The following is a 537,794-nucleotide window of genomic DNA, read 5'->3' on the forward strand; positions in this document are numbered from 1 at the left end:
GTGGTATCATATGATTTTCGTCTTTCCCTTTCTGACTTACTTCACTTAGTATGATAATCTCTAGTTGCATCCATGTTGCTGCAAATGGCATTATTTCATTCTTTTTTATGGCTGAGTAATATTCCATTGTGTATATGTACCACATCTTCTTTATGCCTTCATCTGTCAGTGGACATTTAGGTTGTTTCCATGTGTTTGCTATTATGAATAGTGCTGCTCTGAATATGGGGGTGCAGGTATCTTTTTGAATTATAGTTTTGTCTGGATGTATGCCCAGTAGTGGGATTGCTGGATCATATGGCAACTCTATTTTTTAGTTTTTTGAGGAAACTCCATACTGGAAAACGCCCTTTCTAATGGCTGCTTTGCACTAACTGTGGGGCCAAGCATGCAGTAAGCATATGATAAGTGGCTACTGAAAGGGTCAATGCTTGGAATTGTTTGGTTTAGGAAGATGAATATGACTTATATAATAGAGATGGAGGAAGTCATTGAGGATAAGGAGAAAAACAAGGTCTGAATTAAATGCTTCCTTCTTTGTGCTCTCATAATACTTTATATCTTTTACAGAAGCTTTCCCATTGCATTATAAGTACTGATATAGGTAGCCGTCCCTTCTCTTAGACCCACTTTGAGCATAGAGGCTGTGTCACTTTTCTTTGGAACCCTGGCACTTATCCCAATACACTCAATATATATTTGATAAAATAATGAAAGGTGGAATGAGTGAATAAACAAATAGGAAAGCCTAAAGGATACTCAGGAGTTAGTGAATTAACTAGTCTGGGGTGGAAGTGGGGTTAATCTAGAGGTGGTCGTTTGTCAGTCTACACTGGACTTTCTGCAGCATGTAATGGAGAAACATGATAGGTTTTCAGCATGGTAATTATGAAGTGTTGAAGTGACCCTGAGAGCAACAGCAGCAACCCTGTATTGACTGGACTAAGTGCTTTGTGTGTGTTAACTTGTTTATCCCTCATCATTCTAAGGATTAGGTAATATTAATGCCATTTGTGTTAACTGGATCTCTAAGAGGCTAAGGAAATTACTTAGGATCACATAGTTAGCAAACAGCCTGAGCATCACTTGGACCCTGGTATGTTTTACTTCAGTTCCCATGCCTCTCACTATGCCACAGTGTCTCCCTTGGAGAATTATTGGTGGTGACAGGAAGCGTGGACAGGATAACAGCAGACCATTTGTAGCTCATGCACTTGGGTCTCTGAAATAGGAAAAAGAAGATCTGTCGTGGTGTGACTCAAGCAGAGATTTAGTGATGAAAAGAGATACATACTTCTTCTCATCATGTACTTTAAACAGTGTCTCTCCCAAGCCTGGAACCTCTCTTAGGACGAATTACTCAGAATTCAGGGACAGAAAGTGGTGTCCTGCCTGTCCATACTGTAAGATCAAGTCTGATTTCATTTCTGTCTTCAATTAATTATTCTCAACCAGATAACAGATTTTGCTCAGAGAACTCAGAAGGAAAATTTCTGTTCCCCAGCCTCTTCTGACCTTATTTAATTATCTGAACATTTGCATTTAGTATTTGACAAATGCTAACATCTACTGTTGGGTGTTCATGATAGTAAACCCACAGATTCTTTCCATCTTTAGACAAATGGTTCACTGTGAATTAATTTTGATTCATGTCAGTAGCAATGATAATATAACATTCATTTGCTGTTCCAGTAGTTATTATTTGCATCTGACACAAATTTCTTTATAATTCAGTCTTTATTTTCTGGTTGCCTGAAATAATATCCTCAGTAGGTGAGGCCTTTCATCAAGAAATCCCAAATATTCTGTGTTCTGATGCCACCTTATTTTCTTCAGAGCAGAGTTTTAGTGAACTCATGGAAGATTTGAAATCCGATGTCCATCTGCCACTGAAGTGCCAGGAGCAATAAATGGCCCCTTTTTTGGTGGGTGATTAAATAACAAAGTGCAGCTGAGACATCTCATAATCACCAGGCCCAAATCACGCTATTGAATGCATTCTCCGACTGTGGCAGAAATCTTTCTAATACGCGGGAGGAAAGGAGGTGAAAGAAAGCAGCCTTTCAAAGCTTTGTGCCACGGGAGGACCGGGGTTATTATCTTCCTGGGGGATCATTGACATCCCATCAAGACTGAATTACTAGCTTAGCTGAATGGGTCTGGGAGGATGAATCTAAAATCAAATGCCGGTTGCAGGGCACAATCTATGAAAAATGCAGTGGATGCAATTTCACAATCATATGTGAGGGGATGAAAGTTTGGTTTATTCAGAATTGAGAGTGACTGAATCTTCTTGTCACTGGGTGATCAATACATATTCTAGGAAAAACTATCCTGTTTCAGGTGCCTTCCAGCCTGAGGATTCAGCAGAATCCTCTTCCTCACATAATGTCACCCTCTCACTCCAGCTGCTGCTAATGGAAAACGGACACGACGTATCTGCAACATCTGGGGCTTGTGCTTCCTAGCCATCTCTAATATGTTGAGGGAAACTGCTTTCCCTTAAAGAATTAAATAATAAAGTTATGGGTAACCTTCACTGAATGTTCGACTTTGTGGCTTTTAAATTGTGACTCACGAGCATTTCGTGTCGGACTGGTCGCAGTTGGGGTTATTGGGTTGGAATGTGTTTGAATCTGGATGCAGGCTCTGTCCTCTGAGATCATGCTACTTAGCGTGTCCCTGGACCAGACCAGCAGCAACGGCCTCTCACGAGAGCTTGTTAGGTATGCAGGACCTCAGGCCCCACTCCAACCCTGCCAAATCAGAATCCGCCTTTTAACAGAGTTCCCAGGGAGGTCATGGGCATGTTCAAGTTTGAGAAGTGCTGCACTAAAAAAGGGAGTGGAGGGAATGTTGCAGAACATCTGAGGGAACATCCAGACTCCTTGGGAGGAAGATTTAGTGGAGGAAGGAATGGTGGAACTAGTTTGGAAACTGGGAGAAAACGTTTCTCAGAAGCCAGAAAGGGACGTTCAACAAGTAAATGACTGGACCTCTCCTTATTGTTCAGATATTATAGAAGGCTTAGGGAGGGTATGTCTGTAGAATCTGACTGGTTTAGGCATGAGAGAGCTTCTTGGGGCAGAAGAGAAGCCAGATTGTGAGAAATGTGATCAGGAAATAGTGACTGAAGGGTTTGCCTTGCCTAAGAAGTTTGACAGCTTTGGTGTTGAAAAGAGGTGGGAGAAATGCTTTGGGGGTTAGGAGCGCCTGGTCAAGGCAAAGGGAAGGCAGAGGTAAGGGAGTGATTGAAGATGCTTACAGAAGAGGAAACTTTCCGGTACTGAATGGTGGTAGAATTTGCAGTACAGGTAGAGGAGAGCCTTTAATGGAGGAGGAGGCATCTTCCTGGAACAGAGGAGAGGGGCCATGGATAATGATAAGAGAGAGAAACTTATGCCAATGTCAGAGCAAGTCTTCTCAGTTCAGAAGGAGGGGAAACCTCCTGCTGAGAACGGATAGGAGAACGCCGAGAAGGCTGAAAAAGCTAAACAATTCATCTTTTACTCTTTAAAAACCTTGTAGGTGATGAAGGGGATCTTTACATTTCTCTACTTGAGGTTACAAAATATCTTTAATAAAGAGTATAATTGAGTACTTGATTAGATGTCTGAACTTGGGATTTCAGCAGCTGGGGGGCTATTGCTGTCTGTTTGGCGTATACCATGTGTGAGGCAGCATCTGGTGCTCCGTGCATCCAAAACAGCCCAAGTTGTTCTACATGTCAAATGTTCCCTTCTCACATCCCAACAATTTGGTTTCTGACCCCCAAGTCTATTGAATTTGTAATCTTGAAACTCCTAGCCACCCCCAATTGGACAGATCTAATGGCTTTTTCCCATTTACCTTTTCCCTGCCTTTCTGCAACATTTGAAAGTATTGGCTACTCCCCGTTCAATAAACTGCCTCTTTCTCTCTCTCTATACACACACACACACACACACACACACACACACGTGTATATATATAAATATAATTGATTTACAAGGTTGTGTTAATTTCTGCTGTACAGCAAAGTAATTCAGTTATACATATATATACATTTTCCCCTCAGATCTTTATTGGAGTATAATTGTTTTACAGTGTTGTGCATTTTCCATATATACATTCTTTTTCATATTCTTTTCCATTATGGTTTATCACAGGATATTGAGTATAGTTCTCTGTGCTAGACAGTAAGACCTTGTTGTTTATCCATCCTATATATAAAAGCTTACATCTGCTAACCCCAGCCTACATATTGCATTTCTCTAATGCAATATGATTAATCATATTGACAATCTTTTTCTGTGCTTATTTTCCATCCCTACACATTCTTTTGCAAAGTATCTTAACCCACTTCTAATATTTTATTCTTCTTAAGTTGTGAGAATTCTTCATGTATTCTGGATACCAATCCTTTGTCAGATATATTTACTACAAATATTTTCTTCCAGTGTGTGAGTTGCCTTTTCATTTACTTAACAATGGCTTAACGTAGTAGAAATATGTAATATTGATGAGGCCCAGTTTATCAGTTTTTCCTTCTATGATTTGCATTTTGTGTGTTCTATCTAATAAATCTTTGCCTACTCCAAGATTGAGGAGATTTTCTCCTATAAAACTGCCTTGTATCTAACCTTGCTACTCCTCCACATGGTGATCTGTACCATCCTATTTCCTTATAGGCTATTTCCTTTCTGACTCCTCTTTTTCCTGTCTCTTAATCATGGACATTTCCAAGCTTTTTCTCCCTTTGATGATCAAACAGCGCATGTTCCTCAAAGAAGACTCAGAAAACAAAGGAAGTGCAGTAATCATCATAATAATAGCACCCATTTCAAGTGCAGTACCTAACTTATGCCACCTATAGGGTGGTAAGACAGGATGGGTTAGGAGAGCAACCCTGGAAGTCAGGCTTCCTAAGCTTGAATTCTATTTCTACTAACGTCTGGTTGCATGGTCTTGGGTAGTGTTTCACTCAGTTAAAACTTACAAGATCCAATAGCAGTTTGCAGTAGGATTTTTGGTAGTAAAGGATACAGAGAGAAAGCATCAGGAAAAAGAATGTGTCTTCAAAGTCCAGAGAGATCAGGCAAAGGCTTCCAAAGCTCTTCCTCATCTGAGGCTTCACAGGATGTGCTTTCTCTTTAGCAGAGAAGCATAAGGACATGTCTGGAATATCTCTGCCCAGGGAAGACTCTTTGAGTCTCAGGGTTCAAGGCTTTTATGCAGGAACTGGTAGCATAGGAATCTCCTGCTATACAATCTGCCATGGCAATCAAAACTCAGGACCCAACAATGAAACCAAGTACATATCATCAGTCTGATATTGCAAAGCAACCTGACAAGCCAGTAGGACATGGTCCACTGCTCCAGGTGTCTATAGCAAAATCATTAATCACTAATATGAAGAACTCTCTGAGGGTCCCCTTCCCACAGATTGGCCAAGGGTCAATCATGGTTCCCTTGGAGACAGCAAGGAATAAGCAATCGTACCTGCTGTTTTCACTCTTTCCTCACAGGTAGCCTCTCTAAATCCTCCCTTTTCCTCATCTGTAAAATGGGAAAATAAATTCATAGGGTTATTGTGAGAATTAAATGAGATTATACGTGTAAAGCTTTCAGCATTATTTTTGGTACATAGTTATTTCTCAGTAACTATTAACTGTTATTAATATTAAGCATTTTCCTGTTCTGTCATAAAAGGATAACAGTACCTGTTTCATTGGTTGGTTGTGAGAATAAAATACAGGTTTAGTAGATACAGAGTTTGCCACAGGGCTTGGTCCTTAAATCCTCACTAATCATGGTACCTCCTATAACCCCATTATCCAGAAGAAACCATGATTAACATTTTGTCAAATATGCCTTCCACTCAATTTATTAACAATTCATTTACACTGCTTTTTCAATAAAACAGTGAAAAAATTAACAGCTTTTTCGAAGCCAACCTGCAGAATTGTCTCCTAAATGGGTGGTGACAGCAGGATCTGTGGCAACTGCAGTATATGAAGTGTCTGGGAGGCCACAGCAAATGCTGGAAGGTCTATGGCTGTTATAGCCACGTGAATCAGGACCATCACTCAGCCTGCCCCTCCTTCCTGGGGCCAGATAGTAAGCTTCTAAGATTAGGGTCTTTGAACTTGGGTCCCCTTAATTTTCACTCTTTCATCCAACAAGTAGTTCTTAGCTTCTGGGTAGCAAGCATGATTCTAGGCACCACGGGGAAAGACCCACAGAATCCCTGCCCTGTGTCTCTTGCTTTTCCCTTGTTTTATATGAAAACATTTGTTTTAAAGATTTTTTTTTATATGGACCATTTTTAAAAAAGACTTTATTGAATTTGTTACAGTATTGCTTCTGTTTTATGTTTTGGTTTCTTGGCCGCGAAGCAAGTGGGATCTTAGCTCCCCGACCAGGGATCAAACCCACACCCCATGCTTTGGAAGGCGAAGACTTAACCACTGGACCACCAGGGAATTCCCCCAAAACACTCATTTTAAATTAAGTGCCTTTTCATTACTAATGGTGTTTTAGGAATATACACCCATTGGATAAAATTGGCAATGAATAAATGACTCCTGTATTTTACTTCATAGTTTTTGTTTGTTTGTTTGTTTGTTTATGTTTGGCTGCCTTGGGTCTTCATTGCTTCGCACGGGCTTTCTCTAGTTGTGGCGAGCGGGGGCTACTGTTTGTTGCAATGCGGGGGTTTCTCACTGCGGTAGCTTCTCTCGTTGAGGGGCATGGGCTCTAGGCGTACAGGCTTCAGTAGTTGTGGCACGTGGGTTCAATAGTTTTGGCTCACGGGCTCTAGAGAGCAGGCTCCGTAGTTGTGGTGCACGGGTTTAGTTGCTCTGTGGTATCTGGGATCTTCCGGGACCAGGGATCGAACCAGTGTCCCCTGCATTGGCAAGCGGATTCTTAACCACTGTGCCACCAGAGATGCCCCATTACTTCTTAGTTTTTCTCTTACCTAGTTGAAGTCATACTGTATCCAACATTTTGGCATTTCTCCCCCCCACTGCCAGTCCCAAATATAAGTAGTTTTCCATGTCATTAATATTTTTTCATAAAAGTTTAGGCAGTTTTGCTGCAACAGAGCAGGGATTCCTTGGGGTCATGTGGTATCCTCTTGATCAATGGCTTTCCAGCTTTTTGGACCACAATCCACCAAAGAAATACGTTATACACTGTGACCCAGTACTCACACACACACCCCGAAACAGAAGTTCCATGAAAGAATACTTTCCTTATTACATTATATGTACTCTGATACAGTCTTTTCTATTCTATTGAATGTTTTTTTTTTTCTTCAAAAATGTTGATCAAATATACCAGGGGAAATGGGTTACTACTCTTAATGTTTTTGAGTTCCCAAAGTTGAATAAATGAGAGTTTCTCTTCTTTCCTCCCATACTCCATCTGTCTTGGTAGGGTTCTTCTCTAGAAGTAGAGCTTGAGGTAAAGATTGGGATAGGATGTGGGTTATTTATGTGGGAGGTGATACCAGGAAACAGAAGTGAGAAGGATGGGTCAAGCTAAGATGTGTTATGGAGCTAGTTGCTGCCATGGGCCGCTGGGGCTCAGTCCACTGGAGACCCCTAAGGAATGGAAAGAAGGCCCTCAGAATGGTTCCTCCAAAGGATGGGCGGCTGGGACATTTATCTACTGGCTTCCATCCATCGTTGGTTGAGAGTGTCCAACCTATTTCCCCACCTGACTTCAGAAAAATGAAGAGACGAAAGGTGGGTGCCTAGATGGGGCTATCATCAGGCCTAGAAGCCTCCTCAGAGCCTCCACTGAAACATGAGTGAACCAGGAGCATGTGATGCAGAGCACAGAAAAGCAGCTGGTGCTTCCTTGAGTGGGAAGCGGGGAACTTCAGGGTTCTCCACCCAGTACATCATTCTTCCTCCTACCTGGGCAGCCAGTCTCAGGGTCTTGCTGCCATAACAGACAGTCAGAACCTGAAGAATGAACTCCTCCAGGCTTGGCTCTTGACACATAAACATCATTTAGAAATATATTCTGTCTTTCTTAACAAAGATAATTTATTGCTGTGGACTCAGACAAAAATCTAATTTCAATTGTGGCTAGAAATGTCTTCTGGGTCAGGGGGTACCTCCCTGTTTCATCGATGCCCATCATTGCTTCAGAGGGTGGGGAGATTTAGGGATATGGAAACAGCTCTAAAAGAAGTTCCAAAATGTTCTTTCTCTTCCTTTTAATTGTGATTTGTAAATACTCATCATATAGAATGGATAGACCATAATTTAACTATAAACTTTTCTGTTGTTGGATATTTAGTTTGTTTCCATTCTTTCAGTATCAAAAATAATGTTATAGCAAACATCATTGTGCATAGCTCTTTGTGTGAGTATCATATTATTTTACCAAGATAGAGTGGAAATAGAGAGTTAGAGTCAAAATGTGGAAATAGAGAGTTAAAGAGTATGAAAACTGTAAAAGCTTTTGATCCATCCTGACCCTCTGCTTTCCACAAAGTGTTGATGTAACCAGTGGATACATTTACCACTCCTGTGTGTATTAGGCAAACCTAAAAACATTTTTAAAGAAATTCTCAATGTTGAAAATTTAGAAAGCATAGGAAAGTAAATCATAACAATAACAAATAACCCTGAGACATCCATTAACACTTTAATATATTTCATAGTTTTTTTTCACTCATATATAATGTATATGTATAATTTAAGAATAAAATAGGACATAGCATATATAGGGCTTTATATTCTGGCCTTCTCCTTTAATATTATATTCCACTTTCTGGAAAGATAATTTTAAGTGGTTGCAAAATGTTTCATCTGTGTCAGTTAGGAATTGCGTTGGCCGCCATGAACAGAGTTTGACGAGCATAAATATATAATGGTTTATTTTTTCTCATATAATGAGACACCTGGAAGGAGCCAGTTGCTGGCTTTGTTACAGCAGTTCAAGGATGTCAGAATTGCAGTCACTACAGTTCTCCTGGCTTTTTTCTCCTGGTCCCCAAATGGCTGGTGGGGCTTGAGCCTGCATCTCAGTAATCAAGATAGCTGGGTCCAGGCAGCAATCCATGCACTTGGAAGTCTCACCTAAGGACTTCTCCTTATATCTTATTGGCCCCCTTGTCTGCAAAGAAGTCTGTGAAATGTAGTATTTTTAGCTAAGCACATTGCTGGCCACAATAATAGAGGGTCTTGTTAATGACAAAGAGGAGAATGGAAATGGGGCAGCTAAGCTATCTCTGCCACAGCATCATATGGTGTAATATTGAACCGATTTCCTACAGAGGAGTAATTAGTTTTTTTGTAATTTTCACCATTATACCAATTGCCATGGTAAGCACCTTTGCACAAACATCTTGATATCTCTTATTATTTCCTTATGATAAATTCCCAAATGGAATTAATAAAATCAAATCATGGAATGCAAAATTACTTTCCAGAAAGGTGCTACTAATTATATTCTCACCAGCAACATATAAAACCATTGGGCAGTTTTTCTGAGAGTCATTCATTGAATACTTGCTTTCTGTCCAACCCCAAATGGGCCCTTGTGATTCTTTTTTCGAATAGTAATGTCATTCACAGATGTTAGAAAATGCAATCAGTCCTTAAATAGAGTATGTCAAAATGGCAATGGCTGAGCACTATGCCTTTTATTTAATTAAATATATACTGGAAGAAAATGTCCTTGGAGGATGAGCCTGCAAGGTGACAGACACAATTTAGACTTGTATGTTCTTGTATTTTGATTTTTGAAGTCCCTGAGATGGTTTTGATACCAATAATGGCATGGGGCCACAGGAGAAAAGATGACAAGGAAAAGACCCATCTAAGAACCTATCAAGAAATCTAAATCAATTTAGGATCTTGAAAGTTTAATATTAGAAGCTATTCTGGAAGATATGAATCTTAACACAACTATAGCTATTCCGCAAACCAATGCAATTTTAGCAAAGTTTTGAAGCCCCATCTATTGAGTTGCATTCTAATGGGATTAATGTTAGTAGAAACAATGTTTGGCTAAAGTCACTGAACTGGGTTCCTCCACAGTCCCAACCAAGAGCCAAAATTTGCCATATTTAGAGGTGTATACAGTTAACATGTTCTCAAAAATTCATACTTTTAATAAATTTCTGGTGAATTAAGTTGAAAATGTAAATGCACCCTAGGACTCAAATGAAAAGATTTCATACTAGCTTCTGTTCAGCTTAATGCAGTAAAATTAAAAAGTGATAGCAGCAAATCCTTTAGCCAAGAAGATCAGTTTTTAAACAAGAATAATCACCTGATAATTTATGTTTGAGAGTTTGGTTTGTACTTCAGATTTCTTTATAGCAAGGCTAGGCTTCAAGTCCTGTCTAATTTTCCCTGGCCTTTAGTCTGCCTTGCTTGAGCAAAGATGAAAGCCTTCGGAAAAAGTGATATTCGCATGTATTCTTTGAATTTACAGTTTGTGTTTTAAATAGTGCTGTGCATGGTCATCTAGGTCCCTGGGATGGGAGTAGATTTTTCAGGCCATGTCTTGAACCCAGGGAGCAGAAGCTGTTGCCCATTCAGGAGAACAGAGACTACACCACGAAGATGCTTTCCACTTCCCTGGGCTACAAGCAGTCCCAATGCTTAAAACTAGACCTGGCATGAGACTTCCCTGGCAGTCCAGTGGTTAAGACTCCTTGCTTCCACTGCAGGGGGTGTGGGTTCGATCCCTGGTCCAGGGAACTAAGATCCCAAGATTCTGCATGTTGTGCGGTGTGGCCAAAAATTTAAAAACAAGCAAACAAACAAAAAACCAAAAAACTCGACCTGGCACATAGTTGGTGGTTCATAAACATTTGTTGAATATTTTTGAATACGATACAACCCAAATACAGTTTATCTCTAAGGTGGTAGGATTACATGTGACTTTTCTCCTTTTTCTTTGCTCTTCTGTAGTCTATGAATTTCCCTCAAGGCATAGCTGGGACATTTGTAATCAGGTAAAATAAAACAAACGTGTTTTCTTATAGCCATATACAAAGCTGCATTCCAGATCATGGTTCCTAGGACATTTTTGCTAACTTTTTTGAACAGAGGAGGTAGATTATATTGTATCATAATGAATTGAACATCTTTATTAACTATATTTAAATATTTTATATTTTAAATGAGACAGGAGCTTTGAATTCATCTTTTATTTAGCAGTATATATTAGGTGATAAACGGACGTAAAGAAAATTAGTAAATGAATCAGTCGATTGAATTGTAATTCCCTGAATTAAGTCTTTAAAACCATCAGTGGATGAAAATAATGTGTGAATTCTACCATTTTTCATTTTATACTAATATTTATTTACATCATTAACGATTCAGAATACCAGAGTTGTTGTTTCTGTACCTGTGATTTTACTGTTTCTTAAACATTTATTTTTATTTCATTAATATACTGTGTATGGTTTAAACATTTTTGATAACTTAGTCATAATACACTTTTAAATTCAACTAAAATTTAATGAGTATATATATGCTACACTAGCACTCTGTAAATTCCTCTATCATTTTGTTACTATAATTATAATCATTTTTATTTATTAGTATTATTAGCTACTGATTATTGTATGTTTACTGTTTACCAGGCAGTATGTTAGTGGTTTTCATATAAAACTAATATAGTTCTATAATAACTCTATGAGGTACTTAGTGTTATTTTATCTTAAGAAATTGAGGCCGAAAGATAGAGTGACCCACCCAATGTTACGCAGCCCATTGTCGAAATGGCAGTGTCAGAATTTGAACTCACGCCCACATATCTTCTAATTCATATTTTAATCACTATCTTCTACTGTCTCCCCAATAATTTCACAGTCTGCTTTCCCACTAAGATGTAAGCTACTTAATAGCAAGAACTCTGTTTCTTACTCTAACTGTAGTGCCTGGTTCACAGGGAGGACTCAGTAAATATTGATATAAACTAAACTTAGATTTGAACTTTGGTCTCTAACATAAGAGTAAACAACAACAAAAAGCCCTACAAAACTATTTCTTCACAAGTAATTTGCAGTTGTAGCTAACCTGTTTTTTTTCCTGCTCTGTTACTTAAGAACTTATTTTATTACCCTAAAGAAAAATGGATAAAAGACATAAACAATTTACCCCCCCCAAAAAAAGATAAAAATGACTCAACATATAAAAAGGTGTTCAACTTTACCACTAATAAAATAAATTTAAATTAAAACAGCAATGAGATAAGATTTTACAGTTATCATATTGACAAAAAGTGAAAAGTTTGGCAACATACTTTGCTGTGGAGGTTTTAAGATAACAAGGGGGTACTCATATATTGTTGGTGGAAATGCAGAATGATCAACCCCTATGGAAACAAATTCACTAAAATCTAGCAAAATATTTATTCATACTTTGACTCACAAATGCAACTTTTAAGAACTTACCTTAGGAGCCTCTCACTTCAGATTTACCCTTCAGTACCTGCTCTGTGATAATGGGACGGACTCCGGGCATTTCTCCTGATCAGAGCACAATGTTAAGCTTTGTCGGTAGAGGGCGCTGGAGGGACACTGCAGGAAGGGGGCTCTGTGGTTCTGGGGTGCTGCCTTTTGTTTTCACTTGCTCCTGCTGTGCAGTCTGTCAGTGGTGTGCAGTGGAGATGGGGAGAGAGGGGAAGAGTTGATGGACTCAGGTGGTGCCAGAATGCCTGGTCCCTTAGTGACCTCCCATCCCAGCCTAAACCTTGGGACCAGCTTGCTATGGAACGTCCAGTGAGGACACCGAGTGCTCCAAGAGAGGCTATGACCACCTCTGTGTGCTTGTGTGCTGGAAGCTTGTTTCCTGCTGTGGAAACCTGTGGCCCAGGGAACCCAGCACATTTGCTACCATCCAGTAGGCTGCAACCACATCTTCTCCAACTACGTTGAACATCATTGGAAAGGTTCCCCTTCCAATTTTGTCCTTCATTGGGTCCTCTCCCTCAGCTCTTAGAGCATCCTTTAGAGCATGGGTTGGCAAACTATGGTCTGATGGCCAAATCCAGCTCACCACTTGTTTTGTAAATAAAATTTTATTGAAACAGAGCCATGCCCATTTGTTTATGTATTGTCTATACAGTGTGGAATGATTGTGACACAGATAGTATGGGATACAAAGCCTAAACTATTTACTATTTACCCCTTTACAGAAAAAGTTTGCCAATCCTATATTAAAGTTCTCTTTACATCTTTATGTTATTCTCTTATGATAGCTTAATAATTTTTAATAGTAAACTTTTCCTATTTAAATCACCATGTGGTTTCTGTCTTCAGACAGATGCTACCTCTAACAATACAAAAATACCTATGCATAGGGTTATTTATTGCAGCCTTACTTGTAATTGCACAAAAAAGAAACACTCTAAATGCCTTAACATGGAGATTGGTTTAATAAACTGGTATCCATACAAAAAGGGCTCTGTAACTATGACAGGAATTAGGACATCTCTATGAACTGGTATGGAGTGACTTTCAGGGTATGATATTAAGTGGGGGAAAAAAAGCACAAAAGCATATATAAAGTACACCATATCTGTAACAAAGCTTATTTCTTAAAAAAGAAACATGGGAAAGATAAGCCAGAAATGAATAACATCGCTTACCTACAGATGGTGGGTTGGAATAGAGCGAAAGGAATAAAAGAGGAATCAACACTTCCCTGCATGTACCTTTTGGTATAGTATTGATTTTAAAACCTTGTTAATGTTTTTTACATTCAAAAGTGAAAATAAATCAACAAGTTTGAGAAGAAAAAGAAAATTGAAAGCAAACAGAAACCAATACACAGTATTTTGAATTAACAGCAAGACCACATGAAAGAAAAGAATTAATCTGAGTAACATTTGAACCAATACTTTGACTAAATACCCTCAGTCCAAAAGAGTAGTTAAAAAAAAGAAATGTTAAATTCTGATTAATAGGTTTTTTTGATAGACTACTGTTATAGCAATTCTGAGACTATTTTGGTACATTGTGCAATTAACCAATGAATAAATACATTGAGGTGTTAGGAGCCAGGGTTCTCACTATGGGGGAGGGACACACATAAACATAAACTGGGAGAAGACTAAAAAAAAAAATACCAAGGTATTTGTTGCATTGGAATTAGAGTAATCTACATAGACAGACAGATAAATAGGTAGACAAATAGAAGCAACAATACCCCAATAGCGGTGAGCAACCTACTGCCCAACTCTTGGTTTTTAAATATCATTATACTGGAAGGAACAAGGGATCCTTGAAAAGATGACTGATTCTGGTGCTGGAGCAGTTGAAGTACAACATGAGCCAGGGTCATCTTTTGTTCCTGAAGATAAGAACGTGCTCATAAAGTTACAGGAATCTGTCTAAAGGACATGGGAGCTGGGAGGGGTTTCTGCTGGTCAAACTGGAACAATAGGAGCATCAAATAAACAATGATGTTACTAGATTATATTACCATTAAATGAGCCAATAATTCATTTACAAATTTAAAAATAGGAGCTAAAAGTTCAAAACTTCTAACAGAAAATATAGAAGGTATGGAAATAAACAGATTCCTCATATAGTACAAACAAAAACCAAAGGACAATTATATGTGATCCTGGATTAGAAAAAAAATGCTATAAAGGATATAAATGGGACAATTGGCAGATTTAAATGATTGTGTATTAGGTAATAATATTGTATCACAGCTTAATTCCCTAAATCTGATCATTTAGAAGACATGTACTAATGAATTTAAAGGGTAAAGGGTCATGAGGTCTGCTATTTACTCTTAAATGTTTCTGCTGAAACTACTGCTGCTGCTGCAGCTATTACCACCACCACCACCACCACTACTACTAATAACATACAACAAACATGGAAGAATGTTAACTGATCAATCTACGTGAAGAAATGTCTGTGATTCCTTTTCATCAGCCACTGGCCACATTGCGTGGTTGCCTAGTCATGTGACTGGTCAGAGACTCTTGCATGAATCAACCCTTGCTATTTATTAGCTATGAACTTATCCATTCCTTTATTTTCATCTTCTCAGGTGGTGGGCTAAGATTCCATTCAAATGTTACCCTGGTTAATCTTTACAAAAATCACATGAAGTAGAAATTATTTTCTCCATTTAAACAGATGAGACAGCTGAAGTTCAGAGAGGTTAAGTGACTTGCCCGAGGTCATTGTTAGTAAATCACAGTGTTGTAATTCAAACCCAAGACTCCAGGTCCAGTGTTTATTTCACCTCAGTTCAGGCCTCGGGGGTCCAACGTTGTGAACATCAGCAGATGCTACAGAATCAGGAAGCCAAACAGAGCAGCTCTGCAAGATGAGAAGGGATAGCCTTAGAACACAGGCTATGGGAATTCAGTAATTAGAAAACATAGTAACGTGAGGCCAAATGAATATCTACAGATTTAATGTTCATATTATTACTTCCTTAAATGACCTGCAATTTTATATCATTTTCTGTTCATCAGACTACAGGTTAGCCTCACACATACACCATTATTGTTTTCTGAGATACATGAATATACCTTTAAAAATATTAATACATTAATATACATATAAAAAAGGAATGAAACAGAAAATAATTCCCCTGATATTAAAAAAAGAAATATATGTATATGGTTAAAATAGTCAAGTTTTTAAAATTTCTTCCATTTAAAATATATGTTCTTAGGACTTTCCTGGTGGCGCAGTGGTTAATAATCTGCCTGCCAATGCAGGGGACATGGGTTCGAGCCCTGGTCTGGGAAGATCCCACATGCCACAGAGCTACTAAGCCTGTGCACCACAACTACTAGGCCTGTGCTCTAGAGCCTGCGAGCCACAACTGTTAAGCCCACGTGCCACAACTACTGAAGCCCGTGTGCCTAGAGCCCGTGCTCCACAACAAGAGAAGCCACCACAATGAAGAGCCCACACACCACAACTAAGAGTAGCCCCCACTCGCTGTAACTAGAGAAAGCCTGTACGCAGCAATGAAGACCCAACACAGCCAATAAATAAATTAATTAATTAATTAAAAAAATATGTATGTTCTTAGAACACACAGTCTGCTACATTGTTTTTTAGCAGCTGTAGGGGATTCCATTGTAGGGTATGGGTATATGTGTGTAGATTTATGTATCTGGTTTTGTGTGTGTGTAGGCTTATCTGTGTGTGTGTGTTTGTATATTCACATGGCTCTGTGTGTATGTGTGTGCGGGCGTGCATGTGTGTGTGTGTGTGTGTGTGTGTGTGTTTATAACCACTGCCTCCTGCTGGTGGCTGTCTCTTCCATGAGCTAAAAGTCTCCTGGAAGCACAAGGATCATGTCTGATTGACTTTCAATTCTTAGCCTCTGAGCAAAGAGGCTAGAACTAATGCTTATTGAGACATAACTTTTATTGGCACATAATTTCTTTCCATACGAAGAGCAGTGGCAAAGAGCATAGGCTCAGACTACATGGGTTCAAAACCTGCTTGCACAGCTTACTGTGAGGTCTGGGATGGTTCGTGGGAAAGTCCCTTGGCCTCCCTGGTCTCTATTTCCTCATTGGAAATGGGTATATCTATAGCACACTCCTGGTCAGCTTCCCTTGCAGCAGAATCATAGTAAAGTTTTTGGGGGCACAGAATTTATTGAAAGAGAACTCTCAGGAGACAGGCAGGGAGAACAGTGGGCTAGAGCAGGGCCAAGTCAGGGGTGGTCTCAGCAGGGGTCTAGCTTGGGTTTGATCCACAGGGAGCTCATGAATTGGACCACAAAGTTAGCCCCATCTTAAAGCAAGAGGCTAGGTTTTTGTTTTTTTTTTATTTATTTATTTATTTAATTTGTTTATTGGCTGCATTGTGTCTTTGTTGCTGCACACGGGCTCTCTCTAATTGCGGCAAGCGGGGGCCACTCTTCATTGTGGTGCACGAGCTCCCCGTTGCGGTGGCCTCTTTTGCTGTGGAGCACAGGCTCTAGGCACATGGGCCCCAGCAGCTGTGGTACACGGGCTCAACAGTTGTGGCTCACAGGCCCTAGAGCACAGGCTCAATAGCTGTGGCACATGGGCCCAGTTGCTCTGCTGCATGTAGGATCTTCCCAGAGCAGGGCTCAAACCCGGGCCCCCTGCATTGGCAGGTGGATTCTCAACCACTGTGCCACCTAGGAAGTCCCAAAGGACTAGGTTTTTGTTCCCCATGTCCCTCAGTTATTGGCTGCTGAAAGTCACCCCGGGTTGGTGTGTGGTGTAACCTCCTAGGGTAGCTCCTGTTAGAAAGAAGGCACGTCTCTGGAGAAAAGGGAAAGCTGGAAATCTTTAGCAACCCTCCCTTACAGCAGCTGGGAGGGGGGTGTGCCCACCTGATCAAAGAGATGGGGGTACCAACAGCAACTACTACAGTCACCACCTCACCAGGTCATGGGAAGGGTTAAACATGATGTTACATATAAAGCACTTAGCACAAGGAGAACAGGTAACATGTATTGCGTGCTTAAACCAAGCATTGTTCTAAGTGCTTTGACCTTAGAAAACTGCATCGTATGAAAGAAACCTTCAAATGTCAGCTAATTTTGTTATCTCATTTAATAGCCAGCTTCCTAACACATATTGAGTATTTAATAAATGTGAGATAAAACACATGTGCAGGGAAGGTGGTCTTCTCATCTCTTGGATTAGCCTCTATGTTCCTGCCTGTTCTTGTTTCATTATGTCTTCATACTGTATTTCGGACCTTGTGTATCCTGTGGGTATTGAGTTAACATGAGCTGTTTCGGGCATTTTAAGGACTTCCATATTTCTTTGTTTATTGATGTACGAGGGGTACTTGGATAACTGTGGATGAGGTTACAGTGAGAGGGCCCAGGAATCACTGACCTGCTTACTAATTATCCCCATTCCCCGTGCTGTGATTTCTGAAGAAGCTGGGAAAACTGGGAGAGAAAAAAATCAACAAGCCCTTTTAGTAGTAACTGTGTGCATCCGTCAGGGTTGGATCAGAGAAGCAGAAACATGAAGAGTCTTCCTAGTAAGGCACTTACTGAAGGGAATTGACCTGGCCCAGCAGTGGGAGCTGGGGAACTGTGTGTGTCAGGCTGTTGGCTCTGCTTCTCGTGCTGGGGACACAGACTCTGCAGGGCAGGCCATCAGGAAGGGAAGTGGATGTGAAGGGGGGGAAGCAACGATGAGCTGGAACACGGGGTGTTTCCCGATGCCCCCAAACCTCCAACTTTGATGAAAAGAGTCCTGCAGGAGCAGCTGGTGCCTGTCAAAGAGCCAAACAAGCCCCTGACTCAGGAGTCAGAAACTGAAGGGGGATGGGGTGGCAGCTCGAGGTGCTATGGGCAGGGCTGCTGCAGGATGCTAACAAGGTGCCTGGGGCCCCAGTACCAACGTTCTGAGAGTGCAAAGGATGCTTCACTTCCATCTTCTGAGTCTTGCACAGAATGTCTCTTTAGGTCCACATAGACTCAGAAGTGTGCAGGGGAGTGTGGGCAGCACAGTTCCGGTTGAGCTAAGTTGACACGATATAAATGGACACACTTGTTGACAGCAGTCAAAATGAGCTCATGTAGAAAGCTGATGACCTAAGTGGGCTTTTTTTCTGTCTTTCCATCATGTACCTCTGAATCTAAATCCTTGGAGCCTTAGAAGAAGAAGAAGACAGAAAAAGAGGGAGTAGGAGAGGCCCCCAAGTCCGAGGACCACTCAGCCTCCCTAAGGGCCAGGCCTTAACACACCGAGAAGGGAAGTTAACGCAAGCCAGAGTAAAGGGAAATCTGTGCGTGTGCTTTTGTAACGTGGCCTAGGAATGCCCTGGAATGCTGAGTCGATCATTGGTTCCTCCTCTGGAAGAGGAGCTAATAAGCTGAGCTGGTAAGGAGAGAGAAAGATGGTGTGCCCTTCCCTACCATGCTGGGAGATAACAATTCTGGAGAGTTTTTGTGCTTTACAGGAAATTAGTGCTGTTTAAATGGATGGTTCCTTGATTCTAATGTCCAGTGGTTACATTGGTGAGGACGTAGCCCTATGACTGTGTCTAATTTGAAGGATCGCCCTTGTGATTTTTTTTAGCATTTTTCCTGGCCCTGGAAAGGCTCCTGGCCAGGAAGGAAGGTTTTAAGGCCTCCTGGAAGTTATCAATTACTGGGTAAGAAAAACGGAGAAGAAAGGAGGGAAGGAGGGAAGGAGATGTACTGGTCAGGATAGTCTAGGCTGAGCTCTGGCGAGAACCCCCAATTTCAGTGGCCTAAAGCTAGATTTCTATCTCATTCAGTCTCCTTGTCCTTCGCAAGACACTGGTGAGGGCTCTGCTCCTCAAGGCCTCTCAAGAATCCAGGCTGATGGAGCAGCTACCATCCCGGGGTTGCTGGATATGGTGCGTGGTTGCAGCAATGGCGCCGGTGTGATCACAGTATCTACCACCACCACCACTACGCCCTCGTGGTTGTGTAGTTCTCTCCCGTGTTCAGTCATCACAGCAGAAGGAAAGAGTCCTGAAGGATCTCACATCTGCAATTACTTGTCACCTCTCACTACAATTCATTGGCCACAACTGGTCATATTATGCCACCTAGCCACAGAGGACCATGAACTGGTATCATGCCAGGTGCTCAGAAAGCCAGAAATATTCAGAGGGAACCACTGACTCCCACAGAGATATGGGGGGGAAGCAGAATTCTGTTCAATCAGGACCTTTGGGGAATGAATGATAATGACCAAGGATACTCCAGAGTCTTCCCTCCTGTCTCATTCTGTACATGACAATAGACGTCTATCCCTAAGGCACTGGTTCTTTAAGATAAGCTCCTATTCCAAAGTCTTCACTTGCTCCTCATCACGCACAGGATAAAATCCAGACTCCTTGTGTGGCAGCCAGTCTAGCTGCTGCTCTAGCTGGGCCCCTGAGAGGATTCAGGCACGTCAGGTCATGCTAGGGGGACAGGTGGTGGTAGAAGCCTTGGCCCTAGGGACAATAAGAAGAGACATTGAGGGACCTGAGTGGGTAAAAGTCAGACAGTGGGAAAAAGACAGTGCATGCCAGCTTGGTCCAATACCAGCACCTAGGTACAGAACTAAGCTTGTCACTGAGATGGGCTTTAGGCCAGATTTCTAGGCAAGGGGGCTGACTACAAAGATCAAAAAGAGTTATTTTTACAAAAAGTACCTGGAAGCTCAAGGTAGCCTTGTTTGGGATGTGGATAATATAAAGGACGGGGAAGATATTGTCTCCTCCCCAGTGGGAAGGCCAGCCAGGCATCTTTGCACTGGTATGTTATCGGGGTCAAGGGTAGGGCAGGCTTGGGCCCAGATGAACAAACTTGGTGCAGTGTGGTTTGGGCAGATATGAGTGGGAGGTGGCACTGGGCGTTTTGATAGCAAATGAAGCACCCATGCCTTGACAGTGGTGGTGGATGTCGGAGGTGATGTCTACACATACATGCCCAGGGGAAGATGGAGCAGATGAAGGGGAAAACAGACATTCCACAGGCAGCCGGAGAACTGCATTCCTAGGTACACAGAAGGCCCACTCTGAGAACATCCGGAAGTAATTTATTCACCTATTCAATAGTTACTAGACACCTACTTTTTAGGCAGTAAACAAAATGAGCAGAGTTCCTGACCTGATGGAGTTTACATTCCAATGGGAGGTACTGGCAAAAAAAAAAAAAAAAATTAAGATATATATAAGTTAACAAATATATAATTTCAAATAGTGTAAAAACATATTATGTAGATACTAATTTACTATTTACTGTATAATTTTAGATAGTGTATTAGATGAGAGATTTTATATTTCCTCAATTATGAATCAGAGTAAAATTATATTACTATAATCCTAATTTTTACTCCCAGGCTTTCACAGCTGGGAGATCTTTAAGGTCATCTGTAGTATTGCCAAAACTCTCATAGACTCCACAGGCCTTGGCCGTGAAGGATGACAAGTTCTCAGCTGATGCGAGGGGAAGTAGGTTGGGTTGGAGCAAGTCTAGGCCAGGGGACTAATGCTGTCATCGCCAAGGAAGGGATACAGATGCTACCACTGCAATGGCTAAAGGGACATTTGAAATTTTGTCCTAGTCCAGGTTGGCATCGGTGTCCAAAAGTTTATGCAGGTGGATAACACCAGCAGTCTCTGGTCACCAGTGCTCTCAGTGACAAGGGGGCGAAAGGTCTTGGTTCTACAAGGGTGCATCCTGGAAGAAGCAGGGCTGTGCCCATGGCAGGCACCCACAGAAATGTCCACTAACCTGGAAAGTAGGCAAGGGCTGGGAAGGTTGTCAGTGACCCATGATTCAATGAATATTTATTAAGTTCCTATTGTGTGACAGGCTCTGTGCTACGTGTTAGGAATACAGTGATAACCTCTCGGAGACCCTTCCCTAATGAGACTCTTCTTCCACTAGGTCTCAGCCTGGAGAGCTGTAGATTCTAGTCCTAGCTGCGAATGGTATTGTAAATTATGAACTGAGTTTGGTGGTGGAGACTGGCTAGATGTCCTGGGTGGTAGCTGCAGTTTTATGGTCCCACAGAGAGATGCTGAGAACTCTGTCTAGATAAAAGAATTGAAGCAGGGAGTGAGGATGGAGTCCTCACGCCATCAGAATCAGTTTTCATTAACTCAGAGCAAGAATGGGGTGTCGTCTGCAGAGTCTGGAAGGCAAGCCGTCCGTGGCTGACCAGGGTTGGGGGTCCCTGTGCTCCCGGAGTCCCTGAGTATTAGTGCAGTTCAGCCACCACACCCTGCAGCCAGCAGCCAGTGAAAAGGAATTACACACACTCAGCCCCTTTTGCTTTGGCTTCTTCCCTTACTTTCACTACCAGCTGCCTCTCCCCTCAAATCTATCACAGGAATGTCCCTCAGTCTTGGTGACCAGATTATGCTTCTTCTGTTTGACCCCTGCGTCCCTGTTGGATTTAGGTTATACTCATTCCCAGACTCTTTAGGCTTTTGACTGTTTGGGGTAAAGTTCCTACTCTGAATATTCTTGACTCCAGGCTTTCATGTCCGCCCACCTGGCCTGTATCCTGGTCAAAACCACCTCAGCAACCTTTAAGAGAGGCCTGGTCATTTTGGCATGAACCCGTGGCTCCAGGGGCAAGCGTGTCGCTATAGCAACATGGATGATCCACTAGGCACCTGCTGTCACTCTGCTATGGGACTCTGAGGGCTCTGCAAAGGGAGCGCCAGCCTCCTGAGGGAGATAACCACCCTTGTGGGCCAATTAGCAGAGGAGAGGGCAAAATGCCTCCCTCGCCAGCCCTGGCAGGCCCTGTGGCTCCCAGTCCCTCCCCCTCCCCAGGGCTGCTTCTCCTCCTGCCCCCGGGGACATTTGGAGGGAATCCAGAGAAATTGCCAGGTTTCATTACGCAGCTTTGAACCTGCATGTTGATTCTCTGGAGAGGCCAGAAGGATGACATTTCTCTTTTCTTGCCCATAGCCCCACTCACACACCTGGGAATCCCTCCAGGAAGATAACCCAGGTTTTTGCCCTCAAAGAGTCTTGGAGATCAAATCCATTATGCCTTTCATTTCTGTTTTCACTGGTCAAGGTCCAGAGTGCAACTTCCTCCTCCATGCCTGCATGGTCATTTGATCCACTTCCACCATCATTCTCATGAACCTTCGTACATCCTTCTGTCCCAGCCTTGCATTCCTCCTCTCTTTCTCATTCTCCTCTACCTTGGCCTCTTGAATCCTTCCTCAGGTGGGGGGGAGGGGCGCGAAGGGGAAGCTGGGACGAAGTGAGAGAGTAGCATTGACATATATACACGACCAAATGTAAAATGGATGGCTAGTGGGAAGCTGCTGCATAACACAGGGAGATCAACTCGATGATGGGTGATGACTTAGAGGGGTGGCACAGGGAGGGTGGGGAGTCGCAAGAGGGAGGGGATATGGGGATATATGTGTAAATACAGCTGATTCGCTTTATTGTACAACAGAAACTGGCACAACAGTGTAAAGCAATTATACTCTAATAAAGAGCTTTAAAAAAAAGATATCAGGCAGAGAAGCAGTGTCTTCCACAGTATCTCCCTTACTCCCTGATATTGTATTTCCACTCTCTTGTTAAAACCCTGCTTCTCTGTACTCATGCCATTTAGATTTTCTACTTTACCCCCTGTTGCTGCAGTCATCTACTGAGGTGGGGAGGGGGTCCTCTTATTCGTTGTCTACACTGGCGATGGGCAAAAAGCCCACCGCTCCATGGGACAAGCCAGTTGGTTGTCCCCTACCCCCAAGCCTTAGACAGTCTTCATGACAGCAGTGTCCAGGTGGGTGGCCTGTCCAACGCCATGGCCACTCAGGTGCTCACCTTTCTTTCACCTCCAATGATTTCCTCTCTACTTCAGACACCCACTCCAATGGGAAGTCGCTGGATATTACCATTACCTGTAATGCTCTTCATCCAAAATTATCAACCTGAGCACTGCTCTGCTTGACCATAACCTCCCCTGCTTCCCGGGGTTTATTCAACTGCGCTCTCACCAGCCCTTCTCTAGCATCATCAGCACTCTGCTATCTCCCAATTCATCAGCCTTCCTCCTCCTTTGCTTCCATTATGATGGGAGTTCATGGGCAATATTTCTAGACTCCCCCCTCCGTCCTACATTTCTCCACTTCCATCTCTACTCGCCTAGACGTCCTTGCCCCTCTGTTGCCTTTGTTTGTCTATACTTCTGAACCCAACTGTCTGTTCTCTGTGCCTGCATCCAAGCAGCCGAGCATTACCCAACGAGGCAGATTGATTCCACTATAAGCTCAAGGTCATTAACTTCAAACAGGTCCTCACACTACACAGAAAATTTACTATAGGTCTGTCTCTTTCCTGTTTTCCACAGAGACTGTCTCAAACCTTTCTCCTTTCCTGAAGCCTCTAACTTCCCTTATTTTCTTCCCTGAGCAGATGACCTCCTCGTACTGTATTAGAGAGAAGCTTGGAGCTCTCACATAAAAACTTTCTTAATCTCCTGAGTATTTCTGAGGCTGTCCTGTGGGTCCTTCTCTCCTGTTCTACTAGCAGAGCTATTTCACTTCCCATCAGGAGAATCCCCTTCTGCCTTACGGGAAGCTTACACTATCTAATGTTTTTTTTTTCCCTTCCTGTATATTCCTTTTTCTCTTGCCCGAATCTTCCCTATTTTGTGTCTGCTCATTTAAAAACAAAATAACAATCATGATCCACTTCAGCTACTACTTGATCTCTCTTCTCACCTTCAGAGTCAAATTCTGTAGAGAATTTTCTGTCTCCATTTCTGTCTCCCTTTCTCCAATCGATACCATTCTGTCTTCCAGTCCTACCATAAGCTTTTGCTGAAATTATGGACTACCTTTATACTAAAAACAGAGTTTCAGTATTTCTCTTACTTGACCATTCCCTAGTCTGGGGGAACACTGTCTTCTACTGACTTACATGATTCAACTTTCTCATGGCTTTCTTCCCACCTCTCCAGCTGTTCCTTCTCTGTCTCTTTTGCAAACTCATCTATCTCTACTTGCCAGTACATTATGGAGATTCTTAAGACTTGTTTCAATAACCTCTCCTCCTTTATTTCATGCTTTCTCTCTCAGTGTGCATGAATATCAAGTTTATATCTTTAGTCCAGACTTTTCTGTACTCCTGACCTGTAATATCTAATTTTTAACTTAGCATATTTTTCTGTCATTATTATTATTATCTACTATTATTATTATTATTGGCTGCACCACACAGCATGCAGAATCCTAGTTCCCCAACCAGGGACTGAACCCATGCCCCCTGCAGTGGAAGCATGGGTTCTTAACCACTGGAACATCAGGGAAATCCCACAGCTTAACATATTTTTTATATAAAATGCTTATCTGTTTAAGTCATCTGTATTAATTATCTATTGCTGGGTAACAAATTATCCCCAAACCACAAACCACTTAAAACCACGCACGTTTATTATCTCATAGTTTCTGTGGGTCGGGAATCCAGGTGTCGGGTAGTGAGATCCTCTGGCTCAGAGTCTCTCAGGAGGCTGAAATCAAGGTGTTGGCCAGGGATGGGGTCAGCTCAGGGCTCATATAGGGGAAGGTCCACTTCCAAGCCCACTCACGTGGCTGGTTGGTAGGTTTCAGATCCATACTGGCTGTTGCTCACAGACATCAGTTCCTTACCCCAGGCCCTCTTCATAAGGCTGCTTATAGCATGGCTGGTGGCTTTCCCCGGAGTGAGGATTCTGAGAGAGAGAGAGACAGAGAGACAGAGAGGGAGAGTGGGGAGGGGGTGGGGAGGGAGAGAGGAGAGGGGAGAGGGAGAGGGAGAAGGAGGGGAAGACAGCAGTCATGGTCTCTTTGTAACTTAACCTCAGAAGTGACATCACTTTTGCCTTATTCTGTTCTTTGGAAACAAAACCCTAGGTCCAGTCACACAGAAGAGAAGGGGATTATATACAGATGTGGATACCAAGAGTCAGGTATCGTTGGGAGTCATTTCAGAGGCTGCCTACCATGTGATCTCATATTCATCATCATGTCCAAAATCAAACACTTGCTCTCCCTAACGCCCTATCCCCAGCACCAGAAATGGGGCTCTCCTCCCAGTTTCTCTTTCTCAGTCACTGACACTTCCATCTAGGAATCATTCTGGACTATCTCTTGAATCTCACGCTTCATATCTGATCAAAACTAAATTCTGTCAGTTTATTTCTCAAATATCACTCAAATCTGCTCAGTTATCTCCACCACTACCATGGTCAACCTGATAGAAGCAACCATCATTTCCTGCTTGGGCTTGCAATTATCTGCTAACTGGTCTCCCCCCATCCACTCTGACCACTTCCCTTCCAATATATGGTCTATGTCACAACGTGATCTCTTCACCATATAAATCTGATTGTGACACTCTTCTGCTTAAAACCATAAAATAGTTTCCCTTTTCCTATTGGAGAAAGACAGAACTCCTCAATAACCTACACTGTTCTTTGTGGTCCTTTCAACCTCCCAGCCTCACTTCACACCAGGCTCTCCTCTCTCTCCCCTGTCCAGGCATACTGGCTTTCTTTCAGTCCTACTAGCCACAGAGTCTTTGCATATGCTGTTCCTACTTAAAACATTCTTCCCTCCTCTTTGCCCAGTTAATTCCTATTCATTTTTTAGATCTCAACCTAAGCATTGCTTCCATGGGAAATCCTCCTTCTAGAACCTCAGAACTCATGTCCTGCTCCTTGAAGCTCTTGTCACAGTTGCAATTTTATACTAGTTTGCGTGTTTCTTTGATGTCTCTTCTATATTCTGGAAGTGCCATCTACTCGGTCATATCATTGTTGTATCCCCAGCATTTAGAGTACATGGTGTATAATAGATACTCAATAAACACGTGTTAAGCAAATGAAGTTTCTTGATCATAACTCTTCCCAAATGGATGCAGCCAAAGATCTACTGGCTTGGCCTGGTGGGCACCATTGAGCCAGTATGTGAATTAATTTCACCTGCTTATTCAGGATTCTCAAGTGCTCCAGACTCCAGATTCAGATCCAGGAAGGTCACTGAACAGATTTAGGGATGAACTGCCCCAGACCACTGATCTCAGCATCTCAGCCTACTTAACTGACCTTTGTATTCAGTTAGAGACAAAGAATCACCAGCTGGCTAGCTGGCCATATCTTCTTGCTTACTGGACCTGGCTAGATGTGGTTTGTTCTGAATGGGTCATTGGGACTTGTTGCTTCCTTCTTTCATCATTAGGTGGGAGCAACTAAGGGTCTACTGTGGCACATGTGACTAGTCCTTTGTTCCATTACTTCTTTCACCGGAAGTGCCACCGCCTCTGGTGATGGAAGATGCTATCTTCCCTCATCAGTCCTGTCTGCAGCTCCTGTGACAGCGAGGGACTTGGGCTCTGCCAGGACTCTGGTGATCTCACTGTGGTGTGGGTATGAGAATGCTTCTTATTCCTGCTCCTCTCTACCTGTTGGTTTACCCCAGAGTGAATTGGAATGTCCCAAGGCTCCATCTCTGGGGCATCTTCAATCTTATTTAAGCCCAAGAGGCAGTGGAGTTGAAAGGGACTTCTCAGTCAGACTGGTTTAAGCAGTTCCACACTTACTGTATCCCCCTGCAGGGCTCCCATTGCTCAGGAATGGAATCCTCTACAACTGTGAAGAAGAGGAGGTAAAAGCATCCCTGGACGACAGCTCAATTGACTTCCCAAACTTAGCCCACATCAGCCCCAATCCCTTCAGCACATTTTGAAAACACCTTGACGAAGAAGCTGAAACTTTTATTTAAAGTAGCAGGAACTTAGCAAAGAGGTGTTTAGCAAGAAATGGTATGGTGAAGTGAGGATTTTTGAAAAATTAAACTGATAACCTTGTGTGTTAGATTTCAAAAAAAGAAGTAACTGGGGCAGGGAGCCAAGCTGGGTTATAATCCAAAGTAAGAAATGTTCAGGGCTTGGACTAAAGCTGTAGTTGAGGGATTACTGAGAACTGGGTGAATCTGAGAAATTTGGGCAAGAAAGAATCAACAGACCTTAAGTGTGGCTAGAGATATACAACGATTCTACATGGAAACGTTGGGAGATGTTTGCTCTCTATTTGAAGGAGAACCCAAATGCCCTTGACTCCCACATTTATCAAGACCAGTTTCCATTCGCCTGCACCCCACAGCTCCCAACTCCTCCAGGCTCCCTTGCTGATTTGACACATCTCCATCTTCATTTGCAACATTCTCTCTGAGACATACTTTTTATATTCACTCTGCAGCTGCACACACCACAACTGTAGCCAAGAGGTTTTCTCTTTTCTCTCCTGACCTCTGGAACCGCAGCCAGGTGGTCCCGTCCTGCAAACAGGAAACTGGGGCCAGCTAGGGATGCAGTGATGAACTTCTTGAGTTTGAGAAGACAGAAGAATCCTTTTTGAGAATCAGTAAATGGAGGCTGGAGAGGCTGTGAGCAGCCTAGACTGAAATGGAAGACTAGCGGGTAGCTAGTAGAGACTAGCAGGTAAGGATGAGAGCAGAGAGAATTGCTGAGGACCAAGTTTAAGTACACTGGGGAGGCAGAAGAGGTGGCCTGAGCCATTGACTTTATCTAATCATTTGTGGTCACTTCTAGATTAGTCAAGCCCTTGTTTGAAGACTAAGCAGGAATTCTGCTTCTTTTCTTCCATCTTCTTGCTGACATTTTTGGCTGATTGACAGCAACTCTGTCAGGGGGTGAGCAGAAGAAATGAAGGAAGATGAAAATCAAATTGCCAAATTTTGCTATTTGTTAACAGCTTTGGAAAAAGGCACAGTGGTGAGAATGTTGGGCAATGGTTTAGCGATATTAATTAAAAAATGCTATTCTATAAAGGATGCATGTAATTGATTTGTGCACTACTATTCCCTAAATGCTACTGAGACTGAAGAGTTGGCAGCATTTGTTTTTTTATTGCTTAGAACTTAAACTTTAGATTTAGCAAACAGTAGATACCAAACTGTCTTTAATATGTCCAGTAGATGGAGGAAAATAGTTTATTCTTATATCAAATTTGATCCTGTTACTTTAGTTCATCATTTCAATCTGTTAAGATATTTGGTGTAATATACAGATTCTTCCATCAAATATATTTTTCATGTTGTCTTGCTCTGTGTGACTGTAGCAGATTTATAAGGTAGTATAAGAGGATGTTCCTAGAAGTGGGGAAAAGAAATAATTCTCGAAGAACTGAAATATTTTACCATTAATAAATGTAGGTTTGTAAGATTCACTTTCATCAGATGTAAACTATCCTAACAGATGAGTTGTAATCTGTACCTAAGAGATGAAGAAGACTGGACCTTTGACTGATTAGCAATAAGAAAGCAGTAACCAAAGAATCACGTAACTGAAAATAAACCTCTCTTTCTGTGTGTCTCTCTGTGTCTCTCTCTCAACAGGAAAGACTGAAGCCAGGCCTGCTTAGCAGACGTCCCCATGTAATAGGGATCTCACTCTCATGAGCTACAGGAGCCTGGCAGGTGAGCACCCTCTGAGGGGAGCCTGTCAGTTGGGGCTGTGACAATAGGCCATGCTCAAAAGGGCAGGTCTGCCTCAATGCCAACAGATTGGTGTCACTTGAGAATGTGGACCCAGTTCAGGCAGGTTTTTCTAAAGTCCGGAAGTGACTGTGCAAGCCCAACACAAAACAAACAAACCTAAAAAAACATATGTTTGTGGACCACTGGGAACCTCTGCTATATAGTAAATAATACAGACATTGGTCAACAGCAATCCATCAAAGACACCACTGGGCTGAGGTGCGGCATGCGTCCCATTCCTGTCACAAGGGAGGTGAGTTCTACTGTGGGGCACTCTGTGAACATTCCCCAGAGATTATCCAATTCTCCTTGCTTTAATTTTATGCTTACGAAAAAAAAACCTTCTGCTTACTAATTCAGTTTTACAACAAACTTGAGAACTAGCCAGGGGGTGCTCCGAGTAAGGCGCTATGCCTATTTCCATCCCTGGAAAGGGCTATTCCTGTGTGTCAATAAAGTAGCATTCTGATTTCCTACTGAACTCTGTCTTGACTTTTGTCTTGCATTTGTTTGCCTTGTGGAGCTTTGAACAGCTCTGGGTAAGCGAACAAAATAAGATTCTGGTGCTGAAGAGCTGAGAATGTGACCCGGATTGACAGTGCCCTGCCTTTGTGCACCACGGTCCCTCTCCAGAAATCAACCAGCCGTCCTTCTTTTTGTAAATGTGGCAGACACCATTTTGCTGGTGAATGAGGTTAAATCTTTAGCCTTGTCATTGGTTTAGCTTCGTAATTCAAAACTCTCTTATCTCATCCTTTGATTTTCAGTCCCCAGAGTTTTCTTTCCATGTCCTTGCCTCCCTGACACTTCTGTCTGTTGAGCTACCAAGCGCTTTTTGAGTATCCACTGTCTTCCCAAGTTGCCTTTATTTTTCCTCTTTACTTCTTCACCTTTCTCCTGGACTGAAACATCTCTTTAGAGCTGGGCTGACCAACATGGTAGCTGCTAGCCATATGCGGCTGCCAGACACATGAAACGTGGCTGGTCTGAAATGAAATGTGCTGTAAGTATAAAATGCAGACCAGATTTCTAAGACTTAGTAGGAAAAAAAAAGTAAAATATCTCATTAATACATTTAAAAAGATTGGACACGTTGAAATGTAAGTTGGTACAGCCACTATGGAAAAGAATTCGGAGGTTCCTTAAAAAACTACAAATAGAACTACCATATGATCCAGTAATCCCACTCCTGGGCATATACCCAAAGAAAACCATAATCCCAAAAGAAACTTGTACCATAATGTTTATTGCAGCACTATTTACAATAGCCAGGACATGGAAGCAACCGAAATGCCCATCAACAAATGAATGGATAAAGAAGATGTGGCATATATATACAATGGAATATTACTCAGCTATAAAAAGGGATGAGATGGAGCTATATGTAATGAGGTGGATAGAACTACAGTCTGTCGTACAGTGAAGTAAGTCAGAAAGAGAAAGACATTGTATGCTAACTCACATATACAGAATCTAAAAATGGTACTGATGAACTCAGTGACAAGAACAAGGACGCAGATACAGAGAATGGACTGGAGAACTCGAGGTTTGGGAGGGGGCGGGAGGTGAAGGGGAAGCTGAGACGAAGCAAGAGAGTAGCACAGACATATATATACTACCAACTGTAAAATAGATAGCCAGTGGGAAGTTGTTGTATAACAAAGGGAGTCCAACTCGAGGATGGAAGATGCCTTAGAGGACTGGGGCGGGGAGGGTGGGGGGGACTCGAGGTGGGGGTGAGTCAAGGAAGGGAGGGAATACGGGGATACGTGTATAAAAACAGATGATTGAACTTGGTGTACCCCCCCAAAAATAATAAATAAATAAATTAAAAAAAAAAAGATTGGACACGTTGAAATGCAATATTTTGGTTATGTTGGGTTAAACAAAAGTTTTACTAAAATTAATTTTATCTATTTCTTTTTACTTTTCTAATGTGGCTATTAGAAAATATAAAAGTACATATTTAGCTAGCAGTATAATTCTATTGTCAGTGCTGCTTTAGGAAGTCTTAATGTCTGCATTCTTTACATTTCTCTAAGTAGCCTAAAGACTATATTAAAAACTCCGTTTGGTTGGAATGTCTCCAAATGAGTCCTCCATTTTTCTTTTCTCTATTTTGATTCCTTCTCAAATCATTCTCATGTTTCCTTTTTTTTTTTTTTAAAGAGGCTAAAAGAAAGGGGGAGTTTTTTTCTTTTTTGATTCAGAAGCAGGCACTGAAATGTAATGGGGATATTAGAAAAACTGAAAATAAGCAAGACTGCCTCTAGACAATCTGTTAACAAAATACAGTAATACATCCACCTGGACAAGCATCAGTCCCAGGGGGAAAACCAGCAACTTTAATTACTTCACCTACAGGCACTACGCTGAGAATTGTTTCTTTCCACTTGAGTGGAAGCATGTGATATGCCAGAGTGAGATGTCGGGAGTTTTGCTTCTCTTATACCAAGACTGTCTTCCGAGGTTCGCTTTTATAAGTGTTACGTAAATTATAATTCATCCATGTAGCAGGCTGACGATAATGAGTGTAGGTTGGAGAGTCAAGGGATCTAGGTTTGATCCTAGCTTCACCACTTGCTAACTCAATGGCCTTGTGCCAGTTACTTCACCTCCAGAGCCTCAAATGCTAATCTGTAAAATAGGACCATTCCTTCTGAGGGGTCAACACCTTGCTTCTGCTCCCAGCCATTCTCTACTCTCATTTTCCGAAATCTTATCGGCAAATATGATTGTGTCTCTGTCTTTCACCCAAGAACTGTTATTCCTCACCTCAAGCCTCATGAAAAGAGCTTTGAGAGATCTACTGGCCTGGGCGTTTAACATCTGTCTGCTGCAGTTCGCAAGAACCTGAGGAAGTGGTCTCCGACCCAGACTTGAGATCTTTCAAGGCAAAGAACTGTGGCTTACAGAGTGTGTCCATGTGGGCAAGGAGATAAGGCTGGTGAGAAGATGCCTGCTCTAGAGTATGTACAGGCAAAGGACATCTGTGTATTTCCTCAGACCAAATGCAGGGAGAGAAAGCCAGCCATGAGCTGTCTTAAAGGGACTTTGTCCAAGAGCACAAAAGAGGGCCCAACTATGAGGGAATTCTTGTAGAATTTTGAAAACCAAGGCTTGAGGAAGGAACAGAAGCAGCTAGGGACGTTCCTGTTGTGAGGGATCTTTGAGGGGTCCTTCGATGTGATGCAAGAAAGGCGTCACACCCCTTTTTATAAGCTTTTAAACATGTGTCGACCCACAAAAGCAGCCCTAGAGATTTAGCTTCATACTTGGAGGATAAAGTCCTGTATGCTGTAAATGGTTTATAATTCCTCCTTCTCTGGCCACATTTCAATCCCTTTCCCTCACCAGCTGTACAAACCTTCCTTAGGTACCTGAACTCAACTCTTCTTGCTAGGCTGAGGCCTAGGCTGGAGCCTCTCTGGAGAGTCTCTGATGTTCTCTGAGCAATTCATGTTCTGTGCAAACTTTCTCAGGCCTGGGGAGGGGAGAGTCATCAGGCAGGTAAAGATAAGATGCCCCTCATAGGAACAGTAGCAAAAGAGACTCACATTATTCGACAAGAATCAGTGCCTCTCTATTAACCGGCACTGTGATGGAAATTCAAGCACAGCAGAGACCCTGTGGCTTTATGTTAAGCCCACTATGTTAATTGGCCTTGCTGAGCTTAAAGACTAGCTCTGGAATGGAAGGAGAATGAGAGGGTAGGGTGCGGATGGTGAACAAGACTATTCTGTGTGGCAGATTTGAAAGCATGCCAATAAATGATGAGGTATTAAAAGAAGAGACTGACCACTTCTGGAAATATATCCAAAGGAAATGAAAACACCAACTTGAAAAGATATCTGTACCCCTATGTTCATAGCAGCACTATTTACAGAAGCCAAGACATGGAAATAACCTAAGTGTTCATTAATGGATGAATGGATAAAGCTGTCGTGGAATATTATTTAGCCATAAAAAATGAGGAAATCCTACCATTTGTGACAATATAGATGGAGCTTGAAGGCACTATGCTAAGTGAGATGAATCAGACAGAAAAAGACAAGTCCTGTCTGATCTCACTTATGTGTGGACTCTAGAAACAAAATCAAAACAAAACCCAACTCATAGAAAAAGAGATCAGACTTGTGATTACCAGAGGTAGAGAATAGAGGCAAGGGGAAATGGAGGAAGGTGGCCAAAAGATGCAAGCTTCCAGTTATAAATAAGTACCAGGGATGCAATATACAACATGATGACTATAGTTAACCCTGCTGTATGATATACAGGAATGATAGGAATATGACGGGAATGTGATAAACTTAAGCAGAAAAACACCCAATTAGGAATATTTATGGGCCCAGTTGTATACATGTCATGTATCTTGGAATTTATGACCCTTTCTCCTAATTACGTAAACAGAACCAGAGTGATGGTTAACAGGTTCGGGGAGGCATTCACTGAACTTTAAAGCTCTTTGGTGATTATCTGAATGTTTGTGAACTTGCAAGGAGAAATTCTGAATCTTGTGAGCTAATTAACTCCTAAAAGAAAGGTATATAACCATGTGACTTATAGCGTGTTTTCGGGTCTCTCTTTACCCCCTTCTGGTGTCTGTGCCAGAAGCTGTTTGTACCCTCTTCTTAATAAACTGTTACTCTGTGACTTAAACCTGAGCAACGACTTGTTATTGATCCCGAGGAGAAATTCTTTTCTTCCGGAGATCAGGAATCTGCACCCCTAGACGGATTTCACTGACATCAGGAAGAGAGTAAATCCTAAGAGTTCTCATTACAAAAAAATTTTTTTCCTTTTTTCTTTCCTATTTATTTATCTATATGAAAAGATGGATGTTAGCTGAACCTACTGCAGTAATCATTTCATAGTGATTCATGTCTTAAAATTGTAGTGATGGATGTCAATTATTTTTCAATAAAACTGGTAAAAAAAAAAAAAGAGAGAGAAGAGAATGAAAATTAAGTGCTAAGACTACTGAAAGAACCAAAGGATGATTTTGTGCCTCAAGAATTTGGGGTGGGCTTCATACAGGAGTCCAGACTCTTAAGGATTGTCCTTAGGTGGCTATCAGAAAGTGAAGGGCCCAGGAATTTCATATTTGGAAATAGGAGTGAGAGCTAACTGGGGTGAGGGATTAAGGAGAAAAAGTTGGATTGGTAGATAGTGGCAGATTGTGAAGAGTACAAATGTCAGGTTGAGGGAACCAAACACCCATGGGAAGTCCAAGTAACAAAAAGATGATTTTTGAGAATGTGCCTCAGCATACTAAAGCTGTCACTTTTTATTTTACTATTTTTAAATTTTTTTTTTAATGTTGAGAGGGCCAAAGAATCCATGCCAGACTGTCTCAAAACAAGGGAGGGAATTAAGAAGGGAGACCAACAGGCAAAGAGCTCTCCCTTTCCCTTTTACCTAAACCCTAGGGACACATTACTAACTCATTTTGATTTTAAAATCTTTATGGTTAGATATGATTTTGAGTGCTTCAAAAGTTTCTCCTTTGTGGAGGCCAGTTGGAGGCTGTCACCTAGATATTCCAAGGGAAGAATTTATGCAACCAGACTAGCGTATCAGCACAAGGTATCCCCAAAGTGTAGTACCACCAGTGGTCTACCCATCCACACACCTACTCACACACCCATCATCCATCTCACCAGCCAACAAACAGATTTTGAGTGCCCGCCATGTGCCAGGTTCCATGCTGTGTCCTCTCCAGTATATGTCACTGTGTTAGGCGTGGGGGAGATTAAACAAGAATGGCAAAACTTTTCTAATTGTACTTACGGGTTCATTGTACCATTTCTTCTGCATTTTGGTGTGTTTGACAATTTTGCTGACAAAGTTGATAACTGTCCTGTTTCTCAAGCAAGGAAGCTAGGTTTGACAGATACCTATATCCCAAGGGTAAGCTCAGCCTTGAAGTTATACCCAAGGTATTAGTGGAAGAGAAGTCCTTGGAGGAGGGTGCAGAGGGTGGTAAGGAAATGCCTTTTGGTGGAAGTAACTGTTCTGTAAAAGTACTTGTTGGGATTGGGTAAAGAATCCAAAAACTACCGTCCTGACTCGGCCTCAGCTGCTTTGGAAAGTGCTAATAGCTTAGAGTCAAGAGTTAAGAACTAGCCTCCTATCATATTGCCATGGCTTATTAACTGTCTCCCGCGGCCACCCCCACGTCCCCCTCTCGCCCCCGCCCGCTTAAAGTCAGCAGAGGTAAGTAGATAATCAGATTTAACCAACATCCCCAAAGCACCTACTATGTACCTGGCGGTATACTTACGCTTTGGGTTAGATTCTGCTAGCACCATCTAATGGGGGATGGGAATCCTCAAGGTGTGGGGAACCTAACCCTATCAGGCAAGGGCAGTTCAGGAACCCAGTCTTTGCAATTCCAAATCGTGGAGAATAAATCAGAAACTTGGGATCAGGCAGAGTTTGCTGCTTTAAGCAAGTCACCGGGCCTTCCTAACTCGATTTCTCTATCTATAAAAAGGGTACAGTAAAACCTTGTAAGTTTTGTTTTGTTTTGTTTTGTTTTGTTTTTAAAGCACCAGAGACCTTTACTGACAAGATCCTGGCATGAAGCGAGGGCTCCATAAATGGCAGCCATCATTCTTGGCCAAGCTCGGGCGCATCCTCCCGGGCGCGCCTCCCGCAGGGTCCCTCGGGACAGACCGGGCCCGCCTCTGCGGCTCCGGTCTCGCAGGGCTCGCGGCAGGTGGCCCAGCATCTGGGTGCCCACGCCCCAAAGCGAGCCGGGAGCGCGGGCGGATTGGATGACCAAGGTCTCCCCTGGAGGATCCCCCCCGCCCGCCTCCACACGCCCGGCGCAGGTGAGGTTTCCGGCTCAGGCCACGGGGACCGCGACCTTAAGAGAGGTCAAGGGGGACGGCGCAGCCCGCGGCCGGGAGAGGGGTCCTGGGGGCGCCCCCTCCCTCGCCCAGGTTCACCCCAGGGCCAGCCCCGGCGCCCGGGCCCGCGGGCTGCGCGCTCTGCGGTTGCGAAAACCCGGAGAGGCGGATCGGAGCGCGCTCGCAGCCAACTCCTCCGCGGTCCGGCCGCCGAGCTGGGCATGCTCAGTGCGGCCGCCGCGCCGCCGTCCGCCAACTCGGAAGCTTGCGCTCCCGGGCCGTGGGGGTGAGAACGCCGGCGGCAGCGAGCCGGCGTTGCCCGCCGCCCCCAGACTGTGGCAAACTTCGCGGCGTCCCCGGAGCTCGCCCGGCCGAGACCGATAGCTCATAAATCAGATCAAATCCAGTCCCCCCCCCCCCATCCCAACCCGAATCATGGAGGCTGCGGCCGCCCAAGTGCCGCCGCTGCCGGCCGCCCCTGCCCACTAGCCGGGGACCAACAGGTAAACTGTTGGGGGCGGGGGGAGGGAGGAGGAGCTGCGGTCGGGGTGGGGAGGGGGGACGGCGGGCTGGAGGAGCCCGAGACGCCCGCGGGCTAGCTGCCCCCGTCGGCAATCGCTGCCAACCCTCACCACCGCCCCTTCCCCAGCCCCTGGAGGGGCAGCAAAGGGTTAAGTCGGCCCCGAGCCACCGTGAGCACGGCCCCCTCCAGCCGCTGCGACCGCCAGCCGCGCGCCTCGGCGCCTGCCCGGAGCCGCCAAGGGGACCAGAGCCGCGGATGCGCCACCGGAGCCCGGCGGGCGTCTAGGAGGCACCGGCTGCTTCCCCACCGTTCGCATCCCTGTCTCCCCCATCCCCTCCAGGCCTGTCTCCCTCCCTCCCAACCGGGTCCGCGCCTAGGTGGTGGGGTCTGCGGGGCGCGTGGCGGCGGGGGAAGGGTCCCTGCCGTAGAAGAGGGGGCGGGGGCGGGCCGCTCCGCAGTCTCTTCTTCGGGCAGGCGGGCCACCCTCGCCTAGGGCGAGCACTTGAGCCACCCGCCTGGGGCGCCAAGAAAAGTTTTTTTTTTTTTCCCCTCCGCGCCCCTCCCCCACCCCCACCCTGTGCCCAGCTGGGGTGGGTTTGGGTCCATTGGTGAAAAAAGTCACACGTTCCCAGCAGCTGCTCCTCCCCCCCGGGGACGGGGGTGGGGGGGACAGGAGGCAGGCGCCGCGGAGGACCCAGGCGGACCTCCAGCCCCTCCGGTGGCGGTGCGTCCCGGGGCTCCAGCGCAGCAGGGTGCCCGCCGAAGGCTGCCCCCATCAGTGCGTGTCTGCGTGCCGGGCAGCGGCAGCATCCAACCTGCTTTATTCCTGCCTGCAGCGCCACAGCGAGCGAGCGAGGAGGGGGAGAGAGGGAGTCTGTCTGCAAAGTGCTGCTCCCTGGTGCTCAGAGGCGGCTGCTCCAGCTCCAACTCTCATTCATTTTGCCGGTTAACATGAGAGATCATGGCCGCCTTCGGGCTTCTCAGCTATGAGCAGAGACCGCTGAAACGCCCCCGGCTCGGGCCGCCCGACGTCTACCCGCAGGACCCCAAGCAGAAGGAGGTAAGGGCGCCGGCAGCCTCCCCGGCCACCGGGGCCGCGCTCTGCAGCGCTGACCCGGGGCCAAGTTGGCCCAGCGGGCTTCACCGGCGCTGCGGGGGAAGGGTCGGCAGGGGGACTGGCGGCAGGGGTCGGGCTGGGGGCCTGGGGGACCCCGGGCGGCGGAGACCGAGCGGCTGTCAGTCCCCGCGCGCCACTGGGGCGCTCGCTCTCCGGGCGCCGGGTCGCTTCCCCGTTACCGGGCCTTGCACGGCGCAGCCGGGCGCTTCACCCGGTTCTTCCTTGCGGAAACCCTCCTGCTCCCTCTCCCCCGCTTCTGCCTGCTTTATTTTTCTCCCCGCCGCTTCGGTAAATCCTCGTAAACTTTTTGAAAAATGTTGGAATGCAGTGCATCCGACACAGGTCTTGGGTTTTGCGCCAGCTGAGCAGGGAGGCGGGTAGGGTGGGGAGGGGGAAGACCTTTTCGGTTCAAATGTTCCAGTTTGGAGTGGAAGTCGTTTTTGTCGAGGTGATGAACATTTAGCTCTTTGAACGTACTTCTTTCTCCCCTCTCCCCTTTAAAAATCAATATAAAAGGGAAACACTGATTTTCATCCCTAGAGGCGATTGACTTAATTGCTGGAGGCTGTTTTGTATATGTAAAAGCAGTCAGGTTACCTTGGAAGGGAATAGGTCCCAGGATTACTTGTTTCTTTGAATGAAATTAATTGGAGAAACCTTGACTCTTGAACTAAATACAATAGCTTCAATGGCTAGAGTAACCACGGTATTTTGTAGCTATGTATATGTTTGTCAGTGGTTAACAAGTAATTATGTAACAACTCTCCAGTTATAATGATCACCCCTGGCTACACAATTTGCCCAGGGATTTGCCTTTTTTTTCTTTTTTCTTTTTTAAGATCACCTGCTACCCAGCTGTGCTTTCTGAGTTTGCCAGCTGCAGCCCACCCATCCTCTGTTTTCTTCAGCTAAACACGAAATGAGCACATTTCAGAACTTCTCTTTCTGGGAACCTAAAAATCTTCTATTCAAAGTTTACAGGCCCACTGACATCACAGAAAAAGCTTTGTAAAGAAGGCCGGGGGGTTCTTAAGACTTCCCTTTTGATAAATGTATCTATTTCAATAATAGAGGAAGAATGCTTGTTCCTGGTTAAACTGTTCTGTTAATAATGTTTCTGAACGATAAGGGGTGAGGACTCCTTTTAGAGGTTTAGCATATTAAACGTGTTCGAGCATCCGTGGAGTAATTCACATCGAAGCTGGGAAGGTTTTACAGGTGGTTCTCAGCGGAGGCTTAATATGAGGATAGGAGTTTGGTGAGAATTTGCAGATTCCTTCCCCACCCATTTCTCTCCCTGCTACTCCCACTCAGAATAAAGTTAATTGTTACAGACGAAATAACAGACACTAACAACTATGTATAAAGAAAGTTAATAAGTTAGACATTTGTGGCAGGAAATACCTAAAGTTTTGGTGGGGACAGGGACATTGGCTGATCTTTATGGTCTTGTAATTAATGTCTTGTCACATCTTTCCAGAGGGCAGCGTAATTGATAGCATCTCGCCAGTTAAGGGATGGGGGCCTGGGGTGCCTTGTGGGGTGATTTAACGTTTATTCCTCAGGGAGATTCATTCATTCAGGATTAGGGCCTCTATGATTCTGGAGAAAAATAATTTTGGACTTTAGGGTCTTATGACATTTTATGGGCCTCTAAAACTAGAAGTGACCTTAGAGCCTACTTTTTATAACTTCCTTTAGACGAAGTGAAACTGAGGCCCAGGAAAGCTTACCTGGCTTAAGGTATGTGTGAATAACCAGAGGAGTTGGATGACCAAAACAGTATCTCTGTCAAGACCAATACTGTGCTAAGGATGATTTATGCTAAATTGTGTTGTTCTAATGTTATTCTCTTTCCCTGGAGGCAACCAACATTTTATCTCTCTGGAGCAGAGTCAGAGTTCTGTGTGGCTGTAGCCAAATTTGAATACAATATGGAACAGGTGCTTGGCTGCTCTTGGGCGGTGCTGTGGTGAGCAGTGTTTCACAAGCTTCAGTTATTTATGCATTGCCTCAAGATTTCTTTCCTATCACTCTATCACCTGTACTTTTATTGTAATGTTTTCTTTAACTTTTAGGAAACTTTCTGTTTCCTAGGCAGTAATACACAAGAAGTCATGGATTTGATGATATATGTATATATATATATGTATATATATATTAAAATTCATATCAAACCATGTATATATCTCATTTAAAATGTTTATTTATTTGATATCACATACACACATGTATGATTATTCATACTGAAACAAGACCATAGGTATTAGAAGAACTTTTTAAAGTTCATCTAAAACAATTGGTGCATTCCATCAAAGAGAACTGTCCCACATTGTGGGGAATGCTGATTTAAGGGAGGGAGTGTGGGCTTCCAAGTTAGGTAGACCCAGATTTGGATTCTGGTGTAGCCTCTTTGCATTTGTGTGGCCTTGGGCAGGCTGCGTAACTTCTCATTTGTAAATTAGTATAATTGTGCTGTTTAGAAAAATTTGAGAACCCTGGTTCTAAATGCATGACATTTTTGTGAGAAAAACCCTCCTCCTGGTAAAGCTATTCTTATTACTGTAGCTGCAGCTTTTATTGTTGTTAACCCATGCTAATAGTGTTCTGGAAAATAGCTCCCAGGGGAAAGGATGGACCCCTTGAATGAAGACCTCCTGCAGAGAAGTGTGGGGGTGGGGTGGGAACTGGAAGCTTTAACCTGCTTGATCGATTGATTCTATTCATTTGAGAGCTTGCTGTGCCTCAGCGCTCCACAGGACTTGAGTATATCTTGTGTTATAATACTTTACCCTCTGTCCTCAAGCCTTGAAAATAGGGCATCAGAAAACTGTGACTTCTGCTTGATTCCTCCTTCTCCCTTACACCCCATAACACACCTATCAGCACAGCTTGTCCAGTCCATTTCCCAAATATATTTCCAGTCCATCCGCCGCTCCCCAGTTTCGCCAGTATGCTTGACTTCAGTGGGACTGTTCTCTGCCCCGGGGCTCTCACACATGCTGCTCTGTCTGCCCAGACCCCTGCCTGCCTTTCCACCTCCACCTGCAGCATTCTGCCTTGCTCCTCTCACCGAAGCCTGTGGTTAGGAGGGTAAGCTCTGGAGCCAGTGTGCTTGGCTTTGAATCCTGGCTCTGCTGTTTACATATATTTATTCTCCCCATGCCTCAGTAGCCCCTCTTGTAGAGTGGGGATGAGAATACTACCTGCTCCTTAGGGCTGTTGGAGGATTATATGGATAATAAACATAAAACACTTAGATCAGAGTATGGCATGGATTCAACACCCAAGTATTTGCTGTTTTAAACTACTGTCAGGCCTGCTTCTTCATCATTCTGGTCTCAGCCCACTGACCTTCTCAGAGGCCTTTCTAATATACGTATATAATTTGTAATTATGTATTTATTTGCACTAGCTGTTTAGGAATCACTGAAGTACCTAGCGTGTAGTGCAGTTAGCTCCTAGGATGCAGAGGGCATGGATACTTGTCGGAATGTATGAATGAAAGCGCGAATGAATGAATAAAGAGAAATCTGGTGACTGAGGGGTGTTAGGGAAAGTATAGGTTATGGCAGAAGTTATCCTTGCCTCTACTTTGGAGGTTACGAGGCCGAAAGCGGAATTAAACTCTACAAGTAGGAAGGAAGAGGAGTTTTACTTCCGGGGTAGAAGAGACCTAAACAGCTGAATAGGAAATGTTTTTAGGAAGTCAAATTAGTTAGAAAAGTAGATTGGGGCAATAGTGAGGTTTCTAGGCATGAGGAGCCATAGAACCCCACCAGCAGGGTCCAGTGGGGAGGATGGCCTGGTGTGCACTGCAGAGGCTGCCCTAGGAGGAGTAGAGCGTGATTTGGGAGGGTGTGGGGGTGGGGATGGCTGCATGTGGATAATGTGTCAAACGTGACACACCTGGAGGGCTTTGTTAAAAGCAGATGGCTGGGTTTTTCAGATTCAGTAGGGCTGAGGTGGGGCCCCATAATTTGCATTTCTAACAAGATCCTGGTGATTTAATACTGCTGGTCAAGGGCCCTACTTTGAGGTACTGTCCTAGAGAGAAGGTGGCATCCAGTTCTGCAGGGGCTGGAGAGCTCTTCCCGACCCAGGCAGGGCAGGATTAAACATCTCTGTGCGGCTGCAGTTGCAGTAGTTTGGTCTTGCAGCCAGCTCAGCCAGGGTTTGGTGGGCTTTCCTCAGAAGTTGTCACCTCTCCTAGATCTGAGGGTACGAGTCAGAAAGTCTCAGCCCCTCTCCAGTGGCTTTCTATCACGCTTGGAATAAAACTCAAACTCCTTACCGAGCTAGGCCTTCGAGGCTCTACCAGTGTGGGCCTCGGTCACTTCCACAACCACTGCCTGTAGCCAGACCACCTGGTTTTGCATTCTGGCTCCATCACTTACGCCTGTTTGACTCAGATCTGACCTGTGGAATGGGGTTCTTATTTGTTCCTACTTCACAGGGTTGCTGGGAAGGTAAAATGAGATTTGAACGTTACCCGGCTTGCAGGCGGTGCCCAGTGCAGGTCAGCTACTGTTAATATAACCCTTCCCTCGTTAAATGATCCCAGGGCTTCATTGTACTTAGAATAACATCCAGAAGACCCTGTCCTTAGAGGTCTGGCCCCCTCCTGACTTGCTTAGCCCCCTCCTGGATGTGTGTGGGGCCACTAGCCACCTCTCTCCTAGCAGGCCCAGCTCCTTATGTCTGGGTTCTCGTCCCTTGCTGCCCCTGCAGTCATGTCTGCTGTCGTTTACTTATCGCGACTCCCTGGCAAGTAGGCCTTCCGTGTAACCCATCTGCTCTCATCCTTGTTAGTTCATTATTTTGTGTTCATACATTTTGTAGTGCTTGTTACTGTCTGAAATTCCCTTATTAGGATCCTTATTCTCTCCCCAGTCTTCCTTCCACACTAGGATGTAAGCTGCAGGAGAGCAGGGGCTGGTCTGTGCCATTCATTCATGGTTGGGAACTGCCTAGTGCCTGGGATGAGACTAGGTGCTCAGTAAATAGCTCTTGAAGAAATGAATAAAAGGCAAAAAGAATTCCTAATGAGCAATTATGAGTAGTTAATAACACTTAACTGTCCCAATGCTTGTTTTATTTTGGTAACGCCTATTTTCTTGTGAGCATCTAAAACCCTTAAAAACATTAAACGTTTGTTTTAGCGACAGCTGGGGAGGCTGGGGGGAGGGGAGGTAAAAATTTGTTTCTTAATAATCTCTGAGAGGGAGGATGTTGATGAAATTGCCTGGGATGAGAAGACAGGTTGACCAGTTGCCTGGGGGACCGAAGGCGATGTTTAGGGAGAAAGCATCCCCCTGAGATGAACTCGCTTGCTCCAGGGCCCCATTGTAGACCTCCCTGAATATCAGTGTTTGGGAGGGACATCTGGGTATTTAACTGATGCCTCCTGAGACTCTTAGACTAGAACCAGTTGTAAGAAGCACTGGGTTCAGAGGCCCTGCTTCTTCCACTGCTCATAGGAGTGTTGCCGCCCAGACTTTGTGGCGGAGGCACTCAAGTGGTTGTCACCTCTCAGGGACTGCCAACACCTGCAGCAGCGTTGTCCAAGATGCTCCTTAAAAAACCCTACCATAATGCCCCACCTCCACCCCAGACCTGCTGAGTCAGAATTTCTGAGAAGGCATTTGAGGAATTTGCATTTTAAACATGCTTTCTAGGTGATTCCTAAGCATATAAAGTTTTGAAATCCACTGTTTTAGTTTGTGTCTTCACCTGTAGAGATCGTTGTAAGCCAGACTCCCCCCACGTATTCCTACCTGCTCCCCACTATTTGATGTGTTGGAGTCTTTAGACAAATACATTAATCGAAGTGTTAGTACAGTGCAAATGCATTTAGCTGCTGTCTTCCCTGAAGTTCTGTTCTAATACCCATGGTTCCCAGCATAGGCTTGTTTTCTGTCAGCTGTACATGGTTCCTGGCAGACTAGAATTCCATACCTTGAGCTTGAAGTATCCACAGCTCCCTTCTGTGTGCACTTGGCTAAACTGGGCCTCAGGGGAGCAGTCTTTGCTTTGTCCCATGAGCATGTTCTTTGAACTTACTGGGGGCTGCAGAGTTTTATGTTTGACTTTGGGCCTGGGCTTTCCACTAGGCTCTTTGGGGACTCATGTAAAGGATGGTGGGGTGCAGCCACCATACTTTAGGCTGCTGGATATTTCCCTTAGGCTGGCACCTGTAGTGATAAAATGTGATTTCTAAGGAAGATGGAGGACCAGAAAGTGAGGTCTGGAAGGCAAACTGCCTTGGGTGTGCACTAAATGGGAGGAGATGTGGGTGAACAGAGCCCTAGGATTTTAGCTGAACCAGTTAGCAATGCCTCTCATAGGTGTGTATCCGTCCAGGTGAAAACAAAGCAGAGGTGGGATGATGGAGTAAGTGGAAGGTGGAAATTCCAAAGAATTGTGAAGTATTTCTTCTGAACCTCTCCTTTAATGAGGTTCTGAACCCTCATTGTGAGGCTTCTTGACAGACCCTAGGCAGGAATTAGAGAAGGTAGAGGGATCCGTAGGAAGAGTGAACATGATTAAAGATTCCCTTTCCCTGTATTCTCTGAGCAGTGATGAAAGGAGCTGGTGGACTAAGCCTGGAGAAGGGCTGACTTCAGAGTCTGAGTGGGGAAAGCAAGGTGGGGGGAGAAATCCAAGGGAAGTGTGGAGGGAGGCGCCTACCTCCTGCACCTTCCAGTCTGAGGAGGGAACATGGAAACACTTGGGCTTTTCATTGTCTTTAGATTATTTCTGAAGTTGGTTGACAGCAGCAAGGGAGTTCATTATAGTGTCCTCTCTATTTCTCTGTTTTGGAAAATTTACATTAAAAAGAAGAATGTCATTATGTTACACAGTAGCATGATTTCTATTTTAAAAATATATGTCTACATAATCTGGAAGGATTATCACCCACATGTAGACAATTGCTATGCCTTGAGGATGGGTTTAGGGGTGATTTTTATTTTCTTTTTTGTACTAATCTATATTCTACACTGTAACAATAAATGTGCACTACCATTGTCTTTGGAGGAAATAACTTAATAATTATTAGGTAACTTTGATTGGGCTTATAGCAGTGCATCTTTGTTGTTGGTTCCAAACCAAGCTGGAGCCCTTTTAGCCGAGGCTTAGACAGAGGGATCTTGAGGGTGTGTAGGTATAGGCACTTATGACCTGTCAAAGCTGTGATGAGGTTGAGTTAGGGCCGTTGTGTCAGCATTCCAGCTCTGCCACTTAAGCTGTGTGATTTGGGGTGCTGTGTCATCTTCCTCACCTATGAGCTGGAGAGAATGATACCTAATCATCTAGAGTGTTTTGAATGTGGAAGGAGCAATTATAAGGCTAATTTTTACCGAGTGTTGAGGTGTCAATGCAGTGGTATGCCAGAGCGGGCTTGTACCAGCTGGTGATTAACGTTCCAAGAGTTTTGTAAGCTGGTTAATAGCATGCTGATGGCTTGAAGTTTGGCATCATGGGGGTATTTACACCAAGGAAATTGGCAAATGCTACAAATTGGGGGGTTTTGTTGTGCTTTAGTTTTTTTTTTTTTGAAAGCTGGTTGTTAAGCATCTACCAGTGCAGTGCTGGGTATGGCTGTATGTGCCAGATGCCTTGTTGGCTGCTTCACAATCATTCTTACCCCCGTTTCCCCTACCTGTTTCCCACACACAAAAATTTTTTTTTAAAAGCCAGGTCCTTACTTTCTTAGCCTCTCTTGCAGCTTGGGGTGAACATATAACTGAATCCTGGCTAAAGAGATTTAATGGAAATCTGCTTTGTGACTTCCGGAGAAGAATATTTTTCCTTGCTGAAAAAAGTACAGGCATGGGAGAGAGTGTGTTTTCTTAATGCCCTGATAGTTCCTTAGTTTCCTGTCTTTGGAAAATTAATAAGAGAATATGATAGTTGGAGCTAGGGCACTTGTCTTGTGACCATGAGGCAGCGAGCCTAGGGATGAAAAGTGGAGGTGATCAAATGGCTTTATGAAATTGTGAAGCTACTGAAGTGACCTTGACCACCTCTCCCTGGACTTCTTGTTAAGTAAACAAGAGATGTCCACATGGTTTAAACCATTATTGGACCAGTTGTCAATTTCTTGTGTCTGAAAGCATTCTAATGTTGTCATGGTACTTCCCATTTATATTTTGGTCCCCTCAAATCATCACAGCATGGGCCTTTTTCTCCAGAGAATACACATTGCCAGAACTCTCCTACTGTCTGGCTTCATGAGTACAGCAAGAGGCAGAGATCACCTGCATCTTGTCCGTTCAGTGGTGGATTTTGCCCAGCGCCTTTCAGAAGCTGAGGGGTTGCGGAAACTGCTTCTTTATTTTTTCCATTTCTGGCAGAAAGGGTTCTGGTGGGAAGGGATGGAGAGCCCTGTTCTGTATTGTCTGGGGAGGGAGATTCTGTGGGTCTGTACCATTTTGGGGGCAAACCAGGTGTGTTTAGAGCTGGAAGGGAACTTAGAGGTGGGTCGCTCTTTCTCGTTCACTACAAGCAGAAGTTGAGTCCCAGAGAGGTTCAAGTGACTCCTTAGGCAGATCTTGAGCGAGCACTCGTGTTCTGATTTGTTCTTGCAACTTTACTTGGCCTCCCCTCTGTACACAGCCTCTGCTTCTGATAAACACCCTCGTGTTGCCCTGGCAATGAGAACCACTCTGCCTTTGAGGGCACCCAGTGCCTCTGTGAGAGCTGGGGACTGTTCAGCTAGCCATTTATTCGATCATCTCAGAGCTTGTTAGAACCGTGTGTGGTGTCTCCTGGGCAGAGGGAAGAATGCTGTGGAAGCTCAGGTGCTTGTCTTCCTGTTTTTTGGTGGAAGGTTCTCAGCCCTGGCCATGGCCTCTGGTGCAGATAGCGCTGTCGTTGGTGTCTTGTGGGCTGTGATCGTGTCTAGTTTTCATTTGCTTGGTTGAGATTCTCCTTTATTTATGGGTAGCTCTCTTGGAGATACAAACACACAAGCTGTACCAGTTGCCCACTTCCAGGGAGCGACACTTACATGGCATTCTATATAAAGGGATCCCCCTTAGTTATGAAATGCTCGGGCATGAGAAGAGGAGAAAACATTTAGCTCCTGGGTTTTATTTTCCATGTTCTGAGGGAAGCATGACTATATATATACATGCCAAACGGATTCCGTCATTCAGTCACTGTTATTGAGCTCCTTGTGGGCACTTGCCAGCTGTGGCTTCATGAGGACAGAGCCTGAGACTTGTGTTTCCTTCTGTGTCCCTGGCTCTGAGCACAGTGCCTGGACCATACCTCGGACTCAAATGTCTTTTATGAATGAAAGTCTAGACAACTGCTGAGAGCATTGGATATGGTCCTGGGCCCCCAAAGACTTCAATACAGAACAACAGTTTCCGTCTGGGGTGACCCCCTTGGGACACTGACAGTGTTTGAAGACATCCTGGGTTGTTACAACTGTGTGTGTATATGTGCCTGTGCACGTGCACGTGTAGTAACTGCTACAGGCATCTAGTGGGCAGAAGCCAGGGGATGTTGCTGACATTCTCCAATACTCTAGACAGCACCCCGCAGCAAAGGCTCATCTGTCCTGAAATGTCCGTGGTTCCCAGTTTGAGAAACCCTGGTCTGGCGGGAGTGACAGACTTGCAAATAAGAGATACAGCGTTTCACATATTCTTTGAGAGGAATGTGCAAAGTCCTTTGGAGACAAGAGGGAGTGAGCCACGTTTTGACAGGACCTGGTAGAGGAGGAGGTTTCAAGCCTTAGACTTGGAGGGTGCGTAGGGGTGGATGGGGCCGAGGGTGTGGTGTAAAGGGTCACAGGCCAGGAGGAACGTGGGCTGTGCTGTGGGCCTGAGGCGTGGTGTGGGGCGTGCAGGGGGAGCTGGGTTGGAGTGGGAAAGAAAGGTGGCAGCAAGCACACCTTTGTGTGCTGTGTGGCGGTGTTTGGGTATTATGGTGGAGGCCATGAGGTGGTCGTTCAAGGGTGTTAAGGGCATGAGATTTAAGATGACCGAGGGTCGCAGTTTGAGGGGACAGTGCTTCTGAGGGTCACGTCGCGGCAAAAAGACTGACGAGCTAGGTGGTCACTGACATTCCAGGCCTGGGGGTGGATGTGTTAGGTTTTGTGGCTGCCACGGCAAGTTACCGCAAATCAGGTGGCCTAAAGCAATGGAAGTTTTCTCTCTAGCAGCTCTGGAGGCCAGCCATCAGAAGGGAGCGTTGGTGGGGCTGCACTCCCCTGGAGCTCTAGGCGAGAGTGTTTCCTTTCCTCTCCCAGCCTCTGGTGGCTCCGGGCATCCCTTGGCTTCTTTGTGGCAACATCTGTCCCATTTCTGCCTAAATCTTCATGTGGCCTTCTTCTCTGCATGTCTGTTCTTTTCTGGATGTGCCTTGTAAGGACACTTGTTACTGGATTTAGGCCCTACTTGGATAATCCAAAGTGATCTCATCTCAAGTCTTGAACTTAATTACATCTTCAAAGATGCTTTTTCCTCTTTTTTTTTTTTTAAAGTTTTTATTGGAGTATATTTGCTTTCAAATGTGTTAGTTTCTGCTATACTGCAAAGTGATTCAGCTATACATATGCATATATCCCCTCTTTTTTGGGTTTCCTTCCCATTTAGGTCACCACAGAGCATTAGTAGAGTTCCCTGTGCTATACAGTAGTTTCTCATTAGTTATCTATTTTATACATAGTAGTGTATATATAAAGACTGATTTCCCAAATAAGTAACACTCACAGTTTCCAGGGTTTGTTTGGGATATCTCTTGTGGGTCTTTTTGACCTACTGGGCTTGGGAAGAAAGAGTAGGAGAGAATTTAGGAGAAAGGTTATTGAAGTGGCAGAATTGGCAAAATGGATGTGTTTGGTGAGAGGGTAAGTATAAGGATATACCAACATTTTTAGCTTAGGCCAGTGGTTCCCAAACTTTCTGATCTTAGGACCTCTTTATAATAAACTTTATTTAGGATGCCATAGAGCTTTTATGTAGGTTATATCTCAATATTTACCACATTAGAAATTAGACCTGAGAAATGTTAGAAATATGTATTAATTCATTTAAAAATAATAATAAACCAATTTCATGTTTGTTTTTTATGAACGATAACTATTTTTCCAAATTAAAAAAAAACTGTGGAAAGAGTGGCATTGTTTTATATTTTTGCAAATCTAATCTCTTTAATGTCTGGATTCTCATATCTAGTTCTCCATTTAGTCAGTTACAATATGTTGTTTCAATTGAAGGATATGAAGAAACTTTGTATGTAGCTGGAAAATTCTTGGGAACCTCAGAGTTCTTCGAAATGGAGAACACTGGCTTACACAGTTGGATAGGTAGATGACTGATAGTGGTCCACAAACTAACTTGCCATAGGGAATGAAAGAACCTGTTAACTTTTTTTTCCCCCAAGAGTGGGGAGGTAGGGGAGGGAAGTGGAGAGAATGAGTTCATTTTTTAACGTTTTCAGTTTGAGATGCCTCTGGGGAATCCAGGTTGAACTGTACAGCAGCAGTACCAATCTGGGTTTGGATGTGAGTTTTGCATGGCTAGTTGAAGTCATGGCTGTGATTACCTGTCCAGAGTGTGCAGAGAGATGGAGGAGCGGGCAGACTCTGGAGCTGGGCCGTAGGACCTCTGAGGAGGGAAGTTGTGAGGGAGACGGGTGTGGGAGTGATGAGTGGTCTGGAGGGAGAGCTGACATCACCATTGGCCTCCTCCTAGTTCGGCAGTTTCCCTCTGCAGGACCTGTGTGTGTGCCTCCTACTGCCTGGTTGCCTTCTCTTTATCACTGCGATGTGGTGGTTTGCTCCTCAGCACTCAGCACAGTTTGTGGGGTTTGTTTTCTTTTTTTTTGTCCGCTCTGTCCTCCAACCAGTGTAGATTTCATGAAGCAAGGACCATGTCCTTTTTATCCCCCACTGATAAGAGGAGGCAGGGAGAGAGTCTGAGGTATGGTAGGGGTGAAATAAATATTTGTTGACTGGATCTGGTTATTAGCCCTGTACAGGGCACGGGGATGCCAGGAAATACAAGACACGGTTCCTACCGGTGAGGAACTTTTCGTGGAGAGATGATAGTCCTGTGTGCAGAGCCCTGAAGTCATTCAGTGCACTGGTGGTGGAAACCAATGGGGGAGGGGTCATTAGAAAAATCTGCAGAAATGTGGGTGTTTTTCAGATGACAAGGTCTTCTGGGCGGAGGGTATGAGCAAAGGCACCGAGATGGGAAATGGGACACTATCTTTGGAGGAATCGCAAGTAGTTCAATAAAGCAAGAGTGTATGGAATCCTAAACTTGAACATGTCTATAGATTTTGGGATCAGTTGAGAGAGAGCAAGAGGTTAAAGTTGCTGGAGAGAGAGAGGGCTGTCCACTGGAGCAGGGCTGACCTGGTCCTGGGGCCAGGGAACCGAGGTCCCGCTGGGAGTGACACCTTAGGTACAGTGTCACGAGTTGCTGCCTCTGAGAAGGGACGGGAGGCAGGACGTATACAGGATTCCCCGTTTCCCTTTAATTTTCTACGAGCATTTCCAGAGTCAGTGTGAAAGTGCAAAGATTTTCCTTGGCAAGAATTAACTCAGCCTTCAACCCACCTCTCCTGCGCCACGACTCAGCTCTGCAGATGCTGCCTTGTTGCCAGTGAAAATTTGGTGGAATTTGCTGCTTTCGTTTTTCAGCCATTTCATTCATGGATTAATCTGTTGGGGTTGTTGAAGTTAGGACCATTTAAGGCATTGATTGACAACAGGCAAGAACTAAGAAAAATGTATTTTGTCTGAAGTGTCCCTGGAATTTTTTGCTAAGATGCTGGTTTACATAAAGGTATAGAGAGAAGCTCTATCAGAACTATGTCCAAGGCAGTGCTAAATAATTTGTATTTCTCCTGAGTTCTGTGAGGAAGGTTAATATTGACATTGCTTAGGTTTTTTTTTTTTTTTTTCTTTTCTTTTTTTAAAGCTCTACACAGTGCTGCTAGTAGACAGTATGGAAAATATTTTTGGGGTCAGAGCTGTTTTTACTCTGGTCAGTTTTAGACTAAATGTCAACTCTTTCTTGAAAAAAAAAAAAAAGATTGTGAACTGGAGACACTAGTTACATTTCGACTGCTTACATGAGATCTGCTTTTAAGTCATTATTAGATAACCAAAATGTGTTTGAAGTTATATTTTCATTTTCTTAGTACTTGATATGTCCCTCCCACTGCACTCAGTGATGTGGGGGTGTAGGAGAGAAATAGACGTCTGCTCCTGTCCCCTCTAGAACAGCGCTTCTCAAAATATCTGTGGTGAAGGACCAGTTTCTTTAAAATTAATTTTCAATCTGTTGCAGACTGATATAAATGTATGATAAAAATGAATTACTAGAAAAATCAAATGCCACTTGAATGTAGTGGCAATATCAAGTTGCTATGAAAATTTCTAAGCACTTGCTCCCAAGTTTTGCATGTTATTCTTGTTGAGGACCGGTAGCAGTTTCAGACCACACTCTGAGTCGCACAGCTCTAGAAATTAACATCTGACTCACTGATGCACATAAAACAATTTAAGAAATGACTAATGCATTGGTTTTTGTTTATTTTAAAATTGAGGAGTAATGTATACGTTCAGTATGGTGTATAAAGTGCCACATTCCATCACGATAGCCAGTGTTGTTTGTGTTGGTTATTCTGAGTGCTTTACATGTTTGCTTTTATGCCAGCCTCACAAACACCTCTCAGGGGGGTACTTTTATCTCCTTTTTATAGATGAAGAAACTGAGGCACAGGAGAGGGGTCACAGGGGCCACTTCACTCGCCCAAGGTCCTTTAGCTGCCTAGTGATGGAGTTGGAGTTGAACTTCTGAGCCTGTGGTGTAACCATTCTGCTCTATATATAGTGAGGCTAAAAATGCTGCCTGAGTTCAGAAAAGAGAGGGTTGGAATACTTGGAGGTCTCACTGGAGGATGGAGGTGTGAGGGGCAGGGTCCGCGTGAGTGAGGACAGGTTGCACCCTTTCTTTCCTAAGAAAGAGCTGAAGGTGGGATGAGCGAGGTGTTGGGGGTGGGGGGAGGGCAGTGCCTCTGCAGGGCTTGGAGTCCTGGCCCGTGGGGGTGGGGGTGGGGGGGCTGTGATGAGCTCACCAGGTCCTGCTGTCGGATTTATCGCACTAGCTCATGCCTCATAAATCCGGACGGGGAGAGAGTGGAGTCGGGGAGCCTGTGACGGCGGCGGCTGTAGTAACCAAAGCATGAGGTAAAAAGAGCCCGACTGATGAGGGCTTTAAATAGGACTGGAGAAGAAGAATTGGTGGTGCGTGAGAAACTGGTCAAAGGAAATGAAGGAGAGGGGACAGTGGAAAATGCTTTCATTTCTTGGAGACTGTTCACCAGGGATGGTAGTAGGTCCCGTTGCTTGAGGATCTCAAAGTGACACATTTTTGTGCTCAGTCTTTAGAGATATGGCAGGTATCTAGAATTATTCGATTGCTGGGTTAGAATGACTCTTCGGATTCCCCACTCCGCTCTCCTCACTCACCCTGTGGCAGGCCAGTTTCCTTGAAGTTCTGATGACTCAAAGTGCTTTGCTTTATACCACTTGTCCCCTGCTTTAAACTTCGCCTTCAATGCCTGTTATACAGCCCTCCCTGGGTGCTTGGATGGTGGTGAACCTCCAGAATTGCTTGGGAGGTTGGCTAAGCTCCATGGAAGAGGGGGGAGTGAGCAAGCCTTCCAAAAATAAAAAAGGGTGGAGGCTGAGAAGTGTTAACAGAGGTTGACTTTCAGACCACATTTTCGGAGGTGGACTCGTGGACATTTGGTTTCTTAGCTCAAAATTGTAGGTTTAGCCTCTGTGTTTCCGAGTAAACAAATGAACAACATCACCACCACTACTAACAAAAAAGAGACAATCCCAATCTCTATTCCCTCTCCCAGGCAGGAAGAAGGGTGTTCTGCAGTTTTACTTGATTTTTCCTGCACCCGTTTTGTCCCTATCACCCAGCAAGTTTTCCTTCTTGTGAGTTTGCAATTCATCTGGTGGAAATCACAAAACACACCTTCCTACAGGTGTGTGCCGAGCGTGGGCTCAGGGATGCAGTTAGGCGTTGGGTAGAAGTAAACAGAAGGAGGCAGGTTAGGGGCACAGCAAGTCAGTCCACCAGACAGTTAGCTTCAAAGGACAGAACCCATGGCTTGAGTTTGTTTTTTCTGCCCTCAGATCACCTAGCCCAGTGGGAGGCAGATTCAGTACTAAGTGAAAAATTTGATTTACAGGAAGAGCTTACATTAAGATGTGATTGCCATGCACGAGTTGTGTGGGATGGTGACTTACCTGAGCAATGGGGCCTCCAAAGAGAAAACTGTCTCCTAAGGCTGCCTTAAATGCAGTTCTGGGCAGGATCGACTACGGACACCTTAAGTCCCCTTTCCTGCTTTATGAGTATGCAAATCTAAAAGTTCAAGTATTTTTCTCTGGCAGTTTTCCTACAATTTTCCTGAGAGCCACATCCAGGTGTTTGATATCGGAGGGTGACATGCATTTGAAGGTGATTTGAATATGAATTAATAGGCTACAATTATTTAGATAAGAGTAGAATAAATGCTAAGTCTATTTGGATGTAATTTGAATCAAAGTGTCTCTCACTTTCAGTGGAGGGGAGGGCCTGCCTGTCTGATGGTTAAAGACGAGGGAGATTCTCATGGGGAGTCAGGCCCCCGAGAGCCTCGTGTGTTCAGCATGGCATCCTCGGTGGACATTTCCATTTGCTTCGTTGGGGAGTTACTGAGTCCCCGGATGTGTGTGTGGTGTGGGCCTGGACGTGCTGCCTGGTCATATATCATAATTACAACAATAGTGATGAGTGATTTTTTTTTTTTTTTTTTTCTCGGCTGCACTGGGTGGCTTGCGGGATCTCAGTTCCCCGACCAGGGATTGAACCCGGGCGCTTGGCAGTGAAAGTGCACAGTCCTAACCACTGGATCACAAGGGAATTCCCATGAGCCCATTTCTGAAGTGCCTCGTGTGTAGCTGTGACCATGCTGAGCGGCTCACATATGATTTTCTCTTATTCTTTACAATAGGCACGTGAGGTAGGTGGAGGTATCTCCATTTCACAGACAAGAAGGGAGCCGGGCTTCTAGTTGAGGTTGATTGGAATCATACTCATCTCCTCCAAGATCTCACCATCTTGGAGAGCACATTGGGCCTGTTGTGGATCTGATTCTCATGTGGCCGCTTAACCATTTCACATACCACCCCCCCACCCCCCCCTTCAGCCTCAGTTTCTCAGCCTGTAAATGGGCACCCATCCTGCCTGAGCCGTTTGGCTCTTAGGAAGATGGACTTGAATATGCTGCATAAAGGCCAGGAAGCAGTGTTATTATGACCATGATTTTCTCCTCTTCCCTTTTGCCTGCTGCTCGGTACAGGTGTGAAGGACTTGCTGTATTGTGTTGAGCTCACATCCTTTGGGTTTCGTCTTGGTCCCCACCGTTAGTGATGGATGGCCTGCAGGTGTGGTTTGGATGGGGGTGGCTATTCATCCGTGTAGACGAAGGTGGATGTGTAAAGAGCTGTTTCAGATGTGGCCTTGATGCAAATGTGGCCCTGGTGTTAGAGATGTTGGTGGGGGCGGGGAAATGTTAGGTTGCCTTTTAGGGGAGTCCTGCCCGCCCTGGGTCAGTCTGGCCTCTTCCCTTGGCCTGTCTTCAGGAGGCTGGTGGCAGTGCCTTCTCTTACAAGCATTTTGGCTGCATTGGGGAAACAGCCCACTACCCCGCCTTTTTTCCTTAAACTTCTCAAACAGCTATTAAGTGGCCTGTCAGTTAGAAGAGATCCAAACAGAAATCAGTCCCTATTGCTGTGATGCACAGGGCCAGGGTGTCGCCTTATTCAGAGCCAAGTGATGCTGCTTTTCTCAGCTGTAGTAGACTCTGCATTGTAGACCCTTGCTGCTGCCAGATGGCCTGGATCCTGATTTTATTTTATTTATTTATTTAAATATTTATTTATTTATTTGGCTGTGCTGGGTCTTAGTTGCGGCAGGCGAGATCTAGTTCCCTGACCAGGGATCGAACCCGAGCCCCCTGCGTTGGAAGTGTGGAGCCTTAACCACTGGACCACCAGGGAAGTCCCTGAATCCTGATTTTCAAGAGTAGTCTTGCCATGAGGGATAGAGTAGAGCTTTCCATCTCTCCTCCCCTACATGTATGTTTTAGTTTCCTAGCGCTGCCTAAACCAAATACCGTAAATTGGATGGCTTAAAACAATGGAAATTTATTCTCCCACAGTTCCAGAGGCAGGGCCACACCTCTAGAGGAGGGTCCTTCCTCTCCTTCTCCAGCTTCTGGCAGCCCCAGGCCTTCCTTGGTTTGTGGTAGCATAATTCCAGCCTCTGCCTCTATCTTCCTTCAGTGTCTTTTCTTTTATAAGGACACTAGCCATGTGCTGATGGATTAGGACCCACCCGAAATCAACATGTCCTTAACTTGATTATTTCTGCACAGACTCTATTTCCAAATAAGGTCACAGGTATAGGGTTTAACCCTATTTCCAAATAAGGTCACAGGTATAGGGGTTAGGACTTTGAGCTGTCTTTTCGGGGGTACACAATTCAGTGCCTGCAGGGTCTGTGTCTAGACCCTCCTCCGCATGTCCCTGGTTGGACTGGTACTGGACCTTACCTTCTGGACATTCTAGACTTCTGGATGTCTATAGGAAACGTCATGTTTTGGCAGCTACCTCAAAGTTACATTTAAAACTGAGCTTGTGATCTGCTCCTCTTCCCTCCAAAAACCCCCCGAACACTGCTATATGCTGTTTTAAGAGCTCTTGCTACCCTAAAAATCCGGGAACATCCTTGATGGCTTCAATCTTTGTCATTCCATCCAGCACGTCACCAAAAGCTCTGTGGAGTAGCCCGTAAATATCGCTTCACGCTTCCCCTTCTCTCCACCTCTGTCACCACCGTCTTGGCCACAGCTACTGTCTTCTGACGTCTCGACTCTTAAAAGAGCCTCTACCTGGTCCACATCTCCTTGTCCCCAGGCCTCCTGTTTGGTCTGACCAGCTCCAACCAGTTGTCCACATTGTGGACTATTCAATTTGGATGATGTCACCCCATTCCATAAAACTCTTTATTCTTTTTAAAAAAATTTACTGAAATATAGTTGATTTACAACATTGTGTTAATTTCTGCTGTACAACAAAGTGATTCACTTATACATATGTATACATCCTTTTCCATTGTGGTTTATCAAAGGATATCAAATATAGTTCTCTGTGCTATACAGTAGGACCTTGTTTTTTATCCATTTTGTATATGTATACCAGTTTGCATCTGCTAATCCCAAACTCCCAATCCATCCCTTCTCCTGCCTCCCTCCCCCTTAGCAACCACAAGCCTGTTCTCTATGTTTATGGGTATGTTTCATTGTAGATAAGTTTTAGATTCCATCTATATATGATGTCATATGGTATTTGTCTTTCTCTTTCTGATTTATTTTACTTAGTGTGATAATCTCTAGGTCCATCCATGTTGCTGCAAATGGCATTATTTCATACTTTTTTATGACTGATAGTCCATTGTATATATGTACTACATTTTCTTTATCTATTCATCTGTGATGAACATTTAGGTTGCTTCCATGTCTTGGCTATTGTGAATATTGCTGCTATGAACATAGGGATGCATGTATCTTTTTTTTAATTAATTTGTTTTTTAGTTTTTATTTTATATTGGAGCATAGTTGATTAACAGTGTTGTGTTAGTTGCATGTATCTTTTTTAAATTTATTTATTCATTTATTTATTTATTTACTTATTGGCTTTATTGGGTCTTCATTGCTGTGCATGGGCTTTCTCCAGTTGTGGCGAGCGGGGGCCACTCTTTGTTGCAGTGCACAGGCTTCTCATTGTGGTGGCTTCGCTTGTTGCAGAGCACAGGCTCTAGGCGCGCGGGCTTGGGTAGTTGTGGCACATGGGCTCAACAGTTGTGGCTTGTGGGCTCTAGAGCGCAGGCTCAGTAGTTGTGGCGCATGGGCTCAGCTGCCCTGTGGCACGTGGGATCTTCCTGCAGCAGGGATCGAAACTGTGTCTCCTGCATTGGCAGGCGGATTCTTACCCACTGCGCCACCAGGAAAGTCCCTCATGTATCTTTTTGAATTATAATTTTCTCTGGGTATATGCCCAGGAGTGGGATTGCTGAATCATATGGCAACTCCATTTTCAGTTTTTTAAGGAACCTCCATACTTTCTGCATAGTGGCTGCTCCAATTTACGTTCCTACCAACAGTGTAGGAGGGTTCTCTTTTCTCCACACCCTCTTTAACATTTGCTATTCGTAGTCTGTTTAATGATGGCCATTCTGACTGGTGTGAGGTGGTACCTCATTATAGTTTTGATTTGCATTTCTCTAATAATTAGTGATGATGAGAATCTTTCCGTTTGCCTCTTGGCCATCTGTATGTCTTCTTTGGAGACATGTCTATTTAGGTCTTCTGCCCATTTTTGGATTGGGTTGTTTGGTTTTTTTTTTGTTATTGAGTTATATAAGCTGTTTGTATATTTTGGAAATTAAGCCCTTGTCTGTTGCATTGTTTGCTTATATTTTCTTCCATTCTGTTGGCTGTTTTTTTTGTGTATGGTTTCCTTTGCTGTGTAAAAGCTTGTAAGTTTGATCAGGTCCCATTTGTTTATTTTTATTTTTATTTCTATTGCCTTGAGAGACCCACCTAAGAAAACATTGGTACGATTTATGTCAGCGAATGTTCTGCGAATGTATGTCTCTTCTAGGAGTTTTGTGGTGTCATGTCTTATGTTTACGTCTTTAGGCCATTTCGAGTTTATTTTTGTGTATGGTGTGAGGGTGTGTTCTAACTTCATTGATTTACATGGGGTTGTTAAACTTTCCCAGCACCACTTGCTGAAGAGACAGCCTTTTTCGCATTGTATGTTCTTTCCTCCTTTGTCGAATATTAATTGACCATATAGGTCTGTGGGTAAAACCCTTTACTCCTCTTGTAAAGATAGAAGTCCTTCACTTGGTCCACAAGACCCTGTGTATTCCATCCCCACCCACTGCTCAGTCACCTCACACTGTGTCCCTCGGCTCCCGCCACGACAGCACTCTCTCATTTTCCCAGGCCTACGTACCTTACGCACGCTCCCCCTGTCTCTTGCTGGGCACGCAATGCCCGTGACTGTCGTTACGACTTCCTGATGAATCGACCCATTTATCATTGTGATATGCTCCTCTTTATCTTTGATAATGCTCTTTGTCTTGAAGTTTACTTTGTCCAGTGTTAATATAGCCACTCCAGCCCTCTTATGTTCATCGTTTGCATGATATATATCGCTTTCCATTCGTTTACTATCACCTTCTCTGTCTGAATATATTTAAAGTGCAACATGTAGGTAGGTTTTTCTTTCTTACCCATTCTGGCAATCCCTGTCTTAATTGGAATCTTAGTCCATTAACATATGATTAGCATTTAATGTAATTATTGATATGGTTCGATTTATTTACCATTTTACTTCTGGATTATTAAACTATGTTAAAAATAATTTAAATTTACCTCTTGACATTTTAGTTTACCTCTTTACATTTTATTTTTATTAGCGATTGCTCTCAGAGCTACAACACACATCTCTTAACTTTTCATGGTCTTCATAGAGTTAATATTGTATCACTTCACACAAAATGTCAACCTTGCTATTGTAAGGGACCTCCTCTTAGTTAACTCCTATTTCAGACTCAGAGTTCAGCTCAAAGGCCACTTCTTTAGGGAATTTTTTCTGACTTCTCACATTAGGTTAAGCCCCTGTCATGTGCGCTCTGAGCAGGCAGTACTTCTCCTTGGGGCATTTATCACACTTGCAGTTTGCTCTCTATGGAATCCCCAATGCTATACTTAGCACAGTGCTGTATACTTTGTTATTTGTTGATTAAATGAGGGGAAGCCCTGAGCTGTGGTTTGAAGAAGGCAAAAGATTTCATGATGTACTCCAGGGGATGGGAATGGCATTAGGCAAGGCTTAGGGGTTGAAAAGACAGTTTATGTGGGAAGAAATATAATATTCAAGTAGATTAAATGAAAGCTAAAAAAAAACAAATTTTTTTATACCCGTAGCCATCATTTATAGAGCACTTAATATGGGGCCAGGCACTCTGCTAAACTCTGTACATTTTATCTTACGTAACCTCAGCCCTGTGAGTTATTCTTGTCTCACTTCGGTTGAAGCAACTCAGGTGCAGAGAGGTCACTTACCTTGTTTCCTATGGTAGGTAAGGGCTCTCATTCAAACTCAGATCTCTGTGATTCTAACACTCAGAATGGAAGTGAGACTGGGAAGTAGAGCTTGATTGTTCTGGGGCATTTAATGCCCATCCTTGGTGATTGTGTTTCTTTTTTTTTAAATAAATTTATTTACTTATTTGTTTATTTTATTGGCTGTGTTGGGTCTTCGTTGCTGCACACGGGCTTTCTCTAGTTGCGGCGAGTGGGGGCTACTCTTTGTTATGATGCGCGGGCTTCTCGTTGCAGTGGCCTCTCTTGTTGCAGAGCACGGGTTCTAGGCACGTGGGCTTCAGTAGTTGCGGCACATGGGCTCAATAGTTGTGGCTCACGGCTCTAGAGCGCGGGCTCAGTAGTTGTGGCGCACGGACTTAGTTGCTCTGCGGCATGTGGTATCTTCCTGGGGCAGGGATCGAACCCCTATCCCCTGCATTGGCAGGCAGATTCTTACCCACTGCGCCACCTAGGAAGTCCCTGGTAATTGTGTTTTGAGTTAAGGCTGGAGTTAGGTGCAGAGAAGGCCCACAGATGTTATTGAGGGTCTGTAGTGTGTTGTGCTAGATGCTGCTGTTCTTCAGCTTGTCCTGGGGTGGGAGTGGGGGTGTATGTGTGATGGGGGTGTGTGTGTGTGATGGGGGTGTGGAGGAAAGCCTTTGAGGCTTTTGAATAGGGGAGTGCAGAAAAGGAAACCTGTTTCAGAAAGATTCATTAGGTGCCAGTGGGCAGGCTGGGTTCAGGAGAAGGTCTGGACAGAGGAGGGGAGGTGTGTGAGGAGCAGTGGCCTGGGCCTGCTGTGACAGTGGCCGTAGCTTAGAGAGATGGCTGGTGTATGATTTTAGAGGAAGGAATAGATGTGAGACATGTTTTGAGAGAAGTATGGGTAGAACTGATTAATGATGAGGTCTGAGATGAGAAGATTATTCCCTCATCTCTTGGGTCATTTGTATCTGCTAACACTAATTGTTGCCCAAAGATTATTGAATCTGGGAATTCCCTGGCAGTCCAATGGTTAGGACTCTGTGCTTCCACTGCAGGGAGCACGGGTTCAGTTTCTCATCAGGGAACTAAAATCCTGCATGCCAGATGGTGAGGCCCAAAAAGAAAGACTATTGAATCTATCCATGATGGGTCTTATCACAGCCTTACTTCTCAAATGGGATCTGCAGACATTCTCAGGGGTCTCGGAGAATGCTCTTCTGGGAGAGAGGTGGACAAGGCTACGTAAAATAGTTGTAAATCTGTTTTTAAAAATTTTGTTTGTTTGGGGTAAGACCCTAGCTAACACAGCCTGTCTGACTAGTGCGTAGAGAGACATTTTTCTACTTCTGTGGCACTGCCATCCTTGGTGGGCACTTCTGTCCAATCCATTGACAGTCATTGAGTTAGTTTGTTAGATGCAAGTAGGTGACTGAGGAAATTGGGTGTCTCTGCATGTGTTCTGTGTGGTAAATGAGCAGTCTGGAGGAGGTTAAGTGTGTGTGCACGTGTGTGTGCACATGTTTGTGTGCGCACCTGTGTGTGTGATTATCTGCTTTTGAGATGGTCATTGAAAATTGTGCTAAAATGACTTTTCCCCCTCTTTGAGTGAGAAGGAGCTTAACCAATTTCCAAACTAGCATCAAAATGTTTTCACTTTCCTGATGAAACATTTATTGAAATTAAAAGATTGCTTTGAAAGTGATCCAAAAAATAACATCATTCTCTGAAGTTCAAGGTAAATGCACGAGATTTATGGATGTATTTGGAGTTCACCCAAAGTATTGAAGGTCTGATTTTTGTATTGGTATAAAATACAAAAATACAGAGTGAATGTTGGCCTTCCATATGAACATGGGCCAACTTCTGGGCTTTGGTTTCTCTTTGTCTCTGGGTTCCTGTCTTCCTAAAATTGCTTTAAGGCTTATCATTTTAGTTGAAGCCAGTGATGAGGTGGGCAAGCCATCCTTTCTCCGTGTTAAGGTTACTTTTGGACCAATTCTGTTTTAAACCTGTTGAAACCATATGCTCTCTGGCCTGGTGCACTGCTGCCCTAGGCCACCAGCCTGGACTGAATGCGTGTTTTCAGCTAGCATTGTCTCTTGGCTGAGTAGGTATTAGGGCTCACATATGTGTGTACAATGTTTTGTCCCTGCTGCTGTTCAAGATAAACAAAAACATTTAAAACTCTCTGAGTTCATGATTGGCACTTTATTTTTTTTAATATACTTTAATTTTTTTTAAATTTATTTTTATGTATTTATTTATTTTGGCTGTGTTGGGTCTTCGTTGCTGCATGTGGGCTTTCTCTAGTTGTGGTGAGTGGGGGCTACTCTTCATTGCGGTGCATGGGTTTCTCATCGCAGTGGCTTCTCTTGTTGCGGAGCACGGGCTCTAGGCGCTTGGGCTTCAGCAGTTGTGGCTCACGGGCTCTAGAGTGCAGGCTCAGTAGTTGTGGCGCATGGGCTTAGTTGCTCTGCAGCATGTGGGATATTCCTGGAGCAGAGATCGAACCCGTGTCCTCTGCATTGGCAGGTGGACTCTTAACTACTGTGCCACCAGGGAAGTCCCTTATTTTTCTTTTATTCCCCACATTGTACAATGAGAAAATTTTCAACCTCCAACAAGGAGTTCTTTTACTGGAAAGGTTTTGTCCCTAAGACCATGATCAGTGGTTGGGTGTGTCCCCAAGTTTTTTTTTTTGTAGGGGGTTAGTTTTCTCAGCTTTACAAATAGGCAACGTAGCAGCTGATATTTCTATTTTTTTTATAAGAATTGTTGACTAGCTGTAGCAAGACAAGTTTCACTCTCTCTAAGGACCATGGTGAGGACTTTGGTGGCTATCCTTTTATTTAGATAAATCTTTGAAGAGGTTCAAGGCTAGTGCAACAGGAAACTATTTGTGTCCCCTGGCTTGGGGATTTTAGAGGCATGCTGTTTTAAAATCTGGACTCTCTCCCTTCTATTTTTGCTTGATTGAATTTGGCAAAGGCCTTCAGAGCAAAGTGTCATAAAAGTTTGCAGTTTGAGTTCGTATAACACGTGTTGCATCTTGTTCTGGATCTCCTAGTGCTGCTTAATGCCATTCAGTATCCATGTCCTACCTCATTTCCCCAAATTGGGTTCATCATGCATATAAGGGAGTCTGTTGGTGCCTTACTGAAGTTTGAGAAACACTGTCCAAATAACAATAGTAAACCCTCTGGCATTTGAATCTTACTCTTAACTCATTGTTTAGATTCTTGCTATTGACTTTCACTCTTTTCAGAAACTTTAGGAGAAAAACCATCAGGGAGCTTGTTTTGGTTGTGACGCTTTGGTCTTTACGCCCGTTTCACTTAGTTTCTCTGGGAAGCTGACCTGAAGTTCTGTGTGAGTAAACTTTAACAGAGGTGCCTTCCAGGCTTCTGTTTTCGCTCTGTGTGCTTCCTGATGTAACTGAGCACTCTGCAGCCCCGGTGTTTTTATTTGTGGGTCTATGAGACGTTAAAGGAGTGAAAGAGAAACTTCCTGACTTGTTTTCTTCCTGGATGTGTGTGTGTGTGTGTGTGTGTGTGTAGCTTTGTGTGTCTGCCTTTGGAGTGGGGGTAGGGCTGCAGCAGAGAATTCTGACCAGGCTTTTCTTCTTGGGATCTCCTGCTCCTGAGCTAGGAGGGAGAATCCAGTTTCTTCCTGGTGGTGAGTGCAGCCCTGATGCTGGGCATGGGAGCCCTGGTTTTCTAGAAAGCCACAAACTCCAAATCTTTTTGTCAGTGGTTCTCAAAGTGTGGTCCCTGGATCTGCATCACTGATCTGGGAAGTTGTTAGAAATTCAAACTCTTGGGCACCACCCCCACCTACTGAATCGGAAACTCTGGGGGAGGGGCCCCGGCGGCAGCTGTGCTTTAACAAACCTGCCAGGGGATTCTGATGCATGCAAAAGTGTGAGCATCACTACTTAAGGCCAAGGTCTTTTTAATTTCTGAAGCAGATCTTTTGTATTTCTGAGTGCTTACCAGAACGTCAGGTTATCACGTCCCTGAATCAGAAATATGACACAGACAACAGCAGTAATACTAATTGCTGGCTGTTTTCATGTAGTATGGTGGTTAGGAACATGGATTCTTCAGAGTTCTTTACCACTGAGTGACCTTGGGTAAGTTAAATAACCTTTTCGCTTTTTATTTCCTCAACTGGGATATGGAGGTGATACTAGTAGAAACTGTTACTATTCCTGTTTCACAGTTGAGGAAACTGAGGCCCGGGAACAGTTCCAGAGCTTGTTCTGAGTCCTTCTTCAGTGGAGTTGCAGGTTCAAAATCAGACAGTCTGAGTGCAGAGCCTGGGCTGTCTCGCCCCCTTGTGTGCATTTCCACTTAGTCACCCTTACCCTGGGGTCCGCATGGCCTCCACCTGTAACCACAGCCGTGAGCCGTAGGGGCCTGTGGTGGCTGGAGCTGGACATCCCATTGTCGTGATGTTGCAGCAGGAGCAGGGCCTGTGTGAATCTCCCTGTTTCTGAAACCTGGATTCCTCTTTTCAGAGGCTGGGCTTTAAAGGGTGAAAGCGGTCCCTCTCAGGAAACTTTGGTTTTCAGCAGGAGAGTGGTGGCACTCTGGGGGCAGGTGTTGGCTATCACTATGATTGAGATGCTAACTGCCGTTTAGTAGGCGAGGCCAGGTGTGCTGATGTCCTCAGTGAAGAAGTGTCCTGTATCCCACTGGCCTGTCATATGTGCCACCAAACCTTCAAAGTTGTTTTCTCTCTATTCCAGGTGGAAATCTATTTACATATGATCTCAAAGTATTTTTTTGCATGATTTTAATACACATTCAACATATACTGAGTTTCTGAGGAATGTAACTGTGGTGTTTGAATATATTGGGAGAAGATTTTATTTTGCTAGTTTCAACATTTTACCAAGAGTTTTCACTGTTACAGAAGATTCATATCATGCTATTCCTGAATGGCAATACCGTACACTTGTATCAGTCCGCATTTTGCACTAACTGCATTATGGGGAGTCTAGGTATAGGAACAAACAGTTACTAATTCTTCGTGTCTCCTGGGGCCCCAGAATTTAAGTTGATTAAGGGAAAGACTGAAATTCTGCATTTCTAACAAGCCAGCACTGCTGGCCCATGGACCACACTTTTTGGGTAGTAGAGGTCTTGTGGTACATGCCTGAGGGTTTTCTTTTCAAGTACCTATGTTGTTATAACTTACTTTCATTTACAAAAATTGTTAGAGTGAGGGCGTTACATTGATTTTTTAAAAAATGTTGGTAAGTTATTGTCTATGCATTTCATTCCAAACTTGGAAAAAGGGCGTTTAAAAAAATTTGCTTTTAGAATGGTGCCTTGGGCCTGATGGGGTGAAAGCCACTGCTCTGGGCGGTTAAGTGGTTCTAGTCATAAATCCAAACAGAATGAGGGACCCCAATGTCATGGGGCAGTGATTCAGAATATACTTATTATGTTAATTGTTCAAAACAGGTTATCATTCACTTCTTTACTCTTTCAACAAGGATTTACTGAATGCCTCAGTGTGCCCTGTGCGCTTGGCATGCTTCTGTGAACAACACAAAGACCCCTGTCCTCACAGACCTTATCTTCTGGTGGGGGAGACAGACAGGACACGTCGCGAGTCAATTACGTGGGTTTTAGGTGATATAAGTGCTGTGGATTATCGGAAGGTCAGGAGTGCTAGGGTGAAGGGAATGGGGTGAACAGTTCCAGTTTCACTAGGGTCATCAGATTTCTCATTGAGAACATGACCTAAGGTGGTCAGGGAGTTGACCATGTGGAGACCAGGGAAGAGCAGTCCAGGCAGAAGGGACAGACAGCGCGAGGCCCTGAGGCTGGAGAACGACCAGCTGTACGCTTGAGGAGCTGCAGGGAGACCACTGTGGTTGGAGGGGAGTGTGGTCAGGGATGAGGTCCGAAAGGTGTAAGGGGCCAGATCACTCAGGGACCTGTAGGCCCTCATAGGGCCTCTGCTCATATCCTGAGGTGCAGAGTTGTCGCAGCTTTTGAGGAGTGACGTGATCTCGCTCAAGTTTTGCAAAGCTCCCTGTGGCTGCTGTGTTGAATGTGGCCTTTGGAGGGCAAAGGTAGGAGCGAGGCGACCAATTAGGAGCCTTTGCAATATCCAAGCATGAGATGATGGTGGCCCTGACTCTGGCGGAGGCAGTGGTGGTGGTGAGAAGTGGTTGGATTCTGGATGCCTTTTTGTGAAACTTAGAATACAAGATTGGAAAGTTCTCAGCACTCAGGGTTCGCAGCAGTACCTGTGTGGATCTTAGTTTGAGGAAAATCTGATGTGGCTGACAAGCATGTTGCCATGGTTCCATATTCTTTTCCTCCTTGGGATTTTGTGTGTGTATTTGTGTGTGTGTGTGTGTGTGTGTGTGTGTGTGTGTGTCGGGGCGCGGGGGGAGTGGGCATGTCTGTCCAGGCCAGTGGTTAGCAGTCACTCACAACAAGCAGCTAGTTGAGCAGGGGTTAGTTTAGAATAGAAAGTGAAGCACCAGTAAATGGAACTAACTGGTCCTGAAAGCCTCACGCATTTCCTCTTGATTAATCCAGGACGTAGTTTTAGTAAAAACATATGCTATTATTCATTATTGTTTCTTGTATTACTCTGACGCTAAAGCAAAGATAAAAATTCAGTTTCTTGTCCCATTCCCCTCATGATCCCGTGTGTCCCCCTTCTTCCTTAGACTTCGAGACTACAGACATTTCGTTAGCACGCTTGCTTTATTTCAGTTGACTGACACCTTTCTGACTTAAAATATGCATTATGTAGTTTTGCCCTAGATTTCCAAATAATTAATTTGAAGATGTGGGAGCAGTTTGAGATGTCTTCTGATACGTACGTGCGGCTCATTCTCTGTGTGGATTGTGATTCCAGCAAATACCATGCTGGGAGCAGACGTGATTACCATAGCGCTACGTTTCCTGCAGTGGGGTGTTTTGAGAGACCGCCAGAACCGTGGCTGGCTGAGGTATTAGGTGGAGCACACACAATTAAGTAAAGTTATGTGGCACGACTCCAGGAGACCCCAGTTCTTAGCCAAGGTGACCTTTCAGGTGCTATATGTCATTAACGATTTTGGCCTAAGGCTTCCTGCCTAATCGTAGCAGTGATTTGATCAGTTACTTTTTTTTTTTTTTTTTTCCGTTTTACATTTACAGCAATTACTTGTGAAAAATAAGTGTATGTTCTCATTTTTGTGCTGTGGCTACCATTACCCCAGCTGTCACTGAGACCATTTCTTGGCCTCAAGCTAGGGGAGCTTCACTTCAGGCCAAGAAATGTAGCTTCATTTACTCAAACCTTTCCCTTTTATTTCAAGTCTGTATCTTGGGAACTCCAATTTAGTTGTATAACTCAATGATCTGGGCAGGGGAAGTCTTTTTTTTTTTTTTTTTTTTTTTAATGCCTTGGGCTATTTTTGATGTGTTGTGACCTTGGTAAGGAAAGTTTTCCTGTATCTATCCAGTCGGAGATCTTTTTAAGGAGGGTAAGAATTGTGGCTGTGTATTTTTAGACCATGTTTTCCTGTGGCATTTGTACTCTGATGCATAGTGTCATGGAAATTTCTCTTCCTAGTCTGGGATGGAGAAGATGGTCTTTCAATGCAGACTTTATCCAGTTACTGTGCTAGCTTAGGGAGCCTCAGTCTTCTCATCTGTAAATAGGCATGAAAACACATGCCTACCATCTGCCTCAGAATTGGTAGAGATGGTAGGGAGTCTCAGGAGGGAGGGGATATGGGGATATACGTATAAATACAGCTGATTCACTTTGGTGTACCTCAAAAACTGGCACAACAGTGTAAAGCAATTATATTCCAATAAAGAGCTTAAAAAAAAAAAGAATTGGTAAAGATGAAGTAAGCCTAGAGGTATGAAGAGCTTGACGAGCTCTAACCCCCCCCTCAGTTGCAGGACTCTGGTGTTGTTTGGCTATCATAAGCCTTGTGCCTAGGAGTCTTTCATTTCTGTCTTTAACTTGCTCTGGGATCTTGGGTAAGTTGAGTGAGTCAGTTTTCTGGAACATAGCATAGAGACGTGCCCAGGGGCTGGCCAGGAAGGGGGATCAAACCATGGGCTCTTTAGAACAATTCTAGATTCTATGATTTTATGTTTATGGGGAGGTGGGTTGTTTTCTTCTTTTTCCAATTTATTAGTGAAGAATTTTTACCTCTAGGCAACAATTGTTAACATTTTGCCACGTTTGCTTTGTCTCTCTGTACACATTTATATGTTGATTTTTAAACCTCTATTTCTTCGTTCCTTGGTGAGTGGAGAACGGTTCTCTTCTACAAAGTACAGCAAAGTTTGTCATTCCTCAGGCTGTAGGGTGCTGGCTTCAGTTGGAGCTTTGACATCCTTTGGACTAATCAGTACCTTTTTTCCCACAGGATGAACTTACTGCTGTTAATGTAAAGCAAGGCTTCAATAATCAGCCAGCCTTTACTGGGGATGAACATGGCTCTGCTAGAAATATTGTAATTAACCCATCAAAGGTAATGCTAATTGTTTCCTAAAACTTCCGAAAGAGCTTCTGTATGTGAGACCGTTGGCAGCTAATGTTGATAAATTTGTGTTCTTTAAAACCACAGTCCATATTCAGAGTTCCCCCCAACTATCCTTTATGCTGTCTTGTCCCAGGGTACAGTAAGGGGTCATGCATTGCTTTTGGCTGGGGTTGTCTCCTAACCCTATTTTAATCGAGTGCATTACTGCTCTCCAGAGTCCCTCCTTTTTTGGGGGTGGGGTGGGGCTCATGACTGTTTTATTATGAGAGTTATGAGTATGAGTCCAGTCCAGTTACTTGTCTTATACTCTAGTCCTATAGTCTACATTTGTCTGTTTCCTCATGGCAGGATTCAGGTTAAATATTTTTGGTGAGAAGACTGCATTGCATATCAGGAGGCATGCAGGGTTAGTTTGCCTGATTATTGGTTATACTAGTTGATCACTTAAGGTGGTTGTCTGCCATGTCTTTACATTGCAAAAGTAGTCATCTTTTCCTCGTAGTGATCTCCACAGAGTGATACTTTGAGACCATATGAATATCCTATTCTCCAGTGAAATTTTATGCTATGATTTTAGCATCAATTGATGATTCCTGCTGAAGGATTCATTTTGCTGATGGTTGCAAAATGCTGGTGTTTTAGTTATTACTCCTCGTACGGTTTTTATTTGGCATTCTTTTGTGGACACCCCATTTTTTAGTATCACTTCGAGCCCCCTGAACTCTTTTTAAAATCAGTTGTATTACCTTTAGTTTTCATTTGAATGCTCACACTGTCTCACATTTGGCCAGTGGGGGCACCTTTAGCCTGGTTCTCGGGCCTTTTTGATGCCCCCTCAAGTCCTTTGGGCACTTCTTCACTTTTGACACAGTAACAGTCCAGGGCCATCCTGTTCTTTTCCTGCCCCAGCCCAGATCTGGGTGCCTGGCCTGCTCATGGCTCCCAGAGTCACACCTTCTGGACCCTTTCAGTGAACAGAGATGGCAAACACATTTAGGTTTCCCTCCATCCCTCCCTTCCATCCATCCGTTCTAACTCAGTACCACAGGATTTTCCCCATACTTTTCCCTTTTCCATCATTGTATCTCCTTTCTCTCAAAACGAGAACCCTGGATCCCAGCAATATCAACATGTTTATTCATTTACTCTATCTTAAGATATATGTAAAAAGTTCCAGAATAAACTATACCAGTGTCATTCCAACAACAAAATTACTATGTAAAATTTACAATTGCTCTACCATGCTTTCTGTCTTTAGACTAACTTTCATTAGGAGTATATAGTCAGAGTGTTGTGTTAAAAAATTTCTTGAATTAAGTCTTTTCTGTGTGGTTATGTTAACAATTAGATATATAGATAGAATTATCTGTTTCTGTTTGTATTCTTTTAAGTTTTGTTTTTTCATCCTTCCTGAGTTATTTCTATTTTTAAATATTAAAATATTTTTACTCATTTAATTGAAAAATCAAGCATACAGTTGAATTCCTATTCTTGTTTTCTCTTAACCAGAGATAACCACTGTTAAAAGTTTGTGTATCATTTCATATCTCTTTTTATATGCACACATGTATATACAAACATGTAATTTGCTAAACTAGCAACTGAAATATTATTTCACTGATGTGAAAAAAAAAACAGAAGTATTTTCTACGGATTGTCCTATTGACCAAATACAGTGTTTTTAGTTTTGTCTTTTTTAGTTCTTTTTTCCAATCTTGCTGGATACTTTTTAAACATCACAACTGCAATTATGTATGTGTTGTAATTTGTGTTCTCCTTTTTTTTTTATTGTGGTAAAATGTAAAATTTACCATTTTAACATATTTAAGTGTGTATGGTACTTCTTTGGCATTAAGTACATTCACATTGTTGTGCAAATATCAGTACCGTCTATCTCTAAATTTCCATCTTCCTTAACTTATATACTTAAATAAGAAGTAATATCATTTTGTGTGTACTTTTCCTTGAAGCTGAAGTATTCATATTAATAGTAATTAATGAATAAATAACATTTCATAATCAATGTGCTATAATAGACTGAAAATTCTATTGTACAGCAATTAGCCTGTTATCTATTTCTTATGGTTATTTATAAAGAAGCAGTAGTCATGTTTGAACATGTATTGATAGCCTTTGTTCTTTAGGATAAATTCTCAGTAGCACATTACTCGGTTAGAAGTTGCATTAGTCTACTGGTGCTGCCATAACAAAATACCACAAACCGAGGGGCTAAAACAACAGACATTTGATTTTCTGAGTGATGCCAGTGAAATTCGTCTAGGGGAAGGGACTGGTGATCTCCAGAAGAAAAGAATTTCTCCTGGGGATCAATAACAAGTGTTGCTCAGGTTTAAGTAAAAAGTAACAGTTTTATTAGAGAAAGAGAGTACAAACAGCTTCTGGAACAGACACCAGAAGGGGGTGGAGAGACCCCCGAAGGGATGTACATGTGTGTCTTATATACCCTAAAAAGAGAAGTTAATTCGCTCACAAGATTCAGAATTTCTCTTTGCAAGTTTCACAAACATTCGGATAATCCCCAAAGAGCTTTAAAAGCAGAGCTTTGAGGCTCAGTGACTGCCTCCCTGCACCTGCTAACAGCACTTGGTGCTGTGTGTGTGGTTAGGAGAAAGTGTCATATCAGTTCTGAGACGTGCAATGTATACAGTGGGGCCCATACATTTTCCTAATTGGGTCTTTCTTCTCACCTAAGCTTAGCCTATTCCCATCATATTCCTATCATGAGAAAGTGTATTTTGGAAGTCCAGTATTGAGGTGTCAGCAGGTCTGGTTTCTCCTGAGGCCTCCCTTCTGGGCTTGTACACTTTTATACGGTTGCCCTCTCACTGTGTCCTCACGCGGGCTTTTCTGTGTGTGCCGGTATCTCTGGTGTTCTCCTTCCTATAGTGACACTAGCCGTATTGGATTAGGTCCTACCCTATGGCCTCATTTTTTGCAATAGGTCCTTGTTGGTTATCTGTTTAAAATATAGCAGTGTGTACATGTTAATTTCAAACTCCCAATCTATCCCTCCCCCCTGTAACCATGAATTCATTTTTGAAGTCTGTGAGTCTGTTTCTGTTTTGTAAATAAGTTCATTTGTATCATTTTTTTTAAAAAGATTCCTCATATAAGCAGTATCATGTGATATTTGTCTATCTCTTGTCTGACTTACTTCACTTAGTATGATCATCTCCAGGTCCATCCATGTTGCTGCAAATGGCATTATTTCATTCTTTTTAATGGCTGAGTAATATTCCATTGTATATATGTACCACATCTTCTTTATCCATTCATCTGTCCATGGACAATTATCTTAATTATCTCCTTAAAGATTCTTTCTCCAAATACAGTCACATTGAGTCTTAGAACCTCAATATCTGAATTTTGGGTATACACAATTCAGTTCATAACAGAAAGTGTGAATGCCTTATGTATAGGAACTGCCAAATTGTTCTCAGTTGTATCAAGTTTTATGTCAATTTAAATAATTGAATAAATGGAAATAGCACCCGTTACTACTTCTGCTACTCTCACCCTTCTTGTGAGATTTACTCAAGGATTCAAACCTTCTGAGGGGAATTTGATCTAATAAATATGAAATACATGACCTATAGTGTAGCCCCTAAACATTTTCATTTTCTTAGCAAATGAATTATTTTCAAAATAGCTGTGGATGGATGGAAACCAGTTTTAAATTAAAGCTTATCTCTCATACCTTGTCTGAGGGAGTGCATGTTGGCATATACCTTATGGAGGGCAATTTGACAGTGCTGACCAAAGTCACAGAATCATACGATCCAAATTGTGAAGGTTCATCTGAAAGCTACAGCTGTGCATGCATGAAATAAGAAATAAGAAAGGCTATTCATTTTAATGTGATTTGTAATCACAAACGTTTGAAACAAACACTCCAAATGTCCATTAATGGGGACTTGGTTAAATACAATGTGGTACATCTGCCCAGTACATTATTATGTGTCTGTAAAAATGAATGAGGAAGCTCTCCGTATGCAGTGTGGAAGGAAGGCTCTCAGACACTTACTCAATATACATAACGAGGTATAGATATAAGAGAAAAATAATGTATGCGTGTTCATGTGTATTCGCATGAAGAAACTGGAAAGACACTTAAGAAACTAATCAAGGTAGTTACTTGGAGGTGGGCGTTGGGACTTGGGAATGAGGCTCTTAACTTTTTTTAATTTTGGAATAATGTGAATATGTTGCTGTTAGAATAAAATTAAATGTGTGATCATGTTTTGATTTTTTTTTTTTTTTTTTGAGTCCTAATGTGCATTTTTCTCTGCTCTTGCTTTTTTGGGAATTTTGACTTTGTTTACAGTTATGCAGTTGTTCATAAGGTTTGTTAGGAAGTGAAATGTGTATACAGTCACTATGTTCCATTGCTATTATTAAATACATAGAAAAGAGTATAATTGTAAAAGAGATTGCCCAGACTTCTTCTTTAATACAAGTTTTGCAAATCTCTTTAATGATTGGCTTGATTTATTTGAATAGTCTTTTCAGATCATGTGGATTTTCTTCTTTGATAGTACTCAGACTAGTTTAAAGTTTTTTTATGCCTTTGTTTATCATGATTAAAATGCTCACACATGATTGCAAATAAGAGATCTTTTAAGTGTAAAACAATCTACATAGACAGGTGTTTTGTGCCATTGGTACAAAGACCAAATATTGATTGAGAAATTTAAAATTAAATGATTTGTTACTCTTGGCTGCTTGTTTTCAAACGGCTGATTTTTGGTGAATTTTTTGCATTTAATTCTTTCGACATTCTGCAAACTTTGCTTAAAAAATGCTATGAAGTTGTTTAAAAAAATAAGGTTCAGACTTCTTGTTTTCTAATTACTGTAATTTTTATTGCCATATTACGTCAACACAGCAAAACAGACTTTTTCATTGTACATCTATCAGAAGGATCAAGGGATGCCAATTCACATGGAAAAAAAGTACCAGTTTCACCCTGGTAGATAAACTTGGCTAATTGCTTCCAACTGTGTGTTCTAACCTATAGACTAATTGTTTATTGAGTCATGAGCATTAACTAAGGTAGTGCTTCTTATTTTGCCACAGCAGGGTAGGTATTTTATTTTAATCATGGTCACCACTGTCTGCTAACCTTATTGAAGATATTTATTAGAAATTGTTGTCCACATCCTGTTATTAAAGAGTTTCCAGGGGACAAAATGTGATGCTATGATAGGATTCTTGGAAATTCCAACAGGTTTTCTGTGGATTCATTTAGTTTTTAGATATTACTCAGCCCCCTTCCTTCTGGTCCTTTTCTCTTTCCTTTATCTTCTTTTGATTTGGTTAATATGAAAATGCTAGTCATTCACAAGAAGCTCCTTTTGCTACTTTGTTCCATTCAGAGTAAGCAACACTAGCTTTCTCTTGAAACACTTGTACTCATGAAATTGGCAGCCCAATCAAAAATGTTGAATATTTAATTTAATTGAACCTTTTGTAATTTGCCATTTAAATAAATTAGATTTCTCTAGACTCTTTTTTTTTAAAGCACTGAGTGTAAATACAGTTTCCTTTCCAAAAATATGTGCTATTAAAATGAAACAAGAAAAAGAATGAGTACTGTGTGATTATTAGGTTCTGCTCTTATATGCAACACCTCTCAGGAAGAAGATTCTCTCCAAATGGGTATGTACTATGAAAAAGGAGAGGTACAGCTAAAGATTAAAGCAGACCCCATTCTCTTGAAACTTATTCAGGATGTAATTAATTTTATCTAACAGGAATTTTCAAAGGCTCTTCTTTTTCTCTTGAACTACATGTTAGTAGTGAAACAAAGGTGCTGTGGGAGTTTCTACATTATGTTAATGCAATGAAATCACAACTCTTGGCTTCAAGGACTTAAATTCCCATTTTATTTTCTGATGGGCTCTTTGAAGATTTTCAATTAAAACAATAAAAATAAAATACTAATATGTACATTACTAACATTCTTGCTTATTGTTTTTAAACTTTTTCTTTCTTTTTTCTTTGTTTCTCTTCCACAGATTGGAGCTTATTTTAGCAGCATATTAGCTGAGAAACTAAAGCTTAACACTTTCCAGGACACCGGAAAGAAGAAACCACAAGTTAATGCTAAAGATAATTATTGGCTGGTTACTGCTCGATCCCAGAGTGCGATTCATAGTTGGTTCTCTGACTTAGCGGGAAATAAACCACTTGCTATTTTGGCAAAAAAGGTATTAAGTATTTCTTGCATTGTTTTAACTGAGGCCTTATAGAAATGAGACTATTTGAGATAATGTTCAAGGATGTATTTCTTTTCCCCAATTCTCTCCAAAACTGCAAGTCTCATCGGCAGGTATCCTGCACCAGGTGTGTGCTGCACATAGGCTGTTTCCCCTTCATTTTGATGGCTTGTGGTGCCTAGAACATCTAGAGACCTAAACATTCCACACAAGAAGCTGTTTAAGCGGATATTAGGTAGACAGGGTTTTAAAATCAAGAACAGGCAGTGAGACTTCATTTCTGTTACATTTTCAGTTTTTTTAGGTCAGGATGTCTAAAATGTGTTAAATAGAAATCCTGGCTTTAATGTTATTTCCTTGTCTTGAGAAGTATCCATGCAGATTCTTAAACTAAATCTCCTTTCCAGCAAGTGAGATAAAAGATAGTGATTCTGTGTGTGCTTGAAAAACATCTTTGAAAAAGTTTCAGAACAAAATGGGCAGGTTTATTCATAGCTCCCAGCTTTTTTGAGGAGGGGGAATGGCGGGAGGGAGGGAGGGTTCTTTTAAAATCTTTGCCTTTGATCATTTTCCTCAAGTGGGAAATACTAACACAGATTCAACAATCTTATAGTCCTGATAATGTAAAATAGTCTTTTGAAATTTAGATGAGAGCCAGAAACCTCCCTCTTAGTCTTGATCTCTGACTTCTTACACACCTTTCAAATAATCCCCAGGTCTTTCTCATCTCCCTGAAGCCCTTTAATTTTAGGGGAGCCCATCTTCTGTTCTTTTCACGAATGGCTTGGTACAGGTCCAGGTTAGAGGAGAACGCCTTTGTGTATTTACACATTTGTTTTCTAAAGCACTATTTTCTTTGAAAATGGTGCCTGTAGCTCCCATTGGCTTTATTTTGCCCTAGTGTCAGAGCACTGTGTTGCCTTTCATAGATGTTAGTGCTTAAAGGCAACCAAAATCCTTGCAAAGAACAACCATCAGCATAGCCCTCTCTTGCTACTCAGCGAGTGCCTCTGTCTCAACACAGACTGTACCGTATAGCATTTCTTTTCCATTGTTGAACATTTACCATGTGGGCCCTCTGTGGCCTGTGAATTCTATCTGAAGGCTGCAGAGGTCAAAGGCCATCCTTCAATATTCGATGGCTTTCTACCAATAGTTCATACCCTCCATGTTGGTTAGTACCTTCAACTCCTCTGTAGCCAGCCTGACATCTTTCTTTTTAGGTTTGCCTTTTTTAAAATAAGCTTTTAGGATGCAATTTTTGGGGGATTCATTATTTCCTGGAAGTGAATACTGGTGAGGAATTGATGCCCTTGCGTTAAGATGTGTAATGGTCTCTCATCTTTTAAGAGGGAGATGAATTATGGTGCAGTGTATTAGCCGTTGTTCTTCTTTCTTTATTAGGAGCTGCCTCTGGCCAAGTCAGGTGTCCCTCAGGTAAGCCATTCATTCTTTGCAAAGTCAAAGATGTTTTCTTTGTCAAACCATTGAATATACTTTGAAATATTCATTTCTTGGGCATTTCAGGAGTCATTCCTTCCCATCCCTTCCTCAGCATTTCATCTTCTTGAGATGGTGAAAGCTCTTTAGAGCTGGGTGAAAGATTGCATTCTCTGCGTGTTCTTCATATTAGAAAGTTTGAATACCTCTTCTATAATTTCTGGTATTTATCTGTGAGATGGCTTGATGCAGACCTTCCTTTTCCTGCTAAGATCCGGAGTCATCTTCCAGCCCCGATCTAGAGTTCAAAATAGTTTCCTGTGTGGGATGGATCAGGTTTCTGGACCTGGTTTTCTGTTACTATAAAGCTCCACAGGTCCCCAAGTATTTAGCCACAGAGAGGTCAACAATGGCCTGTAAAAGGCCTTCAAATTCAATCACGGTCATAGTTAGATTTGGAAAAGGAGACTTCTTGCTCCTGGGGATATCCTTCTAGCTCTTGAACAGTTTGCTAGGAATGCTGTGCTCACCTCCGGTGACTTCGATTGCTGTGGTCTCTGGCATTTCTGTTTGCCTCTACCACTGCTTAGCAGACAGGAGAATACAGGAGGCAGGCGATACAAGGGCAGCCCTTTGGTGGATGGAAAACCATCACAGGCTGGGTGTCAGTTTTCTTTTGGTACTTAGGTGCAGTTCCTGCTTGATTTAGAAACCGAACAGCTGCCCACTGATTGCCTAGGTTCAGCTACAAGTTGAAGTCCGTTGGCTTTTTGGCTGAACATGGAATCCATCCCTGTAGGAAGTCATACTTCAGTCAGTGTAAACATATTTTCCTTCCTGAATTGGCCCAAACTGTAAATTTGACAAAACCATCAAAATGTGTCTTCTTCTTTACTTAAATAACTTTCTTCACATATGTTCTTCTGAATTCTAAAGACCTTGATTTGAGCCAACCATTTCTCTTAGGGTTCTACCAACAGGGGCATTGAGCTAGAGGTTTGCCTTGCGCTGTTCATGTAAGACTCAGCTTTGTTTACTGTTTCATGTAAACATTTCACATGTTGAAAATACCTCCCCCCCCCCCACCTTCTTGTCAATTGCTGTTCAAAAAGAAATCCTCTGGGCTTCTATAAAGATGCTGTTAGTAATGTTTCTTTGGAGACACTAACTTTACTTTCTGTATTTGCCTGTATTGTAGGCCTGGATCTTACATATCGTCTTTTGGTACGTCTGACTGAGAGGGAACATGACCTTGACAGTTAAAATTTAGCTCCCCGATACCGTACTGTATGTTCTAATGAAAAACAGCAGCTCTGGTCTTAAACTGACTATCTAAGACTGAGCTTTTCTTGTCCCTGGCCTAAACGATAGTAAACCCAGAGGCTTGTGCTCCATGAAAGATGTGCCTTGTAAGGTAAATTTTCAGGAAGGTTTCTAGTTAAAATGTATCCCTGTGATCCACAGAGAGGAAGTTTTATAGATTGAGCCTGTGTCACTTTCACCTCCCTTTTATATAATTATGTGGTATGTGGTGTAGTCTCTGTCATGGGGGTTATGCTCTAAAACAGCAAGCAAAGCAGGAATTGTACACGATCAAAAGTTTATTAAATTGCCCATAAACAACAGTATACGGACACACTGCATCTCAGTGTCCACCTAGGCAGCTTTTCTCTGTCATTGGAGCAGCTCGATGTTTCTCTGGGAAGAACCAGGTGAACTAGCTTGTCTTAAAGATGTATGTGACAAAAAACACTTACTTTTAAATTCTGGGATCACATTCTGTACCAAGATTGTGCATAGTCAGATTTGTAACATACGTATAATGCAAAAAATCCTCTGGCTAAACCATTGGCGAACTAAGAGAAAAATGCCATGCTATATGAATCAGTTAGCTGGTTTGAAGCTTTGATTTTCAACACAAAATCAAGCAAGACTTTGGCGCATAGAGACCAGGGCTAGCGATGTCCATGGTTGTGGGTTTCCAGGATCCTCTTAGGAGAGGGTCAGGTGGGTGGGTTGAGAACACTTTTGCAGGCATGGAGACATCCTTGGAAGTGGCAACAACATGAAAGTTGTTATAATTTTGATACATGTAATTCTTTAGCTTTATCCCCCCCGCCCCGCGGCTGTGAGGTGGACAGAGTTGGTATTATTCCATTCATACAGGAAGAGGCTGCAAGTGATGGGTTTAACCACACAGGCTGGGGCCAGGAATGGAGCACAGGGGTGCTCCTCGCTGTTGTGTGTGTATGTTCGGGGAGGGAAGCTCCTGCTTCTCCTTCTCACTTTCCCCATCCTGCTGCATTGCAGCCACCATGCTCTTTGTTCACGATGTTCCCTTGTATTCATAACTTGGTTAGCTTATGGATTCATGAATGGGCTATTCCTGGGATATTTATGAGGAATTCTAGGAGACTGGATTAACTCTTTCGAGCCCTTCAGCAGAACACTGGGAGACTAATTTGCTAAATAGTACCTTTGTGGTCTGGAAGAAATAGTCAGCTGCCTCAAGTGCCTACTTTCAGCCAGTGAATTAATTACCCAGCTATTTCTAGCTCAGTGTTTATTAGGCAGATTCACTGATCCATCATTTTAGCCTCTATTTAAAATTTTGGTCTAAAGTCACTTTTAGAAGCTTTCTGCAAATTGTTACTCTTATGAAATGTTATAGTCAGAAAGCTTCATACAAAAATGTTCTTCGAGGGACTTCCCTGGTGGCACAGTGGTTAATAATCCGCCTGCCAATGCAGGGGACACGGATTTGATCCCTGGTCTGGGAAGATCCCACATGCTGCGGAGCTACTAAGCCCGTATGCCGCAACTACTGAGCCTGCGTTCTAGAGCCCACGGGCCACAACTATTGAGCCCATGTGCCACAACTACTGAAGCCCACGTGCCTAGAGCCCATGCACCACAATAAGAGAAGCCACCGCAATGAGAAGCCTGTGCACCGCAATGAAGAGTAGCCCTCTTTCGCTACAACTAGAGAAAGCCCACATGCAGCAACAAAGACCCAACACAGCCAGTAAATAAATGAATGAATAAATAAATAAATAAATAAATAAATAAATAAAGTCCTTTGATGAAATGTAGAGTGGGGATAGCTTTTCACTTGATCTGTCCCTTCCAATTTTGAGATAAACTCCTTGGAGGACTGTCATGAAATTATTTTCCCTATTTTGTTGATGCTTGCAGCATCTGAGAATTTGAAAATAATTTGTTTTTATAAATAAGAAAGCACAACTGATAAAACTGTTGCCAGTGTGCTAAACATAATTTTGATTCTTTTTTCTTAAAATTTGCTTAAAAAAATTTTTTTAATGGCTTGTGCTGTTTGAAAAACTAATCAAGGATATATAGTCTTTCATAGCCAGCAGGAACTTAGTCTCTTTCTTTTGCTTCCCCTTTCTTTAGGTTGGCCTAGTGATGGACATAATATGTGATTATTATAAACATGTCATTTCTCTTTAGGTTCCCATCCTTAGTAAAAAAGAAGATGTTTTTGCATATTTAGCTAAGTATTCAGTGCCAATGGTTCGAGCAACGTGGCTGATCAAGATGACTTGTGCCTATTATTCTGCTATTTCTGAAGCGAAAATTAAGAAACGTCAGGCTACTGATCCCAATTTGGGTAAGTGAGACATTATGGTACATTTTACATTATCCTGTAAGTAATTGTTGCCTGCACCTTCTGTACCCGTCCCAGTGAGGTGAGTACTGAGAAGGTCCATTAGTGAGGCTAAAAGCCGCACGAGGTGTGGATGGAGGGCTGGTTCTGTTCACCCAGGCGCAGATTCCTGATCGCATCAGCAAGTCCTGTCACTCTTCCCTCCAAAATGTGTCCTGTGTCTGAACACTTCACCACCACAGTTACTGAAATGCTGCTTCAAGCCACCCGCATCTCTTGGCTGCAGACAGTGGTAGCCTCCTAACTGGTCTCTCTGCCTTTATTTTTGCTCCTTACATCCTAGGTTCTCCACAACTGCCACACTTATTGCTCGGCCAAAATCATATCATATCGTGTCCCTGTTTATAACTTTACAGTAGTTTCTCATTACCGTTAGAGATCCAGGTTCTTGCCCGCGGTGCTGTCCGTGATCTGCCCCCTCTTCCTGCAATGTTCCCAGCACACGGCACTCCTTCTGCCCCTCCAGCACGCCGCGCTGCTGCCCCTCTCGAGGCCTCTGCCTTTCCTCTTCCCTGTACGTGGGTTGCTCTTCTCCAGGCTATTTGCAGCCTTCTTCTCTTCACTGAGGCTTTGGCTCAACTGTCATTTCTCCAGGAGGTTTTCCCTGGCCACCCAGCTAAATAGCATTCTCTCTCATTCTCACCTTCCTCCCAGTTATGTTCTCATGCATTGTTATTTTATTCATGGCACGTTTCTCTGTCTGAAATTATCTTTTAAGATTTTGTGTCTGTCACCCCCCTCCCCCCCCCACACGCATAAACACACACACACACACACACACACACACACACACACACACACGCACTGGTAGATATTTGTTGAATGAACTGAAGGGAAACTATTCTCAGTCAGAGTTTCCATTCTTTTGGTGACTAGACAGTGACTCCTTGAGGTGGTGCTAAAACATGCTTTATAAAAGGTTTGATGCTACATTAGAAATGTGCACAGATTATATATGAAGATTCCATTTAAAGATTAGGTTTACAAATAATTCTTCATGAAATGGAAACGTACTTATGGTTTTATAGTGCCGATTGCCAACTGCAAAGCTCTGAGGAGCAGGACAGAAAGTACAAATGTCTCCTGATACTAGGAGGCGTCCTAGATGAGTGAGTGAGGGGTGACGTGTTGGGGAATGGTAAAGGGCCCTTGATGAGCTGGAGAGTGGAGGCCCTCTAAAAGCAGGAAAACTTAAATTCAAAACAAAGAAAATGGCCTAATTCCATGGCTGCTACCTTTGAGTTCAGTATTATCTCATGTGTGTCAAAAAAAACAAGCAAAAGTGAACTATACTTAACAAAACTCTGTAGTGTATATATGTAAATGTCAAGGGAAAAAAAGGGAGAAAATGGTCCACAAAGTTAACAATAGTTATTTCTGAGCATGTTTTCACAGTAGTTTTTTGTTAACTCTATATGTCTATTTTTTTTCATTAGCTTCTTATTTTTTTGGGGGAAACAAAAGAAATGTCTCTTTTTTATTACTACAGTAGTGTGTCCTCATTACAGTATTTTCAGGTAGATTCAATACAGTGTATAAGGTTCTTTTCTCCCTTCTCCATGTTTTCATTCTTGAACTTTCCTTCATTCATATACAAACATGTATGGAAATTCTTCTCTCTCTCCCTGCATCTCTGTCTATACGTGTATTTATTACATTTACTAGTAATTCTTCCCATAACCTGGTTATCTAGTTGCTTACTTACACCTCTACTTTAATGACAAATAGGCATCTGAAACCTAGTGTGTATCAACTCAAAGTTGATTTCTCACCATCCCTAAACTTGTTCCTTCCTCAGACTTCTCCTTAGTAAGTGTTATATGTAGTCACCAGGTGAAGAAGGGTAAAAAACATATTGTCATTCAGGGCTGTTATCTTTCTCTCAAAACTCTGCATTCACTCCCTCAGCAATCCTGTTTACTTTGCTTTCAAAATATAATCAGAATTGAACAACGTATTCCTCCTTCCACTGCTGCTATCTTGGCCCAAAGCACCACTACCACCACCTTTGCCTGTGCTTTTTATTGCAGGGCCTCTAGTGATCTTGTTTTTGTTCTTGCTCCTCTAATGACAACTTTCTACTTTGTAGCCAGGGTGATCCTGCTAGGACATAATAAACCATGGCCCAGGCCTATGCTCAGCATCCTCTCGTGGCCGCCTGTCTCTTGCAGATGTGGGCCTCAGCCAGCATCAGGAGCACAAGTGCATGTCATGACCTCAGGCACTGACCCGTGGGTGCCACTCTCCCTCCTGCCCTCAGGTGTCCCCCTGGCCTGCCCCCTCCTCCACTGCTGGCCTAGCTCAGAGGGTGCTTCCTAAGAAATGCCTGTCCCTCTGTCTTCTTGTCCTACCTCATTCTTCTTCATAGCTCTTAATGCTATCTCTTGTTGTATTTTAATTTATTGATCACCCGTTCCTACTGACTCTGAACTGTAGTGTTTTCTTCATGAGATATTTTGTCAGATTTGTTCCGTGCTGGATCTCCTCGGACAGTACCTCGCGTACAAAAGATGGTCAGTAGTTTTTACGATAAATAAGTGAATAATCAGGCTTGAAGCGTTTGTGTGTGTGTTTGTGGGTGCGCATGCATGCTTTTTTTTTTTCTCCCATTTTCTAATTTGCCCCGATTTGTAATCCTTGAAACCGTCAGCATTGCTAGCTGTAGTGGAGAGACTACTCTTCATTCCTTAGATGCTCTTTGTATTTTATGGTGACTTGTTCCTGTTCATGTTTTCCTTGCTGTTCCGTTTAATCTTATTTGAACTGTCATAAAAAGGCAAAAAAAAAAAAGGTGCGGGAATGATTCTGCCAAATGAAATGTAAAACAATTTTAGGATGAATGAAAGTCTGATAGACCCTTATCATTTGTGAGGAACGTGTGGTTAGAGTTTTTGGCATCCTAGATATGAATGCATCACCAGGGCTGTATGACTTCCTCTACCAAATGGAGGGAAGCCTAGCTCCAGTGTCTAGCTCAGAACATCATGGACTTCTGATTGAATTAATTACTTTTACTATTAATTACCTTACTAGTAAGACCAGTTAGTTTGGGGAGGGGGTTATTTTCTAACCACCCCCAAGCTAAAGTTTCTGTCATTTGCACACCCACAACAGATGGTTGACTAGCTTCACTCACTAGCTGTGTTTTCTCTTCTTTCATAAGCCACCTAACACACGATTCCATTTTTCGACTCAGTTTATTTACAGAGTATTCCATGGTCTTTATGATTATTCTTGTGTATTAAAAAGTGTGACTGTTAAATCCATGAAGGCCAGTTGCCTGCTCTCCTTTTCTCAGGGTAGAGTATAAAAGCTTTGACCTAAAAAGTGCTTAAGGCTAAAAACATTTAAAAAATGCGTGAATTTTAGGAGTTCACCCCTAGCCTCTTAGGTCTAGCATCTTGGAAAGAGCTTTGGGCTGTGCTCGTCTTGGCTCTGGTGCTACGTGGCTGGGTAACTGAAAGCAAAGTCCTTAGTCTCTCCAGACGTGGGTCTTTTCAACCTTGATCCAGTCCACAGTCCATGTGGACTTTGATTGTCATGGTCTTCAGCCTTTCTTTTTCTCGACCTTGACGTTTTTGAGGGGGGAGGCCAGTAATTTTGCAGAATGTCCCTTGATTTGTATTTGTCCAGTTACTCATCATCAGATTCATGTTATGCACTTTTGGTGGGAGTATCAAGGAAGTGATGCTGTGAGCGTCTGTACCTCCCATCACATCGTCGCCGTACCGGTGGTGATAGCTTTGAGCTTTTGGGTAAGGTGGTGTCTACCAGATTTCTCCACTGCAAAGTTACTATTTTATCCTTTGATTAATAAGTAATTTAACTAGGTAAATATCCAGTTGCTCTTTCTATATTCTTACAAGTGTTTTAAAAAGGCTAATGTAGTGTACTATTTATACTATATGAAAAGAGCACACAGTTTCAAATATCTGATCTCGGTTTATTATCAGTCTGTTACACCTGGTACCTCTCACTTTCTACTTTGTCTTCAGCACCTTCTTTAGCTTCTTTAAGCAAATTACACAGTGCATTTGGAAGCAGTTGGCTGTGTAGACATTGCCATAATGTAGCAAGTTTCACACTCCAGGCAAGCTCTACAGCCAAGCAAGTACACACATATATATGTGTTGAATTGGATTAAATTGCATACACTTCGGAAGATTAACTTGCAGGAATAGTTTCTGCATTCTGGCTTTGACGGTGAAAAGAACCGTTCAGCACATTTGGGGCAAGATTGACTATCGAGTGTCACCCTTTTCTGGCGTTGGTTTTATGGCTTCCATTGTCTTGATGATTGTTCTTAGGATCTGTAAAGCGTTTTCAGTAGAAATGGCCTTTATTCTGTTGTAATAGAAACATATGTTTTATTTTCAGTTCCCACATTCAGCGTTGGAACAGAGCTATAAAGCACTGCTGTTGGATTTTATTGAAGAGAGTTTTTCCTGAAGTTAAGTGGGCTAACAGCAACGAGGGAGCAGTCCTGTTGTGTAAATTCTTCAAATGTAGTGACGCAGAAACCCTCACTGTCATTATGCAGAGTTACAGATCTAAAGTGTAGATTAAATGAGTTGTTGCCCTGGGGAGCTTGCAGCAGGCAAAGACATACCCGGTGCAGTGTGTACCCGGAAGTGAGAGGGGCGAGAGGGACCTTGGGTTTCTAGGTGAGGTTGCACGTGTAGTTTCAAAGAGGGGCAAAGAAATGTTTCACTTGGACAAATCCTAACATCAGGGCAGAGATTTTTAAGCAGAGGTGAAACAGGGAAGCTTGGAAGAAGAGACTGTAATTCTCCCTCTTGATGAAACTTGGAAAAAATAAGAGGCTACAGGTGGACATGATGTTTAGAAATGCTGTGCAGCAGATGGGTGTTAGAGACTCGAGAGAAAGACCACCAGACATGATATGTATTTGGTTTCTGATATTTTTTAGAATTGAATGAAGTTTTGTTTTTAAAACAAGAATAAATTTAACTGTCTTAAATGTTTTGAGCTCACCAGAGAAAAGCATTTAAAATGGGCTAGCTAAGGGAGTTCCCTGGCGGTCTAGTGGTTAGGACTCACTGCTTTCACTGCCAGGGGCCTGGGTTCTCCCTGGTCAGGGAACTAAGATCCCGAGAGCCATGTGGCACGACCGGGAAAAAAAAAATAAAAAAATAAAAAAATAAATAAAATGGGCCAGGTAACACTTAAAAATAAAAAAGTCAAACTTACAGAGAGTTATATAATTAAAATCTTTGAACAGGTTTGGAAATGGGACTTCATAGTGCATAACACAGAACCTCGTATATTTATGTGTAAGAATTTCCCCGTACAATAAGGAGGCATCTTATCATGAATGAGTTATGTGAGTCAACCACATAATAGCATCGACCACCATCATTGCTATCACTGTAACAGTGAGTATCTCTTGAGCGATGATGGAATCACCCTCACTGCGGTAAGTGGGATTTTGGCACCCCTGACAGTCCTAGGCTGAATCAGCTCCTGACGTGTGCTATGAAAATAAGCTTCCCAGCCTTGGGGATACCTCCTCCTTTTGCTGTTGGGCCCTACGACGGGGTCTCCTGTGGGCTTGTGTGAAAACAGTTGGTCCTCCCCAGGGCTACCAGGATGGCTGTGATGTGCTGTGGAGGTGGTGCCGCCTTCCCCGTTTCTTAGCGAATGCTGGCTTGGCTCTGTGTCTGGTCCGTCCGTTCTCTGATCTATTACTCAGGAACCCTGGGAGAGAGGTACTTTATCCCCAGTTCACAGATGAGGACACAGATGTGTAGGTGGAGGACGGGGCCCCTCCGCACGTGTGTCCCGACTAGGCTGTGGGGTCTGCGCTGGGCGCTGTGCTGGGCGGTGGGGACAGAAGGGGAGAAGGTGCTCACTGCCCCCTCGGTGTTCACACGTGGGGGGCTGGGGCACAGCCGAACAACCCGGATGTTAGGGGAGGAAGGAAGAGCAAACCGGTACGCGAGTAAAACTCGAGGGGGTTCCAGGGGACTCGGGACGCCCAGGAATGTCACAGAGGAAGTGACATTTGGGTGCAGTTTTGAAAGAAGCAGCATTTCCTAGGAGGACAGAGTTGGGAGCTGTTGTGCGGGGAATGGCATTTCTGACAGAAAAATGGTATCTGCAGAGGAATAGGGTCAGCAAGAGGTTTGACGTGGAACTGCCAGGGTTTACTTTCGTCTGGCGCGTCAGTTCCCCGTGGGGCAGTGATGAAAGGCTGTGGAAATGTGTTTGCTGGAGTGGGATGATGGGGAGCCATGGAAGGACTTCTCCATACTATTACTCTTGTTATAAGACTCCCCCTCAGCTTCTTGTCTGTCAGATGGGCATAACTGACAGTATCTTCTGAGGATGAAATGAGTCAATACCTCTACAACATTTAGAACAGTACCCGCCACTCAGGAAGTGGCCAGTACATATAGACTGTTAATAGTATGCTACAACTGCACTAGGACTACGAGCCAGTCTCTATTAATTATCATATGCATTGTGCTGGGAACTTTACACACATGATTTGTTTTTCGTTTTTTTAAATTGTTTATTTATTTATTGGCTGCATTGGGTCTTCATTGCTGCGCACAGGCTTTGTCTAGCTGTGGTGAGCCGGGGCTGCTCTTGGTTGTGGTGTGCGGGCTCCTCATTGCAGTGGCTTCTCTTGTTGAGGAGCACAGGCTCTAGGCACGCAGCCTTCAGTAGTTGTGGCATGTGGGCTCAATAGTTGTGGCTCGCGGGCTCTAGTGCGCAGGCTCAATAGTTGTGGTGCACGGGCTTAGCTGCTCTGCGGCATGTGGAATCTTCCCGGAGCAGGGATCGAAACCATGTCCCCTGCATTGGCAGGCGGATTCTTAACCACTGCGCCACCTAGGAAGTCCCTGCAGTGGAGGTTTTATTATTTCATTCTGTGTATGAGGGACCCAAGCCTCAGAAGTTAAGTACCTTGCTGGCACAGGTGAAGTGGATCTACTAGAAGATGTTTGCCCTTTCCTCCCCACTGTGATGGTTGCTAGGGGGATGTGCATGTTGTGGGTCTGGGACCCGGGAGGCGAGGAGCATCACTAGGGAGAAAGGTGCTGGCGGGGAACAGGCTGCAGGACTTGGGGGCTGTGGGCAGCATCAGAGGAGCCAGAACTCTTGTTCTCGTGGGTGCCATGGGAAGCAGGCAGAGAATAGCAAAGCCCAGGGTGCCAGAGAAATGAGAGACAGACGAAATTGCGTGCAAGATGAGCAGCTCTAATTCTGGCTAGAAATTGTTGGGTGTTCAATATGGTAAAAAGTGACAAGACGTATCATGGGCATGCGGCCTTTTTTTGGGAAACAGATTAGAAGAAGCTTAAAATGCTTCGTGGTTAAACTGCCCAGGGAACTGCTCTGTTTACCCCAAGTTGTTTCCTCTGTACCCCTGAGGTTTTGTTGGGTTGGGCGTTCGGGTTGGATGAGAGACTTTTCTTGGTTGCCTATACTCTTGGAACCACCACCCTTATCGCCCTCAAAATACATAGAAGAAACAGCTACCCTTCTTGCTCAGTGGGTAATTAATTTGTGACACATTCACTGAGCCATTTGGACTGCAAAAATAAGCCCCACTAAACACATAATTGACAGTCTGGTTTCTTATCTAAGCCAACCAGCTTACTTTCAGTTCAGGTCCTTGAAGTTGGTACATACTTTTTTTGATTCCAGGGACAAGGTTTGAGTTTCAAGTCAAGATTGCCTCCACACTGTCACATGTTCCTTGTTTCTTATTTATGATAAAGGAGATATCTGCCTTGTTTACTATGAAAATAACCCTGAAGGCTGGACACATGTGCTTGTATAAGCATAAGTTAAATTCGTGCTTTACCTAGGCATGAAAAATAGGTTTTAATTGGTGAGGTAATTCTGGCTATATCTGGTAAAAGCCACTCTTCAATAAACCGTTCCATTCCTTTCACCTAAAAGTTTTAGCATCCATTGATAAACCAAGTCCAAATCCATTATTTCATTGGGAATGGCTAGATGTTGGCATTCTTCTGTAAAGATGGGCTTTCCCAGACTTGGGAGATGCCAGGCCTGTGGTGGGTGGTCAGAGCAGAGGTGGAGGGGCATTACCCAGTGACTTGAGTAACTGCCACTCCCTTTTGATGGACAGACATGTTGCTCTGTGGCGGACCTGCTGTGCCTTGATGATGGTGCAGTAGACAGCTGTTAATTTGTGTCAGTCCTGAACCTGATGCCTCTTGAGGAAATTGCAACCCTGTTTTTCTGGGGGAGGGGAATCCCTCCTCCCAGTGGCCCCTACCCATGTCCTTCTGGCAGGGCTGTCCCCACTCCCTTCCTAGAGGGCCTCCATATAGTAAGATCTGGCCAGTCTTGCTGTGATTGGCTCAGGCAGGTGCACGTGACCCAAATGGGTCCAAAGGAAGAAAACCCAAGACTTTGGCTGGGACTGCTGGGAAACAGCTCCTGCTATGAATACGTAAAGTTACACATTCATAAATTTTGGAGAGTTAGGAAGAGAACATCTTTGGAGGCCGTTGTTCACCCTACCGTGGTAGGTGTGAGCTAGGAGCTGCCCAGGACACTATGTGGAGAAAACTGCGTGAGCATGAAGTCATCACAGAGGGAAGCAGGGCTGAGAGAGGTCATAGACAGACTTAGGTTAACGTGTGAGCACCTGGATCCAGCTAGGCCTTAAGTAAGTACAACCCAGGACTTTGCAGTTATTCCCTTAATTGTTTTACTCCAGGTTGAATTTTTTTAATTTAATTTTTTTTTTCTTTTTTAAATTTTTGGTCACTTGTGTCTGGAAAAGGCCAGACTAATAAATGTAACCATTTACAAACTCCAAGAGACCCTTGGACACTCTTCCTTTTTTTTTTTTTTAAACTAGGGAAAACGTTCTTTGCTGTTGTTTTTGTGCCAACTTTAGGGTTTTCAGAGAGGTTTGGGGCAGAGAACGGAAAGTGAAGATGTGGGAGCTAAGAGTCCTTCCAGCCCCAAGGTTGAGCGAACCCCCTTCCAGCTAATTATACCACAGCGTCTGGGATTAGAGCCACCTTCATTAAACTTTTAGGAGTCTTGGAAGGATAGGGCTGGAATTATACCACTGAAGCTTGGACAGCTTGGTGTGTGCCAGGCATTGTGCTCAGAGATGTGTGTGCCTCATCGGGAAGCTCACCTCAACCCCATGAGGTATTACTGCCACTCCTCCCTTTGCAGATTGAGATCAAGGCTCTCTGGGTCTGTCAAATGACTTCTTCAAGGTTTCCCAGTTTGCAAGAAGTGGAGGGAAGCCTTGAATTGAAATTTCCCTTTTCAAGAGCCCTTGGATTTTTGTTTATTTGTTTTTGTTTTTTTAAGAAGTTGAGATATAATTGACATACAATAAACTGCTTATATTTAAAGTGTAAAAAAAAAGGGCTTTCCTTCGTCAGCTGTGATGAATCATAATTATTTCTAAAAAAAAAGGAAGAGTAAATGCTAAATTCTTTTCCTTTGAATATCAGTTTTCAGAGTAAGAATTCCTGTAATTGCACATGTAGTTTTTTAATAAATGAGTTTCTCTATATTTTTCTTATTTAAAAAGATTTATCTTTGGTTCTTGTTATGGGCTTACTGATATTTATTCATTCCGTGTTTTACAACCAGTTATACTTGTTGTTCATTTTAATGTTCACATTGTCCCAAAGGTGGCCAATGGAAGATGCTTCCAGCTATTTTGTATCCTTTGACATGATACCATTTGACTTAGAGCACCTCCTTTTTTGGCACAGAAAGTCTTCCAGGCTCATCTTGTACTTTTTCTGCCTCAGGTCTGCAATCAGGCATTTCTTTATGGAACCCTACTTCTTTCTAGTGGGGAATGGTATTTAGAAACCAAGATCTGGTTGCTGAAGGTGCTCCTTGCTACTAGGATGTCATGGCATCTAAGCCCTGTCAGTGGATGGATGGACACATAAATCTCTGTGTACCTGTGTGTGTACACGTGTTGTACATGCCTATGGGAGTTTATATTCCTATTTCCAGTTTATCTCTAACATTTCCATTTAACATGAGAGATTTTTATTAATTTTTTTGATTTTATGTTTATCTCATATCTGTTACATGCACAATGAAATGGTTTCTGGTAACAAGGATATGGTTACTTATTTGTTTTACCCTGCTACAAACATATACTAGCTTCAGAATTAAAATCTGCTATATGTTGGGAAGAAAGGAAATACTTAAGTACATAATATCTTGGTGGGAAGTGAGAGAGAGGTGAATACTACATTATCTTCCATAGTAGGAAGATTTTAATGGTTAAAATCAGGAAGTACAGCTGCAGGTATGTTATTTAGAGATAAAGCAGTCAACAAAAGAAGCACAGTGGATGAAAGAGTTGAAAATAATTGCTTTTGGAAAATGGGAAATGAGGGAGTTTATGGACAGTAGGCTGCTGTTTTTCACAATAAGTCGTGTACTCTAAGACATGTGCAAGTGTAACTTTGATATAAATAAAAAGTTAGCTAAGCTTAATCTCAGTCCCAGATTATTACTCTCTATTTTTGTAATTTTGATACCTTTCCTGGAAGATACCTTGCTGTAAAATGTGTTTCATGCAAAAGATTTGAAGGAAGCTCAGGGAATGCATTACAGTTTTGGTTCTTCTTGGATAATGTTACAAGAGCTTACTTTTCACTCAGCCAGGTACTTGCTGCTTGGAACCTTAACAAAAATTGGAAGACTCATTATTTTTCCAGGTGTGGAGTTGTTCAGTTAATTGGATATGAAAATTTACAGAGACTTAAAAATTGAGGTAAAAAACATCAGATTTATCATCTTAACCATTTTATGTGTACAGTACAGTCATGTTAACTGTCTGCACATTGTTGTGCAACAGGTCTCCAGAATTTTTTTATCTTGCAAAACTGAAGCTCTATACTCATTAAATAAACTCCTTTTTTCCCCACGCCCCCCACCCCCAACCTCTGTCAACTGCCACTGTACTTTCCTGATTTATATAAACTTTTAAAATTTCTCATCAAGTTTAATATGCTACAGTGTAACTCTGCATTCCACATTGTTGCCCTATAGAAACATATTTCAGCTTTTTCTAAAGTAAAAATGTTATAGCCCATTCCATATTAGAATGCTAGTGTGTGGTGGTAGTTGGGGGTGTGTGTGTGTGTGTGTGTGTGTGTGTATTTATGATCAGTTAAATTTTTGATGAAATCTGCTCGTGACTGCTTTTTGAATTTCTTAGATGCATTCAGAGAACTTATTATATTTCATTTGAATAAAGAATGATTTAGTTAAAAAAAGTATATTAAGATTCTCTGCATTGGAATAGATGCTGTGAAGAATTTTAACCAAATGTAGGCTGTGCTATCTGCCTTCAAGGGGGCTGCCTTAAAGGCATTTTTGTGGAAACAAGATGCATACCTAAAACGGAGAGCAATAGTCAGTATTGATTACCTGTAATCATATAGGAAATGACTGCGAGACTGGAAAAATTAGGGGAGGTTTTCTGTGAGAGTTAAATATGAGCTGGGCTCTTAAGAAATCTAGTCTTTAAGTAAAAATTGGGAAAATTTTGCTTGATTTTGTTTTTGCATCTTAAAAAGTATTTCTTGGTCTTAAATTAGCTAATTATCTTCTTCTCTAGCAAACTGAGAACAAATAAGTTACATTTATAGTTCTGTTACATGTACTGAGTTTGCTGTGGTTTTTACCACTGTAATTTCTTCTGGTCTTGTTGGTTTGGGTGAATAACCTGGTCTCGGATTTCCTGTTCAGAACCCATTGCCACTCAACAGTTTCTCTGTTCTCTAGTCACTTTTAATGTTGACTTTGACTTCCGATTGAATTAATTAATCTGTGATAAAAATCTGTGATCAGAATCCCAGTTTCATTAAAATTTAATTCTCTGCTCTTTACGGCTGTCAATACATACATGTACGTGTACACTTGGAACATATTGTACAGCAAAAATATCTGTTTGTTAGAAGTTTCTGTAGTTTGCCGCCTGGTTTCATGTATTGTCATGTGGGGCAGTCCTCTGAGGTACCCTCAGAATCCCTCTGAGGTAGCTGTGTATCTGTTTTACGAATTAGGGTGAGAAGATCCATGGAAAGTGAGAGAACTGAGAATTCCATCCTGGACTTCCATCTCTGGGTCCTATTTGTGTTACAGAGTTTCTAAGCTGCTCATATCAGAGGGGTGACTGTGCGGGATGGGGGAGTGATGTTGAGGGGAGATATGAAGGTGTTTCATGAGTTTTATTTGTCATGCATCTTGCACATCTATTGCTTAAAGTATAAACAGGAGGATTTTGAGAAAAGAAAGCTGCTTGTATGACTTAAAAACTTTTAAAAAGTGGGTAACATATCCATGGTAGAAAAACACAAATACCCAAAAGGATGTAGTGAAGTCCCCCCTCACTGTGTCCTCCTGCGGTCTCCCAGACCCCTCGCCATGCACTTCAGAAGGAGTTGTTGTTATGTTTCTTGTGTATCTTCTGAAATGTATTTTTATGTATATCTTCAGTGCATGTTTTTAAGTTCCTTTCAGAAAATTGGTGCTTGCTGCATGCTGTTCTTGTAAAGGTCTCTAAGCTACCAAGTTTGTAATGACTTATAAAAGCTGGATCTTTTCTTTTCGCAGTTTGTACTGGAATGTTAATTCCATGATGAATAGAAAGCTGTTTTTTTTTTTAATTAAAAAAGACATACTCCAAGTTTCAGAGTCATTTTCAGACAAAGTGTGTATAATCTTCCAAATTAAATCCCTGCCATAAAGTGGCCCTTATGCCCGTTTCAAGTCACCATGATTTTGGAGTTGAGGAATATGTAGACTATATTGACAGGATAGAAAACACTTTAATAAACGGTCAGTTGGAATGTCTTTGTGAGAGTAACACAACTAAAGTGAATAGATGGAAATAAATATATCATACATCAGTCTTGGGTCTCCAGAAAAAAACAAAACAAAACAGGTGAGTGCTGGAGGAGAGGATAAAGGGGATGAGTCTGCATGGTCTTTGTAATGTGTAAGTGTTTTTTATGTTTTACAGCCTTTTGGTCTAGAGTTACTTTGGTCTAGAATTACTTTGCATATCACCAGAATTATCTGGTGATATGATGTCTGTAGTATTTGTATTTGTGTCCTAGTGAAAGACTCTTCAGAATTACAGACTTTACAGTACTACTACGTCTAGGACCCAAGTGGTCAACACAGTGCTGCTCTTACTGTAGAAACTTTACTCGGAGCACAACTGGTCATGGAATTAAATTCCAATGCAAAATGCAAAAAGAAAAAAAAAATAGAAAATGTCATTTGTCTTTGCAAGTGCCTGGGGCTTTCTACTGCTTCCCCTGTGGCAGACGCTGGCGGAGGAGTGAGGTAACTGAGTGTCCGATGTACTAATTTCAGCAGCTTCGGTGCCTCCAGTGGGGCTGGCAGCGGCTCTTTCACCCGCACTGCTCCCCCGTTTCTCCTCCCCCCAGTCCTCGGGAGGGGCCCCCTTTATTCCTGGGGCTTCAGAAGCGCACGGAGGTATGCTCTTCTGTTCACAGGGAGGCAAAGCTGCGGTCTCCTCCTTGAGTCTCTTTTCTTCCCATAGCTCTGCTCTCCTGGGGCAGTGAAATCCTCAGCTTGGTCTCGGATGTGGAAGGCAGTGGGGACTTGTCCTAAGGGGTTAATTAAATGCAGCAGTTTAATATTTGGAAAAATAGCATCCCTGTTATTCCGTGAGAGGAATGTCTCAGCGAGGCCAAGGCCGTCGCTCACTCAGGTATATACAGAAGTTGGGAAAGATTTGAGGGACTTACCCTCTGATAACTATAACATTAATTTCAAACAGCCACCCTACCCCCCAGGAAGGGGTTGGGCCCGTTGTGCCAGGTGTTTCGTACGTGCCCCTCTGTCAGGAGGAAACCGCAAAGCTGTGCTGGTGCCGAGAGGCTGGTGGTGTGGTTGATGGGCCGGGGAAGTTCTTGTTCCAGGGGCTGAAATTGGATTCTGCAGTTGCCAAGAGCCTTGGCTTCAGATGCATTTATGGAGTTGATAGGGAAAAAGGACAACTGGAAAGAAATCCCTAAATGCAGCAGTTAGCATTTGTCTGCATTAGCCTGGGAACAGGAGTCGGAGACTTGACAGAGGGGAAAAGCAAGAAAAGCGTCAAATGCTGTCCTCGGGGATCAGGCGCTGCCCAGCACCTCGAAGGAAGGAAGGCAGTGAGGAGTTTCCTTGCCACCTTGGGACTCAAGTCTCCTTTGCTCCCTCTCTGTCAGCCCCTCCTCCTTTCCCTGCCTGAGACCTTGCCACCCATTTCCTTGGCTGGCCACTTCATTCCTTTTTACCCTGAAATCCTTAAGCATTGACTATCAGTCGCACAACTGTGCAGTCATTTATATATTGCCCTTATCTTTTGGTGGGTATTGCCCCTCCCTCCTCACAGCAGCTGGTCAGACCTTCACCTCTCTCTCCAGGCTCCCTCCCCTGCCCTGCCAGCCTTCTTCTTGAACTTCAGCGAGGAGCAGACTCTGTCAGTCTCCCCCAGCCACCTGCTCATTTCCACCCTGACGGACACCTGTGCAGACTTACCCGCAGCAGTCAGTCCTCACCTGTCTTCCTGTCTTGGCCAAAGAGTTCCTACTTCCAGCCAAGGTTGCTTCCTTCCCATCTGTGGGCTCCTGGCTGCCCAGCCCTGTAAATCATGTAAGTTTGCTTCCTTTCAGACATGTGTCGCCGCTCTAAGCAACCTACGTCACACTTAATTCTCAAAATAACCACATAGGCTAAGTACACTTGTCAGCTTTGTTTGATAGACAAGTAACTGCGACATCCAGAGGCTGAGTGACTTGCCCAGGACTCCAGAGCTGCTAAGTGATTGGAGCTAGGACCGGAACCAGGCCACCTGATCCAGAACCTGTGTTCTCCACCACCAAGCGCATTAACCTACACTGAGGGCTCGGGAGAGGCCTGAGTTAATGCGCAACCCTATTCTTACTCTGCAGAGTAAACATTCCTACACCTGGGGCTGTGTCTACTTGGTACTTCTGTTGTCATAATCCCATTGTTTAAGGCAGCGAACCCGCAAATGGTAACGGTCCCCACTTCCATGCCTTCACCCTGACCCTTCCAAACGTCAGACCTGTGTATCCACCTGCCCCTGGACGTATCTCCCCATGAACATCTTTGACACCACAAATCCAGGTGTTCAGAACTGAACTCAGAACCGGGAAACCTGAATAAGATTGGTGGATGGTGTTCACGTCAGTATCCCGGTTATGATGTTGTCCTCTAGTTGTGCAAGATGTTAACCGGGGGAAGTAGGTAGATGGTACACAGGATCTCTCTCTAGTATTTCTTACAACTGCATGTGAATCTGCAGTTATCGCAGAATAAAGTTTAACTAAAACAACAGGTTAATGAAAACAAGTACATTGAATTTAGCCCCCTTACCCCTACACCCCCGCCCCTCTCTGTTCCACATCTCAGCCTACAGCACCCTGATCTGCTCAGCTACCCGCCGGGAGATCTGGAAGCTGCCTGCCTCTCTCTCTTTTCCTCTCCACTTTGGGTTGGTTACAATTCTGCCTGCCTCTTTCTTTTTCGTTCCCTCCTCAGTCACCTCTCCACTGGACTTTGCAGCCTCCTTTCCGTTTGTCTCCCCTGCAGCTTCTGAGAGGGAATCTTAATTTACATATCTGATCTCCTCATTCCTTTGCTCAAAACTCTTCAGTGGCTTTGAATCACTTGTGGCAGAAGATCAAACTCCACAGCTTGTCACTGCCTGGCCTAATGGTTATAAATGCAGATTTCTGGACCCCACTCCAGACTTACAGGGTGGAAATCTCGGAGTCAAAGCTAAATCTGCATGTTTAACCAACCAGCGCCCCCTGGTGATCTCTTTGTGCACTAGCGATTAGGTTTGAGGACCTCTGGCCTGGGCCACCTACCTCGCCTCACGGGTGACCCTTTCTCCCTCTGCCTTGCGGCTGTCTGCATGGCCTGGGATGTTACACAATGCTGTTTCTGCCTGTGGAACTCCTTTGTGCCTGTCTTTAAGATTTGGCTGAAACATGCCCTTGCTTCCTCTCCTGTGTCCCGTGGCCTGTCAGAGCAGTTAACCACAGTGCTGTCAGCATCTGTGTCCCTGTGTGTCTCTCTACCTTGAGGATGAAGCACCTCGGGTAGGGCCTGCTTCCTCCTCACCTTTGTAGCGCCAGACCCTGGGAGAGCTTCTGGCCCTTAGTAGGCTTTTAATGTTTGCTGCCAAATGCCCATGATTTCTATTTTGTCTTGTCACCTTGATCTCCAAGTAACAGTATTTAGTGTCATTGCCAGTAAGTAAAACCAGAGAAATAGCCAGTTAAAAATAACATGGTAAAATTACTCATCCGGACAAAAACAGATATTCGATATTTGCCACTTCAGCCCCAGTGTTGTACAGTGAGAGGGAAACTTCTTAAAGCATAAAAAAAAACGTTTCAGTGACAATAGCCCACCTCCCCGACCCTCCCACCTCCCCATCTTTCCTGCTTTTCAGCCAGAGGGCCTGATTTCGCTAACCTAAGCGACCATTCAGCAGAACCAACATGCCAGCCAGGGGGCTGACCCCTGCTTTGGTCTCCTGCCGCCCTGAGGCAGCAGTTTCCACAGGGGCTATTTATCCAGGCCACCAATCAGCACGCTGCTTCTCCCCTTTCATCTCCCCAAGTGAGCAGTGGCTGAATAGGGGATTTCAGGTTTTCTGTGAATCGTGTTATAGAATTCAACTGATTAACTTTTTAAAGCCTTTTATTATGGACATTTCAAACAGAGACGCGTATAGGAGCATGTAATAAAGTCCCCACTACCCATCACCCAGGTTTAACCATTCACACTCTTGGCCACGCTTGTTTCTATCCTATTCTCCTCCCCAACCACACCCCTCCCCCACCCCCGCAAAGTCACAGTGAATCCCAGTGGATTACTTTTTATCAATGTGGAACAGTCTTTTACTTTGTGAAATGCAGATGAATTTTTATTTGTAGTAAAGTATTTCAAGGAAACATTAGAAATTATATAATAGCTTTACTGAGATATAATTTTTACTGTTTTACACTTCACTTGAAGTATACAATTCAGAGGTTTTTCATGTGTTTACAGAATTGTGAAACCATCATTACATTTTAGAATATTTTTATCACCCTGAAGGGAATCTCGTACCCATTAGCAGTTACTCCCCATTCCTCCTCAGTCCCCCTCAGCCCTGTGGATTTGCCCATTCTGGGCATTTTGTCTAACTGGAATCATAACGTATGTGGTTCTTTGAAACAGGTTTCTGTCAGTTAGTACAGTGTTTTCAAGGTTCATCCGTTGTAGTATGTCTTAGTAGCTCATGACTTCTACTGGCTGAGTGGTATTCCATTATATTCATGTAAAACACTTTATTTACCCATTCATCAGTTGATGGACATTTGAGTTGCTTTCACTTTTCGGCTGTTATGAACCATGCTGCTACAAATGTGTACAAATCTTTGCGTGGATGTGTGTTTTCATTTCTCTTGGGTATATAACTAGTTGTGGGCTTGATGGGGTTCTATGGTAACTCTGTGTTCAACCTTTTGAGAAACTGCCAAACTGTTTTCGACAGTGGCTACATCATTTTACATTCCCACCAGTGATGTGTGAGGATTCTAGCTTCCACACATCCTCATCCAAAAGTTGGTATTTCTGTCTTCTTGTTTATGACTGTCCTAGTGGTACCTTATTGTGCTTTTGATGTGCATTTCCCTGGTCGCTAATGACGTTGAACATCTTTTCATGTGCTTATTGGCCATTTGTTTATACTCTTTGGAGAAATGTCCATTCGGATCCTTTGCCCATTTAAAAAAATGGATTATTCATCTTTTTATTGTTGAGTTGTAATCATTCATTATATATTCTAGATCCAAGCCCCTATTCAGGTAAATGATTTGCAGATATTTTCTCCCTATTTGTGAGGTGTCTTTTCACTTTGTTGATGGTATCCTTTGATCAAGAAAGTATTGTAACAACAGAAAATGAGAAAAATCTTTCAATCATTTTATTGGGAGTTCACAAAGGGAGTGTGCGACATCTTATATACACTGAACCTCCCTCCTCCCCCACCTCCACCCCCTCCCCACCCTCCCAGCAGTCTGCACCAAAGTAGGGTTTGCACGAAAGTCTGGCTGGTTAAATCCTCTACATCCTGCAGTTTTGAGAAGCAGTCTGTTCCCACTGTGGAGGGGTAAGAACCTTTTATTGTAGGGGTGTAGCTTCAGGGAGAATGTTTGAGGATATAGGTTTTTCCATTAAGGAGCCTGTCATCTTTGACTTAAAGTGCCGATTCAAGTGGATAACTTTAAAGATGTGCACCTTCGTCTCTGGACTTAGTTGGAGTTTTTACGAAGCCGTCTTTGTTGCATCTATTTTGCATAGTGGGTTCCCACTGGTTTGGATAAAAGGAAAGAATTTAGCAAGGAAAATAAGCCTTCACAAAATTAAAGGGTATACACACACACAATGTGTATTACGGTGTGTGGGTATAAAATTTATATTTATACTTATATTTACTGAAAGTTTATTAAAAAGAATGGAAGGTTCTGTATTTGCATGGGCCTTTTGTAGCAGACTAACAGGTGCATCTAGTTGCATTGGTTGTAAAGGCAGAGTGCCTTAGAGAGGAGATTTGGCATTTTCCCTGTAGTGGTGTTTGAAAGCTTCTAGGTCTGCAGTGATGAGTTTAAACTAGAAAGTGAAGATATTTGTATGAAGATTTGAGAGGCAGAATAATTGGGGAGGAGCTTGATTTAGTCGTTTCATTTTGGGAGGACTTTATAGTGTATTGACTCAAGTCAATACTTAGATCTTGAGTGTGTAAAGGAGTAGTTTTATGGGGATGAAAGAGATAGAGGAAATTCTAATACACCAGTTAGAGAAGAGAGATCTCTGCTAGGTGGTGGGGTGGTGTCCAGGGACTGGAGAAGGCTACATGAGAGATGTGACTTTTGAATTGGGACCAGAAATATTCCCACACCTGAACACAGGTGATTAGAGAAGGTCTTCTTGATAGAGCAGCGTAGGCATGAGAGTCAGAGAGAAAACACCTTGAACTAGCAGAGTATGTAATGGTAGATATTTGTTTGAAATGATTTTCATTCCCAGCTAAGCAGTTTGACTTTAATTCATTAAGGATTGCAGATCCACTGAAGGTTTTGGAACCATGAAGTTGACACCGATTGATTCCGTAAACACTTATCCAGAGCATTATGTTTGGCACTGCAGCTCAGCTGAGGCAGAAGCAGGGTCTAACATTAGGGACAGTCACGGTCTCACCTTTAGTTTCCTTTCTAAGAACTTTTCATCCCAATAATGATGATAGCAACAGCTTATTGATCAACTTCTGCGATGCATGCACTGTGCTAAGTGACTCATCCTTACAGTAACTGACCTGGATGTATTCTTCTTCTTATTTTTAAAAAAATATATTTATTTATTTATTTGGCTGCTTTGGGTCTTCGTTGCGGCACACGGGCTTTCTCTAGTTGTGGTGAGCGGGGGCTACTCTTCCTACTCTTGGTTGCGGTGCACTGGCTTCTTGTTGTGGTGGCTTCTCTTGTTGTGGAGCATGGGCTCTAGGTGTGTGGGAATCTTCCCAGACCAGGGACCAAACCCGTGTCCCTTGCCTTGGCAGGTGGATTCTTAACCGCTGCACCACCAGGGAAGTCCCCTGGATGTATTATTGATCCCTACTGTAGAGATTGAGATTAAGTGGAGGCTAGATGCCTTGCTCATGGCTCAGTGGCAGAGCTAGGATTTGGACCCAGGGCCATCCTGTTCCAAAGTTCATTCTACCAGTAGCACGCAGTGCGGCCCTCTGTTGCTTCTCTGCTGTGTCACGCTGCCAGGACGCCTTCTCTGTGAGCGTTGCTGCATTTGGGGTGCTCTGTGTTTGCGCCCACAGTGGATGTTCCTGCTCTGCTGAGCTCCCAGTTCTCGTTAGTACTGTAGGTATTCAAGGCCCTGGGGGATCATCTTTAATGTAACTTGGCAGGTCTCTCTTCTCGCCTATTATGTATTTATTAATTTACATATTTTCATGTCTTGGAGCAGGGCATCTTACACCTGTTTGCGTGCTTCTGGTTTGCCTGTGTGATCTTGAGTTACAGCTACAGTGCCTGGGTGTGTCAGACGGTAGGGTGAAATGCATGGCCTCTGAAATCCCTTCTGTTTTGGGAGTTAGGCATCAACAAAGAAGAATAGTGGCTACAGGATTCTTGGATGCTAGGGAGAGTGTTATCAAAAGGACAGGTCATTCTTTTCAATACTGACCCCTGATCCCACTCTCAGTAACATTCATGTTCATAAACTTTCTAATAATCTGGCTTTGTGGACCTTGAGTTCTACTTGACATCAATGAACTGGATGACATCGATTAACTATAGCCTCTGAGTTGCTTGATTTTAGAACTGGTCCATTTTCAGAGCAGCCTCTTTCATCACTTTCTGCATCCTTTCTACCTTTGAACCTCCTTGTTGCCCCCCCCCCCCGCCCTCACTCCTGCCCCCCCATGTCTTCCCTAAGATCTCTAGCCATTCCTTTTTTTTAAAAAGAACTTTTATTGAGATACAATTGACATACAATAAACTGCATATATTTAAAGTGTACAATTTGATATATTTTTTCCTTATTAGTAATGTATATAGGGCAATCTCTATCTCCCAATTCATCCCACCCCAACCTCCCCCACTTTCTGCACTTGGTGTCTGTATGTTTGTTGTCTACACCTGTATCTCTATTTTTGCCTTGCAAACTGGTTGATTTGTACAGTTTTTCCATATCCTGCATATATGTGTTAATATGATATTTGTTTTTCTCTTTCTGACTCACTTCACTCCATATGACAGTGTCTAGGTCCATCTATGTCTCTACAAATGTCCCAGTTTTGTTCCTTTTTACAGCTGAGTAATATTCCATTGTATATATATGTTCCACGTCTTCTTTATCCATTCATCTGTTGATGGGCATTTAGGTTGCTTCCATGTCCTGGCTATTGTCAATAGTGCTGCAATAAACATTATGGTACATGTTTCTTTTTGGATTATGGTTTTCTCTGGGTATGTGCCCAGTAGTGGGATTGCTGGATTATATGGTAACTCCATTTTCAGTTTTTCAAGGAACTTCCATACTGTTCTCCATAATGGTCTATCCATTCCTATTTTCTTTTTATCACTTAGGACGGGGTCCCCACTCCAGACCAATTAAATCAGAATCTGGTGGGATGGGACTGAAGACACTGACATTTGGTAAAAGCCTCCCTGGTGATGGCATTTACATTCAGGTCTGAAAACCACTGTGTGTCTTACCACTGCTGCCCTCATTTCTCCCATTTAATGACCAGTCCTAACTAAGCATGAGAGGTGTCAGTGAATCCTAATAGTTTTAAGGAGTGTAGTACTAGTGGCCATTTGTTATTTTTTGTTTTTAATTTGTAATGAAAATTTTTGTGGATCCTAATGTTCATATTAGTTCACACTAGACTGTCTTAAGTCCCAAGTCTCTGAATCGGTCTGATTGATATAACTTAATGTCAGTTAAATTCAATAAAAGTTAAAATACATGACCAAGAGGTCTACATTTGAATTTTAAAAGGAATTCAGATTGTGGAATGATATATTCAGCAAATTTTTAAAAAGATATGCATATGTTTATCTAAACAGTCAAGCACACAAGAAGGAAAAAAAACTGAAAAAATGTAAAACTGTTTAATGATTATGAGATTTTTCTCTTGTCATATCTACATTAGAAATTTTCTATAGTGAATGTGTATTTCTTCTGTATTTAAAAAAACAATCTTGAGAAGAAAATACACCCTAGACAAAGTAGGGGGTGTGTGAATGTGTGTGTTATTTTTAGCTCTTGAGGCTAAAATATACTGCGGGGGTATTGAGAATAGTACCACACTGAGAGTGACTTAATAGCAAGGCTTGGCACACGAAAGCTAGGATTTGGATCCTTGTTATTTTTGTTTTTGCTTATTATAGCTAAGCTAAACTCGTCTCATCTGATGGTTGGCGTTTTGCTTTGTTGAACAAGTGAGAGTCATGAGATGATTAGTCCGTAACAGGGGCACCAGAAAATAATGACATTGGTAATTTATTGTTTGGTTTTTAATGCCGATGGAGTAATTTTAACGATAATACCTGTTATTGGTGGTGCTTTCAGAAAGGAACAGAGTGTTGACCTAGTATCTGTTCATCTTTTTACGGTGGCTTATTACTGCGGCAATAGTTAACATGTGCATTTGAATTTCAATTTTAAATAAGACACGATTAGAATAAGCAGTTTAGACCAAAACCTAACAGTAGTTATCTCTGGGTACTGTTGTCAAGTGATTTTAATAGCACTTAAAAAAAACAAAAACAAAACACTCAATTTCTAAACAGGTGTTTAGTTTCTACTCTTACTTTTGTCAAAATAGGTTCCTTTAAAAATAAGGTTGAAGAACCTATTGCCGAAATAATGAGAAAACAGCATTGTGTGGTAATGTTTCAGTAGGAGGATTTCTTCGGAAACGCTGTTTCACTAATCCTTGGGGAAATTTGGCTGTGAGCATGCAATTATTACATTTTTATCCACAGAATGGGCTAAAGTTGACATCACATCCCTCATGGTTGCCAAAGGCAACACATTGATTTAATTTGTGCCCCTGTGGCAGATACTTTTGAGTAATTTTAGTTATTTTTCTTTTTAATTCCACATTTTCTGTTTCCTTCCCAGTCTCCTACCTTTTGTCACTCACTACTCTTTCTGATTGAGTTCTGAGGCATCTTGTGTTGGTTGGGGAGAGTAGAATAATTGAAGGTCCAGATGGTTGTCCAAGAGGCGGCCACTCTTGTGTCCCTGGCAGGGGTGGGGTTGGGGGAGTGCAGGTCAGAACACTGTCTGGGGCCGGCCTGTGGGCAAGGTCAGTCCTCTTAACAGATTGACGGAAACAGAGCACACCTTAATTAGGCGTGTTTGAACTCTGACTTGGAGCCTGAAAAATGTACCCTAAGAGAGTTGCATTTGGAGGGGTTTTTAATTCTTTTGGAGTAGAATTGTGATTTCTTTTTTAAATTTATTTTTAAACATTTATTTTATTGAAGTATAGTTGATTTACAATGTTGTGTTAATTTCTGGTATACAGCAAAGCGATTCAGTTATGCATATATATATACACACACATGTTCTTTTTCATATTCTTTTCCATTATGGTTTATCACAGGATATTAAATACTGTTCTCTGTGCTGTACAGTAGGACCTTGTTGTCTATCCATTCTGTATATATAATAGTTTGCATCTGCTACTCCTAAACTCCCAACACAGCCCCTGCCCCGGCAACCACAAGTCTGTTCTCTGTGTCTATAATTGTGATTTCTTGAAGCGATCACCTCCACTGTCCTAATTCCTGTTTGTGTCTCTGACATTTTTTTATGCAGGTGTGGGCATCTCTTCCCCCAGGTTAGGGGATCACAGAAGCACAAGGGGAGAGCTGGCTGGCATCTTTGCCGGCCGATGGGGCAGGCACGTTACACTAGTGTGCGTTACTTAAGGGCTTTGGGGCGGGCATGCTTTTGTGAACAGTGCTTGCATGTGTTTGCCAAAGCCATTTTTGTGTAATAGATGTTTGTCTTATAAGTACATCCTTAAGATAGAAAGAGGAAGAAAAAGTTAGTACTTATATTCATCATGTCTGGAAGTGGATTTTTTTTTTTTTAATACAGAGTGGACACAAATATCTACCAGGTATCTTCGAGAGCAGTTGGCCAAGATTTCCGACTTTTACCACTTGGCTTCCAGTGCGGGAGATGGCCCGGTCCCCGTGCCACCTGATGTGGAGCAGGCAATGAGGCAGTGGGAGTACAATGAAAAGCTGGCATTCCACATGTTCCAGGTAACCTTCCCACGAAACTCAAGGCTGATAGCGTGCTTTTAAGAAGAGAGCAAATTCCTTACAGTTTAGTTTTTTGGGGGCATTAAATTATATCATTGTATGAACTAATACATTGAGAAAGCCATCTGACATATCTCACACTGAATTATATTAAAGGTAACACCTTTGCCATGAGATGATAGCTTCCTATTATACATATTGATCACCAGCTTTCAATGATGTCAGCTCTTTTAATACTGTTAATTGTTTTGTAATTGTGCTATTAAATGTAATCCTCCCAAGCCATTTACTTTGCAAAAACTGGAGACATTTATTCAAAAAAATTGTTGTGCTGATACCTCCTGTCTCATAGTAGATCTCCTTTAGAGCTTATATTCCAAAGAAAGGTCATCTTAATTTTGTTCAGCTGCAGTTTCAAATGCAGTTGAGAGGAGGGGTAAGGGTATTGAGGACTAGCTGATGAGACCGCCCAACCTGAGGTGCTGTTGTACATCGTATTGACCAGAAGAGGGCGCTTTTGCTGTTATTTGCTTCAGTCTACTCCCAGCAAGGTGGAAGGACAAGCGTATTCAGCTGAAATTGTGTTACCAGCATAGACTTTCACAACCTGCTATCTTGATCAAAGAGGAAGGGGTTAGAAAGAGTGTGGTTTCTAAATGTCCCCCCCTTAGAACTTTAATTATTCCAGGTGATAGGCAACTTTTTCAAAGAGCTCAAAGTAGGAAACAGCCTGGTCCTTTGGGAAGGAGCGTTGTTAGTTTCAAACTGGTAAAAACAACTCTTAGACAATTTCTAGTTCCATTTAGCAGAGGACTACTTTGGTGCCTGCTCTGAGCTTTTCTGACGTATTGAGCTGAGGGTTTAGTCCGCATCTTTGAAAAAGTGTCTGTCAGCATGCTTAGTATTTTTAGAATGATTACTTTATGTATTAGGAACATTGAAATCAGTATCTCTTTCATTTATTTTTTTACTTTTTTATTTTCTTTTTAAGAACTTTTAAGATACAGTTGACATACAATAAACTGCATATATTTAAACTGTACAGTTTGATATGTTTTTCTTATGAGTAATGTATATATGGCCATCCCAGTCTCCCAATTCATCCCCCCCCAACCCTCCCCGCTTTCCTCACTTAGTATCTCTTTTATAAGAAGCAATTAGGTCCTAAACTGATGAGTCTAACTGGGACATTAATGTTTATAATTTAAAAGTTCATTATATTTTAATTCACCATATTCTGAAATGTGAAACTGACTTTAGTATATATGTGTGCAGACATACATGTGCAGAAATAAGGGTACAGGTACGTAACAAAAGCATCTTGAGGATGGACGTTATGTAGTCACTGGAAGTCATGCTTATGAAGAGTCTCCTTTTCTTTGAACCTTGTATTCATCATCTCTTAATCCTTAATGCAAATTTCCATTTTATTTATTTCTTTAACTTAAAGTTTACTTTATTCGTCTGAAAATTTTAAATCACACTTTTTCTGTGGCTAACTTTTTAACTTTTTTTTTGACAGTAAGCATTTTAAAATTTATAAATTAGCAATAAAGAGAATTCCCTGGTGGTCCAGTGGTTAAGACTCTCTGCTTTCACTGCTAAGGGCCCAAGTTTGATACCTGGTCGGGGAACTAAGATCCCACAAGCCTCGTGGTGCGGCCAAAAAAAGAAAACCAAAAAAGAAATCAGCAATAAGTGAATACTCTGCTATCTTGTCAGTGTGGTGTCACTGTAATGTTTTAAATATAGAATCTAATTTAGCAGTATATTTTTACACGAATCATTGATAACAATGGCAGTGGACCGTTGGTGATACAAAGATATGTCAGAGTTGATAGGAACAAAGTAGGACTTCAATTAACTACTAAGGTTGTTACCACAACAACCATAAAAGTTTAAGTGGCCTTCCCAGAAAAACATAGCTTTTTGTTTCTATCTTGAAGATTCTTTTATGATGTGAATCATAATACAAAGCTATAATATGACATTAAATATGTAATGTGCATACAGTGTCATAAAGAATGTGTGTATTTTTATGTACAAATATATGAAGGCAATGGATAAAAGTGTTAATAGGCTTATGCTCGGAGGGGCTATACCAGCTCCGTGGAGCGTTTTGGGGATTTGTGGGTATCTTGTTGTTGTGTAGTTGTAGTTATGTCAGAATATTTATACATTATTTTATTATAAATTCCTTTCATTTCTTTACGTTACAGTTAATTGGGCCGTTACGTTGATTTTTAAGGTTATATTTTATAAGTAGGTTATGGTATCTGAAATTCTTCTTCGGACAGAGAAAGAGGCTACTAGGGGGCCTTGGATGTAATGGAGTTCTCAGCGTCTTTTGGAGATGATGGTACGAGGGGTGCTTTTGTTCTTTATAATTATCACCATTGGCCAGGTTTCCTCCTGTGAGTATGAGTTCCCAGTACGCTGAAATCTAGCCAGGCGCTTGACATGCCCCGGGAGCCTGAAAGCTTCCAAATTTTCCTTCTTGTAGGAATTAATTTTTATCAGTTTAGAATGAAGCAGATGTGCAGAAACAACCAAAAAACTTCAAACCAGCCTTTCAAAATAACACGGGGTCTTTCCTTTGTTTAGAATTTGAACTTTGATCCATGAGACTGTGTTTACTACAAGACAATAGTAAAATTACGCTTAAGCATAAAGATGAGTGCTCTTTTTTGAATTTTAGTTGGTTTTGCTTTAACATCATTAGTGTAATTTTTCTTGTTCATTTAAGGAAGGAATGCTAGAAAAACACGAATATTTGACATGGATCCTGGATGTGTTAGAAAAGATCAGACCAATGGACGATGATCTTCTGAAACTCTTACTGCCACTGATGCTGCAGGTACAGTATGTGTGACCATGAGCCAGTTGATTTTATGGGCAAGAAATGAGCCTGATAAGAGTGATGGGGTAAGTGGAGGTAAAATGGAAGAGAGAAAAATGGAAGGAGAAAAGGTCTTGATACTGCAACACTTGAAGTGATAAGAAGCTTCTTATAAGTCGTCGCAGTCATTTGCTGGGCCACGTGTGCCTTTCAAGTATTCTTACCCACATTGATTTCCCCTGTCCCTGAGCTGAGCAAACAGCTCTTTAAATACTGTTTCCTTGTTCACACAGATTCCTGTGAAAACAAATCATCTTTTTGTAAGGATACAGAGGATCTTCTACATTCTTTTGGTATTCTTGGAGCCACTGGGGGTGGGAACTTCCTGTTTTCATGATTGGCCTAAGATCTGTTAGAATTTAGGCTGTCTGGATGAAATTTATTTAAAAAAATAAAAATTTCCTGGAAAGGTACTTCATGCATTTGACAGGTCAAGCAATATGAAAGAGCATCTGATGAGAAATGATTCTCTCTCTCACCCAGTGCCCTCCCAGAGACTACACTGTACTAGTGCCCTGTGTCCTCCCTGAGACATCTGTACCTGTGCTGCGCACTCTAGTAGCCCTTAGCCAGACTAGTAGCTCGTGAGCCCTTGAAACGTGACGCGTGCACGTTGTGATGTGCTCTTAACGTGCGCACCAGGCTTCAGACTTGGTGTGGAAAAGGGAGTGTATAATATCTCATGAATACTTTCTGTGTTGATAACATGTTGAAATGATAGCATTTTAGATGTAGGTGTATTGGGCTGACTAAAACACATCATTCTGTGATTTTTTTTTTTTTTAATGGCTGCAAGAAAATTTAAAATTATGTACACGGTTTGCATTATATCTCTATGGGACAGCACCAGGCTGTATATACTTCTGAAGGGCTTTTTTATTTATTTGTTTGTTTTTAATGAAGAAAAGCCTGTACTATGATAGGTATCTCAGCGAGCAGCCTGCGGTATGACTGAAGCCTGGTGTCCTTGTGCCTCTCAGTATTCAGATGAGTTTGTGCAGTCGGCCTACCTGTCCCGTCGTCTCGCCTACTTCTGTGCCCGGCGTCTTGCGTTGCTGCTGAGCGATAGCCCCAGCCTCGCTGCCGCCCACTCGCCCCACGTGCTGCCGGGACCACACGGCGCGAGCATCGGGGCCCCCAGCCCTGGCCCCCCCGGCCCCGGCATGAGCCCCGTGCAGCTGGCCTTCTCTGACTTTCTCTCCTGTGCGCAGCATGGCCCCCTGGTTTATGGACTTAGCTGTATGTTGCAGGTAAGTCCTTGGCCCTTGCTGTTTTATGTTAACCTTAAGGGCGGGAAACAGCTGGGTTGGGAGGTGCATCTTCAACTCTCACGTCACAACGCTGGTTTTCTTCTCCTCTAAGTGATTGATAGATTGGAATTTCCTGTTTCTGTATCCCTGTGTTGGAGCAAGCTGAGAGAAGATGTGTTGTCTCCATCTAGAAGAATATTATGGTTGTTCTATGATTAAAAATTGTTCAGGAAACCCACGGAATAAGTCAGTTGTGTTCCTGTTCTTTGGGAAAGACAGCTTCTCCATGCAAGTATTCTGTAGCTTCTTCAATCCACAGCTTGAGTTGGTTGCCTTCTTTTTCTGTTTCTTTAAGATCCAAATAGTTCTTTCAAAGTCTGTTCAGCTGCTAAGCATCGTCGCTTGTGTGGTCCAGTAGCATCTTGGCTGCTGGGCTGATGCTCCTGGGTGTGAGATACAGCCCTGCCCTAGAGGAGCTCACAGGTCAGTGTTCAGGTCACATTTCTCGGGCTCCTAACGTATCCTGCTCTTTACTAAGGGGCTTTGGGACAGGGCTGGCCATGGAGACATAGTCTCCACTCTGGTAGAGGTTACTGTCTTATCAGGAAGACAGGCTCATACAAGGGCAGCTTCCGTGTACTGTGACGAGGGGCTGGTGGAGGGATGCTCAGGGGACTGAGTGAGTTGAGAAGTGAAACTTCTAGTCTGACCTAGAGTTCAGGATGGTTTTCTGAGGAAAGTGATCCTGACTAGCACTTACAATATGGGTTAAAACAAAAAAGGCGGTGAGAGTGTTCCTGGCAGAGGCAAGAGGCCCAGAGGGTCAATCAGTCATCTTGTGTGCAGGTTGGTTTTAATGGAACATAAAGTGTGAAATCTATGGGGGGTCAGTGCGTAGAAGACCCCCGATGTGCCTTATGATTAGGATGTCATTGGAAGGTTTTATGTGGGGAGTGACATGGTCACTTGTGTGGTTGGTTAGACTGTTTTGGCCACAGTAGAGGGAAGATCTGTGGGAGTAGGGAGGTAGGGGAGAGAGAGACAAGGCAGAAAACCAGCTTGGACAAGTCCAGGTAAGTTCAGTTTTGGACTGTTTTATCCCTTGTGATCTCCCAGTGGTTAGGTTCACGAGGTGGTTACATGTCTGATTCTGAAGACACAGGCAGACATCGGGCCAGGTGTGTGAATTTGGGCCACTCAGGGCCACGTGGCTGGTCAAGACCCTGAGAAGGGGTGGGCTTACCTGAAGTTAGTAGTAAGAGCTGACCTGTGGACCCGAGCGGCACAAGTGGTTAAGAGATAGCAGAGGCGAAGTTCACAGAGGTGAACAAGGAGGTCTGGCCAGACAGGAGAGAAAAGAAAGAGGGGCAGAATATTGCTGTGGAAACAAAGATGATGAGAATAATATTGTCATAATTCAATTGTAATGTTACTAATAACATTTATTATGTTCTTAGCACTGGCCTGAGTTGTAGCATAGATTGCGTCATTTAGTTCTCAGAACCATGCTATGAGAAAGGAGCCAATATTATTCCTGTAACAGGAATAATGAAATGGTGGCATAGGTCACACAGCAAGTAAGTGGCAAAGCTGGAAATCACACCCAGTCTGGACCCGGAGTCCACACCCTTAACCACCATGCCAAACTGCCTCTCTGGGTACTGCGGAAAGTTGCCAGAAGCAGTTAGCAGTGGGCAGTGCTCAGTGGGTGGGGGAGCTCTGGTAGGCAGGTGGCCGAGACCGTCTTTGACAACATGGTGATCCCTGATGATCAGCTGAGTGACGAGTTAGGAGCCGTGTTAAGGTGGATTGAAGAACGATGGAGAATGAGGAGAAAAAATGATGCCTCTTTTTTAAAGAAACATACTGGGTTGCTGTTAGGTGAGTGGAGATTCTTTTTTTTAGCTCTTTATTGGAATATAATTGCTTTACACTCTTGCACCAGCTTTTGAGGTAGACCAAAGTAAATCAGCTGTATTTAGACATATATCCCCATATCCCTCCCTCCCGCGACTCCCTCTCACACTCCCTGTCCTGGCCCTCTAAGGCATCACCTATCATCGAGTTGATCTCCCTTTGTTATACAGCAACTTCCCACTGGCTGTGTGTTTTACAGTTGGTAGTGTATCTATGTCTATGCTACCCTCTCACTTTGTCCTAGCTTCCCCTTCGCTCCCCGCCCCCCCAACCCCGTGTCCTGCAGTCCATTCTCTGCATCTGCATCCTTATTCTTGCCCTGCCACTGGGTTCATCAGTACCATTTTTTTAGATTCCATATATATGAGTTAGCATACAGTATTTGTTTTTCTCTTTCTGGCTTACCTCACTCTGTATGACAGACTCTAGGTCTATCCACCTCATCATACATAGCTCACTTCATTCCTTTTTAGGCTGAGTAATATTCCATTGTATATATGTGCCACATCTTCTTTATCCATTCATCTGTTGATGGGCATTTAGGTTGCTTCTATGTCCTGGCTATTGTAAATAGTGCTGCAATGAACATTATGGTACATGTTTCTTTTTGGATTATGGTTTTCTCTGGGTATATGCCCAGGAGCGGGATTACTGGATCATATGGTAGTTCCATTTTTAGTTTTTAAAGGAACCTCCAAACCGTTTTCCATAGTGGCTGTACCAACTTACATTCCCACCAACAGTGCAGGAGAGTTCCCTTTTCTCCACACCCTCTCCAACATTTATTGTTTCTAGATGTTTTGATGATGGCCATTCTGACTGGTGTGAGGTGATACCTCATTGTGGCTTTGACTTGCATTTCTCTAATGATGAGTGATGTTGAACATCTTTGCATGTGTTTGTTGGCCATCTGTATGTCTTCTTTGGAGAAATGTCTATTTAGGTCTTCCACCCATTTGTGGATTGGGTCATTTGCTTTTTTGGTATTAAGCTGCATGAGCTGCTTGTATATTTTGGAGATTAATCCTTTGTCCGTTGCTTCGTTGGCAAGTATTTTCTCCCATTCTGAGGGTTGTCTCCCTGTCTTGTTTCTGGTTTCTTTTGCTGTGCAAAAGCTTTTAAGTTTCATTAGGTCCCATTTGTTTATTCTTGCTTTTATTTCCATTCTTCTAGGAGGTGGGTCAAAAAGGATCTTGCTTCGATGTATGTCATAGAGTGTTCTGCCTATGTTTTCCTCTAGGAGTTTGATAGTGTCTGGCCTTACATGTAGGTCTTTAATCCATTTTGAGTTTATTTTTGTGTATGGTGTTAGGAAGTGTTCTAATTTCATTCTTTTACCTGTGGCTGTCCAATTTTCCCAGCAGCACTTATTGAAGAGGCTGTCGTTTTTCCATTGTATATTCGTGCCTCCTTTGTCAAAGATAAGGTGCCCCTATGTGCTTGGCTTTACCTCTGGGTTCTCTATTCTGTTCCACTGATCTTCCTTTCTATTTTTGTGGCAGTACCATACTGTCTTGATCACTGTGGCCTTGTAGTATAGTTTGAAGTCAGGAAGCCTAATTCCACCAACTCCGTCTTTCCTTCTCAGGATTGCTTTGGCTATTTGGAGTTCTTTGCGTTTCCTTACAAATCGTAAGATTTCTTGCTCTAGTTCTGTGAAAAATGCCATTGGTAATTTGATAGGGATTGTGTTGAATCTGTAAATTTCTTTGGGTAGGATAGTCATTTTCACTATGTTGATTCTTCCAATCCAAGAATGAGGTGTGTCTCTCCATCTGTTTGTATCGGCTTTGATTTCTTTCATCAGTGTCTTATAGTTTTCTGCATACAGGTCTTTTGCCTCCTTAGGCAGGTGTATTCCTAGGTATTTTATTCTTTTTGTTGCAATGGTAAATGGGAGAGTTTCCTTAATTCTCTTTCTGCTTTTTCGTTGTTAGTATATAGGAATGCAAGAGATTTCTGTGCATTAATTTTGTATCCTGCTACTTTACTAAATTCTTCAATTAGTGCTAGCAGTTTTCTGGTAGCGTCTTTAGGGTTTTCTATGTATAATATCATGTCATCTGCAAAGAGTGACAATTTTACTTCCTCTTTTCCAATTTGGATTCCTTTTATTTCATTTTCTTCTCTGACTGCTGTGGCTAAAACTTCCAAAACTATGTTGAATAAAAATGGTGACAGTGGACACCCTTGTCTTGTTCCTGTTCTTAGAGGGAATTCTTTCAGGTTTTCCCCATTTAGAACGATGTTGGCTTTTAGTTTCTCATATATGGCTTTTATTATGTTGAGATAATTTCCTTCTATGCCCATTTTCTGGAGAGTTTTTTTATCATAAATGGATGTTGAATTTTGTCAAAAGCTTTTTCTGCATCTATTGAGATGATCGTATGGTTTTTATCCTTCAATTTGTTGGTATGATGTATCACATTGATTGATATGTGTATATTGAAGAATCCTTGCATCCCAGGGATAAACTCCTCTTGATCATGATGTATGATCTCTTTAATGTGCTGTTGGATTCTGTTTGCTAGTATTTTATTGAGGATTTTTACATCTATATTCATCAGTGGTATTGGCCTGTAATTTTCTTTTTTTGTGACATCTTTGGCTGGTTTTGGTATCAGGGTGATGATGGCCTCATAGAATGAGTTTGGGATTAGTCCTGCTTCTGCTATATTTTGGAAGAGTTTGAAAAGGATAGGTGTTAGCTCTTCTTGAAATGTTTGATAGAATTCACCTGTGAAGCCATCTGGCCCTGGGCTTTTGTTTTTTGGGAGATTTTTAATCACATCTCGATTTCCATACTTGTGATTGATCTGTTCATATTTTCTGTTTCTTTCTGGAAGATTGTACTTTTCTAAGAATGTATCCATTTCTTCCAGGTTATCCAATTTATTGGCATATAGTTGCTTGTAGTAGTCTCTCATGATCTTTTGTATTTCTGTGGTGTCAGTTGTTACTTCTCCTCTCTCATTTCTAATTGTTAACGTGCATCTTCTCCCTTTTTTTCCTAATGAGTCTGGCTAATGGTTTATCAATTTTGTTTATCTTCTCAAAGAACCAGCTTTTAGTTTCATTGATCTTTGCTATTGTTTCCTTCCTTTCTTTTTCATTTATTTCTGCTCTGATCTTTATGATTTCTTTCCTTCTGCTCACTTGGGGTTTCTTTGTTCTTCTTTCTCTAATTGTTTTAGGTGTAAGGTTAGGTTGTTTATTCGATATTTTTCTTGTTTCTTGAGGTAGGACTGTATTGCTATAAACTTCCCTCTTAGAACTGCTTTTGCTGCGTCCCATAAGTTTTGGGTTGTTTTGTTTTCATTGTCATTTGTTTCTAGATATTTTTTGATTTCCTCTTTGATTTCTTTAGTGATCTCTTGGTTGTTTAATAGTGAATTGTTTAGCCTCCATGTGTTTGTATTTTTTACAGCTTTTTTCCTGCAATTGATATCCAGTCTCATGGCATTGTGGTCAGAGAAGATGCTTGTTATGATTTCAATATTCATAAATTTACAGTCTTGATTTGTGACCCAAGATGTGATCTATCCTGGAGAATGTTCTGTGTGCACTTGAGAAGAAAGTGTATTCTCTAGTTTTTGGATGGAATGTCCTGTAAATATCAATTATGTCGAGATGGTTGAATGTGTCATTTAAAGCTTGTGTGTCCTTATTTATTTTCTGTTTGGATGATCTGTCCATTGATGTAAGTGGGGTGTTAAAGTCTCCTACTATTACTGTGTGCCTGTCGATGTCCCCTTTTATGGCTGTTAACATTTTCTTTATGTATTGAAGTACTCCTGTGTTGGATGTATAGATATTTATAATTGTTATATGTTCTTCTTGGATGGGTCCCTTGATCATTATGTAACATCATTCCTTGTCTCTTGTAATAGTCTTTACTTTAAAGTCTAATTTGTCTGATATGCGTATTGCTACTCCAGCTTTCTTTTGGCTTCCATTTGCATGGAATATCTTTTTCCATCCCTTTACTTTCAGTCTATATGTGTCCGTTAGTCTGAAGTGGGTTTCTTGTAGGCAGCATATAGAAGGGTCTTGTTTCTGTATCTATTTAGCCAGTCTGTGTCTTTTGGTTGGAGCATTTAGTCTATTTACATTTAAAGTGATTATTAACATGTGTGTTCCTGTTACTATTTTCTTAATTGTTTTGGGTTTGTTTTTATAGATCTTTTCCTTCTCTTTTGTTTCCTACTTAGAAAAGTTCCTTTAGCAATGTTTGTAAGGCTTGTTTGGTAGTGCTGAGTTCTTTTAACTTTTGCTTGTCTGTAAAGCTTTTGATTTCTCCATTGAATCTGAATGAGATTCTTGCTGGGTAGAGTGTTCTTGGCTGCAGGTTTTTCTCTTTCAGGACTTTCAGTATATCCTGCCACTCCCTTCTGGCCTGCAGAGTTTCTGCAGAAAGATCAGCTGTTATCCTTATGGATTTTCCCTTATATGTTATTTGTTGCTTTTCTCTGGCTGCTTTTAATATTTTTTTGTGTTTAATTTTCATTAGTTTGATTAATATGTGCCTTGGTGTATTTCTCCTTGGGTTTATTTTGTATGGGACTCTCTGTGCTTCTTGCACTTGATTAATTATTTCCTTTCCCATGGTGGGGAAGTTTTTCCACTATAACCTCTTCAAATATTTTCTCAGACCCTTTTTTTCTTCTTCTTCTGGGATGCCTATGATTCAAATGTTGGTGTGCTTAATATTGTCACCAAGGTCTCTGAGACTGTCTTCTATTCTTTTTATTCTTTTTCCTCTTTCCTGCTCTGTGGCAGTTATTTCCCCCATTCTATCTTCCAACTCACTTACTCGTTCTTCTGTCTCAGTTATTCTGCTGTTTATACCATCTAGAGTATTTTTAATTTTGGTTATTTTGTTGTCCATTACTGTTTGTTTGCTCTTTAGTTCTTCTGAGTTCTTATTAACTGTTTGTTGTATTTTCTGTATTTTGTTATTGAGATTTTGGATCATCTTTACTATCATTACTCTGAATTCTTTTTCAGGAATTTTTCCTATTTCATCTTCATTTATTTGGTCTTGTGGGTTTTTTTTCCTGCTCCTTTGCCGGCATGGCATTTCTTTGTTTTCTCATTTTGTCTAATTTATAGGATTTGCTATTTCGTTTCCCTATGCTGCCTAGTAGTAATTTGTCTTGTTTCTGCCCTCTGCCCCCTGTGGTGGGGTTTGTCCAGTGTCTTAAGTAGGCTTCCTGGTGGGGGGGGGGGGGGTCTGGTGTCTGCTTTCCGGTGTGTGGCTCTGTGTCTTTTCTCTCTGATGAGCAGGGCCATATCAGGTGGTGTGTTTTAGGGTATCTGTGAGGTTACTATGGCTTTGGGTAGTCTGTGTGCTGATGGGTGGGTTTATGTTCCTATCTTGTTTGTAGTTTGGTGTGAGGTGTCCAGCACTGGCAGTTGCAGTCGGACGAAGCCGAGTCTTAGACTCTGATACAGGGCTCTGTGAGAGTTCTCTGCAGTTAATCTTCCCTGTATCTGAGGACTCCCTAGTAGTCTAGCATCCTGGATTCAGTGCTCTCTCCCCAGAACCTCCTACTTGACTTCTGATGGAGTAGTTCAGACTTCAGAGGTTGCTTGTCCCGGCAATAAAGGAGCTTAATGAAGACTGTCCAAGCACCATACTAATGGCAGAGTGCAGAGTCAAACAAATACTAAGTCAAGGAAACACATACATGTATAAGATAACACAAATACTGAATCCAATAGAACATAAGGCACTAGAAAGACCTGACAGATGAACCCCAGTATGCAATCAGACAATCCAAGAGAAAACCAACAGAAATTCAAAACCAAAAAAAACACAAAAAAACAAAAAACCACCACACACATACAAACACAAATCCAGGGAGATTTTTAAAGCTAGGATCAAATATAATAAAGAGCAAGAGTACCACTAGACAGACTGAAGATTCTCAGAATGAAATCAGACAATTATATTTAGAACTAAGATAAAGACAAAAGCTAATAATAAAAACTAAAGCAGTGTGTCATCTGGAGAATAAAGCAAGGAAACAGAGCTGAGTGATAATATTGGCTATAAGTATATTAAGATAAAAGAAACCAAAAAAGGATAGAAGACAGGGCAACAGAGGAGCGTAGTGTGACTGGAAATATGAAAAGAAAAAGAAAGAAATAGAAATATAGAAGATAGAGATGAAAAGAAGGTAGGAGATATACAGTCAGCACTACAAAAAACTTAGCTAGAAATAGAAATATATAAAAAGGCTAAAAATAAAAATAGAATAAAAAATAGGATTAAAAAATATGTTATAAAACATGTAGATCCCTTAGGAGTAAGATCATAATTAATGAAAAACAAAACAAAACAAAAAAAACTAGAACTGACCCCAGAATGGACCAGATCAGTAGAATTAATAATAATTATTTCTGTTTCCTTGGGGTGTCAGCTGTAAGTGTCCTTCTAACTGCCCTGGACTTTTTGTGTTACTCTGCGACCAGCAGAGCTTCCTTTATTGTTCGTCTGTAAGCGCTGGTGTGTGGGGAGAGAGAGTGTGCAATAGTGGCTCCTTCCCCTGGGAGTGAGTGAGCAGTGGTGCCCTGCTTTGGTCGCGGTGGCTCAGGCAGTGTCTGTTGCAGACCGACGCCGGTGGCTCAGGTGTAAACAAAATGTCTCCAAAGCTGGGCCACTCTTCGGACTTTTGGCTCTTGGCTGCAGTTGCTCTAGGCCAGCCCCTCCTGGGGCCCTTTGTTATCCCCAACTGTGATAGCCAGGCCCAGAGGGGTCCTTCCTTTGTCCATTGCAGGAGCTGAGAGAGAGGCTACACCTGCGGCTCCTCCTCCCTACTTGTGAGTCAGCAGTATTGAGCCACTGCCATGGCTACCCAGCTTTCCACGGTAGTCACTCTCTGCTTCGAATTTCTTCCCTCCTGTCCCCTCAGTCTGTCTCCCCACTGCCAACAATGTTTCTCATCCTGAACCAGTTCTCTGGTTGCCACGTTCCAGCTCCCAGACCCGCTGTTCAGCTGTGAACCGATGTCTCAGTCCAGACATGCTGAGCTGTGGTGGAGACCCTCCATGTGTTTCTCGCTCTTTCCCATCTGCCACATATCAGCCGCTTCACCCACTTTGAACAGTCCCAAATGCCTCCCTTCTGACCCAGGGAAGTTCCCCGTTGGAGAAGAGGTTTCCCCGTCAGATAAGGGACGTTTGCCCGAATTTAGCAATCTCCCCTCTGTTTCAGATCCCCCCACCCCAAGATGTGGGACCCATGCCTTTCCTTTCTTCTCCTCCTCTTTCTCCTTTGTTTCTCCCTCTCTGTCCTACCCAGTTATGTCAGGATCTTTGCAGTCCTTTTTGGTGTCCGAGGTCTTCTGCTGGTGTTCAGCTGGTTTTCTGTGGGAATTATTATGTCTTTTGATGTATTCCTGATGCATCTGTGGAGAGGGATGCATTCCACATGAGTGGAGATTTTTTTTTTTTAAATTGTTTTTTGATGGGCAGACTTGAACGTATTCCTAAGTTAAGGGTAAACTGGTAGAGGGTGAGTCTGAGATTAGGAGTAGAGGCATGTTGGATGGATCAGTGCCGTGGATATTGGAGGCTTTGGAATTAAAAACACAGGGAAGGGCTCCCTCATGGACTGGAGACGAGAATCCCACATCCTCACAGATGGGAGCAAGGGCATCGGGGTGTGGGCTAGTGGAGACAGATGCATGGGTGGGGTTCAGGGACTGACATTCACATCTGCCATCTGGTTTCCACAAAGATGTCTCCTGGACCTCAGAATATAGTTTTTTAGTAGTTAATTTTGCATTTTAGAAAAGAAGTGTTGCATTCGTCTCTAGGCTGATTCAGTTTGTGGTTGAGTGGCACGAGAGCATCACGGTGAAGACATCTTCTTTAGAATCGTTACAACCCTGATTTTAGCCCCTGCTTTGCCATGTAGTAACTTGAACCTTGCACCTCTGTTTCCCCATGTGTGGATGGGGCATAGTGATAGCTCTTACTTCGTTATTGCCAAGGGTTAAGGCTATGAGGACCAGAAGCTTCCAGGACAGCATTCAGCACAGAGTGATTGCTTAGGAGCTGTAATATTTAATCCAGAGTTAGGAGGCAGCGGGGTGAGCGTAGTGGTTCCAGCACACACAGGTCTGTGTGCTGAAATCACCTCGGGCTGGTCACTCATCTGCTCTGTGGCTCGTATTCCTCTTTGGTACAGTTGGGGATTACCGCTCCCTGCCTCATGGGGTTGTTGTGATGTGTACATAAGATGGTCACGGTGCTTCATGCAAGCTGATTGAGTGAAAAATGCCTACAAGGGTCCGAGGTTTGGGTAGGCAAGCTACAACCTGTAGGCCAGGTCCAGCCCATAAGCTAAGAATAGGTTTTACATTTTCAGTGCATCATTAAAACAAAAAGGAAGAGTATGTGACAGGGACTATAAGTGGCCTGAAAGGCTTAAAACATTTACTATCTGGCTTTTTATAGAAAAGTTTGCCACCCCCTGGTCCAGGGTTACTGCGTACCCAACATTTATGAGGCTACTTGTTGTGCCATTATTTGAGGGATTAAAAAAAAGAAATTCCTTTTTTAGACTGTACAATATTCTAATTCCATCTCATTTTTCAAAATTACATGGAAAAGATTAAGTAACAATTTGTAAGTGATGATTATTGCATTTTTATTAAGTTTCCTAGGTTTCCTGTGCCGGAATTTAGCTTATAAATCACAACAGTCCTTGATTTCTCAATAGGTGTATTTCTTCCTAGTCAAATGAATAATTGTATCTTAGTTTTTGTCTCATCGCTTGAAAAGTTGACAATGGGGTAAGACGTTCCTATTTCGGACTCACTGGTTAGAAACTGTAACTTACTTATGACCAGGTGCCATTTTTTCACCCTTAAGTTGTTGTGATACTTTTCTCCTTCCTCTAAACATCTGGATTTTCCTGCTTTATTTCCAGACTGTTACTCTCTGTTGCCCAAGTGCCTTGGTGTGGAATTACTCCACAAACGACAGTAAGAGCGCAAACCCCGGCTCGCCCCTGGACCTGCTGCAGGTGGCCCCCTCCAGCCTCCCCATGCCGGGTGGGAACACGGCTTTCAACCAGCAGGTAGCCTTGCGTTACAGTGGTTTGATGGGTGTTTTCATTCTCGAGAGGCATTGCGAGACAGTGGGTCAAGCCTGGTTGCAGCAGCCTCAGGTGCTTAGGGGCCGTTCCCAGCCCTGCCCCCATCTCTCCTGGTGACCTTGGGGAATTCTGTAACTTCTCTGAACTTCAGAGGTTCATCACGTTGCTCCTTTTCTTCTCACCCTCTTGCTGGGCTGTTCTCACAGACAGTTCTGTCCCCCTTTCCCCCGCAGACAGTGATTATGGTGGTGGTTCTGATACGTGACCATGGCACCCAGAGTTTATGGGTGTATATTAGTATAGTCATATACTATAGAGGTAGGAGTCTGAATATGTAGTAACTATTATGTTTTTATTAGTGCTGAATTGTTTGGTTCAAAGACTGAAGAAACTTGAACCACAGAACTGTGACAAATATTTAGAATAAAAACTCTTTTTTTTTTAACCAAGCAGTTTTCTTAAATTAATAAAATGTGGCTAGTTGCTTTCATACATAGAAGAATGGCTCAAAGATGATATTTTAGAACTTTCACCTTTCTGTGTGATATCCTGAAAATATTTCATCTGTAAAGATTTCTTTGGCAAGCATTTATTTATTATTGAAAACTGGCATTGAATCAGCACGTGTAAAGTTTAAAATGGACTTCTTGGGCAGCAGGCTGAATTTCCTACAGTGCACTCAAAATTGTAGTTCACTGTGGGATACTCTGCTCGTGTGGAAAAACCTGACATGATTTAGACAGCCACTGTAGCTTTCCAAGCACAAGTTAATTAGAAGCGATTATCTTTCAGGTTCGGGCAAGGATTTATGAGGTAGAACAGCAGATAAAACAAAGAGGCCGTGCAGTGGAAGTTCGGTGGTCTTTTGACAAGTGCCAAGAGTCAACAGCAGGTACAGAACACAACAGAAGGAGTGCTTGTGAATGTTGGACTTTATGCCATGTTTCTGACTCTTATAAATCAGTCCTCATTCTGAATAAGGATGCTTTTGGACAGAGCCCCCTGGTGAATTTTGAGGATGTTCTTCAGTCTGTGCGCTTTAGATCCTGGCTATCTAGAATGTCAGGTGTGATTTTGTTGGCAATTGTTTTTATGGTGAGAATGATAATGTCTTAAAATTCCCTTTGCCCCGCGTAATGATGATTTTGTACTATGCTGTTCTGGCTTTGTTTGGCCTGTCTTAACTGCTTGCTTAATTTCTGCATCTAGGAGTGACCATTAGTCGGGTTTTGCACACGTTGGAGGTGTTGGATCGACACTGTTTTGACCGAACTGATTCCAGCAATTCAATGGAGACACTTTATCATAAGATTTTCTGGGCAAACCAAAACAAAGATAACCAAGAGGTAGAGTTAATATTTCTTTCCTTCTTTTCACCGTTTATTTCCATAGCATATTTTTTTCTTTTTTATTCAGTAAATTCTGGCAAAGCCTTTTCTGTGACATGTAATATCTTATGAAGGCGTCTACACCCTGAAATCGCTCTGTTCTTGGACTATAGTAACCCACCGTTATTAAAATGAACTGTCCATTGGGCTGGTCTATCTAAGTATATTGGTTGCAAAGATTTTTCTCAGCCCTTTTATCATCACTCCCCATCATGTTAGTTTTAGCAGAAGAATCTAGTGATTGGACTTTATATAATGGTTTGGCTTTAATTTAAGGGGAATGTGTTTTAATATTTAGCGTATCAGCAGTGAATGAACACTTGTGGTCATGGTCTTTGAAACATCTGTAGATAATGTATTTAGACAGGATTCTCCAGAGAAATGGAACCAGTAGGGCAAGAAATTATGTATATATATTATGTAAAAGCAAGAGAGAGTTTTATTTATTTTAAGGAATTGGCTCATGTGATTATAAGGGTTAGCAAGTCTGGAGTGTGCAGGGCAGGCCAGCAGGCTGGAAACCCAGGGAACCTGTTCCCCTCCCCTCCCTTGAGGCCTTCAACTGATTGGATGAGGCCTACCCACATCATGGAGGATAATCTGCTTTACTCAGAGTTTACTGATTTAAATGTTATTCACATTATAAAAAAAAAAACCCTTCATAGAACCATCTAGACTGGAGTTTGACCAGAAAACTGGGAACCATAGCATAGCCAAATTGACATACAAAATTAACCATCACAGACAATTTTTATCTTATGCTTTCCCAGCACTGTCTCATTATTGAACTGCTCTATTTTTTAAAATTAAGTAATGAATTTATTGGCTGCATTGGGTCTTTGTTGCTGCATGTGGGCTTTCTATAGTTGTGGCGCGTGGGGGCTACTTTTACTGTGGTGCGTGGGCTTCCCATTGTGGTAGCTTCTCTTGTTGTGGAGCACGGACTCTAGGGCACTCGGGCTTCAGTAGTTGTGGCAAGTGGGCCCAATAGTTGTGGCTCGCAGGCTCTAGAGCACAGGTCCAGTAGTTGTAGCGCACCGGATTAGTTGCTGTGCAGCATGTAGGATCTTCCCCAACCAGGGATCGGACCTGTGTCCCCTGCATTGGCGGGCAGATTCTTAACCACTGTGCCACCACGGAAGTCCCTGAACTGCCCTATTAACATAGAATTTTCGGTAATGTTTTCTCAACCTTATTTTGGGAGAAATGAAGATTTTCTCTTCTTTTTACAATGGAAAGCATGTATGGTATATCCAAGTTGTGGAGGCACCAAGAATGCAGGGGTGAGTTTTAACACATGGTACCCATCTTGAAGGAACACTTAATTAATAAATGTTTTAAAAAATTTATTTTTTCTATTTTTGGCTGTGTTGGGTCTTCATTGCTACACATGGGCCTTCTCTATTTGCGGTGAGCCAGGGGCTACTCTTCATTGTGGTGCGCGGATTCCTCATTGTGGTGACTTCTCTTGTTGTGGAGCGTGGGCTCTAGGTGCGTGGGCTTCAGTAGTTGTGGCACATGGGCTCAGTAGTTGTGGAGTATGGGCTTAGTTGTATCTTCCTTCGGCAGGGGTTGAACCCATGTTCCCTACATTGACAGACAGATTCTTAACCACTGCGCCACCTAGGAAGTCCTAAGGAATGCTTAATTTAATTTAATTGATTGAAGTATAGTTGACTTACAATATTAGATTGAGATACACAGCATCATGATTCAGTATTTTTATATATTATAGTCCATTTTAAGTTATTACAAAATAATGGCTATATTTCCCTGTGCTGTATGAAGGAACACTGTATAATTAACTGATTATAAACATCTTTAATTTTCATACTGGCCTTTGAGAATGCATAGGTGGAAAGAAGAGATAAAGCAACAACCAAAAACCTTTCCTTATCCTACCTTCATGTGAACCTGATATGAACTTGTTCCAGGCTATTCTTTTTTAAAATAATTTGTAAGTCAGCACCTAGTGTCTCAAAGGTAAGGTTCAAGACTGTTGATGCCAAGTAGGAGGTCAGGATGTTGAGAGTGAGGTACAGACCGAGTGTGTTTTCTAACTCATTGTGAGTGAGTCTCGGTAGAAATGCCTCAGTATTTCTGTAGAGCACACTGATGCTAAGGCTGCCTAATTCTCTGCCTGTCAATGCAGATTAGAGTGTTGCTATGTTCTTTGGGGATGGAGACCTGAAAGTCTCTCTATTTGCAATGAAGACTTTTTCTTAGATAAAAGGCTTCAAGAATACTAAGATTTTTAATCTTAAGAGTACTAAGATTTTTTATACGTAGAGGTGAACTATCTGGAAGGACAGTAGGGACACCTGAAATTCAAGATGTCCTTTTGGATCGCTGAGCTTCCTACACTAAGTGTTGAGTCAAGACGGCATGGTTGGGACTTCCCTGGTGGTCCAGCAGTTAAGACTCTGCGATCCCAAAGCAGGGGGCCCAGGTTCGATCCCTGGTCGGGGAACATACTGCAACTAAGCCCGCATGCCACAACTACTGAGCCCACGAGCTGCAACGAAGAGCCCACATGCCACAACGAAGACCCAGCACAACCAAAATAAATAAACAATAAATAAAAATAAATTAAAAAAAATAATGCATGGAATTGCTAATTTAAAAAAATTCTTAAAAAAAAAAAAAAAGGTGGTGTGGTTCCCCAGTGGGAGTTTTACCAAGTCCACAAAAGCCACTTCAGTTTCGTGGTTGGCCTGGCTGTTTAACGTTGTGGTGAATGAACTGGCCAACTGTAGGGTTATGTGGCTCATTCACCCACTGAGCCTGGAGTTGCCCACCAGCCCCCCAGGGAGAAAATGGTGAGTGTCTTATCAAGGGCAGAAATTAGATCTAATGTTTTTGAATAGTCACACTGTGAGGTTCTCTCTAAGGCACAGTTGCCTCCGCAGTGGGTCATCTAGATGAGCCACTGGAGGCGAGAAGAAATGATTAGAACTTCTATTTAAATCACATTTAAAAACACTTCACAATTTAAGCAGTCTAAGTTTTATAATGAACATCATTATTATGGTCGTATATGTACAGAAGTTATAAATAAATATGTGTATATAGCAAGTGTTTACTAAAAAAAGATTAAGAAAAAACCCCTAAACCCAAACTGAGCTGATAGGATGTGTGAAAACTGTTTGGAGGTCCCTGCTCTAAGATCCTCTAAAGGAGCCACTGCTCCCTCTGGGCTGTGGGGACGTGTATGCCACTAGAGGGCGCCATGTGCCCAGGGCTGAGAGTCCTGGCCCCTCGAGAAACAGGCTTCTTTGGAAGGAACATCTGCGTAGCCCATTCAAGAGTTATTATATTGAACGTTGACTCAACTCTGGAAAGATCTGATGTGAGTGAGTGGTTGCTTTGTGGTTACTATGCTGTTTTATGAGTAAGACAAAAACTACATTTTAAATCTGTAATTCAGACTGGTCAGCTTTTCTTAATAATGTCTGAAAGAGTAGCTGGACAGATCCTTCTAAAATATTTAGAGCAATAAATAATTTTTACCATATAACTTTGGCATCTTGTATGTGTGTGTGTGTGTGTGTGTATGAATGACAGTGTTTCATCTCCGTGTTTACTCTTCCCCAGGGTTTATTGTTTTCTTGACTACTGAACCATTTTATATATTTCTGGAATTCACGTATGAGCTACAGAGCTGTTTTGACCCCCAGTCAGCTGTGTGACTTTGAGCAAGTTGCTCATGGACAACTTACTTGTACCTTAGTGCTCTTTCTTGTCAAATTGGCATAGAACACTTACTTGCCCTATCTGCCTCTAAGGAGACATGAGCACTTTGTCTTAAAAAAATTGTTACTGTTGATGATAATATCATAGCAATCATTATCAGTGTTGTATTGGAAGAACCAATATGATGCAGCTGTATTCTCTGATGAGAAGGCGTCTGTAAAGTGGTATGGTCAGTATTCAGAAACACAGCTCACTTCTTCAAAGCACACTTCCCCTTTTCTGGTTTCATAATTTGTGTTAGGACTTAGACAACACGATAGGTAACAGAAAAGCTGACCAAGCTCTGCAGTTGGAATAAGGCTGAGGTTTGCTCTTGCTGAAGTCATGTTTAGGTGCGCTTTGGGCCCTGGACTGCCTAGCTCACTTCCTCACATCTGTTTGGGAAACTTGAACTTTACCACTTGGATTCCTTTTTCTCTGAAACTGCTAAGGGGAACTTCAGTTCTGTCCACTCTCGGGTTGGGTGGGGTGAGGTGGTGGGGGACAGCTGTCCAGATGACACAAGGGGTCTGTGGCTCGGACTCCTGTGTATAGTCAGTCTCGGGGTTCGGTGAAAGCCTGTTGGAAACAGTAATGCATGGGATGAGGGTGTTTGAGGCTTCGGTCCTGCCTTGTGGTTGGACTGTGGTCATAGAGAGGGTGGAGGAGCTGACATTGGCCCGTGGGGGTGTGCCGGGCTGAGGCGTGCTTTCACGACTGGCCGTTATTCCTTTACCGCCCTGACCCACAGTTCCTGTGGCCCCAGCCACCGCTTCTGAGTTCGGGCTTAGGTGAAAATACAGATCTCAGAATCCTTAATGTTTACTTATTCCAGATTTACGCTACGTGGCTTTCCATTCAGTGTAGTGTGGGCTGTGGTGGGCTGCTGTGTACGGGACACCATGAGGGTGGGGCCGAGGTGACCGGGAAAGGGCCTGTCCTTTCTAAACAGGGCGTCCTGTCTCGGCTTCTGCTTGGCTCTGCAGACCCACTCTTGCCTGATCATCCAGTGTTTTAGGAGCCCCTGGATGTGAGGATGTGTGTGTAAACTTTCCCAATCTTAAACCATTTTGCCGGCCAAGCAGTATGTCTGGGGGCCGTGTTTGCTCAGATGCCTGTCACTTTCCAACTCCTGCTATGTGTTTTATACAACATTTGCTCAGGTATTTGTCTGTTCATTGTTTCAGAACCATTTCTGCACTGTGTGCTGGAGGCAGAGAAACCCGATATCCAGGAGACATGGGGGCCGTGGGGACCTCCTGATTCCAAGCCCCGCCCGAGGCTGTCACATGTGACCCACAGGCAGGGGTCACGTTGCTGACCTGACCTCTGGGCAGCAGGACAGGGAGGTGCCCCCTCCACCTTCCAGAGCCCCCACACTTCCTTCCGCTTGGCTTCTCCCTGTGTTTGTGTTGGGCCTGAGGCGAGAAGCAGCTGTGTCTTTGGGTGCCCTGAGGACATGGACAGAAGGGAAAGTCAAAAGGAGGCAGGAAAAGCTGCCTTTTCACTTCTCTCTCTGGTGCCCGAGGAAGCAAACTTTCTCCTGAGTAATGAAAAGGCCAAAGCAGCTGCACTGGCTGGAGTTGCCCGAAGCAGCGGCAGACGTGCGTTTCCTCTTCCTCTGCTGTTAAGTCCAAACCCACGTATTTATTGTTTGTGTTTATTTTATGCCTAGGCTGTTCACGAAGTGCTCCCTGGACAGGTGTGATGAGTTCACGTGGGTGTTTTTGAATGGAGAGTCCTGAGCAGGCCTTCCTTCCGCTCTGGTCCAGGCCTCCAGGACCAGACCCGCTCTGCATCAGTGTGGCTGCGGGACTCTGCCCACAGCATCCACACGGCAAAAAAATCTGGTGCTTTTCTGTCATGGCTGTGCCTGTTCCGTGTCTCTTCCTGCAAGCCCAGGGCTCCACGGGTCTGGGGCCGTGTTCTTCTCAGCAGCATAACATCAGCCTCCAGCACCGCGCTGGGGCCCAGCAAGCCCTCGGGAGATGTGTACTGCCTTGGTTTTTTGGGTGCTCATAAAAAAGCTGCTGGGACCATAAACTGGAAGCTGAAAGCCCACTGAAAGATTTGGCTTGGAAGGGTCGGGGTGAGGACAGTGATGAAATCTATATAGTATGTCGGTGGTTCAGGTTCAGATGTACAAGAGGTACGCTCAGGTGCAGGTGGGAGGGCGGCTGACAGAGCTCCCAGCTGACGCGTCAGCAGGTTAGTGCATTCCTGTGGTGGCATTACAGACAGTTCATGTACCGTGATGAGTCTCAGTTTCTTTGTAAAATGGGCCTTCTGTCTGCTGCTAATGGGGAAATGGCACGAGACCGTGTGGATGAAACGTTTCAGTATTTATAGCTTGTAAATGGCTACTCAGTAAATACTAGCTGCTGTCCTTCCTGACCGGTGGATTTAGGGAGGCAGGGAAAGCCTCCAGAGAGATGGAAGGAATATGATCCCTTGGGACTTCTGTGGAGACACACACACACACAGTTCCACCTATTGCACCGTCCACTAATCCATAAAGCACCGCCTGGATCTGTCAGGCGTCTTACGTTCTCGGGTTTTCACAAAGACTCTGTGCGCAGTAGGGAAGCAGCTGGGTGGGACGGGGCCCCCCAGGTGCGGGGGCTGAGTACCATGTTGTCAGAGAGATCATGCTCGTTTCGACGCTTAGGGGGTTTTTGTTTTGTTTTGTTTTTTAATGTTGTTTAAGAAAAAGTCACTTTTTGAAACCAGGACTCAAGGTAGGAGAGTTAGATGAGGCCAATGTCAAGCAAACTAGGAAAACACAAACATGTGACTTCCCATGCAGGTGCCGTGTGCTGAACTGTTAGGACAGTATTGTCAGTGCTGATCGTGGCCTGGATGGAGCTTACCGTGCCTCAGAAGTTACCCACGTGCCTGCTGGACACCCACAGGAAGCGTTGCTCATCGTTCACCCTTACTGCTTTCTTCTTTCTTCAACGAAATCTCTTAGTAAAAGGGCAGTTGTATGAACGTAGTCGGGGGAGAAAGAGGTGTGTCCAGACAGCTAGACTTTGCCGTGATTGGGGAGGGCCGGTAATGGCTTCATTTAGATTGGGGTGGGCCTCTCAGGTTTGGTTTTTTGTTTTTGTTTTTTCCCTCTTCAGCCTCTTCTTGAATACTTCTTTGCTACTAGGCCCCGTTGTAAGAAATTTTCCATGGCTGGTGAGACACATGTTTAAAAAATTTTCTTTTTACCTTCTACTTTTCAGATAAGGAAATCAAGGCTTAGGGAGAGTGAGCAAGGAGTCTAAGCTCACGCCAGGCTCACTGGTGGACAAGTGGGACCTGGGGTCCTGAGTCATCCCAGAACGACTTTCTTTTTTTTTTTTAATTTTATTTATTTATTTGTTTACCTATTTATTTATTGGCTGTGTTGGGGCTTTCTTTAGTTGTGGCAAGTGGGGGCTACTCTTCATTATGGTGCGTGGGCTTCTCAGTGTGGTGGCTTCTCTTGTTGTACAGCACAGGCTCTAGGCGCGTGGGCTTCAGTAGTTGTGGCTTGCAGGCTCTAGCGCTCAGGCTCAGTAGTTGTGGCACACGGGCTTAGTTGCTCCGCGGCATGTGGAATCTCCCCAGACCAGGGCTCCAACCTGTGTCCCTTGCATTGGCAGGAGGATTCTTAACCACTACGCCACCAGGAAAGTCCCAGAACAGCATTCTTGACTACCACGTTCTGTTTTTTGTGCTGCTTCTTTAAAAAATCATTTTATTTTAGGTAAATGTAGCTGAACAGACAAGTGTCAGGTGTAATTTTGGAAAAAGGAGGGAAAAACATTTATAATTGCCATGAACAGTTTCCATGTTGATATGGGCATATTGATTTGCAGGGATAACGTCTAACTAACTTTTTAAAAGCTTGGCAATTTTAATGGAGTATTTACCTTAGAAAACCCTCAAGTTGAGAAATATGACCGTTGTAGGAGATCATAGCCTTGAGGCCAGTTCAGACCTGGATTTGGATCCTGGCTTTGCTGTAGAGTAGCTAGATGGCCCCAGACTGGTTACTTACCTCCCTCAGTGTCATTCTCTTTGTACCATGGCCTGACTAATAGAATCCACTTCATATGGTAGCATGTGGTCACCCCTAGTAAGTGCCAGTTGTTGTATTCTTGGCTGGGCAACTTTGGTTGTCACATGAGTTGAATCTAGCACCATGGTTTAGAAATTTATATTTCCCCTCTCATCTGTATGTTTCTTTCATTCATCATAAGAGGAAAGCAGTAAAGTTTATTGTACTATACAGTGACGACTTTTGAAAATTAAGTCATGTTGTAATTATTTTCAGATTGAGAGACGTGGCACTTTTCAGGGACTTGGAGGGATTTACTTTGTGATTCTAGTTCATCTCATAAATGACTGCTGTTATCATGCAGTTACGCATTTCTCAAAACTATTTTCTTTATTTGTATTATTATTTAAATATGGATTAACTGAGGGATAGCAAATTGATTTTTTGGTAGAGTGCAAATTAGTGACAGTTGATTTAAATACTCAGAGCAATTGTTTTAATTTTCTTATCTACCTCCTGTCTTCTCAGAACTCGGAGTTGTACTATTTTTAACTGCTGCTTTAAAGAGAAAAAACGGGAAGTTTTTTTTTTTTGCTTTCATGGTGTATGTTTTGTTTCTTAGATGTCACAAGACCTAAAGACTGTCAACATGAATTCTAAGAATGTGAGTGAGACTAAGAAACTGCACTTTCCCTCATCAAAGATCCCCTGTCTCAAATATCTTTTGGAAATGTACATATGGAAACATTCATATCGATAAAGATTTTTTTTAAATGAGTGCTATTTGTATTTAAATAATATATCTCCTGAATGTGTGGTTAATAATCTTAGGCTTATTGCCTAATATGGTGATTCTGACTGTTAGAAATTCTATTTGTGACTGTGTATAACAGGCTTAGGGTCTATTAGCAGTTTAGACCAATTTTTACCTTATGCAACTCTTGAAATTCATCCAGATCTCCATAATGTGCCTTAGGTTGCAAACACTCTGACTTGCTAATATCACTACTCTATTATTATCCCATGTTATTTATTGGTGCTATAATATGAATAATGTTTTTGTCCAGATATGGCCATTTTGTTTAATGTTGACTAAGAGTGATTAATTACATTTATAAACATGTCCTTTTAATCTCAGATTAAACAACTATTGAAGAGCTTTATTCAGTATCTGACCTCAAGTCCTTTTTGTTTGCTGTTGCTTGCAGTAACGTCATTGATTTTTCCCGTTCCTTTTATGGTACAGTTTTATAATGTAGTATCTTAAGAAATTTCTTATTTTAAAATAGCAAACAGTCTCACTAAGTACTTTCTAATTACCAAAGGACGCCTGCTTCTCAGATGTAGTTGCCAAATTTTTTCCTTCTTTGTTTCTTTTTCTTTTTTTTCTTTTTTAATTTTATTTTACTTTATTTTATTTTTTATTTTTATTTTTATTTTTTTATTTTTTCTTGGAATATAATTGCTTTACACTCTTGTACCAGTTTTTGAGGTACACCAAGGTCAACCATCTGTATTTATACACATATCTCCATATCCCCTCCCTCCCTCGACTCCCCCACACCCTCCCTGTCCCAGTCCTCCAGGGCATCATCCATCCTTGAGTTGATCTCCCTTTGTTATACAGCAACTTCCCACTGGCTGTTTTACATTTGGTAGTATATATCTGTCTATGCTACTCTCTCACTTCGTCTCAGCTTCCCCTTCACCCCCTGCCCCCTCCCAAACCTCGAGATCTCCAGTCCATTCTCTGCATCTGCGTCCTTATTCTTGTCTTGTCACTGAGTTCATCAGTACCATTTTAAGATTCCGTATATATGAGTTAGCATACAATATTTGTCTTTCTCTTTCTGACTTGCTTCACTCTGTATGACAGACTCTAGGTCTATCCACCTCATTAATATAGCTCCATCTCATTCCTTTTTATAGCTGAGTAATATTCCATTGTATATATATATGCCACATCTTCTTTATCCATTCATTTGTTGATGGGCATTTAGGTTGCTTCCATGTTCTGACTATTGTAAATAGTGCTGCAATAAACATTATGGTACATATTTCTTTTTGGATTATGGTTTTCTCTGGGTATATGCCCAGGAGTGGGATTACTGGATCATATGGTAGTTCTATTTTTAGCTTTTTAAGGAACCTCCAAACAGTTTTCCATAGTGGCTGTACCAACTTACATTCCCACCAACAGTGCAGGAGAGTTCCCTTTTCTCCACACCCTCTCCAACATTTGTTGTTTCCAGATTTTGTGATGATGGCCATTCTGATCGGTGTGAGGTGATGCCTCATTGTGGCTTTGACTTGCATTTCTCTGATGATTAGTGATGCTGAGCATCTTTCCATGTGTTTGTTGTCCATCTGTATGTCCTTTTTGGAGAAATGTCTATTTTTTTTTTTAATTTATTTATTATTTTTTGGGGGTACACCAAGTTCAATCATCTGTTTTTATACACATATCCCCGTATTCCCTCCCTTCCTTGACTACCCCCCCCGAGTCCCCCCCACCCTCTCCGCCCCAGTCCTCTAAGACATCTTCCATCCTCGAGTTGGACTCCCTTTGTTATACAACAACTTCCCACTGGCTATCTACTTTATAGTTGATAGTATATATATGTCTGTGCTACTCTCTCGCTTTGTCTCAGCTTCCCCTTCACCCCCGGCCCCCTCCCATACCTCGAGATCACCAGTCCATTCTCTGTATCTGCATCCTTGTTCTTGTCACTGAGTTCATCAGTACCATTTTTAGATTCCGTATATGTGAGTTACCATACAATATTTGTCCTTCTCTTTCTGACTTACTTCACTCTGTATGACAGATTGTAGTTCTATCCACTTCATTACATATAGCTCCATCTCATGCCTTTTTATAGCTGAGTAATAGTCCATTGTGTATATATGCCACATCTTCTGTATCCATTCATTTGTTGATGGGCATTTTGGTTGCTTCCATGTCCTGGCTATTGTAAATAGTGCTGCAATAAACATTATGGTACATATTTCTTTTTGGATTATGGTTTTCTCTGGGTATATGCCCAGGAGTGGGATTACTGGATCATATGGTAGTTCTATTTTTAGCTTTTTAAGGAACCTCCAAACAGTTTTCCATAGTGGCTGTACCAACTTACATTCCCACCAACAGTGCAGGAGGGTTCCCTTTTCTCCACACCCTCTCCAACATTTGTTGTTTCCAGATTTTGTGATGATGGCCATTCTGATTGGTGTGAGGTGATGCCTCATTGTGGCTTTGACTTGCATTTCTCTGATAATTAGTGATGTTGAGCATCTTTCCATGTGTTTGTTGTTCATCTGTATGTCTTCTTTGGAGAAATGTCTATTTTTATTTTTTTAATAAATTTATTTTATTTATCGGCTGCATTGGGTCTTTGTTGCTGCACGTGGGCTTTCTCTAGTTGCTGCGAGTGGGGGCACTCTTCACTGAGTTGTGCAGGCTCCTCATTGTAGTGGCTTCTCTTGTTGGGGAGCACAGGCTCTAGGCGCGTGGGCTTCAATAGTTGCGGCACACGGGCTCAATAGTTGTGGCTCACGGGCTCCAGAGCACAGGCTCAATAGTTGTGGTGCACAGGCTTAGTTGCTCCGTGGCATGTGGAATCTTCCCAGTGCAGGGCTCGAACCCGTGTCCCCTGCACTGACAGGTGGATTCTCAACTACTGCGCCACCTAGGAAGTCCTGGAGAAATGTCTATTTAGGTCTTCCGCCCATTTGTGGGTTGGGTCATTTTCTTTTTCGGTATTAAGCTGCATGAACTGTTTGTATATTTTAGAGGTTAATCCTTTGTCCGTTGTTTCGTTGGCAACTATTTTTTCCCATTCTGAGGGTTGCCTTCTTGTCTTGTTTATGGTTTCTTTCACTGTGCAAAAGCTTTTTAGTTTCGTTAGGTCCCATTTGTTTATTCTTGGTTTTATTTCCATTCTTCTAGGAGGTGGGTCAAAAAGTATCTTGCTCTGATGGATGTCATAGAGTGTTCTGTCTATGTTTTCCTCTAGGAGTTTTATTGTGTCTGGCCTTACATGTAGGTCTTTAATCCATTTGGAGTTTATTTTTGTGTATGGTGTTAGGAAGTGTTCTAGTTTCATTCTTTCACATGTTGCTGTCCAATTTTCCCAGCACCACTTATTGAAGAGGCTGTCTTTTTTCCATTGTATATTCGTGCCTCCTTTGTCAAAGATAAGGTGCCCATATGTGTTTGGGCTTACCTCTGAGTTCTCTATTCTATTCCATTGGTCTTCCTTTCTGTTTTTGTGCCAGTACCATACTGTCTTGATCGCTATGGCCTTGTAGTATAGTTTGAATCAGGAAGCCTGATTCCACCAACTCCATTTTTCCTTCTCAAGATTGCTTTGGCTATTCGGAGTCTTTTGCGTTTCTATACAAATCGTAAGATTTCTTGCTCTAGTTCTGTGAAAAATGCTGCTGGTAATTTGATCGGGATTGCATTGAATCTGTAAATTGCTTTGGGTAGTACAGTCATTTTCACGATGTTGATTCTTCCAATCCAGGAACGTGGTATGTCCCTCCATCTGTTTGTGTCATCTTTGATTTCTTTCATCAGCGTCTTAAAGTTTTCTGCATACAGGTCTTCTGCCTCCTTAGGCAGGTGTATTCCTAGGTGTTTTATTCTTTTTGTTGTAGTGGTAAATGGGAGAGTTTCCTTAATTTCTCTTTCTGCTTTTCTGTTGTTAGTGTATAGGAATGCAAGAGATTTCTGTGCATTAATTTTGTATCCTGCTACTTTACTAAATTCTTCAATTAGTGCTAGCAGTTTTCTGGTAGAGTCTTTAGGGTTTTCTATGTATAATATCATGTCATCTGCAAAGAGTGACAGTTTTACTTCTTCTTTTCCAATTTGGATTCCTTTTATTTCATTTTCTTCTCTGATTGCTGTGGCTAAAACTTCCAAAACTATGTTGAATAATAATGGTGAGAGTGGGCACCCTTGTCTTGTTCCTGTTCTAAGAGGGAATTCTTTCAGTTTTTCTCCATTTAGAACAATGTTGGCTTTTGGTTTCTCATATATGGCTTTTATTATGTTGAGGTAATTTCTTTCTATGCCCATTTTCTGGAGAGTTTTTATCATAAATGGATGTTGATGTTTGTCAAAAGCTTTTTCTGCATCTATTGAGATGATCGTATGGTTTTTATCCTTCAATTTGTTATGATATATCACGTTGATTGATTTGCATATATTGAAGAATCCTTGCATCCCAGGGATAAACCCCACTTGATCATGGTGTGTGATTTTTTTAATGTGTTATTGGATTCTGTTTGCTAGTATTTTGTTGAGGATTTTTGCATCTATATTCATCAGTGATATTGGTCTGTAGTTTTCTTTTTTTGTGACATCTTTGGCTGGTTTTGGTATCAGGGTGATGGTGGCCTCGTAGAATGAGTTTGGGAGTGTTCCTCCTTCTGCAATATTTTGGAAGAGTCTGAGAAGGATAGGTGTTAGCTCTTCTGTAAATGTTTGATAGAATTCGCCCGTGAAGCCATGTGGCCCTAGGCTTTTGTTTGTTGGGAGATTTTTAATCCCTGCCTCAATTTCTGTATTTGTGATTGGTTTGTTCATAGTTTCTATTTCTTCCTGGTTCAGTCTTGCAACATTGTATTTTTCTAAGAATGTATCCATTTCTTCCAGGTTATCCAATTTATTGGCATACAGTTGCTTGTAGTAGTCTCTCATGATCTTTTGTATTTCTGAGGTGTCCGTTGTTACTTCTCCTTTTTCATTTCTAATTCTGTTGATTTGCATCTTCTCCCTTGTTTTCTTGATGAGTCTGGCTAATGGTTTATCAATTTTATCTTCTCAAAGAACCAGCTTTTAGTTTTATTAATTTTTGCTATTGCTTCCTTCCTTTCTTTTCCTCTTTCTTTGTTAAAGAATAGACCTGTGGTTAGTTTCTAGAGGTTATTGGGTAATTGAGTGATTGAATAAGAAATGAATTAGACTCTATTTAGTGTGTGCCCTCCCTCTGCTAGGAAAGAAAAATATAACAAATTTCCCTTATGATGAGACTCTGCATTTAGATGATCTTTATTATAGATGCAGGTAGCACCATTAATGAAGATGATTGCAGCAGAATTAATAATGATTCTAGTATTTTGCCACTGGGGGGGTTCCACGTTTATGAGGCCAGGTGGACAATGCTGGTAGTTAAAGAATCTTACTGATTTTTGAATTTTGGGTTCCATCCATCCTCTCTCATTTGTTTTCATTACACAGAAGTTATGTCTTCTTGTGATTTCTCTACACATAGTACACGAATACATTCTTGATATCAAGAAGTCCCTTTCAGCCCACATCCTGGACCCCTCTCCCACTCTTCTGCCCAGAAGGGGGGCATTTTGGCATGTGTCCCCACTGTAGAGGCTGATAGCTTAGATTTGACTCTTAGGTCTGTGGCCTAGTATCTTTGAGACATTTAACAAGTTCTTTCACCTTTGGCCTCAGTTTGCTCAACAATCACAGGATTGTTGTGAAAGCATTAGAGCAAGGCAGACTGTGTAACAAGCACTCCTTATATACACAAGCAGGAACCACTGTGCATTTTGGTCCATATCCTTTGGATACTTTGCTGGGCATTTATGTACATGTGTATGAACACTTAACCACTGTGGTAGGTCGGGGGACATAAATGGGATTGCTTTCTACAAAATACTCTGCAGGGTTGTTGTCTCTCATGACTGCTTAATATTGTTCATCACTTTTTTGTTGTTTATTTTCTTCTAGTCATAGTATTTTCCAGTTCTCTGGATTGATGGGGGGAGGTAATCATTTTATGCACACTGTAGTAATCTTGCCATATCCAAATATTTATGTTTCTTTCCCCTGCCTCAGTCTTTCAGAATAATGCTAAATAGTGGTTTTGTGGTCAGTATCGTTGACTCGTTGTTAGGAATGGGAGTGTTTCTAGTGTTTTATACTTAATCAACTGTTCGATTAAATCAGTTATTTTTCCATGTTAAGTAAGTGCATGTGTGTGTCAGGGGAGGGGAACAAAACATCAATCTCCCCCATCCACCTTGTTTTTATCTTTGGTTTCATGAACGCTGTATTGCTTTTACTCTTTAATTAACAATATCTGTTGAATCTACTATGTGCCAGGCACTGTGGTAGATACTGAAAATAAAACCACGGGAAAGACAGATCCCTGCCTTATACAAGCATCTGATCTACGTGTGTTAGAGGAGGAATGAAATCTTTGGTAATTCCCTCCTGTGGTTTCATTTTCTCCATGTCAGTTAGATTAGAGGTCTGGCTCCTCCCTACAGAGGGAGGAGCCAGAACCGCGGGGGGACAGTGGCTGGTTGGAGTGGGCTGGGAGGCAGGCTTCCTGGGGTACACGTGAGCCCCTCGGGAGACTTCCACTCGCTCATGATGCTCCTTGTGCTTCCACTGATCTTGCCGCACCTGTGATGGGAGGAGCAGAGAGAAGTAGATCTCCCAGTTCTGCTATTTTTGATCTCTGTGCCCTGGGCCATCTTACTTAACCTCTGAACCTCAGTTTTCTTACCTATAGAATGAGAATAGCCACACCTCCTTCAAAGTTTGTTGTCGAGATTAGAGATGATGTACGTAAAACACCCAGTATCTGCTCAGTAAATGTTTTCAGTTATCCTGCTGTCACTGTGGTTGAAAATCTACAAATTGTTAATATCATTATTGCTGTGATTACATTTTAATTTATATCAGAGCTAGACCCCACATTCTTGACCCCCTAGTTTGGTGCTTTTTCTCTGACCTTAACTTTATGTGCCATGGCTCAATTTCTCTCTGTCTGTCTTCCATTCTTGAGTATCCCATTTGCCTGTGTGTAGTTATAGGCTAGGGCATGCTTGCTGTGAATTTTGAACAACTTCTTACTATCTATCAAAGTACCGATATGAAAAGCTGTCTGTTACTGCCCATGAAGACTCCAACTCTGGCTTATAGTGTTTGGCATGATGAAGTACTTTCCTTTAATATCAGAGGTGTGTCTCCCTTTGCTACTGGATATTTAAAGCCCGTAGCCATGAAGCTATGTTGTGAAAGATGCATATTACGTGGAAATAAATATTATCGCACAAGGGAGCAGACTACTGTGGTGCTGTGAGCACTGAGAGTGCAGGTGGAAGAGCAAAGAGAAGCTCGGGCCCATTGTGTTCCCTGGGGCAGGGTCAAGATGACCTTCTAGGTTCTTTGAACATAGTGTTGCTCCACTTATTTAGTTCATTTCCCAAGATTTATCTTGTGGCAAGAGTTCCATTAATTAGTTGAGTAATCTTGGGCAAGTTATTTAACATCTCTATGCCTTGGTTTCATTATTTGTAAAATGGGGGTGATGATAGTAACAATAGCTCATAGGTAGTTAAGATTAAAAGAAATAATTCTGGAAACATTTATTGTAGTGTCTGACTGTAAATTGAGTAAGCACTCAATAAATAAATGTTAATTCCCTTTATTACTACCACCTGAAAATTTGTCAACATATCTTTGTTAGTGATTTTGAGAGTAATTAAGTCCATACCTAGTTATTTTGTATTTTAGATTTTCATTAGAAGCGACTGAAAAGATTTAGATTTAAGGTCAAGTTTTGATACTTCCAGTTTCTCGTTTTGTCTGCCTTGGCCAGTTAAAAGTGCTAAATGAGACTTTAGTAATGACTAGAATAAGCAATATATATTGCAAAAAACCTATTCTGAAAAATTGATATTTGATCAGAATAGAAACAGACAATTTCATTTGGTCAGGGCTAATCTCTTTATCATCCAGAATGTTTTGTAAGGCTGAGCAGAGAGCAGTGCATGTAATGAGTACTTGATAGGGTGATTTTTTTTTTTCTTATATTCAAAGAATTGCCTTCACTCCCCATCAAAGACTCAAATCGAGAATGTCACATTGAAGCTGAGAGGATGGGGCACTGCAATTAGTAACCCCCTCCTTGAACCGCTTGGGGTAGGAGAAAGAGTAGTACTTCCAGAAGAAGTAGGGGTGCTGTTCCTGGAAGAAGGGAAGAGTGGTGGGTGGGCAGAGAGCAGACCATGTCTGAGATCTGGTCTGAGAACTTCCCTTCTTGGGAGGATTCGAGCTTTACTGGTAATTGTGCACCTATGACTTCCCCTTTCCTGTGTTCCATTACAAGCCTGGCTCATCTGCCGCTCCTATTTATGCATCTTTAGTTAGATATTGAAATAGTTCTCTTTGCCTGCAGAAAAATAGAAATAAAAACAAAACTACCATCACAAAAATTTCCATGGTTCCACTGCTGAAGACAAGTTCTCTGGCCTATGAATCATCTGTGTGGATCTTTCCCTGTAAGGTCACCTGGTTTTCTCTGATTAGATCCATTAGGTGCCTCTGCCAAATTTTGGAGGGAAATTGCCAATTTTGGGGGCTGGGGGTGGGGAGTGTCTTGGTATCACACTTCACTGATGTCTGGAGGACTCGTATCTTTTTACTTAAAAGGTAATTTCCTTGGGCTATATTCTCAGAGATTGAATTATTGAAGCAAATAGTATGAACGTTTTTGAGACTTGTTATGTGTTAGAAATTTCATACAAAAGGGAAATGCCAATTTTTATTCCTACAAAGTAATGCATGAGACTGTTTACATCTAATGCCTAGAAGAAGGCCTGATAGCAATACATAGTTATTGATGAATTAATAAGGAAATGAATTAATGAGGCTACTACCTATTTCGTGGTACTCTTCTTCAGTGAACTATCATTAAACTCTTTTTCCTAGATTTTTAATCTTTTATTGTAGTCTTACTATATTTGCCATTTAAGCAGCAGTCCTCTGCCCCTATAATTCCCTGAACCTCAACACTACTTTTTATGTGTTTATTTAGAACTACTTTGAATTAATTTCCTCTTGCTGCTGTAACAAGTTATCAGAAATGTATTGGCCTAAAACAGCATAGATTTATTCTCTTATGGTTCTGGAGGTTATGATCTTACTGAGCTCTAAATCAAGGGGTCAGTTGAGCTCTTCCTTCTGTACGCTCTAGGGGAGTATCTGTTTCCTTGCATTTTCCAGCTTCTAGAGATCACCTTCCTTCCTTAGCTTGTGTCCCCTTGCTCCATCTTCAAAGTCAACATCATGGCACCTTCAAATCTCTCCCTGCCTCTGACTCTTGTTTCCATCGTCCCATGTCTTTCTCTGACTCTCCTGCCTTCCCCTTTCCCTTAGAAGCTCCCCTGTGACTACCTTGGGTCTACCCAAATAATCCAGGGTAACCCCCCTTCTCAGATCCTTATCTCAGTCACAACTGCTGCACAGTCCCATTTTGTAATTTACAGTAACATATTCACAGGTCCTGAGATTAGGACGTGCACATCTTTGCGGTGGGGGTGGGGGATTATACTGCCTACCATATACTTATTTCTCCTTTTGTCCATCTCAGTTTGTTTTTGTTTTCTGTTTTTTAAATTCCATTTTTTTTTCCTCCTCTCTCTCTGTCTCTCTCTTTTGGCAGCTTGCGGGATGTTAGTTTCTCCACCAGGTTTTGAACCTGGGCCCTGGCAGTGAAAGCAAGGAGTCCTAACCACGGGATTGCCAGGGAATTCCCTGTTCATCTCAGTTTTGAAATTTAGCTCATTCCTCAAGGTTTTTCTTGAAAGCCACCTTCTGAAAGAAACATTTAATAATTCCCTTCGGTCTTCTCTCTCTGCTCCTGTTAAATGTTGTTGGCTTTCTGAGATAATTTTCATTCTTTTTATGTGTCTAAATTATTTATATACACGTATGTCCGCCCCACTTAATTGCCATCTCGTGGAAGGCAAGGGCCTGTATTTTGTTCATATCTTGAACTGCTAAATTACCTCAAGTTTTTGCCTTGAAGTTATTTTGTTTTAAAATAATATTTATTAAATTCCACTTTACAATTATTAGTTATTTTAAAGAAAAGGAGCTTAATGTTTTTAGACATTTGTTTACAGGATGAGAATACATTTCAGCTTCCATATTTGAAGCCATGATGTCCTGTTGATAGTTACTCGAATTAATTTGTAAGATAGCATCTGGCAGGCAAATGGAAGCCATCCTCTAATAATTTTCTAGAAATTATTTAGAGCAGAGCAGTGGCAGGGCTGGGGGTAGTGGGGTATGAGGCATTTGTAGGTGGGTGTCTGTCTGTATGCCTGTTGAACGTGTCTGATGGGGTGTACCCTGGAGCTGGTGTTGAGAGTTAAATAAGCAGGGGATCCTCCTTATTTTTGATAATTGGTGGAATCTAGAAAAGACCTCTTGGTAAAACCACTTAAAATATGAACCAGAATTTTGTAGTAAATATGGGGAAAGGGGATGTTCGAATGCAAAGTTATCTCAGAAAGTAATACTAAATTTTACAAATTTATAACAATTTTTCAGTAGTAAAGAAGAATGAAATGCTTTATGACTCAAATATATAAATGTAATTATTTATATTGCAGAAATAGCTTGCTTTGAAGTTGGCATAATAGCACCTGATTTTCCAATAGGATTTTCTGAAGTTAGTCATAAAACTTTTGTAATAGCTTACTGTTTCTTTAAAAATTGGCCCTGAGCCTGCCTGTTCCTCCCTCCCCATCACTCCAGTATCCTAAGGAAAGAGCAGCATCATTTAGTAGGCTATTCGATGTTCAGAAAGGAGTGGACTTTGCACTTTTGGAATCTGGCCAGTATTGGAAAATACTTATTGATCGAAAATAGATTTTGAAATGTATGACTTTTTATGGGCATAATTAAAATTTTATATTTTAAAACTGAATCTTTTAGCAGCAGTTCCCCCTCATTTTCTTATTTCACTTAATTCCTAATAATTACATATTGAGGCCACAATTGCAGTGGGTAGACTGCAGGCCTGTGTGTCTTCAAGTTAGTATGTGGGATGTCTGTAAGCTGGGGCAGACAGGTGCTCATCGCCTATGAGACGTGGAAAGTGCGGGTGCTTAGACTTAGTCACTTTCCTCCCCACGCCTTCAGAACAGTGCGTTACTTTATGATTAGTTGCCTTTTCTGCTTTTCCCTCTACAGGGTTAACTATTTGAGAACAAGGGCCAGCTCTTTAAAATTTTTGTTTCCTCAATGCCTGGCACATCTTGGGTGGTTCATAAGTGTTTTTGGAAGTGAATTCTCTTTCCTAAGACTTCTTTTCTAGCACATTTCTGCCCCAAACCGGTGGTCCATGTCTAGACGTGTGAAAAAGAAGTCTTTTCCTTTATATATGCTTCTCTATGCATTTCTAGGTCAAACAGAGCCTATTACTTAAGTTGGGTGAGTCAATTATTCTTTTGTAGCACATTTTCATTCCGTTTGGTGATGAAGAGGAAAAAAAAAAAACTTTGTAAATGTAGATATGATGCACATTACTGACTGAAGAATTTATTAAAAACTGATGTCACAAACGAAATAAAAAAACAAAACAACAACAAAAAAAACGGATGTCATACCTAGGAATAAACCTGCCTAAGGAGGCAAAAGACCTGTAAGCAGAAAACTGTAAGACACTGATGAAAGAAATCAAAGACGACACAAACGGATGGAGGGACATACTATGTTCCTGGATTGGAAGAATCAACGTTGTGAAAATGACTGTACTACCCAAAGCAATTTACAGATTCAACACAATCCCTATCAAATTACCAACAGCATTTTTCACAGAACTAGAGCAAGAAATCTTACGATTTGTATGGAAACACAAAAGACCGTGAATAGCCAAAGCAATCTGGTGAAGGAAAAATGGAGTTGGTGGAATTAGGCTTCCTGACTTCAAACTATACTACAAGGCCACAGTGATCAAGACAGTATGGTACTGGCACAAAAACAGAAAGGAAGATCAGTGGAACAGAATAGAGAACCCAGAGGTAAACCCAAGCACATATGGGCACCTTGTCTTTGACAAAGGAGGCACGAATATACAATAGAAAAAAGACAGCCTCTTCAATAAGTGGTGCTGGGAAAATTGGACAGCAACATGTCAAAGAATGAAACTAGAACACTTCCTAACACCATACACAAAAATAAACTCCAAATGGATTAAAGACCTACATGTAAGGCCAGACATGATAAAACTCCTAGAGGAAAACATAGACCGAACACTCTATGACATCCATCAAAGCAAGATCTTTTTTTGACCCATCTCCTAGAATAAAGGAAATAAAACCAAGAATAAACAAATGGGACCTAATGAAACTTAAAAGCTTTTGCACAGCGAAAGAAACCAGAAACAAGACAGGAAGACAACCCTTAGAATGGGAGAAAATACTTGCCAATGAAGCAACGGACAAAGGATTAATCTCCAAAATATACAAGCAGCTCATGCAGCTTAATACCCAAAAAGCAAATGACCCAATCCACAAATGGGCAGAAGACCTAAATAGATATTTCCCCAAAAAGACATGCAGATGGCTAACAAACACATGAAAAGATGCTCACCATCACTAATCATCAGAGAAACGCAAGTCAAAGCTACAATGAGGTATCACCTCACACCGGTCAGAATGGCCATCATCACAAAATCTGGAAACAACAAATGTTGGCGAGGGTGTGGAGAAAAGGGAACTCTCCTGCACTGTTGGTGGGAATGTAAGTTGGTACAGCCACTAGGGAAAACTGTTTGGAGGTTCCTTGAAAAACTGCAAATAGAACTACCATATGATCCAGTAATCCCATTCCTGGGCATATACCCAGAGAAAACCATAATCCAAAAGAAGCATGTACCATAATGTTCATTGCAGCACTATTTACAATAGCCAGAACATGGAAGCAACCTAAATGCCCATCAACAAATGAATGGATAAAGAAGATGTGACATATATATACAATGGAATCTTACTCAGCCATAAAAAGGAATGAAATGGAGCTATATGTAATGAGGTGGATAGACCCAGAGTCTGTCATACAGAGTGAAGTAAGCCAGAAAGAGAAAAACAAATACCATATGCTCACTCATATATATGGAATCTGAAAAAGTGGTACTGATGAGTCCAGTGACAGGGCAAGAATAAGGATGCAGATGCAGAGAATGGACTTGAGGACATAGGGTTGGGGGTGGGGGGCGAAGGGGAAGCTGGGACCAAGTAAGAGAGTAGCATAGACATATATACACTACCACCTGTAAAATAGCCAGTAGGAAGTTGCTGTATAACAAAGGGAGATCAACTGGATGATGGGTGATGCCTTAGAGGACCGGGACGGGGAGGGTGGGGGGGAGTCGTGGGAGGAAGGGTATATGGGGATATATGTCTAAATACAGCTGATTCACTTTGGTGTACCTCAAAAACCGGTACAAGAGTTTAAAGCAATTATATTCCAATAAAGAGCTTTAATAAAACCTGATGGCATTATTTTTTAAGTAAATCCTTTTGTTCTATTTAATTTTCTAAATCTCAGCATGTGGCACTTCACTGCATTGATTTATATTTTTGCTTTTCCCAGGATGAGATAGAATCCAGGCAGGAATTCCTCCCAGTTTGCTTTCTTTTTTAAATGTTATGTTCAATCTTTATATATTGTAATTGAATTATTTCTCTTGGTTTAAATTGACTCAGAGTTTCTTTTGAGATATCTGTCCCAGATAGCATTTCCTTGTTTTAAGTCAGCATGTGTTTAACTGAATTTAGGGTAGGATGAGTAAAAATCTCGGAATAAATTGATTTTCGTGATCTGAATTGTCTGCCGGTGTCTAAAAGCTGATCAGGGATTCTTATCCTGGGATTCTTGGATGTCTTCTCAGAGTCCACAAGCCCTCTGAACTGCTGTGCTGAAGTACAGGTGTGTATATGTCAATTTTTCCTGGGAGTGCGCTCACAGCTATCATAATCTTAGTTGAGCTTATGGATTCTAAAATGTTAAGAACTTCTCATATAGCATACACATGGCAGTCCCGTGATTGGTCCTTTTGGCACAGTGTTTATGCAGCTGGGCAGATGATAAAAATGTGCAGTTGACGTTCAGTGTTTGGCATAGATCCTCTACAAGGAAAGGCGGGATTGCATAGAAGGACGATCCTCCTATTGACTTACCTCCTCCTTCCTCCCCCAATTCATGCCACTTGGGTGCCTGTGACCTTTCTCTGACTCTTCTCACCCTCAGTCTGTGGTACCCATCACCAGCCCGTGGCAGCTCCAGCTGACAGTTCTGATGGCGGTGCTGCGCCCTTTGCAGATACAGGCTGCTGTCCTTTGTTAACTGGGTCTGCTTGTAACTCTTGTTCCTTTCAATGCCTGGCTGTCACTCTTCACGCTGGTTGTTTCTAAGGCAGTGAGTTTTGATCAGCACCCAGGCCTCCCCTCCAGTTTGTTCCTTCCATCTCCTCCTTGAATGAGGCGACTCAGCCTGGCTGTCAGGGCTCTGTGTTGACTGAGGCTGTGAGTGAGGCCCCAAGGGGCTTAGCAGTGGCCTGAAGTACTCGGGTTTTGTAACAACTGTTCTTGATATTGAGAGGTCAGTTTCCCTTTCTGTTTCCTTTAAAATTGAGTTCTGGAGGCTTGATGGGGCTAGTTTATTAAGTGAAGGAAACTCTACAAGGAAGCTTTAATTCTGTGGAAATTGTCACACATGCAGCTGTTCTCAGTAAGTGATTTCCTTCCTTTTGACTAAAGTTTTACCCTTTATACCTCAATAAAAATAGATTTGGAAACACTTTCTAAAACGACTGTCATAAGGTAGAAGAAGAAAGCTTCAAAGCTTTAGATATCCTTTTGCTTGCGTCCCAAGTCTCATCAGATGAATGTTTCATGTGACATGGCTGGTATCCACTTCTCTTGGTCATCAGGTTGCCCCCAACGATGAAGCTGTGGTGACACTTTTGTGCGAATGGGCTGTGAGCTGTAAACGGTCAGGCAAGCACAGGGCGATGGCTGTGGCAAAACTCTTGGAGAAGAGACAAGCGGAAATCGAGGCAGAGGTAGGTCGGATTTTCTTTCTACTTGTCGATGCCATTGTTTAAAAATACTGCTTTGGGCAGGATTCTGTTTCTTACTCTCATAATGCTTTTTTTTTTCTCCTTTTGAAGGAAAAAGGAAGAATGTACAAATTCACATAAAGAGTGTATAGTAGGATCCCTCTAAGTTGATTGATAAAGCCAATAATTTATATTCTGCACGAATTTAAAATACAACTTCAGTATCTGATTTAGAATGGAAATCTCCCTTTGTGAGGTTAAGACGCACACAAATACATATATATCTATGGTATTTTACATACATCTGTGTATATGTACATACATACATGTAGTGGATCTGGAAATACTTTCTTGAGGCAGTTGTGACTGTGAGGCTATAGATGCCAGTTTGTATTCGTTTTTGAAATTGTGTTCTGGCCCCAGAGAGAGCAATGGAAGCCCCTGGAGTAGATTAGAAAGGAACAAGCAAAGCTCACTTTGTCAGCGTTAGCTGGGTTGAAGGAAAGCTTCTAAGTGAGCCTCCCTTTCTGCCTGTGGGGCCTGGTGCGGGCGGCTCTGGAGAAGGCACGTGGGTGATCTGAGCAGGCCTGTCCGCTCTCACCTGGACGCCTGTGGGGCCTCCTGCCTCGAGCCTCTCGCCCCCTCTTCCTCCTCCCCTCCCTCCTCCTCGCGTTCCCTGGCATCCTCCACACAGCAGCCAGAGCCGTCTTTTCAAAATGGACCCGATCACATTGTCCCCTTCCTAAAACTCCCGGTGGCTTCTTCCTGTGACCCCCGGAACCTCAGAGGAGCCACCCCTCCTGCCCTTACATCTCATTGCAGAGGTCCCTCCCCCGGTCACACACAGCCCCGGCCGCCCTGGCCTTCCTGTCCCCACACACCACACTCGTGTTTCTCTTGGGGCCTCTGCTCTTGCTGTTCCTTCCAGGGGGCGCACTCTGTCCCCCCTCCTTACACGGCCGCTCCTGTTTCAGGAGGTGTCACGTCCCGTCTGGCATTCCTGGCTCAGCGTGTGTCACCTCCTCAGGAGGCCCCTCCATCCCCACCTTATCTACAGCTACTGGCCCCCACGCCGCGGCCACCCTTTGTCACGCCACTCTATTTTACTCTCCTCGTTGACGTCTTATTTAATGCCTGGGAGCGTAAGCTTGATGACAGGAGACTTGCTCACCCTGTTCAGTGTTGTGTTACTGATGACACACCTGCTTCCTATGACAGTATTAAAGAAATGAAATAGGAAGGATATTTTCATAGACATCTCCTGTTGGGCGAGCACTGTTCACCAAATACAAAAGGTCATGTTGTTAAAAGTGGGGCTTAAAGATATTGATGCTAAGATGTGAACTACATGGTCCCTTTTACAATGGCCAAATTAGGAAAAGCGTTTCATTGCTTTTTTTTCTGTGTATTTATGACTAGACTATATTCTACAGTGAATTGCAATGACTGAACTTTAGTAACTAAAGTTGAATTCCTCAAATTTGATCGCTCCTTCTGGATTTTTATTGTGTCTTCCACTCCCCCCTTGTGTATCCCAGAATACACACACACACACACACACACACGCACGCACACACACAATCATACTCAGAAGAGGTTCACACATAGATGACTTTGTAATTTTAATAGGTGTAAATGTATTCATATCTTAAAATGTATTCTCTCAGAAATGTTTAAGATAATTGATTTCTATTAATCACCATTTTCAAAATTTGACCTTTATAAAGAGAGGATGGATTGAAGAAATTGTATCTAAATATAATACTATTTCCATATTAAAATAATGAAAATGGGAAGCATCGAAGGGATATTTAAAAAAATAGAAAATGAGGTTCTGATTGCTTCTAAGCTATTTCTTTACTGGTCTTCTAGTAAGTTCTGACCTTAAGAACGTAGACATTAAACAGCTTCTCTGGATGTGTTTCATGAACTGAGGAGATTCCAGGAGGTTCTGAGAGAGCTTATTGCTGAAGTGTGATGAGTGAAAGAATCTTATTAGAGGAATAATCTTAGTTTTCTCATTTGATACCGCATTTCCTCAACATACTCGTAAATTCACCGCTTGACCAAAAACAAACACAAAAGAATCGAACTCAGTAATACATGCCCAAATATTTCCTGGAGGAAATACCATTAAACATGAACTATTTAAAAATGAAGACAACTGTAAATCATTTTTAGCAGTGTTGCATAGGGGGAGTGAGTAGTTTATAATGCACATGAATAATGTTTTTCACAGATGTTCTTTGAAATGATTTGAATTGTTCTGGGGCAGCTTCCCTCAACTTTTAGCAATTATATTCACTTAAGATGCATGGCCCTCACATAAGTACAGAACTCTCAATTTTGCATGCTTTATGCAAGAACGTAAATGTTAATAAAAAATTAACACATTTCATGACCCAGTGTGACTGCACTTGTCCTCTGTAATTAACTTTGCTTGTTTATTTTTAATCTTAGAGATGTGGTGAATCAGAGGTCTTAGATGAGAAGGAGTCCATTTCTTCAGCCTCTCTTGCTGGATCTAGTTTGCCTGTTTTCCAGAATGTTCTGCTAAGGTTTTTAGATACACAGGCCCCCTCATTGTGTAAGTAAAGCTCTTTGCTTCTATATCTTAAATAAGGGGATTGACCTCTTTTTGGAACTGACCTTTTTCTCCCCCCTTATCTGTAATCTTATCAAAAGTTCTTTGTGCTGAATGTGATGTGTATTTTACTGAGCAACATTTTGTAGCCTGTTTTAAATGGAGACTTTTATGCAATTTTAGAATCAGGCAATCTTCAAAGACTTAAAAATTTCCAGAGTTTTAATAATTAAAACAGGACTTCCCTGGTGGCACAATGGTTAAGAATCTGCCTGCTCTGCGTCTGTGTCTCTATTTCCGCCTTGCAAACCAGTTGATTTGTACCCTTTTTCTTTAGACACAGATGTAGAGAACAAACATATGGACACCAAGTGGGGAAAGCGGGGAGGGTTGGGGGGGAATGAATTGGGAGATTGGGATACCAAATTGTATGCTCTAAATATATGCAGTTTATTGTATGTTAACTGTATGTCAATAAAAGTTCTAAAAAAGAAAAGAAAATTATCATTTAAAAATTTCATTATGAAATATTTCATACACAAAACAGAATAATAACAATATATAATACAAAATACACTATGAGAAAAAAAAAAAAGAATCTGCCTGCTAATGCAGGGGACATGGGTTCGAGCCCTGGTCCAGGAAGATCCCACATCTTGAGGAACAACTAAGCCTGTGTGCCACAACTACTGAGCCTGTGCACCCTAGAGCCCAAGAGCCACAACTACTGAAGCCTGTGCACCCTAGAGCCCAAGAGCCACAACTACTGAGCCCATGTGCTGCAACTGCTGAAGCCTACATGCCTAGAGCCCCGTGCTCTGCAATGAGAAGCCACTTCACTGAGAAGCCTGTACACTGCAGTGAAGAGTAGCCCCCACTCGCCACAACTAGAGAGCCCCCGTGCAGCAACAAAGAACTAATGAAGCCAAAACAAAAGAAACAAACAAAAAAATAATTAAAACAATAAGTCAGCTCATTCCCCTGTATTTGGTGGACTAATTTTCCCTTTCTAGACCTCTCTTACCCAAAAGAGAGGAGCTAAGGTCCTGTGATGTTTACTACATGTATATTGTGATTATGAACCTTCTCTTTTTGCACTGTTTTCTAAATTTCTGATTTTCTAACTTCTGACATTAAAAGGTGGAAAAAATAAAACAAAAGTACCTTATAAGCAGGTCTCTAATACCCTCTCTTGGGTGTTCATGTCCTATTGTGTTCTTTTTGTGTCTTTTATTTCATTTTTGGTGGGGAGTGGGGGATTTGGGGGAATAAACAACCACCCAGTGAGTTCATACTGTGGGTGGGAACTTTAAAAAACAATCATTTGTGTGAGCTAATTGGGCTTGGTCTTGTTCTGAAGTTTTCATCTGACAGAGGACATCAGGGAGGATCTCAGGATAGATGGTGACAGAACAACAGAAAAATGGCAAAAAGTGAAAAGTGACGGAAAGGGGAGAAAAAGAGTAGAAGGTAGAAAAGGGAGACATCTGTGGAGATGAAAGAGGTAAAGCAGCAAGAAATAGTACTGCTTCTGATTCCTCTGAGGAGGGCCTCGTTTGGAGTTGAGTGATGCCTGGAGGTGAGGTTCTTTGAGTTACTTGGTGGCTGTTCCAGGCTAGAGGGAGAGCTAGAGCCCTAGCCAAGCTGGTGGTTGGAATGTAGGGAGCAGTGATGAACCCTGGAGAAGTGAAAGGACAGGAGAGATTCCAGGGCGGAGAAAATATACTGTCAGGAGTGGAAGTTAGCGGCTCTGACTTACCTTTGTCCTGGGGGAGATAGACACTTGCCTTCCCTTGCCTCATCCCATCCCCATTTCGGTTCTTAATTTGGGAAAAACCTCCTCCTCCTCTGCCTGCCTTGCTCTGGATGCCATTTACTGCCCTGTCCGAGAAAGCTCTGCTGCTTCTCTGAGTCGAGTGTGTGCCTCCCCGGCTTTGGAGGTGGGCGAGAGCACATATTCAGGCTTGAGGCTTAGGGCACTGAGTGTGCTGTTTCCTGGATCCATCTGTTGTCATTATCGGTGTTTGTGAGCTTGATGGTACCAGGAACTGGGCTTTGTAGGTTTAATCTCAGCAGTTTAGTCATTTTTTAACCTTCTCTCAAAGGAACAAAGTTTTAGCGTACAGCTGTAATATTAAAAGTCATAATGTGAGTTAACTAAACTAGTTGTGAAATTAAAAAGATGACAGAGCTCCATCTTGGGGCCCTTTTTATTCCATTGTCCGTTTTTCTTTTCAGTGGATCCCACTTACTCGTTTTTTCAAAAACCATCTGAATTATGGTTCTGTTGTGAAGTCCACTTTGAAAAAGCACAGCCCCCTCCCTCCACCTCATACACTCAAGGTAGAACGGTCATGAGTCATGAGTCATGAGCAGTTAGAATAGTAAAACCAGAAGGAAGCAGTCTAGCCCCATCCCCTTTTTTTCTTTCTTTCTTTTTTTTAAAATAAATTTGTTTATTTTATTTGTTTATTGGTTGAGTTTGGTCTTCATTGCTGCACACGGGCTTTCTCCAATTACGGTGAGCAGGGGCTACTCTTCATTGTGGTGCACGGGCTCCTCATTGCTGTGGCTTCTCTTGGTGTGGAGCTGGGCTCTAGGCACCTGGGCTTCAGTTGTTGCAGCACACAGGCGCAATCGTTGTGGCTCACGGGCTCTAGAGCGCAGGCTCAATAGTTGTGGCCCACGGGTTTAGTTGCTCCGCGGCATGTGGGATCTTCCCGGAGCAGGGATCGAACCCATGTCCCCTGCATTGGCAGGTGGATTCTTAACCGCTGCGCCACTTAGGAAGTACCCCCCCCCCCCCCCCGCTTTTTTTTCTTACCTGAAATTTTGTTTACATGATGACTTAAATGGTCATTCATTTGCCAGGGACCACTACATTTAATGTTGAAATGGTGCTTAAAATACTGGATGCTATTTTTCAGTTACAGTGGGACAATCAAAACTGGTGTGCCCATTCTCTGCAAAGAGCTAGAGCCTCATAGCAAATTTTCCAATAAATCCCTTATTTTGTTTTTTTTAAAAAAGGAAAATATGAAAAGTAGTGAAAATATTGTTAAGCCTTAGTTATTGGATTTTTTTCCCTGCCCGGTCAAGGAAACTGAATTCTTGATTGAATTTGTTTCTGTGCAGCGGATCCAAACAGTGAATGTGAAAAGGTAGAATTTGTGAACCTGGTGCTGCTCTTCTGTGAGTTCATCCGGCATGACGTCTTCTCCCATGATGCCTACATGTGCACCCTCATCTCTCGAGGAGACCTGTCCGTCACTGCCTCCACTCGGCCCCGGTCCCCAGCAGGAGAAAATGTAGATGAGCACTACCCAAAGGACCATGATGTGAAAATGGAGGTATGGCCCTGGGAGGGGTGCCTCACACCCTGCAAATTAAACTCTGCAGGGGAACCACTTTCAGAAGGATTATGTGGTGGTGGAAGGGTGATTGCTTTTCAGTTATATTCTCTTGTTTCACAGCTCATTTCTCTCTGCTCCTCACTCACACAAAAATTTTGGATTATAATTTTTATCTTCTAGAATTTTCTTTTGGATACACTAAAACTCTTAATGAAAAGATTTGACAGGCTATCACATTTTTCATTGTATTGGAATTATGCACTTCCAATTTTTCGTATTTCTAATCTCCAGTTTTCCTTTAATGTTGAGCCTCAAAATTGGACTTGTTTTGGCCCTAATATCCTGGTTGTTTTCATTCTAAGGAGCATCTTTTCTACAATGTATCATTCATTACTTATATCACTCTTTTATACATATGTTTTAGTCATAACACATCATATTTTCATTTCAATTAATTAAAAATTTAATCTCTATCTCAAATGTTGTAGAATTGCTCTTTTCAACAAATTATGCTGAGTATGACTTTATAATTTTCTGCCAATTTCTGATATTTTGGACATTGTTCCAGATACTTATGGAACTTTTCAAGGCAAAAAACATGAAGTTGGTGATGGGAAATAGTAGAAAATGGTGAGAGACTGTGACAATTTCTTAAAAATAAAGCCTCATATTAGCTCTGTAAGAGTTTAAGCATATAGATTATGATATTTTAAAAAGAGTGGCTATACTTGTAATTTAAAAACCTGCCATTAGAAGTGCACACATGGGTTTACAGTTTGTACTCCTGAGATTTTTAAAAAGTATTTCTTTAATGTAAATACTTTTATTTCTAAATTTGTCCACAGTAGAAGTTAAAAAGAGTGAAAGATAAAGTTACTTTACCTGTTTATGCTTTTTCTATGTTTCTGCTTTTTCTTTTCTATTTTTGGACATCAAGTTATATCTTAAATATACTGTTAGATTTTTCTTACTAAGGCAAGTTGGTGAGCGACTAGGAATAGCCCCAAGAAGGAAATTATGACCAGTTTGTTTTTAATCAGGAAGTTTGTGTACCTTTCCCTTAAAATATCACAGAAGTTAAATCTTTTTCATCATGAGGACAAAGAATGTGACTTTGTCAAGCAATGTATGTCTTAACTTCCTTTTCTTTTTTGAGAAAAAAGACACTAAGGGGAAAGGGGACATAAGACAGTTTAAAATGTCACTGTCATGTTTCAGCCTCAGCTTCTTAATGAACTACAGAATTTACAATGTGACTTTCTTTCTCTGGCAATTATCAGGAACAGACTATTATGGCGCATATGGGCATTGACTCAGGAACTACTAATATTTTTGATGAAGTAGACAAGAATGACTTTAAACCTGACTTTGGTTCGGAATTTCCAGTAGGTTCAACCTTCAAATTCTTATTGACCGTTAACCCCGCCGCCCCTCCTGTGCCCTCAACTGTCTCCATCCTTTTGCCCTTTGCCCCGTATGCTAGAATGACCGGTGTACTTGTAATGTGAATGTCATCCTCTTGCATTCCACCCCAGGCCACAGTTATTGCATGCACTTGTCTCATTTCAGCTCATCCTCAGTTTTGGCTGCATTGCCTCCTTTTGTAAATTATAACACTTCCATCCTCCTGGTTGTTCATTTAGAGAGCATTATCTCTCAGGAATACACGAATGTCGTTTTATCAGGGCAGCCCATGTTGGTTTGCTGTATGTGTGTTCAACTTCTAAATAATAGCTTTCTTGGTTCTGGACTTGTTAGACATTCCTCTACTTTATCTTGGTATAATTACAGTGGGTTCTTCTTTAGGGAATCTCAGTGTGTAACTAACTCTTTATGAAAACACATGCTGGTTGGGGTACAGACTGAAACCTTTATATCTGCTGTTTATGAACTTTATTAGTGAATTATTTTTGTGTATATGTTTTTGTAGGAAATGTAGCCCTATGAGGAAAACACTTACCTATAAGTCTGATTTTATCTCTGGTCCTCCAGGAAATGTAGCTGTGCACATTTCTTATGTATGTGTGGTTGTCATTGTCATTTTCTCATCTTCAGAATCGGGGAATGATGCTGGAAATTAACACAGTTTAGTGTTTTGCTCAGTGGTTAAATAAGGAAGGGATATGGTGTGAGTGTCTTGTGTGTTTGAAGTTCTGTGTTTTGGTTTTGCTCTCTTTCATTTACAATCTCCAACATTTGTTTTACATGACTTAGATTTTTTCTCCCATGCCTGGAGAGACCTGTGAGAATGCCAATCCTTCCTTGGGCAGAAGAATGTCAGTTCATGGTGAAAAGCTGCTGAAGAGAGAAAAACCGAGGGAGTTAATTTTTCCATCTAATTATGACCTCCTACGACACCTGCAGTATGCAACCCATTTTCCCATACCTCTGGTAAGTCACTACTTGTCAGCTGGCAACCTGATTATTTGATTGTAGGGTCACTGACTTTTGATTATTCAGCTTCTTGCCTGCACCCTACATTTGATAGCAGGTGAGTTTTTACATTCGCGACTTCTTGTGTTATTACTCTCATCGTGTAGCTTATGTGCTTATGTAGGCCAGATTTGTGGTGTGATACTACTGGCTGGCTAGATTTCACAGAATTTTCTGTATTAGTATCCTTTTATTAAGAGCATCTGAGTCACTGCAAATGATGTCTGAATGTGTTTTGCTTCTTCAGTTTGAAACTCAGTGAGAAGCTTTTATGTGCGCTGTATTGTGGTAGGTACTTTTGGTATTATGTAGATGAGTAAGAATTTTGGGGCACAGAAAAGATGAATAAGATAGGAGGGAGACAGAAGTCTGTAAAATGACAAGCACCAAAATAAGTGTAATAATCAAGTAAAAACCCAAGTTTCCACTGGAAGGTGGACCATTTGACATTCCTGGCTCTCTTCCACTCTCAAAGAATAAATATTGGGGTGAGGAGAGCATCTGGTTGAGAAATTGGTTAAGGCTTCATAGAAGAGGTTGTATATGAGATGGACTTGGATTTTGACCTGTTGACTTTAAGAATTAGATAGCACATGAGAAATAGTTGCCAGGAAATTTAGCGTTTGAGTAATCACAAGTGATGTGCTTTATTCTGAAGGGAAACAAGATGAGTTTCTTGATATTTGCAACGAAAATTGAGCCAAAATTTGTAAATTTTTTTTTTTTTAATTCTTAGTTTCCCTATCTTTTCCCCTGGACTTTTAAGTATAATTTCAGTGAGTCTTTTTTTTTTTTTTTTTTTCATTGAAGTCTATTATTACTATTATTTTAACAGGAATGTAATTGTGAGGTACATATTATGTTATTTCCTGGATATCTTTGAGGAGTTTAGATCTCTAAGCTAAATATTTTCTTGAATTTGTTTTTTTTTTTGGTTATTTTTGAATATCCTCTGAAGTGACTTTCAAATTCACTCTACCCATGTATTCTTTCTTGTTACAGTTGAGAACCCCTTGTTAATTTCTCTATGTCCAGGACTATATCACAAGGAGACAGAATTTTTTCTTGTTCATCACTGGCTGAATATATCAGTATTTTTCAGCTGCTACCTGTAGGCATCACTCATTTTCCACATAATGGAAAAACTTCACAGTTTACTTAGGGCAGCAGAAAAAGTAGCCTGATATTTTAGAGATGTATCCTGAAAAATTCATGGGTGAACTATCACAATGTCTGTGATTTGTTTTAAAATAGTCAGAGGCAAAAAGACTCCATATTGAAGTCTGGAGTTGAGTTAATAGTAATGCACCTGTGTTAATTTCCTAGTTTTGACAAATGTATTGTGGTATTGAAGGCATTAACTTTAGGGCAAACTAGCTGAACAGTATGTGGGAACTCTCTGTACTATCTTTATACCTTTTCTGTAAATTTTAAGTTATTCCAAAATCAGAAGTTTACTTAAAAACAAAAAAGGACTGGGGAAATGAAGCAAATCTGGCAAAAAGTTGAAAATGGTTCAGATTGGTTGAGGGTTCTGTGCTCTTCTCTTGGGTGAGCAGCACTTGCGGGTCACCCTCGCACACGTGTGGGTGTGAGAGCAGGGGGCTGCCCAAGCATGGACTTCTTTCTTCTGTTGTTCACGTGACCTTTGGTGACACAGTTGTTCCCAGCACTTAGTGTTCTCAAGACTGTCCCCTTCCTTAGAGGAAAGAGTATGAATATTCCCAGTGACTAAGTCTCATAACGTGTTATGACACAGTTCAACTGTTATGTGCAATTGTAAAAGAACTGCTAGAAAAGTGATGTTGTAGGGTACAATTTTTTAATAGCCTTCTCTCACCAATTGTCCAGAAGTCCCTTTACTGTGTGTGTAATTTAGAAAAAGCCATCAGAAAAGGGGAAATAAAAGTATATGCTAATAAAACAGTGACGTTAGGAATGCTGTAGTGAGTCTGATTCTCTTCCTTAATAAAAAGGGAAAACTTGACTAGCCTATCATGCATGTGAGGAGAATGTAAGAATATGATTTAAGAAAAAAAAGAAGTCCCACCCCTCCTTTGTCTCTAATATGTAGCTTTAGTGAGTGAAGGCCAAGGAGAGAAGACTAAAAGGGGACTTGACCAAAAGATTCAGGAAAGTAAACTAGTTTCATATATGCTCTTATATGAATGCCTTGATCTGCTCATCAGTAAAAACATGTCCTTAGACTTCCAGCAAGCACAGATTCTAGCATCTAGGCCTTCTACCAGCTGGTACCACAGGTGAGTCATTTAGACGCTGTCCGTGTCAGGTATGTGATGCTGACTGGGGTTGCATTAGCACTAGCCAGCTGGAGTTTGTCCAGTACCTGCCATGATATAAGTGAAATAGGCACTTTCTTTTGTGCATTTTCTCATTTACTATTCTCTTCAAACTCAGAGAATATATTGTAAAATTGCAGACAGGAGTCGTCTAGAGTTCAAGCTTTAGAAAATAGTTCTCAGTGCAGAGCTAAAAAATGAGGCTGGAATCAAACTTGTTTTGTTAGCTTCCAGGAACACCATTTCTTTCTTTCTTTTCTTTTTCTTCCCCCCCAATCGTTTGAGATCTTTTATTTATTTTTATTGATGTAACATGGATTTATAACATTATATAAATTTCACGTGTACATTATATTTCTACTTCTGTATCCCCTCCAGCATGCTTACCACCCAAAATTTAGTTTCCCTCTGTCACCATACAGTTGATCCCCTTTACCCATTTTATCCTCCTCCCCAGCCTTCCCCTCTGGTAACCACCACTCTGCTCTCTGTGTCTATGTGTTTGGTTTTATTTGAGGAAAGCCATTTCTTAATCATTGCAGCTAATGCAAATGCATTACCAGTTGTTTTAACGTGAGCTTTTACTATTGAAACGAAAAAAAAAAATACAAAGTCTTGTGCATGCTTGACTAAACTTTTTAGTCTTCTTTTCCCTACATAAGTCTTTTATTTAATACAATCTATTGAATCCTTTCTGCATTATTGGCATTTGAGAGAATTTGATCAACGGGTTGGGATCCTGAAAGTAGAGTCACCCATTCTTTAAACTGCTGGCCTTACACCGGGTCAGACGCATCTTCAGGATCTGGGTGGCAGCCATCAGCTCAGCACATGCTGCATTTCTAACAAGGTCTTGCTGTGTGGAGTCGGCATGTCTATTTTAAGACAATTTGACTGGTGCTATTTTTCCACACCTTTGATATGAGTTCCAAAACAGTAGTTTTAGCAGTTAGTATAGTTTAACAACTCCCTTTTGAAAATGTTATGGGGTCTGTTTCCTACTGCTACAAAATAAAAATAAGAAATCACTGGATTTGTCATTACTAACAGTAGAAAATCTTTATTTGTAACCTACAGGTAGAATATAAGGATACATTAAAAACTATCCATATATTTCCAAGCTTTTTTAGAAGTAAAAAATTTTAAGCCACTGTGGTAGGACCCAATGTGGTGTTAAAAATTGGAGTACTGAGCTAAAAGATTACCATTTGTGAGGTGATGGATTAAAACTAAATCAGGCACAGGTGGTTTCATGTAAAAAATCATCTGGCCTATTTTTTTTTTTTTTTTTTTAAGTGACCGGAAGGGTTTTAAATCGTGTTGCTGAAGGGCTTTCTGGCACTTTACAGAGAGAGATTGTTTTGCATATTTCTATCAGGAAGTCATTTCCAGGCCTTTAAATGAATACCTTAAGAATACTTCAGAGTCTGTGTCAGAGAGCTCGTTTAGATTTCAGGGATATTGCAGGGTTTATATTGGTTCAGTAAGGCTTTTCAGTTTCTTGTTTTTTTGTACAAACATTTGGGTTAAGGAGCATTAACAACCACAAGAGTACTGCTTGACTTGCATTTACAAACAGGGTTTCTCAAGAAACCACATTTGCTAGCCACATTTTTTACCTAACGGAGGCTCTTTTTCTCCTCCTTCCCAGTAGTTTTGTACACTTAATTGTCCAGTAAGGCAAGAATGATAGCCTGAAAAAAATCCCATATTTTATGCATTGCTTTCGTAACTTGATTTTTCTTTCTGAGCCTTGGTCTCCTTATTGGAAGCAAACGTCTCAGTGACCTTTAAGCGGAAAGCTTTTGAGAGATGATAGTACAGGATCGGATCAAAACACAGGTTGGACACAGCCAGGAGCAGTGTGGCCTCTTTGGCTTTGAAAAGTGAGATCCTTGTGGAGCAGTCAGATATGACCTCTGTCTGGCTCAGGGTGTATGGGATTCGGACAGCGTGATAAGGAACAAAGCATATGATATAGCCTGTAGTCACCAAAAGTATGTTGATGAGAGCTTTTTTCACATGTGGATAATTTTCATTATCTTTGTTTCTTTGAAGTTGCCGAATTACAAGGCAGTTGGCTATTAAGATAATGGCCGAGAAATTTAAAAATATTGCTACACATATGAAGTTTGTCAGCAAGTGCCAGTTTCTTCCAAACTCCTTTTTGAATTCCATGCAACCCACGTTGGGCTTTTCCTGGATGTCTTTGATGGGAATTATCATGTTTGGCACCATTATAAGAAGGACCATTAGCCACACAACAGTCGATATCATTTTGGCAAATCCAGGTTCTTGTATTCGATAAATCTTGCAGCTGTGTGTCAGCTGAAGACAGCGATCAATGCTAACAAATGCCAAGAAGATGATTGATAAGTACATATTAATGTAGATGAGGCAGGCTGTTACTTGGCAGTGGAATATCTTCAGCTTCCAGGGTGCCACGCCCAAGTCTACAATGATTTTCACTGGTAATGCCAGAGTAAGCAGGAAGTCGGCTGTAAGCAAGTTAATTAAGTATATGCTTACACACCTGTGATTTGAGTTTTTCTGTGTGAAAGCCCAGGTTGCAAAACAGCTTCCAATAATTCCAACAAGGAAAACTAAATAAAAAAAATATGTGAATGGCTCCAGGTCTCTGTAAACTGGGCAGAAGGTAGAACTGTTTGTCATCTTGAGGGAAAGTAAGGATGACTCTGTCAAAAAAAAACCAAAACCAAAACGAAAAAGGAATCTGTTTAAAAAGAAAACAAAGGGGAGAGAAGGGAGGTTAGTAATTCAAATTAGAAATTATTTTCTTCAAACACAATTGCATTCACAAAACCACTGTCACAGTCTCTCTGCTTCTTAGAATTTTATTGGTGAGCTTGCTAGATCATGTGGACTGGTGGGAACATCTTAGATTATGAGGGAGCCTGGGTTTTCCATGGTCTGATTTTGTGATTTTGGGAAATCCCATGTAGGTTGCTTCTAGAAAGAATATTTTTGACTTCACACTTGTGCATTCTGATAACTCTTTTGTTACCAGTTGGTTGGACGTCAGTTTGCATAGGAGATAAGTGAACTGAAATTCTGAGAAACAGAGAAAGGAAACAAAAAACTTTGGTTGTGGCTGAGCCTGAAGAGCTCTTAATGAGGCTTTCTGTTTGCAGAGACTGATAGAACCCTTCATGCCAGAGGAACCTAGGCTGAGAGGAGAGGTGAGGAGGGACAGAAAATTGTACTAAAATCTAAAAGATTTTATCTAAAAAGTAGGCTCTTTATTGTGTAACCTACTAGAACATTTCCACAATCAGAATTTCATTTTTGTTTCTATGTTTAGCAGAAAAAGTTGTAGGATTAGAATCTTGTCTTGCCTTGATGCTCTAGATGCGTGATGGCACAGACCTGTGCTGTCCAGGTTGGTAGCCTGCAGCCGCATGTGACCATTAAGCCCTTGAAACGTGGCCAGTCCAAATTGATGTGTGCTGAATAGTACAAGTAGTAAAATTAGTTAGTAAAATATGTCATTAATTTTTATATTGAGCACATCTTGAAATGACATTTTTGACATGTTAGGTTAAATATATTAAAAAAATTAATTTAGCCCCCCCCCCCCTTTTTTCTTTTTTGCTTAAGTGTAGCTATGAGATAATTTTAAAGTACTTTTGTGGTTTCCTTTATATTTCTCTTAAGCAGTACTTGTATAGATGTTTCCTTGTCAGTTTTGGTGAGAAGCTTGACCAAGAATGTATTTTAAAGGCTTCTAGGGCAAGGATGTATGATCGTTGGTTACACGATTCTCAAAGAGAAGTTCAGTTATATGTATGTATATATATATATATATATATATATGTATATATATATATATGTGTGTGTGTGTGTGTGTGTGTGTGTGTGTGAAAACATCTAACTTTAATGCTTGAGGGTTTTTTCTTATTTCCTTATGGGTTTTGTGGCACTCAAGGCCAGAAGTATAAGACCTGCCCTTAGAACAGCTGTGATTATCACTGATGGTGACAAAACCTTGTCACATTCCCTTCAAATCTGGAACACTGGGTGATTTGTAGCGCAAGTTAAACAAACTCAGTGTCATTGATTCCCTTTGATCCAGTCTACTCAAATTCATGTTCTTAGGGCCACAGGTATTCTTCCTGGTGCTGCTTCCTGATAAGCACCTTCCTCATACATATTAAACACCTTCCTTCCTGTGTTTTAATGATCAGAGGATTGGTTTTGTGTTTTAGCAAGAAAAAAATTGATATGTGGCTTTTAAAAATAGCAAGTGGTATAGTGGTTACAAAGGTCAAACAAGCCCATTCTCTGAAACATCATTTTAAAAAACAAACAACTTCAGAAGCCTTTCTGAATCTTAATTCTTCTAATTATATAATGATCCATTGTGTACATCTTGGGGTGAAACAATATGCAAGTGGATGGATAAGGCAGATGTACCTAAAGCTTGCTAAATGAAAATGACATTTAAAGCAAACACTTCCTTTCCCTTTCCCCACCTGAGATAGGACTTTAGGGTCCATGAATAATACCATTCTGTACTAAACTCAGTGAAAGTAATCAAGCACGTACTTTGTGTCTGGCACTGTGCCAAGTACTTTACATGTACTTAATTAATCTTTCATTATTTATATCATGCAGCTGTTATTATCCCTGTTTTATAGATGAGAAAACTGAGGCACCATGAGGTTAAGTAACACTCAAGGTTATATAGCTGGTTATAGAGCCAGGATTCCCACCCAGACAGTCTGATCTCAAAAGCCGTGTTCAAAATCACTTCGAAACTCTGTCTCAATAATAATAATAGTAATGATGATGGTGATTATTATTATTTGAAGTAATCATTTTTATTGGAGTATATTTGATTTACAGTGTTATGTTAGTTTCTGCTGTACAGCAGAATGAATCAGTTATACATATATGTATATCCATTCTTTTTTAGATTCTATTCCCATATAGGTCATTACAGAGTATTGGGTAGAGTTCCCTGTGCTATACAGTAGGTTCTTATTAGTTACCTATTTTATATATAGTAGTGTGTATATGTCAATCCCAGTCTCCAAATTTATGCCCCCCCATCCCCCTTGGTAACCATAAGCTTTGTTTTCTGTATCTTTGAGTATTTCTGATTTGTAAATATGTTCATTTGCACTATATTTTTTTAGATTCCACATAGAAGTGGTATCATATGATATTTGTCTTTCTTGTTATTGTTATTATAGTAGCAAACCTTTACTAAGTGCTTACTACTGAAAGGAACTATAGTCTAAGCAATTTTCATGTAAAAGAGCAGGAATAAAATATTCATTCTTTCCCCTAAATACTAATAAATGACATTTAGGCTCCATAAGTGTTTTGCTGTTTCATTTTCCAATACATATATTTAAAAACCAAACCTAGGTTCCACCTTTTAAGCCTAAACCTCCTTTACTTTCAAAATTCCCGTGACCTAGTCCCTCCATATCATCCACACTGTCTTCCTCCCAACTCTCTAGGTTGGTGGCATCTCTACTGTTCTGGGAGCTTTTCCTTCCTGCCTTTATACTTTTCGTTTTGATACAGTTTGGGGGTCGTAGGATTCTAAGGATGGAGGGAACCTTTATTAATAGCATCTGGTCCAATCCTCAGATTTGAGGAGACTGAGGGCTGGCACTTGGGTGTTTGTCAAAGTTTCCTGGCTTATTACAGCAGGCTAGGATCTGACCTTGTACATCATTTTCCAGACTCTCTGCCTTTACTCTTCCCAGCTCCAATCCTGCCTATCCTAAATAACTGAAGGAAGCTCTTCAGGTCTGAAGTCTACTCTAGGCTTTACAGACTTCCTTATGACTTGACTTTTATTACTTTTTAAATTTATTTATTATTTTTTGGAGGGTACACCAAGTTCAATCATCTGTTTTTATACACATATCCCCATATTCCCTCCCTCCCTCAACTCCCCCCCCCCCCCGAGTCCCCCCCACCCTCTCCATCCCAGTCCTCTAAGGCATCTTCCATCCTCGAGTTGGACTCCCTTTGTTATACAACTTCCCACTGGCTACCTATTTAACAGTTGGTACTATATATATGTATGACTTGACTTGACTTTTAATAGTAACCATTTATTTGGTAGCTGGGCATTCCAAAATTCCTTTTGTTCTCTGTGTCAAAAGCTAGTGTTGGTATAGATGGTCCCTCATCTCCTGTCTTCGTTCATTGTTCCTTTACAGAGTGCTAGGATTTTGGCCTATGTTCTTATATTCAACATGTTACATTATAATAGTAACATATATATGTATATATATATATATAAGTGCCTCTATTGCTCATACAATTATCAGTGAAGTTGCATTTTACAGATGTGGTAAAGAGAAGGATTAGAGAATAATTCATTTTGATCAATAAATACACTGTGTAACTGGAACTGACCATATGTACCACCCATAGGTAATTTATTTAAAAATAATTACAGCAAAATATATAAACAGTTCATGCAGCTCAATATCAAAAAAACAAACAACCCAATCAAAAAATGGGCAGAAGACTAAATAGACACTTCTCCAAAGAAGACATACGGATGGCCAAGAGGCACATGAAAAGCTGCTCAACATCACTAATTATTAGAGAAATGCAAATCAAAACTACAATGAAGTATCACCTCACACCGGTTAGAAGGGGCATCATCAGAAAATCTATGAACAGTAAACGCTGAAGCGGGTGTGGAAAAAAGGGAAATCTCCTGCGCTGTTGGTGGGAATGTAAATTGATACAGCCACTATGGAGAACAGTATGGAGGGTCCTTGAAAAACTAAAAATAGGATTACCATATGACCCAGCAATCCCACTCCTGGGCATATACCCAGAGAACACCATCATTCAAAAAGACACATGCACTCCAGTGTTCATTGCAGCACTATTTACAATAGCCAGGACATGGAAGCAACCTAAACGTCCATCAACAGATGAATGGATAAAGAAGATGTGGTACATATATACAATGGAATACTGCTCAGCTGTAAAAAGGAATGAAATTGGGACATTTGTAGAGACAGGGATGGCCGTAGAGACTGTCATACAGAGTGAAGTGAGTCAGAAAGAGAAAAATAAATATCGTATATTAACACATATGTGCAGAATATAGAAAAATGGTACAAATCAACCAGTTTGCAAGGCAGAAATAGAGACACAGATGTAGAGAACAAACATGGACACCGAGTGGGGAAAGCGGGGAGGGTTGGGGGGGAATGAATTGGGAGATTGGGATTGCCATATATACATTACTAATAAGAAAAAAATATCAAATTGTATGCTTTAAATATATGCAGTTTATTATATGTCAATTGTATCTCAATAAAAGTTCATAAAGAAAAAAATAAAAATAATTGCAGTGTAATGATTCATTTGATAATGCTTGAGAGTCATGCAGTGCCTTGCGGTTGCTTTTCTTGAACCTCAGTCTAGACTGCAATGAAACACAAATCTCTTTATTTAAAATTTTTGGTCTTATCAATTAGAGGTTCAATTGTACTATAATAACATTCTGTGTTTTCTATTGTGAACTTGAAAACTAACTGCTTGGTGAATATTTTTTCAACCAATTATTAGCCTGTGGAAATCGGAGTTACCCAGATGTGTTCCAGCTAAATGAAGAAAAGATTTCAAGTGTCTCCTTTGTTTGAGAGTGCCCCTTGCTTTAGAAACTCATTAGATAACTCATTAGATGTTTTTTATGGAAGTCACACTGGAATTTTCTTGAAATTACCTATCGTAATGTTTGTAGAGACCTGTTGTGCCCTGTTGTGAAGACCTACAACATGGCCTTTATCCATCCAGTTATAAAATTGAGTTGCTGAATAGTTAAGCTTACCTATAAGGAAGTAGTAGTCAGTCTGGTCTGAATTAAGCTGTCTTTTTGAAAGGGATGGATGAGGTCATCAGGTAGAAGAAAATTACAGAGTAGTTCACAGTGAGAATCTATTTGGAGTTTGATAATTGGTGCCTTTTTGCACAGCAACCTTATTACATATTGGCATTTTCAACTTAACATGGTTTAAGCACTGAAAATCATAGATTTCCCTTCCATGGAAAGACATTTGCATATATTAAGTATTTAAAAAGACATACCTGGTGGTATATTCTCTGAGCCTCAGTAGGCCTTGCTCCAGGTCTTCAGAGAAGCATGAGCTGTTTGGCTAGCTACGGCAGTAGCAGCCCATTGCAGGACTGCTGGCTGCACTAAAAATTTCCTTTCCTTTTTGTGTGGTTTTAAAATGTTGCATATTGACGTAGATGAAACTGTGGTTTGCAAATAGCTTAACTGTATGAAAGTCTCAAGTTCTTTTCAAATTGTGTAAGCTTTCTTATACAATTCAGGTTCACCTGTTCTTTTAGAGGGATGATTTTTATTCGTCTGTTGTAATACCTAGGTTTTTTTTTTTTTTTTGAAAGCAGCGAAGATGTGTTTTTCATCATAATGAGTTTAAGGAACATCAGTTTTTTGTGACTTGAATGGTGTTATGAGTTAAACACATTAGGTGTTTAAGCAAAATTTCTTTAGTATACATACTGATACTCATCAGTCTTTCACAAGTACAATTTAAGAAAATTGTTGCAGTCTGGAGCCTGCTGAGACATCTGTTAACAAACAAAAAAGATGTGATTTAACAGAGTTTGGCGAAGTGTTATGTTTTATTTAGCTTTATTTTTTGTTCATTTTAGAAAAATCTGGAATAGAGGAAAATCCTTAATTAGAGAGAGATCACTGTTAACTTTTTTGGTACATATGTTTTAAAATTTTTCTATGAGTATACTCAAAAATGTTATTATGTTGTGCATACTGTTTTATAGTTTGTAATTTTTTTATTAAAAAAAAATTGGGTCTGTTTTTCTAAGATGAGAGTAAACCTGTGGTGTGCATTTGTCAGTTTGGCCCCAACAGCATAATGAATTGAGACAGGTATTTAGTGATTAATAGATTGAAAAGGGACCCTCCAGCGTACATTTAAATTGTTTGGGTAAATGTTCATTCTTCCTGTGGGGGAGTAAGTCTGCTGGTCCAAAGGTGCTTTGTAAGTGCAAAGCCGTTGCCTGATCCCTTAGGGTCTGGGTTTTTCTATTGCTTCATTGGCCTGGTGGGTACTTTGGTTTCATCTCCTTTTCTTCTAATAATTCTTAGTTTTCCAAATAATAAAGAAAAAAGTCAGAAGAAACCTCTCTAGAATCTAAAATGCATCTCTTTTGGTATTCACTTTTCAAAGGAAGAATCTCTCAAAAGTCTAACTGAGAACTGTCAAGCTGGAGGGAATTTAAGGAGGATCTAGGGAACTTTTGAAAGCAGTAATGTGTAAGGACGCTTATGATGACAGTGTCCATTTGTTTCATTGGTGTTCTTTCAAATTCAAGTAGTTATTCTTATTACTCTATTTAGCAGAATAGTTTTTACATATATTCAGTTATAAATTGGAGGAAAAAACCCCCAAATCTTTCTCAAATTTTGTGTTTTATTTTGGTTAGGAACCAATGTTAACTTTCATCATAATGGTGCTAGGAAATGCTCTTGTCTTTTAAGATTTGTGTACATCATTATTGGATAGAACCCACTTCTGTCCGCTTCAGAAAAGACACACTTGCAGACAGTCAAGTGAGCAGTTATGATCAGAGTTTATATTCACTGGGGGATGGAGAGGGTGAGATGGGAAGAATTTGGTGAGATGCAGTTGGCTGCCAGCTGAGTGGTGACTGTTTTTAAAATGATACGAAGGAACACTGGAATCAAAGGTTTTTTGGTAAAGTTTCTTTTTTCTTTTTTAGATAGGCATATTTATATGTGTACTTCCCTCTTCACTTTGGGGTATGGATAGAATTCAGAAATATATTCAACTGTTCTTAAAAATCTGCTATAGGCATAGTTTTTTTGTGTGTCTGGATTGCCAAGTGTAAAAGAGCTAAAGTCTCCCAGTTCTCAGTGTTCTATTTCCTTTTTGGAATGGTGAGAAACCCGTCTTTTAATAGTGAAACTGAATCATGTTCTTCCTTTTGAGAAGGAGCCTGAGGCAACGAGGTGTTTTGTGGAGGTTCTATTCACAGTGGAAACATGCTTTTCTTGGCTACCGTCTCTGTTGTTGTTTTTGTCTTTAACATAGGTTCCATTTGAATTTCCATAAGTCACTTCTTTCTCTTTCGTTTAGGGCAAATGTTTTTCAGTGGGTATTTTCTTAGCCTTCTAGGAAATTGCACATCATCACTAACCCAGTATTTCAGAGACCCAAGTGGGAAGAAGTGAGGGGAAGTTGTTTTTCCCTTACCTTGGTGGTGGCAGTACTTATTTTAAGAAAGGACATACTATTTACTTTAATGGATATTTTGTATATCTAAAAATTGAAGCTAAATTGCCCCATGAATTGAGAAAGAAAATCTTTTTGTAGTCAATCCCTTATCCACACAAGTTATGCTTTTGATCTCATTGAACACAAATACAGAACAACTGTATTTCAGTGGGAGTCTCATCTTTGATGTGTAACATTCAGAATCTTAGTTCCCCAACTAGGGATTGAACCTGCACCCACTGCAGCAGACTCTTAACCCCTGGAGTGCCATGGAAGTCCCAAATGTGTAACATTCTTAAAATTTGCTTTTAAAACATAGCATGGCAGCCTTTGAAATGAATGAGGAAGGAGAAAATGAATGTTGGGGTGGTAGCCACTGCTATAGCCAGGAACACAGGTCTGAGAATTTATTTTCTTTGAAGAAATCCATGAAATGGAGGAGATTCCTCTCTTTACAGTTGGGGAGACTAAGGCATGGGGAAAATTGAGGCCTTGCCCAAAGCTGCACAGTTAGACTCCAGTGTCCCAGCACTTAATTATGCTTCTTCAAATGAAAGTGTTGGTTGGAAACTGTGGTTATAAAGGAGGCCACCAGGTCAGGTCCCCGCCCCCCAGCACACACACATGGTAGTGTATACAACTGTTTGAACTTGAGTGCCACTGGGCGGTGGAACAGGCACCATTGTGCCCACTTTTCTCGTGGAGTTTGCAGCTTGGGATGTTCACAGCTCAAAATAGTTTGCATCGTGCAGTTTTTTTAAATGATCTTTGGGCAGGGGGCTGTTCTTTGGTTCATGAATGCTGGTGATCAAAAGATTTCTCCAGCAGCTTCTGTGGCTCCAAGTCAGCTTTCTCTCTGGAGCCATTGTGCTTTAGGTTTGTATTTTGAAAGTTTTTTTAAGGCACATAATTCTCTTTCCCACCTAAATTAGTTCAAAGACATTCTCTCCTGACTCTGAGATTGGTAGCTTCAAATCTGACAGTGAAGGACATGATTAGGCAGAGTAGTTTTTAAGTGTGGTGTAGACGCAAAGCTTCCAAGAGGTTGTGGTTTCTGCATGCTTTAAATTCTGCTTCAGTTTTCCCTTTTTAATGAAGCAAAGGGTGAAAACTTGGAAATATTTTGAAGGTGGAGGTGTTTTGTTCATTCTTGGAATGTGAACTCGGTTGTAGGGGTGGCTGAGTCTATCTTGTCATTCCCCTGGCTGGTCCTTTTGATTTTTCTGCCTTTTTATTAATGGTATTATCAGGTCAACGTACACTCCATCTTACTTTTCAGTTGTGAGGTGTGACTGTGCTATTTGATCCATGGTTATAAAATAATTAATAGCCGGAAAGTCCCATAAAAAGAACTCTTAAAGGTTATCTTGTTTCTTTTTAGTCACTGAAGTTAATTTTTTTTTTTCCACTTGAGCACTATGGTCTATTTCTTATGACATTTGAGTAACACGTTTTCAAAGGGCAGGACACATTTTATGAATTCTGTTGTTACTTTCCAGGCTTTTGGGGCCCTTGCCATGTGAATCTTTGTTTTTTGATCAAGTGGTTAAGAAAAATTCTAACAACAATTATTTCTTAACGGCAGGCTGCCTCCTTAGCTCCCATCCTAGAGCAAATGTTTGTTGCTTTTAGAAGGTCACAGCATAGAAGGGGTGATAAGGCAGACGCAGGCCCTTCGATGATGCAGATGCACTCTGGGCTGTTAGAGCCTGTGGGGATCCAGGAAGTGCAGTCTTCTGACCAACGTGGGCGAAGAGCTGCTTCTGAGAAGTGAGGGCGTGGCGGCAGGCTTGGGGAAGATGCACATGACTGGGCTGTGGGGAGGGTGTTTGGGGACTCTCACTCAGCCTGGGTGCATGCAGTATGTGTGCAGGATCTGTGTGAGGAAAAGGCTGAGACCAGATCTTGGAGCCATCTGGTCCACCTTGGATGCTTTAGTTAGCAAGCGGTGGAGAGCGCAGGAAAGTTGTGTGAGGAGAGCAGCGGTCAGTTCAGCAGTAGTAGGTGACTCTGCGGGCATGGGGTGTGTTGGGTTGGGGGAGAAAGTGGAAGACAAGAAGCCAGTTTGGGGATGCTCGCCGTCTTTTTAGGTGAGAGGCAATGAGCATCTCAAATTGGGTGGGAAGAGATGGGCAGTTGGGAACAGCTGCACAGGTGAAATCACTGAGGAATGGGGCTGGCAGGGAGCAGACTCTGGTCTCAGTCCTGGGAAGGGAAGTCTGAGGAGAGAATCTGGTTTGGCAGGTAGAAAGGCAAATTTATTGACATACTCTGTTTTTAGTGCTACCTTATTATTAGATCTGGCATAGATTGCTTTTTATTTTATCCTTTTTACTTTTGCTACCACAAAAGAAGAGCTGATAGCTTCCTTTTTTTTTTTTAATAAACAGAGGTAATACGAATATAAGCATTATGACAAAAATAGTTTTTTTTAATTTAATTTTGTTTTTTTATTTTTTATTTTTTATTTTTTTGGGGGGGGGGGTACACCAGGTTCAATCATCTGTTTTTATATGCATATCCCCGTATTCCCTCCCTTCCCTGACTCCCCCCCCTCAGGTCCCCCCCACCCTCCCCGCCCCAGTCCTCCAAGGCATCTTCCATCCTCGAGTTGGATTCCCTTTGTTATACAATAACTTCCCACTGACTATTTTACAGTTGGTAGTATATATATGTCTGTGCTACTCTCTCGCTTCGTCTCAGTTTCCCCTTCACCCCCCGCCCCCCCCAAACCTCAAGTTCTCCAGTCCATTCTCTGTATCTACATCCTTGTTCTTGTCACTGAGTTCATCAGTACCATTTTTAGATTCCGTATATGTGAGTTAGCATACAATATTTGTCCTTCTCTTTCTGACTTACTTCACTCTGTATGACAGATTGTAGTTCTATCCACCTCATTACATATAGCTCCATCTCATCCCTTTTTATAGCTGAGTAATATTCCATTGTATATATATATGCCACATCTTCTGTATCCATTCATTTGTTGATGGGCATTTCGGTTGCTTCCATGTCCTGGCTATTGTAAATAGTGCTGCAATAAACATGATGGTACAAGTTTCTTTTGGGATTATGGTTTTCTTTGGGTATATGCCCAGCAGTGGGATGACTGGATCATAGGGTAGTTCTATTTGTAGTTTTTTAAGGAACCTCCAAATTGAATAGCTTCCTTTTATAAGTGAAAACTAACACCATGGAAGATGGCTGGAGAAACAGTACAAACCCAGCCCTGGTTACGTCAGCTGCAGTCCTCCTCATCAGCCCTTTAATGGAAGCCATACCCACAACTTTGGGCACTCAGGTCTATCAGCCAGTGAATCTCTTTTATTGCACAAGCCCAATTTTAGGTTTTTGTCTTGTTTTGTGTTTTGGTGGCGGGGGGGGGGGGGGGGTCACTTACAAATGAGAAAATCTAGATACATTGTTGTTGCCTAAAAGATTAATCTGGAGACTCTAGAAAACACCCTTAAACTAAGCTTTGTTTCTTCTTCATGATTTTAGTAAAGTATGTGCCATTATTTCTCTGTTCTGTCCTTAACTCTGTTGTTACTACCTGTGTGCTTTGACAGTGGAGAAAAATGGAGAAAGAATTTTATTAGTAACAGAAAATATTCGTGACATTAAGAGATAATATCACAAAATTATAAACACAACAGATCATCTGTCCCAAAATGACACGGGATTTCCTTTTGGTTAAACAGCACTGTGAGGGTTTGTGTGTTGGGGTAAGAGAGACCTGATACTGTGTGATCTTTAACAGTAAAAGCTGCTACTTCCGTTTGGTCACCTGTTCTCTGCAGGATTCCAGTGGCGTGCAGATTACGACTTTATGATAGGACATCCCCCCAAAAGAACCACTTTAACAAAGTGTAGTTTTCCTTTCCCGTATGCCGCCTTTCAAAATGCTTTATTTCATAGCACTGCTTGTATGAAGTGATTAAATATTGTATTACTTTAGCTGTAGTCTGTATATTACAAACCTTATTTATAAACTAGCTACAGAAAAGAACGTATTAATACCCCAAATAATTTAAAAAATAGTACTGATGATCTCAGAGAAGTTTCTGGATTAATCCACTCTTGCTATTGCCCTACTGTTTTAGTTTTTTGTTGTAGCCCTGGACCTTGAAGTTCCTTTTTTTTTTTTTAATTTACCTAACTTTTCAATATTTGAATAAACTCCTTAATGATCTGACTTCTAACTCTAATACCTTATAGAAATTCCTCTCACTAAAGTCTTAAATGATCTTCAAAAGTTAAATCCAAAAATTTGTTTGTAATTTTGATCTTTTCTTCTTTTTTTAATTGAAGGATAATTGACTTACGATATTATTAGTTTCAGGTGTACGACACAGTGATTCAATAATTTTATACATTACAAGATGATCACCTTGATAAGTCTGGTTACCATCTGTCACCATACAGAGTTGTTGCACTATTATTGATTATATTCTCTGTGTTGTACAATACATCCCCATGATTTATTTACTTTATAAAAGGAAGTTTGTATCTCTTACTTTCCCTCACCTATTTCACTGATCCACCTGTCCTCTTCCCCTCTGGCAAATACCAGTTTGTTCTGGGTGTGTGTGTGTGTGTGTGTGTGTGTGTGTGTGTGTGTGTGTGTGTGTGTGTGTGTGTGTATCTCACATCTTCTTTATCCATTCATATATTGATGGACTCTTAGGTTGCTTCCATGTCTTGACTATTGTAAATAATGCTACAGTGAGCATAGGGATGCATATATCTTTCCAAATAAGTGTTTTTTGTTTTGTTTTGTTTTTTTTGTTTTTATTTTTAGAGAAAAATACTCACAAGTAGGATTGCTGATAATTCTGTTTTTAATTTTTTGAGGCACCTCCATTCTGTTTTCCATAATGGCCTTACCAATTTACATTACCACCAATAGTACATGGAGGTTTCCTTTTCTCCAAATCCTCTCTAGCACTTGTTATTTCTTTTCTTTTTGGTGATGCTGTTCTGACCAGTGTGAGTTGGTATCTTACTGTGGTTTTCACTTGTACTTTCCTGATGATTAGTGATATTGAGCATCTATTCTTGTGCCTGTTGGCCATCTGTATGTCTTTGGAAAAATGTTTATTCAGGTCTTCTATCCATTTTTCAATTTGGTTGTTTGTTTTTTTTTATGTTGCGTTCTCTGAGTTCTTTGTATATTTTGGATATTAACACCTTATCAGATGTATCATTTGCAAATATTTTCTCCCATTTAGTAGGTGGCCTTTTTACTTTGTTGTTAGTTTCCTTTGCTGTACAAAAGATTTTTCATTTGATGTAGTTCCATTTATTTATTTTTGCTTTTGTTTCTCTTGCCTAAGGAGACATATCCAAAAAAATATTGCTCAACCAGTGTCAAAGAGTGTACTGCCTGTGTTTTCTTCTAGGAGTTTCATGCCTTCAAGTCTTACATTTAAGTGTTTTATCTGTTTGAGTATATTTTTGTGTATGGTGTGAGAAAGTAGTCCAATTTCATTCTTTTGCATATAGCTGCCCAGTTTTCTCAACACCACTGATTAAAGAGGCTGTCTTTTCTCCATTGTATATTCTTGCTTCCTGTGTTGTAGATTAATTGATTGTGCAAGCATGGGTTGATTTCTGGGCACTCTATTCCATTGATCTATGTGTCTGTTTTTATGCCAGTACCATCCTGTTTTGATTACTGTAGCCTTGTAGTATAGTTTGAAATCAGGGAGTGTGATACCTCTAGCTTTGTTCTTCTTTTTCAAGATTATTTTGGCTTTTTGGAGTCTTTTATGTTTTCACATAAACTTTTGAATTATTTGTTCTAGTTCTGTGAAAAATTCCATTGGTATTTTGATTGGGATTGCATTGAACCTGTAGAATGCCTTGGGTAGTATGGTCATTTTAACAGTATTAATTCTTCCAATTTGCGAGCACCATACATCTTGCCTTTTGTTTGTGTTTTCTTCAATGTCTTACAGTTTTCCAAGTACAGGTGTTTTACCTTAAAAGTTCTGATATGCAGTAGCTGTTATTCAACTCTTGCTTCACAGTATCCTTATTTGCATTGCATATTGTTTCCTGAAAAATACTGCCTTTCACATTTCTGATTTGCATTGGCACAGTGGTTTACAAAGGCATTACTTGCTGCTTCTCATCTTCTTTTATAATTTAAGTTTCTCCTGTGGCCCAGTAGGGGGCATATAAAATACCAGTATTTACTAATTTGTCCTGGCCAATGGAAACTGTGAGTAAACACAGCCACTTTCTTTTGCAAATATATTTAACCAAACAAATGCTATAGCAAGCTTAGTTTTGCCAGGGATGTGTATCATAGGTTTGTGATTTTTTTTCTCTTTTTGGGAGAGGATATTTGACCCAGAGTGGGGAGCAGAGAGCTTTTACAAGGGCAGAGGGTGGACACAGAGTGAAAATCTTCCCAGCTCTTCCTTAGTTTAAGATGTGTTTTCTCAGTTTTGCCTAAAATCTAGAACATATGAAATACTTATTTTGAAAAGTCAGCGGCAAATAGAACTTCAGAAATACTCTATGTAACTCCTTCCTGGGTATTCCTATGCCTTCCTTCTGTGTCTGCTATTAGCATATGTAATTGAGTGTACTAAAGAAAGCGCCCATATCTGACTACGAGTAAATCTGGTGGTATTTTTTGATATCTTGACTATTAAGAAAGAAATTGACACTGTTAAGAATATTTTTATTAGTACGTATATAGTAAGGCTTGAAATATATATATATATGAAAACATGACTTACACAAATGTTTGAGAAGAACATCTGAAAGATGGGCTAAATGTCTTCTAGCCAGTTAATAGCAGAGAAGGACTTTAGCTTTGATAACTCACAAGCCAGCAAGCATATCCTGTATCTGCACATATGAAATTTGTTTTTCAGAAAATGTCATGTGTAAATTTTCATTTTATGTGTAATTTCTCACTCATTATTATAAATTTTACATTTTCTTTTTATCGAGTCCAGTTGCTTTCTAAGAAAACTGCTCTTCTCTGCTCCTGGGGAATAAAGTATGTTGCCAGCTGGGGGTATTAGTAAGCACATTTCTTTTCCCGGACGATCTATATGTTTTCCCCATACCACTGAACAGGGGAAGTTGTTGGCAACTTATGCCAATATCTAGATTCCTCCTGTAGAGTTTACTTAAACATATCCTAACACCAGAATCTCAGGCTCATTAAGTGGCTTAGCTAATCTTTATATAAAACATAGTTAAGATGTATCCTATCCTCAAAATGCTATCAGAGAAAAATTACATTTTTTTACTGCAGTGTACAGAATTTATATCTGCTTTCCTTTGAAATGCCATGAAATAAATCAGTGGGGGATTTCTGAAGTAATTTTTTGGGTGTCTGCTGTTCCTGCTTCTTCAAATCAGAGAGAACCTGACTTTTCACTACAAACAGGCCTCTAATCCTTTATCAGACTGTGTCTGCTTTTAAGTTGGTCTTTATGACCCTGTTGAAAAAAACTGCATAACTTGCTAACTTAATTCTTGTGTTTAGAAGAAAGAAGACGCCTCTGTGAATTGTCTGGATTGCTTCCTATTTTCTTTATCTGCTATTTAAAGTTCTATATTAACTGACCAGACTATTGATTATAAGTTTAAGCCTTCTGTTTTGATGAGATAAGACTAAATAATGTATTATTTTTTCTTTGATGTTACAAAACATGGAAACTTACATTTTAGTTTTATTATTATACTAAATTGAATAGTAACGCCTAGAGATGATACTGGTTCCCGTGGACATGCTTCTTATTCATTCTTTTATTATGTAATTGAAGATTACACTATGCATGCACAGACTTTATTTGAAAGGAGGTGGGAATTCACAAAGTATCTATGCTTTCTTGTGTTATATTTCCCCTTTTGGTTTTGGAATTTTCTGAGTCATGCTGAGCTTTTAATGGGATATGCAGTTTCTTACATAAAATTTCTCTAAACGGCTGGCATAGAAAGAAATAAATAATGGGGTCCAGGCATACGTTTGCAGCCGACAGTAGCAGAGAGAATTCTTTCACGTAGAGCAGCATTACTTTTGAGCGGCAGCTGTAATGGGTTTCTGTCTGGCTCCACGTGTAGGGGATTCTGGCAACGTGGTAAGGGACAAAACAGACAAAAAACACGAACATGATGCTGAAGATGTTGCGGCTAGATTTCTTCTTGACGGAGACGGAATTCTTTCTGGACTTAAGGTGGGACTTAAAGATCTTCCTCGTGATAGCAGTATAGAAGATGATTAAGGAAAGAAACACAATCCAGAAGATGCCTACAAAGATGTAGCTGGAGGCTTTGTGCCACTTGAGGCCCAGTTCGTTCTTCAGGTCCATGCATTTCACGCGTGTGGCCCCCGTGGCGCTCCGGTTGGTCAGGATCATGTTGGGCACGGCAAGCAGCAGGATGAGGCTCCACACCAGCAGCGACAGGAGTTTGCTGTAGCTCACGGACTGGATGAAAGACGTCGAAAGAGGCTTCACGATTTTATAATACCTGTCAAAGCCGATGAGCCCGAAGAACACGATGCTGACGTACATGTTGACGTAGAAGAGCACGGCCGAGACCCTGCACACAAACACGTTCAGCTGCCAGGGGCCGAGGCCCGAGTCGCTCAGGATCTTGAAAGGGAAAGTCAGGCTCATCAGGAAGTCGGCGACGACAATGTTCTTGAGATAGACGATGAAGCTCTTGGAGCTGGGCACGTAGAAGAAGATCCACCCTGACACGCCGTTGAGCAGGATCCCAGCCACGAAGACCATGAAGTACAGCACGGGGATGATTTGCTGGGTTATGAGGGTGTTCCGGGGGCAGGACCCCCCTGCCGGCGAGGCGGGGGTGGCATTCATCGTCGAGTAACTTCTGAGGATGAGGCCTGGAAGGTGGTGTGAAATAGTCACTCAGAGGGCACTCACGACTGCCAAGTCATTTGCTGAGAAACACAGCCACACCCAGCAAGCTCCTGAAACTAAATTTTTGCTGTGTATTCATTAGGTACCTGTCTCTTCCTCCCTTTCACCTTCCCTTCCTTCTTTTTGAAAAGGGAAGAACAGAGTAGACAGATGACAGGAAGAAGAATTAGAGAAGCAGGACAGTCTGAGAACTGAGATAATCATGGAGACCAGCGTTTCCCTAAAATGATAAACGTTCCTGTAAAAACCTAAAGTTCCAGGAATACTCATTTAAATACAGTCTCAAAGGTAATAAAGCTATAAAAATAGAGAATCTGCTTCATTTTATTCGCAGCTCTTTAATATATTAGGTTTAAGAGCTATTGACACAGACCCTACTTTTTAGAAAGCCTACCCTATGTATATTTTAGACATAGGACCATGTCTTATATAAACATCCACGTCTAAATGTAACTGGTATATTTGGTATAGGATTATGGGAACCTTTCAAGAGATATTCTTTTTTTCCTTTTTTTTCCATTTAAAAACTGATTTGCATTCTTTTCATAAATTAGAAAACAAAAATGATAGAAGTACCTTAAACATTCTGACAAATGCTCCCCAAAGTACATTCTAGATCTGTACTGTCCAAGCAGTAGCCACTAGCCATATGTGGCTGTAGTGGACTTGAAATGGGACCAGTCCAGATTGAGATGTGATGTAAAATGCACAATGAATTTTGCAGACTTTGTACGAAAAACATAATGTAAGAAATCTCAATATTTTAAATGTTGGTTGTGTGTTGAAATAATATTTTAGGAATATCCCATTAAATAAAATATATTATTAATCTCAATTTCACTTAATTTTACTTTTTTTTAAGAATATGGCTACTAGAAAATTTAAAATTACATATGCAGCTCGCATCATATTTTTATTGGACAACGCTGTCCTAGGTGTTACCTAGAACGTTCTTTTGTTAGAGAATCCTGCATATTCTTCACTGATGTTGGACATAATGATTTATGGCACAAGGAAGATTAGAACTTTTTGGAAAGATTATTTGATACGTCAAAGAAAATGTCTACTGCCCTTCTTATCTGTAATGTCAGCATCTTGCGTAACCTTTCATCAGTCAGTCCTTGCCCTCAGGGTGAGGTCCTAACTCTTTAACCCTGAGCTACCAGAAGTAGCTCTCTTCTTGGCTGGCTAACTTCTCTTCATCCGTGAGGCCTCAGCTTGGATGCCACTTTGTTTTAGGAAATTTTGCCCTCCCAAGCCTTGTCTGGGGTGGATTGGTGTGAGGTCTCTTGTATGTGCGGTTGTAGTTCTGTGCCTTTCTTCTATCACAGCACTCGTCTCTGTAGTGGTTTGTTTTTTGTTTCCTCCACTACTCTAAGCTCCTTCAGAAGAGAGAGACCATGTCTCTCTCACTCTCTCTTTTTTTTAAACAATTGTATTCCAAGCATTACATTTAGGACATTAGATATTTAAAATATGTGAAATAAATGAATATGCAATCTGGGAATACAAGACATGAATCCTCGCACTTAAGAAATTTATATCTAGTCAGGGATCATGGGAAATAAAGATTGTGGAGGACAGTGGGTTCCTTGAGGACAGAGAATATATCTTGTTCATCTTTGTATTTCTAGTGCCAAGCATGGTGCTTTATACACAGTGAGTAAAGGGCTATGTTGGTAAAATTAAGGAAGTATGAGGAAGTAGAATTTGGAAATGTGGAATATGAAATTCAGTCACATCGCAAATAAAAAAAAAATCAGACGTTGAAACTTTGTGTGCTACTTCCCACAGGAGAATATGTTGCTTCTGTGTAGTCTTCTTGCAGGCATGTGGCAAAACTAATTATATTTCTAGCCACTTGATTTTGCCAGTCCTTGAATTTCCTTTGGAAGGGAATCTAATTCGCTGCCCACTTGGCTCTGATCGTAATGGGTTTGTAGTTAACTTGCTTCTTTGTAGGTCCTCTGTGGCCTCTTTCACACTTTAGATGTTAAGTGAAGGGGCCATGTTTTCTATTTTTAACTGTCCACCATGACAAGGAGTCTGTGTCTAGTAAATAATTGGCCTTGTCCCCTGATAGTAAGGTGCAGCTTAGTCTAAGAGCCAGTGTCACAGAGCTTAAGAGAATGCTCCCGGGGTCCCAGCGCTGGGGACACAGCCCCTCAGTCAATGTGGTGCGAGGATCATGATGTGTATTTAGTAATTGTTGAATTCACTGGAGTTTAAAATATAAAAATTTTTTAAAAGCAGATGTTAGTACATTTTAAAGTAGAGAGAAATACTAGCTATATAATATATAATTACATACTGAAGTAGTGAAGAATTTCCAGAAATGATTTATTGAGTGCCAAATTTCTCTCTTTATAGACAAATTATAGAAGCCACTATATACAGTAACAGTGAAGAATTTCCCAGAAATGATTTAGTGAGAGCCACCATTTCTTTCCTTTCCTTCTAGAAATGTGTATAAAGACACTTTCTCAGAGTCTTGTGACTTATGTCCTTTTGAACTGCAATCTGTCTGCGTGTACCCTGCTACCATGGGTCCAGAATTATGTCCTCTGATTCCTCAGCATGTCAAGAATCTGAGCGTATATGCCTTGCGATGCACCTCACGCCTCCTCCCTTCCTCACTTTGAGGTTGATGGAAGAGGCTGGCTGACCAGGAAAACTTCTAGAGCAGGAGTGCCTTCTGAAATGAAATGCACACTCAAGGCTTGCTTGGGTCTTTCTCTCCAGATGTCTTCTTGCCATTTTGGCCTGTTTGTAAGCAGTGGCAGGTCAGAGTCTCCATTTGAGACATTGATTAGGGGAAGAAGCAGGGTGTCACTGCTGCTTGTGCTGCTGTCTGGTTGGATACAGCAGAGGCAAATTAAAGAAGCATTCTACCTGGGTAACGAGCTAAAAGTAAATCTGAGACAATTCTGGTGTTAATTCTCATGCTCTTAAGTCTGTTTTTCTTGAGCAGTAGTGTTGATAGAGGGGCATTGTGACCTCCAGGTACATAATTTACCATACTTGGTCTTGTTGTCTCAGAGTGTGATGGATCAAGAGATGTGTGGAAAAGGAGCTATCTTAAGGTGTCTGCAGCAAGTGAGGCCAGTTATATATTGAGGCCAAAAGCCAAGAATACATGCTGGATGAAAAATAGAACAAGATGATAACAGAGACATGTATCGCCTTGACCTTGTAACACCTGTCCAGTCTCCTCTTCTTATCTTTAGTATCGAGGTGATTTAATATCCCGGTAAAGAGACCTACTAAAACTTCAAATCATTTCACAGATGGAGGAAATAGTCACATATGGATGCTGATTTTATACTGTAATGTAAAAATGGATAAGAACTGAATAAATCAGAAAGAAAGAATGTCTTGGTGTGGCCGAACAGCCCTCCATTCCTGCCCCAGGCTCTAAGCTGATTTACTGTTTCGAAGCAGCTTGTCCCAGTCCATCAGAGATGAGAGACAGGCCAAGGGGGAAGAAGAAAGAGGAAAAGCACCTCTGAATGATGATCTACTGAAATAAGGGGCATCCTGGGGAGCCAATTTGTGGAAGTGTACCTAGCCCTGCCCATGGAAGTTACTTCTGAGATTACCTCTGAATTTCTGTAGTGAAAGCGGTCATTATGTTAACCTTGAGGCTTCAGGGAACATAAGCAAAGCTCCCTGACTTCTTGAGATTTCATTTAAGAAGGATTTCAAGATAAACCATAATGGAAAAGAATATATATGTAAAAAAAGAACGTGTGTGTGTGCATTACATATATGCACACACACATGTATAACTGAATCACTTTGGTGTACAGCAGTAATGAACACAACATTGTAAATCAACTATACTTCAATTAAAAAAAAAATTATAAGGCTTCAACTTCTTTTAGGTGGAAACTGCCTTGTTCTACAAATCCAGGTAAAGGAGAATGAAATGACCTGAAACGTCTTAGTCTGTATAAACTGTCACTTTGTATCTTTGGTCACATGGCAGTGGAATGGATTATGAGACCAAAAGACAGCTGTTAATGTGTAATAGGAGCCTATGAAATGCTTCCTCTCACCTTTTTTTGCACAGCTAGAATATCAATGGCCAAGTTTCATTTTAGTCTAGATAGGGAGTGCACTTGTTCCTAGTGAAACGTTAGGTCTCAGGATTGTGCTGCGTTAGTATTTTCAGGTTGTAGAGTATTACACGTAATGTCAGGGCTCTCTCTTTGGGCAGAATTTAGTTGATATAGGGCCAGACAAGGCAATGCTCACTCCAGAAATACATGTATCTTAATAAAAACACGCTGAGTTCATTATCTTCTGTGCAATTGCTCACAGTGACCCACTTTTCTCTTAAAATGGACCACCTTCCACTGTTTTAATTGTGTGCTGTACATCTGTCTTCTCCGAAGAGAAATTGTTCCTTCATAATATTTTGATGAAATTAACAAAGCTCCTGATTATACTAAAGCATTTCTTCAATTACCTTTTAAAAAATATTGTCTACTATGAGGTTTCCTTTCAATGAAGTAATTTAGCCCAGTGAGTGCTTGTCATCTTGAAGTGGCCAAGGTGATTCTTCACGAATAATCCTGTATTGTAGGAGAAAAGTGAAGATTTAATTAAGTTAGATACACGCCAGAATGGTTTTATTGAAGAAGCATGTGTGATAGGAGTGTACTTGCTTTTTCAATACAGCCTGTGTGATTGTGAAATATTTCAGCGTGTGCTTTTGTTACTTTTCTGAACTTTGTTTTGGTTGTCACTCTTGACCATTATTGATTTGGTGTAAACCCTGGTGGGAACCTTGTAAAGCTCTTTACTTGAGAGGATTGCGCATAAAGTGTGGTTTTTTTTGTTTTTTGTTTTTCCCTTATGGATTTGGATGCTTAAATCGGCTCAAGTTACTGAAGTTAAGGATTGACCACGTTAGCTGGGAAATCATAGGCAGGTAGGCTTTTTTTGTTTTCTTTGTGTTTTGTTTGTTTGTTTGTTTTTTAACCTTTGTACCATTGACATTCTGGGTTAGATAATTATTCGTTGGGAGGACTGTCCTCTGCATTGTAGGATGTTTAGCAGCGTCCTTGGCTTCTGTTAGGGGCCAGGAGTATCATCTCCCCAAGCTGTGACCAAAATGTCCTCTGAGAGGCCAGATTGCCCCTGGTTGATCACCACTGGTCTACTTATGCATCGATTTTGCTGAGATAACACCTGAAAGCTACACTGTATGATAGGAAGAGGATAGGTTTGGCAGAACAGTGGTTGGATTTGGCTCTGCCTTGGTCTAGGTTGCCAGCTTTCTGGGTTCTTTAAGCCAGCCCTTCTCAGACTTTCATGTGCATATTTCCCGGGGCTCCTGCTAAAATGAAGACTCAGATTCCATAGGTCTGGAGTTGGGTGTGATGTTGATGCTACTAGCCCAACGAGTACGCCTTTGATTAGCAAGGTGTTTTTGTTTTTGACTCTGTACACAGGGGACTTTAATAAATATTTGGTGAGGAGGGTAAAAAAAAAACCTTTTTTTTTCTTTGCTGTAGTTGGGACATGGGGTAGGAAAAAGTTACATTAAAGAGAGCCTGAAATCTAGGAGTTTTCTTAGAATCATAATAATCTCATCTTTCTGGCCTGGAAATATAAATAGGTATTTTATGGAGAACCAGTGATAAAGACCATCTTATATTTACCTAGAATAGTCCTAAAAGGTCATGAGGTTCTCTGTGGAAACAAAACAAAGAGGTGTAGTTCTCTGTGGTGGAATATTGTATTTGATCCAGGGTAGTACTGAGCATGTTTGTGTCAGGAATGATACATTCTAGCTTCAGGACAGTGCTTACTCCTGGACGAGGAAGGAGGAGCAAGGGTGCCATACAGTGGCTGGACTCTAGTTGCATTCGTGGTATGTCATCTCTTAAATTCTGAAACAGCTGTGCCTAAATATTACCGTCCATTAACACTGGGCAGTTAGGTGTGCTGGCATTAGCAACATTAGTTTCTGTACTTTTGTGTACTTGAAATAGTTAGAAAAAAATTAGAAAAATATGTGTATGGAGAGTGAATTGCTCTCAAATCACTTTTTAAGCAGTACCCACCTATGATGAGCATGTTTCTTCCTGTTCTTTGCTCACTTCTTCTCAAGTGACAGTCTGATAATCCCTCCTCTGTCCTTTCAGTCCAAACATCAAAAGCTTTAATCCAGGGTGCCCCAAGATCTTTTCATATGAGATAAAGATTTGTTTTCTAGGTGATTCTTACAACAGTAGAAAACTGTATAAGTGCGTGTGATCGTTGTACACATTTCTAAACTTACTGAAGCCGTTTTCTTGTTATAGCTGCTTTTATCTCCCTTGCTATAATGTGTGACTCCCTCCCACCCCCCCTGCTTGTGGTACCAATATGTGATAGCCTAGGTGGTTTCCTGAGCAGTCGTGATGGGTTGAATAGAAGGAGGATCTATGTATGGGCTACGTATTCAGTCTTATAGTCATATGTTATGATATTTTGCTATTAAATACTTTATATTTAAAAAACATTTCATACCATCAAATAGTATGAATTAATTCTTAAGTCTGTCATCAGGCTTCTGGCCTTCCTTATTCTATGGTTGGTCAAATATTTTAGAATTTCTTGCATCCTGACTCTTGGTCCTGTCTCTCTTTCGCAACATTGTGACTCCTTAGGAGTGGGTAAACAGTGTCCTCTGCTTCTGGGTCATAGGCCTGTTCAAGAAGAAGTCATCATAAGCATGCCCGTTTATTTCATAGACGTTACTGTAACTGACCACCCGTGCTGCTTCTCAGAAGCCCATTTCCTTCTGGGCTGCCTATCAGATTCTCACAGTGGCTATCTAACCCTTCTCCTGCCCTCCCTATGAGGGCTTTCTTTTGTACCCAAAGGAATGAGCCCCCCTTTATCTTTCTTCATCGCTGAGCATTTAATGTTTGGCGCTCACCACGCTGCTCAAAGGCTGCCAGGGACCTCATTTCTAAAGTTATTGTCCCACACTCAGTCTTTCTGTTTCCTGATCTCTCTCAATAGTTGATGGTATTGATTTCCTCCTGTTGAAATCTTTCATTCTTAAGGTACATTGCAGCCTTTGGCTCCTGAATACACCTAATCTTTCTTTCTTTGCCAAGACCTTTTGTTCATTTGCTTACTAAATCCCTTAGAGTGTGTTTGCTAGGCACTGTGGAGATACATCGGCCACAGGGAACACTCAGGAAGATCCCAGTCTAGGGAACACAGAACAGAATGGTACTTCTGGGTGGAGCAAAGGGCTGTCATTGAAGGAGGAGGCACAGGAACAGAGTGAGCTCCCAGCACCTCCTGACTTCGGGAATGGCCGTATCAAGGCAATCTCCTTGGGTCATGTGACAGTGAAGGTTGACAAATGAGTTGAGTTTAGCCAGTCAAAGGGGAGGGAGAGAGTGTTGTGCAGAGAGAGCTACTGGGCACATGCACCTAGAAGACACATGAAAGGACAGCACAGCAGGGGGTAGGGACATGGATTGCCCAAGCTCTCGAGTAAAGTGATAGAGCCTTGCCAGTCAGTTACTGTTACCACCATTTTGCAAATGAGGTGTTGAAAATGGTTAAGTAGCTCATCAGAGGTGAATTGAGCAGCTAATAGGTGGCCAGACAGTATTCAAATTTATGTTTATCTCCAAGCCAGGTCTCCCCTACTCCCGAGGGATCTTGGGGCAAGCATGTTTTGTGTGTGTTTGTGAGTATGTGCATATATTGCAAGCCCTTCAGCATTTTTCTAGACTATTGTTTTTAGGGATCACTTATCCTGTATTTTTTTGAGGGAAGGCAGACATGTGCGTGTGAGTTTATGAGTGTATATGTCCTGTTTTTAATCTAAGTGTTAAAGGTCTGCAAGGAGTGGATGTCTTCAGTTTCTCCAGTTAGCCTCTGGGTGTCACTGCATACAGAGCCTCTATTTTATTTGCCAGTTTCTGAAGGTGTTTAGAAAGGAACATGTTTCTGACTTTTGATTTTTATCTTCTGCATGAGGTTCAAAGAGAGATCTAGGATCAGACCATTCATAATGGTGATGAAAACAAATGACCTTGATAGTCAGTGGTGGAGACTCTCTTGCTGGAGGAAACCCAGATCTGCTGCTGTGCTTTGGATGCCACACACGGATCCCCTGGGGCCCCGGGCATGGGGAGGATTCTGCTTGTTGCTGCTTCTCCCTTTCATCCAGTTTTCTCTATATGGACTTGAGGTCTAACTTGATTCTCCTAACTCCTGTCCACCATGGCTTATTGACTTCATCTTCAGTTAGAGCCTAGGTCAGTGACAAACATGCTTTAATTTAACTTATAATTGGATGACTGTTGTGGTATCCTACTTTGAGTTGCTGTACTAATTTGTTCTCACATTAGAAATATCTGCATGCTCTTCTTAGGCTGAATTGCAGACACTTCAGAACTTCCGCTTCCACCAAAGGGTAAGCTCAGCTTTGTCCTTATACTGCCAGGCCTTCTTCCTGGGCCCTCCTGTGTACAGACTCTCAAACTCCCAAAGACTAAACATCTGTGAGTTTCTGCTGCACACAGAGCCCTGCTTTGATTGCGTGTGATAAGGGGCAGTGAGTTAGTATGGATGGTAAGCTGATAATGCCCAAACCTACTTTTTACTTGTAATTCCAACCACTTCCATTAAAATACTTTTAGCAGAACTCATAGCAAAGTGCAAGACCGGCACCTCCTCGAAGCCAGGTGTGTCTTCATATCTTGTGATGATGCACACATATCATGGGCTCTGGGGGAGGAGGGTGAAGTGTGGCACAGGTGCCAAACTTCTGGGGCCATGAGAATGGCCACCCATCAGTAGCCTCTGTACCAGGAACTGCACCTGGATTGCCAGGTTGGATTTTGGGGGATTTTTCCACCTACAGTCTATGGTATAGTCCATGGTTTCTCACCCTTGGCAATATTGACTTTTTTTTTTTGAGTTCTACTTCTTTGTGGATGAGCGGTCTGGTGCATCCTAACGTTTATTTTAGCTGCATCCCTGGCCTCTATCCACTAGGTGCCAGCAACACTCATGATTTAAGACAGTGTCTCCAGACATTTTGAAATGTTCCCAAGTTGAGAACTACTGAAATAGTCCCTTAATGGTAGTTGTATTTGGTATCATTTTGATACAGGAATAGAATTTAGTCAGCTCTCTTATTGGTGCTAAACCTTAACTCTATGTTGAGTAACTCAGCAGCAATAAGTAATTCATATACTTAAGTCTTAGAATGTGAAGTGGGCTTTCTTTACTGCTCTGTTGGAATATATATAATGGGGAGACAGTGCAGTATAATGGTTAAAAGTGTGTGTGTTGGATGCAGTGGACCTTGGTTCGAAATATGGCTCAATTTCTTAATAGCTGTGGTATTGGAATAGTTACAGAGTGCCTCATGTTTCTGTCTTTACATCTCTAAAATGAGAGGTTAGTAGTTGCTACCTCATAGGGTTTCCATTCCTGTAAGAATCAAATACCTGGTGCCCGGCAGTGTATGACTCAGAGGGAACATCGGGGGTTCAGGGAGTGACTCAGCTGACAATAGACAATTGGACGTGTCTGATATTCTCAGTTGGCCAGGACTTCCCCTGGGTTGGGCTCCCACAGTGTGCCCTACTTCCTCACATTTATTTGAGGTTGATGTTCTTCTGCACTGAAATGCAGGGCTGTAGGAGGCACAGTAGATACTTTGCAGAGTGCCCCGAACTTCCTTGGGAGTCTGGCCCAGCAGTGCTTATCTGGGGGAAGCAAGGGGAAGGCTGTGCTTCTTATGGTGCCTGGGTTCTAGTCACAGGAAGTGGCACTCAGTAGTAGGGAGTACGAGTGAAGTCCAAAGCATTTCATACCCTTACTCGGCAGTCCACGCAGGCCTGCATCTTTGATGAGAGTGATTGTAAAGCTATGAAACTCCTGTCTTCAGAGTTTGGGGAATGGATTCCTTTCTCTGTCTGAAATTAGATTGAGCTGTTAGGATTCCTTACTTTTTTTTTTTCCAGGCTGTTCTTCTGCAGCATTGTTTTGGAATATGTGGTTCTATTCCCTGGGGTCAGGCAAGGAAATGAATCTCTGACTTCTTTTTGCATCGCTGAGATGGTGTTTGCATTTCTCAATTAGGCTTGCAGTACTCAGATCTTCAGATCTTGGGGCTTAGGACCTTAACACATATCCCTTTGCTAGGGGACTGGGGAATAGATTTTCATTTCTGAGAAACCAGCAGCTTCGACTACTTAGCTAGGTATCAATCAGGTGTATGTTTGTTTAAGATTCAGGCATACATATTACAAAGGAAAAGAATATAAATATCCAGGACTAGGTGGGAGTGGAAATACTACAGAGAGGTGATTCTCGTAAACTTTAAAGCCTAAAATTTATGTACTTTCTACCTGTTGGAGGAATCAGTAACCTTTGATTCAATAAAATATATTGTCACACTAACTTATGAATTGGGAAATTCTTTAAATGCATTTTGTATTTTATTAAACACAGCATATGACAGTGAAGGAACTATATTCACTTCAAAATGAGTAGGACATAAAGTGAAGAATGCAGCTTAAAGATGGTGCTCAGAGTGCATATGGAATGAAAGACCTTTTCTTTTTATGAGTCCTAGGCCCATCCCAGTGGGATCCATTGGTGAATGTAAGTGTCCTCTTTAGATCAATCCATTTGTGATTATTTCACTTTTGGATTTCAATATGAGTCAGTCATATATGTTATGAGAAAGTTATTTTACATCTTGCCATGTCCTATGGGAGCTATTAGATGCCATTTCATTATTACCTCAGATGTAAAGTCTGAATGTACAAAATCTGATAATAAGAAGCGCTCCTTTTCGTCTGTACCATGAATTGCATTTCATGCTCATGACCTGCTTGGACCAGAACCAGCTTTGTTTTCCTCCATACTTTTTTTTTAAATGCAGTCTACACTGACTCCCCTTCTAATCTTTCTCCATACATTATTATTTTCCTCTTTTGTACTTTCAGGATCTATCTCTGTCTAGAGGCTACTTTCCTTCAAGGTATAAACCTGTGCAAGTTCTCAATAAAACTTGTAGGTCTTGAAGTCATGACACCCTAATAACTATAAATTTGTTCAAGCCTTTTCCAACCTTAAATAACAAAAGTAAAAATTCTCTGTAGGTGGGAAAGTAGTGATTTTCGGTATCAATGAGCTTATCTTGTTTCTAAATATCACTGCCCACTAAATGGACCATGGCTCCTTGGGAAAGGACTGATTTCAAATCAGGCATAGGAAAAGGTGAGTTGATACCTTGTGGGCAAAAAGCAAGGAAATGCTGAGACCAACGAGGAAATGTTAAAGGGAAAAAAAAAAGGACATGGGAGCTGACTTGGTGGCACTTCTAAATTCAACAATTTGGGTATCAATAAGAATGACAGTAATAGATGAAAATAATTTTAAAAACAAACCAAATTCAAGAGTTGATAGTGATATTAAAACTACAGTTAGAAAAGGGAGGATGAAGACAAGGACAAGCTCTTCTTTATAGAAGAACGTCAGCTAGAAAAGGTAGAAGGAATGGTAGACTTAGAAAGTCGCCAGTTTTCAACCTGAGTGTAATAATTGATTCAGGCAACAATTATCAGTGTTTGTGAAAAGTCTTTCAGCAAAAGGTTGTAGGAGAACAGGATGTTCCAGTCTAAAAGCATCACTCCCAGATCATTTGGAATGACAAAGAAAAAATAGTGCCTTTTCAGTAGGGATATCTGGCAGTCACTGGGTGATTTAACTTACCAAAAATGGGATAATTTGACACTTTGACTGCCAGTATGACTCAATTAGATGTACACAAAATACCTTGTCAAAAAGCTAATCATGGATAAACAACCAGACACATTCAGAACATGGATCATTCTATAAAACAACAGCCCAGACTCTGTAAATAAATCAATGTCATGAAAAGGAAACAAACATGATGGGGGTGGAAGGGAAGCAATTCTAGATCAAAAGAGGCCAAAGAGAAATAATATCCTGTGTGAACTGTGATTGGTGACTGGGGGCGGTAGAGGACAGTGCTATAGAAATTAAGTTAGGACACTTGTGAGAATCTGAATATAGACTGTATATTAGATGATATTATTGAATTGTCCTAATTTTTCTAGATATGGTAATGGCGTGGTTAAGTAGGAGAATATTCTTAATCTTCAGAGATGAGTATTGAAGTATTTAGGAGCACAGGGTCATGATTGTCTGCAACTTATATTCAAAATGGTTTAGTAAAAGAAATGTAGAAAATTTAGTAAAAGAAATGTGTGTGTATATGTGTGTGTATACATGTACTTTTTTGCTGATGTATGTAACTACATGCATACACACGTGTACATATATGTGTACATGTGTGTATGATTACGTGTGTGTGTATTAGTTTTGAGGGAAGGGTCCCGAGCTCAGTGCCTGACACATAGCAAATGCATGACAGTCCCTTAGACTTTTCTGCTCCCCTCCTTACCTTTTCTTCTCAATCACCTTTGGGAGCTTCTCTGCCTGTCCTTAAATTGGTATTTCTTATTCTGTTCCTGGCCATCTTCGTTTCTCATCCTCCTCATTCTTCTAAGCTAAAGTAAGCTTTGTTTAGAACATTGTTTAAAACTGTCATCTGTAAGATAAACTTTTCCTTTCACCTATCACATATGCTTTTGGCACCTATTATCAGGCAGTGTTCTTGGTGTTGGGGATCTTGCCCTTTTAGAGCCCAGAGTATGGTGGTTCTGGCATCCGAGCAGCCTCCTGTCCCCCCTCCCCACGGAGCACCTCCATTTCCTGCAGTTCTGGGGCCCCCACAGCCCAGATGTTGAGGAGCCAGGCTGCTTCACCTCTCGAGGGAAGGGTAGTTCCCACCTTGAGCTGCCACTGTGTCTTGTCATCTCTTTCACTCGCATCACATTTTTACAGCAATGACTGCCATTCATTGGGAACTTTACCTTCCTTGTACCAGACACAGGCAATGCTAATTGATTTCAAAAATACTTTTTCTTTTTAATGGAATATTTGATACTTTGAAAAGAATTTATGCAAAGAAACTAAAGAACAATAAAAAGAACACAGCGCTGACCTGAGAGCCAGAGCCTCACTGGTACTCCATCTTCTCCCTCCTCACTCCTTCCTGGGCTGTGCCTTCCTCCACCAGGAGGGGACCCTATCCTGAATTTTGTGTTTTTCATTTTCTGCCTTTAAACAGAAATGATTTTAAATCTATATGAACATAGATTCTGTTATAAAAATTGTTCACGGTGTATGTAGTCTTCCCGGACTTTTTTTTAATCCTCAGCTCAGCATTATGTTTCTAAAGGAATTGGAAACTTTGGAAAAGAAATTAGAAATAATTGGAAAAGATGAACATTCACTCACCATATAGCTGAGCATTTTAATTCCTAAGCATATGCCCTAGAAGACTCTCTTCCAGAAGCATACCAAGTATGTACAAGAATATACATGTGCAAGGATGCTCATAGAAACACTGTGATGGCAAAAATGTAGAAATAGCTCAACTGATTATTGACAGGAGAATGGGTTAAAAAATTTAGTGAAGTTTTGTGCAGCAGTGAAAATGACCAAACTATGCCCTTTTAAATCCTCCAGTAGACCTGATAAGACAGAAGTAATCTCATTTTATAGCTGAGGAAACTGAAGTCTAGAGAGCTTGAGTAACTTGTCCAAGGTGTAAGCACTAGTATATTGTAGAGCTGAGATGTGGGTCTAGGTCACTGTCATTCTAAAGCCTTAACTACTTGGGCATATTGTTTCCTGTTGACAAGTCTTATTTTTATTAGCTTGTCTGTTTTGCTGCATGGAGAGAGAGCTTTGTATTTTCATCTAGCTCAGCAAATGGTTCATAGTCGGAGTTGCATGAATTACTGATGAATGACCTAAAACATCCATATTTTACATAGGAAGAAGGCTGTGTAAGGGAGCTTAGTGGCTTGAGCAAGTTCTAAGATGGTAACCAGAGCACCTACAATGGAAACCCAACTCTTTCAAGCCCTCGATGATCATTGCATCTTACCTGTATGTTCTTCCCTTGGTTTCATGCCTGCCCTCTAGTAGGTGGCTGGGAGAGGCTTGGCAGATGTAATGTCAGCATACCTTGGATTATTACTTGGGATTATCACTACCCCAGCTGGGGGCCACCATTGCTCTCCTGGTGGACAGCAGAGGCCTCTCCTCAGCTGTGTGGCTTTTTTACCTATAATGTGAATCTGCCCAGCCTGTAGCAGTGGAAGTGCCAGCAAGGTTTCTTCTATCTCTTGAATGTCACTGACATGATCAGCTTGTGGGAAAGTGCAGGTTTGTTTCTGTGTATGGGGTTGCGGGGATGTAGAGAAGGCAAAGTAGCAGATATTTTTTGCCTCTGGCAAGTAAACTAATATGTGTCGTATTTAAAACATTATCGTGTTACTTAGTTTTTTGGCCAAGTGGAACAAAAATTGAAAAGAAAAGCAAAAGCTTAACTGCCTTGAGCTTTTCCTTGCCTGCCATCCAGTGCCAGGCAAAGCTCTGAGCAGGTGTATGTCCCAGATAAATCATGAAATGCTTCTGTTCCTTTGTAAACTGATGGGGGCTCTTGGCAAGGGTCTACAAACATGACCAACCAGGTTTTGTCAAGCATTGCATAGGAGTAGCAGGAATACCCTGGTGAATTTGCTTTCACACTGTCATCGCAGTGATGTTGAAGCCCGGTTCTATAACGATGAACCTCACTGGGGTCTTGGCCCCTGGCTGTGGTTGTCTGTCTCTGGCCTCTTATGTGGCTGCCTCATAACTGGTCTCTGTTAAAACGTCGCCTTCTTGACATCAGGTGGAGTTACTTTCATGGATATGTTTCCCTTTCCCTCCAGATGGACCCAGGCTTTAGCCATAGTACCTTTCATAACACCTCCACCAGAGGGTGAGAAAATGATGGGGAAAGAACTCAGAACTGGCTGCTCTTTTTATTGTCCCTCCCAGCTTTGCCCTAAATCCCCACTCGCAAGAGAAGGATGTATCCATGGCCAGTTACACTGGATGTGATCAGAGTACCATCTAGCTGTTCTTTATATTTACCTAGCAAGATCTGGCAGAGAGCTAAAAGAAAATTGTGACATTAATCAGTCCCCTGGTACAACGTGGTGTGATAGAAAGTGGATAGGCTTTAGAGTTCAGTGAATCTGGGTTCAGTGTTGGGATTCATTAGCTCTAAATGTTGAACAAATTATTTAAACTCTCTGTTTCTTTATCTGTAAAATGAGAATAATATCTACCTCAGAGGATTATTGTGAGAATTAAATTAACTTATACAGAGACTATATAGAGCTTAAAAAATCTCAACTCCCTAAAAACAAACAAACAAACAAACAAACAAACGAAACCACAGGTCACCTTCCCAGGGAGGGCTGCCCTGTTCATGATGCCTGCCACAGCCAAGCTCCTGCCCAGCGCGCTCCAGCCTCTCACTATGTTTTGTTTTCTTCAGAACGGTTTTCATTAAAGTAATATTTATTTTTCAGTTTGTTTCCTCAGTCACCCCTTCTCCCCCCATTCCTACTATGCCACCCCCTTAAAGGTAGCCTTCATGAGAATAGAACTTATTTTTCTTGTTCGCTGTTAAATTAGTGCCTGGCATACAGTAGAAGTTCAATAGATATTTATTGAATTTATGAATGACTCTATCTATACAACTTTGGTCAAATTAAGAACTTGATTTACTTAACTGTCAAATAATGAGTCTGTTCGGGACCTCAGAGTTTTATGGTTTCTATGTGCAAAGTAGGTTAAAATGTATAGATATCCTTTAACAGCTTTGGTGCATAAAACTGGATTAACCATAGTCTTTGGTTTATGGCATATTCTTATCACGCGAGGTTCATGCAAGGTTGACTCTAAAAATTTTTATTTTGTTATTCTTAAGCACGTTACTAATTCCCTCAAACTCAATAACCAAAACAAAAGCCAGGGCTTTGACAATTATAAGCTACACGTAACTGAATTCTCTTGCTTCCCACATGCCGTCTCTCTGGCCACCATGTACCCTGAGCCCTATTTTTTTGCATTCTCTCATGGTTTTGTTTTATATTGTTTTGTTACACCTGTGTGTATTCCTAAAAGTATGTTGTATGTATATGTGTGTATGAAATTACGATTTTTTAAGAAACGTGTAATCATTTAGAGATTTAACTATGTCATACCACATATTGTCCATGTTATTGAGTATTGCTGTAATTCACTATTTTGGTGACCATAGCATTCCATTGTCTGACCATGCCACAGTTCATTCATTCAATTTCCTGTATTTGGGATGTTTCCAGGTTTTTGCCCTTCTGAACTGTGCCCAGGTATATATCCTTGATGTCTCTTGATGAACATGTGAAAGAGCTTCTTGTGTTACAGATCTAGGAATTAAATTACTGAATCATAGGTATATGAATGTTATGCTACAGGAGATAATGCCAAACTGTTTTCTAAACTGAATACAAATCCTCCTCAACATTTCCTAATCTCAGATTTAAAAATTTTTGCTTGTGAAATGTTATTACATTGTGGTCCTGATTTACATTTCCATGCTCACAACAATATGGGCATCTCTTCATATGATAATTGGTTATTTCCGTGAAACGTCTAGTCATGTCTATTGCTCATTTTTCTTTTGGGTTGTTTGTGCTATTATTGATTTGTAGAAATCCTTCAAATATCATTGGTACCTGCTTTGTTGGGTATTTGTATGGTGAATAGCATCTCTCAGATTGTAACCTGTCCTTTTACCTTTAAAAGTATATTTTGATAAACAAAAGTTACTAATTTTAATATATTCGAATTATTTTTTTCTCGAATTAGTGCTTTTTGTATCAAAAGAAAATTTTCCTATGTCAAAGTCTAAGATTATGGTTCTTACAATATGGTCTGTGGAACCATGGAGTCCTTGACACTCTTTCAGGGGTGCCATGAGGTCAGCCCATTTTTAAAAGAATACTGACATGTTGTTTGCCTTTTTCACTCACTGTGCTGACATCTATACTAATGGTGCAAAAGCCACAATGTGTAAAACAAACCTGCTGGTACTTCAGCAGAAATCAAGGCCAGGTACCCAACTGCCTGTCCCGTAGTCATTGCCTACCTTACTGCCATGCAATCTTAGTAAACAAATAAACAAAAAAACAACAACAAAAAATCAAAAGCTAAGTTCACTTTAGAATGACTGTGATGAAGTAATACATATTGTCCATTGATTAAATCTTAAAGTGTCTTAAATATTTCACGTAACATTATAAGAATGGTTCACAAAGCACTTCTGTATGTGACGATTGTCTAGAGAAATAACACTTGAGTGAGTCATGAGTTGAATTACATGCTTTCTTCATGGGACACCATTTTTACTAGAAAGAATGGTACATAGACTATAGCAGTTCATACTTGGGCATTTGGAAGACTTTATCTGAAAATTGAATGAACTAAGGCTTCAAGTCAAGGAAAACACATAGTAGTACTTTCCAGTACTTAGAATGAGATCAGTGCTGCTATTAATACTATTTTTTGATACTATATAATGGAAAGTATCTATACTTCAAAGTTCTGGATGAATGTACCTCTCCAAATTACCTATTATATGATATAAAATCCATCAGGGGTAAAAGATGTCTTCTACTAAAGGCTTTTAATGCAACAAAAATATTTGTTGGTATGAATTTAGTCTCTACTTGGCAGACAGCGTTTGAGAAACTACCACTTTTTGAGTTTTGGTGTGGTACCAAAAAAGAAAATCCAGAAGGCTATTAAAATACTTCTTCCTTGTCCTGTTATATATCTATGTGAGACTAGATTTTATTCAGTATACTTTAACTAAAACTATATCTTGAAACTGATCCAATGCAGAAGTGGGTATGAGAATTTAACCAAGGCCAGATGTTAGAGAGATAAGCAAAAATGTAGAATAATGCCACTTTTCTAACTAAAACTTTTGGGGGAAATATAATTATTGTTCACAGAAATGTATTATTCATGTTAACATTTGATACTATTTTTAAAACGAATTAAAAATAAACATTTTATGAGTTTCACAATTTAAATTTCTAATATAGTAAGCATTGATAGGTATAACAACATAAAAGCTCTTTGGGCGTCTCAGTAGTGTTCAAGGGATCTTAAGACCACAAATTTGACAATTCTTGACTAAAATATATTTTACTCTATTTCCTAATAAGGTTTTTTTGGGGGTTAGTTTGCTTATTTTAATATGTCAGCTCTTAATCCATCCAATATGTGGACTATCTGTAATACCAAAAAAAAAAAAAAAAAACCAGACCTTTATGATGATTACATGAAAAGTGTGTATAGCTTCCGTCTATCATTGTAACTCCTACACATCAGCTATCTTTCATTTCTTTTCTTTTTCTTTTCTTTTGAGTTTTTTGGTAAGGTTGTATCTATTTGCCTGGTTATCCATCCATCCAGCAAACATATGAATTAAGCAAATAGTACCTCTCATGTCTTCCTCCCACCCCTTTCTGTACAGGACCAGCACCATGCTCCCTAGCTGTCAGACCTACTGTTCTGTCCTGGAGGAACTGGCCTCCTTTTTTACAGTGGTCACTGGTGTTAGCTGGACGTGTTGGTAGGTACTCACTACTTGGGTACTGACATGGTGCCCAGTTTTCTGTTGGAGGTAAATTGGGAGAAGTATTCATTTCCCCTTATTTTATGATTTCTTATTTGGCTCCATGAGTGTCAGAATCAACTCAAGAAGTTTCCTGTGGTATTTTACTCTTGCCAATACTACCTCTAACTTAGTACGTTATTAGCAAGAAAGAGGGAGGAATTCCATTTTTATTGAGTAGCTCTTAAGGTGCCATGTATTAGCATGTCTCAGTTAGTATCTTAGTAGCTCTTTGGGGGTGATAGCTTTATTGTGATGGAACAGAGATGGATCAAAGAGGCAAAGGAGCTAAAAGACAAAATGTAGCTCAAGCTCACAGTAGATTCAAATTCAGCTGTTTGTCTGCAAAATGCCTGCTTTTTCGGCCATGTAAAATCGCCTCTCAAAAAATCCGAGTCCCAGTAATATGGACTATTTCACACATTGTGATTATTGCCATTATTGTGTAAATACCTGGTTAAGGGGCAGAACAGTCCTGCACGCTCTTGCATCTCCAATTTTTATTTGTGTATAAATCATAGTTTTTATTGGACACATTTATCTCCTTAGGTCAGAGGCTAGGTGGAGTAGGTGAAAGGGCATTGGATTTGAGGCCAGATGACTTTTTCCTTTAAATTCCATCCTTGGCCTTTATTAGCTGTGTTATCCTGTTTGAATCACTGACCCTTTCTGGACCCCACTTTCCTAATCAGTAAAACAGAGCCAATGATAGGAGTTCTTTCCAGTGTAATTTGGCTGCTGGAAACATCCAATTTTGATGACAGAATCTGTGCAAAAGTTTAAAAGCAGAGGAGTACATATGGGGATAATTGGAAGTCCTAAGTCTCACTAGCATATAAAAATTATGTAAATTATGACTGTTGATGTTTCCCTCACCCTTTGACTTCTGGAACTACCTTTTAAGACTGTCTGTTTTCTTTTGTATTAGGTTGAGTCATATAAAATTGCTGACATCTGACTATTTTTAATCTGCAAAATATGTCAGTTTCATACGGTTAATGCTGATACATTTCAAATCGTTTTTAGTAAAATCACACATGAGCAGTTAAAGTAAAATCTGTGTAGTTGTACCATAGATACATAGGGCAAAAGTGAAGAAACCTAGATGATGGCTATGTTTTACAATACAGACTTTCACCCTGAACTTTTCTTTCTCAAGATGTCTGATGACATGTGTGAATCTCTAGTAGCCAGTGAAATGTTTTGTGTTGAAGAAGCACTGAAGGCCATGAAGCATCTTCCCCACAATGGGTGGGGCTGATGCGGAGAGTTGGCCCGAACGGAGAAAGAGGAGTTAGTTGCAAATGCCAGTCTCTTCATTTTAATTATGTTAAGTGTGAGATCTACCTATATGTCTAAATGTCTATCCTGTATATAAATAGATTTTCTAAAGCATACTTACAGAAAGCATGCTTTCTTTAAGCGGGGAAGACTGGCAGGGAAGTGGTAGGTATAAAAATGAATTAGACAAGACTTAAGAGATTGCTGTTTCTCCATTTAGAGAATAATTTATTAAGACGGAAGTCACAACTTAACCACAAATACTAAATTTAGTGATTTTTAAAATTTTTGATGGCAGAGGGGGAAGCTGTTTGTCGTTGGTAAATTAGGCTCTAAACCTCTGCCTTCCTTCAGTTGCAGTGTTCTTACAATTTCTCCATAAAATGGGGCTCTTTAAAAAAAGATATTTTCTTTTTGGCTGGGAAATAAACTGGGATGGATTCTAAGCACGAATTAATTTTTAGAATTATCTATTAGTTTAGATTCTGTGGAATTTACTACTCAGATTTCTAGAAAAACAAGCAAAGGAATAAGTTCCACAAGTTACCTACTTTGTCTTTGCCATCCACGAATTAAACAAAAAATGCTACCAATGCTTGATATTTAAGAGTTCTGTGAAATCTCAGAGGAAGAAATCAGAAGTTAAGAATCAAGGACATGAAAATCAAAACTTAAGACATCAATAAAAGCTAAAACAGCAACTATGAGGCTTATTTAATTCCCATTTCTTTCCTTTGAAAATCAATTGTGACTCACCGTTAAATCCACACCAGTAGCCCAGGCATTTAGCGTTTCAGAAAAGACTTAAAATGCTTCCTTGAACGAAGTATTTCACCTTTGGTTTCAGTTCTCAGTGAGGTTGTGGCTTTTTGTGCTCTTAAACCAAACCTTCTGGTTTTCCCTTTTTTTTTAACTCAAGCATTTTAGTTTTTTACTGGACTCCCTCAGCTCTGAGGGTTACATCATAACCAGCTGTATTTGTACTCTTTACCATATCCAAAACTGATTGTAACTCACCATCCACATATGCACAACCGTCTTATATCTTACAAGCAGAGATTACAAAGTTTTTAAAACAGGAATTTCTGAAAGCCCCTGTGCATGAGCTCATGAAAGAAAATCCTGCTTCATGCAATTAAAAAGAACATTTACAGAGAAAAGTTAATTGGACTTAGTTTAGTCTTTGAACCTGGAAAAGTCAAATCTCACCTGCAAATCTGTCCCTCTGTCCATTAAAAAAAAAAAAGTATTTAGGACATGAGCACAAAAAACCATTTTACACCGGAAGCACAACTATTCTTTAAATATACTCTGCATTGGATGAGTTTTTCTTACTTACCAGTTTGTCCATTCACTTATGGTCTCTGAAGGCAAGACTGGATCAGCAACTGAGTGTAACCTCTGATGTTGAGGGAAATCTACTTTGCTTTCTGCCGGGACTGCTGGTGTTGACCAGTGGGAAATGCTGCATTAGCTCTCAAACCAAAACATTTAAAGTGCACTATGAAATGTTGACATCTTGCCAAAGGCCTGAATATCAAGTACCGCAGATGTCCAGTCCTCTTTGGAGCCCAGCTCTACTCTGTGCTTGGGTGAGTTGAATCTGATTTGTGCTTAGGGTGACAAATGATCCAGGCTTGACCAAACAGTAACTGGTATGAAACTGGGTACCGAGAGAGCGGAGGGAGCCACCTGGTAAGCTAAGCGAGAGCTCCAGCCAGCAGGAGGCTGGGTCTTTTCCCATGCCTGGCTGTGACCTCTGCCCGTGAAGCTGTTGTAAGAATAGCTTCTGTATGTATTGGGAAGTATTTTCACGTTGTAATTCACACGGCTTCACCAACTCCTTGAAAATTGTTGGAAAGCCAAAAAAATAGTTGAGAGTAAACCAGACCAGAACATTTCCCACTTTCAGGGGAAGGAGTGGGGAGGCTGTGTAAGTGTGTGTTCACCGGAGGGTCTTGACTGGCGAAGGGCAAGAGTATTATCAAATGAGGCCAGAGATTGAAAGGACCCCAAAGCCGTCTCCTTTGGACTTGGGTGACTTTTCTCTCTCGCCTCACTCTGTTCAGGGGTGGGTGTGGAGGACGTCATGCCTGCCAGTGCCTGCTCTGCTCCAGGGAAGATCCTCACATAACCCCAACCTGGACTCGATGCTGTTGGGTCTCCTAATCTTTCTTCAGGTTTCCCCTCTTCTTACATCTGGTCTCGGAGCGCCCTGTTTGACCCTAGTTTCTGGATTGTTCCCTCATTTAACACGTTGCTGGGATGTTTGACTTTTCTTACATCGTCCTCTGGATTAAGGCAGTCGTAATGCATCCCTAGGGAGGAAGAGCCCGAGTCTCCCATACTCTGTCTGCTTTAGGCTCATCCGGCTGTGGACCGATGGCATCAGTTTTGTTCCTCTTACCAGTTTCTTTCCCTTTGTGCTAAGGCGGTGTGCTCATTATCAGACTTGCTTGTTGCCATTATCAGAATGACACAAAAACCCTCAAAGTGCCAATGGACCTTAAGGCCCTTTTGTTTGGTATTCCTGTCCATGGGTCACCCAGCTATACAGGATTAATTCTGCTTCACTGTCTCATAACTATCCAGTCACCAAAACCAGATTTTCTTTTTTTTAAACAACGAAATATCTCTTGTCTGTGACTCCCACCAAACTCAAGGTCACGTGTTGCCTGTATTCGCTGCCTCCAGTTTATTCCCCACCCACAGTGTCTGCCCTCCAGTCACCCATGAGTAGGATCCCTGTAAAATCCAAGCATGTCCATGACCTTTCTGTGGGTCCTTATCACTTATAAGTTCATGCTGTTTAATCTGTCATATCTGGTGCTCTGTGGCTTCACAGGCGTCATCTGCTGCCACTGCTTGCCTTGAACTTTACATCACAGTGGCACCAACCTCTTTGAACTTCCTGCAATTAACAGTGGTCCTTGGGCTTATGCTTTTCCCTCTGCCTGGAATAACTTTCTGGAATAATGACCTTCTCCTTCTACCTATTACATCCTGAATTTGAGTTGTGTTTCTAAAGTTTCAGCTATTCTTATACAGTTTTCCCTGATGTCTGAAAGTGGAAAAGAACGTTCCTGCGAAACCTTTCATAAGCTGGAATGTCATAAAGTGAAGAAGTGGTTACCTTAGGACCTGTCTTGCTAATGGATGCACATAAAATGAAATAAAGTGGAGATCCTCGCAGACACAGTTCAAAGCCATGGCGGCTCGATGCTGAGAAGCTGAGTGTAGTTCTGGGAAAGGAGCTGGGGATGCCACTCTCACTGCTCGGGGCTGCACGCTGCCTCTGTAATGACTCCCTGCAAAGCAAATGCTGAACACTTTTCGCTGTTCTTTCACCCTTTTTCATAAAAGGGAAAAAACTTTTCTTTCGGTTATTGAAAACAGGTACTAAGTAGGTCTTCCATAAAAGCGAAGTGGTGTAAAGTGAACTTTTGAAAAGCAGGGGTGATACTTGTATTTGTGCCTCAATTTTTATTATGTCCATATACCATCTGCTCTGTTTATTATATCTGAGGTTTGTTTACATGGAGTTGCCCTAAAAATTAAATGTTTAGCTTTACCCTAAGTAAAAAAGACTTTGAAATTACAGATTTTATGTGTTCAGTCTTTTAATCAAAATAACAACATAATTATTGAATAAACTTGTCTGAGTTCCATTCTCTCAAGTATTTCTCAAACCTGTGGGAAAGCTGCTTTCAGACACAGTTCAGCACACCCTTCCTCTGGGAAGCTGTTCTTTCTTCCAAGTTTTACTTACAATGCTTGGTATGTTTCGTAAAGGAGACTTCTAAACAATGATAAAGGCCAGAGTAAATGTTAATGTCCTCACTTTTATTTTTAAAGGCTTGTGATGCATGATATAAAAATAAACTGACTTTTATAAATATTCAGTTTCACATGGTAGGAATAGGTTTGTTTGTTTGTGATTCAGTAACTGCTAGAATTAGCTCAAAGAAACCTTGAATCAAATGTGTATTTTTTTAATACCAAAACTGGTAAATGGGGCTGTATGGATCAAACATGGTTCAATTTTATGGGATTAAATAGTGATCACAGGGTTGAAAAGTAACAAGTGCTACATGAGAATGCCAAAGGGGGGAAACTTTCTTTTCTAAGGGAACTTGTACCTTTATAATGGTGTTCTATTTTGTAAGCTGAAGGGAGACCTGGAGGTACCTGAAACTCAAATCTCTGAGTCTTATGAGTTCCACACTCTTGAGGAATTATAAGGAAAAAGTATTGATAGAATCCTGTAGCACAAAGCTGAGGACTCAGGGAAACCTGGGGGTATGACAGGATTTCTGAATAATGAGATAAATGTCAGTGTCTAGGATTGAAGAGTGTCCAAGGCAAAATAGGCCAGTTTAAACAAGGAGGATGTATTCCTGTAAACTAGGTAATTTAAGAGGCACACCCCCTTCTACTGTATTTTAGTTGATTGTGTCTGTAGTTTTGCACTGTCCCATTAACCACTGGACTAAGTGTCTGTCCCAGGAGGCGCCCACCCCTCCCCACACTCTCCCGAGTTGAAGTGGGGCAACTGCAGCCAGAGAAGTGCATCTGGGTGTGGCTTTGACCATGTTGCTTTTCCAAACACACCGTCTCTTCTCTCACCACTGGCCTTGTTCAGGTTGTTTGCTGGAATGGCCTCTTTCTTCCATCTCTAGCTGTTGACTTCTTGTGCATTCCTTAAAACCCAGGCCAGATTCCACCGCTTACGGAGCTTTTCCTTATCTCCCCACTAAGAATGAATGAATTGTTGCCTCCTCTCTGAATTCCTATGGTGCTCAGTTTGAGTTCTGATGAGGCCACTCCTCAGACCTTGTACTGTATCACTGATGGTAATGGCTGTCTCCCCTGGTTTTGGGGAAAGGTGGGTCTTTTGCTGATACTCCCTGAGTCTGTTATTCATGCAGTCACCTGGCCTGTTGGGCTGGAGGGCAAGTGATTTTTCTGCAGCCTCTGTCACTCCATATCGCCAGCTTGGCTTCCTGGGCTTGGCATGTTACCCCCTTGCGATCTGTGGGCACCCTCTCTCCTAACACTCCAGCTCAGTGAGAAAGGAAGATCTTTCAGAGACAAGAACGTGATTGTATTTAACAAATGAGGACCTCCGCTATATTCCCTTCTTTCTTTCCTAGTCCAAGAAATCTAAACGTCCTTTTAATTTTAATTTCTTTTTGTTGGTAATTCAGATTAAACTAATTAAAATTTTTTTTAAAGTCATGCATTTATGTACTTTAAGAAATGAAATAATTTTATAAAACTTATAATGAAAAAGTCCTGTCCTTTTCCTGTGCCCCACTGGCTACCTCATTCACTTTTTTAGCTATTACTTTTGGGTGTCAATCCCTGTATTCCTAACGTAACTGACAGTTCTTGTCTTCCACCTGTGTCTGTTGACGCCTTTGTGTAGAAGATGAAGATTTAGTTTCCTTATTCTCCATACTTCTCTTCCCCTAGATAATGATGTCTGTAATTTTTTGAAAAATTAGTATCCTTTATTCAAATAATTAGAGCCATGTCAATATTGTTTATATCTGAGGCTCATCACTTGCATTAAAAAAGATTGCAATTCCCCAGCTGCCTCTGGTGACCAGGAGAAACTGTGCGCTTTCAGTCTAATGAGGGCAGGCTTCCCCCTGAGTCCAGGCTGCCCATTTTCCCACTTACAGTTAGTTAAGATATGTAAACAAGCTATATAAATGTTAGCTCTTGTTGTCATGTCAGTATTCTAATTTGAGCCAAACCTCATTCCAGTTCTTAACTATATGTGTATGAATAAGCTTAAAAGGACTTTTGCCAGCAGCTGCACTTAGAGAAAATACATAAAGTCCAGGTGTATGTTTACGTAATACAGCTTTTACTGGATAGATGCTTCTTAGCATTATATGTCAACAGGCAGAGAAAATGTGTGATGACAAGTCCTTGTTATTAATAGTTTTCTGTTGTATTTCACTGAAGAGGCCTTCCAGCTTATGTGTTTTAGGCATTTTGCTTTTGGCAGCTTGCAATCATTGCTATCTTGGAAAAGTCCCATTTGCAATATATACGCACTTCCAGAACTGTGTTTTTGATTCTTCCTAGTTGAAACTTATCTGCTACCAAACGCCTAAATCAAATTCTGATCCTTTGCCTTGCTGCTCTCTTTTGTAGTTTTCCCAGACGCCTTATATTATATTATACTCGATAAGCAAGGCCCTTGATTTTATTCATTGAAAAATACAGACAGTCACTTAAAAGATAAAAGCTTCTGAGTCATAACTAGGCAGGCTGGGGATTGGCTTCTGGAGTTGATGAGACTGTTGGGAGACAGGTTTCATGTAAGAATAAGCAATCTGAGAAGAGAGCAAACAGCTAAATAACGGGGGATGTGAGAGGAACTCAGTGGCTTTCAATAGTTTGTAAAAATCCTACTTTGAGCATTCATGCTAATTGGTAACACTCATAGTGTGAGAGTGTGACTTAAATATCTACCTAAACGTTTGTCATAGTTCCAAAGGGGGGAGGGGTCTCTAGATAACGAGCATCCGGGAGGTCCTTGGCAGTTACATAGTGCCGAGCAGAAGGAGGTGGGGCGTATGCGGTGGCTGTGCGTCTGTGCTGCCGTGTACCTTCTGCACACATCTGTGACTAATCACAGCCTGTTTTCCTGCAGCCTCTCAGTCCTTCCCTAGGGGATCTCAAGCAATCTATTAGAGCCTGCCCCCCGAGATGAAACCTTTGGCCATCTTTGGCTAGAGTTTCATCCAGGACAAAATGAAGTTTAAAAAAAAAACCCAAAAAACAAACAAACAAAAAAAACAGCATACTTGTCTACTCTTGCATTAAGAGAGTCAGGATTAGGTGAATCTGTGTTTCTTTAGAGTTAATACCATGTGACGTAGTTAGAGTTAACTTTGGGTACAAAAGTGAGCTCTGCCTCTTATCAGCCTGGGGACTGTGGACTACTGATGTAATCTTTCTATATCTCTGTTTCCCCACCTGTAAAAAGGGTCTAGTATCACCTACCTCATTAAAGTTGTTGGAAAGTTTAAATGAAGTAATGAATATTTTCTTACTGCCATGCTCAGCCAAAGTAGGTGGTCAGTGAATGGTAGGGGCTCTTATTAATATGATCATAGACTAATCGTTGCTTCATAATTTTCTTGAAGTTGTGATCATTGACTATGTGGAAGATATAGAGTGCTATGCTTTGCAGTTTATTAAATGTTGATTTTTATGGAAAGATCCAAATTTGAGCAGGTCTTTGGCTCAGTAACCATGGTTACGAGGAAGCTCTTTTATAATTTAGCCATACTTAATCCTGGGGGAAGTATTTCTAAACTGTAAACATAATTTCAAGAGGAGATGGGCAGCCTTTAAAGACGGTGCACCTGATGGAGTACTTCAGTGCTCTCACTTGCCTGGACCCCCTGGTGAGGAAGCCAGGCATCCATCCCTTTTCCTACTCCTCATTCTAGCCCTCCTTCCGGTCAGTCTCCACAGGGAGTGTGGATGGAGCACGCTTCCTCTTTCTTCACTGTAGCCAACTCGAGAAGTTGTTAAGGGTTCTGCAATTTTTTTTCCTAATGTAGACAAACCGTGTGGCCCACAAGTACCTCTCCATTGCCAGAAAGCACGTCAGCCTGCTGACCCGCAGGAGAGACTAAAACTTACCATGCGAACGGCATTATTTAGCAATGTCTAGAAGAGTTTCTTATTAAAGGCCTAGAAAGTGAAGCTAAATAATAGTAAAGGTAGGAAACGTTTATTTTTCCCTAGGTGAGGAGAACAAAAGCTCATACAGGCAGAATATTTTGTAAATATTTTGTTAGTTCAGCTGACTGGTTATTAATCTGTTCTGGTTTTTTTGTGGGAAATGACAGAGACTTTTTTTTTTTTTAATGGGCCATAGGAAAAAAATAATGTTTGAGTTTGCTAAATAGTCTCTTGCCGTTTGCCAAACCAAATATCACTTATCAACTCCACGTATGAAGTATGTGCTATTTGCCCGGAGTTCGGATGCTTATTACCACTCTGTTGGAAGCACTTAGTTCAAAAAGCAAAACAAAAAAGCAGCACATGACACAACTGCTTCTGAAATATAAGAGATGGTGGTGTGGTTTTAAAAAGGAAATAGTTATGAGAGATTGTCGACATTTGCGCTCCGTTACGTTTTCTCACAACCATTTGGAGTGGTTTCTAAGTGATCTTGCCTGGAAGGCATCTTGATGTAGAGTCTTTCTCTGTAGCTGTTATTTTACAACTTCAATTTAATCCTGTTTTTACTGAATGCCAATTGGTGTGTTGTAGTTAGTTTAAATATTTATAGGATCTTACCACTGCATATTTATCTTTTAGGCATTTGTAACATTTCTTAACGTGTGGTCGAGACGATGTGAGAGGCAGTATGTCTGATTAATTGAGACGGAGGTCTCCGGAGCAGCTGGCCCTAGTTAGCAGGCTGACTCAGGCTCATGCTAGCTGTGAATCCTTGAGCCACATCGCTTAAGCTCTCTGTGCCTCTGTAGTCTCTTCCTTGGGATGATCCCTATAAAAGTAACGGTAATATTTAACTCAAAGTATTGTGTGAGTGCCCAGCACATAGAAGAGGAGAATTAATGTTGCCTGTCATAAGTATTATTTCCTAATGGAAAACTAAAAAAACTTAAAGGAGACTTATTATCTATGAAAGGTAATAATTGGTTGGAGAAAACATGATTTTGAAATGGAGCTTAAATATAGTATTTGCAGACCTGTATTTTATTATAATTTTCCTTTGGTCTGTGTTCAGACTATCTTCTAAGTGTCCCTGGACCATTTGGTATAGATGAGATTCACACAAGTTTTTATGTTTCCTCTGCATACGACAGCATTTGAATGGTAATTCATATGTATTGCTTCCTTTCCTGGTACTTTTTTCTATCTCACTTTAGTCATTTTTTATGTAGACAACATAAGAATCAATATGTTTTGGCCTTAAGTTCAGTTTTTCTGGCATGAAGCTCTATTTTTTTTTTCTAGAATAAAATAGTGAAGATACAGACTCAGTATCCATACTTTTCCAATCTGTGGGATTCATTTTCATTCAGAGGCACAAAATCGAGTTGATATACTACTTACTTGTGATGGATTGGAAAGATTTGGAAGCTACCTGGTAACTAGCTCAGAGGCATAATCAAATACTGCAAACCCTCACAATTATTATTTCTAATATAATTTCACTACTTTTTTTAAAGCTGTTTGTTGGCTTGTTGCTGACATTAAAATATGTTCCAGTGTGAGCGCCACATACAAACCAGGAGAAGACAGTTTCTTAGTGTCTTCTTTTAGAAGGAAAAACAAAGGTTGATTAGTGATGTGTAGTCTGGGATTGGCCCTGGGATAAATTCCAAGGTACCCCTGGCTGCAGGAGAATGAGAATTTTCACTTTCTAAGCTACTTTTAGAGTCACTGTTGAATCACCAGAGTTGTGATGCATTCCGAGGAATGTGGGGGTTTTTTATTTGTACCTTTTGGTTCACTTTAAATTTAGCATCAGAAGCTGATGTGCTTGGGCCCTTTTAGAGTCCTGAGGGCAGATCTCTGTCTCTGGCTGCTGCAGGGTGGGGAAGGTGTGACAGGAGCTCTGGAGTCAGGGGTGCCTGCGCTGTTCTTCTCCAGTCAGCCTGTCCCACAGGTTGCAACTATGGGCTTCATAGATATTTTAGTAATTCAGAACCACTGAATTGACATTTAGGAGTTGAGACAGAGATAAAAGGTAACAAAGAGATTGTTGCTAATTGGCTATGGTCTTTTTGTGACATTACAATACCAGAACATGCAAAACTCCAGTGAGATAACCAATTGACTCAAGCCTGGGTTTCCCTTCTGGCTCTACAAGCCTCCTCTGTGAATCGTGGTTTGTTGGGGTGAGGCCGGCATGTCTGAGTGCTGTGCACTGGACCAAGAGGTAGGGGTTTACCTCTCTACCCCAAGCTCCTCAGCCCTTCCTGGGATAACGTGAAGTACTTTCTGGGTCAGATGTCTTTGAGGGCTGGAGGGTTTAAGACTGAGACGACCTCCATGACATCTAGACGCTCTGGTATCTTCACATCCAGTGCTGTGTTTGAACGTGTGCCTCCTTTGTGATAGTTGCAATACCAGTTACACACTTCAGGCCTTTGCGAGATGGACCTAAAACAGAGCGGGCCATTGGGCCAAGCCCCTTATCCAGCCCACAGGGACAGATATGAGCTAGGGAGCCCCATGGAGTCATCACAGCCACCAAAATATTTTTCTTTGAATCACAGGGCCTTCCTATGTTGTGGTTTTATTTGGTGTGTGCACGTGTATGTTCTTTTTTAAATGAATTAAATTTTCTTTTTTTGCGGAAGATAACTTATTTCCCTAACTCTGATACGTGTACTTATATGTTAAATACATAATTATATATATTTATTGTCAGTGATCAAATTTACCCCTCTCCCCCTGCAAAAAAGCATTTGATAATGCTTTCGAATGGAATGACATGGAATGAAAGGTTCACCTGAGGTGTTGAGCTCTTTTTGTTTGTGTTTGATTACGGTGCTGTAGGACTGCGACCACACAGCTCGCTTTGAGAACAATACTCTCTGTGTGACATGCTGTGACTATCTGGCTTTCCTGCAGAAATAGGCACTCCTTTTGAACTGTAGTGTATTTTTCATCTCAGCTTTAAGATTGAGGAGAAACTTTTTGATCTGAGGTACCTTGCTCCAGGAGATACTTTTGAAGAGATTTCACTTACCAAAGGCTTAACCAAAACAGGTTGGAATAGGGTGGCTTTTAACTTGCTGTTTGAACTGGGGCACTTTTGGGAGCAAAAAGGGGCGTTAATGATAATTAGACTGGGACTGCAGGAGTGAACGGGGTCTGTCCTGGGCAGGTGGGACATATGTTCACCCCACGGTAGGTACGCTCTGGAGAGTCAGAATAGAAACTACGAACTCTCCAAATCTTTTGAAAGCCCAGGACTTACAGAAAACCTTAAAATGAGCCTCAAGACAGACAGGTGCTACCTTGTCCATCTTTGCAGCGAATGCTGCTGTGACGTAGGGTTGGAATCTACTATGAGTCCATTTATTGAGCATCTACTATATATAAATACTCTGTGCTAGTCTTTAGGAGGATTCCTTCATCAGCCACTTAAAAGAGCTCATTGCTTTTCCAAACAAAAGTTTCAAGAGTCCTGGCTTACAGTTTACCCCCAGTGCATTCTTTTTCTGCTCTGTTTTATTCTCTGTTCTAATTCTGATTCCTTTGTGACGTCTCTGTGCTAATCCATCCCGTTCTCTCTCTTCTATAATTCCAGTTTGTTAACTCTAAGTTATTTGGAATGAAATCTCTTTTTTGTTATGTGATAAGTATTTCAGATTTGTAAGCGCTCTAAAGGGGGAGCTCAGGGCATTTTCAAGTTTTTGGTCAACTGTAAATTCAGCTCGCTGCTGGGGATGCTGTCGGTCCTCACTGGGTTGATGGATGTGGCTGAGAGTGATTCTTGTGAAAAGTGTGTTCAAGTTTGAGAATCACTATTAAATCGACCATTTTGTGGCCGCTTTAGGTTGTGAAGACCTTTCAGAATTTGATGAAAGTCAGGAAACTAGAAAAATATACAAACATATTTTATACAATAGCAGGGGATTTGGGAACTGCTGGTTGAGTACTCTGCTATAAACTAAGCACTTCAATTTTCACAATAACTCCTATTAGCATTATTAGAGTAAGTCACACACCAGTGACCTCTTTTGAGAACTTGATTATTATTTATCTTTAGTAGCCGTGGCCTGCGGTTTGTCCCCAGCTCTTTGTTTTTTCATGGAGAGCTCACGCCTGGAGATTTCTGCTTGCCTTAACCTAGGCCCCGTGGTGAAGGCCAGCGTGGCCCTGCAGGGTGGTCCTGACACACGCTCACTCAGCTGCAGACCTGATGTGGCCGAGGCTTCCTCAGCCAGGAGGGTGGGAAGGGATGTCAGTGAATTCCCTTTACTTACTTTAAACAGCTTAAGTTTTGTATTAATTTGCTTTACTCTTTAGTGAATTACATTTACTTTAAACGACTAAGTTTTAAAAAATTACTAAGGAATGTGTGGGCACTTTAGAAATACAGATACGTGAAAAGAAGGGAAAAAAATTAGTGGAAAATGTATCCTTGGGTAACCAGTTATTTTCCTGTAAATGGCAAAATAAGAAGTAAAAGAAGAGTCACTTGGTGACTTTGATGCTGGAGGGGAATTTATGCCTCCTAGTTATGCACTAGGATAATAACAATAGCAGTAGGAATAATACCTAACATTTATTGAATTTTTATAACATGCCAGATACTGTTTTGTGTAAATTCCCGATTTATATTAACACATTAAAACCTGATAGCTGGTGCATGAGTAAGTGCTGTTAATGTACCCCAATTTAACAAGGACAGGAAGGCACAGGGTGGTGAAGCATCTTGCCCTAGGTCACACAGCTGGTAAGGATTTGAGTTGAGTTGACAGTTACTCTCTGTCTCAAATGTGTACACTCTCTGGTCTTCTAGGATGATAAGAAACCCTGCTGTGAATTACTTTTGGGTGGTGGTGGAGGAGAGACAGCTGCGTGAATGTGTTGGGGTTGAGGGATGAGGACTAGGGCATTTCTAGGTGGGTGCAGAAATGGACCAACCACTCAGGAGTGTGCACAGGTCCTATGCTTTTTGGACCCTTTAGTAATTCGGCTAATGATCAGCCTCACCTTGAAATATCTCATTCCTTTGCTATCAACATGTGGAACGGCTGAAAGAATGTCTGCTGATTGAAACCTTCCCAACTTACCTTAGAATGATGGGCACCTGTTTAATTTTAAACTGGGTACCATTACTTTCTCTGTGCGGAACATTCACAAACAGCTGGACCTCAGAAAGAAAGGTACAAATGTGGTGTTCACAGTTTACTAATTTAGGGAGGGCTGACAGAATTATTGTAGGTCACTGAGCCTTTAAATAATATCTGTTTGTAAAGTTGCCTTGTACTTTGATCTTGAGGGTAACGCCAGTTTAGGTCATATCAATTTTCCAAAATGTCACGAGCTTTGCATGTTTCATCATTAATTTAATTTTCCTTAAAATTATTTCCCAGAACACTAAGTGGACATTTTTTTTTCCTGTAATGTTATTTAAAAGAAAGAATCCAAGAGCAAATTGATTTAATACACTCAGTGAATAAGGACTTGTCTCTGAGAGGTGAGTAATGCAGAGGCTAAGCACGTGGGCTACAGGGTTGAAAATACTGGATTCAAATCCTGCCTCCCTCACTTAGCAGCTGTTTGAGTCTGGCTAAAATACTTAACTCAGCTGTTAAATGGAATAACTCCTATCCCGTAGGAGTGTTGTAAGAATTCAGTGAGATAACATTCATTACTCACAAAGCACCAGTGCGATGTCTAATGTGTGGAAAGCCCTCAATAAACATTAGCAATTATTAAATCCTGGAAAAGCAGATAACTATGGACAGAGGTTGGGATCTCTTACCACTGGTCTCAACCCCCACCCACTTAACAGTGTGTCGTTTTTCTTTTGAGTAGTTGCACACCATCCTATTGAAGGAAAGAGTCATTCGTGGTTATTTGCATTATTTCGTGTTTTCCTCACCATTAGAAATCTCTCATACTCTCATTTCCATGCTCCCTCCCACATCCCCCTCAAAACTCTGAATCTTGTGTTTTGAGGTTGGTCTTTGTACCACTGCTGCAATTATTTCTATTATTTCGTAAACACGTGTTTGATGGGGTATCGAGGAGAGTTCATGCTCAGTTAGCATAAAACTAAATAATTACTGGCCATCCTGTCCTATACATTGAAGAACTGAGGGCAGTAGGAGTGAGTTCCGTCAGATAAGAAAGAGGAAACTGCCTGAGAGCCTTTACTGAAAACTTCTTATGGCCCATCTCTCAGAAATTCAAACCTAAACTCATTAGCTGGTGTGTAATTGTGAAAAGTGGGCACAACCCAGCGTGGAGAGTTCTTTCATTTATGTTCAGTGGAACGCCTTTTCCCTGAAACCATTCCTCCTCAACTTGCAGTTTAATTTGTGTATATAAAAACCTCTCTCAGTCGTAATCAGTTCTGGGAAGCTGGAGTCTCCTATCCCCCCTTCCTGCTTCACTCCCCGCTCCCCGCAACCCCCGTGGTCTCTTTGGCAGCTGACTTGAAGAGCACAGACCCCATCTGGACACGCCTTTGCTCAAACGCGCCCGGGGGAGATTTTGATCCAGATTTGGATCGTGGCCTGCACGGCCCTCTGTGACCTGGCTGGCCTCCCCTCGGTCCCCTTGCTGCACTTCCTGTGCTCTGGGCCTCGATCCTTGTGTTGCAGCTGTGTCGACCTTTTTGCTGCCGCTGCGCTTCCTAGTCCTGCCCCTTCGACGTGTCAGTCCCATCTTGGAAGCTTTGCATATGCTCTCCCACCCTCTGTCTTCCTCATTTCATTCAGGTCTCCTGTTCTGATCTCTCAGCTTCGTTGTGACTGCTCCTGGTCACCTCATCCACGAGACACGCCCCATTATGTCCCACCCCCATTCTGCTCAGTGGTTCCTTCCCCAGGATCATAAGCTCCTGAAGTCAGGCACTTTGTCTCATTCACTGCTGTCTCCAGTACCTGGAATAGTGCCAGGTAAAGTACGCAGTTCTTAATTCTTGTTGAATTAATGAAGGGATCAAGGAAGTGGAGATACTTATAGAATTTAATGTATGATGCTCTATTTTGAGGCTTTAGTCTGAATATTGATGACAAACTAAGAGAAGCGCTTCTAATGTTTTACAGTGAAAGAGTTCAGAAAAACTATCACTCTTTCAGTATATTTTTCAGAGCACAGACATGTAGTTTCTGAGAAATTTTCAAAAAGCAGAAGTGCCATGGATTGATTTCTCATCTTTGATCATTCTCTTCTGCTTTTTGATTTTACTCTTGTGTTTATATCTTTTATCATGAAAGCACTTTTGAGTCTTTGTTCTTATCTTCTCAAATGCCCACTTGCAGACTGCTTCCCTTCCTGTCCCTCATCCCCCATCACATTAGTGGTGACAGGGTGCCTTCTCTCTAGGGGCTCAGGAAGCATGTGGCTGGCTTATCCAAGAGCACCCCCCTCTCTAAAGCGGGATCTGAGCAGTGGTTTCAAGCTGTTTCTTGGCTTCTGAGCTGGGCTCCAGGGTTTCCAGAGGCTGGTGGAGGTTTTGCCTCAGCCTCATCGGAAGCTATTCTGTTTCCATCTGTCCGGTGCACTAGTGTTCCCTGTAAAATTTTGTTTGAGTAAGATTTGCCTCATGAATAAAACAGTATCGGAACACTTCTGATTTAGAGGGGTCTCTTCCCTTTTCAGGGAATAATGACAGGGCTGGGAGCAGGGCCTTGTATCCGTGAGAATCGAAGGTGGCAGACGAAAGCGAAGGCGGCCTGTTCTGGATGAGTCTGACTAGTTCTGACCCAAGGAGACATTTGATTGATGTCTGTGCCTAGGTTTTACTCAGCGGTGTACACAGGTGCCCTTGACTTTGCTGCCACCTTACTTTGTCTCTTTTCAGTTCCTCCTTTCTAAACCTGAGTGCTTCTGTTTGTGGTACAGTATTGCCGTGGAAACTTTATGCTAATGGCTGCCCCTGGCACTCTGCATTTGGGGAAGGCTCATCTGATTTCTGTTAAATAATTTGATTTCCTTTCATGCTGCCAATTTCCAAGGCATTTGAAATCCTCCATTAAAACGAAAACATGAACTCATCAAAGTCGAAATGTAAACAAACTTGGGAAGTGTTTGAACCTCATCATTGAATGTATTTGGAAATCCCAAAGAGAAAACCTTTCGGGCTCATATTCACAGCACCCACCCAAATGGAAAACAGTATGTTGCTGAGTGAATGAACTTAACATTGAACACAGGTTGCCTAGGCTCTAGACATTAATACAACTATATTCGCACAAAAGTGCTTGTTGTATAATAGTATAATCCCCTTTTTGGGGGTGGTGGTGCACTTTTGACTTCCCCATTAGTCTTCTCTATATGAGATGGGGGAGGGGGTGCTGTATGTCACTGTCCTTGAATATTCTTTTGTATTCTAGCATTTCAAAGATTTTAAGTAAATGAAGGAGTGAAGGAGTAAGTGACATGAACACAATCAGTAGAAAGGAACTCCAGCCATAGGAGAAAAGCTTTGGGGCTTGGTGGCTTGGCACAGGGAAAAACAAAGTATGCACACAGGGGCAGTTAGGTGTCTGTAAAGAGAAAGTCAAGAGTCAGAACACAAAATTGCTGTAGATGTGGCATCTGTGAAGCAAGAGTGACCTCTCTTAGGGCAGGAAGTGGTATTCTCATGTCCAGTGTGCCATAGGATTCTGTCATTTTTATAAACTCCCTCCTCACTGGAAATCAATCTAGCCACTCATGGGGTGCTTTCAATGTGATTTAAAAGGGATTTTAGGGAAAACTAGGATTTACTTCACTGATGTTGGTGAATTGTAACAATGCTGTAAAGTACGAGAGAACTTTTCTAATTAAATATTGTCTGGGCCTCTTATTCTAGAGTGTATTTCTTGCATGATGGAGTTTCTCAGATTCTTTAAATGAAAAGTTTATTTTGACTCTTATTGGAATCATTAAACACTTCATGGAATATATGGCTTAAGACAGTTTCTTACTGGGAGTTTTTTGCTACTTTTATTCTTTTTGACCTTCGGCTATAGAAAGGATTGTACATTTAGGAAGGCGTAAAAATAATGGGGTACTATTAAGGAAATGGTGACAATTGAAATACTTGATGAGAAAAGGAATTTAAATGTGTAACTTAACCAAATTCAAGTAGCTAGACACAAAACCTTCTTTTCTCTTTAAAAAGAAACAGTACTAATTTTATATGGTATTTTCTCTTCTTTACAACCTAAACTATAAGCAACTACTTTTGATTATTTCCAAGAGCTGTTAGCTTGTGAAGCTGGGTAATCATTAAAAATTGAGTACTTGCAAGCTACAAATGAGTGCCTAGGTTTTTGCTTAGATGTAAAGAATTTTCCAATGGCAGTTCCGCACCTGTAGTGTGGAAACTTAAGCTAGGTCAGAGTAATAAGAAATGAGCCTTGCTAAACAATGAGTGTGTTTTGGCTCAAAACTGTTACGGAAGCAGCTGTCATAATATATAGCTCTTTAGAATTATCAGCTGCATTACTAAGTACATGCTCTGTGATCCTAGTTAATTTATTCATTTCTCCAAACCCCAATTAAATGGGAAAGAGTATTTTTACTATTCTCAGTCCTATGTTTTCTTAGTAAAATCTCAAGGAAATAGCTTGAAATGCTCTATTTTAAGATGCATGGGGTAATAGACTTTATCTGAATAGCAGGAATACTTCTCTTTATTTTTTGAGTTGACATAGTTTCCAGATGAAATATTGGTAAAACATTTTTAAAAGTCATCTAAATCCTGTAAAATAATGTGAATGTTTTAGGCTATAGAAAATATGTCCCCTGAGAATAATGTTTTTTAACATTTATTACTCATTTTAAAGTCAGTTTTCAATAGGACTGCTGTGAGTCACTGACTGTTTTTATGGAGCTTAATTCATTAAAGAGAATTCAGTGTACACTAATGACATGGTAATTGTTCTAATGTACATACAAAGAAGTAGAAAATATAGTGAGCAAAGTGTTCTTTTTTTGTGTGTGTGTGTGCTGGGTTAAACTGTTATTTGTGCAGAAATAGGAACTTTGGATTATCCCTGTCCTGCTCAAGAGCTTATAATAAGGCGAGGCCGTAACAATAGTTCTAAACAGATTTCTGGTTTGCTCCTTTGGGCCACATTCATGACTTTATTCCTGTCAGTAGGTTTTCTATCCAAGATGTCCCTGAGGCTGAGCACATGCCCCTCTAATAGGCTTTCAAAATACATTTCTCTTAACCTGTGGGGCATTTATAAATGAATCAGCAGTGTTTATAGGACATTTGTTCTCTGCAGAGATCTGTTACCAGATGAAGTGGAGGAGTTGAAGAAGCAATTCCGGATGGATCGTATACCTCATTGTAAAACTGAAACCATAAAGCTTGCAGAGGAAAACAGAGTGTGCTCCCCACATTGGACAGGCAAGGATTTCTTAGGATATAAAAAGCTCTAAACTATAAAATAAAAAAAATTAATAAGTTGGACCTTATCAAAATTTAAAACTTTCATTTTTCTTTAGACACCATTAAGAAAATGAAAGGCAAGCCATAGATTGGGAGGAAATATTCATAATTTATATCTCTGCTATAAGGACTCAGGCTATTTAAAGAACTTTCACAACTCTATAAGAAAAAAAGACAACTCAAAAACAAAAAAAAGGCTAAAAGACTTAAGTGAACAAATCACAAAAGAAGATGTTTGACCAAGGAACACATGAAAAGATGCTCAGCATCATTGGTCAACAAGGAAATGCAAATTAAAAATGATGCGATACTACTTCATACCCATTAGAATGGCAGAAAAATAAAACAAATACCAAAAAGCTGATGATACTGTTCACAAGGAAACGGAACAATAAATAGTTTCATATATTTTTGATTCTAGTGTAAACTAGAAAATCTACTTTGGACAGCAGTTTGGTAACTTCTTCTCAAGTTAAACATATAACTACCTATGAACTAGTAATTTAATTCCTAAGTGTTTAAGAGAAATGAAAGTATATATCCACAAAAAGACTTTTACTAGAATGCTCATAGCAGCTTTATTCGTAATAGCCCAAAATTGGGAATGACCCAAGTGTTTGTTGACAGATTAAAATGAGTAAACAAATCGTGCTGTACTTATAGAATACCACTTAGTGATCAAAAGGAATGATACATGCCAATGATATGGATAAATCTCAGAACAGTATGTTGAGCCAAAGACGTCAGACATAAAGGGGTCTGTACTGTGTGAATCTTTTTAAATGCAGTTCTACTACAGGTAAGACTAAGCTCTAGCGACAGAAATCAGGCATGTGGACACCTGTGACTAGAAAGGAGCACAAGGGAACTTTTGTGTGGAAAATATTATATTGTAGTAATTGGGGTTACATGGTGTCAAAACTCATTGAATTTACATTTAAAATGTTTTCCATTTTATTGCATGTGGTTTATACCCCAACCTAAATTCAGTGGGGAAAAAGTCAAAGCTGTAATACTTGCTCTTGGAGCAGTAAGGATATTGCAGACATGATGCATGTTGTACACGATATGTAAATGGCATGTAGGATGTTAGAACGATGGCAGAGATGGCAGAAGGTGGGCACCACATGAACGCTGAGAAAAAAGCAGGTCAGGTCAGAAAGGCTCTCTGGGCAAGAGATGGTTTGTGTTGTGTTTTGAAGACAGAAATTGACAAAGCTTAGAGATTAGGATTGAAGGGAAAATATTCCAAATAGGTTCAGGGTCTCAAGCAAGGGGTCAAGATAAGAATAAAAGAAGATGTGTTTTGAGATGAATAAGCATATTAATTGAAGCTGTTTCCCTAAGTTTATCATTTCCCAGCCCTCTATAGCTTTATCACTTTCTTCTTTCAAGACTTGGCCTAATTCTGTTCCTTCTGTCCACTAGATGCTCCAGAACACCGTGTTCTTTCCTATTTCTGAGCTCCTATTTTAACTCCACAGCGTAGCATTTAAATTTCCCCAGGTTATACGTTACATGTTGAGTGCGTATTTTCTCAGAACGTGTTTTCTGGGGGAAGGTGATTTTTCCTTCACTGCCCCAAGTGAAATGCTGAGTCCACAATTAAATGCTAGTTAAGGTTCTTTGGATGGAGGTTTGATAGATGTGCAGGAGAAGACATCTGTTGGAATGTAGGTTTACTATATTGAGTGTATGCTTTATGTTTTTACATGTAAGAGTGTTAACAGCTATAATTGTTTGTCACCTGTATACCAGGCATTATGATAACTATTATAATAGTTCTTCCTAGGTAGGTATTTTTATTCTGTTTTTACAGATGAGTAAACTGTGCAGGCAGAGGTTAGGTGACAAGCTGGAGTCTGAATATATCTCTTTGGCTTCCACTGTTCTTGCAGTCATCAAACCACTGTATTTGTGTTACTGAGAAATGAGGTGATGATGGTGATGACAGCAGTAGACATTGCTTGTACTCTTATGTCATGCCAGTCACTCTTTGGGCACTTTATACATATTAATCCATTTAACTTCCATGGCAAGGGAGGGAAATGATTCATAGAGTCATTAAGTAACTGTATCAGGGTCATATCAGAAGCAGTATGGAGTTAAGAGTTGAACTAGTCTGATTCCAGAATACACGGTCTTTGCTCTTTATTATAGTGCTCTCACACTTGGCTTTGTGAACATAAGGACTGGCTGTCTCCCTTAGCAAGAACAAGGCGTGCACTTTTCCTTGGGTGGGGTAGGAATGGATTTATTAAATCAAAACTAGCGAGGCAGGATGTTGTTTCCATGACATACTTAGTTTGTTAAATTAAGATCCCCCGTATTGCCAACCACCCATAAAATGTTTGTGGAGAAATTTCACTGTGTTTTTTCCTCACTAGGCTAAGACAGATTCCATTCTTTTCAGGGCTTAGGAATCTAGGTCTGGGTGTTTTTTGGTTTTTTTTTTTAAACTCATGTGGCTGCTTAAGTATTTAAAAATTCTCATGCTACTTGAACTAAACTAAGAAACTGGACATGACTGGCAGTGTGCTAAAATTATCATTTATGAAAGAGAATTAGTTACAGAACTCTCACCAGCTGAACCCATACTCAGGAAAAAAAATCTTGCGACAACACCAAAAGATTATGCAATAAAGGTACATTATGTATTTTAAGTTAATGTATTTAAAGCAAATATTTATCCTTTTCTAAAAGTGATTCCTACTGCGTCTAGTGTTTTGGTTAGCCAGCTGCCTGCCTCAGTGGCCCTGGTGACAAGGACCACTCTATTCAAATTCTTCATAGACTCAGTGATACAGAGGCAGCTAATTTTACATTTTAGGTTTTCTTTTCACCTCAGAGCGTATCCTCTCCCTTCCTTTTTTCACTTCTATAAAGACGGTGCGTGCAGAGATATTTATAGTAGGGAAAGAAGTGGTGAGATCCTTGTGCAGAAACATAGTTGGCAGTTTCACGGGCCAGGAAAGAGAGAATATGAAACACTATGGACCACCTCCTAGAGTATTTAACTGAGTTTAGTATTGTTTTCCGTATTCCATTCTTGTCGCAGTGCATGCAAGGCTATCAGCTCCTACCAGGATTAGGTCTGGGATTTGGATCAAGTTGGTTGGCTTCGGATAAGATTAGGGTCTCCTGCAAATCTTTATAAAGAAAATAAGAATGTAACCTAATAAGTTAAAATATGCCCAAAGATTGTTGTCATATTGAGTAAGTATCATTTTCTAGAGGAGAAAGATTGATGATGGAAAGGTTTGTCTCTGTGCCTATTAAAATGTAAGCTCCATGAGGTGAAGGACTCTTGCAAGCAGAGTATCTCTAGTATCTGGAATCGTGGCTGCCACATAGTAAGGAATCAGTGTTTGTTGAATGAATGACTGAAATAGCTCTAGAATGAGGAAAGTTTGTTTATCCTATTCTGTAGCAGGATGGTAACGTTCTTTAGATGAAGCCTCCTGTGAGCTCACTTACCAACCTTTGACCTTAGGGCTGGGAGAGCCTATAAGCTGTAGGTGGGCCCTGCTTTCCAGCCCAGTATCTCCCCCACGACATAAGAAAAGTTATATACTTCAGGTTGGTTTGGTGTAAATTGTTCCTATAGTCTAACCACGTGATAAAAATAAGGGTGTGATCCTAGAAGACTAAGAATCAGGTTCTTTTCCCCAGTGATCACACCGAAGTGTACAGTCTCCTTTGGGCCAAGTCTGAGAAGCCAAATAGCTGACCTTTCTCTTTTTTTCTTTGAGATTTTAGCTTCAACAGCAGATGTTACATAATTGAGTAGAAGCCACCGACCCCTCTCTGACTTTTATCTGAAAGATAAAGGGTCAGAACATGATATCTAAGGCCTTTGATGCTTTTCAGAAACAGCAGATGGAAGACTTCAGTGAAGAATAAAAAGCCGGCAATTTAATTTAGGCTGAATGAAGACAGATCTCAAAGGGATGGAAAATGGATCAGATCCAAAAGCATATGACCAATATTTCACTTTGTCTTTAAAAGAACAGGTGGATTGAGAAACTTTGTGGTGAGGTTGGTTTTTCTGTGAAATAATATTTCCAAGTTGTTACCACAAAAATAAGGCTGGGAGTAAATTACCCACTAAGTTTGTACTTTTCTCAGGTGCTAGTTGGGAAAAGAAAACTCCCTGTGGAGCAACCAAAAGATTTAGTAAAAAGGATTTTAAAGACCTGATGGAGGAGACTTGATCACACATGCTGGAAATTTAAACCAGATTTTATATAGTTTGTTGGTGGGTACTTTTTGAATGAAGATAGGATACTTCTTCTGAAATGGGTTTCTGTAGCCATGTTCCCTAGACTTTTATGAGGCAATGCATCTTTCAGCATTCAGGGCCGCTGTGGGTTTAGTACCAGGATGTAGCAGCAGACATGAACCTAATTTGAAATCCCAAGCAGTAAACAGAATTGAACCAATGAATCCCCTTTGCAGCATCCAATCTGAAGTGTAAGGATGACCATGTAATTTATTGTCCAAACCAGGACGCTTCTGAGGTAGAAAGGGGGAACCATTTACAATTATGTCAGAAAGTGGGTGAAAACTAGAACTGTCCCAAGACTTAGTGACACTTTACCCAGTGGAGTTAAAAATGGAATGTGTAACAAAATCACCTGCAAGGCTATTAAAACACAGATTGCTGGGCTCCACTCCCAAAGTTTCACATTCAGTAGGTTTAGGGTCAGAAATTTGCATGTCTGACAAGTTCATTGGTGCTGTTGATGCGGCTTGTGTGGGGACTACACTTTGAGAATTACTGCTCTGCCTGGGCAGGCTTGGCACTCTTATGCTGATGATGTAATTTTCACTTGAAAGAAACTCTCCTTGGTGTTCAGTCCTCCTCTGCTAGACAGCCTTCTGCAGATGAGGATATCCATGAAGAAGATGGCAGAAAAAACTTGCGTTGCCTTCAGTGTATGTCTTTGTGGACTGATCTGTTCTTGGTATTCCAGGGACCACTCACCTGGTACCAACCTAACTTTCAAAGAAATGTTGAAACCAAATGGAAGAAATGTGACTTCTGGTTTCTCATCGTAGAGACTTTGACTTAGCGAAGCCTCAACACGTGAATGTACTCTAGAGACATTTTATAGAATGAACATCGTTATGGGCAAGTGTTCCTCCACCCTTTTCTTTTACATCTGGGAAAGCAAGATGAGTCACCAGCAGCTCTACCTGAGCCATCTGAGAAGTTTGGCCAGGGTTCTTGCTCTTGGTGCATCTGCTCAAACTGGCCCAGTCTGGCCCAGAAATACAGCTCCAGCATGTGCCACCCGTGTTGGCCGTCCGCACTCTATAGGCTTTGTCATGTGGGACTAAGTGAACTTGCTAGAATTGCATCATCCAGGACTCCTACCTTACTGCAGAAACAATGCTAGCTCTTTGCACACAGGGAAAAAAACCCCAAATCCCCAGTATTTCTCAATTCAGCAGTTAACTGCAGAAGCATCATAGATCTAATGTGAAATATCTTGACTCTGTTTGTTTCTCTTTCTTTTTAAATCAAGAACAGTGGGGATGATTTGGTGCTTTTGCTTTTCCAGCATTTATTCATCATTTTGCCCTCTCGTTGACTGACTGAGATTGAATGAGAAACACGCAGATGGATTTACTAGTAAGGCAGGTGTGAATGTGGGATTCACCATAGATCAGTGGTTCTTAAAGAGTGGACACCCCCCAGGTCAGCATCCGCATCACCTGGGACTTGGTTAGAAACGCAGATTCTTCAGCCCCAACCCCAACTTACTGAATCGGAAGCTTTGGGGAGTAGGGCCCAGGGATATGGGTTTCAACAAGCCCCCCAAGTAATTATGATGTGTCGCAAAGTTTGACAGGCACTGTTGTAAACAGTTTTAGGTTATAGTTTATCAGTTTGGGTCCACAGAGGTATTGAAATGTCTAAATTACGCTTTCCAGGGGTCTGATGTGTAATTTCGTACACATCTGCTTCGATGAAATGCGTCTTTATGATACCAGGGAAAGCAGTGACGGTGTTCGTCAACATTTTCTGAACACTTTCTACGTTACTATGTAAAGATTTTACAAATCATATCTACTTTAATCCTACATAGTCTTGTGCTAAAGTCATCCGTGGTTTGCAGCGAGGGGAGTGGGACTCAGGAGCTTGGCAGACGGGCCTCCTAGCGGGTTATCTCGTAGTGTTTTGCTGCCTGGTGTACCCATGCGTGTTTTAATGTGTATCTCGTCCCCCACCCCCCAATTCTCCTGATTTTGAGAGACTTTCTTTTTCTCCTCCTGTCTCCTTCCCCCTGTTGTAGCCTGTACGATATGTCAGGGAGAATTAGAATTTTATGTTTTTAGAGTAATTTTTCTCCCCAGTATATGTGTCTGATACTAGATTGAACATTCTTCTCACCAGGGAATTAGAACTACCATCCTACAAATGCATGATTGGGGATGAAGGTAGTTGAAGAGGATTGAAGGACATGCCGATGGGCAGCTGGCAGGGCGGGGTGGCAGGGCCAGGATGGGTGTCGCGGTGGGGAGGGCTGCGTGGATTTGAAACCCTGTGCCTTTCCTGCCCCGAACAGAGTGCAGGTACCTTCCTTGTGCCCAGAGGCTCAGGCTCGCTGTGAGATTAGCTGTGTGACGTTGGTCAGAGGGGTTATGTCCTGTCTGCCTGCTTCCTCAAGTGTCAAATGGACACTTCCGCATCTCAGCAAACAGTAGTTCTTCCCCACGCCCTGCCCACTCTCCCTTCCTGGGTCTGCACACTTTGAGTATCTTGGTGTCCCCTCATTTCTTCCTTACTAAGCTAGAACAATCTGTAGTTTGTGTGTAAAGTGTATATGTGTGCATACTTTTATGTGTGTATTTATAGATTTTTTTTGAAGTATAAAATATTTATGTTCACAAATCATAAAACGCTATTTTGGTATTTTAGAGTGAGTGCATTGTTTTATTTTTTTTTTTTAACTTATCTAGGTTTTTTTTAGTGCCAAAGCTGTTCTTAAAGTCTGTATCAGTTTTAAGAAGATAAATATGCACGCTATAGAGTATTTTCTGTTTTACCAGCGTGATCTTCCGTTCATTTTCTCCATAAAATTAGTTGTCCTTGCTTGAAAAAAATATTTCTGGACTGGATGGATTACATGGGATTGGTTGACTATGCTGACAGCGTAGATCCCTACTAATTCCCCTGTGTGTAATTTAAATTTATAACGTTTAAAATATTTTAAATAATTTACCTTGTTAGTCCTAGACCATAATAAGTAAAGTGAACTTAAAGTTTTGCTATGCGTAGGATAGATGTTTGTAACTCACTTTAAAGGTAAATGCATAACTTACTAGGTATTAATAGAGTTAATTTATCCCAATAACAAAGATAAGAGCCTTTATCTATACAAATATATGTACAAATAGATACTAACCGTATGTCTATGCATACATGAAATTGCAAACGAAAACATATTCACACTGACATAAGTATTACTGCCATAATTGAGTTTGCAGTTTTTAGAGGCAATTTTGATGCACATCTACAAGCTTTTGAAATGTTTGTCCTGGATGAATACCTTTTAAGCATTTTCTCTGATAGCTCCTCGTCACAGATGTATTTTGACCGCCACAATTGGAAATCCTAAATAATCACCAATGGTAAAATTTCAAATTTGGACCCCCAAACCAGCATGAGCAAATATATTACTCTATCAACCAATTATAGTTCTCAAACCCAAGGTAACTTACTGAGAATAGGGACAGTTCAGTGTCCTTCAGCGTTGTTGCTGCCTAGCCCAGAAATCTGCTTTTCCACTCTCATGCCCCCTTCGCGCACGCTGACGTTCTTTCATGGAGAAGTATTTTCCTTACCTGTTTGTAGCCCTTCATCTGCGCGTCAAGCAGCATTCATTTCAGGATGTGTCTCCGTGGACGCTCCAAATTAAGACTGTTACACACAGAGTTCTTGCTTGTCTTCAGGAACAGACGAAAATCAGGAACTTGACAGAAACCACGAGATAGTAGGTCGACGGTCACTCTGCTGAATTGGTCAGTTAGAAGTCACTCAAGGTTGGGAAACGGAAACAAGGAGGAAGAGAGAGATGTTTGGATCTCTGTGGGTGTCGGGCTGGCCTCTGTGCTAATTCCTTTCCTTCAGTGATCCAAAAAGAAAAAAAAAAAACCCTGTGTTTTTTGTTTGTTTTTTTTTTCCCCTTCTTGAAATTTTTTTCTACTTTTTCCCCTGCCGATGTCGCCACGTCCTCTGGGAAGTAAACAGCCAGGCAACAACCTGAGCAGGTTTTCTTTTTAAACATTGCCATTGCCAAATTCAGCATGTGGTAGGAGGTGGAGCGCTGGCGGGGTCACCGAGGTAGGGAAGACGTGGCTTTATCTGCAACACCTTCGGAAGAGGAAACATTTGTGGGGGAGGGAAAAACTTCCCTCTACTCTTCTCGGCTCCTCTGGCTGGTCTGAGAATTAAGTTGACGTGAGACCGATTAACAGGAGAAAAACCAGAGTTTAAGGACATGTATACATGGGAGAGACCCAGGGAAACTGAGTAACTCACCACAATGGCAGAAGCCACCACCTCAAACAGCATCTTCAACTAAAGGCAAAAGATGTTGGGGGTAGGGATTTGGGAATTCAAAGAGGAGGAAGGCCATTCACAAGAAGATGAAAAATAACAAATGTTTGGTAAACAAATGTTTGCTGTGTCATCAGAGACAGTGGGACACCAAGAGGCATTTTAACGCTAAAATTTTGTTGGGTTCCTCCCTGTCCACACATCTAGTTCGTATTGTGCTGTAGGTATCTGTAGTGGTAGCTTCCTTCTTGGAACGGGTGCTCTATCTAAATTCTCCTAGGCAGTTAGGGGGAAGGTCAAAGGTTCCTGAGTCTTTGGGGCCTGAATTGTTTCCAGCTCAAAATAATTAGTAGGCCAAAGAGACACACTTTGGGGTGGCAGGTTTTGCTCCCCCTTCCTTTCAGCAGCCACGCAGTGTGACAGCTGTCCACAAACAGGTGGTGATTGGGGGGGTCCCCCAAAATGTGGAATTAGCATTTGAGAAAAGAAGCACTTTGGCATCCACAAGCCCATCTGTTCGATGAGAGGTGCTGTTATTGTCATGTTTTTCCACATTAGTTTTTCCGTATTGAGCATTACTGGCAAATATTGGGTTGGCCAAAAAGTTCGTTTGGGGTTTTCTGTAAGATGTTACGGAAAAAACCCAAACGAACTTTTTGGCCAACCCGATAGGTCATGAATAGGACTTCAAATAAACTCATGTGTTCATCTTCTGCTAAGTGTTTGCTGCTAAGGTTACTGTTTTGAAAGTGAGCGGCAGGACCCCTGCGTAATTTTGGTTTCTTTCAGGTGTGTCATATAATTTGTTATGTCCCGAGGAGTGTTCCAGTGGCTTTCCCGCTGAGAAATCGTGTGCAGTTAGAGATGGAAATATTCAGAATCTGGCTGCAAATCCCTCATTCAAGTGTGTGACTCAGAACCAGATAAGAAAGAAATTCTGCCCTGGAAGGCCCTTTATTAGGCTGCTACGTTTGCGGGTGTGTTCACGCAGGTGCTCCCATGGCCGAATTAGGGGCTCACAGTTTAATGTGTCAAGTTCAATTTGACTTAAAAGCATAACATTCATTTGCAGTTACAGTAGTCAGTAGTACTTATTTCTATGCTTGTGACATGCTAGGTGCTGTTCTAGATACTTTATATGCACCTACTGGAAGGTGGGCAGTGTTCCAGGCACTGGGGATGAAGCAGTGACTAAATCAGACCCCAGTCCTTTTCCTCATGAAGTACATTTGCTTATTTGGCGTCTTACATACAAACCCAGTGGTCAGTATTGATCCTTAATAGACTCGGCAGAGGCCCTGAGGGGCCCAGAGCTGGTTTAGGGAAGCTTCCCACTTGGCTCTGCCTGGGGGCACACATTCTCCCTCCCTCCGCGGGGCCCAGAGTCTTCCCTGCTGCTTTGACCACCGGGGCTGAGAGCGCCCGTGTGCCTACAGAGGCTCGCTAGCTTCAGCTGCAAGGAGATCTTGTGGGCAAATACATGTAGGACAAGTAGACAGAAGGACAATTACCAGGGCACACTGCAGAGTCCTTCCGATGTAGATGTGATGCTGATTGAATGCATGATTTGGCACTAACAGTCTCTTAACTGCGGCTCTCAAGACTTCCCTGATGTATTGCAGGAGGCTCTGCTCATTCTGACGGTCTCAGGAACACCCATTGACTGTCCCTGTGCTCTCTTGTGCTTCTTGCCCTCTCCGTGGGGGCTCCCATGTGTGTATGGAGCGTGACTCAGGTGGAAATTATCGTTACATTCAATTCACTGGATCTGCTTGTTTTCTTCTTGATACCAGGAGTTGCAGAGTCAAGGCCGAAGGGATAGCTCTACAGGTGATCACCTGATGGCAGGTAGTCTGGATAAGTGAAGGTAGACTGGGCGTGAGACCCCTGGGGACTGAGGAATTGTAGACTCATGGCCCACCCAGGGGGGCAGCTGCTACACAGCTAGACCTTGTCAGGGTCCAGCGTGGCCTCCTCTGTGGATGGGCCAGTGTTGTCAAGTGGTGATCGTCTGCGCTGTTGCAAACACTTTTTGTGTTTATGTGTCTTAACTCACTGGGTTCTCACAACAGCCCATGAGCTGGGTGGCTTCCACCCCTTTCTTAATAAATGAGGAAACTGAAGCACAGAGATGTTCAGTTAGGTCCCACAGCTCCTGGAGTTGGAGTTTGGACCCTGGAAGATCAGCTCCTGGAGTCCGTGCTCTTAACCATACTTTTATGCCTCTCCTAGTTTCACGTGTTGTCATCTAAGTCAGACACTTTTCAAATTCGCGTAGATCTGCTGTCTTGTGGGCCAAAACAGAACCTGTCTGTGACTGTTTGGCTCGTGGGAAGCCGGTTGTGGCCTCTGCTTTATAGTCAGTTGTATCGGCAGGTAGCCGGGTTTGGGGCGGTGGGTGGGGGGTCAGCAGGAGTCAGCAGGAACACCCGTCTGCAAGGACTGGAGCAAAGCACAGATACACATCCTCTCACAGGCTGGATTGAGGAGCGCTTGCTTGTATTAGATCCTTTTGCAGCCAATTACAAAGGAACAATTTGAAGGACAACTGTTTTTCTTTTTTCAGATGAGAGAATAGAGCTTTGGAGAATTTAATGAAGTTGCTCAAGTGAGGAAGGAGGTGACTGGGCTGGACTTTGCAGGCAGAGTTTAGACTTGAGTTTAGGATTCCTTCCCCAGTTCAGCGGCTCTTTCTACAGCCACAGGAACAGTGAACAGCGATACATTAATTCATCAAGCATCTGAGAGCCGGGTACCCTAGGACAGTCCTTGTTAGGAACACAGGAAAAGTGTATTTTCTCATCACGAAATGCTGCTTGTACGCGTGTGTGGCATTTGAATCGGAGGTAGAGTGACGGCAGCAAATAAGTGGTGCAGGTGATAGCACTTAAGATGCCGAGGAGTGGAGTTCGTGGTGAAGGCTGTGCTTGCCTTGGAATTGGGGAAGATGGAAACGTAAGTCTCCAGGAGGAACTTGGGGAGATATCTGTCTACCTTGTCTTCTCAAGATTGCCTACCCCAAGACAATGTCTGCCTTAGCAGAGCTTTTGGCTATAAGGAGCTTACTGCCCGTGGGGCAAGGGCATGGCTTGTGGTTTCCTGTTAAATGTTTGGGAGTCATTTTAAGAAAAACCGGGAGCAGGCTCTGGATGGTGCTGCTTACTCTCTGCTCACCTGGTGACTCTGAAGCAGTGCTGCCTCTTTTAAGGTCATTGTTTACATACTTGACTGGCCACCAACACCACCTGGGGAGGCTTTAATAATGCAGATTCCAAGACCCTTCTTCAAATGAACCAGTCAGAATCCTTGTTTTTGGCTCAGGATTCTGTACTTTCTAGTGTCTGGGTAAGTCAGAAATGTGGCCAGGTGTGAACATCTCTGCCGTTCTAGTTTGGAGCCTCTGATCTTACAACTCTTCGAGGAACTTTTATCCTCCTGGCAGATGTCCTGCCTCCTGTTTTGTCTGGCTCCCTCCAGCTGCCTGGCCCCTATCAGTTACTGCCGAAACTTCGGGCTCTGTGCCCTGAGAGCGGAAATTGTGACGAGTAGGGTGGTATTAGTGAGAGGGGAGATTCATAGGGAGACCTAGAGACAGAGAACAGTGAGAACAGCCACAGATTAGGTAAAACCAAGGAGGAAATAAGAATATCATCAGAGGCTTATGCAGCAGAGACAGTGATGTCTGACTTCTCCTGGAGCCTTGAGTTGTATATTTCAGCCTGTCTTCTCTTTTCTTTTCCCCACTGGGCGTCAATGAATGATATAAATCTGTTCTTACACTGTCTGTTGTTACTCTTTTTCTTAGCAGGAAAGTGTTAGGAGTGGAGTCTTCCTTTATTTACGCACCTCACCCTGTCACCCACATTTTGAAAACTGGCCTCAGGTGTCCCAAAGTGTGGAGCTTGTGGAAACCTGGGTGTATTTGTGAAAGACTCAGACATATTTCAATGCACGATGTAAAGGTGGTCCTGCTACTGTTTTGTATTTCCTTGAGATTTATGCTGGCCATTTTGTGGATATGCTTAAATGTAAAGATAAGCTTGTTCACATTTTTCTCTATTAGAATTAGAAATAAGTATCTTATTCATGTCTGCAAAAATATTTTATCCTGGCAGACTATTGATCATATTTTGTGTATTTTGAAAAGTAGGTGGTTAACAACGCAAATAACTTGGCTTTATTCAACACTAGACACCAGCTTCAATACAGCATAAATAAAATAACAATGAAGGTAATAATAATCATAATAGGTTGAGGGCATATTTCCTGCTTTCGGGATTCTAAAAAAAAAATGAAAAGAAAAAGTAAAAAAAAATAACATAATTGATGTTTTGTGTTCCTTTTGTCTTTGATGCTTTGATTTATGCTGAACAGTTCTGTGTTCCCTCAGTTTCTCATTCCTAAGATTAAAATTGGAACTCTGAGATTAAGATAGCATGGGGTTTCATCCCGATTCATCTCAGAACCCTCCGCATGCCCATGGAATGACTGCCAGCGACCCCCGCCCCGCCCCACCTGCTCACACACGCCCACACGTTTCCTTTCCCCAGCATTGTTTCCAGGCTGGACTCTGTGTTGTCAGTAGCAAGACGGGTTATATATAACTCTCCCTTGTGTATTCATACCACAGAGAGCCGGAGCCTGGGACGCAGAATCCTCCAGTGTCTGTTACTGTTTCCAGTCAGTTTCCAGCCAGCCTGTCAACAGCTGTCTTAAAAGCTGGTTTACTTACTTCTATAAATGTCTTATTTTGTTCCTTACCCCCAAATCCTTTTTTTAAGTAAGTGCAAAAACAACTTTATTCTTATTGCCTTATCCCCTGTTTTTCCCACTTGCTTCTCTGGACAGTTAGCCACACTAGAGCACTTTTTTTCTCACTTGCTGTCTTGGGGACTTACTCATGTTAGCCCTGTGTAATTATACCTCCTGCTCCCCCCCCCCCCCCCCATGGCTTTGTAGCATCCCATCATTTATTTAGTCAGCCCTTATTGATGGACATTTAGGTAGATATGAACATTTTCAATGAATGTATTTTACCCACAGGACCTATTTACTGTGTTACATCATTTTTAAAAAGTTAAAAAGGCTTTGCTGGCAAGTGATTTCGAGTGGGGGGTGTGTGTGTGTGTTTGTGTGTGTGTGTTTTGGGGGAGGTCATGGTTGCAGACAGGATTCCACCAGACATTTAGAGATATGCAGGGTTAAGAATACAGAGGATTTTAGTACAAGGCCCAATAGAATTATTATAGGAAAGTAGAGAGAAACTTAAAGAAAATAAGTTTAGGGAATTCCCTGGTGGTTCCACTGCCAGGGTTTGGGTTCAATCCCGGGTCAGAGAGTTAAGATCCCGCAAGCTTTGCGGCCAAAAAAAAAAAAAAAATGGAAGTAAGCTTGGAAGTTGCCCTCTGAAAGGACCTGTGAGGGAGCTGGTATCTGAAACAGTTCTTGCTAGATGGCTCTTTTATGTCTATAATGGGGTGAAAGTCAATCTGGGAAGAAAAGAACGGTGTACGCAAAGGCACCAGGGAAGGAAAGTCAGCAGAGGTGGGTGGGGTGTAATGTGAGGATCTTAATTGTCAAAATGAGGCTTTCATAATTCACTATACCATGTCATTTTTTGAGCTTTGTGGTAAAATAACTGAAAATGTGCCTTAAAAAGTGTAATCTGGTAGAAAAACATGGAATGCAGACATGCCTTTTTGCATTTCTCTATGTGAAACATTAAATCTTGCCAAAGCCAGTGCATTGATTTAGGGTAGTGGAAGAGGGTGGAAGGAATTATGTCTTTAAAACACAATTAGTCACTATATTGTAAAACAATGCTTTTTTTTTGTTTGTTTTTTTAACCTCTTGGAAGGACCGGCAGGCACAGGAATTCGTTGGGTATTGTGTGCTTACCTTTATCTAAGAGGTGTCATTGGAGAAACAAATGTCAGGTACAATATCTCCACCTTCTGGAAGATTGGCAGAAGTAACAGTTTATAAAAAGAATTGATATGTGCAATATTTACGTGTTTTGTAGACGGCTAACAAGAACCTCACTTTGAAATAGGTGCTAACGTTGAGTCATGAGTTGAATACCGAGTCTCAATGAGTTGAATTGCTTAAACAGGTTTTCTGTGTTGCTAATATTAGGTTGGATTTAACCTTAAGAATCAGAAGGAGTGAATTTCAGTTGATGATATTAACAAAGTCAAAATTGAGAACTCATAGTCACAAAAATAAAATCTCAGAGCATATATTTCCTCTTCTCTGTATGGTTTTTTGGAAAGATGCTCATGAAGCAGAGGAGGGCGTTTTCTTTTATCCCTTTGAGTCTCCAAAATATATCCTTTCTCGTTATTTCCATTCTGCTCCCATCTGCTCTTAAGACTCACCTCACCTGTCACTATTTCTGGGCGTGTCCCTGATATCTTGGCATTGTTCATAGTCTTCCCACGTGGCCTGTGTTTTTATATCAGTCCCAGCCAGAATGGCCAGTGGCTGTCTTTGTTGGCTTGTTTTGGATTCCCCAGTGCCCACTCCTGTAGCAGGCTCTCAGAAATGTTTGTTGACTGAACGTGTGTTACCAAAATAGGGGAGAGGCAGGAAATATCCCCCAACTGTGTGTTCTGGTCCTGTAGGTAAAGAGAAATGAGATGATGGAATTAATCTGAAAATAAGGACTGTGAATGTTTTTAAATACTATTATCCCAGTGGCATCAAATCATCTAATCACTTGTATCCGCACACTTTTGAGTTCCTTCTGTAGGTTTCTGAACCCCCGACCTGCATAATGATTCATCCTAGGACGGGTTCCTTAGAGAACAGCACTCTGCTTTATGAGATGGTTTATTTGCTTAGCACCCTGACTGCTTGACTTTTTAGTAAATCGTTAGAACAAGTTAGGAAAATGAGCTTTCAGAAGTCACTGAGAGAAGCTTTGGCCAGAATGAGACTTAAGAATGTAGAGAATGAATATTTCATTTTTATTATGTGGACAAAAATAATCTATAAACAACCTGTAATAGGAATAGAAAAAAGTTTTATTTGAGCCAAACTGAGGACTAAAGCCCAGGAGACAGCCTCTCAGATAACCGAGGAACTGCTCTGGAGAAAATTGGTTTTCAGCACGGTTTTATATCTTCTCAGAACAAAGAACATCATCAAACAAGTCGGATACATTCCTTTATGGTTTCAAAAAATAAATAAATAAAAAGATCAGCACATACACAGTGACCAGCGTGGCCTTGGCACCTGGAAAAGGAGTCTTATCATGGAAGGGGTACCAGCATTGGCCTCCCAAGAAGGGAGGCTTTAATCTTTATTTTTCACGTGGACAGTCTTTACTTCTGATCCGTGTGCCCTTTTCTTTAATAATCAAAGCAGAGGTACAGTGTATGTGTGATAGGTCACAAACAGGCTGTTCTGTTAGCACGAAATTCAACTCATGTATAAGCCAGAATGACTTCCCCATGCCTCGGTATGTGAACATTTCTTTTCTCAGCTGGATAAACTTTCCCAGAGTTGTTCCTCATAAACAGAGGTCGCCTGTTCAGGCTGCAGGGTGTGTGGGAAGCGCAGGCGCTAGCACATTTAGGGGAAGGTTTTGTGGTGGGGAGACTTCGGGGAACTTGCCTGAGTTAACTGAGTGCTGTGGGTGATCTCCGGCAGGTTTTTGTCCCCCCCATGCCCCCCCAAAGAGTAACCCACACCTGAAATTTGTAGGCTCAGTCTTCTCTGTCCAGCAAACTGCTATTAGCTGAGCATACTTGTACGTACTTCTGGTTTGTGTGAGTGTTGTGTGGTTACCTTTGGCAATTTAGTTTCTTTGGTGGAGTGACTGAGAAACTTTTCTGTGGCTTTAGGCCATTAATGCTGTAGAGAGAGCTACGTATCTGTTTAGTTAATATTTGGAGCACAGCAGTGATTCTTTTTTTTTTTTAAGCTCTTTATTGGAATATATTTGCTTTACACTCTTGTACCAGCTTTTGAGGTACACCAAAGTGAACCAGCTGTATTTATACATATATCCCCATATCCCCTCCCTCCCACGACTCCCTCCCCGCCTCCCCTGTCCTGGCCCTCTAAGGCATCTCCCATCATCAAGTTGATCTCCTTTTGTTATAGACATATTTACACTACCAACTGTAAAACAGATAGCTAGTGGGAAGTTGCTGTGTAACAATAGCAGTGATTCTTAACGCTGTTTTGCATGGACCAGTTGGCATCATTAGAATGGAGAAACCATGAGGCCCAGTTTCTGTGTTTAGTCCTCAAATGAGCTGTTCAGGGAGCAGCTGTGCGTGTTGCCCCTGTCTGGTTCCCAGGGATCACAAGGTGGGTTGAATGAGGACGTGTGGTTCCGCTTGCGTGACTTCACGAGTAGAAGGCTCATTCGGATCCCATGTCCCACTCCTCCTTTGGGAGCCTGGCAGACTTCCTGTAGGGGACTTCCTGTATCTAACCCCAGTTATAGTTCGGTGACATCAGTGCCCTTAGTGGCCCAGCTCCCGGCTAGCCTGTTTGTTTAGTTGTCTCTGTGGAGGCCTGTGCATTGGCAGGGGAAATGCAGCCTCCCTCTCTAAAATCCTGTTGATGTCATACCAATCATAAATTTTGTACCTAGTCGTTCACAGCGTGAGAAAAGATTTGTGATGGTTTTGGTGCGGAGGAAAGAGAGAATTTAAATTAGAGTTTAGCCCATGTATTCCTTCAGGAAGCCAAGGCAAATAAAAATACTCAATTTGGGTGAGCTGGGTTCTTTCTTGTGGCATTAAACAAAGCTGCTAGCAACGAGCACTAACCTAGAAACCATTATCCTCACACCCAGGAAACCTCCATTAGCGATTTTTGTTCAATAGCTGCTAATCCAGCATTCAGGGGTTCACAGTTTGTGTTAGTAAACTGGACGGAAGAAGCTTCACAGCGGGGCTTCTCTTTGAAATGGCTGGATTTGAGCCCTTTTCCCTTGTCCTAAAGCTGCTGGTTTAACTGGGTAACGCAATCCTAACGTAGACACGAATTTTCAGATGTGCTGTGCCCACAGGTTTGCCCGCACTGTCTCAGTTTACACCTGTGCGAGCTCAGTAAGTGACACTTTCACTCTGAAAAGTATCCAGGTTTTGATCATGAATTATATGCTCATCTGTATTATAAGGGAATAAAATGATCACATATGTGTGATTGATGGGCTTAACTTAATGTTCTCTTAATAGTGAGTATACTCTTTCAGGTTTAGTAAAGAAATTATTGAGGCTTTGCTTAAGAGTGCTTCTCAACTTCAACCCCAGCCTTATGTGCAGTGGTGAAATAGTTTGCATTCCTAACATTTGGTAACGTAAATAATTTGCAAGGCTTTTGGTCGTATCAGTGATACCTTGAGGTGTGTGTTTCATTTCAATATTGAGCCGTGGTTAAAACTGGAGCTTCTGGAACCAGATGGCCTGAGTCTGGATCCCAGCGACAGCCTTTCTAACCTGTGTGACCTTGAGAATGTTAGGGTAATGCTAGTGCTTCCTCAGGGGTTTGTCAAGGGCATGAAAGGTCGTTGATATAGGTGAGGTGCTGAGAAGTGTGCCTGCTGTGTATGCAGTGACCAATAAAAGTTAGCTATTTTTATTTCATTAGTGTTAAAAGTCCTAGAAAAGAGTATGTGAGGGCCTGGGACGGGATGGAAAACTCAAAGTCTCTAGCAGTAGTGCCAGCAGTTTAAAATCATCGTGCGGTTGGTTCATTTTCTCCTCTCAGCTGGGCACACGGTGGGAGGTAAGAGCCAGGTCTGCTATACTCCCAGGTCCTTGCTGGTCCACGAGATCCCAGAGCCTCCTCCAGCCTGAGCAAAGCCCGATGCGGGGCCAGGCTGGGTGGAGGCCTCGCTTGTCCACCATATCTGAAGGTGGATCTGCAAGATCGGGTGCAGGGTTGCTAATGGGGGTGAGGGAAAGAGGGGTCACAGGATGACTCAGAACTTCCAGTTCAGGTGCCTGGGTGGATGGTGATGCTGTTCATCAAGTTCAAGGTAAGGAGCCTCCTTGGACGAGGTGGAGAAAGTGACGCAGTCCATATTTTTGTGGCGCCACACTGGGACGCAAAGTGAGGTCTGTGTGTGTAGGTAGGTTATATTATGTCTGGCTTTTATATTACTCTACTAAAAATATGCTGAAGTATATCTCACAGAAAGAGTGCATTGGGTTTGATGGGGTTGTAAAGTCCTGATCTCAATGATTCCAAATTTATATCACAGACGTGTTCTGCCCAATATTCATCTCCTTATATATTTATTTGTTTTTCCATTGTGTTTAATGGTGGCATTTCTCTAGCTGCGTAAAACAACACACAAAAAATCTAAAGACACAGATGATATGGTTCAGGCTTTTTGAAAAAACACAGAGATATTTATTTTTGATAGTTGACAGATGGCTTCACTCTTACTGAAGGTATTTTGGTTTGGGCTAGTAGTAACAATCTTAAGCATGGGATGTGATTTTTTTAAGGTCTGTTTTTAAGGACTATTTAAAAACCATCATAGGTTAAGGAGCTGAGTCATGTTTTACTAACTCTATTCGCCCTAGTTATACATGCTGTGCGTTTATATGTGTGTCCAGGTAAACGTGTCTAGAGTGTTGTTGGAAAGCCTTGTTTATAACATTTAAACCTAGACTTGGAAGCTTTGGCCAATCTGGTGACTGTTCTAGATTCTTGTTGCTGAGCTAGGCTGATTTAATCAGATGCGTGGCTCATTTCTGAGAATTGCTGCAATCAGTAGATATTCTCTGGCATTATTCAAAGAGAAATTGGCCACTTTATTAAGAGCACTTGCCTATGAAGCTGTTTGAAAGAAAGCAGCTTCCAGTTTCGTTCCATATCTTGAGTTTCCAGATGAGGAGAAGAAAGGATAGATGGTCTAATAGCCACATTGCACCATTTAAAAAATCATTTTAGATGATTTCTTATCTCATTATTGTAGCTTATAAGAAAAACTTAAGAATAGTCAAAATAAAAATTGCCATTTGAATCTCACATATTTCTTGATAAGTTAAAAATTTTAACACTGACAGTCTTATTTCTCCTTCATCTGTAATAAATGATTGTTATTTATTTATAATTTATTTATTTATAATCTGTTTATTTATAATTTATAATCATTTATAATAAATGATTTTTATAAACAGTAGATAAATTTTAATTAAAATTTTTTTGTATGCCAAGAAAAGCAGTTCCATTTTCCCCATGAAATCCATGTATGTTGCAACCTTTTTAGGTTTTTTTACATCTATAAGATAAGATTTCTTATAGGTCTTAATTATTTTTTTTCAAACATTTCCATCTTACATTTGTCTAGGCAGCTCCAGGACTGCTTCTCTCCCTGCGCCCATTCCCTCTCCCCCTCCCCCGCAGCTGCCAGACTGTTTTTTTGTGTACACAAGCGGTAAATAGGACCAGAGTGGTTTTTCTTCAGTTGCTTCATGAATTTTACCACTAGATGGTGCTAGAGGGCTGGGGGGGGGGGCGGTAGCTAAATCTATGTCTACCAGATGTTTGAATTATGTTGACATTTAAAAATATTTGATCTTAAGAAATACTTACTTTTATAATTCACTTAGATTTATCCAAAGATTATTATAAATATCATGTTAGGCAAAATGGTTTTTTTTTACATGGTATGTGCTTAATAAGTATTTATTGATTTGATAGCTGCCTTCTTGTGGTGCTCTGTCTGGGAGAAAATCTGTATGTATGAGGTTTAAGTGGTCCCTGAGCTTTATTTTGCCCTTATTTTTTTAGTTTATTTTTTTTTCTTGTATATCACATTTCCCCACAGTGATCATAAAAATGTATGCTTTAGGTTGTACTATCTCTGCACAGTGTTAGCTTAGCTCTTTACCCTAGATTTATGGATTTTGCTAGTTACCATTCCCTTGAAGCTTTAGTTGAGAAATGAAATCCTGGTATACTGTTTGGAAATGAGAATAAAATGGCATGAATGGTATAATGAATATAACAGTTAGTAATACACACAGCAAACATTTTTCTACAAGGTCAGTTTCTCTGCATAAGTTTTAAGAATAATAGAAATATTTCTTTTTGAAATTATCTGAATAGGTTTATCATTTGCATGATACAAAGAATAATGTTGTTTATTGCTATATTAAGAGGCCCCTGAAATATTGAATATAATCGAGAAACTCCACGTAAGAAATTTTAGATTTCAAATTAAGATTATTTCCAAATTATCAATTAATTAAAAACAGATCAAATAGAATTCGTTTCCTTCAATATTAATGCAGTAGTTTGTATTAACTTATGACACCAGCACAATATTCTATGTTATTGCTGTTGATATTGTGTTAGTCATATAAATGATTCGTTCTTGCTTGGCCTGGTTAAGTAATTTTTGTGACTACAATGTGAGTATTGGTAAAATACAAGCAGTATGATTTTGATGTTTTTATAATATGGCTTTAAAAAAATGGGGATAATACTTTTTCTATTTTTTCCTAAGTCAATGTTTTAAGATGTCCCATTGATTTAGTAATGTAGCTTCAGAGAATAAAACCACCATTACATTAAATGTACCTACTAACTCTACAGCAATCCAGTTTTAGAAACATTAAAGTGGGATTGAAATATTTTAAGGATGTTGTAGAACTGAGGCCTGAGTTTTAGAGGATTAAATGAGGTCTGGGGTTTGGTTTGGTAAATTTCAGAGCACCAAATGGAGCCATTTGATGCTGAAGATGGTAGGTTCTTAGTTTTTAGGTTCTAAGGTGAACATGCCTTTAACAGAATCCAGCCACTCCCTCACAACCACAGAGGGAAGTCAGTATCATTGTTGACTGGGATATTTGACTGGGACCTGTGAAGTAGAGAGAAATAGAGGAAGGAGAGGATAGGACACATTGAACTGAGGGTTTTTTCCCGGCTGTGGTGTTGCCCCTTCTTTTTATATAGGGTAGCTGTAACCCATTCTGGGTGCTAAAGGGAGGGAGAAGAAAGGAAGTGGCTTTTCAAACTGTCTTTTTACATTACCTTGCCTAAAACATGGCTATCTTAACTTTGCTTGTGGGCACCATGGGGCGGGGGGTGGTAGCTAGGTACATGCCCAAGTGTGGTGTATATTAATTCGTGTACCGGAGTGCCCCCTGGAATTTATGGAATTGGAATCTTGATGGAGAGATGGACATTTTGATGAAGGTCCTCAGATAGTTCTTTTAACCTCTTTGCTACGATCCCCTCTGCCAAACCTGACTCAGCTGTTAGACCCCTGTTCTGTTCTTGAACTTAACCATGGTAGTCATTGTTAGGCTGAGTTATTCGTGTGCCGCCGCGCCCCTCCCCCCCCCCCTTTTTTTTTTGCTCACTTCAGCTTTTTAAAATTTTGCAGATCATTTACAAGCATCTAAATAAAATATTGTAGTTTTACACATGTACCTCTGCTTTCTCTCTGTTAACCATAACGTTCCCTTTTCGTCAGCAAACATGCCTTCACCCCTGTTCTTTCAATGTTCCCCTAGCTCCTTGTCCAGTGTTGGGAGCAAATCGGGCACCTAGTCAGTGGTCAAGTAGCTGAGGCTTTGAGAAAGAGTGAAAGCTCAAAGGTTTATATTGAAGGAGAAAATATTCTAAGATTTTAAAAATTACTCTTAATTTTTTGACTTGATTTATTGAGCTCTATTCTTCAACTGAAGGTGTTACTTTTAAACAAATGATTTCCCCATTAAAGATGGGAGATAGCTTAAAAGGAAGACTATTTTAAAACTATGGTTTTTCTAAAATAAAGGCTATTAACTGGCTTTTAAATAAACTACGAGGGCGAGTCAAAAATTATCCACACTCTGGCTGTAGAATTTATCGAAGTTTTAATATAACCAGATTGCGGATAACTTTTGACTCACCCACGTATATATACTTGATTATTAAGCAAGCCTTCATATTCTCTTCTGTGCGCTTAGCATATGAGGATTCAAATGTAGCACAGGGGTATAATGCAAACGTAAGTTCAGAGTGTTTTATCCAAAATGCACTTGTCTTAATACTCACTCATACTTTTTTTTTTCCTCTGAAATACCCTGTTGAAAATCAGTTAACTGACTTCAGTCTTTGAAATGCATTGCTTAAAAAAACACAGTTGAAACTTCTTGCCTACCCCTGCACTGTGAAATTTTTTCTCATGTACATGAGACGTAAATAAACACAGACAAGGGATGTGGTTAAAGGTCCTGGTTGGGTCATAGATAAAATGACAGGAAGACCTAGCAATTCATATTTACTCAGTTACATCTGCAGTGAATGAGCTGTGTAAAAACAGCATTTTCTTTCCCAAATCTTAAGGATCCAGGTTAGGTAGAGTTCTCTCTACCTCCTGTATCTCTCCAAAGTGGCTTCAGAGCATCAGCACTTCCTGGAAGCATTTCCTGCAGTGTGCTGGCCTGGCTATGGTCTTTTCTGCCCCTGTAATCTGCTCCTTAAACTTGGAGTCATGATTCCTGCCACTCAGCCACACAACCACCTCTTGCTGATTTCACTTTTCAATATGCCTTAATGTTTTTCTCAGTTCGAAATTACACCCCACTTTCATATCATTTCCGTTCTCGTTTCATGCATATTTTGATGGGCTCAAGCGAGGGTAATCAAAAGACACATTTATTTACACTTTGTACATATTGACTTCAACAAACAAGAGAAGGCACTGGTGGCCTTTAACTGCTACACGTCAGTATAATCATAGTATATGCGGACCTCTGATCTTCTGACACTTTGCAGTGATCGGATGCTTTCGCTCCTGGTTCTGATGTTTGATTTTTTGAATAGCCTTCTTGAAAATGAGCGACACATGAAAAAGTAAATTATTGGATCCAGGCACACATTGCACGCGGATAAGAAAAGTGTCATTTCTTTGCAGTAATAAAGGATTTTGTGTGCCGACTCATCTAAAAATCTGTCCAAGTGACTAAAAGTAAAAGGAATTCTGCACAAGTGATAGGGTAGAAAACAGGTGAAAAACACAGCCACGACCACTCTAATGCTCTGGTTATGTTTTCGCTTTCGGCTTGACTGGCTTATGAATTGCCTGCTGGATTTGTGGATGTACCGGGATATGGCTATGTAACATCCGATCAGTATCACCAGCACAACCACAAACAAGCAGCTGTTGACATAAATGATGGCCTTATGCCATTTCACTCCCAAAGGACTCTTCAGTTTCATGCACTCGTGAATATTTTCCCTAGTTGGCTGACCGTTTGTAAGGATGATGTTTGGCAAGGACAGAACAGCCATGAGCACCCACACACAGATAGATAAAACCTTTGTAAAGGTTATGCTGTACATGCGAGAGTCGCCGAACGGCTTCACCACCTTCAGGTAGCGATCCATGCTTATCAGCCCAAGAAACACGATGGAAGTATACATGTTGGCGTAAAATAAAACCGAAGTGTATCTGCAGAGGATAAACTTGAAGTACCAAGGTCCAAATCCTGCATCATGGACTATTCGAAATGGAAATGTCAGCGTCATTATGAGGTCAGCAACCACTATGTTTTTGAGATAAAATATGAAGCTGGTTTTATTCCTAATGTGGAAGAAGATCCACACGGCTAGACCGTTTAGCAAGATGCTTGCCACAAATATAACGAGGTAAAGCCCAGGCAAGACGATCGTGTCAAATTCGTTATTAACGGTGGTGTTCTTTCCAGGTCCATCGCTTGTGTTACTTGGGGTGTGATTCCCTGGGCCGTGCAGCTCATTATCTGTAGGAGAAGCGGGGAGACATCACTTCAGTGCTTGGCATATGTGCCCTGCAAACCGCTAGGCTTCCTTACATGCTGAGCTATTGCTGTTGTGGGCTAGTTTAAAAATGTCTTTAGTAATTTAAAGAGTCTATTTAGTGCACTGTTAATATTTTGAGTGCCTAAAGACTTGGTGGCCTCCCACAACAAAGTCCTACTGTATATAGTTCAGGGAACTATAGTCAATTTCCTGTAATAAACCATGATGGAAAAGAACATGAAAAAGAATATGTATGTATGTGTATAACTGAATCACTTTGCTATACACTGGAAACTCACACAACATTGTAAATCAACTGTAATAAACCAACAAAAAACATTAAAAAAAGAAAAAGAATTGGTAACCTCACCTCTAAATTCCAGCCCCTCTCCCCGCCAGTCCCTTGAGTGAAATGTGAATTTCTGGTTCTCTATGCTAACCGTTTGAAGATGAAAATAAATATACCGGTGAAAAGTACCTTGATTAGATTTTTAGTTCAGTGTTTGGTATCCTTACAAATAGAATCAACAAAATTTGGGAGCAGAAAATTAAAATTTTATATAACGGAATGGTAGCATGTGGTTATTCTTTTAGTGCAGTCTTTGAGAGGATCTTTCAAATATCTTCTCTCAGTTTTAAGCTATTTAATCATTAAGGATTGGGAAAAAGTAAAACTAGCGGGTCATTTTGAATTTTTTACCCATGACTTTTTTTTTTTTTATAATACTTAAGAAACTTTAAGGACCATTGTTAGGAAGAGAAACAGAAAGGAACAGTTGTCATTAACATTTAAATCCATCATCAAGGAGGACAATTATTAAAAATAATTGCGGTCTGGTACCTATTTTAATTTACAAGGCTAGGTTATACCTGTTGCACTCAGGATGTGAAAATTTTAAACCTTTCGCTATTTTGGAATTTTGAGTTCACGTTGTTAAAGACCTGTACTATAGCATTCTGTCATACAGTCAGTGAGATGGTTTAGGGACGTTGGATTTGCATGACGGGCATGGGAATGGGCCTCTCAGATCTCCTGCTGCAGGGAGTGTAACTGATGGGCAACTCCAGCTCAGTGCTCTGAACCCAGCACTGTTTCCTTGCTGATGCCATGCTTCCCACGGACCGCTGCCAGCCGGTAACTGAGCACAGTAAGGAAACTAGGACGAGCCTGATCCTGGGACAGTAGGGGCTCCTCTGACGACTGACTTTGGCTGGAGGACTTTTCATCAATCTGGTCAAAACTTTCTTCACACTACACTGAAATCTGAATCTTCCTACTCTGCCTCCTTGCTCCCCTCTCTCCTCTGCAGGGGTCGCAGGGGTCAGACCTGCATAGCCGCCTGCAATCCCTCAGGGCATCCCCCCCCCCCCCATAAATCTCTTGCCCATCCAGTTTACATTTTTCTTTTTTTTTTTTTTCTTTAAATAGGAACTAACAATTTATAAATGAACTTTCTGGATGTGTTTACAAGGAAAGTCATTTCTGAATTTTCATGTCTCACTAATAATGTTTATTATAATTACAATTATGTTTTGGAATGGTTTCGTTTTGGAGCTAACAGCATGAATTTAGCCCTCATTTCCCTACATGCCAGGCAGCGTAGTATGTACTTTGTTTCCCTTCTTTGAAGAAGTGAACCAAGGAAGATAGTTTTGATGATTATAATCCAAAAACAGGTTCTTAAATTGCTGCCTGAAATTTAAGTATAGGCTCTTCCCGAGTAACCTTGTCCTCTTTCTGATTCTTTCCCTTTTATTCTCTGCTACAGGTGTTTTTAAAAACTGGTTTTCCTGGCTTAAATATCCTTACACAGGCTGACAATTTATATCTGGACTAGCCTGTTATGATGAGGCCCACAGTATTATTAAGCTTTACAGGTTTAAAATGTCTGATTCAGCTGCCCTCTGTACTCCTTTTGCCAGTTTCAGATATTGTCTTGAACAGTATCATGCAAGCCTAGTTTGACTTAATAAAGTGTCTCAGTCTTGGCTGCTCGTGCATCACCAGATCCACATCAGCATCCATGCCCTTAGAAGCTTCTTAAGATGTGCACTTTTACCTGGGATAAGATACCTGCTGGAATTAATTCCCCCAATTAAACTATTAGCAGTCACTTTCATCTAACCCAGAAAAGAACCCTAAGGGAGTGGAGAGAAGACAGGTAACATTTAATCAGGATAAGTGGTCCAGCTGAGGGACCCAGCCTGAAAAAGGGCAGCTGCGTCATCTCCTGAAACACTGGCTACACAATTGATTTTCAGAGCCATTGTAAATGCAGATAGAATGGGTCCTGAACCACAGCATGGTAGGCGTGGAGTATTTCTGCCCTTACTGTTGGCTCCCTGGATCTGCTGTGCTTATCCATTGTGGAATGGAAGAATGCGTACTTCTCAGGGTTGGTTAGGGATATATGTATGTATGTATGTATGTATGTATTTATTGGCTGCGTTGGGTCTTTGTTGCTGCGCACAGGCTTTCTTTAGTTGTGGTGAATAGGGGCTACTCTTCGTTGTGGTGTGTGGGCTTCTCACTGCAGTGGCTTCTCTTGTTGCGGAGCATGGGCTCTAGGCACACAGGCTTCAGTAGTTGTGGCACCTGGGCTCAATAGTTGTGGCTCGCGGACTCTAGAGCGCAGGCTCAGTAGTTGTGGTGCACGGGCTTGGTGGCATGTGGGATCTTCCCGGCCCAGAGCTCTAACCTGTTGTCCCCTGCATTGGCAGGTGGATTCTTAGCCACTGCGCCACTTGGGAAGCCCTGGTTAGGGATTTTTGTGTCTGTTCATTATATACTTTAAAGTTTTAATTGTCTGGACGAGCACTCTTACTACATGACGATTTACTGATCAGTTATGGTTATTATCAAAGATAGTCTTAAATCAGAATGTCAGAAATAGTCCTTATATATATTCTGAGTCATAAATAATATCGGGTTCCACAGTGATTACTGAACTGTTTTGTGGCTTTGAGACAGTCTGCTGATCACGTCACCTCACAGTTTTGCTTCCTTAGTTTATATATGGGATTAATATTTTGGAATATAGACTTCTTAATTCAATGGAATAGGCTTGGGCTTGATTATTACTTCATTTACAAATTCCACATTTACGACACGGCTTAAGCAAATTAGTGGTTAAAGCCTGTTAAAGGTTATCCTATGAAATAGTATGGCAGTAGAGAGAAAATGGTTCCTGAGAAGCAGGAACAGCCATCTGTGTGTTGCTTTGGAAGGCTCAGAACTTAATATAGAAAGTTTTGTGTGACATTGATTTTTTTTCTTTTCTTTTCTTTTCTTTTTTTTTCTTTTTAAGAATGAAGTCTATGGCATATTCTTTCCTGCCAGCTACCTCGATCCTTTCTTCTATTCTGTATCATTGCCCCAGTTTTTCCAAAGCCTGTGGCTATGCGCAGAAGCATATCTCTGCACTGTTTGTACTCAGGAACAATGACCATTAAAAGTGAGTGGCTTTCTTTACCCAGGAGGTTTTATCATGTTGTTCTTTGCTGTCAGTAAAGAACTTGGCCGAGTTATGGGACATTTTTAATAAGTAGTTTAGTGATTCAATTAAGAAAAACTAGAAGCTGTTTTTACAGTGCAAAGGCTATCTTCTCACATCTCACACACTCCTTCTTTCCTAGGATGTTATTCCCTGTGTTATTTAGTGCAGAGCTTGATTACAGAGTGAAAATTGAGGGTAAAAATCCCTTTCTTATCCCCCTCCCCACCTCCCCACCCCCCCTCCTCCAGCTCCTTTTAAATTAAATTAGCAAAGGCAATGCCATAAGAACACTAGTTCCACAGTAAATCCTCATTTTGTGCCAGCGTGTGTGTGAGAGTGGTATTGTGGTGTGTGTGTTGGGGCTGTGGCTGCCTTTGTTAGTGTGTAAGGAGGATTGCACCTGTGTGCGTGTTGGAGCAATGCATGAGCTTTGCAGCCAGATGTTAGCCACATTGGCTCCTGTATTGGACAGTGCAGATATAGGGCATTGCAGAAAGCCCTCTTTGACGATGCTGGTTCAGTCACTTCGTGACTTTGTAAAATGGAATAAATAGCAGCCACTTTGCTGGATCTTCCGAGAGTTAAATGCCTTGCATACATTTCAAAAACAGTATCTAGTACTTAGTAGTTGTTCACTCTCTGTTGTCTCATCAATAGCAGTCACATTCTGAATGATATGTGATGAAGAATCTTGGTCCTTTTGCTTTTGGTGAAGCTGCATTGTTGCTCACTGGGGCATGTCACACTTTGGCACAAAATGTGAAAGTGTCAACAGTGTGTCACTGCTCTACCTGCCAGGTGGGAATGAAATGCCAAAGTCATGCAAATTACAGGGTGTCACTCCCCTGGCACAGCTGCCCTTGCAGGATCATTTTCTAGTTACCCAGTAGTGTAGGAAGATGTTGTCTTGGCCTCTTGTGGAATCTCAGTGAACCCTGATCTAGACTATGACATCTGGAAAGTAATACATACATTAGTTTGGGTATGGAAAACTTTCTTAATTATTAATCTTTCTTGTCCTTTTAGAGATGGTCTCTAGAAGAAACAACGCTTAAAACAAAGTGATGGTGCCCTGCATGTTTGCTATTGTACACTTAATGAAAGGCAAGGATAAACGCTGGTTTATTTTGTTAGTTGGTTTGGTGGTCACTAAAACCCCTAAATTGCGACAAGGTATATAAATAACAGTTATTGATCAAGTAAGATTTTTTTTTTGCATTTTTCCCTACAGCTTACCTGGTAGTTTTGCAAGGGTCAAGTTGAGCCCCATTCTTTAGTTGTGAGGGACTGTAAACAACACTACGTGTCAGGAAACACTCGGGGATGATTGCGGCAAGGGCTCAGCATAGGTTATTCCTGCTTTGATTTCTGGGGGAAAAAAAGAAAAAAAAAAAAAAAACCAGTTACGCAGGAATTTGAACACGCAGTATTTTGATCTTTACTTTTAAAAAAAGCAAAAAAAAATGTCCCCACGATTCAGAGAAGGCCTGCTCTTTGGACATGAACAGCTGTGCCACGTAAGACTTGTCTCTGTTTCTGTGCTCTTTCAGCCTGCCAGGAAGCATGGGCTGTTTGTGTGTGTGCTCTCCCCATCTGAACGCCACTGTGTGGCCCTGGGGAAGTTACTTAACGTCTCTGTGGCTCAGTGTCCTCATCTCTGAAATGAGAATGATAATAATTATACACTAGGAGTGTGATAAGGATTACATGACATAGTCCATAAGGCACTTGTCAGAACCCAGGTCCAAGAGTGTTCTCAGGACATATTAGCCTGTTTCTTGCCATCCTGCTTCTACCTCATTCTACCCTCCCCTCCCCAACCTCAGCACATGTATTTAAATGCATCTATGATAAGACTTAATATACAGTTGGGGACTGTTAAAAATTAAAAGATCTAGCGCCAATATATGTAAGGGTGTCTTATAAACTCAAATACATCCTGTTCTTGTAATCTTTGGGGTTCTACTTATGGCTTTACACTAACCAGCTGTGACCTCCATCAAGTCACCTGACCTTTTTCCAGCTGGACTGAAGGCCCTAAAAAAACCGCTATCAGGACTCAGATTTACGTGGGCTTCTATGTTTTCCTCAAACATAGGTTGCCATTAGGAATTTAAATACTGCTTGAACCTTTGTCTTGAAAGTCCCTGTATTTCTCTGTGATAACTGTATTCCATCCAACCTCAAGGTTTGGCTAGAAGTGAACACTTAAATTGGCTTTGAGTGACTGCTGTGTGATTTTGGCTAAATACCCTAACTTTTCTGACCTTCAGATTCCTCACAACCTTTTTATCACAATTACCCAAGATCTTATGTGCACACCACGTTGCATTGAATGCTTGAAGACAAATCCCCTACTTCTTCAGCAGCTTTCTCTGTGTCTAGTCCCTGTTTTCGGACTTCTCTTCGGTGTTGATCAAAGGGAGAAGAAATCCTGGAACTGTTTTGGAAAGTATGCTGCTGAAGTCAAATGTGTCTGGGAACGGTTCACTATAGGGGAAGTCACACTGTTTCTCATGAAATGAAACCACGTGAGACCTGCGTGTCCCTTCGCTGATATTACTTATATACCACACAGCTGCCGAGAAATCCCAAGTAACCTCATCCTCTCCAAGTACAAAGCAATCTTCTGGTTGCATAAGCAGTTACATCTGCTAAGTCAGCAGGGAAAGAGCACTTTGGAGACAAAAATCTGTTTAAGAATTGGGCAAGTGGAAAGGCATTTATTTCTTTCTCTGTTACTCTGTCCTCTTCTCTTCCCTACTATCACGTGAAGGTTAGGTGCTGGATTTGGTAGCAGATGGAAAAAATAGTTTCCAAATTTTCAGTGATTCCCCACGCCCCCAGTTATCCCTTTTGAGAGTTTAGACACCCTGTCCATGTCTCGCCTTAAATCGCTGCGGTATATGGTACACAGTGGACTATTAAAAGGTACTTATTGGTTACTGGATCACAGAAATAATTAGGGCTCTTAGAGTCCCTCCTTTCTGGGTGCCAGTGTTGCAGTGTTTTTAAAGTAAGGCAAGGAGGTGAAACCCTACTTTTCATTTATTAAAGTTTACTGGAGAGAATGATTGAGGCAATTTTCTAAACTTCATAATAATGATCCTTGGATTTCAGTGAACCTTATTTTCTTGAATCCAACTTCTCATGCAGACATTTCAAGGAGTTCACGTGAAAAACACATCTTTAATTTTATGTTCCTCTGTGTGCAAGTTATGCAGTTTTCCTCTTCTTGACTTCACTTATACCATACTTGATAACAAGAAATGCAATATGGCCTGTCCTCGCTGGAGGGAAAACAGTGTCTAGAAGTGGGTGAGCCACAGCAGCAGTGAGAGAGGGAGAGAGAGAAAGAGAGCCATTAAGGAGCACACAGAAAAGAATCTGGGAGAAAATATTTGTACATCATGTTTCTGATTAAGGACTACATTCAGAATATACAAAGAACTTTTACAACTTCCTAATAAGAAGAAAACAGCCCAACTAAAAAGTGGTCTAAGGATTTGTGTAGACGTTTTACCAAAAGCACGTGAAAAAATACTCAATATCATTAGTCATTAGGGGAATTCAAATAAAAACCACAATGAGATACTATTTCACATCTACTGGAATGGCTATAAATAAAAAAGACAATAATGAGCCTTGACGAGGATGTGGAGAGATAGGAACCCTCATATGTTGCTGGTCAGAATTTACAATAATATGGCCACTTTGAAAACAGTTTGGTAGTTTCTTAAAAACTTTAACCTAAATTTATCTGATGACCTAACAGTTCCACTTATAGGTATCTACTCAAGAGAAATGGAAACATAGGCCTATGCAAAGACTTATATGCAGGTACTTTTAATAGCTAAGAATCGAATCAACCCAAATACCAACTGATGAGTGGATAAACCAAAGGTAGTGTAGTCACATAACGGAATACTACTCAGCAATGAAAAAGAGTGAAACACAGCTACAATATGGAGAAATTAAAAACATTTTGCTAGGGAAAGAAGTACAAAAGAGCACGTACCATTGAGATGAAATATCTAGAAGAGGCAGATGTGTATAGGTGGAAAGTAGATTAGGGCTAGGGGTATGGGGGTCTTATTGAGAGGATAAAAACTGGATTCTGATGATGGTTGCACAACTCTATAAATTAATTAAAAATCATTGAATTGTACAGTTAAAATAGATGAAAATAATGGTATGTAAATTATATCTGAATGAAGTTAAAAAGGAACAAAGATTATGCAGAAAAGAAAAGGAATAGATAGAGGCTAGCAACTCACTATGTAGTAATGGATGAGTTTTCAAGACCAAGGAAAACTACCTAAGAAGCACATTCTCTATCATCTCTTGAAGAAGAAAGTGAGATGCAAAGTATGTTTAGGAAGAGTTCCACCCCTTGAAGTAGGTGGGGGGCACTGCTTAGTGATCTGGATGATTCATTTATGAGTTTCTTCTTTTAGAATTTAGTTCAAAATCCCTGGCTGTGGGTGATGATTTGTACTTGGGGGGAATCCATGCTCTCATTTTCTTAATTCCTATTGAAATTATATGAGAAAGTTGGGTTTTAATTAGTTCAGACATGATATTTGGATTTTCTGGAGTCAAATTTGTTTTCCAGATTTGGGAAATGAGACATTTTATTCTCCTCTACTGGCTTATGAGAATTTCTCCTTGCCTCCTTCTTCTCTTTTACTACTTTCTCTAGATGAAATGCTTTCCCTAGTTTAGGCCACAGCTCCTGATTTTTTTCATTTTCTTTTTCTCAAGAGTGTTCATGTCTCCTTGGATGCTCGGCCATCATCTCTCTTCCATAATCTTCCTTTCCCTGAACTTCAGTCCATTGTGTACGTTGGAGTGTGAGTCTGTCTGTGTTCTTCAAACTTAGCATCTCTAAACTTTAACTGTTTTGCCTTTCTTTGGCACAAACCATTTTCCTTTCAACCCTGTTGATGAATATTTGCTTCATCTCTTGGTTGAGAGAGTTTATAGCCTCAGTACTGGATTGGATCGTTCCCTCTTGCTTGCCAGCATCTAGTCAGTCACTTATCTAGTCTTTCTACTTCTTCTGTTACAGTATCATTCCTTTGTCTCTGTCCTCACCTTGCTACTCCCAGTCATCTTCCAGATCCAGGCCCTCCTCGTTTCAAGTGTGGCCCTGTACTTACCTCCTCTCTGGTCTTTCTGCTTCTTGCCTCTTTCCTCTTGAATCTTTCCAGCTTCTTGTTGCTAGATTCTTCTTTCTAAATTACCCATGTCATCATGCTTTCTAATCCTGAGTATCATATGAAAGGGAACTTCTTGAATTACAATTACTAATGAAATATAACGAGTTATTTTTTTAGTGTTGGAGATCATGGAGTGTGGAAGCCAAAAGATGCTGGGTTGTGATAATTAAAAGTTGGCATTCAACTTTGGGAGAAATCTTCTTGTCCCATAATTAATCCTCTGAATCAGATGATGATAATACTCCATGGAATCATTATGAGGTGAAATTAGCATGCATGTTTATAAATTTTGTGCTTTGTGAATGTAGTTTTTTGCTTGTGTTATTTTCGTTAATCCTTGCCTGCATGAAATTCAAGATCATTTCCATCTGATCAGGAATTCTCCCTGTTAACCTAACTGTTGCCTCTCAGGGGCATGCCTTGTGTTTAGCCCCTGTTTTTCTTCATACCCATTCCTGCTCTTAAATGTCCTCCTTTCTCCCCCTCTTCCCCTACCTTGGGAATCTCTACTTCCCCTTCAGTGTCAACCTTAATCTGACCTTTTCTGTGAGGTCGTGGGTGCTGATCTCTTTCATGGATGTTAGGGTCCGTGAGAGGAGGAGCACATGAAAGAATGGGTGGAGTTCAGATTTCCATTTGTTGATGTCAGGATGCCTATGTAGTGTCCATGCGGAGATGTCTACTAAGTTATTGAAGATAGCGGTCTGGAGCCTGGGGAAGTACTCCTGGCTGGTGAGGTACATTTAAGGTCAACAGAAGGTCAGTGACAGAAAAGCGATGGTAGTGGGTGAGATTGCCCAGGATGAACCTGCCCAGTAGAGTGAGGATAGGAGAAGGCTGACTTTGAAGTTTTTAAGGAGCGATTCTCGGGAAAGGGAAGTGCCTGAAGGAGTGGTCCGAGAATTGGAAGGATTATCAGAAGAGATTAATGTCCTGTGAACCGAGACAAGAGTTTATGAAATGAGAGGTTGTAACTAGTTTTATCCTGCAGGGAAGTCAAGAGACCCAGGACGACAAAGCACCACTGGGTGGGATTCAGTAACAGACAGGTCATTGTTGGTCTTTGCCGGGGCTGCATATGTCTGTGCTATGTGAGTGTGGGGGGTGGGCGGGGGGGACGCAGGGGCAGAAGCAGAGGGTTGATGACCAAGGGTTGAGTAATACTGTGAGGTGAGGAAGTAAGGGAGTGACTTCAGACAACTCTTTCAAAAGGGGAAAAAAAAAAAAAAAAAAAAAAACCCAACAACAAAGCAACTATGCCTGCCATGGGAAAAAGAGAGAGGGTGGGAGGTAGAGATAGATATAGTACTGGTGGAATATTTTGCTAAGCTTCTCATTTAATGTCTTACATTTTAAAGTATTTTCCTCACTTAGCTTAAAACAAAACAAAAAACCCCCCAAAAACAAACAAACCAAAAACCCCTTGCTACTACCCCTAGCCGAGGATGGTGGCAGTGTGGTGCTGATCCCAGCTCTACTTCTTTCCAGCTTTCTGAGCCTCCGTCTCCTCATGTGCACAGTGGGTGTGAGGACAGCCACGATGCCGCGCCTTTGAGGTTGAAATGAGAGTGAGAATGTTTATGAAGCATCTGGCACAGCTGTGCAGGGTATAGGCCAAGTCTTACAAGCCCCTGTTGCATGTCATAGGTACACAATAGAGTGCATTTAGTGATTGATGGGTGGAACCCAGTTCTTGCCACCTTGTTTATTCTGAGACTGTTGTGTGGTTTGTGGTTTCAGCTGCCTTGTGAGGAGTCATTTGATTGATCTTTTTGCTCCAAGAGCTTCGTTTCAGTTGCCTCTGAGTCGCATCTGCCTGCTGTCTTTCTTCAGCAGCGGCACTGAAGCTTCTGGGTCCCCCTGTGCAGTTTACAGCAGGGCAGCTTTGCGTGCTCTGCACGTCCCAGCACCTGCACGGTGTTGCAATGAGCATTGCCTCAGCCGTAGTCATGGGCTCGGGTCCAGGACCTGGCTGATGGGCGGGAGCCCTGTCCTGCTACCTACTGCTCCCCTGGCTGAGAGCTGACGAAACCTCTCAAGAATGCGATGTCTGTGGCAGGCCTGGCTTTCACAGCCATTCCTGAGGTTAGATAGTATTGATGCTTAGAGACCTTCTGGGTTTTTTTCCAGCCGACCACTGATATGATCCTTTGTTTTATTAACTGTGTTGCGATGTTGTTAGTTGTAAGCTGGCCTTTTTAAATGAATGAAATAAAATGGTAGAAAAGGATGATCATGTCCTCAGTGTCTCCTTTATCTTAGGCCTTGAACTTGGTGCTTGATTTCTCCTGCAACCCTCAGAGCAGCCTGGGTCCTAGGTGTGTTTTATTCCTGTTTTTCTCCCTAGCTGGGAAGATCCGAGGTTCAGACACGTTAATTAACTTGCCCTGACTCACACAGCCAGTCATGGGTAGGATCAGGATCCCTATCAGATCTGATCGAAACTGTATCTGTAGTTCTTTCCAGATGCGGAGCAATTATGGGGTTGATATTGGAGGGCTGGACGTGGGAGGGTGAGGATAGGGCAGAGGTGGGCTTTGCTTTCCCTGTCAAGCTCGTGAAGGAACTGCTGATCTTCTAAACTGGCGATGTAGTTTGGTTTGGTCTGAAGCATGTGGAAAACATCAGGAAATTTCACTGAAGAATCCAGATTTGGATCCTGTCTTGAAAAAGAAGATCTGCCCACACTGAGCGTGAACCGTCCAGCGGTGAGAGCGCCCCTTCCCTTTGGGGAGCATGCTCCCTGTCACTGGCTCAGGGCATCCTCTGCTGACGTCCCCAGGCCTCCTCACTCGGGAGCATTACTTGCCTGATCCTATAGACACTTGATTTTGCATCTCTTTGGTTCCTTTATCATTTAATCTTATGTGATGACATTTGATCTGTATTGGTCATGGAATGTTCTGTGTTGACTATAAACATACCTTTCTTCATATTCCTCCGCCCCCTCTCTGCCAACTCCTGATTTTTCTTGCTTCGGTGACCAACACGTAGCATTCTTAACAAATGACTTTCCTGGTGCCTCTTAGCAACCCAGAAAGAATCGTGGCAGGAGATCTTGGTGTTTAGCGCACACTCGAGAACTAATTAATGGTCACAGTTGCACTTTTCTCTGTGCCCAGCCCTCTGCTGAGGCCTTTCAGTGAAAACCCTGCTGGTCGTATTGTTAAACTGCTTTTATGGCTGGGGAAACGGAGATTCTGGGTCTTAAGGAAGGAAAGGTTTATTAATGGTGGAACCAAGGCTTGAACCCAGGTGTGCCGGATGCACAAACCTCTGCCGTACCCTGGAAGGGTAGTGGGAAGACCAGGAAAGCATCGGCATCCGGGGCTCCGGAGCTGCTGCCTTGGGCACACAGCCTTGCTCTCACAGTTCCCGGGTTAGGTCTCCGCATGGGCGGGAGCCGCTGTGCCGTGCTGGGGAAACGCCCTCCTCAGCAGGCAGAGCCGGCAGCTGTGCCCGCCAGACCATGGCGACGCCTTTATTCTCCCTGGCTTCCCAGGTTCTCGTTATTGCCCTTCTGGTCAAGATTTGAAAGATAAATGCCAGATAAATGCTTGCTCCCTAGATGCAGCTGTTCGTGATTTTTTGGACTGCTTATTTGGTGGTGGTGGTTCTCAAGTGACGGAGGTGTAGGATAATTACCTCTCTTATTTGTCCTCCACCTTCCAGTATGTTCTTTAGAAGCTCACATCTGGAATTGCAAGAATTTCAGATCTGAGGGTTTTTTGGGGGGAGTGGGGTGGGGTGTCACTTTCTTGTAGAAAAGCTGTACTAAACCGATAGGTCACGTGGGAATACTGCTGTCGTCCCTAAACTTCAGTGGAACGATGTTCACAAGAACCATCTAATGCGAAGCTTCTGGGGAAAGGTGCGGCCTCTTTTGCATTTTGGGATCCCCTGTAAGCTCAGAATCTTTCCCAATTTCAACCTGAGAGAGAGGGAGAAGAGAGAGAGACAGAGAGAGTGTGTGTGTGTGTGCGTGCGTGTGTGTGTTCCAATACTGCTAAGATATAGCTCTGCTGAAGGCCTTGGGAAAGAAACACGTTACCTCACTGGGTATAATTTACTTCTTTTTGTAATCGAATTAGGTCACTGTATTCACAGGGCACTTCATTAATGCAGGCTTGGAGTCAGTAACTCAAAGGTGTTGGAATGCGAAGCACACAGCCTTCATTCTGGTTTTTCAGGTACTACCCTGAAGTTCTCTTTGCAAAGTTACGCTTGACATCTGTAGCCTAAAATTAGGCATATTTGGGTTCACATTTATATTTAACTTTTTTCTTCTCCAGGTAACCTCTGATTACTTACTTAGATACTTACTCACTCACTGACTGATTGAGGGAGGAAGGGAGGGGGGGAGGAAGGGAGGAATGGTGGTGTGAACTGGGTTGTAAACTCCCTGAAGGCAAGGTTTGTGTCTCAGGCTTCCTTGTAACCTTACCCCAGACCTGGGTATTGTGCGGGCGAGGCGCCTTGGCCAGCTTAACAACGTGCCCAGCGTCACACAGACAGTGAGAGGCAAAGCCAGGAGATGAGCTCCAGTTTTTGTGACTTCAGAGCAGGCTGCCTCTCTGCTGTGCTACTTGGCTTGATCAGTGGCACCTCAGAAGTAGCCTGATGGTGTCCTGGACCTCAGTGCAGTTGACAGGTGTTAAGTGTTTGACTCAGTCTTTGACTCTGTGACCCTGGCCAAAGCATTTTAGCTCTTGGAGCTTGTGCTTGCCAGTCTGTGCAGTGAGGAAAATAATAAATACCTGGCCTGGCTCCCAAAGGGGCTGTGAGAATCTGGAGAGATAATATGTGCAAGTACATTTTATACATAAGTATACATTTTAAGTATACTGTAAGTGCTACAGTAATAGAATTCATGGCAAAGTAGTGTAATTCATGGCAAATATTTTTTCTGCTTAATAATAAAAATCTTATTACTCATATAGTCAAATTTTATCATTTCCTGAGCTGAAATGTATATTTTTATGTTCTATTTAGGCAAAGTCTAATGTATACATGGGGAAATTCTAGATTATTAATACAGAGTTGGCTGGCCTGAGAGGTTATGGGCTGTAGTCCCAACAGCCAGAAAGAGTGGTTTTGAATGAATATGTTCTAAAAACCAAATGTATTTCCAGTGACTTCTTGTCCCTTAAAAAAAATTGTCAGAATCTAAGACCCCAGATAAAGTCTTTAGTTGTTTGATCATATTTACTAACCTATTAAGAAAGGGAGGAGTACTTTTCACAGGCTTACAGAGATATTGTTCCTTGTTTTCGAAGGGTCATTGTGTGGCTAAAGCATTATACTTAAGGGTCATAATTATTCTTCATGGTGATGATGGTGGCTGTCATGGTCACCATTCTAATAAGGCCATCACTATGGTTTTCTGGGCTGTGGATTGGGGGGGTAGCTGTCTTCAGGTCCACTCTCAATAGAATTGGATGTCCGGTTAGCTACCTATTTTTTCGAATCACAATTTAGCCAAACTGTAATGATGTTTAAATTAATGAAATAAGACTGGTACCTAAGAGAAAAATCTTCCTTCAGTTTCAACCCCTGCCTTCAATGGGTAAAGATTCTCTAGTGAGCTCTTCAATGCTAGGGGATATTGTACACTTTTTATTGGCACCAAACCCTCACTGTGTCTCATTTTCTCCTCTCATAAAAACAAGAAATAGGAGTCTGGGATTAACAGATACACACTACTATAAGTAAAATAGTACTACTACTATATACAAAATAGATGCACAACAAGGACCTGCTGTGTAGCATAAGGAACTATATTCAATGTCTTATAATAACATATAATGGAAAAGAATCAGAAAAAAAATCTATAACTGAATCACTTTGCTGTACACCTGAAACACAGTAAATCAGTAACACTTCAATTTAAAAATCAGTCAATTTTACCTTCCCACCCCCATATGGAGTAAAAGGATCTGACATCACGTTTAATTCATGTTGTGTGTGTGTGTGAATGCATACACACCCACATACATACACATATAACATTTTTTTTAAAAGTAGTTCTGCTATCAACCTCGCTGGCGTTAATTATCATTTTTCTTTATGAATGAAGTGAAACGGAACCACCCAGGAAGGGTGGAGAGAATAGGGATTGGCAGTTGATCTCATGTGAGGCATGGCTAAAGACCTGGAGGAAAACTCATCACACACTCGTCCTCTTATGTTTCTAAACAGCTCACTGTGAAGTGAGGGGACTGAAGCAACAGATTGCAAATTCAAATAAAGCCCTATATCTAATGTCAGTGAGGAAAGTAAGCCAGGTATAGGAAGAAATAATCAGTAGTACCAGCAGGTCAGTAAAATATAGCTAACAGCTTAAGTGTTAGGAAGGAATGAGCAGGAGGGCTGGGGGTCGCAGGGAACTGGAGATGTGGCCCCACTCCCAGGCTCTCACCTGCCATGAGACTATAAAAAATGGATTTTTATATAAAATTGCAGGAATTTTAAAAATTTAAATTTTTTAAAACTAAAACTTTGGGATTTAATTTTATTAAAACAGGCCAAATAAAGCTTGTCCGTGGGTTGCCGTTTATGACATCTAATTTCACGGTGGGGCTGCCCCGGGTCTCTCCATGGCATTTCTACCAATACGTTGGGGGGCCTAGAGCCTTGTTACCCAATGCCAGCTCCAAACCTGCCCCTCTTTTTTAGTAATCTATCCCTCACTTAATATTTTCCTTTTTACCTGAAATTGATGAGCTTGTGAGGCAAGTTTTGAGACCGTTTATGGGATTTTAAAACTTAATGGCATTGTATTCAATTTGGGATGAATACTTTTTCAAAAGGTCTAAGGGTTCTTCTTCATTGATGCTGACGCATTAGACTGAACTGTATGGAAATATTTTTATAGGTGAAAATGGCATTTTCATATGGTTCAACTTAATATGTCTAGCACTTCAGAAATTTTGATAATTAGAATCAGGGGTACTGGGGAAAAGGCAGCGGAGAGGTTTTGCTAGATTAATTATGAAGAAGCAGAAGTAGGGTAAAAGTATGTTCTCCCATCTGCCTCCATAGGATGGCTTTGACGGAGCTTTGAGTTGATAACTCCATGCGGTCACCCCTTTTCACTGGGTCTGCTCTTTGGGTGTTCAACACAATTTTGCTTTTCTGTGTGAGGACTCGAGAAAAAGTTCTTTTTAGTCTATATATTGAGAATAGTGGTCCTTTAGGCCTACTACTGATTTATCAAAACTGCATCAGCATGCCATCTTGTTCTCCCGTTGAAGCTGAGATAGGAATTAATGTGTTTGATGAACTAACCTCTCACATGGCTTTGAATGTCCCACCATTGCTCTTCCCATTCCATTTTTCTTAGTTAACATTCATTTGAGCTTATTTTATATTGAGCATCTCTGTAAACTACCTCAGATCTTTTGGGGGACTGAGCAGAATCTAAATAAACAGCTATGGGGGTACATTGGGGGGAGTACTTGTCTGGTGTAAAGTTAACTGAGTTGTGATTCACAGAAGAGAGAGGGAGACACATGGGAAATGCACCATCTCCTGCCAGGGGTGGGGTGGGACAAAGGTAAGGGTAGAGGTGTTGGGCTTGGCCACCCTGGTTGCAAGAGAACTGTGTTGCTGGGAGTGTCTTCCAGGATCGAGAAGGAACAGCGCGGCCATGAGAGCAAGTGTTAGGCACCCTGGCACTCATATATCGTGTGCCTTCAACTTTGTGCTCTCAAACTCTCTTCTCCATTGACCAACTGCTTAGTGTCTGTCTGACTTGCAGTTTCATACAGACTGTAAACTGATTCTAAACAGTATCCATGCAGAGTCTCAGCATGATTGGGTCCCTATCAGATACTCAGTATTTCTGGGTCTTAGGATGATAAATGGAGATAATCCTTAAGGTATTATATTGGTGGCTGTAGGCACTGTGGGGATAGTTTTCTTTTTCATGCCACAAAAAGAAAATCTCTCTCTATATATCTGTATCTCTCTCTCTATATATATCTCTTTATATGTATATCTATGTTTTGTTTCGTGTTTGTAACACGAAATTAGAAAGAATCTTTTAGGGTAAAGGATAAAGAGAATATTGATGTTGAATAGGTAAAACCATAGTATCTGTTGAACAGTGATCATAATATACTAATACACTGATAATAATAGTTACCTTTTTGACGGCATCCACTGTTCTTTTATTTATTCATTTTGCTATGTATTGTATAGGTTCTGTGTAGACAATTTTGACACAATGCAAGACTTTATCTTGTTTAAAGTTTTCATTTTCCAGGACTTTAACATGCTTGATTGAAACAACCAAAAAATAATGTAGCTGTGATCATTTAAGGCTTGCATATTACTCTGTGCCGTGAGTAGCCACAGGGTACCCTGTCACGATATGAAGGCCCATCCTCTTTATAAATACAACCAGTGAACAATTAATTTTGCAGTTTTTGCACATTGTCCTTTAGTCAATTGATCTAAGTTGCTTTGAGAAGCCCATTGATGATTTGTTTTCAGGTTCATGTCTAACCTTTGAGTTTGGCAGGTATGAGGAGGGACAGGTTGAACAGGCATCATCCACACCATAGGAGCGTGGCAGGCCCTAAAATACCTGCAGTCTTGAGGCAACTCACGTCCACGAATTATTCTTGGGTCGCTTCTGTCAGCTCTCAGCCAGAGAGCTACACAGCTGAGTGCTAACAGCCCAAGGGTTGTCTGCTTTTTTTTTTTTCTCCCTTCAACTAGATCATAAGCTCCTTTAATGCAAGGACCTTAGGGTATTTTGTTTCTGCTGCCCCCCATTGCACTGGCTTCCACTTTGGAAGCAATTAGAATCTTGATAATTTTAGCAGAGGGTTCTCTTTAGACTCAGGGACTTAAAAAGTGGAGTTTGAAAGCCAGTTTGAAAGCCAGTAATATATTCTAACCCAAGAGCATTTCCAGACTATAGGCCAACCCTCCTCGGCGGCTGAAAAGTCCGTGTTTCTGTCTTGTTAGTCACAATAACGACAAGAACAACAATATTAACAAGAGTATGGGTTCAGCAGATACTGGCTTATGTTATTTTGTGCCTAGGACTGTTCTAAATTATTTAGATAAATTTTAATTTATGAAAAAGGAATTGGAATCAAATTGCAGATCTGCCACTTACGTGGGCAAGTCGTCTAAGCCCTCTATGCTTGTTTCGTCTTCTGTAAAACATTCATATAGGAGTGATCTGAGGATTGAATGCGGTATTACCATAGTATTATGTCATTTAAGCCTTATAGATATTTTATTGGAGCTTGGCATCTAGGAAGAACTCAATGTATAGATGCTTCCTGAGTGGAAGTAAGAATAGTACGCCCATTTTTCAGATGAAGAAACTGAGGCTCGCAGAGGCTCCTTCAGCAGACATGCTGGAGCTTACCCTGGTGAGGGCAGAACCTGGATTTGAACACAGATTGGTCTGATTGCTGGACTCTTAACTACTCTTGCTCCTACTTCCCCACAACCTGGGGGTTCATGTGTTGATTATAATCTGATGTCTCCTTTGGGAAAACTAGGTAATCAAGTAGCTCCAGCTTGATTGTAGGGCATGATGTACCCAAGACAGCCACTTATCTGCTGCAGTTCAAGTAGCACGGTAAGTAAATCACAAATTTATATAATCTTACCTATGAAATTACTGACCAAAAAAAGAGGTCCCAAATAGCAAATACCGAGCTTGCTTAGAAGTTTAGAGTGGTTGACTGCAGGCAGACGTGGTTCAAGGTCATAGCTCTGCTGCTTACTTGTATACCACTTAAGCCTCAGTTTGCTGTGCTGTAAAATGGAGGTCACAGCAGTACATATCTTAAGGTTGTGTAAGGTTTTTTTTTTTTTAAATAGTGTATGTTAAAATATGCAGTAGTCTTGGACATATATTAAGATATCAGTGCATGTTAATGATTGTTGTTTTAGTATTAAGGTTTAGAAGGACAGTTTGTGTTGTATGAGTTCTATCTAATACATTAGAAAAAGTCATTTAAGGAGTTACCTTCTTCTAAAATGTCTGAAATTATTATTAGAAATTGCCTTATAAGAGAAATTATGGAATCACTAATGCATATGACTTAATGTCATGGCTTATACCAAGTGAAACTTTATCAGCGCTCTTCTTCAAATGGATTGTTAGTGTAAGTTTTCTCATGTTTGATTAATAAGAATGTCAGTGAAAGATAAGATGTGCTAATGAGGTACAAGATGAAGAATAAACATCCTATTCTGCCCATATGTGCCATATAAGGAGGTTAGAAAGTTTGGAAATTGTTGCCAGTTTGGATGGGGGCTTGGCTTTAATCACTGGCCTGAAGCAGAAGGTTTGCATCTCGTTTCTTGTTCACATTGATGTTTTCCACGTGGTTCGTCTCATCTAGCTCTAAACCACAGGGTCTTGGTTGCCCCTGCTCTCTCCTCTCTGCTTCAGATAGTCAACAGCTATAAGGACTGCGGTTGGCCCTTGCATTTGTACTAATGCAGAACTTCCCACCCGAGGAAGCAGGAGCAGACTGCATTCGTCTCTGTTTTGCAGAGGAAGAATCTGGGGCCTAAAGAGGTTGAGATTTGATTAACATCATGTAGCTGGCTGGGACAGAAAAGGGGAGGACCAGTCTTCCTCGTCATCATTGGCTCTACAGTGTCTGCTCCAGCATCTTCATTCAGTTCAAGTCTGGGTTCTCGATAACCAGCCCTAGGGCCTCAGCATATCACCTGGATCGTGGGACTCTAGCCATGCAAGGGGCCTCTCACAGCCATCTGATCCAATCCCCTCATTTTGCTATGAGAGAGGGCAGTGAGCTCCTGAGGAAGTAAGAGGCTTGCTCAAGTCACACTTTTGGCATCGTCAGCACCCAAACCCAAGCTGGGCTTTCTTCTCTAAACCGAAGTCCTGTCCCGTGCCTGTGCACACACAGCAGTCCTGGAGGCTGTGGGATGCTCCCAGGTGATTTCGCCTAGATTTCACCTCCTTTCTGTCCTGCCTTCTCCATCATTTCTTTCGTTGGGCTCTGAGGGCATTTCATGGGTTTTTCTAGTTTTTCCTCAGTTTATAGGAGTACAGAGAACAAATGACCATTCGTGTCTCCTCTGTCTTAAATTTCTGTGGCATTTTCTCAGAGGACAGGGATAAGGGTGAAATGTTTTTTGTTATTAAAGGAAGTGAAACCTGAGATACCAAGGAAGGAAGGAAAGCAGACAGACTCTTGGGGGGCACAGATACCACTAAACTAAATAAAAACATCCATTCTAATTTAGTTTTCCGTCTCTCACTCATAGCCCGGAGTGTAATAAGCCCTTTCAACATTCTGTGTCTAGCCAGGAAATTTTTGCCTCGGTCTCTTCATGAACTAGGATTTTCTGCCTAATTACCTTTTCTTTTCTAGGCTACATCCTTAAATATGGTATTCAGCAATCTAACTGCTCCTCCAGCCCCTTCTTCTTAACCCACATATACCTGCAACACTTTTCAAATAGGTGTTGGAAAGAGTAGTCTTAGGTTAGGATTTTGCTGAAGGACTAAGAGAACACATCCCCTTGATCCCTGGTTTTAAGGAGGGAGGACAAGACTGTTAACCTTGAACTGGCAGAAATAATAATATAATATAAATAAGATAATAGTAAATTGGAGTCTCTAATCAGAATTACGAAAGTCCTTGTTAAAAATGTTAATATACCCGACGTGAAAGCAGATCCACTTTGAGAATACGACATAAAATTCTGTTGCAGATACATCTTAACCTAGTAAATTGAAAAGTCCCTCTACCTTAGGCTCACCTATCTTTAAATATCCTTATTCTAACTCAGAAGAGTTCAAATCTCCTTGCCTCTTGAGTCCCTCAATGAAGTAAAAGCTTCCCCACAACTTTAAATGTGAACCAGACCTAAGCTGTTGCTAAGCCATTCGTTAGTAGTTAGGCAGTTTTCTCAGTGCCTTTCCTGACATGTTTTAACATGATCTCTTAAGGAATCAGAATGAGGATTGCCCTGTTCTTTGTGTTACAATGAAAAGGTTGAGATTCATTTATCAAAATGAGGCAGTTGGGAGAGAAAAATTATCTTTTTTTTTCCTTTTTCTTTTGATCTCTTTTTAAAAGAAAAGTGAATGAAAGATTTTGAAACAAATTTCAGTTTGGGATCTTGGGAAGCAATTATCAGGAACTTTGGATTTTACTCAACTAATAAAGCAAACGCGATTTAAAAATTCACTTAAGAGAAGTGATTTCCAAACCATCGTTTCCACGTTTGAAGGCACAACGCATGGTTTGCGTTACCTGCCTGCCAGAGCAGTGAAGTTCCATGAAGGACAATGGCCCCGTTTCAGAAAATGGTCCCTCCCAAAGAGGACTTGTGGATCTCATTCACTTAGCATTCTAACTCCCATTTTTTCTTCAGACCTCAGACTTACGCAGAGGTATAATTACCGTCTTAATCAGTGCTATGTCCCACCAATCATGGCTTTTAAGAAAATTAAAAAGAAAACAAACCAACAACTTCATTTACCTTTCATTGCGGTGGCTGGCTGTCCATTCACCTGATACGGGTGTCTTCAAGTCGAAACAGGCTTCTCAACTCTAATTAAGAATAAGCCTTGAAACTAAGGTTGTCAGGGAAGTCAGTTCTTTGTTAAAGCGTAAAAAATAAGCATTTTTTTCCTCCCCTGCCAGAGAAGGTAGGTGCTCCCCTACCCGCCTTGAGATTGTCCTTTGGGGCACCCTTTCAAACTCTCCTGCTCAGGAACAACTGGAGCAACTTGCTCTCTTGCTAACAGAAATGACTCACATCTGAGAGTAGGTGAGATTTGTAGACTGGGGAAGAGCATTTCCTGAACCTGCAGGAATCAGACGGTGATTCACCTGAAGGGAACACAGAGGGTTGGAACCCAGAATGCCAAAGGACTATTTAAGGAGGAGGGCATCAAGTCTCAGACTGAGCCCTGCTAAATCAGACCCAGTGTATAGGGGTTTTTTTTTTTTGCGTTGGGGAGGGGATCAGGCGTGGTGGGGAACTCCCTATTGCTAATTGGAAAATGTGCGTTTACAAACCTTCCTGCTAATTAAATTTTGGATTAAAAGCAATCAGAATATCTTTTATAAAAGACAGATCTTTCATGATATTATTCTACATATTGAAGACTAAAATTAATATGTGTTATACTGGTGGTTAGTAACCTGGGAAACCTGTTGTCTTATTCAGGAATCTGCTGAATTCCATATACCTGCTTTCACCTACACACAAATATAAATATTAAGAAATATTTTAAATAAAGTTATTTAAGGGGTGAGTTTACCTAATCTCTTGAATTCCACAAGACAACTTTTATTCCTTTAAACATTTTTCCCACAATGATAAATTTATATATTTAAATCACTTTTTCCTATTTGTAATTAATTTTAGAACTTCCAAAAAATTTCTTACTCCAAGATTTTCTTGAATGCGACATTCAAACAAATAAGTAAAAGAAACAAAGAAAATGTCACCAAACGGAATCAAAACTTGTCGCTATCATGGATGAAGAGAAAGATAAATGAAAATAATAAAGGTGGAACATTTTTGAAGTTAGTAAATCAGTAATAGGTGTTATAGTGCTTACTTATGCCTTAAGGAAATAATGTATGTGTAGTAGTTGGTTTTTTTTCTTCTTCTGTGTTTATATAGAAAAACAAATGTATTTAGTTTAAATACCAATGGTTGAATATCAGAAGTTTGTTTCTTCTGTTGCCTTTTCCTGAACAAACAAAAACAGATAACTAAAATTTAATGGTTTTCCATTCCATTCTATTTAGGGTGGATTAAGTACGTTGTGGATGAGCAGCTAGCCCTAGGGAAAGTCTCTGAACGCAGATTAGCCAATGTAATGTAATAATGGCTCAATTTTATAAGAACTGGTCAGATTTACAAACCATCCTTCGTTTAGGTTGGACCCTGCTTTCTTCTCCAGGGAGTTTGCTTTTAACATTTGAAGCCAGTTCCCTGCATGGAGGTGGGGGTGGGGTGGGGGTGGTTACGCCATGCAGCCCTGAGTTTGAAAGGCTTGTTTTCTTGGGTTGAACTTCTTGCCATTTGTCACTGTGATCTACAAACAGTCAATGAGGTATTACTCAAAATGGGAAATCTAACTGCTGGAATAACCAACTGCCCGTCTTAAAAGCATCAGTTCAAAGGGGCACATCTCGTGTAGCCTCCTTCAAAGTATGCTGGGCAAAGACCTTCTCTGCAAGTTCTGAGGATTATCATCCCACAGTCCCGGTGATGGGCATAAATTCATGTGAGGGGGCTTGTGTGAACAAATATTTCACATGCTTCTGTTGAGGGAATAAAGGCAGTTCTGTTATCTACCCTAAATTTTAATAAATTTAGTACCTGGGTTGACTTGTCCTATTACAGTCAACTAACTTAATACTGTTTTTTTGTTTATTTGTTTTTTTTAAATGTTAAAGAAAATCCCTTTCCTTTGTTACATCGCTGCTGATAATGTTTTTTATATACTTTTCTGTTTTGAATTTGAAGGGAAATGTTTTCATAATTCATGGTTATACACCTTGACTTTGTATGTGTTGGTTTTGTATGAAGATTTCCTCCTGGAGGAGGGAAGGAGCTAGTGTTAGTGCAGTCGGTGGCCCTCTTTTTCTCTTCCTGTGGGCTGGCTGGGAGTGGGCTATCCTTTTCCTGGCCTTAGTCACGTACCAGTGGGATTGTGTATTTAAAAGCCTCTTTGGCTGGTGATGCAAAGTCTAGTAGTGAAAAAGTTAACATGAGGCAGCCTTTACGCATTCGTCTTAAAGCACATCATGCCGATCTCAAGTTGGGACTTGTTAAAGCTGGTCTTACTTAACATTCAAAAGGGGAAGTAGTACAGGTTTAGTCAGAGAAAAGCGTAATGCTTTGATGAAAAGAACAGCTAGGAACCAGTCCATAACTTTATTATTGTTCAAATCACCGAAAGGGTAACCTGCATAATATTTTTCTGCTGATTTTTATAGCAAGTCTCACATTTGATAAAAGCCACAGGAGACTTTATAACAATAATTATTTTGCTGCTTCATTGGAAGATCCTATTAAATGCAGGATAGCTCTTTTAATAATACTGTTTAGCTATTACAAACTCGAAATTTATTTTGAATACAGGATGATGTCCTAGGAAATGTGTTTGTGTTTCTCTACCATCACAATGTTTATAAATTTTTTTTATTTCATTTTTTATTATGGGTTTTTTTTCTATAATAATATTACTTTTAAAGATATTAAACCTACAGACAAAGTGAAATTATAATTCAACCAGATTTCATCTAAATTTTCAAACTGACATTTTTCATGCCTTCCTCTCACCCTCCCCCTCAACACACATTTTTTGGGGAGACCTGTTTGAAGTTGCATTGATTGTGACAGATGTCCCACCCCTAACTACTTCAGCATGTATTTCCTAAGTACAAAAATATTCTTCTACCTGGGAATTCCCTGGTGGTCCAGTGGTTAGGACTCTGGGCTTTCACTGCCGAGGGGGTGGGCTCAATACCTGGTGGGGGAACTAAGATCCCGCAAGCCACATATAGCACAGCCAGAAAAAAAAAAAGGATATTCTTCTACCTAATCACAATACTGTTATCAATTAAGAGATTACTATTGAAGCAATAATATTTTAAAATATTCAATCTATATTTTGCTATTTCTCAGTAACATTCTTTATAATTTTTTGATGCAGAACTAATCAGTGGTCACACATCACATTTGTTTTTTACTGGTTTACTCTGTTATTCTTTAGAATACTCTTTCTGCCTTTTTTTTTTCTCCTTTAATTTCCTTGGCTTTTGAAAATTGCTTTGCTCTGTATTTGTTTGTCCATCCTGTGGGACACTTAGGAAGGAGATGCTTTCAAATGTTTCTGAGGCAGTTTGGATATATTAACCTGAAGTCTACCTTGGGGTTTGGAAATTTGAAATCAAGTAGGAATATTTATACTCTTATTTGGACAGAGACCTGGTTCATGGATCCAAACTCACCTTTTCTTTGGGAAACTGGACAACTCATTCAACTTTTCCTGGCTTCAGTTTTCTGTAAAACTAGGATTCTGGTTTAATCATAGAATTTTAGGTGAGAATCTCTATAATCTTTCAAAATATATTCTTAAAGAGACAGCAGCACTCAAGGAGCAAATGTTTATAATACCTTTAAAGGAATGAGAATAGGTAATGGTGTTGATAAGTCTTCCTAAATCCTGGAATAAACTCTTTACCTTTTCCTACTTCCCCGCTTTTTACTGTGAGACGTTGGCAAATGTAAGTGAAGGCTTTCCTTGGTCTTTTCGTCATTTCTCCCTTGCATATGACTGCTTCCTCACTCCTCCCTTTATTTGGCTTCTCTGCATTGGCCTGGACCTGGGCACAATGTTTCTGCCTCCAACCTTGGTAGGCAGAGAATTTGTATTGTAGTCTGATTTTCTCTGTCACCGTAATCTCCGATGTATCCATTTCTTCTTAAAGGAAAATGCACATATAGAGGGCCTCCTAGTCCTTCGCAGTACACGAACTCATTATTACAAAATAAAGCAGGGATCTAATTGAAACGTAGCTCTAGTGATCTATCTGGAATGGCCACGTCTTTTGCATGCTTGCCGCCAGAACACACAACAAGGATTGCAGTAAAATCTTCACCAGATCTTCCTGTTTCATCTCTCTGTACACAAAAATCACTCTAATTGTGGCTCACCTTCCAGTAGCTGAGAATTTGTGCTAAGTATGATTATTACAAACCCTTTAATGTTTCCTCGCTGAGATTGGTATCTTTAGGTCCCTATGCTTGAACTACTGTGTTTAATCTGTCGTTTGAAATGATTTGTATCTATCAGGTCTGCTTTAAATAAAGCACTTAACTTTTTCTGGGATGAGAACTGCATGTGTAATGGTCGATTAAAGGGAAGGGATGGTTTGGAGACTGAAGCTGGAGATATGCCTGCATCTGACTGCTGTCCTCATACAGATACTCTCTTCTGAGCTTGGCTGTTTGATCCATCTCCTCACTTTGGAAATCTTGCTTGTGAGGGGCGGTGTCAGATCTTGATAAGAGCCCGGGAACTGGGGTCATAGAGATTCCAGTGTGGATTTCAGCCTCTCCACTTAGGAGCTTTCTTACTTTGTGCAAGTCATTATTATATATGAGCTTCAGTTTCTTCTTCTGAAAAATGGCTACCTCGTAAGAGTATAAAATTTAAAAGAGGTAATATATAGGATAATTCCTATCAGTGTTTGAAACCTGGTTGGTTTCAAACTTAGTGAACAGTAGCTTTTTTTTTTTTTTGTCAGAGGGCAGAGGGAGAGTAAGTAAATGAATATGAACGGGGGTGTTTTTTTTTATGAATGTAAAGTTGGAATGATTAAAAATTGAAAACCTTCCTCAACTAGAAAGTCAAGGTAAGTTCATAATATTTTGGTTGCCCTTAGGTAACCCAGGTAACGTGGATGTCTGATGTTAGCACACCCGTTTTCTGACCAAAGCTGGTTCTCTTGGTCATATGGTTACGCCTACCATGTGATTTGCGCCTCTGCTCTGTTGGCTGTTTCACATGCAGCATCTTCACTCTGCACTGGGTAGGAAGCATGGCAAGGAGCTACTCCACCTGTGCTTAGAAACCCTTGGAAAAAGCTGAGCTAGTATAACAACTGTTCTTATTTCCTCCTTGAAATTCTTGTAAACTGACTGGTCCTTCATGGCAAGAGTAGCTCATCGTCCCCTCCCTTCCCATCGCAAGCTGGGGCTCTACCCAGCCTCCTCCTTAGAGTGACCAGTGACCTCACAGTTGTAGATTCACCACATCTGACCTTCCCAAAGTGTGGGATTCTCCTGTCACTTCCTCCTCGAATCTCTCTTGTTCTTCGGTTCCCAAGGCACGTCTTGTTGCTCCTCGTGGTTAATCCTTCCCTCCTCCCAATCCCAGGCATTGTTCCTCTTTTTCTATCCGGTCTGTCCATGAGACTGGTGCAGCATGGCCTGTGAGTTCATTCCTTGTTCTCTCCCTTTCTGAGAAACGATTATCCCCTCAGCCTCTGATCTAGCCCTGTCTTCAGAGCCCTAGGTCCATATTTTACCCACTGGCTAGACTCCTTGACCCGGCTCTCTCACTGGTACTTCAGATTCAACATATCCACCATGATCCAGCACATCACCCAAGCTAATGTTCTTCAAAACAACGAATCTAGATCTGGAGGGGGTGCGATGGGGATTATGGACCCCAATTGAGGATACATTATGCATATCAATCACATACATTTTGCATGTATACCCCTACTCTCCAGTGATCTTGGACTCAAAACCTCTCTCTCTTTCTAAAAATGTCTCTAATGTCCATGTCAGATTTCTTTCCCCTTGGCTCTTGCCTGCATAGATGGAAGACTTCTTTTATTGATCTCCTGGCCTCAGTGGCTCCATTAATTCAGAATCACCTATTGCTCGCAAGTTGATTTTGCGAAAGCGCAGCATAGAGAACGTAGTCTTCACTTCAGCCACTTTCATTGACTCATGAGAACGCCAGACACCCCAACAACCCCGAAGTGCTGTGTAGTGGGGTCCCAGTTCCCGTCCCAGGCCCACCTTCCCCGCGCACGTGCTGCAGCCCCAGGCCCTCCGTGGCCCCTGTCGCTCGGCCACAGCGCATTGCCCCCCCCCCGAGCCTTTCTCCAGGCTGCTCAGGGTGTCGCAGGGGTCCCTTTCGAAGGCTCTGTTTTTCCCTCAGTGTCCAGTTCACACTTCCACCTCCTGTGAGCCATTCCTCAGTTTCTCCATTGGGCATTAGCTGCCTTTTCCATCGAGCTTCTTTGGTGAGCTAATGACGTCTCTTATTCCACGAACTGCATTTGGATTCAGTATGGTCTGTGTGCGGCTTCCAGAGAGGCCAAGGGCGCAGCACGAAACACACCCTGAAGGAATGATGGGCTACGTGAACCAGTCATCCCACTCTTTGGGATGTGACTCCTTTTAAGAACTGGGGGGGCCTCCAAAGGGCTCAAGGGTCCACAGTGGAACTTTTCATACCCCTGAGGTTGTTGAAACTGTGTTTGTGTGGAGACATCTCCTTCCCTCTTCAAGAGCCCCCTCCTAATCATTCTCGCAGCTGGGGCTTGAGGTCATCGCTCAAGGAATTCAGCCTGTCCTGTCTGTCAGAGAGGCGGTGGAGCAGATCCATTGAGGTGTGGTCTCGAGGCCACCTGGCTGGGTGTCTGTCCCAGCTCTGCCTTTGCTTGCTGGTGGGGTCATGGACACCAGGGGCAAGGTATCTGTTCACTTTGTGCCTCAGTTTTCTTTTTTCCTCCCCAGCAGGGAGCCCTATAGTATCTATCTGCTAGGGGTGTAGTGAGAACTAGAAAGGTGGTTATCCTTGTAAGGTGCACACGTAGCGTGGCGCGTGGCATGTGGCGAGCGTTCCGTAAAGGAGTGTAAGTTCCTGGGAGGGGCTTGTTAGCTTCCAGGTCAAGGATAGTTAGCTGGCGGCATGGGGCCGCTATGGGCTGCACATGGAAGTGTGGTGTCTGTGGGGTCCGGGAGTGTGGGGGTGGCTACGGAAGTTTTGAAGAAAACAGGAAATGTGGCAGAGGAGACTGGATTTATGGTTTCTCTTGAGACCATTAGAAGATCTGTGGTTGTAAAGATAGTGGTTAAGAATAGGTGGTTAAGCTCAGAAACCTTGTTACTTTTAAGCTGTGTGACCCCATGCAAGTTGCTTAATTTCTCTGTTTCTCAACTTGTTTATCTCTAAGTTGGAAATAACAATAGCACTTGATAGGCTTCCTGGGATTATTAAGCGGAGTAGTATATTTACAGCTCTTGGCATGCTTGCCTGGTACATAGTAAATAGTGAGTCACGTGTGCTGGTTTTGTGGCTGCTGATGCTGGTTTTACTACCGCTATAGCTACCAGTGAGCAACCCCGGGCCCAAATTCCGTCCAACAACTGGCACTGAGCCGTAGATGCCGCCCCGCTAAGTGGGACGTGAACGTTCCAGGTAGCCGTAGTTCGTGCCACTGCCTGTCCTCTTTACAACAATTCTGTTTGTTTCCTGTTGACAGATCCCACCCTTGGGCGTTCATATCCAGGAGTGATGTGCTGTGAATCAGTCTTTCTGGACGTACGCACCTCAAGGAACTGTTAGCACAGTGGTTCTTAACATGTAGCCCAAATCGATAGCATCCTTATCTCCTAGAAACTTATTCTCAGGCTTCAGCCCAGACCTACTGAGTCAGAAATTCTGGGGGTGGGCCCAGTGATCTGTGTTTTAAGAATCCTTCCAGCTGGTTCTGGTACCTACTAAAGTCTGAGTACTACTGATTTAACATGTGTTCTATATTCATATCACCTACACTTTGTTTCTATGTAAGATTTAAAGTGTTGAGTCGTGCTTCCGGGCACTCCAAATGATTCGTAAATTCCACACTTTGCTCAGTAGGTCTGCTGTCATTTCCCTGTGTGCTCACTTAGCTGTTAAACACAGCTGGCTGTGGGTTCCTCTGCTCTGGGGGTTTTGTTCTGTTAAGATCTATGTGAACTTTGATCTGTTAACTTATCTATCAGCTTATTGGAGGAACACAGATTACCTGGGGGGATGGTCAATTTTAGAATGAAGACTTTAGAAAGTTATAGAACAAGCTACTATTAAATGAATATGGAATATATGGAGTAATGAGATTAATGAGATTGAATAACTTTTATATTCTGACGTCATGATCACTTTATCAGCCATCTAACTTCTGTGAGTTGGGAATTCACACTGCTTCTCTGCCTCTTCCTTCTTCCCCCTTTTACATTACTTTTTCTTGGTTTCTGAAGAATAACTCTGTGTGGGGCAGTATACTCTCCCACTTCCCTGCACCAGAGGTATTTAGAAGGCCTTATCCGGTAAAAATATTTACATTTTTATCTTTTGACAAAAGTCCTTAATTGTGCTCTGAGCTTACAGACTTTACCAAAGCTACTATTTTTATTTTTTTATTTTTTTTCCTTTTCCCTCTCTTCTATGTGCCATTGATGACTATGGTATAGTACCCCATTCTGTAAGTATTCTAGATTTCAGTATTTGTGATTGCCAGTTTGGGAGGTTCTTCTCCAATAGTTGCTTTTCATTTTGTGAATGTGATTTTAAGATGACTCTTCTCTAAGTTCTTGGTGGATTAGTTTGTTCTACACATTAGGTATTCTACTTTTGACTGTAAATTATTATCATGGAATGAAATATTTGTATTTATGGAGGACAGATTTGCTATCAAATTTTATCTTGAAAGATCTTTCTAAAAATTATATTCATTACCTATATCCATTCAGTGTATATCGAAAATATTCTTAGAAGTGAAATACATGGGTTACATCACCAAGCATAGTTTGAAGGTTGGCTTAGATGCAGCTATTTATAATATATTATTATTAGAGTCTGCTCATGATTGTATAATGTACTCAGTAACGGTAACGTGGATTTAGTGACATCTCTAATAGTTATTATGACTTAATTCTTTTATTTTAGCAAATGAAAATCAGATGTCAGAGTACTTTCTGAGAGTTTTGGTGATTATAACATGCTACAGTTACAGATTTTACTTAACCAAAACTAACAATACATAGCTAAAGCATTTTGTCAATAGCTTTAAAACTGAAATGATGATAGACGTTAGCCCCTAAGCTATGCGTGTACTGTTTAGTAATCCTTCTTCCTTTCCAGTCATTCACTAATGAACCCAAGAACACCCCCATTTCCCAGGCCCCTGTGTACATGCATAGGAGATCAACTAAAAAGGGCTTGAGCTTTCAAGAATTTTTTATTGTCTTTTGATAAGAAAAACATCAGTGAGAATTGGCTTCCCTTTTGCTTCTCTAGTATGTAAAAATAAAGCCAGTTTGGTATATTTTATCAAATATTTGATTGCACAATGAAACACAATCTCTGCCCTCAGAAGTACACATAAGTTATTAAAAGAGTAGATACATGTGTGAGCCAATAATTACAGAGCAGTGTGATCATTACAGTAACCGAGGTGTGACCACATACAGATGAGGGAGTGATCAGGTTTGAGGTGGTGGTGGAAATTTAGCCAGATGAGATTTTATGGTCTAAGTGATGGCAGCTTAGGGTTCCACGGGTGGATAAGAGTTTTTTTTGGCGAGTCAGAGGGAAATTTATAAGTGCAACGACACAGGGGCGAAAAAGGAAAATGGCATTTTCTGACAGTTATAAACTTGTACAAGAGTGTAAATTTCCAGGGATGGAAGAACAATTAGGAGAAAAGGCCAGAAAGGTCAGGTAAGTTCCAGGGCCTTCAGGGCCTTTGAGGCCATGCAAGGAGGCCTGGGCTCCACATTCTGGTGGTTGTGTTGGAGCTGGGGGTACAGCTACAGAGCATGACTATTCCTTTGTAAATTTTATCTGGAAGGCACAAGTCAGCATACACAATTCCAGATAACCATACTTGGGGTGTTTTTTTTTTTGAACTACAAAGGGATTCAGGAAAAAAAATATGGAGGTAAATAAGTACAAGTAGGTCACCCTCCTCTAAAAATGTCCCAGTATGGATGTTACTGATTGTGGGTTAGCAGTTCTATCTATATATGTACCAAGAATAACATAATGATGACATATTCTATTTGAAATATTTGTCATTTATCGTCAGTGGGAAGTATTGTGAGAGGTACCAAGAAAACATGACATTTTCTGTCTTTAAAACATGTTGTCTTTCTTAAAGCATCCTAACCATCTTTGGGGGATGCAAGCAAGAACACAGCCAGCTAGTAAACAGAAATTTGCATTGAGGACCCCAACACATACTCAAACAGTAGGAGAAGTAATTGTTTTCAACCAGGGACGTGAGGAAGGAGCATGGAGGTGGTGGCCCAGGAAGGCTTTGCTGAGATGGAATATTCAACCACCGTTAGAGTATTTGCTGGGCAGAGGGAGAATTTCAAAGAATAAAAATACAGTATGCTTGCCCTTGAATTGTGCACATGCAGGATGTAAGTGCAATATTACAGTACAGTATTTTATGTGGCTCAGTAATGCGGCTCGTGCCTCCATGGTGTACTGGCATCCTGAGGAAGAAGCTCTTTGTAAGGAGAAGCACCTTCATCCGGGTATCAGGGCTTTCCAGCCTACTCCCCAGAAGCTTTACGTCTAGCATCGCTTTCAGGCTCTAGCTTCAGTTTTTACGACAGAACCTGCGAGGTGTTTTGTTTTTGTTTTTGTTTTAAATCAGGTGGGATACAAAAGCAGTAGTGTTGTTTGAATTACGTGTGCCAAAGAATGTGAGGAGCTTTTGTTTTAGGGTGGAGGAATATATTTTTTATAGTTAAGAAAATATATTTTTAGGAATGTACATTTCCCCGTAATAATCTTTTCCAAAGCGTAAGTGAATACTCTTGAAAAGGTGACCTCTAGTGGTCATTTGCTTCCTGTTGCATTCTCTTACTGATTCTTCATTCTGCTTATGAATAGATCTACGTGGAATTAAAATTTATATCATCCTTTCTGTACACCAGGATAGTCATTGGTTTTAATTTATTTCTATTTCATTGCTTACATTTGATTTCCAAGTAAATTGTCTTTGGAAGTCTTGTCAATAAATCGTTAACCATGATAAAGTTCTCAGCCTAGGGTTATGTTGTCTGACTGACTTGTATGGTTTTCATGGATGGATGCTGCGATCTTTCTCCCTTTCATACATGGTAGCCTCTTTGTGAATTTTTTACATAAGAATATATATATTAAGGGATCCATACAAATGTTAGTTGCTGCAAAAAAGAGAGTTGTTTCTTTAGCTAGAAACAGTTGATTTTGCAATCGACAGTCAGTCTTACTGTTGGTTTGACTGTGAGTATATGGGACTCTGGCAAAATGAAATGGAGCAAAACACACAAAGAAGACAGCCATGACAACAAATACTTTACCTTCCAGCCTTTTGTTGTTTTGTCTGTCCTTACTCTTGGACTTCCTATAAGAATCGTATACTTTTTTTGCAATCACCATATAGAACAGAAACATTAGGACCAAAACAGTCCAGAAAATGAACTGGGAAATATAATTCACCACTTCATGCCATTTCAGCCCCAGAGGACCCTTTAAGGAGGCACACTTCTTCACAGATGATGGTGTTGCTTCCTTGTTGCTTAAGATCATATTTGGCAGGGAGAGGAAGAACAAAAAGAGCCAGATGAGAGTTGAGACCACTTTTGCAAAAGCAGGTTTCTGTACGAAAAATTTTCCGAAAGGTCTGATGATCTTGAGGAACCTGTCAAAGGCTATGAGCCCCAGCAGCGTGATGCCCACATACATGGTCTCATAAAAGACGACGGCAGAGAAACGGCACACGAAGGCTCTGAGCTGCCAGGGTCCGAGGCGTGCATCGGAGAGGATTTTAAACGGAAGCATGAATGTCATTATCAAGTCGGCCACCAAAGTGTTTTTGAGGTAGATAATGAAGGTGGAGGAGCTGGGGATGTGAATGAACACCCACAGGGCCAAAGTGTTCAGCAGGATGCCCATGAAGAAGACGACAGTGTAGATGGCCGGGAACACCAGGTGTGCTGTCTGTGTGTCTCTGGGGCACCGCTCAGACCCGTTGAAGCCCTTCATCACTGTGGCGTTCATGGTTTCCAGTGTCCGCTGTTACAAATAAACATATACACAAAGTAAAACAAGAAGCATTTCATGATTTCAACATGCTACTTGTTAAAAACAGACTTTAGGTTTGCAGCGTATTAGCACCTTACATTTACTCATCACGTTTAATAGATCAGTTGAGAAGGCACATGTTATTTCTGGCTAGAATTTTTAAAGCACATAGTACATTTTTGGTACTTGTCACAGTACCATTACTTTCACACCCTTATGAAATCCAAATAAGAGGTTCTACCCCATTAACAAGTTCTACTTTTAACATGGCAGTAAAACAAAACTGCTCAGTGGTAAAATTATTCATGTCAGATTGCTATACATTATGTCATTTCCCGTACTTATAATTTATGGTTTGCAGAATGTTAACCTTAAAGCATTTTTTCCCCTTGAACATATTCCATCATTTCTAAGTAAGCCACTCATAATAACAATAGAAATTCACCTTTCTTTGGGAGGATACTCAGCTCGGTGTCTTGCGATCGAGGCAGTCGTTAGTTCAGCCCATGAAGGGCTTGTGAAGCAAATGTCGTTCTGCTTTCTTATACCAAGCTTCCTTCCTCATTTTCACGTGTGCAGTGTGATCCATTAGGACCTCTTCACATGCAAAACTTTGGGGGATTTGCTAATAAAGCTCTTTTATTTTAAACTTATGTACTGTTAATCTACTCCGATTTGAATAAATCAGTTTAGTTGCAGTTGTTTTTATTTTATTCATTTTTTTATTTTATATTTTTTTATAAATTTATTTGTGGGCTATGTTGGGTCTGTTGCTGCATGCAGGCTTTCTCTAGTTGCAGCGAGTGGGGGCTACTCTTTGTTGCAGTGAGCGGGCTTCTAATTGTGGTGGCTTCTCTTGTGGAGCACAGGCTCTAGGCGCATGGGCTTCAGTAGTTGTGGCACACGGGCTCAATAATTGTGGCTCATGGGCTCTAGTGCTCAGGCTCAGTAGTTGTGGTGCACAGGCTTAGTTGCTCCGTGGCATGTAGGCTCTTCCCGGACCAGGGATCGATTCTTAAGCACTGCGCCACCAGGAAATTCCCTAATTGTAATTGTTTTTATATTTTCTCATATAATAACTTTCTTGCAGTTTATCTTCTCTACATGTTCGATGAAATTTTTAGTGCCCTTTGTATACAATAATAGCAAGAAATGTAAAGAAAATAGCTCCAGATTATAGAAGAATTGACTCTGTAATCAGACAGCATCATCATCTGTATCCTTGTAGACTGCCTTTTTGAGAAATTTGTGTTCGTTAGGGATGACCTGATTATTTCTATAGACATTTATGTTAGTCTTTTGGTCTTTCAATCTCTGAGAGAGAGAGTGATGTGTTTTCTTAGACCCAGATTTTGGGGGGTTAGAATTCCAGATTCACCAATTACTGGGTAGTAGATAATAGACAAATGATTTAGTGGCTCTGTGCCTCATTTTCCCCATCTGTATAATGGGTTTAATAATAGTACATACCTCAGTGTTGAGAGGCTGAGATGAGTGTCTAGAGTAGTGCTGACTATACTTGAAGCATGAAAAAAATGTTAGCCACTCACTGCTGTGGTGAGCGAATTGCAGATTTAAATGGAGATATACTACTCCACTTATTATAAAGCTATTTTTGGAACTCTCTTCTATATTTGTGACTGTATGCAAAGTGCTGAAGACTTCAGGAATTTCATCAGTCAACCTTGGGCTAAGTTCTATAAAGTTTTTGCAGGACGTAATTGCTGTTTTTGTATAGAGAAAGTTGTTGTCTATGAAGAAATGTTTCCTTGCCAGATAAAGGGAACAAGGAAATCAGGAGATCCTATGAGGGGATGTGGAGTTCTCTATGGTGAGTTTCACTTCATATTTCTTGCTATGAGTTTTACCACAGAATTGGACCAGACTGTCGCATTGGCTTGATGAAGCATTTTGGGACACTTAGCTTAGAATTCTGCGAATAAAATTCAGTATCCCACTGGGCATTTTTATGAGAGAATAGGATGCCTAATAATTTTGGTTGGAACTACCCAGTGTGTTGGCACAGTTTGAAAAACTGGTGTTTGACTCAAATAAACTGATTCCTGGAAATACAGATTCGGGATTTTATTAATGTAATGGAACATAATTTAAACATTATATCCTTTTATTTGCTTGAGTAGAGAACAAAAACAAACTTAAAAAAATTTAAGTAGAGGGACTAGACATATGTAATTAAGTATAAATTTCCTGATGGCTCCAAATCCAGTATTTAGATGCAGGTTTGGAATAGTTTCAGTTTAAACATGGGAAATGCTGTAAAAGATGGTTTCATAATCTGAAAACTGGAAATCACTTTTTGGTCAAATTTCAAAATGACAAAGTGTGGGAAACCTCAAAAGAGGAACTGATTTATGGTGGCATTTCTAGAGTTACAGAAGTATCTTCTCTTAAATGTGGTAGGTTTCAAAATGTTTGACCATAGCAAATATCCAACAGATCACTCACTCCTTTATGTCCATGTGCTTCATGCATATTAGCCAATGGTCTCTTAGTTCACAGCGGTGCGGGTATCCCCCGGGGGAGGGTCCTTCACATTTGATGCCATATCTGAGAGGCTATGACGGGGCAAGAGCAGTGCCTCAGGAGCTAGACTGCCTGGGTTCAATTCTTTATTCCACCTTTACTTACGACTTTGGTCAAATTACTTATGCTCTCTATGAAACCAGTGCCCCCTCTTAACAATGAAAATAAGTAATAGTCTTGCTTTATGGGGTTATTAAGGGGATAAAATGAGTGAACGTTTACGAAGGGCTTTGAATGATGCCCTTCAAATGGTACATGTTAATAAGTTTCTTGTTAAATGAAATTAAAAGAAAAATGGAATACTGTGTACACACGTAGGGATAGTGCATGAAAGACAGGAGTGAATCGAAGATACGATGAAAGGTCCTAGAAATTATTTCGATTTGGCAAGCTCCTAAACTAAACATTTAAAATCCTATCAAGTTCAAAGGGAATTTAGTCAAAACCAGTGAAATCACAGTAGCTATACTGTTGTAAGTGATTATGTGGTCTTATTTAATTCTTACCACAGCCTCAGAGATTCGTCCCATTTTATAGATGAGAAAATGGAAGCACAGACGTTAAGCAGTTTGCCCAAAGTCCTGCAACCAAAGCCCACTGTAAACCTGCACGGTCTGGTTCCAGAGCCCCTGCTTGGAACCACTCCCTCTCTCTTCTGTCTGCCAAAAGCCAGAAATCGGGTGAATGCAGATTTGTTTACCAAAATCTGGAGTTTTTGAGCTGGGTATTACTAATTGATGAGTGAGGAGATACAATTCACTATATAGTTTCATGAACTTGTGAAATTCTTTGTCTCAAAGTGAGGTGCTGGGTTGAAAACATAAATTGGTTCATAGCAGTATGATCAGGAGAGAATCAAATATGTAAGGAAAAGTCATAGACATTAATGGGAATAAAATCTTTTTGCATTTGTCATCTCCTCAGGGATTGTCTTTGGATCAGCGTTAACAGTGTAAAGTTCCTGTTGATGTAACCAGTACTATATAAATAATATTTGAAAAGATAAGGAAGTATTTGCTTTCATTCGGGATGAAAGTATAAGTGGGAACCCCTATACTCATAGAAGAGCCTTTTGCTTCACATGACAGGATACCACGGTACTTGCTCAGATAATATGAATGTGTTTAAAATCCCACATTGAATTAACCCAAGGTGGTAATAATCTAAAATAAATTTGCAGTTTAACATTAACTGTAGTGATCCATTTGTATAAATAAATTTAATATTAGAAAACCTCTACATATAACTGGAAACAGGCAATAAATGTACACTTATCTGAAACATTTATATTAATATCCAGTTTTATTTTATTATAAAAGGGAAATCAGTTTAAAGAATTCAAATGTAGACATATATAATAGAAAGTAAAAGTTAATTCCCTTTACATATATATACCAATGTGTGTGCATATATATATATATTTATTTATTTATTTATTGGCATATTGGATCTTTGTTTCATTCTGTGTTAGTACATGAAGATTTGCTAAGAAATTTTTTTAAAAAGGTTGCACCATATAAAGATACCTTAGTTTAGTTAAGCTGTTACCGATGGGCATTTAGATTTTTTCCCCATTTTCTTTTCTATATTAAAAACATGCTGTAGAGCAAATACCTCTCCACGTATTTTTGTATATTTGTTCCAACATATATTTATAGGAAGTTTCCTAGAAGTGGGATTATTGGATCAAAAGCTGTGCATTGCAGTGTTGAATGATATTTTCAAAAAGCCTTCCAGAAAGATTGTACCCATTTATAGTCTCACTGAGTGCAATTATCCAATACTATTATTAAAAATCTTTTAAATCAATTCTAAAAAACTTACAGGTGAAAAAAAGCCATGTCATGTAAATGTAAATTTATTTATTAGTGAGGGTATATATCTTTTAATATTTTCATTGCCTCTTTGTATTTCTCCTGGAAATTGATTTTTCTTGCCCTTTTCCCATTTTCTAAAAAAAAGTCAGGTTGTTTCTCTTTACTTATTGGCTTGTAAGAATATTTGTATGTGTGTAGTTCCCACTGGCATCGTTGTAATCTCACTTACCACTTTGGGTGTTACCATCCAATAGCGATCACCTCAATCAGCCACGAGAACCTTCAGGTATTTTCAGTGCAAAACTGCTGAAACACGGAAATGCATGAAGAGAGGGTTCTTTCTCTACATAGGGCTTTTCTCCCCGTTTTTAGGGTTCTAGTCCAGGCGTTGTCAATGTTCTAAACAGCCAGTTAGTAAATATTTCAGTTTTGTGGCCCTGCAGTCTGTCACAACTACTCAACCCAGTTGTTGTGGCAGGAAACCAGCCATAGATAAAACCCGAGTGGGTGTGGCTGTGTGCTAATAAAACCTTACGGACACTGAAGCTTGAATTTCATACAGCTTTGGTGCAATGTGAAGTTTTATTCTTCTGATTTTCCTCCTGCAAACATTTGAAAATGTAGAAACCATTCTTAAGTCACAGGCTGTACAGAAGAGGTGCTGGGCTAGATTTGGCTTGCTGGCTAGAGTTTGTCATGCCTGCTTTAGACTGTTTAGAGAAACCACTGAGATAAACTGCCAATAACCAGCATCCTTAGGACTTGTTAGCCACTAAGGGCTAGACTACATTTTGTTTGTCTCATCTTCTGAACCTGAGTCTACAAAAGCTGGCCTCTCTCTCTCAGGTATTGTGAAATGTGACATGTGTATATTAAAATTACTAGAGAGAGTGACATGTTCTGTGTGTAATGAGTGCTCCATAAATATTGATGTCTCAGTCCGTCTTGACTGGGTTCAGTTTGCTATATGATGTAGAAGTATATGCTTCTAATGTCTTTGAATAAAGAATTCTCAACAAAGTGTGATTTAGAGTTTAATGTAAATTTTTCATATTATATATAAAAATATAGATAATTCCAAACATTTTACAATTTTTTTTCCTAGAAGTATTGTAATACCATTAGCTTTTCTGATTATTTTCTTTCTCTTGTGGAAATTATCTCAGTGAATGAGTTTAATCCAAAATGAAGGATTATTCAAGAAATCTCTGCCCACCCTGCAGTGTCCTGACACCTCATGTGATCTTGGCACCCTGACGTGGCCAGCTTTCATCCACTCTCTACCCCTGACTTGGCTGGATTGAGGAGTAGATCCGCCCTTCATTTTTCCCGTATATAGAATAAGGTCAGATTAGTTGATCCTTAGTTTCTCTTCCAGAAATATCCTGGTATTCTTACAGAGCGTATTTACTCATATGACATTAGAGTGAATCCCATTGGTCTACCTGGAAGAAATGGCTGCTGCCTTTGCCCCAGCAGTAGGTCAAATATGCATCTTTTTTGATACATTTCTCCACTGACGTCCAGTGCTCACTTACAGAAGTGCCAGAGAAAGAAACACCATGTAGAAAGTTAAATGAGTTCAACTTTGTACTGAAATTTAATTCAGCACATGAAAATAGATTATTATTGGAGTTCAGTGAACTGCCTTTTACTACAATTCGCAGTTTTTATTTCTTCACACATTATACTTAGATATTGGTGTGTGTGCCTTGTATTTGGGAATCACTCTGAGGATTGTAAATAATTGAGATAAATCATGTCCACTTCCAAGTGTGTTATGTACTTTGTTTATATTTAAAAATAACATGGCTTGTGTGGAATCAGACTACATTATATGTTTGACTATATTTTCATTTACATATGAGCTAATTGATGTGAGGTGTCACCCTCAGAAGAGATTTTGTCAAATAGTGTGTAAAAAGGATAGTGTTGGCAACTCTCCTATCTTAAAGGGGTTTGTTTGATGTAGGAGCATATAAAAGATGTGATGGTATCTAATATCTTTGAACAAAGAAATTCCAACAAAGTGTGTTTTAGGGTTTAATGTAAATTTTTTATTATATACACAAATGACAGACAGGTAATTCCAAACATTTTTATCACTTTCCTGTTAATAGTTATACTGTTCAACTGCATAATCATATTTAATTTGTTTTTCTAATAAGGGAAGTGTTCATTAACCCAAGTCACAGGTAGTTTCTAGAAGCTAGTTAATAATAAGTGTCAGTGATGGTATTGTATTTACTAAAGTTGTCAAAATATTAGTAAACTGGTTTCTCTGGTGTTAGGAAATATTCACAAGCTTTTGGTATAAGAATGTCATAAAATAACTCCATTTTAATAGCTTTGTTTGCTATTTCTGCTCTTTTCCTTGAAAAGGTAGTTTTAAAACCTCTTTTTAATGAAAAAAATTTTTAGTCTGATTGAAATTATTACGCTTTCAATTAGCTTAAATTGTTTAAGTTTTTGCTTATAATGAAAAGTTAGTAGTTACTATTCTTTGCATGTCCCAGTTACTTAAATTTTTATAATGAGTATCACAATAGGTCAGCACTTGGGTAAGGGACTGGGATATATATACATGTATAAGTACATATACATAAATATGTATATAAGTGTTACATTTGGTTGAAGATTTTATCGGATTTATTGTTCTTAGTTGATTGTAAGTTGATAAGAGCATTGTGATCAATAATTTGTTTAAAAAATTAGGGTAAATGTTCGTATATGGTTACCCATTTTGCCAAAACGCTACATATCTGACTTCTGTGTAGTTTTGCATGTGGCGTGGTGACCGGGTGCAGTTTGTTTTGCTGCACCGCTACATGTTCGGTTATTTTTCTGCATTTTAAGATTGCTTTAATACTGGACAGGTAATTGAGCATTTACTCTTGTCATCTTCTGTTACTTGTTTCAGGAGTTACCGTTACTAACTCAGCTACTTCTTAGTCAGTGGTAATATTTTCACATAGTGTTTGTCTATGTGAAAGCACATGGTGCTTGTTTGGAGTTGCAAACACTAATAGGCTGAAATATTACCTCAGTTTGTTTACATTGGAGTCTCTTCGCTTGGGTCACCACCATCCTGTCCTTTCTTCCTGTTTTTATGGGTTGGAGATGATGCAGAATTGGAGCATCTCAGCATAGTCATCAAGGAATTTTTGAAGGATTTGCAAAGGAAAAAGTAGATAAACGGATCCAGGCATGCGTTTAAGGATGTTAACCAGAGAGTGCTCTCTTTGACATAGAACAGAGTATTCTCAGCAGAGCAGTCAAAGACATCCCGGGTTTGACTCAGGGTGTAGGGAATTCGGGCAAAATGGAAAGGAACGAAACAGATAAAAAATACAGCAATGATAATGAAGACTTTGATGTTTACCTTCTTCTTGGGGACTTTGCTGACACCCCTTGTTCTCATGTATGACTTGTACAGCTCTTTTGTAATGAGAGTATAGCATACAATGACAATTAGGAAATTAATCCAAAAAATGACTTGACAGATGTAATTGACTATTTCATGCCAGACCAGACCAAACTCTGATTTCAGGAATGAGCATTTCTTCACAGTCTGGTCACTTGGCCTCCTGTTGGTCAGAATCATGTTAGGCAAGGAGAGTAAGAACATGAACGCCCAAATGACGACAGAGAGAATCTTAGCCCCCAAGAGGTTGTTGGGGTTGGATGTTTTAAATGGCCTGGTGGCTTTCTGGTAGCGATCAATGGTTATCAGTCCTAGGAATGAGATGCTGATATACATCGTGAAATAAAATATGACAGAGGTCACTTGGCACACAAAGGCTCTCAGAGGTCCTGTTCCCAGCTTGGTATCGCTGAGGATTTTGAATGGAAACGTCAGAATCATGAGAAGATCAGAAATGACTGTGTTCTTAAGGAAAATAATAAAGTTGGATTTACTGCGGATTTGAAAGAAAATCCTCATTGCCAGGCAGTTTGTGATGAGTCCAACGAAGAACAGGACAGTGTAGAGGAGCGGGAAGAGGACCTGGGTGATTTTGTAATCTCTGGTGCACAGGCTGCCATTCCCAGCCGCAGCAGTGAGGTTGTCCATGGCTTGTGTTTCTTCTTTGCCACCTAGAGGGGGACGGAGGGGATGATTGCTTTCAGTCCCAGATATTTGATTTCACTCTCATCTCTGTGGGTAACATTTTTGGACAGGCTTCTCTAAAAACTGTGGTGTCTGATCCTCATTGGGATAGTTAGTAAGAACACAGAAAATTAAATCTCAGACTATTTCATGGTGGCAAATATTCTATCTGTAGCAAAGTCAGATAGTCTGAAGAACATTATATGAGGGTATGACTACTTTGTATTTCTTATTTTTTGAATATTTGCCTCTCATAGGACATTTTTGATCTTGGGCAAAAGTGCACATACCTAAAAACTAGAAGAGAAATACTTGGGCTATGCTTTATTCTTCTCCAGTTCCGTGTCCATGCCTTTTAACTTTTTTGTTTCTATTCATAGTCACTTTTCCTGAGTAGTGGGAAAGTCCATCCTTACTCCTGGACTTCATTTACTCTAGTACCTTCAAAGGGTTCTAAGGAGAAATGACTGATAAATGCCGAGTAGAGTTTTAAAAGTAAAAACTGAAAAGAAATTTGTGTAAGATTACTTGTGGAAGACTTATTGTTAAATAAATAAAAAGCAGAAAATTTTTTTCTTTCGTAATTGGAAGGTATTTCTGCCTCATTATTGCTCAGTCATCCATTCGGAAATCAACCTCACAGAGACTGTTCGTTAGATCAAAATATTTTAACCCATGTGTAGCTATCTCTTTTCCAACGTTGCTCAGTAAATTTTAAGGTTTTATGTACGTTTTCTTGAATATCATTCAGTGCAAAGTTTTAAATGCTAAAAAAATAAGGAAATGGCTTCTGTATGTGGTTCTCAGATGGCATGGCTCAAAACAGCCCGGGCATACTTTCTAGGTTTACAGAGTGTATAATGGTAACTAAAATAAAGTACCAAAATCATGTCCTTGTCTGGTTCCATAGGTTGTTATTACCGCAACAGGCAGCTATAAAGGAAATTAACACTTGACTTGAATACATTATTTGGCATCTAAGTTTTGAAATTTAAAATGAAATTTGTAAAATTTTAATTCATCAAAAACAAATGGAATTGATGCTATATAAAATATTATTCGTAAATAAAAGACAGTAATGTTAAAGTACAGATATCTAAATTTAAAAAAAAGCTTCCATTTAAAAGATAGAAATATGACAAAGGCAGCACTAAGTTCCCCCAAATGTCAGTGGAATTATTTTTTCCATCCTTTAATTACTTAAAGTAAAACAAGGTTCATGTCACAATATGGCTTCAATTTTCAACACCTCCTCACCTGTTTAACTTAAAACAACAGCAACAACAACAAAAACCAACTAAATAAACCCTGGTATGTGACACAAGATCACTGATTTAACCTTTCTTGCTACTGCTGTTTGCCCTTGTTTATGCCCTGATGATTTTGAAAATTCTACTTTGGGAATGCTCATTTTGCACAGACTGTAACTTATTTAACAAGTATTCTTAAAATTGAGAATTTCGGCTCCCTCTATCTGTATTAAATTTCATTTTACACTCAAGGTAAAATAACTAAGACCATTTAAATTTTATTTGCATGTTCTGTATAAATTTTTTTTAGTGAATAAGTTAATGGTTATCTCTAACACCATTAATGTGGCTCATATTTTAATTTATATTCCATATAAGAACCCGCATCGATACTGCTATTAAAGGTTTCCAACTTTAAGAAAACTTGAAAAAAATTTACACACACATCATAATGCAAATACATATACTTGTCAGATACTTCTAGATATAAAATTACCTGGTTACTCTGTTGATTCTGAAGGATTTGAATGTATCCAGTAAGCGGTAGTTAATAAAACCTGCAGAGTAGTGTCTGGTATTTTCCTTTTAATGTCTTAGTTTAGCTGTTCACACTCTTTATGATAGAGAATCTGCTAAGCTTTCATCAGTAAGGTCTTGAGTGTTCTAGAGAGAAATAGAGGGAGAGAGGAAGAGGACTTAACTATCAGAAATTACCTTCAAATGCCGTGGACTCAAAGCTGTGCAGACACTGTATTTCCGTCTGGCCGCTTTTAGGACTTCTGCTTTTATTTCCTTGGGAAATATGGGGCAGGGTGGGTGAGAAGTCATCTTTTAAAAAGCAATTTAACATCTTGTGGCTTTTTACCGAAACCTGAGATAGAATTGATGCTTTGTGAGTTCTTTGGGTTATTTCCCATGCAAATGATAAATCCAAGTTGAGGTCAAGCCTGTCGACATCTGCTTCCTAGAGAAGGTTGCAAACTTGCTTTCTCAGATGGTTTTTTACCTGAAAACATATTGTACTCAACATTGGGTGATACATTGCCTTTTAACAAATAATCACATTAACTTGAAATGTGTGCTTGTTAGGGATGTTCTCTTGCTCTTTGTTTTTCTTTTTTTTCCCTGGTTAATAATGTCATTATTTTAAATCTGTGTTTGATCAACTCTTTGTAGGCAACACAGTCTCCTCCCATTATAAATTTTAAGATTCTAAAATTACATTAGGAAAGAAAAACAGTTGTATCCATTGCCAGGCTTATTAAAAAGTCTTTCATGCTTTTCTTGAGTAGAATTTAAATATAAACAAATTATTATTATTTTTCTTTTGACTTTGCTTTTGGTTTCTCGGGGAAATAAATCATTACATGAGGGGACTCATGTATCACTGTTACCTTTATAAATATTGTGGGCATTCATGCACATGTACACACTTGCACAATATTTCAAACTGTAATGTCCTCCTGTTACCAGCAGATCCATTTGGGTAGGTGTCTTTGCTGTGAACATATGTTTTGGTTATTTCTTTCTTCAGAGTTTTTTGAGTGTGTCTTTCTCTGTATAGGTTAGATAATCTTCAAGGATGGTTTTTAACAGTACAGAACAGCAGCTCAGGGTCACCTGGGGAGTCATGAGAAATGCACTTTCTTGGGCACCAACCTAGCTCCAGTGGGTCAGAAACTCAGGGATGCTCCCCTCACCTGTAGTTTCATGTGCCTTCCAAGCGACACTCATACACACTCAGGGTTGAAGACCACTGATTTAAACTACCTGAGAATTTTGTTGGCATTACAGATTTGAAATCAAGCTATGAATCTGGGTAATTTCAGTTGGAAATGTCAGTCATGTGATGATCCCTCTCTGTTAGTGATCTAGAGGTGTCAGTTGGATGGTATACTCTTGGAAAATCAACTTATTTGTTGGTTTAGAGAGACAACATACTTTCTGAAAAAGCTTTTATGCTACATACACTTGAGAATAATAATAGCTAACTTTTGATTTCTTGTCATGAATTAACTCATTTTATGATCTCAACTATTCTGTGAAGTAGATATTCGTCTTATTTCTGTTTTCTGGATGATGGAAACTGAAGGGCAGAGCAGCGAAGTTAGAGACCCTATTCAACCCGTGCTGTCTGATTCCAGAGCCTGTATCTGTGACCACTGTGTACCAGAATCTTCCCCATCTCACTGTCTCCACAACCCCTCCCACCCCCCCCCCACCCCCACACTGAGGCCCAGCAGTGAGAGGTGAATGCCATGGATGGAATGGCTACACTTCTTTTAAGAAAATAAGAGTCATACTTGCCTTCACATCAGATTGTCAGCTTTAAAGGATGTTTGTGAAGTGTTTCTAAAATCTTCAGATGAAACAAGGCTTTTGAAAAAAAAATCATGACTATTTTCAACAAATGAACATGCCATACTAAAGGAACACTAATTCAGTATACTTAAGTCATGCCTCTTTATGGAGAATTTACATTTACTACTTCCTAAAGGGCTGTGACTAGGCATTTGAGGGGTAAATGAAAGGCTCCAGTTCTTGATCTAAATTAACTTTCTCTTTCCTCTGATTTTCACTCACAACCACATCTATCTGTAAACCTTCTCTAATATTATTTACTCATTGGAGGATGACTGGAAAAGTGAACTAACTCCATATACCCTGGAATTTTTACATGCAAGTGGTTTAATTAGTTTCTTTATTTTATCGAGTCTACTAAAGGTAGTCTGCTTATCTGAAAATATGTATTTGCTTCAGATAGGGTTACTGTGAACAGAGAGGGCCATGCCGTGAAATGGTAGGACCCTGTGGTTCTTGTGAAACCAGGTTGGGACAGGAGGAAGGAGAGGTAATTAAGCCGTTGGGTTAGCTCTTAGGCTGTTTTAGTTCTAACATCCATGGTTTTGAAATGCAGTCATTTTGACATGAGTGAAGGTTTTGATGGAGCATGTGCTTTTTAAGGCAGTTCTCACATCATCTAGTTTGGCTTTAACTGTTAGAGCGTAGAAATTTAGGTCAGATATAAGATAAATTCCAAAAGTAAGGAGTATTGGCCATTGTGGTATTTAGCCAAAAAAAAAAAGAATACCATCTCTGGTGATCCAGTTAGTTGTCATCCTTGTCTTGAGTGTTTTGCTTGAAAGCAGAAGACTCGTATATATAGTTAAACCACATAACAGCCACTCTGCTCTAAGAATGCTCTACGTGTGTTGGATAAAGTCCTCATTTCAACCATACTGGGGACTATAAGCTATTAGGGAACAAAGCTTTCCTTTAGAAATCGAATTAAAGGAGTCTCCGATTCTCTTGATGTAGAAAAGGTTACTCCAGGTCAGGTGTAGTTGTACTGAGGAGGGGCTGCTAATTTCCTTGCTCCTGTCACACAGCCTCCCCATGCTGTGCACCCCTATTCTGCGCGGTCCCCCACCCCCACCCCCGGCCCAGGCTAATTACTGCTGTACCGCCGATTTGAATTTATTGTATTCTAAACAGAGTAATGTGGTACATTGAAAGCTGCAACTGAAAGACATAATGATTGGAGATGAAAGGAGAGTTCTCTGCTTTAATAATCTCGCCACCGTTATCACATCCTTGTAAATACACACATACCTTTTGGCAACGTTTCTAATCACTTATCTTAAAGTAATGAAGATGACTAATATCAGCCTTCAGTTAACTCCTGTTTTCCCTTCTCAGACATTTAATTTCTATAGTACAACAAGCCTTCCGGAGTTTTTGGATGTGCATCCTCCTAATTTTTTTAAAAGAATCAGTTAAGTGCAAGTGTGAGATATTAGCTGAAGAAAGGGATTGATCTGGAGGATGAGATTTTCAGAACTCAGTTGACAGGGGAGCGGACCTGTTGAACCCAAGGACAGCAGTGGGCTAGCGTGCAAGGGGTTAGCTAAACTTCCATAGACTCTCCTGTGAATTCTTTCTCTGCCCAACAAATGTATACTTCAGGGTTATCAACAAGAGAATAATTCTTTGGTACTGATTTTTTACAACTGTGCAACTTTGAGGGTGTTTTAATATTTAGTTTAAAGACTTTGGTGTACCTTAAAAACTGGTACAAGAGTGTAAAGCAATTATATTCCAATAAAGAGCTTAAAAAAAATCAGGTTTAAAACACACACACACACACACACACACACACACACACACACAATATTTAGTTTAAAGAGTAGAACTCATTGATACCTTTGGGAATATTTGGTCCATTTTCTGAGATTGACCTTATTCTCATGTATAAATTGCTATTTAAAGATTTGTGCATTTTCTTCATGCACAAAAAATTGATGTAAACCAATCTTGCAGGCTATTGAAAAAGAGTTGCTTTTAAAATGTGTTTGCCTTTCCTCTTTGGAGACTAATAATGGCTACCATGGTTTCCCTAAAAAATGTTAACTATCAGAAACACAGTCTTCATGCCCCATACAGAGGTTGACCAGTGTTTTGGGTGGCTCTTCCTCCGCTCCCTCCCCTCCCCTCCCCCTCCCGGCAAGCTAACTGCAGGCTTCTCTCACATTTTAATTCCATCCACTCACTCTCACCTCATGACTTTTCTTTGCTTCTGGCCCAACTCCCTGAGCATAACAGAGCCGATGAACGTCTTCCAGTTCATCACTTCTTCATCTCCAGATTTCCCTGTATTTTCACCAATTTTCTTTTTCGTCTGTGGTTAAGTAGAAAGATGTCCTTGTCTTTTGAAGTTAATCCAGACAAGAGGTCACTGTTGCCCATCTCCTTTGTCAGTTATCTGCCCTCTAGTCTGGATTTCCTTTATGGAGACTCACTTGAAACCAAAGTTTGTCATTGGGTATCCTCATACAATGACCACTTTTCTCTCAAGCTATTGTTCTTTATACCAGACTACTAGTAAGCATGGGTTACTTCCCTCACCTTCACCATTTCACCATCTACTCTTACTTCAACCTCCTGTTTCCTGCCTTCTGCTCCTACCACTCTAGAGAAACTTCTCTTTTGAGGTTCACACTTTTTTGTTTGTTTGTTTTTGTTTTTTGTTTTTTAAGAAACAAGTCAGAAAAGCTAACATCTGTTGTGACTTCCGAACTGTATTCAATACTGTGGTAACTGTTCTTTCCCTCACTTGTGACCTTGACTTCTCTGGTTATTTATTAATTTTAAAGAGTGTATGTCCATCATTTGATGGCTTATTCATCCCCTTCACTACCACAGCTGTCTTCCCTCCCAACCCCTGCCCAAAGAGAACATGGGGGTTTTGAATCCTGTTCAGTTATATAGTGCTCTTATCCCAAAGCTGTCACTTCTGCGTTAGACCTGCCATCAAACCACTACTAGACATTTGTAATCCATTTCCACCTACCCCTTGAATTCCTCTCACCTAACAGTGTATTCTTGAGCTCCCTGCTCTTATAAGCTACTCCTTTTCCTCCCAACAAATTTTAACTTAGTGAGTCCATCTTGAAATCCAGTGAGAGGCACATTCTCTCAGGTGCCTGATCTTTTCCTAACTTCCTTTAGATACCTCTTGATTTTGTTGCTTATTTTTTATTCCCACCACGAAGACCTAGTTTACACCCTACAAATTTTTTGGTCTAACTTTCTCTCAGCCTCTCATTTCTCCTCTTCAGTTTTTTCAACACTTAGTTATCAGGTTAAGTTTCCTACAAAACTAGTTTTTGTTCTTATCTTCATCCCTGCCCTCTTCTTTTAGTCATGTGTTTTTTCATTAATCCACTTATTTATTCATTGTTTCATGCATTTGACAGCTATTAAGTGCCTAGTCAGTGCCATTAAGGAGAATGTAAATGTGAATAAAACAGACCTGGGGTTCTCCTTCACAATATTGATGGTCTGGTAGGGAAGACAGACATTAAACAGATACCTAGAAAATAGATGAATTACACTGCAGTAAAAACTGCAAAGTCTCTCCTCCCCACCCTTCCCTCTGCGGTGAGGGCTTTCACTAAACTGAGGTGACAGAGGGAGGGACCTGATCCTGTCCCCGTACGTAGCATTTCCACACGTGGAGCTGAGGCTGTTGAGAGTATTTCAGGTGGCGGGAGGAGATCAGTAAAGGAAGGAAGTGCCCTGCATCTTTGGGAAATGTTGAGAGGTGCAGAACCCTGTGCCTACAGGCCAATGTGGAGGTGCAGTAATATGAATGGACAGCAGGGGGTGCCATGTCTGATTTCCACTAAGCATTTTACAGATATAGATATATCTCAATTCTCACCAAAACCTTATAAGAAAGTTAGTGTTCACCATTTTTCAGAGGACGAATCCGAGTCTCAGAAAGGCTCATTATCCTGGACCATGGTGTTGGCGAGCGGCACAGCTTGGACACAGTCACCGCTCTCTCTTGCCCTGAGCTTCGGCTGCCATTGGGACAGTGTGGAGCCATAGAACCCCACGTCCATAGAGCACATGGGTCTTTCCAGGATACCTTCCCTCCCCATCCCTGTTTAGGCTTCGAGCTCTGCAGATGCCACTTGTGTTGTACTGACTCTGCACTCCTTAAATCAGGGAACGTTCATCCTTTCATTTTCTCAGGGTTCTTCGTACCTTGTCTTGCTGTAGGTGGGTACTCTATAAACAGCTGTGGCTAACATCTTTTCATCATCCCTCGCACAGAAGTTTACATTAGAACCATCTGACAGGTGCCTTAACGGAAAGCAATCACCAGGGCACATGACTGGCATCTGAGTTTTGTAATTTCCTTTTTGCCCTTCTGTTCCCTTTATAGAGCTTATATGTACACATCCCACCAGACAAGAAGGAAGTATATCAGTAATGCTGTGTAACGACAACAAAAATTGGAAATTAACAAAGTAGCTCAAGTCACTGAGATATAGAAATCACTACCTATATCGACTTTATCCTGTGGTTAGGTCTGTCTTTTGAAACTTTGGAGGAGATTATGGAACTCAGGACATTAAATAACAGCTTCTAGAAAAGACTTACTCCTAGCTTTTTTTTTTTTTTCTTAAGGAAGCAAATTTGAACACCTGAAATATTAATTATTTGTGGACGTGGTAGCAAGATAGATTGGCAGAGTATGCAAATGTACATTTCTGATAGAATGTTATGAAAAAGGAACCAGTGCAAGAAGTGGTGCCTTGAATGCAGGCAGGAGAAAGACAGAATGACAAAAAGAGACTGAGAGATCTATAACAGAAACTGAGAGGAAACAGGCTCTTACTTTAAGACTACAGAAGCAAAATGCTACTTTGTATAGAGAACACACCTGGAGTACTCCAAATTAAACATGGGAGCTTTGCAGGTCACAAAGACAGTGCTCTATTTTCTGCAGCCGCTAATAATTTATGTGCATACAATACCGTTTGTTTTCCTTGGGAAAAACTCTCCTCATGTGAGCTGTTTAGGGATAGGTACTGTTAGGGAGAGTAAGCACCTCACATGGGCAAACGTGTACAAATGGTAAGAAAAGGAGATGGACTGCAAGACAGAGCTAGGAATTTTACTAAGGAAATGGAAGAGTATAGCATCCAAGAGAGAAATTTAGACTGAAGAATTCAAAACCAGGTATGAGAGGACACATCCTGGACTCTTTAACTTTGGCTAAGGAATGTGTTTAGCGGTGTGTATGTTTCTGTGATGCCATGACCAAGTAATTTCCTCTCCCATGTAGGAAAAATTGTGCTTGAATTCACTGTGTCTGTGGGGCAGGTGTGGGGAGGTGGTCCAGAAGAGGAAAGTGGTGTCAGAACGTGTTTGCATTTCCAGCTATTTCCCTCACACCTAATGTCTGTTGTTTTCCATTTGGAAACAAACATATATGTGTCTTACACAGTCATGCTGAAAGTAAATGGAAGTTTTATTTATTTTTAATAAAAGTGCTTGAGGATCCTAGCAAGATCTTTCTTCTAAATATAAAATGTTTAAAGATCTTTAATGTATGCAGAAAACCGAGCTTACTAAGAAATAACATTTTCCATAAGGAAAAAAATATAACTAGATAGTTTGTAATAGGATGTGAAATTAACACCATGTTAAATTTTAAACAATCAAGAGTCAAAACTTACTCTGTAGGGTACGCCCACATCAACTGCTTCTATTAAGACTTCAGGTCAGTTGACACTTTTTTTTTTTTTACTTTAGCAAGTTCCAAACTGGAAAAACAAGGGTGTTGCCAGTGGAGGTTGAGGTGAATTGAAAGGTGGGAGGGATGCCACCACCGCACAATCCAGCATGGAGATGCTGTGGTCAGCGCATTTCATGTCCATGAACCCCACCCTTTAAACAGGGGTTTCAAAATGCATTTTCTGTTTTTCAGGATGAATCTTCAAGTCATGAATGTAACCAGCGCACAATCCTTCTTTATGGAGTGGGCAAAGAGCGTGATGAAGCCAGGCATCAGCTGAAGAAGATTACCAAAGATATTTTGAAAATCCTAAATAAGAAGAGCACCACAGAGACAGGGGGTAAAGAGCCCTAATGCATTTGCCCCCATTGTGCTGTCATGTGTCTTTCCCCTCAGCACCGCCTTTATCAAAGTCGTACATAGCACTGTCAGCAGAGTGCTTCCTCCCCCAAATGACTGTCACATTGAAATATGAATAAGCACATTGAAACTGTAAGGCCTTGGTTCCATTTATAGTAATCCTTGCATTAAAATAGCACCTTCTATAGATATAGATGATTTATATTTGCTCCTCTTTCTTCCGTATTTCCCAAATTTTTTGCTGTAGTCATACATAAAGTAATGAAGAATGAGTTGGAAAACCCTTAGGCTGGGAGAGGTCCAGTCCCCCAATTCCATCCTTTTTCAAGCTTGTAGTTGGCTCTGGGTACGCATATTTACATGATGATTAAAAGTTGTGACATTGTAGTGGCTGCTCTTTTCTTACACTGCTCAGAAGGATAGTTGCAGTAGGCAGTGGAGGCTGCCCATGTCTCCAAACGATTTCAAGTGAAAAGAAAATTGGGTCTTTGCTCCATAATGCCTTTCCTTGGAATGCTCTTTCCCTAAGCTTTTAACCTAGTTTTTACAGTGCAGTTATCCCTTTGTATTATGTCACCACATTGCATAATTGGAATTTTGTAATTATCCACTTCACACTTGCTTAATTATTCTTTTCAGAGTTTATTTTATTGGACGGTCATATGATTTAAAATATGATATCGTTATGTATAGTCCACTACCACCACTGGTGTTTATTTCTCTATTACCTAGATAATACAATGGGAAAAAAAGTTTAGATTTTCCCTGTGCAGACAGCACACTTTCCTACACATGGCATAAACTGCCCCTAGGAACCCTGCTTTGTTGCTCAGTGCAAATTAAATACTGTTTTATGAACCTCTCCACAGGGGATCCGGTTTTTAGGACTTTAACTGGATGAATTACTAGAGTTTGTCCACACTAGATTTCTTACAGAAAAGTACAGATATAACCAATGCCAATAGCTCTCTTTCCTCTCCATCAGTAAGGGTGCAGATGCAGAAACAAGGTACGAGGGCGACATGTTTTCCAGTCTGAATGTGTGTTTTGGGTGTCTGAAGTCTTAGAATACAGTGGGAAGGCTACCTTCGTGTTATTTGCATCACATTCCCTAACTCACTTCTGTGGTCACGTAAGGAGCTAGTGCTACACAGGCTCCATAAGGTTGTGGGAAGGAAATGAAACCCTGTTGTCATTATTGAGACTGGGGAGGTGGGGGGAAGGACTGCTCTGAAAAAACTGTGGATCTGTTGTTTTGCTGTTTTCTCTGTTAGAGAAAAGAGGAAGTGGGTTGAATTCCGAAGCCCTGCAACTAGCTGGCAAAGTATATTTGAAACTACTTTTGGTATATTTGGGAATGGGATGGACACTGTCTCCTTTAGAAGGTTCAGTAATATGTGCTTTACCTGGATTACTTTCAGAGAGTCTTTCCAGATCCTGTGTAATGTTTGGTTTTGGAAGGCTGAGAGGGCTGGGACAGGGAAGGAAGAAGTGTGGTATCCTTTTCTGCTGAGTCTACTTCCTTCCTTTACAAGGAGTTTTTTAAAATGCTAGACTACCGTCTGTCCTATCTTTGTACCAGTGTTTTAAATAGGCAGTTCTTGCTTGTGAACTCACCAGGAGAGCATCATTGTTCCATGCTAGTTTTTGAGATATCTGGTACTAGACGCACCACTGAGGAGAGGGGCACCTTCAGTGGGGATTTTTGTCTTTCCCACGTTTTAGATAAAACTCCTCAACCAGAAACATGTTTGTTAATTTGGGATGTACTGCGCTGCCTTCTGATGAAGAGTCTTAAGTTGAAGTCACTATTTAAACCCGAGTAGGCTGGTGAGGCAGGGAAACAGAAGTTGTCTTAGCATGTATTTGATTCCTGGCTACACATAAAAACATGGTTTTGAAGAACTCATTAGGAGTGCTCTCAGGGGAGGGGAATTATAATCTGGAGTTGGAATGACATTTCCATTTGAACATGGTCCAATCTCATTTTACCTTTACATTGACTAGTCATCTTTGGGTGTAAATTTTCAAAACATTTATGAAGTTTTATGCCAATTAAAGTCAAAACTTCCAAGAATAGAGATTAAAAAAAAAAAAAAGGGAAAACCAAAATTAAATAACAAGACAGCAATAATATATATTATGAAAGCTAATTAACATAAAACAGATGAAAATCTGTGAATTATGACTATATTGTTTCTTATGTAAATGTCATTAAAATAAAGTATTCCTTTGAGAACCACCACTAATTTCTTAAATTTTTCCTTCAAAGTGATTGTAAATTGCCAAGAATCAATTGCATCTTTTTTGTAAGAGGTCTTAAGAAGTTAGCTAGGTGTAAGTAAATAGAGCCTATTAATATAAACAAACCAAAAAGAGAGGCAATTGTTAATTCTTGTGCTGGGTCTACGTCCCATCCTCAAATCTGTTACTTTTCTTGGTAACAGACTTGGTTTCGGTCCCAGGAAGGACTGAATAAATATATTAACTTCACTTCCAAATTTCATGGTACCCAAGGCTATTGGTATAAGCTTTCAGCCTTGGATTAATGATGTCAGTAAATGAAAAATTCAGAACTTGGATATTTGAAACATGTTCAGAATATGTGAGCAGCTATATTGAAGGCAAAGTGCCACACTTAATTTGTACCTTTGAGAATAGATATTGGAAAACAAGTAGGTTTCATGAAACTCGTTCTTATTCTTTGCCTTATGTTTGGTGATATTTGACAAAAGTGACCCACAATCTTGTACCTTATGTTACTCTGCACCTTATAATTCTAAGTTTGTTTGTTTTAGGAAACACAACAGCCTGGGTGTTTTTGCTTGTCTTTTGCCTCTAAGCCATAATTGCTTATTTTTGAAAGGGAAGTCTCCTTTCTTCTTAATGTCATTTTCTAAAACCATTACATTTGCCGTTAGCAAAGCCTAGTGAAATCTTCCTTGTATCTTTAATAAAACAATCTGTAAAATGACCTTTGTTCTCTGAACTTAAACTTTCACAAATAAGATGATGCGAGTGAGAGAGCTTTTGTCTCAGTAGCCTTTGACTACTTAGAATCACAGTGTTGGAAATGATCCTGGAAATCATACCCAACATTTCCTTTTCGTTTTTAGGTTTGTGTTTGTAAATACATACATTAAAAAATATTTTAAAATAAGACCTAATTATTTCTGGATCTCATCCTTAGAGCTCTTAAGAACCAGAGTCCCTCTGGAATAAGCAATGTTTATAGTATTTCTTATTGATATTTTCTTCAAACTTCTTTACGCTAAATTGATAAAGGTAGCACTTTTCCATTAATGTGGAGAGATTTAATTCCTTCCTACCCCTGAAAAAAGTTAGGGATTGTGTAAATTTCCTTTGTTTATGTACTAAACTGTTTGGGAATCTCCTAAGAAGATGCCAATGAAGTTTCCTATTATACCAAAGTGAGCCTGGGTGATTTTTTCCCCCATTCATTGTTTATATCATATTTTAAAAGTCAATGGGTAAGAAGTGTTTATGGAGGGACTTCTCATTAATAGCCAAAGTTTAGGTGTAGTCCATGTATGAGAATTGTGAATTTTTAGAAAAAATTACGATTACTTCAACAATATGGATCAATCTCAGAAGCATAATTTTGAGTGAAAGATGCCAGGTGTAAAAAGTACGTATCATATGATTCCATTTGTATAAAGTTCCAAAGTGAGCAATACTAATCCAAGGCATCAGAGGTCAGGATTTTGGTTCTCCAAGGAGGGAGAAGTGATTGCAGGGAGTCTGAGGGGTCTTTCTCGGGTTTTGGTATGTAATTTTTGTGATTTGAGTTTCATTACATGAATTAATTTATTTTTTAGAAATTCAGTGAGTTTGTACACTTTTCCATATGTATGTTATACTTCAACAAAAAGTATCCATTAAAAAAGTCAAGAGCTTCAATTAAATGGAAAATAATGTATCTACTGTGTGTTTATTTAGTTGGAGATGAAGGACAGAAAGCCAGGAAGAGCAAACAGGAAGCATTTCCAACACTGGAGACTGTGTTCACAAAACTTCAGCTCCTTTCATATTTTGATCAACATCAAGTTACATCTCAGGTAGCCATTAAAGCTGTTTTATTATGCATTTGGGATATTTCCTTAGAAATCTCTTTCATGCAATATATGTTTTTGGCTTTACTTGTTTTATAAGTACATTTTTTAAACATATTTGGAAACATCTTAAACTACCTAGTTGTTCAGTTTTAAGGGTCAGGTCGCCTTCCTCAGAGGAATTAATTTTTATCATGGAAATATTTTTACCTTATGATAATAATCAACGCTACATAAAATAACCTATAATGCAGTACTTATATTATTACATTTTAGTCCTACATTACTGTTGATAAGGGAGAAATCTGTTGATGCCTGAAAAAAAAAATACTATGCCATTGAGAAGAAACCAAACCTATTTTGTTTTTATAAATCCAACGGTAGACAAATAAATGTCATCTGAAAATTAATTAGCATTTATAGTTGTTCTGCCTTTAGGAGAGTTGCCTCTGGATCTTAATGACAACTTGGATTATTTCTTCACATTATAGTTGTTTTAAGGATATTATTGCATTTGTACATGGTTTTGTTTTCTGTAGAAATATGTTTCAGCTTTCCTCTAAGCAGAATCACATATATATTCACATTTCTTACCTAAAATAATTAATTTAATAAATAAAAGTTATTTGGAATACTGGTCTTATAGTTACTTTCACTTTTGTTGTTGTTGCTGTGCACAGATCTCTAACAATGTACTGGAACAAATCACAAGCTTTGCATCAGGAACTTCATACCACCTCCCATTGGCGCATCATATTCAGCTCATCTTTGATCTCATGGAGCCAGCACTGAATATCAATGGACTCATTGACTTCGCAATACAGGTGCAAAAGGGATCCTGCTTCTCTCTCTTTTAGGAAAGCAAACCTCCTAGGCATTGTACAATTTAAAATGATCCACCCAGTGCATTTTTGAATCGTTGAGACTTTCTGAGTAAACAGTATTCAACTAGCATTTTCAACTAGCGTTTTAATTGCGGCTGTGTCCGTAAGTTTCCATTAAATAATTATAATTGGTGCTAAAATATAATAGTCATTTTAAAACATGGGTGTTTTGAAGGTATTTCTTGTTTGTCTTTTGTTATTTTGCTTAGAGAAAGGTGAAAGTTTGTTTGCTATTTATAATACAGTATATTTTAGTAAGAGCAAAAAAATATGAAACATTAATTTGTTCCACTGTTTTTCTTACACACATACTTGAGTTCATTTGTTATGTTATTAGCGAATAGAAATAAAACTTGATTTCTTTTACTTATTCTATTGGAGGTATTACATTTGTTAATAATAATACAATAGTGGGACTTCCTAGGTGGCGCAGTGGGTAAAAGTCCGCCTGCCAATGCAGGGGACACGGGTTCGATCACTGCCTCAGGAAGATACCACATGCCGTGGAGGAGCTAAGCCCGTGTGCCGCTACTATGGAGCCTGCGTTCTAGAGCCTGTGGGCCACAACTGTTGAGCCCATGTGCTGCAACTACTGGGGCCCACGCGCCTAGAGCCCGTGCTCTGCAACAAGAGAGGCCACTGCAATGAGTAGGCTGTGCATCACAACAAGGAGTAGCCCCCGCTTGCCGCAACTAGAGAAAGCCCGTGTGCAGCAACGAAGACCCAACACGGCCAATAAAATAAATAAATAAATAAATAAATTTATTAAAAAAAAATACAATAGTGATAAGTAACTTCCATTTATTGAAAAGGAGGGGAAAATGGGGGAAAAAAGTCAAAGGTAGGGGTGTTCTTCTCTGAAAGGATCCAGTCCAGAACTTTGGGCCACCATAAAGTTTTGGTAACTACGCGGGTGAGTTAAAAATTATCTGCACTCTGGCTATAGAATTTATTTAAATTTTAGAAAATACATCATTTTTTTACATAATCTCCTTGTTTTTCAATACACTTTATCTATCTGTCAACAAGCTTTCATATTCCCTCATTAAAAAATGTTTTAGGCTGAGCTGTGAGCCACAAATGTACCACTCTCTTCACTTCTTCATCAGAAGTGAATCTTTGTTCTCGCAGGGCTGCTTTCAGGGGACCAAACAGGAGAAGGTCTGATGGAGCAAGATCAGGACTACAGGGAGGATGCTTTAACACCTCAAAACGAAGTTTTTGCAGAGTGTTGACAGTGTGGGCAGAAGTGTGCAGACGTGCATTGCCATGCAAGATCACAGTGCCCTTGGATAGCAGTCCTCTGTGTTTAATCCAAAGTTTAGGCTTCAGCACAAAATTTTTGAAACCTAAGTCTGTCTTGGATTATTTCATAGGCAGAGCCATGGCTGATTTGCAAATGATTTGCCACATAATCCACTGTCACTCATCTATTTGACAGAATCATTTCATGGACAGGCGTCCGGCTTCTTCTTGATGGCTCACACTTTTGCGACCTTCCTTGAACTTCTCTGTCCATTCATATACACTTCTTCGAGACAAAACACTTTCTCCATACTGCACACAAAGTCTTTGATAAATAACGGCACCAGGTATGCCCTCAGACCACAAAAAATGAATCACTGCACGCTGCTCTTCTTTTGTGCAAATTACAAGTGGGGCATCCATTTTTGCTCACACCACAGTTGCAAATGAACTGATGTAACAGGTTCATACCTGCACAGCTGTGACTGGGGAGACAGTAGCCTTGAATGGAAAGCACTGATAAGACAGTGTGGTCAACAGAAGTTTTAATGTAACCAGAGTGCAGATAATTTTTGACTCACCCTCGTATTTCAGCGTTGGGTACCTCTTGATTGCATGGGCTGTGATGCCCAGACAGAAGGAAAACTACAATTTGATAAAGGGTTAAAAATAAAACCCAGTTAATTCATTGGGGTGCTGAGAATGCGGTTGTATGTCAATCTTTTCTCCCATTGTAGCTCCTGAATGAACTGAGTGTGGTGGAAGCTGAACTGCTCCTGAAATCCTCCAGCCTGGCAGGAAGTTACACGACAGGACTGTGTGTCTGCATCGTGGCTGTTCTCAGGCGATACCACAGTTGTCTGATCCTGAATCCCGATCAGACAGCCCAGGTGTTTGAAGGGTTGGTATATCCCAGAATGTGTAATTTGTGATGAAATATGGTAGCGGTTTTAAGAGAAAAATAATAGTTTGTTTCATAAAAAGATGTAACACGGTTAAAGAATACTTGTGCCAGGAAACGTTCATCAGAAGGGAGCTAAAAGCACGAAAGCTCCGCTTGCCTTCCTGCCTTCTTCACTCCCCCTAGTTGCTCTTATTTCTGCTACCCAGCGTCCTGGTTTTTTATGGGTGGTGAATAAGTGACTGCTTCTTCGCTCACGTAATTTCAATTTCTATGTGGAGAATCCAACACCAAGTAAGTTTTGCACACATACCATCTCACAGATTTACCTTTGCAATTTCATTTCTTTTATAAATTAAAGGAAATTTTTGACAAGAGTTAATCTAGAATAAATGACTTTTTTGATTCTTAGTCTTTTTCGGTTTGTGTGAATTGTAGGCTGAGGTTTTTACCATTAGAGAAGTAGGGCTAAGTAATTACATCACCTCCATTAAATGAGGCCAAGCTTACTGGGACCAGAGAAGTATAATGAGCTGTCAGAAACCCTATTCTGAGCTCCTTTTTGTCCACTGCAGACTCCTTTCTCCAGGGCTTTATATGTTTAGAAGAAAGGCACACTCTTTTACTTTTTCTTCTGTTTTTCCTCCTCGGCTCAAAAGAAACATGGGGTTCTTTGGCTCCACAGTACCTTTTTTTAGTAATATAGCATGTGTGATCAATGTATCCTCCGTTCTAGAGTGGCATCCAGTTAACAGCAGCTTTTTGGGAGAAGAAGAAAAGCTGCCACATTAATTCTACACACATAGATTATTTTTTTTAATTTGAGTATTTTTTAATATCCTTCTAGTCTCAAAGATATTTCTGTAATAACCATATTAATCAACAACCATAACAAATCCAATTATTGTTACATTCAGTTCATACAAGCGGCTGTCTCTTAACTCTGTGTTTTTCTTTAACTGCATTTCCCAAGATGAAACATCTTTACTTGTAATCTTGGGGGAGAAATACATTCTTGACTTTAGCTTTTAGCCTTAAGTAGCAGTTATACCCTTAGAGTTTTGCTAACGTTGAACTTGATTTAAGTTTATTATTTCTGTGCCTCTTCTGTATTTGTACCCATCCTCACCTAACAAATATTATCACTTGAAGGCACCTCATTTAATATTTCCTTAATGTTTCCTTCTTGCCTCTTTCCTCAGTTTTTTCTCTAAAATCAGAAGTCGGCAAACTTTTTTCTCTAAATAGTCAGATGGTACATATTTTAGCCTTTGTGGACCATATGCTTTGTCTTCATATGAGAGAACAGCCACAGATAATATACACTTAGATTATTACTAAGTGACATCGGAAACATCCCTGATATTTTTAAATGTAAGGAAATGATCATCTTAGAATCCAGGAAATATAGAACTAATTTATAGCCCTCAACTACCCTGTAGGGTTGAATAATTAGTGCCATTTTACAAGTCAAGAAACTGAAACTCAGGCCTGTTAAATGGAGTGGTTGGTGAAGTGATGTACCCAACATCAGAGAGCTAATAAATCTCCCAGATTGCTAGAAGTCTTTCTAATTAGGAGCTCATTCATGCTCTTTGATTTATACCATACTTTTTAAACAGTGTATGGAAACACACTGGTTGGTCATGAAATGAATGTAATAGGCTTTCACAAGGTTTTTTGTTTTTCTTTGTTATTTTGAAATTTATTTCATTATCATTTATTTTGATATTTTAAATTTGTGTTCTATTAAATGTTTGTAAAATCATATTTGATGTTCACTTTATTATATTTCTACTTTATCATATACAGTAAGCATAAGTATTTTCCCCAAAACTATCATTTTGGGGTTTTTTTGTACTTACATGAATAAACATACTGGATCTCAATGTAAAATGTTTTTCTTACCTCTAGCAAGTGAAAAAAAATATTGAGGAAACACTGCGATACAGTAAATGCCTACCAAACTTTCAGTAAATCTTTGTTTATTTTAATCACAAAATAATTCTTTCCTTTTCAGGAATTTCTGGTTTACCTGGAATTTTTTGGTTTATATAGGTAACAGCTGATTGAATCATGCACTTCTTAATTTGTGGGACAGTTTTGCTGTAATTGACAGCCTTTATCAGTTGCCTGCATCTGCTGATGTCAGTTCACAGGGCTTGGAATGCTACGTGGCTATGTCTTTGCCTAGTTTCCTAGGCCCCACCTCTGACGTTTGTGACTCCAGTGTCCTTCTCAGCCTTGACACGCTAGGCTCCCTCCCGTCCCCTAAACAGTGGAGCCGGCTCTAGACCGGAGTTCTGGAGACCTAACTTCTCCCGTTGGAGCTGCCATAAACTAGCTGTTTGCCTTGTGGGCAAGTTACATCAGCTTTCTGAGCCTCAGAGCCCCCTTTGTGAAATGAAGAAGGTGAATCAGATAATTTCTAAAGCCCTTTTCAGCTTTAATAGTCTGAGTCATCTGTGACACTATCGTAGTAGTTCACTACTACTACCCTGTAACAGAATGCAAGATGGCAGTGGAATCAGACTCACAGATAGGTGGATGGACCACTGGTGTTTACTTCTGTATCATATGAACTCTCATGTTGTATGTATTGTGGCCCAAGAGGCCATCTTTCTGATCTGGGGAAATAGGCACAGAATTGTAGTAGTAGTGGTACTTCTGAACTGCAGGTCTTATAGAGAATGCCAATAAAAAGAAGAGGTTTTTTAATTCTTATTAAGATAAACTAAAATAAATTTGTTTCTAGCTTGGATAACAAGGAGAGTGTGACCTCAAAGCATGAATTCATCAAGTTCATGCCAGAACCAGCTCGTGGTCTTGAAAATGGATTTCCCAGACTTACTGACCTGAAGAAATTGCTCCTTTACGAAGAGGACGTGGAACCCTTTGCTAATTTCCCGAATTTGTCAATCTTACGAAGAGGACGTGGAACCCTTTGCTAATTTCCCGAATTTGTCAATCTTCTTACTGAAGAGAGATTCTCTACTACAATTTTTGTGTTCTAGTCACAGCAACTGTATTGATGAATTCCTCCCTATATATTATCTGTACGGAGGAATAGCTTTCATGTCTTATTGTTAATGGCATTTCTGAAGTTTTAAAACGATATTGAGTATTCCACTATCATAATAGAAAACTGGCATTTTATTCAACTCTTTCCTTGCTATAACGATTAGTGTTAACAATCTGATATCTTTTTTCTTTCTCAAGTAATACATGGACACGTTCTCACGCTAAAAGATTCGAATGATAACATAAATTAGCAAAGTATGTGTCTCATTTCTTCGTATATTTTTCTCCTCAGATTGTGTGGTGTGGTAAAGCATGTCGTGAATCCCTCAGAATGTTCTTCCCCTGAGAGGTGCATCTTAGCCTACCTCTATGACCTCTATGTGTCATGTAGCCACCTCAGAAGTAAATTTGGAGACCTCTTCAGGTGGGTAGAAGAAAGTCAAAAGGATAGGAATAGGATAATGCCTATATTTGTTTGTGAACCAACTGATATTGTCATCCTTTTTAATAATGAAAGTTCATCCTAACTATGTCTGCCAGAATTCCTATTGAATTATCTTTCATTGTAGCTGTAACTGCCTGTTCCAAACTACTGTGCATGTTTAGCTCTGATTACAATTTTGATATAAGAGAAAACATTCTGTATTTTGTAGTTGCTCTTACCTCACTTGGAACAGTTTCCCCACTGTTTGCATACTTACGTTCTCCCTGCATTTGCTTCTCTGAGTCCTTGAACTTCCTATTTCACATAGCATTTCCGACTCCCTGTCATTCTCTGCATCTTAGCACTTGCAACCCCAACAAGCAGAGAGGTGCTGGAAACTCCATACTTAATGTTGTTTGCGGAAGTTTAGATGATTACTTGTAAGTCGGGGGAGGGAAGGAGATGGTAATAGCTGGCAAAATAAATTTGGAATCTAGAAGCAGGCAAGGAAAGAATAGTCAACTATAGTTTTTTTTGTTCTCTCCTATCGTGCATCCAACTTGTTTATAAATCCTATGAACTCTGCCTTCCAGGTACATCTGGAATCTGACCACTCTTCATTGCTTTGCCACCACCCACCATGCTCATCTCTTGGTTGGACCATCACAGTGTCCTTCTATCTTGTTTCTCTGCTTGCACCTTTGACTTTCTTTCGTGTATTCTCAACATGTCTTCACAAGTCATCCTTTTGAAACAAGAACAACTTGACATTTTCCAGTGGTTTCTCCTCTACTCAGAATAGAATTCAAAGTCCTTACCTAGCCTTCAGGATCTACTGGGTCCAGTCCTGTCTTCCACCTCTTTCCCTCTGTCCATTCTAACCACATGGACCTCCATATTGGTCTCCAAACACTCTAAGCACACTCCAGCTTTCGGACTTTTGCTCTTGCTGTTACCTCTCTTGTAATGCTTTTCATCAGTTGCTCACTCCCACAGTTCATTCCAGGCTCTACCTCCCTGGCTACGCCATCTAAAATAGCACACCCCACCCCCCACGCTCTGTCGTTCTCTGAGCTTTAGCATTTTGCCTCCTGCCCAGTCCATACATTGTGTGTGTGTGTGTGTGTGTGTGTGTGTGTGTGTGTGTGTGTGTGTGTGTGTGTGTAGTCTGGCTCCTTCTAGAATGTAAGCTTCTTGAGAGCAGAAACTTTTTCTATTTTCTTCATTGCTCCAGTGTCTGGCTTATAGTGGTCACTGCAAAAAATCTGCTTAAAAAAAGATATATGCCAAAACCCAAAACAAAAACCATGATATTTTTAATGGTATTGATAGGGAAAAAATATGAACGTGTTTATGAAATGAATTAGGTTTCAAAATAATCCCTTATGGAATACCTGAGTGAGTCTTAGGAATTATATTTCTGTAGAAACGGTGTAATAACAATACCTTGTATTCTTCTATTAATTTACAGAGAACTTTCAGTTTCAGCTTACAGTTTTCTGAGAGCTTTCTCATACATGACTCGGTTCTTACAACAGCCCTGTGAATTTCCCAAGAAAGCCACAGTCGGGTGTATTTGACCTATAATGCTTCTTCAGGGTAGTAAAGCACGTTAGATGAGTTGATTCAAGTACTGCATGCTGGATGTGCGGAGATTTAGGGGGCCAGCAATAAACTGAGGGGCTACTTGGCCATCAGCGCCGTGGTACATCACAAGGAGTTTACCCATGTAAAGTTTCCTGGATTAAAGGCATGGAAGAGAACTGCAGGTCTCTTGGGAAACCTTCACGTCAGGCATTATTTATAGTTTGGGATAAAGAAAAATGGTCAAACAAAAGCTAGATATGCAGAGAGATTTCTATTAGTATACTAATAAACCAATTTTAATGATTGGATCTGAAACATTATAAAGTTTGTGAGAGTAATATTTGGAGGAAATAGTGTACTAATCACATCTACTTCTGATTGAGCTGCTGGTTTGTGCCAAGCGCTGGGCTGGGTTATTTCCATCAAGATCTTTAATCCTCTCAACAACCCTGGGAAGTAGAAGTGATTTTTTCCTATCAAATGATTATTCCTCATCATAAGTTAATAAATGATGAAGCCTACATTTGAATATAGGTCATTTCAGCCTCAAGGTGTGTGTTGCTTTCATTACTCTATCAGGTTTTTCTGATATATGCAGTTTCAGATGGAAAATGTCTGAGGTTTTTGTTTGGTTGGATTTGGGTTTGTTTGGTTTTTTTTTTTTTTTTTACATATACGCATGCAACAGAGAGTGATGAAAATTTGAGAGTGTCTTAGATGGCCTCTGAGATGTCATTAAAACCTAGAGCTCATCTGGAAAGAATGTAATAAGTAAAATATGAAGCCTAGAAATGAAGGGTGAGGAGACTTCACCATGAACCACACAGTGCAGAAACATTATGAGAGGAGGCAGGAGGGCATCAACTTGAGAGAAGTCTCTATACTAATAGAAAAGTGACGCTGATTCTTATAAAAATTAAGAAAGAAAAGCAGAATTCTTTTGGTTTCTAAAGACAGACATGGGTAGATTGTTAAAATTAAGTGGGAAGTTGAATGAAGAGAGATACTGCTTTGCTGTTGGCAGAACTCTGTTTCCTTAAAGTCTCAGAGTATTGGGAGGTGGAGGAAACCAGGGACCTGATTTTAGGGAGGGAACCAGCAGAAAACAAATTTTGGTTTTGTTTCATTTTTAGTAGGAAAGTGAAACAAATTAAGAACTATTGCTAAGTGAGACTATGTGAAAGGTAGAGTAGAGCGTGGCAAGGGTTGACACAGAAAAGGGAGATTTTTAAGAACCCTGGGGACTATATAATTCTGTCAATTTGAGAAGTCGTGACTTCAGATTGCAAATTTGTATCCTTCAGCAACCACTGACAAGTTTTTATATGAGTTGTCTGTGAAGAAAAAGAAGGTAGAAGATTGAAATTGCTGTGATTTAGTGGGTGGCTTTAGTCCTCTCTCTTGGCCCAGTGGTTCCCAAGCATATTTTGATACTTAGATTTACCTGGGACAGGTTTTTAAACGTACAGATTCAGTATACCTGCAGTGAGGCCCCGGAGTCTTTTATTTTTAACAAATGCCCCAGAGGTGATTCTGAAGGAGGAAGTCTAAAGTCACATTTTAGTAAACATTGAACTGAACAATCGCTGTTTTCTTAAAGCAGTTGTCAGTGTTAACAGTGTAGGGTAAAGAGTCTCTATGTCTTTTCATTTTTGAGGAAATCATTCCTGGCTACTATTTATGTAGGTGCATAAGATTAGAACATGTGTCACCTTGATCACAAATAAATTTGCTGCCAAAACTTAATCTCAAAGAAAAAGCCTCTCTGCTGCTTAAAAGAGCTCTTGAATAGAGAAGGTGAAATGTTGCTTATGGATTTGTGATCCACAGCAAGTGGGCAAGAACAGCAAAGTGTACATGGAACCTGAGCTTTGAAATCGGGCCATCCTTCAGCCTCATCTGCAGAGCAGGATTCGAGGGGCTGCTTTCTAATTCCCTTTATAAACTTAACAATATTCTGCATCTTATTCAGATGTAACCCTGAATATGGTAGGCCAAGCTCTAAAAAAACTCCAGATACTGCTGAGAAGCACAGCGTGATAGATTTTTAGGACCGATATAATAGTTTCTTTACTCTCATAGAATCTGTGTACTGCCCATATCCCCCTAGGAGAATTTAAGCTCCTTGAAGGCAGGGGGTGAGCCCCTCTTTCTCAGCTGTACCACGGTGTCCAGAGGAGCCGTGGCACGTGAATCTCCCTGGATACAGCATACCGAGAGGAATAGCTTTACAGGATGTATGATCAGGACTGAAACACCAAGTTATTCCTGATGTGTAATCCAATCCATTTTTATTATTCTTAAGTAATAGCACTTTCCAACCACTGTTCAGAGACAGTTGTTGGAAGCCTTAGTAGATTCTTTTATGTTTAAAGCATGTAAATGTAGAAAAGACTTAGAAAATAATTAAGGTTAGTACCCAGATGTCTTATTTTTGTTCTGTTCTTCCACCCATTCAGTAACGATTTATTGAACTAGAACACTCCAGGTACTGTGTCCGGTGCCGATTATTAGGAAGGTGGAATCCAGAACCCATAATGCGAACCTTCTCTAGGAATATATTACAGCTGCCATTTAATCTGTCCTTAAATGAAATAACTTTCTAGTTATTTTAATTTTGTTTTGTCTTTTAACTCTTCTTCTCGTAACCTCAGTAGTGCCTGTTCAAAAGTAAAGCAAACCATATATAATAACGTGATTCCTGCAAATTCTAACTTGCGATGGGATCCAGACTTCATGATGGATTTTATTGAGAATCCCTCAGCCCGTAGCATCAACTACTCCATGCTAGGCAAGATCCTTAGTGACAACGCGGCCAATCGCTACAGCTTCGTCTGCAACACACTCATGAATGTATGTATGGGCCACCAGGATGCTGGAAGGTGAGCCGGAATTCACGATTAACCACACAGTTACTGCACTGTTGCTGCTTTGAAGTCAAGGGCTTTAATACTTGCATAAGCAGGCATTTGGCTTTTGTTTGTTTTTAAATCTTATTCCTGAATTTACCTCTGCTCTATTCCATGATTTTCTTTTTCTTTTTTTTTTTAATATGTATTTATGTATTTATTTTTGGCTGTGTTGGGTTTTCGTTGCTGCACGCAGGCTTTTTCTAGTTGTGGTGAGCGGGGGCTACTCTTCTTGCGGTGCGCAGGCTTCTCTTGCTGTGGAGCACGGGCCCTAGAGCACTCAGGCTTCAGTAGTTGTGGCACATGGGCTCAGTAGTTAGTTGTGGTTCACAGGCTTTAGAGTGCAGGCTCAGTAGTTGTGGCGCACGGGCTTAGTTGCTCTGAGGCCTGTGGGATCTTCCCGGTCCAGCGTTCGAACCCATGTTCCCTGCATTGGTAGAGGGATTCTTAACCACCACATCACCAGGGAAGTCCCTGTTCCATGATTTTCTTAACCTGGCTTATTGATCTGGCTTGAGATACTCTAGATATAATCTATAAGTTATCTGATCCTTTTACAGTTTTTATATATATGTAACAAAATTACAAATGAAAAATATGCATATTTTGAAAACACTGGATTTAGGCCTCTTTTAATTTTTTTTTTTTGATGCCCTTAAAAATGTGAATTTATAGGTCAGGTTTGTTCACAGAACTAATAATATGTTAATTGACATCTGTACTGGTTATCGTTTGTTGCTCAGCAGCATTAAATATTCGAAAACATTTGAAGACATTTCCTTTCCCTTCTGCTCCAGGTTCTACTTGGTTATTTGACAAGTGGATTTTTATTACATCCTTGAATCTAAGAAGTGAATGCCAGATTCGATGATATTGAAATTACGTGTTCATTAAGTTTATCACATGTGAGTATTTCTCTTTTGTTAATTTCTTCTGTATTCTTTTTCTTTTTTCTAGGATTAACGACATAGCCAATTTCTCCTCTGAGCTGACGGCCTGCTGCACTGTTCTCAGTTCAGAATGGCTGGGAGTGCTGAAGGCTCTTTGTTGTTCTTCAAATCATGTGTGGGGGTTTAATGATGTACTTTGCACTGTAGATGTAAGTTTTCCTTTTCATTTAAAAACTCAACTGTGCAATTAAATATTTAGTAATTTTTTTTAGTTGACTCAACTCTTAAGTGAAATACTGTAAATTTTTCTCTCATACCAGAGTGTGGTTGCCAAGGATAAATAAATGAAAAAATCGAAATAACTAAAATAGATAGCCTAATCTACAGTGGAGATGCCAAGAGTTTCCTTGTTTGTTAGCTGATATTTCTTAAATATGGTCTCCTGAGAGTGCTTTGCTCATAGTTTTTACCAAGGGCCTTGGGTTCCTTATGGCACAGGACATAATTTAACTAAAGCAGTTTACATTCTGAAGACAGCCAGTGTGTTTTCTTAGGGTGGAAAAAACATCTAAGAGTATAGGTTCTGTTGTGTGGGATCAGGACGTCCGAGCTCAGATTCGGAGGAGTGTCCAGTCTTTCTTAGTGATTGTGTCTGGAGGCTGATGAAGAGATATCCTTTATGTGTCACAGATGTCTTCACATATTGCATCCATGGTGTATAAATTTCCTAAAAATCCATCTTGATTCTTTATTTCTGCCTGTCACTTCCATCATTTCTTGCAGTAATTTGTGTTGCATATTAGTGTACTTCATGTATAGAAGAACTTTATACATTTTAAAAACTGGATCCCAGTTGAAGGTTTATTTCCTAGTTCTGGTATCTGAAGACCAGATGGACAATCTTGCTCCTTTCTCTGGGCACCTAAGATGTAAAACTCGTATCTGTGATCTGCCCTTCCAGACAGAAAAAGACCCCAATTTTTATCTTTAACAGAGTTCCTTAATCTCTCGGTTGTTTTTTGTTTCATTTTCCTATGCTTGTTCCCTTATCTGTAAAGTTGGTATGAACCTCATGGTGGTGTGCTCTTAAATGAGATGATCTTTGTAAATCTCTAACCATAGTCACTGGCATATAGGACAACTTAATGTGGGGACTGCTGTTACAGCTATTTCTCTTATTTTCTGCCAAAGTCTTGTGAGATCTGTAAAGGGTAGAAGGTTTCACTTTGAATGAATTAATTTTCCTCCTCTTTCTGCTTTCATTCTCTCTCTCACTCTCCTTCACTCTTCTCTAAATTTAGGAGTCGGGTGAGAATTTTCAAAGTTGTTTTTAAAACAGATTTAATTAATTACAAAATTGTTATTGGTTATTCTTGAAAGGAACTCCAAAATATTCATAAGACTTGTTTTTCAGTTAGGAGGAACCTCCTTGTTTTCTGTTGCTTCCTAATGGCCTTACCGTGCAATACTAGATCATACTGCATTCTGCTAAAAAGGCTTATTTATGCTTCATCTTTTAGGGATTTCTTGATTTTGCTGTTTTGTTTTGTTTTCCAGTTATATGTACTCAAGGTAAAGCTTAGTATCTTCTTAAAGCGTTGGGATGTGGGTAGACCTCATTCTTTGTCTTATAAAGTAGAAAGAGGCCTCGAGGGTAATAATCATAAATTATTTCACTCTACTGGTTCATTTTGGGATTTGAGATCTTACTGGTATTGCCTACATTCTCTTAGATATTAATCTTAGATGTTACTTAAAAGGGTGTTAGGTATTAAAACGTGTCAATGTTTTTCTTGAAGGTGAGTGACCTTTCATTCCATGATTCATTAGCTACTTTCATTGCTATTCTGATAGCACGACAGTGTTTCTCCCTGGAGGACGTCGTGCAGCACGTCGCACTTCCCTCTCTCCTAGCCGCAGGTAAGGCTGCATCCAGGAACGGCGCTGGTTATTTCATTGTTGTCTTGGTGCAGTGGTTTATAACTATGAAAAGGCAGCGAAAAACTAGAATTTAAGGGAACGTGCACTGGGCAGTGATGTGGCATCGCGGCAGAGATGGTCGAATTATAATAGTTGCTACAAACAAAGTCACATGGATCCCAATTGAAAAGGTTGGAAATGACAATTTTAGTACTTGTTTTTAAGGAAGCAGGTTTCTCAGAAAAGCATAGCCAGTGCCTTATTTTTTACCTTAAGGAGCATTTATTTAAATTATTCCAGAAAATTCAGCGTAGTAGAAATGCGAAAGACGTGTTCTTCAATATGTTAGAAAACTTGCTTTTGAAATCCCTCTCTCCTAGCTTGTGGGGATGCGGATGCAGAACCTGGGGCAAGGATGACATGCCGACTCCTGCTTCATCTCTTCCGAGCTCCGCAGGCCTGCCTATTACCTCAAGCAACCGGTGAGTCGACCGCTGAAATATCTCTGATGATGTTTTCATTTGGAGCCATGTTTTTAAATTGACCAAGTAGGCTGTCCATTCTGTAATTTCCTTCCTGATTTTGGTGGGTTGCTTCGAGGCAATGAAGGAATGGGATATGGCCATTGAGAGGGTTGTCAGCACCTTTCATTTATGTAATATCAAGATGGATTGAGAAACTCACATCGAGTTAATAAACAATAAAAATACCGCTGCTCCTTGGCCAAGCCATGCTGGTGGGCAGCGTGATCCTGCAACATACTGTGTGTGTTGGTTTTGAACCACACCATAGCAGCTTAGGGCAATGGTGATTCATTTATTCTTTTACTAAGGTGAAAGGAATAAGGTAAGAATTCTAGGGGTGTTAGTGCATTCTGTTCCTAAAGATCATTTCCATGTGTGTGTGTGTGCGTGTGTGTGTGTGACAAGTCAGAAGTGGATAAAAGTCCTACTAATTTTTTTGATACATCTCTCTAAAGTGCAAAGCCATTGTCTTCATAAGTGAAAAGGAAAGGTTAAGTAAGGAATATTGGCAGTGTTTCTTAGTGAATCCATGAAGCATCAATTAAAGCTAGCTAATAGCAATTAAGTGCCCACAGTCTAATAATGAGAGGCCCTGCTGACTGTAAATGGTTACAAAAGATGGCTAATGATGGTGTTGAGACTATTAAAGGTTTGTTGTTTTTGTCATAGGCAAACCTTTCCCCGGAATAAGGTCGTCCTGTGATAGACACCTCTTAGCCGCTGCTCACAACAGCATTGAAGTTGGAGCCGTGTTTGCTGTCTTAAAAGCAATTATGATGCTTGGTAAGACTATCCTGGTACTCAGCTTGGTTAATCACCAGAAACTGAAGCAAAATAATTTGTATTCAGGTTTAACTCTAATTAGTATTATTGTAAACATATTTTTGTTTGTTCTCCTGGAAAAATTAGTTGGCTTTTTCCAAGTTCATGTTCAGTCGGACTCTGAGAAGTCTGTCCCTTACCTATGATTCTGGGGGAATTTAAATATAATACTTTTTTGTGTGGCATTTTAACTGCAAGATGTCTCATTCTGATGTAATATAGATCCTTAGGTCCACAGGGTTGTTTTGACTTCATTTGTTGGCAGAAATCACAGTTTTTGATGGACACAGTTGACTTGGTAATCTGACTAAAGGTTTAAATTTCATATTATATTCTAGGACTAGACCACCAGAAAATCTGGGTTTTAATCTTAGTTTTTCTGCTTCTGTTGTAACCCTGAATAAGTTTGGGTCCATCTGCCTTAGTTTTTTCATGAATCAGGTGATAATTGCAATGATATTGATACTGTTGATAAATCAATATTAGATATCATACTTTTTTTTAAATTTAATTTGTAATGTCCAAGACATCCTTATATCTTTATTGATACATATTCTCCAAGAGTAGTGGTACTGTCTTTTCTGTTCATTTACAGTGCAATACCTTAAGACATTTTTATCCTATAAATCATTTAGGATTTGAAGGATTAGGAAGTCTTGAATTCACACTGCCTGATTTCAACTTTGGGTTCCCTCTTATGGTCTTGACTAAACAAAATTTGTCTCTAATGTTCAAAGGAGCTCCCTTTGACTAGAACTAAAGTTACTGAGTGGATAGGAATTGTTTTAGATGAGTCTTAGAATATACCCCGACCCTTTATACTCCTGCTTGAGAAGTGTTATTCTGTGATGATGAGAAAGGATAACAGAGTTTTCATAAAACTAACTATTAAAAGTTCACCGTAACACACACACACACACACACACACACACACTCCTTTTGAAATGCCCATGGGTTTTGTAGTAGAAAGGGGAACGTAGAGCCATGTGGAGGGCCACACCCTCTCCTCTGAGCTTGTAGTATTGTACAGCCAACATTAAATGCTCTTTTCAGTAAGATTTCTCTTCTCTGATTGTGTTTGAAAGGAAAGCTGGTTGGTCAATTCTATTTAATAAATATATGTAGGGACTATGAAGTCAGGAAGTCACATTTTTCCTGTGGTATCTCTAATGCCCATCAGAAAAATTAAATAGTAGGTTTTCAGTAAGCTAATGTTGGAAGTGTGAATGAGTGATAGACATTTTAATGGCAGAAACCAAGGTGCGTACCACCTAGACATTATCCTCTTGATTTGTAACACTGGTCTAATCCTGAGTACAATTTGCCAACCTCTTTAAGTATCCAGATACCCATATTTTAATATCAGTGCATAATCACCAGTTTATTTTTCTTTGATTGACTTTCCTTGACCTTTTTAATCGGCCCCAGTTCTTGGTAGATTCTACAGCTTCCTAAGCGATGGAGGGTTCTTCAGATCTGAAAAGTCAGCATCAGGCTAGTTGAATGTTGATAGACCCTTGGACCAGGCAGTCACTGAACACTGTATTTGTTCTATTGTCTCTACGATTACAGAAGGTTCTGGCACAGCCTTCCAGACCTTCTCTGTTATCCTAACATCTAAACTGAATGAGGATCCCCTAGACTGGGACTGACAGAGGTGTTTGTTTCTTTGTTTTGTTTTTGCAGTTTTATTTACCTCATCATGTCCTTATCAATGTTCTCTCAAGTCCTATCCACTAGGATCTATTTTGAGTTAGGGGGATAGGGCTATTTTATAGAATTTGTTTTCTAATTTCTGTAGTAGTTTAACTTAAGGTGTGAAAACAGTTGTTTATATCACCTAAGGTTGAAAAAAGCATGCTAAACGTTGGTACATGTAGAATCTGGTCTTTGTTTCAGCTCCTAAAGTACTCTGTTGAATTAAATAAATGCCTGTAAGTGCAGCAAACTTGGTGCTTTTTCTATGAGTATTTGAATGAGAAATGTATAATACGTGATAAGATATTGATGAATTGAAATGTACTATTTATTCCTCCCCTCCTCTTATGGTTTTATAAGCAGATATGCACTAAGCAATTCTGATTTTTTGAAAATTTTTCAGCAGTCAAAACTTTTTCTTGGTTGACCTGTGGGTTTTAAAAGGCTTTTTGCACTGACCTGGGCTTGGTTTCCCTTGCAGTGAAGCAGTAAGGGCCTCATCTAAACTCATTTGTTGGTTCCAGGGATTTTTCCTGTTCAATGCTTATGATCCTGTTGGGTAAACAGGCAAGAGTATGGAGGCTCTGTTGTCATTTGGCAAAATCTATATTACCAAATTATGTTAATTTCTCACTTTTCAAATATGACAATTACTTGTCTTTCATGGCTAGAGAAGATTTCTTATTTCCAGCTCTTCAACCATTCTGCTCAGTTTTCTGCCCCCAGAACTTTGTAATGAGGAAAACACTTTCCTGAGCCTCATTTTATTGAGTGTATTAGGGATTGATCAGGTGAGGTTTTCTAATTTGGATGTTTACAGAGAGGAAAGTGAAAGGCATGGGTTATTCAATGAATGCCCTATTTTCCAGGGCTTCCTTAGTATGCATTGCCCTTTTCCATTCCCAGGGAAATAAATCTCTCTTGTCAAGAAGTTGATAGTAAGGTGGGCTAAGGCAAAACTTTTCTCTTGACCTATGGATAGAAAATAAGTCATTGTAAGAGAAGAAATGGAAAAGGGACACCTAGAAGGGTGAGTAACCCGTTTTTTCCTTGTCTATAAGTCAAATGAATTTGAATACATTCATGCTTGAAATGTTGGTGAAATCAATGTTCTGTGATTATTAAGTGTGATTCATCATGGCCTTTCCAAGTTTGGTGAAAGCATACTTAATTCTGTAAACAAAATAAAGAATAAGTCTTGAACATGTTTTTTTGTTTGTTGTTTGTTTGTTTTTTACCCCATGTCTGATGAAACTTCTCAGGGTTCTAGCATTTACTCTCTCAATCCCTTCTCTCTATTGCTGAACAACTGACTATGCAATGATGATGCCATTCATATATTTTAAATCCCTGAATGCCTGCCTCATTTATTTCCCAAATATTTGGCAATATTTTGAACTTCTGTGATTTTGCTTTTGTGATTCTGTTATTTAGGAGATGCCAAAATTGGCAATAACAGTGTCAGCTCTTTAAAGAATGATGACTTCACCATGAGGGGTTTACGACGTGATGGGAATGCTGATGATATCTGGACTGCCTCACAAAATTCAAAATCCTGTGGGAAAAGCATTTCCATAGAAACTGCCAATTTAAGAGAATATGCTAGATATGTACTGAGGACTATCTGTCAACAGGTATTCTTCAGATTTAATTTGCCTTTAAGTATGTAACTGTTCTTTGGAGAGAAATGCCACATATTGTAGGAAACTTGTATATAGGTGGTCCTCTTTTTCCTGATAACTTTATTTTGAAATAATTTCAAATTTGTGAAAAGTTATAATAAGTATAAAGAACTCTAGTATACCCTTTATACAGATTTGCTAATTTTTTACATTTTAACATATTTGCTTTAGAATTCTATTTGTGTATGTGAAATGTGGCCTCATATACTTTTTAATTTTTTTCTCTTTACTGAACCATTTGAGAGTAGATGGCATACATTATTCTCCTTTACTTTTTAATATTTCAGCATTTATTTATTAACATGACCAAAATACAGTTATCCAAAGTAAGGAAATTTAACCTTGGTACGGTAATTTTTTCTCACCTATAGGCCACACTCCAATTTTGTCAGTTGTCCCAATAATGTTGGCTTTGTCTGAAGTTTCCTATAGATTAGCTTCAGATTGTGCATTCCTGGCCAGGATACTACAGAAGTACGTTATATTCTTCTCAGGTAATCACATCTAAGGGCACATGAGGTCCATTTGCACCTCATTGATAATGTTAATTTTGATCTAGCTGTCTCCATTGTATGGTTTTTTGACTTTTCTGTTGTATAATTATTATTTTTTCCTTTGTAATTAATAATCCATTTTGGGGAGACACTCTGAGCCAGTGCAAGTTTTCTGCTTCTCATCAAATTCCCCCATCTCCTATGTAGCATCCAGTTTGATTCTTGTCCAAACCAGTCTTTACTTTGGTGATTACCGAATGGCTTTTCCCGACTCCTCCACTCCGTCCACGTTTCTCAGTTTGCATTCCACTCTATGGAAGAGCCTACCCGTTCCCTCCCTCCCTTCTTTCCTTCCACTCATTCATTTATTTTCCATATAGGTTATAATAGACTGTCTTTAGTTATTTTCATGTTCAAATTGTCCCAAATTTGTCCATTGTGAATCTTTTCTTGCTGGCTCTTGTGTATTTTGACATCTCTCTATTTGTTTTGTTTTGTTTTTAAATAACAAGTATTCTCTTACTTTCTGGCTTATCTTGTACTTCCCCTACCCCAGACCTGGAATTACTCATTCCTTCATGGAACCCTGGTTCCATTTAGTAGAGGATGGTATTTCGTAAACCAAGATCTGAGCGCTGTGCGTATTTATTGCTGTGGGCAGTGTGTGTTCATTGCTTCCAGGCCCTTTCAGCAGACAGAGCTAGGGGGAAATATCCGTATACAGAAGTGTGTGTGTGTATAATCATGCGTTTATGCGGATACCTTCAATTCCAATCAAACTGCACACATTTTTTGTTCACATTCCCTCATTCCATATTAATACTGCCTTCCACAGTAAGAACCCTGGCTGCCGGTAACATCAACCATTTACTCACGTGTTGAATTCTACGATACACCTGGAATAGTTTCAGAATTACTACACCTATACCACTCTGAAAAATGAGCCTATTGGGGCTTCCTAGGTGGCGCAGTGGTTAAGAATCCGCCTGCCAATGCAGGGGACACAGGTTCGATCCCTGCTCCAGGAAGATCCCACATGCCTCGGAGCAACTAAGCCCGTGTGCTAAACAAACAAAAAAATGAGCCTATTAAAAGGAGCTGAGGATTTGTTTGTAATTATTTCTCCCCTGAGGGTTTACAGTATTATGTTAAAAAGTTATTTGACCTTTCTCCTTCAGTGTGGATATGTTATTCACTTGAAATAGAATTGATTTCATTTGGTTTTGTTTCTGTTGAGTTTAGATTTCTTTTTCTATCCTAGCTCTGTCTTTAGAATAACATACTTCCAAAGGTCAACTGGCAAAAGTGTGTACTCAGAGATGTACATCTCCCTCCCTCATCTTTTCTACCCTGTGTTCCTCCCCTCCCTAGGTGATCAGTTTAGTTATTTTCTGGTTTATCTTTCCATTTTTTAATTAAATTCTCCTTTCTTATAAAAAAAAAGGTATACCACATATACTCTTTTTCACTTTGCTACGGATATAACTTTGACAGGGTCATGTTTTTCTTAAGGTATACTGTAACCGTGGTAAAAGTTAGCTATTAGTCATTTAGACATTGAGAGTGTACTGAGTTGTGTATTGGTTTCTAACTGAGGTTACACATTGGAGTCACCTGGAGAGTTTTAAAATCTTTCGATGCTTAAAAAATTACTGATGTCTGGGTAGCATTACCTGAGGTTGATTTGATTGCTGTGACATGGGGCTTGGACTTTGGAAGGTTAACAAACTCCCAAGTGATTTTAATGGACAGCCTGCGTTGAGCCACTGATATAGTGGTTAAGAAATCTGTTTCATCTGAAACATATCTGGGTTCAAATATGTCTCCAGTACTGTTCATGATTTTTTTACCCCATTTAGTATAAGTGCTTGCCTTTGAAAAAATGTTGAAGAAAAGCTGATAGAAGTTTAAATTGGTGGAAACGCTCCAGTGGTCAGTTAGCCATATGCATCAATAGCCTTAAATTTTTGCTATCTTCCTTGACCCAGCGATTGCCTGTCTATGAAATTATCCTAAGGAAATAATTGTACAGAGAATAGATGTGCACAAATATATATTTATAATGGTAACATTTTTCATAATAATATAAAAATGGAAGACAATTTTCTAAATGTTATAGAACATCCTATCTATTCGGTGGAGTATATTATAATGCATCCATAAAAATGAGGAATACGTAATATAGTATTGAATCACTACTGTGATATAGCAAGTTTTAAAACAACAAAACAGTACTTAGAACAAGGCCCCAATAATATACCAGTATTTTCTTAGCTTTCTTCCCTACCCCCCCCATTTTTTTTGCGTATTTCTATTTTTTTCATTCCTTTTTAAAAGTTTTCGTAACCAAGATTCTACTTTGTATTTTTAAGAAGTCAGAATGCTAGAAAATTTGTTTGTAAGACTTTTCCCTCCTACTTTTTCCATCTAATATTTTTAAATTGAAAGATTCCTGTCCGCTTTCTATTGTGCGCCCTGAGTGTAGTACACATTGCATACACATACAGAGAGTCTCTGCCTGTCAGGCTAACTGCCGTGTTATTTTTAGGAATGGGTAGGAGAACATTGCTTAAAAGAACCTGAAAGATTATGCACAGACAAAGAACTTATTTTGGACCCTGTACTCTCAAATATGCAAGCACAGAAATTATTGCAGCTGATCTGTTATCCTCATGGCATTAAAGAATGTACGGAGGGGGACAACCTACAAAGACAGCACATTAAACGCATTCTTCAGGTGAGTGATAATAGTCTAAAGATTGTATTTCTGTCATTTGACACATTCTTTGTGTCTATAACAAGTTACTGCCTCCCTCTGTTTTTTGGTCATTGCTAATTAATTCTTAAATTCTATTCATTCTGATTTTTATTCCCCCAATTTTCTCTTTTTGTGTAGCTGCTACACTTTATTGCTGGGTAGACACAGATACTGCAAACTGTATACAGCCATTATATAAACATTGATATGTTAAGTCAGTACTGTGTTTACATGAGAAATAAGCTTTGTAGAGGGACTGTCTTAAGTATATTATTAAAAAAATATATCAAAATCACTTTGTAATGGGATTGGTTAGATAGATTTTGGGAGGAGAAATATTTGTCTTATTCATTTACAATGCCCAGCTGAGTAAGGCATGTTATTTTAATGTTGTTATTTATTTCTTTGTGTCTATAATGAGCCTATATACTAGACTTGGAAGCCTTTTGATTCACATAAGTCCCTTTATTGTCTGTGCTCATTCCTCTGTTTCTTGAGAAAGAGAATACTGCAAGGAATTATTATATTTTAAGACATGTTCAATATTCTTAATGTGTTAACTCTGTTCTTCCCAGAATCTTGAGCAGTGGACATTGAGGCAGTCCTGGCTGGAACTTCAGTTAATGATCAAGCAGTGCCTGAAGGATCCTGTGAGTATATATTGAAAGCATATATGTGTGTGAAATTTTATGAAAAGCAAAACCACATCGATGGTTGAGGATAAAGTAAAACACATGCGTGCTGGTTTCCCCATGTCTAACTCTAGGGCTCTGGTTCAGTGGCTGAAATGAACAACCTGCTGGACAATATTGCCAAGGCAACAATAGAGGTATTCCAGCAGTCGGCTGACCTGAACAATAACTCTTCCAATTCAGGAATGGGCCTCTTCAACCCAAACGGGATTGGAAGTACCGATACGAATAGCACAAGACAGAATGGAATAAAGACATTTCTAAGGTATTTTTTTCCTGTAGTTTTATGTGGCTATCATTAATTTTTCACATGTAACTGTATATTTTATTTGCATAACGCAGTTATTTTTTTCATAAAGCTGCAGGAATGTGAAGAAAATAATTACTTATAAGTGTCCATCATCATTATTTAATAAGTTAAAGGGTCATGCTGCTGGGGTACATGATATCTTAGTGTTCTAAATATTAAGTAGAGCAGGCCCTGACTCCTTGGAAGGACAGATTACATTCAGGATGCATGAGTTTCTTTAGTGTCCCCTGAGGCTGCTCCATTCCATGGTGTTCATAATACAGGAAACACTCTTTCTGCCGTCTTTATTAATTGGCAGTTTTGCTCAAATGATAATCACAAAAGGCAGATAAATTTGTATTTCATCATTTTGGTGTAAAGTATAACTAGTGAATGTTGAAACTTTAAAAATTGGTTATTTATATGCTTAAGCATAATTAGAATATTTCATATGTTAACCATGACAGAAAAGTGTATTGCTTGTTAGACAAAAGGACCATCACTGCTCAGAGAGGTAGAATCATAGAAAAGCACTTTTCTAGATAAAAAAAAATGTTTAGTTATAGTATCCTCTCAGAACCCCACCTTTTATTGTTTTCTGTAAGCATGACTAAAAAATGTGTGCAAATGTCTGGTATTTGGTAAGAGGAAACATAGTATAGAAGAAAAGGGAGATGTTAGAATAATCAGTGTGTCTTGTGCATCCAAGTTTTGCTTTGGAGTTTCTCCTAGAACTGTGAGAGCGGAGAAAAAGGAGGCCTCCTTGGGCGTGACACCTGTTTCTGATTTTAGTTCCTCTGAACGCAGGGGTGTGTGGCTGGTGGCCCCCCTAATTGCCAGGCTGCCGACTTCTGTGCAGGGAAGAGTGTTGAAGGCTGCTGGGGAGGAGCTGGAGAAGGGACAGCACTTGGGTTCTTCTTCAAAAAAGGAAAGAGACAGACAAAAACAGAAAAGGTATGGCTGGAAGATGTGTTTCTATGTGAGAGTGTAAAGAACCGTCGGGAAAATCCAATATCCTATAGACGTACATGCTCATTGTACTCACAGGCCCTGAAATTTCATCTTTATATGGACTTGAAAATATTCTGTTAGGCGAAGCTCCGTTCCTTAAAGGCTTCCGGATTAGAATATTTAGTACACTAGCTCTCACGTGTGCCTGTGTACCCTAATCACTGCTGCACTGTTAACAAATACTGACTTTTCAGCCCCACTTGAGACCTGCTAAATCAGCTCTGGATATCCGCTTGGTCCCTGTATTCAACAGTTTTTTGGGGTTTTGGTCTTGTTTTTCTTGTTATTTAGGTACTTATGTTTAAATTTCATAGAATAATTTTTTTTTTAATTTGTTTATTTTTGGCTGCGTTGGGTCTTCATTGCTGTGTGCAGGCTTTCTCCAGTTGCAGCGAGTGGGGGCTACTCTTCATTGTGGTGCGTGGGCTTCTCATTGTGGTGGCTTCTCCTGTTGTGCAGCACAGACTCTAGGCTCGTGGGCTTCAGTAGTTACGGCTCGCTGGCTCTAGAGCACAGGTTTACTAGTTGTGGCGCACGGGCTTAGTTGTGCCACAACATGTGGGTTCTTCCCGGACCAGGGCTTGAACCCATGTCCCCTGCATTGGCAGGCAGATTCTTAACCACTGCGCCACCAGGGAAGGCCCTCATAGAATAATTTATAATTCTGTCATGCTGGACCTTGAAATACTTACTAATACTTTTTAACGTTTAGGACTCTTGTTCTAGACTAGATATTAACTTACGTGCCTCCAAGTTGAATGTTTTTTAAATTTTATGCCCTAGAAAAGGTTTCAAGTAATTATATTGGAAAACTGACCACATTACTGAGAAAGAACAAAAACACACTCTAATGTGAAGCCATGATGAATTTAGCACCCTGGCAGCAAAAAGAAATTCCTAACATTGGAAAACAAAAATTCTGAACATACAGGTTTCTGGTCCTCTAATCAGTAATATTTTAGTAAGTGCTATTTACTGAGCCCTATGGAATGCCAGCCTCTGTTTAAAACTCATTGTACACATATGTGAATTTTTAAAATCTCACAGCAATCATATGTGGCAGGTGCTCTCATATCCTTTTTACAGATGAAGAAACTGAGGCACTGAAAGATTAAGTAAATTTCTCAAGGCCACCCAGCTAAGGATGTGTAAAGCTGGGTTTAAAACCTAAGTGGTGTGGCCTCTGAGTCTGCGATTTTAACTAAGTACCTTTTGGTATTGACCTAGCTTTGCATGTATGTTGTTTGGTATCTGGTTATTTCATCATCTTTGCCAGTATTTAGTAACCAACCAGATGACTAAATTTTAGTTCTCAAAGTTGATTTGCTAATGGGCGATGGCACGTACGTTGCCTCGCTTCCCACAGGGAGTACAGATGGTGTTGCAGAGCTTGAGGATGGCTCTGCCCTGGTCAGTTTCTCTCAGCCCTGCTGGTGTAAGATGAAGCAGATTGAAATATTTTGACCTCGATCTCATTTTAAGAAGTTTTTCTTTCCAGTGTAGCAAAATTAGTTTGTCAGTATGCTTTGTCAGTTGCTCCTGATCATGGAAGAAATAATACTAAAATGCCAACTTAAAATGGATTTTTTTAATCAAATGTCTTAAGCCCACTTTACAAGTCAAGTGTATGAGATGTGATGGAGCGGCACACTAGGTCACTAGCAAGCATTCTGGTTTTGGAGTCCTCAGATCTCAGTGCTCATCTTAGCTCTACCTTTACCCAGCTATTTGGTCTTGAGAAGCGTGTGCTGAGAAACACAACACACACAACAATCCTATAGGCCTGTTTCCTGGACCCCAAAATATGAATATTGTGTGAGAGAAGTTTTAAAATTTTCATTTTATTCTATGTATAAATTGATATACCTCCTGGTCGGTATCTTTAAATTCAGTTTACTGATGTAAACTATATATTGTCTTCTTCCTGGACTCCCACTCCGCGCGCGCACACACACACTCACATGCAATGAGAATTTACGCTAGTTTGAGAATGCCTTCGAGGGCAAGAGAACATATTAAATTATTTAGAAGCATTACAGTAGCTTTTCATCTTATTAGTTAGAGAGAGGATTTAACTTTTCAAGTCATCTTGGCTCTTCACTACTCCCCTCCCTTTTCTAATAGTAAAATAAAATAAGAGCAGAGCCAGTAACCCGAAGGCAAGAAATCAGTGTTGCACAGGAAGTCATCCGTTCTTTCTAACTAGGTCTGCTGTGATTACTTCCTTTGTAGTATGTCTCTTTTGAGTCAACAACCATTCCTCTCACTGGTCCTTACCTGCCTTAAGGGACAAGATGAACAACGAGAAGGCCTCCTAACATCTCTGCAGAATCAAGTTAACCAGGTAAAGTACAGTAGGATATTAAGCGAGGCAGAGATCTTCCTAATGGCATTCGTTTGTTTTCCTTTCAAATACTGAGTTGAAACTAATCAGGGCACAACATGTTTTGGTTCTATGCAGGAAAACACCATTCCATGCCCTGTTCTCCTACCTGGCATTCTAGTCACCACGAGATTAACAATGGTATAATATTAATTATGTGTTGGATGAATGTCTATAAACTATAAAAGCACCATTTTTCAGATTGCACATAATTTTGTTGTATCTGCTCCTCTCCTGACCCTACCACATGGGAGAGGTCCTGAAACAATCTGTGTTGCAGGGGACATGGCAGTAAAATAGAGGGACCTCTCTCCAGGTCCTCTGCTAGGCTTCCACATAGCAGGCAGGGTCTCAGCTTGAGCTGTGTAGGTTCAGAAACTCAGTTTTACTGCCAGAGCCAGACTGCTGCTGGTCAAGTGCATAAGATACTCATTTATAATCAGAAGTCATTCTGGTTCATTTACAAAGACTTTGGACTTTGCCTTTCCACCAACCACAATTCTGGTCACTATTCAGAGCACTTATATTCTATGTACCACAAGGAAACTGAGTGATCAAATTGGAATTAGAAAATATAGAATGGAGCAGAGTGGGTAGACTGGTTATGTGGGATGTTTTATCCTGTGGTAGCGCCTAATGGAGGCCTCCCATGGGGCTATGATGACACCATGTCTTCTCCTTGAACTGTACTGGATGAACTTGAACAAGACACTTAACTTATTCGGTCCTCTCGTCATCTGCTACATTTTGGATATGTGAGATTTATTCTCTACACAGCAGCCAGACTGATCCTTCTTTAGTGTAAACCACATATTTTTCTGGTGGCCAACATGCTGCAGTGTTTCTTACTGTACCTAGAATAAAACTTCCCAGTCTCGGCTTATAAGGCCCTCCATGATTGGGCGCTGGCTCCCACCTCTACCTTGTTTCCTGGCCTTGAGCTCACTCCATTCTGTCCGCAGTGGCCATGTTGCTGTTCCTTGAACTTGTCAAGCAAATTCTTCTTGCAGAGGCTTTGTGTCTTTCCTCCCCTAACCTGGAAGTTGTTAGCATGGCCAGCACCCCCACTTCATCAGGTCTCTGCTCAGATGTCACCTCCTTAGTCCCCCTCTCCCCCATCACTCTCTAAAAGTAGGACCACAGTCATTCTCCATCCCCTTGCCCTGGTTCATACCACTTGGTCCACTTATTTTCATTTGTCCTGCTACCAGAATGTCAGCTCCATGACCGCTTGTGTGTTTTGTTAACTGCCTTGCACCCTTCACCTGCCTTGGGGGAGATTCATCTGTATCTTTTGATGAGATTTGGAAAGTGCTCTCCTTTTATTATGTGGTATACTCGCAGGTCATCTGTTGGGCTCAGTTACTTCTGCATATGACTCATTTCAGCTCTTTTGAGATTATTCTCCTTAGGTGCCGTATTTCAGAGCATGGCAGTATGGGTTTGTTTGGGGTTGGGGTTTTTTTTGCTTATGTCATCTGATTCTGGGTGTTCCCCACTTGTGGTTTGCCTTCCCTAAGTAATCCTTTTCTCCTCCGACATCTGTCAGAATCAGTGAGGAAGCACTTACTTAATAAATTGATAAGCCACTCGACTGATGTCCAAGATGTCACATTTTTCAAAATAGGTTACATTATCTTTATCAAGGAAGATAAGTTTATAAACTAGCAAGCCTTCAGTGAAACATCAGATTAATACATTTGCTAGGATTCACAGCGTGTCCCTAGAAATATGACAAGACTGATTTAAAATGTAATTCTGTCTGTCTTTATACTTATCTTTATAAGGCCAGTGTAATGATGTATTTTAAAAATAATCTTTATTTTTGTCAATGCTTAACTTGATGACCCTCTAAAGCATTTTCTAAGACTTAGTAACAGGATATGTAATTAGATAAGATTTTTCTAATAGGGTATGTAATTAGATAACAAACAAAGAAATAGCCAGATTTTTGTCTGTGTGGAGGAAGGGGGAGGAAACAAAATTTTATTTTCCCCTTGTTTTTTAATTTCTTAAACTAAGAAGTTGTTTTTGACTGTCAGTATAAAGCCCAATGGAACTTTAACTATGAGAAAAATCAAATTTAACAGGGAAAACAAGTTTTGGGGGTTGTTTTCATTTATTTTCTGATTTAGATTTTAAGTAACTGGAGAGAAGAACGATACCAAGATGACATAAAAGCACGACAGATGATGCACGAGGCATTGCAGCTCCGCCTAAATTTGGTAAGAGATACTTCTAGTGTTTTCCCTCTGATACATTTATCTTAATGCGAAAATAACTCCAGCTTTCCACTCCTGCTACGGTAACAGTGTCTGTTACAAGGTGAGGCCTGCTGTTTGCTCTCTCTACTACTTCCTTGTCTCTTGAACCTTCTGTTTCCTGCCTGCTGTCCTTCCTGCCTGGTCTGGCTTCTAGGCAACAGTAGGTATTTTAGGCATTGGCTTGCCTTCTGCACCCCTCCCCCAGTGAATCTCTTTCTCTTTTCCATTTGGGCCAAGAGTAGGTCTTAGAGAACTACTAATTTGAGATGAGTGTTGGCGTTTACTATACTTGTTGAAAAACTGTATTAAAACGTCCTTTAAGTCAAAATTTTATCAAACCTTCCATCAAACTGACCATAAAGACAAATCCCACAGAGAGGTTTTATATAAATTTAAAATTCCTTGCCCATTGCACATGCCCTTGACTTTTCCTTTACTCAGTGCACAAGCCCTGATGGAAGGTGCTTGGAGGATGCTTGCCTGACACTTGATATTAATTCCCACATGTGAACGAGCAGTCCTGGGAGCCAAGCCTCCCATTCGTTATTACTTCTGTGTTACTGGGTATTTCCAAGTGTTATTATCACAACAGGCTTAGATTCACTAGTAACTGACAACACAAAGTTATAGATAATTGAGTCATGTGGTTTTGATCTATTCAGACTTAATTAGATGACAGTGATGAAACTGGATATCATGAAATTTAGCAAAAAAAGAAAGCGAATTATGCTAGTATGTAATTCATGTAGGTGATATGTAGACACTTGGGTACTCCCTTCATTTTTTTTTTGGAATGACCAGTTCCTGTGCTAATGGAACCAAAAAGTGTGGCAAATACATAGCTAGGTGAGAGCAAAGGCAGGATAATCCACAAGCTAGAATACCCTTAGAAAAATTTTAAACCAATCAAAATTTGGTTGCATAAAGTGATGGGGGTGGTATTTTCTCTGTAAGACCGTGCATGTTTTTTCATTGTATTTTTTATGTGCTAGGTGGGAGGAATGTTTGACACAGTACAGAGGAGCACCCAGTGGACAACAGACTGGGCCCTTCTCCTCCTTCAGATCATTACTTCTGGAACTGTCGACATGCACACTAACAAGTATGTTCTTATTAATTTCACCTTGACTTTGCTGCATGCGTGTGTAGTGGAGGCTTTGACATACTGACTACAAATTCCTCCATACTGTATATTCTTAGGTACCATTAACAATTCTGCGCCTTAAATAAAGATGCTCAGTTAGCTAAGAGGGTCTTGGTTTTGCTTTAAGATGTAAATATTTTCTTTCTCCTCCTAGTGAATTATTCACAACAGTTCTTGACATGCTGGGTGTTTTAATCAATGGAACGTTAGCCTCTGACCTATCAAATGCATCCCCAGGGGGATCTGAAGAGAACAAACGCGCGTACATGAACTTAGTAAAGAAACTGAAAGTAAGTTTGTGACCTGGGTTCTCATTGTTCGTGGATTTGTTATTTGGTGCATGTTATCTTATTTTATTACTCCTTAAATTAGATGTTTTTTATTGCGTTCAACTTAATGTAATGTGATTATTTTGCTATTTGCTTTACCTCAGCTTCCCAGTACCCAAAAGTTATAAGTATATATAGCTTTGAGTTTTCCTAAAATAATTATATTCATAAAATATACTTAATTTCTTAAGGAACTTTAGAAATCCATTATCAAATGTATAACCAAAATACCAACATTAGATTCAGGATCAATGTGGCCTTCGACTGGCAACGTGCAGTTGAAAAATAAACACTTGCATTGATATTTCTAAATTTGACTCATTTGACTAGCCACTAACACGGTCTTTGAAATAAACTATAAACAAACAATGCAGGAAAGAAAATTAACATATCCGACAACCGTAGTAATAAAATAACCAATGGTTACCTTGTGGTCTGGCCGTGGATTGGAGAACGTGTTGCGTGCTTCAGCTCTTGCCTTCTGGTTGCAAATACTACTCTGGATTTTTGTCGTTTCAGCGCTGTGATGTTTGTTGTGTAAGAAGGGTGCCTTTACATGTGTTCTATTTTCTACTTAAATAGAAGAAATGAAACATACCACTCTCAATGAGAGCTGCTCTGTAGACCATATTCAAGGTTAAAGAACATTCCAGCTATAAAAAAGGAAATGTTTCATAGGAGAACTTCCTTCTTGTTAACTTTTGCCTTTGTTGTAATTTTTGTCTCACTTCTCTCTCTCTTTTTTAGAAAGAGCTGGGAGACAAGCGGTCAGAAAGTATTGACAAAGTTAGACAGTTGCTACCTTTGCCAAAACAGACTTGTGATGTCATCACTTGTGAACCTATGGGCTCCTTGATTGACACAAAGGGAAACAAAATTGCTGGATTCGACTCTATAGATAAAAAACAGGCAAGAGTAAATGTTTGTTTCTTATATATATAAATACACAAACTTACAAGGACAAAATACATTTTCTTGTCTTCCTATAGGGCCATGTGAAACATCTTAACTTTATTGTTTTTTGATTTTTTTAAAACATATCCTTGTCACTTAAATGCAATGATTATGATCTTTGAAGATCTTCATTTAAAACTGTTCCTGAATTTAAGTGAATTTCTGAAGCCCACCAAGGGAAAAGTAAGTAAAAGCTTAATGTTACCAAAAAAAAAGCAAAGATCAGGTTTGATTTTATTGCAGAATTGGAAACAGAATACGTTTAGTAGATGAGAAAATTTTTTTAAAAGTCTTCATGTAGTTCGCTGTTTTGAGTAAACAAAGATTTTTTTAAACTAGCAGCACTTTATTTTCTTATCAGCTGGGCAATATTTAATGGACACTTGATTTATATAAGATATTAAACATGGTTCTCTAAAATATGAGAAGAGCGGTCAGTTATTCTCTCAGTGGTCATTGAGCAAGCACAGATTTCTGAGATGAAAGACAGAGCTCCTACCCTTAAGGGGAAGTAGACAGACAATTACAGTGTGGTGAGATTGGTGCATCACGGTACAAAGTGTTGGGGACACTGAGAAGGAGCCACCACACTCAGATGGAGCATAGGTAGTCAAAGCAGGATCCTCAGGAAAACGGACACAAGTTATTTGGGAGGATTAAGAGTTAGCCAAAGTGTAGTACAGACACAGGGAAGTGTTTATGCAAAGGCACGAGAGACTAGCTTGCAGGCAAAATGCAGTAAATCTGGAGCACCCAGAGTGCGGATACCCGCATGGTGGTGGAGAGAGAAAACGCTTGAGTCAGGGGCACGTTGAGTTTACCCTGCCAGTGGGCTCTTCTATGGTGACACATCTAGGAGCCATTTGGATACATGGTCTTGGCACCCAGGAAAGAGGTCTAATGTCAAGACAGATACTAGGAAACCGTCGAAATACAGATGGTAACAGAGCCTTGGTTTTGGGTGAAGCCAACTATGGAAGAGTATGTGTAGTTAGGAATAGGAGCGTTCATCAGTTATTCAACATAACTTGAGCAGTTATTTTCAGGGTCACTTTGAAAAAAAGTGTTTTCAAATTGGTAGGCCAGTGAAAGGTCCAAGGGACAGCACCAATTAATGTTAAAAATAAGAAACTTTTATTTTCAGAAACAGAATAACATTTCCTTTTCTAAACTCAGTAGAGATAAGCTTGAATTGAAGGACTTTATTTGTACCTGTTGGTACAAGTTAATTCTATAATGTTGCTTAACTATTCAGAGACTACCCAATTAAGTACTTAAAAGGTGCCTGTATTGAATCAAGTCCAAACATGTTTGGATTTAAGTTCATTTGAGCCCAGTTAGATGTTGACTATAACTTGACTCCAAAGTTTTGTTTTATCTTAAAAACAATAAATAGATTCCAAAGGTTTATAATTTCATATAGTAAGATAAACTTTGCAGTGCTTTTTAGATTTTTTTTTTTGGCTAAAAACAAACAAAACCTAAATGGAAAAAAATGCCACTTGCAGTAAAATATACTGGACTCTCTGGTGTCACAGCCTGCACAGTGTGGTATAAAGGACCGTAGAACTGGAGTTAAAGGTCTGGATTGTAGCCACTGCTCTCAGTGATCTAGTGTCAGTCTGGACTCATTACTTAGCCTATCTGCTGTGTGCTAGAGTCCTCTAAGGCCCCCCACGAGCCAGAATGTGCCCTGAATCCATGTCCTGAGCAAACCTGGCCTCCAAATCAGGAAAAGATCTGAGCGTGTGGTCATAGTGCATTATTTCTCCACAGGGTCTCCAGGTCTCCACGAAGCAGAAGGTGTCCCCATGGGATTTGTTTGAGGGTCAGAAGAACCCAGCTCCTCTCTCCTGGGCCTGGTTCGGGACTGTCCGAGTGGACCGGAAGGTGATCAAGTATGAGGAGCAGCACCACCTCCTCCTGTATCACACACACCCCATGCCCAAGCCCCGAAGTTACTACCTCGAGCCGCTGCCCCTGCCTCCCGAGGAGGAAGATGAAGAGCCCACCTCTCCCATTTCTCAGGAACCAGAGAGGAAATCAGCTGAGCTGTCAGATCAGGGGAAAACCACAGCGGATGAAGAGAAGAAGACGAAGGGGAGGAAGCGCAAGACGAAATCCAGCTCGAGAGTTGATGTGAGTATGGGACGTAGAGAGAGATCTTGGGCGTGTTAGTGTCTTGTAGAAAATTTACTAGCTCCTGAATTGTATCTCCAAGAAACATTCCTAAGCACATTGTAAGTTATCCTCATGGCTGGGATGTAATTAACGGAACAGCACACAAACAGTGACTTTTCACAGATAACAGGATCATAGCTTTTGATTTTACTTCCTCTACTTTTCATAACTTTGTTTAATTTTAGGCTTCGATTGTGAATAATATTTATTTATTATTTTGATGCCGCACAATTTCTCAAATGTGAAACTTGAATTTTTTGACCTATAAAATCTTATCTTTGTACATATTTTTATTATGAGGCATGCCTAAAATATTTTTTGTATTTTGGGCAGTTGATATCTTTAGTAAATTAACATAAAAAACTATTTGTTTTCCCTAGATAAAACCCCATCTGATGTATCTAGTAGGATGAGTCTAGGATTTCACAGTTTACTATTTTATCTTACTCTCCTATATATTCTACTTTACCATATTTTCAGACTTTCTGAGAGATAAAGTAAACATAATTTAAAATAGTTTTTCTTCATGTTTCCCTGTTAGCCTTCCCTACCTAGAGCAACCTTTTCTTAAAAACCTCAGAAATCTATGAGATGGTAATTTAGAAATAATTTTATAGAATTAATGTGTAAAATATCTTAACATTTAACTTCACCTGAAAGATGCTTGAGAGGAAATTTGTGACATTTTTCTATAAAATTCAAGAGTGTTCTTCTCTTGCAGTGGAAGAAACAGTCACAGTTTGTCGTTCAGTCGTCATGACTAATTGTTGCTGTTGTTCACCTAAGTCAAACCCGAAACGTTTTTTCCTAGCTGATAGCTTGGTGATTAATGTTATTCTAGAAATGACCACCATCGCTTTTGGATGCCACTTGAACATCAGTGCCCCCTTCTCGTGTAGCCTTCCTACCAATATTTCTCTGTTTTGAAAAAGATGGTCCAGACTGCCCCTCCCCCCAGTCTGGGTCTCCTGGCCTGTCTATCCACATGGATGGATTCCTGTTCTTTCCAGATGCTTTAAGAGACCTAAAACTCATCTCCTTCCCCAAGTGCATCCTGGTCATGTCCCTTTCTCCCATACTTCTCCTATACTTCTCCTAAATCTGCTTCTTTTCAGTTGGTTGTATTGCAGGGAGCTGAGCTTTTATTTTTCCTGCATCCTTCAGGGATAGCCTAGAGAAGGAGGAACAGTGGGGGAATCTCGACATTCAGTGGTGATCCCCAGAGGCTTTGCAGCTGCTCTAAGGAAGAGAAAACCCTGGGCAAGAGGTGTGGTGAGGGGCAGAGGGGAACAAGATGGAAGGGGAGTCTACTTCTTTAGAGTGCTGTATTGAAAGTTGGAACTAAGACACTGTCTAGGCCGGAGACTGGTTCTGAAGTACTGTGGGCCTTCTGGCTGATTCTCATCTAGGCACAAGGTATCAGGAAAGCCTTCTAAGATGAAATGATTGGGAGACTCAGCAACTAAAGATGCTTTGTTGGCTGTGGGTGCTGGTCATTATTGGTGTACTAAATGTGCTTTTAGTATTTTAAAAACACATCTTCAGAAAAGATCCTTTTCCATCTTCCCCCGCTGTAGCCAAGTACATTTTAAGTCAAGGATGAGTTTTGATTTAAATGAGTGTTTTGCAGAGAATATACTGTCTGCTGGGATAGGCGCGCTCTCAAATTATATGAGAGGAGGAATATGCATTAATTATCTTTGTGGTGTGTGGAGTGAAGTAACTTTTTTCTCTTTAACTTTTTGTTGAAGGAGTATCCACAGAGCAACATGTACCGAGTGCCTCCCAATTACTCACCTATTTCCTCCCAGATGATGCACCACCCACCGTCCACCTTGTGGGGCTACAACCTCATGGGTCAGCCCCAGCAGCCTGGCTTCTTCCTTCAGAACCAATCTCTCACTCCAGGTATGTGAAGACGGAGCGAGGTCGGGGCCGCCCGAGATGAGAGCTAGCTTGGGGTTCTCTTTGCTTGTAAACTGAAACCTCCACAAAACTTGCACATTTCAAGAAGGGAGCATTCAGTGGACACTTCTATAATTCCCTCCACTCAAGATGATTTCCCCCTTCTTCTAAAATTTCAGTTTCAGTGACTAGTTGATGTGCCAATTTTGGAATTTTCATCCAGTGTGAGAAGGAAATTAGCCGCTGGTGAACGTCTCAGCTCTAAGATACAAAGTTGATAAAGTTTTATGTTGTGAAATGTGCATATGCTTTTATCAGATATAATTCATATCAGTGTTTTGAAAGATTAGGCAATATTGCCGTGTCTTTTATTGTTTCCTCATGTTATATCTTTCAACTTGTTTGTACCATGAAGGATCTCAGAAATAGGTGCAGCAAATAGGCTTAGATATCAGTAAGAAATCCTATTATAGTCACAGTAAATATTAGTATTGCTTTGGTTCAAGCTCAGGGAAATTTTATATCTAGAATAAAGATTTTCTAAATAAAAATCTCTTAATTAGAAATGAATTTACTTTTTTTTCTAAATGAACGTTTTCCTGTTTTGCGAAACAGTTTATTTTGGGATCTCAGCCTGCATTTTGTTAGGATGTGCCATTTGAACAAATAGTGTTTTTCCTTATTGTATTCTGTGTTATACTGTGATTTTTACTGTAATTTGAGCATGACAGTTTGAGGCCTAGGGAAGAAAGTGTTCGATTCTTGCCTTACAGTGGAGGAGAATCCATATTTTGTCCTCTGAATTAGTGGTTAAGAGAGCTGGTCTGGGAGTTACAGTTCTAGTTCAAGTCTGGCTCTACCACTCTCTTGCTGTATCATCTCCACTGAGTCTTAATTTCTCTGTGCCTCAGTCTGATCGTCTGGAAAGTGGATGTGCTAATATACACCCTCATAGTGTGGGTGATTCAATTATCCATTCAGCAGAACGTACTGAGCTTCATTGATTATGTGCCAGACCCGATTTTAGTTGTTAGGGTATTGCAGCAAACAAAATAGATGAAAATGCTCATTGTTTTTTGAAGGATGAAATAAGGTTTATATTACATACACAGATAAACACACATATATAATTTAAAGTGAGTTTTTAAAAATATAGCATTCAGAAGGTAGCCTGACACAACAGACAGGTTCAGCAAGTCTTCTTAACGTACCCCCACCTCAGGGCCTTTTGCACATGCTGACCCCTGCCTGGAGTGTGCTCCTTCAGGTATCTACATGGTCACTGCCTGCTTCCTTTGGGTTTGGTCAGATACCACTTTCTCACTGAGGCCTGCACTGACCACCCTGTTTTAAACTGTAAACCACACCCTTTCCCTGACCCCTCTGCTCCCCCCCTCCCCCTTCAGTTTCATTCTAGCACCAGCCCTTGTTTATAGGCTATTTACTTACTTCCCGGTTTATTATCTGCCTTCTCCAATGTAAGCTCCATGATGGCAAGTTTTTTTTCTGATAGGTTTGCCATAGTATGCCCATAACTTAGAGCTGCATCTCGTTTGTAGTGGGGTCTTAAAAATAGGTTATTGAGTGAATGAGTGTAGACTACAGAGAACAAACGAGGCAGTGGTAAATGTGGAAAATAATACACGTTCATCCTCTCTCTTGACTTCCTCTTTTTAATTCCAATGTCCTTGTGAATTTAAGCATCTTTAAACTTTTTAGATATTGAAATCAAACACAAGGACTATCTATAAATTGAAGTCTAAGTATTTTAAAAGACACATACCCTCTCCCCTGTAAAATACTATAAAAGGTGTTTATAAATTAAGGAACTTTAGGTATTAGGTAAATCTTAGGTATCATGACATGTAAGAAAAAATCTGAAAATACCAATTAATTATGAGGATTTTACATGTGTGAATTAATGGATTTTCATAAAGTTTTGAGTCCTAGGGAGTTGAGGAAGAGTATGTATAGTCTACTTCCATTCATGCTTTGTTAAAAACGTGAAACAGTGCCCTTACACACACACACACACACACACACACACACACACATCTTTAGCAATCTTTTTCTCAGGTATACACTCCAGGATGGTAAAGTTATAAGGAAATGTGTGTGAATAATAAACATCATTTGGTGAGAGATGGGGAGAAAATTAATTAGGTAAGAATATACAGAGGGCTTCAGCATATTTATTGTATCTTATTTCTTTAGCTGACTCAGAGATATAAGATTATAGAAAAGTTAGGAAAATTAAAAGAAAGTAGACCATAGTCTAATCTTTAAAAAAAAGTCCCATATTTATAAAATGAGTCAACGTTTTTATTTATTAGTATATTTCCAATTCTTGCTTCAGCAAGAATTACGTTGCCATGTTACTCAAATTGACCTTCCACTTTTTTTCCAAATGATCTTCAAATGCTGCTGAATGACTTCATAAATCATATTGCTGATTGTGATACCGAGCCTTAAAAAGAATGTGGGTTTTTCCAGTGATCAGTGTTAAAATGTTTGTTTCCATCATACAACTTGCTTTAAAGAAAAGATATAACATTTGTAAGGTATTTATATAGAAGTTTTCTTACATACATTAAAGAATATAAACTATCTGGTGAGTGAAGGATTGGCACCTATTTGAAGCCAGCAAATGATGAAATTTTTTTTTCCTCTTAAAGACATTTGGCAGATTATATGTGCAAATATGCTAAAGTTTTCATTTGGTTTTTTTAAGCATCACTATAACGTTTCTTGTTTATTTGACTTCTACCCTTCAGAAAAGATATGTTTTGTCTTTAGAATCATGGTATTTGAAGTTTCCAAGCATTTCAGGTTTTTAAGGTATTGTCATACCTCTTTACTGAAAAACAGGCATCTTTAGTTTACCGTGGTAAAGAAACTTAAATACCATGAACTTCGAAAGGGTTTAAAATTACAAAAGGGTCTCTGTGCCTGGTTTAGCACACTTGACAAAATACCTCACAAAGGCAGTATATTCTGTGCGAGTAACATGTTCCCGGGGGCCTCGCATCATTTAAAATCCACATGATTCTGAAATTGTGCCAGCGACTCTGCATCTCAGGCATTTCACATTACCAACCAAAGTGGGCCCTCTGTGAAGTCATTCAAATACTGTCATTCACTGGACATCACCCTCCCCATCGTTTGGAATTTATGCAACTCTTAGGGATCTTTAATATTTGTAGAGGGTGGGACAGTGCCCTACTTCCATTAGGCTCCTAAAGTGAGGCTTAGAAGGTGAGATTTCTGTGTTTTGATAAAATAAGGAAGACCTGTTGCATTACCATGCACAGAAAGCCCTTCCTCCTGGTTGCTTTTTTAGGTGGCTCCAGATTGGACCCCGCGGGCTCCTTTGTCCCCACCAATACCAAGCAAGCTCTGTCCAACATGCTGCAGCGGCGCTCGGGGGCCATGATGCAGCCGCCCTCCCTTCACGCCATCACGTCGCAGCAGCAGTTGATACAGATGAAGCTTCTGCAGCAGCAGCAGCAACAGCGGCTTCTCAGGCAAGCCCAGACGCGACCTTTCCAACAGGTTTGTCCAGATCAGCAGTGTCTCCCGAGTTTCATTAGTTCCTGTAGCCAGGGATGAGTGTGGGGGTGTGACAGATTCTTCCTGCACGAGCATCCCTGTTTACCTGTGTGAGTGCGTGTATATCTCTCCTGTAAAGGTTTATACATCGCCCCCTTTGTATTTTACTATTATCGTTGATCAAATAAGAACTTGAAATGTCTTAGGTTCATTAAAAGTATGCCTTAAAACAAAAGGAAGAGCTAATGGTTTTCTAGTCACTTAGAAGCTGCAGGACTTTTGTCCTTGAAGTGACCTGCTCTGAGCACTCATTCCCTATTACAATTTTCACCATATTCTGTGCTCCTTTTAGCTCCACTTTCATGTATTATTATTTGATGTATTACATTGAAGTTGTAGCTCTGAAGCCCTGATATTTCTTAGATTTTCTCCTACAGTGCCCTGCACTGCACACACTCTGCTTTTAGTATATGCTTCACAAGATCTATCGCAGGCAAAGAATATGCTACAACTAATAGTCAGTATGTGGGTATCCTTAGCTCTTGATTCATGTTATTTCTATTTTTATGTCCTATAACCCAATTTTCTTTAACTTTTTAGATGATAGTGATTGTTTAACAAAACATTGATGGAAGTCACACAAAACTTAGTATAGACTCAATAAAACCCAAGAATCTATACAAATACATTAAAGTAAAAAGAGGGAGGTGAGAATGTGACTTTTTCTTCTAGTTTCTGTATACTTCTTGTATTTTTCTAAAAAAAAAATTGCGCTATAATGATGATGCTGATGACAGCTGCTAACACTATGAGAGTACTTACTATTTGCCAAAACACTTGCAAGCACTGTAATATATTGATTGTCTCAGATCTCACAGCAGCCCTATGAGTGAGGTACTTTATGATGTTCGAAGGAAGTAGTTAATCCACAAGTGTATCCTGCTCTAAGAACAAGCACAGATTTTCAAATGAGCAAGGAATTCTAATGCTTTTTTTTAAGCTCTTTATTGGAACATAATTGCTTTACACCCTTGTACCAGTTTTTGAGGTACACCAAAGTGAATCAGCTGTATTTATACATATATCCCCATATCCCCTCCCTTCCATGACTCCCTCTCACCCTCCCTATCCCACCCCTCTAAAGCATCACCCATCATCGAGTTGATCTCCCTTTGTTATACAGCAACTTCCCACTAGCTTATCTGTTTTACAATTGGTAGTGTATCTATGTCTGTGCTCCTCTCTGACTTCGTCCCAGCTTCCCCTTCTCCCCCTCCCCCCAACCCCATGTCCTCAAGTACATTCTCTACATCTGCATCTTTATTCTTGCCCTGTCACTGGGTTCATCAGTACCATTTTTTTAGATTCCATATATATGAGTTAGCATACGGTATTTGTTTTTCTCTCTCTGGCTTACTTCACTCTGTATGACAGACTCTGGGTCTATCCACCTCATTACATATAGCTCCATTTCATTCCTTTTCATGGCTGAGTAATATTCCATTGTATATATGTGCCACATCTTCTTTATCCATTCATCTGTTGATGGGCATTTCGGTTGCTAATTCTAATGCTTTTAAAAATATTCTTTGTATTTTGAATAACTTTCTAGCCATATCTCCATTGTGCAACTTACGGTATTTCTCCATTCAGTCCACTTCATGATTTGGAGGATGGAAGTGGTAGAGCTAGTTGTGCAGTCTTAAAAATGGTTCCTTTCCCTTAAAAAAAAATTTTTTTTTTACCCTGTGTTATAGGAAGAACAGGAGAGAGGAATCTAGTTTGAACCACATGCGAATGCAAACAACAGTCACTACCTGCTTGTCTCCCCCTGACCTCTGTGGGAGGTTTGATGGCTCAGGTTCCCTGGGTATCGGGAAAGATGGGCCTAAGTTGCTTTACACAGAAGTGATGAGGATTTGATTAAAATATTTAAAAGCCTCAGTTTTTCTCTAAATAAGCAGCATGTTTGGCGTCATTTAAAACCTTGGTGAGATTTTAGCTCTTCTTGGGGGTGAATGAAAATAGTTACACCACTGTTTCAAATCCTTATGGAGAAAAAATTTACCAAAAGTTGAATAATCCTTCTACTAGAATGAATTCAGCACCCTTCTAAAGGAATTTAAGCTTACGTAAAATTTACCTTCCAACAAGTATGTTTATTTTTTCCTATCTACCTTTTTATCACAAGGTATAATTTGACTTATTAACAGCCCATTTTCAAACTGTTACTGCTGGATTCAGTTGTGATTTTCTCTAAGTGCTTCCTAACATTGGGGAAAAGCTCACTGAGTCATTTATAAGTGAAACACCTGTCTTCAAAAGTTTACTTCCTGATACAAGCCGTGACAAGCAATTTCCCCTAAAGCAAAAAAAAAAAAAAAAGAGGGGGGGATTCAATAGAATAATTTTCATGTATTCAGAAATATCCTTGTATGTTTAGAGAAGGTAGACTTACGATCTAAAATGTCCCTGTAGGACCCCGTTACTCACATCACTCAAAACTACCTGATTGTATTCTTTTTTACCATCTAGGGTTGCACTGCTTGAACTAATAGGAATTAACTGATAATTCATTCTTTTTTTTTTTTTTAACTGATTCTTTTGTAGTAACTCTGTCATATGTTGGATTTTTCTTTTTTTCCTTTTTTTTCTTTCATTTTTTTTTCCTTTTGAGAAGCCAGGAGTTCTTCAAGTAGTAGAAGCTCAACTTCCTAACAGTAACAGCGATTGTCCTGGCAGACCTTGTTTTATTGTGCTTCACATTATTGCAATTCACAGATATTGCACTAATTACAAATTGAAGGTTTGTGGCAGCCCTGCATTCAGCATGTCTCATTACTGTTTTTCCAACAGCATTTGCTCACTTTGTGTGTCTGTTACCTTTTAGTAGTACTTGCAATATGGCAAACTTTTTTATTATATTTGTTATGGTGACCTGTGATCAGTGATCTTTGTTGTTATTACTATGACTCACTGGAGGCTCAGGCAATGGTTAGCATTTTTTAGCAATGAAGGATTTTTTTTAATTAAAATGTACTTTTAAAATGACAACACTTACTATAGTATAATTTAAACATAACCGTTATATTCACCGAGAAACCAAAAAATTCAAGTGACTCACTTTGTTGCGGTGGTCTAGAACCAAACCCACAGCATCTCCAAGGTGTGCCTGTATAATATTGACCTCCCCTCCTCCTCCGTATTCTTTTGTAACAGTTGAAACTTGCTTTAGAGTTTCTGAAGGGATTTCAGAAGCAGACATGTTTTTTTGTCCCTCACCACTGTATAAGTGTTGGATAATTGAGGAGAACAGTATTCTTTAAGGAAAGAGAATTGCATACGTGGTGCAGTCACAGGTGGAGTGCCCCTCCATAGGTAGATGAGATTTGTATGTAGCAACTGCTAGAGTGCTTGCATGAGGAAGTTCTGAGGGAAATGGTAGTGCCTTTCCTCTCTCCCAGTGGATCATGGATTAATATACATAGAACCTAGCTAAGTATGGTATTGTGGCGGAAAAAACAATTCTCCTTGTGGTAATCTTTAAAAATCTAGTATAAAAGGAGAATTATATGGAATATAAGTAACATTGCTACACTGTTTTCATATATGATTCTGGATGCAATTAGCTGTTTTTCTAACGAGTACTGACCCATATCCTTCATAGTAAGAGGTGTTGATTCAGATTTTGGCAGCAACATTTTCTCAGGTTAAATGCATACACAGAATGTGATTCTCTCTAGCTACATAAAAACTTGTAATTTTTTCTTTCTTTCAGTTTTTGGCTTCTTATAGAGAAGATGAAATAGTTATTTTCTTCCTTATCCTATGAATTTTCTAATTACAGAAATCCTATTTATTTATTTATTTATTTATTTATGCTGCACCAGTGCTGCGCAGCATGCAGGATCTTAGTTTCCTGACCAGGTATCAAACGCGTGTCCCCTGCATTGGAAACATGGAGTCTTAATCACTGGACCACCAGGGAAATCCCAAGAAATCCACTTTCTTAAATGTAACAAACATGTTGGAGAATTTCACATTATCTTAACCTTCAAAAGTGATCTTGGAATTGTAGGAGATGCTTTGAAAGACTGACTAGTTTGGGTATGACGGCTCCTTAGGCTGGTTGTTCAATGACACCCACCCCACCTTACCCCAACTCCACCCCCACGGCAGCTGACCTTCTCTTCTTAGGTCAGGGGTCGGGTCTTATAATACTTTGTATCATCTTTCCATCTACTGAGCAGAGGATAGAAATGTATGAGATGTTTATCGAACGAATTCATGTTTTGAGCAGCTACTTCCAGAACCCTGGAGCTTCTTAGTAGCCTTAATCCTTAGCAACCTGATTTTTATCCACAAACTCATCTCATAGCTCTTCCTCTGAGTGCTTCCAGAAACCGCTCCCAACAGCGACCTCTGCTGTGGTTGTTTTAAACACCTTAGATGGGGCAAGGAGGGCACAAATTCCAGACTTGTGGATACATCCCAGACCTTGCCTCTTAACATCTAACGGAGAGAGCTGATGTATGTAGGAAGATCTAGCCTTAGATGGTGCACGAAGAAAAGTAGAGAACCATTATAAAATAACTCTAATTCGGCCACAGAGACTGAATATCAATCAGCTTCAGCTGGTCATGAAATTTCCTGTTACGAACCATCTTACATTTCCTCAGGAATGTATTAATAGTGTCTAGAAAACAGGTGCTAAATAGCATAAATATTGTTAGGTATTGTTAATCAAATTATTTGATGTAATGACTATTATAATTAAGCGTGTTTTCTTATAGCTTTAGTGCATATTGACATGCATAAAGATGTTTTTGCGAGGAAACTTGTTTTCATTTTTCTTGGTTACAGTCTTTATCCAGCAAAGTAAAAATGCTCTCCCTCCATTCCTTACTCAGTGTCCCTTGTTTAAATGGGACTTGGCATAGTGATTTTGTCATCTTTCTGTGCCTCAGAGGCTTATCTATAGAATGGAGCTATGCAATATTTACTCCATAGGGTTCTTGTGAAATTAATGATTTAATGTATGTAACAGCCCTTAGAACAGTGGTTGACTTATAGTATGTGCTCAAAAAATGTTAGCTGACTTACTTACTGTTTTATTAGTATTTTATGGTTATATTATTTCAGAGGAAATCTCTGTCCCATAAAAATGATCTATATTTTCTTAAATATGTTAAGGACTAAAAGAGAATAAAAGCACATCAAATGCTTTACTTGTATAATTACATTAATTGTCCCTAATATGATGGGTGCTCAGTGGCCACCAGTAGAAGAGAAATGTTGTTTAATTTTCCTAATAGCCATTTTGGTTTCTTAGAACAGTATGTTTTTACCGCTGAAGTTCTGTGATACAGACTTTAGAGGGATTGGTTCCAGTTTCACTGTTAGAAATATCACTGAGTATTTTATTTTCCACATCTCCCATGAGAACTATCATAAAATATAGAATATGGGTTATAAATGCCAAATGCTGCTTACATTGTTTTCCAGTCATCTTTTTTTTATATCTAATATTTTTTTTCCTGACAGAAAGTACTCCCCGCCCCGCCCGCCGTCAGTCTTCTAGTGAAGAGGCTTTTAAAGGGAATGATAAGTTTTGACACAGGAAGAGGACTTAATTTTGTGCCTTGATTTATGATATCACTTTATCCTGATTTCTCCCTTTCAGTGCACAAAATCATCTTGTGTTCTTTGTCATAATCAGTGCTGGATGGTTTATTCTGAGAGTCCAGTGAAAGATAGACAAAAGATATGTTTAGCTTAATTCGATTGAGACAGATTTGGAAGAAAGCAATTGATTGTTGGCTACAGATAATGAATCATGAGGATTTTCATGACATTAAAGAGGAGGATTTCTGACAACCAGAAGTTCTGTGCTCAGTTATAGCCAGTGGTCACTGATCAGAACATCTGGTTATCTAACCATGGGGCAGATGCCATCATTGTGTATCCAGATAAAGGAGTTAGGTGACTTAATAAAAGAACGCCGAGTCAGAGCCTTCCAGAGTTATTAGCTCCTTGGTAAAAGCGACACTTGTAGCATCCTGAAAGCATGCCCCTTAGATTGACGAGGCCCATTTCAGTTCAGCAGCCACCCTTTTTGCCTGGTAATTGATCTACCTTATGGATATGGTGTCACCTTGGAATAGCTGTTTCCTTCCTTTGCTGTCTCCCTCCTTCTCACTCTTTAGCAGTATTTTTCAAAGGTACAAGAATAGACAATAATCTAGCAAACACTAATGTGCCTACCACCTAGCTTTATTGAATGATAATGTTCTGCCACATTTTCTCTAGATCATTCTTTTTTTATATAAAACATTACAGACATGGATGAGGCCCCTTGTCTCATAAAGATAAAGAGGTAATCGCTGTCGTGAATTTTGTGTTTTTCTTTCTTATGAATGTGTTTTATATTTTTACTACTTGTTTTTGCATCCATTGACATAAACATTATATAGTGTTACTTTCAGATTTGAAACTTATTTATAATAGTCTCACACAGGTATTATTGTATTGTTTTGTAACTTTTTTATTTTGCCTAATTTTTAATGATATCTACTTTGTTATACTTGGTTTTATTTATTTGCTTGTCCTGGTTGGATACTCTTCCATTATGAGTATTAACATTTATCCATTCTGTTGATGATCATTTAAGTTATTTCCAATGTTTTGTTAACCATGCTACAGTAAACATTTTTGTACATTTCTTGTGCATGTGCACAGTTTTAGGGTATGTATGTGGAAGTGGAAATGCAGATTTAACTTCCAAAGTGGTGGTGATTCCTGTCAGGTATAAATGAGTGTTTTCTTTCCTCCATATCCTCACTAACCCTTGATATTGTCAGACCTTAATTTCCTCATTCAGAGTAGGTGAAATAGTGTTGTATTATGACATTTTAATTTGCATTTTCTGATTACCTGTGAGTTTAGGCATTCTTTATAACTTTACTAGCTATTTAGGTTTTCCCTTCTGTAGTTTTCCTGGTTGTAAAATTTTAGCATACTTTCAAAATAATTTGGTTCGTATTTGGTAAAGGTATACAAAATAGACTTGTTGAAACAAATCTTGTTTTGACAAGAATCTTTAATAAATTTACTCAGTATAATTTTATACATCTTACTGACAAAAATGAACTTAGGAGGCCAAAAAACACTGAGCTAGTAAATATGTCGTAAACCTTATCATTTTGTTCCTTGGGTGAAAACCATGTCCAGGAAAGTGGATGCTCCACTTATTACTTAATATCTGGTATTTCTGTATTTACTTGAATGATGAGGAAGGCACCCATGTCGTTTGCTGAAATTATGATTGTGCAACTATAGTGACCTTGTAGATAGTGTACACAGCTTGATTTTTATGAACGGGGAGAAGATAGGGTTAGAGGGTTGAGAGAGTAAACCACTAATACAAAGGTGGTAGTTGGACATAAAACAAATGAATAGATGCAATGAATTATGTATTTACCCCTAAAATAGTGAGAATAGATATTTTTTGCTTGGGAAATTCCTCCTATGATTTCTAGTCCTTAATATAGTAAAATCCTTTTTTTTTAAATTAGGGTTGTGAATTTCTTTGCCTTGTCTTTGTTTCTAAAACTCAGTGAATAGAAATGTTTAATATCTCAAAGTGTCACTTAGAATCCATTCATAAAGGTGATTAAGCAAGGGAATCACTGACCTGAGAAACAGGAATTTTTTTCCCCAGCATGTAGTTGCCTTTTTCTAAATCAGATTCCCTGTTAGCATGTAGACGCTAGTGGCACTATAAATATTTGTTGTCTATTTTGGTTGATTGAATATGTGGTAAAACCAATGCTCTGTTTTCATTTGTATTTACTGGGGATGGAGCTATTTAATGACATCCTCCAACAATATATGGCTTGTTCACGTAATGTCTTGTCTGTTTCATGTGACCCAAATGTCCTGAGCTCTTCCCCGGCTCTGGGCCGGGAAGGACTCAGTTGCTCTTTTGCTTCCACTGAGGCACCAGCATCCCTTAGTTTTGGGAAGTTATCTGGGTCTGATAGCTTCCCTGCTTCTTGTATGTCCCCATTTGACCTCCAGGATGTGCTGTTCCATTATATGACTATTGCCATATTATTTATCTGTGTCCCAGCCTGTGGTGATATTGTTTGGCATATAAATTAATATGTCCTCTTAGGGCCTGGGTTTTTAAGTCTTGACTCCCTGAAACATTGTTTTAAAATGAACTAATTCTTATGTATTTTGGCTACCCACATCATTAGGCTAAAACAATCTTATCTGTATTGTCTGCCATTTTCTTGCTGTCCCCTTTCTGTAGGACTTCTGTAACTCTGCTGTCTCCCTTCTGGAAGACTTTGACAACATAATGGTAACACCCCTGCTGTCATTCCTTTTACTTTCTTTTCTTTTTTTTTAAGTAAATTGTTATAGCATTACTCTTTGAACATCAAAATGAGAAGCAGGTTATTCCTCTCTAGCTGGTAATAATTATAGTCTTCATTTCACTGTTACTCACTTGGTTTATGTTTGAGGCTGTAACACAGAATCATGAATGCATTGACCATGTTCACTTTAACAGAATTTATTTCTGAAAGTTGTCCCCTTTGATTGTCTCATGATTTTCATCATACACCTGTGTGGTATACAAACCAGTGGACATTCATGGCCTGGGCTTGGAAATATAGGCCAGTTCATGCACCTTCATCTCAGTCCCAGTTTTGAGCCCATCTGTTCCCGAGCTCTCACTTCTCTATGTGGTAACTCACATCACTAGTAGAGGAACGCATGGCATGCTGACTCACAGGCCAGTGCAAGATAATGAAAACTGCGGTTATGAAACATACCCTTCTCATCACATCCCACTCACTGGTTCTTCCTAAATTCTCAACAGAATGCATCATCTCTGTTTTCTTTCTAGTATGGAGAAGATGTTTTTTTTGAGCATAGATCTTGTGCATGCATGTCATAAGGCTTCATCTCTACTGCTTTGCCTGGGCTAGCTAAAAATGCATGTTTTGCATTAAATTACTTGTAGGTTTCTATATCAGGTAGCCAACCCACAACATAACCCCAAGAAGCATTAGAGTAAAAAAGAGCACACATCTCAGATGTGAATGTAAGTCAACTCGTTTCACTGCCAATTTAATGGGTAACATTTTCTATACATTGGTGAAAATATCCTTAATTGCATATACAAGCTTTGGAAATATTTAGGTTATGAAATACTGTTATATAGGCAATTTCTTTAATAATTCTTTCAGCAAAGGAAAGTTTGGAGACTCTTCTGAAAGCAATCAATTTTTCTATCAATTTTTCTTGACACTTTTAGTGTGCAGAGATCAGGTGAGGTTTTTGTTTATTTAAAAACTTAAACTATCAAATTTAAAAATATTTTGCAGATAGCTTATGTTTGCTGTAGGGCATTTATTGTTCAGATGATAATGTAATTTGAACAGAATACAATTTGCATCTATCATTGATTTTACTTTTTTAAAAATAGACAAAATATTTTGTTCATCAGGTATTTAAAGTCAAAAGGTTATGTGATCTATATATTCATTCAAATAAATGGAAATGTGTATATATTTCTTTGCTGTCCTTTTCACCATTCTTATTTTTCTTTAATATTCTCCAATATTAGGAATTTAATGAATGTGTATACTCAACCAATCAATATGTTATATTCATCATTTATGGGCATGCTAGCAGAATGTATTGTAAAGGTTCATTATTGTATGAGGTGTGTTCATTTCAAAATGAGACAGTTTATTCCAGCAGTTAATGTTACTATTAATTGATTGCCAACCGAGTTATATTTGATATGAAAGCTTTGTAAAAGAATTAAGCATAACTGGTCAACAGGACCTCTTTTAGTTATAGAATTTTCTGTGTATCTATTGTCTGCAGTCAAAATATACCAGTATAATGTGATGACCAAAACTTCTGTTTCTCACCATTTGTTGTTTAACCTTGGGCACCATTACTCAGTACCTTCCAAACCAGTAGTCACAAGCAAAACCCTTTTTTGCTAGTTGACTCATAAAACATAACCCATTGGTTTTCATTGGGTGACTTTTATTATTATTCTTAAATCAGCATTTTTAGGAACAGAGTCACAAAATCTGGCTGTGGTTTTTCAGGCACAACTTGTCTCCCTACTTGTGACCCTGAAGCACTATTGGAAAGTTGCTAAATAAGGATTTGAAAATATCATTACTAATGAATTGAGAGGGTAGAAGATTCCTTATTTTGAAATACTGCTGATTGTAATGCTTACTTCTGCTAATTGGAGTTATAACCAATTCTCCTTTAGAAAGAGATGCTCACATTTTCTCAGTTGACTGAGAGAGTGAACTAATGAAGAGAACAAGACCTAGAAGATTGAATATTATCTTTGAGGATGATTCATCAAAAATTTTTAACTTATTAGATGCATTCATTTCAAATTATGCAAGAGGTTTTGACTCTATATCTCTTTGTGCTCAGATACTTCTCTTGTCTAATTAAAAATAAATCAGTAAGAGAGAGAATTGTTCTTATAAAGACCAGGAAGATGAGTCAGTATTGAACAGCACAGCTTCTTAAAAAGTTTTTAGAAAGTGGAAATTTTAGAAAATATAATAGATTTCTACTTCTTACCCAGAGGCAAGCCTAAAGCAAAGTGTAGAAAAACAAACGAGAGAGACCACATGTAGGAATTTACCTTGGGTAGCACCGTAGAGATGGGTTCACATAGCTGTCAGAATTTCCCAGTGAACTGTGGCTCGCTCCCTTAGCACATGTAGGTTGGGTGCCTGAGCCAGGGGAGCTGGGGCTGGAGCACAGTGTGGCACCTGGCTAGACACAAATATTCACTCAGAAACCAGCCTCCTCAACGGCCCTTTACGCCCACAAACATGTGAAGTTTCTGTTGCCTCTGATTGTTTCAGTTAAGCACAATAAATCAGGAGGGGCAGTTGAGCTACTCTCCAGGTATTAATGCAGGCAGAAAGAAGAAAGCATTAGAATGACACATGCTAAAAATTAAATTAAGAAGAGACTTTTCAAAACAAAAGATGGTACTAAAAAATATGGGGCAATTGGAAACTACTTGGTAAACTAATTTATCCTGAAATATAAATCTGAATTTGCCTCTGGAACTCTTGTTTAACAGATAAATAAATTAAAGCTTAGATTTCCTCAATAGATATTTGCCGAGCCCAGCTCGGCGACTCGAGGTGAGTGACGGGTGCCGCAAGCTTGAAGAAGACACAGACACAGACTGAAGAGAAAAGTGGGACCGGGGGGCTCAAGACCTCTCGGATCAAGAGCCCTGCTGACTCATCCCAGGCTGCTTTTATTGAGTTCGTGGGCTTACATTCTCAGGTTACACTCATAAACAATCAAAGGCCTCACATGACTGAGGCAATTATCTTTGTTTACTTCCTGGGTCTGAGTTGAGCAGGTGTGGATTTGAGCTGGGGGTGGAGAGCAAAACAGCCCTGGGGGTAGGAGACCTCTCTCAGATATTGGGGGTCTGTGCCTCACCCCTGTTGGCCCCTCTGCGACTGTGCCTGTCTTAGGTTGTTCCTCCCTTGAGGAATCTTACCCGTCTTTGGCTAACCAGCCATCCCTCAGGACCAAACAGGGTGATATTAGTCTCCACGCCCTGCACCCTCAGTTCCTCCACTGCTCAAGCAGGACATTCTGAATCCCATCGCTCGGCCCCCATACTTCAACATTTTCAGTGTTTCAAAGAGGTTCCGGAATGTCTTCCCACAGATATTTATTGAGCACTTACTATATGCCAGACACAGTGCTAGGAACTGAGTTAAAAAAAAATCAAATAAAGCTTAGTTTTCAGAAAATAACAGATAAGTAGATTATGTATGACGAAGGTGACCATAAGCCACAATTTGCCAGGCACGGTCTCACTTTGTCCCTGTTCTCCTGGCCTATCCTGGTTCGGATGATACATTATATAATCCCTTCTCGAATGCAGCAAAACCATCTCTACTAACAGTTTAAGACTTTTACTAAATTTCAATTTTTAGTTTTCTTACTTATTCCCACATTATGGTCCTCATTTAGCTTCTGTAAAACCTTTCAAGTTACTAAAGAACTTCTTGGTCATTCATTCTTTACTCAACAGATTGAACTATTTCTACAAATTGAAATAATCTGTTCCTGGCATTATTCTGGGAAAACCAGAGAACAGTGGGAGGTCATTTCAGTGTGAGAGAAGAGGTGGATATTTTTCATTCAGGGCAAATATGATGATAAAAGCTGGCCAACGTGAGGTGTTTGTGGTTTCCTCAGGAAGGATACTGAACGTTAGAATCCTTACCTACTGTACTTAAGTAGTGAGTTGGGGAAAAAAATGGTGATGGAAGGGAACGTAGTCTATTTGCAAATAAAGAGTTTACCTTTAGACTAAAAATGGTTCACTGAAGAATACATGAATTTTAGAGTATAAAACTGATTTGAAATTTTTCACCCCTTTCTTACTTTTTTTCAGAGTTACAATGTTTTCCCTTGAATGTTAATTTTGTGATTTTAAAAATGTAGGTAGTTTTTAGTTCATATTTCTTAAATTTCCATAATCTCAACGGCTCTTTGTCAATAAAAGAGCGTTGCCCAGTAACTCAGATACTCACCTTATTAGTGTTCTAGTTTCCCCCCACATACAAGTCATAGTTTATGTCATAAGGTTCTTCAGTAAGCAAAAAGGAAGAGTAAAGAGTTAAAAAAAGATCTGTTCTGTGTATCTGCGTGCCTCTGTCACATGCAGATCACATCTTGTTTCCCTCCAGGCCAAAAAAGGGCATGGGTATTTTAGACTACTTAGGGATCTCAAGATTCTAACTCACATAAATAATCCATTTTTCTTTTCTTCTGTAAAAATGATAATATACATATATTTGTCCCGCCAAGAAGCCCAGCATTATGTTTCAGGGATCTTGGGCGAGGCTGTCAGGGAGCCCTGGCTCATGGAGTGGCTTGTAAAGGTCTGGTTGATCTCATGACTCCCTGACTTAGTGTTTGGAGGATCAAGAGACATTTGGATACTTTGGGGCAATACTTGTAGGTTCCAGATAGCCACACTGCTGTGCAGGGGCTCTCCTAGAGGGGGTTTGGGCTATTTTTCTTAGACTCAAGCAAATAGAGATTTAATTGCACTTAGATTAATCAGCTAAAGGCTCAGAGTATCTTCATGGTACCCTATGCTGGAAAGTTAGAGTCTTGTTGAAGCTGTTAAATATAGATACCATCCTCGATGCTCTCAGAAACTCGTGTTTGGTCCATGTGTAAGTGGATAGCCATCTTAGGAGAGGCCAAAGTTTCTTAAATGCCCTCAAGTGCTTTTATGTGGGGATCAGAGAAAGGCTTCACCATCTGATGTGTACGTTTCATTTCAAAATCTCATTAACAAGTCTTAATAAATATTCTCCTTTTTGTTTCTTATTGGGGTGAGTTAAGAGGCTATATGTCCCCAAAGAATAAACAGAAAATGAGATTTTAAGTATTTTCATCCTCGATAATCACATATGGATGCATCTCATCATAATGGGAGAAGACCCTAGTTTTTGGAGACAGACTCGCCTGAGCACTCACGGCTCAGCCAGGTCTGGCTGATGAGTGAGCTTGCTAAGCGATCTAGGCTCTTTGAGCCTGGATTTTCCTACCTGAAGAAAATGGGGATGATGTTCTCTCCCTGTGGAGTTTCTGTGAGAAAATGGGAATAAGAACAAGAAGCCCAGTCCCTGACACATAATAGATGCTTAATAATTGTTGGTGCTTCTCCCTCTTAAGCTAAATGTTTATTCCTTTCTCCCTGCCAAAAATATCTGTACTACTTTCCAAGAACATTGAAATTGGTTTTATATAACTGTATTTTAAAATAAACTTTTAAAAAACAAGGACATCTATGATATAAAACAATAGTAAAATATCCTAGAATAAACCCCACTTCTATATAATTAGTAAGTCCTGAAAAAACCAAGGGATGGTCAGAAGCTAGGCCTCTTTCTATGATTAATACCACAGGCTTCCATGAAATAGCTTTTGCCACCAAAACATAAAATACATACAGCTGCCTTAGGAATGTATGTATTTTCCTCAGGCCAAAACATGTATTAAATTAAGACTGGTGAACAGATGTTAGTTGCTTTTATTTTACATTGTAGTTGGTTAAAATTGTATTTGATATTAACTTATTACACATTTTCATTTGGTTATATTGATTATTAGAGTCATAAGAGATACCAGATTCAGCCCTTGCATACGTGGCTAAATAGGCAATTTTTAGATCACTCTGGCGAAACCGTCATTAAGAAGTCATGAAGATTGTATATGCCATTTGTATGTGCCACGTCACATGTTCTCTTACTTTATGGGCACAAGATGAGTCAACTCTGGTTTCAGATTTCACAGTTCGAGACGCATGCCTTTTGCTCTAGCGGGTTATTTGGACCCTGGAGTGTGTGGGAAAGCTGTCTCAGAGGCTCTCTGATGACCTAACCATTGATTGTTTTGGCTTGTGTTTATGTATGTGTTTTCACTGCGGACATCTGTAGTCTTCTTTGGAAGAAATAATAAGTGCAGCGATCTCTACTGTTAATAGGAAATTGATGAGAAAGAGTATTTAATGCAGTTTGGAATCTGCACGTGTTGTTCTCACATAAGGTTTGGTGTCATGGGTTTTGGGGGTTATTAACCAGGAGCTCAATCTCACCCTTGCTGTTATGATCAAGAGCCGCCCGGCTTTGTTTTCCAGGGCCAGCCGGGGGACCAGGCTGCTGCTCTCTTTGCTGCTCAAGCACGGCCCTCCCCTCAGCTCCCCCAGTATCCAGGGCTGCAGCAAGCACAGGTACCTATGTTTGCTTTGTAGATGCTGCTGGGATTTTTAATGTTATTTATCTGAAGGGGGGAACTAAGTAAGTAGGGTATCAGTTTCTTTATGGGCTGTAGAACTAAGTTACTTCTTCTGCTTATAGATTATAGTTGACATTTCAGTAAAAGCTTTATCAGTCATTATTAAACAAGTCTCAGGTTTGATTAAAGGGCATAAAACATTTTAGGAAATTCTTGAATTAGAAATATCAATTCATACCTTTCTATTGATGATGGTAGATATTGAAATGGTAAACAGTCCCAGGGTATGTATATTATAATGTAATCATGTAATTCATGATTGAATTTATGATATTCAAAGATAGCTTCGAAGAGGAATCATGGTAGAATAAGAAGATAATTGGCCTTGGCATCAAACCTTGACAAAATTCCTGACAACCTACAAACTGTATAACAGTGTGCAAGTTACTCTGAGTCTTGGTTTCCTTCTCTGTAAAACAGAGATAAACATTGTGGGGATTTAACACAACCTAGGAAACTAGCAAAGCACCAGATACACAGTAGTTATTTAGCAAATGATAGATTTGCCTTAATATGATGCACATCTTGAGCTATTTTTATTAACAGTTTTGGTATTTCTGCTTCCATATCCTTTTACTCTATCCCTCTCATAATCAGGAGGCCAGGGATGTTGGCAAGACCTCTAGTTGGGGCCAGCAGCTCATACTGTGTCCACAGCTGAAAGGAAGGCTCAGGTTGCCCTTCACAGGCACTGAGCCCCACAGCCTGCGTCGCTGCAGGCTGCCTGCGTCGCTGCAGGCTGCCTGCAACGCTGCAGGCTGCCTGCAGGAAGGTCATTGTCCATCACTCTGTCTTCCAAGTCGGAACTATTCAACTACATTAAAATGTGGTGCTATGAGGACCTGAAGAGCAGTCCTCTTCTATTTTAATCAGCACTCTGTTCTATAAATTGTAGATAGTGGTCGAGCAGAACCTGAAGTTTTTCATTTACATCGGGTGTCAAGATTTGGAGAAACAGCCACTTATATATTAATGTTGAATAGAAAAATTAAGTGTCTCGATTATTGGTAGGTTCCTGAAACAGGCTACAGTCCAGCCAGAACTAGAGATGATTGAATAGTCACCGATGACACCCTTATTCTCTAGTTAAGGTAATTGATTGGGGGGGGGGGGCGCGGTGCAGGCAACTGGTTAGTTACTACAGACAAATGCATTAGATCCAAGGAAGTATAGTTACATACGAGGAAAGTGTACTCCTTTATTTTAATTTACATTGAGCATGAGCAGCTCTTCTGATTAATTTTGGAAACAACATTAATGATACTTGGGATCTGTCGAACGTGGATGTCATCCGTGCAGCAAAGGTATGGATGCTTGCCTGATTATTTCTAGGCAGAAACATGCCCTTCTTTTCCTCAAAATAAGAAGCTGAGCTTAAAACTGATCTCTTAACCAAGTGAGGATTCGTTTTTTTTTTTTTTAATTGAAATTTCTGGTGAACCAGTATACAACCAGCTCATTCTATAACTCTGTAACTCTCCCCTGTCTCCAGAGTGATCTTCCTCATACTTTGAGTTAAAAGAGGCTTTGAGAACAGTGAATTTCAGGGGGCTCCTCCTGGCTTTGTTTTTGCCCCGTGTTATCTTAGCGATAGGAAAGCTGGTGGCAACTGGAAACGTTGACTTCCTTCCTTGTGCCTGCCTGCAGACCATGCCCCAGGGCTATACGATGTATGGAACCCAGATGCCTTTGCAGCAGACCCCTCAGCAGCAGGCTGGCAGCGTGGTCCTGTCTCCTACCTATAATTCCAGAACCTATCCAGCTGCGCATTCCAACCCGGCGCTAATGGAAAGACTCAGACAGATGCAGCAGCCACCGAGTGGCTACGTTCAGCAGCAGGCGTCGCCGTACCTGCAACCCCTGACTGGCTCTCAGAGGTGATGTGTGTGGAAGTAATGATGGCATTACTGTGCTGCTTCTAGGACATAGTGCTTTGTAATTGTTCTCACGGGCCTGCATGTTCGCATGTTATCTTTATTCTTGTCATCTCATTTTTAGCAGCATCCAGATCGTGGTTCATCAGAAGCAATGTGCCATCTTGTTTGTTTCATTCAAGGCCCTTATTGTGTGACTCACATCTCCCACAGTATTTGTGTAATATTTTTCGATGGTACCACTATGTTATTAGCTCCATGTTCTTTTTTCTCCCCCTCCCCCTTTAAAAAGGTTTTTTTGGCTATAAATATTGAAGATAAAAAATTGTCGGTTATCATTAGCAATGCCTTTTTATGTTGATCGGGGCCCATAACAGTTTTGCTGCATATCTTAGTGTCTGCCTTTTCCATTTCAGGAACGGCTGGCAAACCAGGATCGTGAAAGATTCTTAACTCAGTTCTTGTTTTCATGGGCTCTTCTAGACATAGTGTATAACTGCACTGTCCGTTACAGTAGCTACCCACCCCGTGGGCTATTTAAATTCAGGCTAATTAAGGTTAAGTTAAAAAATTTAGTTCCTCAGCTCTCAGTCGCACTAGTCACATTTCAGGTGTTCATCAACCACATGCGGCCAGCAGGGCCAGCTTTGAAGGTGTGCGACCTGCACAGTCACTCAGGGCACTGTGTTCAGAAAGCCTGCGTGGTTGATTTTAATGCTCTACTACTGTCACCCGCTTGAAATTCTTACTAATTTTTGATCGGAGAGCCCTGCATTCTTGTTTTGCACTGAGACCCAGAAATGATGTAGCTGGTCCTGGTGGCCAGTGGCTATCTTATTGGACAGCGTAGATGGAAGTTCTGTTGCGTGGCTTTGGTCTGGGAGAATTCAGTGTCATGCAGAATGTTGCACTACAGTAGACAGCGGCTTGGCTGCCACATGTTACCATCAAAGACTGCAGGTCAACTACAAGTAATTGCTGTTTGGAAAGTTGGATAGTTGGCACTGCTGATGGTAGCACATTTGGGAAAATAAATAAATTTGGAAAACATGCATTACATTTATTATTTGTCTAGTAAGTGGCAACATGGCATATTGCCTAAGAACTGGAACTTCAGAGCCTCGAAGTTCTGGATTTAAATCCCTCCTGTGCTATTTCCTGTCTGAAAACCTTTGGTAACTTACTTTTCTAGCTCTGTTGGCTCATTTTGAAAATAGGGACAATAAAACTGTTGACCTCAGAGGACGGCTGAGGGGGAGTAAACAAAATAACAGATTTCAGACACTTCCCACAGTGCCTGCTCCAGATGAGCAGTTAATGGCATTTGTTATTAGAAACTATTAAAACCTTTTTAAAAAAAGTACTTTATCCATGATTGCAATTTTACTATAAGTAGTAAGTGTACTTGCTGTCCTTTGTCAACTGATACCATGTGTCTCTGGGAATCTAAGTTACCTTAACCACTGGCCTTATTGCATTTGACTTGTACATAGTGGTTATCGAACACGGTAGTTTCTTTGTGAGTGTTTGTATTGTGCCAGCGGCACTGATTATAGCTTGGACAGTACGCTTGGGCCTGAAAACCAGTTCTTTATTCTTTGCCAGACTGAATCATCAGTCGCTTCAGCAGAGCCCTCTGGTGGGTGGAGGAATGGATGCAGTGCTGACTTCGGCACATCCAAACCTTCCCTCGGTGCCCCTGTCTCAGGACCCGATGAGGCCCAGACAGCCACAGGTTCGACAGCAGCAGAGGCTTCTCCAGGTATGGAGCTGGGAGTGAGTGCAATGTGTGTGGGGTCCTTGGCAGTCCTAAAAAATAGCAGACACTTCAGGCTGTAACTGCCAAGTTCGAGGAATCCTGTGTATTTGACACTAGGAGCTAAATCGGTGTAATTTAGTTCCAATTCGGCAGATGTCTTCCTTTCTCTGTGCATCTGCCTGGTTGTGGACAGGAGAGTACATTTTGCAGACCATCCTTCCCGTTTCACAAAGGCTTGGGAGGGTAGCTGGATGCCTTTATCTTAATAGTGTAAGCCTCAGCTTCCGCAGTCACTGTTTAATGAGAGGCCATGCAATTTGAATTCAAAATTTCTTATATCTGTGTGTTTTTTTGTTTTAAGTTGAGCTTTCCAGAGTTTTCATCAGATTTCTAGAGGGGTCTGTAATCCAAAAAATTTTCTGTTTAGTACCTCTACTCTGATTGGGATGTGAAGTTGGAGTTACGTAGGTAGGATACTTCAAAGGGATATTTCATCTTGTCTCTGGTAGTATCCAAAGAGCTCTCCTTCACTTATTTGATATAGATATTTGCATCTGCTAGATAAAGGGCCCCTTCCCTTAATACATTCTGGCTTCTGCCTCCCTTATTTAGGGAATATAGGCTCTTATGTTTACCTGTTCCATTTGTCTTTATTATTAGCAAGCTTGTCCTGTGTTATTAGATTGGAAATTGCCTGATGAGTCTGTACAGTGGACTCTAATCTTATCGAAATTCAGCTTAAGATGCAGTCTTTTTATGTATTTCTAAGAAAGAAAAAAAAAAAAAGCAATACCAAGAATGGGGACTCTAGTAGAACTGGGGTACCCAGGAGCTATACTCTTTGTATGATGTCAATGAGAAATAAACCTGTCATGCAGAAAGGGACAGCAAAGGAACTTTCAGGTCTCAGCCTTGACACTGATGGTGGGAAGAAAATATTTGAACCATTAGCTCAAATGAGTTTGAGGTCTGAATTCACAGTGACCCAAAAAATTCTGGTTGGCAGTGCCATCAGGTTGATGGACCAAAGCCAACACAAATCTTCAACGAAACTGGGCTTCACAATTATAAGATGGCATGAATTTCATCCCAGTTTTTACCTGTTAAAATGCGGAAACAATTATATGGCAAAATTGAAAACATGGTAATTGGTTTGGAGGGAGTGTGGCCTATAGATGGTCAACCCCACTCATTGTATATGTTAGTCTCCAACATGGTCAAAACCCCTCTAATCCTTAATTTTGTCGTAAGTAAAATGGAAATAATTATAGTGCCCACCTCTTAAATATGTAGTGAAAATTAAATAAGAAAATGCAAGTGAAGCACCCATTTGGTAATATTATGACTGTTAATGCTCACAGTGATATCTTAAATCAAAATAATTTTTTCCTAAGTTCTAAGTACATGTTTCAGAACTTTTTAGGACTGATATTTATATTTCCCTCTGTTTTAAAATTTCTTATTTCCAAATCACTGAGGAAAGTTATTACATTATTTATTTATTTACCACTTCCTATCTTACACTAGTATTTTTTTTTAAGGCAGCAAATTTTGAAAACCTTTCTTATTGGTTACTGTGTACTTTTTATCCCAATAAACATGCTGTGTCCTTCTGATAATTGTTTCATTACCAGCGCATTCCTTGGAGATAAGGAAAAATGATTTGCTTCTGCTTCTGAATTACACTTATTCCTTTTTTGGTGATTGACTGCCTCCATAAAGGAACAGATTAATACTTGCAAAGTTGGGCTGACTTTTTCTGAAAGGGTTCACAGAGAACCCAGTGGAGAATTGGCTTCCTATTGCAGTTGTTGTCTTTCCGGTCCAGCTTCCACTGTTCATGTTGGGAGTGGCCTGCCCAGACCTCAGCTAGGATTCCAAATCCATGACCCTTGTCACTTAGTGAAAAGTGCCATTGGGCAATAGCTATTGATTACCTTGCCCTAAAGAAGACAAATAGTTTGAGGGATAGTATGCAAACCAAGTTGGAAAAATGCAAAGGATGAAAAGAAGTCTGGTGCTGTCATCATCAAGATGAAGTGTTTGGGTGGAGGAGACTTTAAAGGTCATTGAGACAAACCACCTCTTAATATTTTCCTCTCCTCTGTGGTGCCCCACCTAGTGGATGTCTAGTCTGTGTTTCTTCTGTGACTTGAAAGTGTTTTCCAAGATCCATGTATTTAAGCCAACATCCATGGACACAATTTATGATTTTATGCTGCTAATTTATGCCAGAATGTCTCACATCTACATCTTCCTTTAAAAAAAAAAAATCTAAATTCAAGAGTTCCTTTGGGTACCATAGGAAAAGAAAAGATAAATTGTCTCACCAGTCCTTGTCTCACCTGGTAGCATAAGATGGGATAAAATATGTGGAATGGCAAATGACATGAAAGAAATTAAAACAGTAAGTACAAAGCCTGTCCCTGGACAGTGTAGGGTGGTTTAGACCGTGAACACTGTGGCTACCAAAGAAGAGATCCTTGGGGTTGGAGTAGTCTGAGAGTGCATGGGAGAGCAGATTTAGGTCTTGCCCTTGAAGGATGAATGATGTTTGGCAAGACAAAGCTGGCGGAGGCAGTTGTATGCCATCTTTATTGGAGCAGGCTAATTAGATAAAAGGCTTATGGAGGGAGGAAATTGGAATGATACTAACCTCCTACTTTTAAATGTATAATTCTTTTTCTTTCTTTCCAGATGCAGCAGCCCCAGCAGCCCCCCCAGCCTCAGCAGTCCTCACAGCCCCAGAATCAGACCCTTGGTCTCCAAACGATGCAGCCCCAGCAGCCTTTGGTAAGTCCTGGTGTTTTGGAACCGAACACGTGGGTTTCTTCTTCTTCTTCTTTTTTTTTTTTTTTTTTTTGGTGGGGTTCTTTAAAGGCAGATTGCATTTTTCATGTCCCATAAGATTGTTAAGAAGTGAAGAAGCCTAAATATACCCTACCGGTTTCTCCCTAGAACTTCATCAGAGTAGGGTTGTGTTTTTGTTGTAGTTAATATATTTGTTTTCATAGAAGTTATAAATAAATATTTGGGGTTCGGTAGGTTATATAATTTTTCCTTTTCACATTTCTTCAGACTTTTCCATTCCATGGACTAAAGATTTATATTGAGAAACCAAGTTTTTTTCTAAACAATGGTAAAATGATAACCTACCATGGATATGTTTAGAAGATTATCTTACTTGGCTTTGAATTTTCATTATAATCCCAAAGAAGCATGAGAGTACTTTCTAAAAAACTATCTTTTCTGATGTAAAAGGAACTCCAATTTTAGCCAGTTAGCATTTGCTGAAAGAATTTTCATATAATTCTTTTCGTATAATTTCATGAAATTTTCACATAATCCTGTAATTTGCTTCTGTAGCTTTGTAAGTCGAATTTTGAAATGTTATATGCATAGCATCAATCAACATGTTCCAAGCCTCAGTAGTTTTTACTTTTGTCAGTGCCATACCCCTTCTTTATTATTTACCTATTTTTCTTTAAATTGCCTCATCTCCTATTTCCTTAAATAAATGTTTTCTAAAAAGAAGCATTTTATCACTGCTGTCAATGGTAGTGATCACATCACTTATCACATATTGGAAATATCTGTAAAAATAAGTACTTACTCTGCAGGTACCTCGGCAACATGAGTTGTGTGAGTAAGTACCACCCCTAAGACAAGCTGGTTTACTGCACGGGTCTCACACTTCAGAAAATACTGATGACAGACTCTTTCTAGGACAGGATTTGAAAGATGGATGGCTTTTCAATTTTTAGTAAAGAAGGAACAGGATGGCCAGGGCTGTAGTATATTAGGAGGGATAGAGTGTTAGTGGGAAGGGACTGAGAGGGCCCAAAAAGGACTGGAATGGGACACCTTGAGGGCATTTTTATAAGTCTCTGCCTTGGCCATTTTGATCTTCATTTTTAAGGAAATTCTTCTTTATCATGAGATGTAATAATTATTTTGGGTAGGGTAAGAAAATAAACATTTGATTCTATCACCAAGTTAAATTTATAGGACTGGGGTGGAAATTGCCTTTAAACTTTTTCATTATAATTGGAAGCAAAGAATCACCTCATACAGAACTGAGAGGAGACCCTGTCCCCATGTTCCACTAGGATTAAGCATATCTCATATAGCGGAATTTAGTATCTGTCTACTCTTCTAATAGTTTCATAAATATTTAATAAATTTTTGTGTGTAGAGGATATATATCACACATTCAGTTTTGACTTCTAAGACAGTACTGGTGTGTTTTAATGCAGTAGGTTGTATTTGACTCACTGACTTAAGATACTTCCATCCCAGGGACTGGGTGGGTAGTCAGGTCAGGCTCATTCTTGTTCCCCAGTGTATTCATTGCGAAGTAATTTTGGAGACACAAAGGCCTGCAATTCACAGTAATCTTAATGGGTAGTAAAATCCACAGTAGGCTTTTTATGGCTTTTTTTTTTTAAAGCTGAAATCTTTAAAAAGCTCCCTTGAGAAGCACAGTGTCTTATTTTGCTATTTAGAGCAATATGTGATAATCTAGGCAGCAGCTGTTTGTACAAAGGCAGAAATGTGCATCCTAAGTCTTAAAGTGGGCTAAGAAATTTATCACCGTAGAATGACAGATTTCAGGTAGTTTCAGAATTAGAAGTTTTAGGGACTGTCAGTGATCTTGGATTTTGCGTTATGATAATGTTTTTGCATACTTTATTACATATCCTTTTAAGTTTATTAATATAGTCCACATGTTTGATTTTTAATAGCTGTGAAATCAATCAGTCCATTGTATTGCTCTGCTATTACCTGTTTAACCACCCCACCTACTGTTGAACATTGAGATTGTTTCCAGTTGCAAAAAGAGTCATGCTGGGGATATTTTGATGTTTTCTATTGCCCTCCCCCCCTTTTTTAAAGAACTTTTATTGAGATACAGTTAACAGACAATAAAATGCATATATTTCGAGTGTACAATTTGGTATTTTTTTTCTTATTAGTAATGTATACATGGCAATCCCAATCTCCCAATTTGCCCTTTTTTTGCTCTCCTTCCAATAAAAGAAAATAGAAGCATGAGAAAAAAGTTCTAATTGTGTATCTTCAGAAGAGCAATAGCACAAAGCCTCAGCAATATTAACAAAATTTTTATATTTCTTTTTATCTTTAGGTACTGTTCCTTTTCTCATTAGTTCTACTAAGATTTATTAGATGTATTATAAATATATTTATTATAAACATCTCCAGCAGATCCAATTTTCGTTACCGGCCAGTGTTCTTCCTTGTCTCTTTGCTGGAGACAGAGCGGTAAGCTGGCTGTTGAAGAGAGGCCAGCTCTGACTCACAGCTGTCCTTCATGCGGTCTCAGGGGAGACGCGATGGTGCCAACACAGCCACCACCCTCCTCATGACTTGCCCTCCTGCTCTCTGGTGACATTCACAAGTCGACAAGCGCTTACTCATTCAGTATGTACAGTGGAGGCTGGTACTCCGCCCGAGGTCAAGGAGCACAGCGATGACGGCCCAGGCTTGCTTCCTGCCACCAGACGGCTTAGGCTCGTCGGCAGTGTCCAACGGCAGCCTGAAACCTGGAAGGTAGTAGAGGCACTAGCGAGGCTGTATTTGCTTGCCAGGGCTGCCGTAACGAGGTAGCACAAAGCGTGTGGCTTACACAATCAGAAATGTATGGTCTCACAGTTCTGGAGGCTGGAAGTCCAAGATCCAGGTGTCAGCAGCGCTTGTTTCTCCTGAGAGCCGAGAGCCACGCCTCTCCCCTAGCTTCTGGTGGTTGGCTGGGATCTTTGGCACTCCTTGCGCCATCTTCCCCTCTGTCCTCCCATGACGGTCTCCCTGTACTTGTGTTTGTGTCCAGATTTCCCTGTTTTCCGGAGTACACCCGTCATCAGTTGGCTCCCTAGTGACCTCGCTTTAACTTGACTACCTCCGTAAAGACTCTAGCTCCAAATAAAGTCACTTTCTGAGGTACTGATGGTTAGGACGCCAGCGTATCTTTTGTGGGGAACATAATTCAACCCATAAGAGAGGCCAAGAGGAGTGTGAGACGTTTGGGAAGCCTTGAAGGAGGAGGTTGAAGGCAGGGGACCTCGAAAGGCATTCGTGTTTGACTCACTGCTTTTGGCTACTAGTCCCTTGTCAGTCTGTTTCCTTGTGGACAGCAGCAGCTGGGCCTTGTGGGACAGTCACGTCAACACCCCTGTAGGCAGGTTGGTCTCTGCTGTGGAAAGTGTACCTCCGAGTCAAAACTAACTTAGAACAGAAACTAGTGCTTTTTCAGAAAGTGTCATCAGACACCAGAACTTTTCTGTAAGAAAAAGAATATGTAAGAAAGGCCCATGCTTACAGATTAAATCTGGAGGTGTCATTTGCTTACTTAAGTTGCTTGTCTTCTGTGAAGGAAGCGCATCTGGAAAGAGAGTGGGTGCCCTTGCTGGAGAACTATATTTGGCTTCTCTAGCTTTGGCCTGTATTATGGTTCTTGACTTGAAAAATACTTTAAAGCTCTTGAGTTGCTATGATTAAGTTAACTATGTTAGCAGATCACGATTTTTTCTTTAAAGCTGCTTCCAGCTTTTAAGAAAATAATGTTTACACCATCCTGCTCTGTCATTTCAACTTAAACTCAGGTTGCCCTAGTTGGGTGACCTGGAAAACATGCTAACAGAAAGCTTTAGAAAGTTGGCTTTTTAAATTGACTGATCCTTGTGTCAGTATCATATTATATTGAACATATACTTTTCAAAATATGCGTAATGGCAGCAATAGTTACCTAAGTAATTGCACTAACTTTTAGTCAAAGATAAGGGTAGAACTGTCATATAATCTTCCTCAAAGGAATTCATATATTCCAGTCAGAGAAACTGAGAAATTTTTCAGAATGCCTCTGGGATTCAGAATTAGCAAGAAAATCTTATTCTCCTTTCCAAATGGAAGAAATTAGGTCCATAGAACTTTACTGAGCCAAGTTGCCGTCCTTTGCATGAATTTGGATTTTTTTTTTTTTCCTTTTTTGAAGAGAAAAGAGAAGTAGTATTTATGGAAGGAGGTTGGAGAAGATGTTCTTAGGAGATTTGTGGTAACAGGACAGATACCTTTTTTTTTTTTCACTAAAAAACTATGCACAGATTAAAAAAAAAAAAAAGGCTCAGTGGAAGTTGCTAGTTAACTTGCAAATGAATGCATACTAAATACTCTGAAATCTACCAGCTGCTGGTCCCCTCTGAGTGCGCTGTCCAGAGCACATGTCCCAGTGCTCAGTGGCGGGGCCTGGGCAGTGCTACATTCTGTTCTGCTAAAGCTGCTACGGATGAAGGTTTGTGTTCTGTCCATCAGAGGAATACGAATCTGTCTCTGGATCCTGTCGGTCAGCAGTGCAGGTTTAGAAACTAAATGTTACCTTGGTACTTTTTTCCTTTGCTTACTGATAGTGCAGTCACGGGTGTCAGGACACAGCTCTCAGGAGGCAAGGACTGTATTTACTCACTTTGCTGTCTCTAGAATCCAGAAGAGCACCTGGATTTGGATAACTCATTTGTTCGCTGTCATGGCAGTGAAGGAAAAAACCCCCACGCATTATCCATAAGCAAAGGACAACAGTTCAGAGGGCAGGACATCTGCACCAGCTGTGAGGCAGCTAAAGGTCCATCAGTAACTGAATCAGCCCTGCTGCTGATTGTAATTGGTCAGTGTCTACTTCTGCTGCTGAAAGGATGAGCCCCCCAAAAGTCAGCTGTCCTGAGACGAAAAAGATGCAATGACATGTATTTAAATAGAATTTATTAGTTAGTGATGCATTTTTACCTTAGTAATGATTGAGTAGAAAAATTGAGTGTTCTTGAATAAATATGTTGTCACAGTAGGGATCGGTCAAAAATACATCAAATACATTTTTAAATTATTTTTTTAGTTCAGTAGAGAGCGTGTTTGCTGGAAAGTGACTGCTGGCTTGGCTGGTGTGTGACTGATGTTACTGAGCTCTGTGTTTTGTGGTTGCAGCTGAAGCCCAGTGCAGCTCCTGCCCCCAAGAAGCTCAAAACCCAGAACCCTAGAGAGAGAAGGGCAATTGTCCTATCACACCATATCTCATGACAAAGGCACCTACACAGTGCTGAGGGTACAAAAGCAATGATTCACTCTTCAAATGCCTGAGGGAGTCCGTGAGAGCTTGAGCTGATCTGTGAAGGAGGAGGAAGATTTTTAGGAGTGTGTAGGGTAGGGTGAAGGGTGAAGGAAGGGTATTCCAGGAGGCAGGATTAACGTCTGCAAAGGTACAGGGGTAAGAGGAAGCAGGACCATCTCCTGTATGGATGGAGTCCGGAAAAATCGTTCCCTCTTCGTTTATCACACTTAACCAGGGAAGATTCAGCATACACCGATTGTGGTTTTTTGTGCCTCTAGTAAACTTCAGTTGACCTGTTTATTGACCTGTTTCGATAAATTAAAAGTCTCAGCTGCAGCTACAGGGATGATTCCAAAATCTAGCGAAACGTCAGACCAGCTGGGGGAACCATTTACAAAATGCAGATTTCCAGCACATTTGCCCCAAAAGTTTTCATTCAGGGGCAAATATGCTGGAGGAACCTAGGAGGAGCCTGGTTTCCCCTGGTGGTTTTATTTTTCCTTAGCCACTCATTACATATTAACAGAAATAAAATTTTTATGAAAAATAGGCCTGTTTATCAAAATAAAAACTTAGAAGAGCAACATTGTTCTACACTTCTGAACATTTCTTCCATGTCTGAGTTAATAGAAGACCTTCAGTTTGTTGCGATATCACACATTGTGTAGCAGCTGGAAAACTGCATTATATACAAGTAAGAGAATGAAAGTGAAAAAAGTAAATAATGTTTTAATATTATTGTGAAAATGGTTTTGACCTTGCAGATACCCGGGTAGACTCTTGGCATCCCCTAGGCATATTATCTCTTAAGGCCATCCAGCAGACCACCCATCACCCCCCTCCCCCACCCCAACACACACACATACACACAAGCTTCCCAGGCACCTAGTTACTACCTTGACTCCTCAAAATAAAGAATCTGAGGAGATCACTGCAGTGTTTCATTCTATAAATCACTCTGTTTGAGGCAGGCTTTAAATTAACATAAAGAAGGCAGCTAAGTATTTGTTGAATGAATAAATGGTAAATATTTACATACTGTGTACCTTTAATCAGCTAATAAAGATTAGACATCTTTGCAGCCAACCATTCAGAAAATCTGATTATTTTCAAATGAATATTTGGAAGCTGATCATTCTAATTAAGGATAGCACTGGATCGTGGTTATTGAGCTCTGGATCCAGAAAGCTGGCTGAATTCCAGCCCCGATACGTAAAGCAGGGATCGTGGGCAAGTGACAAAAGCCCTCAGAGCCTCAGTTTCTTCATCTGAAAGTGAGAATAATAGCAGTAAAGGGTCACAATCCCTTATACTTATTTCCAAAATTCAGATACCTCTGAAAATGGCAATTTTATTTGAAATTTCACTGAACAGCAAACGTGACCTGAATTCACGTGGTAGGAAAAGCTGACCTGAATGGACATAAAGCTCTTTTCATTTATTTTACCTGATCAGACTCTTTTTGTTTTGCTGCAGAAATAAGTATATTTGATTATGGAGTACTTTGTAGACCTTGATTAGTCTGAATATTATGAATGTTTCATCGTAAATCTGATAGGCACTGAATTCCACAACACATCTGCCCCATGGACTTCAGATGAGAGACACAGGATAGGTCTTAACCACATCAGGATTAAATGGACTAATGTATACCTGTAATGTCTAGAACATTGCCTAGTACTTAGCACCATATTAGGTTTTGTTAAATAAATAGGGTATTTGCAAATAAGTGTAGAATAGAAAAGAAAGCACTTCTGATTTTACTAACATTTCCACATCAATGAAAGATGAGTTTTTGTTTTCTTTTCTCCTCTTGAGTTGGGCAATAGGAGCAAAAAAAAAAAAAAAAAAAAAAAAGGAAAGGGGCTATTTTCCTGTTTTGTATCAGGGAAAATAGTAACTTTGGTGGAAGTGTACTTTCCTTGTTGTCTGGAAATTGAAGGCACTTTAGAATTAGTTGTCCTGTTCATTTTTACTGAGCACCTACTATGTGCCTGGCAAGCTGGATGCTAGGGCTACTTAAGGAAATAAACCCAAGTCTTTATCCTGAAGTCACCCATAGTCTAGTGGGAGAGAAATATAATTGAGCCAGTGGTCATGCCAAATACTTGCTTTTAAAAGAATTAACCCGGCCATGCCTTCTAATTTAGGATTGCCAAATAAAATAGAGGATTCCCAATTAGCTTGAGTTGCAGGTAAACAATGTTTAACTCTTCAGCAGATTTACATCCCAAATATTGCATGGGACATACTTATGCTAAATGCAGTATTTATCCCATGCAATGTTTAGGACATACTTAGAACTAAAAAATTATTTATTGTTTATCTGAAATTCACATTTAAGGACACTCTGTATTTTCATTTGCTAAATCTGGCAACCCTAAGTATAGTCCTGGGCTATTTTCAGCCCTGTTGGTAAGCTCTGAGTAGGAAATAGATATAGCCCTCATATTGGGTAATTGGGTTTTTAAAAGGACACTATTTATAGAGATATGGGTAGGGTTAAAGGAAATTAAGGATGACGAAACAGCCAGGGCTGGAAGCAGTTACTTCCCCCAGGTCCCAGCGGGGCAAGAAGGAAAGAAACAGAGGGCCATTGACAGGAGCCGTGGCCGTCCCAGGGCGACACACGTTCCACCAGCACAGACCCAAGTAGGAGGGAAACTGGAAAAAAAAAAAAACAACCCCAAACTATTCTGCTCCCTCCCTGCTTCACTCTGCTCCTATCCTGTGATCTCCTGGGTATTCCCCCACCCTCAGTAGAGGCCAAGAGGTCAGGGGGCCAGCACTTCCTACCCAAGTGGGTGGGGGATGCGCCTGTGGAGGTAAGTTAATTAATTCCGATGTGTATCAGATTAAGACACATGCTTTGTTACGACAGTAATAAGCCAGGCAGAAAGAAGGGGGGAAGGGACAGAAGGGAAAAAAAGAAGAGAATAGAGTGAGTCTGAAATTTGAAGGTTAAGGAAAAATGTAAATCAGCACTATGAATGATTTTAATCAAAGGTAGTTTTATTTCCACCAAATAGGTTTTTTCCCCCCTCTTTGGAATAACCACCACAATTTCTTGTATCAACTTCATGGCTAGAACCACCAGGGCACTCAGGCCCTCTTCCTGTGCCTGCACTTGTACGACCCTGGAAGCCAGCGCCTCCTTAGAGTGTGGTCCGGGGCCTCGCTGGGCTCCTCCCTGCCCGCCTTTCGTCCTCCATCAGGCAGGAGGGCACGGCCCCAGATGAGCCCAGCCCTGTGCGCCTCACCCCGCTCTTGTCTCCGTTCACCCAAGGCCAGGCCCGTGGTGCTTGACCCAACCCTCCCACCAGACAGCTTTCAATTTGCCAATTCAAATGGTTTGTAACATGGTGATACTAACTAGCCAGCTGGTGAAGGGTGAGGTAACAAGGATATTTGAGCCACTGGGCATGGCTGGGACTCCTTCCTCGGGGCTCTTCCAGTAAAAGCTAAGTCACCACCTGGAGATGGGTTATAGGAAGGACTGGGCACTTTCAGGGGAGGACCAGGGGTCAACTAGAGTGTGGCTGGAGGTCAGTTTCCACACACGGGGTGTGGTTCTGTGCAGGGTCTCAAAGCACACTGCAGACTTTCTGCTCTTGGCTGTGACAGGCGCTGACGTCCCGCCTTTCTCTCCATCACAGTTTGCCAGGCAAGGCTTGCAGCAGACCCAGCAGCAGCAGCAGACGGCCGCCCTGGTGCGGCAGCTCCAGAAGCAGCTTTCTAGTAAGTACCCTCCGCCGGGAACAGATGGCTCTCAGGAAGTGAAAAACGAGCCAGCAAGCAAAACACGAGTGGCAGCACCTCAGAAACTGTGCCGTCTCCCTCGGTGCTGTTTGCGTGTTCGTTTCAGTCCAGGCCGTTCTCATTTTGTTCATTTTGGTTTGAATGCTTCTTTTCCTGGAAAAGCCCCAGTCTTTTGAGTTCAGCAAAGATGTTTTCCTGTTTCTTCTATTTGAATCTGGGAATATTTCTGTCCATCTGGGGGACCCCATGAAACAGCAGGTACTTTTCTTATAAAGCCAGGTGCCCCAGAGAGCAACTTGGCTGATGCCCTCCAGTGTGTGATGGAGCAGGTTAGGTGGCCCCTCAAGTCTCAGATGTGGAGAGGCCAGCACCAGACCCATCCCCTGGTCACTAGGACCCTGGCTGCCCTTACCACTGGACCGTCCCACCCTTCCTGATAGGGACTAGGAGAAATCAAAACCTGTAACATGGCAGGCAGCATTACAGGACAGTGTTTTTCCCCAGTAATTTTTTTTTTTTAATTTATTTTATTGGCTTTGTTGGGTCTTTTTTTTTTTTTTTTTTGCTGTGCACGGGCTTTCTTTAGTTGCGGTGAGTGGGGGCTACTCTTTGTTGTGGTGGGCAGGCTCCTCATTGCCATGGCTTCTCTTGTTGCAGAGCACGGGCTCTAGGCACGTGGGCTTCAGTAGTTGCAGCACATGGGCTCAATAGTTGTGGCGCACGGGCTTAGTTGCTCCGCGGCATGTGGGATCTTCCTGGAGCAGGGATCAAACCGTGTCCCCTGCATTGGTAGGCGGATTCTTAACCACTGCGCCACCGAGGGAGCCCTTTTCCCAAGGAATCTTGCTGGAAGTTAGGAGACCTGAATTCTGGTGCCAGCTCTACCACAATAATATGGATCGTACAGTTTTTCATGCATGCAGTGAGCAGTGAGACCAGCGATTTCTCCAGGGTCTCGAGTCTATGCTTCTGAGGTGCAGAGAGAAGAGCAGTGAGTTCTGAAGGCAGTGGTGTGGTTCTGGTGGGATATTGTGAGGAGAAGAGTCAGTTCATGACTGAAGGGCAGCTTGGTTCTAGTCTTAATTTCCTGCCTGGCTGCTGTATGTGTTTTTTTTTTTTTCCTGGGCAGAGGCAATACCTCTCTTATACCCTCTGCCTCTCCAAGGCATAACCAAGGTCTTTTTCTGTTTTTTGTTTTCCTTTAAAAGTATTTCCCTGAGTTAAATCATGTCAGTCAGTCTCTTCCAACGACTATTCACTTGGTGTGGTCTGTTAAACATATGTGGTTAAAATTTCAGTGTGCATCATCAGTTTCAGAGTTCACATTTTTGCAGCCTTAAAGAGAATATAATTTTAAGGTAAAGACAACATGTTATATTTTCATGTTTTTCCAGTGATTGGAGGTAGGTACCTATGATTTTTATGGAGTAGCACCTATTTGGGGAGCATACTCTTGGTTCCTATTTCCAGGGGCTCACTAAATGCAGCTTTTTTTCTCCCCCATCATTCCTGGAGCACTTTCTTGGACCCAGGCACTATGACTTTACATGTATTAATTCACTTGGTTCCTAAGCCACCTCATGCAATGAGGTATTATTGCTATTCCTGTATTACAGATGAGGAAACAACTAAAGAACAGGGGCATTGACTTGCTTGCCCAAGGTTACTTATCCAGTAGCTGGGACTAAAACACAGGCTTGTCTCCTTCCAGACTCCACCTCTTAACCACAACATATATTCTGCTGCCTGGCATTAGCAGTGATGCCGGCCTCTTCTGTTGAAGAAGGGCGATTAAGCTGGGCTGCCCATTGCACAACTCCAGCCGGCTCCTTTTATGCCATAGACCATGTGAATGGGACCTTTGGATTTGAATAGTCCCACCAGAGTTGTGCAAGCAGTAGCTGTTTCTAAGCCTGTGTCATTTTTTTGAACCCACTCACTGTTCTTTATTTGTCCACGTGTGCATACATACGTGCAGGGCATACACTTGCATCACACACGCAGCCTCTCTCACATGCATACACCCTTGCACGGTTCTCTCTGATATATCTACGGCCATTTGCAAACTACCCATTTCAAGCTACTTCTCTCTCACCCATTATAATGTCAATGTTAAAGCAGAATCTCTGATGTGCTTTTATGAAGTTTTCAGAACTTTTAATGTTTTACGGTACTTACAGTCCTTTTTTAATGTTAACATTGAGATGTTTCTTAGCTCAGGGATGGAGACTTTTGATGGGCCAGTTACCATCATCGCAAAGCCTCTTGCTGGCAGGTTTGGGACTCTGATGTAGAGCCGGCCCCTCTGCGGAATGAATCCAGCAGTGGTGTTAAGACCTGGCTGCGCAGGTGTCTGAGCTAGTGTTATACTCCCTGACCAGTCAGTCTGTTCCCCTGTTCCTGAGCCTGGTACTGAAAGCAGTGACAAGAGTGTGCCACCTTTCTGTGGAATAATTTTGTATCTGCAATTTAATTTGAATTTCTTTTTCTCATTAGGTAACCAGCCACAGCAAGGAGTGACTCCGTACGGGCATCCTTCACACTTCTGAGTCTGGAAGAGGACAAAGACATGAAGTTTTTTGTTTGCACTGAAAAATACAAAATCACATTTAATGCATTAGTCATCTTTAGAAATGTCCCTTTGTTCTTTGGTTTCTTTGACATTTTCCTTTATTTCACGCTACATTTCATACAAAGGTGTTTAAACAAAAAGTAAAGGAAAAGGTGTGGTTTGGTTTGGTTTCATTCAACTTGAAAGTAGGTTTAAAATGTAGATCATGTGGGCCTACTCCAGGAAGAGTTTGGTAGCAGACCTTTTGAAATTGGTGCTTTTACTGAACCTCGTAATTATAGAAAGAATGAATTATGGTGGATTTAAAATATTTACGTATTCATTAATGAAGTTTTTTTTTTTTTTGGCAAACTGTGCTGGACCAAACTACTGATTTGAAAAGCATGTCAGATCTTGACAGGAAAGTGACCCATTTATTCTGCATTCACCTTTGGTGGTGTAATGGACATTTATTTGCATTGCTCTAATTTGAAATGTTTGTAACTTCATAAGCACTTTATGAACTTTGTTCTTATTTATGTAGGATTTTTCTTTGCTTTTGTTGTGGTCAAAAGGTGCTGAAACAGATTGTTGCTTAGTACTTAAACTTCTTAGACCAAGAACTGAAACCAAGGTTTCTTCTGTGAGAGCCACCCTAAGGTACGTGGAAGCCTGTTAGAAGTAGCTGTACTAAATTTGTTTTCAGTGGCGAGATCATTGACCAGAGTCTTTGTGAAGGTACAACATGTAAATTCTAAAGGCCAGAACGAACCACAGTGAAATTGTTCCAGTTATTTGCCAGATTTGGCAAAAATGACTCTGTCCAGGTTTGGTTCTCTTGAACCTTATGCCAACTTGAGAAAAAAAAAATCTCGCAGCTGGCCTGAGATTCCACAGTGCTCAAACCTGACATGGTTTCCAGAGAATCTGGCCCCCAAGTCCAGAGGGCTCTGGTTTTCATAAGAGATGTACTTGCTGTTTATTTTGTATGGTAAGTATTTGCTACTTTGAATTTAATTATTAATGTTGGTGTCTGTCTTGGTTGTGTATTGCATATACTGTATTTATAAATTGGTGCAAAAAGCACAAGTAAATTATACATCAAATTTATTATAAAGAAATAGTAACTATTTTAACTTTGTTCAAGTATGTGGTAATTTGCTCCTATTAGAGTAAAGAATACAGTAAATTATTATCAGTTTGTGTAACTTAAGAGTATTCCATATAATATTTTTTTAGATTTAGATGCATAAAATTTTGAATGTGAAAATTGCAGGGCATTTTAAAACATGTGGGGGATATTTTCCCATTTTCTGTGTTAATTCATTTTCCTTTTGCCATATGAATTTACATGTAATGTAGTCGAGCATACTGTGAATAGATTTGTCTATAATGAGCAAACCACGTAGAACTACTTTTTTTTAAATGTAGCTGGTACTTTAATAGATCATTTCCTTTGCAAATCATTATAAATAATTTATATCTTCCTAGGTGAGTTACTCATTACAAAGTTTGACTCATGCAAATGACCTCAAATACATGTCTGCTTACTTTGCTGTGGCAACATCCATGTGAACTGCTTTGTACACTGTGAAACAATTTCACTCCAGCCCGCTCATTTCACGTTTACTCTGGGCTGGAAAAGACTTTGCCAAAACATTAAAGACCACTCTTTTCACCAAGTTAACATGCTCTATCTGCTTTTAGAAGATGAATCTTGACATTTCAGCTGGTTTTGTTTATCAGGTGTTTTTTTCCCCCCTCTTGAGAGTCAGAGTTCATGAAGTTAATTTTTCTTTAAAGTAATATATCATATAATGACTGCCTTGGCAAAACAACCGAAATGTGAATGTCGTGCCTAGTTGAGTGCGAGTCATGTTCTGTCCTGATTGTTGTTTTACTTCTTTTCAAGCATTACTGGTGTTTAAAATGCCACTTTTCAGTTTGAACCATATATATTTGTAGCTCAGTACTGCAAACAGCAGTAAGACTGTTTCAAAAGAATGAGTGTTATAATTGCATAGCATTTGTATGCACTTTATATTTTGCAGAAGTTAGTGAAATTAATTTATTAATCATTTTGCACATGAAAGCTGTGGGGCATACCTTTTTGTTGTTGACATCTTTTTTTTAGGTGGGAAAGCTAAGATATGGTAAGGCCGTATAATATGACCATTCTACAGAGAGAAACTGGAATGTTCAACCTAGTCTTATATTTCCTCCCACTTAATCCTCTCTCCTGAAAGGTTGTTTTTTTTTTCCTTTTTTTAGAATATGCATTAATTTGTCTTGAAATGATCATAAAGGAAAGCCCTATCCTTTGACAGAACCTGGTAATTTGCTTGGTGAGATGGAGAGAAAATTATCTGAGGATAAGTTCCCCTTAAAGACTGAAACAGAATGGAGTTGGACATAAGCCCTTAGCTATACCTGTTTACACTGTAGGCGCCTTCCTAATAGGGTTACATTTCCCTTCTTATTTATTCCTCTTGGCCTGGAGGTAGAATGAGATCACTGTTAGAATGAGCATCCTTTGACTGTTTGTGGCCACAGGATACCAACATCAGAGAAAGTACGAATCAAGTCACCTCTTTAGTTGGGGCAAGCTGAAAGTTGGTGTGACGAAAACTCAATGTAGTTCTTAGTTTTGTATGCTGAGGTATCTGAGCAAGACCTATGGCATTTTCTTTTCTTCATTTATTAAGGCTCCTATAATTCTTCTTAAATAATAGGCAACTATTTGAATAGATGCTGGAGAAATTACACGGGGAAATCCTAGCCTCTAGAGTTAGAAAAGATGAATCATAATGCCCCTTAAATTAATGCAGGTTAATTTAAGCATGTAATATAAATAAATTCAGTGAAATACAGAAAGCAATATTTTGTATAGCGTTGATCAAATTTTAAGTACAGTGAAACTCCATTATAGGTATCCAATCTAGATTTTCGCAAACATTTCCCTGTCACATGAAAGACTATCACTTAATGGAATAAATGCTCATAGAGCAATGAGTCCTCCTAAGACATTTTCCTTATAAAAAGTTCCATCCAGGGGTGCCCGAGCTAGATTTTGAAGTTATAAAGAAGTTTCATTGTATTTTAAAAGCTTTTTAATGGCTTTATTTGGGATAGACATAATCAACTCCCTATTCACGTTTTATGATGTGCAGGTGTGAAGCTGCTTTTTACAAGTGGAAAAGTCAGCCTGCATTTATTTTTAAATGCAGTTATTAAAACATTTTTTGTATTCTCCATCAATGAAAATTTTCAGTGTGCACAAAATGGGGAATCATAAAGCAGTTCAGTGCTTATTTTCTGTGGGTTTCAGTAAGATATTTATAAACCGACCACATTTATGTATCAGGATGGCAAATTTACATCAAGACTGCAAAGTTAATCTTTTCCATTGTGTCTGTCCTCAGTGCCATGCTTGTAACATTGATAGAAGGTGGACACTAGGCAAATGGTAGTGAAAGAAAAAAGGAAGTCCATTCTTTAATGAAGAATTCAGGTACATTAGCCATTTGTTATTTTATGGTCGATAGTTTTCTTACTGTTCATTGTTATTTGTTGGCAAAATAAAAGTGCCTTAAGTTAAAAGTTTGTTTTGAGATCCATTATAAAGAAAATCAGTATCAGTTAAACATGCATTTACAAGTCCTTTCTTTTTTGCATGTCTATTATAAATTTAATATTGTAAATGTATTCAAATTCATTTACATGCCTATGGCTGCCTTTGATTAAACTTCTTCCAAAAAATAAATGCTGTCCAGATGTTGACTTTGTTCAGGCAGTTTTATTTTCTGTCAGATTACTTGGATGTAAGTTGTTGCGTAATCGCTTCCAAGTGGATTCTTTGCTGTGCATCTGTATAGCCCAGAATCTTTGGTTTGTGGATTCTGAATGACCAGGGTACCTTGTGGGGGAAGAGGCTGAATTCCACGTGTCCTCCCTTTGTTTGCCACTGAGAACAGGGAGTGGTCAGGCATCTCCCATGTGATTTCTGGCTTGGGGATTCCCAGGGCCACACAGCGGAGCTTCACGGTCACACCTGTCCTCGTGAGGACGCTCCTGGGTAGGCGATTTGTAATCCGGGGAGGGTAAGCTACAACCATTACTGGAAAAGTAATCAATGCGTGGCCAATACTATTTTGAGCCTTACAAACGTAGTTTCCTCTGTCATAAGCTGTTGCTTCTCTGATGACTAAGGTGCCGTTTTCATGCAGTATGTATTTTCCGTTAATTTGAGGCCTGTCTATTACATAACCACTTGGCATAGTCCATTTGATATGTGGCTTAGGGCTTCCATCGGAGACACAGTGCAATGATAGAGTGTCTCCACTAATACTGTAAACTGTTCCTCGTACGTAAGTGAGAATAACTGGCTTTTGGCCAATTTCTAATACAATTAATTTCTCAATATAGCCAACTTTATTTCTTGCCGCACACCGATATTTTCCTGCATCCTCCCGAGTTGTTTTATAAATGATAAAAGAGCCGTTACTTGCTATTAGATACTGAGAATTTTGTGGTCTGTTAGGAAACTGTGTGCCATTTGGTAAAATCCAGATTATTTCAGGTGGTGGGTTTCCATCAACAGAGCAATTCAATGCTGTGGACGTTCCAAGCTGGGCAACTATTTTTTCATTAAATGGATTTCTGAATGTTGGTCTTCTCAGCATTTCCAGTACTTCTAACTGTACCACCAGGACACTCTCTCCTCCTTCATTCCGAGCCACACAGATAAAATCGGCTGAATCTGAAAGCCTCACATTCCTAATTTCCAAGGTTCCATTTTTATGGACTGTGATTCTGCTTCCATAGTAGGGAGCTGTGAGGAAAATATTGTCTGGCATGATCCACATGACTTGAGGAGATGGTGTCCCTTGGGCTCTGCAGTCAAAGTGTTTTTTGGAATGCCTCACCGCCGTGGCTTTAATGATGGTTTTATTTGTATACAGACCATTGATTAATGGAGGTTTGGAGATAACATCCAGTTTGTACATTTTGGTGTCATCCCCACTGGGATTTCGGGCCACACATACGTACTCTCCAGAATCAAGCAGTTTCACTCTGTTAATGGACAAAGACCCATTGGCATGAAATGTGTACCTGTCCTTAGAGAATGAAATCATGTCACTGGAAGGCAGCAACCAAAATATTTTTGGCTTGGGTTCCCCAGTGACCTCACAGTCAAGGACGGCTGTGTCTCCAGCCTTGATTCTCGTGTTGGTCCTGTAACCCTGCCGGATCCGTGGGGCGGCTGTTATGACTGTTAGGTGGACTTTCATTTCATCCTGCCCTAGAGTGTTCTGGGCGTAGCAAGTGTAATCTCCTTCCTCTGCCATCCCAACTTTGTTGAAGTATAAGGTTCCGTTGTCGAAGAGGGTGACCCTCCTGGTCCTGCGGCCGTTGCCGTCGGCCTGCATGGCATTATTTATCATCGTCCCGTCCGGCAGACTCCAGGATATCTCGGGCGCCGGTGAGCCGGAAGCCATGCAATCGACTTGGAAGTCTTTCCCATGAAACACTTGCTTTTTAAAATGTTGCTTGTGGTCAATTTTGGCAGGTTTCCGTCTCAGGCTGACATGCATCAGGGTCAGGTCGTCCCCCATTTTGTTTCTTGCCACACACATGTAGTCCCCACCGTCTTTTTCTGTTACTGATCCAATCCACAGGGATCCGTTTGGGTAGACGTGGATTCGGCTGCCCGTTCTGAGGAAGGAAGAGACTGACTGAGTGTGCAGCTATCAGCAAGAGGCGGGAGCCTTGTCTTATCTACATAGGATTAGCTTTACGGACATCTTCTTAAACTGTTGCAATGAAATTAAAATCAGTACTGGTTTATTTACTGTCTTTTAAGCTCTTCTGAAAGGTGAAATTAACAGATATAATTCAGTGCAAATAGTATTTCTTAGATGGACTTCAAATGAATCTCTTTTGCATTTCAGTTAAAAAATTTTTAATGGTAACGGGAATGTTAGAAATACCAGTTTCATAGACCCATACAGTCTTGACCACTTTACATATCAAATGATCATTTTGTGATATATGTCAGTAAAGAACAACTTTCACACAAATTTACTTGCTCAGAAAAGATACCAGGTTTTCCTTTTTAAAGAGATATTAGTAATCAAACAATTAGTTATTTGGTTAGAGAGTAAGTTTTACTTCTTTATAGAGAGAGAAAATGCAAAGGTAAGATTCATTAGAAGCTTACTGAAGCATCTGTCTTTGCAGGCAGCTGTACAGTGACTCTGGTCTTTACATTGCATTGAAGTGTAAGAACACTTTTTCTCTCTGAAGCCACTACATAGCTTGCTATTACCACATTGAACCACCAGATGGCAGATATTTCCTGGTAAAACTAAATCTGGTTTTTCAGAAAGACCTGTTGAAACTGAGTAACTGATAAAAACGCAATCAAAAACACCCATAGGTGAAAATCTCGATACATGTTTTTCTCCTAATTTTTTTGGCAACATGAGCTAAGCAGGTGGGTAAATCGAGAGAGAGAAAGTGTGGATGACCTTTCATGGCATAACTGCTAAACAAGTCGAACAGCCTCAAGTTATTTTTTATCCTCCAGCAAACATACCATAAGCAGGGAGAATATCTATTGTAGGATAACTTACAAGTGCTGATATTCTTTTTATTTTTTTCTCAAGCCTAGAAAGAACTTGTCTGGCATGTAAACCAAGGGAAGGTCATCATAAGGGATGCACTTAATAAAAGGAATGGAAACGACAAAGGTCTTTGCGTTTATTTTTTAACCTTTGGGTAGTTCCCCACTATACAGCTGAAAAAAATGATACTTAGACATAGCAACTTGCCCTTTTCACCATGTCACACTGCCACCTGCTATCATTCTTTCCTAATGGTTTCTAAGAGCGCTGTTTCTCAAACTCAGGTGCACATTGAAATCATTTGTATAAAGTAGTGCTTATGCCTGGGTCCCACCTCCAGAATTTCTGACTTGATTGGTGTGGAGTGTGGCCTTGGCTTCAGGATTCAGTTTTCCACACGCAGCAAAGTCTGAGAACCACTGCTCTAAATCTTGGTTCTCAATGCAGTTCCCTCATCACCTGCATCAGAATTACATGGGGTCTAATTTAAGATGCACAGTTCCCGGTTTCACTGTTCAGAGATTCTGATCCAAAAGATCTGGCCAGGGATCCGGGAACTCACTGTTTCACAAACTTCCCAGGTGACTCTATGAACGATTAAGTTTTCAAACCAGTCTCAAATTTGACTGTGCGCCATAATCCCCTGGATGCCTTTTAAGAACACAGATTGTTAAAACACAGTCGGATTCAGCTTCTCGGGTGATGCTAATGCTGTTGGTAGGAAGACAACCCTTTGAAAACCAATGACTTAAAATGACCTCCCCCACCCCCGAATCTCATGCATCTGGAAGCCGTAATATATAAAAAGAGACAGAACTGTAACTGTTTTTCCTTTTATAAGCCAATATTTTTAAGAGAAAATTTACTCTTGAAAGTGGAAGTTTTCCCTGAGTAAAAGAAAGGGAACTCTTTATGAAGATTAATGCACAGATAAACATCTGCAAACTTTCAAAGCAGTGCTTCTAGGACCTTACTGTGCATGTGATTCACCTGGGAATCTTTTTAAAGTGCAGATTCTGATTCTGCCCATGTAGGGTGGGGTCTGAGGTTCTGCTCTTGTAACAAGCTCCCAGGTCATGAGACGCAAGCTTCTGAAGCAGAGGAAACACAATCCTGTACTGAAACATAGGTCACGTGAGTCACACTGTAAGTCATGGAGGTAGACCAGTAAGTGCTCTGAGTCTAAGAAGGTTAAAAAAAAATTCAGAAAAGGCTTTTTGTTCAGCTGACAACCAGGCTTTTAAAAAGTAAAAGGTTTTGCTTATTTTGGTCACGGTGGAGTAGACTTGAATGAGCACAGCTATGATGAAAATTAACATTTTTAGAATCTAAAATAAATTCAAACATCGAGAGCCATGAAGCGGGAACAATAAGGAATTTTTTCTAATAACAGAAGTGCCCTTTTTATTTCTGTTGACATCTAAAGCATCAAAGTAAAGAGTATTCCTGCCTTTTTGAGTAGGTTAGTTGCAGAGTAATCATCGAAGTGTTCAGTTAGCAAACAAGTTGTAGTTCATTATAAAAGAAAAGAATGCCTGTACCTCTGGTGGGCCCGTGACAGCATCTTTGATCTTACAGACTCTGTGTTCCATAAGTGCTTTCCCAAAACAAAATATAAACAGCCTACCTAATTTCTTTGCTATTAAACTCTGAAAGATTTGTTGGACTACCTAGGTCGAGATTTATTCTGAGATGCTAATGTGTTTTAGACATTCCTTTGGATTAACTTTTTAAGACATTCCCTTACATTTTTTCACACCTCTTCCATTCTTAAAAATTGACCTAAGGTCCAGTAAGTGTTTTGGACATTGTCTTTACAACCTAAAATTTGAACTTTACCTGTTATTACCAACACAAGCATAATGCCTTCCACACTTCTTGCATTGGTTTCTGCATGGGTAGTGAAACTGTATTCAGAATTACACAGAATTATGAGCAGTCTCTGGGTAAATGAGAATCACCCTCATGTGCTGCAGGTGATTAAACATGCGGGTATTATAATAGTAAATACAAAAAGCGGTCAACTATTGAAAATATTTGATGCCACAAATGGGTATATGTATAGTAGATAACAAGCATAAACACGTGACTTCTGAAGTTTACGTGTCATAATTCAGCATTTTAAAATTATAAATCTAAATTTCAACTTAAAATTTAAGTAATTTTGATGACTTATTTGAAAAGCTGGAAAATTAACATTTACTCTGGAGTTAAAGACCACAAGTTAAATTCCTTAACTATATCCATTACTAACTTACAGTTTGACACTAGAAAAAAATTTAGTCTTTTAAGCATAAACTCATGTATAGTTTTTCTTGCATGGATATTTTCTATTAATAAACATATAAAATGGAAACGTTCACCTCCATCATTTGTCATATTATGAAAAATCATTGTATGACGTCATGCAAGTGGCAAAGATTAATAATCTTATAAATGAATTATTTTTCAAAAAGATTTAATCTGTACAGAAAACAGATAAAAATCAATATGAATATGCCTGTAGCAGAACATACTAGAGAAAGCAGGTATGTGTATATCAGTGTCTGACACCATCAGAATGGTGGAGGTCCTGAATGCATTTCACTTTGTGAAGGCCTTAATGTTGTGACTTTCATAAAGTGCTTTGCAGTTTTAGGGTAGAATAAATTAAGTACAAATTGCACTAAAATTAAAAACACTTTAATAGGAGACTCTGAAAAGTGAAATAATGAGGTGTGTCTCTCCAGACCTTGATTGCATTACAAAATTCCCTCTCATTTTTGGATAGAAAGATTATAAATACATTTACACAGTTACCAGTTTAAAACTGTCAACTATGGAAGCGAATGAGATTTTTTAAATCCTTCTTTTTAACTATATAAACTCAATAAGAATTTGGCCCTTAGAGTATGGCATGTAAGAAACTTAGCTTTTATATAATTTATATCATTTTATATTAGTCTCAAAAGGATTAGGTCTCTCTGGAGTGAGTGACTTTTATGTGCAGAGTCTGTGTGCTAACAGTGCTGCTTGCCTCACTCTGCCCCTTTTTTCCCATTTCAGAAGTTGTACAGTTAAATAGATAAAGAAGATGATAACACGGAGGTATGGTTTACCTGGGCCACTGGTCGACGACAGCCTTGGATGGTAGCCTCCAGATTATTTTCGGTTTCGGCTCCCCTGTGGCTGAGCAGTTCAGTAGTAATTTGTCTCCCAAATTCAACTCAGTCCATTTCTGGGATGCAAATTCTATCCTGGGGATGGTCTCTCGTTCTTCCACTGTAAGAATTACCACTCTTCTCTCTGAGCCAGTGGAGCTGGTAGCAATGCATTCGTACGTGCCCCTGTCTGAAGAGGCTATGCTGCTTATAAACAGAGTTCCATTTGAAAATAAGAACTTGGAATCGATGAACTGTAATGGTCTCACTTCAGTGCCATCAGAGAGGACCCAGTGAACACCAGGCTGAGGAGTTCCTTTTGCAGTACAGGGCAGTTTCAAGCTTTCACCCCAAGTCCCTGCAATAACTTGCCTCTTTTGCTCTAGAATAACAGGTGGGGCTGCAATGACTTGTACTTTAACCAGCAGTGCATCCTGGCCCACTGGGTTGCTGGCCACACATCTGTAAAAGCCCCGGTCATAAATGCTGACACTGCGGATAACGAGTGTTCCGTCAGATGTCACCAGGGCCTGCCCATTCCCCTCGGATGATTTGGGAACCACTGTTTGGTTTGCAAGAATCCAGGAAATTGTAGGGGTGGGCCTACCTTCAGCTCTGCACTTCAATTCCACCATGCTTCCGGAATGGACTGTGATCTCCTTAGTACGTCTCTGCAGGATCCTGGGGGGATAGGAAACCACGGACAAGGTGACATGAAGGCGGTCTGTGCCAAACAGATTGGATGCTGAGCACAGGTACTGTCCACGGTCCTGAATGTCCACCCTCTGTATGGACAGGGTGCCATTGGGGAGCACCTGGAACCTGCTATTCTGTTTCCTTTTAGACAAATCAAGTCCTGATAAGAAGAAAGAAATTTATGCCCATAGGTCATCAAAGTTTAGATAGAAAACATAAATTGCTCACATGGAAGTCTCAAGAGGAAAGCTATCTTTTTGTTAGGCTACTGGGAACAAGTATATTTAAAATTGACACCTAGTCTTCAGATTACTGAAATTATTTCCGGATTTAAAAAAAAAAAAACACCCTAATTTCAATGTAAAAGCCAGATGGTTCAACACAATGACCATTCTCTCTTTTTCAAAATTTCTTTGGATCTCCTTTCAAAGCATTTCAAAAAAACAGTCTTAACATATGTTCTAAAACCTTCAAATGAGCAAAAAGCCATGCATATATAAAATGAGGATATTAACAGTTTGTGTCTTGGAGAAATTTGCTGTTGCTGTTGATTATTTGGATATGTAACCCTGAAACATAACACAATATTTTCCTTGTTTTTTTAACTGAAGAAGATGAAGTATAAAGAAACAGTTTTAAATACCTGATGAGACCCTGGTCCAGTGGATAGTGGGCATGGGATTTCCAACAGCCTCACAAGGAAGAAAGGCATCCGAGTGAGCTGGGACAGTAAAACTTGCCGCTTTTCCTCCAACTATTCTGGGCCTTTCAAATATATCCCTAGATAAAGAGTCAAAGGGAAGGAGTTCGGAAGTTGTTATTTTTTGAATTGGTGTCTTATCAAAGCCACTTTTCTCTTCATTCTTCTGTATATCCCAGTTTGAAGCATGAGTGGTGTCCTCTGGCAAACCTGGAGTGGGCAGGACACTCACTACTGGCTTTTTGCCTTTTTCAGCAATTTCGGGGTGTGACTTGTGCCAAAAGTGGTTTTCTGACCAGGGAGAGGGAGTCACCTTAGAATTCTGTGGTTTAACTGTTATCACTGCTGGCACAGGAGTGGAACGTAACAGACTGGAGTCGATAAAGTGGGTGGTTCCAATTGTGAACTTGGCATTTGGGTGAGTTTGGGGAGATTGCTGTGGATTCGCATCTTGCGTGGAGGATTCACGTGGCTTGACCACTGTACTTGCCATCATCCTGAAAATGAGAGTTGCCATGTTGTCAGTAGCTGCACTTTGATTACTCCAGGGAGGGGAGGTGGGAATTGGCATTGGAGTGGCACTGGCACTCAGGAAGGGTGGCACAGTTGAGTGTCTAACGATTGTGTTGCTAGTGGTGGTACTCTGGTGTAGTTTGCTGGACAAGGTGGTTTCAGAAGCAGTCGTGCTCTTCAAAGTCTGAATATCCTCCTGGGTTGGTTCTTCAAGTACCTCTGTCAGATGAAAGGTTCTTGGATGAAGACCAATTGTGCTTGAAATTTCTTTTATGTTTTCTAGAGGAGAATGAGTGAAAGCAGACACAGTGGGCTTGGCTGAAGTTTCAGCTGCTGTTAGAACAGGAAGTGTCACAGTGGTGGATATAGTGAAGCCAGAAGTCTGGCTGGGAGAGGTATTTGGGTCATTCCTATTCTGTTGAGGCTCCTTTTTTCTTTGTGCTTTTTGTGCCCTGGGTCTGGCTATTTGGGCTTTGTTGATAATGACAGATGCAGAAGCAGTAGGAGTAGTTGTCAGCATGGCTGTTTGCATTGATATGAAATGTGTGCTTGATTCTTTGCTTGAGCTACTAGGAGGTGTAGGGTAGACAGGTGGGAAGGGCAGCTCCTTCATTGTTGGAAGACTTACATGACTCTGTGATTTAGTGGTACTGTGGTGAGTTGTAGTTGGTGTTACAGATGGAATTTGCATCACACTTGCTGAGAGTGTTGTGAAATGGAAGGGGGAAATTTTATCGGTGGGTAAAGCAGCAGATATTTTAGGAAGCACCGAGTCTATGCTTTTTTGTGAACCAAATTTATGCTGATTCTTTAGCTTTTCTTTTTGGATGTGGTTGTTTACAAAGATATGATGCCAGGGAATTTTCCTTCTTGAAAATCTTGTAATGGCTATAGTAGTAGGCACAGATAGCTTGATGGTGGGACCTGGAGGTGGTGATACAATCACTGAATCTCTTTTAGCTTCACTGGCTTTAGACCCACTTGGGTAACTAATATTTGTTGCATGGGTCATAACTGCACTAGTTGGAGTCACTTGGGTGCTTTCAGCACTGAAATATTTTATTGTGGGTGTTGTTTCCTCAACACCCACATTTGGTTTGTTCTCCAATAGTAATGGTAGATTGTGGACTAGAGTTGTGGATTCTTCTGCTGTGACTCTGGCAATTTCAGCTTTGGGGAGGGTGATGGGGGAAGACCTTGGAAAAGGCAATGCTGCTGCAGCAGTGGTGAGCCTTTCTCTGGAAGAACAGGATGGGCATACCACACTGACCTCTGTGGCTGAAAATGCAGTGGTGCTTTCTTCAGGAGAACCTCTGAGTGTTGGCCTCACAAAGCGGTATCTATGCCGTCGGAGAATTGGAGTTCTATATGGGCTGATAATTTGCCCCCTACTCCAAATTTTCCTCCATCTTCCAAAGCGTCTGGACAGTGGAGTGTTAACTGTACTAGTTCTCGGAACGTGTAACTGAGAATAAGCAGCAGTGTACGCACCCGAAGGGAGCTTAGAGGTGCTGGGTTTCTCAGTGATGTGAGAATGGGAGTGATGGCTCCCAGGTTCACCTGCTCCTGTTACAGATGTCTGATGACTACTCATGGCATTTACTGATCCTAAAAATACATGAGCTTTGCTATTAGCACTACCCAGCATTTTGATATGGACATCTTTGATTGTAGTAGCCCCCACTATTACCGGGGGTGCACTTTGCAAGTACTCTCTTTTTCTCTCCATGTCGTCAGCATCCTGAAATTGACTTGCTTCAGATAACAGAGGAAACATAGTGGATGAATTTTGGTTGGCTGTGCCTTGCATGTTGCTCAGTGTGTTTGGGTTTATATTCTTAGGCATGGCTTTAGTTTTAATAGTAGTAGATGGTTGGAAATCTCCTGGTTTTTCAGGTGGTAGTATCTGTGGACTCACAACTGGGGAGACTTGGGTGCCAGCAGTTATACTTGCCACATGGCTATCAGATGATTTTCTGGAATCGGCAGTTACTGTCCTTGCCAGAACATTGGGAGCTTTAGTCACCAGGACCGTAAATTCCTCATCTGGAAGAAGCACGCCTGATGAATCTGCTTCCTTAGCAGGTATTTCCAGGAGTTGGGTGATTGGTGGAGGTGGCTTTGCTGTGGTATTTTCTCGCTTCTCTGGCATAATATTCTTTTTTGCTTTCTCCAAAAGTGCTGCCCAGTGTCGTGGGTCAATTCTCCGGGCAGAGGGAGGGAACTGCCTCCTGTTGTCCCTGAAACGTTGGTTAGTTGCATCGCCACGCTGCTGGGGTATTAACACCCGATGCTTAGGATTCTTACTTGGGCTCGAGACTTGTTTTCCAGCCTCAGCTCTCATTGGATCAGATGTGGGGAGTTGTGCAGCTGGTGGGTTCTTAAGCTGAACAATGGAATTGGGTTCATCAAACCCAGATCCATCTGTTTCTACATTATGCTCCACTGGCCGTTGCCCTTTTATTTTGACTAAAACTTGGTTAATTAAAAAATCGACCCCTGATGGGTTGGCTGCTACACAACGATAATGACCCTGGTCTTTTTGAGTGACCTGGAATATTCTTAATGTGCCATTGTTAAAAATTTGCTTATCTCTTGAGGACTGATGGAGCACAGTGTTTCCTGGAAGAACCCAGCTAACAGAGGCATCTGGGATACCAGTAGAATGGCATGGAAGGTCAAGTGTTTCACCAATGGAAACTACATGATGAGCTCCATTTTCCTGATAAGCTTCTATGTAGGGCTCTACCACGGTAATCCTATAGGTGAGAATATCTGCATCATCGTAATTGGTGCTTATGCAATGATATATGCCTGTGTCAAAATTATCAGCCATCTGGAGTTCCAGTTTTCCACTTTTGTCTATCAGGATTCGTCCATCCTCACTAACATAAGGGGCTCTCACTTTACTTCCATCAGCTAGAAGCCACTCCAAATGTGGGGGAGGGTCTCCTTGGCTGGGACAGTCTAGGTCAACAATCCCACCGACCAAAACAGTGCGTTCCAGCTTAGTATTGTTATCCCTGGAAATCATGGTCCATTTATATTTCTCTGGCTTCATCTCTGTCGTTGGTACAGTGACTTGGGCATCACTGGAGTACTGGATCTGCAATGTACTGAGTGTGGTGGCAGTTCTGTTTAGCTGCAAGGAAATCTGGCCTTGCATTAACCAAGGGGGATCTGCTCTGAGATCAGCCTCAATGTTGGTAAAGAGGTCTTCAGGCTTCAGTACCACCTGTTTATATTTGTAGCAGAGTTGTGGTGTTTCAGTGAGCAGGTGGCTCCTTTCTAGGATCAGAGGAGAATCACTGTACAAAGCCAGAACTTGCCACACTGGCTGAATGTGACTATGATCTATGTTACACACCAGAGATGCTGAAAACGATGAGTTGAGCATGATGTAGTCATTTTCTCCAGTGAATGTAGTGGATGATGTCGTCAAGGGCTTTTGGATACTGCAGATTATGTTAGCGTCATTTCCAGACTGGTCTGTCATATTCAAAGTCAGGGAGCCAAAGGGTGCCATGAAATCTTGGGGGGAGATGGACACAGAGCCGCTATCTTCCAGAACAGTCAGGCTCTTCAATTTCAGGGAGGGGTCAATGGTTGGTTTAGCACACAGGAAAGCTGCAGCTGGGACCATAACTAAGTGCCTGCCTTTAGAGGTCCTGGGGTTCATGCAAAGTGGACACTGCTGAGGACTGGAGGCACTTCTGTCTTTTTTGCATTTTATTATATCTAGAAAAAAATAACAATTGAATTATCACCAATTGTGGCTTCTTTATAAATTAACATTTAAACATTTTGAATAAGTAGCTTTTACTAGAATTTAAAACAACAATTTAGAAATTTTAGTGTTTCCTCCTTCTTTTGACTTTGGATTGTTTTCTGAAAACGCAATTGTCTATATACCCTGCCACAATATTATATCCACAGGCACAAGGATTTTGTCTGTCTTGTTCACTGGTATATTTCCCATGCCTAAAAAACACCTGATATAAATATTTGGTACTCAGTAAATATTAGTTGACCAAATAGCTTCCTTATCTAGGGAAACAAAATGAGATGCTATGTTTGTCACTTTTTATTAACTTATTTATTGTTTAGTTCTGTTTCCCCATTTTAATGTTCTAAGACTCAGAGAACTTCACTGTCCTTTAAATGGTAAACTGTTTGATAAATTACCATTTATAAGTCCTTGGATATCATTGAAAACCCAAGTTTCTTTCCATTACCAAAAAGAACAATGACTGAATTACAAGGTGTCTTGGCCTGGTCTAGCTTGGTTGCAATAGGAATGGAGACAACAAGATGGATACAAGAGATAAAGAAGTTGGTAGAGCCAACCAATGAGAGGTGAGGATGTGGTTGAACAGAGAGGGTGATGAAGAAGAAGAGTGAAGGAAGACACAGTATGACTTTGGTAACTGAGGTAGACTCAGTGGAGGAGCATCTGGCTTAATGGGGGGAGAGGAACACTACCCAAGCAATGCGGCAGCCCATTAAAGGTCTGACATTTTGATTAAGTCAGAAGCATGAAAAGTCATAGCTCTTGGACCACCCTAAGCCTTTCCAAATCATAGAAACCTCCTCTTTCATGTATTCAGATATCACAACGTACCTAGTCATTTAAAAATACTGCTCTGGTAAACCTATTTAAAATGGCTGGTCACTGCAATACTTGATAAGAGGTATGGAGTTTTACCTTGACAAAATACAGCCAGGGACTTCCATGCTGTTCCATATCATGCATTAGACATATCATTTAAAAGAAGCATTGTAATTCTTAGAAGATCTCATTTGACAGAGTGGCCGGACAGGGTCAAATCACCTTCCCAGGTAAGCACAATTCCTCTCAAAGGCTTGAAAAAATCGCTCTGACCAATGACTCCAAACCTTTCAGTTTGTACTTCAGTGTGACAGGTAATGCCACATATATCTGGCTACTCAGCATTCTTCAGCAAATTTTAAAGTCCCAACCTACACAGAGGAGGTAGCTGGCAAGACTGCAGACCTCTTTGAGCACTCATAAGAGGCTCTTCTCAACTACCCACTTACCAACCAGCTGTGACCTTTTACCTATTTCCCAGTACCCTGGGCTCAGACCCTGTGATAGCAAAAAACAAACACACACCATGGCTGAATTAAACTTCATCACAGAATTATGATCACATCATGGTTTGATTATTGCTTGGCCCTGAACATCAGGTATTTTGCCTCAGTTACAAATCTGATCATGTTATTTCCATTCTCTCCATCACACTTGGTTCCACTCACACGGAAATGCATTCTATCCCTCAACTCTTCCATTCCATGCCCTATCAGGCTCTGGCACATGCTGTTCCTCCTACTTCTGATACACTTGCTGACTGATAGGCCCTCTTCCATCACTGCCTAACTACTTATCTCCTTCATGACCCAGGTGGAAGAGTGCTACTTCTGGGTGCCTCTCTACTTGATGCTCTCCTGGTACCTTCCACTTCTATCCTAGCCCTCATTGCCCACTTGTAGAAAGACCTGTCTAGTTGTCTGTCTTCCCACAAGACTATAAGCCCTGTACTTGTTGATCTGTATGTCCAAGCCCTGGCAAATGGATGGTCAGGAAAGATTAGAGGGAGGATGGGCAGTCTAATTCTAAGATCACATTTCTTACACATTTCAGCTTATAAATTGAGATGTGTCTTATAATTGAAGATGTTTTATAGTAGCAGCTGACTAGCTGGCAGTCTTGATATTGCTACCACTGCCTGCACACTCACAAATACTGTCATATGTCAACTATTTACATATATTGTTTTCTCTTCAATTGAATTACATGCACTGTTGGTATTACATATGTTATTTGCCACTTAAAATGTTTTTATTAAGATTACACTATGCTTGGCATTAAAATAAGAAGTTATTATGCATATTGAAAGGCCTGGAAACAGAAGCAGGGCATAAATTTAATATTTGTGAAATAACTTTGTCAGAGAAGTGGCCATAAATCCATAGAAATCCTTTGATAGAAAAGCAACACCTAGAGCTTTGTAGAACCTAAGAATGGAATATACCCACAAATAGATGAAGCTGTGTTACATCTGACTACTGAGGTATGTGCAAAAGGATTGCCAAGTGAGGCAACTGAAGGTATGAGATACTCAGTCTCTTGGAATAGATAGGAAAAATGTCAAAGCAGCAGTTGATGTGACTGATTCCTGAGTCTCACAGAATGATCATTAAGGCATCTCAGTCAAAGGAGAACACTTGATTATTTAGACATGACCCAGAAATGTTAGCAGTAATGGGTTTGGCTAATTATATATAATGAATGAATATATATAACACAATAATAGTGGGAGACTTTAACACCCCACTTTCATCAATGGACAGATCATTCAGACAGAAAATCAGTAAGGAAACACAGGCCTTAAATGACACATTAGACCAAATGGACTCAACTGATATTTATAGTGCATTGCATCCTAAAGCAGCAGAATACACATTCCTCTCAAGTGCACATGGAACACTCTCCAGGATTGGTCACATGCTGGGCCACAAAGCAAGCCTCAGTAAATTAAGAAAACTGAAATAATGTCAAGCATCTTTTCTGACCACAACACTATGAGATTAGAAATCAACTACAAGAAATTGTAAAAAAAAACACAAACAGGTGGAGGCTAAACAACATGCTACTAAACAACCAATGGATCACTGAAGAAATCAAAGAGGAAATCAAAAAATATCCAGAGACAAATGAAAACAAAAGCACAATGAGGCAAAACCTATGGGATGTAGCAAAAGCAGTTCTAAGAAGATGTTAATAGCAATACAATCTTACCTCAGGAAACATGAAAAATCCCAAATTAAAAAACCTAACCTTATACCTAAAGCAACTAGAGAAAGAAGAACAAACAAAACCCAAAGTTAGTAGAAGGAAAGAAATCATAAAGATCAGAGCAGAAATAAATGAAACAGAGATGAAGAAAACAATAGAAAAGGTCAATGAAACAAAGTCAGTTCTTTGAAAAGATAGACAAAATTGATAAACCTTTAGCCAGACTCATCAAGAAAAAAAAGGGAGAGGGCACAAATCAATAAAATCAGAAATGAAAAAGGAGAAGTTACAATTGACACAACAGAAATACAAAGGAGGATAGGAGACTACTATCAGTACAAGCAACTATATGCCAATAAAATGGACAACCTAGAAGTAATGGACAAATTCTTAGATACAATCTCCCAAGACTGAACCAGGAAGAAATAGAAAATATGAACAGATCAATCACAAGTACTAAAACTGAAACTGTAATTTAAAACTCCCAACAAACCAAAGTCCAAGACCACATGACTTCACAGGCAAATTCTATCAAACATTTAGAGAAGAGTTAACACCTATCCTTTTCAGACCCTTCCAAAAAATCTTACAGGAAGGGACACTCCCAAACTCATTCTGTGAGGCCACCATCACCCTGATGCCAAAACCATACAAAGATACCACAAAAAAAGAAAATTACAGGCCAATATCACTGATGAACATAGATGGAAAAATCCTCAACAAAATACTAGCAAACTGAATCCAGCAATACATTAAAAGGATTATTCACCACAACCAAGTGGGATTTATCCCAGGGGTGCAAGGAGTTTTCAATATCTGCAAATCAGTGTGATACACCACATTAACAAACTGAAGAATAAAAATCCTATGATCATCTCAATAGATGCATAAAAAGCTTTTGACAAAATTCAACACCCATCCATGATGAAAACTCTTCAGAAAGTGGGCATAGAGGGAACATACCTCAACATAATAAAGGCCATAAATAACAAACCTACAGCCAATATCATACCCAATGATGAAAAGCCAAAAGCATTTTTTCTAAGATCAGGAACAAGACAAGAATGTCCACCCTCACTATTTTTATTCAACATAGTTTTGGGAGTCCTAGCCATGACGATCAGGGAAGAAAAATAAATAAAAGGAATCCAAATTGGAAAAGTAAAACTGTCACTGTTTGCAGATGACATACTATACACAGCAAATCCTAAAGATGTTACCAGAAAACTACTAGAGCTCATCAATGAATTCAGAAAAGTTGCAGGATACAAAATTAATACACAGAAATCTATTGCGTTTCTATACACTAACAACAAAAAATCAGAAAGAGAAATTAAGGAAACAATCCCATTCACCACTGCCTCAAAAAGACTAAAATATCTAGGGATAAATCTACCTAAGGAGGCAAAAGACCTGTACTCTGGAAACTATAAGACACTGATGAAAGAAATGGAAGATGACACAAACAAAGGGAAAGATATGCCATGTTCTTAGATTGGAAGAATCAATACAGTAAGTCCCCTACATACGAACAAATTCTGTTCCAAAAGCGTGTTTGTTAAGTCCAACAAAGTTAGTCTAGGTACCCAACTAACACAATCGGCTATACAGTACTGTACTATAATAGGTTTATAATAGTTTTCACACAGATAATACATAAAAAAAAAAACAAAAAACATTTTTAATCTTACAGTACAGTACCTTGAAAAGTACAGTAATACAGTACAACAGCTGGCATACAGGGGCTGGCATCAAGTGAACAAGCAAGAAGAGTTCTGACTGCAGGAGGGAGAGGAGGTGGGAGATAGTAGAGCTGAAGGATCATCTGCAATAGGAGACGGAGGGCAAGCTGCAATTTCACTCATGCCTGACGTTGATGGCACAGGTTCTGGTTCCTTGCTGGATTCAATTCTATCTACCCTCTTGAAAAAATGACCCAGTGATAGTAGCTTTTTTTTCTCATCATAGATGACACAGTAGAACTGGACTGCATTCTGAACAGCTGCTGCAACCTTCATGTACTGTTCTATATATAGGTCCTGTGCCTCAAAAACTAACAATGCCTCCTCAAATAAAGAAAATCCCCTTGCCATTTCCTGCATTGTGAATCTCTTCAGTTCTTCAGTTACTTCTTCTTCATCTTGTCTCTCTTCATCCTTTCTCTGGTCATCCAATTCCATCAGGTCTTCAATGTACATTCGAATCTTTGAAAGTTCACAACTTGAAGGTTTGTATGTAGGGACTTACCATTAAAATGACTATACTACCCAAGGCAGTCTACAGATTCAATGCAATCCCTATTAAATTACCAATGGCATTTTTCACAGAACTAGAACAAAAAAAATCTTAAAATTTGTATGAAAACACAAAAGAGCCCAAATAGCCAAAGCAATCTTGAAAAAGAAAAATGGAGCTGGAGGAATTAGGCTCCCTGACTTCAAAGCTACAGTCATCAAAACAGTATGGTACTGGTACAAAAACAAAAATATACATCAATGGAAGAGGATAGAAAGCCCAGAAGTAAACCCATGCACCTATGGTCAATTAATCTACGACAAAGGAGGCAAGAATATACAACGGAGAAGAGACAGTCTCTTCAATAAGTGGTGCAGGGAAAATTGGACAGCTACATGTAAAAGGATGAAATTAGAACATTCTCTACACCATACACAAAAATAAACTCAAAATGGATTAAAGACCTAAACATCAGACCAGGTACTATAAAACTCATAAAGGAAAGCACAGGCAGAACATTCTGGCATAAATTGCAGCAATATCTTTTTGGAACCATCTCCTAGAGTAATGGGGATAAAAATAAAAACAAACGGGACCTAACTGAACTCAAAAGCTTTTGCACAGCAAAGGAAACCATAAACAAAAAGCCCTCAGAGCAGGAGAAAATATTTGCAAAAGAAGTGACTAACAAGGGGTTAATCTCCAAAATTTACAAACAGCTCATGCAGCTCAATATCAAAAAAAAAAACCCAATTTAAAAAATGGGCAGAAGGCCTAAACAGACATTTCTCCAAAGAAGACATACAGATGCCCAAGAGGCACATGAAAAGATGCTCACTGTCGCTAATTATTAGAGAAATGCAAATCAAAACTACAATGAGATATCACCTGACATGAGTCAGAATAGCCATCATCAAAAAGTCTACAAACAATAAATGCTGGAGAAGGTGTGGAGAAAAGGGAACCTTCCTACACTGGTGGTGGGAATGTAAATTGGTACAGCCACTATGGAAAATAGTATGGTGGTTCCTTAAAAAACTTAACAGAGTTAGCATATGATCCAGCAATCCCATTCCTGGGCATATATCCAGAGAAAACGATGGTTTAAAAGGATACATGCACCCCAAAATTCATTGCAACACTGTTTACAATAGGCAAGACACAGAAGCAACCAAAATGTTTGCTGACAGATGAATGGATAAAGAAGATGTGGTACATATATACAATAGAATATTACTCAGCCATTGAAAAGATAAAATAATGCCATTTGCAGCAAGATGGATGGACCTGGAGACTATAATACTAAATCAAGTAAGTCAGACAGAGAAAGACAAATATCATGGTATAGCTTATATGCAGAATCAAAAAAAAAAAGATACAAATGAAATTATTTACAAAACAGAAACAGACTCACAGACATAAAACAAACTTATGGTTACCAAAGGGGAAGGGTGGGCCAGATGGAAACTGGGAGTTTGGGACTGACATACACACAGTACTATATATAAAATAGATAACCAACAAGGACCTACTGTATAGCACAAGGAACTCTCCTCAATATTCTGTAATAACCCAAATGGGAAAAGAATTTGAAAAAAACAGATATATGTATATGTAGAACAATCACTTTGCTGTACACCTGAAACATAACATTGTAAATCAACTACAATCTAATTAAAAAAAAAAAAAAAGACCATGGGTGGTTGGTAGACTCATTTGTATTCACCATCAAAATGGCTATTTAATTGATAAAATCTTAACAAAAATTACTGAGTACCTACTATGTTCTAGGCACATTCTAGAGGATAGAGATAGATAAATTAGACACAGGAAAGGCAACACCCCTCCCTAGAAGGGGTGAGTACTGAGCAGTTTGTGGCTGGGAGCCCATCAGGCAGAAAAGGCAGGGAAGTGCTCCAGGCAGGGAAGGAGCAGGTATAAGGTGGTAAAACAGTGTGCAGTGTGTCTGGGATGGGAGGGGGACTGAGGCCTGGAAAAGAAGGAGACGAGCCTGAGACCCAGCCAGGAGAGTGCTGGGAGGACCTGGCATGATGGGCCAAGGAGCTTGGGCTTTGTTCTCTAGGTCAGGGTCAGAAAATTTTTTATGTAAAGGGCCAGACAGTGAAGATTTTAGGTTTTGTGGACCAGAGGCCTCTGACACAATGGCTCGACTGTGCCACCATAGCACCAAAGCAGCCGTAGATGATATATAAAGAACTGGGCATGATTGTGCTCCAATAAAACTCTGTTTACAAAAGCTTGTAGAGGGCTGGAATTGGCCTGTGGGCTCTAGTTTGCCAATTCCTGGGCTCTATTAGGTCATTTAAAAAATTCTTTAGTACATAAAATAACTGGATATCTAACAGTCAGTGGCATACTCCACATGATGAAATGTTAGCTGTTAACCATATATATTAGCCTGATTTTATTACCAGAGCAGGTAACTAGCAAAATGGCAAGGAGGTTTAACACCTTCTAGGAACTGAACACAGGATCACTTCTCCCTACGGGCAAAATCTTATTTCTTCTTTCACTTCTACCTTTCTCAGATGAGTTCCCCCATGTACTCACCATCCTCCCCCTGTAGTCCAGCTAACAACCACATGAAAACCCAACAGTTCTTTCTCATTCCTCATTCTCCTTTCTCTCTCCATAGCATTAGAAAGTATTGGGAAACCCCAGCTCAGTCCCTACTGCCTGTTAGGTGTCTGTGAAGCTACATTCAGGAGTGGTTACCTCATAATTCAATTTCTCATCCCCCAGACATGAACCATCATGAGCACTTCCTAGTTGGGTTCCTACTTTTCCCAGGTCCATCCTCTCCACTGCTTGGCCATCCCTAAAAGGTATTTCACTGGGAAACCCTGTGTTCAAATCTTCCACTGTAAAATCTCTCTTTTGTCTATAGGATAAAGTAAAAAAATTTAGTCTGGCATTCAGTGCTCCCAACAGTTGGGTTCTATAAATAATAAATGCTGGAGAGAGTGTGGAGAAAAAGGAACCCTCCTACACTGTTGGTAGGAATGCAAATTGGTGCAGCCACTATGGAAAACAGTATGGAGGTTCCTTAAAAAACTAGACATAGAGTTACCATATGATCCAGCAATCCCACTCCTGGGCATATACCTGGAGAACACTCTAATTCAAAAAGATACATGCACCCCAATGTTCAAAGCAGCACTTTTTACAATAGCCGAGACATGTCCATTGACAGATGAATGGATAAAGAAGATGTGGTATATATACACACAATGGAATATTACTCAGCCATAAAAAAGAATGAAATAATGCCATTTGCAATAACATGGATGAACCTAGAGATTATCATACTAAGCAAAGTAAGTCAGAGAAAGACAAATAGTATATCACTTATATTTGGAATCTAAAGTATGACACAAATGAACTTATTTACAAAACAAACAGACTGACAGACTTCGAAAACAAACTTATGGTTACCAAAGGGAAAAGGTGGGGGTATAAATTAGGCGTTTGGGATTAGCAGATACAAACTACTATATGTAAAATAAATAACAATGTCCTACTGTATAGCACAGGGAATAATATTCAGTATTTTGTAATAAACTATAATGGAAAAGAATATGAAAAAGGATATACACACACACACATTTGTAACTGAATCACATCGCTATATACCAGAAACTAACATAGCATTGCAAATCAACTCTACTTCAATTAAAAAAAAAAAACATAAACAAAATACCTTGCAGTCTCACAGCCCCATGCCAGGCAAATTGGGCTATGCCCTCTTCATGAGACACCCTATCTGCTTTTATGTACAGAGCAGTTTCTCCATCCCAAATACATTATAGAAAAAGGTCTGGACTTTTGAGTCTCTGCTTTTCTACTTTCTAGCTGTGTGAGCTGGGTGGCAATGAAAATCATAATACTTCATGTTTGTTGAGTGCTTACTTTGTGTCACACATTGTGCTAAGAACTGTATATGCATAATTGTAATTATTTTTCCCATCATTATTATCCCTATGTTAAGGGCAGGGGGAGGGGAACTAATGCATAAAAGACTCTAAATGACTGGCCCAAGATACCCAGCTTTTCTGAGCCTCAGTTTCTTCATCTGTAAATTAATTGTGAGGATTAAATAGAAAGCATCTAGCACAATGTCAAATACAAACTGGTTATCTGTCACCTTCCTGCTCACTCCCTATTATTTCTTTCCTTTTGGTATATCTTTTGTGCCCCAGTACAATTTCCCTCCTTTTTAGTCAAGGCAGAAGTAACTTACTGACTCTGGCTCTTGTAGAACTAAATCTTCAATATAAACATTTTGATGTTTGATGTTTTTCATCCATAGCCTTATTGTCTTTTTATGTGTTCAACATATTTACCTACAAGATTGCAAACTCTTGGAGAGTAAAGGTGGTGTCTATTGGCCCAAAGTAGTTCACTTTTTGACTAAGTGTGTTGACTGACAACATATATACACACACACACATATGATTGTGTATCTATGTATACACATATGTACACACAATATATATATTTCACCACAGAAACTTCAAAACTTTTCCACTTTTCTCAAGCTTCCAACCTTGACCCTCTCCTAGCACCCTCCTCAGTCACCTCTCCTACAACTTCGTGAAGAAGGAAAAGCCATCAGGTAAGAACTTTCTTACTCTCCTCCACTCAACCCAGGAACTCACTTGCCTCTGCACCCATTTAGTCCTTTTCTCTCCTGTCTCCTAAGGAAAATCCCTCCCCTATGGCTGGGTCTCTTGCCGACCAGTCTTCTCAGGGGACTTGCTCAATTGATGATCTGCTCCTTCTGCAATGTTGTCACCTTCTCCCGCTCGACAAGGTCACCTCACCTTAAACATGCTCATGTCTCTGATGCTCAACGAGTCTTGAGTGATGGCACGTTTCCCTCTGGTCATCACCCTTCCTCCCTCACCTCAAGTCAAACCTCTCCAGAGTCAACTGTGGCCCTGCCTCCCCATCCCCTCCACCCTGCATAGCAATCCAGCCCTCTTTCCAAAGTAACCAACCACCCCTTCGAAGCCAAAATCAATGGGGTCCTTTCAGTCATTACCTAAGGACTTGATTAACTGAAATGATTAATTAGGTTTTAATAATAGTGCAATTAGTTGTTTGCCCATTTTCCCCACAAGAATGTAAGCTCCACAAAGGCAGGGACCTTAAACAGTTTTGTTCAGTTTTGGATCCCTACGTTCTCTCTGGCCTCTTATACATAATAGGTCTACAATAGCTACTCACTGACTGAATGGATCTTGCCCTCTTCTTGGTAAATTCTACGTTCCCCATCAAAGCACGTTTTACACTCTGTCTGCTTATCTGTATCCCACCAGAAGTGTAGTTAGAACAGAGAGTGAAAGGAAGATAAGAAGAGGGAAGTGCTCTTGTGCCTGTGGTATGCAGGGAAGTGTAACACATACCACACACTTCTTATTTCCCAATCTTGCTAAAAGCCAGGAGTGATGGTAGGATAGTCGACCTGAATTATTGAAAGGTTATTCATTACTGAATTAAGAGAGTTCATTCCCATTAAATTATTAATAAGATTTTATTTTATTTCCAGCTAAATTACCCTGGCCTCCCTACTTACTGGTAAAACACCTCCAGGTAGATTCCTTCTATTGAATTAGGACAAAGAAGAAAGAAATAGTCTAGGTACCTGGCTTCTCCCGTATCCAGTCAGACAACCATTTCAAATGACAATCGCAGGTCCAGGGATTCCCATGAAGATAAAGGCTTTCCAGACCAGACATATAGGTGACCATCTCTTGAGGAATGGAGCTCAGAAAGTTATCAGACAAGTATAGGTACTTAATGAAAGATATTTTAAATATCCGGAGGTAGCGCAGGGAGACAAATGTATCTGGATGAAGCTTAGTGAGCTGGTTCCCTTCCAAGTGCACCAGTCGAAGAGAGGTGAGTCCATAAAAAACCTCTGGGTTTATAAACTCAATATTGTTGTGGTCCATATGCAACCGTGTCAAGCTCCTGAGACCATAAAAAGTGTCCTTCTGAAGTTTTCGAACTTTGTTATAGCTCATTTTTAAGACCTAAGAATAAAAAGAACACACTTATTTTGTCAAAGGAGTTATCACAGAAAGGAAAAGCATATCCATAATAAAACATATGTTGAGATTAATCCAGTGCAATGTGTATACCTTGTTTGGATCCTAATTCAAACAAACTAGGGACTTCCTAGGTGGCGCAGTGGTTAAGAATCTGCCTGCCAATGCAGGGGACACAGGTTCAATCCCTGCCCCAGGAAGATACCACATGCTGCAGACCAACTAAGCCTGTGCGCCACAACTATTGAGACTGCACTCTAGAGCCGGTGAGCCACAACCATTGAGCCCATGTGCTACAACTACTGAAGCCCACGCGCCTAGAGCCCTTCTCCACAAGAGAAGCCACCAAACCGAGGAGCCCACGCAACACAATGAAGAGTAGCCCGCATTCACTGCAACTAGAGAAAGCCTGTGTGCAGCAATGAAGACACAACACAGCCAATAAATAAATTAAAAAACAAACGTTGCAAATTAAATATAAGACTATCAGGGAAGTTAAAACATTCATGAACAGTTTATGATATTGAGGAATTACTGCTATAATTTTAAGGTATAATAATGATATTATGGTTATTTTTAAAAGATTCCTTAACTTTGACATATGTATTGAAGCACTTACAGATGAAATATTATGATGTCTCAGATTTGTTTCACAACAATGCCAGGAAGTAGAAAAGTAGTGGGTGGAGGTACAGGTGAAACAAGATTTGTTATGTGTTGTTTACTACTGAAGCTGAGCGATGTTACATTGGGGATCATTATAGTACTCTATTTTTATATATGGCATACTTAAAAAAACCTTATTATGGAAATTTTCAACCATATACAGAAGTATGTGGACATTTCAAGTAAATTTAAGATTTCTTGAACCTGAATTTTTCATAAGAAATATGATTTTATCTTTCACATTTAAAATGGCTTTATTGAGATACAACTCACATGCCATAAAACCCATCTTTTTAACTGTACAATTCAGTAGCTTTTAGTATATTCACAGAGTTCTGCAACCATCTCCACTAAGTTTAGAACATTTTCATCACCCCAAAATAAAAACTGATACCCATTAAGAGTCATTTTCCCCCTCTTCCTAGCCCTAGAAAACCACTAATTTACTTTGTTTCTATGGATTTGCCTATTCTAAACATTTAAAATAGTGGATGATACAACATGTGGTCTTTTGTGTCTGGCTTTTTCCAATTAGCCTAATATTTTCAAGACCCACCCCTGTAGCATGTATCAGTCCTTCATTCCTTCTTATTACTGAGTAGTACTCCACTGTATCATGTAATATATTTTGTTTATCCATTTATGAGTCAATGGACATTTGGGGTCTTTTTTACTCTTTACCTATTATGAGTTATACGATTTTAACTGATTTTTGAATTGAAATTAAAATAATCATTCAATATTTCAATAGTATATGTGTATCCTCCAATTCCTTCTCCAGTTACCAGCTGAACATACCCCTTTTCCCAAACAGAAAAGAAAAAAAAATGCTAATAAAAACAATGATTTCTCATCATATTTTCGTGATTTAACCTAACCTGTCATCTCTGTTGAGAAGGCTTTTCTGGAATGCCAAGTTCCTTAAAAAGCAAACAAAGTTTAAATTGGCAACATGGAACAGCTTTGCTCCAAATATTACCAAACTCAGTGTTCATCAATATCTATTGAAAATCTGGTCAAGAAAACAAATGTGAGAATTCCATCTAATCCTCTGAAAATATATATTCCAAATAAACCCTGATTAAGCCAAATGAACAGAATCACATATGGAGACTTAAATCTATGGCTTTACACAGCCTTGGTGTGATGTGAAAAGGCTCACTGCACATTGGCATTTTATCTTTTCTAAGGATAGAACTGACTTTATTTTATTGCACTGTATCTCTTCTATGAGGAGCTCTGGGAGAGATGTTTTTCTAATTTAAACTCAGATGTGGTTGTACTTTTCCTGAACAGTAGTTTTATTTTTTAATTTATTAAAAAATTAATAGACATCATAAATTAACTTCTCAAAAGCCTTAAGTCCTACTTAACAGCAGACATACTGATCATTATGCCTGCAGTTCCCTGCATTCCCTTTGTTCTTGTTCCTAAGATTTCCTCTACCTTTTACTTTCTCACCTACTGCAGTGGTAATTCTTATAATATTCGATGCATTCTTGGAAGCCCCACAACTTTGAAAAATTTTTTGAATAAGGCAGTGCCTGAATAAAGTGAAACTTAAAAAGTACAGTGCTCTATAGAAAGCTAGCTTCTGGGTAAAGATAGCAATTATTTTTAGAAACTACATTCAATTCCCAGATGAACATGACTAGAAGTGGCCTTTTAGGATTAAATTTTAAAGGTTTAGTAATTGATACTTGTTTTTCTTTCTATGAGCCTGAGGTATGAGAAAATCAGAATTTTCTAATTATTCTGATTTCCACATACTGTTGCATTTAAAAAGAAATCAGTTCTTTGACATTTTCCCTTGATGTCTACGTCTAATTTACAGAATGTCGATTTTGGGGTTCTCTAGGAACAGGGAGCTTTTGGAGGCACATCTGACCTCGTTAACCTGCCCCTCCCCCACATCAGTCTCACCTGCAAGGCCTGCAAATCCGAGAAGGTCTTAGCAGGGATCGTGTGAATGCCATTGCTGTGTAGCATTAGCAACTCCAACTTGTTCAGGCCAGAAAAATCTGTTTCCGTCAATCTAACCAAACTGTTGTACCTGAAATAAAAACATCATTCTAGGCATAAGCTAAGTCTCTCAACTAAAGTTCAAATGTCAAAGCAAAACCCAACACACACACACATATAAAACTGAATTTCACTGCCCCCTTTTAATTTCCTATGCTCTAAAGTGATAATCCAATGCTTGAAATATTACTGAAATTCATGAGATGTCACAGAAGGTCAAGTCCTCCACCCAGCCCTTGCAGTCTCAGTTACAATCATCTCACTCATATTCCAGGAACATGCCACATTCCTTCTCATTTTCAAACCTTTGCACATATGCTGTTCCTTCAGGTTCGAATGCCCTTGACTCCAGCCCTCTCTGTGAACACTGTTAAGACTCAGCCCATTCCCTAATGACATGGCCCTCTCGTTCTCCTAGGTGAAATTCATTGATACGAAGTAATGGTTAAGAAACCTGGGCTCTGAAGCCAAATGTTTTGGGTACAATTATAAACTCAGGTACCTGGGAGTAAGGCCGATACTGGGTAAAATCAGTAACCTTTCTGTGCCTCGGTTTCCTTGTCTATAAAATCAATTAGTACACACTTCAAATGGGTTATGAAGAGTAAATGAATGCATACATGAAGAGTGCTCAGCTCGATGCCAGGACACAATTAATGTTAGCTATTATTATTATTATTATTTTTTCAGATCTTTATTGGAGTATAATTGCTTTACACTGTTGTGGCAGTTTCCACGGTCAGCTTTTATTATTAGTGATTGTTCCCAAGGCACTTTTACAGTTCTTATTAAATTGTACTGATTATACATCTGTCTTCTCCCTTTAACTGTGGCTTCTAGAAATGAATAATGTATCTTGTTCATCATTGTATTCCTGGTACCATCATTGTGTTTGGCCCATAGTAGGTGTCACTAGTGTCAAATAAATGATGTTAAGTCTGCTTGTACATGCATTCACACACACAGTTTCTCACCAACCTTTAAAATACAGTCACCTTTTAGCAGATTTAGTTAGTTATGCATTTTTAAAGCATATTAAATAAGTCGGTTTCTATGGGAAAATATCCAAGGGCCTTAAAAAACTACCTAGTTGAGTTTTCATATATATATTTTATGTATAGGAGGACACTTCCAGTTGTCCTGTTACCTCTTACTGACATATTATAATGCTAACTCTTAGCAGGACTTATTGTCTAGTAAAAAAGTAGCCAGAATGAAGCTGTTCTATAATCATGGGTTACCTCTCAGCCTACCATGAGCAACTACGGGTTCCAGAAGAATTTTCTCCTAGTAAAAATTTACCAGGAAGAATATTCTTCTTGCCCCTAACAAGCTTAAGATCCTCATGTACTCATTTCAGAAGAGAAATATTGTTAAAAGAATTGTGGTTAATCTTGCAAAGTCACAAGTGTTTTGGGGACAAGACACCAGTGTAATCAATCCCTCCTTGAGAAGGAAGTAAGACAAGGACCCCCACGTACCCTAAATTGATACGTTCCACGTTGAGCGGGATGCTGTCTGGGATGGAGGTCAGGTACCTAAATGTGCAGTGCAGCTCCGTAGGCACATAACAGGCACAGCGGCGAGGACAGGCCCTGCCCCCGGGGAAGGCCACCAGGCAGATTGCAGCGAAGGAGACCAGGAAGCTGCTGTTCCCCCTGCCTTTCACCTTCATCCTGAAAAACATCATACTTCAAAGTTATAAATATGGCTTGGGCAAAGTTCCAGTAGACCACACAAGGAAGCCAGCAATCTGAGAGACCTTCCTGAAAGGTCATAAGGGGCCAATTTCATTCACAGCTTTTATGGTAAAGCTTACTCTTTACAAAGCCATAGTGTGTGCTAGCCTCATACAGATCCTTGTGATCAAACAGGATATTTACTGTTGTGAAAATTCCTTTACAGCTTTTCACTTCTTAATGAAAAGCACCAATTCCTATTACTTAGGGATTCATTAAAAAAAGAAAATGGAGACCATAGTGGAGATATTGTGACAACTGAAATACGTAAGGCTTAGTTTCCTGTTTATACAGCAGCTCTTTCAGACTTTAAAAAACTGATTATGAAACTAATACATGTGCAGCAAAGAAGATTTAGAAGCTAATCAAATGAAATTTTATAACACTTTTATCATTGAACGTGTTTGTTTTTTCATTTTGTTAAACCTTCAAAAACATTTTTAAGAGCTGTAATAATCCACTGAAAGGATGAATAAATCTCTTCCTAACATGTAACATGTCCTCAAGTCCTTGCCAAAAAAAGACACATTGTACATGTCACTGCCAAATGATGACCATAAATAATAGTAACTGACCAGCTGAGAGGGCTTGAGCCTTGCACCTGCACCGCAGTGGGCCACGCTGACCCCTCACAGGCATGATGCGGTCTGCTTTTGCTCTGCTTAGAACATCCCTCTGCCTCTTTCCTTGGTTCCTCCTCCTCCTCCTCCTCCTCCTGTCTGCCGTGGGGGTGGGGGAGCATAACCAGGGAAGAAATATGCTCAGCTTGTTGGAAAAATCGTATCTGTTACCCACATGTGGGGCAGGCCCAGGGATCCAAACCTAATTTTTGCCTGAAATTCAGAAAATACACAGATTGTAATAACATCTTTATTACATTTTTCTAAGAAAAATGACCTTCATAGAATTGTTTCTTTTAGATTCTACAAACAACCATCCTTTAACTATAAACCATGTTTAAAATAAAATGAATGCTGAATTGCTAGTATCTTCATATAGTTAGAAAGATAATGAAATCATTAGAATTTAGCACAAATTAAAATGTAATATAGGCTTAATCACATGACCACTTTTGTCACTGCAACTGACTGGTTACAAAGTTTGTAAATAAACGTTGTATGACTGGAGACAGCATCTCCGCCTTTTTATCATTAGGTAAGCAAAGGAAGGAACAGTAGGATGAACGTAGTTCTCTCAGCCAGCTAGGAAAATAGAAGTTCTGGGTATGTCCACTTGAGAGTTATTTAAAAGAGAATCAAAAGTCTAAAAGAATACGTGGATAGTGGATTCCCGCAAACTTAAACCTGAAAATGTATATAATGAAATAGAAATGGATAATACCGGAGGTCTTCTTTCCTGGTCCTGACTCCTCTCCTGACGTAGGCAGAGACTGAAAATCTTCCCAGGGAATCGAAAATTGTATCCAAAACCTGAGTAAGGAAAAGTTCTCTGCTCCCAAAGTGAGCAAATGGCTTGGTCTTTCTGGCTTGCAGCTCGTAAGTATTACTCTGGAGAGAGACCTGGCGGCACTTCCACAGCTGCAGCGTAGATAACCTGAACTCACGTTAATCAGTGTTGCTTTATAATTGTTGTTGTTGTTACAGAAACAAAAAGCAAAGTGGGGATTTTAAAATGTCTCTTCTCCTCTCTCAACAGTGTGCTTTAATTCCTCTTAAAGTTGTCATTTAAGTATATCTATTAATATCACTCCATTTTGCCCCCAAGTCCCAAGAGTTTCTCCTTAGCCTTTGTGGGCAAATCTGTCATAAGTACCCACAGGAAGGGTCTCCACCCACTGATGAATCTTTGCCCCCAGCGTGTCTTTTGCTTGGCATCAGTCGGCGGCGAAGAAGCAGCTTTGTCCTTTTTGCTTTAATCCCCCTCCCTCGCTGACGCGTGCCGCACCCCCACCCCCACCCCCACCCGACCCTCACCCCTCGCGCTACGCTCGCTCTGTCCTGTCTCGGGCCGCGGGCCGGACTAGCTGCATTCCCACGCCAAGCCCCTCGCCCTGCCCCTGGCCTGGCGTCGGCCTTGCCCCCTTCCCAGGAAAGGACTGACGGAGCCGCTCACCTCTCCGCCCAGGTGACCAGTGGGCTCCCGCCGCCGGCGTGTCCAGAGTGCAGCAGCCTGGGGCGCAGGGACCGTCCAGAGCTGAGGGAGGGAAGGCGAGGCGGGGCAGGGTGACGTTGACTTATGTGTCTGGGGACTGCGCCGAGGCTCCACCGCACGCGGACTATACACGACCACCAGGCTCCTCTGTTTTTGAGAATGCGCGGATGCCTGCTCGTCCTCTGTCTCATTCCCTCCTCTTTTCCTAATTCTCTGGATTTCTCAGGCGCGTTCTGGCTGGTGGGCGGGTCAGTGCAACCCCGGGACCTTCACGCTCACGTTTACCTCCTCCACCTGTTGACGAGTGGTGGGTACATCTTCTGATTTAAGGACTTGCTTTAATCACCACGAGCTGTTCTCAATTCCGAGGTTCCCCAAAGTTCTGTTTGAAGGCTGAGAGCTAGTGGTGATAACCTATGATACCTGCAATATGAATTTTCTGTTTGATCCAACTGGAGAAACTTTTCTTGTGAAAAGGATTACCAGAGCACTGGGTTTAAATGTTTTTTTTTTTTTTCTGTTTGAGTTGCGTCCTCCTCTCTCATCTCCACCCCCACCATCCATGAAGACAGCCTTCAGAATCGCTCTTAGCAACTCAGACCTCATTTAATAGCGCATGCAATGAGAAAGAGGGCTCCCAATATTTTGACTCATAAACAATTATTATAACTAAAATGACCCTTTACACTTTAGTTACACCACATTTAAACTTTTGATGAGAATTTGAAATGAACGCTTTTGAACAGTGATTCTCAGGGTGTGGTTCTGGGGCCCGCAGCATCAGCATTATCCTGGGACTTTGTTAAAAAACACATTCTCAGGCTCTACCCCAGACCCACAGAATCAGAAACTGCAGGGATGAGGCCTGGGGTCCCTATGCTAATAAGCCTTTCAGATGATTCCCAGGCAGCAAATTTTGAGGACTGCTGGTTTAAGGAAATAACTTCTTACAGTGACAACAGGCTTTACTCTGCGGCAATACTATAATTTTACAAACACCCACTCATTTAAACCTCACCCAAAACACCAAAAAACCTAAAAGGAAAATGTTTGTGTCATTTTCATTTTACAGGTTAGGCACATAAAGGCAAGTGACTCCCTACAGGTCATTGCCAAAACTGAGAAGCCAAAGTTGATTCAAACCCAGGCAGCCTGGCTCTCCAGCCTGAACATTTAGCCACAAAGCTGCCGCTGCCTCACTCAGCCAAACACTGGGAATGTCCCATATCCAGTAGCTAAACATTCACGTGATTTATAATAATAAGTGAGTCAGTGACCATGGTCGAATTATAGAATTAGAGACTCAGAAGTAACTCTAAAAATATGTGTGATATGAACATGGTCTTTAGTTCTGCAGAGCTGACATGGTTCTTTAAGTTAAAAATTTACATGTGATATCTAGACTTAGACACTTGCTTGGAAAATATGGCATATTTGTGGAGTCTTGGCATCCATAGTTTTTCTTCCAAAGCTCCTTGGTGACCAACCTCATAGCTTCATACTCTTTTGTCAATTTCTAACCAAGGTCTAGACTCCCAGACCCTTGCTAGGATGAGTCCCAAAAAGATGACCATGGCATGTTATGCTCCTTATTTTCCCAGGATGGTTACATGGGGTCATTTTTTTGCTGTCAGTTTCAAAAAGAACTCCTGTTAAGAATGTTTGCTTCTTTTAAGGGTTTTTATGAGAGATAGTTCTAGAACTGCTTAGTGTCAGAGTTCTCCATGTATTTTCTACTTTTTATTTAATCTGCCAGAATTATTACAAACTTGAAAGTCATGTTGGGACTAATTCTAGTTTAACTTGCCCTATGTAATAATAATAATAATAATAATAATAATAATAATAATAGCAGCTGTTATAGTCAGAGCATGTATGTGCCAGAGGCTTTAAATGTGTTGCTTAATTCTCAAAAACATTCTTATGAGATAGGTATGAAAATTATACCCATTTTCAGGTGTTACTCTGAAATAATTCAGAGCCAGAATACTGAATTAATTTTAAATCTCTAAGGCCCCTGGTTCTTAAGCCCTACCTTTCCCAGTCTCCTCCACTTCTGTTTACATTTACACTATTGTAAAATTTGGACAGTTCACAGCATATCAAGGATTAAAGTTTGACCATTCTCCCTCCTTTCTAACCGTGCTTAATAATGCAATTTGTTTCTATAGATTCTTATGGTGTACAAATCCCTTTCATGTTTGAATATGGCTTCATTTAATGTTTATAAGAAACAAACATGATTTGATTTTATTCAGTTATCACTGAATAAAATTCAATGACAATACCTATTTTATAGAAGAAAAGGTGAGGCTGACTAGGTGTATGAATCACCAAGATCTCACATGTGGAGTTAATCTGAACTCCTAGCCCTGTGCTTCTTGGACTATAGACTGTGTTTCATCTACACCTTCAGGATGGTTTGCCATTTTAATTACTTCTCACTATAGTTTACCTAATATTTTTCCTTAAATCGCTCCTCCCTTCTTTTTTCTAAGTCTTTCCCTAAACAATAATATCAGTAAATTCACAGGTTTGATATTTTTTCCGTAAACAGGACAATAAATATACATCTTTTTTACCCTTTACATCACCTCTGGGAATTTACATCTCCCCCATCTCTATGTCACTGACATGGCTTGTTACCCTTTTCAGTATTTATGTAGTTCTTACTCACCCTTAACATATCAACTGTGCCACTTTTCATTCCACCCTCAAATCAGAGCAATTAATACCAACAAATCAAGTCTAAGATTTTACATCATATATCACCTGACAACCCTAAGCCTGGAATCCTAACCACTAGGCCACCAGGGAACTCCTGAACTCATGTATTTTGAAACTCATTCATATGCATGTCAACAGATAAACAAATGCTAAAATTGTTACATATCTATTAATCAGGACTGATCATTACCAGCTCCCAGCCCCATAATTTTCTTATTCATTAATCAATTAACCAATCAAGTCACCTGCTTAGTGAATACAACAGCAGTGAAGTAGACAAACTCCTGCCCACTTTTATGAAGTTATAGCTTACTGAGCAAGTGATAAGTGCCATGAAGAGAAATAGTGTAGAAAAAGGAGATGGAAATCAATATCAGCCCTGATCCAATACAACTGCATCTCAGCCAACTGAAGTCAAGCTGCAGACCCTAAGGTACTTATATATCAATGAATAATTAGTATTCCAGACTCCTAACCTTTTAGTCATTCACAATGCCATGTATGGGTACAATTCTGGAAGATTTAGAGACATTTTGGAGCTGATGCATGGTCTTCCTGAGTCTATAGGCTCCAGATGATAGGAAATAGAAAAACTACTTAAGAGGCAATTGTAATAGTACAGCCTCAAAATGACAAATTAAATTAGTGGTTTTGAGAGTAAAGAAAGATATTAGATAGGAGAGGCATGTAGGAACCAGAATTGTTAAGAATGTATATGAGGAATAAAGGGGGAATAAAGGAGAAATAAAAGAAAAATGATGGACGAATCTTAACATTTTTCGGCGATAACTTTCAAGGATCCTGGGAAAACTAGGGCTGAAGCAGATAAAAGTGAGAACCGCATATAGACGCAGACCTGAGAAAAGACCAAGGCAGAAGCCAGCACTATAATGACCAAGTATCCACAGCTGTCAGGACTTTAGAAACAGATGTCTAAAGGATAACCTTGCTGACTGTAACATTGTACAATGGTCACTGTAAATGCTACATGTTGCTTTTCTAACAGGTACTGTATCAAAGGCCATCACTGCTGGATATTTGCAGAATTCATCATGATTTCTTAAGCATGGGCAGCAGATACATCTAAGGATTCTCAGATGTTTAAGACTGAAATCTCAGAGGTTGTCCAAAGGTGTATGTCCTGTGTGTGAAAAAGGGGTGGTACAATGTAGTAGTACAATGTCAGTAGAATTTCATGAGCATTTTCTAAGAGCAAACAGAGTATGAGCTGGCACAGACGGAAAACTCAAGGGCACTACAGTCAACTCAACCCTAGAAGTTGATTTTTTCGAGGAAGAACAACTTCGAGGTGGTTTCTGAGGTCAGCCACTGGCAAGAGGAGTGAGGAATCCAAAACTATAATTATGGGTAGAACATACACAATGTCTAGTTACGCCATGGGCCACAGTATGAAGCTTTCCATACCACTGAGGCATTCTGAGGTACTGAGTTTTGGAGGAGGGATACTTTTGTTGTCCTGACACACATGGTAGGAATTTTGGATGGGGTGAGTACTAGAGAATCACATACTTGTCAGATGATGCCTTGAAAAATTATTTTTTAAAGCCAAAAACTACACTACTTACGTTCTTCTCTCTCCCTTCTACTAGTCTCTTATCTCAGTTTGAGTCTTTGACTTAATTCTATATTTTATTAGAATCTTGCCCTTTCTTCACAGATACCAAATGCAGTATTTTCCAGATCCAGTCTCTCTGATGACACGGAAAAGTAATAAAGCCATATGTGTGTGTGTGTGTGTGTATATAATGCGTATATATATGTATATATGTATATGTATATACACACACATATGTATGGCTACAGTTTCAAGTACTTTACAGTATTAAACATAGATAGGATAAGTGAAGGAGTTTCTTAGGGGTGGGGTGTCTTGGAATTTTAGGATTTGTTTTACGTACATCATAATCACACAAAAAATAGAAGTTTTCCTTTTTATTTCTCACTGTTATTTTAAGTCACTGAATATAGCTGTAAGATATAGTAGACGTTCTCTTGGAATAAGCTACAGATATATTAGGACATTATGAAAGAACAAAGATTTATGCCGAAAGAGTCAATAAAAAGGATTCCAGAGACCACAATCATCACAGAGAAGTTACTCTGTTTTTTCACTTCTCCCAGTAGAGGTTTTAATGAACACACTCTGAGAACAGCCATGGAACAATGAAGAGGAACGTCTATGGTTTTAGAACAGGGTCAGAAAACTTTTTCTGCAAAGGGCAAGATAGTGAATATGTTAGGCTTTATGGGTTTTGGGGTTTCTATCAGAAGTACCCAATCCTGTCATAGTAGTGAAACCAACCATAGACAATATGTAAATGAACATGGCCGTGTTCTAATAAAATTTTATTTATAACCACTGAAATTTGAATTTTGATATATTACTATATAATTTTAATATAGTAGTATATCAAAATATTATTCTTTTGATTTTGAAAAAATCATTTAAAAATATAAAAAAATTTCCTAACACACACCATATAGAAGCAGGCAGTGGGTTGGATTTGACCATAGTTTGCCTACTGCTTTAGAGGTAAGCATTCCCAATAGGTCCTTTGTGGTGGAGGCGTGATCTGAACACTGGCATTCAGTGTCACATTAAACTGTGATCTAACATATCAAATACAAAAGGGAAGAGTTTGAGAGTTTTCTTTCACTTCAAAGTCTAGGATGAAATGGCCAAACATGCTTTAAGATATTTATCTTCAGCGGTCAAAAGTCACTTTCTGGATGGATTATAGCTGTTTGTAATTTGGAGTTTCTTCATGCAATATTCTGTGATAATCTTGCCAAAATACAGCAGTGACATATGCCAGCATTGTCAAGATTCAGACATAGTGCTTAAAAATGCCTAGACAGATAATTTAAAATTCTTCAGTTGACAAGTAAATGCCCTTTTTCTTCTTCTTGCAACTCTATATTTAGGAAAGAGAGAATTTACTTCTGAACATTATTCAAATTCCAGTGCTCTATAAGAATAAACCATTTTGCATTAGAAAAGGACAAATCCTAAAAGATAAAAGAACAGCCAAGGCCCACCGTTACGGACTTAAAGAGAGTATGATATGGAGGAAAAGTTTAAGTGATAGGATGAAGTCATAGAGTCAGCTTTGAATGAGATAAAATAAAGCCCTTTCATATTAAATTAAATTGATATATGCTCAGGAAACATTAGCCTAAAGCCAAAATATCATGAGTAAGACTAGTCAGATATTCAAAAAGAGGTATTTAATTTGCTATAATCTCCCAATACCTGAGCTCTCAGGCAAATAGTCTTTAAAATTTAATATGTCTTATTTTTGCTCTAAATCTGATTAAGTTAGGAAAGTCACGTCTGCAAATACATAGCAGCAAGGCTTCCATATCACATTGTCCAAATCAAAGAAATCCTAGCTGCAGCAGTTCTAAGAGCTGAAAGAGCTGAAATTGAAAGCATTCATATAGATGAACTTCTCTTTCCTATATAAAAATTAAATATAATACTGGAAGGAAAGTAGGATGTTGGTCATTAATAAGCTAGGATAGATTCACTGCAAGTCTTGATGAGGAAAGCAGCTAGGAACTGGGTGACTCCTACATATATTTAAACCAGTTGTTCTTTCTGGTTAACGTGAAAACAGAAAGTTTAAATGTCTTTTAATTAATTTTATTTTCTACTCTTTTATAGTTTTAACCCTGTCCCTCAAAGGAATATAGCTGAGTAGTCTACTTACTACTCACTATTTAAAGCTAAATTCTCCATTTAATAGATATACGAGTAATATAGTATAAGAAACTCCTGGCTAATTTTATGGACTTGTACACAGTTCACCAGTTAGCACAGTGGTTAAACATGTCCTCTGCTAAAGTAAAAACACAGAACAGAGCTTTCCTTGTTAGGGCCAAGAGTTTTTACTGGGATCTGAGAACTCTAGATATATACCTTGTAAACATGTCACTTTCTAACAATGTCAAGGAACACGGAAAACACACCTATGAAGTGATCTCAGAGTCTGGAAGGAGATCCACTTACCTATAAATTATTATATGGAATGTAATTTGCATCCTCCTCTTCAATGCCATTGTTACCTGCATCAGTGATGCACCATGCTCTCTACAGAGTTACATCATGAAGAAGCACAGTCTTTGCTTTGAGGAGTTAATAATCTAATGAAGAGAACAAGAAAAATGATCAATCATCACCTTTATCCCACTTACCTATAGAGGAGCACACACCTAAATGGCCATGTATGAAGGCAGCCATATGTTTAGTGTTGCTTCAGTTTTTAAAAATAATATCTGTTCCAGGAAGTGGCCAAGATAGTGCAATAGGAACACCCTGAGCTCACCTCCTCCCATGGACACAGCAAAATTGCAACTATTTACAGATTGATGAGAAAGACATAAACACTGGCAGAAAAAAGATCTTCTACAATTAAAGATACAAAGGAACAATAACAAGATATACCTGGAGAAAACCATAATTCAAAAAGATACACATACCACAATGTTCACTGCAGCATTATTTACAATAGCCACGACATGGAAGCAACCCAAATGTCCATCGACAGATGAATGGAAAAGATGTGGCACATATATACAATGGAATATTACTGAGCCATTAAAAGGAATGAAATTGAGCTATTTGTGAGGTAGATGGACCTAGAGTCTGTCATTCAGAGTTAAGTAAGCCAGGAAGAGAAAAGCAAATACTGTATGCTAACACATATATATGGAATCTAGAAAAATGGTACTGATGAACCTAGTGGCAGGGTAGGAATAGAGATGCAGATGTAGAGAATGGACTTGAGGGCACCAGGGGGAGGGGAAGCTGGGACGTAGTGAGAGAGTAGCATTAACGTATACACACTACCAAATGTAAAATAGATGGCTAGTGGGAAGCTACTACAGAGCACAGGGAGATCATCTTGATGCTTTGTGAAGACCTAAAGGGGTAGGATTGGGAGGTTGGGAGGGAGGCTCAAGAGGGAGGGGATATGTGGACATATGTATACATGTGGCAGATTCACTTTGTTGCACAGCAGAAACTGAGACAATATTGTAAAACAATTATACTCCAACAAAGATAAAAAAATTAAAAAATAACAAGACGGGTAGGAAGAATGCAGACTCAGTATAGTCAAAACTCATACCCCCACGTGGATGACTCACAAATAGGAGAATAATTACAATTGCAGAGGTTCTCCCCAGGGAATGAGGGGTCCAAGCCCCACACTGGGCTCCGCACATTGGGGTTTCCTGCACTGGGAAGATGAGCACCAGAACATTTGGCTTTGAAGGCCAGCAGGCATTACTTTTGGGAGAGCCACAGGGCTGTAGGAAATAGAAACTCCACTCTTAAAGAGTGCACACAAAATCTCACACACTCTGAAACCAGGGAAGAAACAGTAGTTTGAAAGAAGCCTGGGTCAGACCCATTTGCTGATCTTGGAGAGTCTCCCAGAGAGGCAGGAGGCAACTGGAGCTCACCTTAGGGGACATAGATGCCAACAGCAGCCATTATAGGGAGTTCATTCTACCATGAAGACATTGGTGCTAGCAACTGCCATTTTGGAGTTTTCCCTCTAGTTTATTAACACTTAGACCTGGCCCCACCCACCAGTGTCAGAACCAGTACTTGGATGCCTCAGGCCAAGCAGCTAGCCAGGCAGGTACACAGCCCCACTCACCAGCAGGTCAGCTGCATTAGGACTCCCTGAGCTCCCAGCTGCCACCAGGATGTGACCCATCCACAGAGGGCACAGGACCCAGCCTTGCCCACCAGTGCACCAGCACTAGCCCCATGACTACCTGGGCCCTGGCTCCACCATGGAGCAGGCTAACATCAGCTGTGGGACACCCTAAGCCCCTCAGCCAGTGCCCGAGGCTCTGACCCCACCCACCAGTGAGCTGACACCAGCTTCAGGATACCCTGGACTCTGCAGCCAGCCATGTCAGGAACTAGCCCACTCACCAGCAGGCCAAAACCAGCTCCAGGACCCCCAGGGTTCTCTAGCCAGAGACCACAGGATCCAGCTCCATTCACTAGTGAGCTGGCACTAGCCCAGGGCCCCCTGGGACTTGACCTTGCTCACTAGTGGGCCAAAACCAAGTCTGGAATCCCAAGGGCTCCTGCATCCAAAGACACCAGGACTCAGATCCACCCATAATGGGCCAGCACTAACCTTAGGATCCCTGGTGTCCTGCAGCCAGAAACCCTGGGACCCAGATCTACCCACCACTGGGCTGACACTAGCCCTGGGACAAACTCTACCCACCAGAGGGCAAACACAAACTCCGAAACCCCTAAGGCCCTGCAGCTAGAGACACTGGGACCTGGCTCCCCCCACCAGTGAACCACCCAGAGGTCCCCAGGCCCACCCACCAGTGGGTCCACACAAGCTCCAGATCCTGGGCCCTGAAACCAAAGACCCCAGGACTCAGCTCCACCCACCAGAGGACCAATGCTATCCCCAGAGCCTAACCACACCCACTACCAGGCTGACACCAGCTTTGAGGCACCTTAGGATTATCAGCCAGCCACCCTAGGATCCAGCCTCATTCACCAGCCAGCCAATACTAGCTTTGGGACACCCCTGACCCTGCAGCCAGCCATGTTGGGGACCCTCCTCACCCATCGGCAGGCCAACAATAGATCTTGGACCCCTGGATCCACAATCACCAACCCTAGGACCTGGCTTTGCCAGCACCAGCCCTGGGCCCTCAGGGGCTCTGAACCAGCTGATTTGTGACAGAGCTCCACCCACCAGTGGCCAGTAGCCTCCACACAAGGCAGGGTCTGTCAACCAACCAGATTGGGGGCAGCCACACCAACCGGACACCCCATAGTAGTCAGCCACCTATAACAGAAAGACCCATGCAGCCTACAAAGGGGGTACCCATAGAGCATATAGTTTTGGTGACTAGAGGGGAGTACACTGCTGGGACACATAAGATGTCTCTTAAAAAAGGTCAGTTCTCCAAAACTGGAAAATGTAACCAACCTAACAAATACATAGAATTAAAAACAGTGAATTTGGCAAAATGAATCAATAGAGGAGTAAGTTTCTAACAAAGGAACAAGATAAAACCTTAGAAGAAGAGATAAGTGAAGTAGAGATAAGAAATCTATCCAAAAAAGAATTCAAGGTAATAATCATAAAGATGCTCAAAGGCCTCAGGAGAAGGAGGAACACAGTGAGAATTGTAACAAAGAGTTAGAAAACATAAAGAAGAACCAAACACAGCTGAAGAAGACAATAACTGAAATTAAAAATACACTAGAAGGAATCAATAGTAGATTACATGATAAAAAGGAATAGGTAAGCAAACTAAAGGACAGAGTTTCAGTGGAAATCACTAAAACTGAACAAAAAGAAAAAAGAATAAAAAGAAAAGAGACCTCTGAAATGACATCAAACAAACTATCATTTGTATATTATAGAAGAGGGAGATAAAGGGGCAGAGAAGTTATTTGAAGACATAATAGAAAACTTCCCTAATCAGGGAAAGGAAACAGATATGCAAGTCAAGGCAGAACAGATAGTCACAAACAGAATTGACCCAAAGAAGACCACACTAAGAACAATGTAATAAAATGGCAAAAATTATCGAACATTAAAAGCAGCAAGGGAAAAGCAACAAGTTACAAAGGAACTCCCCTAAGGAAATCAGCTTCCTTGTCAGCAAAAACTCTGCAGGTCAGAAGAGAATGGCATGATATATTTAAAGTGATGAATGAGGAAAACCTACAACTGAGAATAATCTACCCAGCAAGGCTTTCCCTCAGATTTGAAGGAGAAATCAAAAGTTGTACAGACAACCAAAAGCTAAAAGTGTTCAGTATCATGAATCCAACTTTACAAGAAATGTTAAAGGGACTTTTCTAAACAGAAATGGCCAAAGCTAGAAATACAAAACTTATAAAAGGAAAATTCTCATTGGTAAAGTCAGTAAACCATATATAGTAAAGGAAGTAAACCAACCACCTACAAAGCTAGTAGGAATGTTAAAAAAACTAAAGTAGTAAAATTATCTATATCCACAATAAGTAGTTAAGGGATAAACAAAATTTAAAAATAAATAAAAATTAAAAATAAAAAATTTTCTTATCAAGGAATACTTTGCTTCCAACCTCTGGACATGTTTATATACGTGACTGTGTCTATGTATATGTACATATGGGCACAAACACATATCAATAAATTAAGCACTGACATTAAGAAAAAAAGATACAAAATAAGATGTTAAAAATAGTCAATGCTGGTTAGGGGAATAAAATGCAGAGTTGTTAAAATATGTTTGAACTTAAGGAATAAGCAACTTGAAATAATCATGCATACATATAGATTGCTATATATAAACCTCATGGTAACCACAAACCAAAATCTATAATATATAAACATACAAAAAAGAGAAAGAATCCAAACATAACACTAATGATGGTCATCAAATCACAAGGGAAGTGAGCAAAAGAAGAACAAGAAAGAACTGCAAAAACAACCCCAAAACAATTAACAAAATGGAAATAAGTACATACTTATCAGTAATTATGTTAAATATAAATGGACTAAATACTCCAATCAAAAGATACAGAGTGGATGAATGGACCCCAAAATAAGACTCATATTTATGCTGCCTACAAGAGACTCACTTCAAATCTAAAGACACACACAGGCTGAAAGTGAGAAAAGAGAAAAAGTTATTCTATACAAATACAAATGAAAAGAAAGCTTGGGTATACAATATTTATATCAGACAAAATCAACTTTAAAAGAAGATGGTAACAAGAGACAAAGAAGGACATTACATAATGATCAAGGGATCAACAGAGAAGAAGATATAACAATTGTAAATACATGCACCCAACATAGGAGCATCTAAATACATAAAGTAAATATTAACAGACACAAAGAGAGAAATTGACAATGACACAATAATAGTAGGGGAAAGCAACACTCCACTTACATCAATGGACAGATCACCTAGACAGAAAATCAGTAAGAAAACACTGGGCTTAAATGACATATCAGATCTAATGTATTTAATATATATAGAACATCCCATCCCAAAACAGCAGAATACATATGATTTTCAAGTTCACATGGAAATTCTCCAGGATAAATCTCATGCTAGGTCACAAGACAAGTCTCAGTAAATTTAAGAAGACTGAAATCATGTCAAGCTTTTTTTTGACTACAAGGTTATGAGACTAGAAATCAACTACAAGAAAAAAAGTGCAAAACACACAAACACGTGGAGGCTAAATAATATGCTACTAAACAACCATGGGTCACTGAAGAAATCAAAAAATAGTTGGAGACAAGTGAAAACAAAAACAGAACAATTCAAAATCTGTGGGATGCAGCAAAAGCAGTTCTAAGAGGGAAGTTTATAGCAAGAGAAGCCTACCTCAGGAAACAAGAAAAATCTCAAACTATCTACCACTATACCTAAAGGAATTAGAAAAAGAACAAACAAAACTGAAAGTTACTAGAAAGAAAAAATTATAAAGAAAAGAGAAGAAATAAAGAAAATAGACACTATTTTTATTACACAAAAAAGCAAAGGAAAATGAATGAATGAAACTAAGACCTGGTTCTTTGAAAAGATCAACAAGATTGATAAAACTTTAGCCAAATCCATCAAGAAAAAAAACAGGGCCCCAAACAGGAAAATCAGAAATGAAAACGAGGTTACAACCAACACCACAGAAAAACAGAGGATCATAAGATATTGCTATGAACAATTAAACATCAATAAAAATGACAACCTAGAAGTGGACAAGTTCCCAAGACCTATCCAGGAAGAAATAGAAAATATAAAGATATTAATTACCAGTAATGAAACTGAATCAGTAATATTTTTTAAATCCCCCAAAAGTCTAGAACCAGGTGGCTTCACAGGTGAATTCTACCAAACTTTTAGAGATGAGTTAACATATATCCTTCTCAAACTATTCCAAAAAAATTGCAGAGCATAGAATGCTTCTGAACTTATTCTACAAGGACAGCATCATCCTTATACCAAAACCAGACAAAGATATCACACACACACACAATTACAGGCCAATATCACTGGTAAACATACATGAATAAATCCTCAACAAAATATTAGCACACCAAAGTCAACAATACATTAAAAAGATCACACACCATGATCAAGTGGAAGTTATCCCAGGGATGTAAGGCTGTCTCAATATCTGCAATTTAATCAATGTCATACACCACATCAACAAAATGAAGAATAAAGACCATATGATCATCTCAATAGATAAAAAAAAAACAACTTTTGATAAAAATAAACAGCCATTTATGAAAAAAACTTTCAACAAAGTGGGTATAGAGGGAATAGACCTCAACATAATAAAGGCCACATATGACAAGTCCATAGATATCACCATACTGAAATCTTTTCCTCTAAGATGGGGAACAAGACAAGGATGTCCAGTTTTACCACTTTTATTCAACATAGTATTGGAAGTCCTACCCACAGCAATCAGACAAGAAAAAAATAAATAAAAGGAATCCAAATTGGAAAGGAAGAAGTAAAACTGTCACTGTTTACAGATGACATAGTGCTACAGAAAATCCTAAAGATACCACCAAAAGAAACTGTTAGAATTTATTAATGAATTCAGTAAAGTTGCAGAATACAAAGTTAATATAAAGAAATCTGTTGTATTTCTATACACTAACAACGCTCTATCAGAAACAGAAATTAAGGAAACAACACTATTTACAATCACATCAAAAAGAATAAAATACCTAGGAGTAAATCTAAGGAGGTAAAAGACCTGTATTCAGTTTTCATAACCTAAATGTAAGGTGAGACACTATAAAACTCTTAGAGGAAAACATAGGCAGAACACTCTATGACACAAAGTAAGAGTCTTTCTGACCCACCTCCTAGAATAAAGGAAATAAAAACAAAAATAAACAAATGGGACCTAACAAAACTTAAAAGCTTTCACATAGCAAAAGAAGCCATAAACAAGACAAGAAGATAACCCGCAGAATGGGAGAAAACATTCACCAATGAAGCAATTGACAAAGGATTAATCTCCAAACTATACAAGCAGCTCATGCATCTCAATATCAAAAAAACAAACAACCCAATCCAAAAATGGGTGGAAGACCTAAATAGACTTTTTTTTAAAGAAGATATACAGGTGGCTAACAAACACATGTAAAGATGCTCAACATCACTAATCATCAGAGAAATGCAAATCAAAGCCACAATGAGGTATCACCTTACACCAGTCAGAATGGCCATCATCAAAAAATCTAGAAACAACAAATGTTGGAGAGGGTGTGGAGAAAAGGGAACCCTCCTGCACTGTTGGTGGGAATGTAAATTGGTACAGCCACTATGGAAAACAATATGGAGATTTCTTAAAAAACTAAAAATAGAGCTACCATATGACCCAACAATCCCACTACTGGGCATATAACCTAAGAAAACCATAACTCAAAAAATACATGTACCACAATATTCACTGCAGCACTATTTAAAATAGCCGGGACATGGAAGCAACCTAAATGCCCATCAACAGATGAATGGATAAAGAAGATGTGGCACATATATACAATGGAATATTACTCAGCCATAAAAAGGAATGAAATTGAGTTATTTGTAGTGAGGTGGATGGACCTGAGTCTGTCACATTGAGTGAAGTGAGCCAGAAAGAGAAAAACAAATTCTGTATGCTAATGCATATATATGGAATCTAAAAAAAAAATGATACTGATGAACCCAGTGGCAGGGCAAGAATAAAGATGCAAATGTAGAGAATGGACTTGAGGACATGGGCTGGTGGGGGTGGGTAGGAAGGGGAAGCTGGGATGAAATAAGAGAGTGGCACTGACATATATACACTACCAAATGTAAAACAGATAGCTAGTGGGAAGCTACTGCATAACACAGGGAGATCAACTTGATGATGGGTGATGACTTAGAGGGGTGGGACAGGGAGGGTGGGAGGGAGGCTTAAGAGGAAGGGGATATGGGGATATATGTATAAATACAGCTGATTCACTTTGTACAGCAGAAAATGGCACAACAGTGTAAAGCTATTATACTCCAATAAAGATCTGAAAAAAAAAATCTAACAAAAGAAAACACCAACGGTATTTTTCACAGAACTAGGACAAATAATTCTAAAACTTGTATGGAAACACAAAAGACCCCAAATAGCCAAAGCAATCTTGAGAAAGAACAAAGCTGGAGAGATCATGCTCTCTGATTTCAAACTACACTACAAAGCTACAGTAATCAAAACAGTATGGTACTGGCACAAAACCAGACACCTATGTCAGTAGAACAGAATATAGAGCCCAGAAATAAACCTGCACTTATATGGGCAATTAATCTATGACAAAGGAGGCAAGATATACAATGGGGAAAAGATAGCCACTTCAAAAAGTGGTGTTGGGAAAACTGGACAGTTACATGCAAAAGAATAGACCACTTTCTCATATCATGAACAAAAATAAATTCAAAATGGATTAAAGATTTAAATACAAAACCTTAAATCACAAAACTTCTAGAAGAAAACATACGCAGTATGTTCTTTGACATTGATCTTAGTAATATTTTTTGGATCTGTCTCTTCAAGCAAGAGAAAAAATGAGAAAATACAGGGACTACATAAAGCTGAAAAGCTTCTGAACAGTGAAGGAAACTATCAACAAAATGAAAAGGCCACCTACTGAATGGGAGAAAGTATTTGCATACAATATATTCAATAAAGGGTTAATATCCAAAATATACAAAGAACTCATACAACTCAACATCAAAAAAACCAAACAACCCAATAAAAAAGTGGGCAGAGGATCTTAATAGACATTTTTATAAGACATACAGATGGCTAACAGGTACATCAAAAGATGCTCAACATCACCACAGGGAAATGTAAATCAAAACCACAATGAGATACAACCCTATACCTGTCAAAACAGCTATTATCAGAAAGACATGAAATAACAAATTGTTGGCAAGGATATGGGAAAAAGGAGACTCTCATATGCTGTTGCTGGAGATGTAAATTGCTATAGTCACTATGGAAAACAGTATGGAGATTCTTCAAAAAATTAAAAATAGAACTCGCATATGACCCATCAATTCTAGTCCTGGGTATTTATCTGAAGAAAATGAAAACACCAATTAGAAAAGATATACACACATCTATGTTCAGTACAGAATTATTTACAATAGCCAAGATATGGAATCAACCTAAGTGTCCATCAATAGATGAACTGATGATGAAGATATGCTAAATATACATAATGGAATAGTACTCAGCCATACAAAGAATGAAATCTTGCCATTTGCAACCATATGGATGGACCTAGAGGGTATTATGCTAAGTGAAATAAGTCAGACAGAGAAAGACAAATACTGTATGATTTCACTTATATGTGGCATCTAAACAAGTGAACCAACATAACAAAACAGAAACAAAGTCATAGATTCAGAGAACAAACAGGTGGTTGCCAAAAGAGAGGGGGATGAGACAGGAGAGAAGTAGGTGAGGAAGATTAAGAGGTACAAACTTCCAGTAGCAAAGTAAATGGGTCATGGCTATGAAATGTACAGTGTGGGGGTTATGGTCAATAATTAGGTAACACCTTTTTGTATGGTGATAGATCATAACAAGACTTGTGGTCATTTTGAAATGTACAGACATAGCGAATCACTGTGTTGTATAACAGGAATTAATACACTGTTGTAGGTCAATTATACTTCAAAATTAATCAATGAACCAACCAAACAAAAGAACTCATAGAAAAAGAGATCAGATTTGTATTTTTTTTCTATTTCTTTAATGTTGTATCTATATGAGATGATGGATGTTCACTAAACTTACTGTGGTAATCACTTCATGATATACATAGGCAAAATCATTATGCTGTACACCTTAAATTTATATAGTGCTGTATGTCTATTATATCTCAATAAAACTGGAAGAAAAAAACAAAAAATTCTCATTTGTTTCTAATTCACTAAGTATCTTTCATTATTTTATCTTAAAAAAACTTTAAACTGAGGACACAAACTGAAAGTACACTATGGTAACTGCTAATACTTCCTAAAGATATGTCCACATCCAAATACCTAGAACCTCTGAAAGTCACCTTATTTGGAAAAAGTGTCTTTGCATATATGATTAAGTTATGGATTTTGAGATGAGATTATCCTGAATCACACAGGTAGGCTTTAAATGTCATCACAAGTATCTTTATAGGAGAGAGCCAGCAAAATATTAGAACATACAGAGGAGAAGGTGATGTCAAGATGGAGGCACAGATGGGATGGATGTAGCCTTAAGCCAAGGAATGCTGGTAAGCCAGCAGCACCTGGAAGAGACAAAGAATGGATTTTGCTCTAGAGTTCCTCGAGGAATTGAAGACCTGCCAATACCTTGACTTCAGATTTTTAACCTGTAAAACTATAAATAAATTTCTGTAGCAGCCCTAGGCAACTGATACATGTACACACCAATGTGTGCTGCTCAGTGGATTACCAAAAAAGCTAATATTTATAACAACCATCTAGTCTAGAAAAATTGCTAAGTCTCCTCTTATTCTTCCTACAAGCTTTTTCATCCTCCCTAAATGTAACCACTACCTTGATTTCTATAACCATAGTTTATGCCTGTTTTGAACTTTAAATAATTCACACTCATCTTTGGTACTTTTTCCCTTAGTATAAGTTTTATCCATGTTGCTGTGATTAGCTACAGTTTGTTCATTTTCATTACAGAATATTATTCTATTGCATAGCTTTACCATAATTTATTTATCCATTATACTATTGAGGGGGCATTCGGGTTGTTTCCAATTTTAGGTCATCATGAGCAATGCCACTATGAACAGCATTGTTTGTATGTACACATCTTTCTTGTTTTCTTCCTTCTTTTTTTCTTCCTATTTATTCTCAGGTGTAACTGCTGGGTTATAGGATTTACATACTTTCAACATTAGTAGATACTGCCAAAAAATGCTGTTGTACTGATTTACACTCCCTCCAGCAGTGTGCAAGGCTTCCTGATGCTTCACATCCTCTTCAGGATTTGGAATTCTTAGTCTTTTATTGGGTGGGCCAAAAGGTTCATTCCGTTTTTTTCCATAAGATGACTCTAGTAGCACTTAGTTGTTTTCAACTTGATTCAAAACAATTTTGTTAGATTGTATGTGACAGCTGTCATATCAGCGTGCATTTAAAAAAAGACATCAAAATTGGTGAATTTTTGTGTAGCCTTTTTAATATTGAAGATGGAAGAAAAAAAGCAACAGCTTCAAAATATTATGCTTTATTATTTCAAGAAAGGTAAAAATACAACTGAAACACACAAAAAGGATTTGTGCAGACTATGGAGAAGGTGCTGTGACTGCTTTAACGTGTCAAAAGTGGTTTGTGAAGTTTTGTGCTAGAGATTTCTCACTGGATGATGCTCCACGGTCTGGCAGACCAGTTGAAATTGATAGCAATCAAATCAAAACAATAATTGAGAACAATCAACATTATACCATGTGGAAGATAGCTGACATACTCAAAATATCCAAGTCAAGCCCTGAAGATCATTTGCACCAGCTTGGTTATATGAATCGCTTTGATGTTTGGGTTCCACATAAGTTAAGTGAAAAAAAACCTTCCTGATCATATTTCTATATGTGATTCTCTACTGAAACATAATGAAAACGTTCCATTTTTAAAACAAATTGTGATGGGCGATGAAAAGTGGATACTGCACAACAATGTGGAATGGAAGAGATCGTGGGGCAAGTGAAATGAACCACCACCAACCACACCAAAGGCTGGTCTTCATCCAAAGAAGGTGATGTTGTGTATATGGTGGGATTGGAATGGAGTCCTTTATTATGAGCTCCTTCTGGAAACCCAAACGATTAATTCCAACAAGTACTGCTCCTGATTAGACCAACTGAAAGCTGCACTCGACAAAAAGTGTCCAGAATTAGTCAATAGAAAATGCATAATCTTCCATCAGGATAAGGCAAGACCACATGTTTCTTTGATGACCAGGCAAAAACTGTTACAGCTTGCCTTGGAAGTTCTGATTCATCCATCGTATTCACCAGACATTGCACCTTCGGATTTCCACTTATTTCGGTCTTTACAAAATTTTCGTAATGGAAAAAATTTCAATTCCCTGGAAGATTGTAAAAGGCACCTGGAACAGGTCTTTGCTCAAAAAGATAAAGTTTTCATAAGATGGAATTTTGAATTTGCCTGAAAAGTGGCAGAAGGTAGTAGAACAAAAGGGTGAATATGATGTTCAATAAAGTTTCTGGTGAAAATGAAAAATGTGACTGATTTTTACTTAAAAAGCCAAAGGCACTTTTTGGCCCACCCAATACTTTCAGGCTAATTTTTTCCTTTTTTAACTTTAGCTGTTCTACTGGGAGTATAAATACATCTCATATACACTTAAAAAAATATACAAACTTTTATATTAAGAAATAAAATTAAAACTAGAAAAAATGTGTAAGTGTACAACTCAGTGAAGTGAAAGTGTCCATGATACTGCCATCAAATCAAGAACATTACCAGCATCCCAGAAGTCTTCCTTGTATTGGCTGCGATTACACTTTCTGCCAAACTGACACAACACTTAATGTTCAGACTTGGAACAATTTGAGCAACCAAATAAACAATTATAGCATTATGTTATAACCCAAAGAATAAAATGAATGTCCATAAATTTTTGCTAATATCAATAAATGTTAGAGAGGGGACAAATCTTTCTTAGAGAAGAAAATCAATTAATAAATGTAGAAAGAATGGGAGAAATAGAAAATCCTGTTAGAATACCATGGTAATAATTGCCACAGACAAATTCCATTGATGAATGCTAAAATTACCAGATGAAATTTTAAAGAGGAACAGGATATTTGCATAGCCTCCAATAACTTTCCTGAAAATATTTTTTAAATTACTCCAGTGGTTTTATCATATTTTCATAAATTCCTTGATTTTCCTCTTTCTAGGAGGTGAAACTTAATCCCTCTCCCCTTCAGCGTGGGCTGGACTTAAGGACTCACTTCTAATGAATACAGAATGGAAAGAGAAAAGTAATAACTTTACAGTGGAGAAACCTGGCAGACACCACCATAATCAAATGATCAAGGTTAACATTACCAGTGATGCCATGTTGATAGCAGGTATTCCCTGATATGATACAATGAAAGCTGCTTGCCTTCTGTGACGTTCTTCTCAAAGATCCATTACTTCAGTCTAATAATGAGAAAACACCAGACAAATCCAAAATGAGGAATATTCTACCAAATACCTGATGAGTACTCTTCAAAAGTGCTTAAGTCACGAGAGACATGGAAAGACTGAGAAACTATCACAGACTAGAGAAGACTAAGGAGACATGATAACTAAATACAACCTAGTATCCTGGATAGGAACTTGGAACAAAAAAAAGACATTAATAGAAAATCTGGGGAAATCTGAATAATGTCTATAGTTTAATTTATAGTATTATTGATCAATTCTTAGTGTTGATGGGTATCCCATAGTTATATAGGGAAAGCAGGGTAAAGGACATGATATAAGAAATCTCTGTAACATCTCTCCAACTCTCTGTAAATCTAAAATGATTAAAAAACCAAAAAGTTAAAAGCAAAGAATCTGAACTGTGCAAAAAAAAAAACCAAAAAAACAAAAACAAAAACTGGAAACAATCCAAAAATCCTTCAACTGGTGGGTGGATAAACTGTGGAACATCCATACAGTGCAAGACTCCTAGGTAATAAAAAGGAATGAACTGCTGATACACACAACAACATGGATGAATCTCAACTGTATTAAATGCAGTAAAAGAAGCCAAACTCAAAGTCATGTATGATTTAATTTTTACAACATTCTGGAAAAGGCAAAAATGTAATGATGAAGAACACATTACTGGTTGCTTGTGGTAAGGGCTGGTAGGGAGGAGTTAACTGCAATGGGGAGCATAAAGGATTTTGGGGGGTAGTGGAACTGTTCTGCAGCTAGATTGTGGTGGTGGTTACACAACTCTATTCATTTGTAAAAACTTAGAAAACTATATAACATAAAAAGTCAATTTTACTTTACATAAAAGTTAAAATGAAATTTTCAAACAACAATTAATAGTATTTGCTGGATATTATGACACTAATACTTTTATATATTGCAAATATAGATAGAAATCTACTCTACAAAGTTATATATAGAAAATATATACTTTATCAAAATGCCATCAAATTAAAATAAAAAGCCTAAATAATGTAACAATTAAAAAAAAATACAATTGACTGTAACAATTTTCTCACAAAGAAAACATCAGACCATGATACTTTTATCAGGAAAAGATATTCCAACCATAAATAAACTATTACAGAGTGAAGAAAAGAGGAAAAATTCCACTGTTTTATAAGATTAACATAATTTTGACATCAAACTCAACAAAGATAGTATAAGAAAATTATAGGTCATCACCTCTCATGAAAAATTATGCAAAATTAAATAAATATCAAGATCAAGTAATGCATGAAAATTAAAAGTTGATCCATCAGGATTTAGTTGATTCATCCTACAAATTCAATTTGAACTTAACATCTGAAAAATTAAGCCAATAATCACATTAAAATATTAATGTATTAAAGGAGGAAAGCAATCCAATCATCTCAATACAGGAGCAGAAAAATGTTTGAAAACATTCATCAGTCATGAATTAAAAAAACCCACAACAAATCAGCAAACTAGGAATAAAAGGAAACTTCTTTACCTCAATAAACATTCTACAAGAACCTACAGCAAACATTTTACTTGGTGGTGTTGAAGTAAATCCCTTTACTTCAGGACTTCTGAAGTGTTGAAACTATCCCTTTAAAATCAGGCACAATGACATTCATTTTACGCACTTTTGTTCAATCTCTAGCTAGTTCAGGAAAGCAAATTTATATACATATTTGTATAAATGTGCATATATGAGTGTGTGTGGGTAGGGCTTAGAAAGGGAAAAACAAAAGCTTCATTAATCTCAGGTAATAAAATTGCTTACCTCAAAAATTCAAAGGGATTCCAAATAAATTATTGGTATTAATAAATTGTCTAGCAACTTTTCTAGACAAAAAATTAATGTATGAAAATAAATTGCTTTGCTCTGAGTAATTAAACATCAATTAAAAATGTAATTTTAAGTGGGATTTATCCCAGGGATGCAAAGATTCTTCAATATACACAAATCAATCAATGTGATACACCATATTCACAAACTGAAGAATAAAAACCATATGATCATCTCAATAGATGCAGAAAAAGCTTTTGACAAAATTCAACGCCCATTTATGATAAAAACTCTCCAGAAAGTGGGCATAGAGGGAACCTACCTCAACATAATAAAGGCCATATACAACAAACCCACAGCAAACATCATTCTCAATAGTACAAAGCTGAAAGCACTCCCTCTAAGATCAGGAACAAGACAAGGGTGTCCACTCTCTCTAGTATTATTCAACATAGTCTTGGAAGTCCTAGCCACAGCAATCAGAGAAGAAAAAGAAATAAAAGGAATCCAAATTGGAAAAGAAGAAGTAAAACTGTCACTGTTTGTAGATGACATTATACTATACATAGAAAGTCCTAAAGATGCCACCAGAAAACTACTTGAGCTAATCAATGAATTTGGTAAAGTTGCAGGATACAAAATTAATGCACAGAAATCTCTTGCATTCCTGTACACTAACAATGAAAGATCAGAAAGAGAAATTAAGGAAACAATCCCATTCACCATTGCAACAAAAAGGATAAAATACCTAGGAATAAACCTACCTAAGGAGGTAAAAGACCTGTACTCAGAAAACTATAAGACACTGATGAAAGAAATCAAAGATGACACAAACAGATGGAGAGATACACCATGTTTGTGGATTGGAAGAATCAATATTGTGAAAATGAATGTACTACCCAAAGCAATCTATAGATTCAATGCAATCCCTATGAAATTACCAACAGCATTTTTTACAGAACTAGAACAAAAAATCTTAAAATTTGTAGGGAGACACAAAAGACTCCAAATAGCCAAAGCAATCTTGAGGAGAAAAAAAAAAAAAGAAAAAACAAACGGAGCTGGAGGAATCAGACTCCCTGACTTCAGACTATACTACAAAGCTAGAGTAAACAAGACAATATGGTACTGGCACAAAAACAGAAATATAGAACAATGGAACAGGACAGAAAGTCCACAGATAAACCCATGCACCTACAGTCAACTAGTCTATGACAAAGAAGGCAAGGATGTACAATGGAAAAAAGACAGTCTCTCCAATAAGTGGTGCTAGGAAAACTGGACAGCTACATGTAAAAGAATGAAATTTGAACACTCCCTAATATCATGCACAAAGATAAACCCAAAATGGATTAAAGACCTAAATGTAAGGCCAGACACTATAAAACTCCTAGAGGAAAGCACAGGAAGAACACTCTTTGACATAAATCACAGCAAGATCTTTTTTGACCCACTTCCTAGAGTAACGGAAATAAAAACAAAAATAAACAAATGGGACCTAATGAAACTTAAAAGCTTTTGCAAAACAAAGGCAACTATAAACAAGATGAAAAGACAACCATCAGAATGGGAGAAAATATTTGCAAATGAACAAATGGATAAAGGATTAATCTCCAAAATACACAAGCAGCTCATGTAGCTCAATATCAAAAACACAAATGACTCAAACCAAAAATGGGCTGAAGACCTAAATAGACATTTCTCCAAAGAAGACATACACATAGCCAAGAGGCAATTAAAGTGATGCTCAACATCACTAATTATTAGAGGAATGCAAATCAAGACTACAATGAAGTATCACCTCACACAAGTTAGAATGGGCATCATCAGAAAATCTACAAACAATAAATGCTGGAGAGGATGTGGAGAAAAGGGAACCCTCTTGCACTGTTGGTGGGAAGGTAAATTGATACAGTCACTATGGAGAAGAGTATGGAGGTTCCTCAAAAAATCTAAAAACAGAATTACCTTATGACCCAGCAATCCCCTACTACTGGGCATGTATCCAGAGAAAAGCATAATTCAAAAAGACATATACACCTGAATGTTCATTGCAGCACTATTTACAATAGCCAGGTCATGGAAGCAACCTAAATGTCCACTGACAGAAGAATGGATAAAGAAGATATGGTAAATATATACAATGGAATATTACTCAGCCATAAAAAGGAATGAAATTGCATCATTTGTAGAGATGTGGATGGACCTAGAGACTGTCATACAAAGTGAAATAAGTCAGAAAAAGAAAAACAAATATTGTATATTACTACATATATGTGGAATCTAGAAAAATGGTACAGATGAACAAGTTTGCAAGGCAGAAATAGAGACACAGATGTAGAGAACAAACGTATGGACACCAAGGGGGGAAAGCAAGGGTGGAGGGGGGATGAACTGGGAGACTGGGATCTACATATATACACTAATATGTATAAAATAGATAAATACTAAGAATCTGCTGTATAGCACAGGGAACTCTACTTCACTTTGCTGCACAGTAGAAAATAACACAACATTTGAAAACAACTACACCGCAATAAAATTTTTTTTTAAATTTTAGAAAAGTAATGCATCAAATATATAAATATCTAAGAACAATTTTAACAAAGATGTATAAAACTTTAGAGAGAAGTATGAAACAACTGAACTATATTAAATAAAATATAAATAGTAGAAAGATAGTAAATATTAAATAGGACAATGCAACATTGGTTCAGAAACAGTCAACTAGTAGAAATTAATAGAGTTCCCATAGCAGACTCAAACAACACAGAAAGTTGATTTATGACATATGTGGCGTTGACAGACTTTTCAATAAATTGGCTAAGACAACAGCTTTAAAAAAAAGTATCAAATTTGACCTCTTCCTAACACTGTACAAAAAAGCCAATTCAAATTAAATTATACTCTTGAGTCTGGCTTCTTTCACTCAGCATAATGAATTCAAGATTTATCCATGCTGTTGATTGCATCAGTAGTTTATTCCTCTTATTGTTGAACAATAAGCCATTGTGTGATGAACTTAGTTATTCTCCAGTTGAAGCACATTTTTGTTTTTATTTTCTGCAAATTATGAATAAAGCTGTATAAACACTTATAAAACAGGTTTTTGGGAAAAAAATTTTTTTTTATTTTTCTTGGATAAATACTAGGAGTTCCATAATTAGATCATATAATAACCATGTTTTTAACTTTATAAGAAACTTCTAAAATGTTCTCCAAGATGGCTGTACCATTTTGCATCCTCACCAGCAATATTTGAGAGTTCTTGTTGCTCTGCATCTTCATTAGCACTTGTAGTGTTATTTTCTTGGATTTAGCTATTCTAATAAATGAAATTTTATCAAGTAGTGAAATCTCATTGTTTTATTTTGTATTTCCCTAGTTACTAATGAGGTTGAGCATATTTAATGTGCTTATCTGCCTTCTTCTGATGAAGCATCTATTCAGTATTTTATCCATTTAAAAAATTGATGTTGTTCATGTTCTTGGATTGGAAGAATCAACACTGTCAAAATGACTATACTACCCAAAGCAATTTACAGATTCAACACAATCCCCATCAAATTCCCAATGGCATTTTTCACAGAAATAGAACAAGAAATTTTACGATTTGTAAGGAAATGCAAAAGACCCCGAATAGTCAAAGCAATCTTGAAAAGGAAAGATGCAGTTGGTGGAATCAGGCTTCCTGACTTCACACTATACTATAAGGCTACAGTGATCAAAACAGTATGGTACTGGCACACAAACAGAAATATAGATCAATGGAACAGGTTAGAAAGTCCAGAGATAAACTATGGTCAACTAATCTATGACAAAGGAGGCAAGGATATACAATGGAGAAAAGGTAGTCTCTTCAATAAGTGGTGCTGGGAAAACTGGACAGCTATATGTAAAAGAATGAAATTAGAACACTCCCTAACACCATACACAAAAGTAAACTCAAAACGGATTAAAGACCTAAATGTAAGGCCAGACACTATAAAACTCCTAGAGGAAAACATAGGAAGAACACTCTTTGACATAAATCACAGCAAGATCTTTTTTGACTCACCTCCTAGAGTAATGGAAATATAAACAAAAATAAATAAGTGGGGGCTTCCTAGGTGGCGCAGTGGTTGAGAATCCACCTGCCAATGCAGGGGACACAGGTTCAATTCCTGCTCCAGGAAGATCCCACGTGCCGTGGAGCAACTAAGCCTGTGCGCCACAAATATTGAGCCTGAGCTTTAGAGCCCATGAGCCACAACTATTGAGCCCATGTGCTGCAACTACTGAAGCCCATGCGCCTAGAACCCGTGCTCTGCAACAAGAGAAGCCACGGCAATGAAGAGCCCACGCACTGCAACAAAGAGTAGCCCCCACTCACCGCAATTGAAAAAAAGAAAGCCCGTGCACAGCAAAAAAGACCCAGCACAGCCAATAAAATAAATAAATTTATAAATAAATAAATAAATAAATAGGACCTAATGAAACTTCAAAGCTTCTGCACAGCAAAGGAAACTAGAAGCAAGACAAAAAGACAACCCTCAGAATGGGAGAAAATATTTGCAAACGAATCAACAGACAAAGGATTAATCTCTAAAATATATAAACAGTTCATCCACCTCAATATCAAAAAAACAAACAACCCAATCAAAAAATGGGCAGAAGACCTAAATAGGCATTTCTCCAAAGAAGACATACAGATGGCCAAGAGACATATGAGAAGCTGCTCAACATCACTAATTATTAGAGAAATGCAAATCAAAACTAACCTCACACCAGTTAGAAAGGACATCATCAGAAAATCTACAAACAGTAAATGCTGGAGAGGGTGTGGAGAAAAGGGAACCTTCTTGCACTGTTGGTGGGAATGTAAACTGATACGGGCACCATGGAGAACAGTATGGATGTTCCTTGCAAAACTAAAAATAGAACTACCATATGACCCAGCAATCCCACTAATGGGCATATACCCAGAGAACACCATAATTCAAAAACACACATGCACTCCAATGTTCATTGCCAGCACTATTTACCAGGACATGGAAGCAACCTAAATGTCCATCAGCAGATGAATGGATAAAGAAGATGTGGTACATATATACAATGGAATATTACTCAGCTGTAAAAAGCAATGAAACTGGGACATTTGTAGAGACATGGATGGACCTAGAGACTGTCATACAGAGTGAAGTGAGCCAGAAAGAGAAAAACAAATATCGTATATTAACTCATATATATGGAATATAGAAAAATGGTACAAATCAACCAGTTTGCAAGGCAGAAATAGAGACACAGATGTAGAGAACAAACATATGGACACCAAGTGGGAAAAGCGGGGAGGGTTGGGGGGGAATGAATTGGGAGATTGGGATACCAAACTGTACACTCTAAATATACACAGTTTGTTGTATGTTAACTATATCTTAATAAAAGTTCTTAAAAAAATTGAAGTTGTTTTCTTATTGTCTCGAGACTACTTTATAGAATATATTCTTGATATAAGCTTTCTGAACATTTTACAAATGAAAAGCTTAACTTTTCACTTCTTAATAGTGTTTTTATTTATTTATTTATTTTTAAGAACAGTTGTTTTTTTAAAAAGAGTCTCTTCTTTATAGCACAGGGAACTCTACTCAATGCTTTGTGGTAACCTAAATGGGAAGGAAATCCAAAAGAGAGGGAATATATGTATACATACAGCTGATTCACTTTGCTATACACTAGAAACTAACACAACATTGTAAAGCAACTATACTGCAACAAAAATTAATAAAACAGTCTTCATTTGTTAGAGATATTATGAAATATGGGTGCATGAAATGACATGATGCCAGAGATTTTTGTAGATTTCTTGGGATTTTCTCTATAGACATACATGTCGTTTGTTATTAAAGATAGTTTTTTTCTTTTCCTATCTGTGGGTATCTTATTGTATTTTTTCTTTTGCATTACTACTGGTTTGGGCTTGTAATTCAGTACTGAAGAGGAATGGAGAGAGTGAACATCCTTGCTTGTTCCAGATCTTATACAGCATTCAGTTTTTCATGATTACATATGAAGGTAGCTGACGGATTCCTTCCTTTCTTCCTTTTATCAGGTTAGGAAAGTTTTCCATTCCTAGCTTGCTGAGAGTTTTTGTATGAATGAATGTTGAACTTTGTCAAATGCACTTTCTGTATTTATTGATATAATCTTGTAGGTTTTTTCAAATGTTGAATCAGACTTTCATTCCCTTTATAAATCCAAATTGGTCATGATATTTTATCATTTTATAGTTATTGCTTCATTTAATTAATATTGGCTTCAGAATTTTTGTGTCTATATTCATGTGTTATATTGATTTGGAACTTCCTTTTCTTGTCTTTGTCTGATTCTGGTATTGGGGTTATGCTAGTTTCATAAAATAAGTCAGGAAATTTATTCTTCTCTTCTATTTTCTGGAAGAGGTTGGACAGACTCGATAATATTTCTGCCTTAAGGAATTTGTTCATTTCTTCTAAATTATTAAATTTATGGACAAAGAGCTGTTCGCAGTATTTTCTCATTGCTTTTTAAATGTCCACGAATCTGCAGTGATGTCTCATATTTTAGATTTTTGTAATTTGTGTCTTCTATCTTTTCTTAGTCAATTGGGGCAAAGTTTTATCAATTGTATTGATCTTTTCAAACAATTAGCTTTTGGTTTCACCAATATTTTGTATTATCTTGCTGCATTACATTTCATTGATTTCTGCTCTTTATTATTTCCTTCCTTCTACTTACTTTGAGCTTAATTTGCTCTTCATTTTCTACTCATGTATTTCATCTACATACACTGAAAACCCCACCAGCAAACATTATAATTTTTGCTTTTATCATTCATATTGAAAAAAAAGTAAGAGGAGAAAAAATGGTCTATTTACCCTGATGTTTACCATTTCTGTTTTTCTTTCATTCTTGAAGTTCCAGGTTTGCTTTTTTTTTTTTTTTTTTAAAGGAACTTTCTGTAGGATTTCTTTTAGAGAAAATCTGCTGGAAGATAATTCTTAGTTTTCCTTCTTCTGAGTATGTCTTTATTCTTGAATGATATATTCTCTTAGTAGAAGTTAATATAAAACTGTTGACAGTCTTTTTTCCAGCAATTCAGTGATGTTTTCCTACTGTCATCTAGCTTCCATGATTTCTGATGAGAAATCATGTTCCCTTACAAGTAATGTGTTGTTTTTCTTTGGCTGCTTTCATGATATTTTCTCTTCAGTTTTCAGCAGTTTTATTAAGATATGTCTGAGCATGGTTTTCTTTAAGTTTATTATGTTTAGAATTTGGTGAGCTTCTTGAATCTGAAAATTTATGTCTTTTAGCAAATTTGGGGAGTTTTCAGCTATTCTCTTCCCACGCCAATTCATGTTTTCTCTCTTCCAGGATGCCAACGACGCAAATTTTAGATATTTTGTCATTCTCCCACAAGTCCCTAAAACTCTGTAAATTTTTTTCAATCTTTTTTTCACTATGTTTTCCAGAGTGGGTAATTTTTATTTTACTATTTTTCAAGTCCACTGAACTTTTCTTCTGTCATCTCCTTTCTGCTATTCAAGATATCCATGGAAGTTTTTATTTCAGTGTCATATTTTCAGTTAAGATTTTAAAAATATTTATACCATTTCTATCTCCATGCCTAGAAGTTTTATGTTTCCATTTACTTCAAGAGTGTTCAGATTTACCTCATGGTACTTTAAAGTCTATCTGATACTTCCAACATTTGAGGAATGTCAGTTTGTGTCTGTTGACCAGATTTTCCATTAAGAATTGGTTATATGTTCTACTTGTAAAATTTTTATGTCAAACAATTTTGGATGTTTACTAATAAGAAAAAAATATCAAGTTGTACACTTTAAATATATGCAGTTTATTGCATGTCAATTGTATCTCAATAAAAGTTCTTAAAGAAAAACAAAAAATCAATTTTGAATGTTTTATGCACACTGTAAATATGTTGTGAGATTCTAAGCCCCATTAAAATCCTCAGGAGAATGTTGATTGTTTTGATTAACAGGAAATCTAGCCACGTAGTTTCTGACCGCAAGTTCTGCATCAGTTTCTGTGGGTGTTGGTTCCAATGTGAATTCAGGTTTTTAAACTCTTTGTTGTAATGTTTGGGTCTTTCACTCAGCGGTTAGTCTGGGACATAGTGCAGCTTATGTGATAACAAGAGTTCTCAAAACATTTGCTATGCTTCTTTTGTGCCTGTTCCACTCATGTAAACAACTCACAGTGTTAAGTCTGGGACTCGTATCAGTTCATACACAGAATTATGGGACCTGCTTCTCTACCTTTCTCCTCTCATGGATTTTCCTTCACTTTCTAGGTTCCAGAGGCCCATTTCTCAGTTTCTATGAAAAGAAAAATGGCTTTCTCTCAGAGTTTCAGGCTTCACCCACTGTCATATAGTTCTATGAGATTTGGGCTGCCCTCAGGGCAAAGCAGTGAATTAAAAGGAAAAACAAACTAACAGGATGTGCCCCCACAACCACCTTACCACAGGAGTTCCTTTCATGGATCCGCTGATCAGAGTGACAGATCCTCTCTCGGGGTTTTAGGTGTCTGTGCCACCACTTTCGTTATGGCAGTGCAGGCCACTGTCTGGGGCTCACCTAAAGCCTGCATTGGAAAAGGAGAAGAGGAAAAAAAAATAAAAGAAGTAGGATTTCCTTGACTCCTTCTCTGAGAAGCCATCTGCCACATCAGAAAGGCATTCAAGTAACCCTTCAGAGAGACTCACATGGTGGGGAACTGAGGTCTCTGGCAACTGGAAATGAAATCTCTTGTCAACAGCCGTGAGAGTGACGTTGGGAGCGGGTGCTCCAACCTCAGTCAGATCCTGCCTCCCTTTAGATGATGCAGCTCCATCCAGCATCTTCATTGCAACCCAGTGGGAGACCCTAAGTCAGAGTCTCCCAGCTACACGGCTTCCAAATTGCTGATTCGCAGCAACTGTGAGATGATAAATGCTTGTTGTTTTAAGCCACTACATTTTGGGAGGTAATTTGTTACAAAGCAATAGAGGACTAAAACATAGCACGGCTAAGGGAGCATTATAAGGAAGAGAAAAAATCAGAATGTATACTGTAGCTCTAAGCCTAGGTTGTTACTAATGTTTAATAAAAAAATACTTTGCGAAAAAAAGAGAAACACTGAGAATTTTCTAATTGAGTAGCTTTAGGTTACCACAGCTATAACTCACCTTCTCCAAGGCATCTTACAAAGTTTTATTCCTTGGAAAAAGATGCAGAATTCCAGGTTCTCAAAAGTATTATTTTGGTTGATGTAAACACTAGTTTGACTTTAACTCTAAAATGCTTTAGTCTACGAAATAAAAAAGAAGATTTAGCTTAAAGAATAATTTAGCTAGAATTTTCTATTTGGGGGGGAGATGGGGTGGGTGGAGGGGAAGCAAATATGTACAAAAAGCTTACGCAAATCTTGAATGAGAAGGCTTCAAATTCCTATTAAAACACCAACTGCATAAAAAATAATCATAAAGGCAGTCTTACTAATTCAAGTAACCGAACACTTGCACTTTTCACCCCCCTCTGTATTGTTTAGTGATTGCTTTTGTTTATGGAAAATTGGGGGTGATTTTGTGAGCAAATAACAAATATAATTCAGGAATACAATTCTTTTAACATTGGTTCAGTATTTAATAATCAACTTTTGACTATAACTACATTTGATTGTACTCACAAGATAATTATCCTTTAATATTAGAAACACTGGAAAATTCACCTTTTGCTCACAGATTCTGCCCAAAGTACAGCTTACCTTAATGACAACTCTCTTGCCCCTCGATGGTAGTGAATTATACTACACCTCTGTAAAACACGTGTCAGCATTTGCTGGCAAAACAAGATAATCTGCAGGGTTTGTCTAACAATTGTATTTTCTTTAATGCAGTGCCATTTGATTGCAAACACATTTCAGGATAACATATTCCACATGTTTCTCAGCAGCTTTCTGGGAATGGCTCAGTACTTTTTGTAATTCAATATTGGGGTTTTTAGTATATATGCTGCCGAAGTGAGCACGCAATATTGAGGTTTTTGAGAAGCCTAGAAAGAATTATTTGAGAGCACACTTAGTGTATGCATGGTGAGGAAAAACACTCTCCTGGTCTGGTTACTCACTATCACATGGAGGAAAAACACCCATGCATATGCTGAAGTTTGCTTGGAAGATAGAAATGACATTCATACTTCCCATCACAATTTAAGACATACATAAATGTTCTTTTTCTTTCTTTCAAGTAAAACTTATTCTCTGAGCATAATGGATTTAGTACAGGTTACTCCAAAATTGCTGCCTCTGCAGTTCAGAAGTTATGATTGAAATGGAAAACTTTTTGTGCTCAAAGTACCAAATCCTAAATATATTCTTGAATAACCAGAGGTCATTTGCAAAATGAAAGCAGCACAAATACAATTATGTAAAAACTAAACAAGGACCTTTGGAATGAAACCTGTTATGACTAAGAATATGATCTACCATGAACATCAATGAATATTCATGACTTAATAAAAACAAGTCAAGCTTGGAAATGGCGGCACTTGAGGAATAACACTAATTCTACCTTAGCCATGAAAAATCAGAGATAAAATGAAGAAATTCTTGAGGCTGACAACCCACAAATCTGATTTTCACTGTTTTCCCCATCAAACCTGCCCAAGAGCTAATGACAAGCAGGCCAAATAACTAATTTGATATTCAACTTTTTTATTCCCCCTGACTACTCACAGCTGGAAATATTTCCGAGGAGTGAAATGGCCAAAAGGCATCTAGCCAGAAAAGAAGGGGGACACAAGCCGAGGGTTATGGATTGCTCACAAATTGGATACTTAACCACCAAGTAATATAATTTTCTGGAAATTGATGAACTGTATCTAGACAACATTTTTTATTGTGTGTGTACATGTATGTATGCATATATACATATATATATATATATATATATATTCCCACTTCCTACCACATCTATACTAGGCTGAGTAGGACCAAAGTTTCATCTTCTACTTCTGATCTTAAAGTTTCTGGGTTGAGCTTTGATGGGTTATTACTACATCTGCTTACATCTACAATACCACTGGCCAGTGATGGCCTTTGATTAAGTTTTAGTCTGATGCATGTGTCAAATCTATATGATGCCATTATAGTAAACAACTTATGAAAAGCCTTGAATATATGGCCCTTATAGAAGCTGTCCTTGACCCTGAAAGACAGGACAAATTCCTCATCGGCTTGTATGCATGCCTCCAGCAAGGTAGATATTATCTGAAGGCCACATGGCTCAGCAGCAGCTCTAAAGTCAAGTACTGTAAGGCACACAATGTTTAGGACATGAAGCTGTAAGACAGATTAAGTATCCAAATTAAAAATTGAGACACATTTTAGGTGTTGATGGGAAATGAGCTAAAAAGCAGGCAGCTGGCTCCTAATCGAAATTAGCAGGTCATGGCAGGCGAAAATGAAGTGGAACTTTTCCCAGCAATGGCCTTTGTGTATTTTCAGATAGTCTACTTAGACCTGAACATCCTGAGTATTTCAATTCCAACAGCTCAGTTTCCCTCAATAGAGGCTAATATTGGTTCAGGAATGGGCTATTAAAATGGACGTTTGGGCTCATATTGTATTTGCTTTTAGTAGGACTTTATTTGGAGAGATGTTTCACTCAAATATTTACTTTTAAAATTCCTAATACACAAAAGGGAGCCACAGGATGCATTTGCATTTAAAGTGGTAGCAAGTGACACATTTTACTTTTGTACAGGTTTTTCTGCACATCTGCAGATAATTAGTTAAACATTTGTTCAAATGAGAGAAAGCATACAATTCCTTTGGCTATGTATTTCACTTCAATTATTAATTGTGTTGAGAAAGTCTAGCAGCAAGAGCATTATACCCAAAACAATTCCTTCATTTTGCTTGATTTAAAAGAGCTTTCCAGTGCTTGCAGTAGATCTTATACTAAAAGGTAATGCTGACAGAGAATTGAGTGAAGGCATCCATTTAGAATACTTAATTAAATGATGTCAGTTTGCCACTGGTAAGGAACTGTATTGTTTTCTGCAATAGAAAACATGTGGCAATACACAGTAAATGTTTGCAAGGATCCAGAGAACTGATTTCTTCCCGCCCAATTCTCAGTAATAACAATTAAGGATTACAATATAGTTGTTGCTATTGAACTCAGTTGGCTGAGTTCTTTGAGGTCAGAGAATGTCTTTCAGTATCTGCGGCACTCTGTATAAGCTCTCTACAAACTAGGGTGTTGTGTTCATAGTAAATGCCTAATGAACATTTTTATTTTAATAAATAATTTTTGGTCCCTTGAGAGCCACAGAGATGGGACGCTGCACCTGGGCTCCCAAGTCTCAACTGGTGACGCTCTTACCTCTGCACATTGCACCCAAGTGGTTTATCTCACACAGTGGTTCAGCTCACACAGTTTGAGTGCCTCATTCACTCCAAGTCTATGGCTTCTGATGGGATGGAAATGCGCTTTGTCACATGCCTGAGCTACGAAAACCAAAGAATAAAACACGAAACCTGCAGGCAAAAGAATGTACTTCTAAGGACTTGATAAAAGTGCTCACTGCCATGCTATATACAACAGCAAGTTATAATCAATTCCTGATTTAGTGGTGAGAAACTTCGTGTCCTTAGATTTGGACTGGACTGCAGTTTAACCTTTTAATTTTGAGTGGAAGAAATGTGTAGTATAAATAAAATGTGAACAAGATTGCCTTTTTGAAAATGATTATTTAAAAATATTAGCATTATTATTTAATATTAGTGCTGCTATTAATTACTAATAAATTTTATTTATCCATTGTAGCAGACCCAATCAGGTATCTGCTTAGGAATACTACCTTGATGGTTTGGGTTATTCTTCTGCAAGGTAACATAACTGTATTAAAATAAGACATGTAATCCTAACTCCTAGTTTACTGCTCAATCTGTAAAGCTTTGACTCACACCAAAGTTTAATAAATCCACTAGATTATCTTCCCTTGAGGGAAAAAACCTGAATCTCTATGTGTGTGTGAGTGTGTGTATATGCATGTGTATCTCCCAAGAACTAAACACAGTGCCTGATACATGACAGATAGTTATTCATAACTGGGGAATGAACTGTGTATTTTGCTCTTATTATTTTGACTTGCAAAGAAATTTTTTGCTGCCAAATTTTACATGGGGATGATATCTTCATTTTGTTAGGGGGCAGACCACCCCAGAAATAAGAAAGCTCAGATACATCTGATTACTTGTTTAGATAAACATATAGCATTCAACACTAGAGTCAGCAATAATAACTACTAGGTGCTGCATATGCCAGAGTGTCTAGCTCTTTAAATCCATTTTCTTAGATATTGTGAACCTTGGGGAAATTATCTACAAATGGGTATTATCATCTCATTTAATAGATGAAGCAATCAAGACTCAAAAAAGCAAAAGCAATGATAATACATGACTCAAAGCTTTGTGGTTTCAACAAAGAATTCTCTCTCACCAACATCACTTGTCCATCACACATTTGCAGCCGTACTCCCCATCATCTACACCCTGGTATTCAGCCCTAAGGAGCAGCCCCTATGATGGCTGTTGCCAGACTCACAGTAGTGATTAAAAACATCACAGCAGATCTTGAGTCTCCTCTTAAATGTTCTCTGTCACTTTTGTTCATATATCACTGGTCAAGACAAGTCGTGTGGCCAAGCTGATTTCAAGGAAGCACAGACATATAATCTTCCTATGGAGAGGGGCACCTCAAAACGGGGAATGGATATTTTGAACAAGAACACAATCTACCACCGTAGTAGCAAGAGCGGATCTGATCACAAGCCTGCGGCTAAACAGCAAAAAGATCCCTGTCCAGAAATGCAAGGGCTGCTTACAGCCATGGAAATGACCTATGAGACAGTTTGAGGCCTACTGTGTTTTCTTCTCTTAACTTTGCCTCAAGCTTCTCTGTCTTCTGCACTTCTGTTATGTAGATGAGAATTTGAATTCCAATTCATTTGTGAACTGAAACAAGTTATTATCTTCTCAGAGCCTTTTTTTTTCATCTGCAAAATAATGATTGTCATAATACCTACTTTCCAGGATTAGAGATATTGAAAATAATGCACTTTGTATAATGCTTGGTATGCAAAAGGCATTTTAAAGAATAATGGTACTAGGAAAACTACTGTCAACAAATCATCAGGAAATAAAATATTCCTCAAATTTGAAATCTAAGAATGTCATGACAATATGTCTGCAGACCCCTTTAAGAAATGTTGAGTTAGTGGTTTGACCAAAATGTGTAGAATGTAGGTAGATAGATGGAATTTTAGAAGAATAAACACAAAATAATAATCAATAGATCTGTATCTCAGAATGATCAACCAAGCCTTCCTAGGAACACTGAGTGAGTGTGTAGGTAAAAAAATCTGAAAAGTACTCGTTCACAAACTTCTGTTTCCTTGAACTTTTCACATATGTATACATATTTTTATAGCATTTCATTAGTTGATCAGTCTCTCCTTCAAACACTATTTTTTTAATTTTATTATTTACTTATTTAATTTTTGGCTGCATTGGGTCTTCGTTGCTGCTCATGGGCTTTCTCTAGTTGTGGCGAGTGGGGGCTACTCTTCGCTGCAGTGTGCGGGTTTTCTCCTTGTGGTGGCTCCTCATCGCGGAGCACGGGCTCTAGGTGCATGGGCTTAGTTGCTCTGAGGCATGTGGGATCTTCCTGGCCCATCGAACCCTTGTTCCCTGCATTGGCGGGCGGATTCTTAACCATGGTGCCACCAGGGAAGCCCCTTTCACATATATTTTAAAATATAATTTTAACATTTTTTGGGAAAAAATAGCCAAAGAGCTCTTCTGTTCTTGCCAGTAAAGTTACACAACAAATGATAACAGCTCAGCACTTATTTCTCAACATACTTCTCTTCAGTTCCTCTCTACTTTAAATCAGAGTCCCAGATTAGATTTGTAAAGAGTGATGAATCCAAACACTGCTAAGATAATGGGAAATTACTTAACAGATTCTCCTCTGCATCCCGTGTATCCAGCCACACGACTGCATGTGTGGCTGTCTGCCTTGTCCAAGTGTTCATGTGACACTTAGGACTCTCCACAACCGTGTGTCTTGCAGCCAAAAGTTCAGGAATTTTTGTTTTTAATCTGTAAAGTATCAAGCAACAAGTTTCATCAGGTTTTTTTTTTTTTTTCCATTGAGTATGTAGAATTGATGACTTGGTCAGAAGGTTTTTCACAGCAACTGCCGAGACCAGCTCGGCGACTCGAGGTGAGTGACGGGTGCCGCAAGCTTGAAGAAGACACAGACACAGACTGAAGAGAAAAGTGGGACCGGGGGGCTCAAGACCTCTCGGATCAAGAGCCCTGCTGACTCATCCCAGGTTGCTTTTATTGAGTTCGTGGGCTAACATTCTCAGGTTACACTCATAAACAATCAAAGGCCTCACATGACTGAGGCAATTATCTTTGTTTACTTCCTGGGTCCGAGTTGAGCAGGTGTGGATTTGAGCTGGGGGTGGAGAGCAAAACAGCCCTGGGGGCAGGAGACCTCTCTCAGATATTGGGGGTCTGTGCCCCACCCGTGTTGGCCCCTCTGAGACTGTGCCTGTCTTAGGTTGTTCCTCCCTTGAGGAATCTTACCGGTCTCTGGCTAACCAGTCATCCTCTAGGGCCAAACAGGGTGATATAAGGAAGGCTCTATGCACCACCCCTGTTGGCCCCTCTGCGGCTGTGCCTGTCTTAGGTTGTTCCTCCTCTGAGGAATCTTACCCGTCTTTGGCTAACCAGCCATCCTTCAGGGCCAAACAGGGTGATATTAGTCTCCACGCCCCACACCCTCAGTTCCTCCACTGCTCAAGCAGGACATTCTGAATCCCATCGCTCAGCCCACATACTTTAACATTTTCAAGGTTTCAGAAAGGTTCCAGAATGTCTTCCCACAAGCAACAACAAAAATCAACTCGGGAGAAAAATTAACATTCTGTAAGTAAACTCTTCTTTATCTAAAAATATGAATTACCTAGGAGTTTAGAGAAAGTCATAGATTCAAGTATAAGTGAAGGTGGGTAGGGAGAAGAATCTATGTAGTAACATGTATTTCAGTCACTTTTTGCCTGGTATTTTAGCATGGTATTCACAGGACCTCAACTCCACTAAAAAATAAACAAAACCTACCTTTTTTTTTTTCTTGGCTGTGCCGCACAGCATGCAGATCTTAGTTCCTCAATCAGGGATGGAACCTGCACCCCCTGCATTGGAAGGCCAAGTCTTAACCACTGAACAACCAAGGAAGTCCCCCCTACCTCCTGTTTTCAGCTAAACCTCAGTAAAGAAAAAATCCAGAGCATGTTATGCCCCAATTCTCATTTTAATAACAATATTATAAAGTTATTATATATTACCATTACCTTCCGAATTGCTTTAAAATATTTTGAGACTTGAAATGAGAAGACTTCAGTTTTCAGTATTGGCAGGCTTGGTTATTTGGAGGAACCCTCTTACTGAAAAGAGCTAACAAGCTCAAATAAATTAGTAAAAAAAAATATAAAGAACTGACAATACAGGAAGGAAGTACTGACCAAGAACTGAAAGGAAAACAAGACCCTAGAGAGATAAGGAAACCTAGGAACTGCTTTTGTCCTGAAGGCTTTTGTGACTTTAGCAAATTTGAACTTTCATTTTGAAAGCCTCTTTAGTGAGAGGGATAGAAATGCCCATTTCTGATTGAAATGGGAATTGAACCACAGACTGTCTCCAAAATAAGCTGGGACTCCAGCATCACTCAGAGTAAATCAGAAGTAGAAGAGCCCTCACATACTCTTGCAGCCTGAGATCATATTACAAGGGAAAGAATTTGAAGCCCTGAAAGTGAAATAAAGAGTCCCAAATGATAGTTTCAAAGCAAAGGCAAATCCTCTCTGGATAAATAAACCTTTACTTTAAGCCACAAAATAATCCTTAAATAAAATTTCAAGTACAATGAACAATATACAGTCAAAGATAATCGGGCTCAGTAAGAAGTAACATACTGGGGAGTGAAAATAAGAATAGCTTGTTTAAATATCTGCCCTACCCATTTAAAGGCATCATATATGGAAGATGGATAAAATGTATTCTTTGTGCTTGAAATAGGTATATGGCTTCTGAAAGGAAGTCAGGGAGAAGCCACTTTTGATCCAATAAAAGGAACACATTAATTGGAACTCTTAAAAAGCAGACTGGACACATTTCCAGGCAGTGAGTCTATCTGCACTGAAAGCATATAAGAGGACACTGGAAATTCAAGTTACTATTGTAAAAGAGTCTTTCACTGAGTGACAAGTTGAACTAGACAGCCTCTCAGCTTCCATCCAAGTTGCAACATTATTTCAAGAATCAAATTAAGACCAGGAATTAGGCACCTTGGAAGTGAATATACATCTAAGAAGGCAATAGCTTTGCCATAATACAAGTTTTATTACCTAAATATACCATTCAAATATACCTTTTTTGTCTGCTGTGGTATCTATACTCATTGTATACAATGTATTTTAACTATGGAATATTTATTTGAAAAACATTTTACTAAACTGAATTCACAACAAAAATCTTCCTGTTTACAGAATTGAAACATATATATAGATGTTATGATGCTTAAACCGTGCTTCCTTTCAAGATATTCATATCTGTTATTTCTATTTGTAGTCTTGACATCATTTTACACCATAAGATATATCTTTAGATTGATATTTTCAAAGTCTAAAATATAATTCTACATGTTTAATTGGGAAAATAGTAATAAAATAAAATGCTTTTTTTAAAAAAAACACAGGGCTTCCTAGGTGGCGCAGTGGTTGAGAATCCACCTGCCAATGCAGGGGACACGGGTTCGATCCCTGCTCCAGGAAGATCCCACATGCCGCGGAGCAACTAAGCCTGTGCACCACGACTATTGAGCCTGAGCTTTAGAGCCCGTGAGCCATAACTATTGAGCCCATGTGCCGCAACCACTGAAGTCCATGCACTTAGAGTCTGTGCTCCGCAACAAGAGAAGCCACAGCAACGAGAAGCCTGCGCACCACAATGAAGAGTAGCCCCCACTCACCGCAACTAAAAAGAAAGACCGCGCACAGCAAAAAAAAGACCCAACACAGCCAATTAAATTAATTAATTAAACAAAAACAAAAACACAGAAGCAGAACCAACAGCAACAGACCCACAAGAACTTTAGATGTTAAAAATACCACAGACAATAAACAAACTATAATTATTATTGATTATCTTTAAAGCAATGAACTGAAAACAAAGTTATTTATAGGAACAAGAAATACAAAGAGTTGAAATTGATCCAAATAGAATTTCTGAAATTAATATACAATAAAAACTAAGAATTCAATGGATAGATTAGACACAAAGAATTAGTATACTAGGAGATTGGAAGAAATTATACAGAATGCAGCATAAATAGACAAAAAGATGGAAAGAAACAGAAAAGAAAATCTGTGACATGGAGTTGGGAATGAGAAGTTCCGACATATTTAATCAGAATTCCGGAAGTTCCAAAGAGAGAGAGAGAATAAGGCACATGTAATATTTGAAGAGATAATGTCTGAACATCAGCAAGATGGAGGGCTAGAAGGTGCCAACCCTCATCTCCCCCACAAAAAAACAACAAGAATAAATAAACAACTAAAAACAGAAGAAAACAGCTCAGGGAGAATTTTAGACTATAAAGTAGCAGCAGCAAAAACCCTGTGGAGTTCTAAAATTAAGGACAGCCACATAAAAAAGTACAGGAAGTATTTTACCTACATCATTCCATCCCCCAGTCTGGAGCTTCTGGGCACTAGGAGGAATCCCCTCAGAGGAATTTCACCACCTGGAGAGAAGGAGAGCAGGAAACCCAGCAAGGTTTACCATTGTGGACCTTTGTAGCTTTTGCCACAGAGGTCTCCCACAGTCTTCACAGGTGCTGGTCCCAGCTAACAGAACAGCCAGGAGATCCCCCCTCTGCTTCTACTCCTGAAGAGGAAAATTAGAAACCTGCACTCAGCTAAGAATAACTCCATGCTCATTCTGCTTTTGTAAAACATGCTTGCTGTACCTGAAAAGGAAAAACAAAAACAGGATGACCTAGCAATCAAATGTAACCATAGGCTATTTTACTAAATATGGAATGTTCTGCACCTGCTCTTGTAAGTTTCTGTTTAAAAACTTCCATGCTCTGTAAAGGAAGTAACCAATCTACCAATTCTAACTGTAAACATGTGCACAGACGCCTATAAAAGTAAAGCTCACCCTGAGCTCAGGGCCCAGAACTTTAGGGCGTTAGCTCATCTGGGGCCACCAGCTTAATAAACCTGAGTTCTCCAATCCTCCGAGTGTGGTGCTTGGTTTCTTGATGGACCGATTTCTGCAACACTCCCAGAGGCTGGAGCTGTTGCTGAGGTGAGGTTTGCCCTCAGGGGCCCCAGCTGCTGCTGTGCCCTGCTCTCATGGTCAAGGTGCCACAGCATCTTACCATATACAGGACTGGAGCTGCCACTGCTCTGTGCCCATCCCTGACCCCAGGTTACGGCTTTGTCCCACCAACTTTCATGCCCTGAGCCATGCCCTCAGGGTCCCAAGTCTCTCTTTTGCTATCACTATCTAATGGTGTTGCCTCCTCCTGAGTCCCACCCATCAGGTTCCAGGTTGCAGCTCTGAATAGCCATTTCCAGAGGCACTGATGCTGCCCTGAGATCCATCCCCCAATCCTACATCAAGACTCTGAACCATCATTTCTGAGACTGACCTGCAGCTGCCCTACATCCTACCTCTTGAGTTGTTCTAGGTCATGGCTCTGACACATCATTGCAAGGGATGCTACTGCTGCCCTGAGCCCCACCCCCCATCTCAGTTGTAGCTCTGGTCCATCATTGCTAGGACTGGACTGCTGCTGCTCTGATCCCTGCCCCTAGATGAAGGTCATATCTCTGATCCATCAGTACCCTGAACCCCACTCCTCAGGTCCCAGATCACATCTCTGACCAGTCATTGTCAGGGTTGTGCTGCCATTGCTCTGAGCCCAGGTCTCAACACATGGCATTAATAGACCACCAGCAGAGTCATGCTGCTGCTATGACTGCATCCTGTGACTGCCCACTGGGGCCAGAGTTGAGACTTTGACCCACAATCCCTAGGCTGTGCTACTATTGCACCCTGTCTACTGGGCCTTTTTGTCTCAGGACTTGTGCCACTGCTGCATTCCTGCCTCCCCCCACCTCCACCTGTCAGCTGGAGTCACAGTGGTGAGCCAAGCCCCTGAGACCCAGGTTTTATTAGTTCCATGGGATATCTGCACATGCCCACACCCTAGACACCAGTGCTATAGCTACAGCAACTGCACCTGTGCCCCAGGACCCAGGTGCTATAGTGGTTCCACATGCACCTCCCCCTAGGACCCTAGCTCTAATACTGCTATGAGTGCCCTGAGTGTCAGCATGCTAGACTATGCACCAAGAAGAATCCCCTCAGCTAGAACTTCCTCCCATAGGTAAATAATAACAACAAAAAGAATAAGAAGACCCAGCAGACTTAACTTCTGAAGATCCCATTAACTTTAGCCACAGAAGACCCCCACAGTCTGGCCAATGTCAACCTCAGCCAATGGAGTGCATGGCGATTGGGCCATTGTGCCTTTTCAGGAACCAAAGATGCTGCATCCCACCTGGTTGACATCTTCACAGCCACCTCTAGGTGAAAATCTTTCCCTACTAAAGCCAGTCTGAAAAAGATAGGATGACTATGCCCTCATATGCATAGACATCAATGCAAACTCATCCAAAACATGAAAAAGCAAGGGAAAATGATATATCAAAGGAAGACAATAATATTCCAGTAACCAACTCCAAAGAAATGGAGATAGGCGTTATCTGAAAAAGAATTCAAAATAATTATTTTAAGGAAGGTCAGTGAGATTGAAGAGAACAGACAGACAAACAATGAACTTAGGAAACATGAACAAGATATTTAACAAAAAATAGAAATCATAGAAAGGAACCAAACATTTTGGAAATGAAGACTACAATGCTAAAATGAAAACTGCAATAGACAGCTTCAACAGTTGACTCAATCAGAAAGAAGAAAGAATCTGTGAGCTTGAAGACAGATCTCTTGATATTATCTAGTCAGAGGAAAATAAAGAAATTGAATTTAAAAAGAGTAAAAAAGCCTAAGTGAACTGTGGGACACAATCAAAAGAAAAAATATTCACATCATGGAAGAAGAGGAGAGGGAGAAAGGGATGGAAACCCTATTAAAAAATATAATGACCGAAAACTTCCCAAATCTTGGGAGAGATATGGCCATCCATGTATAGGAAGCTCAAAGATTCCCAGATTCAACCCAAACAGATCTTCACTGACACACAGTGAAGAGCTTATAATCAAGCTCTCAAAAATCAAATACAGATAGATCTTGAAAGCAGCAAGAGAAAAAAAAAATCATTACATGCAAAGGAATCCTGATAGAGCAATCAGCTGTTTTCTCAGCAGAAACCTTGTGGGCCAGGAGAGAGTGGGATGATATATTCAAAGTTCTCAAAGAAAAAAAAAAGTCTACCAAGAATGGTTAACCCAGCAAAACTGTTATTCAGAAATGAAGAAATAAGACTTTCCCAAACAAAAACTGAGGAAATAATCACCACTAGGCCTGACCTACAAGAAATGCTAAAGGGAGTTCTTCAAGCTGAAACAAAAGAACACTAGTTAGTAACATAAAAACATAAGAAAATATAAAATTCACTGGTAAAGGTAAATTCAAAATACCGTAATACTGCATGGTGGCATGTAAATTGCTTTGAAAACTAGCATACCGAGACAAAAATGTTGAAAATAACTAATTGTAAAGTTATATTAACAGACACACAAAATATAGATGTAAATTAGGAAGTCAATATAAATTGGGGGGAGCAAGTAAAGGGGTAGAACTTTCTTATGAAATTGAAGTTAAGTTGTTATCAGCTTAAAACAGACAGTTCTAACTATAAGATGTGTTATGAAAGCTGCATGAGCAAAAACCTATAATAGATACATAAATGATAAAGAAAAAATAATCAAAGCAAACCACTATAAAAAAATCAACTCACCAAAAAAAAAAAAAAAAAAAAAGACAGTAAGGAAGAAAGGAATTAAGGAACCACAAAACAATCAGAAAACAATGAACAAAATGTCAATAGTAATCTACCCATAATTACTTTAAATGTAAATGGTTTAAATTTGCCAGTTAAAAGACACAGTGGCTGAATGAATAAAAGAAATAAGACCTATCCATATGCTGCCTACAAGAGACTCATTGAAACATTAAAGACACTCACAGGCAGAAAGGAAGGAATAGAAAAATTATTTCAAGCAAATGGGAACCAAAAGAGAACAGTGATAGCTATACTTATATAAGACAAAATAGACTTTAAGTAAAAAATTGTAGCAAGAGACAAAGAAGGTAATCAAATAATGATAAAGGGGTGAATTCATCAAGAGAATGTAACAATTATAAATATACCCACCTAAGTTTGGAGCACCTAAATACATTAAATAATTATTAACAAATCTGAAGGAAGAAATAGACAGCATTGCAATTGTAGCAGGGAAATTTCAACAGTATATAGATCATCCAGACAGAAAATCAATAAGGAAATAATGAATCTGAGTGACACTTTAGACTAAATGAACCTAATAGACATATACAGAACATTCTATCCAACAACAGCAGAATATGCATTTCTTTCCAAGGGTGCATAGAACATTCTCCAGGAATGATCACATGATACATAACAAAACATGTATTAGCAAATTTAAGAAGACTGAAATAACACCAAGTATCTTTTCCAACCAGAACAGTCTGAAACTAGAAATCAGTATGAAAAAGAAAGCTGGAAAATTCACAAATATGTGATGAATAAACAACATGCTCCTGAACACCAATGGGTCAAAGAAGTCAAAAAGGAAATCAAGAAACATGTTGAAACAAAAGAAAATGGAAGCTCAACATATCAAAATCTATGGGATGCAGCAAAATCGGTTCTAAGAGGCAAGTTATAGACAAAAATACATAAATATATAAGTATATGTCTTCTTTCAGTAAGAAACAAGAAAGGTCTCAACTTCACTTTACACCTCAAAGAACCAGAAAAAGAGTGAAGCCCAAAGCTAGCAGAAAGAAGGACATAACAAGGATCAGAGCAGAAATAAATGAAAAAGAGACCAGAAAAATAGAGGAGATCAATAAACTAAGAGCTGGTTCTTTGAAAAGATAAACAAAAAAAGGAGAGGACTCAAACTCAAAAATGAAAGAGGAGATGTTACAACCAATACCACAGGAGTACAAAGGATCCTTATTGACTACTATGAAAAATTATATGCCAAAAAACTGGATAACCTAGAAAAAAATGGATAAGTTCCTAGACATATATGACATATACCAAAACCTTATCATGGGATTCCCTGGTGGCGCAGTGGTTAAGAATCCACCTACAATGCAGGGGACACAGTTACGATCTCTGGTCCAGGAAGATCTCACACACTGCAGAGCAACTAAGCCCATGCACCACAACTACTGAGCCCACATGCCACAACTACTGGAGCCCATGTGCCTAGAGCCCATGCTCCACAAGAGAAGCCACCACACTGAGAAATCTGCACACCACAATGAAGAATAGCCCCTGCTCTCAGCAACTAGAGAAAGCCCACGTGCAGCAACAAAGACCCAACACAGCCAAAAAATAAATATTTTTAAAAGACCTTATCATGAATAAATAGAAAATCTAAACAGATCAATAACAAGTAAGGAGATTGAGTTAGCACTCAAAATCCTCTCAACACAGAAAAGCCCAGGACTAGATGGTTTTATTGTTGAATTCTACCGAATATTTAAAGAATTATTGTCAGGTCTTCCCAAACTTCCCTAAAAAACTGAAAAGGAGGGAACACTTCCAAACTTATTTTTCAAGGTCAGCATTATCCTGATACCAAAGATACTACAAGAAATGAAAATTACAGACCAATATCCCTGATGAACATATATGCAAAAATCCTTAACAAAATATTAGCAAATTGAATTCAATACCACATTAAAAGGATCAGTAGCCATAATCAAATGGATTCTCACTTCTGAAGGGGAAAAGAAAAGACCAGTTCCCCAGATATGCTACAGTACTATGAATGATGAAGAGCCACTGACCACAAGGCCTTGGACCTTGTGGGCCTGCTGGCTGCTGCTTGCATTCTTTCAATAAAAACCTCCTAGTGAAAGTAGTATATTGACATTGCAAGCTGAAAGAAAGATTAATGTAATGATTTTGTTGTAACACATATTGAGGATTTAATTTTATCTCATACTGAAATAATACCTGAATGTTAAAAAAATTCTAATAGTACTAAAGGATATAAAATGACAACTCAGTTGTCTTTTTACCCTGACCTTCAGTCCACAAAATTCCCTTCTTACATTTTATTTTTTCTTTCAAAATTTTGTATCCTTCCAGTGGTATCCATGTAAATATATACAACTGACCCTTGAAAAACATAGGGGTTAATCTCTGTATGACTTATAGTCAGCCTTCCACATCCATGGTTCCCCCACGTCCTTGGATCCAACCAGCCGTGGGCCATGTGGTACTACAGTATTTACTATTGAAAAATATACGTGTGTAAGTGGACCCTCACAGTTCAAACTCACATTGTTCAAGGGACAACTGTACTGCACAGAACTCCTGGCTTCATAAAAAATGGTAGGTTACAATAATATCTTGTGATGTATCTTTTTCAGATATTCAGAATTTTATTTTATTGATTTATTTTGTAGTTACCAGCTAATCCTGACCAAACTTTTATGTCTTGGAACAGTGACTTTATTAAATTAAATGTTCTATAAAACATCACAGGGGCCATAATTAACACAATTTGCCAAAGTGTATTTAAGTGGTCTAGTTTGTTAAGCATGTCTTGGGTAGGAAAGTTAATACCAATATTGTGTAAGTACTTCTACTGCAGCTTAGGGGAATGAGAGAGAAATTACTTCTCAGATAAATAAAGCAGGCAAATAAAATGGATCAATAATTTCCTTCCCCTGATGAAAAGCTGCATTCATAGAAATATTCTGATAAATAAAACTTCCTTTTTTGCATTCAAGAGATTCCACATGCTGGTTGGAGATATGTAGAAATGGCAAGTTTCAGGTTCAACTTAGTAGATTTTGATTTTTTTCCTTCCCCCCCCTTCTTTTCCTCCTATCTCTCCTTCTTTCTTTCCCTTTTAGTATTAAATAAAATGGTGCTTTTTGCTGCAGTATTTTCATTCTGAAATAAATGGTCTTTGTAACACATCTTTTACATCCTATCATTCTCCTTTAAGATGAAACCATTGCGGTTCTAGGTGCACATCACATATGCTTATTACAAACAACTTCTCCTGACATGTTTTCAAGTAGTTCAGGGAGGTACAATTAAGGCTGCACTAAAGAACAAGGGTCATATACATCCATATTGTATGTTTTAGTTCCAACTTAGTGATTGCTCAGGCTACAGACAGCCAGAAGGAAAACAAGATTTTTAAACAATATATAGTAGCAACTGAGTTTCCTAATTGTATCAGTTTTCTATTGCTGTATAAGAAATCACCACAAACTTAGCTGCTCAAGAACAATAACACAAATCTATTATTTCACAATCCATGGGTCATGAGGAGTCTGGCACATTTTGGCCTGATCCTCAACTATGGGCTTCACAAAGGCTGAAATCGAGGTGTCAAGCCAGCTGCATTCTCACCTAGAAGCTTGACTAGGGAGAGATCTGCCTCCAAAATCATTTAGATTGCTGGCAGAACTTAGTTCTTTGGAGTTGTAGGACCAAAGTCTCAGTTTGCTTTCTGGCTATTGGCTGGGGACCACTTGTAACTCCTAGATGCTATTCTCATGTCCCTGCCACATGGCTCCCTCCACACACTGAGATGCTATATGGCCCTCTCACACACTCACCCTTTTAACCCCCTCCTTCAGGAAGAACCCAAGTTGTCTTTTTTTTTTTTTTTTTTTTTTAAAAAGCTCATCTGATTAGGTCAAACCCACCAAAGATAATCTCCCTTCTGAAGAACTCTAAGTAAACTGGTTTGGGACTTGATTACATCTGTAAAATCCCTTCACTTTTTTTTTTTTTTTTGTATATAGTAACCTAATTACAGGAGTTACAGTCATATTCTCAGTCTCACTGACTCTCAAGAGGAGGGGATAATACAGAACAGATACAGCTGGGGGAAGAAATCCTGGGATCACAGCATTCTTCCTGCAACATCAATTTAACCCTTTGTTGCTCTAAGACCCCTTGTCACTTGAGCACCTTAGTGTCAAGGAATAAAATGTCTAGCATATGACCACAATACTCCTGACTGTAACATCTGGCAAAATTCAAAGGAGAAAGTTTGAGCTACATGTTGAAGGAACTGGACAACAGAGTGAAGGTATTGTAAGATGAAAAATCTGCAAATCTTTTTCTTTCTCTTCTCAGAGATCCTCAGTCTTTCATACTGTCAAAACCTTTGACCAGCCCCCAACCCCCACCCCTCACTCTAGGATCCACACCTTTCTTGTTGGCCTCACTTTGCCTTTCTTGTTTCCGTCTTTCCTTCCCTTCCTTCTTCCCTTCCTTCCTTTTTTTTTTCTGCAAATTGTGTAATTCTGCCAGTGAACTGGTAATTTTCATGCAACTGTCAATTTAGACTGAAATACACTTGTTTTAAACTAATGCTTCAAACAATCTCGTTATAATGTAGAACTTTTTCATACTGTGTTTTATCTTTCAATGTCTTTTAAAATGTGAAGTCTTCAAGATGGGTTCACAGCATCTACTCCATAGACTTTATAATTACCACAAACTTTTTTGTCAATTGAAGTTTAGCCTCTTGTAATTTTCTGATGTATGGTTTATCTGTTAATCTTTTTCTACATAAGTTCTGTAGGGTTTTCTAGGCCCTGTACTACTAAAAATTGTCATTTCTTCCCTTGATGTTCTTTCTCAATCGATCTCATTTTTTTTTTCCTTTGCAGAAATATTTGCTTCCAGATTCACTTCAGTCTTCTTCCTTGTCTTCATTCTCATCAACCTGGCTATCTCTAGTGAGGCTGTACTTCTTCACCCTCACCCAGTCCCCACCGGAAGCCCTTCCTCCCACCTTCTGCATCAGATGCTTTGTGGAGGATGCGTGTGCTTTCCTGCTGCCACCATCTCATCCAAGTATGACATGTGTGAAGGCGAAGGCGAGTGACGAGTGAGCAGAATTAAGTCACTGAATTTGCTTTTGTTGACCTGACCTAAAGCCTGTACAGATCTGATCTTTCTAAGTTTTAGTAGAATTTGTAAAAAAGATTTAAAAACAAAAATAGCTAGCATCACTCTATCCCACTGGCTGCAAAAATCACTCCTGATTCCAGAATAGTCACTTTCCTCCTTGGAAATTTGTATCTGTCAGAATTCCTTGGAATATAAATGACAGAAAATCTATTCCAACCTGGCTTAGGCAAATAGGAAGATTTTCATCTCACTTGGCTGAATAGGACCAGAGGACACCACTGGGAACTGGATTCACTCCTCTTTTGGCTCACTTACGCACCATACTGCTTCCATTCTCAGACAGGCAATTCTCTCGTCAAAGATGGTTGTGAGGGCATCCATTCCCAGTGAAAAAAACAAAATCCCAGAGTTTCTTCTGAGACAATACATTTTTAAAGAGTGGATAATGGCCCCTCTATCTAGCAGCAAAATGAAAGATATTTAAATGTCCCTATAAATACGTTTGGATTTAAGGTAATTTTTGAGTTACTTTACATGGTACATACCCAATAGAAGTGTTAACTGAGTGATAAAGGAGCACATGAATATTTAAGTCCCATTATTAATTGCTCCAGCAAAAAAAAAAAAAAAAAAGAGATTTCCAGTATAAAAGAAAGGAAGATGAATGAGAAGAAGGAAGAAGAGTGTAAAAGGTATTATTTTGGTGACGTAGGTTTGGATTTTATCTCCAGCAATGAATAGATGTATAACCTGAGCAAATTACTTGGTGTTTTTAAGCCTCAGTTTCTCTCCACTATGGAGGTAATACTTGTAGAGTGCTTTTCTCCCAGTATCATGTTGATGAAATGCAATGTTATAGGTTAAGCTCTTTACACAATACTTGCATATAGAAAGCTCTTAATAAATGTCAGTTATTAGCACTAAACCTGAAACATAAGACTCTCAGAATGCTGGTTTCTTCCAATTTTACTCTGTTCATTCTTTCTTTTAGCTGTAGTATTTGGTTTTATTCTATTAGTTTATTTTATTCAAGAACTGACCCAGGTTTTGTGGGGCCTAAAGCTCATACAATTTTGAAGGCCTTTTAAGAGACAGCATACACGGGCTTCCCTGGTGGCACAGTGGTTAAGAATCCACGTGCCAGTGCAGGGGACACGGGTTCCATGCCTGGGCCAGGAAGAACCCCCATGCCACGGAGCAACTAAGCCCGTGCATCACAACTACTGAACCTGTGCTCTAGAGTCCGTGAGCCACAACTACTGAATGCGCTTGACACAACTACTGAAGCCTACATGCCTAGAGCCCGTGTTCCACAACAAGAGAAACCACTGCAATGAGAAACCCACGCACCGCAATGAAGAGTAGCCCTGGCTTGCCACAAGCAGAGAAAGCCCGCGTGCAGCAACAAAGACCCAATGAAGCCAAAAAATAAAATAAATAAATAAATAATAAAATAAATCTTAAAAAAAGAAAACATACAACATTGTAAATAAAAATTAGACACGTTTAAATTTGAAAATTAATTTAAATTTGAAAAATTATACTAATACATAAATGATGGTAAATCTTGTTATAAATATCACAAATCCATAAAATTAATAATATTTTAGTTTTAATTAACTCCTGACACACTTCTAAACTATTTCTTTTTCTTTTGTGGTTGTGCATTCTTTGGTTGCTATATCCTATCCCAGTAGTTTTTTATGTTTTGTTTTGTTTTGTTTTAAACAGCAGTTTTATAATGTTTTCAATTAAGAGAATTAAAAAAATCCAGTTTTTCCTTAGGATGGTCAGTCAAATTCATCTTTAAAGTATTGATGGTTTAGCAGTTCTTTTCAGCTTTACAGCTTGTGACTAATAATGCCACACGTAACAATTCTGTTGAGATGGCACTACTTTTGGGGGCAGATTCTCAGATGATTGAAGTACTTCGATCTCAATCTAGATATTCCTTCAGTTTCTAGGTTGGCCAAGCCCTAACTACTGCTGTTTCCTGTCACACACATGCCACTAGCCCTGGTGTGGGAGGGGAGGAGGTGGTGAAGTACCATGAAGTCTATTGGTGACCCCTGAGCGGGGAGCAGGGAAGAATTTCACTCCTGTCCTTTTCCTTGGCATCAGAGGGTGTGGATACTCTTTGAGGTTTCTCTGGGAAGGGTTGTCACCGGGGCCTGGAGAATATGAAGGTACGGCTGGTAACCCGTAAACCTCATCTATGGACCTAAGACTACCAAGAGGGCAGAAAGGATGACACCCCAATCTGGGGTGCTGATTCTTCCCTGTGTAGAATTTAGCTAGCAAATAAAAATAAAGGATACATGCAATATTTGAAAAAAATTACTGTTTATCTGAAATTCAAATTTAACTGGGCATCCTGTATTTATTCGGCAACACTAACACTGTGGTTCTACATGGCAGCTTTGGAAAGAGTCCATGCAAATAAGATGCCCTGAAAGGTAAGTTCATCAGTCTCATTTTAAATCTGCCCTCAATTCTAGTGTAAAACTCAACATTTGTTCCTGCTAAATGGGATGCTGAATCTAAAGTACCTGATTTGAATAGAAACTCAAAAACATGTTTGTTTCTGTTTTTTTTTTTTTACTTTCCCCCTTCATTTTATTCAATTTGGCTCATTATTCCAACATGTTGATCATTTAAAGTCTTAATTCTATAGTACATTACAGTAACTATCCTTCTAGTTTTGTCTGATCCTTAAATTATGGCAATAGCCCCTTTAACATTACAACACAGGCAAATTATCTTTATTGTTGATGATGGTAAGAACTATCATTCTGGGTCCTACTGCTTTTGTAAAACAGAAGGTCTAATAGAAGCCAGATTCCCAAACTAGAGAATTTAAATTTATTCTTTGATTATGGGAATCCTTTCACAATGAATATATATATATTAAGCCATCACAATGTACACTTTAAATATATTACAATTTTATTTGTCAATTATACCCCAGTAAAGCTAAAACATAAACTAACAAAACTCAAGACTTAAAAGCAAGACTCTACATACCTCGTTTATGTGGGATATAGTCAAGAATTATGTTCAGTTGTGTTATCAGCTTTTGGCACTCAGGTCATAAGAGAAACTGGAAAATACTAAACCACCTGGAGAGAAAAAATAATTCTTATGTAAGAAGAACTACATAGCTTTCTGTATAAAATGTCATTGCTTGTAAAAATGAGAATTTTTAAAAAACTGTAGTCATGAAAAAATACAAAATTTAAGACTATAAAAAAAATTAGGGAAATTTATTTTTTATTCTAGCATTTATTATTTCCAATGGCAATATTTGATTGGGTCTATTTGCTTGTATTTAATATGGGAAGCCCCTACGGGAAGATTGTTTTGGGGGGTAAGTCATCTCAAAGGCAGTCTTTCTGCCCCCATAGGGTTGATTACATGAATAGTTGCTTTGGCTCATGCGCTGTGACATTGGCCAGTCAGCTATGGCTAGAGAAGGAAGTTTGGATTTACTTAGTACACAGCATAATCCATGGCAATTTAGGTAGTAAAGAATCGGCTTGGGTTATTCGCTCAATGGTAAACAGATGCCTACAGATTTATAACTTTTACCTGAAATTCGATAAGAACAACAGGCTATAGATTTCCATCAAAATCATAAAAAATATTGATGAGGATGAAGCCAAGTAGAGAGAACTAAAGCCCATCACGAGGTTAGTCTGTGCCCTTTGGATGGGGATACCATCATTCAATCACTCAGAGCTAATCATTCTAATATCTAGACCATCTCCCTCTCCCCATTGTGTACATGAGGCTATCATGAAAAAATTTGCTAGTAACTTGTTAAAATATAGTTTATAATATGTCTTCTTCCACCTACCAAATTTAGTAATACTATCAAAAACCAAGCAATGATGTTAGCCTGCAGTGACTTGTTCTTGATGAAGCTATTCTAATTCTGGTCTTCACTTTTCTAAGCATTCATGTATTCTTTTAAAAAATTATCCCTTTTAGGATTTTTGTCAAGCCCTCTGATCTGTAGTTCAATAAATCTACCTTCTTCCTCTTCTGAAAACTGGAGCAACACTTTCCATTCTTCAGTCTTCTGGAACCTCTCCTGTTTTCCATGGTTTCCCGATGATTACCCACAGTGGTTTAGTAATTATAGCCATACGTTCTCTATGTTCCCTGAGATGTAGTTTAGCCAGGCCAAGAGATTTGAAATAATTAGAGCAACTAGGATCTTTCTCATGATTTCTCCTGCTTCCTAGGTTTCAAATCACTCTAATATTTACTCCCTGCTCCTCCTAATCCCAAGAGTTGGCAGAGATAGATGTTTATGGGATCCTTAATAGTTGCCAAAGGTCACATATAGTTCCAAGTCTTTGGAAGGACCTGCACCTAATCTTCACAGGCAGAGTCAAAGACTCATTCTGAGGCACAACTAATAAACACAATATTTTATACTCTTAGAAGCTGCTTGCAACTGTGATACTTCATTTCTGTGACCATCAGAAGCAGAAAGACCATGGAAGTCCACTATTGCTTGTTCTACTATTTCTTGCATATATTTAATAATTATGAAGTAAAGCTTAAAAAGCCTGGTGCCAGCACTTCTAATACAAAATGGCAATGTAGGACTATCCTAAACTGACTTCCTCTCACAGACACACCAAATCTATAGCTACACATAGAAAAATTTCCTCTGAAAGAAATCTGAAAACTAGGTAAGCAATTCCTACACATTGGGTAAATGAGAAAATCCCACACTGAAATAGGTAGGAGAGGCTGAGACATAATCTCACTGTAATCCTCACCCCTGGCATGGTGACCTACAAGGGGAAGGGAACTCGAAACTCTGAATGTCTCCCTGAGGAGCTAAAGATTTGAACTCCATATCAGACATCCCAACTTTTAAGACCTGATCCTAAGAGATGAGCCCCCCAAACATCTAGCTTTGAACGCCAAGAGGGCTTGTGTCCACAAGACCCACAAGGCTCTGGTGAACTGAGAAAAAATTCTTTAAGGTCTTGCACAGACTTATTTGATTACTCCCAAGGACCAGAGCGGAGGCAGCTGACTGAAGAACAGTCTTCCTGTGAAAGGGTCCTATTTGCTTATCTTCATAACTATAGCCTGAAAGCAGACGTCTAACTAAAAATACATCTAAGGGCCTACTATAATCCTCTCCAAAGACCTCAGAGAGTGGGTACTATCTTCGTCTTCTCCCTCTGCCTCACTCCCAGTCACCAGTATCTCTTGGAAAAGAATTTGTATACATATCTGGTACCCCCTTTTTTGCAGCTTCCACCCAGGGAACACCCCTTGATCACCTGACTCTGGTGACCAGAAGGGCCTATGTTTGCAGGTCCCATAGCACTGTAACAAATGGAGAAACATTTTCTAACCGGAGCCCAGCACAGAGAGAGCAGACAAAAATACACTCCCAGGCTTTCTGTGAAAGCTTATCTTCCTAGCTGTGGCCCAATGATTTACAGTTCAACACAGATTTAAGGGCTTAGTACCATCCACTCCAGAGACTGGGGAGACAGATGAGTGCCATCTTTGTGCTCTCCCTTTGCCTTAACCCAGGTTGCTCTGAGAAAGGAACTTGTGTACATATCGGGTGACCTGGTTTTTGTGGCTGCCACCCAGAATATACATCCCTTGACAGCCTAGAGTTAGTGGCTAGTAGGACTTTGTGTTCGCAGGTTCAACAGGATGTAGCAAACAAAATAGTTCTTATCTGGCTGTTAGAGCAGAGGGAGCAGAGAGACATGCCCATCTCACAGTCCTCCTCTTAAACAACTGTATTTGCCTGAGGGTCTGGTTTCTAGTCAGCCTGAATCTAGGTGACAACTGAAATCCTCTCCTTTGAGACACTGGCAGGTCTTTGCACACCCTCAACTACGGGGAGCCACTAGGAATAAAATTGGCTACTTGGGTAATCAGAGCTTCGAGAGAGAAGCTAGGACAGTGTTGGTCACCTATATGAAGCTACTCCTTCAAGACTGGAAGAAGTGGTTGTTTTATCTATTGCAGAGAAAACACAGAAAGAGAAAGGGAAATGAAGAAAAAGAGGAATAAGTTCCAAACAAAAGAACAAGATAAAACTACAGAAAAAGACCTTAATGGAGATAAGTGATTTACATGATAAAGAGTTTAAAATGATGATCGATAAGATGCTCACTGAGCTCAGAAGAAGAATGGATGAACAAAGTGAGAATTTCAACAAAAAAAATAGAAAATATAAGGAAGTACCAAATAGAGTTCAGAGCTGAAGAATACAACAACTGCACTGAAAAATACACTAGAGGGGTTTAACAGTAGACTAGATGAAGCAGAAGAAAGGGTCCACATACTCAAAAACAGGGTAGTAGGGCTCATCCAATCAGAGCAGCAGAAACAAAACGGAATGAAAAAAAATGAGGCTAACTTAAGGCACTTATGGGACAATCTCAAGCAGATCAACATTGTATTATAGGGATCCCAGAAGGAGAAGAAAGAGAGAAAGGGGCAGAAAACTCTTTAGAAGAAATAATGACTAAAAATATCCCTAACCTGGGAAAGGAAACAGACATCCAGCAAGTCTAGAAAGTTACAAAGAAGATGAAGCCAAAGACCCACACCAAGACACACTATTGTTAAATTGTCAATAGCTAAGACAAGGAGAGAATCTTAAAGCAGCAAGAGAAAAACAACTTGTTACATACAAGGGAACCCCAAAGGCCTACCAGCAGATTTTTCAGCAGAAATTTTGAAGGGTGGAAGAGAGTGGCACAATATTCAAAATGCTAAAAGAAAAAACCACCAACCAAAAATATTCTACCCAGCAAAGTTGTCCTTGAAAATTGAAGGAGAGAGAAAATTTTCCAGACAAGCAAAAGCTAAAGGAATTCATTGCTACCTGACTGGCCTTACAAGAAATATTAAAGAGACTTCTTTAAATTGAAAAGAAAAAGTTCTAATTAGTAACAGGAAAACATATGAAAGTATAACTCTCACTAGTAAATGTAAATATATAGTAAAATTCAGAACAATGTAACGTACAAGTGATGAGTTAATCACTTATAGTGCTAGTATGAAGGTTAAAAGACAAAAATAACTAACACGAGAAAAATTTGTTAATGGATACAAAAGATAAAGAGATGTAAATTATGACCTCTAAAACAAAATGTGGGGGGATGAAGTAAAAATATAGAGCTTTAGAATGCATTAAAACTTAAGATGTTATAAACTTAAAAGAGACTGCTATAAATATAAGTTGTTTTACATAAGCGACATGATAACCACAAAGCAAAAACCTATAGTAGATACACAAAAGAGAAAGAAATCTAAGCATACCACTACAGAAAATCATCCATTTACTAAAGGAAGAGAGCAAGAGAAGACAGAAACAACAGAATAACAAAACTGCCAGAAAACAGTTAAAAAATAACAATAAGGACATATCTATCAATAGTTACCTTAAATGTAAATGAACTAAATGGTCCAATCAAATGACACACAGTGGATGAATGGCTTTAACCACAAACCAAAAACAAGACCCATCTATATGCTGCCTACCAGAGACTCACTTCAGCTGTTGACACACAAAAACTGAATATAAAGCAATAGAAAAATATACTCTATGCAAATGCAAACCAAAAGGGGCTGAGGTAGTTATACCTGTATCAGAAAAAGATAGATTTTAAGACAAAGACTGTAATAAGAGACAAAGAAAGCCATTACCTAATAACAAATGGGTCAATCCAACAAGAGGCTATAGGATTTGTAAATATTTATACACTGAACATTGGAGCACTTAAATATATAAAGCAAATATTAACAGACCTAAAGGGAGAAATAGGCAACAACACGGTGATATTAGACTTAATATCACACCTATCTTCAATGAACAGATCATGCAGTCCAAAAAAAAAAAAAAAATCAATAAGGAAACATTGGCCTAATGATGTTATACCAGATGGAAACATACAGAATATTCCATCTAAAAGCAACAGAATACACATCTTCTCAAGAGCACATAGTACATTCTCCAGGACACATTATATATTAGGCCAGAAAAGAAGTCTTAATAGATTTAAAATGATAATCTTTTTTGACCACAATATTATGAAACTAAAAATCAATTACAAGAAGAAAACTGGAAAATTCACAAATATGTGGAGATTATATAACATACCATTGAACAACCAATGGCTCAAAGGAAAAAAAAAAAAGAGAAATAAAACCATATCTTGAGACAAATGAAAATACAACATACCAAAATTATGGGTTACAGCAAAAGCAGTTCTAACAGGAAAGTTTTTAATGACAAATGCCTACATCAAGAAATAAACATCTCAGATGAACAACCTAACTTTACACTTCAATGAACTAGAAAAAGAAAACAAACTAGGCCTAAAGTTAGTAGAAAAAGAAAAAAAGTAGAGGGAAAATAAGTGAAATAGAGACTAAAAAAGACAACAGAAAAGACCAATAAAATTAAGAACTGGTTGTTTAAAAAGATAAAATAGACAAACCTTCAGCTAGATTCACTGAGAAAGAGAGAGAGGACTTATTTATGAAACCAAAGTGAAAGAGGAGACATTACAATTGATACTACAGATACAAAGGATCATAAAAGACTACTATGAACAATTATATGCTGACAAATCAGACAACTTAGAAGAAAAATTTTTAAAAAGCCTAGAAACAAAAAACCTACCAAGACTGAAATATAGAAAATTTAAACAAACCACTTACTAGTAAAAATATTGAATCAGCAGTCAAAAAAATCTCTCAGCAAAAGTCCAGGACGATGGCTTCATTGGTGAATTCTACCAAACATTTAAAGAAAAATTAATACTAATTCTTCTCAAATTCTTTGAAAACATAGAAGAGAATGGACCAATCTAAACTCATTTTATGAGGCCAACATTACCCAAAAACCAAAACCAGATAAGGACCCTACAAGAAAAGAAAATTACAGGTCAACATCCCTGATGAACGCATTTGTAAAATAAACATCCTCGACAAAATATTAGCAAACCAAATTCAACAATACATTAAAAGGACCATATACCATGATCAACTGGGATTTATTCCAGGGATGCAGTAATGGCTCAACATCCCACCCAAAAAAAAATCAATGTGATATGCCACATTAACAAAATGAAGGATAAAAACCATATGGTCATCTCAGCAGATGCAGAAAAATATTTTGACAAAATTCAACATCCATTTATAATAAAAAAGCAACAAAACTACAATGAGATATCCCTCACATGTTAGAAAGGCTATTATCAAACACACAAGAAATGTTAAGTATTGGTGAGGATGTGGAGAAAAGGGCACCCTCATGCACTGTTGGTGGGAATAGAAATTGGTGCAGCCACTATGGATATCAGTATGGAGGTTCCTCAAAAAATTAAAATTAGAACTACCATACAATCCAGCAATTCCACTTCTGGGTATTTATCCAAAGAAAATAAAAACATTAACTGGAAAAGTTATTTACAACTTCATGTTCACTGAAGCATTATTTACAATAGCTAAGATACAGAAACAACCCAAGTGTCCATTGATGTAATTTACAGCATGGTTACTATAATGATACTGTGTTGTATATTTGAAAGTTGCTATGCCAAAAGACTAGATTTTAAAAGTTCTCATCACAAAAAAGAAAAAACATTGTAACCATATGTAGTGATGGACATTAACTAGACATACTGTGGTGGTCATTTCACAATATTATACAAATATTGAATACTGTACACCTGAACCTAATATCATGATACATGTTAATTACATCTCAATTTAAAAAAAAAAAAAAAAAGTCCTGGAGGGGACTTCTCTGGTGGTCCAGTGGTTAAGACTCCACGCTTCCACTGTAGGGGGTGCGGGTTTGATCTCTGGTTGGGGAACTAAGGTCCCACGTGCCAGGAGGTGCGGCAAAAAAAACAAAGGCCTGGTGCCATTTTCTTAATGAAAAGAACCTGAACTGTTTCTGATTGCTTTATTTCTTTGTTTCGTTTTTATTCTCCCTCAAATAATGATGTTATAATGGTTTATAATGATTAGATATCTCATTTCATAATCAAGTAATAGTAAAAGAATTGTTAACATTACAGCCTAGTTTGGAATGAGAAATCTAAATCTTTGGATGATCCATTGGAATATAAAAGTGAAAAAAGAGTATCTAGTTCCTATATTAAACAAGCACAATCAACAAGACTTTGATGCTGCTGTTTTCCATTAACATTACTGATATCAGAACCTAAAACCAGTTCCCACAAAGAAAATCTGATAAAAAGCCTCCAGGATACAAGCACTGCTTTAAGAACATCACTCTTTTGGTCCCCCAATTCTAACACAATGTCAGACAGTTGCCACATAAAAATGTTTGCTGAATTGAGTTTACATGCCATGTGAAAAAAAAAATGCAAATTAAATCTTGGACTCTGAAAACCATTATAATTATTTCATAGACAACAAGGTTTCAGGGAAAGCGAAAGAGCATTAGGGACTGAACATATATTATGGGGGCTGTAATGGCAACAAATGTAGATACGTGGCATAACAAAATACTTTAGCTTTTATTGGCATTTGAAGCGGCACGATGAAGAGAAAACTTTTTTTTTCCTGTCAGTGTTCTTTACAAAAAAAAGGGGGGGGATAGAAACAAAAATTTCAGGCAGATATTAGATAAAAATGTCAGCTTTATGGCTATTGGAAAGGGGCTTAGTTGTTGGTAAGCGTGTACTTGCTGGTACAGATCTCTGGAATTAGGGACTTAATTCTTACCTTTTCCCAGCAGAGTTCACATGAGACTATAGAAGTCACAAGCAGTCCTCAAACGTTGATGGCTTGTCCGTTGAGGCTTGCTCCTGTAACCTCGAAGGAGACTCAGAATGTGTACCTCCTGCTCTTGAAAGGAAGGAAAGGAGGAAGGAACCTCCTGCTCTCAAAAGAAAGGGGAAGTAAGGAGTGAGCTAAGCCTGCCCGGTTCTTTATTTCAAGCTCATCAACTAGGTAAATTCACTCCACCTGCAAGTTAGCATGCTAAGGGCGGAGCACGAGACCGCTGCCTGGAGAAATCCTTCCTCGTGAAAACCGGTGGGTCAGAAAATTGTTTTGGCTCAAGAGTATTTTAACACTTTTTGGCTTAGAATGTGTTTATGTATTTAACTCCTTCGCAAACTCTAGATGGTAAGCAGGGCACATATTATCCCTATTTTTGTAATTAAGAAATTGAGATGTAGTAATGCTGTCTCACAGTCACTTGAAACTCATTACATCAAAATGAAATCTGTAATGTAACACTCACCCTCCCCCAACACCTTACTGGTTGTTCCTCCTTGACGATTCTCAGGTTGTAATCCTTTCACCTAAGATGATATCAACAGCCTTTTTTCTACCTATCATCTATCTATCTATGGGGAAAGAGGGGCACTGAGGGAATCTGGAGTGAGGGGCTTCTGGTAGAACCTGTGCTAGCTCCAGCCCTAGTGACACAAATGATAAATCTCTCATCCCCTTAGCTGGGTATCATTAGTGTCGTCTGGCGGTGGAAGTGAGGAAGACTTTTTAAAAATAAGTGCACACATCATAAGCATAGCACTCAATAAATTTTTACAGAGAAATCCCATCTGCAACAACGAAGCAGGATAGTTTAAAAGTTTTTAAAGAGAAGTATAAAATAAACACAGAGAAGTGTATATATCTTATAAGTGAACAGCTCAATAAATTTTCACAAATTGAACATGTATGTAATCAACACCAGATCAAAAAACAGAACATTACCATCTCTTCTGATTGCTTGTGCTCTTCTGATCACCCCCACCCAAGGGTAACTTTATCTGAACTTCTAAGAGAATATATTAATTTTTCAACTTTTTATAAATGGGATCAAGTGTGTATTCTTGAGTCTGGCTTCTTTTGCTTCACATTATTTTTGTGATATGTATCCATATTATTGTGTGTATTTATAGATCATCCATTCTCATTAGTGTATTGTACTACATTGTATGAATATACCTGTTTAATTCTCCACTTGACTTTTTTAAAAATAAATTTTATTTATTTATTGGCCGCATTGGGTCTTCGTTGCTGCGTTCTGGCTTTCTCTAGTTGCGGCGAGCAGGGGCTACTCCTTGTTGTGTTGCTCGGGCTTCTCTTTGCGGTGGCTTCTCTTGCTGTGGAGCATGGGCTCTAGGCACGCGGGCTTCAGTAGTTGTGGCACGTGGGCTCAATAGTTGTGGCTTGCAGGCTCTAGAGCACAGGCTCAGTAGTTGTGGCACACGGGCATAGTTGCTCCACAGCATGTGGGATCTTCCCAGCCCAGGGCTCAAACCCATATCCCCCACATTGGCAGGTGGATTCTCAACCGCTGCACCACCAGGGAAGTCCCTATCCATTCGACTTTTGATAGCATCTGGGTAGTTTACAATTTGGAGCTATTATGGATAGCACTGATGTGAACATTCTTATTCAATATCTTTTGGTGGACAAATGTACGTATTTCTCCTGGGTCTATGTCTAGAGTGATATTGCTGGCTCAGAGCCATGCAGTTGTTTGGCATTTGTAGGTGCTAGTCACTTTCCACAATGTTTACTAATTTATACTCCCATTGAAATATGTAAGACTTCCAGTTGCTTCACATCCTCACAAACTGTTGCCATAGACCCCCAAAATGTCTATATCTTAATCTGGGAACATGTAAATATGTTATCTTTCATGGCAAAAAGAAGTTTGCAGATTCATACTGGAAATCTATTATTAATTCAGTTTCTTTCTGAGGATCTTATCAGTTATTTACTATTAAAACCCAGAATAACCCTCTACATTTTAAGCGTGAAGATTATCAGAAAAAATTATTTGAACCACTGCAGAGGGGAGACATCAGAGGGACTTTGTTTCCAGTCAGTGGGAATCATGCTGAAGTTTTTATATTGTGTATGGAAGAAATTATTCAGTTTAAGGCTGAAAAAAACCAAGCCCTCAGAGCACCTGGGGTACATTTTAAAGTTATTTATATTTGACATGATAAGCATCAATTAACATTCATAAACTATCAGTTTCTCATATTAGTCATACTTTGGATTTTCTATAATTATTCAAAATATGTTCTATGAACCTCAGGACAGAGACATATCTGTTAAAGCAGAACAATTTTTAGACAGTATATCTTTACACTGAATGGGAGGCTAACAAAACAGTGAAATCTGCAATGATACAGAACTGAGTTGCATCATATATAATCATACTTTAAAACTGCATGTCAATGAGATTACTTAGTTCACCAAAGTTCTGTGTTTAATTTACTAGGTCATAAATTCAGTTTTCTTACAACAATATAGAAGGGACTTAAAACACAATATGTGAGTACTTTTAGAGATTTCCTCATAGGTGAGCATTCATTAAAGCTGATGCTCTTTTTTAAGGAGGATAATGTTTCTGATTTTCTATTTTCTATTTTTACCACTTGGCTTTTCTCTCTGTGCATATGTTTTAGTTCTTTTTCTTCAAAGTGTTTATATTTCCTTATTACTTCATCTTCCTAATACCTCCTCATGCCCTCTTCTGAAATCCATGGCTGTTTCCCCTCTCTCCCACCTCTCAAGCATGTATAGAAAGTAGAATACGTGTGTGTGTGTGTGTGTGTGTGTGTGTGTGTGTGTGTGTGTGTGAATGGATGGATGGGTGGGTGGATAGCTGGATGGAAGTCTGGTGCCCATGTTGAACCAATCAGCTGTGGAGGGGAGAGGGATTGAGGACCAATGAGCACTGCTACTAATTATGACTGTCCCTTAAGCAGGGCAGCTTCCTTACAGAGAGCAGTGTATCTGAAAGCTACTGTGGCTGATATTCTTAACACATTCTTTGCTTTCATCTCAATCTCTTTTCCCATGCTGTTCTTTAAATTACTATTGCTTTCACCAACTCCTTTCACTCTTTAAATTTTCCCTGGGTGACTTCATGACTTTAACAGCACTTGCTCCATCTTTACCTCAAATGACTTAAATGAACTCCTGATTCTGGATATCACACAGGCACTAAGCTCAGCATATTCCAAAACAAACCCATATTTTACATCTCCATGCTGCAAACTGTTCCTTTTCCTGTATATCTTATGTCAGAACTATGAAATGCATATAAATATTTGTTTTATTTATATATAATATTTAACATGATATAAAACACACATGCTATAATTAACTTACTGTGTTTTATCACCATGGCCAAAATCTCCCTTACTTTAACATAAATCCAATTAGTTTATAAGGATATATATAGATATATTTTTAAAATTAATTAATCTAATTTATTTATTGGCTGCGTTGGGTCTTTGTTGCTGCACACAGGCTTTCTCTAGTTGCGGTGAGTGGGGGCTACCCTTTGTTGTGGTGCATGGGCTTCTCATTGTGTGGTGGCTTCTCTTGTTGTGGAGCATGGGCTCTAGGCACGTGGGCTTCAGTAGTTGTGGCACGTGGGCTCAATAGCTGTGGCACATGGCCTTAGTTGCTCCTTGGCACGTGGGATCTTCCTGGACCAGTGCTCGAACCCATGTCCCCTGCATTGGCAAGTGGATTCTTAACCATGGTGCCACCAGGGAAGTCGCATAAGGATATTTTAAAATAAGAAATACAAAAAGTGTATAGAGTAAAGCAAGTCTTCCTCTCATTTCTGACCTCCAGACTCTAGTTGTTTTCCTCTCATAGGTAACCATCATTCCCAATATGAGCTGTATCCTTGCAAAGATATCCTTCATATAAATTTATATGCATGCACATTTTTCTTAAAATGTACATCCTGCATTATATTCTTCTAAAAGTTTGGGAATCATTTGTGTATACTGGTTTTTCCTTGCTTTTTTTTCACTAACAATATAACTTGAATATTTAAAAATAACATAACAGAAATATTTATAGTTAGAATTTACATAAGAAAAACTGCTTATAGTTTTCTCATTTGGGTTCTTAAAACTAACTCTACTTTAATCCTGTTAAAATATATTCTTTCAAGGAGGAAGTACTTTAAGCTACTGGTGATTTGAAATTTGTTTTATATACTTTTTTATTGTTAAAATAATATATTTTTATGAAAGATTTATGCATGTTTTTACTTACTATATAGAAGCTATACATTTTTACATTTTAGCTACTTTTTTTCAGTATATACCACTCTATTTCCAAACAATAAGCTCATCTTTAAAAATATGTTTTATTTCACCAATTCTAGACATCATCTATTGATATTGTTTTTTGTTAAAAAATGGTTCACCTCTCTTACACAGTCTCTCTTCTGCTAATTCCCCTACTCCAATCTTCCAATATAATTATATAAGAATTTTGATTAAGATGGAAGAAATCAAGATGGTGGAGCAGGAGGATGTGGAACTCATCTTCCCCCATGAACACACCTATATGTAGAACAATTCTCACTGAAAACTAACTGGAGACTGGCAGAAAGACTTCTGTACAACCAAGCCTGTAGAAAAGATCCACATGGAATCAGGTAGGAAGGGAAAAATGATTAGGTCAGGACTTGTGCCCCTGGGAGGGGACTTACAAGAGGAAGGAGATTACACAGGTAGAGTTCCTCTCTGGGGAGTGAGCACTTTGACTCACATATTGGGCACTCCAGCCCTGGGGTCCGACACTGGGAAGATGAGTACCCTTGGCTGATTGGAACTAACAGGTGTGCTGTGAGAAGCTTGTACTCCACTTGTGAGGAGTATACATATGCCTGCTTACTCCCAAAGTAGGGCAGAGAGGGTGGATTGAAACTACATCTAACGCTGACCTACATCTAATCTAATATTTCCCAAGACCAGTCAGCTTGCACTCTTGTCTGAGCCTAGTGACTGCTCTGGCTGCACTTATCTCATGTCACAGCTCCACACTGGGGTGAGGGCTACTGCAACCAAGGGGAGAGCTTAGCTGTGAGGCACAAAGGTGGCTCAGACCTAGAGCAGCCTCTGAGCAGAGTGGGGGCAGCCACTACTGGTGCTTAGAAAGCAGCGTATCAGAAGTGGTTCTAGTTGCTAACTGTAACTGGGGCTGACACAGCCTGTGCCCAGACCCACACCAAGTGCACACACCAGCCCCTCTTATTCCAGCACTGTTCACCTCTGGGGAGAGGGTGCCAGTGCTGAGAGAGGGGAGAGCACACACTTAAAGGGAATGGAGCCATCTCAAACCTGACCCTCAGGGCTTCTGCTCCAGCAACTCGGACCCTACCCCCACACCAGACAGGGCAATGACAGTCACTGAGCAGAGGAGAAGCCCCAGCTCACACCTGGCTCTGGCCCTAGTCCCTTCATCTCAAGCCCCACAGAGGGTCCTAAACAAGATGAACCCAAACAGACCCACACCAAGATATTTGACAATTAAAATGGCAAAATTTAAAGTTAGAGAATTCTAAAGGTAGCAAGAGAAAAACAGTCATATACAAAGGAACCCCCATAAGGCCATAGGTTGATTTTTCTGCAGAAACTCTGCAGGCCAGAAGAGAGTAGCATGATATATTCAAAGTGCTGAAACATGAGATACTCTTCCCAGCAAAATTATTATTTATAACTGAAGGAGATATAAGGAACTTCTCATATAAGCAAAAACCAAAAGAGTTCATCAATATTAAATTGACCCTAAAAGAAATGTTGAAGGGTCTTCTCTAAATGGGAAAGAGAAGGATCTAAGAAGAAGTAAGTAGCTATAAGAAAGGGAAAAATCCCACCAGTGACGGCAAATTTATAGTAAAGGCTGAGGATCAACCATGTAAATAAGCTAATACAAAGATTAAAAGACAAAAAAAAGTGCAAAATCAAGTATAACTAAAATAATCAGTAAAGGGATAAATATGAAGATGTAAAATATAACATCAAAAACACAAAATGAAGGGGAGGGAAGTAAAAAATGTAGATCTCTTAGAATGTGTTTGAACTTAAATGACTATCAATTTAAAACAAGTAGATATAGTTATAGGTCAACATATATGAATCCCATGGTAACCACAAATCAAAAACCTACAATAGATACACAAAAATTAGAGAGAAAGGAACACAGTATACCACTAAAGAAAATCATCAAACCACAAGGGAAGAAAATAAAAGAAGAAGAGAACAGAGAAGAACTACTAAAACAACCAGAAAATGAGTAGCAAAATGTCAATATGTACATACCTATCAAAAATTACTTTGTATGTCAATGGACTAAATGCTCTAATCAAAGTACATAGTGTGGCTGATAGGATAAAAAAAAAAAACAACAAGACCCATGTATATGCTACTTACAAGAGACTCACTTCAGAGCTAAAGACACAGACTGAAAGTGAGGGAATGGTAAGAGATATTTCATGCAAATGAAAATGACAAGAAAGTGGGGTAATACTCCACTAGCAATACTCACATCAGACAAAATATACTTTAACAAAGTATGTAACAAGAGACAAAAAGGGTATTATATAATGATAAAGTGATCAATACAAGAAGAATATAATATTCTTTAGCATATATGCACCTATTACAAAAGCATCTAAATATATAAGGCAAATAGTAAGGGACATAGAGAAATTGACAATAATATGAAAATAGTGGGGGACTTTAACACCCCATTTACATCAATGGACAGATCATCCAGACAGAAAATCAATAAGGAAACAGTGGTTTTAAATCACACATTAGACCAGTTAGATTTAATATATATATCTACAGAACATTTCATCATAAAACAACAGAATACATATTCTTTTCAAGTGTACCTGGAACATTCTTCAGGATAGATAACATACTGGGTAACAAAACAAGTCTCAACAAACTTAAGGGGATAGAAATTACATTAAGCACTTCTTCTGACCACAACATAGAAATCAATTATAAGAAGAAAAATGGAAAAGGCACAAACAAATGGAGACTAAACAACATGCTACTAAAAAAACAGTAGATCAATGAAGAAATCAAAGAGGAAATCATAAAATATCTCAAGACAAATAAAAATGGAAACAGCTTTCCAAAATCTATGTGATATGACAAAAGCAGTTAAGAGGGAAGTATATAAATAGCAATACAGGCCTACATTGATAAACAAGAAAAATCTCAAGTAAACAACCTAACTTACCACCTAAAAGAATTAGAAAAAGAAGAAAAAACAAAACCCAAAGTCAGGAGAAGAAAGAAAATAATAAAGATTAGAGAGGAAATAAATAAAATGGAGACAAAAAACCAGAAAAGTTTACTGAAACCAAGAGCTATTTTTTTGAAAAGATAAACAAAATCAATAGATCTTTAGCTAGGCTCATCAAGAAAACAGAAAGAGGATCCAAATAAACAAAATAAGAAATGAAAGAGGAGAAATAACAATCAACATCACAGAGATACAAAAAAACCATAAAAGAATATGATGAACAGTTATATGCAAACAAATTGGACAACCCAGGAGAAATGAACAAATTTCTAGAATCACACAACTCTGCAAGACTGAATCAGGAAAAAATAGACAATCTGAACAGAATGATCACTAGTAGTGAAATTCAATTTGTAATAATAATAATAATAATAATAATAATAATAATAATAATAATTCCCAGTAAACAAAAGCTCAGAACTGTATGGCTTCACAGGGGAATTCTACCAAACATATAAAGAAGAGATAATACCTATCCTCAAAATATTTCAAAAAACTGAAGAGGATGGAAGACTCCCAAATTCATTCTATGAGGCCACCATCACCCTCAGGCCAAAACCAGACAATGACACTAAAAAAGAAAAGAAAAAAGAAAAGAAAGAAAGAAAAGAAAAAAAAGAAAACTACAGGCCAAAGTCTCTGATAAATATAGATGTAAAAATCCTTTAAAAGTTAGGGAACTGAACTCAACAATGTATAAAAAGAATAATAAAACATGATCAAATGGGATTTGTTCCAGGGATGCAAGCATGGTTCAATATTCACAAATCAATCTATGTGATACACCACTTTAGAAAACGAAGGATAAAAACCACACAATCATCTCAACAGACGCAGGAAAAGCTTTTGACAAAATCCGACATCCATTCATGATAAAAATTCTTATTAACATTGGTATAGAAAGAACATATCACAACATAATAATGGCCATTTATGACAAACCCACAGCTAACATTATACTCAACAGCGAAAAACTGAAAGCCTTTTCTCTAAAATGAAGAACAAGACAAGAATGTCCACTCTCACCATAAATGTCCATTAACAGATGAATGGATAAAGATGTAGTGTACATATAGAATGGAATACTACTCAGCCATAAAAAAGAATGAAAATTTGCCATTTACAAAAACATAATGGACTGGGAGAGTATTATGCTAAGTGAAATAAGCTAGAGAAAGACAAATACTGTATGATATCACTTATATGTTGGAATCTAAAAACAGAACAAACTAGTGAATATAACAAAAATGAAACAGATTCACAGATATAGAAAATGAACTAGTGGTTACCAGTGGGGAGAGGGAAGGGGGAAGGGGCAAATTAGGGGTATGGGATTAAGAGTTACAAATTACTATGTATAAAATAAATAGCAATGAGGATATACTGTATGGCACAGGGAAATATAGCCATTATTTTGTAATAACTTTAAATGGAGTATAATCTATGAAAATATTGAATCACTATGTTGTGCACACAAAACGAATATGAAATTATAAATCAAACATACTTCAAATTAAAAAATAAAGAAAACAATAATTTTGGTTAAATTGAGACTAAGTTTTACATTGTTATCACATTGTTAGAATTCTCTGCTATGCCAGGTGATGGTCTATGATTATCATCTGTTTTTTTCCTGGGGTATATAACAAGTGTTTGTTTCCTCACTTACTTTATGTTCTATGTGTCTACTGATATTTCCCCTACAAATGCTAAAACATATCTGTCAAATTCTATTAATATCTTCTGCCCAAACATATCAGGGTTATGCTTACTTTGGAGCACATCCTGCAGAGGCCTCTGATCTGCCCTAGTTACTCTTAGTAGCTCTCCAGGCTGCTACAGCGTAGAGGTCTTACTCGGATTTCCTTTATTGCTTTCCTTCACAGGGTTTCCTGTCTTCTGTATCTCATATCTTCCTTCTTTTAGTACAGCAACCTCTAAAACTTTTTAAGAAAGAGTGCATGGGATGTAAACATGTTGAATGTTTGCAAGTACATACTCCCAAGTCCAAAAGCTTTTAAATCAAAGACCATTTTTCACAAAGAATTTAAAAGGTATTGCTCTGTACTTCCCCTTCCCCTACATTTAGTTTTGCTGCTGAAAGTCTATTTGATTTTCCATTCCTCTGTTCAGTGAGCTGTTTTCTCTTCCTAAGAGGTTTGGGGGTCTTCTCTTTTTTTATATTCTGGGGTTCTAACATTTCATTGTGATGCACCATGTTGTGTATTATCCATTGTACTAAGTACGAGATAAACCCTTCTCATCGGGAGATTTTTGTCCTTTGATTCTGGAAACTGCTTTGTATTAGTTCTGCAATGATTCTTCTCCCCTTTGTTTTCTTTGCTTTTTCATCCTTGAACCCCTATTATCTGAGATGTTGGGCCTTCTATACTGATCCTCTAACTTTCTTAACTTAAAAAAATTTTTCCATCTGTCTTTTTGTTCTAGTTTTCTGAGAAATTTCCACAACTTTATCTTCCAAATCTCCTGTTGAATTTTTATTTTAGTTATTCTATGCTTAATTGTTTCAAAGTTCTTACTTGGTTTGTTTTAAATAAACTTTTATTATTTCTTCATTTTTGAAATATATTCTCTAATTTTTTGAAATTAGTGATATATTTTTGGAAGTTTCCTTGTGCTCCTTGCATATGCTCTGTTTTCTCTGGCCTCCATTTCTGTTATTTTTGGCCTGTTCTTACATGAGAGACTTTTATCAAGTACATGGCAATGCTTGGCTCCCCACTCGTATTTAGAAGGAGATTCTAAGAAGCAAATGGAATCATGGAGTGTAAGCACAGTCAACTAGTAGACTTCTCTGTAGGATAGATAACACAGCAAGGTGGTCTAATTACAGGAAATATGATGTATATTCTCTTGAGCTGTTCAGTTTCACAGTGAAAACTACAATCCTCTGCCTTGGGGTTTTGAGGGAGCGAGGCAAGGCCCACAGCTTGAGGAGCAGGCTTTTCCTTACCATGCCTACATGTGGCTTTGGCTCAGTTTCTGCTATACCTTCAGGTCCTGAGGCTTTATAGGCTTCCAGAGCGCATTTTGGCTCAATTCACTCTTGTAAGCTCCTTAGTAAGTGTCCATATGTTAGCTTTCCCCTCTTTGCTTTGGTCAGGTGCCAGTTTCCAACTACTTGTTAGTTATGTTTCTTTTCCAATGATTTATCGCATTCTCTTCTGCTGCCATCACCTCACCTTTCTCACCTTTGCCTTTATATTTCTACCTTTTAAAATATTTTACTATCAACTTAATAACATTTCCAGAGGGAAAGAAAAACAAGCTTATGTGGAGGATATATAATGTTGAATTGAAACAGCCATGAACAGGGAGGAAGCAAAGAGTACTAGGTGCTGAAGGATAACTGGGTAGGTATCTCTAGCACAGGGGTTAGCAAATCACTGCCTGTGGGCCAAATTTGGCCCATGGCCTGCTTTTGTATGGCCCATGAGCTAAGCCTGGCTTTTACATTTTTAAAGGGTTTTAAAGCTAAGCAATACATATAGAAATATGTGATAGAGGTCATATGTGGCCAACAAAGTCTAAGTAATTATTTGTCTCTTTACAGAAATCTTGCAGACCCACCTCTATTGCGGTGGTTCTCAACCTGGGAGCTTTAGAAACATACCTAGGACTAGCCCCCACTCTGGATCATTAGCAAAAATCCCTAGGGGTGAGCCTCAGGAATGAGGTGTTGAGCCAGACTAGTATGAAAAGTCCCCCTACTGAAAAACAGTTTCACCTAACACACCGAAACACCACCACGGCTGCCAGCAACAAAACAATTTAAGACCTTGAAAACCTTTAGAGACAAATTCAGCTATTTCTATGTTCCTTCCTTTCTCTTTATTTTCTATTTGTTTTTGGCAATGTTATATGTGCACATAAATTTTTTCTGCAGGTTTTATTATAAAAGCAGAAATCTGGGACCCCTCTTTCCCATTCTGCAGGAACAATCTCTTTAAATTTTTTTTGGCTGATTCTTCTCTCCACATTTCTAAATAATGTGTTTAAATTGCTTCTTCAGGATTTTTCATTTTTAGACATTTTTAAATTAATTCCCACTACGGAAAAAGAATGTCACACTCTTTCACACCCTCACCCTACCACACATATGCACTCTTCCTATCCCATACCCCATCCTTTTAAATTTAATAAGTTTTGTTAGAACAATATACATTTTGTGAAATGTGTTCATTAGTATGTAAATACTATTCTCAGCTGAGCAATGTTTTATCCAGTGATTATGTTCCTGCACATTTTTATATTCTTTCTGAAATTAGTAATTATCTTGCTTATCCGTTTCCTTAGTTTTCCATATTCGTGCTGTTATTTTAATACCAAATTGTTGCCAATTGTGTAGATCTCCTGTCAGTAAAGACATCATGTGTTCTACCAAGCTCATCTTTGTGAAACAAAATGCATAGCTGTCATCCTGGACTGTCTCTTAGAAACTTCATCTGGATTTCCTTTGGCTTTGCATTGTGTGAAGTCTTCTGGTTTACAGAGCCCACATCTTCCTCTTTCTTGGTTTAAGACTTCATTTCGGAATATAGCCTTCAGTAACTTTTTGAGAAAGAGTGCTTGGGAGATCTCAAATGCTTGAGATGTTTTATGTCTGACAATGTCATTATTTCATTTGCATGTTATTCATAGTTTCCTTGCAAATAAAATTCCAGGTTAAAATTTATTTTTCCTTTATATTTTGATGGCATCATTCCATTGTTATCTAGCTTTCACCCTTGCTGTGTGAACACTCATTCTAATTTCTTATTTTGTGGTGTGGCAGCTTGTATTTTCCAAAAAATGGCTGCAAAATATCTTTTCATCTCACATGCTCTTTTATACTATGAACTTTTCACCTTTTTTCACCCTCTCATTGAGTTGTGTGTGCTTTTCCCTTGAACTGGGATGGCTAGTGATTTGCTTATAATTAATACAATGTGGTAAAAGTGACATTGTGAGAACTTTGAGTCTAGGTTAGAAAAAGCAATGTACTCCCACCTTGTTTGTGGGGTCAGTCATTTGTGGAACACTGAGTTGCACTGTAAGAGGTTGAATACCCTGTGGGGGGGCAAGATAGGGGTAGGAGATTAAGAGGTACAGACTACTATAAAATAAATAAAGCTACAAGGATACATTATATAACAGGGAATATAGCTGATATTTTATAATAACCATGAATGGTATACAACCTTTAAAAATTGTGAATCACTGTTATACACCTGAAGCTTATATAATACTGTACATCAACTATACCTCAATAAAAAATAAAACGTAAAAGAAAAAAAGCTTGAATACTTTAGACACCATTGTCTAAGGAAATCCAGGACAAAAAGGCCACAGAGACTGCTTCCGTCAACATCTCCAGCTGAGGTTCTGGCTGACAACATCAAATGCTAATTATGTGAGTGAATGAGACTTCAGATGATTCCATCCATCTGTTGGGTTATCTTTAGCTGTTGAGTCTTCCCAGCTGAAGTTGCAGATGTTGTGGAGAAGAAACAGTCATTCCTATTGTACCCTGTCCAATGTTCTGACCTACAAAATCAAAGCACATAAAATTGTTGTTTAAGTCACCAAGTTTTGGGAGAATTTGTGGCATGACACTAGCAACTGGAAGAATATGTGATTTTTAATTTTTTTCTGGAAGTTTTTAGGGTTTTATATTAGTTTTCAGCATTCTGAAAGTTTATGAGGGTCATTTTACTCATTATATTGGGCACTCTGTGTGTACTTTTAATCTGAATAAAAGTTCTTATCATTCAGTTCTTGGAAATTTTCTTGAATTGCTTCAGCAGTAATATTTTTCCTCTATTGTCTCTTTTTCTGGACCTCCTATTATTTAGATGTCAGACCTCCTAGTCTAATCCTCTAATTTTCCCATTTCTTATTTATTTTATCTTATTTTCCAGCTCTTAATCTTTCTAATACTCTAATTTCTGGGATACTTTCCTGAACTTTGTTTTCCCTATAGTTATCATAGTTTTAATTTCCAAGACATTTTTTCAGGCATCCTATACTTTTTTTTTTTTAATGTATGTAATGTCTCTTCTTATCTATACTAGGATATTAGTAACCATTTTTTGTTTGCTAATTTGTTTGCTTTTATTTCCTCTTTAACTCAAATAATCTCTGTTGCCTTTTATCGGCTTGCTTTGGTCTGTTTCTTTGATGTTTGTGTTGATCTTTGGTTATTTTCTCATATTTAAGAATGTGACACTAAAATCAGGGAGAAGTGGTTGATTGTGGGCTTACTGCTTGATATCCTGGGTGGATCCTTTCATTGGAGAAATCTCCATATCATTATTTTAATCTTATTTTGGGGAGGGGGAAGGGCTGGTCAGACTCTGAGTGATTGACCAACTTCCTATCTGAGTGGAAAGGTCTAGCTGTTGGCATCTAGGAATCAAGTTGGGAAGAGGTTGAGTGACATTTCTACCTGGCACTCATCTTCATCTATGTTCACTGTGTCTTCTGAGAATAAGCCTCTGGCCTCCAGGGGGAGAGGACAGTTGTTTAGTTACATGGAATGGGAGAGGTAACCTGGCATCTAACTTAGATTTCAACTATCCTCCAATTTTTACCCTACCTTTTTTCTCAAGAAGAACCTGATGTCTTCAATTACTGTGTTTTTAAGGTTTTGCAGTATGAATTTTATTTCCTAATTTTTCCTACATGGTTTAAGATTTAGTTTTTATGATTTAGTTTTTCTACTGCTAAGTCAGTTATCACTTATCCATCTCTCTTATAGCTTCTGAAATTTTGTGACTGGCATTTTCTTTCCTTTTCCCTTTGTCCTTGGATGATATGCTTTTGAGATAGCTCTTTGATATGATTTTAATGGAATCCAGAGAGGCAGAGAAAATAAATATATGTACTCAATTTACTATCCAATCCAAACATCTATCTAAATGTATGTACTCAATCTGCTATCCAAACATCTATCTGCATATCAATGGATTCTCTGCAGCAAAATTAGGATTTGTTAGCTATTTTAGATACATCTCATTAAGTTTCTTTTCTTATAAAATTATTGCAAATTTTTATGCTGTAGTTTCTTAATTCACTTCTAAGAAGCACTTTCAAATTAGTAAAACTTCTGAGGAAAAAGAATACGTGCAATAAATATGCATGTGTATTGTAAGAGAGACTCTGATATAAGAAAAAACCAAAGTGTAAAGTACTGGAAATCTCTGAATTGAGAAACTATAATAACTATAAAAACTATAATATACATATATAATAACTATAAAAACTATAATAATAAACTATAAAAATAAAATTAAGAAAAAATTTTAGCAATAAAGGGAAGAGAGAAGATGACTTGTAGTACTTCCTTAACAGCTTGTCTTATATTTTGACACTACTAAGAGAAAAATGAATAATCATGGAATTATACAAACTTTAAAGTTTTACCTCAGGTCAAATGAAAGCAAATTCCATTTGATGTCTTCATTAACATCTCAGGAGTAGTGAGTTTGACATTTTTTATCCTGAATTTTATGTGGTCAAACATTTAGATTTTTATTTGCTATTGAATTGACAACGATGACATGAAAGTTTCTAGAGTATCTTTGATAGTCTTTGAGAATTTTAAAGTATCACTGTACATGTGCCAATATAAAAGAGCAAATTCCAAGAGCTCCGTTGTACAAGAAAAAGGGCATATGAGGTTTCTACACATATCCTTGGGATACAGTGAGGGAAAGTGTCCAACCTGGCACAGTTAATTCTTAGAGGATTTAGTTTCACAACGACTATTTAAAATGTTCCTTATTTCCGCGGGGTGATTGTTGAGAAAGGGGATGGGCTATACGGCTGCCAACTAATCTTTTTCTAGATATATTAAGAGACCTGATTTTTTAAAAGGAGGGTTTTTGGGGTTTTGTTTTATGTGTTTTTTTGTTTTTGTGTATTTGTATTTTTACATTCCTACCGTCTGACCATGCCCTGAGTCATTAACCCAGCTAATCTGATATCTCTGACTTCATATGGCCAGCACCAAAAACAACTGTAGCCATGGACGATAGAGTTGATCCTATCATTTCTTCCTTTCTGGGGGTAGTTCATTTCCTGACTTGTTGATATTCTTGATTTCTGACCTCTTGCCTGGTGTGCTACACGTTATTTCATATTCATCCCTTAGATCTCAGGGCTGATATGGCTCCTTTTGGGCTTACACTTCACTCTGCTCCTTGCAATGGACTTGCATAAGCCCCTCAGCTAATAGCCCTGCATGATTCAGTCTGGTCCCTGAAACCCAGGCCCAGGATCGCCCACTTCGCTTGTGTGTCACCAGGTTTAACTTGGCCCTGTCATCCAAACTCATACCACAGTGGCAACCAGAGATAATGGTTTGTTGGATTGCAGGGTATTTGTTCTGTAATGGATAACATCTCTTTTATTCCCTTAAACACAAAAGTTAACTATCTTTTATGCATAATTATGAGCCTGTGGTGAGCTGGATGGTTCTTATTTTTTTAACACTTAAAAAACATTCATTTATTTATGTTTGTTAAAATATAATTGACATGATATTATGTTAGTTTCAGGTGTACTATCTAGTGATTGGACATTTGCATACATTACAAAGTGATCACCCTGATAAGTCTATTAACCATGTCTCCCCATACAAAGTTATTATAATATTATTGATCATATTCCTCATGCTATCACCATAGCTTATTTATTTTATAACTGAAGGTTTGTACTTCTTAATGCCCTTCATCTATTTTGCCCAACCTTCCATTGCCTTCCTTTCTGATAACTACCAGTTTGTTCTCTGTGTCTATGAGTTTTTTATTTTGTTTTGTTTCATTTGTTTTGTTTTGTTTTGTTTTAATTAATTAATTAATTAATTTTATTTTTATTGGCTGCATTGGGTCTTCATTGCTGCACACGGGCTTTCTCTAGTTGCTGCTAGTGGGGGCTACTCTTCACTGTGGTGCTCAGGCTCCTCATTGTAGTGGCCTCTTCTGTTGTGGAGCACGGGCTCTAGGCACGTGGGCTTCAGTAGTTGTGGCACATGGGCTCAGTAGTTGTGGCTCACGGGCTCTAGAGCACAGGTTCAATAGTTATGGCACATGGGCTTAGTTGCTCCGTGGCATGTGGAATCTTCCCAGGGCAGGGCTCGAACCCATGTCCCCTGCATTGGCAGGCAGATTCTTTACCACTGCGTCACCTAGGAAGTCCTCATTTGTTTTGTTAGATTCCACATATAAGTGAGATTATAAGGTATTTGTCTTTCTCTGTCTGACTTATTTCACTTAGTGTAATACCCTCTTGATCTACACATGTTGTTGTAAATGGCAAGATTTTATTTTTTACGACTGAGTAATAGTCCATTGTATATTTATACCACATCTTCTTTATCCATTCCTCTACTGATGAACACTTAGGTTAATCCCATATCTTGGCTATTGTAAATAATGCTGCTATGAACATTAAAGTGCATGATCTTTTCAAATTAGTGTTTTTGTTTTTTTCAGGTTACTACCCAGAAGTGAAATTGCTGGATAATATGACAGTTTTTTTTTTAAGTTTCTGAAGAAACTTCATACTGTTTTCCAAAGTGGCTGTACCAATTTACATTCCCACAAACAGTGCATGAAGGCTCCTCTTCCTCAACTTGCTTGCCAACACTTGTTATTTGCTGTCATTTTTTTTTATGCAGACTTGTGTTTGTTTCTACTGTATAGCGAAGTAGAGTTCCCTGTGCTACATAGCAGGTTCTCATTAGTCATCTATTTTATACATATTAGTGTATACATGTCAATCCCAATCTCCCAATTCATCCCACCTGTGCTTTCTCCCCTTGGTGTCCTTATGTTTGTCCTCTATGTCTGTGTCTCTATTTTTGCCTTGCAAACAAGTTCATCTGTACCATTTTTCTAGATTCCAGATATATGTGTTAACATAACGATAATTGTTTTTCTCTTTCTGACTCACTTCACTCTGTATGACAGTCTCTAGGTCCATCCACATGTCTACAAATGACCCAATTTTGTTCCTTTTTATGACTGAGTAATATTGTTGTCATTTTGATGAGACTCATTCTACTGGTGTGAGATGCTATCTTGTGGTTTGAACTTGCATTTTCTTGATGATTAGTCATGTTGAGCATTTTCCATGTGTCTGTTGGCCATCTGTATGTCTTCTTTGAAAAAATTTTTATTCAGGCCTTCTGCCCATTTTCTAATTGGGTTGCTTTTCATTGTCATTGAGTTGTATGAGTTCTTTGTATATTTTGAATATTAATCCCTTATAAAATATATCATTTGAAAATATCTTCTCCCACTCAGTAGGCTACCTATTCATTTTGTTGATAGTTTCTTTTTATGTGTAAAAGCTTTTTAGATTTATATAGTCCCATTTGTTTATTTTTGCTTTTGTTTCTCTTGCCTGATGGGACTTATCCAAAAATATATTGCTAAGACTAATGTTAAAAAGCCTACTGACTACATTTTCTTCTAGGAGTTGTATGGTTTCAGGTCTTACATTTTGGTCTTTAATTTATTTTGAGTTTGTTTTTGTTTGTTTTGTTTTGTTTTGTTTTTATATGGTGTGAGGAAGTAGTCCAGTTTCAATCTTTTGCATGTAACTGTCCAGTTTTCCCAACACCACTTATTGACGAGGCTGTCTTTTCCCCACTGCATATTCTTGACACCTTTGTGGTAAATTAACTGATTGTATAAGTATAGATTCACTTCTGGGCTCTCTATTCTGTTCCATTGATTTGTGTGTCTGTTTCTGTGCCAGTGATTTCCTGTTTTGATTACTGGAGCTTTGTGGTATAGTCTGAAATCAGGGAGCATGACACTTCCATCTTTGTTTTTATTTCTAAAGATTGCTTTGGCTATTCAGGGACTTTTGTGTTTCCATACAAATTTTAGAATTATTTGATCTACTTCTGTGAAAAATGCCATGGGTATTTTGATAGGGATTTCACACTCCTTGAGGAGTATGGTATATTTATAGTGTTTTGACAATATTAGTTCTTCCAATCCTTGAGCATGGTATACCTTTCCATGTTTGTATCATCTTCAATTTATTTCATCAACATCTTATTTTCAGAGCACAACTCTTTTACCTCCTTGCTTAGATTTATTCCTAGGTATTTTATTCTTTTTTATGTAACTGTAAATGGAATGGTTATCTTCATTTCTGTTTCTGATAGTTTAGTGCATAGAAACACAACAGATTTCTGCACATTAACTTTGTAAACCTGCAACTTTACTGAATTCATGTATTAGTTCTAATATGCTTTTGGTGGCATTTTTAGGATTTTCTATATAAAGTATCATATCATATGCAAACAGTGAAGTTTTACCTCTTGTTCCTTTCCAATGTGCATTTCTTTTCTTTCTTTTTCTTGTCTGGTTGCTGTGGCTAGGACTTCCAATGCTATATTGAATAAAAGGACAAGAGTAGGCATCCTTATCTTGTTCCTGATCTTAAAAGATAAGTTTTCAGTATTTCACTGTTGAGTGTGATGTTGGCCATTGGTTTGTCATTTATGGCCTTTACTATGTTGAGATACATTCCCTCTAAACCCACTTTGTTGAGAGTGCTTATCATAAATGGATGTTGATTTTTATCAAAAGATTTTTCTGCAATATTTGAGATAATCTGGGTTTTTTAAAAAAATTTATTTATTTATTGGCTGCATTGGGTCTTCATTGTTGCACACAGGCTTTCTCTAGTTGCGGCAAGCAGGGGCTACTCTTCATTGTGGTGCATGGGCTCTTCATTGCGGTGGCTTCTCTTGTTGTGGAGCATGGAATCTAGGCACATGGGCTTCAGTAGTTGTGACACATGGGCTCAGTAGTTGTGGCACATGGGCTCAGTAGTTGTGGCTTATGGGTGCTAGAGTGCAGGCTCAGTAGTTGTGGCACACAGGCTTAGTTGCTCAGTGGCATGTGGGATCTTCCTGGAGCAGGGATTGAATCCATGTCCCCTGCATTGGCAGGCAGATTCTTAACCACTGCACCACCTAGGAACGTTTTTTTATTTTTCAGTTTGTTAATGTGATATATCACATTGGTTGATTTATGGCTATTGAATCATCCTTGTATCCCTGGGATAAATCCCACTTGGTCACGTGTATGATCCTTTTAATGTATTATTCAATATAATTTGTCGATATATTGTGGAGTATTTTTGCATCTATGTTCATCAGTGATATTGGCCTGTAATTTTATCTTATTTTTTGTGGTGTCTTTGTCTGGTTTTGTAATCAGGGTGATGCTGGTCTTGTAGAATGAGTTTGGAAGCACTTCTTCCTCTTCAGTTTTTTGGAACAGTTTGACAAGAATAGGTGTTAACTGTTTCTTAATGTTTGGTAGAATCCACTTTTGAAGCCATCTGGTCATGGGCTTTTGTTTATTGGGAATTTAAAAAATACTGATTCAATTTCATTACTGGTAATTGGCTTGTCCATATTTTCTATTTCTTCCTGATTCATTTTTGAGAGATGGTATGTTTCTAGGAATTTATCCATTTCTTCTAGGTTGTTTAATTTTTTGTCATATTATTATAGTAATATCTTATGATCCTTTGTATTTCTGTGGTGTTGGTTGTAACTTCTCTTTCATTTCTCATTTTAATTTTGGGGGGACTGCTCTCTTTTATTCTTTTTTCTAAATTTTTATTTTATATTCAAGCATAGGTGATTAACAATGTCATGTTAGTTTCAGGTCTACAGCAAAGTGATTCAGTTATACATATACATGTATCCATTCTTTTTCAAATTTTTTCCCATTTAGGTTATTGCAGAGTATTGAGCAGCATTCCCTGTGCTGTACAGTAGGTCCTTGTTGGTTATCCACTTTAAATGTAGCAGTGTGTACATGTCAATTCCAAACTCCAAATCTATCCCTCCCACCTTCCCACCTCCACCCCCCCCACCCCCACCCCTGCTAACCATAAGTTCATTCTCTGTCTGTGAGTCTGTTTCTGTTTTGTAAATACGTTCATGGTATCATTTTTTTTAATTACACATGTAAGCAATATCATATATTTGTCTTTCTCTGTCTGACTTACTTCACTTAGTATGATAATTCTTGATAAGTCTGGTTAAAGGTTTATTAATTTTTATATCTTCAAAAACCAGATCTTAGTTTCATTGATATTTTCTGCTGTTTTTTAGTTTCTATTTCATTTATCTCCACTCTTATCTTTATTATTTCCTTCCTTCCACTATGTTTGGGTGTAGTTTGTTCTTTTTTCTAGTTCCTTAAGTGTAAGGTTAGATTGTTTATTTGAGGTTTTTCTTGTTTCCTGAGGTAGGCTTGTATAGCTATAAACTTCCCTCTTGGAACTGCTTTTGCTGTATCCCATAGATGTTGGATTGTTGTGTTGTTTTCATTTGTCTCCAGGTATTTTCTCATTTCCTCTTCAGTTTCTTCAATGACCCATTGGTTGTTTGGTAGCATATTGTTTAGCCTCCACATGTTTGTGGGTTTTTTTTTTTTTTTTCAGTTTTTTTCTTGTAGTTGTTTCTAATCTCGTGCCATTGTAGTTGGAAGGGATGCTTGATATGATTTCAAACTTCTTAAATATACTGATTTTTTTTGTGGCCTAGCATCTGATCCATCCTAGAGAATATTTCATTCACATTTGAAAAGAATGTAGGTTCTGCTGGTTTTGTATGGAGTGTTCTGTACATATTTATTAATTCAATCTGGCCTAATGTGTCATTTAAGGCCAGGGTTTCCTTATTGATTTTCTGTCTGGATGATCTGTCCATTGACATAAGTGGGGTATTAAAGTCCCCTACTATTATTGAATTACTATCAATTTCTCCCTTTATGTTTGTTAATGTTTGCTTTATGTTTTTAGGTGTTCCTAAAGTGGGCGCATATATTTTTCCAACTGTTATATTTTCTTGTAAAATGGATCTATTTATCATTATTTTATGTCTTTCTTTGTCACTTGTATAGTCTTTTTTTTAAAGTCAGTTTTGTCTAAGTATGTTCCTTTGGCTTTCTTTTTATTTCCATTCACATGAAATACCTTTTTCTATTCCTTTACTTTCAGCCTGTGTGTGTCTTTAGATCTGAAGTGAGTCTCTTGTAGGCAGCATATACATAAGTCTTACTATTTTTTTTTATCCATTCAGCTACTCTTTGTCTTTTAACTGGAGCATTTAGTCCATTTACACTTAAAGTAATTACTGGTAGATGTGTACTTACTGCCATTTTAAAAATTATTTTCTGGTTGTTTTTGTTATTCTTTTTGTTCCTTTCTTCTTCTTTTGCTTTCTTCCCTTCTGATTTGATTGCTATCTTTAGTGTTATGTTTGGATTCCTTTCTTATTTTCTGTATCTGTTTTTGGTTTGTATTCACCATGAGGTTCATATATGACAACCTTTATGTGTCAATATTTGTGATGATGCTAACTTGATGATCTCTTATGTTCAAACACATTCTAACCACCTCACATTTTAATCCCCTCACCTCATTTAATGTTTTTAATGTCATATTTTACACCTTTGTGTTTTGTGTATCCCTTTACTTATTGTGGATAGAGATGATTTTACCACTTTTGTCTTTTAACCTTCCTACTGGCTTAAAAGTGATTGATCCACTATCTTTACTGTATGTTTGCATTTACTAATGAGATTTTTCCTTTGTTAATTTTGTATTTCTAGTTGTGGCCTTTTCTTTTTCACTTAGAAAATTCCCTTTAATATTTCTTGTAATGCCAGTTCAGTGCTGCATTCTTTTAGCTTTTGCTAATCTGTACAACTCTTTATCTCTACTTCCAATATGAATGATAGTCTTGTTGAATAGAATAGACTTGGTTTTAGTTTTCCTTTCATCATTTTGTAAATATTGTGCCCATCCCTTCTAGACTGCAAAGTTTCTGCTGCAAAGTCAGCTGATAGCCTTATAAGAATTCCCTTGTATGTAACTAGTTGCTTTTTCCTTGCTGCTTTTAACATTCTCCCTTTATCTTTAATTTTTACCACTTTAATTATAATGTGTCTTAGTGTAGACCTCTTTGGTTTGATCTTGTTTTGGACTTTCTGTGCTTTCTCGGCCTGAATGTCTGTTTCCTACCTCAGGTTAGGGAATTTTTAAGCTATTATTTCTTCAAATAATTTCTCTATCCCTTTTCCTCTCCATTCTCCTTCTGAGACCCCCTATAATGCAAATGATGTAGTCCCAGCAGTTTCTTAAACTATCCCCATTAAAAAAATTGGGGTGCTTCAGTTTGAGTAATTTCTGTTACTTTGTCTTCCAGATTGCTGATTCATTCCTCTGTATCATCTAATCTATTGTTGATTCTGTCTTTTTTTTTTAATCTGTTATAGTATTTTTCTGTTTTGTTTGGTTCTTCTTATATTTTCTAACTCTTGAAATTCTCATTGCATTCATCCATTCTACTTCCCAGTTTGGTGAGTATTGTATGACCACTACTTTGAACTCTTTATTAGGTAGATTGCTTATCTCCACTTCAGTTAGTTCTTTTCTTGAGATTTTTGTCTTTTCCTTTTTCTCTGGAACATATTCCTTTGTTTCCTCATTTTGCCTAATTCTCTGTCTTTATTTCTATGTATTAGGAAGGTCAGTTACATCTCCAATTTTGGAGAGGTGGTCTTTTAGAGTAGACATCCTATGCAGCACACTCCCCAGTGGTGACCAGAGCTATATGTGGGTTGCATTTTCCCTTCTGTTGTGGTGGGAATGACTACTGTGGGCATGCCGGTAGGTGAGGCTGCACCCTAACCTACTTGGATGTGAAGTCCTGTCTCTGGTGGCTGTGGGCCCCACTGCTGGGTGGGATTGGGTCCCCATGTGGCTCTCTGCTGGGAATGTGTAGCTGCTGCAGGCTTGCTGCAGGGTGGGGCTGGAGGGAGGATTCCAAAATAGTGCTAGTCAGTGACAGTGTAGTTGAGGTACTGAGCTTCCCAAACTGCAGTCAGCTTCTCCATATCCAGAGGGAATCGCAGTTGCCTCCTGCTCTCCAAGATCAGCAAGCAGGTCTGACCCAGTTTTCTGTCAAATTACAGCCTCTGTGCTGGGACTTAGAGCATGTGAGATTTTGTGCATGTCTTTTAAAAATGGAGTCTGTTTCTTATTGCCCTGCAGCTCTCCAAAACATAAGGCCTTGCTCATTTTCAAAGCCAGATATCCTGGGACTCATCTTCCTGTCATAGAACCCTAAGGCTGGGGAACCTGATGTGGGGCTCAGGTCCCTTGCTCCTTGAAGAGGACCACTACAGTTGTGATTTTTCCTCCTGTTTTTTGATTGCTGACCCATGGCATCAGTCCTGACTATACCATGTCTCTATCCTTCCTACCAATTTTGTTGTGGCTTCTTTATATCTTTACCTGTGGAAAACCTTTTCTGCTAGTCTTCAGGTTGCTCTCACAGATAGTTGCTCTGTAAATAGTGGCAATTTTGGTGTGCCTGCAGGAGGAGGTGAGCTCAGGGTCTTCCTCTTCTGCCATCTTGACCACATCTCTCAGAGGCATCTTATTATATTGTGTTTTCTTTTGGAATAAAGTATTTTAACTTGAGGAAACAGTAATCATATACCAAGTGAAATAACTAATTTTCAACCTTAAAATTATTAGAACAGGGCCACACACACACACACACACACAATTTAAAGGAGGCTGGACAGTAGAAACAAAATTATTACAGGGTTTGCCTGCTCTTACTTTTGCCATCTTGCTGGTTTCTCCAAAATTTGCCTTTTTAGATGAAATCTGAAGGCATATTTGTTGATGAGATATCCATTTTTCATGAAAAGGTGTATAACTAATCTAAGAAGTTTTATATTTACTATTAAAATATTTATTAAGCCTCCTTGTAATTTAAGGATATTTAAGTTATAAAACTAGAGCCTATATTCAAACATATAATTATGTGAAAAAAAACCTGAGAATTTTAGTCTTAGCTGTGATTCAGACAAGTTGTGATGTCTTTGGATAAGGTGATAATTCCATCTGGCATAATGTTTAAGAGGGAAATGGAAACTGTACATTCTAAGCAGTTCCTTAGTTTATGATTCATCCATATCTATGAATCTCACTGATGACTTCTTTAGCTTTATATCTAGCTCCTACTCCAGCCCTAACTTTTGAGAAATAAGTATACCTTCACAGCAATAATCCTATAAAATATGTATAAAGCTATGATTCTCATCTAACTGAAAATATAATGAAAGTACCATCATAATATAAATATACCTGCATCATACAAAATACAAAATTACATGTAAATATATAGTTTTTATATAACTGAAATTAGCAACATATTAAAGATGACCTAACCAAAGCAATCTTGAGAAAGAAAAATGGAGCTGGAGGAAATCTGGCTCCCTGACTTCAGACTATACTACAAAGCTATAGTAATCAAAACAATATGGTACTGGCACAGAAACAGACATATAGATCAATGGAACAAGATCAAAATCCCAGAAATAAACCCACACAAACCTATGGTCAATTAATCTATGACAAAGCAGGCAAGAATATACAATGGAGAAAAGACAATGTCTTCAATAAGTGGTGCTGGGAAAACTGGCCAGCTACATGTAAAAGAATGAAATTAGAACATTCTCTAACACCATATACAAAAAATAAACTCAAAATGGATTAAAGACCTAAAGGTAAGAGCAGATAATATAAAATCCTGGAGGAAAACATAGGCAGAACACTCTTTGACATAAATTGCAGCAATGTATTTTTGGATCCACCTCCTAGAGTAATGGAAATAAAAATAAAATTAAATAAATGGGACCTAATTAAACTTAAAAGCTTTTGCACAGCAAATGAAACCATAAACAGAATGAAAAGACAACCTACAGAATGTGAGAAAATATTTGCAAATGATATGACTGACAAGGGATTAATCTCCAAAATATATTGCACAAACAGCTCATGCAGCTCAATATCAAAAACACAAACAACCCAATTAAAAAATGGGCAGAAGATCTAAACAGAAGTTTCTGCAAAGAAGACATACAGATGGTCAAAAGATGTATGAAAAGATGCTCAACACTGCTAATTTTTAGAGACATGCAAATCAAAGCCACAATGAGGTATCACCTTACACTGGTCAGAATGGCCATTGTTGAAAAGTCTACAAATAATAAATGCTGGAGAGGGTGTGGAGAAAAAAAACCCTTTTACACTGTTGGTGGGAATGTAAATTGGTACAGCCTCTGGGGAGAACAGTATGGAGATTCCTTAAGACTCTAAAAATAGAGCTACCATATGATCCTGCAATCCCACTCCTGAGCACATATCTGGAGAAAACTATAATTCGAAAAGATACAGGCAACCCAATGTTCACTGCAGCACTATGTACATCAGCTAAGACATGGAAGCAACTTAAATTCCCATCAACAGATGCATGGATAAAGAAGATGTGGTATACTTATAAATGGAATATTAGTCAGCCATAAAAAGGAATAAATAATACCATTTGTAGCAAAAAGGATGGATCTAGAGATTATCATACTGAGTGAAGTAAGCCAGACAGAGGAAAAAAAATTGCATAACATCACTTACATGTGGAATCTAAAAAAGAAATGATACAGATGAACTTGTATATAGAACACAGATAGACCTACAGACATAGAGGACAAACTTATGGTTACCAGGAGGGAGGGGGAGGACAGATTAAGAGTTTGGGATTGACATACCTACTGTATGTCCCTAGCACAGGGAACTATACTCAGTGTTTTGTAATAGCCTATAAGGGAAAAGAGTCTGAAAAAAAAAAAAAAAAAAAATATATATATATATATATATATATAAAATATATGACAATCACTTTGCTGTGCACCTGAAACTAACACATTATAAATCAACTATACTTCAATTAAACAATACAAAAAATTTAAATTTTATAAAAAGCTGACCATAACTATTATGGTTACATGTCTGAGTGTTATGCTGAAGATTCAGCAATTTTACTAATGAAATATAAAAATTAAGTTCTATTTATTTTATATTTGTCTTTATTTCAGCAAGTTCACTTAATGTATAATCAAAACGTATATAATTTGAATTCTAACAAAATTAATGCTAAAGAAGACAACCTTTCTTGAGTTTTTACTCTAAAACTGTTATTAATTTTAATTTAAATAAACTTTATGCTGCTGAGGCTATACCTAATAAAATTGTCAAAAAAATTCTTAAAGTATTACTTAGATTAAAAAATGAACTAAAGCAGTGTCCAGTACAGTATATAAGAAGCTTGGAAGTTGTCACTCCATTCTAATGACAAGTTAAAACCTAAGTAGCCTGAAAAATCAACAACTCTTAGATATGAAAGAGAGGTGAGATCATAGGGCAAACCACTTCCTCCCAAATTGGAGAGACTGACAAGCAAATATAGAGAATTACAACTTCCTGCAGCAGAAGTTCATGAGCTGAAATATCTTTGGAAATTGTGTTGGAGTAAAACAAACAAGCAAGCAAACAAACAAAACTCTGAGCTATAATCGACAAATTGTTGGAAGCTCATTGTGGAAAAAACTGGGAGAGAAAAACTCCAAGGGGATTCAGTCACTGGGAGCCCCTCATACTTTTGTGAGTTTTACCTCCAGGAGCTCAAGCAGGTTCTCACAGTAAATATTGAAAAAAAATCCCCCTTTGCTTCTGAGAGGGAGAGGGGAAAAGAAGCCATTTTAAAATACACTGGAGCATTCTGTGCTTCTTAACAAGGTCTGTCCCCAGGAGAAACTAATTAACCAGAGCCTGATTGACCTAAGGGAAGGGAAATTACACAACTCCTCCAGCTGACTCTAGCCTTCCATGCACAGGAAGGGAAATACCAAACTCCAGCCTACTATAGCCATCCTGTCCCACCTAAGGACTCAGGAGAAACTGATAAGCAACTGTGAAGTTCACAGTTCAGAGGTACAGGTTCCCTAAAAGACTGAGACATAATTATAGGACTACAGAATGCTTTCCTTCACCTTATCACCACATCACTAAAGGCCTACTTGCAGCAGTTTCTTTTACCCAGCACATTATGTCTAGCTACCAAGATAAAATTACAAGGCATACTAAAAGGTGAAAAACACAACTTAAAGACAAAGAGCAAGCATCAGAACCAGACTCAAATATGGCAGGGATGTTGGAATTATCAAACCAGGAATATAAAGCAACTATGATTACTATGCTAAGGGTTCTAATGATAAAGTAGATAGTATGTAAGGAAAATGTAGGATGAGGGCAATGTAAAGAGAGAAGGAAATTCTAAGGAAAAAACAAAAAGAAAAGCTAGTGATAAAAAAAAATACTATAACAGAAATAAAGAAAGCCTTTGATGGGCTTATTAGTAGACAGGACAGTGCTGAGGAAAGGGTTTCTGAATTTGAAGATACATCAATAGCAAGCTCCAAAACTGCAAAGCAAATAGAACGAAGACTGAAAACAAAACAAAACCCTGAACAGAATATCAAAGGACTACAGGACAACTTCAAAACGTGTAACATAAGTATAATGGGACTACCAGAAGGAGAAGAAAGAGAGAAAAGTACAGAAGAGATATTTGAAACAACAATAACAGAATTTCCCTAAATTAATGTCAGACACCAAACCACTGATCCAGGAAGTTCAGAGAATAAGCAGTATAAATTCCAAAGAAAAACAACACCTAGGTATGTAATTTTCAAAATATCAGAAATCAAATAAAGAAAGAAATCCTGGAAAGAAACTAGAGGGAAAAAAACCCACCTTAACTATAGTGGAGCAAAGATAAGAATTATATCAGACTTTTCTTCAGAAGCCATGCAAACAAGAAGAGAGTGGAATGAAATATTTAAAGTGTTGAGAAAAGCACACAAACCTAGAATTTTGTCCCCTGTGAAATTATCCTTCAAGTGTGAAAGGGAAATAAAGACTTGGTCAGATAAACAATAATTACGGGAACTCTTTTGGATGAAATTTAATAGAAGTTCTTTAGCAAGAAGGTAAATGATGTGGTACTTCATAACTGCATTTGTCAGTTATTGCATACAGGCTGCTTGTACAAGAGTTAATGAGCTTGGGCAATCCTGTATTCAAAGGCTAATCTCGTAATGGGATTCAGCTGAGGCCTGCTGTCTGATTACACTTGTTCCTTGGAAAAGCATGGTTCATTCCTGGAGCAGCTTGGTCTCAAGGATACAATCAATGCTAATTATTCTCCTCCACCAACCATTCTGTATTTGCCCTCAACTTTGGTGAGCACCTGTGCTGGTCCAAGTGGCTTACCTACCCCTGGGTTGTCTGAGCTCCATCACAATGTCTTTCTCATAGCTGTGTGGTTTGATCTGTCTCCTTATTATCCAAATTAGACAGAGGAGATTTGCCACCAGATCCCATGGAGATCAACCACAAAATTTCCCATCTCTACTATGCAAAAGCATGTTTATCTCATCACATTGAATTGTTTCTGCCAGTTTGGTGGCTTCTCTCTTTTCTTCTTGTTCTCTTGTCATATAAAGTGACCCAGTGGAGCTGAACTTGAAGTTTATTGCGACTCTTGCTGTGTCTTCTTGTGTGCACACTCACCTGTGGCAATCACAGGCTCCAAACCCACAAAGCCTGGAGCCATAGGGAACAAACACACACATTATCCAAGTGGATCACTGGGTGTGATGAAGAAAGGGACCACTCCTATTTGTAGCCCGCAGTACTAGAATCCATAATTTTTATTTTTTTATAAATTTTATTTATTTATTTATTTATTTATTTATTTATTTATTTATTTATTTATTTATTTATTGGCTGTGTTGGGTCTTTGTTGCTGCACGTGGGCTCTCTCTAGTTGTGGTGAGCGGGCGCTACTCTTTGTTGTAGTGCGCAGGCTCCTCACCGCTGTGGCTTCTCTTGTTGTGGAGCATGGGCTCTAGGCACGTGGGCTTCAGTAGTTGTGGCACATGGGCGCAACAGTTGTGGTTCATATGCTCTAAAGCACAGGCTCAATAGTTGTGGCACACGGGCTTAGTTGCTCTGCAGCATGGGGGATCTTCCTGGAGCAGGGATCGCATTTGTGTCCCCTGTATTGGCAGGTAGATTCTTAACCACTTCGCCACCTAGGAAGCCCTAGAATCCATAATTTTTAAATTCATCATATAGAATTGTGTACTAGTCATCCTTTAGGGTATACGTGCAATTTCAATATGGTTCCTCATCCCTGCATGGTATCTTGGGGTGGGTACTTGCACTTGCAACTCACCTGAAATTTATACCCTCATGTTTATCATTGAATGTGGTCTTTTCTGGGAGAGGTATGCCTTGCTTGAGGCCTCTGCAGCTGAGGCTAACCCTTAAGTTTCCACTAAGTTCTCCCAATGGTAGGGGTAAAAAGTGCTTCTTTGAAGGAGGATCTGGGTAGCATATATCTGTGTCTACCACCTGGGGTGTGTGAGACACAAGTATTAGAATATATTAGTTGAGAAGGAGGTCTGTGGGTCCAATTGCTCCTTATTAAGACTCTTGACCAGGGCCCCTGTTTTGTTTTTCACACTGGCCCTGGGAATCGAACCCTGTGCTCTCCTGGGATGCTGTAAGTGAGAACTGCATCACAACTCAGGAGCATCCTCCTCTGCAGGCACCAAAATTTCAGAATTTCCTCTCTGCTAAGTCAGTGATCAATGAGGGCACTGTTTATCTCTTTCAATTGTTTGCAGTATTTTGATATCTCCATCCCACAATTATTCTCTCCAGTATTCTTTGTTATCTTGTTCTTTTACAATTTTAACATCCTCTTGTAGCTTTTTTCAAAGATTTTTGGGGGTGGAAATCATGGGTGAAATAGGTTTGACTTAGAGAAAAATGAAACTTGTTTGTATAATGCACCTGCTCTGTTGACTCTTGCCCTGTATCAACCCAACCAATTCTTTCCCCACCCCCATGCATACACTTCAGAACATTGCAAGAAATATTTCAGGGCCATGTGGCATTTCTGTCAGAGGACATTACACTATAAGTCAGAGGGTCCATTGGTTTTTCAGCTTTTGTGAAGGTAGGATCAGTTTTGGTAAATTGGATTAAGATGGGAGGAAAGAAACTATATTTTCTGGAGTATAGTCTTATATTTATATAAAAATTTGCATTAACTATTTTATTTTGGAAATTATCTTTGTCCATTTTATTTTATTTTAGGGTTTTCTAAAAAGTCAATGACAGAGAGAGGTGATTTTTGTTTGTTTGTTTTCTATTATGTTTCTTCTGTTTTACCTAATATATTTTGCTGCTATGTTTATCTCTCTATATAAAATCATGCCTGTATCATGTCACTTTAATTGTAAAGTTTTCTCTTGATAATTAAAAACTGAACTAAGGATTTTCCAGATCATGATAAACACTGTAATTATGACAAACCACTATCACAGGTACTTAACAACTACAGTAATCTCTCCTTATCCCTAGGGGATAAGTTCCAAGACCCTCAGGGGATGCCTGAAACTGCAGATAGTACCAAACCGTATGTTTTTCCCTATACATACATAACTGTGATAAAGTTTAATTTATAAATTAGGCACAGTAAGAGATTAACAACAATCACTAATAATAAAACAAAACAATTATAACAATATACTGTAATAAAAGTTATGTGAATGTCGTCTCTCTCTGTCTCTCAAAATATCTAGCATTTTCATGGACTAGTCATGGTTTACACTTAATGTCCTGGGATCCCGTCTGGTTTGAGATTTGTCCTGGCTAAAATGTCCCAATTTTGACAATAAGTTCTATGGTCGTCTTACACAAATGGCACTTTTGTGAGTGAAGATTTGGGGAGAAAACACATGTTTGTTTAATGTGTAAATGAATGAGACCAATAAAATGGTGGTATGAGGGAAGAGGGAGGATGAAGAGAGGGTCTTAAGTTCTTGGGGGTGACTCAGGTTCCTTTAACATGTAGGATAAAGAATTATTAACTAGGTGGCTTTAAGCATTTCATCTTTCTGGACAGACTCAGATCTCTCTGGAAAGAATTCATCTAAAGCCTAGATTTATCCTGTTTCTGAAGGAATTCTAATCCATGAAAGGTGAGTAGATTGCTTAATCTCCCTGTGTGAAAATAGTGACACTCCCCTAGTTTGAGACTTTTGCTTGCTAAAACTGATCTCCTTACTACTAAGTTGAAACATTTCCCCTGAGTTTAATATTAATTCCTCTTCAGTATATTATTTGCATTTTAGAGACCTATTTACCAGTTGGAGTATAGCTTTTCTTTTTCTTTCTTTCTTTCCCTTTCTTCCTTTTTCTTTCTTTCTTTCTTTTCTTTCTTTCTTTCTTTTCTTTCTTTCTTCCTTCCTTCCTTTCTTCCTTTCCCTTCCCTTCCCCCTTCCTTTCCTTTCCTTTCCTTTTTTTCTTTCTGTCTTCCTTTTTAAATTATATATTTCCACGAGCTATATTCCATGATTTGCTTGCTTTTACTCAATATTAATAGATTAAAAGAGTGTATCAAAGACAGAGAGAGACACACAGAGAGAGAGAGGCAGGCTTCAGTGATTTTATAACCTTACTTCAGGATGGCTTTTATAGGAATTACCCAGCCTTGACAGGAAAAAATAGAATGAAAGGCCACAAATGTAGGTAATGCCCACACAAGAGGCTGCCAACCACATACTCTTTCTGTGCTACTGGGGTTTAATAATTGCTGTCACATTACCTTGGAAATACACCACGTGAGTAAATATTTTTCCTGCCACTTGATGCAGAAGATGGCCTGGGCAGGCCATGAGATCCTAGAGCTTGCCAGTGAAAATGTTTGGCATGCTCTGGCAGAACCCAGAAGATATGTCATCTGTGGTGGAGTGTCCTTCTGACCCATGACCCATGTAATGTCATTCCTGAGACAGAATGAGTCTGTTAGGAGGACTCAGAGAATTCCAGCGGACAGATTCTATTTTTCATGAACAGTCTTTATATAAAATCACATGTTCCTCACCTCTTAAATTTTTAGGAATGTAATGCTGAAGTCAGTGTTGGCCCAGCTTCATTTAAATGATATGAGGCATGAGAAAGGCCTTAAGGCTTCAGTTGCAGGAACCCAACCCAATGGAAAAACATAGTTTCCATTGCACTAAGGAGAATGAATCAAGTAATTTAAACAATTCAACTTCTAGGTTCTTTGGGCTATAGTCACAAGATAGAAGGAGCCTCTAGGCAGGCTAGAAGAATGATGCAAAGAACAAAAAACAAAATAAAACTACTAATCAAAGTATTTTGCTGATACATGTGAAACTGTCAGAATGTATCCAAAGGCAGAATGTTTTTCAGTCAATGGTGGCTGATAATCGCACAGCAGCGCTCCTCCAGGCTGTGGCATCATGGGCACGTTGAGAGTCTACCAAATGAAAGATCTGATAGCTGGGAGTGTAGAATGAAAACGCTATAAGGATCTGGAGTACATGACTATTGTAAAACCATGAATAAACACTACAGAGGAATTAGTGTGCGAGGGAAAAACTATTGGGAGAACGATTGATACATGAATCTTTTAAAACCTGGAAATTCTAGAAGACAATTATTTTGGTTGTAGAGATAACTTTGGACATTTAGAAAAATTCCTTAATATTGCAGGAACATGGTAAAATGCTTTATAGGATCAAGGTAATTATATGAGTGAAATAAAGTCATCTGATATACAATGTGGTGGTTGAAAAGATTTGGGGGGGGTTGGAGAAGTGTGTGTGTGGTGGAGGTGGAGTGGGGGTGGTCTCAGCAGCCCATTCTAAACTAGGATTCAGACTACTTTGAATAGGTTTGATGAAGTGCTGTTACCAAGAAGACATCTGGCTGGAGGAAAAGACTTTGCATGTATGATTAGTAGATAGAGCAGTTCCAACAAGGTGGGGGGGAGGGGAGGTGGGTGGAGACAGTTTAGTATCTGTCTGTACTGGATCCCCCGGTTGGTCCTTGTGTCATCTGAGTTATGAAAAAGGGAGCTCCAGGTAAAAGTTGTCAAGCCAGTGTTTATGAGGAGATGGTGTGATGACCAAGTCTAACCCATAGCTCCTTGAGAGTTTTGCAGGAAATACCATGTGAATGAGACATGCTCAGGATATCTGAGAGCTTCTTGGACTCCTGAAGGGTTTGCTTATTTTGCGGCACTGGGATTGTGCAGATCCAGGAACTGGCACAGTCATGTCCTCTGCTGGAGCCTAACCAGTTCTTCTCAGGCAGTGTAATCAATGATAATAGGCTGGAGAAAGATACATATGCAAGATATTCCCTAAGAATTCAAGGAAATCTTTCTAAGTTGGGGGGAGCAGGTGTCTTATTGGAGGTGGACGTTACGTGAAATATACATCTTATGCAAGAAGGGCTAGAAACAATGAAATGTAAGTCATTATGTAAACTTGATCCCACTTTATAAACACAAGCTGATAAGGTCTGGGCCTCACCAGATCTATATTCAAGTTATAGATCTATAACAAATAATGCAATGCCCTGCCTTCTGTTCCCTCCCGCACAGTCTCTTAAGCAAAGGGAATAAACTATGCTGTGTATTTCTTTGTATTGACACCATCTCTTGGTTTAGTCTCTGTTCGTATGTTGTTTTTTCAAGCTACAAGATGTTATAAACAAAGTAATCAGAGAAAAAAAGGCTCACACGGGCTGTTAACCACGTTGACTTCTTGGCCCAACACAGTTTAAAATTAGATAGCCTCTGAATCTTAGTTTATTTGTTGGAAAGTGTTTAGAATTAACAAAACTATTTGTTGCAGTTGCTCCAAGGGAGAAAAAGATTAAATCCTTATTTTCTATATAAAATGAGCCAACATCGTTCAGACTGAGATATCCTCAGGATATGCATTCTTTTATAAAGTCTGGTTAACATTTCTGGAAAAATCTGTCTGTTATTTGTTTCCTGTCAAACATGTTAGTACAATTTTGCTGACAACAGCCCACCAACGACAGACTGGAATCAGAACAATAAGCAGCTTCCCAAAGAGAGTTTTGGAAACATCTTACAACCCTTAAAGACTCGTGATAAATTTTATCTTAAAAAAGAAAATGAAAGATTGTGGGGTTTTATTGCTAAAGTAAAGCAAGAAAGAGCTAATTGTCTGAGGCACATAGATTAAATAGTTCTCTAAATGAGAACTTAATCTGTTCTCTCAGACAAAATATGCTTTCTTCTTCTCACCTCTTTTATGAAGAGTCTAAGAATCCCTAGAAAACCAAGTATTTTCTTCCCTCCATGAGACTCTTCAATACAAAGCATTGATTCTAGTTGAAGAAGATTAATTACTTTTTAAATAAATGCAAATATCCATTAATAGAGGAATAGTGTTATTACTTGTTTATATCTATGTAATGGAATACTATTGGCCTTTAAAGAGAATGAAGAAGATGCATATGTATTGATGTGGAATTTACTCCACGATACTCTTTGTTTAAACAAGGAGCATATTAGTGCCTATATCTTGCTACCATTTGTGGTTAAAAAAGGGGGAGATGTCATAATGTGTGCATATTTTTAGTGGCTTCTGGGATGGAATCCAGGGTATGGGGAAGGCAGAATAGGAGGAATAATTTTTTCATTAGTTATTATGCAATCCTTTGCACTGTTTAAATATTTAAGCACATGACAGCATTTCTTATTTAAATTAAACAAATAAATAATAGAAAATGTAACCCAGATGTGCAGCTTTGACCTTCCTCTGCTCCGAACACGTCTTTAAGCCCTGTCCTGTCCTCACACTCTAGTATAAAGGGAACACAGACTATTCAAGGGACCTTGAGGATCATCTGGTCAAACTGCCCCATTTCATGGCTGAGGTGCAGAACTCAGAGTGGAAGATACATGCCCAGGGTTACGCTACTTATTAGTATCAAAGTCCAGACTAGAGCCCTGGCCTTCTTAATTCTAGGGAAGTGCTCTTCTTACCCTATGGTCTAGGAGAGAGGATAAACAGCTTTGGCCTTAAGAATGACCATCCTCTCTGTTGCTTCTCACTTGTGCTGCTCACAAAGTTTCATGCCTCTGCCTCTTGTGTCCCAAAACATCCTGCTTAGCATTTAGGCGTCAGTTAACTAGAATAACAAAACCATAAAACTCAGGCCTTCTTACTTGGAGGTCTGCGTGTAGGCCTCAGAAAATCCTGTGTCTAAGTAAGAGCTAAGAATTCTGGTGAGAGAACTCAGTTTTTGCTATGAGCTTCATTGCCAAGTAAGATGAAGAACACATAAACCTGAAAGAGACCTTAGCAGCCATCAAGTCTCCTCCTACTCAGATACATACATGTCCTCAACAACAACCTGCTTTTCTGCTAGAATACATCTACATGCTGTGGAGTCATTGCCAACAAGAGTAAAATTCACTTGGATAGTTAGCTCTATTTTATTTATTTGTTTCTTTGTTTGTTTGTTTGTTTATTTATCTGGCCATGCTGCAAGGCTTGTCGGATCTTAGTTCCCCGACTTAGAGTCTGTGCCTCTGCAGTGGAAGTGCAGAGTCTTACCCACTGGACCACTAGAGAACTGCCAGTTAGCTCTATTTTAAGATGTTGGAGTGAATTTTGTTCTTGCTCTTGCTACAACCCATTTCCATTAAGTGTTGCCCTTACTTTGGGACCTAGGCTGATAAAGTAGCCACTATCAGGAACATGCTGTCATGAAAGGGATAAAAGAGAGCTCAGAGGATATCACACCAATAAATTAATGTTCAGAAACAAAGAGGCATGCATTGTTTGTACTTTTAGGCCAGAATGGTTACATGTCCTCAACCAACCAATGAGAGCCAGAAAGAGCATTATACCATGTGCCTGGAAGGCAGAATGCTGGAAATATTCAATGAGCAGTATTCATTGCTACCATCTTTCTCCCTGAATAAATAGCCAGAAGTCCTTTCAGAATTTTAGCAATTTCTTAAATGCCAAGAAAAATTAACCCACTTAAAAAAATTATCTCAGACAACAGAGATGATTGAAAAACTCTAATGGCAGTAGAACATACGATTGTGGTTGGCAGTTTCAGGGTGCCTATCTCTCCCTCTCCACTTATCTGGGCACTGTGCTCGACATTCACCCCTTGCTGAAAAGATGGGTCTCTCTGGTCATGTTTGTACATGTCATCACCTTTCCCCATGACAGACTGAACTAGGGATTGACACCTATTCCAGTGGATGCCAATCTGCTGGCTAGCCTGTAACCAAACATATTTTCTGAGTCACAAAGTCTGTAATCAAATGGGTGTGGGGCCTATAAATTAAGTGGTTCTGTAGAGTTGGGCCTAGGACAGACATTCTCAGCCATGATCATAGTCCTAAATTAATCAATTAGAGATTGGGCAGAGTAGCCAATGATCAGGGAAGATGAATGGGATAAATGGGATACAGGATTATATGTGCTTCTAGAGAAAGAGGGAGAGAGAGAAAGAGCTAGACTGCAAGAAAAACTTCTTGCATCTTCAGTTGTTCCTAGATTCCAGCTCCTATTCCCATGAAGCCCAGCTGTGCCTCATTTAAATCCTCATTTAAGCCACTGATAATCTTTATGAATGGAGAATCCTAGTTACTCTGTCTCTACCTAGATTGTCATCCCTGGTCTATGCTAGATCTATGTAGAAATTTTGGAACTCATGCTGGGGTGTATGGTTGGGGACTAATAGAAAAGAATCTCACTGTAAATCTTTATTAACTTAATTTTCTTATTTTCTGTATTCTTGATGCTTTCGCATCTGGGACCTCACTGACTTTAAAGAGATTACTGCTCTCAGTTTACCTAGTTCCTAGAGACAGCAAACACCTTACCTGGGAGTACACCTTTTGTATACAAACTACCAATCCAAAGGCCTCCCTCCACCCCCCACCCCAATCCCTCCTTTGTTGGACTCTTACACGCCAGGCCAATGTTCCCCTGCCTTAATCACCCCAGGGTAAGGTACCAGACAACTCAGGACAGCCCTTATACCCCAGAGCCTGCTGAAATTATTCAAAGCAAGAAATCTTAAACCTGCTTATCCTGGCTTCTCTTGATTTGCCTATTCCTTTCCACAAAAACCACAACAAAGGTCCTTGCCCCTGCTTTCCTCTCATGTCCTTGGATCTTGGATTGACCCTGGTGCTTCTCCATCTAGCCCCACCGAATGGTGTGCCACATCTCCTGTTTCTTGGGATCTGTGAGTATAAAACTTCGTCCTTCATGGCAGTCATTTCTGTGTCTGCTTGTCTTACCACACATGATTAAAATAAATCCCAGGTACATCACACATGATTAAAATAAATCCCAGGTACATATTAAAATAAAAGCTCTCTCTGTTTTCTTCTGGGCCTCCACCTTAGGTTACTTATTGATTTATCTGTCTGAAGAGTAAGGACCCTCTGTTCTGGTAGGTGGTCCTCTCAGATATTCAAATTGAAGCTGTCTAGATACACAGAAAAAATAGAGTAAAGGAAGTACTTTTCCCCCCCTTAAATTTATATCATTACAATGAATCATCCTTCTCTCTAAGCATATTTTTATGTAGAAAATCAGTGCTAATTGTCACAGGCACACTCTCTTTTGGACAGAACTTAGAAATATACAGATACATTCTTCCTCTTTATTCCAAACACTGTGAAAACTACCATTCTTTTATTATGACAACAAAACAATGACCTCAGTTCTGTCAGAATTAAATTACTGATATTAAAATGCTTTTGTTAGGGTTTTAAGTGGAGTCTGGGACACTCCTATATAGTTTTTGGCTAGGGGACATGGAAATACTTGAATCATGATTTTGACATATCTCTCTAGGGGAGACTCAAGGCACAATTCTCCTCTCTCTATAAACTCATGGCTTTGCTTCTGTTTGTAATAACCTGGCATTCAATCACATATAGAATTTGTCAAAAATATTCACCTCCCTTTAGTTCCAGAACCCCAAGACGGGAGAGTTTAGGACACCAATATTTTCTTTATTTCCCCACTTAGTGTTGTTGTAAAATAGAAAGTGTGTCCCAGCAGCCTTAGGTTCCCAGACACTGAATTAGTTCTTTCTGGCTCAGGAAGAAAGGGCTACACAAGCTTGATATGATAGGTAAGGAACCCCTATGATTGCCCTCAGGAGTATTTGTCAGGGTTTAGTCATAAAAACAAAACTACTTTATTTCAAGTAGAAAGGAATTTGATATTGGGACTTAAGAGATTACAGGCAAGTCCAGGGATCTAATACTGAAGCCATAGCCACCTCATAACCCCCAGACTGAAGGGTGAGAGAGGTGTATGTAGTCTGAGGTAGCTTCAACAAGCCACTGCTGCAAGTCTACCACAGCATTTCTGCAGCAAGAATATACCTATTGAGTGTTACCAATAGCCTCTCATTTGTTAGCTGTACTAAACTCTGATGGGAAGGCACCATGGGAAATGTAGTTCCCAAGCTTCCAACCCTATGACCCCAGAGGAGAGTATAAAAGGCATGAAGTGATGCTGAGTGCTAAAACAATTTGTCCCACCATTTTTATCAAGACATTACAATGCCTTATCACACAGACACAAAGGCTGTTTCTAAAGGCCTAACAATTTCAAATGTAGTCACAAAGGCCTGCCCTGGTTCAAGGGTAGGGAACAGAGACACCATCTCTGGATTTTAGGACAATGAAAGAATTTGTGAATACGTTTTCAAATGATCATGATACTATATCTATTTTTAAAAATTTAAAATAGGCTTTGTTGTAGACTTAGGTACAGGCAATTTTCACAAATGTTCCACATCCATTTGAATAAAGAGCATGTTCTCTTTTACTGTGGCACAGAGTTTAATATGGATTTTTCTGTATGTTCTACTTTATTGTGTTATTTAGAACTCTGATACCTTTTCTAATTTTTCCCACTTGATTTTAGTAGATTTAAAAGGAGTGTGTAGTCTATTAGTTTGTGTCTCTTTCTTTATTCATCTCCTCTAGTTTCTGCTCTATAAAGTAGCTGCTATGCTATTTTATGTATAGATATTAATAACATTTTTCATTATGCATTTTGGTCCTTAGTATTATAAAGTATACTTTTCTTGGTCTCATTTTATATTTTGGGGGGCTGAATTATGCCTTGCTTGAAATCAAGATTGTGATTCCTTCTATGTATTTATTTATTTACTTTTTTTTTTTTTTTGCCATCATCTGATCTGCATTATCATCTTTCTGAGTCTCCTTTTTTGAATGTTTCCATAAACACAGATTAGACTTCTACTCTGTTTGGGTAGCCAATCTGAAATTTTTTGTAGATGTGATATCCTATTTATGGTTAATTAAACAACCAATACCTCTGGCCCAGTTCAACCATGTTATTTTGTGTTATATTTATTCTGTACATATGTTTCTGTGTATAGAAGTATACGTATGGTCACATATACTTGCAGTGGGTAGAATTGTTGGGTTTTTTTTTTTTTTTTTTGCATTTCTTTTGGTATTTAGGAAGATTTTTAAAAGAGTTTTTTTTTTGTTTGTTTTTTTTGTTTTTTTTTTTTTAACAGCAGTTATAGGTTCACAAAAAAAACTGAGAAGATAGAGGTTTCTCATATAATTCTTGCCCCATACGTGCATGGACTCCCTGATTATCAACATCCCTTACCAGAGTGGTGCATTTGTTACAATTGCAGACCTACACTGGTGCATCATTATTACCCAAAGTGCATAGATTACAGTACACTCTTGGTGTTGTACATTCTATGGGTCTGGACAAATGTATAATGATGTATGTAATCACAGCATCATGCAGAATATTTTCACTGCTCTAAAAATCTTCTGTGCTCTACCTATTCATCCTTTTCCTTCCCCCTCCTCCAACCACTGATCCTTTTACTGAATCCATAGTTCTGCCTTTTCAAGAATGTCATATAGTTGGAATCATATAGTATGTTGCTTTTTCAGATTGACTTCTCTCACTTGGTAAAATGCATTTAAGTTTCTTCCATGTCTCTTCATGGCTTGATAGCTTTTTTTTTTTTTTTTTAGCATTCCATTGTCTGCATGTACAACAGTTTATTTATCCATTCACCTATTGAAGGATATCTTGGTTCCTTCCAGGTTTTGGCTGTTATGAATAAAACTGTTATAAACATCTGTGTTCAGGATTTTGTGTGGAAATACAGTAAGTTTTAAACTCCTTTGGGTAAATACATTGGAGTGAGACTACTGGTTGGTATGGTAAGAATATGTTTAGTTTTGTAAGAAACCACCAAATTGTCTTTCAAAGTCGTTGTAACATTTTACGTACCCATCAGCAATGAATAACAGTTCCTGTTGCTCCACATCCCGGCCAGCATTGGTGTTGTCCAAAATCATTGTTGTCCAGAGCCACTCTAAGAGGTGTGTAGTGATATCTCATTATTTTAATTTGAATTTCCCTTATTACATATGATGTGGAGCATCTTTTCATACGCTCACTTGCAATCTGTGTACCTTCTTTGGGGATGTGTTTCTTAAGGTCTTTGGGCCATTATTTAATCAGGTTGTTTATTCTCTTATTGCTGAATTTTAAGAGTTTTGTATATTTTGTATAATGGTTCTTTATCAGCTATGTCTTTTGTGACTATTTTCTCCCAATCTGTGACTTGTTTTCTCATTCTCTGACACTGTCTTTCAAGAAGAGAAGTTTTAAATTTTAATAAGTCCATCTTACTCTTTGTTTCTTTCATAGATTGTGCTTGGTGTTATATTTTAAAAGTCAACACCATACCCAAGGTCATCTATTTTCTTTTCTGTTATCTTCCAGGAGTTTTATGATTTTGCATTTTACATTTTGGTCTGTGATCCATTTTGAGTTAATTTTTGCAAAGGGTGTAATATCTGTGTCTAGATTTTTTTTTTTTGCATGTGGATATCCAGTTGTTCAGCACCATTTGTTGAAAAGACTCATTTGCTCCTTTATCAAAAATTAGTTGACTATATTTGTGTGGGTCTATTTCTAGGCTTATATTGATCTATTTGTCTATTCTTTCATTAATATCACACTGTTTTGATTACTGCAGCTTTACAGTAAATCTGGCAGTTGGATAATGTCAGTCCTCCAACCTTGTTCTTCTTCTTCAATATTGTGTAGGCTATTCTGGATCTTTCACCTCTTCTATAAACTTTAGAATCTGTTTAATGATATTTACAAACTTGCTGGGAGTTTGGGATTGCATTGAATCTACCGCTCAAAGTGGAAGAAAAACATCTTGACGATATTGAGTCTTCCTATCCTTGAAATATCTTTCCATTTATTTAGTTCTTTGATTTGTTAATCAGTTTTGTAGTTTTCCTCATATAGATTTTGTACATATTTTGTTGGACCTATATATCTAAGTATTTAATATTTTGGGTGCTAATGTAAATGATACCACATTTTAATGTTAAATTCCACTCATTCATTGTTAGTATATAGAGAAGCAATTGACTTTTGTGTATTAACCATGTATCCTGCAACCTTGCTATAATTGCTTGTTAGTTCCAATTTTTTTTTGATCAATTCTTTCAGATTTTTCTACATAGATAAGCATGTCATCTGTGAACAAAGAGATTTATTTCTTCCTTCCAAATCTGTATATATATAATTTCCTTTTCTTATCTCATTGCTTTAGATAGAATTTTCAGCAACATGTTGAAAAGGAGGGGTGAGAAGGGATATCCTTGTTTTGTACCTGACCTTAGTGGGAAAGCTTTCAATTTCTCACCTTTAAGTGTGATATTAGCTGTAGGTTTTCTGTAGCTATGTTTTATCAAGTCAATGAAATTCCTTTATATTCTGGTTTACTGAGAGTTTTTATCATGAATGGGTGCTCGATTTTGTCAAATGTTCTTCTGTGTCTACTGATATGATCATGTCATTTTTATTTTTTAGCCAATTATTGTGATAGATTACATTATTTGGTTTTTGAATGATGAACCAACCTTGCATACCTGGAATAAGTCCTACTTGATTGTGGTATATAATTCTTTTTGTACACTGTTGAATTCAATTGCCTAAAATTTGTTGATGATTTTTGCAACTATGCTCATGAGAGCTATTAGTCTATAGTTTTCTTATAACTTTTTTGTCTGTTTTGTCATTCGGATAATGCTAGCTCGTAGCATGAGTCAGGAAGTATTCCTTCTGCTTCTATCCTCTAAAAGAGGTTTTAGAGAATTGGTATAATTTTTTCTTTAAATATTTGATAGAATTCACCAGTTAACCCATTTGGTACTGATGTTTTCTCTATTGGAAGATTATTAACTACTGCTTTTTTAATTTCTTTAAAATATATAGGCCTGTTTAGATTGTTTATTTCTTTTTGTGTGAGTTTTGGCAGAGTAGGTCTTTCAAGGATTTGGTTTAATTCATCTAGATTATCAAATTCATACGCACAGAGTTGTTCATACTATTCGTTTATCTTCTTAATGTTCATGGGGTCCAAAGTGATGGCCCTCTTTCATTTCTGATGCTAGTAATTTGTGTTCTCTCCTTTTTTCCTTAGTTAGCCTTCCTAGAGATGTATTGATATTATTTATCTTAAAGAACCAGCTTTTTTGTTGTTGATTTCTCTACTGATTTCCTACTTGCAACTTGATTTCAGCTCTAATTCTTATAACTTATTTTGTTCTGCTTACTTTGGATTTAATTTACTCTTCTCTTTCTAATTTTCTCAGGTGGAAACTTAGATAATTGATTTTACATCTTTCTTTTCTATTTTATTTTTGTTTTTTTTTATTTTTATTATTTCTTTCTTCTTTTCTAATAAGTACATTCAATTCTATAGATTTCCCTGTATGTAACGATTTTGCTGCATCCCACAAATTTTTGTAAGTTGTGTTTTCATTTTAATTTGGTTCAAAATATTTAAAAATTTCTCTTGAGAATGGAGAAGCTATATAACCAGGCCAAGAACTAGGATTTGGAACTGTAATACACATCCTGTAGCATTTTAAGAATTCTATGCTTTGATTACAGTTACCATGCTTACAATACTATACAAGCCTTCTCCAGTGGCTAATTTTTTCATTTTTACATGAGTTTCAGATTGTGTCAGTTTCTAAACTTGTCCTCAAATTTTAAAGATGCTCCCTATGTCCTATCTGTAACATCTATACTGCATATTGCTTACCAACTTTCTGATGATTAGAATTAAAAACTACATATCATACTAAACTAAAATTTCATTGAGGGGCTTCTGCTAGAATGTTAAAAACTGGAAAAAGCATCACTTCCTATATAACAATAAAAAAACCTAAAAAATTCATAAAATGCAAGCACTTTGACAAAAGTATACCTTTTCTTCAACCAATCAGAGAATTGAGGGTAACCAACAACCTGAAAACTAAGAAAAGATAGGTGGGTCTATTAAAATATAGGGAAGTGAGTTTACCTGGGATAGATCATGAGAGGAAAATAGGACTTCCAAACAAGTGGGTAAGAAGAAATTACCTAAATTTTTAATAAATTGCTAAAGGCTAACTGTGGGCTAGTATAAGGATATTGAACAGGCGTTGGAAAACTTATTCTTAAAAGGTCAAATAGTAAATATTTTAGGCTTTGTGGACCATAGGTATCTGTTGCAACTACTCAACTCTGTGTTTATAGTACAAAAGCAACCATAGACATTATGCAAATAATTGGATGTGGCTGAATTCCACTGAAAATTTATTTATGAAGACAGATGACTAGCCCACAAACCATAGTTTTCTGGGCCCTAATGTAGAATATCTGAAAATGACAGACAAAAAGGCAGTTAGTATCCACTTCCAGACTCTTTTCAAGAGTCTCTAGTTGCTCATGAGATAGATTGAGATCAGGGCAGTAGACCAGAAAGAGGCCCCTGGCAATGCAGGACCGAGGTAGGGGAACAACAGTGGGGGACATAGAAACCCCTGCCTGGATCCTTTTTTCTGTCTTTTCTATGGTACAAAAACTTCAAACTTCTGGGGAACTGGCAGCAAATACTGTCTTTCTCAGACATAACTGAAGACCCACTAGAACTAGGGAAGGGAATAGAAAAAAAACCCTTCAGCTCCTAAGGGAAGGAAAGGAATTCCCCTTGGCCCAGACCATTAGAGGTCAACTACAATTGGCCAATGGGCAGGATCACTGAAAAATCCCTTTCTATGAGACACGAGGGAGAGGTCTTGTTTAAGACTGAAGATAAAGGAAGAAATAGAGAATATTCTCACTCTCCACCATCAGGCTTTTAGCACTGAACAACAAGCAACAGCAGTCTGTCACTGGGGGTGGGGCAAGAAGGTAAAAAGAGACCTCCTTTGAGGTTACATTCACAGAAGAAGATTAAAGTTGAGAATGAAAATGGAACACAAACATATTCTTTGGAAACTAAACCCCCACCTTAAGTACAAGGTAATTTTAGAGGAATCTGAAGTCCATAGTGTGCTGAAGGTAAACACTGAGCTAACAAAACCCAAACTGTACTCAACTTTTGACTAGATTGATTAAACTCCCCATAGTAAATGTGTAGTAGAAGAAGAGATATGCCCAATTCCAGGCATATATCCCTATCTCTATCTCTATTTATCTCAGTCTTTACTGTCCTACACGTGATATTTAGCTTTCAACCAAAAATGATGAGATTCACAAAAATTTAAGAGAGAACAGCTTTCTACCAAGAGACAATGCAATGTGCAGAACCCAGATGTTCGAGCAAATAGGTATGGTATTAAAAAGAGAAAACTATGAGTAATGTGTTAAAAGTTCTAGTGCAAAAGGTTGATAACATCCAAAAACACATGGAAAATTTTAGCAGAGAAATGAAAACTGTAAGAAAGTATGAAATGGAAATGCCGTAAATAAACATATAGTAACAAAGATAAAGATCAGTCAAAATAAATAATTTAAATGAAACAAAGAATAAGGGGAAAAAAAGCTAATACATTCAAGAACTGTGGGACAATGTCAGTCTAATATAAGAGCAATTGGAATTCCAAAATGAAAAGAGCGAATGGGGAGAAGATATATTTGAAAATATAATGGCTGAGCATTCTCTCAAACATTGAAAGATTTTAAACCATAGCTTTGAAAAGCTCATAGAACACCTAGTAGGATAAATACGAAAAAGAAAGGAAGAAAGGAAGGAAAGACGAAAGAAGGGAAGATGAGGGAGGGAGGGAAGTACGTGGGATGAAGGAAAATGCAATGTGCAGAACCTAGATGTGGTATAGACACATCGATACCAAAGGTCAAGATAAAATCTAGAAGGCAGCCAGTGGAAAAAAAGATACACGTGGAGGAACAAAGGTGAGAGTTACAAAATATAACCAACTTCTTATTAGAAGCTATCTAAGCCTGAAGACGATGGAGGCGCATCTTTACAGCACTGAAAGAGAAAAAAAAAGATCACCTCAGAAATCAGTGCCCAGCTAATCTATCACTGAAAAATGAAAGAGAAATAAATACTTTATGGACAAGGAAAAACAAGAGAATTCATTATCAGCAAACTTTCACTATAAGAAATGTTGAAAGAGTATTTTGGGCAGAAGGAATATGTTAGAAAGAAACTTGGATCTATACAAAGAAATTAAAAATATTGGAGATGATAAAATGACAGTAAATAATACAATTTATTTTTCTTATTTTGATTACACTAAAAGATAATTGACTAAATAAAAAGTAATAGTAATGTGTTGTATGTATACATTGTATGTGTTTTTTGAAATCATTTTAATATTTAATTATTGACAAAGCCTGTCAAGATTTGCTGTCACTCAAGACTATTACTTATTATATCACTTATTCAACCACCCACCAACCATCCAACAAAAAACCTCCAGAAGTTTTAACATTAAAAATAAATTCTCTCTAAAATTCTGTTTAAATTCTGTCTAAAATTTCTGTCTAAAAGGGAACTTACTGTGTGAATATTTGTGGATGATTTTCATTGTGGTTCAATTTCCAAGGAGAATTTACTGCTTTTCCCACTTTGAGATCCTTTGTGCTTTAGAGAAGAAAGAGCTAAACTGCACAATGTGATACGTTGCAGCTTCCCCCATTTGTTTATGCCAGACATTTTTCCATCGGCACTCTCTAAATTTATATCATTTGTTTACTATCTTCCCATGCCATCTAAATTGCCGTTCTGCTTTTTGTAAAATCAGATTTTATCTGTGTTGTGTGTGTGCGTGAGAGAGAGAGAGGGAGGAAGAAAGAGTGAGAGAGAGGTAGGGAGGGAGATGGGAGGAGAGAGAGAAAAGAAAAGAGAGGAGAGGAAAAGTCTTTTATTATAGCAGTAAAAAACTATTTTATTATATAATTTTTCTTGTTTGGGGTAGAAACAGATTTGTAAAAAAAAAGTTCATATTTTTATATGCATGTTCATGCATCTTTTTTTTCTGTGTGTATAAATGGATTATTATGCTTCGAGGTTAAACCAAACATTTAACTGAGTTTTCATATGTTTCTGTGTTAGACTGCGGGCAAAAGAAGCTTGCCGCAAAAATTTTGTGGTGCTTAGTAAATATAAATTTGATACAACCAGAAGTGATGTAATGTGGTAGATCAGAAACCTCCCTCATCTTAAGACCCCAACTGCTTCAACGGAAATCAGCAGTTCTCACGCTTTCTACTCATCCCACGAGCCTCCAACAGGCTTCTTGTAACCTACAATGATCTCCATCAAAATAGAAAAATGAAGAGATACAAGATGTTTTAGCAACTCTATTTCTTTTACAGAAATAGAGTGCTCACTGTCACAACTGAACAGTGTCTGGAGGACTGTTGTTTCATCGTGCTTTTCGGTATATAACCTTTAAAAATTGTGAATTATTGTATACCTGTAATTTATATATTATACATCATACACACACACACACGCTATAGAGTGAGCTGCATAAAAAAAAGGATCAAATGAGATTACTGAAACTGCTGGGGTTCTTATTAGGTGAATAACTTAGCTCACCTTATTTATGCTCAAAAGACTTCTGTTGCCTCCACCAAGTAATGGATCTAAACTTTACATCTTTCCATCTCACTACTAGAAAAAATCCTTTCCAGCACATTTTGAAGGCCAGATTCCTAGTGTGAGAAGTAATCATGAAAACTTAAAAGGTTATCTAAAATCATTTGTGACCAAGTTTATAGTTTTTCTCTATTCTCTATGTTTCAGTTATTAAATGACTGTATTTGTACAATATAGCCATTATTTATTTTAATCAACATGAAACGTTCTTTCTAAAATATATTTCTGAAAGGTAAGTAGAACAAATAATAATTCAATAGATTGTCTCACAAAATTTAATCTGCCTTCCATAACAAACATATTTTCACGGGCTTCAGGAAAGGTCCAAGGATAACTAATAGATATTATACATTTTTGTTTCTAAATAAATATTTTATTAAAAATATCAGAAAGAGAGAGAAGAATCACAAATTATAAGTGTAAAGGCACGTAATCAATACTCAGATCAAGAAATAGAGCACTAATCAAGTATCCCAGAAGTCCCACTTTTTTCCTTCCTAGTGATTATTGCCACCAAGTTAACTATTATCCTTATTTCTATTACCGCCAATTTAGTTTTACAAATTTTTGACCTTTATATAAATGGAATCACAGTACACACCTTTCTGTGCCTGGCTTCTTTAGTTCATCACCTTGTTTATGAGATTGATTCATACTTTTTTACATAGCAATAGCTTGCTATTTTCACAGCAGCATAGTATTCCATTGTATGACCATATCACCATTTATTCATCCATTCAACTATCGATGCTATCAATCAATCAATCAATCAATCAATCTATTCTTATCATCCTGGATAGGATTTGTAGTGCAATGCTGATAGTGGGCAACATTTTCTCATCCACGCCCGAAGTTATGGGCAAGTTTTCAATATTTCACACTTGAGTGTCATTTTCATGATTGTTTTTTATAAATATTCTGTCAGTTTAAGGCAATTCTCTTCTTTTATTGGTTTGCATTTTTCAGTAAATTTTTTTTGTTGTTGTTACAGAAAATCCTTTATTCCTAGTTTGCCTAGAAGTTTATGTTTTTCCCCCGTGGTCTTACATTTTATCAATTTTTTACATCTATTGAGAGCTATATTAATGTTCACTGTTTCATTCTTGATATATGTTATTTGTGACTTCTCTGCTTTTCATTGTTTAGTCTTGCTAGAAGACCAATATCAATTCATTGGTCTTTCCAAGTAATCAGCTTTTAGACTTATTGACTTTTCTCTTGCATGTGTGTCTCTTATTTATTTTTGTCTTCTTATTGTTTATTATTTTTATTATTACTTATTTATGCTCATCTTTATTTTTCCTTCTTTACTCTTTCTTGAGTTTAATTTGGTATCTTTTCTTATTTCTTGAGATGAATACCTAACCAATTGATATTCAGGCTTTTTGCTTTCCTAAGATATGAATTTAAGTTATAGATTTCCCTCTAAGCACAGCGATAGCTAAATTACGTCTCAAAATATTATATTTCAGTTATTATTCAAGTATTTTACTATACATTATAATTTCATCTCCAACTCATTAGTTATGTAGAAGCATGTTGCTTAATTTCTAAATGTTTGAGGATTTTATATATCTTTTAGTTATTGATTTCTATCTTTATTCCACTATGATCAAAGAATACATTTAAATTGTTGGAGTCCTTTTAAATTTGTTGAGTTTGGCTTTTGGGCCCAAAATAGGGTCTATTTTTGTAAATGTTCCATATACACTAGCCAAAATTGTGTATGCTGTCATTTTTTGGTGCATTTTAACAAAACAATGTTTTTACTTTGTTAATGGTGTGGTACAGGTTATCTATAGCCTTACCAATCTTCTGGATGTTTGTTTAATTGATTATCCAAAAGATGTGTTACATTCTGCCTATCTGATTGTGGATTTGCATATTCTGCGTTTTAAACCTGTCAATTTTGTTTACATATTGTGAAGCTGTATTAGTAAGTCTATACAAAAAGTATTTTTATATCTTTCTAGAGGATGGAACCTTTTATTATTATTAAAGACTTCTTTCATTTCTAGGAGTGTTTGTTGCCTTAAAATAGATCTTATGTGACGTTAGTATAGCAAAATCAGTTTTCTTTTGGTAAGTGTTTGTATAGTATATCTTTCTGAGTCCTTTTATATATAAAACGTGTTTCTTATAAGAAGCATATAGTTAGGTTTTCTTAAAAATATTTTTATTATCTGACAACCTTTATCTTTTAACTAGAATATTCAGACCAGTTATATTTTAATTTAGTTGTTGACATACTGGGGTTTACATCACTATATTATTAATATTTGTTTTATTTTTCTCACTTGTTTTATGTTCCTTTGGTCCAACCTTTTGCCAAGGTGCCAGGCCTTTTTGCCCTGTGTCAGTCACTTCTCGCCTTTGACTTCCCATTGTGGTCAGGAGCATAATCTCCAGGGGAAGCTGGTTCCCCTTTGGTTGAGGATGATTCTTCAGGTGAGGGAAGCTGTGAGCCATTAGCAGCAAACACAGAGAACAGTGGAGTGCAGGTGCACTGGCCAGCTAGAAGGGATCTGGGCAGGGTACCATCAGTATTTGTTAATCTACTAATTTTACTTAATATTCCATTTTTTTCCATTTTCACACTTGAGTTTATATTCTACTTTTAGTACTTTTAGTGATTACTGTAAAGATTGCAAGATATTTCCTTGACTTATTAGGGTCTAATATTGTTTTGTCCAACATAGTTGCTACTACATTGGCTACTGAGCACTTATAATGTGGCTAGTTTGAGTTACGATTTGTTGTAAGTATAAAATACTGAATAATGAAGATTTAGGTACAGAAAAGAATGCAAAACATCTCATTAATATTTTAAAAATTGATTATATGTTGAAATTTTCATAATTTTGGTTAGGTAAAATATATTAAAATTGATGTTACTAATTTCATTTTACTTTTTCTAATGTGACTACCAGAAAATTTAAACTTATATAAGTGGCTTGCATTATATTTCTTTCTTTCTTTTTTTTTTTTTTGTGGCACACGGGCTTAGTTGCTCCGTGGCATGTGGTATCTTCCTGGGGCAGGGCTCGAACCCATGTGCCCTGCATTGGCAGGCAGATTCTTACCTACTGTGCCACCTAGGAAGTCCTTGCATTATATTTCAATGGGACTACTCTGTCTGATATAAATTGGTGTTTTTCCTACTTCCCAAACAATACTACAAACTTAAAATCCTTTTACTCACTCTCACATTTGTTATTGTTGCATACAATTTAAATTTTATATATATTTTAACCCCCATACATATCATTGCTATTTTTTTAAAAGACATGCAGGAACTTAAAAAATTTTTATTTATTTATTTATTTATTTATTTATTTATTCTTTTAGGCTGAACCATACAGCTTGTGGGATCTTAGTTCCCCAATCAGGGACCAAACCCTGGCCCTTGGCAGTGAAAGCGCGTTGTTCCAACAACTGGACTGCAAGGGAATTCCCTCGTTGCCATTTTTTATGTGGTCAATATTTATTTATATTTGCCCCCAGTTTTATTTATCTTTCTATTGGTTTCCATTCCTTCTGCATTTCCTTATTCCTTCTAGAATGATTTTTTTCTGCCTGAAGAATTCCTTTTACTATTTACTTTATTTGGGGTTTGTTGTTGACAAACTCAGTTTTTGTTTGTTTGAAAACATTTTTTCTCTCTCTCTCTTAAATTAGATATCCAAAAACTTGTATCTTTTATTTGTTTTTACCTCCATGCATTTGGGAGAAGAAGAAAGTATCAATTAACCTCTCATAGCCTAACAAACTCATGAACTTTGATACATTTTAAAATACAGTGAGATCAATTTAATACCATTACCTGGACAACAAGTTTAAAATAAGCCAATCAGAATTACAAGCACTTTAGAAGTTAAAGGTTATTTTTTTTATAATATATAACCATTGTTGAAGTTCAGCTATTATAAAAAGTTTCTTTATTAGAATTAAATTTAACATGGATATTATGATGCAGAATAATAACTGCTTTTCTATAGCTTCAGTGAAAGAGGATATATCTTTTCTTTTTTTTAACCTTGCTGGTATTTCTTCACAAACTTTATTTTATTTTATTTATTTATTTATTATAAACTTTATTTATTTATTGGCTGTGTTGGGTCTTCGCTGCTGCACACGGGCTTTCTCTAGTTGCAGCGAGTGGGGGCTACTCTTTGTTGTGGTGCGCGGGCTTCTCATTGCTGTGGTCTGTCTTGTGGAGCATGGGCTCTAGGCGCGTGGGCTTCAGTAGTTGCGGCACATGGGCTCAATAGTTGTGGCTCATGGGCTCTGAAGCACAGGCTCAATAGTTGTGGCACATGGGCTTAGCTGCTCCGTGGCATGTGGGATCTTCCTGGGGCAGGGCTCAAACCCATGTCCCCTGCATTGGCAGGCGGATTCTTAACCACTGTGCCACCTTGGAAGCCCCACAAACTTTAGAAAGGTCTAAGGGCTTACAGTTTCAAGGCTAAGTGCTATCATTTTACTAATTAGCACTGAGATATCAAAACTTATCTGATATGATATACAAATTTATGTCATTTAGGACTTACTGTAAATTAAATGAATCATCTATGCATTTAGTATATATTTAGCGAGGACCTATATATACTGCTCTTGGTGCTACAAATATCATGAGTAGGAAGATAAACTCCTTGTCCTCATGGGGCTTATAGTCTTGTGAGAAGAGAGGCAGATAACTATAAGCAGATAAAACAAATGAATGTATAATATAAAATTAGGTAAGTGTAATGAAGAAATAACAAAGTATGGTAAGAGGGTAGAGAGAGACAGCATGCTATGAAGAAAACCATGTCAAAATAAAACAAATGCAAAACTTTGCATTTCTTTAATGACTTTTAAACTATTTTTTCTAAACTTTTGTTATAATTTCTTTATATCAATGATATTAGGAATATAAGATGCAGGAATCGTAAAATCTTTCATTAAAACTTTTTCTATGGTTACTTAAATAAATTGATTAAAAAAAAAGAAATGGGTGACTAACATATTTTCTTTGGAAAATCGGAAGGAACCAAAAAAGAATTTTTGCTAGATTTTATTCAGCAAAATTTCATGGAAAATTCAGTGAGCTCTTGAAGAAAGTCTTCTTAGCCTAATTGTACTTTTGGTTTCTGTAGAGTTAGAGATCATCTGAAAGCTGGAAGACACTCGGTTTCCACAAATGAAACCAAATGGAAATGGCGGTAGGAGCAAATTATCTTCCCACAGATCTTCTGAGAAAGGAAATGAAGTTAGGCTTTATTTAATGCAGATGTACCGTCACTAATTTTCTGTCTGAACATGTACTTGACAATGGTCTTACATCCATATATACACAGACGTATAACATTAATATATTTAACCCAGCTGACCACAGAACCCTTGTGTTGCCTTTAGAAGTGGCAGAAATACTGAGGAAATTCATAGTCAATCCTTCCACAGTAAAAAAAATCTCCATTGCTCTTTTGGCCACAGAGGAAGGATTTGCAAGCACATTTGCCTGCAATTTCAGGCAGTGGAGCATGTTCTCTTATTATTGCACAGTCTGAAACACGACAAAATATTTCATCTTTTCATGTCATGCCAGTTGGAAAAAAGGTTTTTTAACGGGAAAACCACAGCCTAAGTCATTGCCAGAAGTGATGTGAATAAACTCTTAAAGGACTCTGCAGGGTGACTGGAACTTTGGTTACTAAAGTAAATGGCGATAGACCTGACCCTAGTTTTCCTTTATCAATTAATCTAAGGGGAAGATTTTTTTCTTTATTCATGGCAAGGAGTATATGCTTTTAGGACCCATGGTGCATTTTTTTAGGATGTCCTCAATGGTTGTTAACTTTTTCCCTTTGAAAGAAGACCCCCCCCCCTTTTTTGGGAAACAATAAAAAAATCATGGAAGCTGATTTTGAGAAAGAGTATGGATGATCAGATTGGGCCACTTTTTTTCTTTTATAAAAGCCAGAAGCGCTTATAAAATAAAGTGGCTAATTCTCTAGTGTAGCTGGGGCTGCAGTTACCAGGAAAGAGCTCCTGAAAGATTTCAAACAATGTGAGCATTACTGGAATAGTCCCTGAGGGAAAGCTTTGAAAGATGACATTTAGTGGGGTGCAAACATTTCGATATACATCACAATCACCCCTCAGGTGAAAAGGATAACATGTAATAAAGTAAATTTAGCGTGGCACCGCAGGGGCAAATGTGAGAATGGAGGCAGCAGTCCTGACCAGAGTGCTAAGAAAAGCATGGCTTACTTAGATTTTGCCCTTGCAGAATGTGTAAGATTTAGATATTTAGAAAAGGACATGTATTTCATCCTACGGATGGAAAAAGAAGCAGAGAAATGCAAGGGACATGTGAGATAGGGAGTGGGTCAATTTGACAAATAATATTCTCATGTAGAAAAGAAGCAGGCAGTAGGTGTCATTAGGTATACTGTGTTAAATTTGGACTTGAGTGCCAGGCTCTCAAGGAGTTCTGATTTATATTGTGGTCAATGGAGAGTCACTAAAGGTTTCTGAGTAGAATCAGTGTAGAGAAAGTAGGATATTAAGAAGATCCATCTAGTAGCAGAATGGATTGGAGAGAGGAGGTGAGGAGGGTGCCAGGTGTGGGCTTTAATGGCAGAGGAGATGTAATGGGATAAAAATCTCCCTTGTGATGGCTATTATGTGCTGTTGAGTGGGAAAACATGATGAAAATACACATTTCTCACCCTCAAAATGACAGAACATTCCACTAAAGCATGTATATTAGAGTAATGCATCAGGAAATATAAATTCAGTAAATTTTCCTATAATTTATAGTGGGAAAACATTAATTCTGCTGTCAGGCAATCATAGAAGAGATTAAAAAATCTGAATATCTTTGTATGCTCCAAATATTCTTTGTAAAAAAAAATAATTTCATGTTGCATTTTATTATTTTTTAATCAAATACTAAAGATGGTTTCTTAACTTATTTATTAACAGTTGCAAGGCATCATGCTCAAAGTCGTGAAGGAGAAAAGGTGAATCATAAGTAGAGACTGCCTTTATGGAAATGACTGTCTGGAAGGGCAGGTGACCGACACCAGATAAGGAGAATGCACGGGCTAAGGTGCTGAGTTCCAGCTAGATAGAAAATGCTAAACAGGCAGGAGAGATCACATGCAGCTATTTAGGGAAGATTTGTTGGGGAAATGGCACTTGAGTTTGGCCTGGGAGAATATGTGTGACTGGCCATGAAGATCTGGAGAGGAAGAATATTGCTTTGCACTGTTCTTTTTATTTACTGTTTGGTGAAAGATACAAAAATTCTGGGAATATTTTGGCAGGGAAAACAATCCTTTTTCTGTACAGATATGTCATTGTGTTTCATTACACTAGGAATATTGCTTTAAGATAAAAATTTTAGTAAATTTTTAGTATAGTTTGTACTGCTAAGAGAAGGAATTAAAGATCTCTTAAAATATAAAAGATAAATGAAATAATATATCTCCTAAAGTGGTAACAAAGCATAGAGGTTAAAAACATTAACTCTGGAGACAAATGGCCTGGGTTCAAATCCTAGTTCCAACCCTTACCAGCTGTGTGACTTTGGGTGAATGATTGAACTTCTTATGTGCATCTTAGTTTCTCTATCTATAAAAGAGAGGGCTAGAGCAGTGTTTACCTCATAAAATATTTTGAGATTAAATTATACACACACACAAACATATATATAAGGGGCTGGAATTTTATTTTACCCTACTTAAAAGCTAATAAATTACACTGTTATTTTTTCACGGACGTTGGCAAAACATATAAAACTCCTGGTTGGAGACAAAGGACTTCACTATTGATGGTCAGGAAGCAGCACGAGTATCAGGTTTGCATGTAGGGGATTCAGGCAGATATTATGCACGCAGTGGGTTGCTGCTATAGCCAGGGAACCCTAAACTTGGGAAATCCACCTCTTTTATAGCAGCAAGTGGACCTGCTTTTGGTCCTAATGGGAGACATTATCTCATTCCTCAGTGTTACCTGCTGCAAATACAACCCTGAGAAATGGCTTGGGTAATGGGCTATTAAGACCTTGCATTATTGGCATACCTAGCAAGACACACAGGTGCATGAGATACTCATGAAGGACTATCTCCTTCAATTGTGTAAGCACTTAAGAATTGTGCTGTGCACATATTAAAGACACTTGATAAACAAGGACCTAGTGAATAGCACAGGGAACTATATATATATATATATATATATCTGAATCACTTTGCTGTACACCTGAAACTAACACAACATTGTAAATCAACTATACTTCAATAAGAAAATAAATTTAAAAAGACTCAGTGAATATACACTATTATCATTACTGCAGAATAGTCTATGTGGTTTAAAAGGTATTTCTATGAAAGCACAACTATCGTGAAATAATCAGACTTTAAGATTTGTGTATTGCAATATTTAGTATATATTCAGGTAAAAGGTAAAAAGAACTGCAGAGACTCTACTCAATGATCTATGGTGACCTAAATGCGAAGGTAATTTAAAAAAGAGTGGACATATATACATGTATAACTGATTCACTTTGCTGTACAGCAGAAACTAACACAACATTGTAAAGCAACTATACTCCAATAAAAAAAGAATTATAGAGAAATGTGTTTATACTAACATATTTCTCAGAGATATACTTGGAGAAATTTGAAATTTTGTTTCTGATCAGTAGTAGCACTAAACTGCTTTGGGTCCATTAGTCATTTTGATCGAAGTTTAAACACTCTGTCAACATTTTATTAATTAACCCAAAGTACAACAATTAGAGTGTAAAAATGATCCTAATTAATGTTATGATAGCTTGCTGTGAGGGAGCTAGAGGCTGTTACCACCTTTTATGCACAGCAAATTATGTCTGGGGCTTTTTCTTTTGCTTATTATGTTGCTTAGGGCTTTAGATTTTTGAACTATTTCACAAATGCTTGCACATATGTAGACATGGAAAATCATCAGGAAAAAATTTAAAAAAATTTTTGACTACAATAGGACAAAGACATATTTCCAACAAATATTTGGAAAGAAAAAGAAAGTCAGGGACCACATAGGAAAGAAAGACACAGGAAAAACATAGCAAGTATATGTAATATTGGTAAAGGAATAATTTTGAAATGTTGAGTGTTTCAGCTATTAAATGCCAGAAAGGAATGATATAAGGGAGATATTAAAAGACAACTCAAAGTTAAAAACTGTAACTAGAAAAGACTATTAAAATGCTTCTTAGGGGGAACTTGTTTTTCTTAAAAGAAAATTTGAAGAGGAAAGGAAAGGGAAAGTCTATTTGCACAAACTGATGAAAAAATTGATAATATTACAACAAATAGAAATTCTGAATAGATTTCATCTCAAAAAAAACCAAAAAAAAACAAAAAAAACTGAGAAATAGTTTGAAGGAATTAATTTGGCAGGCCAGAAGAGACTGTTTAACTGCAGGCTACCTTCAACTGGGTCAGCTATACTTTACCTCTAGTCTGCTCTCTGGTTTCATTACTTTCCTGCTATTAAATTTAAGTGACTTCTATGTGGCCTGTACCACATTACATTTTGAACTGTCTCATCATTAATAACACTATTTGGAAGCCTTTCGCTGGAACTCAAAATCTTGAGAAACATGCCCAGACTGAGTTTGTCTTGTTGGCTGAATTATAGGAGACAGTCCACGAGTGAAATGTCACAGAGATTGCTTTTTTAAGGGAACTCTGAGTTGGGTTTCCAAGATTGCATTATGTAACTAAGTAAAAAACTCCGTTTGCTGTTTCCATGTACACTTGGGAGGTATCATAAGCACCAAACTAGAGAACTGAACATGCAAACTGTGGGGTTACATCCATAGTTCAATGGGGTTTTACTCAGTACTTGTACTTTCTTCCAGTTTTCTTTTTAGTGCCATTCTGTTTGAATGAACTGAGCCATGAGCAACAATGAGCTTGGTATAGTCAGTTTTTAAAAACAGTACCATGAATCAATAGACAAAACGATGTTTTTATGAGAGTGGGCATGCCAATGAACACCCATTTACGAGGTGCCCAGTAGCCCCTGTGTGAGATATTTCTCATCATGTTTATTTACTTATTTTTAGATGCATTGGACAAGATGGGGCTATGTACTTCAAAAAATTTATTTGTATTCTTGATAGACTGAAGGATAAACAAAGGGCAAAATGATGAACAAAAAATGTTTCTCATATAATGCGGCCCAAAATAAATTAATTCAAAACAAAGAAATTATGGGGTCTCTGTGTGTGGGGGCGGGGGCGGATAGTTTCTGTGCATGCTCTTATGCCTGACCACAACTGCCTATGCATTTCTCATGCATCTGCATCCTCTCTCACATTAACATCTTAGAAGGCATATACACAGAACCACAACCTTTAGGGTACCTTGTGCTATACTCTTCCCTTAGGCCACAGCTGTCTAGATCAGAATTGGACAATAGACCCAATTTATGCTGATCAGATTTTCTTTCCCTTTCAAGAACTAAAATGGGTCACTGAGAAGCTGACAGTGAGATAACATTAAGCATGTAAACTAAATGGACATATTAAAGTGAGGACAGGTGTAGATTCCATGACATGTAAGCTAGAGCAGGTGGAGAATTTGAAATCATGAGTAAGATTTGAAACCATGAAGATTAGGAAGAAGAATATCCAAGGCATAATGTTCAGCTTTGGCAAAGGCCATGGAGCTCCTAAACAGTCATTATCAGAAAATATAATCACTTGGAAACTTTTATTGCATGTTATTTTATTGTAGGCCGACACACTGAAACCCACAACTGACAGGAAGTACTTTGGCATACCACATTCCCCCAAATTATACACAATAATGACTCTTTATATGGAGGCACAAACTAAAATATTTTGGTGAATATTCTTCCTGGAACGCATGAAGAGAACAGTAACAGAAATTTTTACCTGTTCAAATGAGTAGAGATTCTTTTTTTGAGTGTGGATGAATTATTTAGCACTTTAAAAAGATTTATTCTCGAATGAAACTAGACCACTGTCTAACACCATACACACAAAATTAACTCCTTATGGATTAAAGTGTTGAATATAAGACCTAAAGCTATAAAACTCCTAGAAGGAAATATAGGTAGTAAGCTACTTGATATTAGTCTCAGTGATGAAGTTTGGATCTGACTCCAAAAGCAAGGGTAACAGAAGCAAAAGTAAACAAGTGGGAATATATCAAACTAAAAAGCTTCTGTACAGCAAAGAGAACTATCAAAAAAAAAAAAAAAAAGACAATCTACTGAATTGGAGAAAATATTTGCAAGTCATATATCTGTTAAGGGGTTAATATCCAAAATATATAAAGAACTCATACAACTCAATAGCAAAAAAAAAAAACCCAAACACCTGATGGAAAAATAGGCAGTGGATCTAAAGAGACATTTTTCCAAAGAAGACATACGGGTGGCCAACAGACACACATAAATATATTCAACATCACTAATTATTAGGGAAACACGTATTAAAACCACAATGAGATATTAGAAGGGCTATTATTAAAAGACAAGAAATAAGTGTTGGCGAGGATGTGGAGAAAAGGCAACACTTGCACACTATTGGTGCGAATGTAAATTGGTGCAGCCACTATGGAAAACAGTATGGATGTTCCTCAAAAAATTAAAAATAGAACTACCATATGACCCAGCAATTCCCCTTCTGGATATTTATTTGAAGAAAACTAAAACACTAACTTAAAAATATATATGCACTCCTATGTTCATTGCTGTATTATCTATAATAACCAAGGTAAGGAAAGAACCTAAGTGCCTATCAATGTCCATCAATGGACGAATGGCTATTTATATGCATTTTAAACAGCCATAAAAAGAATGAAATCATGCCATTTGCTACAACATGGATGGACCCTGTGGGAATTACACTAAGTGAAATAAGTCAGAGAGACAAACGTATCATTTCACTTATATGTGGAATCTAAAAAACAAATCAAAACAAAGTCAAAATCATAGGTACAGAGAACAGAATGGTAGTTGCCAGAGGGGAGGGGTGTTCAGGGGTGGGCAAAACAGGTGAAGGGGATTAAATGGTACAAATTTCCAGTTATAAAATAAATAAGTCCTGCGGATGTGATGTACAACATGGTGATTACAGTAAATAGTATCATAGAGCATACTTGAAAGTTGCCAAGAAAGTAAATTCTAAAAGTTAAATTTGTATGGTGACAGATGGTAACTAGACTTTTTGTGGTGATGATTTTGCTATATATCCAAATATTGAGTCATTATGTTGTATGCCTGAAACCGATATAATGTTATATGCCATTTTTTTTTTAAGATTTATTCCTGATCTCTTCTTTCCACCCCCATTCTCCATATATGCTCTGGGTTTGGAGTAAATTATATAGCAGTGCTGAGGTACTTAAGCTTAAACTCCTCCTGCAAGTATTATATATTTTTATAGGCAAATTCTCATCTGCGGAGCTGGCCTTTGGCCTATGTTTGTGAACAAGTTTTAGCCTTTAGGTACAATAGTGATTGCAAAAGCCTAGGCATCTCAGTCAAAAGGGACAACTCTCAAATGTTTGAACATGGCTGATGACACCAGTGCTGAAGGGTTTGCCTAATTATTTAACCCCCAAAAAACAAGTCTGGGATATTATTAACACCGTACATGCTAAGTGGGTGGATGGTGGACTCAGTTGTATTCACCATCATAATTGCCTTGTAATTGATAAAAGCTCAGTTTAACAAACATTACTAACTATTGTGTTTTAGCTATATTCTACAGGTTAGAGAAAGATAAATCAGACATAGGAAAGGCAATCAAAATCTAATACTAATAAATATAATAAATGTTAACCATTCAAGAACAGAAGTGTAGGCAAACTATGGAGATGGTGAAATTGTAATTCTGATGTGGATGGGGTGGCGGGAGGAGCAGCCAGGCTTCCCAGAGGGTTGAGTGGTGAGCACTTTGTGGCTGGAAGCCCATCAAGAAGAAAAGGAAGGGAAGTACTCTAGACAGGGAAGCAGCAGGTATGAGATGGTAAAACAGCATGTAATGTGCCAGAAAGTAGTTCAGAGTTGTCAGAACAAAAAGTGCCTGTGGTGTCTGTGTATCTGGGATGAGATGGGGGCTGAGGGCTGGAAAGGAAGGAGATGAGGCTGAGACTAAGTAAGGAGCGTGCTAGAAGGACCTGGCATGATGGGCCACAGGGCTTGGGCTTTGTTCTCTAGTCTGAGTGGTGAGAAATTATTGCAAGATTTAAGCAGAAGAGTGGGTGGTCACACTAGAGGTTAGCAATATTTCTGAGGCAGAGTGGATCCACTTGTCAAAATACTAGAGACAAGAAGGTAGATTGGTAGGTGAGGACAGTGGTCTTTTTTTTTTTTTTTTTTTAGCTCTTTATTGGAATATAATTGCTTTATAATGTTGTGCCAGTTTTTGCTGTACAACAAAGTGAATCAGCTGTATTTATACATATATCCCCATATCCCCACTCTCCCACGACTCCTTCCCACCTTCCCTATTCCAGCCCTCTAAGTCATCACCCATCACTGAGTTGATCTCCCTGTGTTATGCAGCAGCTTCCCACTAGCTATCTATTTTACATTTGGTAGTGAATATATGGAGGACAATGGTCTTGAAATTAGGGGTGGAAAACTACAGCCCTTGGGCCCAAACTGATCCCCCACCTCTTTTTATTGGGCCCAGGAGATAAGAAAGGTTTTTACAAATAAACATTTTCAATCGACTTGATGATAAAGAACACTAACCTTGAACCCCAATTAAGCAAAATTTATCTCCCTGAAAAGAATTCTATTTTTCTCATTAGTAGATCTACATTACAATTTTTCTCTGTCATTATTATATTTTTAATTTATTCAATAAACAAATTGGAGAAATTTGTTTTCTCTTTCGTTATACAAGCACATAGATAATATGCTCAATTTTTCCCCTTAGCCCACAAAGCCTAGAATGTTTGCTTTCTGGTTTTTTCCAGAATGAGCTGGGCAGCTCCTGGTCTAAATGAGAATGAGGACAGTATGAAAGGACAGGAGGAAACGGATCTCATAGTGAGGCCCATTTGGGTGTGAGTCCTTTTAAGAGGATATTAATTTTCTGACTATGCACTGATTCAGAAAACATAGGGGTGTAGCAAATATGTTTTTGCCATATAGACAAAACAATGTCATCTAAATTAATCATCTTCAATCAGTTGTATCATGAAGTTGTAACTTAAGATCCTTAATATGCATTTTAAAAATGGCTTTATATCATCTTTATCAAGTTAAAGCAGGTAAATAGGACTCCTCTATACATATTGGCATTTTTTTACATACCGTCATGTAGCTAAGGGCATAATTTCTTATTTTTTTAAAAATGCCATTTAAAAAAATACAAGTATAGTGCTGATGGTTTAAAAAAAAAAAAGTTCCTCAGTTTGGCAGTCCTCTCCAGAGGCAATTTATTTTGCCAGTTTCTTGTACTTCATATTCATGCATATGTAACGTATATGTATATAGCACCATTTTCTTTCACTCACACAGTAACACACTCTACATACTGTACTGTATCTTCCTTTTGCCGGTAAATATAACTTGGAGTTGATTTCATATCAATTTCTATAGCTCTCCCTTATTAATAGCTCCATAGTATTCCAACACATGGATGCTATAACAAATAACTGTGTACAGACAACTCTATGCATGTATTACAGAGTTTCTACAAGAGGAATTTCAGTGCAGAGGATAAACTGACAAATATTGTAAGATTGACTTTCAAAAGTTGAACTCCTTTATACCATCTCAACTATATGTCATAGTGTATGTTTTCTTATCTCTGTCAAAATAGAGTAATAGTCAACTATTAAATCTCTTCCAGACTGTTAGATGAAAAAACAAGGCATTCCCTTATAATCTGTAAATACATTTCTCATATGATCATGAAGTTGAACATCTTTTTATGTGTTTAAAGGTCATTTCCTTTTCTTTGAATTGTCTGTTCATGTTCTTGGCTTATTATTCTATTGGGATCATGTTCTGTTTTAAAAATAATATAATTCTTGAAAGTAATTTGTCAAGGAAAGAAATCCTATTCAAGCCAAATTTCATAGATGGGAAAAAAAAAACCCTTATTGTTCAAAAACTTCAATTACTTTACCAGAAAACAAGAGTTGCTCCACTTAGCTTACTTTTACACTACATCCTTTGAGAGAGCCACACAAATCTATGTGATCTATAATTAATATAGATTAATTACCCTTACCTCCCTATTGAATAGCCACTTATTGGCCCAAAGTCTAAATGAACAAGTTCAGAGATGCAGATCCAGGGTAAAGAAAAAGTAAAGTAAAATCCTTTTAATGTAACAGAGCCAATCCCAAGAGGACTGAAATAGTAATCAGAAGAGAAGGAAAAACTAGCCAATTTTAATTCATGCAGAATAGCTAAAAATTATACAAAAATAGATTTTGAAAGAAGAATGGAATTTGGAATTAAAATACACACTTTTGAGTAAATTTTAAAATCAAGTCTCATATTACCTTGGAAAAAGATGGTTATCAAATAAAAAGCTGTTGCTTTGGCTCAAAAAACTTCTTTTAAATGAGACAGAGGCTTAGTGATCAGGCTGCTTTTCTTGTGACTTGTGTTCTGTGCCATGTACAAAATTTCATGAGGTTTAACACATAGGCTAAAATCCAAAGTAAAGTTCCTCAGAGGTGTGAGTTTGAGCTCACTACCCTTGTGCTTCTTTCTGTCAATAAGTTGTTGAAAATTACAGAGATTGATACATGTACCTCCATAGACACAGAACCAGTAATGGACACCCAGGAACAAGCGGGCGCTGAACTGAATGAGCTCTAGATTCTGTGCTTACATGAGGAGGGCCCTTAAGGAAAGCTCAATCCAAGCTCTGACATATGTCCCCTCAGGGCAGTTAGCCACAGTTTTCAGAAATTTTCTTCCTACAGAAAAAGGCAGCTAAGTACCCTCTCAGGTATCTTTCTTGAGGGATTGTGCATGTCAAACACATGTTATCACTCAAGGAGCATTGCTATAAATCAAGTTAAAGCCTTGGCAAGAATTTCCTATTTTTATCAGTGGTATTTAACTAGGAACCCTGAAAAATGAAAACAAACTAGAAGCAGCCTAGGGGGATATTTATTGTGACTTTCTCTGAGACTTTGCTAAGACAGGCTTTGTTGTGGTCTCCTTTTGATGTTTTCAGTTAAGAATAGGACTGGTTACTCTGATGCTTTCCCCTTAATAGAACATTTGATATCATTAACTACATATGGAGAATTTATTGGATAATCATTTTATGCATTTTAAAATAAAAAACATATATCCGTTCAGACTCCTTTAATGGTTTATACTTGATGCTCATGTAAAATTTGGCTTCAACCCACTGTTTGATTTCCTGTATTTAATCATTACACATTGAGTCTAAGAAGCTAAACTTTCCCTTGCCAAATTGCTATTCCAAATGGCCCAATGCTATATGTGTGGCCTTTGGAACATTTCTGGATCAGCTGTAGACAGCAGTAAAATTCTATCAAATTTAAATTCTATTTAAATTTCTAAATAAGAGATCAATTTTAGTTGGCTTATCACATTCATGCTGTTGGCTTATCACATTTATACAACAGCTTCATTTTATGATCTCCCGTCTCCTTTTTCCACTTCTCACCACCTACCTCATCCATCATCCTCTGATCTGCTGCTCTTGAGCAAGGTAGTCCCCTGCCTCCCTCCTGTGTACCTCTTGTCCTCCTCACACACCGTCACACACCATTTTCCCCCATCTCTGCTCTTTTAAGTGACCAGGAACTTCTGAACATTCTTGGGACAGCACCCTGAGATAACTGAAGGGAGTGGCATCATAATTATCCTTTTAAGAAGATACGCTAAACTTGTTTATATTGTTTGAGTTTTTGCTTTTGATGTTTCCTGGAGTAATTTTTTTTATTGAATGAAAAAATTTTTAAATTCTATAGTGCTTTACAATTTTCAAAAGTTTAACACACATGATTTCACTTAATCCCGTAATATGGATTTTCTGGAGTAATTTAAACTATTCTTAAATATTCAATTAAAGTGGTTAAGAGAGAAAATCTTGTATCAAAGCAAAAATCACCTGTCTTGCTATGTCCATTCCATTTTCCTCCCTGCAATTATTTCACATCTGCTAAAATCTGATCTGTCACTCTTCTGCTTTAAATCTTCCTTTCTGTGGTTCCCATTGCTTTTAAGAAAAAGCTCAAATGTCTTAACAGGGCTTCCAGTGTTCCCTACAATCTGGCGTTTCTCTTTACCACTTCCTTATTCTCCTCACCAGCCCCATAGAGAGTGAAGGAGTCATGGTTAAGAGGATGGACTCTGGAGATAGAACACTTGGCCGCTGTACCTGGTTCTCCCCTTACCATCTCTGTGACCTTGAGTGAGTTACTTAATCTCTCAATGCCTCAATTTTCTCATCTGCACTTTGAGATAACTGAACCTACTTCATGAGGTTGTTGTGTGAATTAAATGAGGTAACATATGAAGGGAACTTAAAACAAGGTCTAACATACAGTAAATAGTAAATATTTGCTGTTGTAATTTTTATTTCAATTATTTTAAGATGCTATACCCTCTGCTTTCAGGTCTCTGTACTCACTTTTCTTTCTTCCTAGAACTTTCTCTCTTTAATTCTTATCATCATTTGTGTAATTTTCACTCCTCATTTTTATTAGTCTGAGTTCACAACAGAACCAGAACCAGTATGTATCAATTGGCTCACCTGATCACAGAGGCTGGCAAGTCCCGAGATCTGCAGGGTGAGTCAGCAAACCAGAGGCCCAGAAGAGCTGGTTTAGTTCCAGTCTGAGTTCAGTGGCCTAAGAACCAGGACAGCTATTAACTCTGTATTTCTGGATTTTATTCTTCAGCACTGGGAATGGGTATAGTCTATGGTTATGAAAATTATGGTACGTTTAAAAATTTTTGATCAAAAATTGCTCCAAATTTGATTTTCAAAAACCTTATTGTCTGTTTTAAAGATGAAAGAAACTAAGGGCTAGACAGGCTAGGTGACTTGTTCAAGGCCATAATACTTCTAGTAAAGGTGATACCAGGACATAGCTAGGTTCCCATGACATAGCTCATGCTCATTTCTCCACCTTGCCTCTGTATGGAAAGATGATCAGCTTATACCAGGTCAAATTAGTGGCCGTGGCCTCAACAGATTTCTGTTCTAGTGTTTACAAAGTTCAGAATGGTCAGCATCAACTAGAGGGCTATTTAAAACACAGATTTCTGGGTCCCTCCCACAGAGTTTCTGATACTATAGGTCTAGGCTGAACCCTGACAATTTCTATCTGAAATTCCCAGGTAATGTGACGCTGCTGGTTGGAGACCATTTTCATTTTGCTACTTGAACCAGCTTTACTGGATTATCTTTCTTGGTGAGGCTGGTGAAAGAAGACGGATTGGGCTTGCTACTCTAAGCCTGCATGTGGAACTATTTTCTCTGTGATTATATCCTTGTTGCAGTTCAGCTTTCAGCTATGTATATTTTAAAAATCTTTTGAAACTAACCTAAAAAAAGAAAGTTGCTGGAATAGAGCTGTCAATATGGGACAGGGCAGGAACTACTGGTATTAATCTCATGATATAATAGGGATCAAGGGAAAACAAACAGTTAGGATACTGTTATGCAAATTTTGGAAGTTTCATTGTCCCACTAAATGAGGGTAAGATTGTTTAGGGTTGTGTAAGTAGATACCACAGGTCCCACTTCTGAGAATTCCTCCCCAGAACTCTGACCAACTGTAAGGTAACCCTGTAGCCATGTTTGCTTCTACACTCTGACTTTGCTCCCTGCCTATTCCTGGAAGGGGAATGGGTGGGGAATGAGATTCCTGCTCCTGAGACTTTGAGACAGAGGTATTTATTATAGATTTATTTAGTTCTAGAAACTGAAGGATATTTATATGCAGGAGCAAGGGGGTCAGTTACTTATCTTCATGTGCAAAGTGAAGCGGAGAAAGTAGCCTGGAGACACGTACACACACCCACATAGAGGGGCAGAGAATAGCTGGGTTCTTTCTGCTTCTCCAGTTGCAGGTTCCAGTTCCTAAGGAGGTCTGACTGGAGAGCTGTAAGATGCTCCTGATTCTTTCTGAGACTCTGTGATTTTTGAATGGGTTTTTGTTTTGCCCTCTAAAATAGTCTAAGAGAGCTTGCTACGGACATATGCTTCCTATAGCAGCACCTTTCCTCAGGGACAGTATTGTAATTGGCAAGAAATGGAGAATCAGCAGTGCCACCTCTCAGAGGAACTAGTTACATGACCTTAGGGTCATTACTTTCCTACCTCAAATCTGTCACCTGTAAATAGAAGAGAGTTAATTTAGATTATTTTTAAAGAGCCCTTCCAGTGCTAATATTCTTATGCTAAAGGAAAAAAAGATGAAGGTTGCCCATTCTTGATCTGGAATTTTAAATGGGAGCCTCATAACCTTGGGACTGAGTTTGGCTAGGGGCAGCAGAGTCCACCTGAAGGACCCTAAAGAGAGAACCAAACGAAGAGGAAGAGCCAAGGTAGCTTAAACAATTACCCCTAAAAATAGGGAGAAAATTTGATCATTCCAAACTTCTTTATTAAGCCTTTGTGCAAGGTTTGTAACATGAGGGTTAGGGGTAGAATCACCTGGGAACCAAAAAAACAAAATCAAAATCAAAACCAAAAAACAGCTAATGTTCTGGCCACACTCTTGGCCAATTAAATCATGAATTCTACAATCTGAAGAGGGAGGCAGGCATTCATGGATGTTAAAGCTCTCCAGGTGATTACAATCATAGCCAAGATTGGGAACCACTGCGTTTGTATTTGCATTTGTTTAAAAAGGATGTGATTAACTTTAAAAGGTCACAGCTGAATATAAGCAAGATTAGCACTGAGGGCAGGCAGGTAAAAGCAGAGTTCCTATAAACTGAAAAAAGAAAACTTAAAATGTCGACAGCCATAAAAGTTCCCTGTTCCAAAGACTTTTATAATATGGTCTATATGTTTAACGATTTCTTAGGAATATCAAGGTAATATAGATAGCAAAATATCTGACTTTGAAAATTGTGGTTATCAAAATAATGTTAAATTTCCTTCACATATTTTTAAAGAAGGTAAGTAAATGTAACATATTTTTAAGAAGGCTTCTAATAAAAATAGTTTGAATAAAAAGAGAAAGCCTCAGGATCTAAGGTAAGACTTCTCTGTGTTAAAAATCAATAATGAGATAGCCTTAATCTTAGTGTGTTAACAAAGTAGGCATTGTTTACATAGAACTGAGTTTGTATGGAAGTGAGACAATTTGGGGTATGTTAGGGGCTCAAAAAAGGATTCAATCTTAGCCTTTGATCTTTTGGGTTTCACTGGAAAAGGCAGTGGCCTAAGAGAGCTTTCTGTTGTCCATGGTTTATGCTCTGCTTCGTTCTCATCGCTCAGCTTCTCTCTGGTTTCTTCATCTATTTCCACCACTTACTTTCTCATTCCATAACCTCTCTAGTTATCAGATTCTCCATACTGTCTTTCATACACTTAAAACTTCTGTCTATTGACCTGAAGGATCTTCAGTCCTTCCTTCATTTACCTACTATATGTTGGGCACTGGGATTACAGCAGTGGATAGGTAGGAAATTTCCCTGTCTTCATGGAATTAGCATTTTAGTGGAAGAAAAAGACAACAGGAAAACAAGTAAACAAGATTACTGAGTAGGATACATATTATACTAAGAGGCACACTAATAGGTGGATATGAGGAGATGGTGAGATTCTTTAGATTGCTGATTCACAAGTTGGCTGCAATTAGAATCAGCTGTAGAGGTTTGTTTTGTTTTAATTTTGATGACTTGGTCCTACTCAGATTAATTAGTAGGAGTGGGATGTGGTCAGCTGAAGTTTTTATAAGCTTCCTAGGTGATTCTGATACATAGTGAGGATTGAGAGCTACTGTTTTAGAGGAAGATCTCTTGAAGAAGATATTTGAACTGAGACCTGAAGGAAGAAGAGGAGGAAGCCAGCCTGCTTGAGTGGGGAGGAGATTGCTCCAGAGAGAGGAAAGGGCAGTTGCAAATGCCCTGAGGTGCTAGAGACTTTGGAATGCCCAAGGAAGAGAATGGAGGGCAGCATAGCTGGAGCACAGTAGGTGAGAGAGAGAATGGAGATGTAAAGAGGTAGGTGGAGAGTAGTTCACGCCAGAGTTGGAATTTTGTGTTTTATATGTTTGAAGTTTAAATGAAATGAAAAGTCACTGGAGAATTGTAACCAGGTGAGTGATGTGATCTTAAGTATTTTTTAAAAGAACACACTGGCTGCTGTATGGAAGATGGATTTTAAGGGGGGCAATGGTCGCAGTGGAGAGACCAGATAAGGAGACTGTGGCTTTAGCCTGATAGAGAAGACAGTGTCTTGGATGGTGTGGTGGCAATGGGGTGGAAGGAGTATGTGGACATGGAGAATATTTTGGAAGGGGAACTGGTACGACTTGCTATGTATCTATTATCTAACTCACTAAGAAAGAAAATCTGAGTAGTGAATCAGTCACTTAGTTGATAGACCCACTCCGTTTCCACTGCAGAACACCATGCCATCTTACAGGCTACTAGTTTTCCTTGTGTCAATCAATGGATGGTTGTCTTAGTACCTGGAGCTCAAATGAGTCATGGCCCATGGTGCAGCTCATATGGGACAAAGCAAGTTAATTCATACGGAAGGAAGAGCTTTATTTGGAGAGGGGTTACAGGTATGACAGTTACTCAGACTTCCTTAGATTCCCCTTCAGTGATCATTTTTTAAATAAGATTTAACTTTAGTGAATGACATATGATCAAACATATAAATTATGAAAACTGCACACTTCTCAAAGTTGTGTGTAAATGTGTTTTAATTAAATGCAGGTAAGACATGCATATTTTCAAGGCTAAGTTTTGTTTTTTGTTTTTTTAATTGGGTTTCCATTCCGCTGGCCTCATGCTGCCCAGCTAAACTGTGACTTTGTCTTAAAAAAAAAGCACATAGTAGGCTTGTTATAAAGGAGGAAGAAAATGCTGTGATTTTTGTTAGATTGTCATAAATCAAGTTTGAAGAAAAACAACTAAGAATATATATTTTCTAATGTAGCTTGTCATATGCAAAAATTCATAGTTCAAAGAAATCTTGTAAATGAGAATATCTATAAAAATGTTATAAAAAGTCTTCAAATTTCTAGTGAAAAAGTAACATCTGGAAAAAATACTTTAATGTTTTCAATGAAAATTCACCAAATGTTTACCTTAAGTTCCCCAGACTTTAAATATTAAGTCTTTGGGCATTTATTATTTATACATTTTGAACGTAAAGGTCTGTTACTTTTGCCTGTGACCAAGTGGGCAAAACATACATTTTGAGCCTACGCAGATCCAATCTCTTGATTCATCGGCCTATAAAGTAAGAATTTCTTGATTTTGTTTCTATAAAAAGGGAAAGAGAAAACATGAGAACCAGAACAAAAATAGTGTCTCTTAATGTTTCCTTTTCCTCATGGATTTCTCAGTTCTCTGTAATGGATACCTTCCATGAGTCCTTAAAAAGGATTTTTGTTAGCCAGAGAAACTTTCCATCAGCTTTCTTGCTTGCCAAAATTATTAAGACCTCCTGACATGATGTGTGCTAGCCCAACAATAACAAACTCAACCTTTAAAATTGTAGTTGCATGTAGAAAAGCAGCTTAAATCATATGTACATTTTACCACTTGTATTTTAACTTGAGTTCTACATTCTTTCCTTTTTTTCAAGAATTAAGATTTATTACTTGACTAGAGAGGGAATATTAAGTAGCTATGCAGGAATTCCCTTCTAGGCTGAGCCACTGACTATAACCTTCAGCTTTAAGATAATTCTGCTACTGAATAGGCACATTGGTTGGATGTGAAAAGCTATGGAAACTCAGATGTTTTGAATAAATGCTGATACAGTAGGGAAATCAACAGCATTGATCACAGAACTGTTCCTTCCTTATCCTCCACTCCTTTAGACTTCTTTTCCTACCTCCAAATGAATGTCTTGTGGTTCTTTTGTTCCAACCGCCATCTTCCATTTTCTCGTCATTTGCTCCTGTATCTAGTTTGTAATTCTTATCAAGTTCTCAAAACATCTTCTCTTTCACAAACTTGATGAAATCTCAGCACCCCAAGAGAAGCTTTGGAAATGAATTGATAAACATTTTCTTTCATTTAATTCCCCTGGGTGTGGCCCACACACAGTATGAGTAAAATGATTTCATAGCCCAATCCTAAGCTGTTCTATTCACAGATGTCTAATTGTGTGATACCCACATACCACAGAACCAGTGATTTCAGCATCTTGGGAAATGCTTTTGCAGGTGGTGGTTAACCTTCAAGTTTTTCTCTTCCAAAATGACCCAGAGGGAAAGATCAACAAAAGAATATAAAAAGTAGAAAAGAAGGATCCCCCGCCCCTAAAATAAGCCATTCACAAATAACAGTTATCTTCACCCAATACTTTGCTGAGAATTCAATTGGAGGAGATAAAAGATGCAAACAAAAAAACACAACAATTAGAGATATGGGCATATAGACTCTGAGACCAACAAGGGAAAGACCTAAAATTCTCTGCAATGAGTGTTAAAGACCTGATATAAAGAAACAAATTCTGGAATGGATGCTCATGGATCAAGACCAGTATAGAATGTAATAGAGGATAAAGTCACACGCAACCAACAAAAGGGAAGGAGAATTTGAATTGAACCAGGGAAGATTAGTTTCCCTTCAATATTAGTTTCCTATTACTGGTATAAAAAATTATCACAAATCTAGTGTCTTAATACAATACAAATTTATCTTACAGTTCTGGAGGTCAGAATGTGGAAGTGGGTCTTACTTGGCTAAAATCAGGTGTTGGAAGGAATTCAGGGCTGCATTCCTTCTGGGGACTCTAGATGAAAATCAGTTTCTTAACTTTTCCAGCTTTTAGAGGTTTTTTAGTGATTCCCATCCTTGATTTTATTCTATAGTTTCAGCATAGTGATTGCAGTGTCTGGTGAGAGGTGGCTATATGCCAGTGCCTGTCATGGAATTACTGGAGAACAATAATAGTGAATGCAGGTGGTTGTAGAGATTGTCAAAGGAGTTTAAGTTCATGCAAATCATCCTCTGGGTTCTCACAGAAATGCTTGCAAGTTACTCAGCAGAAGATGGATATTATTGTGGAAAATGCAGGCAAGAGCCAGTGTAATTTAAGTTGATATTATTGCAATCTTTGAGTCTTGGTGAAACTTGGGTTACATGTATATAGTCCATTCCTGAGTTTTGAATTCAGACATTCTCAGCTAATCTTTTTTTAATCTCTACATTCTAAATTCTATTATCCAATTATATATTGTTAAAGATAATTACTTGCACCAGATAAATCTCAATTGAATTTGCTAGTACATTTTGGTATTGAAGTTGAGCAGTCTCAACACACAGCACCCATTACAAAAAGCATCTAGCAATTACTCGTGCCTAGGTGAATGACACATAATATGAACGGCTCAAAAGTGTTATGATATAAGAGCCACAATTGTTCCAGTTTGCCGACATAGAAAAAAATATACTCCGTACTTGCTTTACTGTTCTTTATGTAATTTCAAATCATATGTACATGTATTCAGTTTAGGATGTCATTTCTCTCCATAAAACTGTTTAATTTGCATTTTAAAGCAGTTTTATTGTGGTATAACTATTATATAAAGAACTGCACATATTTGATATGTACAATTTGAGTCTGAACATATGCAAACATCTGAGATACCATCATGACAATCAGAGTAATAGGCATATCCAATACATCTCAAAGTTTCCTGTGTCCCCTCATCTTTTTAAAAACACAATGAGATATCACCTCACACTGGTTAAGATGACTATTATTAAAAAAACCCAAAAGATAACAAGTGTTGGCAAGGATGTGGAGAAATTGGCAGTCTTATACACTGTTGATAGGAATGTATAATAATACAGCAGCTATGGAAAAAATATGGGGGTTCCTTAAAAAATTAAAAATAGAATTACCATATGATTCAGCAATCCTACTTCTGGGTATATATGCAAAATAAGTGAAATCAATCTTGAAGAGATATCTACACTCCCATGTTCATTGCAATATTATTCAATAATAGCCAAGATATGGAAACAATCTAAATGTCATCACAGATGAATATATAGAAAATGTATATACATACAGTAGAACATTATTCAGCCTTAAAAAAGAAAGAAATCTTGCCATTTGCCACAACACAGATGAACTTGGAGGACATTATGCTAAGTGAAGTAAGTGTCATAGTAGAACAAATATGGCATGATTCCTCTTATGAGGTATCTAAATTAGGCAGACTCATAGAAGTAGAGATTATTTAATTTTCATTGAAGTGTTCATTCACACAAGGTTAAATTTTGTATACATGATCCTTAATGTGGTAGGAAAATAAGTTTATCATCCATCATCTATAATACCATTAGGTAATCCATTGTTTGGAATACATTCCTTTGTGTTGAGACATTTTCTCAAAAATGTCTTCTTTAATGTATATATGCCTAAGAAAAATGGCTCATTTTGTTTTCAATAATGCTAGATCATGTCCTTTAAGAATTATTGTTTCAAATAGTAACTATTTGCAATAAAATTACTGTGGAAATGTGAATTTTATATAAGTAGGGATGAACTGATTTAGAGCACTGAAGGAGAAATTTTGTCGGAATATAGAAGGGCACAATACTTCTTAAAAAGTGGTTGACATTTGAGTTGGAAAAGGAGACTATCTAGATGGAAAGAAGTTTCAAAAATGCCAAGGTGAGTAGACGCCAAAGACAATCTTTGTTTAATTTATAATTTTTCTTTGAGCATCCCTGTGGGAAGGAGCTTACCATAGTACTTCTGAGTATATCCTCAATATGCTTCTTAAAACATGCTTTAAGAGCCAATGATGTAGTGTTAAAATTTGGCATATGCAAAAGTTAGTGGTGTTATGGAAGGGGTGTGCATTTAGTTTGGTGCTCATTGGCCAATGATTAAGGGAATATCCACAGAAATCCTTATGAAATCTGCATTCTTTAGTACAGTGTATTATAATTTTTCAAGGCTGAAGAAAATATCTTCTAGATGTCAGACTTGGCTCTTAGAGAGCTAAACATTTTTCTTGATGTCATTAAGTTAATAGATATTTTAGAGGCCACTATAAAGTCTACTTACAAGTGGAGTTGGGATTGTGGAGCACATACAAAAAAAAATTCATCTGGTGTTAGGACATGGAAGCAACCTAAATGCCTATCAACAGATAAATCGATAAAGATGTGGCACATATATACAATGGAATATTAGCCATAAAAAGGAATGAAATTGAGTTATTTGTAGTGGGGTGGATGGACCTAGAGTCTGTCATACAGAATGAAGTAAGTCAGAAAGAGAAGAAGACTGTATGCTAATGCATATATATGGAATTTAAAAAAATGGTACTGATGAACCTAGTGGCAGGGCAAGAATAAAGATGCAGACATAGAGAAAGGACTTGAGGACACGGGGGAAGGAGAAGCTGGGACAAAGTGAGAGAGTAGTATTGACATATATATATATACACTACCAAATGTAAAATAGATAGCCAGTGGGAAGCGGCTACAGAGCACAGAGAGATCAACTCGATGTTTGGTGATGACCTAGAGGGCTGCGATAGGGATGGTGGGAGGGAGGCTCAAGAGGGACGGTATATGGGGATATATGTATAAATACAGCAGATTCACTTTGTTGTACAGCACAAACTGGCACTACATTGTAAAGCAATAACGATCTGAAAAAACAAAAACCTATTGTCAACTCCAGTTAAAAAGAATTCAATGTATATAATAAATCTAAGCTCTATTTGTTTCTTTAGTAAATTAGCCCACCTATCTTAAAAAAAATTTATCTGTTATTTATGTGTTTGTGTTTATAAAGTATGGGAAGACATTCAGGAGCCTTTCTGAAACCTTGAAAATGTTAAAGTATGTGGGCCGAGCGATGGGATTCAGAATGTCCTGCTTGAGCAGTGGAGGAGCTGAGGGTGCGGGGCATGGAGACTAATATCACCCTGTTTGGCCCTGAAGGATGGCTGGTTAGCCAAAGACGGGTAAGATTCCTCAGAGGAGGAACAACCTAAGACAGGCACAGCCGCAGAGGGGCCAACAGGGGTGCTACATAGAGCCTTCCTTATATCACCGTGTTTGGCCCTGGAGGATGACTGGTTAGCCAGAGACGGGTAAGATTCCTCAAGGGAGGAACAACCTAAGACAGGCACAGTCTCAGAGGGGCCAACAGGGGTGGGGCACAGACCCCTAATATCTGAGACAGGTCTCCTGCCCCCAGGGCTGTTTTGCTCTCCACTCCCAGCTCAAATCCACACCTGCTCAACTGGGACCCAGGAGGCAAACAAAGATAAATGCCCCAGTCATGTGAGGCCTTTGATTGTTTATGGGAGTAACCTGAGAATGTTAGCCGAGCAACCAATAAAAGCAATGTGGGATGAGTCAGCAAGGCTCTTGATCCGAGAGGTCTTGAGTCCCCCGGTCCCACTTTTCTCTTCAGTCTGTGTCTGTGTTTTCTTCAAGCTTGCGGCACCCGTCACTCACCTCGAGTGGCCGAGCTGGTCTCGGCAATAAAGTTTCCACCTTACCAACTGATTGTATTTTAAAAATTCATTTTGAAGTCCATTGTTTAGAATACATTTTCCCTTAGAACCAAATGTTCTGTATAGCAGCTGGGTTCCCACACCAGCTCCCAAAAGCATCTTTAACTCACAGGATTCCTGAAATGTCCACAGATACTAATACCATTAAGGAAACAGCTACCATGTATAATATTGCTCTCTGGAAAAGTGAGCTTGAGTGCCAAATGGGGATTCTGGAGCATTTTCTTCCCCTTACCTTCTGCAAGTCATGCAATGAGAGAAATGTTAGAAAGAAAATTAATTAACCAGAGGAGTGCTAAATGCCAGAGCAAAACAAAGAGAAATCAATTACATAAAAGAAGAAATAATAGAAATCAATTATATAAAAGAAGAAGTTATGAGATGGAAAAGAGGCTTCTAGAAGAGAGACCAGAGAAAAAATAATAGAACATCAAAGAAGCAATATATTAAGAGAAGAGAGACCAGAAAAAAAAAAAAATAGAACATCAGAGAAGCAATGTATTAAGAGAATTTCTGAGAATTCTTTATATATGGAATAACAAAATGCCAAGAGTTGCTAAAACAACTTTGAAGAAAAATAAGGTAAAATAACTTAGCAGAATAACTGAGGCAGAAGAACAAACAAGTGAGTTGGAAGATAGAATGGGGGAAATAACTGCCATAGAGCAGGAAAGAGAAAAAAGAATTAAAAGAATGGAAGTCTCAGAGACCTTGGTGAAAACACGAAGCACACCAACATTCGAATCATAGGCATCCCAGAAGAAGAAGAAAAAAAAGAAAGGGTCTGAGAAAATATTTGAAGAGGTTATAGTGGAAAACTTCCCCAACACAGGAAAGGAAATAATTAATCAAGTCCAAGAAGTGCAGAGAGTCCCATACAGAATAAATCCAAGGAGAAATACTCCAAGGCACATATTAATCAAACTAATGACAATTAAACACAAAGAAAAACTATTAAAAGCAGCAAGAGGAAAGCAACAAATAACATATAAGGGAAAACCCATAAGGATAACAGCTGATCTTTCCGCAGAAACTCTGCAGGCCAGAAAGAAGTGGCAGGATATACTGAAAGTACTGAAAGAGAAAAACCTACAGCCAAGAATACTCTACCCAGCAAGAATCTCATTCAGATTTGAGGGAGAAATCAAAAGCTTTACAGACAAGCAACAGCTAAGAGAATGCAACACCACCAAACCAGCCTTACAAACATTGCTAAATGAACTTTTCTAAGTAGGAAACACAAGAAAAGGAACAGACCTACAAAAACAAACCCAAAACAATTAAGAAAATGGTAATAGAAACATACATGTCAATAATCACCTTAAATGTAAATGGATTAAATGCTCCAACCAAAAGACAGAGACTCGCTGAATGGATACAAAAACAAGACCCTTCCATATGCTGCCTACAAGAAACCCACTTCAGACCAAGGGACACATATAGGCTGAAAGTAAAGGGATGGAAAAAGATATTCCATGCAAATGGAAGTCAAAAGAAAGCTGGAGTAGCAATACTCATATCAGACAAATTATAATTTAAAGTAAAGACTATAACAAGAGACAAGGAAGGACACTACATAATGATCAAGGGATCAATCCAAAAAGAACATATAACAATTGTAAATACCTATGCCCCCAACATAGGAGCACCTCAATACATAAGGCAAATGCTAACAACCATAAAAGGGGACATGGACAGTAACACAATAATAGTAGGAGACTTTAACACCCCACTTACATCAATGGACAGATCATCCAAACAGAATATAAATAAGGACACACAAGCTTTAAATGACACATTAGACCGTCTCGACTTAATTGATATTTATAGGACATTCCATCCAAAAACGACATACTACACTTTTTTCTCAAGTGCACATGGAACATTTTCCAGGATAGATCACATCTTGGGTCACAAAACAAGCCTCGGTAAATTCAAGAAAATTGAAATCGTATCAAGCATCTTCTCTGACCACAATGCCATGAGACTAGATATCAATTACAAGAAAAAAACTGTAAAAAATACAAACACATGGAGGCTAAACAGTACGTTATTAAACAACCAAGAAATCACTAAAGAAATCAAAGAAGAAATCCAAAAATATCTAGAAACAAATGACAATGAAAACACAATAACCCAAAACCTATGGGACGCAGCAAAAGCAGTTCTAAGAGGGAAGTTTATAGCAATACAGTCCTACTTCAAGAAACAAGAAAAAATATCAAATAGCCTAACCTTGCACCTAAAACAATTAGATAAAGAAGAACAAAGAAACTCCAAACTGAGCAGAAGGAAAGAAAGCATAAAGATCAGATCAGAAATAAATGAAAAAAAAAATGAAGGAAACAATAGCAAAGATCAATGAAACTAAAAGCTGGTTCTCTGAGAAGATAAAGAAAATTGATAAACCATTACCCAGACTCACCAGGAAAAAAAGGGAGAAGATGCAAATCAACAGAATTAGAAATGAAAAAGAAGTAACAACTGACACCACAGAAATACAAAAGATCATGAGAGAGTACTACAAGCAACTATATATGCCAATAAATTGGATAACCTGGAAGAAATGGATACATTCTTAGAAAAGTACAATCTTCCAAGACTGAACCAGGAAGAAATAGAAAATATGAAGAGACCAATCACAAGTATGGAAACTGAGACTGTGATTAAAAATCTCCCAACAAACAAAAGCCCAGGGCCAGATGGATTAACAGGTGAATTCTAGCAAACATTTAGAGAAGAGCTAACACCTATCCTTCTCAAACTCTTCCAAAATGTTGCAGAAGGAGGAACACTCCCAAACTCATTTTACAAGGCCACCATCACCCTGATACCACAACTAGGCAAAGATGTCACAAAAAAAGAAAATTACAGACCAATATCACTGATGAATATAGAGGCAAAAATCCTCAGCAAAATACTAGCTAACAGAATCCGGCAGCACATTAAAAAAATCATACACCACGATCAAGTGGGGTTTATCCCTGGAATGCAGGGATTCTTCAATATATGCAAATTAATTAATGTGATACATCATATCAACAAATTGAAGGATAAAACCATATGATAATCTCAATAGATACGGAAAAAGCTTTTGACAAAATTCAATATCCATTTATGATAAAAACTCTCCAGAAAATGCACATAGAAGGAAATTATCTCAACATAATAAAAGCCATCTATGAGAAACCAACAGCCAACATCATTCTAAATGGTGAAAAACTGAAAGCATTCCCTCTAAGAACAGGAACAAGACAAGAGTGCCCACTCTCATCATTATTATTCAACGCAGTCTTGGAAGTTTTAGCCACAGCAATCAGAGGAGAAAAGAAATAAAAGGAATCCAAATTGGAAAAGAAGAAGTAAAATTGTCACTCTTGGAGATGACATGATAGTATACATAGAAGACCCTAAAGACTCTACCAGAAAATTGCTAGCACTAATCGATGAATTTAGTAAAGTAGCAGGATACAAAATTAATGCGCAGAAATCTCTTGCATTCCTATACACTAACAATGAAAAAGCATAAAGAGAAATTAAGGAAACTCTCCCATTTACCATTGCAACTAAAAGAATAAAATACCTAGGAATAAACCTGCCTAAGGAGGCAAAAGACCTGTATACAGAAAACTATAAGACACTGATGAAAGCAATCAAAGATGATACAAACAGATGGGGAGACATACCATGTTCTTGGATTGGAAGATCAATGTTGTGAAAATGACTATACTACCCAAAGCAATCTACAGATTCAATACAATCCCTATCAAATTACCAATGGCATTTTTCACAGAACTAGAACAAGAAATCTTACGATTTGTACGGAAATGCAAAAGACCCCTAATAGCCAAAGCAATCTTGAGAAGGAAAGACGGAGTTGGTGGAATTAGGCTTCCTGACTTCAAACTATACTACAAGGCTACAGTGCTCAAGACAGTACGGTACTGGCACAAAAACAGAAAGGTAGATCAATGGAACAGAATACAGAACCCAAAGGTAAACCCAAGCACATATGGGCACCTTATCTTTGACAAAGAAGGCAAGAATATACAATGGAAAAAAGGCAGCCTCTTCAATAAGTGGTGCTTGGAAAATTGGACAGCAACATGTAAAAGAATGAAATTAGAACACTTCCTAACACCATACACAAAAATAAACTCAAAATAGATTAAAGACCTAAACGTAAGGCCAGACATGATAAAACTCCTAGAGGAAAACATAGGCAGAACACTATATGACATACATCAAAGCAAGATGCTTTTTGACCCACCTCCTAGAGTAATGGAAATAAAATCAAGAATAAACAAGTAGGACCTAATGAAACTTTAAAGCTTTTGCACAGCAAAAGAAACCATAAAGAAGACAAGAAGACAACCCTCAGAATGGGAGAAAATGCTTGCCAATGAAGCAACGGACAAAGGATTCATCTCCAAAATATAGAAGGAGCTCACGCAGCTTAATACCAAAAAAGCAAATAACCCAATCCACAAATAGGCGGAAGACCTCAATAGACATTTCTCCAAAGAAGACATAGAGATGGTGAACAAACACATGAAAAGATGCTCAACATCGCCAATCATTAGAGAAATGCAAGTTAAAGCCGCAATGAAGTATCACCTGTCACAGGTCAGAATGGCCATCATCAAAAAATCTAGAAACAATAAATGTTGGAGAGAGTGTGGAGAAAAGGGAACTCTCCTGCACTGTTGGTGGGAATGTAAATTGTTATAGCCACTATGGAAAACTGTTTGGAGGTTCCTTAAAAAACTAAAAATAGAACTACCATATGATTCAGTAATCCCACTCCTGGGCATATACCCAGAGTAAACCATAATCCCAAAAGAAACATATATCATAGTGTTCATTACAGCACTATTTGCAATAGTCAGGACATGGAAGCAACCTAAATGCCCATCAACAGATGAATGGATAAAGATGTGGCACATATATACAATGGAATATTACTCAGCCATAAAAAGGAATGAAATGGAACTATATGTAATGAGGTGGAAAGACCTAGAGTCTGTCATACAGAGTGAAGTAAGCCAGAAAGAGAAAAACAAATACTGTATGCTAACTCATATATACAGAATCTAAAAAGAAAAATGGTAATGATGACCCCAGTGACAGGGCAAGAATAAGGATGCAGATGCAGAGAATGGACTGGAGGACATGGGGTTGGGCAGGGGGTGGTGGGAAGGGGAAGCTGGGACCTAGTGAGAGAGTAGCATAGACAGGTTTACACTGCCAACTGTAAAATAGATAGCTGGTGGGAAGTTGCTGCATAACAAAGGGAGATCAAATTGATGATGGGTGATGCCTTGGAGGGCCAGGACAGGGAGGGTGGGAGGGAGTTGTGGGAGGGAGGGGATATGGGGATATATGTATAAATACAGCTGATTCACTTCAGTGTACCTCGAAAGCTGGTGCAAGAGTGTAAAGCAATTATATTCCAATAAAGAACTTAAAAAAAAGAAAAAAGGGGGAAAAAAAATGACACAATGAAGTGGGAGATTTTTCCTGAGGAATTGAAAGGACAAATAAATGACGACTGAAATATAAAGTTCCTGACTTATAATAAGACTTCAGTGCTGTGGGTTTACTATTGATATTCATATGTTTGTGACTGTCATCATCCTGTGAAACTACATGAATAAGAGTAAAGAAATGGAAGGAAGAAAAAAGGCAGAAAAAGAACATTTAGAAAAGGCGAATGTTGAAAGTGTGTTAAATAATGAAAGCTAAGGAAAGCCTATTTTTACTTTTTTGCAAGTTAATATTTCAAAACAGTCAATAAAACTATTATCTTTTTTATATCAATGAAATGTAAATCAGTAATTTTTACCAGAAACATAGCCATTTGATTTCCCTAGTGCTAACTATAAATAAAGTGAATAGATTTCTCAAATTATCTTGCTTGGGTTTTCTTACTAATATTTATTTGAATATACATGCCTGTAAATTAGAAATATGGTTTATTTAAAGTATACCAAATAATTTTTTTGAAACAAATTCTTTCTTATGAGGGAACACATTTATTTTCTTTAATGGATTCTTAAGGTAATAAAAAAAATGTAGATAAGTTGTCACCATGATCATTACCCATTTTTATTTATGGGGTTTCTAAGGCCTGTTCAGTTCTCTGGAGAATATGTTTCACTCTGCCACTTGGTCAATCATGTTTCCCCAAATGGCCATTAAAGTCATTTTGGCTCATGTCATCTGCTGAGAGAGAAACCACTTTAATCTGTCTGCAGAATAATAATAGTTTAATGTAATACATTTTTCTCTTCTTCACTTCTCTTTGATCATTCAGTCGCTCTATGTATTTGTACTCTTGGGAGTTCTACTAAGGAGGAGCTGGGCACCTGTCTTGAACAAATGATTTTCACTCAATTACAAAACTATTATTACTCGGTTTTCCTTCCTGGATAGTTTCTCACATTTTCAGCTATTATTGAACATCTCAAAGCTATGAGATTTTTAGAATTAACCTTGATGGTAAAGCTTCTTTAAAAAGGCATTTTGCTCTTTTCTCTTGTAGAACCTTACCAGGTTAGCAATTTGCTTCTAGGGCTAAAATTTCTTGCTTAGTTCTATTATGTATAACATCAAAATGGTATTTCATAAACAAATAGGAAGAGAACTTTTATCTTTCTCTAATAAAATGTTCATTTACATTCAATGTAATAGTACTCCTGTAGTTTCTATTAGGCTTCATTTTTTCTTCAGCTGGCAATGACCTTCTTAAGCGGCAAGAAGGAATACAACTAGTAACATCGCAGGAAAGTGCTGTTACATTTGGGAGGGTACAGGGATGGGAAACCTAGCTGATGCTGCTGATTGAATGGGAATGGAAGTACACTAATGACAGAGTTCAGACGGCATGCCCCCCAGACCTTCCTACTCATCTATGAATAAAACACCCAACTTCCCCAAGGCCACATCTATAACATCCAGGAGATGCAGTTCTGAAATAGTATAATACTTGAGAGTTTACACATTTCATTCTGACCTTGAACTCAGAAACCTTACTTGTTTAATTTTCCTCTTAAGAGTTTTGTTTTGTATTAAAATAATGAAATATATTTAGAATTCTAAAATCTAAAATAGTGAAATATGTTTATATTTCAAAATGGTTGCCTTACCACTGGTGCATGTTACAGCCATTTATTCTTTAATAATATCCTTTAATGCATAAGCTTTGGCATACAACTTCAAATGCATTGTTCTCCTGGCTAGTATAGTCCATGTAAATAAATTACATGATACATTTTTGATAATTTTGGATGCACTAAACCAGTAAGATCAATTGAATAGCAGTCTGAATTGAATTAAGAATTGAATTTAGAAGAACAAGTCTAGAAAATCATTGACTTACAAAAATGTTTTGTTGGCTTGAGAAAAATGTCATAACTAGTTTTGGGGTATGTGTGTTTATAAAAGAGATACTATACCGTGATGGTTAGGGTAGAAATTCTAGAGTCAGCCCTGATCTTGTTTCTAGTTATTAGTTCTGTGACCTTGTGAAGTCACTTAATGT

General features: G+C 39.5%; 7 protein-coding genes and 1 long non-coding RNA gene across 11 annotated transcripts; 1 reads left to right on the forward strand and 7 right to left on the reverse strand.

The window, feature by feature from the left end:
* Positions 1 to 36,300: 36,300 nt before the first annotated feature.
* Positions 36,301 to 365,318, forward strand: MED12L (mediator complex subunit 12L). The gene is made up of 45 exons (XM_057737852.1): positions 36,301 to 36,350; positions 37,207 to 37,430; positions 67,132 to 67,236; positions 73,287 to 73,478; positions 74,892 to 74,924; positions 78,399 to 78,558; positions 102,352 to 102,521; positions 105,268 to 105,378; positions 106,401 to 106,670; positions 117,529 to 117,678; positions 118,489 to 118,588; positions 118,906 to 119,042; positions 142,608 to 142,739; positions 145,197 to 145,323; positions 148,456 to 148,670; positions 150,888 to 151,064; positions 286,367 to 286,514; positions 290,495 to 290,613; positions 291,288 to 291,431; positions 293,474 to 293,637; positions 296,951 to 297,082; positions 301,324 to 301,551; positions 302,536 to 302,677; positions 304,268 to 304,388; positions 304,769 to 304,870; positions 305,582 to 305,695; positions 308,867 to 309,066; positions 312,157 to 312,345; positions 312,942 to 313,016; positions 313,133 to 313,323; positions 314,140 to 314,301; positions 316,591 to 316,702; positions 318,877 to 318,966; positions 319,998 to 320,107; positions 320,304 to 320,439; positions 321,226 to 321,387; positions 323,209 to 323,571; positions 325,365 to 325,521; positions 328,859 to 329,070; positions 343,823 to 343,915; positions 345,628 to 345,857; positions 347,460 to 347,616; positions 350,311 to 350,406; positions 359,383 to 359,464; positions 361,982 to 365,318. The coding sequence occupies exons 2-45, from the start codon at positions 37,332 to 37,334 to the stop codon at positions 362,032 to 362,034; spliced, it is 6,462 nt and encodes a 2,153-aa protein (XP_057593835.1). The 5' UTR covers positions 36,301 to 36,350; positions 37,207 to 37,331; the 3' UTR covers positions 362,035 to 365,318.
* Positions 154,579 to 156,094, reverse strand: GPR171 (G protein-coupled receptor 171). The gene has a single exon (XM_057737859.1). It carries the CDS (start codon positions 156,077 to 156,079, stop codon positions 155,120 to 155,122), a length of 960 nt encoding a protein of 319 aa, XP_057593842.1. The 5' UTR covers positions 156,080 to 156,094; the 3' UTR covers positions 154,579 to 155,119.
* P2RY14 (purinergic receptor P2Y14) lies at positions 171,489 to 178,084 on the reverse strand. The gene is made up of 2 exons (XM_057737858.1): positions 177,091 to 178,084; positions 171,489 to 172,582 (listed from the first exon to the last, which is right to left on the reverse strand). Exon 2 carries the CDS (start codon positions 172,554 to 172,556, stop codon positions 171,543 to 171,545), a length of 1,014 nt encoding a protein of 337 aa, XP_057593841.1. The 5' UTR covers positions 172,557 to 172,582; positions 177,091 to 178,084; the 3' UTR covers positions 171,489 to 171,542.
* On the reverse strand, positions 233,873 to 256,506 carry GPR87 (G protein-coupled receptor 87). The gene is made up of 3 exons (XM_057737853.1): positions 256,231 to 256,506; positions 239,747 to 239,878; positions 233,873 to 234,994 (listed from the first exon to the last, which is right to left on the reverse strand). The coding sequence occupies exons 2-3, from the start codon at positions 239,778 to 239,780 to the stop codon at positions 233,952 to 233,954; spliced, it is 1,077 nt and encodes a 358-aa protein (XP_057593836.1). The 5' UTR covers positions 239,781 to 239,878; positions 256,231 to 256,506; the 3' UTR covers positions 233,873 to 233,951.
* On the reverse strand, positions 267,338 to 268,345 carry P2RY13 (purinergic receptor P2Y13). Its single transcript, XM_057737860.1, has one exon. It carries the CDS (start codon positions 268,337 to 268,339, stop codon positions 267,338 to 267,340), a length of 1,002 nt encoding a protein of 333 aa, XP_057593843.1. The 5' UTR covers positions 268,340 to 268,345.
* Positions 275,108 to 320,999, reverse strand: P2RY12 (purinergic receptor P2Y12). 4 transcript variants are annotated; one of them, XM_057737856.1, is made up of 4 exons: positions 320,906 to 320,999; positions 278,579 to 278,745; positions 277,123 to 277,285; positions 275,109 to 276,819 (listed from the first exon to the last, which is right to left on the reverse strand). In XM_057737856.1, exon 4 carries the CDS (start codon positions 276,794 to 276,796, stop codon positions 275,777 to 275,779), a length of 1,020 nt encoding a protein of 339 aa, XP_057593839.1. In that variant the 5' UTR covers positions 276,797 to 276,819; positions 277,123 to 277,285; positions 278,579 to 278,745; positions 320,906 to 320,999; the 3' UTR covers positions 275,109 to 275,776. The 4 variants fall into 4 exon arrangements, with proteins under 4 accessions (XP_057593840.1, XP_057593839.1, XP_057593838.1 ...); XM_057737855.1 differs by lacking the exon at positions 277,123 to 277,285 and adding an exon at positions 297,360 to 297,575; XM_057737857.1 differs by lacking the exons at positions 277,123 to 277,285; positions 278,579 to 278,745 and adding an exon at positions 278,797 to 278,874 and having other exon boundaries at positions 275,108 to 276,819.
* A 344-nt stretch (positions 365,319 to 365,662) lies between the features above and the next one.
* Positions 365,663 to 393,853, reverse strand: IGSF10 (immunoglobulin superfamily member 10). Its single transcript, XM_057737851.1, has 7 exons — positions 393,840 to 393,853; positions 393,007 to 393,201; positions 391,427 to 391,556; positions 388,432 to 388,822; positions 373,142 to 377,449; positions 371,761 to 372,658; positions 365,663 to 367,751 (listed from the first exon to the last, which is right to left on the reverse strand). The coding sequence occupies exons 2-7, from the start codon at positions 393,198 to 393,200 to the stop codon at positions 365,843 to 365,845; spliced, it is 7,830 nt and encodes a 2,609-aa protein (XP_057593834.1). The 5' UTR covers position 393,201; positions 393,840 to 393,853; the 3' UTR covers positions 365,663 to 365,842.
* A 32,152-nt stretch (positions 393,854 to 426,005) lies between these two features.
* Positions 426,006 to 426,646, reverse strand: LOC130855216 (uncharacterized). Its single transcript, XR_009054255.1, has 3 exons — positions 426,607 to 426,646; positions 426,375 to 426,496; positions 426,006 to 426,124 (listed from the first exon to the last, which is right to left on the reverse strand). It is a non-coding gene; the product is annotated as an uncharacterized LOC130855216 (long non-coding RNA).
* Between the last annotated feature and the right edge of the window lie 111,148 nt (positions 426,647 to 537,794).

Source organism: Hippopotamus amphibius, chromosome 6 (genome assembly GCF_030028045.1).
Source record: "Hippopotamus amphibius kiboko isolate mHipAmp2 chromosome 6, mHipAmp2.hap2, whole genome shotgun sequence".
Lineage (NCBI taxonomy): Eukaryota > Metazoa > Chordata > Mammalia > Artiodactyla > Hippopotamidae > Hippopotamus > Hippopotamus amphibius.

Excerpts from the sequence above, each read along its gene's own strand:
- MED12L (XM_057737852.1), top strand. The coding sequence starts at position 37,332 with ATGGCCGCCTTCGGGCTTCTCAGCTATGAGCAGAGACCGCTGAAACGC. Across the intron at positions 325,522-328,858 it reads GAACCAATCTCTCACTCCAG|GTGGCTCCAGATTGGACCCC; the intron begins GTATGTGAAGAC and ends TTGCTTTTTTAG. Across the intron at positions 345,858-347,459 it reads CCCCTGACTGGCTCTCAGAG|ACTGAATCATCAGTCGCTTC; the intron begins GTGATGTGTGTG and ends ATTCTTTGCCAG.
- GPR171 (XM_057737859.1), bottom strand. The coding sequence starts at position 156,079 with ATGACAAACAGTTCTACCTTCTGCCCAGTTTACAGAGACCTGGAGCCA.
- P2RY14 (XM_057737858.1), bottom strand. The coding sequence starts at position 172,556 with ATGAATGCCACCCCCGCCTCGCCGGCAGGGGGGTCCTGCCCCCGGAAC.
- GPR87 (XM_057737853.1), bottom strand. The coding sequence starts at position 239,780 with ATGGGGCTCAACTTGACCCTTGCAAAACTACCAG. Across the intron at positions 234,995-239,746 it reads GACCCTTGCAAAACTACCAG|ATAATGAGCTGCACGGCCCA; the intron begins GTAAGCTGTAGG and ends CTTCTCCTACAG.
- P2RY13 (XM_057737860.1), bottom strand. The coding sequence starts at position 268,339 with ATGAACGCCACAGTGATGAAGGGCTTCAACGGGTCTGAGCGGTGCCCC.
- P2RY12 (XM_057737857.1), bottom strand. The coding sequence starts at position 276,796 with ATGGACAACCTCACTGCTGCGGCTGGGAATGGCAGCCTGTGCACCAGA.
- IGSF10 (XM_057737851.1), bottom strand. The coding sequence starts at position 393,200 with ATGAAGGTGAAAGGCAGGGGGAACAGCAGCTTCCTGGTCTCCTTCGCT. Across the intron at positions 377,450-388,431 it reads CTGGATACGGGAGAAGCCAG|ATATAATAAAATGCAAAAAA; the intron begins GTACCTAGACTA and ends ATTTTTTTCTAG. Across the intron at positions 372,659-373,141 it reads CTGGACCAGGGTCTCATCAG|GACTTGATTTGTCTAAAAGG; the intron begins GTATTTAAAACT and ends TCTTCTTATCAG.